This window comes from Caretta caretta, chromosome 2 (genome assembly GCF_965140235.1).
Source record: "Caretta caretta isolate rCarCar2 chromosome 2, rCarCar1.hap1, whole genome shotgun sequence".
In the NCBI taxonomy this organism is placed as follows: domain Eukaryota; kingdom Metazoa; phylum Chordata; order Testudines; family Cheloniidae; genus Caretta; species Caretta caretta.
The window spans coordinates 193,478,981-194,055,696 of NC_134207.1; the positions used below are offsets into that span (position 1 = coordinate 193,478,981).

The 576,716-nt window shown below is 42.5% G+C and overlaps 3 protein-coding genes across 12 annotated transcripts; 2 read left to right on the forward strand and 1 right to left on the reverse strand.

Annotated features, from left to right (window-relative positions):
• The first annotated feature begins 43,324 nt into the window (after positions 1-43,324).
• SNRK (SNF related kinase) lies at positions 43,325-119,848 on the forward strand. Of its 6 annotated transcripts, none has more exons than XM_048838686.2 (8): positions 43,325-43,608; positions 47,717-47,932; positions 48,567-48,709; positions 54,377-55,070; positions 95,459-95,600; positions 99,447-99,659; positions 106,866-107,000; positions 115,932-119,848. In XM_048838686.2, the coding sequence occupies exons 4-8, from the start codon at positions 54,482-54,484 to the stop codon at positions 117,148-117,150; spliced, it is 2,298 nt and encodes a 765-aa protein (XP_048694643.1). In that variant the 5' UTR covers positions 43,325-43,608; positions 47,717-47,932; positions 48,567-48,709; positions 54,377-54,481; the 3' UTR covers positions 117,151-119,848. The 6 variants fall into 6 exon arrangements, with proteins under 6 accessions (XP_048694643.1, XP_048694644.1, XP_048694645.1 ...); XM_048838687.2 differs by having other exon boundaries at positions 47,840-47,932; XM_048838688.2 differs by having other exon boundaries at positions 47,843-47,932.
• Positions 119,849-136,316: 16,468 nt separating this feature from the next.
• On the reverse strand, positions 136,317-420,922 carry ANO10 (anoctamin 10). Of its 5 annotated transcripts, none has more exons than XM_048838693.2 (13): positions 420,658-420,918; positions 394,737-394,896; positions 384,309-384,506; positions 381,233-381,367; positions 377,840-377,959; positions 374,719-375,288; positions 354,914-354,969; positions 343,350-343,424; positions 341,679-341,861; positions 328,250-328,441; positions 325,492-325,620; positions 205,978-206,094; positions 136,317-137,219 (listed from the first exon to the last, which is right to left on the reverse strand). In XM_048838693.2, the coding sequence occupies exons 1-13, from the start codon at positions 420,739-420,741 to the stop codon at positions 137,157-137,159; spliced, it is 2,082 nt and encodes a 693-aa protein (XP_048694650.2). In that variant the 5' UTR covers positions 420,742-420,918; the 3' UTR covers positions 136,317-137,156. The 5 variants fall into 5 exon arrangements, with proteins under 5 accessions (XP_048694650.2, XP_048694651.2, XP_048694652.2 ...); XM_048838694.2 differs by lacking the exon at positions 420,658-420,918 and adding an exon at positions 400,056-400,209; XM_048838695.2 differs by lacking the exon at positions 420,658-420,918 and adding an exon at positions 399,674-400,021.
• Positions 420,179-464,405, forward strand: ABHD5 (abhydrolase domain containing 5, lysophosphatidic acid acyltransferase). The gene is made up of 7 exons (XM_048838708.2): positions 420,179-420,395; positions 440,077-440,162; positions 440,420-440,792; positions 443,937-444,091; positions 446,852-446,963; positions 449,702-449,888; positions 463,217-464,405. Exons 1-7 carry the CDS (start codon positions 420,280-420,282, stop codon positions 463,304-463,306), a joined length of 1,119 nt encoding a protein of 372 aa, XP_048694665.1. The 5' UTR covers positions 420,179-420,279; the 3' UTR covers positions 463,307-464,405.
• Positions 464,406-576,716: the final 112,311 nt, after the last annotated feature.

The following is a 576,716-nucleotide window of genomic DNA, read 5'->3' on the forward strand; positions in this document are numbered from 1 at the left end:
CATGAAAAGGTGGAGTAAGAGGCTAATTAATTAAGATGAGCTATTATCAGCAGGAGAAAAAAAACTTTTGTAGTGATAATCAAGATGGCCCATTTAGACAGTTGACAAAAAGGTGTGAGGATATTTAACATGGGGAAATAGATTCAATATGTGTAATGACCTAGCCACTCCCAGTCTCTATTTAAACCCAAGTTAATGGTAGTTTGCATATTAATTCAAGCTCAGCAGTTTTTCTTTGGAGTGTGTTTTTGAAGCTTTTCTGTTGCAAAATTGCCACTTTCAAGTCTGTTACTGAGTGGCCAGAGAGGTTGAAGTGTTCTCCTACCAGTTTTTGAATGTTTTTGAATCTGATTACCCTGTAAAGTTACCTTCCATCCCGATTTTATGGAGGTGCTTCTTTTACTTTTTTTTCTTTATAATAAAGTTCTGTTTTTTAAGAATCTGGTTTACCTATTTGGTTCATATATTATTCTCAAGCCTTCCCAGGAATGGGGCGTAGGGTTTGGAGGGATATTGTGGGGGAATAGGAATTCCAAGTGATTTCCCTGATTCTTTGTCTAAATCACTTGGTGGTGGCAGCGTACCATCCAAGGACAAAGGATTTCTGCCTTGGGGAAGTTTTTAACCTAAGCTGGTAGAAATAAGCTTAGGGGGCTTTCATGCAGGTCCCCACATCTGTACCTTAGAGTTCAGAGTGGGGAGGGAACCCACAAACAAGATACAATTCTGCAGTGACCTAGAATCCTACTTTCAACGTCTCCAACTCAAAGAATATTTCCAACACACCTCTGAACAACATACTAACCCACAGAATCCTTCCTACCAACACTACAAAAAGAAGGATTCTGCCTGGACTCCTCCTGAATGTTGAAACAACAGACTGGACTTCTACATAGATTGCTTCCGTCGACATGCACAGGCTGAAGTTGTGAAAAAGTAGCATCATTTGCCCCATAACCTCAGCCGTGCTGAACACAATGCCGTCCACAGCCTCAGGAACAACTCTGATATCATAATCAAAAAGGCTGACAAAGGAGGGGCTGTCGTCATCATGAATAAGTTGGAATATGAACAAGAGGCTGCTAGGCAGCTCTCTAACTCCACATTCTACAGGCCATTATCCTGTGATCCCACTGAGGGTTACCAAAAGAAACTACACCATCTGTTCAAGAAACTCCCTGAAAAAGCACAGGAACAGATCTGTGCAGACACATGCCTAGAACCCCGACCTGGGGTATTCTAGTTGCTACCCAAGATCCATAAACCTGGAAATCCTGGACTCCCCATCATCTCAGGCATTGGCATCCTAACAGCAGGATTGTCTGGCTAAGTGGACTCTTTCCTCAGGCCCTATGCTACCAGCACTCCCAGCTATCTTCGAGACACCACTGACTTCTTGAGGAAACTACAGTCCATCAGTGATCTTCCAGAAAACACCATCCTGGTCACTAAGGATGTAGACGCCCTCTACACCAACATTCCACACAAAGATGGACTACAAGCTATCAGGAACAGTATCCCCGATAATATCACGGCAAACCTTGTGGCTGACCTTTGTGACTTTGTCCTCACCCACAACTATTTCACATTTGGGGACTATATATACCTTCAAGTCAATGGCACTGCTATGGGTAACGGCATGGCCCCACATTATGCCAACATTTTTATGGCTGACTTAGAACAATGCTTCCTTAGCTCTTGTCCCTAACTCCCCTACTCTACTTGTGCTACATTGATGACATCTTTATCATCTGGACCCACAGAAAAGAAGCCCTTGAGGAATTCCACCATGATTTCAACAATTTCCATCCCACCATCAACCTCAGCCGAGACCAATCCACACAAGCGGTCCATTTCCTGGACACTACTGTGCTAATAAGTGATGGTCACATAAACAGCACCCTATACCAGAAACCTACTGACCGCTATACTTACCTACATGCCTCCAGCTTCCATCCAGGACACACCACATGATCCATTGTCTACAGCCAAGCTCTACGATACAACTGCATTTGCTCCAATCCCTCAGACAGAGACAAACACCTACAAGATCTCTATCAAGCATTCTTACAACTACAATACCCACCTGCTGAAGTGAAAAAACAGATTGACAGAGCCAGAAGAATACCCAGAAGTTACCTGCTACAGGATAGGCCCAACAAAGAAAATAACAGAACGCCACTAGCCGTCACCTTCAGCCCCCAACTAAAACCTCTCCAGCGCATCATCAAAGATCTACAACCTATCCTGAAAAATGATCCCTCACTCTCACAGATCTTGGGAGACAGACCAGTTCTAACTTACAAACAGCCCCCCAACCTGAAGCAAATACTCTCCAGCAACCACACGCCACACAATAAAAACAGTAACCCAGGAACTTATCCTTGCAACAAAGCCCGATGCCAACTCTGTCCACATATTTATTCAAGTGTCAGCATCACAGGACCTAATCACATTAGCCACGCCATCAGGGGCTCGTTCACCTGCACATCTACCAATGTGATATATGCCATCATGTGCCAGCAATGCCCCTCTGTCATGTACATTGGCCAAACCGGACAGTCTCTATGCAGAAGAATAAATGGACATAAATCTGACATCAGGAATCATAACGTTCAAAAACTGGTAGGAGAACACTTCAACCTCTCTGGCCACTCAGTCACAGACTTAAAGGTGGCAATTTTGCAGCAGAAAAGCTTCAAAAACACACTCCAAAGAGAAACTGCTGAGCTTGAATTAATATGCAAACTAGATACCATTAACTTGGGTTTGAATAGAGACGGGAATGGCTGGGTCATTACACATATTGAATCTATTTTCCCATGTTAAGTATCCTCACACCTTCTTGTCAACTGTCTAAATGGGCCATCTTGATTATCACTACAAAAGTTGTTTTTCTCCTACTGATAATAGCTCATCTTAATTAATTAGCCTCTTACTCCACCTTTTCATGTTCTCTGTATGTGTGTGTGTACATATAATATAATATAATTATAATTAATTAATATATATCTTTTTACTATGTGTTCCATTCTATGCATTCGATGAAGTGGGCTGTAGCCCACGAAAGCTTACGTGCAAATAAATTTGTTAGCCTCTAAGGTGCCACAAGTCCTCCTGTTCTTTTTTCATTACAGTTGTCAGATAAAATTTAAAAAAACTCAGAGGCTAGAAAAAGCCTTTGTCTAGGCTAAATAAAATCTTTTCATGCAGGTGCAAGTTCTGCTAGGCTTCCAGGGTAAATTTAGTCTTGAAAGACTGAAACAGGCCCCTGCCTAAACCAGCTTAACTAAGGCTATGCCTACACAACAGATCTTACAGCGGCACGGCTGTGCCTCTGCAAATGTGCTGCTGTAAGGTCTCCCGCGTAGCTGCTCTATGCGACGGGAGAGAGCTCGCCCGTCCACATAATTAAACCGTCCCCAACGAGCGACGGTAGCAAAGTCGGCGGGAGAGCGTCCACGGGGTGGCAATATAGCACTGTCCACACCAGCGCTTCAGTCAGTTAAATTTATGTCGGTCGGGGGTGTTTTCTTTTCCCGCACCCCTGACAGACAAGAGTTGTACCAACACAAGTGTTAGTGTAGACGTAGCCTTGGATTGCCAAAGGCGGAGCAAGCCTCCTAAACTAAGGGCTTGTCTACACGCACAGCGCTGTGGTGGTGCAGTGGCACTGATGCCGCTTTGCTACTGGGGTGCGTCTGGTGAAGACGCTGTGCAGGTCCGCTCACCTCCAGATCTCCCCAAATGAGCTAATTCCCTGTCTTTTAATTCCTCCAGCAGATGGTGCATTTGCTGCAGGTGTGGCGGAGCAGGGCTGGCTGAGCCCAAAATAATCCCTTAACCCCTTGTTGCTCAGTGTGGGGTGTGTACACCCCATCACAGATGATAGAAGGCCAGGGAGTTTGGAGGGGGGCTTCCATAGATTTGAATAATTCTTCTGATAAATAGCCAGACTTCTAGATGCTTTTCTGAACTTTTAGAGGTTCCCTCATAAACTAGGTTTCAGAGGAACAGCCGTGTTAGTCTGTATTCGCAAAAAGAAAAGGAGTACTTGTGGCACCTTAGAGACTAACCAATTTATTTGAGCATGAGCTTTCGTGAGCTACAGCTCACTTCATCAGATGTTTACCGTGGAAACTGCAGCAGACTTTATATACACACAGAGAATATGAAACAATACCTCCTCCCACCCCACTGTCCTGCTGGTAATAGCTTATCTAAAATGATCAACAGGTGGGCCATTTCCAGCACAAATCTAGGTTTTCTCACCCTCCACCCCCCCACACAAATTCACTCTCCTGCTGGTGATAGCCCATCCAAAGTGACAACTCTTTACATAATCAAGTCGGGCTATTTCCTGCATAGATCAAGGTTTTCTCACATCCCCCTCACCCCCATACACACACAAACTCACTCTCCTGCTGGTAATAGCTCATCTAAACTGACCACTCTCAAGTTTAAATCCAAGTTAAACCAGAACATCTGGGGGGGGGGGGGTAGGAAAAAACAAGAGGAAACAGGCTACCTTGCATAATGACTTAGCCACTCCCAGTCTCTAAGGTGCCACAAGTACTCCTTCTCATAAACTAGCTTCTTCTCCTTCCCCCACAGCACTGAGACTTGCTTATACTTTTACATGTATCATGTGATGGGGAAGCTGTGTATTAAACCCTATTTCATATAGATGGGCAATACTGACAGTTTTTATATACAGGGGGAGGCTGACTTACCATGTGCTTAAGGAGACCCCATGCCCTTGAATTCCAGGAATGTCTATGCTGGGGGGCTTGATGCTTTTAAAAAACTCAGTATTTTGTCTCAGTTTTTGCAACCTCATGAAGTCAGTGGCCAGCTGAGGCAATGAAATTAAGACCAGCCTGGGTATGCCCATTGACTGTAATGGGGCTTTGCTGATTTACTCGAGCTGAGGATGTAGCCCATGTGTCTCAAGAGCTAACACATACAAAGCTTTTCACAAGACACCATCTTGCCCTTTCCCCTCTATAAGTGTGCTAAAATCCCTGATTGTTTAAAGAATAGGCCTTTTCATGCATTCAAGAAGCAAAGAACTCCACTTATGCCCACACACAAACAGGGGCGCAGCACCAGGCCAAAATCTGCTCAGTAAATCCAAGCAACAAACCCCAACCTCTGACATTTTGTGTGCCTTTATCTACTTAATAATAGTCTCACCACTGGAAGTGCAATTCATAGATTCCAAGACCAGAAAGGACCTATGTGATCATCTAGTCTGACCTCCTGTGTAACACAGGCCAGAGACTTTCCCCAAAATAATTCCTGAAGACTGCAAAGCACTATAATTGCCAGAGTATCATAATTAGGGCAGTGATTTTTTCGCTTATGGTGTGGGGGGTTTGGGGTTTTTTTTGTTTTGTTTTGTTTTTTTTGTAAAATTGCAAACTATTCACATTGTTTTAAAAAATGATACTTTAGGCCTTGTGCTGGCCCGCTGCACAGGGTGAATTTCACCCTACATGAATAAAAGCACTGCGTTAGGCTAACTCAGGGGTGAATTTCACTCTATATGGACAGCCATCTAAAATAAACCTTCAGCACCATATTAGTCCCATGTAAGCCCTATTTTGAGGTCTTGAGTGGTGCACAGGCCTTGTGCTGGAGCTTTGCACAGCTGCAAATTGCACCGTTTGATTCTTGAGCTCATTTGTGACACCAGACTCTGCCACTTGCCGTGACTGTAAGCCACAAGTGAACTGTAAGGCACAGATCCTCAAAGGCATTTAGGCAGCTAACTCTCACTTAAATCAATGGGAGCTGGGTGTCTAAATACCTCTGAGGATGTGAGCCTAGTGTCTAGGTACACTATCTAAGTAAATATTTATATATATGAATAACTGATTTTTGGCTCTTGCAACACCTGCTTATCCTTATCCCAGGCATCTGAAAACCACTTATATTATTAAAGAAAATAATAGAACTGGCATTTTCCCACAACCACAGGTATTTAAAATATTTAAGAAAATAAGATATCATGCATAAGCACTCTGATGGCCATCTTGCAGCCTTAGGGCAAGAGCAAAAGATTTCTTCCTGAGGGATAATTTTGTAAGAGTTTAGTATTAGAAATTAATATGTCCCCTCCCCACCCATAATGGCAGAGACTTTGCAAGTATATTGATGATTTTCAATAAACTTCATTTACTTTTGTGCAAAAATATAAGAGATTGATAACCATTTTAAAGTTCCCAGTGCAAAGTGGGAAATAATTTTCACTAGGAAGTGATTGGCTGATGAAAGTTCCAATTGTGTTGGTATCTGGTAGAATTACAGGTGTGAGGATTGGCTTGTTAAAGGGATTGGCAATAGAACACTGAGCCCTTCACTGCTAGATCACAGTGTGAATATGTCCCAGAGCAGCACTGATTGCAAGGCACCTTCTGCTGTCCTGTCTGAAACATGTTACTAGGGCTCATTCCAGTTCCTAAACGTTCAGTTCCATTGAAATCAAAGGAAGTTTATCCCACGAGACACCTATCTGCATCTTTAGGCTAAGGCCCAGACCCACAAAGGTAGTTAAGTGTCTAAACCTCAGATTTAGGCACCTATGTCCCAGTATTGGCTTCACTGCGATCCACAGAATTCCCACTAAACACTGTAGGGGCCTAAACTCACCCAGCATCCAGGTTTTCAAAGTAAGAGTTTCCTAGATATCTGAGTTTCAGCTTCTGGGTAAATGTCCCGCTGACCCACTCTAGGCATCCAGTTACCTATCTCGCACCTAAGCCTCAGAGTGATGCACAGAGCAGGGAAAGCTAGGCATTTGGCCACCTAACTCACATACAGGGGCTAATCTGGGAGGTATGCCCACAGGCTGCCTACCGAATCAGATCAAGGAGGAGGTGGTGACACCCACCCAACAGTTAGAGCACTTGCTTGGGAAACTAAGATTCAGCTCCCTGTCGCTGGGGGAAGGATTTGAACTGGGGTTTCTTACCTATCAGACAAGTGCTTTAACCACTGAGCTACAGGACGGTCTGTTGGGAGAGTCCCTCGGTCCCCCCTTTTGCAGCTATACTGTGACTAAATAATGAAAGAGTCATTGGAGCAGAGGGACTGGCCCCAGGATCTTCTACCTGGAAGGTGGGTTCCCTAGCCACTGGACTACAGTGTCTCTCACTCTTGCCCCATGACTTTTCTACTGTGAATAAATATTTAAACAGGCATTGGGCCAGAAAGAGTGAAAGAGAATGACTCTGTAGTGCTAAGGGCACCCACTTGAGAAGTGGGAGACCCTGAGTCCAGTCCCTCTGCTCAAATCATCCTTTTATTATTTATCCACACTGAAACAGCTTCCACAAAAGAAGCCCAATATGAGATTAGCCCAGTAGTTAGCAAGCTCTCCTGAGAGGTCAGAGACCCCTTATTCAAATCCTCCCACCCTCTGCCAGTGAGGGGAATTTAACCGGGGGGCTTCCACATCCCAGGCTAGTGTACTAGCCACTGAGAGAAAAGTTTTAAGATGGGTTTCCCCCACCCCTATTTTGTGTGCAGCAAGGCAGGGACCTAACTTATTCCCTCAAGAAGCAGCTTAGGCAAATAAACCACCTGAATCTAGGTGGTGGGTTCCCATTTGTGGATCATTAAGCACAGATAGGTGCTTCCCCGCAGCCCAGATTTAGGTGCCTATCTCCAAGAGAGGGGTGGGCTTAGTGCACACCCTTGTTGTCCGCACCTTCCATTGGTTAACTTAGGCGGGGAGCCTCCAAGCATAATGGCTTTTGTGGATCACATTCTTAGGTGCCTGTCTCTCCCCATTCATAGCATAGGGCACCTAGATACCTAACTCAGGCTTTGTGAATCTCAGAGTTGTTCTTCTGAACTTCTAGGTGCCTAAAACTTAGGCGCTGTTGTACTCAGTGTTACAATGCTTCAGGCTCTTTGTGGATCTCACCTGAAGTGTCCACATCACAATAACCATAATTACAATGGACGCTAACTGGCTCATTTGTTGGTCTAAGATGGAAATAACATTAAAAACTAAACTACCATTTTATCACTCACGGACATCATTTATTCATGAACATTGATTTATGCATCAAGATGTCTGCCTTCAGTTATCATTTAACAGTTTTGCTAAACATGGTGTTTCATTTAAATGATAAACTCCATACTGGACCTTTATCTATCTTACAAGGAATGGCAGGAGCCTTATTAAATAAGGACTACAAATGGACTAAACAATTCCGGATTTGATAGGCAATATTACATAGCAAAGAGTAACTAATTCCACTGCAGGAATTATTGGGTGAAAATCTACGGCCTGTATTAAGCAGGAGGTCTGACTAAATGATTATAGTGGTCCTTTCTGGCCTTAAAATATATTAATTTATTCACTTTGCAGTAAGAAACAATTCAATCTATACATATTGGATTAAGAGGAATTAACTTGCTGGTCAGGAAAGATACATTTTAGGCAAGTTTTCTTTAGATATAAAATGAAAATAATGAGTATAGATTACTAGTTCATCTGAGCTGTGAATCCCAGGTACATTACACAGTGTGGTGGCTACCATGCAAAAAAGACTTATTTTGATATGGTGCTGTGAAACTGAACCACAATATGAATTGTCAGTCCAAGAAAACCAAAAGTAGCTTTGTAAATAGAAAAACTCCTAATTGTTGTTCCTGCCTATTAGAGAATTAATAATATTAGATTTCTAGAACTTCAAAAAGGTTCTTTGACAATGCAAAAGAAATATGTAGGTGGCAATACCCAGGGAATGATCAAGGAAAACCTGGATGTAAGAAAGTTGCCCCCTATATTGTCTCCTACAGACTGGACACTGTGCGTTAACTGATCAATCTACAAGTTTTGGGAAATGACTATACAATGGAACAAAGCTTATGCGCATAGTAAATACACATGAACATTTGTTATACATCCTACCTTCTTAAAAATGCCAACGCCAATTTTTTGAACAATGGTTGGCATATTACCAAGAAAAAATTTGCCTACCATAATGTTTAGAGTGAGTAAGACACTAATCGAACATGCTGACATCAACTAAAAAGGCCAACCATCAACCCCACCCTGCTTTTTACAAGCCTTATGAATATAGTGTGTTGGTGTGAGGCAATATTTAAGAGATCCTGTCATCAGACAATAAACAAGCTCCAAGGCAGCCCCTTTGGTGAACCATGAAGTTCAGGATTCTCTCTTGGTTCAGAATTTTTTTTTTGCTGGTATGTTGCACAGAAGATAAATCACACTATGTGGCATCTGGTGGTCCAAGCAGTGCAAGAGATGACAAACAAATGACTCTTCCATGTTCCTTCTTTTCTTTTTAAATACTGAATTTTTATGTCATCCACAGTTGTGCAGTGACATTAAGTAGAACAATAGCAGTCAGGTAACAGGTCTGCCTATACAGTACCCAATCCCTGGAGATAGAAAGGTTACAGATCTGTTTTAACAATAAAGACAGATTTGCAAACAAACAAACTTGGTTAAAAGAGAGTGAAGGTTGGAATACCCAAAAGCAATATTACATCTGCTCTAAAACACTTTACACCTTTAAAAAACAAATAAAAACAAAAAACTTAGAATGTCTGGAAATGAACAACTAAAAGATCCAGTCTAGTCTCCACTGCCATACAGCCTTTCATTGCTCATGTACACTATCTACTCAGATTTAACTTTGCCCCCTTGTTTTGTTCTGTTATGGAAATATGCTGTAGGGTGTATACAGTAGATGCTGTTACTACTGACATTGCTGCTTGCAGGCAGGGATACAGATTGTAAAACCCAGATCTAAGGAAATATCTAGTCTAACTACCTGCCTACTTTTCCCTCAATTGTTCAGGTGAAATTGATGTCCCCATTCAGGGAATTCTTCCTTAAAAAAAAGTCTTTCATGTTAGCAGAGCTCTGAAAATAGTTTAAAACAATAACAAACAAAAGCCTCTTGAAATCAAAAGTCAATGCATGAAACACCGAGAAAGCAATCACACAAGAATGGTGCAAGCTTTCATTTCTTTCCAGCAAAGTTTGGCAGCTTATTAGAAAGAAATGTGGAGGGAAATGTTATTTCTATGAGGTACCATGCTGGGAGTTTCAACCTGTTTAGTTCTGTGCTCCCAATGTTCAGAAAGATGCCTGGCTGAGTGGAATAAGATATATGGAGCTAAATTCTGTTATCATGAGTGGGGCTGCATGTGTATAGGTGAGTGGAGAATTTGACCTCCTGAGTGCATTCTGATTTACAAACATTTAAGTGTCAAACTCTCTAACTATCCACCAAAACCTAGCCTAGATACATCTCCCAGTTTGATAACAAATCATTAATAACTACTCTTTGACTATAGTCTTTCAACCAGTTGTGCACCCACCTTATAATAATTTCAGTTAGATAACATTTCTCTAGCTTGCTTCTGAGAATGTCATGTGGGATTTTGTTAAAAGCCTTACTAAAATCAAGATCCTGTATATCATGTCTGCAGCTTCCTCCAAACCACTAGGCAAGTAACCCAGTCAAGGAAAGAAATTAGGATGGTTTGGCATGATTTGTTCTTGAAAAATCTATGTTGGCTATAATTTATTATCCTCTAGGTGCTTACTTCATTCCAGTATCTTTCCAGGTGTTTAAGATAGGCTGACTGGTCTTTAATTCCCCAGGTCCTCTTTGTTTCCCTTTTTAAAGTTAAGTACTCTGTTTGTTCTCTCCAGTCCTCTGGAACTTCACAGCCCTATACAATATAAGGTTTATGAAGATTAAATTGATAAGCCAAATGATATAATAGGACAAGTGTGTTTGCAAAAAAAGCCTTACAGGATGTAGTGTCATATCTGATGCTTCTGAGGCTTTCATTCTGGGTATGAACATGAATTCAGTGGGTACAATACATTTTTAGCCATTTCAGTTATAAAGCTACAGAAAGTGCCCAATTCTTGACAGTTCTATTTTCTAATGAGCAGGGAAGAGCATTGTGCATAAACAGCCAGTCATTAGCTTGGTTTTAACCAAGACAAGTGACTATGGACCAGCCATGTGCTGTCCCCTGCCATAGGCCCCACCACCTTGGCACACCTTGCCCTAAGAAGGTTCCCTGATGAAAGGGAAAAGCAGTGAGTTCAGACCTCCAGGGGTTGCCTAGAGAGGCCTCTCAAGATCAGCTGAAAACAAAACTAGAGAGAGTTGGTCCTCTGGCAGCTAGAAGGGCCAAGAGCAGGCAGAGACCAATCAGAGCCCAACAGGCAAGCTAAAAAGGTCTGTTTCCTTTTACTAGGAGCCCCAGTTCTGGGTGAAGCCAACACAGGACAGGGCAGCACAGCCTAATCCAAGTTACCTGGCCAACTTAGGATCTTAACCTTGGTAACATTGACCTTGGGTTTTTATGAAGGACTAGGGTTTATATTATGGACTTTAACACCCAAGTGGCTATTTTGAGTTGAGATTTAATTTGTCTTCTGCTAATCCTGGAAGAAGTCTGGACTGAAAGCTGATCTATCTGGAAAGTTAGGCCATGGAGTTGGCAGACCAATGTGGAATCAAGACAGGAGGCGGTACTCGAGAGGAAGAGTTCCTGTCATGCTGCGTCCTGCCACTAGGGGCTGCTGTGTTGGTGAGTACACACTATAATAGGAAGCCTTTTAAAAGTTATCTCTTTAGTTGCCATCACACTGAATATACACAGCCACTTGAAAACATGGGTGTTCTTTCTATCTCCATTGAGACTATCAGTTAACAAAACCATCAATATCACACTGAGTTAATTTGACAAGATAAGAACAAAGCTGAGTGTTAGTCCATGAGATGCTGGAGTAGAGATGTCTGTCTTGAATTACCCATTAGGTGCTTCTGTCCATTACCTGAAGAAAAGTGGGACATCTGTTTGGTAGCAAACACACTGTCAGCAAAACCCTAAGCAAGTAACAGATCTAGTTCTGTGGTACTGCTGTTTATACAGTGCAATAATTACTTTAGGGAAAGCTAAGTCACAATTACAATTGATTGAAAGATGGTAATTAATTGACATATTCCCTCCTTATGAGTAACAAAAATGTTGAGGTCTGGTACTGAAACAGACAAGGATCTCACACATGATCACAGGTAATTTTAGAACGTTGTTAATCTTGTGCATTAAGTCAAATGGAAAGTGTGTTTATTACAAATACTTCAGTTCAGGCCTGCATAAATTCTCCTGCTCTGATTCCAGCATAGCCTGCAGGAGACATAGTCAGTGAGGGCAAGCCACATCTTGCAAATCATGGGTGCACAAAACAATGCTGCTTGGCCACCTCTATCATTATCATTGCACAGTATATTGATACTGCCTTTTAATAGGTGTATACTTTGGCAATTCCAGTAACAGCTGTACAGTCAATAAAAGGAGTGTTGACTAGGTGCAAGATTCAACGCAAGATAAATGTTTATCACTGAACACATCCTTGCTGAGGTTTGCTGTTTGACTACAACTAACCTGTTTCTAAGATCTGTTCTTACTCTTGCCTTTTTCAGAGCTTTCCACATATTTTGATGTAATCTACGCATGCATTTTAGTGAAGCCCATATTTCAATAAACAAACATTTCCCATTAAGGCAAAAGCAAATCTCCCATTGATTCCAAGGAGTGCACGTTCAAGCCCAGGCTGTAGATGTAGTGCCAGGAGAACTTCAAAAGGTCCAACAGATTCAGTTCAGATAAGGAGAAAAAAAATTCAGACACTTATCTATTTAAAAAAACTAGATAACTTCATGGAGGATAGGTCAATCAATGGCTATTAGCCAGGATGGATACGGATGGTGTCCCTGACCTCTGTTTGCCAGAAGCTGGGAATGGGCAACAGGAGATGGATCACTTGATAGTTACCTGTTCTGATCTTTCCCTGGGGGGGCACCTGGCATTGGCCACTGTTGGAAGACAGGATACTCGGCTAGTTGGACCTTTGTTCTGACCCAGTATGGCAATTCTTATGTTCTTCTACTTTTGGGTCTGGAAACTAGGCTGGAAATACCATGAGAACATCCTCTTTCACTGTATTTTGGCTCTTCTATTTCCATCAGGAAACTTTTATGAATCTTAGAAATAATTCAGTTTGGTTCAAATTATGGATGAGTGTTCAGGTCAGTGTTGATTTAAGATGAACAGATTTTATCCTCCCTAACAGATGCATTTATAGGGAAGAGAGCGGTAAGCAGTGGGACTCAGATTCCACCTGAATTATAAGAGCAGCTCTGATCAGTTTTCTTGGTGATGGAGGGCAAAATCCTGTGCTCCCATGCACTTCACATAGTAATGGAATTGCCTGGTTGTAAATGAGAGCAGGATTTGACAGGAACTTTTACCTGAAGTTCCTTATAATATTAAAGTTGTTAATGGAGGTTGGGAGAAGTTTTTATAATCCATACATTACATTAATGGCTGGTCTACATGGGGAGTTAGTCTAGAATAGCTATTAATTCAATGTGTGGACTCTCTTATTCTGCAATGAGTTCCTTGTTCCAAATTAGTTTACAGATCAAGCTACTTCAGAATAAGGGCACTCTTATTCCAGACTAAGCATCCATATATGGAGTTAATCAAGAATATTTAACCTGCTTTAAATTCACGCCCTGCCTGCCAGATTCCAGATTAATTTTCATGTGTAGACAAACTGTCAAATATACCTGAGCCAAAATTAGAAAATCAGATTCTAGAGGATAGTAGTGTTACCTCAGAGTTTAGATTGCTATTGGAACAAAATAAATTACTCTATTCAGCAGTAAAAAAAAACATGAATAACACTATCACATACTGTAACAAGTTTGATCATTAGTGTAAAATCTTACGGTATTGTTATAAGGGATGGGTGATGTTAGATTTAAAGGAATGATCTCCAGGCTGAGTTACAAAAGTTTTTGTCTCCTGCTGATAATAGCTCATCTTAACTAATTAGCCTCTCACAGTTTGTATGGTAACTTCCAACTTATCTGTATGTATATATATATATCTATATATCTTACTATATGTTCCATTCTATGCATCCGATGAAGTGAGCTGTAGCCCACGAAAGCTTATGCTCCAATACATTGGTTAGTCTCAAAGGTGCCACAAGTCCTCCTGTTCTTTTTGCAAGAAGCTGCTTTTCATACACATGATAAACAACCACTAGCCAATATCATCTTTGGAGTGTTGCCAAGAAAAACACTTGCCTGTTCGAGCACAGTCGCTTGAATGGGTGCAGGCAAATGTACATCATCTGCTTAGCCATGTCGTGAAAGGCAGGTGGGGAAACGATTATTATGGGATATATATTATGTCTAATCAGATCTCAGCATATGGGACGACAGAGGTGTAATGTATATATTTTTTAAATCCAAAAGTAGTATATTATCTAATCAATAGGCGTAGGACACTTCTGAGTCCATTTATGCATTTTACCAATATCATCATGCGTAATAGCTGCATCCCTCTGATTTTCTTTGGTTTGCATCAGGTTAAAAAAATGTAATCAACATTAAAAAAAAATGAACAGGAACTTTGATCCAGGCTTTCAGCTACAATTATACAATTTGTGTTCATAAGGGCTGACGTTTTTCAAGAGTAGCCATTGATTTTGAGTGCCCAGCCTAAGACATCATTTTTCAATATGCTGAGTACATGCAGCTCCCATTAACTGGAATTGCAGATGTTCAGCGCCTGCCTGAAAGTTTGAATTTGGGCACCAAAAATTAGTGTCCATTTTTGGCCTAAATCCTTTCTTCCCAAATTATTGCTTGTGTCTAAGAAAATACTAGAAGAAGTTATTTTGCAATTATTTACTAATGATTTAGGAAACCAAGCATATGGATGACTGAATCTTCACTGTACCGAACCTAAATATCTCATTAACATATTTCCATTACCATATTCCATAATGAATGGGTAAAGGAACCAGAAAGCTTTGATGAATTGTTCAAAATGCTGCAACTTTCTTACTTCTAGCAACAAACAAAAAACCAGTCTAGCCTGGCACATATACATATCATTTATATCTGCTTTAAAACAAGGAAATTTGTCTCCTAGACTAGAGCAATGACTTAGTGACACTGCCCAGATCTTGGACTTGGTCTCAGTCTGACTCCCCAGGCCAACAGTTGCTGAAAGTGCTGCTGAAAAGTACTGGTCAGCTCTGAAAAGGGAAGGAATGCCACTCAATAGCAGCCCCTCAAACTGACTACACTTTGGGTGGAATCCACAAAGAGATCTGGGTGTTGCAATCCTGAGCGTTTGGATGCCTAACTTTTAGGTGCCTCGAAAATCACAGAAACAACACAAAGCCAAGTTAGGTGCCTCCTAGCCTCCTACACAATGAACGGAGAGAGATAGGCACCTAAGAGATCCACCAAAGCCAGCATGCAAGTCAGGGAGCCACCTAAGCTAGCCAAGGGGGGGTGCATCCTAAGCCCTGCCCCTCTCTCAGAGAGAGATGCCTAAGTCCAGGCTTCAGAGAGGTGCCTAGCTCTGCATGTGCTCCATGAACTGGGAGAAGATAGACTGGCTAAATTGCATGCAAGGTTTGAAACAAAACAGCTGCAGCCTGGAGAGAAGCACCCTTATAACCTTTAGCCTCCATGTGGGACACCCCCAGGTAAAGTCCCTCTCCTCCTGAGCAGGGATTTGAACCAGGTATGCTACCGCCAAAGAGCATGGATGCTCTGTTGTGGGACTCCTGCAATCTTCTCTACTAAAGTTGTTCCACTGTGATTAAACAATGGACTACTTAAATGTTAATTGGACCAATGAACGAGTTAGAATGACTTTGTAGCCTAGTGGATGCTATGGCCTGAGAGATCCCAGATCAAATCCCTTCTCCTGCCCACATCCTGTGTAAATACTCAATCCACTAGGCTAAAGATTATAAGGAAGGTCTCCCCATTGCCCGCTGGGTGGTTTGTGTGAACTTGCCTGGGGGGCTTGATTCAGTAGGCACCCTCTGAGCATGACTACTAGATTGGGCCCCTGCATGCGATTTAGATGGCCGAACGCCCCTCTTTCCTGGTTTGTGAATAGCTCAGGGGCTTAGGCAGGAGAGAGGCATCTGGACACCTATTATGAAGCACCAGTGCACATGCTCAGGCAGGAGATAGGTGCCTAGTGTGAGGCTGCAGCATACATACCCAGAGGAAAAAAATTTAGGCACTAAGCGAGTTGAGGCATCTGCCAGATCAGGTGGCAGCCAACCAGGAGTTTTGTGGATCGCAGTGGTGCCTAAAACATGGACTTAGGCATCTAAGTATCTTTGTTGGTCGCACCCTTAGCCTCACATTGCTTAAATAGCTCAGCTGACAGTCTCCACATGTAGTCCTGTTCAGTCTTTCTTGGATAGCAGAAGAAATGTGGGTTTTCAAGTGTGGTGGGGGAAAATGAAAGGAATGTACAGTGTTCATCAGGGAAAGACCCAACTCCCAGGGAAGCTAAACATAATTAATTAGTTTGAGACAGTTGTGCTGTATCATTGCATGAGGTCACTAGTGGCTCTGTATTTGGATACAAGACAACACAGTTTTGCTACCTCCTATTTCTGTTCTGTCTCGCCAGGGTAATTGTTGCCATTATACTCCCCCCAAGACAAGCTCTGGCAATCATGCCAACTAAACCAGATTAGTGTTCAGGGGGGTATTTGCTGTACAAGATGCCAAATTCATCCTTGATCCTAATTATATGAAATATGCTCCAATAATTTTCCACTCGGTGAATACAAATAATGCCAGAACTGCTGCCTTTTACTAAACCTCAGTTAAAGAGGCATTCACTAATCCCAAGACATATCATAGCTTCCTCCTGTGTGATTACATTCCTGTTTTAAAAAATGGTGTTTCCCCAAAAGGAGATGATTAGCTCTGTTCCTGGCACCAAAATTCTAGGGAGAGAGAGAGAGAGAAAAATTATTTCAAGCCTAATTTGTCTGGGCCAAATCCTGAAGTCCTTATTCAGGCAAAATCCCCATTTGTAGGTTGGTGTTCACATACAATTTAAACCAATAAAAATTTCAAGACATACCTCTCTATACAATACTTCTTCCTGAATCAAAAGAAGGAAAAACACCTTAACTTGGGAAATAAAATCAAAATACACAAATTAGCATTTAGTACTTAGCATTGGTGAAATATTTTCTCTAAATTAAAAATGCTACATGCTGGAGCCAATTCCAAAATTGTATTCTGGAAATTATTTGACACTAAAGTGGGAAGAGTGGTAGATACACGGCAGGGTAGGGATAGGATACAGAGGGACCAAGACAAATTAGAGGATTGGGCCAAAAGAAATCTGATGAGGTTCAACAAGGACAAGTGCAGAGTCCTGCACTTAGGACGGAAGAATCCCATGCACTGCTACAGACTAGGGACCGAGTTGCTAGGCAGTAGTTCTGCAGAAAAGGACCTAGGGGTTACAGTGGACGAGAAGTTGGATATGAGTCAACAGTATGCCCTTGTTCCCAAAAAGGCTAATGGCATTTTGGGCTGTATAAGTAGGACCATTGTCAGCAGATCGAGGGACATGATTGTTCCCCTCTATTCGGCATTGGTGAGGCCTCATCTGGAGTACTGTGTCCAGTTTTGGGCCGCACGCTACAAGAAGGATGTGGAAAAATTGGAAAATGTCCAGCGGAGGGCAACAAAAATGATTAGGGGGCTGGAGCACATGACTTATGGGGAGAGGCTGAGGGAACTGGGATTATTTAGTCTGCAGAAGAGAAGAATGAGGGGGGATTTGGTAGCTGCTTTCAGCTACCTGAAAGGGGGTTCCAAAGAGGATGGCTCTAGACTGTTCTCAGTGGTACCAGATGACAGAACAAGGAGTAATGGTCTCAAGTTGCAGTGGGGGAGATTTAGGTTGGATATTAGGAAAAACTTTTTCACTAGGAGGGTGGTGAAGCACTGGAATGGGTTACTTAGGGAGGTGGTGGAATCTTCTTCCTTAAAGGTTTTTAAGGTCAGGCTTGACAAAGCCCTGGCTGGGATGATTTAGCTGGGGATTGGTCCTGCTTTGAGCAGGGGGTTGGACTAGATGACCTCCTGAGGTCCCTTCCAACCCTGATAATCTATGATTCTACTGACTAATAAGGACAATGTTTTTAAAAACAAGTGTTCAGGAATAATGATTACAAAATATAAACTCATAGGCATTCTAGTTGCACAATAAGAAAAGGAGGACTTGTGGCACCTTAGAGACTAACAAATTTATTTGAGCATAAGCTTTTGTGAGCTACAGCTCACTTCATCGGATGCATTCAGTGGAAAATACAGTGGGGAGATTTATATACACAGAGAACATGAAACAATGGGTGTTACCATACACACTGTAAGGAGAGTGATCAGGTAAGGCGAGCTATTACCAGCAGGAGAGCAGGGCGGGGGTGGAGGAACCTTTTGTAGTGATAATCAAGGTGGGCCATTTCCAACAGTTGACAAGAACATCTGAGGAACCTGGGGGGGGAAGGGGGGGTGGGCAGGGAATAAACATGAGGAAATAGTTTTACTTTGTGTAATGACCCATCCACTTCCAGTCTTTATTCAAGCCTAAGTTAATTGTATCCAGTTTGCAAATTAATTCCAATTCAGCAGTCTCTCATTGGAGTCTGTTTTTGAAGTTTTTTTGTTGAAGAATTGCAACTTTTAGGTCTGTAATCAAGTGACCAAAGAGATTGAAGTGTTCTCCAACTGGTTTTTGAATGTTATAATTCTTGACATCTGATTTGTGTCCATTTATTCTTTTATGTAGAGACTGTCCAGTTTGACCAATGTACATGGCAGAGGGGCATTGCTGGCACATGATGGCATATATCACATTGGTAGATGTGCAGGTGAACGAGCCTCTGATAGTGTGGCAATGAAATGCTTAAAATACACCTTTATTTCCATTTGAAAACTTTTCTTTGGTACATTAAATGTTGCACCTGAAATAAACTGGTTGTATATGGGGGAATCCATTTACCAAAACAAACTGATAGCAAATTTGTTTTTACAATGTATAATCAATCTCATTATTACTTCTTGCAGGATCTGTGAAGAATAGTGCATATTTAAGATTAAATGGGAAAATTTACCTTAAAGCTATTTACCATTCATTGCCAATATAAGGCCTTTGTCAACTTGGAGGGATTTAATAGTATTTGACCCTCCTGTTGTTTAATTTTGCTATTACCCTTTTGTTTTGTTTTGTTTTGTTGAAAGTCTAATGATTGTAAGGTTAGTTTTACTGAAATAGACATCACGTTTTATAACTTCTTTCAAACCACCTAAAACAGCACAGCAGAAATAAGGGAATGTCAGGAACTGATAAGTTAAAAAACGAAACAAACAAAAAAAGCCAAACCAAAACAAAACCCTCTAAAGAATAAAAACTCTTAGGTATGAATAATACGATGTACTTAAGTAGAATTATTGTCTGAGCTAAAGCACAGTTTAAATGGCGCTAAATTTGTTACTATGGTAGATGAAAATAGTCTGATGGTATTGATAGATCTAACACTTAATTTTGTGTCCAGGTACAGCAGCAATAAAGAAAGCTAATAGGATGTAGATGTCACCAGTTTTGGTCACCATATTTTAAAAAAAGATAAAATTGGATAAAGTACTGTACAGACAACTCCAGTAACATGAATGTGATGGAAAGGTTTATATATGACAAGAGACCAACAGAACTGAGATCACAAGTCTTCAGAGAAGAAAACTAGGAGGTGAAATGACTGAAGTATTTAAATTAGCTGAAGGTTACAAAATGAAACTTGATGATCTGTTTGATACAGCTAGGCAGACCTGAATTAGGGGACATAGCTTTAGGTTAAGAAATGGGCTGCTCATTTCCTAAGTAGTGCATCACACGAACAGCATGTATGTTACACAGTTAGTCCATATTCTGAACTGTGAATGGGTTTTCAGGGGGAAGGTTTTAAGGTTGGTAGTCCCATGGTTAGGGTGGTAGCTTAGCATTTATGAGAGCTGGGTGCTCAATTTGCTACTCTGCTGCCTATGTCCTTGTAACTATTAGCAAGTTATTTGGTCTCTATGCCCCACTTCCCCATCTGTAAAATGGCAATAACAGTACTTTACTCCCTCACAATGGTGATGTGAAGATAAATGCAATAAAGATTGTGAGTTGTTCAGCTGGTAGCATTGGCTTCAGTACATAAAGCCCTAAATGGTTTGGAAACTATTTGTGTAGTGAAGCTCATTTTCGCCACAGTTGTGAGCACCAGAAGTCCCTGGTCTGGCATCCTCTCAGTTTAAATGGGAGGAGGCTCCTGGTAGGACAGTATCTGTGGAAAAACCCTTGACTTTGAAACTTGTTTCTCCCTGGATTGACCAGAGCCCAGTTTCTGAACTCTCTGAGCAAATAGCAAAGCCCATGTTTTCTGGTGGACATCCGGCAAGAAGGTAGGGTTGCCAACTTTCTAATCACACAAACCAAACACCCAAGCCTGGCCCCTTCCCTGAGGCCCCACCCACTACATTCCCCCTCCCTCGGTAGCTCACTCTCCCCTCCCCACTCACTTTCACTGGGCTGGGGTGCGGGGGGGGTGAGGGCTCTAACTGGGGTTGCAGGCTCTGGGGTAGGGCCAGAAGTGAGGGGTTCAGGGTGTAGAAGGGGGCTCCGGGCTGGGGCAGGGAGTTGGGGTGTGGGAGGGGGTATGTGTTCTGGACTGGGAGTACAGGTTCTGGGGTGGGGCCGTGGATGAGGGGTTCGGGATGCAGGAGGGGGCTCCAGACTGGGGGGTGGGGCCGAGAGATTCAGAGTGCGTGATGGGGCTGCGGGTTGAGGCAGGAGGTTGGGATGCAGGAGGGGGTACGGGCTCTGGGCTGGGGGTGCGGGCTCTGGGGTGGGGCTGGGGATGAGGGGTTTGGGGTGCAGGAGGGGGCTCAGGTTTGGGTGGCTCAGAGCTGGGGCAGGGGGTTGGGGCTCGGGGTTGGGGCACGGGCTTACTTTGGGAGGCTCTCGGTCAGCGGCGCAGCGGGACTAAGGCAGGCTCCCTACCTGTCCTGGCACCGCGCTGCATCCTGGAAGCAGCCAGCAGGTCCAGCTCCTAGGCGGGTGGGGGGGGCAGGAGTCTCCGCAAGCTGCTCTCACCCACAGGCACTGTCCCCCCCCCCCCCCCCCAGCTCCCATTGCCCATCATTCCCGGCCACTGGGAGTGCAGAGTTGGTGCTCAGGGCGGGAACAGCACGCGGAGCCCCATGGCCCCCCTGCCTAGAAGCTGAACCTGCTGGCTGCTTCGGGGGCACAGCGCAGTGCCAGGACAGGTAGGGACTAGCCTACCTTAGCCCTGCAGCACCACCAACCGGACTTTTAATGGCCCAGTCGGCAGTGCTGACCGGAGCCACCATGGTCCCTTTTTGACTGGGCATTCCAGTTGAAAACTGGACACTTGGAAACACTACAAGAAGGTGGGTTGATGGGCTGGTTAACAGAGTAGAGGGATTTGCAAAAAGAAAAGGAGTACTTGTGGCACCTTAGAGACTAACCAATTTATTTGAGCATGAGCTTTCGTGAGCCACAGCTCACTTCATCAGTAGAGGGATGTGAGTTGTGGGATTTGTGTAGCAGTTCAAGTAATAAATTAATGGTCAAAATGTTGTACTGAATATTTTTAAATTTTGTAATGTGCCAAGGTTATGATATTTATGCTATAAAATCATAATAAATACATGAGAGTTATTTTATTTGAGCAAGGAATAAATTAAATAGATTTCCACTTCATCAAGTTAAGTAGTATTTAGAACTAGTCAGAAAATGGGACAGGGGAGAGTTCTCCATGGAAAACTTCAATGAAAACAGAAATGTTTTCCCTGAAACTTTCTGTGGAAAATGTTGACATTTTGTTGAATAGCGAAAAATTTCCAGGTGAAAATTCTAAAAAGTTGTCTGGAAAGTTTTTAACAACTACTTAAAATTTTCAGTTGAAAGCAATGTTGTTGTAGCCATATTGGTTCTGGGATATTAGAGAGACAAGGTGGGTGACAAGAAGAAGAACTCTTTGTAAGCTCAAAAGTTTGTCTCTCTCACCAACAGAAACTGATCCAATGGAAAATGAACGGTTTTCATGAAAAACTTCACTTAGTCCAAATCCAAGGAACACTTGGAGGGAAATTTTTTCATGAGACCGAATAGTAGTGTGTGTTTAAGCGAAACCTAGATATCAACATGGAATTTAATAAGTGAAAGGGGTAACAGTCAGTTTGGTAGCACACCATCTTTCCTAAGGGTCAAAAGTAAATTTTCCATTGATCAGGCTTTTAACCCCTCACCAAGTTGGTGATGAGAATTTTTGGCTTGGGAGTAGTTTTACCTTCTTCTCGTACTAAAAGAAAATATTTTAACAGTTTAAGGTTTTAAAATGTATATGTGATCGAGATGGGAGAGCCTCATTACATCTTTCCAAACAGAAAGGGCCTGGGGTCTTCTTCTGGTTCAACACCCATCCTCCTTCAGAGCCTGGGACTAGACAGATGAGTCTTGTGGCATGCCCGGAGATCAACAGATTTGTAGTATTTAGACCAAAAGGCAGGCAAATTGCAAAGTTGAGAGCTTCTCACAGAAAATGCCCTGCCAATTTTGTACCAAGAAGGCTCCAGACCAGACACCTCTATGGATCATAGGTAAGACACTGCATGAAAAAAGAGGTGATCTCTCATGTAGGCAGGTCCCAACCATTTAAAACTTTACTTGTCATAACCAATACCATCTGGAAACCAATAATAGATCCTGTAACATGGTTGTCATGTGCTCATGGTGAGAGAGCTGCTGCATTTTGAACTAGCTACAGTTTCTGGTATGATTTAAGGTATAACCCAATATAGAGCATGTTATAGTAATCTAATCCCAAAGTGACAAAATGCATGTATTTCAGTAACAAGGGTCTGCATCCAAAAGAAACAGTCACAATCTCCTGGTTTCACCACCGAGACATGAGTGGTCTGAACATAGGTGCTGGAACGAGGAGTGCTGGCTTGAAGTAGCAATAACAAACACCAAATACATGGCTTCTGCCTTCAGCACCCCACTATAAAAATTGTTTCAGAGCCACTGGTCTGACCTAGTGGTCAAAGAAGGAGTCAGGCTGGGTCAGATACCGGGAGGCCAGGGTCCAAGACAGGCCAGAGGGCAAACCAAGAGTTGAGCATCAGGAAGCAGGCAGGTTCGGGTTACCAGGAGATCAGCAGCAGAAGACAAACTTGAGAGCAGAACCACAGATCAATAACCAGAGTCAGGCCGGGTCAAGATACCAGGAAATCAAGCCAGGGGAGCAGGAACAGGAAGCACAAGGTACACAGTCCAGAGCAGGATTGATCCAAGATGAAGCGGGACCTGGCAGCCACATGGGCTTCCTCAGCTGTGCCCCCCTGCCAGCCCAGCTCCGGAGGCCGGCGCCTGGGGTTGAACCTTGCAGGCACCGCAGAGTTCCCGCTCTCGCAACAGCTGCAGATGGCCTGGGGGCCTTTCACTGGCATCCAGGCATTGCCAGCTTGGCTGAAGGAGAAGGCTTTGATCAAGGGATCTGGCACTTGGGTGGCTGCCGTGACCTTCAGGTGGCAGGTGATGTAGATCAGGGGTCTCCAGACTTTTTGAATCGCACACCCCCAGGGCCAGCTCTGGGGAAGTAAAAAAAAAAAGAAGAAGAGCTGCTGCCGGTGTGCCACCGAAGCATCAGAGGTCCAGGAGCTCCTTCGGCGGTGCCCCTCCTGCCGCGCACCCCCATGGATGGTCTTGCGCACCCCACTTTGGAGACCACCGATGTAGATCACATTCTTGGAATCACCAGCAAATCTGAATGCATTAACCATGAACCAGAGGATGTCCTACCAGAGCCTGGTTCAGCTACCAGATACCAATGCTGAACTCCTGGTATCTGACCCAGCCCAACTCCTGTTTGATCACTAGGTCGGACCACCCACATCCTGGTCATGACAATTTCTATGGACAACAGGCCTGGTCCTGTGCTGAGTTTAAATAGGAGCTGTGGACCAATCAGGACCCCCAGTATCCTGCCAATCAGGTTCCAGGATTGGAGTCCTCTATCAGGTTTCAGCTTCTGCCCTAGCAACTGTTGGCAGGTTGCTGGGTGACAGGTTGGTGCTTACTAACTCCTACAAGTCCTGTAGACCCAGGTTTAAGACCTGTGGTCCCTGACATCTGGCTAGTCAAAGATGAGAAAAGGACTTCCTAGAAATTGCTGTTCTTTGTGTAATGGCAGATAGGAATTCAATAATAACTCCCAGATTGCAAACCAATAAATGGCAGGCACACATCCTCAGTATTAAGAGGAAGATATAATCTTTGCCATATCTTCTGGTTGCCTCCCCTAACCTGCTAGCATCACCTCACTCTTATCTGGCTGAGCTTCAGCCACCTAATTCTCGACCAGGCCTCATTTTCCCTCAAACATTCAGCTAGGTGTTCAATAGCACTGGCCTTGTCATGTGAGCTAGCAATGTAGAGCTGGTTGTTGCCAACAGACTGGAAACACTGCTGCAACTTACTCCTGCAAATCCTCCTAACAGCCCTGTGTACGAACTGAATAAAGGGGAGGCAAGATGGAGCTCCACATGATAGCATCCAAAACCGCCGCTGAGAATGTTCAGCAAGGAAGGAGTGGGAAAACCTGGATAGCAACCCTATTTGCTCCTGCTGCTGTCCACAGGAGACTCAACAGTGCCCCATGATCAGTGGCATTGTAGACTGCAAATAATAATAAATATTTAATACAGCTCTAACAATATTAGCATGGGCACTGGGGGTTACGAAAAGTAATTCATGTATGTCTGTAACGAGTTACAAGATCCTTAGACAAAAGGTGCTATAGAAGCAAGAAGTATAGCTATTAAATATTACTTTTTACAATTGTCTGTTTACCTCATACACTGTAGTAGCCCGAAGTCTGTCAGGGGAGGTGAACTACAGCAAAGATCAAAACAGAGCTGTCAGGAAGCAATTTTCCCCTGGAGAGAAGAGAGGAGAATTTCTTTTCTTTAAACACTCCTTTCCTGATGGCATCCATTGAAACTTCTGTTGGAATGTTTGCACTTAAAATGCTATGCCTAGTGTAATACAATCTTAGGGCTTCCCCGTGTAGCAGGCACGCTGGGTAAATCTGAAACAGTTAAAATGAAATTAAGAGTTTTATTTTTATCTGCAAATGCCATGGAATTATGACCCAATTTTAAATCTAAATCTTCTATTTAGTAGCCTAACTTTAGGCCTTCCAATTTTGAAAATATTGGCCTATATCCTTGAATCACTCGGTTATGTCTAGATGTTGCATGAGTCTCTAAACCGTAGGTGTTAAGAAATACCATATGCTGCAATACCAAGTTACAACAGGGTGAGCTAAGGACAGAGCGTCATCCTTAACTTTGAATTTCCTTCTCTTTTCCGAATGGTGTTACAACTTTTAGCATTACTTAAATGCATGTTTTGTGCTTTAATGAACTTCAGGCACAAATGTTTTATCTAATATTAAAGCTGACAGAAAAATAATGATGTTCACTGTCAGCACAAATAACATTGAAAGACAATGAATCATTGACTTGTAAACTATAATCAATTGAAGTTATTTGCCTCTATAAAGGTAGATCGTTAAAAGGCTAAATGTGATTTTAAATGGTTACAAAATAGAGAGTAGAGATACATTAAATATGGATGATAAGAATAAGGAATAAAACCAGTGAAGGAAAAGCCAGGATGTTCAACATATTCATAAATGATCTGGAAAAAGGGGTAAACAGTGAGGTAGCAAAATTTGTAGATGATACAAAACTACTCAAGATAGTTAAGTCCAAAGCAGACTGCGAAGAGATACAAAGGAATCTCACAAAACTGGGTGACTGGGCAACATAGTGGCAGATAAAATTCAATGTTGATAAATGCGAAGTAATGCACATTGGAAACATAATCCCAACTATATATATAAAATGATGGGGTCTAAATTAGCTGTTATCACTCAAGAAAGACATCTTGGAGTCATTGTGGATAGTTCTCTGAAAACATACACTCAATGTGCAGCAGCAGTCAGAAAATCTGACAACACTGGGAACCATTAAGAAAAGGATAGATAATAAGACAGAAAATATCATATTGCCTCCATATAAATCCATGGTATGCCCACATCTTGAATACTGTGGTCGCCCCATCTCAAAAAAGATATATCAGAATTGGAAAAGGGTCAGAAAAGGGCAACAAAAATTATTAGAGGTATGGAACAGTTTTCATATGAGGAGAGAATAATAAGACTGGGACCTTTCATCTTGAAAAAGAAATGACTAAGGGGGGATAGGATAGAGCCTAGAGGTCTATAAAATCATGATGGGTGTGGAGAAAGTAAATAAGGAAGTGTTATTTACTCCTTCTCATAACACAAGAACTAGCGGTTGCCAAATGAAATTAAAAGGCAGCAAGTTTTAAACCAACAAAAGGAAGTATTTCTTCACACAACGCACAGTCAACCTGTGGAACTCCTTGCCAGAGGATGTTGTGAAGGCCAAGACTATAACAGGGTTCAAAAAAGAACTAGATAAATTCATGGAGGATAGGTCCATCAATTTCTATTAGCCAGAATGGGCAGGGATGATGTCCCTAGCCTCTGTTTGCCAGAAGCTGGGAATGGGCGACAGGGGATGGATCATTTGATGATTACCTGTTCTGTTCATTCCCTCTGGGGCATCTGGCATTGGCCACTGTAGGAAGACAGGATACTGGGCTAGATGGACCTTTGGTCTGATCCAATATGGCCGTTCTTATGTTTCATTACATGAAACAGAAGTGACAGTAACACTTCTGAGTCAGCCTAAGGAAAGAAGTTTTTTACAAACAAAGCCATGTCTCTGACCAAGTATCTCTGTCCATCTCTATCCATCTAATGCAGATGCAGTATATCATATGTATTACAACAACTTCCAACACTTTTCATGTCATAGATTGCAAATGGCTGGGAAGTACATTGTACACATGTCCTGGCTCCCATCTCTTCTTCAGGTGGAATCAGTAAAGCCTCAGTCTGTCTTGACGAATGTAGAACTAAGACATCTGTGACCAGTAAGTGTAGAATTGACAACATGAAGGTGCCCATCAAGTAAATGTCTGTGTGGTGGGATCTCAGAGCCTCAACAGATATGTGAATACTATGTATTTGGACTGATCACAATTTTTCCATCACAACATAGTTTTTCTCAAAAAGTGTCTATTTTCTGCAGAATATTTTGAGTTTTAGTTAAAAAAACAAAAAACTTTTTGGCCAAAAGCCCAAATTTTTTGGTGTTTGAGGTAAAAATTTTCTGCAGAAAAAAACCTCCGTTTTTCAAACAGGTCTAATGCATATACACAGGAGGATGGATAAGGTAGGTTGAGTTCTCTGTCTCAGAGTGGATGGGAAAGGCACTGTCTCTGGGCTTTCTATGGAATGACTGTGATTGCTGTACCATATTAAGAGTGTGGGTTGTGACGGATTTGGGTCTTTGGAAAGTAAGATACAAGATGTTGGTATCTCTGGCCCATAATGGGCAGGTGGATAGGAAAAAGGCTGCTTGTACCTGGTATGTGGTGGTTGAATGGTGATCTGCAGGTCAACAGGATAAGTGTGGGAGCAGGTAGTAGGGGTCTGGAGCCCATATTGGAGATGTAGATGGATTAGCTTATGTATGATTAAGGAGGTTTCTGGCCTACAGAGGAAGGCTCTGGAATGTTACAGAAAGAAAAACAATCAGCTTTCTATGTTCAGTAATTCATTTTACTGTTTTAGAAATTTGTAAGACTAAGAAATGCAAATGTACTTTTGATGTGCTGATTACTTTGGGGTGCACAAAAACATGAAAAGTAACTGTAATGAAATATCTCCTGGGTGTCTTGGAACATCCAAAGGGGACGCAGGAGGAGTTCCCTAGGAAACAAGAGATGCACTGACAAGCATTTTTAAGCCTGGACAGCTGACAGCTAGTCAGTTGAGCTCTGAACATCATTGCTAGAAGGTATGTGATTCCACTCAAAAGTGTGGTTGGTAGGATTAAATGTGGAGAGCCTTAGATTTCTGAGAGAACCTACAAGGGAAGCAGGCTGGATAGATTAGTGTCCATAAATCCTTTCTGAAACCACTGAGAAGGATAAAAGTCTGATCACTAGTTTATCCAAAAAGGGATTTGGTGACACCTTAAATAACTCTAAAAAAAGATTATAGGGCACAATTCTGCCACTTAGGCACAGACCACATTGGAAGCAACAGAAGTCACACCATATGTCCTGGAGCCCCTTGACACCCAGGGGGAGTGTGTCAATTGCACCACACCCTGGCAAGGGGTAATATGCTCTGCTTTCTGTAGCTGGCCAGCTCAAATCCATGTCCTTTTTGGGCTTATTTAGGAGACTGTAGACAATGTAATTGTGCCTGATGCATCTATGGGGTGCAAAGGGGAAGAAAATATCTTGCTGGCCAGGAAGTGGGTAAATACAACTTGTCCTCAATAGTTTTCAAACAGTGGCCTGAGTGCCATCAGTGGTCCTTGGGGTCCCTCTTGGCGGTTCACAGTATGAAACATTTTGAGAATCAAGCAGTTGGAATTTGGGATGTTAGGAGAGGAGGTGGACTAGGAGAGACTCTCTCTTTTACAAAGGTGTCATAGAAGTGAGAAGTCGGAGAACTATTGCTCATAAACTCCCACACCTTGTTCCGAGATAGTTCCTGCTTGGAAACAGATGTGCCAGTAAATCAAATACAAGTAATAAATGCATTTAATAGCTAGATCAGTATAATTGCTTGCCTCGTCAGCTAGTAAGCAAAGAGAACGAACAAGTACCATAACAGTTTTATTACATGTTCGTGCTTGTGTTTCCTTGAGACGTATGATGTAAGCAAACTGTATGATACAGTACACTTCAAACAAGCAGTTAAAAGTAAGATCGCAACAAGCAATTTAAAACAAATGTTGGGAGAACTAGGACTTCAAGAAATCTTTTCCAGGTTAAGTTGTAATTATAGTTTACGATTTGATGAGGAGAATAAGATGATGTGAAACATCATACAGGATATTAACATTTAGAAAGACATCCTTTAAATATTTTTTCTCTTGTTTGCTTGTAAGATGTGTTTCAGGGAAGTAATATATACTACTATCTGTAAAATCATCAGGCATGACTCTGTATGGAAATTTTTTGCATGATTGATTGGTTGTGAAATATCCCCACCCTTTCTTAGTTCAAGCAACATATAAGGAATGTGCTTCTTATTTCTCAAGTAGAGTATTTTATTTATTGCAGATAAGAGTGTAAAATTCGTTTTGAAGTGCTTGAATATTAGTAAATTGGAATTAAGATGTTAAATACATTTCTGGCAATCTACTACAGTTTTACAAATATTGCATGGATTATTACAAGGGAATGCATCTTTGATGTTACATCAAGATATATTACGCTGCTAAATCATGTAAAGTAAGTCCTTAGATTTTTTTCATTTTACAGCATAGCACATTGTGCGTGTTATGTTGTACTGTAGGGGAAGTGGACAAGAAGAGGCTGAAATAGTCTGCCAAAGTCTGATTTTTACTTAAATTAATGGGTTTTTACTGATGTGAGAACAACATTGACCCTGAAGATAGATCTTCATGTGAAATTTCACCATCAAAAGCAATACAGCAAAGTTTAAAAAACAAATTCTTGTAAAACATTTCTAAAATGAATATTGTCATATTGCCTGTGGGGCAAATATGGCTAAACAGATGGTCATTAACAAATATATATTGTGACAGGGTCGGGCCAGATGGCTACAGGAGAGTAATAGAAGGCAGATATATTAGTCCCAGGTTAAGAAGGTCCCTTTTCCCTGGGTGAGGTAACAGGGAAGGTTCCAGAACAATCAGGAACCTTCTGGAGACAATTAAGACAGGCTGATTAGAACACCTGCAGCCAATCAAGAAGCTGCTAGAATCAATTTAGGCAGGCTAATCAGGGCACCTGGGTTTTAAAAAGGAGCTCACTTCAGTTTGTGGTGGTGTGTAAGGAGCTGGGAGCAAGAGGCGCTAGGAACTGAGAGTGAGAACGCATACTGTTGGAGGACTGAGGAGTACAAGCATTATCAGACACCAGGAGGAAGGTCCTATGGTGAGGATAAAGAAGGTGTTGGGAGCAGGCCATGGGGAAGTAGCCCAGGGAGTTGTTGCTGTCGCACAGATGTTCCAGGAAGCACTCTAGACAGCTGCATTCCACAGGGCCCTGGGCTGGAACCTGGAGTAGAGGGCGGGCCCGGGTTCCCCCCAAAACCTCCCAACTCCTGGTCAGACACAGGAGGAGTTGACCTGGACTGTGGGTTCATGAAAACGGCCAAACTGAGGGATGCTGTGAAGCTCCAAGGCGAGCAAATCCGCCAATAAGCGCAAGACCCACCAAGGTAGAGGAGGAACATTGTCACAATATATAAAAAATTAAGGCTAGAAATAGAGGGCCTGATTTTTCCACTCTATTATACTGGCTTAAAACTGATATAACAGAATGGAGAATGAGGCGCTCAGATTTTGCTGGCTAACACTAGTCATGGACTTTCTCTGGATCAAAGGCAGAGGAATTGTCTCATGCTACAACTTGCTCAATTTTAGCCCTCAAAGAAATTTTTCTTTTTGATTCACAGTTGTGTAGTTGTGGAGGAAAGAGCTCATAGGGCTCAGTATGACGTCAAAGTAGCGTCAACATCACTTTCAAGACTTCCGTGATGCATGCATTTAAGATATAAAACAGTCATGCCGAAAAACAAAGAAATCCACAAATTTATCTTCAAGCTTGACAACCCCTTAAAATGAATGAACAGCCCAGTTATGAATCAAAACATCCTGTTTCTTTTTTTATATTATAGCTGTAAATGGACAACAAATGCTAGATGCCTGTGATTGGACAAGAGGATGTTACTGTTTTAAAGTAGAAATTGAATTTAAAATTCTGTGTTTAATTAATTACTTTTGGCTTTGCCTTTTATTTTGAATTAAAGATGCCTTGCCTGGAGATTTAAAAGAGAAAATTTGTAGCTTTCAATATTATTTCACTTTGTAGAATGTGGATGTTAAAGAATATACAAAAGTTGCTTTAAAGAGTAAAAGATTATTTGAAACATAAAAAAATTGTTGTTTTCTTTATGGTGTTCAAATAAGCAAGTATTGTATAAGGTTAATTATTTTGCGTTGTTTGAATTTTCATTTGCTACACTATGTGTCGGATTTTGTAAATTAAAAGTCCCTGCAGTTGCATTGCTTTTTTTAAAAAGTATATTTCTTTCCTGCAGTTCTTTCCTTTTTTCTTTTTCACTTTACTGAATGCCTACTCAGCGTGTCAAGGTCAAAGTCACTGCAGCTGTTTTAAGAAAATTGAATTTTTCCTTTTCAGCCTGAATTGGGAAAACGTGTATATCTGCTGGCAACTTTGTAAATGAGACTCTTGCAGAGTAGACCAACTGCATTCTTCTAATATCCCACATATCTAAAGGCATGTCACAGAAAGAGACAGAATGAAAGAAATGAAACTAACTAAAGGGCTAAATTAAGACACAGCCCAGCTTGGGAGTGAGGTGGGGTGGAGGTGGATCCTGTTCCTCCGGGACTTCTAGGGAACACAGGCCACAGCAGGAGTTCTGCTACCCTTTTAGAGAGTGCAGCTCATGCCTCCTTAAATTATTGAAACTGAATACGTTAACTTGTTTTCAGCATTTCATTCAGTTTGGAGAATGAAACAATTTCACTTTCACTTTCTGGTTCTCATGCACTAGCACTAGCTAGTCTCATGACTAGCTCTTTTGTTTACATTTCCAAGGCTGTAGGGGAATGTTTAGCTTTTTTAAAAGAAATTGATTAAATGTAAAACAAAGCAAACCTTTCTGTTTGTATTAATTTTGTAACCTCCCTCTTTGTATATTTCAAAATCTAACTGTTAAGCCTGTTGATTACCTGATGCTGTCCCTTTATGGTAAATATCAGCTATATCATGAAACACTTTTTCCTGTGTAAGACATGATTACTGTTGCTCCATGACTATAATTACACTCAAAGACTCAGTTCCAGCATATCAAGCTTTCTTTCTAAGAAATGGCTCCTTTTAAAATCCATGATATTATATTGTTCGTTGAGACATGAATTACAGGGATTCAGCCACACATCTTCATGCTTCATCTTGTCATTTTCTACACTGCACTATCTGCTTAAAGTTTCTGACAGGTCCATAAAAAGAACTGATGCTGTTCAAGCAACAGTGCATGTTGGACAATATCCTGAGGCCACTTCATTAACTAATACATGTGTTTCCTTATACCTAAAAATAAATAACACTCATAATATTGTAAAAGATTTTTAATATTTGCCTCAATAGGCTATGTTGATCATACTTCATTTACAAAGTGGCACTGTACTGTATATAGGTCATATCTTAGCCAGTAGCACTTATGCCTCAGTAACACACATTGGGGTTAAGTGATTTGTCATATGATCAGAATTCTAATTTTCTTTCTTTCCTGCTTATAGGAAAGACACTGAAGTAAGCCTGATTTACAAAAATTAATTGCTATTGTTTGTGCTGGAGCAACCAACATACTATTGGTTACTTCCTGCAGTTTAGTTTAGTTTAGTTTAATCAAAACTATTATTGTACTAAATAAATATAAATAATCTTGGTCTTTGTTATAGTTTATTTTTAATGGCTCCTGCATTTGCTCCTCAGAACCCTGAGGATTCACCTTCATTTCCTCTATTAATGTTATATTGCCTCCTTCCTTCAAAGTCTATGCTCTGTTAATCTTTCTTCTGGCCATGGAGAACTAATTGTGGAGCACATTAGGAATCACTGAACAGCAATGTGTTGTCTCCGTCAGAAGCCTTTTCAAACTTTCCAAGAACAGGAAAAGAAAGACAGTACTCCAGAATCACACTCGTGGCAATTATATGGCAATATAACAATATTGGGGAAATTCCATTTCCAGAACTGGGCTCCACACTTTTACTTTGTCTGACTTCCAGGAGAGTTATTGGGAATCCTTCTTAAATAACTGGGGCCCAGTCCTGGATCATAAATGCAAATTACCTCTACAGAACCATCCCTAACTTTACCATGTTTAATTAGTTTATCACGACAAACACTTTAAGGCATGCCTGTGGACACTCTTCTGCTATCTTCCCTTAGAAGACCATATGCTTCATTGCCTCAGCCCAAAGGGATAATGACATCTACTTTTGGGGTGAGGGTATTGTTCATTCTTTATGCATTCCATTTGCTGAGACTACCAACCAAGATGACAATTTGTACTATCTTATGCTGGTTTTGGTAACATGAACTCCTGTCAGATAGCAACTGGACTGAGACTACAGGCTTATTTCACATATATCACTGAATGGCTGTCAGAGATTAATGACTTTTTGTGGTTATTCAGACTAGAAACTTTGAGGTGAAAGGTGGCCAGTTTCCTGAGCCATCCAATTTCCACTCCCATTGTGTTACTTCATATCTTCTGTGTCTTGCAGACTTTCAGTATACATCCAAAAAAGGGCATTGTATGATTCCTTTGGATATTTACTGCAGTTCCTCCTATGCCATTAAAGCCTGACATGCTGAGACTTAGTAGTTCTTGTGACATTTTCAAAGCTACTGTATGGTTGGGTGTTTTACTTATTATTTGCATACTTCGGTCATTGTTGCTGTGTTTTTCCAAATTAATGCTGCATTCCCTCCTCCCTGAAAAAAAAGTTTTCTTTTATTATACAGTATTTGTGAGTGGGGAAGTATTGCCTATTAGGGGAGCCCAAGAGAGGTATTTAGTTTTTCCAGGTTTCTGGGTGGGGGTTCAAGACAGTTTTGTTTTTCTAGTTTTAAGAACCCCAATACTGAACCTGGCCTTGTTGCTGCTGACAAGACCTAGCAGAAGGTTTACACTTGCATACACTGCATCAGTGGCAAAGCTGAGAATAGAAGCTAGGGGTGAAAACCTCACCCTGACTCCAACTCCTTTTTACCAAGTAAAAGAGGGAGTGGCATGAAAGTGCCTAAAAGCTCTATGTCCATTTGGGGTAGGATTCTCCTGGCACAGGAACTGTGGAGACAGCCTTTTAAGCTACCTCCCAAAGACCTGCTTGCAATCCCTGACATGGGGGCATGCTGGGTAGGGCCCCAATACACAGTCCTGCTATCCATAGGATAGCCCAGGGAGGCTACCACAATTTAGGTCCAGGGATTATCTAAATTATGCTGGGGACATCTCCAGCCCCAAGAGCAGCCTAGGATTGGGAAGATGCAAAGGTGGTTTATAGACACCATGTCCCCTTCCCTCTCAGCTGCGTGTTCTGTGCTGTTCCTCTTAGACATGCAGCACAGAATCTCCCACAGGTCTAGTCTAGTTGGCAGCTGGTATCAAGTGGAGTGCCCCAAGGGTCGGTCCTGGGGCCGGTTTTGTTCAATATCTTCATAAATGATCTGGAGGATGGTATGGATTGCGCCCTTAGCAAGTTTGCAGATGACACTAAACTGGGAGGAGAGGTAAATTCGCTGGAGGATAGGGATAGGATACAGAGGGACCTAGACAAATTGGAGGATTGGGCCAAAAGAAATCTGGTGAAGTTCAGCAAGGACAAGTGTAGAGTCCTGCACTTAGGACAGAAGAACTAGGGACCGAATGACTCGGCAGCAGTTCTGCAGAAAAGGACCTAGGGGTTACAGTGGACGAGAAGCTGGATATGAGTCAACAGTGTGCCCTTGTTGCCAAGAAGGCCAATGGCATTTTGGGATGTATAAGTAGGGGCATTGCCAGCAGATTGAGGAACGTGATCGTTCCCCTCTATTCAACACTGGTGAGGCCTCATCTGGAGTACTGTCTCCAGTTTTGGGCCCCACACTACAGGAAGGATGTGGAAAAATTGGAAAGAGTCCAGCGGAGGGCAACAAAAATTATTAGGGGACTGGAACACATGAGTTATGAGTAGAAGCTGAGGGAACTGGGGATGTTTAGTCTATGGAAGAGAAGAATGAGGGGGGATTTGATAGCTGCTTTCAACTACCTGAAAGGGGGTTCCAAAGAGGATGGCGCTAGACTGTTCTCAGTGGTACCAGATGACAGAACAAGGAGTAATGGTCTCAAGTTGCAGTGGGGGAGATTTAGGTTGGATATTAGGAAAAACTTTTTCACTAGGAGGGTGGTGAAACACTGGAATGCGTTACTTAGGGAGGTGGTGGAATCTCCTTCCTTAGAAGTTTTTAAGGTCAGGCTTGACAAAGCCCTGGCTGGGATGATTTAATTGGGGATCGGTCCTGCTTTGAGCAGGGGGTTGGACTAGATGACCTCCTGAGGTCCCTTCCAACCCTGATATTCTATGATTCTATGATTCTTCTGACTCCCACTCCACAGCTCTAACCACTGCCACATGCTGCTTCCATTACTAACAACCTGCTGAATGCCTTGACAAAATAAACTGCTAAGGGCTAACTTCATATTTGTTACAGGACCTTTACTGTGAATTTCCCCCTTTCTTTTTTCTGAAGTTCTTTGTTCAAAATTTAACTTATTGTTGGAATTGGTCTGATGCAGCTCACTAGTGGTGCGTGAAAAAGCCAGTGTTTAGAAAATTCCTAGAAACTAACCTAAAGTGATCATGTGTTGATCACTTGTAGTGTGTTGTCTTGTGACTGTACAATGGACCATACCTTCTGTATATATGCCACTTTCTATCTGACACAATAAAATATTATAATAAAACAACACTTGACCAAAAATGTATTCTCACCCAAATATTGAATATAATACTATGCATGTGTGGTTTCAGAGGAACAGCCGTGTTAGTCTGTATTCGCAAAAAGAAAAGGAGTACTTGTGGCACCTTAGAGACTAACCAATTTATTTGAGCATGAGCTTTCGTGAGCCACAGCTCACTTCATCAGATGTATACCGTGGAAACTGCAGCAGACTTTATATACACACAGAGAATATGAAACAATACCTCTTCCCACCCCACTGTCCTGCTGGTAATAGCTTATCTAAAGTGATCAACAGGTGGGCCATTTCCAGCACAAATCCAGGTTTTCTCACCCTCCACCCCCCCACACAAATTCACTCTCCTGCTGGTGCTAGCCCATCCAAAGTGACAACTCTTTACATAATCAAGTCGGGCTATTTCCTGCATAGATCCAGGTTTTCTCACATCCCCCCCACCCCCTTACACACACAAACTCACTCTCCTGCTGGTAATAGCTCATCTAAACTGACCACTCTCCAAGTTTAAATCCAAGTTAAACCAGAACATCTGGGGGGGGGGGGGGGGAGGAAAAAACAAGAGGAAACAGGCTACCTTGCATAATGACTTAGCCACTCCCAGTCTCTATTTAAGCCTAAATTAATAGTATCCAATTTGCAAATGAATTCCAATTCAGCAGTTTCTCGCTGGAGTCTGGATTTGAAGTTTTTTTGTTTTAAGATAGCGACCTTCATGTCTGTGATTGCGTGACCAGAGAGATTGAAGTGTTCTCCGACTGGTTTATGAATGTTATAATTCTTGACATCTGATTTGTGTCCATTTATTCTTTTACGTAGAGACTGTCCAGTTTGACCAATGTACATGGCAGAGGGGCATTGCTGGCACATGATGGCATATATCACATTGGTGGATGTGCAGGTGAACGAGCCTCTGATAGTGTGGCTGATGTTATTAGGCCCTGTGATGGTGTCCCCTGAATAGATATGTGGGCACAATTGGCAACGGGCTTTGTTGCAAGGATAAGTTCCTGGGTTAGTGGTTCTGTTGTGTGGTATGTGGTTGTTGGTGAGTATTTGCTTCAGGTTGCGGGGCTGTCTGTAGGCAAGGACTGGCCTGTCTCCCAAGACTTGTGAGAGTGTTGGGTCATCCTTTAGGATAGGTTGTAGATCCTTAATAATGCGTTGGAGGGGTTTTAGTTGGGGGCTGAAGGTGACCGCTAGTGGCGTTCTGTTATTTTCTTTGTTAGGCCTGTCCTGTAGTAGGTAACTTCTGGGAACTCTTCTGGCTCTATCAATCTGTTTCTTTACTTCTGCAGGTGGGTATTGTAGTTGTAAGAAAGCTTGACAGAGATCTTGTAGGTGTTTGTCTCTGTCTGAGGGGTTGGAGCAAATGCGGTTGTATCGCAGAGCTTGGCTGTAGACGATGGATCGTGTGGTGTGGTCAGGGTGAAAGCTGGAGGCATGCAGGTAGGAATAGCGGTCAGTAGGTTTCCGGTATAGGGTGGTGTTTATGTGGCCATTGTTTATTAGCACTGTAGTGTCCAGGAAGTGGATCTCTTGTGTGGACTGGACCAGACTGAGGTTGGTGGTGGGATGGAAATTGTTGAAATCATGGTGGAATTCCTCAAGGGCTTCTTTTCCATGGGTCCAGATGATGAAGATGTCATCAATATAGCGCAAGTAGAGTAGGGGCTTTAGGGGACGAGAGCTGAGGAAGCGTTGTTCTAAATCAGCCATAAAAATGTTGGCATACTGTGGGGCCATGCGGGTACCCATAGCAGTGCCGCTGATCTGAAGGTATACATTGTCCCCAAATGTGAAATAGTTATGGGTAAGGACAAAGTCACAAAGTTCAGCCACCAGGTTAGCTGTGACATTATCGGGGATAGTGTTCTTGACGGCTTTTAGTCCATCTTTGTGTGGAATGTTGGTGTAGAGGGCTTCTACATCCATAGTAGCCAGGATGGTGTTATCAGGAAGATCACCGATGGATTGAAGTTTCCTCAGGAAGTCAGTGGTGTCTCGAAGGTAGCTGGGAGTGCTGGTAGCGTAGGGCCTGAGGAGGGAGTCTACATAGCCAGACAATCCTGCTGTCAGGGTGCCAATGCCTGAGATGATGGGGCGCCCAGGATTTCCAGGTTTATGGATCTTGGGTAGTAGATAGAATATCCCAGGTCGGGGTTCCAGGGGTGTGTCTGTGCGGATTTGATCTTGTGCTTTTTCAGGAAGTTTCTTGAGCAAATGCTGTAGTTGCTTTTGGTAACTCTCAGTGGGATCATAGGGTAATGGCTTGTAGAAACTCGTGTTGGAGAGCTGCCGAGCAGCCTCTTGTTCATATTCCGACCTATTCATGATGACAACAGCACCTCCTTTGTCAGCCTTTTTGATTATGATGTCAGAGTTGTTTCTGAGGCTGTGGATGGCATTGCGTTCCGCATGGCTGAGGTTATGGGGCAAGTGATGCTGCTTTTCCACAATTTCAGCCCGTGCACGTCGGCGGAAGCACTCTATGTAGAAGTCCAGTCTGCTGTTTCGACCTTCAGGAGGAGTCCATCTAGAATCCCTCTTTCTGTAGTGTTGGCAGGGAGACCTCTGTGGATTAGTATGTTGTTCAGAGGTATTTTGGAAATATTCCTTGAGACGGAGACGTCGAAAATAGGATTCTAGGTCACCACAGAACTGTATCATGTTCGTGGGGGTGGAGGGGCAGAAGGAGAGGCCCCGAGATAGAACAGCTGCTTCTGCTGGGCTGAGAGTATAGTTGGATAGCTTAACAATATTGCTAGGTGGGGTGAGGGAACCATTGCTGTGGCCCCTTGTAGCATGTAGTAGTTTAGAAAGTTTAGTGTCCTTTTTCTTTTGTAGAGAAGCAAAGTGTGCGTTGTAAATGGCTTGTCTAGTTTTAGTAAAATCCAGCCACGAGGAAGTTTGTGTGGAAGGTTGTCCACCTGTTGATCACTTTAGATAAGCTATTACCAGCAGGACAGTGGGGTGGGAGGAGGTATTGTTTCATATTCTCTGTGTGTATATAAAGTCTGCTGCAGTTTCCACGGTATACATCTGATGAAGTGAGCTGTAGCTCACGAAAGCTCATGCTCAAATAAATTGGTTAGTCTCTAAGGTGCTACAAGTACTCCTTTTCTTTTATGCATGTGTGGGTGTCCATATATACTACCCACGATTTTTTAAGAATAGCTAATGCTTTTGGTACATTAGTGTTTGGGTTCCCAACTTGAGACATGTTAAAGGGGCCTGACTTTCAGAGAATGGATGTGAAGCACTTTCTGAATATCAGGACCCTTTAAAATGTCTCAAGTTGGAAACCCAAAATCTCTAACTAAAATCTTGGATACAAGAGAAAGTTGTAAAGCACTTTGGGATCCTTCAGGATGAAAGGCCCTATATAAATATAAGATTATTAAGGCCCTATATAAGATTATTTCTACGGCCAATGGGAACTGTGGGGGCAGCACTTGGGGAGAGGGCAGAGTGTAGAGCGGAGCCTCCTGGCTGCTGCCCCTACGCGTAGAAGCTGAAGCGGGGCCATGCCGCTGCTTCCAGGAGCCGCATGGAGCGCCCCCCTACCCTGCTCTCTGGCTGGAGCACCGGAGTGGAGCAAGCCCCAGACTCCGCTCCCCAGCAGGAGCTCAAGGGGCAGATTAAAACAGCTGGCGGTCCGGATCTGGCCCCCAGGATGTAGTTTGCCCACCCCTGCCCTAGCCTCTGTTTGCCAGAAGCTGGGAATGGGCAACAGGGGATGGATCACTTGATGATCATCTGTTCTGTTCATTCCCTCTGGAGCACCTGGCATTGTCCACTGTCAGAAGACAGAATACTGGGCTAAATGGAGCTTTGGTCTGACACAGTATGGCCGTTCTTATGTTAAAAGATTGATGAGGCATGATTTCCTTTTACAAAACCATGCTGATTCTTCCCCAACATATTGTGTTCATCTATGTGTCTGATAATTCTGTTCTTTAGTATAATTTCAACCAATCTGCCTCATACTGAAGTTAGGCTTATCGGTCTGTAATTGCCAGGATTACATCTGGACCCTTTATAAAAATCAGAGTTACCTGAGCTACCTTACTTTCTAAAAGTCTCACACATACTTTTACACACACAATCTTACCATATGAAGTAAACGTACCTTATTTGTCCATAGTAATGACCCAAAATACGGTAATAGCAATACTGCAATGTTTGGGGGCAATTACTGTAGCATACAAAAATGTTAGAAAAATACCCTCTTTCACCTACCCTTCCTTTCTCACACCACACACACATACATGTGCACACAATTTGTAATGTAGTTGTTTTATGGGTATGTGCATTTGGCCCTGCCACTCTCTCATGGCTGGCCCATAGAAAGGATAAGGGTACTATTACCCTAGAAGCTACAAAAGTTCTCCTTTAGGCCAAATTGTTTTTTGTTTTTTGCAAAAGGAGAATTCTAGTCTCTTTGTGTTGCTGAATTATTACAATTGTCATATACGTGTACCCTCTGTAAGAATGTGAGGAAGTGAAACCCAAGAGAAAACAGAACAGGGAATCAAAATATTTATTAGTTAGAAAGGCGAGAGGCACGATCTACAGCAATCTGCTACAGAACAATACTAACAACCATTAGCCTCCAGCTGGCTGTCTTTCTTAGGACCAACTATCAGAGTGAAGCATGCTGGGAAATGCCTTGATACAAGTGTGAGCTTAAAATTGAGAGCCCAGTGGTGACCAGGCAGCCAGAGGCAATGGGCCTGGTCACTCTTACAACAGATTTATGATAGTGTAACTCCATGGTATAAAACTGGTGTAACAGCAGTAGGGTGACCAGATGTTCTGATATTATCGGGACCATCCTGATATTAGAGGCTTTGTCTTATATACGCAACTATACCCCCCACCCCTGAAAAAAAGTGTCCCTCAATTTCTCACACTTGCTATATGGTCACCCTAAACAGCAGAAAATTGGGCCTATTATCTGTAGTAAATGCTGATGTAAAGGGAGAAATTCCCAATTCTGCTGAGGATAAGTGACTGGAATGTATGATACATTAAGATTACTATAACCAAAGACTGGTTTATGATGAATCTGGAGTATTTATTTTTTGTGTCCTGTAATTACGTTTATATTACAATAAAAACAGAGTCTTTTTTGTTATCCTCCACACTTACAGAATTTCAGTTTAATAACTCTTTCAGAAAGCTGTACTCTAGTTTAACCACACGTTATTGGGCTCAATTCAGGAACTTTTGGATAATTCAGTGGCCTGTACTATCCAGGTCAGATTAGCTGATCATAATGGTGCCTTCTGGCCTTAAAAAAGAAAAATCCATAAATCTACAGTATTTTATTAGCATGACATGCTGTATCAGTTTCGTCAAAACATAAAAGAGACAAGAAGCCAGAGTCTCCTTCAGAGATACATGCTTCTGCCTGGAAGTGGTCTTCACTGTAGTTGGGGTTTTATCCTCTCTCACCATTTGTCCGGATTGGCCATTTCTAACTGAGAGGCCAGGTGCTATCCAATCTGCCACTATCTCTGCTTTCTCTTAGGGTTATGAAGCTTTCCTTTGTTGCTTTTTGATGGAAAGTCTTATCATTTCTAATAGTTTAAACATGTTTTTGTCACTCTCCTGAGTATCTAGGAGCCTGACTGCTCCCACTGATATCACGGAGAATTTTGTTTCTGTTTTCAATGGAAGGCAGATCAGGCCTTTGGACGGTGCAGTAGAAAATCTCTCTTAGTTTCTATCTCTCATCTATGATATTAGATGCACCATTATTTCTCTCTCAAACACCCTTCATGCCTTCTCCTCACATCTTTTACCCACCCTCAACCTCATCTTCTCCCCCAACTTCAGCCTAATTCTCTCATCCATCAGTCACCTCATTCAGCCCCTCATTCCGGGAGTGGAATTGCACTCTGCCAAGCTCTTCTACAAACCAAGCCCAATCCATCTGAGATGCTGAAGTGAGATTTCCCTTTTCCTTTCTCTTTTCTGAGTTTATTAAGAGCCAACACAACATTGCTTCAGGTAGACAGAGCTGCATCACTTTATGCTCCAGTCATAGTTTCAAGGATTTTTTCACAATCTCCATGGCTAGGTGCTTAATATTTTGAAAGATCAGATTCCAGAACCCAAGATGGCAGTTTCCAGGAAAGAAACACTGATTCAATTACAACCCACAAGCCGGATCCATTTGGCTGCTGTCCTCCCCTCCTACCTTCCCTCACCCATCTTTGTCACATTCTCATCCCCCACCTAGTTCTTCTCATCCATGTCCCCAAACCCTTACACTCACCTTCTCACCTCACAAACCCTCTCAAGCTCTCCCCCTACCCCAAATCCATCCCTACCTCCAAACCCTCCTCCTCCAACCCACCCCAATCCCTCCTCTTCAACCCCAGCCCCACCTCCAAACCCTCCTCCTCCAACCTGCCCCAATCCCTCCCCCTCAACCCCACCCCACCTCCAAACCCTCCTCCTCCATCCCACCCCAATCCCTCCTCCTCAACCACAGCCTTACCTCCAAACCCTCCTCCTCAACCCCAGCCCAATCCCTCCCCTTCAACCCCACCCCACCCCCAAACCCTCCTCCTCCAACCCACCCGAATCCCTCCCCTTCAATCCCACCCCACCCCAAACTCTCCTCCTCCCCTTCAACCCCACCCCTAAACCCTCCTCCTCCAACCCGCCCCAATCCCTTCTCTTCATCCCCACCCCACCTCCAATCCCTCCTCCTCCAACCCACCCCAATCCCTCCCCCTCAACCCCAGCCCTACCTCCAAACCCTCCTCCTCCAACCCACCCCAATCCCTTCTCTTCATCCCCACCCCACCTCCAATCCCTCCTCCTCCAACCCACCCCAATCCCTCCTCCTCAACCCCACCCCACCTCCAAACCCTCCTCCTCCAACCCACCCCAATCCCTCCCCTTCAACCCCACCCCACCTCTAAACCCTCCTCCTCCAACCCACCCCAATCCCTCCTCCTCAACCCCACCCCACCTCCAAACCCTCCTCCTCCAACCCACCCCAATCCCTTCTCTTCATCCCCACCCCACCTCCAAACCCTCCTCCTCCAACCCGCCCCAATCCCTCCTCCTCAACCCCACCCCACCTCCAAACCCTCCTCCTCCAACCCGCCCCAATCCCTCCTCCTCAACCCCACCCCACCTCCAAACCCTCCTCCTCCAACCCGCCCCAATCCCTCCTCCTCAACCCCACCCCACCTCCAAACCCTCCTCCTCCAACCCGCCCCAATCCCTCCTCCTCAACCCCACCCCACCTCCAAACCCTCCTCCTCCAACCCGCCCCAATCCCTCCCCCTCAACCCCACCCCACCTCCAAACCCTCCTCCTCCAACCCACCCCAATCTCTCCTCCTCCTCCAACACTCCCCTGCCTTAAACCCAATCTCCAAATCCTCCCCCATCTTCAAACTCACCCCCCACGAGCCCTCCCCTCACCAATCCTTTCCCCCCTTCAATCTCCCCCCCTCCCCCGCGTCCTGTCCCTCCCCAACCCGCTACGCTCCTTCAGCCGAGGCGTGACGGCAAGACTGTGGCACCTCCCTCCGGCGCATGCGCAGCGGCGACCCTTTCTCTGTGCCGGTTGCCCCTCCCTGGCCCCGCCCCCAGGTCTCGGGAGCCGCCGGCCGTTGTTGTCAGTGCGTCGCGCTCGGAGTCGCCGCAGCGGCAGGAGCCGGGGCCAGAGCTGGCGGCGGCGCTGGGCGCGGGACACGCAGAGCCGGACGCGGGCACAGGTCGAGCTGCTCCCCGCCGCTGTTTCGCTGTCCCGCCTGGGCCCCGCTTCTCCCGGGGGCGCCTCCAGCTCCCAGCGCGGGGAGCGGCCGGTGACAGGGGCCGGCGCCGCTGCCCATGTGGGGGGTGGCGTCCGGAGGAGCCGCTGCTGCGGGGGTACGTTACTGGCGCGGCGCGGGGGAGCGGTGTCCCGGGGCTCCCGGCCCGGCGGGGATGGCGGAAAAGTAGGGGACCGTTCCCCGGGTCCGGCCTGCCCGCCGGGGCCCTGGCTCCCTGCCGGCCGGGCAATGGCGGCCTCGCCCCGGGGAGGCGGCGGGGCCCGGCGGCGGGGCAGTTCCCTGCTCCTGAAGGTCGGGGCTGCCCGGGCTGGGGGAGCCACATCTTGTGTCTCCTCCTCCTCCCGGCTTAGGCCGGCCGGGTGAGGGTTGGTGCGGGGCTGGAAGCGCCTGGGCAGGCGGGAGTGTGACACAACGACCCCGTCCCGCCGCGCGCGCGCGTGTGTGTGACACGACGACCACCCCCACGTCCCCGGGCACGCGTGTGTGTGACATGATGACTCCCGTCCCGCCGTGCGTGTGTGTGTGTGACACGACGACCACCGCCCCCGTACCCCCGCACGCGTGTGTGTGACATGACGACTCTCCCTTTCCCCCACGCGCGCGTGTGTGTGTGTGATTTGTGGTACGATCAAAATCCAAACACGGGCCAAGCAGGCTCTGAGGGAAGAAAGTGAGGTGGAGTTCACCCTCACCTCTCACACCCTGTGGAGGGCAGGGACACCTATGGTGCTTTGCCTGTTCTATGCTTTGTGTTAAAAGGGTGAAATCTTTCTAGCTAGAGAAATTCTTAAACCAGAATCCTATCCACATTTTGGGGGGGATGATACTATATTGCCCCTTACTCTTTCAGGCCAGAGGCATAGCCAACAGGTTTGTTCAGAGTGAGCTGACATTCTTTCTTTGCTTAGAGGAAGTACCTCGGACAGACAGACAGACAAACAAACTGTAGGTGTCTCTTTTCCTTTGGCAACAGTTGTATAATCATGCCATTAACACTATTTCGTTGAACTGCTGTTTCTAGGTTACTATCGAAATTAATTTGGCAAGTAGCCCTGTACTGGACAATGGCTTTTATGGACCTTAGGGGCTAGGTTCTGACACCCAGAAGCCACCCCACTAACTACATCCATGAAATGTATCTTTTAAAATCTGTTTTATTGTTTTTAGTTATTCATGAAGTCCTAGGGTAACTAAGGTAAAATCCATGCTATCTTGAATATTGTATGCAGTTCTGATTGCCCCATCTCAAAAAGATGTATTAGAATTGGAAAATGTTGCCCTTCTCTTGTACAAAAATTATTATGGGTATGGAACAGTCTCTGTATGAGGAGAGATTAAAGAGATGGACTGGTCATCTTAGAAAAGAGATGACTAAGGCCATGTCTGCAATTACAAGCACAGCTGTAAGATCACTCGTGCAGTTATGTTATGACGACAGGAGAGAGCTCTCCCGTCGACATAATAAAACTAGATCAACAAGCAGCTGTAGCTGTGTCCGCAGAAGAGTGTCTTCTGCTGACATAGCACTGTGCACATGAGCACTTACACCAGCAAAACTTACGTAGCTCAGGGGGCTGTTTTTTTCACACCACTGAGCGACAAAAGTTTTGCTGACATAAGTGCTAGTGTAGACATGGCCTAAGGGGGAGGGATATGATAGAGGTCTATAAAATCATGAATGATGTGGAGAAGTGAATAGGGAAGTGTTGTTTATCCCTTCACATAAAGGGAAAAACTCTGTAGTGACCTGGGGGATGCTGGAGACAAACTTGACTTTTCTCCAACTGGATTTTTTTACTGGTACATATGATAACTAGAGCATCTGTGGAGGGGCGCTTTCTGCACACACAAAGATTACTGAAGGGAGAAAGAAAAGGAGTACTTGTGGCACCTTAGAGACTAACCAATTTATTTGAGCATGAGCTTTCGTGAGCTACAGCTCACTTCATCGGATGCATACCGTGGAAACTGCAGCAGACTTTATATATACACAGAGAATATGAAACAATACCTCCTCCCACCCCACTGTCCTGCTGGTAATAGCTTATCTAAAGTGATCATCAGGTGGGCCATTTCCAGCACAAATCCAGGTTTTCTCACCCTCTACCCCCCCCACACAAATTCACTCTCCTGCTGGTGCTAGCCCATCCAAAGTGACAACTCTTTACATAATCAAGTCGGGCTATTTCCTGCACAAATCCAGGTTTTCTCACATCCCCCCCCACCCCCATACACACACAAACTCACTCTCCTGCGAATACAGACTAACACGGCTGTTACTCTGAAACCTGAAGGGAGAAAGGTTTAAATTGTGGTATAAAAATGTTTTCTCATTACGGGACAATTTTACATCTGTCCTCCTACTCTATGCATCCTGTTAGAACTCAGATTGCAAACAAGTGACTTCCTCAGTGGTACCAGAGCAGTTCTTGAAACAATAGAGGTGTGATCTAAGACTTATAGCCATCTACTGGTGTGGATAAATTGCATCCAAATGATGTGAGTTTATGCCTTCCCTCTCTGGTGTACATGCTACTTAGTTATTATATAGGCTGCTACATTTTTGCTTTTGAGCATTTTTATGGGGAATGCTTTTAGACCTCCAAAGGCACTTTTTCCATGTGTAGGGGGAGGAAGAAAATAAGGATCTTAGTAAAGTGGAATTTAAAGATATGTTGAGACTGACTTATAGATTATAAAAGGGTTAAGCTCATCTTGCAAGAAATGTGCCACCAAGGAATTGATTAGTACTGAAATATTGTTGAAATCAGCTGAATTTTCGTTTTACGTAATGTGCTCCAATTGTCAACTACTGGGACTGAGGAGCCAATTGATTGTAGTGAGTAGCAATGACAGTTAGTTCTTGTAGGACTTGAAACAGATCAAGCATTAAAATACTATACAGTAACATGAGTCCATATGATTCCTCAGAGCTGCCAACAAAGCCAGATAAGACCAGATTTGACATTTCAAATGTATTTAAGGTAATAAAAAGCCGGAAATCTTAAAACAAACAAACACAACCCCCACACCCTTCCTGTATTCTTTATATAACATAAAGAAGAAGGGGGGGGGAAGCACAGACCCAATTTATTCCCTTAGTATGGTGGATGACATAAATTACATTTCATTCTTAGTGATATTCCCTATATTTAAATCCTGTTAGAACTGAAGTAAACTTTTTAAGTGTGCCTAATATAAGTGACTTAATGCTTTCTTTCTTATCTGATTGTGCAGTATGTCAAAGAGTTTAAATTCTGGTAACTGAAGTGAATGCAATGTGAAGACATATTGGTACATCATTTTTAAACTGGACATGTGCATTTGTTATACTAAAACCTCTAATCCTCACCTTTCTCTCCTTCAGTCTATTCATAATGTTACAAAGAGAATCTTTCTCACACACTGCTCTGACTACCTCATCCTCTCTTCAAATCCCTCTTACTTCCTGCCTTCTGAATCAGGTTTAAACAGCTCTTCTCCAGTCTACATCTTCATTTGAATCTTGCTCCCTGTACTCTGCCAATACCTTGTGTCTGACCACTTCCTCTTTATCATTCTTGCTTTCTTGTCTCCCTTTCTATGCTGTCCCTTACGCCTAGTATATCCTTGCTGTCGTGGTGTGCAACAAGATTCCTCTCTTTCCTCTTTCATATACGTCCTCAAAACATACTTTCATGACACTTACCAGTCATACTCCCCAACTGTCCCCCACTCCAAGAAATCCCCGGAAGTACTATAATTAATTTAAAAACTTTTTTTGCTGCACTGCTGTGCATCCAATCATCAGGTGGTTTGTGTTATTTTAGAGGGTAAGTTCCTGGGAGCAGGGACTTGTCCTTCTGTATGTTCTATACAGAGCTGAACTTACTGTGTGCGGCAAATAAATAAATACTGTCAGGTAAGTTAACAACTTAAGTGGTAGTACAAATTACTTCTGAAATGTAATTGACATTGAAATTCAACCACATCTGTAGTATAAAATAGCTGCTGTTTTAAGAGCACATGACAATAGTACACAGCATTTCAAGGATGTGCAAATTTGTGCATACAGTTGAAATTTCAGAGAGAGTATAGCTAGTCAGTATGTAGACACCCACGCAGAAATCTGGCCAGGACAATGGGGTTAAGAACCCTGTTGCAAAAAGAAGGTGGCATGCAATCTTTACTAATCACTAATGGACAAGATCTCTCTTTCATCTTAGACTACATCTCTCAACTGCACAGTGAATGCTACTACCATGATGGGGCATTATATGAAGTTGTATGGAAGAGTTTCTATTCATTGATTCACCAACATGACTCCTGCATCATCCTGTTTTCTTCAGCAGGCTCACATCCCATTAGTGACCAGGCATAACCCAGCTTATCTTGAGATATAAGATCTCAGCTCAGGATTTCATGACTAAAGTTCATATATAGTAAGTAAGGAACGAAAAATTTCACTTTTTTGCCAATTCTTAAGTAACTTAAGATGTTATTAATGAAGGTGTAGTATAGAAGCTGAGTAACTGGGTGGGGAAAAACTATGTTATTGAACTTTAAGGAAAAGCAGTTTGTGGCTACAGATCTCAGTGGGAAGGTTCCAGTATTATAAAGGCATATGTGTCCAGGCTAAGTTGGTATTCTGAACATTTATGGTATTCGACATTTATTTAAACCAGTAATGCTATAGGATTTAGTTCACAAGCATACTGTGGAAATCTTACTTTAGAGGGTGAGAGTGTGGCTTACAATAGGTTTTATATGTACTTGTCTCAGTATTCAGACATGGGACAGCATTTGACACTTCTAGCTCAGTCCACATGGATTAAAAAAAATCTTGATTTGTGCTTGTTTATTGATGTTACCTTTTGTCTGAGTATGCTTACAATAATGGATTAATCTCATTTGTTTTTTTTTTTAAATGTGTCCCCATTGAAGAATCAGCTGAACATCTGTTGAAATGTTTTGAAGTCCAAGTATTCGTGTCTCTTATCTTTGTATATTCTACAAATATTTACTAGCCTTCCAGTGGAGGGAAATAATTTTTTTTTTAACTCTCTGCTTACCTAGGAGCGAGGGAAAGAAGAATGCAAAACTGGCATCAGTACTTGATATGGAAACATCATTAGACATTTGGAAAGGATGAAGAAAGTCTGAGACTTCATGAACAAAGAACAAACCCAAATGATATCTCTGAAAGGGGCACTGTTAAGGTTGGTGGAACCCAAATTTGATCAGTCTTTTCCTTCTTTTACAAAATGTTTGCAATTAACTTTCTCAAAATAAATGTGTTTTCCCCATTTAAAAAATAACCAGCGCTGCTATTCACGATCAGACCTACAATAATAAAGTATATGCATGTTGTAGAAGGGTAGACTTTCATCAGAGTAATACATCATTTCAAGCTTCCAAACAGTTGTTCTAAAATGATGGGTCGGGAGGATGAAGAGGGAAGATGTTGAGGGATTTATAATTCTGAAGTTTAGGGAAAAATACTTGGTTAATGCCAATTAATCTTCAAAACAAATCTTGGCTTGAGAAGATTATATGGTTTTATTTCTAGATTCAGGAAAGACTGACCAAAATGCTTGGTTTCTGGGCTGCTTCTTAGATTTGCTTTTTCTTTGTGGATGAATTGTAGTCAATTAATTGTTGGTTGGATTATGGGTAGCTGAGGTCTACGGTGGGTTGTTTGTGCTAGGGGAGAAGCTGTTTGCTGCTCTAGTGAATATTATGGTATGCTGCAAAAAAATGTTTGGGTATGTGAACTGTCAAAATGGATTTATTTCAGTATTATGAAGATTTGGTATAACTGAAGAAATTTTATAGCTAAGAATTTCTATGTCTGGCTGTTCACAAAATAATGGACCTTTATAATTATATCATCCTGGCTACCATCTTGCTTTCTCCCCTGCTCTGTTACTTTTGCAATTACTATCTTAAGAGGTAGTATTAGATGTTAGCAGTTTACACCATTAATGCTTTATTTTTTGGAAAGCTTTCCAGCCTTTCACTATAAAAGTCTGATAAATCTGTCAAAATTGAAGTGAGGTTGGAGAACAAATTATGATCAGAATTGTGGGTATTTTCTGGTTAACTTTCTTACCACACACAAGGGCTATAAATGAAGGATGTAAACTGCTGGAAGTTGAGATTCCCAGCTTTCCAGTGGTGGTATGACATTTCTTTCTAGCTGTGATGGTTCATAAGATATCAAACCTTAATATTTTCTAGATTGAGGGACCAGTGAAATACAGTGGTGGTGCTTGTCTAGGAAAGACCATAACAAGTCTGAGACTTGCAAAATTTTCTTTCTTTGCTGTTTAAATATAAGACTACAGCACTTCACATGCCTAGCTTTGGTACTTGGAATTCTCTTCCCAAACCCTTTGTATAAAGAGGGCTGGGTAGGAATGATATTAACTGATGTGCCCCTCCCTCTGTTGATTCTATGTGCTATTCAAAATATATTGGCGATCAGTGAGATCATGAAGAGTTGGACACTTCCCTTGTTACATCTAATCTGATTTAGTTCCCTATGGTTGACTTTTGAATCAAATTTCACCTCTTGCTTCCCTCAGGTGTAAGAAATCACTTTTGGGATGGAGTGGGCCATTTCAATGGCCAAAGGTGAAAGAGTGTTTCAATCAATTGGTTACAAATCTCTGTTTAATCTTCCATCTTTGTGCCCTGTTGATATATGTTGGGCTACACGTAGTGGTCTTCCTGAGCCTGCTATACCAGAGATACCTTTATATGCATCCCTTTTACCCCTGAAAAATACCTTCTAATGCTGTTATTTTTAGATTGAAATAAAAACTAAATACATAACAGGACTCAACAGTGTTCATCCTGCAGGATGGTTCTCCAGTTTTTCAAACAGACTTGCGATCAGGAACGTCTATTGGATGATATGTTTGACAGTCCTCTCTATTTCCAGTCAAAACTGGGTTTTGTTCAGCCAAAAATCCCTCATAATAAAACATTAGCTTTGCTTTTATACCACTTTAACCAAATACACATGAGTAATATTTTCTCTTGAGCTATCTTGAAAGCCATGTTTTGACCAAGTATATTTTTTTGTGTCCCAGTTAAGTACAGAAAATAAGACTTAATGGAAATGGATAATGCTTTCCATTAGCAGGTATCAAAGCACTTTACAAAGGAGTTAAGTCTCATTATCCCCATTTTACAGATGGGGGAAACTGAGGCATACAGTGGTGAAGTGACTTGGCCAAGGGTCATCTAGTAGGCAAGTGGTAGAGCTGAGAATTAGAACAGAGATCTCCTGAGTCCCATTCCAGTGCCCTTGAAAGCATTAATGAAAGAATAGTAGTTGAATTTTTCAAGCTTAGAATACTTGAAATTTTGGTAGTGCACGCATATGATGAAATTTGTGTATTATAATAAATAATTATGTACCTGTTGGCTACTAATGAATACTTTACTTTTCCTCTCAAACCTTGTTAAGTTTACAGTTGATGTCCTGTGTTTCAATTTTCTAAGACTTAACCTTTTTAAACTGCCATCAATTATGAACCCATGACTTTAGATTAAGTTCACAATTTTGGGGAACTCTATTGCTGGATTTGCAACTCATTCTAGCTCACCTGTTGTGTAAAAATGGGAAACAAAAATGCAGCATTAATATGGAAAGTCTTCGTTATCTTCCCCTTGCTCTGACCCTATTTTTTCCTTCCCTTTTTGTGAATATTTGTCCCATTGAAGGTGCTGTCGTTTGAAAATTTCTCAATAGCTAATGCATAGCTGACTTTTGATCAAAAGCTTTTTGTGACAGGTTGAAGTTTAAAGACAAACTGTCACCTTTTAATCAGATTTTACATAAGTGCATAGTTGCAGGTACTACGCTTGGTCTTGAGCCCTCCTGCCAACATTTTAGTGGTATTGGAAATCGTTCTCTTTTCTTTCTCTGTTGCTGTTAGTGAGATGCACAGAGAATAGGGGAAAATCTCTCTTCCTATTTGTTCGCTTTGTACATTTTCAGAACCTTGGCATATGGTCAGTTTCCCTATTTTCTCCCAGTCTTTTAGTTATAGTAATCTTAAATGCAGTAGTAATAGTTGATTTAAATCTCACTTTTGTCTCATCTCACGGTCTGTCTAGGTTTTTTACAGTGCCCCATCATTGTGGTCTGAGCACAATTAAAGTTTGTGTGTGTTTAATGTGTGTGTATATATAAGCTTCTCTTTTTCCTCCAGTGTGCAGAGAATGGACTATTTTGGGTTTTTCTTGTTGATGTTAGAGGAAAGTTAGGTCAAAATGGATTTTGTATTTTTGACCTCAAGGTTAGCTTTACCTCATGCAGTACCAAGATCTAGTTTTATGGGCCAATCACTAAGAAAGGTATTTCCCATGCACATGAAGCACATTCCAGAATTTGACATTACTAGTGGAATGTAGCTTGAGGTGGTGATCACTGAGTGAGGTGGTCAGATGATTTGAGCCAGTTGCATGGAGGCTTTGGGGGAGGATGACTAAAACCTTGGGTCTTTTGCTATTTCATAGGAAGCCAGCAAAAAGAGTGGAGCACTGGGATAATGTGCTTTGGCAGGCTGTGTTGCTGAGCAGTTGGGCTACTATGTTCTGAACCAGTTTTAGCTTTTAATTTAAGATCATCAGTTTCAGTCCTACACATGAAGGAATAAAATAACTGAGCAGGGAGTTTGAGTATAAATTTCACTGTGGGTAAGTTCAAATTAGATAGAAGGCACACAGTTCTTGTCAACTGTATTTAGAAATGACTTTTTTATGGCTGTAGGCTATTTGCGTACAGAGAAGCAGTGGTTGTGAGTTCTTTAACATGCTTCATTCTTCTTGTAAGCATAGCTTTAGTCTTTCTAGGATTTATCTTCCAATAGCTGCTCTAACACAAGAAGTAGGGGCCACCAAATGAAATTAATAGGTAGCAGGTTTAAAACAAACAAAAGGAAGTATTTCTTCACACAGTGCACAGTCAACCTGTGGAAGTCTTTGCCAGAGGATGCTGTGAAGGCCAAGACTATAGTAGGGTTCAAAAAAGAACTAGATAAAATCATGGAGGATAGGTCCATCAGTGGCTATTAGCCAGGATGGGCAGAGATGGTGTCCTTAGCCTCTGTTTGCCAGAAGCTGGGGATGGGCGACAGGGGATGGATCACTTGATGGTTACCTGTTCTGTTCATTCCCTCTGGAGCACCTGGCATTGTCCACTGTCAGAAGACAGGATACTGGGCTAGGTGGACCTTTGGTCTGATCCAGTATGGCCATTCTTATGTTCTTCATCCAGTTGCTGGTTGTGCTGTTTAGTGTCTTCATATAGATGTTGAACAGGTTAAGGGAGAGGATAAATTGTTGTGGGAATCCACATCTGAAGGCTATTGAGGTGAAGGAGCATGTGCCCATCACAACTTAGTTTGATGTGAGATGACCAGTTGAAACCATCTCCAATCCAGTGCTGCTAACCATGCCTGCATATGAAATGGGGAGTAGGATTTTTGATAGGAGTACAAATGTTTCTTTTTACTGGTCAAGAAGAGCACATTCATCAGTGCCATCATATCTCTGTTCCATGTCCAGCCCTGAAGCTTAATTGGATGGGGCCCAGAATATTGGCAGAATCTAGGTGGAGTTGGAGGTGACCTTGCTCAAGAATAGAAGGCTAGATACTAGACAGTAATTTCTTAACTAATGGTCAGATTGTGATGTGGTTCATGGAGACTGTTAGGTCTCTTTTTAGAGGAGGTATTAATGAGCTCAGTTAGGGGGCAAAGACTTTCTCAATACTTTCACTAGCTGACAAGAGCATGGATTAGGGTTGCAGCCTCCCTCATGGCTTCGTTTTCTTGCAGTGCTTCCTGTTTGTGAGCATAGACTGAATTTGGATATTGAGTGTTTCTTGTGCTTGATTCCTGTTGTTGTGAATGAATGACCTTCTCTGAGAAGTAGGCTAATTGTTCTTTGAAGTGGGAGGTATTGGGGTCTGGAATTGAGTGGAAACTTTCTGGGTTAGAAGACTCCTTGTCCCCTTTTAAGACTTGTTCTGTTTCTTTTACAGTTCCATGGTTATGTTTTTGTAGTGCTTTTTTAAATTGCCAAATACACTTGTTGAAATTTTAAGTAACTTTTTAAATACAAAAGGGACTTTCATGCATTGATAAACGATCACTAAATTTGAGTTAGAAAGTGAAATCTAGTACCTCATTCTGAGCCGTGGTAAATGGGAAATTGTTACCCAACATATTTTAACGTCACTGCAGTAGAACATTGATCCAAGAAATGAGGATGTTTCACCTCATTTTTTGGCATATTTTAACACTTATGTTGCAGCACATAACAGTTATTCTGTGATTCAAAGTTCTATTGGCATTACTTTGAATTCTGATGATTAGCTCCCCTGTTTTAACAAGAACATGGAGACTTCAGCTTTTAAGGGCTTCTATAATTGACCGTTTTTATACTGTAGTCATGTGGAAGAACTAATTTATCCAAACTACAGCTTCCTTGAAGTGTTAATCACACGTTATATTTTCCAAATCCAAGGCACATCAAGGGTATCCAGTTTTTGAGAGAAGTTTTTGGGTATCATGAGATTCCTCTAATGCCCTTTGAGTAAATTTCTCTTGAAATTCCATTACTCTTCATCCCATTGTGCCTTTGAAACTCACTTTCATCAAACACATGGACAACATGGTTTTCTGACCGGTGCTGGTCAGCAGTGCATTGCTTTAGTTAGGGTGTTGGCAAAATATTCTTTTTGAAGAACTCATCTGCTGAATAACTTCAGAAGTATTCTATAAGGCCCACATTGTAATTATTTTTGAATGGCTTACACTAAGGACGAAGTGAATATATGTAATCATGTTTCTCTTTCTATGTTTTAGATATGTTTGGCAGTGAAAATGGATTACTTATTTGGAAAAAATATCCTTGTATGAGAAGATCCCCATTCCAAACAGTTTAAACATTATTCCTTCTTCAGGAACAGTATGGCAGGCTTCAAACGAGGGTATGATGGAAAAATTGCTGGACTGTATGATTTGGATAAAACCTTGGGCAGAGGCCACTTTGCTGTGGTCAAACTTGCCCGGCATGTCTTTACAGGTGAAAAAGTAGCAGTGAAAGTAATTGACAAGACCAAACTGGACACTCTAGCCACTGGGCATCTTTTCCAAGAAGTTAGATGCATGAAACTAGTGCAGCATCCTAATATTGTTCGACTGTATGAAGTGATTGACACCCAGACCAAACTTTACCTTATCTTGGAGCTTGGTGATGGAGGAGATATGTTTGATTACATCATGAAACATGAAGAGGGACTTAATGAGGACCTGGCTAAGAAATACTTTGCTCAGATAGTTCATGCTATATCTTATTGCCATAAACTACATGTAGTTCACAGAGACTTAAAACCAGAAAATGTTGTCTTCTTTGAAAAACAAGGACTTGTGAAATTGACTGACTTTGGCTTCAGCAACAAATTTCAGCCTGGAAAGAAGCTTACTACCAGTTGCGGATCTCTAGCATATTCTGCTCCTGAAATTCTACTTGGGGATGAGTATGATGCACCAGCAGTGGGTAAGTCACTCTTCTTAAATTTGACCAGTAATGTTAACTTATATACCTCAGCATTTTACCAGTTAGACTTCTTCCCTTCCAAAATAATGCCATCCTTAGAAAAGAAGTCTTATAGTAAAGATTGGATCACTGAGTCAAGGTTACAGTAGCTTTATTTGAAGGAGACACTATTTAGTCTATTTAAGAAGAACTTTCAAACTGCTTGTTAAATCTTTTATTTTTATCTTAAACCTCATAAAAATGGAAACCCATGCAATATATGGACTGGATTAAAATAAACTATCAATAGTACGGTGTATGCAGTATGCCTTCTGGTATATAGTAATTCAAACAAAATCCAGCTCCTTTCATAGGGAACAGAAAGGTAAAATTTAAAAACAAAACAAAACCCCCCAAATCTAAACACACAAGAATCACTTACCTCACAAACAGAAGTAAACTTTGAAAATGAGCAATTCTTCTTTTGAGTGCTTTTCCGTGTGTATTCCATTCTTCGTGAGCATTTGCTTGAAATCAGAGTCTTTTGGCCAGCAGTGTCTGTTGAGTCCTCCCATGCACCCTGAAGGCCCTTGTGCTCCCATACCAAGAGCATAAAGGGCAGCATGGGACCCTACTGCCACTCAGTTCCTTCTTACCTCCTGTGGCTTTGAGACGGTGCACCCAGAGTCCACGATCACTTTCTCTCTTAATAAGGAAAATTTGGATTTAGTTTATATATTAGTACAGTAAATTTGGTTTGGTTTAGTTGCCTGTTGGCATCACCTCTTTGATAGGTTTTGCTTAGTTCTGAGAAGTCTTTAATATTTGTACATATTCCCAGCTGGGATCTTTCAGTACTAGTGCTTAAAGATGTTGCAGCCAAAGTCTTCTGGATTAAATTTTGGCCCCCTTGTGAGGCAGCCGTTTCCATTAATGATGGGCATACAAGATCTCATTGTTTTGAGGGGGTCACATTTCCCCTTAAATGCACCATGTGCAAGTCCTTTTCGAGAGGGCTTTGAAGTCTGAGAAGCGAAGCTTAAAATGTTCCACTTAACCACTCCGTGCAGCCTGCCTCAGATCCAGGTCTGTCTGACCCATTCCTGGTCATCAGTCTGTTGTGTCCAAAAGTGCCCGTGTCAGCTTGGCTTCAGTTAGCTGCAGGGCTCCAGTAAGCAAGCTGCAATTTCAGAGATTTCGGTAGGACTGTCCCTGTTAATGTTCCTGAGGGTAAGGAGCATTGCTCCGCCTCTAAAATTAGTCAGTTCTCATATCTCTAATGTAAAGAAGAGGTCAAAACAGCCTCTTGACTCCCAATCTAAGGAGTCTCCACAGCTTGAACTGAATACTGGAGGAGATTCAAGGGAACATGGTACTGGCTAACTGATACTGCACACTGCAGGATACAGTGTTCTTGAGTAGTACCAAGACAATGGTTATTTAGGTTATTTCGGCACTGTGTGTGTCTTTATTGGTTGCTACCTCTTCAGCACTGATGAAAATATCAGTACCAAGTGAATTGACTGTGGCTACCCTTATGGGCTGCATATTAGATTTGAGATTTGCAGCACCATATATCCTGGTACTGATGAGGTACACATTACTGAAGAAGCTCTACGTTATGGAGGAACCTAAGTCTCTCTTATTGTCTCTTGGGCTTAACGTTCCATCAGTACTCATGCCCGCTGCTGCAGTGGTACCAACCTTGTCTTCAGCACCACCTGCTGCTGGGTTACAACCTATTACTGCTGCCTCAGCAGCCCCACCTTTAGAGATGGAATTTTCGTATTCTTCATCTGACTCACAAAAAAATGAGGCAAGTTCTCCAACTGTTCCCCTAGGACTCCTTTTCCAAGTTCTGTGGATCAGAAAGAGTCTAGAGTCTCCTATATTTAGATCTGTAGGAATTATGAGGGTAGCTTTATGCCCTTGTACCCTTCCCTTTTGGCCCATACTCCTTTTCCCTGTACTGTTCCTGCATGGCCATACTGGAACCTTGGGGTCCATATTGGTTTATCTCTTATGCACCATCTCAGAGAGAGCAAGAGCTACTTAGAGGCAGAGAACATTGTAACCTCAGACATCCCGTGATGACTCTCTGCCTGCAGAGGAAGAACAGCCCCAAGACAAGATTAGGACATGCAGGCACCAGTGGCTATCTCCTCTTCCTTTCCAAATGTGTCAGTAATCCTTTCATCTGGATGTCTATAAAGGCTTCCAGTATTTGGTGATAAGGGTAACTGAATCACTCCATATTTCATTTGAAGAGGTGCAGGAGGCCCCTCATAAGTTTTTGAACATTTTGCACACTTCTTGCCATTAACAAAGCCGTATTGGAATCTCCTAAAAATATCTGGCAGACACCAGCAACTGTTGTCCCAAATTCAGAAAAGCAGGTCAGAGATAGTATGTACTGTTGGTAAGAACAGAATATTTTTTCACATCTGCTACCAGGGTTTTTAGTTGTTGCTGCTGTGAATTGAAAGCATAGGCTGCATCAACCTAAAGTGACTCTATCTGAAATGGAAATGAATCTAGTTCAATTTTAAGAGTTACCTGGGCAAGTCTGAGAGGTAGAATTTCAAACTATCAGGCTCTTCTTGCCCTCTGATGTTAATTACAATAAGTTTAGTCTGCAGAGACAAACTGTCACAGAAAGAAGACTTCAGGTCCCTGATTGCTATGGGGCGGTTAGATGCAAGAACATCTCTGCAGGCAGCACTGAATGCTGTGGGTACCACTAGTTGGTTCATGGCATCACCTATAGTGACAAGACACTTTTCTTGGACTCTAGAGTTCTGGGTTCTCAAGAGAAGTACAATATACAGTGGAGGATGTTCTGTTCATGGGCTCCAGTTTGTTCAGTAGAAAGACGGATGATGCCCTTCACATCTCGAAGGATTCCTGTGCCATACTTTGTTCTTTAGGAATCTGCATGCTGCAGTGAAGAGGAAAGAGTAGATCCCATTCTTACTCTAGTCAAAAAACAGCACCAAGCACTGTCCAAGGTCCTCAGAACTTCCTTGAAAGTGTCAGTGACTTCAGAAGAGAAAATCTTTTAGATTCTACTTCTGCCTCCCAGCTGGCTTCAGCAAGTAAGCAATCCTTTTGATGGGCTTGTGGAGAGATGCAAATTAATCACTTTTGATTTTCCTTCTTTGCTTCCCTTTTGGAAACTACCTCTTTTTTTGGGGGGGGGGGGGGGGGAGGTGTTATGAAACTTGGTAACAATGCAGGAGAAATGTTTCTATTATAATTCCTCATACCCAAACAGTGTGATCGAAGCCATTTATGGATTTGAGTGTGCCCAATACCTACATCTGCCAGAAAAAGTTTAGAATGGTCACCACAGCCTCTGTAATGCCAGCTCTAGATCCAGAAAATTATTTTGCGGCTCTCGCCCTCTATAGTGCCTGCTTTCATATTGCCATACATCTTGCACGTAAGAAATACTTAAGATTCTTGGTAGGTCATAACCACTTCCAGTACGGAGTTCTACCTTTTGCCTCTTCGTAGCACTTAAGTGTTTAACAGAGTGTAGTGGTAGGAGCTGCACACAATGGGATATGTCTATATTTGATCAAAAATCTGCAGCTGGCCCATGCCTGCTGACTCGGGCTTGTGGGGCTTGGGCAAAGGGGCTGTTTAATTGTGGTGTGAACATTCTGGCTTGGGCTGGAGCCTGGGCTCTAGGACCCTGTGAGGTGGCTGCAGCCTGAGACCAAACGTCTACAATGCAATTAAACAGCCCCTTAGCCTGAGCCCTGTGAGCCTGAGTCAGCTGGCACAAGCCAGCTGTTGGTGTCTAATTTCAGGGTAGACATAGGCTATTACCCCCTAGCTCCTTAAGGATATCCACAACTGTCTTATCAGAGGGAAGTCTCAGCATCATGTGCAGAACTCCATTCAGTGAATTCTTCAGCTCTTCATGTCCTTCAGCTGAAAAGTCCATTTTGACACTAATGCAACAGATTTTATAAGGATTGTTTTGACTCCAAGACAGCAAGAGCTCATTTACCCCAGGATAGGTTTTGAAACGGTGTGTGCACATCATGTAACCTCAGACAAATTCTCAAACAAGAGAAGAATTTGTCTGAGCCTGCTGGGATCACATGGCGGCCTGCACTTTTGCCTCACAGCATGCCAGGCTAACCTGTATTCTACATGCAGGCCTTACAAAATCAGTTTACATTCTGAGCAGGCCCAACTTGGACATGCCTCAGACATTCAGTAAGATTTTTCTCCTTATTGAGCTGTTGGATGGACCCTAGCAAGGAGTGCAAAGGAATTCCCTTCTCTCCACTCTTCCAGCCAAAACTGTAATGGCAGATGCCTCACATCTGGGTTTGGGAGTGCGCCTAGAACACCAATCAAGCATGAGACAGGTGGACTCATGAGGAGACTCATTCACACAACTATATTGGAACTCGGAGTTGTTTACAAAGCGTACATACACTTCTTTCCTCTGATTCAAAGACTGTACATTCAGATCATGACAGACAGCATAACTGCTATGTTTTATATAAACAGGAAGGAAGAGCTGTGGTCATCTCCTCTGTGCCAAGAGGCAGTTCAGTTATGAAACTAGTGCCGTAGGGTATGTTTACACCATGAAATTAGCTCGAATTTATAAAAGTCGTTTTTTAGAAATCGTTTTTATATAGTTGATTGTGTCCCCACACAAAATGCTGTAAGTGCATTAACTCGGCGGAGTGCTTCCACAGTACCGAAGCTAGCGTCGACTTCTGGACCGTTGCACTGTGGGTAGCTATCCCACAGTTCCCGCAGTCTCCACCGCCCATTGGAATTCTGGGTTGAGATCCCAATGCCTAATGGGGCAAAAAAATTGTCATGGGCGGTTCTGTGTACATGTCGTCAGACCCTCCATCCTTCCATGAAAGGAATGGCACACAATGGTTTCGCGCCTTTTTCCCTGAGTTATCTGTGCAGACGCCATACCACGGCAAGCATGGAGCCCGCTCAGCTAACTATCACCCTACATCTCCTGGGTGCTGGCAGACACGGTACTGCATTGCTGCACAGCAGCAGCTCATTGCCTTGTGGCAGCAGACAGTGCAATAGGCCTGATAACCATCGTCATCATGTCAGAGGTGCTCCTGGCCACCTTGGTAGGGTCGGTCAGGAGTGCCTGGGCAGACATGGGCTCAGGTACTAAAATAGGAGTAACTCGACCAGGTCATTCTCTTTAGTCCTGCTGGCAGTCCTATTGCACAGTCTTCTGCCGAGCATGCAGGAGATGAGGATGGCTAGCAGTCCTTCTGCACCATGTGCTGCTAGCCAAAGATGTAAAAGCTAGATGGAGTGGATCAAAACAAGAAATACACCAGATTTGTTTTGTATGCATTTGCTCCCCCCTCCATCGCTCCCTCCCTCTGTGAAATCAACGGCTGACAGTTGTTTTGGTGAGGTCTGTCAGGGGCACCTTGAAAAGTTTAATGGAGATTCAGTCCTGCCTGAAATACCGGGGGGAGGGATAGCTCATTGGGTTGAGCATTGGCCTGCTAAACCCAGGGTTTTGAGTTCAATCCTTGAGGGGGCTATTCTGTGTGACAGTTTTTGTTTCTCCTTGCTGTAAAGCCACCCCCTTTGTTGATTTTAATTCCCTGTAAGCCATGTTGTCAGTCGCCCCTCCCTCCATCAGAGCAACGGCAGACAATCATTCTGCGCTTTTTTTTCTGTAAGCCTCTGCTCAGATCTGCTCAGATCACTTTGGCAATTTGGAGCACAGTAAACAGCATGCGCATTGTCCAGCAGTGTATGCAGCACCAGAACCTGGCAAAGCGAAACCGGGCGCGTAGGCGACGTCAGCGCGGTGACGAGAGTGATGAGGACATGGACACAGACTTCTCACAAAGCACGGGCCCTGGCAACGTGGGCATCATGGTGCTAATGGGGCAGGTTCATGCTGTGGAACGCTGATTCTGGGCCCAGGAAACAAGCACAGACTGGTGGGACCACATAGTGTTGCAGGTCTGGGACGATTCCCAGTGGCTGCGAAACTTTTGCATGAGTAAGGGGACTTCCATGGAACTTTGTGACTTGCTTTCCCCTGCCCTGAGACGCAAAAATACTAAGATGAGCAGCCCTCACAGCTGAGAATCGAGTGGCAATAGCCCTGTGGAAGCTTGCAGTACCAGAAGGCTACCAGTCAGTTGGGAATCAATTTGGAGTGGGCAAATCTACTGTGGGGGCTGCTGTGATGCAAGTAGCCAACGCAATCAAAGATCTGCTGATATCAAGGGTAGTGACCCTGGGAAATGTGCAGGTCATAGTGGATGGCTTTGCTGCAATGGGATTCCCTAACTGTGGTGGGGCCATAGACGGAACCCATATCCCTATGTTGGCACCGGAGCTCCAAGCCGGCGAGTGCATAAACCACAAGGGGTACTTTTCAATAGTGCTGCAAGCACTGGTGGGTCATAAGGGATGTTTCACCGACATCAGCGTGGGATGGCCAGGAAAGGTACATGACGCGCTCATCTTCAGGAACTCTGGTCTGTTTCAAAAGCTGCAGGAAGGGACTTTATTCCCAGACCAGAAAATAACCGTTGGGGATGTTGAAATGCCTATAGTTATCCTTGGGGACCCAGCCTACTCCTTAATGCCATGGCTTATGAAGCCATACACAGGCAGCCTGGACAGTAGTCAGGAGCTGTTCAACTACAAGCTGAGCAAGTGCAGAATGGTGGTAGAATGTGCATTTGGACATTTAAAAGCGCGCTGGTGCAGTTTACTGACTCGGTTAGACCTCAGCAAAACCGATATTCCCCTGCTATTACTGCTTGCTGTGTGCTCCACATTCTTTGTGAGAGTAAGGGGGAGACGTTTATGGCGGGGTGGGAGGTTAAGGCAAATCGCCTGGCCGCTGGTTAGGCGCAGCCAGACACCAGGGCGGTTAGAAGAGCACAGGAGTGCACGGTGCGCATCAGAGAAGCTTTGAAAACCAGTTTCATGACTGGGCAGGCGACGGTGTGAAAGTTCTGTTTGTTTCTTCTTGATGAAACCCCCACCCTCCTTGGTTCACTCTACTTCCCTGTAAGCTAACCACCCTCTCCTCCTCCCTTTGGTCACCGCTTTCAGAGGCAATAAAGTCATTGTTGCTTCAGAATCATGCATTCTTTATTAATTCATCACACAAATAGGGGGATAACTGCCAAGGTAGCCCGGGAGAGGTGGTTGAGGAGGGAAGCACTGGCAGGGGTGGTGGAGGAGGGAAGGACAAGGCCACACAGCACTTGAAGAGTTTAAAACTTATTGAATGCCAGCCTTCTGTTGCTTGGGCAATCCTCTGGGGTGGAGTGGCTGGGTAGCCAGAGGGGGCCCTCCCCGCCACCAAGTTCTTGGGCGTCTGGGTGAGGAGGCTATGGAACTTGGGGAGGAAGGTGGTTGGTTACACAGGGGCTGTAGCTGCAATCTGTGCTCCTCCTGCCTTTCCTGCAGCTCAATCGTATGCTGGACCATATTAGTTTGAACCTCCAGCAGCCTCCGCGTTGAATCCTGCCTCCTCTCATCATGCTGCTGCCACCTTTCAGCTTCAGCCCTCTCTTCAGCCTGCCACCTCTCCTCCTGGTCACTTTGTGCTTTTCTGCCCTCTGACATTGTCTTCCTGCGCACATTCATCTGTGCTCTGTCAGTGTGGGAGGACAGCATGAGCTCAGAGAACATTTCATTGCAAGTGCGTTCTTTTTTGCCTTCTAATCTTTGCTAGCCTCTGGGAAGGAGAAGGTCCTGTGATCCTTGAAACACATGCAGCTGGTGGAGGAAAAAAAAGGGACAGTGGTATTTAAAAACACATTTTATAGAACAATGGGTACATTCTTTCACGGTAAATCTTGCTGTTAACACTACATACGTAGCACATGTGCTTTTGTTGCAAGGTCGCATTTTGCCTCCCCCCACCGTGTGGCTAACCCCCCCCCCCCCCCGCCTCCCCGTGGCTAACAGTGGGGAACATTTCTGTTCAGCCACAGGCAAACAGCCCAGCAGGAATGGCCACCTCTGAATGTCCCCTTAAGAAAAGTACCCTAGTTCAACCAGGTGACCATGAATGATATCATGGTCATTGGATTCGTACTAATGTATCATAGTTTCCGTGGTGTCCTCTGTGGCATGGCGGGGAGGGACTCGCTTCCAGCTGTAGGTCGTCCTGTTGGTGGAAATTTTTGATAATGCAATGTCTTTGGAAATGGGTTGAGTTGGGTATCATTCAGCCCCTTTTCCAGTGATCACAGTGGTACCAAAGATGACAAACCTAGAATAGTTACGTAGATATATATTGGAGAAAACGTTTACAAATTTAATTTTTTAAAAATTCTACTTAAACACAGATATACATTGCTTACATTAAAAGGACATTGATCTTGCCTAATCCTAGGGAAGTTGTCCTTGACATGTAGGACTGAAAACATTTATTCATCAGTGACATCTGTCTGGGGCACCACTGCTAAACATGTTGTGTCACTAATCCTTGTTCAAGCCGCACTCGCACATCTCCATACAAAACAGGGTGCCAGCCAAACATTTTGCAAGATAGTGAGCATCTGGTCTTTGCACATGAGTGTTTGATTTGCTGAAAGATTGATTCAGGAGTGCATAGTATTTCACATATAGCTGGTGTGATTAGTCCATCCTCCAAGACCCATCCATGTGCGATAGCAGAAGGTAGTTTTGGATGCGCTCAATCATCCTGGAGCCATTCTGTTGCTTGATAAATTTCTCTCTTATTAGCAGGTATAAACGCATCCTTGTCCTTGTTGATTTTTCTCCTTTTGTCTGCTTCTTGGAAAACATCCGCCAACTCTGCCAGTGTCGTAATGTTGGTTTTTAAACGGTAAACTTGGTATATGAATGCCTCCAGTGCATTTTTGGCCTCATCAGTGACTGTTTCAGCCATTCCAAGCAGCCTCAGAGTGAGGCAGAATCAAATGCCTTTCAGTAAGATAAATTTGGTCTTTCCAGGCAACTTTCCAGTAGTGTCACATGCTGAAAGATGTGGAAACCGGGCAGTACGGTGGCTTTTAACAGTTTGAGTGATAGGAACACATCTCTGAGGGATATACAGACATTCTGTTCCTCAGCAGCAGGCACAAAAACAGAATCTTGCAGAAGTCTTGGGTAGCATCTCAGAGAGAGCACTAGAACATCTGTCTTGTGCAAAAAGTCTGGAGTTTAGTTGCACTTTTCTCTGTGGCATTGATAGCATGAGCCTCCTTATGGGAACTATGAGGAAACTCCACTGACCATTGCGAGGCAGAAGCTTCACTATGCCATGTGAAGATGAAATTCTTTGTATGTTGGAGCATTTTTCCTGCTAGTTAACGCCTCCTTTGTGGATATATAAAACAGTAGCTTCTTCATTGTGAGATTGGAGAAGTTTGTGGAGTCAGGTTTCAGAGTAGCAGCCGTGCTAGTCTGTATCCGCAAAAAGAAAAGGAGTACTTGTGGCACCTTAGAGACTAACACGCATTTTACTTTCCATGCAATGTTCTTGCTAAGAGTGACTGCTTCATACAGTTTCTCACCTGTCTCACATGTTGGGTTTCTGGGTTACAGCAGAAAGGTAGGGTTCTTCTTGAAATGCACGCCATAGGACCTACTATAAGGTGCGTCTCACCACAGTTGGCACTTGTCCTAGCACTTTCAACTCTTTCCTGATGCTTGATGTACTTTCTCTCCAACCTTGCCAATGCAGTTTATGGGTGTACTTGTTATATTGTGTAAGGTGCCACCAAGTGTTGTGTTTAACCAGGTCCTCCATGATGGTATTCTTCAAGGATTCAGCAACTAGTTGGTACTGCTCATCTCCCCACTGATGCCTAAAAATGATCAAGACCAAAAAAACCAAGGATTTTGTAATAAATTACTTGGTAATCATAATTAATTGTTACGTAATGTATGATATGTAACTTGTGTATGCCATTTACAGATGGATTCCAGTAATTTCTACCTGGATACTGATGTCTTAATCACTCATTACAATTCTTTTTACGTCATAAAGCTGATAATCAATATCGCTGAACTGCTTCTTCTTTGTTGATGATGGCAAATCCACTTGAAGCACACATTCCATTTATAGTAATCTGTAACATTAAAAAGTTCATGGATCAATTTCTGAGCATTAATTGATAACACTGTACTGTCAATCAACAACCACAATTTAATTTTGTGAAAGCTGCATATTTGACATGCCTGTGTAAAAGTATAATTAAAAGTTGATATGTAAACATTTTCTCAAATATATATCTACAAAATTGTTCTAGGTTTGTCTTGTTTGGTACCATTGTGGGAGAATGGGCTTTCGAATGATATCCAACTTGACCCATTTCCAATGACATTGTAATATCAACATTTTCACCAACTGGAGGACCTAGGGGTGAGGGGGGCAAGTCCACCTGCCCACCACGCTGCAGAGGGTGATGCCATTGAAATTATAAATATTTACGAATCAAATGACCCCTCCCTTACCTTTATATCATTAACTTGCCCACAAAATTACACATGCTCCCAGACAAATGATCTAATGGGAAGTGGGAACCAGCGGTTTAAGGATGAGATGCTGACTTGACCTTTAAAAGTAGCAGAGCAGACACAATTAACTAAAGAAAAATAAAATAACAATGAGAAAGCACTAATGTCTAAGAATTAAACTCTGGAGATGGCTAGTTTCTCTTACCTGCTGGAGATGGCAATAATTGGAGATTGCCAGGGTGTCAAATGATAATTATAGTTATTGCCTTTGAAGTTCTAGTTTTTTTTGTTTCCTCCTACTGGAAGGGGGAGGGATCATGCTAGCTATCTGGGCTAACATATTAAGAAGAGTGAGAGAACTCTTACTTCACTTCTGATATTACTCCTGAGGGAATTCTGCGCCTAAAAATTATGCACACAATATTGCTAAATTCTGCAAATGTTTGTCAATAAATGTGGCTCCAGCATGGCAATGGGGAGCACAGGCACTGGTGGGATCCAGGTGTGGGCTGAGAGGTTTCTGTGTGGGGCAGTCTGGATATGGGCGGCTCAGTGGGAGATCTGGATACACAGAGGCTCATTGGGGGGTTCTGGGTGCAGGGGATCTAGGTGAAGGTGGTTTGGGCTCGGGGGACGGTCTGGGTGTGAGGAGATGCGGCTCGGTGCGGGAGCGTGAGTGAGGGGGTCTAGGTGCTTGGGGAGTGGAGCTTGATGGGATGGGGGTCCAGGTGCAGCTGGCTGGGGATCAGTGGGGTGGGGTCTGGGGGTGTGTGAGTGGTGGAGCTTGTCAAGGTTTGATCGGCCTGCATAACGGGGAGCCCCAGCTGCTGTCGAGGGGATGCCGCATGCCAGGCTCCGGCTCTCCACCCCCCCACCCCCCCCGTGATTCCCCTATCCCCTTTTTTCTCCATCCCCCTTGCTTCTCCCCTCCCTGCCCTATTTCACCTCTTCTTCCCCCACTGCCTCTCCCCCCCCCCACCCCCTCACCTTCCCTTCTCTTCCCTCATTTTCTCCACCCCTGTCTTACCCAGCCCCACCGCAGGCACTCACTGTTGCACAGAATAGAAAACAGGAAGGCTCCCAGCACACAGAAGGGGCACATGACTGGCACTAGGACCCAAGAGGCAGCGTTCAGCTGCAGAGTCAGTGGAGCCCAGACATAGCCTCCTTCAGCTGGGCAGCTCAGCAGCATGTAACCCCATGTGCCCCCCCCATGCCTTGCCTTGTTTGAAAGGGGGAAGTCCCCCCAAAAAACTGTGCCCATGATCGCCCCCTGCACCTGTGCAGATTCCCTTTGCTTCCCTGCCATTTTCTGCAGGGAAAAGAAGGAAATCTGCAGGGGCAGGGGGTGTTCTGCAGGTGCACAGTCACGCAGAATTCCCCCAGGAATAGATACTAAATGTGCTGAACTTGCTTGGCCTTTTTGGGAGATAAGTAACTTCTACAGCTGTATAACAGCATGGAAGAGCAGATCCACTATAGTTCACTGGGGTCAGATATAGGCTATCCATGTCCACCAGACAAGGCATGAACACTGGCTGCTCTTTTTTTTTTTTTTTTGACATGTTATTCTGAAATTGAGAACATCTGAAAAAGGAGGTTTGGTATATTTTGGGTGTTTTGAAACATATTTAATCATAGTTAAATACCTCCTGTCCTTACATGCCTTACACGTTACTTTACTTTTTTCATAGTACACTGTAGAACTCCATACATAACCAAGCATAATCAAAGTTACCTTTTTCAGGGGTGAATTTGTGATGTTTGTAAGCAACAAGTTGAAGGCTGCTTCATTGCTAGCTTTCAAAAGTATTTTGATTTTTTTTTTAATATTATCCTAGGTAAAGGGGCAATTGCTGTAGTGTGGTGGGGACATTTCTGAAGAGTAATGTTATAGGTCTTAGGACTGATTTTATTGATTATTTAGCATATCCGTATTCAGACTTCAAGGTAGTGTAGTTATTGATTTCCATCCTAGAGCTGGGAGCCAGTTATTCAAGTTACAAATCCTGTTTGCAGTTTTGGTAGTTACACCTAAGAGTTGATGACCAATTAAGTCCTTTCTTGCATAAGTCACCTCTTTAATTATCTGAATTTCTTGAAATACAGGTTTCAAGTAAGTGGTCAGAGTAGCCTGTGACAATAGAGGAAAAACTTATCTGTTGTGTAAAGTCCATTGCAGGACAGTTGATTTGAATCTAGTTTTTTTTTTTTTTTTTTCTTATACGGAATGGAGAGAACAGAAGCCAGACTGCAGATGATTGAGGAGGTAGTTATAAGAAGAGAAAACTGAGGCCCTGGTAATACAGCTTGTTCAAGTTTTGGAGATAAAGTGGAGGAAAGAAATGGCATGAGAGACATGAGGAGCACTTAGAAATGACAACATGCTTAAATTCAGAGAGAAAGGAAACAGTTGTAAAGAGACAATGGAGAAGAGTAAAGGGGAGAAGGTAAGGGATGAAGGACAAAAAGTTGGGGGTGCAAGTGTGACATCAACATGAGAAGTTTGGGGAGCTTGACAATCTGAATAGGATAAAGCCCTAAGAGAATAGAATCAAAAGATGGGTGCATGGTGCTATTTTTACATGGCCACTTTTCTGACCATATTGGTAGTTTCTAGATGCTACATTGCTTTCATGTTTCATTACCATCAGTGTTCTTTTGTAGGCCCTATTGCATTTTTACAGTGCACTGGAAGAGAAGTGGTGACCAGCATTGAAGAAACAATTTTCAATGGTGGTTCAATGTGGTTCATAATGACTGGCTTAAAGTTCACTTAACAGGAGAAAGTGACTCAGGGTTATTGGAATATATTTTGGACTAGATCAGTATCATGGAATAAGTAGGGGATTAGATTGGGTTTAAATTTCTGGGCATTGCCCTTTTAGAAACAGATATTGTAAAATCAGTATGTTTACGTTCTTGGCTCAAAACTTTATGCAGGAGGGCAGCTTAGGCTCTCTGTAAGGTAGTCCATGAGCTACCTGTATCTCCAACTTGATTGTCAGAGAAGAAAATATGTTCTAGTGTTGTTTTGCAAGAGACTTTTTTTTCTCATCTAAGAAGTACAATATGGAAGTTTTAAAATACAGGGTTTTATTTTAATTCTTATATTGGTGGTCTGATCCAACCTGCACTTAAAAATGTTAGGTGCATTGAATGACCACCTGCAGATGAAAATAGACTCTCACCTTATATCTTGTAAATGCCACTGTACCACTTAAGTCCTATACTTGTACATGGTAGAGAAGTGCCTATATAATTAGCTATGCACGCTAGTCCTAAAGGGCAGTATGATATGCAACTGATTGAGCTGACCCAGAGCAGGTACCCAACACAATAATGAGCAGGACATGCAGAAGATGTGGCCAGAAGAAAACTAAGTCCACAGAAAAACTTGAGCGGGAAACTAGTTCTCATTTTTTAGCCTCAGATTAATATGCCAGCCAGTCTGTGACCCAGGAGTTTTAAATGCAAGTCAACAAATAGTTTGGCAGAAAATAAGTAATTATATTTAAATTGTCTGGACAATAGGATTTTTCCTAACCTTGCAGAAGGATTACTAATTTTGTATTAAAAACTGTTCATGTCCCAGTTTTCATCATTTTTAAAAAAGATTTTATAGTGAATTACAATGAAGAGTGCTGTCATCAATCTTCCGTGTATGGCAAATGAGTCTAGGTTGCCTGAGAGGAAATGTAGATTTTACCCTACTGATTTCTGGATTGCATAGTCCACTATTTTGCCTCTGTCACTGGCCATTTACTTGTGCTTCAGAGGAAGGTGTAAACCCCCAAAATACAACTGGCTAATTGTGCAATGCTGTAAGTGTGTGTAAGAGAGAGAGAGAAAATGGGGAGAACTTTCTTGACCTTTGCAGGTGATAAACTTTCATGAGACCAGCATCCTGTGTATGGCGACCATAGAATTTACCACAGAATTGGTAAAGATTATTTTTATAAAAAACAAAAACTTGTAGCCTTTATAGGTGTAAAGAGAACATCCAAATGTGAACTGAATGTAAACTAATGCAGTGTTTTCTTCCTGAGTCTGCACATAGCCTGAAACAATAGCGGAGAAGCGTGAACTGCTCCCATGCAATGGCAATCAATACCTAATTATTTCACTGTTAATCAGTGTAGCAGAAAGTTCAAATGTTGGATACAGTGGTGACTAAGGGCAGTGGAGTACTAATAGTTCAGCCCCCTCCTTGGATTTCAGGTCACCTCTGCCCCTGTCCATGATGGGGTTGCAAGAGGAACTGCACTCCACTACCCCATTGCCAAAAACCTAAACTGTTTCCTTGGTGCTGAAAATCCAAACCTCATTTCTTGCCTTCCTGGATGTCAGAAGTTCAAACTGTTGCCTACTTAGCTGCCAAAATTTTCAATTCCATCCACTCCTTCAATTTATACAGTGTGACTGAGTTCTCATTTCAGAATCTACAGTAAAACTGGGGTGCAGTATAAATGAATGTAAAGTTAATAAAATAGAATAGAAAATGAAGTGGGGATAATATTTGTCTTCATACTTCATTCAGTATAAATCCTTCCTCTTTGAATTTACCTGAAGTTGCTGTCAAATTTAGCAGTAATTTATGTATACTTAGCTGCAGAATATATAAGGACTTGACTATAAGCAACGCTGGGACTAATTAGTAAATAAAAAAAAAATATATATATACTTGCTGCATTTTCCCACCGCCAAGAACAAAGTGTTTTTCTTGAGAGTAGAAAGAGGTTGTCCTTGTATGTAAAATAAGCTGTGCATTACGTAAAATGTTTATTATATATTTAATAGTGCAAAAGTAATTTTGGGCTTGCATAAGTAAACTGAATCAACTAGTCTAGTGGAGAATAATCTCCAGATCACTACTTTATAATAACTTAACAATTGAAACACTCAGTTTAAGGAATAGCTTTTCTTTTTCTTTTTTTTTTAAAGCACATACGCTGATCCCTAGTGATAGCAACATCTTTTCAAGTAAAGGTTGTTAAGGTATTGATTCTGTGAATCCAATAACATTCCCTTTGGTGTCTGAGGTTGCAAATAGCTAGAAGAATAGTAAGCACTGGTCACACCTTCTCTACGGTTACATCAGGATTTTTACTTGCTCATAACTTTCCGAAAACTTCTCTTGGGCGAAAACTTTTCATGTTTTTCATGTTTGCAAAATCTGTGCAGCTGTTGAGTCATGGAAAGGTGACCATGGAAAGTTCTTTGCTGATGTATATGAAGTTTAAGACAGTGTCTCTCACAATGCAAATGCTAAACTTTAGTTAAAAAAATTCAAGCTTTCCTTTGAGTGATTGCACGTGTCTGTTCGACTTCAGGCATGTTTGCACCCAGTGCATTGAAGCCGGAGATTTTTCCCACAGTGGTACCTGTTGCGGTGGCCCATGTGCTCACCGCAAGCTCATCCTGTTAGCTGGTGGTATAAAGGGGTTGGAACCACCCTGATACTCCCTCAGTTCCTTCTCACTGCTTGTGGTTGGTAGCTGAAGCACATATGCTTCCTTGCACAAATCTTCCTGTTTTTCTCTGAGTGAAATCCATAAAACTTTATAAATAGTTAAATTAGTTGTTTAGTGTTTGTTTGGATAATGGCACTTGTTACTTTTATTTTTGTTTGATTTTGGACTTGCACTTAGGTATGCCTCAGTACTGGGCATTAACACTAATTCCCTAGGCTTTAAACAAGCCAATGCCAGTCATGACCCTTACTCTTGTTGTCTAAAGTGTTTGGGTGAGGGCTACATGCTATTTCCGAGTATCAAGAGATGATGCCAGATTTGGGTGAGTTGTGTTGCATTCCTTGTTCAGGTAGACTCTGAAACCCTCCTTGCCAGTAACCTGAAGTGGATTGGACACATGCAATCACTTGAAGAAAAAATTGTTGTTAACCTGTTCTGTAACTATTGTTCTTCAAGATGTGTTGCACATGTCCATTCCATGACCCTCCGTCCCTCCACTCCATATTGGAGTCTAACTTATTGGTCTCTGGTAAGATAGGAGGAGCATGGAGAAGGTGCATGTGCCACCCCAGTGGACACTGCTGTGGGGAAAAAGATCTCTGGCTTCAGAGCAGTGGGCATGCACACACCTGAAGTGGAATGGATCGTCCAGCATATCTCTAAGGGCAACAGTTACTGAACAGGTCAGTAACCATTTTTAGGTAGTTTTTACTGATGGCTAAGTTTGGGTTTTTTTTAACAAAGTTAAAAATATGTCATTGCTAAGCACTGCATGTACTGTAGTAACTTGTAGTGACCATGGGAACTATGATACTCTTGTGCATTGTTGCTACAGTATATCTGAAAACAAATTTGGCTTTATAACTGTTGTTCTGTAAAGTTTTCAACATAGAAACTTGTCATATCTTTCAATTCTCTCATCTGAAACTCAGATGGCTAGCTCTCTGCACTCTCTGAAAGGATTGTCTTTCGGTTATGTCTTTATGGTTCCTAGCCTAATGGAATACTGGCCTCTAGGTGCTACTGCATTACAAATAAATAATAGAAACATTTTTGTAAACATCACCGCAAATGGCACATGATGGCATATATGTGATAGTTTTACTTTGTGTAATATATCACATATATGCCATCATGTGCCAGCAATGCCCCTCTGCCATGTACATTGGTCAAACCAGACAGTCTCTATGTAAAAGAATAAATGAACACAAATCAGATGTCAAGAATTATAACATTCAAAAACCAGTCGGAGAACACTTCAATCTCTTTGGTCACTCGATTACAGACCTAAAAGTGGCAATTCTTCAACAAAAAAACTTCAAAAATAGACTCCAAGGAGAGACTGCTGAATTGGAATTAATTTGCAGACTGGATACAATTAACTTAGGCTTGAATAAAGACTGGGAGCGGATGGGTCATTACACAAAGTAAAACTATTTACCCATGTTTATTATCCCCACATCCCCCGTTCCGACGTTCTTGTCAACTGCTGGAAATGGCCCATCTTGATTATCACTACAAAAGGTTCTCCCCTCCCCCCCCCCCCCACTGGTAATAGCTCACCTTAAGTGATCACTCTCCTTACAGTGTGTATGGTAACTCCCATTGTTTCAAGTTCTCTATGTATATAAATCTCCCCACTGTATTTTCCACTGAATGCATCCGATGAAGTGAGCTGTAGCTCACGAAAGCTTATGCTCAAATAAATGTTAGTCTCTAAGGTGCCACAAGTATTCGTGTTCTTTTTGTATTTTAACAGTACCTCTTGTGTGTCCGTTATATGCCCCATAGTCTGAATAACGGGTACTGTTGATAGTCCCTTGTAAATTAGTAGTGGATACATCTTGACATGGCAGTTATTCTTCTAGTTATAGAGACCTTTTATTAAAATTCAATTTTAAAATATGTACTCATGGAATATTTGTAAACTGTGCTGTGTTGAATACTAAACATCCAGCATTTTGGATTTTAATGTACTCAAAATGACATTAAAACGACACCTTGCTAAAATAAAAGCTATCATGGATGATATTCTTTGCTGGGAAAATTAGACAGTTAAATGTCTTTAAAATCCAGTCTGATTTTTTTTCTCTCTAAAAGCTCCTTTATTGCTATACATTTGGAGGCTTACTTTTTGAGAGGCTGACTAATCAGTGTAAGGTAAATTTCAGCGCTTGACTAAAACTGATGGGAAGGAATAGTAACAAATGATCAGATGAAAAATAAGAATATCATTTGAATATATTGCATTTTTGGAAGGTTTTAGTTATGTTTGAAAAAGTGGCTGTTATGCGCTTTTTAAACATTCTTTGCTTTTGTCTCAATTGTGAAATAATTTACATGTAGTATGTTTAAAAAAAGAAAAATCATGTCCAGTATTGGTATAGAATTTTTTTTTTTTTTTTACAGTCAAGGTTTAGCCAGTTTCAGTACATATACAAGTAATGGAATTGTTGGTCTGAGTGAAGGGGGAACCTAAATTTCACCTTAATACAGAAATCTCTCCTCTTTCATGCTGCCTTATCTGAACCTTCTTTATTGATCTAACAATGCTCTTTATACAGTCTTGAACAGCTTGAGCCATTAAGGTAACAGATAATAGTGTCTTAGATGTATATAGTATCTTTTACTCAACTTAAATCACTAAAAAATGTACATAGAGATCAGTCCATGCACCATTAAATTCAACCATCATCTCCAGGGGAAGTGAAGAATAACTTATTCAAGTGAAATGCCAGAGGAGACTTTTCAGAGCTGTGTTTAATTACCAAAGTTAAATTTAGCCAGTACACCAAGGCAGTCCGTTCCTCTTGCTTATCTTGTACTAAAAAGGAGTTCTTCCAAGAGTACAATACATCCTCTTGCTATTGTGGGGCAGTGGTTCCTTACTGAGAATACCAGATGAAGTTGTCTCTTGCAAACATACGTTATTATTATTTATGTAAGACTGCATATGTAGGTCTGATAGTAGTGCTATAGTTGCTTATAATTCGAATACCCATATGCTAAATTTTTAGAAAAGAGTACTTTTCATATTTGTCACAAAGTCAAACAAATTTTCAAGTTGCCTTATGATTGCTATGAACAAGCTTATCTGTATCTTTCAAATAAATAACATCTGCTATATATGTTTATTTCTTAAGAAAAAAAGCAAAAATGAAATGTTTGCTCAAAGCTTTTCATGTACCATGACATCTTTTATGTCATGTCAGATCAATGTACCTGGGGATCTATACTTTTCCAAGGAAAAACTGCTCCCACATATAGTTGAAAAATTAATATTAATAGAAAAATTAATTTGTGTACTGGAATAATAAGAGTAGTTGGAAAGTCATACATGGTGAAAATTTGTACTTTTTCAAATTATTTAATTATTAATAAACTCAGCATTATGTGCCTGGGCAATAGAAATCTATGAAAACAGTTTTCAGAGTAGCAGCCGTGTTAGTCTGTATCCGCAAAAAGAAAAGGAGGATTTGTATCACCTTAGAGAAAATGAGCTGTAGCTCACGGAAGCTTATGCTCAAATAAATTTGTTAGTCTCAAAGGTGCCACAAGTCCTCCTTTTCTTTTTATGAAAACAGTGTAGCTTGAACTGCAGAACTACATCATGAATAGAAACAAACAAATAACCCCACCTTAGTCTTGCAATGCAAACAGTTTGGGAATTAAATGAGGTTAAAAAAAAAAGGCAGGCAAGTCCCTTGAGTAAGTCCTTTTTGTTGATAGTCTTCTGTAAACATGCCTCTTACGGAATGTGAGCTATAGATGTCATTGGATTATGAGTCAAAAGTGCCTGAGTAAAAACATGAACTATATTTCCATTTGTCTTTAAGCTAATAGTTTGATATAGGCTCTTTGATGGCTATTTTAATGTTTGTTTTTTACCAAAGACAAGTAATGTTTGTCAGTTTGTACTGAAAGCAGGAGCTGCGTATAAACATGGAACTGATCACCTGGATTTTCAGTCATGTGCTTCAATAAGTAAAATATTTTGCTAGGTTACAGAGAAGCTAATCACCAAAAATATTAATCTGGTGAGCTTCAGTGCTTTTTTTCAAAGGAACTGTATCTGAGTTCTCTTGGCTACTAATCCAACTATTAGTGATTAATAGTAGCTTTTTAAAAAAGGAGAAAACCCTGCAACCTTTTGAAAGCGTGTGTTAGAGTGAAGAACATCCCTAACTCTTTCCATCTGCTGGAAAAAAAAATTAAACCCCTGCCTTTTTACAGGGACTAAAATAAACAGCTGAGTTAAACATGAGACTGTCTCTGAATTATATTGATGTTTTGGTGTGTGCGTGTCTGAAGCATTTTTAAACGAAGAAAATTCCAGCCATCTAAAGATTTGTGTATTTGTAAAAATAGCAGTATTAGAAGTTGTTCAAATGGTGATGTTAAACAAGACATTTGAACTAATATGGTCTTCTTCCCAAAGTTCATAAGTCAGCACATGTGAAGTCTGAGTAGTCACAGATCCTATCTCTGTGTGTGTACGTTATAGTAGAAGCAGCATTTCCAATACATACAATGGTTGTTATTACTGTTACTGTTAACAAAAGGGTTACAGTATGTTGTCCTGATGTTCAAAAAGCCTAACAGATACTTCCTGCCAGGAATACAACTTTTTTTTAAAGGAATGTGTTTTGAACAACTTTGAACACAGCATGATGCAAATGTGCTTTCATTTTACTCTGAAGAATAAACTTACTTACAAAAAGCATACACCAAGCAGTATTTGTATATTTCAGTTCTCAGAATTAATCAGCATTTGTCCACATATTAGATTTTCTGTATTTTTTTTAAAATATTCTCTTCAGTTAGAAAGTTCTCAGTTTCTACTGATTGGTATGCCAGGGTCTAATCCTGCCCCTTCAAAGAAAAAAACTCATGAAATTTTGGCTGACCAGACACCTTAAGGGCAGTTCAGTGTGTACCAAAATCTGTCCTTTCTTTTCATTTTTTTGCAACCCTCGGTGTGAAAAATATTTGCCTGTTTACCCTTCTTAGGGTATGTCTACGCTACGAAATTAGGTCTAATTTATAGAAGTCAGTTTTTTAGAAATTGCTTTTATATAGTTGATTGTGTGTGTCCCCACACAAAATGCTGTAAGTGCATTAACTCGGCGGAGTGCTTCCACAGTACCGAAGCTAGTGTCAATTTCTGGAGCATTGCACTGTGGGTAGCTATCCCACAGTTCCTGCAGTCTCCGCCCGTTAGAATTCTGGGTTGAGATCCCAATGCCTAATGGGGCAAAAAATTGTCGCAGGTGGTACATGTCTGGGTACATGTTGTCAGGCCCTCCCTCCCTCCATGAAAGCAACGGCAGACAATGGTTTTGCGCCTTTTTTCCTGAGTTACCTGTGCAGACTCCATACCACGGCAAGCATGGAGCCCACTCAGCTCACTGTCACGGTACATCTCCTGGGTGCTGGCAGACGCAATACTGCATTGCTACACAGCAGCAGACCATTGCCTTGTGGCAGCAGACGGTGCAGTAGGCCTGATAGCCATTGTCGTCATGTCCGGGGTGCTTCTGGCCACCTTGGTAAGGTTGGTCAGGAGTGCCTGGGAAGACATGGGCTCAGGGACTAAAATAGGAGTGATTCGACCAGGTCATTCTCTTTAGTCCTGCTGGCAGTCCTGTTGTACCGTCTTCTGCCAAGCAGGCAGGAGATGAGGATGGCTAGTGGTCCGACTGCACCATGTGCTGCCAGCCAAAGATGTAAAAGCTAGATGGAGTGGATCAAAACAAGAAATACACCAGATTTGTTTTGTATTCATTTGCTCCCCCCCTCCATCGCTCCCTCCCTCTGTGAAATCAACAGCTGACAATTGTTTTGGTGAGGTCTGTCAGGGGCACCTTGAAAAGTTTAATGGAGATTCAGTCCTGCCTGAAATACCGGGGGGAGGGATAGCTCATTGGGTTGAGCATTGGCCTTCTAAACCCAGGGTTTTGAGTTCAATCCTTGAGGGGGCCATTCTGTGTGACAGTTGTTTTTGTTTCTCCTTGCTGTAAAGCCACCCCCTTTGTTGATTTTAATTCCCTGTAAGCCCACCCTGTAAGCCATGTTGTCAGTTGCCCCTCCCTCCGTCAGAGCAACGGCAGACAAACAGTCCGCGCTTTTTTTTCTGTAAACATGGAGCCCTCTCAGATCACTTTGGCAATTAGGAGCACATTAAACATCACATGCATTATCCAGCAGTGTATGCAGCACCAGAACCTGGCAAAGCGAAACCGGGCGAGTAGGCGACGTCAGCGCGGTGACGAGAGTGATGAGGACATGGACACAGACTTCTCTCAAAGCACGGGCCCTGGCAACGTGGGCATCATGGTGCTAATGGGGCAGGTTCATGCTGTGGAACGCTGATTCTGGGCCCAGGAAACAAGCACAGACTGGTGGGACCGCATAGTGTTGCAGGTCTGGGACGATTCCCAGTGGCTGCGAAACTTTTGCATGAGTAAGGGCACTTTCATGGAACTTTGTGACTTGCTTTCCCCTGCCCTGAGACGCAAGAATACCAAGATGAGCAGCCCTCACAGTTGAGAAGCGAGTGGCAATAGCCCTGTGGAAGCTTGCAGTGCCAGACAGCTACCAGTCAGTCGGGAATCAATTTGGAGTGGGCAAATCTATTGTGGAGGCTGCTGTGATGCAAGTAGCCAACGCAATCAAAGATCTGCTGATATCAAGGGTAGTGACCCTGGGAAATGTGCAGGTCATAGTGGATGGCTTTGCTGCAATGGGATTCCCTAACTGTGGTGGGGCCATAGACGGAACCCATATCCCTATCTTGGCACCGGAGCACCAAGCCGGCGAGTACATAAACCGCAAGGGGTACTTTTCAATAGTGCTGCAAGCACTGGTGGATCACAAGGGACGTTTCACCACCATCAACGTGGGATGGCCGGGAAAGGTACATGACGCGCTCAACTTCAGGAACTCTGGTCTGTTTCAAAAGCTGCAGGAAGGGACTTTATTCCCAGACCAGAAAATAACCGTTGGGGATGTTGAAATGCCTATAGTTATCCTTGGGGATCCAGCCTACCCCTTAATGCCATGGCTCATGAAGCCATACACAGGCAGCCTGGACAGTAGTCAGGAGCTGTTCAACTACAGGCTGAGCAAGTGCAGAATGGTGGTAGAATGTGCATTTGGACATTTAAAAGCGCGCTGGCGCAGTTTACTGACTCGGTTAGATCTCAGCGAAACCAATATTCCCCTGTTATTACTGCTTGCTGTGCGCTCCACATTCTCTGTGACAGTAGGGGGGAGACGTTTATGGCGGGGTGGGAGGTTGAGGCAAATTGCCTGGCCGCTGGTTAAAGAATGGATGTTGTTTGAATGCCAGCAAACATACGCTGCAATGCTTTGTTCTGCAGTGATTGCCGACTACGTGCTACTGGCCTGGCGTGGTAAAGTGTCCTACCATGGTGGACGGAATAAGGCTGCCCTCCCCAGAAACCTTTTGCAAAGGCTTTGGGAATACATCCAGGAGAGCTTTATGGAGATGACCCTGGAGGATTTCCACTCCATCCTCAGACACGTTAACAGACTTTTCCAGTAGCTGTCCTGGCTGCAAATGCCAAGGCAAATTAATCATTAAACATGCTTGCTTTTAAACCATGTATACTATTTAAGAAGGTACACTCACCAGAGGGTCCATTCTCTGCCTGGTAGGTCCGGGAAACAGCCTTTGGTGAGTTCGGGGGGTACTGGCTCCAGGTCCAGGGTGAGAAACAGTTCCTGGCTGTTGGGAAAACCGGTTTCTCCGCTTGCTTGTTATGAGCTACCTATAACCTCCTCCTCATCATCATCTTCCTCGTTCCCCAAACCTGCTTCCGTGTTGCCTCCCTCTCCATTGAAGGAGTCAAAGCACACGGTTGGGGTAATGGTGGCTGAACCCCCTAAAATGGCATGCAGCTCATCATAGAAGCGGCATGTTTGGGGCTCTGACCCGGAGCGGCCGTTTGCCGCCTCCTGGTTTTCTGGTAGGCTTGCCTCAGCTCCTTAAGTTTCATGCGACACTGCTTCAGGTCCCTGTTATGGCCTTTGTCCTTCATGCCTTGGGAGATTTTGACAAATGTTTTGGCATTTCAAAAACTGGAACGGAGTTCTGATAGCACAGATTCCTCTCCCCATACAGCTATCAGATCCCGTACCTCCCGTTCAGTCCATGCTGGAGCTCTTTTGCGCTTCTGGGACTCCATTATGGTCACCTCTGCTGATGAGCTCTGCACTCACCTGCAGCTTGCCACGCTGGCCAAACAGGAAATGAAATTCAAAAGTTCGCTGGCCTTTTCCTGTCTACCTGGCCAGTGCATCTGAGTTGAGAGTGCTGTCCAGAGCGGTCACAATGGAGCACTCTGGGATAGCTCCCAGAGGCTAATACCGTCTAATTGTGTCTACAGTACCCCAAATTCGACCATGTAAGGCCGATTTCAGTGCTAATCCCCTTGTCGGGGGTGGAGTAAGGAAATCGATTTTAAGAGCCATTTAAGTAGAAAAAAAGGGCTTTGTCGTGTGGACGGGAGCAGGGTAAAATCGATTTAATGCTGCTAAATTCGACCTCAACTCCTGGTGTAGACTAGGGCTTATAAATATGGTCAGCCATGCCCCCACAGATGCTTATAAGTTTTCAACAGCTGTGCTAAGATGCGCGCGCCTGCGCGGCCGTACAGTATGTTACGAAGGGCCATACACTTAACTCCCCCAGCCCTGGAGCTGCTGTGGTGGGGAGAGGCTCCTCTCCCCCGGCCCCACCCCAGAGCCTGCACCCCCAGCCGGAGCCCTCACACCCTGTGCTCCAATCCTCTGCCCCCAGCTCTGAGCCCCCTCCCACACTCCGAACCCCTTGGCCTCACACCCAACACACGTCACCTCCATATTGGTGCACATAATGAAATTCATTCTGCACATAGATGGGAAAAATTAGAGGGAACATTGTTGCCAACCCCTGTGTCCAATTCTGGCTGATCTTTCTAGCACTAATTTCCTGGTTATTTTTATTGGCCCAGGCCTGGTATAGTAACTGATTTAGATTTATATAAGGAATAAAAACTTTCAGCTGAAACTATAAGGTCTAAATAGCTTAGAATAGCAATTCCCAAACTTTAGTGGTTCATGTACCACCTTATTAAAAAAACCTGACGTTTGAAGTACCACATTCAAATTTCTTTGTGTACATTTATTTTATGCCTTAATGCTGTTATATATTTACAGACTCATAGTAAAAGAAGCATTTGAATTTGACTTATGGAAATGTACTTGGAAGAAATTAGATGTGGGTTTGGTTGGGGGAGTCCACGTACAAGGGCTAGAGGACATGAGGTTTAAAGCTGATCAGGGATCTTTTGATAAAACACATTTTTGTTTGAAAATTCTGACTTACCTAAACTAATATTTTGCAGAAACCTACTGGCTTTGATGAAACTTTCATCGGGAAAGTTTCTTTTCAGGTGAAGGATGAAATTTTTGGTCAAAGTAGAGAGAGACATGCCAGCAAAGCCTGATGAGTAGGGCACTCACCTGGAATGTGGGCAGATCCAAATTCAAGGCTTTGATCTGCCTTATTCAGATGAGTGCCCTGACAACCAAACTACTCGCAATTATGGGGTGGGTGGATCTCTCGTTCTGTTGCTCTTTTGTTGTGAAAAACTTCAAAAGGTCTCAGTTGCATCCTGATGCACATTGGGAATTCCTGAAATTATGAGAAGTTTCATAAGACAGGAAAAGAGTTTCCTGCCCGGCTCTAACCAGGTTAGACAGAGGGTAGGGTCAGGGATTGTGTCCGGGGTGGAGGGAGGGTTAGAAAGGTGGGAGAGCCTTGTCTGGAATTGAGGAGTTTTACCTGGGTATTGAACAGTTTCCATTCCAATTCAGCTTTGTTCCCAGTTCTCTTCCTGCTCCGTCTGAACCATGGAGCTGTGTGCAGTCACCCTGCAGTCTCTGGCCTGTCTGGAAAGTCTTTCCCACATCTCCTCCTGTCTTGGTCTCACAATTCCTTTCTGTTGGTTAAGGTATTCAACATGGCTCTTTCCTGGAGCTGTGCTTTGAATCAAGCCTTCCCCAGCTCATTAGTATCCAGATTCCAGCCCTGTTCCATGGATCCTCTCTTGGTCCTTGGACTCTCGCATTTTGTCCTCTTGATTTCTGGGGCCCTACATCTTTCCTTCTTGGGGTTGGGTTGTGATTCAGGCAGCCTTTCCCAGCACACCAGTCTCTCTTCTGATTTCCATACCATGGTGTGTCTCTCATGGCTTAATGCTTCCCTGCAATGCTGCCCTCCAGGCTGTCTGCCCTGTCCCTTTTTAATCTTCCTGGAAGTCATCTAACAGCTGGATTTTATCTTAAGGAGGTATCTTCCTCAGCTAGTCTGCTGTTCCTTTGAATACCTTGTTCTTTAAAGGGGCCATATAATGGAACAGGGGTTGGCTGGCCCCAAGTCCCATTATCTGTTAAAGGGGACATACCACCTATTACAGCATACCACTTCCAATAAGGTCATATACCTCAAGTGATAAACGTACTGCAGTCTCAGAATCTTAAACACCATAGGAATGGCCAGAAAATGTGAATATATTTGTTCCCGTTTTTTACACTATTTCTAAGTGCAGTAACAAAATATGTAAAGTAATATAATGGAAGTATAATATACAACACATAGATATGCAATGTACTTGACCACAATGTTGAGGAATTACATTTTATTGCTGAAGCCTCTATTTCCCTTCCCACTTCCTTTCAAAATGTTAGGCTGTTTTATTTCTATTGCCTGCCTTCTTCATTTTTTCAGTCAATAGTCCTCCTTCAGTAGCCAGAGATCCTTGTTGGAGCGATTCATGTCAGATCTTCTCTTCCTCTAGCCTTTTCCCCTCTGCCTTGAAGGTAGAAAGTGCTTTCTGTACAGTGTTTCTTATTCCTCTCAACCTGGAAGGAAGGGATTGAAATTTAGTTAATTTGAACGATCATTGGACTAGCTATACAGTTCTACTTCCTATTGTCTCAATAGTGTGCATTCATGTCCTCACACCTTTTTTTTGTTCTTTCCACTCTCCTATCTCTTCTGTGTGTCTTAACCCCTCCTTCTACCTTTCTGGGTCTCTGCTTCCTCAAGATTGCATCTATGCTTGTGCCATCACTGCTATAACAGTGGTGAAGTGATGCAGTCAGTCCCAGCCAGTTTGCTGGGAAAGCACTACGCAGGAATAATACTGACATAAAAGCAGCCCTCCATTGCTGCAGGCCTACTGTAAGAGAAGGGGGGGGTGGATTGAAGGGGAAAATATAGTCTTTTGTCCACATTCAAAGAAAAGAACAGTGGGGAAAATAGTACTTGTGCCATTGCTGGTGTTGCAGATTGGTTGTCTACTAGTAGCAGTATGTGAAACTGACTGACGGTATTCAGCAAAAACAACGAGGAGTACTTGTGGCACCTTAGAGACTAACAAATTTATTTGGGCATAAGCTTTCATGGGCTAAGACCCACTTCATTAAATGCATGGAGTGGAAAATACAGTAGGAAGATATATATACATAGTACATGAAAAGATGGGAGTTGCCTTACCAATTCTAATGAGACCATTCAATTAAAGTGGGATATTATCAGCAGGAGTAGTTTCACTTTGCTCTTGAGTACTGCTGCTCTGTGAAGGAGCAGAAACACAGCCGTGATTCTTGTCTGTGGAAAGAGTTCTGTAATATGGGATTTCTATGATCTCTGTGCCAAATTCAACCCTTGGTATCTTACATCACTTTTGTAAACTCAAGTTCTGGTCTGCCTTTTCTCACATGAGTTTAATTAAGTAAAATGAATTTTTTGTTTTTGTTTTTAATAAAGAATAGTTATTAATAAAACTGGTACGTATTTGCTTGCTTAAAATTAATTTGAATGTGTACTGTAATAGGTGAGAACTTTATTTATAGACTCTGACCGCTACTCCAAGTGTTACTGAGTAGTATACATTGGCCTTTGTTTTACCCAACTGAAAGATTAGATCAGCTATACATCTAAGGTGTTGAAAGAGCATTGCCTGTTCCAACAAGAGTCTGGAATAAATTGCTTTAATAAACAGACTCCAGATTCACTCATTTCATGTGGTTGAATGGGAATAATGTGACTGCTTTGTCTAACGTATGCCCATTTTCGGAGACCTGCAATCACAAATGTACCAATATTGTGTGATGGTCTATAACTTTTGAAATGTGGCAGAAATTCTAGCAGATAAGCTCTTGATATAGAAGCTACAGACAGCCTTTGTAAATCATAAATTGTCACTTTCTGAGAGTCATAGTGAGGACTAAATGTTTAAGTTAACTTTAATCAGATCCTAGAGTTCTGTTCTTAAGCAATATGAAAATGGATACCCTTTATGCATTCTGTGCACTTAAATACAACAGATGTGCTCAGCTTCTCTCTGGTGCTCACTTGATCTGAGGCAGCCAGTGACGTAGCTTGGTTTCCATGGCAGTGACTTCGTGTTATGTAAGGAAGTTGAATGTACACTGCCCTGGTTGTTAAGGTTCTGAGAATCTTTCTTGGACAATCCTTTCCCGATCAACCTTTTAAAAGATCATTAAAAGTATGTGAAGTGTTTCAGGTTCTGTTAATTGGTTAGTAATTAATACCACTTCTAATTTATGTTAGTAATTACAGCAGTGAATATGTAGGTCAGTGGTCCATGGTTCTAAAGGTCAAATCTGACCCTGAAATCTGCACTGTGGTTTTCACTAGAAAATCTTGATGACTATGTGTACACCTCACAGGAATTAATATAGATATGGCTTCAGTCTACCTTTCTGAAATCAGTGTATATTTCCAGTCTTGTAGCCCCTGTGTTAGTGCTGTAAGCATCAAAAGGTGCACCCTAAATTTCACAATTTGCTCCCTGTACTCCCCCCCCACCAAACTCCTCATCTCTTGCTAATTTGCCCTCCTCAGAAATGTATGCTTTAACTTTGAAATGAAAAATTTATTCATCATATAGCCTTCTTTTGGCTCGTCACTAAGATGTTAACTATTTTTGTATATAGCAGATTTTTAAATTTTCATATTTTAAATGCAGAATTTTATTAAGTACATTACATCACAAGTTCTTAAACTGAGGGTTGGGAATCGTAGGTAAATTGCGCCCTCAGAGCGAGAGCATATAGGGAAGAGTGGACTCACCGCTACTTCAGTTCCTTCTCAACTGCCTGCAGCTCAAGATGAAGCAAAGTGTCTGCTGCTTCTTAGTAGCCATTACCAGTTCTTCTTCTTCTTTTTTTTTTTTTTAGTTTATTCTTTTATTTTTTGAGTATTTATTCCCCCTTCCCTTGTTTGCAGAAATCTCTGGGTTTTGGGGGGTGGTTCTCCCCCATCGATTTCCTGGTATGTGACTAATTCTTTGGCCTTTCAACTGGTCTTACTGTGGGGTGTGCCAAAAGCCCCAGGATTCAAAGCCTGCCAGACCTGCAATAGACTTTTTCCCCTAGAGTGCCGAGCACTCTAGCTGTCTCCGGTGTTCAGAGACTCCCACATCCTGTTGAAGCGCAAAGCTTGCACTGGGTTTAAGAGCAGATATCCCAAGGAATAGGTGGTAGGAGTAAAGCTTCTCCTTAAGGAATGCGCTCTAAAGCCTGCAGTGTCCAAGTCATGTCCCCCCAGTACTTCAGTGACCGCTTCAGAGATGAAGCGCTCTAGGAAACAAAAGCATCCTTCTCCTCGTAGAACAGCGGTTCTCAAACTGTGGGTCAGGACCCCAGAGTGGGTCCTGACCCCATTTTAATGGGGTCACCAGGGCTAGCTTAGATTTGCTGGAGTCCAGGGCTGAAGCTGAAAACCCAAAGGCTTCAGCCAGGCATGGCAGGGCTCAGGTTACAGACCCTTTGTCTGGGGCTGAAGCCCTTGGGCTACTGCTTTGTTCCCCCGCCCAGGGCGATGGGGGGCTCAGGCTTTGGCTTCGACTTCCTTCCTCCCTTTCTCCCTCCCTCCTCTTCCCCCCCCCCGGTGGTGGGCTCAGTTTTGGTCTCCCCTCCTGGGGTCGTGTAGTAATTTTCATTGTCAGAAGGGGGTCATGGTGGAATGAAGTTTGAGAACGCTTGTAGAACCTCCAGGAAAAGAGGGAGATCACTGCTAAGAACTGAACCTTATGCCCTGGAATGGGTACCTCCGAGGCTTCAACAGACATTGGCACTGGGGCTTAGGTATTGTCTAAATAGACAATTCAGGATAAGCCTGCTAATAAGCACTGGTGAGAGTCATCTTCTCTGGTGCCATCTAGGCATTGAGATCCCTCTACATGTAAAGACTCAAGGAAGCCCAAGGCACTGGTACTGTCTTCCTCTCTGGTGTCACTGTGAGAATCATATCACTTGGAGTGTAGAGACACCACCTTGACAATCACTTTGGCACCATCCTCAGTGGCATCTTATTTGCCATTTCCATTACCACAGGCCTGTGGCATTCTCAAGGTTCCTGTTACAAAAGGACCTGTTTGTGTTGGAGGAACTGGAGTCTCCCCTCTTGTGGGTTACTGAGAGTCTGGGGTATCTTTTAGACTCCATTGAGTCCTCATCAGGGTACACCTCCTGAGGTGTCAGGTAGTAAGCTGAGGAAAAGCCCCACACCAGGATTTTGGAGTCAGAGGTGTTATCCCCAGAGTCCAAAAGGAAGGATCTAGGCATTGGTGCCAGAGATGGTACTGGAGGAGCTGATAGATGGGTAAGTATTGGGAGACAGACACCTGCTGCAAGGTGAAGAGAGGAGATGCCTGATAGGCATGGCAGTAGCTGTGGAGATCTTGTGGATCTTGGGCTGGAAGATGTAGATGAAGGAGCTCTTTTAAGAATCTTGCTACCATGGCATCGGAGAAGATTGATATTCCCTGAATGGGGGAATGAAATGCCAGTATCACTGCTAGATGCACTTTCAGTGAACTAACTGCAGGCCCCAGTGACTGAAGGGGCAACATAAACTCCAAAATGTCCTGGATAGAGATCAGTGTTGGTTGGATTCTGCAGGCTAATGACCACACCAAAAATCACTTTCATTTCACTAAATAGGCCATCTTGGTGGAAGGTTTTCTATTGAAGGAGGACTTGTTGGACAGCTGCCAAACACAGCTCTTCGTCCTCATTCAGCCATGCAGCAGCCATGCTCTGAGATGCAGGGAGCTGAGCACAAGATGCAAGGTGTGGCCTTGGTTCTGAGTAAGTTGGGGTGGGGACAAAGCAGTATGGGAGTCTTAACAGACAGTCCAAGAAGGTTGGAAAACCAGCACTGTCTTGGCCATGCCAGGGCAGTGAGAATGAGCTTGGCCTGATCCGCCCTGAGCTTGAGGATAACCTGAGGGATGATCTGGATTGCAGGAAATGTGTACAGGAGAGCTGACTGTCAACTGAGGTGGAAAGTGTCGGACAGGGAGTGTGGACCGAGGGCCCCTTGAGAGCAGAACAGATTACCTTGTATCAAACAGGTCAATTATTGGGATGACCCAAGCTATGAAGATCACCCACACTTGTCTTCAGGGACCATGTGTGACTCAGGGAAAAATACCTGCTGAGATGGTCACAAGATGATTCTGAACCCCAGGCAAATGAACAGCTATTGGAGTAATGTTCTCCTCGATGCAGAACTGCCATGGCCTGATCACATGTAGGCAGAGAAACATGGAGTGTGCTTCCTCTTGCTTGTTCACAGCATTGCTGTGGTATTGCCAGTAAGTATGTGAACCACTGAGTCTCTGATACAGTCCTGAAAAGTATGACATTCATTTTTAATGGCCTGAAACTCTAGCACGTCAATATGGAGTGAGGCCTCCTGCTCCGACCACAGCCCCAGTACTTCCAGTGATCCGAGGTACCCCTCTCAACCCATTAGGGAGGTGCTGGTAAAAACCGACCTGGTTGGCAAGCTCTGGATAAAGTGAATGTCTTGGCAGACACTGCAAGGAGTCCAGAACCAGTGGAGGAAGGCAAACCAGTCTGTCTTAGAGGGTGAAGAGTAGGACAGTAAACCATCCTGAGTCACATTTGAATGGAGCAAAGGTACAACCTTGCAAAATTGGATCACCTGCGTGCAAGCAAACACGTGGCTCAGGAGTCTCAGATGTATCTGAACAATCATGGAAGGCTGAGACTGCAGACTGAGGCAAAAGTGGCAAATTGTCTGAAAACAGTTGGCAGAAATGCTTTCAACGTCTTGGAATTTAACAGTGAACTCTATTTTCTGAGTAGGAGACAAGTTTGATTTCCTTGTGTTTCGGATGAGACTCAGATGGTTGAGCAAGCACAGTGTGATGCTGACATGAGCAAGAACTTCCTCTCTGGATCTGCCTCTCCAATAATCAATCATCCAGATGTGGGAAGATGTGAATTCCCTTGTTCCTGAAATACTCCCTAACAATGACTATGCATTTGGTAAAAACCTGGGGAGCAGAAGAGAGGCTGAATGGAAACACTGTGTATTGAAAGTGGCTCTCTCTCCAAGTAATCAAAGGAATTGTCTGTGGCTCAGCAAAATCGACACATGGAAGTATGTGTCCTGAAGGTCCAGAGCAGCAAGCCAGTCATTCTGAAACAATGCAGGGAGAAAAGTCGAGAGCGACCATTCAGAACCTCATGTACCTGATATAGTTATTCAGGTGGCAAAAGTTGAGGATGGGTCTTACCCCTCCCTTTGGCTTCACTGCAGGGAAGTACTGGGTGTAGAAGCCGTAACCCCGGGGTTCTGGTGGAACCTCCTCTACTGCTCCCAAAGCCAGTAGAGTGGACCTGCTTGAGGAGCGGTATTTTGTGAGAGAAATCCCTGAAGACAGACAGGGAGGAAGGTTGGGGAGGATGTGTGGAAAGGAACTGCATGGCATAACCTGATTTGATGACACTTAGGACCCAGCATTGTGAAAGTGAGATGAGAAGGGAGGAGCGACGACTGGAACAGTGCTCTGGACTAAGGATTCAAAATGGGTACTTTGGGAGGTGCTGGAGGGAGGGCATGTGGATTGGCCAAACCCTGAGCCCACCTGCTTCCTCCTGTGAGATCTGTTCCCCTTTCTGGGGTAGTCCCGTTTGTGCGGGAAGAGGGAAAGCCTGGGAAACGTGCTGCAGATGCTGCTGCTGCTATTGCTGTTGAATGCTGTAGTTGCACCACTGGTGTGTACATCCCTCTCGCAGAACTGTAGGATAGCCCTGGAATCCTTGCAGGCGTATGGCATCTCATCAGTTTTGTCTGAGAACAGTGGTTGGCTGTCAAAGGGCAAGTCCTCAATGGCTTGCTGGACATTGGGACAGTGCCTGAATTCCACAGTAAGGAAGCTCTCCCATGGTAACTGCAGAGGCTATCACCCTGGCTGAGACGTCTGTGATGTCTAGCAGAGACTGCAAGGACATCTTAACCACCAAGCAACCCTTGGTGACACATGCCTCTCATGAGGCCTCGGCAGCTGGTCTGTGAACTTTGATGTAGCTGTCCAGTTAACAAAACCATATTTGGACTGCAAGGCTTGCTCATTAGCAATTCACATCTGTAAGGAAGAGGAGGTGTAAATCTTCCTGCCCATCAGGTCTGTTCATTTAGAAACCCTATCCTTAGGGGTTGACTTAAACCTGCCCTATCGGGCTCTGTCGTTCACTGCAACTAGGGAATCTGGGGCTGGAGGGAAGTAAATGGGTATTCTCCTGCAAGAACTGCCTTGGTACTGAGGGAAGCAGCTACGCGCTGCAAAAGGTCTTGGTACTGTTTAAAATCTCCGTTACCAAAGGGAAGGATGAACCAGGTAGCATGGAATTGTTCAGAGATGAAGGGCATCCTGTTTTAGGGCTTATAGACCGTGGTAGGATGGCTCTGGAGGCTCCGCAGAGAGGTGGTCTGCCGGTGCCTTGGCTTGTGGCAGATGAATGTTCACCACCACACACCTGGCCAGTAGTCACACCTTTGAGCGAGACAAAGAGAGGGACCTCCATGACAAGGAGTGTCCCATGGATTTCGTGGAGGCCACTGGCATGGATAAGGCATTGATGGCCAGTAGGCACCAGGCCAAGAGCCCTTGTCCTGACCACGAGACAAATGCCAATCCCATAATGGTCCTGTGGTCCCGGATGTGGTCAGGTAATGGAGAGTGGGAGGATGGTAACCCAAGTCAGATGCTGAGGAACTTTGGGATTCTGGAGATAAGGGCAGATAACAGTACAATAAGGAACTGTCACTCTTGAGGATGATAGAAACAAATATATAAAGAAATGACAAGATTGTTTGGTAAACTAATATGCTGTATGGAATGGTAGACGTGTAAGAAGATTCCAAAAATGTGTAGCAGTGCATTTTGTCCGTGGCATAGAAAAGACTAATTTGATATCCTGGCAAGCTGTGTTGTTATAAATATTTTGGGTTGTAAGTTCTAGTAAGAAAAAATCTGTTTCAACTCTTTTTGGGAAAGATGTTTAATGGTGTGTCCTCTTTCAAGCTATAGATGGTTAAAAAACAGGAAAGAAAAAACAAAACAAAAACCAAGCAGATCTAAAATCTCTAAATGTTGAGAGACCAGCACTGAGTTTTACTCTATTAACTACACTTGATCTTAGCTGAAAACAGCCGAGAAGTGCTAATTTGTCCAACATTTCTTATAATATAGAAAAAAGTGTAGACATCTTTCTAGACTGGGTGGGTGAAAAGATACAGTTTTAACCAGAGGATCTTGTTTGATGTTGGGGTCATTCATTGCTCTTTGACTAGTTGTGATAGTTTGAAATCAACTCAATTCTATGCAGGCTCTTCCATTATCTATTTTAAAGTGTCTTTGTCTATGAAATTACTCTGAAGAGTTGTTAAACATTTCCTGTTTTTCTTCAGTTTTTTACCACTTCCTTTTGCATTCTGCTAATCGTCTCCTACAAAGTGTTTGGTATGAGCAGTAAATATAACATTTGATCTGTTTAACTGTTTTCTGTAACACATGGTTTTAGCCTGATTTGAATGGAGTCTTCAAACTTTATAGACTCATATTGCCTAACTTTTATTTTTTGATGTGCTCTCACACCATTTCCCTTTGCCAAAAAACCCCACTCCTGATGAAGCCCTATATACTAAATTGGAGGCAAGAGAGGAAGAAGTTCAGTAAGGTCTATTGCTGTTGAATGGTCTAGCAAGAGTAGTGGAAGTCTCAATGGTTATTTTAACCCTAAACTAAAAGCACTCAAAGTATACTCTATGCAACAGTCCTTCTCTTTTGGAGATAAGTAAGGTAACCCAACTACTAATTGGTATCTTTTTCTTGAAAAGTATGCCACTCTCTAAGGCTCCTGGAAAAGAAAACAGATTGGGCACTGAAAAGGTCTTCTGGATTTGTTTGTTGGTCAGCTTGCTGCTACTTTTCATTCTCTCTGTGGCATGGTCACTAGCTGAGTGCTTAGGAGAGATTTAGCCCACCTTAAGAGGGAAGCATTGAAGTCCATTTTGCCGGATGTGCAGTTTCTTGCTGCATCCCTCCATGTAGCCCACAATTCATTCAGTGACTGACAATTACCCTACTAAAGAGAGATTTCTAATAATGTCCTAGCTTTCAACCTCATGGCTCTTGGGGTGGGAAGGATGCCTTTCAGGCATTTTTAATTTTTTTTGTAACAAATCAATTCTTCCAACTCCTCTTGTCCTTGCAGTTGACCAGTAAGAATTTTAGGCATTCTGCTAACGCCATAATTCTGTAAAGGTCTGCTCCCTCACGAGATGCATTGCTTTCTCTGCAAAGGCTTTAGACAAAAGGCCTTGCTTGTCAGTAAACTGAGTTCAGGACTCAGTTCTCTGTACCATTAAAGGAGGGGAGTGTGCCAAGTCTTCCAGTGGTCTCATAACTTCTCTAATTGTCTGTTTCCTTTTAGGAGTTAGGCTTAGGCTTCCTTTCAGATATATTATTTCCACTTAGATACTGTTGCTAGTTCTCAGAAAACTCTTAAAGTTCCATTCAAGCGAGTAATTTGTGTCCCTGAGACTCCCGGCTAAGTCATTTTGCCTGTAGCTTCTGATGTGAAGAGCAAGGAGCTTAAAGTTCTGTCTCTTCAACCACAGTTTCTATAGAGAAGGGGTGGGAGTGAAAACTGCGCCTTTGTTTCTACCCGCAGTGATTTCCCGGTTGTATTAGAACACAATGTGTTACAAAACTCCAGAGTAAAAAAGTACAGATTGTTATGAGGAAATAATATCACATTTGCCTGGACTATTTCAAAATACAACACTGTTAATTAAGTTTGGAATAGTTTATAGTTCTGAACTTTGACAGCACAGAATTATTGCAGCTACCATGTTCAGAGAAGGTGTTAAAGTATCTAGGCAATGCAGAAAGTCTTCAAGCCCTGTTTTTGGATCTTTGTTAAACCTGTTCTTTGTTTTGTACATATGTGAAAGTGATGGCTTCTTTAGTAACATAAAAGTATGTAATTCTAAAATATTACGTAGGCAGTTCAGTACTTCATTGAAGTTTGACTATGATCAAGAATTTGTCTTGTTTTTTTCATGTGATGGTATTAAAAACCAACCTTTTCCAACTTAATTACTAACAGCTTTTATTAGGGCTGTTGATTAATCGCAGTTAACTCATGTGATTAACTCAAACAAATTAATTGCAATTAAAAAAATTAGTCGTGATTAATCGCACTGTTAAACAGTAGAATACCAATGGAAATTTATTCAATATTTTGGATTTTTTGTACATTTTCAAATATATTCATTTCAATTACAACACAGAATACAAAGTGTACAATGCTCAATCTATATGATTTTTATTACAAATATTTGCACTGTAAAAATGAGAAACAAAAGATTTTTTTTTTCAATTCACCTCATAAAAGTACTGTAGTGCAATCTCTTTATCATGAAAGTGCAACTTACAAATGTAGGGTTTTTTGTTACATAACTGCAGTCAAAAACAAATCAATCTAAAACTTTAGAGCCTACAAGTCCACTCAGTTCTACTTCTTGATCAGCCAATTGCTAAGACAAACAAGTTTGTTACATTATGGGAGTTTAATGCTGTCCACTTCTTAATTACAATGTCACCTGAAAGTGAGAACAGGTATTCGCATGGCACTGTTGTAGCTGGGGTTACAAGATATTTATATGCCAGATGCGCTAAAGATTCATATGCCTCTTCATGCTTTGGCCATTGTTCCAGAGGACATGCTTCCATGCTGATGATGATCATTAAAAATATAATGCATTAATTAAATTTGTGACTGAACTCCTTGGGGGAGAATTGTATGTCTCCTGCTCTGTTTTACCTGCATTCTGCATACCTGCATATATTTCACATTGTATCAGCCTCTGATGATGACTCAGCACATGTTATTCATTTTAAGAACACTTTTGCTGCAAATTTGACAAAATGCAAAGAAGATACCAATGTGAAATTTCTAAAGATAGCTACAGCACTTGACCCAAGATTTAAGAATCTGAAGTGCCTTCCAAAATCTGAAAGGGATGAGGTGTGGAGCATGCTTTCAGAAATCTTAAAAGAGCAACAGTCAGATGCGGAAACTACGGAACCCGAACCACCAAAAAAGAAAATCAACCTTCTGCTGGTGGCATCTGACTGAGATGATGAAAATAAACATGCGTCAGTCTGCATTGCTTTGGATCATTATCAAGCAGAACCCATCATCAGCATGGACGCATGCCCTCTGGAATGGTGGTTGAAGCATCAAGGGACATACGAATCTTTAGCGCATCTGGCATGTAAATATCTTGCAATATTTGTGGGTAAAAACACTTCAAAGATATATTTCCTCAAAAGAAATGTGTGGTATTTTAAATCTAGTTAATGAATATTATTTTATTATTCCAAACGTAAATTTGTAATACTTGTCTGTCCTGTTATGGATAAGATGTGAAATCTTCTAATTTAAAGTTAAACATTTGCAATTTAAAGCAGACAAACTATTTTATTGTGTGTGGGAAGGGACGGGTGGGGAGAAGGAAGATGTACTATTTGCTTAGCTCTCTTAAAAGGCCAATTAGAATATAGAAATACAGAAAAATTGTAGATAGTGTGTTTAAACAAGATTTTAAGGCAAAGTAGGTTAATTAAAACATATTTCAATAGTACACTGAACTCTCAAGAAAACGATGCAGTTGTCTGTTAATGAAACACATGAACGGAACATACTCTATGCATGAAGAGAATGGGCTCTTACAGTCTATATTTGTGTATGGGGGGAAGAATATTCCATGACATCCTCTTCAAATTTCTTGCAACTCAACTTTACAGTGAAAGAAAATCACTTGTTTAGACTTACACTAGGAAAGCATTCACTACAAATTACCTCCCATCCTGTAGAACTTTTAGAGAAGTTAATGTTGTAGGAGTTGATCCTGAAAAGTACTCTGTCTGGAACCATTCTGGTACCACTCTGGCAAATTATTGAAGCACATTTTAAATGTGTGAGTAGTCCCACTGAATTTACATGTATTGCTGTAGTGAGGCCACAGTGCTCAGTGCCTGCAGCATAGAGCTCACAAGCCATCATTAGCAGAAATCAAATGATTCTCTGGGTTAATGACAGGTTTCAGAGGAACAGCCGTGTTAGTCTGTATTCGCAAAAAGAAAAGGAGTACTTGTGGCACCTTAGAGACTAACCAATTTATTTGAGCATGAGCTTTCGTGAGCCACAGCTCACTTCATCAGATGTGCAGTTTCCACGGTACACATCTGATGAAGTGAGCTGTGGCTCACGAAAGCTCATGCTCAAATAAATTGGTTAGTCTCTAAGGTGCCACAAGTACTCCTTTTCTCTGGGTTAATATTGATCATAAATTAGAATTCTAAAGAAAATTAGGTTGAATTGCTCCTATTTATTTTTCAGCTAAACTATATAAAGAATAAATAGTTTATAACTAGTAACATGAGTGATTGTTCTAAAAATGAATAAATGCATATGATTTACACATGATTAAGTGAAATGTAGTTGTCTCTTTGAGTATGTTAACTACTCGGACATCTGTATTGCAACCCTCGCTCTTCCCATGACCCTCCATGGCAGGGAGTTTCAGAGCCTGGGTCGACTGACTTGGGGTCATGCTATGGGGCAAGAAATAGTAGTATAGATGTTCTTGCTTGGGCAGGAGCCTGGGCTCTGAAATCCAGTGAGGCGGAGGGTCTTCGAGCCTAGGCTCCACCCTGACTGGGAACGTCTACACTGCTTGTTTAGCCCTGTAGCACAAGCCCACGTCAGTTGATCTGGGCTCTGAGATTCACTGCTGCTGTGTGGGGTTTTTTTGGTTTGTTTGCAGTATTGTCGTACCCTGATTTAAGCCACAGAAAATGGAGCTTTTTTTAATAAAAAATATCTTATAGCATTGCCTTCACTCCTATATATAATCCATTAGCCAGTACTATACATATCTCCTGTTATCTGCAACACTTCAGATCTTTGCTGACTATCATTTTGTCTTGTGAAGTTCTTTAGTAGTGCTTCCTTCTGAGAGTTAACTTTTTAAAATTGACTGAATAGATTGAAGTATTTGCATGTTGTAGAAAAAAGCGACATACTGCTCAGATGTACCACTATGATTACTTCTAATCTTTTGGTGTACGTCACCTTATCAGGAAATAAGAAAATTAATGCTTTGTTTTTCTACAAGATGTAATTGGAAGAAATCCATGTGTTAACTGCATTAAATGCTTGTTCCTAAATAATTTAGAAAAATTTAAACCTAACTGAAGATAATACCAATTACAAGCAGTGAACTAGATTAAAATATTTATAATAAAATGAATAGAGAAATGTAATTTGGGATTTACCAGTAAAATAAAAAATCTAATTCATCGGTATCCCCAAAATCTTAAAAATGAGGGTTGTTCCACTGCTTCATCCAGTAACATGTAAATACTGAGAATTGTTTATTCTTGTCCTCCAGAAGGGGCAGATACAGTAGCCATAAACCTTACCTTTTCAGTAATATGTACCCAGTTATAAGGTAGTCTATACATTCTCTAGTTTTGAATGAGCAAAATAGTCTGACTTTGAATAAATATTTGCCACAAAATGAGAGAGGATTCTGTTAACAAATTCAGATGTTTTATTCACAATTAATTGTAATCATGAGCAATCGTAAAGCTTTAACAATGGAAAAAGGTCAACTTTTATTGAAATTCAGTATTAAATGCAGCAAAAATGGAGGTGTCAGGAAATAGATATTTAAGATTGTAATGCACTCCCATATTTTTCTGCATGGCTTTAAATCATAAATTTTGGTCCTTCCATCCAAAATCTTAAAGCTGTCAGTAAAATGTAGAACCTATTGTATTTTGTACTTCATTACAAAGGAATTGTAAATTCCACAGTTAATGCCTATAAAGACAATCTGATGATGATACTTAAATTAGTTAGAAACCTTAATGGAAATTTAGCAAACACTTTACATTGGCAGTATTTTTTCTGTCTCTCTGGCAATAAGTTTAAAACATGTATTATAATTTACAGATATATGGAGCCTGGGTGTTATCCTGTTCATGTTGGTATGTGGACAACCACCATTCCAAGAAGCAAATGACAGTGAAACACTGACTATGATCATGGACTGCAAATACACAGTGCCATCGCATGTGTCCAAAGAATGTAAAGAGTAAGTAAAATATTAAGTAATTTGGTAGCATTCATAGATATGTATACTACCAACAAATTATCTAGAATCTGGTTCCTCAGGTGCCAGGAAGTTTTTATTGATACTATTTTTAACAGAGCTTCCAATGCTAAAATTCCCTGCTATGTTACCAGCAGTTTCCTTAACTTGTTAATTCTTCTGTTAGCACCAGTTAAATAGCTTCTTTACATCTTTAATCTCTTTGCCTCTTTCAGTCTTTATCAAAGTTGACTGAATTTGTTCCTTTGAAACGTTTTGAGCCTGAGACTCTCCACACATTTGTATTAGGCAAAGTTGTCACAGATTTTTGGGTTGCGGCGGTGATAAGTAAACCATTATTTGTCTGAATAGTTGTTCAAGGATATTGTCACTAGCTGTTATGCTCAAGTATACGGCACCAGGCTTTTGCTTATCTCCTACTAAAATTGCAATCCCAAAATCAACATACCGGGTGTCAAGGAAAAAATATCTATGTAAATAGCACATGCCACTTAGGAATCATGACTCATTTTGAGATGTTTATTCTGGAATGTTCACTGCAGCTCTTTGACAATTTTGAATCGTTCAGTACTCCCCATATGTTGAAGTCAGGTTGATGCATGTAGGCTTCAGCCCCTAAATGTAGATCCCCAAGATGTGAGATTCCCCCTTTCTAGTTAGAATTTTTATTCAGGCATAGCTAGAGTCCTCAGTAAATGACAGAATATTTTACCACTCCTACGCCTTGAATATCCTGGTGCAGTGGTGCCCAAACTTTTGCTTTAGTGTCTCCCCTTACCAGAAATGTAATGTGTCCGCGCCACTCCAGGCCAGGAGCAGAGGTGGGAGCTGGGGACAGGGGCTGGGAAGGGACCTGGGATTGGGGCAGAGCAAGGCTGGGTGGGGCCCGGGCCCTGCTGCGTCTCCCACTTTGGGGACCATTGTCCTAGTGCATGTATAAGATTTCAGGTTTCCTCTTATGCCAAACACTGGAGTTCAAGCAGAGCGTGATCTTTTGCATGGACCAGGTGAATGTTTTCCACCTTCTGGTGCTTGCTGTAATAGCCATACCTGCGTTCATATATGACGTGGAGTCTAGTGCATTTTTTAGTACTGCACTCAGTGTCATAAGTGAGCTGTAGTTATTTTTTGTGCTCTAGCTCTCAGTATTGAATTTGGATCTGCTGATTCCGCTGACTTAGCATAATCAGTAATGCAGAAAAGCTGTTCTTGTCACATCTTTTAGAAGTATCAATAGTTAACAATCCAGGAGAGGTATACGAGAAAGAATTAATCAGCTGAACACTACTAGAAGAAATTCCTTGAGACCCCATAAACCAATAACTATTTTTCCAATGAATGTATTGGGTGAAATTGTCACTGCCAAAACCAGAATTGGTAGGTCTGATCATTCTGTGCACCAGCCTCTCCCTCTCCCTTCCTCTCCCCTGTCTGTCTTCTCCCAAAAGATAGGATTTGATATGCCACATCTACTAGCCTCTTGTCAATAATCTGTATCAGGAAATACCAGGTCCTGTGTCGGTGGGTTTCAATTCTAAATGTGCAGTAAAGATTGTGATTTTTTTTTTCCCCCTCCACCACTTCTGACCATTTCTCCTGGGGAAGAGACTTTAAGAATCTCAGTAAGTAAGATATAGAGATGGTCCTGCTTTGGGTGAAAGAATCTTTGGATGTTTGTGATGCATTAGAAAGCATAGCAAAGTTGATGGATAAGCTCTGCACCCCTTTGTACGTGCAATACGAGGTAGAGTGAAAACTTTGGAAACCTACTATCTATACATAACACATCTTTTGGAGACAGAGACCATATTGGCAAAGGAGAAGAAAGCTGTCCTTTATTTTCCTGTGTCCCACCCAGCCGTCCTCTTTGAAATTTAAAAATTACAAGGGAAAAAGATAGACTAATGATATTCAGTATATGTCCCTCCTTTTTCATGGCAGTTTTTAGGAGTCAACAGTGCAGGCAATATAGGACCTCCTCTTTCCTTTGTAACTCCTTTCTCTACTCATATCATGATTCCCGTATTTAACAAAAAATAACTTGTGGAATACATTGCATTATAACGTGTAGTTAGATTGTTGTCCTGCCTAGCATGCTTGGTACGTGAGTTCAAGCATTCCTTCATAGCTGTGCCCCTTACCTTTTCTGCTACATTTTGAAGTGCTAAAGTTCCAATGGAGCATCAACACTAAACATCCTCCATCACCAGCTCCATGTCCTGTGCAAAGCAGATAAATTGGGGCAAATGCTGTCATTTGCCATGGCATAAACTGAAGTTCTGCATACATTAGGCAAGTAGAAATATGCTAGTCATACAATATCCATTCTCTATACATTCTGTGACAGTTTGTGCTTGGGTTACACTTCTGCCTGCTCGCAGTTGGAGACATATCACTTGATTTAGCATCTACCCACAAAGAAAAAGCTTGTCATTGCAGAGTCCTCAGCTCTTTCTCTCGACAGCTCCCCTTCCTCTTGCTGATACTTAAGAACTTAGGGCCTGGTTCCTACTTTAAAATAAAACACACTTTTCTTTGTTTGCAGTTTTGTTGTAGCAGTGTTGATCCCAGAATATTAGAGACATCATGGTGGGTGAGGTAGTATCTTTTATTTGACCAGACTTCTGTTTGTGAAAAGGACACGTTCATTTGAGAGCATAGTGATTCTCTTGTTTCATCCACACAGTTGTTGTTGGGGCATTTAAAGCACTCGATAAGGTGCACCACATGGTGTGATAAGCACATATAGGACCCAAGCATCTTGAAGGGTTTGTTGTGGAGGTATTGATTATTGTAGCAGTGGCGATACGTCTGCAAGTTTTGCATCTGTTGTTATGAGGGGCTTAGAATTGGTACGTCCTGGTCTGTGGGTGACATGAAATAGTCACTATGCTCTCAGGTGAACTCTCACATAAAAAAGATAAAAACACCCAATCGCTTGTGGGTAAACGCTTTCTTCACAAAACAATCTCTCCATATCTGACTTCTGAGTCCTTGTTCTCAAAGGAAACCAGCTCAACACCTTCAAAAGACAAGCCTGGGAACTGAAATTCATAACTTTGCTAGATACCAAAAATCATGGACTCAATGAAGACACTGGGTTTATGGCTCATTACAACAATCTGTAACCACTAATCCTGCTTTGTCCTATGATTGTAGAGGTATTAATTGGTCATTTCACCTTGAACGGTCTCTTGCAACATGTGTTAACTCCTTATCTCTTCCACCCTTCTATTTAGTTGTGACACTGAGTACCTTTCCCAGATCTGAAGAACACCTCTGTGTAAGCTCAGTAGCTTGTCTCTTTCACCAAGAGAAGTTGACCCAATACGAGATATTACCTTTCCCACCTTGTCTTTCTTACATTCTTTGTAATGCCTTACATTTGATGACAATAGCAAAAAATGTATTAATAATTTTAAAAAAACATTTATATTGGAGTAGCACCTAGAGGCCCACCTAGTTTGGGACATGACTTGAAAAGTACTGTGCCAACCAGTAGAAAATGAAAGTCCAGAAGAGTGTAGAGGTGAAAGAGCTCAAGTAAATCAAATGGAAATGGTGGCGTTTGCTATGTCTGCAGTTTTTATGATTCAGTTGCTTTATTCATTTCAGTTTTGCATTGTCATTTAGAGTATTTTTGTGAGTGCAGATTCAGGTTCCAGTCACACTGTACTTGCATTATTTTTACTGGAAGGTCTGAAAAGAGGCTAATATGAGCTCATAGTAACAAAAGGAAAACAGTCCTCTTCCTAGTGTTGCTGTTGTGATGGCTACTTTCTGAACATATTAGTACGTTTTGTTTATAGATTTATTTTTTGTTCCTAGTCTAATTACACGGATGTTACAGAGAGACCCAAAGCGAAGAGCGTCTTTGGAAGAGATTGAAAATCATCCATGGCTCCAAGGAGTTGACCCATCGCCTGCAACAAAGTACAATATCCCTCTGGTTTCATACAAAAACCTTTCTGAGGAAGAACACAATAGTATAATACAACGCATGGTCCTTGGCGATATAGCAGATCGAGATACAATAGTAGAGTAAGTTACCAATTTTCTACATGCAATTTGATGATTTTAACGTTATATTTAACTTGAGAATTACTAAAAAATTGAATGCAATCACAGAAAAATGACTTTCTGCTTCTTCCTAAATGCTGAGACAAAGCCCCACAGGAGATATTGAGCCTGTGATAGAGTTCTTTACTTGAAGTAGTGTAGATTTAATCTGATGAATTAATTTTAAGTGCAGTTCTACTCTGAAAAATAATTCTGCAAAGACAGGATTTTATTTTTAATGTCTCACTTACTCCTTATCAGATCCGTTCAGTTTACGAATAAAAAGTGTCAAATTCACCATGAGCACCAGTTAAATTGGATTCTTCTTCGAGTGCTTGTTCATGTCGATTCCAGGTAGGTGTGTGCACACCACGTGCACAGTCGTCAGAAGGTTTTCCCCCTATCGGTACCTGTTGGGTCAGCTGTGGAGCCTCCTGGAGTTGCATCTTCATGGCAGCGTATATAGGTCCCTGCCGACCTGCCACCTCTTCAGTTTCTTCTTACTGCCAGTGATGATTGTTAGAGCAGCTCTTCTCTTGCTATGGCAAGTGATCCCCTAGTGGACTGTCTCTAGTGTTTCTGTATAGTTAAAAACTTAGTATTAGTTAGGGTTTTTTTGGGGGGGGGGCGCACACTTAGGCAGACTCAAGGCCTTTGGTTTCAGGCAGAACTTCCATTGCTAATCAATGTCAGGGAGATACGAGCGGTCTGCCTTGCTTGCCAGACGTTCCAGGCCCATCTGCAGGCCAGATGTGTGTCGGTCAATAGCAGTACGCAACACATCATCAGCGACATTCTATATAAACAGACAGGGTGGTCCTCGCTCCTCTCCCCTGTGCTGGGAAGTCCTCCAGCTGTGGGACTTCTGCATTGCCCATTCGATACATCTAGAGGCATCATACCTTCCAGGTTCCCAGAATGAGCTGGCCGATCATTTCAGCAGGTCATTTTACAATCATGAGTGGTCCCTCTGCCCAGATGTTGTTATCAACATCTTTTAATGGTGGGGGTTTCCCCAAATAGATTTGCTTGTAAAGAAGTACAACAGGAAGTGTCACCAGTTTTGCTCCTTCCTGAATCACAGCCTGGGCTCGCTTGCAGATGCTTTTCTCTTCCCTTGGAAGTACCACCTACTATATGCTTCCTGCCCTTCCCACTTGTACATAAGGTATTGCTGAAAAATCAGAAGGGAGAGAGCATCAGTGATCTTAATAGCACCAGTGTGGCCTCGCCAATGCTGGTTTACCATGCTTCTAAACCCGTCGGCGGACACGCCAATAATTCTGCCTCTGGTCCCGGATTTGATCACCCAGGAACACGACTGCCTCCAGCATCCCAATCTATAGTCGTTCCATCTCACGGCATGGAAACTCCATGGCTGAACCCCTTGGAGCTTACATGCTTAGACCCTGTTAGAGAGGTCCTCCTTAACAGCAGGAAGCCATCCATGAGGGCCACCTATCTGGCCAAGTGGAAAAGATTCTCCATTGCGGCATTACAGAAGCACACTCCACCCTTACAGGCATCAATTTCCTTTATCCTAGACTTTTTGCTGCATCTAAAACAGCGAGGTCTGTCAGTGTCATCAATAAAAGTGCACCTGGCCGCTATTTCAGCTTTCCACCCCAGTGCAGCCAATCAGTTGGTTTTCGTGAACCCCATGGTGAGCCACTTCCTCAAGGGATTAGACAGATTGTACCCTCAAGTAAAACAGCCAGCTCCTCCATGGGATCTCAACCTTATGCTCTCTGGACGGATAGGACCTGCTTTCGAGCCCTTGGCAACATTCTCCCTACTCTACCTCTCCTGAAAAATAGTGTTCTTGGTAGCTATATCATCAGCCAGGAGGGTGTCCGAGTTTAAGGCTTTAATTCGGAGCCCCCATACACGGTCTTCTGTAAAAACAAGGTGCAGCTGTGACCGCACCCAGCCTTCCTCCCGAAGATAGTTTCACAATTCCACGCAAACCAGGACATTTTTCTTCCTGTGTTCTTTCCTACGCCCCATGTTAGCAACAGGGAACGAATGCTACACTCCCTGGGTGTCAGATGAGCATTAGCCTTCTACATTGAAAGAACAAAGCCATTTCGAAAATCAATGCAACTCTTCATTGCAATTGTGGAGTGTACGAAGGGGCTTCCAGTCTCGTTCCAAAGGACCCTTTCTTGGATCACGTCCTGTATCCGGGTGTGCTATGACTTGGCAAAGATACCTGCCCCCACGCTGACAGAACACTCCTCAAGGGCGCAGGCATCCTCAGTGGTTTTCTTGGCTCAAGTTCCTATCCAGGACATCTGCAGGGCGGCAACGATCCACGCCTTTACATCGCACTATGCCATTACACAGCAGGCCAGTGATGATGCAGCTTTTGATACAGCGGTGCTATAATCAGCGATCCCATAAACTCCGACCCCATCTCCTAGATAAAGCTTGGGAGTCACCTGCTTGGAATAGACATGAGCAAACACTCGAAGAAAAAACGGTTACCTACCTCTTGTAACTGTTGTTTGAGATGTGTTGCTCATATCCGTTTCAATACCCAGCCGCCTCCCCTCTGTCAGAGTATCTGGAAAGAAGGAACTGAAGAAGTGGCGGGTTGGCAGGGACCTATATATGCTGCCATGAAGGCGCGACTCAAGGGGGCTCACAGTGACCTGATGGGTACCGCTAGGGGAAAAACCCTCTGACTGTGCACGTGGCATGAACACACCTACTTGGAATGGACATGAACAACTGTTACAAAAGGTAGAAAACCGTTTTTTCTTTCCCTCTCACATATTGCCAGTAAAATATTTTGTAGGCCAAAGGATGTCCTCTTACGTTTCTGAGACCCCAGTGAAGACTGATGGTGTACAGGGTAACTAAAGGCCTCATTTAAAGCCTGATCCAATGCCCACTGAAGTCAATGGAAAAGACTGACTCCAAGTTAATGGAAAGACAAGACTCCTGTTAAATTCACCAAAGCCTTTGAAGATAACACGGATTGCACAAAGGTTAACTGAAGGGAAAATTTGGCTGTTAGAATGTTTTGATGATGATGATGATGTGTGAGAAAGGAAGAACACAACTTAACTGCCGGAGCACACAGTAAATTTTCAGGGCTGTTAAATAGATACAATTGTTAAAATTGCTTGCCATCAGAGAGGATTTGATAAGCATTGATGAAGCCATTGGGTCACTTTTTCGGAGTAGAACCAAAGTTTAACTGATGGAGTGTGGTGTATTTCTTCAGTCTAGCACTGACCATCTGTTCTTCTTCCATTTTTCAGCCAAATGTAGACAAGTTTTAAAATTATACTGTGTTATGAACAAGTTTCTGACAAGTGAAATTTATGCATATAACTGATAAATAGAGTAAATTTGGTAGACACGTTTTATTAGAGATTTCTAATACTGTATTACAGTTTTAAAGTATCTTTCAATTTTAAAGCTATGTGACACATGCTGCTATAAAACTTTTATAGATAATTTTAAATCCTACTTAAAAAGTCCACTTTACGATTTCAAATTTTGATCACAAAAACAAAATAAAGTATAACTTAGTTACACCACAGGAATTATATACTGGATCTCTACAGAAATGTTTCTGTCTAAATCCTAATATTTTTATCAAAATGGCAGTCTTGCCTCACAAGACTTTTTTGTTGTCGTCATTAATCTCTGGAGTTCACCCTGCAAATAATTCGTTTTGTGGATTTTTAACTCTCTGGTTGTAAAACTAATAAAATATTACTTTTTACCTTAATGTCTAATTGTAAAACAGTTTAGTTCAGTTTGTTGACATTTTGGATAATTAGCAATATTAAATGTATAATGTGCTCACCATTTCAATGTTGGATGGATAAATATATTCCATCCCTCTTTTACTCCCCACTCTCATCTCATGGCATATTTTGTTGAGGAAAAATAACAATTAGTAATTTCTCAATGTTCAAACTGAGTCAGTAGTTATGTTGGTGCTAATGGTCATGGGGAGTGCTAATATAGACAAGCGATCAGCATTTTAAACACCTTCTCATCTAGATCTGAGTAGTGTTCAATCACGTGGTGTGCTGATGGCTGCCTAGAGTCCTGTCTACGCTAACACTTCCATGGGTATTATTACTGGTCAGGGTGGATAAAAATTAATGTTTTTTTTTTTAATCAAAAAAATCTGATTTTTTATTTAAATCAGATTTTTTTGATAAAATGCTTTTGGAGGAGGAAAAAACCTATCTAAAGATAGTTTTAATTAAGATATGTTATAGCTCAAAGATATCTCATTATGGAAAAGGGATTATAAATTCTAACAATATATGACAATGTATTCATGTAATGTTTAAGAAAAATTTTGTAAATGAGTTCCAATAGTTCATGGATTAGGGACCCAATCTTATGGGGTTCCACAGGCTTCTGTACAGAGGATTTAGGTTAATCTTTCTACCTACCCAATGGGACTCAGTGCTCAGTCTAGAACAGGGGTCACAAACTCAAATGACCACGAGGGCCACATAAGGACTAGTGCAGCGGCTTGAGAGCCGCATCATTGACGCCCCTACCCCGCATCTTCCCACCCCTTCCCTGCCCCCATTCCAACACCTTCCCTGAAGTCCCCACCCCAACTCTGCCCCCTCCCTGCCCCCAGGGGGTGCAGGAGGGGTGTGGGATGTGGCAAGGGGTGGGCAGGGAGTTGGGGGGCGGGGTACAGGAGGGGTGCAGGCTCTGGCCCGGCGCCGCTTACCTAGCGCGGCAGCGGCGCACACCGGGGCCAGGGCAGGCTCACAGGGACATGGTTCTGGCCGCTTCAGGGAGCGGCGCAGGGCTCATGGCGCCACGGGGTAGGCAGAAGGACGGGGGGGCGCATCGGAGCTTGGCAGGCCACACGAAAGAACCCGGCAGGCCACGTATTTGAGACCCCTGGTCTAGAAGATACCATCAGAGTTGCTTAGTTTTGCAGTTCTCAAACAGTGGATTTGTCTCCAGAGGTAACATGCTTGTTAACACCAAAAATGTTTTTAAATAAATAAATAATATATAGAGGTGAGTAATAACAGACCTCAACTCTATTGTCCCTCTGCAAATTTGTGTACACAGAGTCAATCCCTTACCTCTCTCAAACTTACCTCAAACTTTTTGAAACTTTGCCCATCTTTGCAAACTTTGCAAAGTTTCAAAAAGTTCAATGAATAGAAGAAGATTGTTGGGGGCGGAATAGATCTGGACAAGGAGAAGAAGTCTGGAGATAAATGTGAGAAGCGAGGGACATATGCTTGTTTTGTTAAAATATGTTTGCTGTTGAAGAAAAAAATCCAGAATACTTAACGTTTGTTGTTTTACTTAAATAAAACAATTTAAATGTCTGTCTGATGATGTTCTCCTCCTAATACAGCATGGCAAGAAAATCCTCCAAATATCAGTGATTAACCTGTTGAACTGGAGATAGTTCACCTCCCAGTGACTTCATAAATATCTGCTTCAGTTACCTTTGGTAAATGAAATAACCAAACAATCATTCATTTTCAGATATAGCTGTAAAACTAACCTGAAAAGTTTTCAAAATAAATCACTGTTTAAAAATGTATAGTGTGTACCTTCTAAAAAATGAAACCTACATCTATCTCTGAGTTGTGAAGAGTATGTATTAAGGTTATAACAACGAACAAGAATGCACTTTTATGTAGAAAACCATGAATAAATAGAGTCTTCCTGACTAGCGATTTAAATCAGATCCACCCTGTTACTGGTGGAGCTTAATAAGTATTTACAATGATGGGAAATTTTAAAGAGAAAATGGCTACTATAGACACAGACTTAGAATAAAGATTTTAAAAAATCAGTCTCAGTGGTGTTGGATTACTCTAAAAGCTTTCTGTGGTTTTAAGTAACTCTTAGATCTCTTTAAAATATAAAATGATTATTCTGATTTGTGCTACATCTGTTACCTTAAAAAGCGAGGCTGTTTTTGTGCAAAGTTTATTTTGGGGTTTTCCTTCCAAGTAATTTTTGTAAACATTGCTTTGTTATACAATATTACTAAAACTATTACTCATCTAATGATTTTAAATTTAAATTTTCAATTTTTTTCAAAAGTTATTGTGTAATAAAAATAGAATTTGTTATCCAGTCAAATTGTAGGAAAGCAAGTAAAACTTTGCACCAGTAAAACTTTTTTAAAACAATGAATGTTTAATAGCCTTCCAAGGGGGCAGAAAACCTAACTGGCTTCAAGACTGAGCTTGATAAGTTTATGGAGGGGATGGGATGGTGAGATCTCCTACAATGAATGGCAAGTTGCCTATTAGTGACTGCCAATAGCAAAAATCCCCAACGGCCAGAGACAGGACACTAGATGGGGAGGGTTCCAAGTTACTACAGAGAATTATTTCCCAGGTGTCTGGCTGGTGGGTCTTACCCACATGCTCAGGGTCTAATTGATCGCCATATTGGGGTCAGGAAGGAATTTTCCCCCAGGTCAGATTGGCAGAAACCTGGGGTGGAGGTTGCCTGCCTCTTCAGTATGGGGCATAGGTCACTTACAGGTTTAAACTGGTGTAAATGGTGAATTCTCTGTAACCTGAAGTCTTTTTAAACAATTAAAAAAAAGCACATTTAGGATTTAGAAGCTTTAAATGTTTTATTTCTAAAAGTATTTTATATATATGCAGTAGCTTCGGAAAGGCCTCTTAAACTTTCAAGGGCCATGAAAAACCACATTAAACCCATTATTTTAGATCTTCTGGTAGATTATAGTGTCTAGGAAACGCCTTTAGTAACCTTAAAAGTTCAATTTTGTTGCAAGTTTGCTACGACAACACTGAGGGGAATGTGAGATTTTGCTCAAGCTGCTTCAAAACTAAATGTTTCCACTTCACCTCAGCATTTGTCTGTAAGTGGGAGAGGCCATTTTCGGAACACAAACTCATATTCAATTAATGTTATTGCTTAAATATGTGTAACAGAGGAAAACTTATTTAGCCTTTGGATGCTTTTCTAAATATATCCAAAGCTAATTATTGAATTTGCCATATTTGGTTGCCCCATTTCTAATAAGTCAAAAACCATGTTTCAAGATGTCAAAAATATTAATTTCTATTTTCAGGAACTTTCAGGAACTTTCTGTGTGAGGCACTCTAAGTTGTGTCAGCTATGTGTCCAATTCTAGAAAATCATTGGTGTGTGATGTGTTCCATTTTTCTTTGTTTCCCTTAGGGCCCTGGAAACTAACAAATACAATCATATCACTGCTACTTACTTCTTACTAGCTGAGAGGATTCTGAGAGAGAAACAGGAGAAAGAAATTCAAACCAGATCTGCAAGCCCTAGCAACATCAAAGCTCAGTTCAGGTGAGCATTTAGACACTTCAGTGCTTTAGTCAATTTAATCAGAATGTTTTGAAATTCCAAGATAACGTTAAAAACAGAAAAATATTATTTCATTGCTTGTTCCCCCAAAACGTTTGGAAGTGCAGCTGAAATATAAACAAGCTTTAGAATAGATTTTTATATCTGCCATGGGGAGGTCATGTTCAAAGTGTCATACCTGTATTATGTCTGATAGAGAAATTATTTGGTATGATTTCCTTCTGTTGGTTTAAATTCCACTTTGTAAAAACTATTCTGATGGTGTAATTCCCTAATTGCACTCCGGTGCTGATGGGGATCTATCATAAAGGAAAAGCTGAACTGAAGTTTACATAAGGATTTAGTTGTCAGGTCGTGTTCTGGGTTTCAGTAAATCTAGGTTAATTCAAATACTTCTCAGGACGAAGCCCTTAAAAAGGACATACGTTTTGAGATTTTTTTTAACAAGTTAGATTATTTATTGATTAAGGAAACATGTTGAAATGGCTGTCTTCACTCTACTTGATTTATTTCTTAGCTAAACTGATTTTTAGGAATAAAAATGTTTTCAACATAAGTAAGTTTCGTTTATCTGTCAGTGTCTCTCAAAGACTGTTCCGTGGATGGGTACTGGTCCCTGGAATTTCCCTGACACAGTTTAGGAAGGCAGCAAGCCAGTCCCTGGTATCGAAAAGGTTGAGAAACACTGATCTGTATAATCCTATTAAAAATTACTCCTGGGAAGATTCTGCTGGACTGCTCACCAGCAATCCCCTCCCCCCACCCATGCAGATTTCCTTCTTTTCCCTACAGAAAATGGCAGGGGGGCAAGGGGAAGCCGTGCAAGGGTGGAGGCATGACCGAGTGCAGTTTTTTTGGCAAGGCATGGGGGAGCACACGGGGTTATGTGCCACTGCCCCCTCCCCCGTTTCTGCAAATGCAGAGCTGCCCAGCTTGGAGGCTGTGTCTTGGGCTCCGCTGACTCTACAGCTGAACACAGCCTCCTAGGTCCCTAGTGCCAGTTGGGCTCTCCTTCGGTGTGCTGGGAGCCTTCCTATTTTCTGTGGAACAGTGAGTGCCGGCGGTGGGGCTTGGGGGGGAAATGAGGGAGGTGAGAGGGGAAGGAAGAGGGGTGGAATAGGGCAGGGGGAGGGGAATGTGGCAGTGAGGGGAGGGGGATGGAGAAGAAAAGGGGATAGGGGAATCGAAGGGGGAAGCGGGAGCCCAGCATACGGCATCTCCTCGACAGCAGCTGGGGCTCCCTTGTTAAGCAGGCCCATCGAACCCTCACCCTGACAAGCCCTACACCTGGACCCCTCGGACAAGCTCCCCACACCCAGACCCTCCACCCCACTGAGCCCTAACCAGCTGCACCTGGACCCCCACCCCATCAAGCCCCACTACTTCAGCACCTGGACCCCCCACTGAGCCCAACTACCATCACCTGGATCCCCTGCGGAGTCCCATTGCCCAAGGAACCCCCCAATGAGCCCCTGTGCATCCAGATCTCCCACTGAGCTGCCAGCACCCAGATTGCCACACACAGACACCTTCACTGCACACCAGGATCCCTCCACACTTGCATCCTGCTGGCTGAGCCTGCCCAGCCACGCCTGGTGCACCTGGCACAGAGGGACAGGGCCCTGGGATGTTTCTGGGGCAGGCCCAGCCCTTGTACTGTGTCAGGGTCAGGTGCAGCCTCACTGCTGAGTCCCTGCACCAGGGGAGGTGAGGGCTTCAGGCTGATCTCCCACCTCAATGTAGCCAGTGGCCTGTGCTCCCCACTGCCATGCTGGAGTCACATTTATTTATTGACCAATAAAATTTTAAAAATTTTGCAGAATTTTAAAAAATTGTACACTTAATTTTTTTGGCGCAGAATTCCCTCAGGAGTAAAAGATGTAATAACTGTCAGCAATGCTCCTGAAATCTGTGATTGCTCCATCTCATGTGGAAAAGATAGGAGAAATCTGCTGCTGCTTTTGTGTATGTAGTTGGTATTGGTGTGTTCACCCAGCCTTTAATTCTTTTGCATTTTTAGATTTAGGTTCAAATTTATGCTGAAGAAAGAAACGGAGAGGATTTTAGTGAGAACATGCTAAATTGAAAGTTTCTGCTATATTTAAAATATTCATGGGGGAAGAGGTACCCTCTCCCCCTAAACTCTGAGTTTTGTTTGGTGGCGTTAATGTGTTGATTGAGATGTAGGCAGCAAGCCTGCTGCTGTTAGGGGTTCCCTGAGCAAGGATCTGTTGACACTGAGAATCATCTTTGAGTTATTGCTCTGTCTTGATTATCATTTTAGGAAAGATTATGGAGGTTGTGCTGAGGTAGTTCCATCAATATTTGTATTTCTGAAATCTTTGATTCCCTCCCTTCCAGTGGCTGTGTCTTTAGGCCTGGGTATAGTACAGAGTGGTCGTCGCTAACTTCCTTTCAGTGATGGATAAAAATCAGGTGCCTGTGCTGATTCTTTTTTATCTCTTGCCTGCCTTCAGAATGGTTAACCCAGGTCTGGACTCCAGGGGGTGGAAATAAAGATACTCCTGAGAGGCTCCATCCTTGGAATCCAAGGATGGTATCGGGCAATTGCTCTTCTGTTCCAAGGGTTATCTCAAGCAGGATTCCATTTTGTCATCCTTACCATTCAACATATATAGGGAGTCATTAGGAAGAATAATGGGGAAATGTGGGTTGTGACATCTTTCCATTTTATACCCCCACTTCATTGAAGCCAGCTGGGGCAGCTGAGGGCTAATTAACTGAGACTCAACCCAGACAAGGCTGAAATTGCTGTAGACTGGGGGATACATTTGTAGAACTAGTTAACACTAGTTCAGCTCCCTTGACTGGAGGAGTTTGCCTGCTGTTTCTGATCTAGGTTTACAGCTTTGGTGGCTTTACACACTGTATGCAGCTTCTTCCAAAGGCCATTTGAAAACTTCAGTTCACTTACTGAGCTCACTTAGTGGTCTTTGCTGCAGGAAACGTATTTGTACTGCATGGTCTGCACTGGCTGACAGTTTATTTGCTGGGTGCAATTAAGTGTTCATTTTTTAGCTATAAACCCCTAAATCATTTTGATCTTGCTGTTGAAGAGATTATTTCTCTTCTATTGTAGTACCATGGCCTTTCATTCTGACACTCCCAGGATACCCTGTTCTTATTTTACATGAAATAAGATGAAAGAATCTGTGCATTTTCAAAATAAATCCAAATAGAATACTCAAATTTTTCAGTGTTTACTGTTAGAACAGTCAAAAAAACTAAGCACCATAAACTGAAAACCCTGAATATGCCTTTGAAATGACAGATGTTTTTAAAAGATTGTTTTATAGCACTGACTTTCAGACCTCCCAGCAGTCCTGGTTTTTGCAGGGCTGTCCTGCAAAACCCCTGTTCCAGTTGAAGCGGCTCTTGTCCTCTGGGGCTGGTGGGGTTTGGTTCCCTGCTCCAGGTGTTACAACCTGGCCGTGGCACATGAGGTTGCAGTATCACTCACTCAGATTTGCCCTGGCCATATTCCTTTCTCCCCCCGCTCCTCTATCAGTGGGGCCAGGCCAACCACCAGAGAGAGGAATTGAGCCCAGCCAGCCCCATGGAACAGGACAGCTGTGGGGCGAGAGCAGGATAGACTTGCAGTTCAACCCTCCTCCCCCTTCTGTGGCTGCACTCAATTCCCCATCCATTAGAGGCAGGACCCATCATGCTTTTCCGACCTGAAATGTGGGGAGGTATGCAGTGCTGGAATTCTGAGTTGAAATATTAATGTGGACCAAAAAAATATTTCATTATACCTGGTAGTGTCTGCTTAGGAGATGTCAAGAACTGAAGTAAGTAAGTTATTTTATATCAAGACTGAGGTGAGCTGGTAGAAATGAATGGAGTAGTTTGTTTAATGCCTGCCCTGCAAATATTCCTTTGCTCCATGTGACAAGCAGAGCTACGTACTTTTATGGATAGTTGGCTCTTACAGCTCCAAGTAGTTTTGAGAGCGTTATTTGTTGTGTAGATATTGTCCTTGATCCAAAAGATCTACCAAAATAAAGGCCTTGTAGGGAAAAGACGGACTGCTGCATAACTTTGATTTTGCAGTTAAGACATATTTGGAAACTTATTTTTAACTGACTCACAGGTTGGAGCTTTTCTGTCATCTCAAACCTATTGGAAATCACAGAAAATAAGAAAATTGTTGTAGAAATTATACAGTCGCTATTTCCCTGTTGTAATTAATGAGAATAAAATGTTCCCTAGTCATGATGATGATACTATCAAGATCCCATTGTTCTTTTTATCTTTATCACTGACAACACACAATGTCTCAAAACTCCTATTTCATTGACACCACAGTCCATTCTTAAATCACTGTCTCTTTTTGCAAATGTTTTAGATACTCATTTTCTAAGCTAAGTATTATGTGTCTCTAGTTTATTTCTTAAGGTCTATTTTGTGAACTAGTGATGTTTGTAGAATAGCATTTTAAAATACCAAGCATACAACATATCAGGACTCTAGCTTGTTCTTACTTGCTAACAGAATGAATGGCATGTTACTGGCTAGAGGGAGACCTTGATAACACATGCTAATATTACAAATATAGAGGGCCAGATCCCCAGCCAGCTCCAATAGTCCTCTGTTACGGGAAACTTCCCAAATATCATGAAGCGAACATAAGGGTTGGGAGGAGGTAGGCTGCAGCATGCTCCCTAGTGTGCTATTACAACCTGGCACAACTTAGAGGGGCTTTGTGACTGCCGTACCAGGGCTCACATTCAACTGTTACAATGTAATGGCCCTTTCATACTTCCACCTTGTTCTTGAAAATACCATTGATGTGTAGTGACATTTTCCTACATTTGCAGAGCCTGAAACCACACCTCTGAGAGGTCTGAACTATCCCATTCATCTTACTGGGTGCTAACTTAGTTGCCAGTCATACTTTAAATGTCCAAGTCACCAAAGCACATCAGAAAGGAGAAGAGTCTATTGTGAACATTTCCACAGGGGCACCCCCAGTGAGTGGCTTTGGAAGATATCACCACTTTTTCTGTCCTCAAATCAAGGAGGAGTCTAGTAGAGCTCATTGGAGCATCTGTGCCCTTCCTAAGGGGTAGCCAAGCTCACGAAGGCCCAGTGGGACACTCGAGCCTCCCAGAGGGGAAGCCGAGCCCAGCATAGCCCATGGATGCATCTAGACCCCACTAAGTGGAGCTGAGCGCAGAGAGCATACATACATGATCATAGTGTGAAAATCTGCCTAATCAACTGTGAGCAGTGTCTGATGTAGGTGGAGCACAGAAGAATACCACTACCTCCCCCACCTCCCAGTTTGTGTCAGAAAGCCATGTTTGTAACCCATCCTCGGGTGAACCAAGCACTGCTCTGATGTACTGAGAATCATACTGGGTCAGACCAGTGGTCCATCTAGCCTGTCTTTCACCAGTGGCTGGTGCCAAATGCTTCAGAGGGATTGAATAGAACAGTGTACTTTATTGAGTGATCCACTCCTGGTCATGCAGTCCCGGTTTCTAGCAGTCAAGAGTTTAGGGACACCCAGTGCATGTGGTTCCATCCCTGACCATCTTGGCTAATTGCCATTGATGGACCTAGCCTCCCTGAATTTATCTAATTCTCTTTTGAACCCGGTTATACTTTTGGCCTTCACAACACCCCCTGGCAATGAATTCCACAGGTTGACTGAAGAAATACTTCCTTATCTTTATTTTAAATCTTCTGCTTATTAATTTCTTTGGGTTACTCCTGGTTCTTGTGTTGTGTGAAGGGGTAAATAACACTTTCTTATTCACTTTCTCCACACCATTGGTGATTTTATAGACCTCTATTATATCTCCCCTCAGTTTTCTCTTTTCCAAGCTGAAAAATCCCCAATCTTTTTAATTTCTCCTCATGTGGAAACTGTTCCATGCCCCTAATCATTTTTGTTGCCCTTCTTTGTACTTTTTCCAGTTCTGATATATCTTTTTTGAGATGAGATGACTAGAACGTCATGTATATTAAAGGTGTGGGTATACAATAGATTTATAGAATGGCATTATGATATTTTCTGTCGTCTTATCTTTCCCTTTCCTACTGGTTCCTAATATTCTGTTAGCTTTTTGAATTGCCACTGCACACTGAAAACTAAGTATGACGACTCCAAGATCTTTCTTAAGTGGTAACGGCTAATTAAGACCCCATCATTTTGTATGTATAGTTGGGATTGTTTTTTCTAATGTGCATTACTTTGCCCTTATCAACACTGAATTTCATCTGTCATCTCATTGCCTAGTCTCCCAGTTTGGTGAAATCACTTGGTAACTCTTCGCAGTCTGCTTTGGACCTAACTATTTGAGTAATTTAGTATAGTCTGCAAACTTTGACACCTCACTGTTTACCCCTTTTTCTATATCATTTATGAGTATGCTGAATAGCACAAGTCCCAGTACAGATCCTTGGGGATGATTGGGAGTGGGGGACTGCTATTTACCTCTCTCCACTGTGAAAACTGATCCTTTATTCCTACCCTTTGTCTTCTGTCTTTTAGTCTGTTAATGATCCATGAGAGGACCTTCCCTTTTATCCCATGACTCCTTACGTTGCTTGAGAGCCTTTGGCGAGGGACCTTGTCAAACGCTTTCTGAAAGTCCAAGTTTATTATGTCCACTGGATCACCCTTGTCCATGTGCTTGCTGAACCCCTCAAAGAATTCTCATAGATTGGTGAGGCATGATTTCCTTTTACAAAAACCTTGTTGACTCTTCCCTGACATGTTGTGTTTATTTATGTTTGTTAATTCTGTTCTCAACAGTTTCAGCCAATTTGTCTGGTACTGAAGTTAGGATTAATTGCCTGAAATTGCCAGGCTCACCTCTGGCGTCTTTTTTTAAATATCAATGTCACATTAGCTATGCACCAGTCATCTGGTACAGAGGCTGATTTAAGCAGTGGGTTACATTCCACAGTTAGTAGTTCTGCAGTTTCGTATTTGAGTTCCTACAGAACTCTTTGATGAATACCATCTGGACCTGGTGACTTATTACTGTTTCATTGATCAGTTTGTTCCAAAACCTCCTTTATTGATATCACAATCTGAGACATTTCCGCAGCTTTGTCACCTAAAATGAATGGCTCAGGTGTGGGAATCTCTCTCAGATCCTTTTCAGTGAGTACCGATGCAGAGAATTCATTTAGCTTTTCCGCAATGGCCTTGTCTTCCTTCAGTGCTCCTTTACCAGCTTGATCGTTCAGTGGCCCCACTGATTGTTTGGAAGGCTTCCTGTTTCTGATGTACTTAAAAAAACCTGCTGTTAGTTTTTGTGTCGTCTTATAGTTGCACTTCAAATTCTTTTTTGGCCAGCCTAATTATACTTTTACACTTGACTTGCCAGAATTTATGCTCCTTTGTATTTTCCTCAGTAGGATTTGACTTCCAATTTTTACAAGATGCCTTTTTGTCTTAACCACCTCTTTTACTCTTGTTTAGCATAGTGGCATTTTTTGATGGTCTTAGTGTTTTTTGTTTCTTTAATTGGGGTATGCATTTAGTTTGAACCTCTTTTTAAAGTTTCTGTGCAGTTTGCAGGTATTTTACTCTTGTGACTGTTCTATGGTACTGCTCTATTAAATTAAGATTTTTACTATATTTGACACTTTGTTCTCTTTCAGATATAGTGACACTCCCCCACCAGCGTAACCTACTCTCATTCCTATATATTTTATACCCTGGTATTACCGTGTCTCATTGATTATCTTTGCTCCACCAAGTTTCTGTGATGTCAATTATATCAATATCCTAATTTAATACCACACACTGAAGTTCACCCATCTTAATATTTATCTGCCTTCATGGGACATAATTGAATGGGACTCTTTTTTGTTGTTGACTGTTTCTATTCAGTTCCTACCTGTACTTTGTCAACTTCTATCCTCTCTTCTTTACTGTGATTTGGAGTAACCCCTTTAATAAGTACTCCTCTAATGGATGTGTCTGCCTTGACCGTGTGCTCCTCTGCACCTGTTGGCTTCCCCCAACCTTTAGTTGAAAAACTCTTCTGCAACCTTTTAAAGTGTCATTTCTTTCATAGCTGCTTTGATTTGAGGTTTGTGCTGAATACACAGTCATATTACATTCAAAGTTCCACTCAATTACAGATAAAATGTCTTTGGAAAATATCATGTTTTTTTGTTGCCTGGACTCATATGACTTGTTGGTTGAATATTGAAATGACTAGGAGAAATTGATTTAGTCAGTGGCAGTACATCAACCGTGTTACAGTTTAAATTCTAAAGTAAAAAATTTCTATCAGCTGTATTCGTGTACTTTAAGTAAAGGCAATTTTGTAAAAGCAAACTTAGACCATATGTTCAGAAAAAAAGACACTGACATCTGAAAATGTCATTTTTTTCTGAATTAATGGTTTAAAATATGTGAATGAGAAGATGAAAACTAGCAATATGTCTGAGCAAATACAAAGCCATTGAATTGATGGCTTTTATATTGTTGATTGAAGACTGGAAAGAATAAAAAAGCTCCAGATTAACCTTGTCTACAATACCGTCATTCTTAGATTGTGTTTGAAAAGCTCCAGGAACAGGACCCTCCCTGCCAAGTGCATACTGATTCTAGACCTCCCACAAACATTTGATTTAGTGTTTTCTGTGACGTTTGAAGAAAGTTTTTTTCAATTTGTTTTCTGAGAGCTGTCATGGATTTTGCAGATCTCTAAATTGGCAACAACCAATTTAAATTATATTTATCATTTTTCTTAAGTTTTCTTTAAAATGACTATTTATAAATTGTACTGGCTTGCCAAGTAGGATAATTGCTGTGGCCTTTATGATCTCTGTATACTGTGACGATTTTATATTGTGTATTCTTAAGCTATCAGTCAAATCTAATTTTACTCTTTTTTCCCTTCACAATCTCTTACGTAGGCAATCATGGCCAACAAAAATCGATGTACCCCAGGACCTGGAGGATGACCTTACAGCTTCTCCTCTCTCCCATGCAACTGTTCCTCAGTCTCCAGCTCGCACTGCTGAAAATGTTCTTAATGGTCACAGAAGTAAGGCACTTGGCGATTCAGCAAAGAAAGAGGATATCCCTGAATTAGCTGGGCCAGCACTTTCAGTGGTTCCTTCAGTGAGCTTAAAACCCACCACTAGTGGCCGGAAGTGCTTGTTTAGAGTAGAAGAAGACGAAGAGGAAGATGAAGAAGATAAGAAACCCATTTCTCTTTCAACTCAAGTTGTTTTGCGCCGCAAGCCTTCAGTTACAAATCGTCTCACTTCCAGGAAGAGTGCACCAGTCCTCAATCAAATATTTGAGGAAGGGGAGTCAGATGATGAGTTTGACATGGATGAGAACTTGCCCCCGAAGCTCAGCAGGTTAAAAATGAATATTGCTTCACCGAGCACAGTGCATAAGCGCTACCACAGAAGGAAAAGCCAGGGTCGGGGGTCTAGTTGCAGTAGCTCAGAAACTAGTGATGATGACTCAGAAAGTAGGAGACGGCTAGATAAAGATAGTGGGTTTACATACTCCTGGCATAGACGGGATAGTAGCGAAGGGCCACCTGGGAACCAAGGAGACGGTGGTGGACAGAGCAAACCAAGCAATGGAAATGGAGGCGTAGACAAAACAAGCCCTAGTGATAACACCAAAAGTGGGGGAAGTCCCTCCACAGGCTCCAGTGGTAGCACTAATAACACTTCAGGTTCTACTCGTAAATGTGCTGGATCTGGAAACTCAATGCAGTTATCGTCTAGAAGTGCAGGGGACCTGGTTGAAAGCCTAAAATTGATGAGCCTTTGCTTAGGTTCGCAGATTCATGGCAGCACTAAATACATTATTGATCCTCAAAACAATCTGTCCTTTTCCAGTGTAAAAGTGCAAGAGAAATCAATGTGGAAAATGTGCATAAGTTCTACTGGGAGTGCAAATCCAGCCTCATCTTTGGGCAGCATAAAATTCTTTTCTGACCAAATGTCAGACACAGCAAATGCGTTGGAACGGATAAAGAGTAAGAACTTGAAAAATAATGTGCTACAACTACCTCTCTGTGAAAAGACTATATCTGTGAATATTCAGCGGAACCCCAAGGAGGGACTGCTGTGTACCTCCAGTCAAACTAGTTGTTGTCAGGTCATTTGACAGTGACCTGACTTAATAGCTCAATCTACTTGACAACACCATTCTTCCTGTTCAGAGCTGTGAACACCTTATTTCAATGAACCCCTTTTTTTGTCTTAATATTTTAAAGTGGGCTTTATGAGCAGTTATTTATTACATTTAAATTTTGTGTTTGCTTGATGGTATGACAATGCATGGTCTTTGTGCATGCTGCTAGCCAATACATCTTTCTTTCCCAACATAATAGACTATTTTATTGTGTAATTTTTACACATATAATTTTACTATGGAAGATCTGGATTAAATTAAAATGTATATCTGGATCCTAGTGTAAATGTAGCACTTGGAAGTTTCATATTCTGCACTTAAACTAGAGAGAGAGAGAGAGAGAGAAGCTTTTGTTTGCTTGTGAAATGTTAATTCTTGTTCTGACCTTCTGTGATATCTAAAATATGTGATATGTGGCATACTTCTGTGTGTCTGAAACAGAACCAAAGCAATAATGTTTTGATGCTGAAAACTCCTCAGGGAGCTTTCAGATGTTCCAAGGCTTGTACAAAGCAAAGATGCACTGAAAATTAGTGATCTTAAACTATGATTTTAAACCCACACCTATTTGTCTTAAGCTATATGGTTAAAGTTGTGGCTCAAAATCAAACTGAAAAGATCTTGTTTTCCTATAGGCAAGATTTTTTTAAAAAGCAACTAGATTTGTAAGGCAGCTTTTTCCCATAGAAATGTGTTAATATTACAAGCAGACAATCTTCTTTTTTAATATAACAAAGGTAAATTATAAAATCTACTTCTGAGTTTTTACATTCTAACTGAAAATAAATAGTTTGTATACATTACTTCCGTTAGTAGTAGTCTATCATGACAATTACCTTAAATATTTTAGCACTTCTTATTCTGAGTGTGACCCTTAGATCTCAAAATGCAATAAAGAATGGAAAATGTTTAAATAATTGGATGCAAATTTAAATTAATCAGTATTATTGTCCGATAAAAATTTTCCTCATCATTAGACTTTTTGGCTCTTGTCAGGAATTAATATGTTGTGTTGTCTCCTGTATTTATTCTGTTTTGTTAATTTCCCTCAGTACTCTCATTTTCTATTAAAATCAAGTCCAATATTTACAAAAACTAAAAATTGGGCACATAAGAAAATACCCTTCCACGTTCTTTAAAGCTATTAGCTTTTCCATTTTGTGTCCCCATTGCCATTAAAATAATGGCAAATTCGTGTGTTAGAATATTTCTGTACAAAAGGTTACTTTTGACCAGATGAACTAACTTTTTTGTGGAATTTTATTATCTAGAATAAAATATATTGCAGATTCCTAATTTTGGGAAGGGCAAGAATGTTTTATTTTTTCATGCTGTGCACTGGGTCTTCAAAGCAATGCTAGTAAAAATTGGTGGTATTATGTAGCAGCACCCCAGCCAGACATTGAATGGTCTGCGAGGAGTTTACACTGTTTAGCATATTGTAACATTTTTACACAATGGTCAAATACAATGCATTTCATGGACACCGTAGAGCGAGTAGAGCACCAAAGAACTGCATTACATTTGGTCATAATCTCTGTAGTTCACACTGGCTTTTCTTAATTAGTATGATACATTTTATTAGGACAATCTATATTGCACCGAGTACTTTTACTGGCTAGCCTAGCTAGGGATTATACATTCTGCTCCCTAAACAAAACAAGTGATAAACATTTTACTTTATGGAACTTTTCAGTTTTAAGCTACAGTTGCAGTTCAGTCAGTGTGATATTTATAAACTGAAAGCTACAAGAAGAGATGTGTGGGTGAAGCCATAGAACACATTTGCTTGATATTTTTGAGCAGGGATCTTATAAAGGGCCAGAAATAAGATGTGTGGTTCACAGACAGTGAGCATAACATCTATATTAAAAGTAAGAGAAAAGTTTATAAAGGGCATTGGCAATAAACTATTGCAGCTTTTTTTTCCAAGTATTGTAAATACTTTCCTGATATTATGTACAGCCTTGGAATGGCACCTTTTAACTAACCCCAGGTGTATTTTGTTTCCAATGTTTTTATATACAGATGTATATATGGTGCTCACTTTAGAACAGCAGTGTTGACCATTTATGCTGCATAGCTGTATTATAGCCTTATTAGTTGTGTATGGTTGGTTGAACTTCTGGGTGTACAAAAGTTAGTCTGAGTGTTATCCTTTTATCCATTTGTTCATAGGTGAATGATTGTGCATGTGTTGTATGTTATATTATGTTGTCATGTAAAAGGAAGGGAGAGAATAACCACTACATTAAAATAATATTGGACCAAACTATTTAGAGCGAGTAAACAGTTTCTTGTACCCCTTAACCTGTCTTTAAAAGTTGCATATAGTTATGGTAGCATATAAATTAAATATTGTGGAAAAACAATTAGTCTTGTATTTTTCTCCGTGTGTATATATAAATGTACCTTTAGAAACTTTATCTGTATTTAAGATGTGACAATCTTGACACAGAATTTTAAGTGTAGCAGTAAAAATAAAATAGAACAGAATTAAATAACTTCTCACCAAGAAAGAATGTGTGTGTTAAGAGGGTACAGAAATATCAGCTGATCTTGTCGGTTGCTTCCAGCAATGTTTGGCTTTCTTCATTGTGTAAACATTCACGGTGTGTGTCAGAAATGGAAAATCCAGTTAATAAAAATGACATCTTGATTGGTGCATAAACTTTGTTTTCCATGTCAACTTTATACAATTTGCTAAATCAGACTATTCATTCTACACTATGGGGTGAAATAAAATCTCTTCTGCTCTAGTATCACTTTTCAGAACATATGAAACGGTGGTGGTGGTGGTGTCTGGTTCAAACAGACGGGGAAGTCTTTGCAACATGAGGCTAGATTCACGGAAGTGCCTAAAGTAGTAGTTTGGCACTGCTGACATTTACAAAACCATCACTCAGCTGTCCCCTATCCCTCTAGGTGCCTAAATTTTCACTGGTTGGGTATGCGCAATGTCATCTAGCTGCTCAGCAGTGAAGCTCATACTTATGCCCTAACAGGATTGTCAATCTAAGCAGGGTCTGTCCCAGTAGATGTGCTCAGTGCATGCTTAACCTGCACAAGAGACAGCAGGCTCCAAGCAGACTGGGAATTTTTGGGTCTGGCTGGTGGCTAGGGTACTTGGGATGAGGGAAACCCAAGTTTGAAGCCCTGATTTATAGCATGAACTTGAACCTCACACTTCCCATAGCCGAAGTGCCCTAACCACCGGACTACCAATCTCTCTCTTTTTCTGGCCCAATAAATATTTATTTTTACAAAGTGGAACAGCTTCGGAAGAGACTGAGATGCAGAGTAGCTAATAGCCAGCTGGTTGGGGCACTCCTGGGATGTGGGAGACCTGGGTTCAAGTCCCTGCTTCAAATCAGACAGAGCAGGGATTTAAAAGCAGGTCTTCCATGTTGCAGGAGACTACCCTAACCACTGGGCTATAAAGGGGATAGGCTTTCCTTCTCTACTCCCTCCACCCCCTGTGCAGCTAAGCTGTTTCAGGTGCCTAATTCCAGCTGAGGGTTCATGTCAGAATTCTGAGCAAAGGAGAAGGCATCTCCCTCCAATTTGGAGTTAGGCTCTGCCCCTTGGCATTTTTTACTGGCTAGTTTAGGTGTTCACAAGCTGAGGGGAGAGCTGCCGATCTTCTGTATCTCTCCCCACACAATGCATGGTGAGTCTGGGTGCTTATCTTGGACCTGTGAATTCCAGTGGGTACCAGGGCACTTGAGTTACACATTGCACTTGTGTATCCTTAATATGGAACACCAGCGTTAAGGCTACAGAAGAGGTTAGTTGAAAGTCCCATGTTTTCACTTTAAGTGTCCACCCACACAGCTGCATTTGTTTAGTTACACTGGTGCAATTTTGGTGTCTAGACAAGAGCACAACTATTTTTTGTGCTTAAAATGTCTATGGCCGGCAACAATGGAAATGTTTCAGAGTCACAGCCGTGTTAGTCTGTATCTGCAAAAAGAACGGGAGGACTTGTGGCACCTTAGAGACTAACCAATTTATTTGAGCATGAGCTTTCGTGGACTACAGCCCACTTCATCGGATGCATAGAATGGAACATATAGTAAGAAGATATATATACAGAGAACACGAAAAGGTAGAATTAGCCATACCAACTGTAAGAGGCTAATTAATTAAGATGAGCTATTATCAACAGGAGAAAAAAACTTTTGTAGTGATAATCAAGATGGCTCATTTTGACAATTGACAAAGTATGAGGATACTTAACATGGGGAAATAGATTCCATATGTGTAATGACCCAGCCACTCCTAGTCTCTATTCACACCCAAGTTAATAGTATCTAGTTTGCATATTAATTCAAGCTCAGCAGTTTCTCATTGGAGTCTGTTTTTGAAGCTTTTCGGTTGCAAAATTGCCACCTTTAAGTCTGTTCCTGAGTGACCAGAGAGATTGCAGTGTTCTCCTACCGGTTTTTGAATGTTATGATTCCTGATGTCAGATTTGTGTCCATTTATTCTTTTGCATAGAGACTGTCTGGTTTGGCCAATGTATGTGGCAGAGGGGCATTGCTGGCACATTATAGCATCACATTAGTAGATGTGCAGATGAATGAGCCCCTGATGGTGTGGCTGATGTGGTTGAGTCCTATGATGGTAACGAATACTTCTGAATGATGAGGGAACATAAGAATGGCCCTACTGAGTCAGACGAAAGGTCCATCCAGCCCAATATCTTGTCTTCCAACAGTGGCCAGAGCCAGGTGCCCCAGAGGAAATGAACAGGTAATCATCAAGTGATCTATCCCCTGTCACTCATTCCCAGCTTCTGGCAAACAGAGAACACTTCAACCTCTCTGGCCACTCAGTAACAGACTTAAAGGTGACAATTTTGCAACAGAAAAGCTTCAAAAACACACTCCAATGAGAAACTGCTGAGCTTGAATTAATATGCAAACTAGACACCATTAACTTGGGTTTGAATAGAGACTGGGAGTGGCTGGGTCATTACACATATGGAATCTATTTCCCCATGTTAAGTATCCTCATGCCTTCTTGTCAACTGTCTAAATGGGCCATCTTGATTATCACTATAAAAGTTTTTTTTCTCCTGCTGATAATAGCTCATCTTAATTAATTAGCCTCTTACAGTTGGTATGGCTACTTCCACCTTTTCATGTTCTCTCTCTGTGTATGCGTGTGTAAAATTTTACTAATGTTCCATTCTATGCATCCGATGAAGTGGCCTGTAGCCCACAAAAGCTTATGCTCAAATAAATTTGTTAGTCTCTATGTTGCCACAAGTATGTCTAACAATTGAAAGGTAACGTTAGCTGTTTGCTCCTGGAGGGTTTCTCTTAGAATCATAGAATATAAGGGTTGGAAGGGACCCCAGAAGGTCATCTAGTCCAACCCCCTGCTCGAAGCAGGACCAAATCCCAGTTAAATCATCCCAGCCAGGGCTTTGTCAAGCCTGACCTTAAAAACCTCTAAGGAAGGAGATTCTACCACCTCCCTAGGTAACGCATTCCAGTGTTTCACCACCCTCTTAGTGAAAAAGTTTTTCCTAATATCCAATCTAAACCTCCCCCACTGCAACTTGAGACCATTACTCCTCGTTCTGTCATCTGATACCATTGAGAACAGTCTAGAGCCATCCTCTTTGGAACCCCCTTTCAGGTAGTTGAAAGCAGCTATCAAATCCCCCCTCATTCTTCTCTTCTGCAGGCTAAACAATCCCAGCTCCCTCAGCCTCTCCTCATAACTCATGTGTTCCAGACCCCTAATCATTTTTGTTGCCCTTCGCTGGACTCTCTCCAATTTATCCACATCCTTCTTGTAGTGTGGGGCCCAAAACTGGACACAGTACTCCAGATGAGGCCTCACCAATGTCGAATAGAGGGGAACGATCACGTCCCTCGATCTGCTCGCTATGCCCCTACTTATACATCCCAAAATGCCATTGGCCTTCTTGGCAACAAGGGCACACTGTTGACTCATATCCAGCTTCTCGTCCATTGTCACCCCTAGGTCCTTTTCCGCAGAACTGCTCCCTAGCCATTCGGTCCCTAGTCTGTAGCTGTGCATTGGGTTCTTCCGTCCTAAGTGCAGGACCCTGCACTTATCCTTATTGAACCTCATCAGATTTCTTTTGGCCCAATCTTCCAATTTGTCTAGGTCCTTCTGTATCCTATCCCTCCCCTCCAGCGTATCTACCACTCCTCCCAGTTTAGTATCAGCCTCTTCAGTATGAGCCTCTTCAGCCTCAATGTGTCACCTCACTCTTAAACATCTGAACTTTAAGAATGTAGCATATAAATGTTGGTCTCAGATTAAGCCATTTCATTCTTCTTCTTCCTCCAGTGAACTTGGAGAACAATTGATCACTATGCACTGTCCTCTTTGTAACAGCCTGTAATGTATTTGAAGATTGTATCAGCATCTCTTGCCAGTCTTCTTTTCTCAAGACTAAACATATCCAGGATTTTTTTTTTTTTGGAGGGGGGGGGGGAACCTTTCATTATAGCTCAAATTTTCTAAAGCTTTTATCATTTTTGTTTTTCTCCTTTGGTCACCTTTGTGTGTGTCTGCATCTTTAAGGTGTGGCATCCCAAACTGGACACAATACTCCAGCTAAGGCCTCACCACTACCAAATTACTGCCAATATCTTACCTACAACACGCCTGTTAATATATCTTAGACTATTTTGCCTAGTTGCCAACTGCACATTGTTGGCCCAACTTCAATTTGTGATCCACTATAATCCTCAGCTCCTCTTCAGCAGTACTACCATCTAGCCTGTTAGTCTCCATTTTGTATTTGTGCATTTGATTTTTCCTTCCTAAGTGTAGTTCGTTTCACTTGTCTTTACTGATTTCATCTAACTGATTTCAGACCAATTCTCCTATTTGTCAAGGTCATTTTGAATTCTAATTCTGTCCTCTCCAAAGTGCTTGCACAATCCCTCCCACCTTGGTGTCATTCACAGATTTTATACTCCATTATCCAAGTCATTAATGAAAATGTTGAGTAGTACTGGACCTAGGACAGAAACCTGCAGGACCCCACCAGATATGCCCTCCCCATTTGACAGAAAATTACTGTGTTTTTTCAACTAGTTGTGCACCCATCTTATAGGAATTTCATCCAGACTACATTTCCCTAGTTTTCTTATGAGAATGTAATCCCCAAAAAATAACTAATGGTTCCAAGATTGTTTCAGCTAGTTCCTTAAGTACCCTAGGATGAATTTAATCATGTCCTGCCAACTTGAATACTTCTAACTTGTTTAAATACTCTTTATATACTGGTTTTAAGCTTATGTTCCTTCCCCTTATTGTTAATATTATGTTAAGCATCTGATCACACTTACCCATTTGAGCCATGTCTACGCTTACAAGCTTACAGTGGCACAGCTGTACTGATAGAACTATGCTGCTGTTCTCCCCCTGAAATCATAAAATCAGCTCAATGAGCGGCAAACGGCATCTCCCCCTGACATAGCACTCTGCTTACGAGTGCTTATGCCACCAAAGCTTATGTCTGTCAGGGGTGTGGTTTTTTCCCCCCACATCCCTGAGCGACAAAAGGTTTGCTGACATAAGTGATAGTGTAGATATGGCTTTAAATGAAGCCTGAAGCAAAACAGTCATTAAACAGCTATACTGCATTGATGTCTTCCATTATTAGCTCTCCCTCCCTACTAAGTAGTGGACCTACACTTTCCTTAGTCTTTCTCTTGCTCCAGGTATTTATGGCATCTTTTCTTATGTTTATGTCCCTTGCTAAATGTAACTAATTTTGTGCCTTAGCCTTTTTGATTTTGTCCTTATGTGCTTGTCCTATTCTTTGGTATTCATCCTTAACAATCTGTTCATGTTTCCACTTTTTGTAGAATTCCTTTTTGATTTTCAAATAGTTAAAGAGTTCCTGGTGCAGCCATTTTGACGTCTTACTGTACTTCCTATCTTTCCTTCGCATTGAGATAGTTTGCACTTGTACCTTACTGCCAGCACTCCTTTTTCCCTTATATATTCTTCCCATGGGATCCTACCTACCAGTCCTCTGAGTTGCTTAAATCTCCTTTTTAAAGACCATTGTCCTTATTCTGCTGCTCTCCTTCCTTTCCTTAGAGTCATGAAATCTATCATTTCATGATCACTTTCATCCAAACTTCCTTGAACCTTCACATTTGCAACCAGTTCCTCCCTGTTAGTCAGAATCAAGACTGGCTGTCCCCCTGGTTACTTCCTCCTGCTTGCACACTTAGAATTACCTGAGAGGAAGCAGTTAGTAAGAGCAGAACAGAACTCTGAAATAATGCTAGAAAAAATTAAAATGTATCTATAAATAAATACAGATTCTAACTAAGATGGAGAAAAGAGGGACCAAATGTGATTCCAAAAAGTGGAAGGAATCAGCCAATTTTTCCACCCTTCAAGGGATTTTAAATACTGTATAGCATTTCACTGTAAAATTAGCCCATCAGTACTGTCAATCCTAATGACCAATTTCAAGATATGTAGGCAATTATCTATGTATAAATCCGTAATTTAGATTGACAGAACTGTGTCTCAATTTGTATGTCTGAAGCCTAAATCTTGGATTTACTTTTCTAATTTAAGTTTAACAAGAGGCTGAGGCCTGTAACTGTTCCTATATTCAGTCACACATCTTTTCTTTAGTAGCCTGAAGTATGAGTCTCTTCCCATTAACTGTTTTCTGTTAAAGCTTCAGTTATGAGAAAGTTTCAAATTTAGAGCACGTATTAAATATGTGCTTTATTTCATCACTGATTTAATCTTTTACCTAATGTGCACTATACTTTGATTTCCACTGTTAACCTAACAGTAAAAAGCTCCTGGCATCCTTCTAACAAGGTAAATCTTTGTAAAAGTTTAATTGATTCAATATACTACTGGCACCTCTTCACAGTGCATGTAATCCCCAAAGCTGGGTCCCAACCTGCAGTGTGTAGTGTCCCTGACGTGGGAGATTGACTCTTCAGGAACAGCTGATTGAGAACACAGTAAACAAGCACTGAACCATGAGGATGATTGAAAAACTTAAATATTCAAGATCAAATACCCTGTTGGCTTGCATGCATTGTTGTGATTTACCAACTCATTTATTTACCGGACATCTGCTTTAGGTTAAAAATGGCTGTTTCAAGTGTATTTGTGATCCTTATTAAATGACAGCAAGTCACATTTATTCCTACTGTATCATCACACTGAATTACACTAGGGAGGAATTTGGCCTAATAACTCTTCACGTGTGCAGCACAGAATGAAACTCTGACTTTGTTCACATTAGAAATCAATCTGTTTATAGCGTTTCAAGCAGGAAGGATATAAATATGTAGCTTGTTTTTTAAAAAGTGATTTCCAATTTTGAATAGAGCCTCAAGCATAAATTGACTCTCTCATAGGTGTGTCAGTGAGCTTCTGAAATGAACAGTCAGAAGTAAATCAAGGAAATGCTTGTTTTCTGCATTCAGACTCTGCTACGTTCACCTCTGTTTGTTTATTTGCATACATTTTACCAATATTTTCCTCTCTGGTTTGGGGAATCAATTCCCAACTAAGGAACAGATATATTCACTTGTTTAAAAAAGCATCTTTCCACTACCATCTAATCAATATGGTTATATTACAATGTATCAACTCAGATTTATTTTTCTTTAACGCTATGAACTATGCTTTTGTAAATTAAGTAGTGTGGGATTTAGTCATTGTATTGATAAGCTTTCGGGATAACCTAGCTCATGGCTCAAAAGCTGACACTTCTGGCATCTCAGCATGGTGCTAAGGGAACACTGTGCTGGCAGAGCAGACATCTTGCTGAAGAGATGTAACAGAGGTCCTGATCATTTGTCTTATGACACTGGTTTAACACCATTTTCATGACTAAATCCCTAGGGAGGCATCTACATTGGGCCATCTTAAGTGTTCCTCGTAGTTGCATCTAAATCAGTTTTTTCCTCAGATAACCCCCAACCGCACACACACCCCAATTTTGTCAGAGTGCTAGCACAGAGTATCTACCACATTCTCATCCGTGTGTCGGGGTGGGTGCCTAAGGTGTTTGGGCATCATTCGGGAGAAATTATATAAACGTGAGGTGATTATGTAGATTTTGTCCCACATCAGAAGTTTTGCAAACATTAACAGAAAGGGCCCATACCAAGTTGCTTTTTCATAAAAATAGAAATGCCTCTTGCCCCGAGAGCAGTTTGCTACATGTGAATATTTTTTTAAAATGAAATACACCTCCCCTGCCCCCAATCTCAGTTCTACACAGGGTAGGGATTTTTCATGGTACAATGCTATCTCTACTGCACAGCTTCTGCAGAGTACTGATGATGTTCTTTATGTCCTGGGGAGGGTGGGATTTCCCTGTGGCTCACAGAACAGCTGTATGTTTGGAGGAAGTTGGTCAAAGATGGTATTATCACATCATTATTCCAACCAAATATTTGGAACTGGACCTACTGGCATAACTTTGTGATTATTTGGCTGCTGCTACATTTTTCAATTCTTTTTTATTTAAAGAGCCAACACACACAGCACTTTAGCAAAATGATCCTGTAAACAGTACCTTAACTAAATTAAATTAAATTAAAACAAAACAAAAAACCAAGTAGTCTAGGAGGGACCAAATCCCCACAGTGTCTGTCCTCAGGCTCCTACAAGAAACTTCTCATGTGTTACCTTTAGCTCCTTAAGCTGTATTCTTTTCCATGAGCACTAGACATCATTCAGACAGAATCCCTGTAACATCTTATGGGAGGGGGGTCCCTTAGTTCAGGCCCTGTTTGTCAGGATTCCCCACTGCAGTAGGTTCCATCTTCCCTGGAAGGGTCTTCATGAAATTCCTGACGTTTAAGACTCTCAAGTAGTATCTTTAAACAAGATTTAATTTAAAGAAATACTAGATTGAAGCAAAATAAATGGTCTGAATCACACTGCTTTTACTCACTATGTTACTAGTTAAGCCAGATATATTCACAATGTGTTTAACTGAAGTTACAGCCTTACCTTTCTATATGGCGTGTTCTCCTTTTCTGCGGTTGGCTGTCCAGTGGCACATCTTCTTTGGTTTTGGATGTCTTGGTCTCCCACCGTCTCAGAGCCCAGACTATCACTATTTTTGATGTTAAAAGTAAAAGAATGCATTACATCAGATATTCCACAGTAAATAGTTTGATCAGGTGTTCCATCTGGGAGAAGAAGTGTAATAGTGCCTATTCTCTGTACAGAGGCCATTGTCCCTTGTATCATCTAACATCCTGCCATGTGGATCTACTTCCAAATTTCCTTTCTCAAAGCCCTAGCATTTCAAATGTCATTTTTAGGTGTTAGGTTGAGTCAAGCTCCATCTATCTTTTTTGTATAGTTTTCTCGCACCATTATTTCTATTCTATATCAGTTATGTTATTTGACAGATTAAAATCCATCTGTTACAATGGGAAAAGATTATTCCTGCTCATTTTTTCAGAGGGAGGTAAAAAATAACTATACCATGTGGAAAATGCAAGAACCAACTGCATGGGGCACTTTACAGAAAGCAAAGCTACATATTCATTGGATCTTCAATAACCTTACTGTCCTCTAACAAAAAGGCTGTTCTAGTGTGATTTTTACTAAATAAATCAATCAATCAAGCTTAGTTCCTATTTATATCATGGCAGAATTATGCTGGGTCTGAAATCAGATCAAATGGATCATTGCTTTTTTGTCAATTGTGACAACCAGAACCTCCATTTCTCTGTCCTCCATACCCAGGGAAATTACCAAGTGAGCTTCTAGGACACTTAGAAAAAAATAGACGTAAGTGTGATTACAACTGGGCTCTGTGGTTTACTTAGATTTTACTTTTGCAAGCACAGCACTCATCTTCATCCTTTATCTCCATGCATATTTATATTGGATTTTTTTGAATGGATTTACCACTCTAGTGCTCTAGCCTGTCATGTCTTTTGACAAAGTCTCCCTAGCAACCCTTGTCAATGATCCTATGGTAACCTTCTTCTTCTGTCTTCCCTCTTAATACCTTGGATTAAAAAATAAATATTCATCCTAATATTTTTAGCTGGCAATACAACTTTACTTTGTTATGAATTTTCATACAAACTGTCTTTCCAAACTGTTTACAGAATTACACAAGACTGTTATAAGGGAGAAATAAAAACAACAGAACAAGAGAGAGATGAAGATGTATAGGTAGAAAGATTTCTTTTTCCATCAGGTGAGGTATGGATGAAGTCAATGAGGCAAAGAAGATACAGTTCCAGAGTTCGAGATGGAGAAAAACTCCTACACCAAAGGGGATGAGACTGGATAAAAAGAGACAGCAGACTGCTAGGAGACGAGAGGAAGGGAATGGAAAGAGGTCTATGGCAAAATACTACTTGAGAGACAAGGTGCGTGAGGTACTATCTTTTATTGGACCAACTTCTGTTGGTGAAAGTGACAAGCTTTTGAACTACACAGGTCTGTGTTGGTCCAATACAACATAGTACTTCACCTACTTTGTCTCCCTCATAGCCTGAGATCAACACGGCTAAAAGAACACTGCAAACAAAATATTACTTAGCATTTTATGGGGTAACTAATCCTGCACAGCAACTAAATTTAAATTTCTTTACCATGTTTGTATGGCTCCTAGATGCCTCTCTGGGGACCCTCTGCACTCCTCTAATATAAATAATAATAATAATCCCTATGAGATAGGTCATTGTTTCTCAAGCTTTGCCAGACTTGGTCCTCCCTACTGTTTTTCTGATAAGGGAAGGGCAGGGAGGTCACAATCCCTTGACACCTACTCATGACTCCCAGGTTGAGAAACCAAGAAATAGGTATTAACCCCATTTATAGATGGGAAAACTGAAGCAGAAGTGACAGGATTTGCCAAGGTCAGCGGGAGAATCCGTGTTAGAACCTCAGGATTTATTTCCAACATGTACTTAAATCCGTACTACGCCTCCCCCGGTGGGCTAAAGTAAGCAGGAGGATTTTAAAGACCAGAATGACAGGTGAGCAATAGTCAAAAATACTCCTTGATATAAAATTCATCAATGAATATTTTTGTTATGTTCTCCAGGTGGCCAGGATCAGAACCTCCTTCCCACCCATGTATGCTAGAAAATCAGGAAGTTTGTAGCCAGCTTCAGTGGCTCATCATCCAAGCCAGTGTTCTCCTGGAAGCCCATTTCACTCACCCAGATTTCTGGTTTCTCTCTCATTCCCTAACTAGTTTACACTACTCAAACCCAGTGGAAGTAGGAGGTTCGCAAGTTCAGGGCAGGTGTTACAGGGTGCCAAGTGGGACAATTGCCCAGAACCCAACACTACAGGGGCAGCCCGTGAAGCTAAGCTACATGCTTCAGCCCTTGGTGGTAGGGCTTCAGACAAGGCTAAGTGAAAAACAGGCTCAAGTATCACAGAGAAATGTAATTACAATATTTATATTCCAGTTGATTTATTTTATAATTATATGGTAAACAGGAGAAAGTCAGCAATTTTTCAGTAATAGTGTGCTCTGACACTTGTATTTTTATGTCTGATTTTGTAAGCAAATAGTTTTTAAGTGAGGTGAAACTTGGGGTACACAAGACAATCAGACTCCTGAAAGGGATACAGTAATGTGGAAAGGTTAAGAACCACTACCATAGAGGGGCGGTGCTCATACCTCATGGCTGTGGCCCCTCCCCTGGTTATGTGAGGTGGTGCTGCCACCCACCCCCCTCAGTTCCTTCACATCGCAAGCCTGTAAGATGAGACACCAGTACAGAGGGGAATATATGTCTACATAACATCTTAAAGAACCACAGTTACAGTAAGTAACTGTTTCTTCCTCTTCGAGTAGATGCAGATGTGTATTCTACTTAGGTGATAATCCAGAGGCGGGTCTTAGAGTCTACTGAAATCACAGGACTGCCCTTTCGAGACCTGTGTCTGCTTTGCAAGATGCGGTAATAGCTTAATGGTCTGTAAATATATGTATGGATGACCACATGGCTGCCTGCAAATGTCCAGTATGGAAATGTCACTGAGGAATGCTATCAATGTTGCTTGTACCCTCATGGGGTGAGCCCGTATTCGCTGAGAAGGTGTAGCCAAAGCTATCTCATATGCAGTCTTGATTCAGGATGTTATCCATCTAGAGATGGTCTGTGCAGAGATCACTTGCCCCTTCATGCAGTCCACAAATGACACGAGCAAGCGAAGTGAAGCACAAAATGGTTTAGTCCTGGCTAGATGGAGGCACTGTTCTTCCGAGGAAGAGTGTGGTTTAGGGGAAAACACAGGTAAATACATTGCCTGAGTCAGATGAAACTGAGAGACCATTTTGGATAAAAACTTTGGGATGGTCAAGCAAACACAACATGATGTTGATGTCGGCAAGAACCTCCTTTGTGGAGCCACCCCCGAGTAACCAATCATCAAGGAAGTTGTGAATTCCTTTCCTCCTGAGATATGCCAGGACCACAGCCAGGCATTAGGTGAAGACTCGGTGGGCAGAAGAGAGGCCGAATGGGAGAAGCATATACTGAGTGATGTTCTTTTACCACAAAACAAAGTAACTTCTTGTGGCTTAGTAGAATTGCCTGGAGGTCCAGAGCAGCAAACCAGTCATTATGAGACAGCATGGGGAGGACAACCGATAAAAGTGGATCATGCAGAACCTCGTGTATTTGATGAACTCGTTGATGCCACAAAGGTTGAGGATGGATCTTATCCCGCCCTTGATTTTTGGTATCAGGAAGTACTGGGAGTAGAAGCTGTGGCTGCAGCCGTTCCTGATATCCATTACCCATGTCAGCAGAGACCTGATCTGCTCAATAAGCAGCATCTTGTGAGAGCGGTCCCTGAAAAGGGACAGGGAGGAGAGGTGGGGAGCAGGCATGGAAAGGAACTGGATTGTGTGGCCGATCTGACAATGTCTAGGACGCAGCTATCAGAGGTAATTAATTCCCAAGCATTGTAAAAATGGGGCAGCTTGTCCCCAAAAGGACAGGGGGACAAAGATGGTGGAGAAATGACTGGACCACTGCTTTGAACTAAGGAGTCAAAATGGGTGCTTAGCAGGTGCCGGGGGAGGGTACCCAAAGCCTGAGCCCAACTGCTTCCTCTTGTGGGATCTATCCCTTTTTCTAGGGTAGTCCCACTGCTTTTGGGGAGTGGGGGTGGTGGGGGAGAAGGCTGCGCAAGGAATGCTGTGGGCGATATTGCTGCTGCTGAGCCCCATAGTGGTGTCTTCCTGTGGAGGCATGTACACACCCAAGGATCTTAAAGTAGCTCTGGAAGCCTTAAAGTAGGGCAAAATGTCATCTGTCTTGTCCAAGAACAACATCCGTCCATCAAAGGACAAGTCCTCAGTGGCTTGCTGGATATCCAAACCTATCCGAGTGTTTTGCGACCAAGAACCCCTCCTCATAATTAACACTGAGGCCATCACCCTTGCCATGATATGCGCAACGCCAAGGGTGGACTGCAGGGATGTTTTGGCCTCCAAGCAGCCTTCTGCAACAAATGTCCAAAACTCCTCATGCAAGGCCTCAGACAACCGGTCCACGAATTTAGACATGGCTGACCAATTCAGAAAATCATACTTGGACAGCAAAGCTTGTTGATTCGCAATCCTTATCTGTAGGGATGATGAGATATAGCTCTTTCTGCCCAGAACATCCAACCACTTGAAGTCTCTGTCCTTGGACAGAGACTTCAACCTACCCTACCGGGCCTGTCATTCACCACCGTTACAACAGGGAATTTGGGGCTGGATGTGAATAAACTCTTCAAATCCCTCATGTGAATGAAGTACCACTTTTCCATGCGCTTAGTCACCAGTGGTACCGAGGCCGGTGTACTTAACGGGGCTCTCGCCAGCTCAAGGAACACATCATTAATTGGGAGGGCCACTCTCCCAGGGATGGCGGACTGTAGAATGTCTACCAGTTTGTGTTCTCCTGGATGTAGAGAAATGTGGCTACATGGTGTAAAATGTCCTGGTATGCCTTAAAGTCCTCTGGAATAGATGCAGAGGACAAACCAGGCAGCATGGCATTATCTGGTGATGAGGGTGAGGCTCTCGTTTGAGCCACAACTGGCTCTTGCTCTCTGGACGAAGAACCCGGAAGGGAGGACACCAGCGGCTCTGCAGGGAGGAAGACCACCTATGCCTGGGCTTGCAGCTGACCCACAGTAACCATTGTCAACCTGGTGGGTGACTCCAGCTTTGAATGAGATGAGGAGTGGGATCTCCACAAGCATGGAGCGTCCTACTGAGTCCAAGGAGGCCACAGATACTTGTAGCAGATTGGTGGCCAGTAGGGGCCAGGGCAAAGACCTCCATCCCAGCCATGAGGTGCATGCCAACCCTGGGAGCCATACTGGTCCATTGGCGGCCCTCAGAGCTCACCAGGTGATATGGAGTGGGAAGATGACAACCCTGACTCAGAAAAGCCCCAGGATCTCAGAGACATGGGCGGAGCGATGCCCTAGGGAGCCAATACGTGGCCCAATTCATCCATTGCCCCGATGAAGCTGGTACCATCAGTATCAAGCATGTCAGTGCTGCAGGCAGTGATGGTCCCGGTGTAAACAGTGGTACTGGAGCACCCAAGTGCATCAACATTGAGGGCGGTGAAAGCTGCCATGGGAGCATCTGCAGCATTGAATACAGCAGGGCCAAAGAAGGTCTTGGTGCCGAGGTCCCTCATACTGATTCCGGTACTGTCTCCTTCCCCACCACAGAGAGGGGAGCACGTGCCATCCCATGTTCCAGAACCAGTCCTAGTCCGGCCCACCCTTTTCCTGGGGGAGGAAGAGGAGTCGTCCTATGTCCTGGAGTCTTCCTGATTGGACTTATGAGACCTTTTCCTCGGTCCCGAGGACAGAGAACGGGTCCTTCGCCTCTTTAGAGAGGTGCCTGCGCCGGAACAAAAAGTGGCAGAGCTCTCTGAGCCCAAGGGCGATCTTCGGCCCAAGTAGAGCCTCATTACCAGATCAGGCCATGTGGCCTGTTCAAGCAGGTGCTGCTTGAGTTGAAAGTTCCACATCACCTGAGTCTGCTTCCTGAATGATTTGCAGATTGAACAACGCTCTTTGAGGTGGGCCTCACCAAGAGAGAGCAAGCACTCTTCAGTATCGCTCCTTCACACGACAGACAATGTTTAAACCCCAGTGAAGGCATCACTCAGGAACACTATCTAGCAGCTAACACTATCTACTGACTACTAACACACACTAACTAATTATATACAATGAACTAGGCTGAGACTAAATGCAAGGGTTGTGAGACTATAACCACATAGAGCTCCGACTCCAGCCATGGGTGGTGAAAAGGAACGGAGGGGGGGCCGGGGCCAGGGGAGTGGCCAAAACCATTAGGCGCGAGTGTCGCCCCTCTATGGATACTGCTAGGCAAAAGTCTCCAGCTCCAGCATGCTGGGCATGCACACACCTAAGTAGAATACGTGTCTGCATCTACTTGAAGAAGCAGTTAACGCTGTAATGGAATTTAAGGGTTCTTGCTACAGAATTTGGTTCCACTGTGCTATGGAGTACACCAGCCTCTGATCAAGGCACTAATTTTATTGTTGCAATAATTTCCCAAGACACTCAGTACTTCACCCAATTCCTACTTAAAAGCTATATGAAAAAAGTACATTAATGTTTCATGTCAGATCCTCATACTCATAGATTCCCTGTTCCTCTTCTCCCTTTCTCTAATAGCAATGCAGGAACTTAGTCTCCATTTGGTTAGTTTCTTGGTAACACAGGCTGGAGAGTATGTGTTTCTGATGGTATTTACTATATCTCTTTCCGCTCTGCATGCATTTAACTACCATAAAAATGCCTATGCCACACTTTAGGCACCCTTGTCATCAATGAAAAATGCAATCCCTATGCAATGAAGGTAATATAAATAAGAACACAAGAACGGCCATACTTGGTCAGACCAATGATTCATCTAACCCAGTATCCTGTTTTCCGACAATGGTCAATGCCAGATGCTTCAAAGGGAATGAAAAGAATGGAGGAATTATCAAGTGATCCATCCCATCATCCAGGCCCAGCATCTGGCAGCCAGAAGCTTTGGGACATGCAGAGAATATGATTGCACCTCTGACCATCTTGAGTAGTAGCCACTGATAGATCTATCCTCATTGAACACATGTAATTCTTTTGTGAATCCACTTTACTTTTGGCCTTCACAACTTACCCTGGGAATGAGTTCCACAGGTTGACTGTGTTGTTTCCTTTGTTGGTTTTAAACCTGCTATTAATTTCATAGGGTGACCCCAGGTTCTTGTGTTATGTGAAAGGGTTATTCACTTTCTCCACACCACTCATAATTTTATATACCTCTATCATATCCCTCAAGTCAACAACAAATTGCCAACAAACCACCACTCACAGGAACATATTCCAAAACAAAATTACGCAATATTAACATTCACAAAAGAGATCTATCCCTTAGATCTTCAACTCTCCCCCAAATGTTCGTTCAAAGAGTGTGGCTTTGCACATACCAAAAACCTTAATAGATCTGGGCTATTTTAGACCAAAGTGGGGAATGAATTCCATAGCTGAAGGGTCTTCATAGAGAACACCCTGCCAGCAGTTCTCTCTCTTATATGCCAGCTTCCACTGATCACAGCTGTGGCAGGAAAACAGAGGGAGAGAAGAGTTGTCTCAGGTCATTTAGCACTTTACAGATCCAAAAATCAAAACTTTAAACTCCATACAGAAGACTATATGTTAGCTTAACTGTGTTATTCTGTGATGAGTACCCTTTGTCACAAGTATCTCTTACTTACAAATGTAAAAGTTTGCTGTGTAATGAAGTATTCAGGTGACAGGTTCTCTTGTGGTAGAATTTTGAAATATATCCAAGTCAGTGCAATTATCTTCATCAGATCTATCCAAATAGGATTGCATGGCTAACACAAAAGTATTTCACATCCAGGGAAGTTCACTCTGACAGAGATGAAAGTTGAATATCAACAGAAAACAAATTGACTTGAGGCCACATGACCTAGAAATATAGATTTTGAGCTTATTACCATCAGAAAACAATTTAAAAATAGGAGTATTACATTTTCATGATATGCAAGAAAGAGTCAAATATCTCAGTACATGTGTGAAAGTATCAGACATACAACCATGTAGTGTTCATTTTAATAGCTCTGTTACTATCATTTCAGTTAACAAAAAAGATCCATTAATACAGGACTATTGTTCTGAAGAACCACCAAATGGTAATCAGAGTTAATGCTGAATTAAAAGAATACACAATCACCATTCATCTTCATAAACTACTAATCAACAATCCCTGTTTCATGCCAAATGCTTTCTTAACAGCTTCTGAAAATAATTTAATTGAGATTCTTTATAAAATGAACATATTGTAATCTCATTTTATAGTATACATTTCCAAATAACTAGTTTTGTGATTGGTTCTATGGAAAAAAATCAGACATCACACTATATAATAAACAAAATGTAGATTAATTTCCTAGTAAATGCTGTGAACAGTGTATAATAAGCTGTCTTTGAAAAAAGACATGCCTTTGGAAATGATTAACTATTCTACTACAAGGACAAAAATGGTTAACAAGCATAAGGAATGGTACACTAAAAATTAAGTTCTAATACACCTTCTCTTGACAAGCTGCAGATGCCGACTACATTTAGCATCAGGATACCTACTCTTAAAGATCTGTTTAATATAATTTTGATATAATGTACAGTTGGTTATGACATATTTCAACCAGACCTAGCATAAACTGGAGTGATGCTCTATATTCTGTCTCACTGGACAACTGTTGAATACTCGATAAGAAATGAAGAGGAAAAGGAAAAGGGAAACCATTTTTCATTGTGTCAAGCAATCAGTCTTGATGACCAAGTACAGATAATAGATACTATCTATTGAGTAATACATTGTAGAGTGCAAATACAGTAAATACTTTAAAAGCATGTTCACATGCTAATGCTCAGTTCATCTTCTTTTCTCCATGTGTTTCCTCCTTCAATGACTCAGCTGCAAGTTTCATTTGCTGTGAGGGAAAAAAAATGGTATCACACACTTGTTGCAGCATAGTTTAAATAAAGTGAACAAAACAATGGAATCCAAAGGTAGAACTGAAAAAAGTATCACTTTGAATCTAATCAAATAATGTTTAAAATGACAAGAAATAATTTTAAATTAATTCAAACATTCCTTTGTAAAAAAAGTGAAAACACACTGAGCTTACAGCATGCCTGAATTTTACAAGCGAGAGACAGGAACAGACAGTTTTTATTTGGTAACTGCCTGTCTTTCGAGATCTGAAGAAACACTCTGTTAGGCTGAAAGTGTATCTTGTCTTACCAAGAGAAGTTGGTCCAATAAAAGATATTACCTCACCCACCTTGTCTTTCTCACTAAAAGACATAGAGACTGACAGTTCAGATTATATGTTAATTGCTTGCATGGTGAACAATACTTATACAGGTCTATGGACATAAGCAAACACCTTCAAATGGAGTTACTGAGCCCTAGAGGTACCGCATGCAGATTAGTAAGGCTGCAAGTTGCAACACTGGAAGAGTATATAAAATTAAATCTATTCTTTTAATAACTGGCCTTGTTTTCGAAAGGACTATGTGAGGAGTTAAATACAATTCCAATATTTACCTGCCATTTATAATTTCACTGACGTTTTGAACTAGCATTTCAGATTGATTAACTTCTCTTTGCTATAAAGTCTATCAAAAATATTTCATGGAGGTATTGGTAAATCACACATCTATAAAACTATATATTTTTTAATTTTAGAGGTGTTTATTCTTGGAGAATGCATTAGCCTTTTAGGGTGTCATTTTATGGCCTTTCTTTGAAAAATTAAAATAGGTGGTGAAGCTGTCTAATAGAACCTCTTTCCAATTAAACTAATTAATTTTTTTAAAAAAGCTGTCTCTCAACTGCACCTAACTTTTTTGGAAAGTAGGTCTTAGATCTACTGTGTTCCTATATTTAATAACAAGGTTTCAACCTGCTCACATATCTATAATAAACATAGTTAAAACCTTGTTATGTACCACACCATAATATTTACTTCACCTGTAGTATTTCTGGCATTCTGTATAGTGAAAATGAGGAATGACACAGTAACTAGGCACTGCAAGTGTACCATACATTTCAACATTTGTTGCCCATTGTACAACTCATCCATGTTCTGTTTTCTGTAGCATGGTAAAGAGATTGTGTTGCTTGAAAGCTTGTAAGTTTAATTTATTAAAGTTACTATTTTCATGGAATTGCCAGGCTAGCACCTCTGCCTGCTGATAGCTCAGAACCCTGGGAACATGCACACTAAGCTGCCAGCAGGGCTGCTGCTAACAAGACCTAACTGTGCTCCTAGGTCTCCTCCTCCCATAAGCAAGCCTGGCCCTTGCATCCTGACTCCATGCTGTCTTTGATTGCCTATTTGTTCACTTCTCCCACAAACGCCTTTCTTCTTTCTCCCATGTAACCTCTACCGCATGGAACCTCCCTCCCTAAACTAACCCGTAAAACCACCCCCCCCATCCTCCTTTGAACTCCTTGTCAATATTCACTTCTACCTGACTACAGGGACTTTCAACTAATAATGGCTAGGCAGAGGGCCAATAGAGATTACAGATATGTTATTTATATTTTATATGAATATTTTAATGGCATGACCAGATACAATCTAAATGTGCACACAACTAACCTATGTAATCTGGCATTCCTATCACTGTTATCAGAAGTCCCTTAGTTCTACCTCTTCTTCTGTCTGCGTGCATTAAAGCTGATGACCGTATTGTTTGTGTTTACGTAGTCATCATATCCTGTGACGAGAGGCCAGAGAGCATGCCGATATCAGGAGTGTAGCGAGAGGGGTAGCTTTGGATGAACATAATTCATGAAGAAATCTCCCACAGTTAGGAACCCAAACATGCAGCCTTGGTATCACAGGGTCAAAAACTTATTTCTTTTCCATTTGTTTTGATAGTTATGTGATGCTTCTTCCTGGGCCATATTTTCAGGTACGTAAAATGGTGACCATGAAGACGAATTGTAACAAAGTAATTTTATATAGGATGGAAAAATTAAATTACTTGGACATATTCATATTCTTGGTCATTACATGCTCCATTTCAAAAATGTGAATGGAATTTGCCTGTAGACTAAGCATCCGCCTCCTGACCAGGTAGTCCTGCAGGTGTTAAAGAGGAAATAGCGAGCCCTACTGAATATAAATTTTACTGTACTGAAATGTCTTGAATATTGTACTGTATGTTTTTCTCGTAAAATTATTGAAGTTAATTTTTTTTTTAATTTTTTATTTCTACTGTCAGGCTTTTGAGAGACCCTACTGCTCAATGCATCACTATCGTTGGGGGGCTCCCAAAGTCCCTTGGAAGAGAATGTTAAACTTCATTTTATTCAGTTCCTTTTCTTTGCCAGGCAATCTGCTGCTAAAATAGATTAATTTACTCCCTGGTAAAAATAAAATCTGGAAAGAGGGCAGTGGTGGTGATGTGTGTTATTTCTGAAGCTACAGTTAAGGTTTTGTCTCCATTACCGGAGAGGGCTCAACATGAAGCAAGGATGCCGGGCATCAAAAATATCTGCTGAGGGAAGTTGAAGTCATTATGTGCAGCTTCTCAGTAAGAAGACTGTATGATCATTCAAGAGTCTGTGGAAGCAGAAAGAGACTGGATGAAGCTGAGCCAAAGGAACTGTTCACCTACCACCTGCAGTTAACAGGTAAAGGTCTCACAATATTAGAAAAAATAGAATTTGTGCACGTATACTAAGGCAGTGAATATTGAGAATAAATGCCATAAAGATACATTGAAACAAGTAAGAAATAACTCGCTATTCTTTGGAGAGAAAGGGGATTGAAAGATATAGTCAAAGCAAAGAGAACAAATTGCGATGAACCTAAACGTGAGGAGGGAGGAAAGGGGAGAAGCTAGTTGTATTGAGTGGCATTTTTAGAATTCAAGAGTTCACAGTCTTGAATTTAGCATGACTTAATTCTAGATGATTCTACAGACAGGGAAAGAGAAAGAGACCTGAACGTTAAAATACAGAAAGCAATCCCATGACAAAGTAACTTTTACACAATCTCTAAAAGATTACCTAGCCATGCACTTGCCTAATCGTTCAATGAGTGAGTGTTTTGCAAATGCCAATGTCCTAAAGTTTAAGCTGTTTTCCTATTTAAAATAAAAAAAGTTTGATTTTATCAAATATGTATAGAGTGGTATAAAGACAGGAGAACATATAACTAAGTGTATAACAGTACTATCACAAAAATTGGAAATGAATAAATTGCATGTGTGTATAAAAAGCACAATGAAAACATTTCTGCTCGAAGCTGTGGACTCGTCAGTTGAAAATGAAAGAGGAGAGGAGAGACCTAGGTGTGTTAGTTGATGACAAGATGACTATGAGCCACCAATGTGATATGGTTGTGAAAAAGGAAATGCAATCCTAGGATGCAGAAAGCAAGATATTTCCCGTAGAGATAGGGAAATGCTAGTCCCACAGTACAAGGCACTGATAAGACCTAATTTGGAATATTGTGTACAGTTCTGGTTATCCATGTTCAGCAAAGAGGAATTTAAACTGAAACACGTGCAGGATGATCAGGGGAATGGAGAGCCTGATTACCAGCGGAGACTAAAACAACTTGGTTTGTTTAACTTAGCAAAACAAAGGCTGAGAGGAGATATGATTGCTCTCTATAAACACATACAGGGTGTGGGAGGAGGGGTAAATACCATGGAGAAAGAACTACTATTTAAACTAAACAACTATGCTGGCACAAGAACAACTGATTGTGATGACGGGTAGGATGGAAATGATTTAATTAATCTTAAAATAGAGCTTGATAAATTTATGAGGGATTGTATGATGCAGTGGTTCCCAAACTTGTTCTGCCGCTTGTGCACGGAAAGCCCCTGGTGGGCCGGGCTGGTTTGTTTACCTGCTGTGTCTGCAGGTTCGGCCGATCGCAGCTCCCAGTGGCCGCGGTTCGCTGCTCCAGGCCAATGGGAGCTGCTAGATGTGGTGGCCAGTACGTCCCTTGGCGCATGCCGCTTCCAGCAACTCCCATTGGCCTGGAGCAGCGATTGGCCGAACCTGCGGACACGGCAGGTAAACAAACCAGCCCGGCCTGGCAGGGGCTTTCCCTGCACAAGCGGCGGAACAAGTTTGGGAACCGCTGGTATGATGGATTTTCCTACAGTGGTAGAGGGCTGGGCTGGCCCTGGGAGTTCTTTCTGGTTCATGTTTTATGTTCCTAAAATCTCATGCTTCAGGGCTTCAGCCCATCACCTGTAGGGTTCAGGAAGGGAACCCCGGAGGTGTTCTGACTTTTTTTTTTTTTTTGGTCTTCTTTCTCTGAAGCTTTAGAGATGGCCACAGCGGGATGGGACACTGGACAGGGTGGCCTGGTGCTCTGAGGTGGCACTGAGTATTCTCTTTCTCAGATGCTTGGCTGGTGTGTCTTGCTCATGTGCTTGGGATCTAACTGATCATGATCACCATATTTGGGATCCAGAAGGAATTTTCCCCCATGTCAGATTGGCAGGTATCTTGGGGTTTTTCCACCTTCCTTTTCATGACATGGGGCATAGATCACTTGCTAGTATCATCTGGATACATCTCATGAAATCAGTGCCTCCAGTGCAGGGTCCTCAGGCATTGGTACATCTCAGTCTCTCCCTCTCTGCCTGTGGCAGACAATAGTCTCCAGAAGGCTGTAATACTTTGGTCTAATTTCAGCTGATGAGTTTAGCGCTTTTGTGCTGGTGGTATTTAGTAGCCTGTGATATACAGGAGGTCAGATTAGATGATCTGGTGGTCCCTTCTGGCCTTAAACTCTATGACACTGAAATTTTAGTTCACATTCTATCCAACAAAATTGGGATGCCAGGATTTATTTAATACAGAAGAACATTCAAACTTTGCCTCTTGTCTTTGCCTGCCTGCAGTCCAAATATGCTTAGCATGGTATAAGCTAACTACAGTAAATGTATTTTTTAAATTGCTATCTGCATTTCCATCCAACCTATAAGCAAAATAAAATTAGTTTGCTGTACAAATATTTATTTGTTTTCCCCTAGCAACTGTGGAAGAAAGACCATAGCTGAATGATGGGATTCAGAATCCCTTTCTGTATCCTTGCTGATTCATTTATTTAAATAAATGCCTCATTAAAACTAACGGCAACTTAATTAAAGTGACTTCTATCTCTAATGTAAAAGCATCAGAAAGATACAGAGAACAGTAATTCTACCCAATTCATGACTCACCAAACTCAAAACTAATTCACTTACACTGGAGTGATTTTCTTAAATTCTCAGCATTATTGACTCTAGTTTCTCTGATGAAAAAAAATATCCAGAAGTCTTTATCCAGTTCTGGACCTACATCCTAAACTTAGCTGAAAACTCATTTCAAAATGGGGACTTCAGCTCTTCTGATCTAAGATACAGTACCACCTCTGCCACCACCTCTTTATATATTCCGTAGCTATCAGGGAGGCTTAACTTCAATTCCAATACTTCCTATGGATTTACAGGGAGATGGCTGAGGGCACACTGAAGTTCAATGATGTTCTGGTAAAGCTAGGATCTTCACGTCATTTTGGGTTGAGTTGTGTTTTACCAGCTCAGACTCAGAGAACTGGGGTAGGGGATCATTTGTGGCTTGAGAGGAATCTTCCTGGGCAGGGAGACCTCTCAGCTGATGTTGACTGGCTGGGGAAACAAGGCAGGGAACAAGCTCTCGCTGAAACACCGTGCGCACCAGAAACTGGCCACTGTGGCAGCTTGCCAGGGGTCCTTCATTGCACATATCTGTTCCCCTGCTGACTGACCTGAGACATGCTACTGAAGAGGAACTGAGACAGTGCAGGAACTATGCTGGGGGAAAATTAATTCAGGTATCTATTAATTATAACCCCCCCCAAACAAAACTATGGAAGCTCCTTGGGGGAGGCAGGGTGATGGATGCAAGAAAAGGAGCCTTTTGTCTAATCCAGGATTTCCTCAAAGTGTTCCCCAAACACCCTCTCCCTGCCAGGTGGAGACCAACCTGCAATAGATGCAGAAGATGGAAAAAATCCAGAGGAAAAGAGCCCTCAGAGAGCTAGTGAAGAAACCTCTGCCTCTGAGCATGGCCACAGAAGACAGGGGAGCAATATCAATAAAGTTCACTGAGAGCACAGGCAAGCAGGCAGGCAGACTGCACAGGGGGTTAATGGGGAGGAACTTCTTGCCCATTTCTGAGACTTGGAAAACATGGAAAAATCCAGCAGTTCCAAGTTTGACTGAACAGCAGATTCCTATCATTGAGAAGATGCCATCACGCTTGATGACTTAAAAATCGTGAGCTTTTAAAATGTACCTCTGCTCAAATAGTTAATAGCTGCTAATCTGATGGCTGTTAAATGGACTATCTGAAATACCTTGATGGTTCTCAGTTTCAGTTCTGTGCTCCTGATACTTGATTACAGCCCCAAAACCACAGCTCATCTTAGCTTTGTTGTTTGCAGTGTTGCAGCCATGCTGCTTCCAGGATATGAGAAAGTCAAGGTAGGTGTGGCAAAATCTTTTATTGGAGCAACTTTCAAGTTGGCCCAATAAAAAATATTAGCTCATTTACCTTGTCTCTCTCTCTTAGCTTTGTTGGCAGTCTCAACAGAGAAGCCAAAGACCAGTGTGAAGGCCCAACTCCCTTCTCAACCATAGACATAGTCCTTCAAGGAAGGGTGAGAGAGGAAGTTTGCAATACTTCAGCTTATACTGTAACTGTTGTATGGACAAAGAAAGTATTTAAGTCCGGGAGACTGCAAATTTGGCACATTTCTCAAGCATTACATTTCCATGAATATTTTAAAGGAAAACATAAAAATAGACCAAGTTTATCACTCCATGGAATCATCATTGAAGGTGTGATACTCTGCTATGTAATCTTTTCCTTCCTTCTCTACTCAGCAAAGATCCACGAACTTTGTGGCTAAATCCAAAAACTTTAAAAACTGTATTTAATTAAATTACAGACAGAAATGCTGACACAGTACAAAAAGAGTCCGCAGAGTTAATTTTTTACCTGGTGTTTTAAATAATGCTGTAATGTTTAATTTTCCTCTAGCCATTAATCCATTTTTTCTTTAGGCCAACTGAAAAGGCTTGGGGGAGGGGAAGTGCTTGGCTTGCAAGATTGTTTTAGTACTAAAAAAATCTTTTCTCCTCCAGGATCACTAATTGACTCACTAACAATCTTGTGAATTTGAATGAACCACCTTCCCCCTCAAAAAAGTGTGAAAGTGCGGAGATCAGCATACTTCCAATATCTGTTTGCAATCATCATCATATGAACATAAAAATCTTGATGCTTTTAGGCAAAGGTGCCAGTTGTATTTGATTATAGCTGACCCTGAAATAAGGGGCTTTTAAATTGTATAATTTAATACTCAAAACAATACAGTATGTTGGCAAAAGGGTGATAGTTACAGATATAAGCAAATACAAAGAAAGGCACAATCACATTATAAACCTGGATTAAAGAAAAAAAATGGAGCTGCAGGGCATTTTATTACAGTAGTGTCCAGACTTTCCCCACTAAAGGCTTCATTCGAAACTTACCCTTAATTTGCATGTTATGAATGGATTGCAGCCACCTTTATCTTTAATATCAAAGTGCAGATCCTAGAAATAACAGGTCCCAATGTGCAAACTCCCTATCTTGCTGTAAAGCAGCATATCTTGATCAAGATGGAATACAATGGGATCTGTAGTCTCATTAGATCACCATTACAGAGCTCTTTGTGCTATTCTTTGACTAACTGCATTACAAATACAGGAAATCTGTGACCTTTGTATAATGGGCTTCTATATTTGTCGATGTTCACATCACATATTTTTCACACACTTAGTATGCTCTGATAAACCATCCTCAACGTTTCTGTGTGGTTTTACAAACCACAGTTGACATTTTCTTCAGAATGTTCAGATGCATTTTGTATGTATTACCTCTGTTTTTTCCACTTACACATAATGATATTGCCCTTGTGCATTTGTTGAGCTCTATGCCATAGCTATGTTATGCTTCATAGCAACATTACATTTTCCAATTTTCTTTTTGCTCTTATGTTCATAATCTATACTGTAGTCAGATCTCCTACAGTTATTGCTACCAGGTCTTACACATTTAAACAGAGAAAAAGGGGCCTCAGACAACAGTTCAGCAGCTAAATGTGGAAAAGAAGATAAAATTACCTGAAATAGCTAGAAAGAAGAAAATCAAACTGCTGAGCTGAAACTAGACTTCATCGATGCACCAAATAAATATTTTTCAGCACAAAACCACATATACAAATAAGTAGATAGGGAAATATGTACTAAAGTAAGTACAGAGTACATGCCTCTAACCAGCCACTTCTTCGTTTGCTTTTCTTCTACTAGCCAACTAAAATTCCTTCATTTGAGTTTACTGTTTTTATTTTTATATAGGACTACGTGCTAAATTATTTCTTGATTTGTTTCATATTTACAATATGAAAATGGAAGGAGAAAGAAAATGTTCATGTGACATTCATGTGATGGTGCACAGTAACAGTAGAGGTAGATTCTAGGGCTTGTGACTTATGCAGGTAACTGAGAAATATCAGCGAAATCTACATGCCTGCCAATAGCAGGATAATGCATGCCTGCGCCTGGAATGAAACTTGATAGACTCCAGTGCCCTATATGTTTTATGAACAATAAAAAGTCTAAGAATAAATCTGAATGGAACAGTAGCTATCCCGCAATGCTGTGGGGAAAGTGTATGGTAAGCATGTACCTATCATGACTAAGCACTTTCAGAAAACAAGAATTACACCTATGCAATTTTATTGTCTCTGAAGGTAGTGTCACAGCAGATCCTCACTTATACTAACAAGCTCAGCGAACGTTTTGGGGCAACAGTAAAAGCATCCTGTAATTGGAGGATACCTTATTTTGCAGGTGGGGAAAAATAATTACATTTTCTAGGAAGAAGAAGAAGAGATCTCAAAACAAAAACACTAGTTATTATAAATGGTGGAGGAAAGATGGAGCACTCTCAGTTTGGAAGCAGATTATGTGATACCAAGAAGCTAAATGTAGAATCACAACCTAACACTGAATTCAGGCAATACCATTTTGCATAGGTATGTGGACAACTCCATGTGGCTGCTCTGTGTATCTTCTGGAGACGAATGTATCTGAGGCTGGATATGGGATCAATCATTCTTCAGAATGAATGTGCCTTATAATGATCCTGAGCTATAGATTCATTTAGAAATAGTTGTCTTAGGGTACATTTACACTGCAATCTGAGGTGTGATTACAGCTTGTGTAAGCATACTTGCACTAGCTAGATTAAAACTAGCTCAGGTATGCCTGCACAAGCTGCACTCACACCTCTGGTTGCAGTGTAGACATACCCTCAGGTACAGCATAATCTATGGATCAAGAATCCAAAGAAAATAAGAACCCGTATGTTCTAAGGGTACTTCTACACAGCACACGGCAGCAACCTCCCAGCACAAGTCGACTGACCTGCGCTGGTGGGGCTTGTGCTATTGCTCTAAAAACAGCTGTGTAGACTTCATGGATTGAGCTGCCGCTCGGGCTCTGAAGCCCAGGAAGCAGGGAGGGCTTCAGAGCTCAAGTGCCAACCCAAGCTGCAACTTTGAAGTGCTGTCTATACAGCTGCTTTCAGCATGGTAGCAAGAGCCCTGTGAGCCCAGCCTGTGTAGACATACTCTAAGACGGTTATTTATTCTGCTCCAGATAATAATTTAAGGTACTGCACAGAATTGGGTGTGGATGTGTCTTTGGTACCAGAGGAGCCATTGGTCCCAGCTGCACCAAGACGGCTGGCATGAGTAACACCAATAGTATTCGCAAAAAGAAAAGGAGGACGTGTGGCACCTTAGAGACGAACCAATTTATTTGAGCATGAGCTTTCGTGAGCTCAAATAAATTGGTTAGTCTCTAAGGTGCCACACGTCCTCCTTTTCTTTCTGCGAATACAGACTAACACGGCTGCTACTCTGAAACCAACAGTATTGGCACAAGAGCCAGTACTGAAGGCAAAAGCACTTATAACTGGGTGCAGTGTTCTGAGAGAGAGTAAGAGCGAGACAGAGATGAATGAGTCCGCTCTATTAGCTTATGCAGTAGAGGTTCATGCACTAAGCTGCAGAGGCCACAGGTTTGGTCCTGCCTGCCAACAACTGGGGTCCATCGGCGTTACACAGGCATCAACACCATGCATGCTCCCTCAGTGACAACAGCTCCAGGAAGATGTAATTCTGACCTAATGATGTGAGTTTCCAGTGCTCAAACTGCTGGATTTGGAAGCACTACAGAGCATGAGCCAAGAATTTATTGGGATCCAGGAAGTGCTTAAGGATCCCCACCCCAGCCTAAGAGGGGGATCCACAGGACCTGGAAACCAAATGATTACGGGGGACAACTAATGAAATAACAGGGACAGGAGTGCGGTCAAAGGGTCAAACCAAGGGAACCAGATGGGGACATCGAGCAGAGAACCCCGGACACCGCCCACTGCTCCTCAAAGGTGTCAAGGGAGTCAGTGGAAACCGCCCAGAGGAACTCTGCCCGGATACCTGAACGGACAGAGGATCGGAAATAGGCCCCACAGTCACAGGAGACTCCATTGGCCAACCTCCTTGTCCTGGTTTTATAGATGGCCATTTGAGCCAGGGCCAGGAGGAGGTTGACCAGGATGTCCCGTGACTTTGTGGGGCCACAGATAGGGAGTGCATAAATAAAAAGGTGAGGGGAAAAGTGCAACCAAAACCTTAACAAAATGTCTAATAGGATCCGGAATAGGGGCTGCAGCCTGGCGCACTCTAAGTAAATGTGCACCAGGCTTTCCCTTACGCCACAAAAGGGGCAGGTGTCCAGGATAGGGGTAAACTGCGCCAAGTACACACCCATGCTCATGGCCCCGTGAAGGAGCCGCCAATTTATATCCCCGGCGGGCCTTGGGACCAGAGTGGAGTGGGCTCCTCACCTTCTGGTGGGTAGATAAGATGATCTAAAGAACTGAGTGATGCGACTGGCTCTACTTACCCTGAACCTGGTCCTCTGAATTGTGACCAATCACCAGGCGGTGTGTCATACTGCACAACATCAGTGTCCTGTCTCCATTCGCTCTGATGAGCTTGATATAGCTAAATTCTTTGAGGATGCTGGTGTGCTATGGGACTTCTATTGCTAGTGTTACAGCTCAGTGCTTGGCAATGATTCAGTTTCAGCACCTCAGGGGAAACTTGACTTGAGAACACTGACTTATAGGTTTTATGGCCAGAAGGGACCATTATGATCATTTAATCTAACCTTCAGCATAACACAAGCCACAGAATTTCATGCAGTAATTACTATATCACGCCCAATAATTTCTGAATGAACTAGAACTACCATATCTTTTAGAAAGACAATCAAATCCTGATTTGAAGATTTCAATTGATAGAAAATCCACCTCTTCCCTTCGTAAAAAAGTGTGCCTTATTTCTAGTTCGAATGTATCTAGCTTCAATTTCCAGTTTAGAGTTGAGAGTTCAATCCTTGAGGGGGCCATTTAGGGATCTGGGGCAAAAATTGGGGTTTGGTCCTGCTTTGAGCAGGGGGTTGGACTAGATGACCTCCTGAGGTCCCTTCCAACCCTATGATTCTGTGATCTATGACCTTGTTATGCTTTTGCCTGGTAATTGAAAAGCCTTCTGTTATCAGGAATCTTCATTTTATTTAGGTGCTTATATAATACCATATGTCACTTCTTAGCATTCTCTTTGATAAGCTGATGGGACTGAGCTTCCTTCATTTCTTACTATAAGGCAAGTTTTCCAGAATTCAAATAATTGTTGTGCCTCTTTTTTGAACCCTTTTCAATTTTTTAACATCCTTTTAAAATGTGAACAGTTGAACTGGTCACAGTATGTATTCCATTAATGGCCTCACCAAAGCTGTATCCAGAGCAGTAATAAACACCTCCTACACCTTTTCAATATAGACTTTAAGGTCAGAAGGGACCATCATGATCATCTAGTTTGACCTTGTGCACATAATAGGCCACAAAACCTCACCCACCCACTCCTGTAATAGACCCCTAACCTCTGGCTGAGCTACTGAATTCCTCAAATCATGATTTAAAGACTGCAAGTTACATAGAATGCACCATTTACACCGGTTTAAATCTCCGTGCCCCATGCTGCAAAGAAAGGGAAAAAAAAAAACAAATAACCAGGGTCTCTGCCAATCTGATCTGGGGGAAAATTCCTTCCCGACCCTAAATATGATGATCAGTTAGATCCTGAGCTTGTCAGCAAGACCCACCAAGCAGATACCTGGGAAAAAAATTTTCGGTAGTAATCCAGAGCCCTCCCCATCTAATTTATATAGCCAAGGATTCTGCTAGCCCTCATAACCACAGCACCGCATTGGGAGCTCATATTCATTTGGTTATCCTGCATGACTCTTCCATCTTCTTCAGAGTCACTGATTTCCAGGGTACAGTCCTCTCTGTCGCGTAAATTACATTTAAGAAGACTTGCAACTTGATGACTTTTGGACTAACTTCACATCTGATTTAATCAGTATTGCCAAAACCAATAACTTTGTGAAGCTCAAGTTAGCAAAAATAATTATCAAAAAAGCAAAACAATAGAAGAGAAGTAAACACAAAACACAACTTTTCAGAGAAAAAAACACTGAGGTAAAAGATGAAAAAGCTCTGGGTAGACAAGAAAACAGATGCAGTAACATAGCTAATCAAATAGTTGCCATGAGACATGCCTTCGCTGTCAGCAATAGAAAATATCGGATCACCAGAGCTGGCAACCAAAGCCTTAGTTATGGGACGCCTGCAAGTCATATACACAAGGTATGGACCCTGAAGTGGGGAGCTGCTGCAACCCCACATTTAAAGAACTACTCTACTTTTTTTGTTTTATTCACATGTAAATCATTGCGTAATAGTGAATGTAAAAAAAAACAGTGTTAATGCAACATTACATTTGAGAAATTGAGTGTTCCAAAGTCAGGAAATGCGAAGTTCAGATGATGATACCTTTATAGCTTTGTATTTTATATCTGATGAATGAAGCCTTGTGTCACTATAGACAAAACAATCTATGTTTGTAACTGATATTTTGTAGTTTCCTTTTGATCTACTGTATAGTATCTCTGAATTAAATTACAAAGTATGAATTAATATTCAGTAGCCTATTTTTTCTATAGCTGTTAGTCTCTGCTGAGTCATCTCTATTTTGGCTAAATAGGTAATTTGTTTTCACAATATTTTTAATTCATTTCTTGCACAATATGTGTGTTCAACAACGTAGCTGGAAATCAAAGAGCAAGAAAATATACAGTGTAACAGAATAAGTTTAAATCTCTCATTAGGATTGTATGCTTTAAGCATGCTTGCAGCATGAGAATTACTGTTGGCTGAGTCTCTCTTTTAGGTCATGTGATTATGTCTCAGCCAATAGGCAGCCAGTCAACAGATTCTGGAACCAGAAATTATTGACCAGCAGGGACAGCAATGATACAAAAATATTCAAAGTGACATGAACCTGTTTCAACTAAACAGACTTGTGCATCAATCTAAAGGTGCAGTTTATATATGAACTATGATCACATGAATGATCTTCTAGTGATTTTACATTGGGGTCAACTGGTTATTATGATAAATCTGTTTTTCTCATCAGCTTTGAATAAAACTGACTACTAGTTTGGACTTCAGCAACTAAGGGACATTGCCAGATGTGTCACTGACAAATTGAAAGGAGATGGCAGGAGAGTTTGCACTGTGCCTGCCAGCAGCTCCATTTTCTCTTCCCCCTTCCTGCAGTTAGTTCTTGATAGGCCTACCGTGGGCATAAGCTTCTCGAGTTCTTGGCACTTGTCCTGAGGAAGAGACTTAACCAGGACAGAGACCTTCTTCCAGAGCTTAACTAGACCTTTGGTGATGAAGCCCTGGGTATTCCATGACTTTGAGGGCTGTAGCTGAGGAATGGTGAACCCAACATTTGACTAAATCTCAATACCAGTGCTTAGGATTCTTGGGCAAAGCAATGTGAGAGCAGCTGGTCTTCCCTCGAGCCATCTCTGCCTCAATCACCAATCGCTCACGTGGAGGGCAGGAGATGCAGCTAACAGAGTCTTCTGGGAGAATATGCATTTTATTTATAGTCTTCGAGAGTGTGCATACTGTGTGAGCTGTCTGACCATCTTTTTCAAAAGCTGATCCAAAACAGAGTTTAAGGGCTTGGTAACCCCTTTTAGAGTTTCTAAAAATTATGGATGATAATTTTCTAACACAAAAGGTATTGTATCCAACACCAAGTAATTATTTTGGACCTCATTATGATGGATAAAGATGAATTAATCACTGGACTGGAAGTTGGTGGTTTTAGGGACCAGTGATCATGGTTAAGGCTTACATTTTAGTCACGGGTATTTTTAGTAAAAGTCATGGACAGGTCACAGGCAGTAAACAAAAACTCACGGCCTGTGACCTGTCCATGACTTTTACTAAAAATACCTGTGACTAAAACTTGGGGGGCAGGGCTGCCGGGGGCGCCAGAGGTGTTGGGGGAGGGCGGTCTGGGTGATGGCGGGAGGAGGCGCACAGCCCAGGACCCCAGGTGGTGCTGGAGGGGGGAAGGGCGGCAGCGCGTGGCCCGGGACCACTGCTGGTGCTGTGGGGGGGAGGTTGGCGGAGCCGGAAGGCTCCCTATCTGGCTCCGCGCCTATCCACACAGCAGCAACATCCCCCTTGCTCAGCTGCTAGGCGGAGGCATGGCCAGGCAGCTCTGTGCACTGCCTCCGTCCAGAGCGCTGACTTCGCAGCTCCCGCACGGCCAATGGGAGCTGCTGGGGTGGTGCCTGCAGGTGGAGGCAGCCACTTCCAAGGAGCCCCCCAAGTCAGCGCTACCCAGAACCCACCTCACCCCATCCCATGCCCCAACCCCCTGCCCCTAGCCTGAGACATTCAGATAGGTGAGCACATTTGTTTTTAAAAATTATTATTTAATATTGTCAGTGCAAAGCAAATATATAACAAAAACAACATCCTAACACTCTCCTTTTACCTTTGAGAGCCTGGCATTTAAAAAAAGCCATGTTAGGATTAAAAGTGGTTTTAATTTAAAATTTATATTACCGTAGTATTTATAATATACAGCTTTATCATAATAAAGTAGAAGATACGTATTTTAATAACATTTGTTTTAAATTATCTGGTGAACAAGAAATAGCATCCTATCCATCTAAAAGTTACAATAAGCAAGGAATCATAAATTAGCTAAGGAAAAGATCTATTAAGTCATTCAGTCCTTTCCCCTTCCCCGTGCAAGCTTGTTTCCCATACTATATTTTCCCTAAAGCATAATTTCTAGAACTTTCTGCAGTCTATTTTTATTTGCCTCTAAAGGGACTATTTCCTTTGGGGGACTATTCAACAATCTCATAGCTCTCAGTCAGGAAAACTTTGGCTACTTCTAGTTCTTAGATATTTTGCAAATTTTCTGAAGAAACCTATCTTAACATTTATAAAATACAGTCAGGGCTTGGCTGCAACTGTTCACAAACCAAAAATAGCACATCAAACACCATTCCTCTATTCATTCAAGACAGTTTCTACAAGGTGAATTCCCACACTGCCAAGAGAATTCTAATTCTCAACTTGGAAAGACTACTCCGTCAATGATAAGAGGTCATTTAGTCTCTCAGCTAAATGCTGTGGTACTCAGTCCTAATCAGATACAGTCAGTTTATTCAAATTGGCTGTGGTGTCTTTATGATGTGGTCTACATATACACAAGGGGCACATCTGCGAGTTACCAACTTCCCCTTTTCATTTAAAGCATACAGTCAGATATGAATGGCATTCTTAGAGGAATACAGCATATTGACTAAAAAGCATTTATGAGAGAGAACGAACTTTGAATTGGCCTGCAGAGCAATTTTTTAAAAAAGGTAAAATATGTGAACTTTGTAGTTTAAAACTCTGTGTTTCTTTTAGATGGCAAAAATTACGGATGCTTACGTGGTTCTAAAATATAGTGTGATAAATACGTATGAAATGTATAGCATGCAATTTTTAAATATAATTTAAAATTACCAGTCTAAGGGTGAAATCCTGGCCCCATTAAAGTCAGTGGCAAAACTTCCATTGACATCAATCCAGCCAGAATTTCACCCTGTTTACAAGGCTATGGTAGGACAAAACATTTTGTGCAAGTTTTCCAATAAAATGGTGTGAGGGAAACCTCTTCTGCAATAGCCTGCTAGCTTCTTTTGTTTGGAAGCTATGCAAGTGAAAGGATTTAGTGTTTTGTTTATATTTGTAAAGCTCCTGTCTGCCTGAATCTTTCTAGAACTATAAAGTACTTTTGATAGTTACTTGAATAAGGTAAAGTGCAGCAATGGAATGCCCGAAATACAAATACTGTTACTTGATGTGTCTCTTTCAGTGCACTGCCACTATAGCCCTCACAGAGAAGTTTCAGGCTCTCTCTGTCTAGCACTAGCAACTATCCTGCAAAGTTTTAGCATCTTGTGAAATTATGTTCTAGGGAAGACAGTGTTATGGATAGTTAAAGATTTTAACAGATACTGTCCCATGTCAAACGGGTCTGCATTTTTTAAGTGACTGTGTAACATGAAGAACAGGCTGAATTAGGGTTGCCAGAAGTCCGGTTTTCAACCGGAACGCCTGGTTGAAAACAGACCCTGGCAGCTTGGGTCAGCACCACTGTCAGGGCCATCAAAAGTCCAGTCAGTGGCGCAGTGGGGCTAAGGCAGGCTCCCTGCCTACCCTGGCTCCACACGGCTCCTGGAAGCAACCAGCATGTCTGGCTCATAGGTGCAGGGGCAGCCAGGGGATCTGCATGCTGCCTCCACCCCAAGTGCCGGCTCTGCAGTTCCCATTGACATGCTGGCTGCTACAGGGAGCCGCCTGAGGTAAGCGCTGCCCGGCTGGAGCCCGCACCCCAACCCCCTCCCACATCCCAACCCCCTGCCCCAGGTCAGAACCCCCTTCCACACCCTAAGTCCATCCCAGAGCCCGTATCCCGCACCCCCTCCCACACCTCAACCCCCTGCCCTGAGCCCCTTCCCACACTCCAAACCCCTTGGCCCCAGCCTGGAGCCCCCTCCTGCACGCTATACCCCTCATTTCTGGCCCCACCCCAGAGCTTGTACCCCCAGCCAGAGCCCTCACCCCTCGAGCACCCCAACCCCCGCCCCAGCCTGGTGAAAGTCAGTGAGGGTGCAGGAGACGGAGTGACGGAGAGAGGGGGGGATGGAGTGAGTGGGGGTGGGGCCTCTGAGACGGGGCAGGGCAGGGGACGGGACAAAGGTGTTCAGTTTTCTGCAGTTAGAAAATTGGCAACCCTAGGTTGAACATTTAAGACTCACAGCAGAAAGTAACATTTTTATGGAGACATACGCAAAATGCTGGTGTGCATACTTTACTCTGATTTTTTAGGTTGGCTTCAGTGCTTTTAAAAACAGGGTGGTTTTTTAAAACAATGTGTAAATGAACAACCACAGAAGGAGAACAAATTCTATCTAGATCAAGGGCTGGACTGGAAAATAAGTAGTATTACTCTTTTCAACAGTCTCTGTTTTCTTTTCTATTTTCAAGCTTTTCTTCCTGTGTACACCACTCACCAAACCCATTACTTCAGCATTCCACAGCCACACTAACTATATCAGGTCTTCCCACCTTTCTTACATATAGTGACATGAATTTTAGATTAAACATGATCACTATCAAATTAAGACATTAATAAGCAATTAACAGATTGATATTTAATTGTAGTAACATTTCATCATTTATAGTTTTAAATGATCATTTATAATTATTAAAATTATAATAATTAAAACATATTACAGCTTCTACTTCTAAGCAAAGCCAGAACACTTGTAAAAATGCAAGATGCCATAATTAATAATTTCCTTTAAAAAAATTAACCGTCTATGCCTCCTGTCGCAGTGCGTACTGTTCACTCACCTCTATCCATTGACACACACAATGACACCATGTTTCTCAGACTCTTTTTTTGCTGTCTTTTTAATTGTTTTCCTCTCCTTTCCCTCTTCCTACCATTCTTTCTCTATTTTATATTCTGTCTTTCCCCCATTTCTCTCTCTTCTTTTTCAAGTTTTTTTTACTTCCTCTCCTGCTCCCTCCTGATTTCTTCCCCAGCCCATTTCCTGGTTGCTTTCTTGCCCTTCTAGTTGCACTCTATTCCTAATCCCTTGCTGCTTCCTCCCAACTGCTCTGCTCTGCATCCACTTGCAGTAGTAGGGAAGGGTCAAATTCAGTGGCATGAAAAGTACTGTGATCGCTCTGCTAAGCAGGACACTTATGATTCCTACCAACCTCCTCTCGAGTGCACATATCTTCCTCCTGGCCAGGCAGAGGGCAGAAACTCCACAAAGACACTGAACCAGGAAGTGACCAGGCACTTTTGGGAAGCAGCTAGGGTGACCAGACAGCAAGTGTGAAAAATCAGGACAGGAGGTGGGAGGTAATAGGCTTCTATATAAGAAAAAGCCTCAAATATTGGGACTGTCCCTATAAAATCGGGACATCTGGTCACCCTAGAAGCAGCAGCAACATGGCTAGTCAGAAGCTGCAGGGAAGAGAGATGCAGGGAGAAACCCAGAGGGAACTGCATACAGAGCAGGTTGCAGCCGAAGCCAGGGAACTGCTCTAGAGTAGGGTGTGTCTGTCAGACATGCAGACGGGACCAGGGTGCTGTGGGACTTATGGAGAGAAGCAGAGGTTGCACAGGAAGCCAGTGAAGAGGGACCCCAATGACAGCTAACCCACTAACTGATCCTGGCCTGGAAAGCTGCAAGTTCCTATTTGCTTTGAATAAAGCCTGGACTGGAGAGGGCACTCCAGGAACTAGGCCTTAAAAAAGTTCTAACCCTCAGGTAGACTGCCCTTGAGGGCCCATACAAGAACTGCTGTTGATCCCTTTGACCTGTAACTAGTTAAGCCACTGTACCCTACAGTATTTGCAACCTTCCCTTTCTTGCCAGGCCTAGTAAAACACCCTTTCACTTGAGCCAAGTGTCTGAGTGGTTACTATGACCCACCAGGCCTAGTGCTTACAAGGCCTAGTAAGCTGAAATGCTTTCAGCTTTTGAATTGTGGGTGTACACTGCTGAGCTACTATAACAATTACAGCACAAACAACCCTCTCCCTGAAGCCTAGGTGCTACTCCACTTCAAAGTGTGAAAACTGTTGCACTTTTCCTTCTCCTCTCACTGCTCTGCTTATTTGCTCAAATAAATCCCCCCCCCCCCCCAAAATCAACAACCCAACACTTTTTGCTATTCTACTGTTTGAGTACCTGAGGATACATATATAGAAGAAAGTAGCAAACTGGAGCCAAGAAAGAACTGTTAGGTTATACAGACCTACTGGCTCAATCCAACGTGTTCTAGACTGACTTTCTTCATTTACATTAGTATGGATTAGAGCTAATGGTACAGCTTAGGTTGAGGAATTAAGTATTAAGATTCATGTTCAAATGCCATAATAATTTAATGCTACTAGACCATGAAGTTTAGGTTTGAAAGATTTCTTATGGACTACAAAACACTGGCATTATGTACAGACCTAGGCTTACAGATACTTCATTGCTGCAATTTCCTTTCATCACCTTTAACTTAAATATAGTAACAAATATATATCTAACAGGTAACACTAAACATCTGAAACTGTATCTAATCAGCCTACCACTATATGACTGTTCTATGAATTACATAATGTAGGAAAACAGAGGAGACTGTATATTACAATTTGTGTTAGAAAATGTAACTCTTGATCTGTAAATTATGTTGGAAATGCTATCTAATATAGGCGGTTTCATCTGCTAAAATTAAAAAAAAATACCAGTGGTTGCTGTCAGAGGGCTTTAAATAAATGTTTCAGATATCACATGAACTTGAATCAATACAGTGGATTAATATTACCCAGTGAATCACTTAGCTAATTCATTGTGAATTTATGTGGTGTTATAAAAAGGCAGGTGAATGAATATTTCCACAGGTTCTTCAGGGCAAATCAAATAAGCAATCTGGGACAAGACAAATAATTACAAGATTTTCACAAGCTGCGGAAATCTATTTTCCGCACTTTGAGCCTGATAATACGTCAATGATCACATGTACAGTCTTCCTCTTTTGGCACTATTTAAGAATATTGGAAACAATCATAAATGAAAGAATAAAAATTCCATGTACCGTTTTAGAACCAATGGAACTCTTCAAAATGTGCCAGTTACTAATAACAGAAATTTACAGCTGTAGCCTGTACTTCCTCAGTAATCTGAGCAAAGTTTAACACTTCTCAGACATAAAGGAAGAATGTAATATTATTTTCTTTATTAATAGGAAGTGAGAGTGACCAATTAGCACTGCAAGTACAAATACTAAAAAAAATGTACAAAACCAAAGAGAGAGAGAGTCATAGGTGATGATTTAGAATATACCAACATGTAAATGCAGTCACAGTCACATACAAATGAAACAATAACTAGGACACATGTAAAGAATGTAAGAATAAATGAGGCAGAACTTCAGTTATATGTAAACTGATCAATATTATTGTTATTGTTTGCATTTTGGGGTCCACTCTCAACATTATGAATGAGAAATTCTTTACCTGATCATTTTCTGTTAGCAGCTTCCCTCCTCATTCATCACTAATGTGGTAATACATCTCATTTGTGGAATTCGGAGGAGGTCCAATGTTGCTGTTGGAGGCTCAAGGACTAAGCCCTGCCTGTCACCTCAGTCCAACAGAAGAGTTCTTCTGAAGCTGTAGAAATTCTTCAGCGACCAACAATTAACATTAAGACAACTTAACATACAAATAACCTTAAGGCAAATCATATGTCCAAGTCTCCCTTTGGACAAAAATTTCAATTTGTTTCAAATTGTAGTCCGGTGATTTACCAGACTACCAGAGAGAGTTGAATGAGGAGAGAAGCTGCTAACAGAAAGAAAATTATCTGGCAAGAAATTTCTCATTCTGCTACACAGGTTTTGTAACAGGAAGAAATAGAAATTCCCCCCCAAATAGAGCAAGAGCCTTATAATTTAAGGAATTATTTTGGGAACCAACCCAGCATCTTATTCCTCCCAAGGAATGCCTCTGCAGAGGAATGGAAACTTGCTTTGCAAATCTTCCTCACCTGAGGCTCATACACTTTTCCCCCACAATGCCACTAAGAGACATCGTAGAGAGAGCCTTGACTTGTTTGTAAATAGTTTCCCAAGGGTCAAGCATGCCAATTGGTGCAGGATTTTAACATCTTGTTAGCAGCAACTCTGAGGCCCTAAGGACCTGGCATTTTGGATAAAATAAGATGCACAGGGTACAATTGGCGCATATACTCCACATGCTTGAGATATATCTTCAGAGTTCTAGGCATGTCTATTTATGCCACAAGTGTCCAAAGGAGTGTTGAGAATTGGAACAAAACAACGTGAGAACTATTTCCAGTAACTGTGGAAAGAAGAACTTATTTGAACACAAGGGTTTCTTGATCTACATGAATAACCTGTTCCTCACGACAAAAAAAGCGTGATTCTTGTATGGACCGTGGAACTAATTGGAAAGACTGTCTTTTGGATATAATGGCAGCTAGAAAGGTCAGCCACAGACTTATCTAATCTGTCAGTCTGATTAAACTTGACACATGATGATACTCAAATGGGAAGTCAGTTGTACCTGCCTAAAGAACCCAGCTAGACCTGGCTATTCCTACTTTTCTGTACTGCTTGGTTGTACGACTCCAGTCAATCATCCTGGAGAAACCAAGTGTAGTTGAGATCACCAGAACTTTGTGGTGGTTATTATTATTTCTACTATCGTGACATCAAGAGACCAGAGCCTTATCACAGTACAACACAGTACAACTAGAAAGACAGTCCTCGCTCCAGAAATGTAATTTTACTAGATCAATAAATGAAATATCCTGGTTGAATTCTGTCAGAATATCAAAAAGTACTGAGGAGGCTAATGGAGAAACCCTGCTGAACTATACTACTCTTCCAATGCTCGGCAATGTAAACAACAAGTTGTCCTGGTCCAGATGGAAAAGGATTCCTTCCTTACAAAGTCTGGGGTTTTCTGTAGGTGTAATGGAAGTTCCTTCATTATCTATCAAGTCCAAAGGGCCTTCTGGGCCAGTAGCAGTCTAGAGAAAGTCTTTCACTCTTCCTTTTCCTCTTTTCTACCTCCCTTATGTGAACTATCTTGAAATGCAGCATATTCTTATCTGCCTAGGACATGAATACTTTTTTTTTTTTTTATTGCCACAGATAAGCTCTGACCTCTGCTTATTCCCTGGTTTTGGAAGAGATTTCAACATTCATGCATCTATCATAAGCAAAATTCTTGCTTTCTTCTAATGGGAGGTAGGAGAAAGCTTTCTGTATGGGCACCATAACAGCTCACTATAGGTTTTCTTGCACTTTCTTCTGAAGTAGCTGGTACTGGCCATTGTCACAGACACAACACTGTACTTGATGGACTACTGTTCTGAACCTATGTGGCCATGTCTATGTTTTTGTTCAGACCACTGATACAGCTATTGAAGTGAACTTAAAGGATATGTACTCTGAGCTTTGTCTTATAGGTATGCACCCTCTGCTCCAAAGCTTGCTTCCATAGTATGTATGCAAGGGTCTACAGAGGAAAAAATGTGTTGGCTGTCAGCATGTTATTTGTATTTACCTGCCCACAAAGGGACATTTAGATGTGATACGGGAATGACACCTAATTTTCCACTGTGTTCAGTGAGTGGGTTCCATGTTCTCCAAAGGATTTCTGGAGGTGCATTGTTAAAAATCCCATTCAGGGATTGACACAGTGGGTGGCACCAATAATCTTGGCTGTTGGAGGTAACCGGCTACAGATGATTAGTGCCAGAAAATGTCTGATGCTGTGAAGTTTTGGATCTTTAAAAATCTTTACTGTGGTTATAAAATTATGGCCAGAGCCAAGCCTATTCTGACCCCTGAGTAAGGAATTCTCTACAGTGATTTTAAAAGGTTCTTGATTTAAAAGGAGGTGGCAAGTGGGTTTGGGCAAAGGACAATGATTGGAATGTTATCCATGAATGGGTATTGATGCGTGACTTGCAACCTAAGCCTTGCTGTCACTACTAAAAGCCATTTCTTAGGACTCTTGGTGCAGAGGGCGAATCACAAATAAGAGCCTTTTACAGGAACTGTAAACTCTGATAGACAAAGATAAAAGAAGATTTGGATTTCAGAAGAATTTTGTTGGTTTGGGAAGAAAATATATATAAGCTTTGTTGGGAGTTTCTGCTCCAGATTTTCTCCTCTGCTTGGAGAACAGCCCCTCTTTTAATACCCTTGGTGTTGGTAGTGACCAACAGAATGTTATAGTGGCTCTGATAGGGAGGGTTGAGACCCTTCTACAAACCCAGCAACTAATTTCTATAATGTCCATATAGCTCCTCACCTGTAAAATTGGAATGCACAAGGAATATGTTTAGGAAAACTTGTTGCTACTCATGAGTGCAACGTAGCTACTTTGTAACCACTGACTTAGGTATCATTGCTCTTGCCCAAAGTCACATCAGAACTTAATGATCTAAGTACAAGTTCCTTGCCTTTAACGAGAAAGCAAGGAACTTGTACTTAGATGTTGAACCACTTGCTTGCACCTAGTAGGTTTTCCTTTGTAAGCACAAGAAAAACATTTGGTCTGAATGGCTATAGCTGAGGCTTTGAAACTACTGTGCAGTGTCCTCATTCTTATGGTCTATGCGATCTTTTGGAAGGGAGTCCCCTTCTGAAGCTGTGACTATATTTTTCACTGGTTGAGCTACTGCTGCTGCAACCTTAGGTTTCAAAATTTATGACGTTTCTTTATGTCTTATATAACATTTTAATTTAGCATTTGTTTTTTGTTTGTGGGAGGTGTGGGTTTGTTTTCTTGTTTTTGTTTATTTGGGATGGTGTGTGTGTCACTTCCCCTAGCGGTTTGTAGGAAGTAGCCCACTGTTCATCCTGGTCTGGGGTCAACCAGGAGTAGTGCTACTAGGTATACCTCAGTTGTGGGAATAGCCAACTAGTTAGCCCCAGGAGCATGGAAGGACCCTGCCTGCTCCCACAGGCTGGTTAGCACCCATATAAGAACTATCATACTGCGGCTGGATTAAACCTTGTGGAAGCTGGTGGGTTTTATAGTCACCTTTCGTTCAGAATAAATGTCAGAAGCCTTTAACCTCCTTTTTGGAATAAGATAACTCACCACCCAAAACACAGGCCACATGAATGGCCAAGCAGGAGCTAAGTCTTGTGGGCAGAGGGATTTCACTGGGGACTCGACGCAAATTCAGTGGGTTGGTTGTTGTTCTGGTGGTACTGAGTGTGAGAGAGTGCAGCTGTAGACAAATACCACAGAAGCAAACAAGAAGGCAGCCAAAAGCCAAGGATAGCCAGAGAACCACTTGTAGCCTGACTCTGAGAGAAAACCAAGAGAGTTGTTTGGGCAGAGTGCTGGTGGGAAAAAGAGACTTGGGCAAGCAAATGATTTCATGTTGTTTGAGTCCTAATGTGTTCAGGAAACAGGACTTTGAGTACATCATTTGTAAATGTCAAGGTTCCTCCCCCACTCTGAACTCTAGGGTACAGATGTGGGGACCTGCATGAAAAACCTCCTAAGCTTATCTTTACCAGCTTAGGTCAAAACTTCCCCAAGGTACAAAATATTCCACCCTTTGTCCTTGGATTGGCCGCTACCACCACCAAACTAATACTGGTTACTGGGGAAGAGCTGTTTGGACGCGTCTTTCCCCCCAAAATACTTCCCAAAACCTTGCACCCCACTTCCTGGACAAGGTTTGGTAAAAAGCCTCACCAATTTGCCTAGGTGACTACAGACCCAGACCCTTGGATCTTAAGAACAATGAACAATCCTCCCAACACTTGCACCCCCCCTTTCCTGGGAAATGTTGGATAAAAAAGCCTCACCAATTTGCATAGGTGACCACAGACCCAAACCCTTGGATCTGAGAACAATGAAAAAGCATTCAGTTTTCTTACAAGAAGACTTTTAATGAAAATAGAAGTAAATAGAAATGAAGAAATTCCCCCTGTAAAATCAGGATGGTAGATATCTTACAGGGTAATTAGATTCAAAAACATAGAGAACCCCTCTAGGCAAAACCTTAAGTTACAAAAAAGATACACAGACAGAAATAGTTATTCTATTCAGCACAGTTCTTTTCTCAGCCATTTAAAGAAATCATAATCTAACACGTACCTAGCTAGATTACTTACTAAAAGTTCTAAGACTCCATTCCTGGTCTATCCCCGGCAGAAACCAGCATATAGACAGACACACAGACCCTTTGTTTCTCTCCCTCCTCCCAGCTTTTGAAAGTATCTTGTCTCCTCATTGGTCATTTTGGTCAGGTGCCAGCGAGGTTACCTTTAGCTTCTTAACCCTTTACAGGTGAGAGGAGCTTTCCCCTGGCCAGGAGGGATTTCAAAGGGGTTTACCCTTCCCTTTATATTTATGACAGTAAATAACAAGATTTTCACCAAAGAAATACCTCATTCCATCATCAATTTATCCTCCTAATGAAAACAACCCACAAGACTCCAAATTTTAGTTAACCACTCGGGTCAAAAGGCGTAATAGTACTTGGGGAGACCTGCTACCATTCAGGGCTTTACTCAGTAAAACAGGAGTCGTTTTGAACAAGAGAGGGGATTTCTTATTTACCTCTTTGTAATCACACAATGGTGCAACTGCGTGAGGAATGGAGTCCTCAGATGCCTCTGTTCCAGCCACAGACTGCATGAAGTGCTTCTTATGTTTTACATGTGGTTACAGCCTACGGAGAGGTGAAAGGGTGGAGAGAGAGACTGCTTCTTGCCTTTCCGACTGAGCCCCTTTCCCTGTGAGGTTCCAGGGCTGAAAGCCAGACAGGTACCATTTCCATTATGCTGCAGTCTGAGGCAGGGCTTCAGAAGAATAACAGACTTCTCTGCTTACCTAGACATGCTGCAAGGTGGGGCAGGGGCAGTGAGCCTGATACAGAGCCTCTGTGAAGAAGCCCCAGCAAACACTCCCTCCAGGGGGAAAGACAAAGAAGAAAAGGTTCAAACCCTGATTTTACCGAGTTGCTCATTAATAACACTAACTGTTGCCTTAGGAAGTGGACAGTCTTTTTGGGACCTAGAGTATTTTGAGGGAATCCTTATGTACCTAGTCAAGCCTCCCATGATGGAGTAACAGCTTCAGGCAGCATTTGAGTCTCTACATGCCTATCTGACTCAAAGCCCATGCCCTGACATAGTGAGGGTTGGCTGTTTCTGGCTGCAGCTCACCCTCTCAAGTCCATACCCTAGCAGAGTGTGAGTTAGCGGCTTGTGGCTGCAGGGATTAGCTCAGCCTCTCATCCCCATACCATGGCAGCATGAGGGTTGTCAACTCATGTCTGCAAGGCATAACTCGCCCTTTGAGGTTCCGCAAAGATGCCTGTAGAACCTTTTGGATTTATCCTGATGCTTCCAGGGCTTCTCTGCTGCTGTGATGGGGGGCAGAGGGAGCCCACTCAATAAATACTGTCCCATAGACACCAGCGGGTCAGAGCCTCAATACTCTGGTAATTCCTCAACTCAGGAGTAGGAGAGCAGAGCTAGAAGTTGTTTTCATACAGTAGTGACTTCATTTCAAAGTGATAAAACAAAATGGTCAGGAGTCACTGAACTGCCAACTTGTTCTGCTGCCACTGGCAGAAAAAAAATCTGTTGGCATGAGCTGAAGGGTGGGCTTAGTCCCACAGACTCCACCACTTCATCTGACTGCCTCCCAATTCCACAGGTTGGAGGTATTACCCATTAGTGATGGATGAGGAGAGAAGCTGTGCAGTTGAAAGTAAAAGGATTAAAAAACTAAATGGAGATAAGCATAGTATTATCAAATATGAGATCAGCTTTCTTAGGCAGCTCCTGTCTACAGTACCCTTCAATAGTTATAGTTAGAGTTGGAGGGATTAGATTTGTATCAGTAAATGTCAGGAAACATCAATTTCACCATACACACACAAACCAACAAAACACTATACCCATCAATAACTGAAATTTACATATAAGTAAAGTAAGAAAAATACTGCTTGAGAACTTTAATTAGAATTTGATTTAAGGATATTTACTTTGTATATTTTGACATGGGATGTTCACAATTTGTGCTTTAATGGTTATAAACTTAAGCTTTTTGAATCTCAACATCTATTGTCATTAAATAATTATTGTGTGGCCAACTCATAATTTCCTGCAACTCTGAACATTTAAATTGATAACTTTTTAAAAATACTTAAAGCTCATAATTTTCTACAAGAGTGAGAATTTAAATTAAAAAAAAAAGAGAAATGCTTAAACATTGATATCTGTCAAAATGATAAAAAAATAAAAACTGAATTTGGTCAAGCATACTTACTGTTTCGGTCAACTGAGCCACCTCTGTGGTGGTTTTAAAATACTGTGAAGAGTTCACTAGGAATTTTATTGATACCAGTAATGACAATCTGCTTGTGATCTACAACAGTGACATGTTTATCTTGACTTACCTTATAATATTATAAAAATGATCTGGCAAAGTAGCGTCATCAGGCACCAAACTTATTTTTCTGATAATTAGCACTAAGTTGTAGGTATCAGCTTTTCTTTAGTTTGGTTTCCCAAATACAACATACATGCATCTAATCAGCTCTCTTCCTATTTAGCTCTCCTTGAATACGGTGATAACATTCCTTTCCGAGCTATAGCCCACAGTGTTATGAAATATGCAGTTTACCTCAATCCATGCTATTCTATCACAAGATATTGTACTGTATGTCACACCTGGTCAGAAAAGAACTAAAGCTTGCAGTCTAGTCTGCAAAGAAAACAATTGAATAAAGAGACAGACAATGGCTTTAGATTAAATTAAAAGCTATTTTAGAGTTGTGGGCAGATCTAGTATTTGAATTTTTTGTACCATATTTGTGTTTATGTCGTGTGATTTACGGGAGCTAATTATAGAGCTGAAACAATGAGAAGTTGATCTCACCTTTTCTTTCCCAGATAATAAGAAAATCGGCTTTCTTTTTTTTTGGTTCCACTGTTTCAGTTCTTGCCTTTTCCCCTAGCTAGGGAGGTTATGGAATCTCTGTCACTGAATGTTTTTAAGAACTAGTTAGACAAACACCTCTCAGGGATGGTCTCTCGATAATACTTAGTTCTGTCTCAATGACCTATCAAGCTCCCTTCCAGTCCTACACGTCTCTGATTTCTATGATTCACTGTGTATTTTGGACAGCAAATGAGGCAGCCAAGCATACTGAATATGAGTGGGATATGAAGAACCCCAGCATTATTAACTACTGTCGATGAAAAACAAAAAAGGAGTTCCAGAAAAAGAAAAGACTTGTATGAAAAGAATTCCTGGACTTGGCTTGCAGTTTTGAAAAAGGCTCAAGGAATTAAGCAATACATATCCAAAAAAAAGGAAGAAAATCCTGTACATGAGAAAAACTAGAGCAACTAAGATAACATGTTATCCAAAAAACCTGTTACAAAAGAAAATCCTTTCTTTCTCCAATGAATTTAATAGAAAATATAGCCATGATCAATGCACATTGCAGCATTTATTATTGGCTGAACAATCTAGCAAATCACAAAAGAGTATCAGGTTCACATTGCTGCAGAACTGGAATTAATTTGGAAACTGGATACCATCAGAGTAGGCCTGAATAGAGACTGGGAGTGTTCGGGTCATTACAAAACCTAAACTTAATTTCCCCAATACTAATTTCTCCCTACTGTTACTCACACCTTCTTGTCAACTGTCTGTAATGGGCCACTCGCTTACCACTTCAAAAGTTATTTTTCCTCCCTTGGTATCCTGCTGTTAATTGATTTATCTCGTTAGACTGACCTCACACTTGGTAAAGCAACCCTCTTCTTTCACGTATTTATACCTGCTCCTGTATTTTCACTACATGCAGCTGATGAAGTGGGTTCTAACCCACGAAAGCTTATGCCCAAATAAATTTGTTAGTCTCTAAGGTGCCACAAAGACTCCTCGTTATTTTTGCTGATACAGACTAACATGGCTACCACTCTAAAACCTATCTGGAGACTGAAAATCTTTATTTATAAATACAGAACAGAGCAGCAATATGAGCTTGCCACAGTGCACAACCATAACATGCCTACTGCCAATAGCAGTGATGGATATATACCTATCTATGGAGAATTACAGTGTGTCTAACAAGTGATTTCACGAACACTTCAGAACAATACTAATGTCACTAGACAAAAATCAATGTCAAGTATTCTGGTTAAATACCTTCTTCAGAAAGGGAATGTTAAGGGAACAACTCCCCTGACTACTTCCTAAATAGGACTAAAGCGTGGAATGCATTTTAATACTTCATAATTTGCCAAAGATAGAAAAAAAATTGCTTCAGATTAAGAGTACAATTTGCATTCCCACTTTAGGTGTGATTAAAAATGGCCATTTGCAGCCTTCCAAATTTATCCTTCCTGCTGTATTTATGGTATGCCCTATAGTACATTTAAGTACAGCAAGTAATAAGTATCCTTTTTTCAAATGTTCCCAAGGCATGTTGAAAATGAAATTGTGTGCTTAAATAAAGACTGCTGTGTCCGTTGGTCCCCCCATTTCATTTTACTTTTCTTTGGAAATGCAACAGGTTTTGTGCTAAAAGTGACAATTGTTGCTTCTCTTCCATGCAAGCATGCAAAACCTACAGTGCAGCAAAAACGCCATGCTTAACTTGCACCAGATGGGGGAGAGAAAGAACAGTCTTGAGGCTACCCTGGCAGACTCCACAAATCCCCACATGTTGTTGAAGTAGAGCTCTTCAGTGGCTTTCTGCACAGAGGAAGACATGGAATTGGTTGTGCTGTGGATCCATGTGGAGATGAACAGCAAAGTGGGAAGGTAGGTATGTGGAAAATCTTTGGTGGGGGATGAGGTGTGATGCTATATAAAAAGAAAGATGACTAGTTACCCTAATACACTCACCATTGTTCTAAAGTTGCAATAAATCTAATACAAAATATGTCATGTAAGGTATCAATGGAAAAGTTATGATTTGCTAAGGGTATGTCTACACTACGGAATAAGGTCGAATTTATAGAAGTCGGTTTTTTAGAAATTGGTTTTATATATTCGAGTGTGTGTGTCCCCACAGAAAATGCTCTAAGTGCATTAAGTGCATTAACTCGGCGGAGTGCTTCCACAGTACCGAGGCTAGAGTCGACTTCCGGAGCATTGCACTGTGGATAGCTATCCCACAGTTCCTGCAGTCTCCGCTGCCCATTGGAATTCTGGGTTGAGATCCCAATGCCTGATGGGGCTAAAACATTGTCGCGGGTGGTTCTGGGTACATATCGTCAGGCCCCCGTTCCCTCCCTCCCTCCGTGAAAGCAAGGGCAGACAATCGTTTCGCGCCTTTTTTCCTGAGTTACCTGTGCAGATGCCATACCACGGCAAGCATGGAGCCCGCTCAGGTAACCGTCACCCTATGTCTCCTGGGTGCTGGCAGACGTGGTATGGCATTGCTACACAGTAGCAGCAACCCCTTGCCTTGTGGCAGCAGACAGTACAGTACGACTGGTAGTCGTCATCGTCATGTCCGAGGTGCTCCTGGCCACGTTGGCTGGGAGCGCCTGGACAGACATGGGCGCAGGGACTAAATTTGGAGTGACTTGACCAGGTCATTCTCTTTAGTCCTGCAGTCAGTCCTATTGAACCGTCTTATGGTGAGCAGGCAGGCGATATGGATTGCTAGCAGTCGTACTGTACCATTTTCTGCCGGGCAGGCAAGAGATGAGGATGGCTAGCAGTCGTACTGTACCATCTTCTGCCGAGCAGCCATGAGATGTGGATGGCATGCAGTCCTTCTGCACCGTCTGCTGCCAGCCAAAGATGTAAAAGATAGAAGGAGTGGATCAAAACAAGAAATAGACCAGATTTGTTCTGTATTCATTTGCTTCCCCCCCTCCCCTGTCTAGGGGACTCATTCTTCTAGGTCACACTGCAGTCACTCACAGAGAAGGTGCAATGAGGTAAATCTAGCCATGTATCAATCAGAGGCCAGGCTAACCTCCTTGTTCCAATAAGGACAATAACTTAGGTGCATCATTTCTTATTGGAACCCTCCGTGAAGTCCTGCCTGAAATACTCCTTGATGTAAAGACACCCCCTTTGTTGATTTTAGCTCCCTGAAGCCAACCCTGTAAGCCGTGTCGTCAGTCGCCCCTCCCTCCGTCAGAGCAACGGCAGACAATCGTTCCGCGCCTTTTTTCTGTGCGGACGCCATACCAAGGCAAGCATGGAGGCCGCTCAGCTCACTTTGGCAATTAGGAGCACATTAAACACCACACGCATTATCCAGCAGTATATGCAGCACCAGAACCTGGCAAAGCGATACCGGGCGAGGAGGCGACGTCAGCGCGGTCACGTGAGTGATCAGGACATGGACACAGATTTCTCTGAAAGCATGGGCCCTGCCAATGCATGCATCATGGTGCTAATGGGGCAGGTTCATGCTGTGGAACGCCGATTCTGGGCTCGGGAAACAAGCACAGACTGGTGGGACCGCATAGTGTTGCAGGTCTGGGACGATTCCCAGTGGCTGCGAAACTTTCGCATGCGTAAGGGCACTTTCATGGAACTTTGTGACTTGCTTTCCCCTGCCCTGAGGCGCATGAATACCAAGATGAGAGCAGCCCTCACAGTTGAGAAGCGAGTGGCGATAGCCCTGTGGAAGCTTGAAACGCCAGACAGCTACCGGTCAGTTGGGAATCAATTTGGAGTGGGCAAATCTACTGTGGGGGCTGCTGTGATGCACGTAGCCCACACAATCAAAGATCTGCTGATATCAAGGGTAGTGACCCTGGGAAATGTGCAGGTCATAGTGGATGGCTTTGCTGCAATAGGATTCCCTAACTGTGGTGGGGCCATAGACGGAACCCATATCCCTATCTTGGCACCGGAGCACCAAGCCGCCGAGTACATAAACCGCAAGGGGTACTTTTTGATAGTGCTGCAAGCTCTGGTGGATCACAAGGGACGTTTCACCAACATCAACGTGGGATGGCCGGGAAAGGTACATGACGCTCGTATCTTCAGGAACTCTGGTCTGTTTCAAAAGCTGCAGGAAGGGACTTTATTCCCAGACCAGAAAATAACTGTTGGGGATGTTGAAATGCCTATATGTATCCTTGGGGACCCAGCCTACCCCTTAATGCCATGGCTCATGAAGCCGTACACAGGCAGCCTGGACAGTAGTCAGGAGCTGTTCAACTACAGGCTCAGCAAGTGCAGAATGGTGGTAGAATGTGCATTTGGACGTTTAAAAGCGCGCTGGCGCAGTTTACTGACTCGCTTAGACCTCAGCAAAACCAATATTCCCACTGTTATTACTGCTTGCTGTGTGCTCCACAATATCTGAGAGAGTAAGGGGGAGATGTTTATGGCGGGGTGGGAGGTTGAGGCAAATCGCCTGGCTGCTGGTTACGCGCAGCCAGACACCAGGGCGGTTAGAAGAGCACAGGAGGGCGCGGTACGCATCAGAGAAACTTTGAAAACCAGTTTCATGACTGGACAGGCTACGGTGTGAAAGTTCTGTTTGTTTCTCCTTGATGAAACCCCCTGCCCCTTGGTTCACTCTACTTCCCTATAAGCTAACCACCCGCCCCTCCTCCCTTCAATCACCGCTTGCAGAGGCAATAAAGTCATTGTTGCTTCACATTCATGCATTCGTTATTCATTCATCACACAAATAGGGGGATGACTACCAAGGCAGCCCAGGAGGGGTGGTGGAGGAGGGAAGGAAAATGCCACACAGCACTTTAAAAGTTTACAACTTTAAAATTTATTGAATGACAGCCTTCTTTTTTTTGGGCAATCCTCTGTGGTGGAGTGGCTGGTTGGCCGGAGGCCCCCCCACCGCGTTCTTGGGCGTCTGGGTGTGGAGGCTATGGAACTTGGGGAGGAGGGCGGTTGGTTACACAGGGGCTGTAGTGGCAGTCTGTGCTCCAGCTGCCTTTGCTGCAGCTCAACCATACACTGGAGCTTACTGGTTTGGTCCTCCAGCAGCCTCAGCATTGAATCCTGCCTCCTCTCATCACGCTGCCGCCACATTTGAGCTTCAGCCCTGTCTTCAGCCCGCCACTTACTCTCTTCAGCCCGCCACCTCTCCTCCCGGTCATTTTGTGCTTTCCTGCACTCTGACATTATTTGCCTCCACGCATTCGTCTGTGCTCTGTCAGTGTGGGAGGACAGCATGAGCTTGGAGAACATTTCATCGCGAGTGCGTTTTTTTTTCTTTCTAAGCTTCACTAGCCTATGGGAAGGAGAAGATCCTGTGATCATTGAAACACATGCAGCTGGTGGAGAAAAAAAAAGGGACAGCGGTATTTAAAAAGACACATTTTATAAAACAGTGGCTACACTCTTTCAGGGTAAACCTTGCTGTTAACATTACATACATAGCACATGTGCTTTCGTTACAAGGTCGCATTTTGCCTCCCCCCACCGCGTGGCTACCCCCTCAACCTTCCCCTCTCCCTGTGGCTAACAGCGGGGAACATTTCTGTTTAGCCACAGGCAAACAGCCCAGCAGGAATAGGCTCCTCTGAGTGTCCCCTGAAGAAAAGCACTCTATTTCAACCAGGTGACCATGAATTATATCTCACTCTCCTGAGGATAACACAGAGAGATAAAGAACGGATGTTGTTTGAATGCCAGCAAACATACACTGCAATGCTTTGTTCTACAATGATTCCCGAGTACGTGTTACTGGCCTGGAGTGGTAAAGTGTCCTACCATGAAGGACGCAATAAGGCTGCCCTCCCCAGAAACCTTTTGCAAAGGTTTTGGGAGTACATCTAGGAGAACCGCAAATGCCAGGGCAAAGTAATCCTTTCACATGCTTGCTTTTAAACCATGTATAGTATTTTAAAAGGTACACTCACCAGAGGTCCCTTCTCCGCCTGCCGGGTCCAGGAGGCAGCCTTGGGTGGGTTCGGGGGGTACTGGCTGGGTGTTTCCAGGGTGAGAAACAGTTCCTGGCTGTCGGGAAAACCGGTTTCTCCGCTTGCTTGCTGTGAGCTATCTACAACCTCATCATCATCATCATCATCATCTTCTTCGTCCCCAAAACCTGCTTCCGTATTGCCTCCATCTCCATTGAAGGAGTCAAACAACACAGCTGGGGTAGTGGTGGCTGAACCCCCTAAAATGGCATGCAGCTCATCATAGAAGCGGCATGTTTGGGGCTCTGACCCAGAGCGGCCATTCGCCTCTCTGGTTTTCTGTTAGGCTTGCCTCAGCTCCTTCAGTTTCACGCGGCACTGCCTCGGGTCCCTGTTATGGCCTCTGTCCTTCATGCCCTGGGAGATTTTGACAAAGGTTTTGGCATTTTGAAAACTGGAACGGAGTTCTGATAGCACGGATTCCTCTCCCCAAACAGTGATCAGATCCCGTACCTCCCGTTCAGTCCATGCTGGAGCTCTTTTGCGATTCTGGGACTCCATCATGGTCACCTCTGCTGATGAGCTCTCCATGGTCACCTGCAGCTTGCCACGCTGACCAAACAGGAAACGAGATTCAAAAGTTCGCGGTTCTTTTCCTGTCTACCTGGCCAGTGCATCTGAGTTGAGAGTGCTGTCCAGAGCGGTCACAATGGAGCACTCTGGGATAGCTCCCGGAGGCCAATGCCGTCGAATTGTGTCCACAGTACCCCAAATTCGAGCCGGCAAGGCTGATTTAAGCGCTAATCCACTTGTCAGGGGTGGAGTAAGGAAATCGATTTTAAGAGCCCTTTAAGTCGAAATAAAGGGCTTCATCGTGTGGACGGGTGCAGGTTTACATCGATTTAATGCTGCTAAATTTGACCTAAAGTCCTAGTGTAGACCAGGGCTAAGTAAAATAATCCTGCTTATATGCATGTATCATCTGAAGTTATGAATATTGGCTGTGTATTTGTATCTCAAACATGTGTTGTGTTTCTTGGTGACACCCCCCAGACAGACCCTCCAGCTATGTGCTGATGGCCCATTAAAGACTCCCAACTCTGACCATGGGCCGTTGAAGAGATTAAACACACCCAATGGGCTTTTCCTGGAGACATTTCAGAAAGCACTGAGGCTGCCCAGTGACTCATCGTGGCATGTAAGGACATGTGATGAGGATATGTTCAATTTAAACTGGTTTAAATTAGTCTTTATTAGGGGTTTGCCCCCCTGTAACTAGATAGATTGTTAGCTTTACCAATATAACAATTCTATTGTAGAACATATCACCGGTGCAACGGTTACTGCCAGCATTTTCACTAAGACTCCATCTTTTGACAGTAATTTTCTATGCACCTGGGCTGAAGGTATAAAAAGAAGACTCTGACATCACTCCTTTGTCTTCATTTCCTGCTTCACATCTCTGGACTGGATTTCTAACAAAGAAGCTTTAAACAAGGAACTGAATGACCCCCAAGCTGCTTGGGTAAAACCAGAAAGACTTTTTACAAACTAGCAGATTTAACATCACTGCTATGATCCTGACCTGCAAACTCTAAAAATCAATTGTAATGTATATGATTCCTTAACCATTTGATAATTCTCTTATTTTCTTTTTTATATTAATAAACCTTTAGTTTTTAGTTACTAAAGGATTGGCTATCAGTGTGATTTTTGGGTAAGACCTGAGTAAGATATTGACCTGGTGAAGTGGCTGGTCCTTTGGGATTGGAAGAACTTTAAAAATGATTAATCTGGTTTTCAGTAACCTCTCATCATAAAGTCCAGCTGTCTGGCTGGTAGCCATGGGCTGGAGTGCCTGGGGGAATGTTGTGTGGCTCTTTGTGAACAAGTGTAATGATACAAAAAGAAAAGGAGTACTTGTGGCACCTTAGAGATTAACCAATTTATGTGAGCATAAGCTTTCGTGAGCTATAGCTCACTTCATCAGATGCATACTGTGGAAAATACAGTAATGATACAGGAGCTCACTTTTGTTACTGGCTTGGTGAAATCTAATGATAGAATAACTACCAGTTTGGGGTGCGTCTGCCTGGTTTCTCAGCAGTCAGTCCTGAGTTGGCATTCTCATCTGTGACCCACTTTAGGCATGGTGACATGAGGTATATGGGGATTTGTGGTGGAAGAGGGAATAGGTAGGTCTGAGAGAAATATGAGATAAAAGATGTATGAGGGGGGCCTGGGGCTTCAGCTGGCATGTGCATGTCTCATGCGCCCACAAAGACTTTCCTCATGTTCTCAAACCCTGCACACACTATGCCCCACCTTACAGGCCTTATGACACCTGAATAATGTTCCCATCTCCCTATGGCCTTGCTCAACATGTTCTTCCTCACTACATCCCCACTCTCCATCCCTATTAGATTCAGCTTTTCAACTTTGGTACACAAACATTTAGAAGCTAAATGTAACCAGTAACTAAGAGGGCATAGTAGGGATGGATACACTGTGGTACAAGGCAGTGGTGAGCTAGGCTGAACAGGTAGGGAAGAGTTTGGGGAAAGCTTGGAATGGGGAAAGATAAAAATGGGACTTTACAAGAAGACGTCAGAGAAGGGTGAATCTCTCCAAGAGAAAGTAGGGTAAGAAGTGTAGGAGTGGGAGGCATGAGAAACATTGGGGCTTAGCCAAGGAGGAATATTACTTTACAGTAGTACCTTCAGGCCTTATGCAGGTCATGGCCTCATTGCCCTGGGCATACAAAGTATAATACCTATAATAGTTGATAGCTGTCAACCTCAACAACTATCAGTGATGATAAGTAAGTATTTAAAAAGGTGGAAATTTTACAAAAATGGACAAAAAACCTTTAGGATTGCTAAACTGCAAATGCTACCATAGAATGCGGTGAGGTAAAACCTTTGACCAGCATCCTGAAAGAGAAGATGGAGGATGGTCTGGAGGGTGATCACCTGACAAACAGTGAGCTGGGTGAGGTAAGGGAACCATGTTTGTTGTAGCCATGTCAGAACTACTAGAATAACCTTGACCTTGTATTTCATTATCTTGAACAGCACCTGGGATATGAAGGGAGTTGGGGGAAATGCATACAACAAAGGTGAAAGGTATCACCCAGGAAGTGGTGACCCAGTCTGCCCCATGAGCAAAACTGAGAGTACTTCTTGTTCTTCACTCTGGCGAAAAGGTTTATCTGAAGGATGCCCCATCACTGAAATATGCGGTGTAGTGTAATGGGGTCTATCTCCTATTCGTGGTCTTGTGAGATGCGCCTGCTGAGAACATCTCCTGTGATGTTTTGTATGCCCAGAGGGTAAACTGCTAAGATGTTGATCTGGTTTCGTATGCACCAATTCCAGAGCCTCACTGCTTTGGCACAGAGAGAAGGTTGACAGTTGTCAACCTTGACAGTTGATATAAAACACGCATGACAAGTTGTCCGTCATGATCTGTCAAGGCTTTGCTGTAGGAGGATCCCTTGAGCAGGCAATTGTCGAGGCATGGGAATATCAGAATTCCTTGTCTATAAGGTGAACAGCTACCACTGAGAAAACTTTTGAGAAATTCTGGTACCAAGGAGAGACTGAATGGGAGCCTCCTGTATTGAAAATGCTCTTGACCCAGAGTGAAGCATAGGAACCTTCTGTGGGAGGGGTGAATCACTATATGGAAATAAGCATTTTGTAGGTCGAAGGCCAAGAACCAATCCCCTTGGTGCAATGATGGAATTATTGCTGCAAGAGTTACCATTTTGAACTTCTACATCTTTACAAATCTGTTGAGTAATCTTAGCTCTAGAATGGGTCTCCACCAATGTTCTTTTTGGGAAGCAGGAAGAACCTGGAATAAAATCCCTTTCCTCTGTGTTGTGTAGAAACTGGTTCTATAGTACCCAAGTTCAGAAGAAGACCTATTTCCTGTTGTAGAAGGTGCTTGTGAGAGGGATTTTTGATGGGGGATGGGGTAAGAGGGTGGGAGGGAGGTAAATTAGATGGAGTATCCTGTTGAAATGATCTCCAACACCCACTTGCCCTTAGTGACATGATCCCAGTCCCAGCTGAAATAAGAAATGCAGTCACCGATGCAAGGGACACATGCCGATTGATGCAGCAGATATGAGTGGGGACGGTAACTCAGCACTTCAATCACCCTGTCAAAATTGTTGTTTTGAAGTTGTGGCTTATGAAGTGGATGCCTGAGAAGTAGATGGTCTTGTCTTCTGAAACTGTTGTCTCTTACATTGTGGTTCATAATGTCTCTGGGAGGCAGGAAACTAGGGGGAGGAGGAAATGGGGACACGAGACCCCTGCACCATCTGGGACTTACTGAACTCTCTTTTTTGTGAAGGGATGTAAATTCCCAGAGAATGCAGAGTGGCACTAGAACTAACACTAAGAATGAACACTGACTAACTAGTAAGATACGAGAAAAAAATACAGTTGAGGTAAATTCAACTAGGACGCTGCTGAGGCTCCATCTCAGGCTAGGGCAGTTGAGAAGAAACTGAGGGTGGTTTGCCTGCGTAACTCTATATGGCCAATGGTACACGGCAAAAGGCTGAATGGTGGGCTTACATGAGCCAGACGGACGCTGCTACCTAAAATATCTGATCTGAGGTACATGAGGCACATGTGCACCTAGAGGGAACACCCATAGGAACACTATTTGAAGAAGAACCCAAATTAGTGCCTATACTCTGACTTCACCAGCTCGTGGTATTTATTCTTACTGAAACCCAGAATAAAAATTATTATTGTTAGAGTGTACTGCTGGTAGAGACTGTAAAACTGTAAACTCTACTGGGGAAAACCATTATATTGACATTAACAATAAAACTAACATGAGATTTTTACAATATTTGACAAAATTAGTGTTAAGCCAAATAAACACCATCTTACAGAAAACCAAGCCTGAGAAATATTCCTATATGTTGACAACTACTAGAACTATAAAAGATTTATCGTGGGATTTTCAAAAGCATCCAGCATTTGCCTAACTCTGCTTCCTCTGAAGTCAATGCGAATTAGGCGTACATTGAACACTTATGAAATTCCCACCCATAAAATCAAACGATTCCAGACACCAGCTTACTCATGTTTTGTTTTGCAGTCAGAGTTATGAGTACAGGAATATGAAGTGCTTTTTACTTTCCAAGTTTCTTGTTCTCATTTGGGACTCCAACTGCACAACTTCCTAGAAATGAAAATGGGAACAAAGATGATCCAAACCTGAATTGGCCCCAGAGTTTTGGTCCAGAAGAAAACTAAATACCATGGAACTGATTCAGAATTGGATTTCCAAATGTTACATATGGCTATATCACATTCATATTTAAGTTAAACGGATATCAAAGAAAGATATTTCTTAATATACTGTGGATTTTAAAAATATAAATACATGCAAACAGGAAAGTTTCCTACTACCTTGCTGAAACCAGCAGAATCTTCTTTGCAATATCTACCTGCAATGACCTACCAGCATACAGGGATTTGAGAAAAGAACTCTTTGTAGATTTTCCACTTTTAATGTATGCATTTATCAGGAAATTCTGTCATTTCCATTAGACTCTTTATGCATATATGCAGTAATTTTACTTATATTCACCGATGTGGGACATTATGCTTGAAATACTTTCACTCCCTTTTTGTCCCCATAATGAAAAAGATACTGTTCTAATTTGCTTAGAGCACAGCCAGATAAGGAAAGTTTAAACTATTCTAAAGAGTGCTTCATGAAATAAGAGAGGAAAAAATTAGGTGATCGTACTATAGAAGAAAACTGTCAGTGTAAAAAGAAGGATAACCATAGCTTGCTGCTGTTATAAACTTGAAAACATTCACAGTTTCTAGAAATGTAGCTCTCAGAGGAGCCAGAAGAACAATATCTGCCATGGCAACCAACCAGAGCAGTCTTCTGGCATTTTCTGAATGAGCATTTAGGAGAAGATTAATTCCATACACAGAATGATGAAAAAGCTCTTAAGATCCATAACCGTCTCCCACAAATTACACTTATAGTACTACTGGATGTTTAGAACAGATTGCACATTATCTATATTGAAATAGAACTTTCACAGCAAATTTATGTGAAACAGATTAAACACACATGACGTGCCTCACTATTTTCACCCTCTTTATTCACTATCTAGGATATTTTGTTAAACAGACCAGAGCAGTTTTGTGGGGTTTATTTTTAAACTTTTTTATATTTAGAAGCCATTGTAAACCATTTTGCTATCTAACTTTGACATTTCTGAGATAAGAGCCATAAATAATTAGACACAGATATTATGATATAGTGTAAAAACAGATAGATATACCTCAAAAGCATTAGCACTTAACAATTATGATAAATTGTTAGCAATATACAAATATTCTCTTTTATAAAAGTAATTTGCACAGATCTAATCAGTTTCAAGTGATACTAAAGTACTTCTATCAATAATTAAATGTCCCTACTCACAACAGTCAAAACACCTTTTTCAGTAAAGACTACTTCCAGCAAGCACCATATAACTCACTTTAAAGACAGGTGTAATCTTTAAAAACTGTGTTAGATGAGTATATTAGGCATCTTACTGCTTCACCAGAATCTAAATCACCTATAGAGCCTAATCTTCCATGAAAAAGTAAATTCACTACGGGATTATTTTATTTATGTCTCCTTATACTGTGACTGATTACACTGTGCAATAAATATCCAAAGTGAAATAAACTTGTTATGAGACAAGATTTACAGGTACAGAAACATCTACAAGTTAGTAAAGCATGAAGGAGCTAGTCAGCTGCTTATATGAATGCAAAAGGGATGCATTCTGGCTCTTCTGAGACCACTAAAGCAGAGCACAGCATAGGAAGCCCGAACTCATGACTTCCAAAGCCAACTCTGATACCGACTAGCTCTGTGGCCTTGGGCAAGTCTACACCACTCTGCTTTTTTATGTCCCCATCAGTGGGGGTAATAATACTTCCCTATCTCAAAAAAGTTATGAAAAACAAAGCTCTTTATAAACACTACCCAATGAATTAAAGATGAAAACACTATATAAATGCTTACTATTGGGAATAACAGCACATTAATGTAAACACAAGTGAGGTAAGATACAATATACAAAGAGACCTAAGGAAATTATAAAAAGAGCAGGAAAAAAAAACCGAACAATAAAATTCAACCTATAAATTCATAAGCTTCTAGGAAAAAAATAAACCAAAATACAAATATTCAATGAGAGGGAGAAAGCAGTAGAATGAACTAAGGGTAATAGTGGGTAGAAAATTAGACATGAGTTTGCAAAGCAATATGGTAGTAGATTGGGCTATTGAAAGCTTAGGCCATATATGCAAAGCATACACGGACTAAGAAGGTAGTAATTCTCCACATGATTCTGGTCAAACCACATCTGAAATACTGAACAAAGTTCTGGATTCCTCATTAAAAGAAGACTAATAAATTATATGGAGCTCAGGGAAGAACAAGAAAAACATTATGGAATTTAAAGGATAGACTTAGTAAAAGATCTTGATTAAACACAACAATATGAGATCTACAGAATAAGAGCACATAAATATCTCAAGGATGTAAGCATCATGTATTCAGAAGGATTATATGGCATATGCACAATGTGATGTATACAAGGAGCAATGGGATGAAATAAACAAGGGAAAGTTTAGGCAGAATATTAGGAGTAATTTCCTGATAGTGAGGGTGTGAGAAGGTTTCTCAAGGAAAGAGACAGAATGCCCATTGCTTGAGACATTTAAGCTAAACTGGACAAAACACTAAAAATGTATTATGGGGAACAATTGCACATAGGTAATCTACTCTGTCTCTTGACCAAACAGATTTTATCTCTCTTGTACTCCTCTGATTCTGTGATTACACTCATCTGAGGAGGATTGTATATAGTACGGAAATAGGCAGTATACTAGTCCTGGGATGAGCATCAGATTTGCTTATATCTAGTTTATGATGTAGTCTGGCTTTGTGTTTTCCCAAACTAGCTGCATTCGAGAACTGCTGTATTCACTGTTGTATTCAATTAGATCAATTGTATTCAATTAGATAGTAGATTTCTAGTAGATGGCAATCATCCGCCTGGTACCTGGACCACACAAAGTGTAATCAAGGAGAAATAGCTAACCAGGCTAAACACAATCTCAATTAGCATTGATTTTCTGTGTAAAATGAGGTCGAAGATTATCTATGGAGTCTGTATTTGGCAGCTGGATCACAGCAATCTTAAACTACACTTGCTGCACTAGTATTGAGCCCTTGTCTAAGACCAGGAGCCAGGATTCTATTTCTGTAGCAAATACTTTCACATTATAGAATGCCTGTTTTATTATTTTTCTTTTAAAAATTTAAAAATTCCAGACAAAGAAGTATAGTAAAAGAATAAAGATCGCAAAGCACTCAAAATCAGTAAATGCCAAAATAACCCTAATATTGTTCTTTTGTATATGCATTATGATAGAGGGTGGGATTCTCAGAAGAGCCAAAATGAGATAGTCAATCCAAGTTAAAAAGCTTTCAATGCAAGTTAGGATGCCTAACTCACTTAGGCACTTTTGAAAATCCCATCCAAAGTGTTGGATTACTTGATGACATATTATTGTTTCTGCAGAATCCTTGCCTCATTCATTGTACAGCATAAACGACAGCAGTGAATAAAGCAGATAGGTACTGAATGAAACAGAGGTCTTGTGGATCCATGGCTCATGCTGAGACAAATTCTATTTGCAAGGGCCACAGTGGACCTAGTCTGAATTTAAGACTGGTTTAAGTGCAGATTTGGATCCTCACTGCACAAGATGGACAGTGTATTCTGAATAAGACAGAGTGTGTGTGGCAAACAAAGCAGGGGCTCAGAAGATCTGTCATTTAGTGCAAAGTTTAGAATGTGCGCAAAAAAATAGGTATGGGTTTTGCCATTGAACACTTAGGATAAATAAAAGCAGAGCTCACTCAGCAGCCTCATTCACTGTGCATCATCCAGCTTGCGCACTGACTAAAGTGGGGTCCTGAAGAAATAATAGCATGACCTCAGTCAATTAAAGACTGTATCATAATGCATAAACACAAAGGAGCAGAATTAAGGTTTGGCAATAACCTTAACTTTGTTATTTCCTCACTTTTGAATGCTTCACTTTGCAACCTTAGCATTCTTATAATATAGACTTTTTTTTAAATTGAAAATAAGTTAGTGCCATTTAAAGCTTATAAAGTCCTTCAAAATGTTAGATATTGATAGTGTGGGATTGCATACATGAGGTGTAAATTAAACTGTAGGCCAGATCCTCTTGGTGTAAATCAGCAGAGCACCATTGAATCTAATGGAGCTAAACTGATTTACTACAGCTGAAGATCTAGACTTCTGAGTTTCTGGATTCTTCGAAAAAATAATAAAGTGGAATACCTTTGTATAATTCATCACTTGGATCTCAATGAGAAAACTGCATTTAGTTTTAGTCCTCATATTGTAGAAAAATACTGAGGCTTTCAAAATTATTGAGATGCCAAGCAGAGAGGTATTTTTTGCTGATTACAAAATACCCCATCAATCTCCTTTCTGTAGAATGAAGATAATTAAATGGATTACAATTTTCAAGGTGGTATACCTTCAGGAAATGAGAAACAGTAATTCGAGAATTTGGTCACTAAGGACTGGCACAAGTACTTACATTATTTAGTAAATTCTCTCTCTACACCACCATCTCAGGATCATTATCTCCAAAATGTACTGCTATCTTTAAAAGTAAGATAGACAAATCTCCAACATGTGTTAAAAGGTTTAATCAGTGCATGTTGTCAAATTAAAATGTGCAACTATAAAGCAAGGAATTGTTTGTAAATGTGAACCTTGATTCAACTCTAAATCATTTTGCACCTAGATTACTGAAATCTTCTGTGCAGCCTTGATGCCTGCAATGTTTTCCCTCTCTAGTCCATGATAAAATGCTGCCGCTAACATCTTCTTCCTAGCTTGTCACTGTGGCTTGTCCATTATCCCACTCTTTAAGTCCCTCTATTGGCTTCTTTTCCGCTTTATCCACTTTTTCTGTTCCATGGCTCATGGACGGTCAGAGAGGCTCTGCACACTGCCCCCACCCCTAGTTCCGGCTCAGCAGCTCCCATTGGTCTTATGCTCCTAGAAGGCTGCACGGTCCTGGCGGCTGCTTCCTGGGAGCTGCGGTAAGCCCTGCCAGGACCCCACTCCCACCCCAACCCCTGCAACATCCTGGAGCCCCCCACACACACCCCAACTCCCTGACCCATCCCAGAGTCCTCTCCCACACCCCAAACCCCTTATCCCCGGCCCCACCCTAGAGCCTGCACCTCTAGCCAGAGCCCTCACCCCCTCCAGCACCCGAAGTCCCTGCCCCAGCCCAGTGAAAGTGAATGAGGGTGGGGGAGACCAAGCAACGGAGGGAGGGGGGATGAAGCAGGCAAGGGTGGGGCCTCGGAGAAGGGGCAGAGCAGAAGTGTTCAGTTTTGTGGGAATAGAAAGATGGCAACCCTAATTTCCTGCTCATTTGTTTCTCTCACAAGAATCTTTGTTCTTTCTCCCAAGTTGCCCCTCATGTGTGCCCAAAGCTCAAATCCATACAGTCAACATCTTCCAAGTCCCTCCTCAAAACTCACCTCTGCTGTAATGCATACAGAAAACCAACATATAATCACAGTTAGGCAGGTGGTGAGTGGCAGTTACTGTTACTTGTGGGCTATGAGTTGTGCATACAGCTACTCTGTACTAAAACATCTAATTATTTTTGTTACCCCATACTCCACATGACCACCTGTTATATCTTGTCTTTTAGATATAATGGAAAAGGGTCTATAATTGGAAGTGTTGGACATCCTTAACTATAGTCATCACTACTTGAATTGCCATAATCATTATCATAATAAAGTGGAAGTATAGAAGCTGGAAAAGATCTTTATATTTTTGCAGAGATGTATTTTTGGGCTGTATTTCTTAGGAGTGATTTCTCACTCATATTTGTTTGACTGAAGATTCACTGCAGAACAGCAGACTGTCTGTGCTGTAAAAGTTTTGTAGCTCCAGATATTTTTTAATGGCCATAAATGTTAAATATAGTAACACATTCTCTGAAGGCAATCTTGCCATTTAAACACTCTCCATGTTCTTAACATAATAGCTGATTGTTGCCATGCTAACAGAGGCTGCTCAACATTACCTTGTAAAGCTAAGTTAAAGGGACATGGTCAACTTGAAAATCACAATTCCAGCTGAAGGTTCTGTATTCATTACAGCTACAAATAACACTTCAGATTAATAGACCAGAAAGATATTAGAGGGAAAAATATTTGTCTCTATTTTTCCAGTTTGTTTACTGTGTGCATTTGACAATGAGTATATAATTAGTTTCACTTCTCTGTTAACGGTCAATTGCATCACTCATACACTGCTGTGCGCGGTGCTCCATGTACACTCTTTCCTCTGGTTATGGTACCAAAGGCAACATATCTGAAACTGAAAGTCAAGACGAAGAGGTAGCAGGCATATGTATGCACAGAGGAAAAAAAGGGCGTGTGATGCTTCTCAGGTGTATTCAGGGCTGTGAGGCACCTTGTTACTAACTGCCCTTAGCGTGAGGAAGCCTTGTCTGTACCTGTGGGGTGTCAGCTCCCTGACTCCCCCAACCATGGACAACACACAAGCACTCCCCTCTTAGCCTATGCAGGCTCTGCTGTCCCTCTGAGGGTAACCAATAGGCGTGTTCCAACTCCTGAGCCCTCTGAGCATCTCCCTGGAGTGTCCAGCCCCTGCTCTGCTGGACACAGAACTTACAGATCCACTGCTCCCAAAGGAACAGAACCCCCCAGCTTACTGGTTGCACTTTAGATCACAGCTCCGCTTAACACACAGCACTTAGGTATGTTTATAACGAAAGCAAGTAAACGTTTATTTAACAAAAATATAGAGATTTGAGAAGTAGCAAGTAGAAGTACTGGAAACAAATGGTTATATGTAAAGTAAAATAACACCACGCATTCTAGAGAGCAGACATAATTAATAAGATATTTTTCTGTCTAAAGTCTTTGCAGCATTTTCCAGTCAGGTTGGCTATGACCTTATTTCATAAGGCAGAACACGCTGACACAGTTCATCTCCTCAGTGAAGGATCCTGGGAATCCCTCAGTATCCCCAGTTATAACCCAAAAATCATAGAATCATAGAATATAAGGGTTGGAAGGGACCCCAGAAGGTCATCTAGTCCAACCCCCTGCTCGAAGCAGGACCAATTCCCAGTTAAATCATCCCAGCCAGGGCTTTGTCAAGCCTCACCTTAAAAACCTCTAAGGAAGGAGATTCTACCACCTCCCTAGGTAACGCATTCCAGTGTTTCACCACCCTCTTAGTGAAAAAGTTTTTCCTAATATCCAATCTAAACCTCCCCCACTGCAGCTTGAGACCATTACTCCTCGTTCTGTCATCTGCTACCATTGAGAACAGTCTAGAGCCATCCTCTTTGGAACCCCCTTTCAGGTAGTTGAAAGCAGCTATCAAATCCCCCCTCATTCTTCTCTTCTGCAGGCTAAACAATCCCAGCTCCCTCAGCCTCTCCTCATAACTCATGTGTTCCAGACCCCTAATCATTTTTGTTGCCCTTCGCTGGACTCTCTCCAATTTATCCACATCCTTCTTGAAGTGTGGGGCCCAAAACTGGACACAGTACTCCAGATGAGGCCTCACCAATGTCGAATAGAGGGGAACGATCACGTCCCTCGATCTGCTCGCTATGCCCCTACTTATACATCCCAAAATGCCATTGGCCTTCTTGGCAACAAGGGCACACTGCTGACTCATATCCAGCTTCTCGTCCACTGTCACCCCTAGGTCCTTTTCCGCAGAACTGCTGCCTAGCCATTCGGTCCCTAGTCTGTAGCTGTGCATTGGGTTCTTCCGTCCTAAGTGCAGGACCCTGCACTTATCCTTATTGAACCTCATCAGATTTCTTTTGGCCCAATCCTCCAATTTGTCTAGGTCCTTCTGTATCCTATCCCTCCCCTCCAGCGTATCTACCACTCCTCCCAGTTTAGTATCATCCGCAAATTTGCTGATGATCCTGCATCTTTATTCATAAACAAGGTGTTTCTGGTGTTTTCAGTTTTTTCCTGAAGCTTTCCTCTCCTTGTAGTTTCACACTTTTTTGATTAGCATCAGGCTCAATAAAGCAAACAGGCCTCCACTGTGATACATACAATGTACAATACACGCTTGACCTGATAGCAAGAAATAAGCATCTCCTACTTTTTGCCTGAACAGAATCTGTCCAGGGTCTGTCACCTCCACATGACCTGCTTTTAACTTCAAGGCTTTAAGAACTTAATTTCCAGTATAAATACATAACTTCTTAAATATTACTTGTGGTGACCATTAAGCTACTGGGTTCTTGGCAGATACCTTACATGCCACCCTTTGGTGAATTATTATGCATGTACCTGACCCAGGAGATCCCTGTAAAACCCCATGCATCCCCTCTGTACCTTCTGTCAATTGGCATCAATAGGTGCTAGGGAGAAGGGCTGGGTCCAATCATATGAGGTGGTGAGGTTTTTAATCCTGGGCAAAAGACTTACATAAAATCACCAGGGAAACCGAAATACCCATGTTTTTATATGTATGTGTGTTGGGGGGGGGGGTAACGCATTGATACACACACACATATTTAACAGAATGTTAAAAAATTAGAACACACTATTTTAAAAGGGTACTCTACCAGAAAACTGAATTTTTAAAGATCATTTACAAACCATTCAAATTATGAGTGTCCTTTCACACTTTTAGTTCTGCTTATTTTAAATGGAAAGTATTTAGATACAGCTAATGCTAACATCTTTTGTAAATACTTAGATCAAATTCAGACGGCACAAGTTATTCACAAACAAGCCAATTATGCCAGAGCTAATTCTGTCCCTTATTTGCTCAAAATATAAATACATTCATTTTGGTAGAGGGACAGATTTATGTTATGGGTCAGATCGTCAGCTGGTGTGAACTGGTGTAGCTACATTGTATTCAGTTTAACTATGCCAATTTATACCAGCTGAGGATCTGGCTTTTTAACTCTACCATGTCAGGAGTCTTATGGTGCTTTGTTATACTTTTGTGTTATTGAGCACCTTGATCCTGCAAGCTGATCCATGCAGAGAGACTCCCTGAAATTTTGTGGAGCCCCACTAATTTCAATGATACTTCAGATGGATGTTACAGGGGCCTCCCACCTGGATCAAACCTCAAGATTAGAATTTAAGGCCCCACCACGCTTCCAAGACTTACATGCTAATGTAAATCTGTACTCTGAAACCAGTGGGACTACTCATGTGGTAAGATTATGCATGTGCATAAGTGTTAGCATTATCAAGGCCTTACTTGTACATGCACATAAAAGCAACAATTATGAGTACTTTTTTAAAAACTGGAAAAAAATATGAAAACACAAAAAGTAGCCTACATAAAACTACATAAAGTAGCCTACATAAAATGAGCAATTAATGTTCATATTTGTAAGTTTGAGGGTTTTTTAATTTTTAAGCAGAGCAATTACACTGCTTGTGCTTTTTTACTTTTACCAGTGCTCCTGTCTTTCTCTGAGAGGAAAAAAAACCAAAAGGCCTGAAACTGTAAGTACTCCTAAAATGCTTCCTTTTAATATTATTTTCACAGTGTAATAATGCTGTTAAATAGTAATATATTACTCCATTATTTTATTATCATTGCATTATTTCCTCATTTTTTGTGACCGTCTTTCTCCTTCCTCTCCAATTGCTCCTTCACAGTGTTAGGATGATACATCACTCCTCAATTCCAGCTGTCTCTGGGATCCCCCCAGGGCTCTGACCCTAACCCCCTCCTAAGAGCCTTGCAGCCCAACCCAAACCTTACATTTGGTCAGGTCAGAAAACAACCTGACCTTCTCGGGCAGGCTCTGATCACCTCCTGCCCGTGGGGTTGGTGCGGCAGCAGCTGTATGGCCTGCTCATACCACTTCGCACTGAGAGCGTGCTGACGTATCACAGCACCTTTCACTTTGCAGCACACACAGTGCAGCAAGGCACCTGTGGATGGCAGGAGTGGAGCATGCACCCGGTGCTGAGCTGACCCCACAGGCAGGAGGTGGCTGGAGAAGTATTGTGGCCATGCAGTGTGGGGAGCAAGAAGCTCCCACCAGGCCAAGCCCCAAGGACGAGGTGGCAGTGCTGATACAGGTTATGAAGGAAATGCCAGGTTCGGGTCAGGTCAGAAAAGGATTCGATCAACACTCTTGGGTCAGGTTTGGGTCAGCTGTGCCAGGGTTGGGTCCAGGGCTGGGGTGGGCTGGGCTTTAAGATTAGGCCCAGGGAGACATCTACACCTCTTCTCTCTCTCTCTCTCTCCATCCTATCTCTGGGTAACCTCATTCAATTTAATATAAAAGGAAACCTTCCATTTTGTATATTTAACTGATTTAAGATACAATGCCAGAAAATATTCTACAAAAACTTCTCCAGGTATATTGTGCTGCTCTTCATTAATGTTTGTATTACTCCATTGGGTTACCCATATGGATCCTATGGTAGGGAACAGCATTGCTATTAGGAAGTTTAAAAAAAAAAAAAAAAAAAAGAAGGGTCTGAAAATTGAACACCTTTTATAAACTGCAAGTGCCTTCTTTAAATGATTGGATAACTCCATTTAAAAACAGGCAACAAGTTAGACTCATCCTTGATGAGTCTAACTCAAAATCAGTTTTCCCAGGGCATTATTTTTAATTGCATGGTTAGTTGTATTATTTATCTAGCTGCTTTGTAATTTGGTGATCATCTATCCAATAATAAAGGCTTTCCTAAGCCCACTGAAGAATATCATCACCTATATGACTGTATGCTGCTTCACTGCATAATTTAAAACAACTAACAAATCTAGATGGTTGCAGTTGTAGCTGTGCCGGTCCCAGGATATTACCAAGACAAGGTGGGGGAGGTAATATATTTTATTGGACCAACTTCTGCTGGTCAGAGAGACAAGCTTTCAAGTCACATAGAGCTCGTCTTCTGGTCTGGAAGAGATACTCCCAGCATCACAATAAAATTCAAGATGGAACAGATTGTTTAGCGTAAGTAGTTAGAAGATATTGTAAGGGACCATTCAAGGTACAGTGGCCCATTAACACAGCTGCAGTCATAGGACAAAAAGAGGGGGTTATTGGGTTATAGATTGTTGTAATAAGCCATAAATCCAGTGTCTCTGTTCAGTCCATGATTTTTAGTGTCTAGCAGAGTAATGAATTTATGCTCCCAGGCTTGTCTTTTGAAAGTGTTGTGAAGGTTTCCTTTGAGGATGAGGACTGATAAGTCAGATATAGAGTGATTACTTTTTGAAAAGCGTTCACCTGTAGCTGACAGGAAAATGATAAAAGACAAAAACACACTATATGTGAGTTCATTTGAGAACAAGGTGATTATTTGGTTTCACCCACATACTTGTTATTGGAGCATTTTGTGCACTGGATGAGGTATACCACATGTTGTGATAGGCATGTGTAGAATCCATGGATCTTGAAAGGTAAATAGTAGGGGTATGGATCAAGGAAGCAGTGGAGATATATCTGCAGGTTTTGCATCTGTTGTTCTGGCAGGGTCTGGTGCCGCTTTGAGTTGCTGTGTTCTGGTCTGTGGGGAGCTTACTTCTGATGATGAGCTTGGAGAAGTTTGGGGATTGTTTGAAGGCCAGAAGTGGGGGTTCAGGGAAGATTTTTTTCAGGATGGGGTCCCCATTGAGTATGGTTGCTAGTTGTTTGATGATACCCTATGTGGTTCCAGTGTGGGGTGCTAGGTTACGATTAGGGGTGTGCAGTCAGAGTGGTTCTATTTCTGTTTTGAAGCAAGTTCTCTTGAGGTATTTAGGTTGCCTGTTCCATGATGCGATCTCCTTCTCTGGTGGAGTGTCCATGTTTGGTGAAGGCAGTTTAAGTGTGTTAAGGTGTATCCCGGACTTTCTCCTCGGAGCATATTCTGTGGTATCTGAGTGCCTGGCTGTAGATAACAGATGTCTTGATGTGTTTGGGGTGGTTACTGAATCTATGAAGTTAGGTGTGGTGATCCGTGGGTTTCTTATATATGGTTGTCTGTAGGGTTCCATTGCTGAAGCTGATTGTGGTATGGAAGTTGATGCTACTGTGGGAGTGTTCCAGAGAGAGTTTAATGGACAGGTGGTGGTTGTTGAAGTAGTGGTGGAAATCTATGAGGCAGTTTAATCCATCTGTCCAGAGGATGAAAATATCATCAATGTATCTCAGGTATATCATTGGGTTCATGGTGCATTTCTCCAGAAATTCTTCTTCTGGGTGACCCAGGAAGAGGTTGGCATATTGGGGAACCATTCTAGTACCCAGGGCTGTTCCCATGGTTTGTTGCTGAATGTAAAATTGTTATGGGTGAGGATGAAATGGATGAGTTTGATGATGTGTTTAGGGCAGATATCTGAAGGTTGTCCATTGTTTTGTAAATATATGAGGCAGGCAGCTATGCCATCATTGTTAGGGATGTTGGTGTACAGGAAAGTGACATCCATGGTGGCGAGGATGGTGTTCTGAGGGAGGTTGTTTATGTTGCAGAATTTGTGGAGAAAGTCTGCTGTGTCCTGGAGGAAGCTGGCCCTCTGAGTGGTGAGTGGTTTGAGGATGGCTTATGCTAAATAATCAGTTCCACCTTGCTTTTTGCTGTGATGCTGGGAGTACCTTCCACAAAACTGAAGAAGACCACTATGTGGCTTGAAAGGTTGTTTCTCTCACCAAGAGAAGTTGATCCAATAAAAGATATTACCTCACCCACCTTGTCAAATCGAGATGGGTTCAGCTAAACTTTCAAATTAGGACATTCATTCTGTAAATGAACTGTAGTGTTACTATGTCAACAAAGTAAGAAAATACAGCAATACCACTGGAATTCCCACAAAGTATTTGACACCTATAAGAATTCAGCACAATCAACACTTGCACATAATATTTAGGCTTCGTCTACACTAGAGAGCTTACAGCGACATTTCTGTACCAATGCGACTGCCTTGCTGTAAGATCTCTCGTGAAGCCACTCTATGCGCACAGAAGAGAGCTCTCCCATTGACATAATTAAACCACCCCAAATAAAGGTGGTAACTATGTAGGCAGGAGACGCTCTGTCACCAACATAGTGCTGTGCACACTATCACTTATGCTGGCATCACTTTTGTCACTTGGGGTGTGTTTTACTGATGTAAGTGGTAGTGTAGACATGGCCTAAGTAACACGATAAAATGCATATAACTACAAAGCAAAGTCCACACCAGCCCTCTCTTTCTACAGATGTTTAGAGATCCTGATAAAACTCCAGACAACTTAGGTTACCCTTCCTTTATGAATATCTACTGACAGCTGCTAAATGATTTATTGGTAATGATTTAACATCACAATTACCACCAAATCGTCACTAGTTCAACCTGCAAACTGATTCAGTAGCACCAAAGAAACAGTAGTTAAAAAGGGCATAAAATATTACACACCAACACCCAAGTATGTTTTGTAAAGTAAAAAATAAAGATGTACTTTAAACAGCAGATATAGTTTCCAGCAGAAGAGTGGGTCTGCATTCTCCTTATATTTTAACTGCTTAATTAGTATAAGCAGGGGTTGTTTGTTTGTTTTTTAAACTGAAAAGGTGTCAGTACTGCATGAATTCAATATCAATCCAAAATTTAGCAACTTTAAGAATCAAGCCAAAGCATATCTTATGATGACACCATATGCAATAACCTCTAGCTTCACTCCTCCACCTTTCTCAGCTTTCGTTTTCAGAAGCTTTCAGCATTCAGTTTTGTTTGCATTAGGCTTTCCTCCAAAACCGCACAGTCTGTTCTCACTGTACTACAATTCTTGAGAATCAAGCCTTTTGAATGCTATACTGAAATGTGGGTATAATGAGGGTAAATTATATATAATTTAATCTATCTGGGGGACTAGGAGATTGTGTTCAAACAGAGAATATTGTGATGAGGGCACAGCACAATTCAGAACAGACTCAGTCCTTCTTTAGCTTTTTGTTTGGGTTCTAATAAAATCAACGTAAATGAACTGCCTAGTGTGACAAGGTTGGCATGAGTACTTAAATGACTTTTTAAGACTGCTTCTCTTCCTGGATAAATTCCATTGTCACTGTATTTAGAGCTGTAAAACATTATAATGGCAAGTAAACTGATGTTTTCAAAATATTCACAATACAAGGCCATTTTAAAATGCCTAACAGCTGTTTAGAGTTCAGGGTAAACTGCAATCAAACAAACACTACATTTACTAAATTAGATTTATAAAATTGGCTGCATATGACCTAACTATCTCTGCTATGGAAGTCATAAATATTTGGATTTAAGAAAACAAGCAAGAATGAAGGAACACAGAATTGAAAAGATTTGATTTAGTAAGAAGTTATTTACAAGCGTCAAATACACCAAAAAGAAGAGAGCAAAAACCAAACAAATTAAAAATAAAAAGTAACAAAATGTAATAAAAACAAAAGGTTGCAAGTACAAACCCCTAAAAAGATGGACAAATAGATAGTTAATTACTATGGTTAACTAATGGGAATTCTTCCAAAAACAATCCCTTGGGGATAAATTTACTCTCTTGTCATCAGCTTTGTTTTTATCTTCAATCAAAGAAAACTGTCCAGTACTAGTGATATACAGGGCTAAATATCAAGCTAATTCCCTGCCTCTTGTTAACCTAAAAGCTTCATATGAAAGAATTGTTACTTACCTTACAGTAACTGGGGTTCTTCCAAAGGTATTCTTCACATTGTCCCCATAAGCACAAGAATGGATTCTTTTGGACAGCAGTGTTCATTGCAGCCACACCTGCAAACTGGATGCTCTACATCCTCAGATGGGGGACACCAAAAGGTGGAACAGACCCAAGTGCCCTTCAATTCCTTTGTCAATACAGAATCCCAGAGCTACAGGACTGTAAAAGCAGGGTGAGTCATGGGATCCATGTGGACAACAAATCTCAAGAACCAGTTACTGTATTGTAAGTAACTGTTCTTTCTCCTTCAAGTAATTGTCTACATAGATGGTGACTAGCAAGCAGTTACCTCTTGGCTTGGAGGAGGGTGCTAGGTGTCCCATTTAAATAAGGATTGCAGGACAGCTCTACCAAAGTGGGCACCTCATCTGGAAGCCTCAACTAAGGAGCAGGGCTAGATGAACATGTGGACTGATCCCTATATAGCCACCCTGCAAGTTTCTGAGATAGGGATGCTTCTGCGAAGTAGTAGAGTCTGCCTGAGCCCTGGTGGGCTGCAATATGCATAGGTGGATCTAACCTAGCTAACTGATAGCAGGATCTTATACAGTTAGATACGCATTTAGACACTCTTAGAGTGGATATGGCCTGACTCTTAACTCTGTCTGCAAAGTCACAAACAATCTAAGGGAGTTCCTGAAGGGCCTTGTCCTATCAAGATAATAAGACTTAATTTGAATGGGGCTTGGAAAAGAACACTGGGAGGTGAGTAAACTGATCCAAATGAAATTCTGAAACAATCTTGGTCAGAAATTGGGGGGAGGTATCAAAGTCATCTTATCTTTATGAATCTCTGTGTAAGTTGAACTAGCCTGAGACCCTGAATTCTCCCCTACCCTCTGAGCTGAAGTTTTGGTACTATGTATTTCATGGACACAAGATATAAGAACAGGTCACTAGGGGCCCACAGGGGAAATATATGTAAGAGGCCTTTGAGGAATCTAGTAACTAGAGGGAAAGAAAATATGGAATAAGGCTCTGAGTAAGAGGGTGATGTGCAGAAATTGCTGCTAAATGTACCCTTATGGAGTTGATGGACATTCCTGATTGTTTTAGGGCTGGCCAATAGAACAAAACAGCAGAAATAGAATTTTCAAGGGAGGCAGGTGATGTTAGGATTCCCAAACAAAATACCTTTCCCCTTCACTTTGAAAGCCAGTCTAGCTGAGTGTGGTGGTTTGCGGGTTTTTTGTTTTGTTTTGTTTTGTTTTTTGTTGCTATGGACCACAATGATCTGAATGTTAGCTGAATCACTCCTTTCTGTGGCAGTCCTATGGCACTCAACAGACAGCCTATCAGATGCAACAAATGCTGAATCTGGGTGCAGATAGTCTGTGTAGTCTGATAGACTATGCTTGGCAAAGCAGGTAACGCAATCAGAGGCTGTATGACAGATTGATGAGATCAGAGAACCAGAACTGTCTGGCCCATCCTAGATTGATCATGATCATCAAGCCTCTGTCCTAGTTAATTTTTCTCAGGATTTTTGATATCAGTAGGATTGAGGGGAATGTGTACATCAATCCTGGTATCCAAGAGATGAGGAAGATGTCTGATCTGCTAGAATTCTGAGTGCCTGGCAGGTACAGAGCCAAAGCGTAATCTGATGACAAATATACCAAACCCAGTGTGCCTTGGACTGAGTGGCCATGACCATGCTCTCCCTGTCATGAGCAAAAAACAAACCAAAGGAAGTATTTCTTCACACAATGCACAGTCAACCTGTGGAACTCTTTGCCAGAGGATGTTGTGAAGTCTAAGACTCTTAACAGGTTAAAAAAAGAACTATATCAATTCATGGAGGATAGATCCATCAATGGCTATTGACCAGGATGGGCAGAGATGGTGTCCCTAACCTTGGTTTGCCAGAAGATAGGAATGAGTGACAGGAGATGGAGCACTTGATGATTACCTGTTCTGTTCATTCCCTCTGGGGCATCTGACATTGGTCACTGTAGGAAGACAGGATACTGGGCTAGATGGATCTTTGGACTGACCCAGTATGGCCATTCTTTTGAGCCAATTGGACGTATGCATTGACAGCTCAATAGTGAAAGAGATGATAGTTTCAGTGGGGATTGACTGTGAAGCGCTTTGAAAGTGAAAACAAGCAGCTTATGTTTGATGCAGTAGAAAACAAGGATCCAGAGGATCCAGTGTTAGAGATAGAAAGAGAGGGGTGACATGGTCAAAGCGACAGAATAGGAAAATGATCTTTACCTAAATGGATATGGGCAAGCCAAGATTGCATTTGTCAATTACTTCTTTGCAAACCTAACATGGGTCTTTTCACGACTTTAACAAAAGTTATTCTTGTGGGACTGTTCCCTATATGTCCATGTGATGTTTAGGTGAAGCTGGGAAAATTGAGTCACGTAGGTGCAGGAAGCCATATGACTTAGAAGTGTAAGGCACAGTCTCATTAACATCTTTCGACCAGGCTGGAGGTGATTGATAAGGTCCAGGATAGTTTGGAATCTTTCTTATTGGCAATAAGCCCTCACTGACCTTGTTTCTAACATGGCTCCTATGAGCTCTAGACTTTGAGTTAGATCAAAGGTGAATTTTTCTCTATTTTTTTTTTTGAGGCCTAGAGTAGCAAAGAGCCTTTGGATTACATAGATTGAGCTGGTCACCTGCTGGGGTGATTTCCCTCAGATGAGCCAACTGTCAAGATACAGACAGACCTGGATACCTTGCCATCTCAAGTAAGCTCCCATGACAGCCCTCAGTGCTGTGGAAAGACCAAAGTGCAGGACCCTCTATTGGTAGTGAGCATTCCCTACCCGGTATCTGAGGTATTTCCCAATGTCCTGAGTGTGTGGGCAGATGGACATAAGTATCCTACAAGTTAAGAGATACAAACCAATCTTGATGCTCTAATAAGGAGATTATGGAGGCCGCAGTCACCATCCTGATCTTAAAATGATGGACAAACTTGTTGAAATGTCAAAGGTCCAGGATAGGGCACCAACCCTCTTTCTTCTCTGGGATTAAGAAAATAATGGGAGTAGAATCCCTTGCCTCTGAACCCAAAGGGCACTTTCTCCACTGTTCCAAGTGCACAAGAGAGTCCATCTCCTATGGGGAGGAATGGGGAACAAGGGTCAAGAGCATGAATCTGTATGCAGTATCATTTACTGATGAACTCTAAACTGGTCCTTGATGATGCCAGCCGAGGCCTCCTGAAAAAAGGCAAAACAGTTGTCAAAAAATAGTGGGGAAATGGGTAGAGATCCTCTGTAGGTTCTGCCAGGTTCTTGACTACGCATCAAACCTGTTTCCAAGAAACAGATATGGAGTGCACAGTAGCTGAGGAAGTAGCAGAGGGTCATCAGTAGTGGAACCTCTTCTTCCTTGGTGGTTCTGATGCCCTGTGTGGATTATAATACTGTAATAAGACAGCCGATGGCAGCTAAATGTGAGCAGCCAAGGCCTGGAGGATCAATGGCCTAGAGGGGCAAGCTAGAAGCCGGAGGATTCCGTGACAGTTGGGAAGAGTTGGAGAGCAGGGGTTGACATCTTGACTGAAGCATGTGGGGAGGGGGGCCTCCGTGAAAGGAAGAAAAACAGTTATTTACCTATACAGTAACTGTTGTTCTTCGAGATGTGTTATGCACATACACATTTCACTGCAGGTGTATGCATGCCCAGTGTACTTCACTTGGAAACTTCTGCCAAGAGTATCAGTAGGCGACTCATGTGCCTCTGCACGCCTCATGCACTCAGGTGAGGGCAAAAAAGGGGCTTGGTCACTGCCTCCCTCTCTGTTCCTTTGCACCACTGTATATAAAGGTGGGAAGGTCATAGAATGTATATGTGCGCTACACATTCAAAGAATGACAGTTACTGTATAGGTAAGTAACCATTTTTTCCTCCTTTTATGCCTTTGCCTGATAGCGTCGCCTAGTGCTACTGGTGGCAAAAGTCTCTGACTAGAGTGCACTGAGTGCACATACACTTGCTGTGGAATATGTATGTGAAAATCACTCGAAGAAGAAAGACAGTTTCTCTGGTATAGATGTGCATGAGCCTGGGAAAAGGACCTGTGAGGGACACTTCTAGCTTGGGACTTGTTGTGAGCACTCTTGATTTAGGCTCACGCATGTTCTGAGAGAAGATGATGACTGAGTAGTTGAGGAGTAACATATCTCATCAGGCCTGAGGTCCAGACTGAGCAGACACCAGAGGAGCCTTATCTCACCAGGCTAGCGCATCTCAGCTCATTCCACCACCACTGGGATCAGAGGCCTCAGGTGAGGGTGTAAAGATTTTTGGCACCTCCTCAGGTAGGGGAAGAAACTGTGCTATTGTTTCACTGTTGTTGAATTCCCTTAATTTTCCCCTCCTTATTACAGCCCATTGGTCACCCCTTCCCTTGACTCACGTGGGTGTGATTGGGTTTTGGTGTCAGAGGCTTCTGGACCCACTTAAGCAAAGGGGGCCAGTGCCCAATCCAAAGAGAAACAGGTGCAAGGCTTACTACCTTAGGACATCTACCAGCACCTGTGTCCAGCACAGGCCGGGGGTGGGGAGTGGGAAGTATTGGAACAGCAGCATAGGGCAGAAGGTCATTGCCTGAAAGAGCTTTGAGATCTGTTTTTTTTCTCCTTGGGACTGGGGTGCACAAGCCCAGAGAGTGCAAGTTAACCCTAGAATCTTGATAAATGGAGATCCTTGTCAATCTTGGAATTGAAGAGGTCACAGCTCTCAAAAGGCAGATCCTCTATAATTGTTTGAACTCCCCTGGGAATCCCCGATGACTAGAGCCGGAAGGATCTTCACATTGCCCCAGAAGTGGCCATAGTGCAGGCAGTGGGCTTAGACACATCCAAAGCAGTCTGTAGAGAAGTTCAGGAAATCCGATGCCCTTGAGCAGGATCTACAGTAAGTAATCCTGGCACCAGGTACATGCATCATCTTTTGAATGTGGTAGATATTGATGCTGGAATTTGTCACAATTCCTTTGCAGGGTCTAACAATCTCTCATTAATGGACATGGCAATCCTACCAGGCATGAAAGGTACAGGAAGTGTAGTGGCTTGTTCTACTTCTCTTACAAACTACCTCCAGTGGTTTCAGCCATGTGTTTCATCAAATCTTGGAATGCCTTAAAGTTGTCCATGAGACAAGGCATGGAGGAATTTGCTGCCTCATCAGGGAAGAAGGATGAAATTATAGGTGGGATCAATAGTTCCTCTGTGTGGGCATGCTGATCCTTATCACTCTCCTCCTCCTGTTTCTCTAGGATCTGTGACTGCAGCAACTGACCTGATTGGGAAGGTCTATACCACCACTTAAACAAGAAGAACTAATCCTATAAGGAGCAACAGTGAATGCTGGCTTGTGGGAATAGGATAGCATACCTGAGGGTTCCCAGTAGGGCCATGATTAATAGCCATCTGAATACTGGACAAATGGACCTTGGAGGAGGATACGAAGGCGGCTTGTACATTGTGACACTCATGCCCTTTTCTGCTTAAAGAACAATCTCTTGAGTCCCTCCCTAAAGCCCCATGTGATACCTATGAAGAAGAAAGGAGGTTAGCAAGAGATGATTCCCTGTTACATAAAGATGGAAAAATGAAAAAGAGTACATCTCCTCCATTAGGGGGTCTATTATTTCTGATCTGCCAGGGAGCCCTTGGATCCTTTCTACAAGGGTAGGGGAGGGAGTTGTTACTGATGTTATTGGAGAACTTTTGGCCTGATCTTTGGAGGACTTTAATAGTGATGTCAGACAAGGCTATATAAACTCAACTGCAGCTCTCCCGATTCCAAATTAAGGGGAAAGGGATACTGAATCAGATTGTAAATAAAAAATGACTTCCTCCTTCCAGCGACTCCAACATAACACCATTTGAAATACTGAAAAAACACAGCAGTGAAATAAAAATATTGTGGTGTACTGTGAGCTTTACCCTGTGATATGCCCTTTTTAAACTCAAATTCACTTTCAGTCTAAATGAACTTTTTAAATTATTGATGTGCATTCAACTTTGTTCTTTATTACAAACCATCCCATTACTTTTAATATATTCATAAGAATGATCACTCATTCAAAACCGCTGCTGCTACTACTGCTGTAGACATAATTTAGGATCATATTTTTTCAGTAATTTTTTCTAATATTCTTTAATACTCTAACTGTAATTAGTTTTAAAATAATAGCTAGTGGATTTTAGCACTGGAGTGCACTTATGTAATATACTTATACACATTACATAACCTTCACATATTGTGCCAGTGAAATGATCTCCAGGATTTTTGACCATCAGAATGCACCTCCTTTTTCCCCCTCCCCCGCCTCCACTATAACTCAGGGATATGAGATGTAAAAAACAGCTCCATGGATTATGTGGCATCAGTACACTAATGGTGACACACTTGCTAATGGCAGAATGTTGACAAGTTTTCCATTGTCTAGATATCTGTGCACTTGCACTTCTTCTCATCTGCCAGTACACCTAGGTTTACAAATTCAGCCTCTCATCAGCCTGGAATCAGAGATGGATTCTGATAACAGACTAACCAGGTGGAAACATATGTGGTTGCTGGCTGTGTGTGCAGGAGCTCTTATCATAGCACAGCCATTTGCTAGCATTAGCAGAAATCCCTATTTTTCACAAATGTTTCTTCCCCTCATTTATTAACAATACAATAGTTAGCTAAGTGGATGATAAATATTTGCTAAGTGTGTGTGGGGAATTCCTTTGTTTGTGACTAATATTTTCAACAATTAAGGAACACATTTGGAAAATATCTTTGAGGAAATACATCTTTTTAATTCAGTTAATGCTTTTCGAGTTCTGCAGGGATATCAGCCAGGTTCATTACTTTTAGCAAAAAAAAAATAAAAATAAAATAAATGATTTGCTTTTAAAGAGTGACTGTAAAATAACTGTATAGTATATAATGCTTATTTTAAAACCATTTTCCCATTATAATAATTCCTTTGAATCTTAAAAATAGCTTTTATTTCCCTACTCATTCATAAAGAATACCTTTTCAGGAAACTGATTTCTCACACATGCCATGTCTACAGGAACTGAAATATTTCTTTATTTAACAAACACTTGAATGTCTATCTTACTTCATTGTGCCAAAGCATTTTTCATTTTTGCACTAGCATCATTATATTGATGTCAATACAGTTGAAAGAGTATAAACTGCACTCTTGTTATGAGTCTAACAAAAGTAGTATTTTTTTAAGATGTCAGTGATCAAGTATAAGAAAAGTAAAATCTGGAGGAATTTCACTATCAGATTCTAAGTGTCTTATGATTATGTCCAAACCTTGGGCTTTAACTACTAGATATTTTCTCTTTAACCATGGCAACAAAAAAGCAACACAGCATCTGAACTAAAAAACATTTTCGTTATAACATGCATGCAAACATGGTCAGAGGATATGAGATATTTTGACCTAAAAAGCTAAGAACCTTTGAGCTTCAAACTAGAGTCTCCGAAATATTTATCTTAGTGCAAAAGTTTTCCCATCAAAACTATCCAGTATGATAAATGTTTTCTGAAAAACATTAAACTTACAGTACGCCAGTAGATAGACACACTTTTAAATATACCTACCCCAGGGAAAAGTAGCTGCTAATAATCAGTTGAGCCTTTAAAAAACTGCCTGCTGTGAGTAAAAAGATACCTTTATGAAAATGAACACATATAGTAAGCTGCCAAGTGATTCTGAACAGGTTCCTTCAGTGTGGATGCAGGAAAAGAGTGGAGAATTTGTATTAATAAATGTCTAGTCCTACCCCCAGAGAGACGAAATAAACAGCACAAATTTAAAAAAAATAGGGAGTATAGTATGGAAGTAATGTAACCAGCCATATCCAAAGTGAGCTTATTTTTATCTTTTCTTAATGTTGTCCTAACATTACTGTTTTCAAGTAACCAAACTCTATAGATATTGCACAGAAGGTAAGGAATTGGATATTGGAGAGTGGGAAGAGAGATGGTCCATAAGAGGATTCCACCATTAAGAAGTGATCTGCAATGAGAGTTTGAGAAACATTTGTATAGGGAATGTGATCCTCAATTCAACTGAACAATTTGCTAATATTTCTTCTACTGACAACTGAAAACAAATCTAATGTGCTACACAAACTCTAGGTCCTGTGCATAAAGCAATACATGCACACTGAGAGTAAACATTACGCTGTTATATACACAATACATTGCCACTTTTTATTTTTTGTGTTACTTGGCAATGGAATTGCATATAACTTCAGAGCAAAGATACTGACTGAAATATATCCCATTCTTGTTGTATTGGCAGTTATAACATCACTGAAACGAAAGCACAAATCTCAGAGTGCTCCCTCTTATACAACAAAAATTATACATATTCAAATAGTGTCAGTGGGCAAAACCAGTTTCTACATTTAAAACGGTTAAAATTATGGTGACTGCTTTTGCATCATCTGGATACTAGTTCTTGGCATCACAATAGTTGGGCAGTGTACTCTGCTTCTTCAACACATGCATGGACTCAGTCATTATACAAGTGTCAGCACTAATGTAACTGTGATCTTCCTGGCCCTCCACCTTAGCTCTCCTACCATGACAGGATCAGAAAACAATGCCATGACACCAGGGATTAGCAGAGGTAGTTTACATAGCGGGATGAGAAGTTTGAACTCCGCTGGGCTAATGTTATTCCCACTTTTTATAGCATGTCTCTTTTTCCAGGAATCCTGAGGCTTCCTGCTGCTCATCCTCCTGCCGTTTCTGAAGAGTGATCTGCCGGGAGAATGGAAGCCAGGGAAGCAGCACACAAAACAGGGAAGACAGGACATTTTGGAAAAAGTCAGGACAATACTGAAATTTTGATAAAAATCCAGGCTCACTCAAATTAAATGCCTATTAATAGTTGGGTGACAACAGTCACTTGAAATCATAATTCTTGGTGCACTTTACGCCCATTTTTATGTGAAATGGAAGAGTTTACCCCCACTGTATTCAAGACAGTCAGAATATAATTGGGCAGCCCTGTGGATTCTGAACCTACGAAGTCTGCTGTAACTGCAGAGTGCTTAGGTTTAAGCATAATTTTAACCTAGCCTTACTCATTTTACTCCACATTTCCTTGTAGATATATTACCAGTGCTCTGGGATGTTTGGGGGATGCAGAGGAGATAGGCTTGACTTTTGTTGAATTCCATTCCTCGGATCTAGGTCAGAGGCTGAAAAGGGTAAGACTGAGGTTTCTTTGCAAGAATGGTTCGCTGCTGTCAATATGTGACATTAAGAACAAATTTAACTTTGGCTACAATGAGAAAAAGAAGCAATGGGTTGTTTAAAAAATAAAACTAAATTTTCCAGCAAGTCTTCCCTCCCACCCCAGTTAACATCATGTAATTAATCACAATCACATAACATTCATACATATTTGTAATTGTATGCTGATGCAACCATTCCCACATTACAAATGTAAATTTACCTCCATACCACACAGACTCTGTGTCATCTCACTTTTTCAGTTGTTATCAGAAATAGAGAATCATGAAATTGACATTACAGAAAATGCTATAAAGGCTAATGAAGTTAACCCCACAATTCATTTTGGGCTCTCGTCCCACCCCCTTTCCACCATTTCTACTTTTAGGGTGGTTCCTCCAACACTTTTACATTGACAGGTTCAGAGGGATGCTCTCAAGAAGGGTCCATCTTTAGGGCATCAACAATGCTTTGGATTAAAGTATATTGGCAGAACTATGTGAGCAAGTTTGAACACTGCTTGTTTCTGCTATGACTGGTTACAAATCTCTCACTTCCATGAGTGATAACATTTACTAAAAATATATATAAAAAGAAATTATGTTATGAAAATCTAATATAGTTTATTAATAGTCTATCCCTTCTGCTAACAAACACACACACAAACCTTATATTAAAGAATGTCCGGGGCAACAGATTACTCACTAGGGAGAAATTGTCTTTTCAAATTAAATTTAAACAGGTTTGGGCTCTTTCTTTAAAAAATCTGACAGATAAAAATGATTAATAACCATTTTATTTGAACACCATGTGTGAGTTTGTGCTTTAATTACATAATCAACATTTGCCTATATCAGGAAACTAGATTTTTGGCAAAGTACTCCAATATCAGCGTGAATCTTTTCAGCATCTAAGATAATAATTCACCATAAGGAAATGCTCACTGAGACGCAACATCCCCCCACCCTTACTAATGTATGCAAATTTTATCTACATCAACTAACATGAGAGTTGGTACCGGTAATATACTGAGCTCAGATGACAGTTTTGAGCGATTGTTAGATTGATAAATAATTTGGCTGCAAAACAACATGGCAGTTTTCTAGGTTAAGAAAATATAATAGATACCAATATCAGGTGCTCAGTTTGCACAGCAAAACAAATGAAAGAGAAACAAACCAATGAGCAATTCTGCCCTCTCCCTATCCTTTCCTCCACTGTCTTTCACATTCTTCCCACCATCAACAACCCTCTACTTACTATCTGTACATAGTATAAGCAGGCAGCGCAGTGTGTTAACTGCAGCATTGTTGTTGAATGTGCCAGTTACATACATATGTCCAGTAAACACACACCTCCTGTGCTAATGGACATACCTGACATACTCTGATATTCTGTTGATTTCAACGGAATAGAGCACAGAGTATTTCATGATTCTGTTTAGTCCCAGTGTCATAGAGGCAGGAGTGTTTCTATTATCCTTTCAATACATTTATTATTAAAGGCACTTCTGTGTTTCCCTGTTATCTAATGAGGAGTCTTCAAAAGGAGAAACAATTCAACAAGGAAGCTGTTTTCACTGATTTTTCCCCAATCCATACTTTCTTGCAGTTTTATCCTTTTTTAAGATAAAAGGTTGAGATTATGGCCACATAACAAAATAGAGCACACCACCTCACGTCCCTCTTCCTCATTGCTGGATACCTTTGGAATACTATTTTCAGGAAGGAACATGGCACACTGATTGTGTAAAATCATTGTTAAAGAGGTAATCAGCCAGCAGATGGGTCTGAATACAGAAGAGCTGGAATCCTCCTCCACACCCAGACAACAAGCAATATACTTCGGAGTGATGTACACCTAGTATCTATTGTCTCTAGAGAATAGAAGTCCTAAAGCTATTCTCAATCAGGATCTTCTGCAAACATGGAAAAGCAGACCCTTCTTTTAGCATCTCTCATGTATTAAAATAAACGGGGGACAGGGAATTGTGACAGCAGTCAGAAGACGAATTTGGTATGCACTTATCACAAGAGTGGGGAGGAGGAAGCTTCCATGTGACATATAAGTCTAACACATTTCATTTTTTTTTTGCTTTTAAAAAAATTGTTTTTTTAGAGAAATCAATTTCAAATATCAAAACTAAAATGGGTTACATTACAAAGATGATGTTTATTGCCAGAAGGTTTACTTATGATTATCTTGACTATCTGAGGCTGAAAGAACTTGAAAATATGCTTTAAAAATAAATGCCTCAGTTGTCAGTGAATTATTTTGAAGTGCAGATATTTTGCCAGCTGACATCCAGAAAACCAAAGCTGTTTTAATGTGACATTAAAGAATAAAAGCAAGTCTCCACATGAGATCATTCCATTTCAGTACACTACTTAATACATGACATGTTCAAACTATGAAAGACATAACATGGAATCAGTCAAGGAAAATCTGAAAAGATGATCGTGGTTATCCGTGCATATAATTATAGGTATCCTAAAACTAAAAAGGACTTCTCTATCCTGTAAGAAGATGGAGAATGAAAAGAATTGGAGGGTTTTAGTTCCCACTGAAATGCAGAATGCCCATCTCTCAGTAGGATTAATAAAACAAACCCTGAAGACTTGGGGCTCAGGCACATATTATGGTAATTCATGCATAGATGTGAGGGTGAAAGTTTAACTCTTAACGGCTGACAATATATTCATATTGAACCACACTCAGTAGATTTCAACCAGCATATTCTAATCAAAGGTGGTTTTATTCATTTGTGCTTAAGGTTTCAGTGGATGAACTAGTTTTGCCTGTCTACAAAATGAAAATAGAGAAAAGGAGCAACTAAAATAGAGCAGCAGTCGTGCTCTTTAAAATGTTAAGTAGAGGATATGTAAGACCACTGTCAACGCCTGGTAACTTCAGTGAACCCATTAGAGAACTACAAAACTAAATTGTAGAGCTTTAGATTCCATTTTAATTTAGATTTTATTTTTTATGCTTTTATTGTGGAAGACTGTCTTGACCTGGATAGGGACACACATCATATAAGACCATGTGTTTTTAATAGTGATGGCAATGTAATATTTCAGGAGTCAGTTTGGCTGAAATGAATATAACATTTTGCCAGATATCACAGAAGATTTTTTTTTGTTAAGGTGTATTCTCCAACTTCACTTGAAGATCACAGAGTATGGACGATTACTCACCTATAACTGATGTACTCTAAGTATATTGCCTCTGCAAATCAGTAGTGACCATTGGGACAATGTGAACACTAATGTTGTGTTGATATGAACATTTGATGCTGCTTCCCCAGTACACTCCAGTTCATTTCCATTGTATAAAATACCAACTAAGGACTTTGAAGTGGCAGGGAAGAAAGATGAGAGAGTGTGAATGTGTTAAGAACTATGGGTGAATGGGACTTCAACTCTGAAACTTTGGGGGTTTTCCCAACATTGGGTTTGGGTATATTTTTGCAAAGTTTATGCTTGTTTTGTGCTTGTTTCTGTGAAAAATTATCACATTCATGCACAATCACAGTCCAATATATGGGACAGACAACACAGGGTTAAGTGGGGGTTTTGTTTGTCTCACTTAGTTTTATTAAAATCCTACTCTTAGTCTGACAGAAGATGAGGAATGAAATCCTGGACCCAGTAAGTCAATGGTAAAACTCTCATTTGACTTTAATGGGCCATGATTTCACCCAAGATTTCTAAGACGAGCCAAAAACTAACAAACGAAAGCCCACCACCACAATTAAAATACTCACATGAAAAACCTAAAATTCATCATAATTCATATGCAACTTTCTGGTGACTGAGGACACAGCGGTCCCAAATACCTATTTTTATGGATAATTGGCCTTTGAAATACTTTTTTACGTATTGGCGATTATGAAGGTTAAGATGGAAATCCTCATGTTCATAAATAAAGCAAAGAAATCAAAAAAGGGTTATTTTCATAAATGATTTCATGCAACATTAGTTTAATTCAGTGTAGACAGACCACTATATGCATAATGCTTATTGTAATCAGCTACTGCATATACTTCACATTTTAGCTTACAATATTACAAAATTACATTATTTGCTAATCTTTACCTGGAATTCTGCTTTCTGTAACTGGATCATTCAGCTAAATATCCTCAAAGTCAAATATTTTTCAGAACCTACAGAGGTCCACCCAGTTCCTCCCCCACATAGCTATTCTTCTTTCCACTAGGTCACGGATTTTCCCTTATGATCTATTTTCTTTGTAGAGGGTAGCCATACAGGCATGTTCTACCTGAGAGATCTCTTCCCACCGCTTGAGGTTACCACATACTAGTTACTTTCAGTTATGGCTTCCACTACTGTCTCCTTGTATGCATTTGCCTCTATAGATTCTGCAGTACAAAAATCTAGCTCATTGTTTTCCTAAGGGATACATGTTACTTGCAGTGGGGGAGGTTTAGGTTGGATATTAGGAAAAACTTTTTCACTAGGAGGGTGGTGAAACACTGGAATGCGTTACCTAGGGAGGTGGTGGAATCTCCTTCCTTAGAAGTTTTTAAGGTCAGGCTTGACAAAGCCCTGGCTGGGATGATTTAGTTGGGGATTGGTCCTGCTTTGAGCAGGGGGTTGGACTAGATGATCTCCTGAGGTCCCTTTCAACCCTAATATTCTATGATTCTATGATACATACAGCTGAAATGTAAATTATACATATATATATAAAAATAATAATGCTAAAACTGTGGTAATAAAATGTAATCTAGTTTACCTTTTTCACATAATGTCCATATAATTCTTTGGTAACCTTCCCCCAAAACAAATATTGAAATGATTATTTAAAAAAATCCATGCCAAGAGTGTTTACAGTAACAATATTCCTCCATACAGTGGCCAACTACAATTTACACGTGATGCCAGTACAGTGAACACCATTTCTTATAGAGAGCTTTTCATCCATAGATTTCAAAGCTCTTTACAAAGGAAAGTAAGTATCATCATAAATAAGAGAGTGGGTTTTTTTTTAAATGAAAGATACCTGACCCAATCTGGCAAATTCAACACAAATTCATGAGACACTGTCAGGTTAAAAATGTTGATCTCTGTGTTACTAAACAATAACTGAAATTATTAGAATTTAAAGTACTTTTTAAAATTTAATTTACTTTTCAGCATTAATACTGTTTACTTTTTGCTTTCCAATCAATGTGAACAATTAAAATATACTAATCACTTTCATATTTATTGATAGGCATTGTCTTCTGTTTCTGTTAAACACTGCTTTATTTTGGTTGCAAACAATACAGAAGGATAGTTAAACTCCAAACGAAAATTATTTAATTGGAATGATCAATGACTAAATCACTGAAAGCTTTTGCATCAATAATAGGGTTTTTTAAAAACAATTTTTAAATTATTTTACATTTTAGATTGATACTATGTATGTCCCTTAAAGATGCTAATATCGAATGCCATGCAACTGAAATAGAGGATAGTACTGACAATTTCCATTTCCATAATTTACCTTTGCTTTTGGTCCCCCAAACTAGTACATTTGTTTCCCCAAGTCAGTTGCCCATACCTGCTGTTTGAGAGCTTCTAGAGATTCAAATTCCAACCTGGCCAGTTTTATCTGGATATCCCGTGGTTTATCAGGAATCACAAACGCCATGACAAACTTCAATGCCAGTAGAATATGCTGGGGGAAAAAAACAAATTCAATACTCTATTATATAGTTCATGGCAAGTAAAGAAGAATAATACAAAAGCATTCTGCAAATTTTAATTCCAGGATGCCTAAAAATTATTTATTGTTAATTATGTGAGAAATAGTGATGGCATACTATGCCACGATTACTCCTGACTTTTCCAGCTCAACAATTATTTATACTTTGCAAATAAACACATATTTCTATTAGGTTTGTTTTTATTATAATCTTATATTTTCACTACGTACTGTATAATTCTTCTTTATTTATACATTTGTGATTCCTGATAAAAATCAAACTATTCAGGTTGATACTGACCTTATTGGAATTTGAATCTAGGATAAGAACTGTAGTACATAGTGAAAGCATAAGATGTATATGTCACAATAGATTTACATGACATAATACAATGGTAAAATGTGCCAAACAAAAATAAGTAACAGAGTTCCTGTCCCAGAAAGAGTATAATCTAAAAGTCCTTGTGGGTGGACTACAAAACAATACAACACAACAGGAGTCTGGATTTTACAGCTGGAATGATACACAGAAGCGGTGAACTGGCCAACATTAATTGAGAGGATATTCTAAATATAAGGAGTGGAAGGAATAGGCCAAATTAGCCATAACTATATAGCAAAGGATTATAGAAACATTTAACCCAACAAAGACCAGAAAATTCAAAGTTAAACTTAATCCTTGTTCATCACTCTTTATATTTGACCTAAAGATGCAGCACACCCATTAACGCTTGTTCAAAACAAGTCCCAAGTTTTCAAGACAGATGCTTATTTTGGGGGGGGGGCACACAGATGTTTGCACGAGCATCTAAGCTAGAGCCCCTCAAAATTTACCCTACTGAGGACTGGACTGGCAACTTGCCATGAGTCTGATGGCAGCAACTTAGCCTTGATTCAGAAAAGCATCTCTATACAGGGAAACTTAACTTTAAACACATGCTTAAGTCCCACTGACATCAATGGTACTTATACGCATGCTTTATATGGTATTTATATACATGTATGCCCAACTTTTTTCCTGAATCAGTGCTCTAACTGTCATAAAATGGAAAAGAGCACTGACTCATTTTTCTGAGAATACAAGTCCAAGAATTAAATGTTCCATCTTGATGCAGTTGGCTGCACAACACAAAACGCTAAGCATCAAGAGTAAAGATGTGCGATGGGAAGAGCTAGAAATAAATCACCTGGTATAACGCAATGGAGGTAAAGGACAGTGGAGAAATGGAAAGAAATACAAACCCACATAATGGTCAGGTGGACTATGCAGCAATAAACATACTTTAACTATAAACAGGCGAATACTGATAGAAAAAAGAAGAGGTAATGGTAATGATTAAGACAATACCAAAAGTTAAAAATGAGCCACATACAAATTATACAAAATCAAATACAGAAAAAGAGTGAATACATTTAGGGAATGAAACTTACAGTCTAAGAAATAATAATTAATCCAAAGAGGATAAAGAAAGGCTGACATAGAATTTAATGTAAATACAACATTTATTAAAAACTGTACATACAAAGTTAGAGATTAAAGAAGGAGTCAGCACATCAGCTAAGACATGGCAAAGAAAATATTTATTTATTTCGACTTGTGCAATCCCATTATCCTTGACAGTAAACACAAGCAATTCAATCCTTAATACCACATTACAAAAAAATTCTACTTTGACATCATGTCAACACTGAAACACTCCCTAAAGGCACAAAATTTTCCCCTTTTCCCACTCAACATGGCAGAATCTATTCCTGAGAAAGCCTAAGTAAACACATAGGTCTGCTGACAGAGGAGGTACATATTGCTAAAAATATCATTTTTTTCCCCTAACAAGTTTACAAAGAAGAATGAGGGACAATGCCTTCCATGGAAAGATGAAATACTGAAGGAGGATAGGATCAGCTAGAACAAGAATTAAGAGAGACAATACTCTAGAGCGGGATAAAATCCATTCCAGTACTCAGATGTGACAAGAGATACATGGGGAACATTCAACTCATATCTAAAACCATTTTTTTTGGATACAGGAGAGTTACCAAGGAAGATGCAGACTTAAAATCTTAATAGCAGCAATAGGAAACACACTTGAAAAAAAACAGGGATCAAACATAATACAGTAAAAGCTGTGTTATCCAGCCCTGTACCAACCGGAAAGCTCTATAAACTGGCATTTCTAATCTTCATAGAAAGTCCGGTTTACAGTGCAGTTGGCACGGGGTCGGAAGGCTCCTTATCTGACTCCACATGGCTCCCCAGAAGCAGTGACATGTTCCTGCTACTCCTAGGTGGAGGAACGACCAGGAGGGGTTCAGAGTGCGGGCAGGGGTGTGGGGCACAGGCTCTGGGAGGGACTTTGGGTGTGGGAGGGGGCTCAGGGCAGGGGCTTGGGGTGTGGCAGGTGACTCTGTGCGCTGCCTCCGCCTGAAGGTGCTGCCCCCCGCAGCTTCCATTGGCCACAGTTCCTGGCCAATGCGAGCTGCAGAATCAGCGCTTGGGGTCGGGCAGGGGCAGTGCAGAGAGCTGCCTGCTGTGCCTCTGCCTAGGAGCAGCAGGGACAGTTCGCCGCTTGCAGGGAGACACCGGAGGTGAGGGCCCCCTGGATTCAGCACCCAAAACCCCTCCCGTGCCCCAACCCCCTGCTCAAGCCCCCTCCCACACCCTAACTCCCTCCCAGAGCCCGCGTCCTGCACCCCCTCCCGCATCCAAACTCCCTCCCTCTTAATTAACCGGAATTTTTCACTTACCGGCACCCCCCATTTCCCCAACATGCCGGGAAAAAAGCTTTTACTGTATGTAATCAATTAGCTAACAGCACTGGGCTAAATTTTGTTCTCAGTTATACTGGTGTAACCTGGAGAAATTGAGTGCAAAGTTACAAAGATCATACCTAAATTTGACCACCATATTTTTAAATACAAAAAAATGTATCAGCAGATGAATCCTTTAATAAATGTAAATGGGTTTATAGTCTAAAAATTTCACAAATGCATTTTTACAAGGACCTTTAGAATTCATACCTGAGGAAAAAGGTTATTCCTCAAAACTGGAAGACTAAGTACTACTAACTAATGTATTATCTATTTTATATTATATAATATAAAACATATGAACTTGATAGGACAGTATGCATAGCAGTTTCTGTTTAGATAGTGTCTTTTTTTCATTTATAGATCATGGATGATCATTGAGATCATCTAGTCTGATCTCCTGTATAACATAGGGCACAGAATTTAGTAGCATTTAGTAGTAATTTAGTAGAATTTCCTCTTAAAAACAAACAAACGAACAAACATAGTGACAGTCCAGAGAATAAGATTATTATATCAGTTTCCCAACCTGAGGAAATGAGACACCCCGGAAGGCTACTTTTTTTGAGGGTGCAGGAGATTGGGGTAGAGGAAAGTAGTGGAAGACGAAAAGCTCCACAGCCATGGATTTTCTGCCACTAACACTCCACACATGGTCTAACCAACCTGCTTCCAAAGCTACAGATAAAGCAGCAGGAGGTTCCTTCAATTTACGTGTACAGCTGCAGGTTCATGGCACTTACGCAGCCAGGCCCAAACTACCAGAGGATGTTCCACACCATGAGCAGCAAGTAGTCATAGATTCACAGACTTTAAGGACAGAAAGGATGTCTATAAACATCTAGTCAGACATCCTGCATAACACAGGCCAAAACCCCCTCACCAGTAATTTCTGTATCAAACCCATAATGTCTCTTCAAGCTATAGTATATCTTTTAAAAATAAATTCAATCTTGATTTAAAGACTTTAAGTGATGAAGACTCCATCACATCCCTATGTAAGTTGTTCCAATTGTCAATTACCCTCACTATTAAAAAATTGTACCTTATTTCTAGTCTGAATTTGTCTGGCTTCATCTTCCAGTCACTGGATAACATCTTTTCCAGCTAGATCAACAAACCGGCTCCTACCAGAAATTTCTTCTCTAGGTAAGTATTTATAGACCATAATCAAGTTAACTCTTAACCTTCTCCTGGATAAACTAAATAGATTGGGCTTCATTAGTCTTTCACTATAAGGCATTTTTCCAAAACTTGACTAATTCTTTTGGCTCTTTTCTGAACCACTTCAAGCTTGTCAACAACCTTTTTGAAGCGTGAGCATCAGAACAGGACACAATATTCCAGCAATGGGCTCACTAATGCCACATGCACAGGTAATCTCTACTTCCACTCAATATTCTCCTGCTTATACATCCAAGGACCATATTCACCCTCTTAGCTACTGCATAACACCGAGCGCTCATGATTAACTGGTTATTTACCATGAGCCCTAAATCCTATTCAGAGTCACTGCTGTCCAAGAGACAGTCCCCCATCTTATAAGTGTGACTTATATTTTTTGCTCTTAGATGTATGACTTCACATTTGGATGTGTTAAAATGCATGTTTTTCATGTGTTTTAGTTTCGGGGGGACGTGGGACAGAAAAGTGGGAGCAACCTAGGAGGCAAAAGGGTGAACAAGAAAAAAAGAGAAAGAGAAGGTTATCAGAAAAAGAACTCATGGAGCTAGGGGACATTGATGGATGCGGGCAGGGGATTTATTTGCAAGAATTACCATTTCAGTAAAAAAGTTTGGGCACCAGCAGGGCTAACCTTTGGGTGCCTGAATCCAATTGCTGTAAACTCCTAGCCATTTCCTTGTGAAAACAGCCTTGAAAACCTAAACCACCAGCAGCTAACTACACTTCCACAGCAGGAAGCTGAGACGTAACCTAAATTTCCTCTCTTAGAGTCTGCTCACTTTTTATGTAAATATGTAAATTAAGTTTGAGGGGTCGCCAAAGACTAATCTCATAGTGATTTGATGAGGGAGGATAGGAATTGATTAGTGGGCTTTATAGACTCAGACTTTAAGGTCAGAACGGACCATCATCTAGTCTGACCTCCTATACATTGCAGGTCACAGAACCTCACTCCACGCTTACTCCCTAACCTCTGTCTGAGTTACTGAAGTTCTCAAATCATAGTTTAAAGACTTCAAGTTACAGAGAAGTCACTATTTACACTAGTTTAATCCTGAAAGTGACCCATGTCCCATGCTGCAGAGGAAAGCGAAAACCCCCCAGGGTCTCTGCCAATTTGATCCAGGGGGGAAATTTCTTCTTGACCCCAAATATGGAGTTCAGTTAGACCCTGAGCATGTGGGCAAGACCCACCAGCCAGACACCTAGGAAAGAATTCTCTGTAGTAACTCAGAGCCTTCCCCATCTAGTGTCCCGTGTCCAGCCATTGAGGACTTTTGCTACTGGCAGTTGCTGGTGGGCCACATGCCATTATAGGGAGTCCCATCATACCATCCTCTCCATAAACTTACCATATTCAGCCTTGAAGCCACTTAGGGCTTTTGTCTCCACTGATCCCCTTTTTTATTTTGGTTTGGGTTTGTTTGTTTTTCTAGGGAGCGGGGGAGTGGAGAGAACAGATTGGAAGAGGGCAAAAAAAATGTTTGCAGACCTGCTCAAAAATTCTAAACCCAGCTCTGAAAACCACTAAGTAATTGTGTTATTTACTTTTAACATTTGAACAGTTAGATTTTTGTACCAGCCAAAAAAACCCTGTAAACAAAACTCTAATTTATCAAGAGCTCAGTCTCCATGCTTACTCCATTCATGACCTCTTAGAAACAGGAAGTTTTATTGTTTGTAAACTGTGTAGAATTAAGTGAGAGGTATTTATCATGTGGGTTACTGTCCTTTAAAAGTTTGTGAGCTTAGTTAAAATGTCTTGGACTTTAAGATGGTAAAGTGAAGTGCCATTCCACCCTACAGAACCTAGTGAAAATGTTTTAAAACATTAAGGACTACCAAAAACAATTTTAGGAGCCACAGCTCCACTTATAACACCTTTCCCAAAATGAATCCACATTGGTTACTGTTAAACCTACTTATTCCTCTTACTGCATTCTCCCCACTTCCTAACATGCAATTCAGAAACAACATTATTAAAAAATATGGGAAAATATCTGAGAAATCTAATCAAAATCCACCAATGTGGGTGGGTTAGAGCCAAGAGAACATTTTAAAAGAAATTGTATCTAATTTCAAAATCTAACCCTTGAATAGAGCTGCAGTTGACTCAGGAAGACCAAAGAACTGTTCTAGAAATTTTCAGAAGAGTAAAAAGAAATAGGATGCAGTATTCATTTTATAGTCCATCTTCATTTTAGTATTCCTTAAACAAAGCTAGTATAATTTTACAAAGCTGACTCAAATACATCCACTGTCAGAAAAACTGTCCCAAGAATAGGCTAATAGGTCACAGATATAACACAGCAAAACCCTTCTTAGCAATTTACAGTGATAAAATTAAAACAAATAAGGGATCTGAATCTATCACAAATAACGAAACAAAACAAAAAAAGAGAAAATGTATACTCTGATGAAAATCTGCTGCAGAAATAGGCAGAGTTGTAGTAACCTCTTTAAAGCATTTATTTACGTAGCTTCCTATAATCAAAATTGTTTACAAATAAAAAAATTACAAAACCAAACTGTTATTTTAAAATGAAACTATTAAAATAAGTTGTTTTCAAAAACATATCCCACAAAATGATTACAGGGTGAGTGTGTCTTTGTATGAAAAAAACAGGATAATAGTAACACAAGCTGTATGCTCCCTAGTGCCAACAGTGAAGTACTCTCCTACTCTGCAATCTGCCAAGCGGGTGAGGAGAGAAATGTCAATATGTCTCTCACCCTTGATAATTGCAGCACTATCAAACTCTTTGTGGTCTCGTGCCAGGTGCTCAGAGAGCTAACGGAACTGTTCTATTCTACAAAATCTAGTGGCATAAGCTACAAAGGCAGCTGTGTTTTGCAGCAGTGTATCCCCAACCTTGTTTCTTCTGAAACGGGAAATGCAAATTAGGGCTGAATTCTTGGCATTTTAAACAGCTAATTTGATTTCTACAGTGGTATGACTGCAGTAATGCTGTGTTCCCATCAGAGTCTAGCCACCATTGAACAAAGAAATATATGCAAAAGCAGCCTTTTCTGATAAACAGACAGATTACATGACAAATCCCAATCTGGAAAGAGTTTAATGAAGTTTTACATCAAACATTTGTCCCAGAATGTACCTGTTTATTAATAAATTCCATTAAAATCAGAAATCCAGTAGTCTAGACCTGCAGAACTAGTATGTGTGATAGAAGAAGGCATTCATTGGTTATTCATTAACCGGGAACCCTACACAAGATTCCCCCTCTAAGGTTAGGTGACTTCAAGGTATTTCTCCCCTGCATGTTCAATACTGCGGTATACAGAACATCTTTGGGAGTGTTAATGAATGCACCAGAATATGATCATTTTACTGTCAAAGTGCAGAATATGTGGTAAATATAAGGAAGTCATGTGATCTCCTACTGTTGCTGTGTTAAACTCAATTAAAATCAGGGCTAAGAACTGATACAGATCAGAGATAAATTAATCTCTTTCTAAGGAGTACTTGTGGCACCTTAGAGACTAACCAATTTATTTGAGCATAAGCTTTCGTGAGCTACAGCGAGCTGTAGCTCACGAAAGCTTATGCTCAAATAAATTGGTTAGTCTCTAAGGTGCCACAAGTACTCCTTTTCTTTTTGCGAATACAGACTAACACGGCTGTTACTCTGAAACCTAATCTCTTTCTGTGGCTTTAAAAATCTGATGACTGGGCTCCAAGTTCTCTTAACTATACTAGATAAGGCTGATACTTTGAAATGTTAGTAAAAAGTTTAAAATAATAAAAAAAAGAATTTGCGCTTAAAAAAGGAAATTCAGTTAAAGGTACAATACAAGCAAAGATTTAACTTACAAATGCCAGAAACTGGATTACATTTAATTGCTTGAGTAGACAGCAATAAAAGAAATTTATTAGAAAACATTTTTTGTAAGGCATAAAAAGAAAGCATGACTAAACTTTTCTTCCTGTTTTTAAACTAAACTACATTAATTAAAGAGTTTTGCTAATTGAGTAGAATTATCACAGCTGAAGGACTCTAATAATAGGGGACCGTCTTCCACTTCAGTGATAAACGCTTCTTTTAAAACCTCACATCCCCTTACATTATTAGAGAATCTTTTTACAAAATGTGAACTGAATCTGCTTTGGTAAAACTGCATGTTCCTCCTTTCAGAACTTGCAGCTTATGCAGAAGTTACTTGCCCAATGCAGTAACTGTAGTTCTTTGAGATGTGTTCCCCTATGGTGCTCCACTTCAGGTGTGCATGGGCGCCAGGCGCCTTTGATCAGAGATTTTTGGTAGAAGGGCCTGTGCATTTGTTCTATACAGCTAGTGTCCTGCACCAAAGCTATATAGGGCTGCATGAGCATACCAATCTCAGTTCCTTCTCTACTGCAAAGTCCCATAAAGGAAACTCTAAAGCAGAGGGGAAGGAGGGCGGGTAGAGAAACACCCATAGGTGGACACATCTCAATGAGCTAGTTATTGCACAGAGTAAGTTCTCCTCCTTCTTCAAGCAGTGACCCTAGGGGTGCTCCACTTCAGGTGACTACTGAGCAGTACCCTCATCAGGGGGATGGGGGGTTGGAATTGAGTCTAATACTTTAGATCAGCGGTTCTCAAACTGTGGGTTGGGACCCCAAAGTGGGTCGTGACTCCATTTTAATGGGGTTGCCAGGGCTGGCATTAGACTTTCTGGGGCTTGGGGCTGAAGCTGAAGCCCCACCCAAAGTCCTTGGGCTTCAGACCTGGGTGGGAGGGATCAGGTTACAGGCCCCCTACCTGGGGCGGAATCCCTTGGGCTTGGGTTTTGGCCCCGCCACACACCCAGGGCAGCGGGACTCGGGCGGGCTCAGGTTTCGGTCCCCTCTCCTGGGGTCAGGTAGTAATTTTTGTTGTCAGAAGGGAGTTGCGGTGCAATGAAGTTTGAGAACTCCTGCTTTAGATAATACTGCAGAGCCAAACACAGCATCCAAAGCTGTATTATGGATTACTGCAAAATGCTTTGAAAAAGTGTGTATAGAGATCCAAGCTGCAGCTCTACAGATCTCAGTGATGGAAAAATTCTTGAGAAAGCCACTGAGGTAGAGACAAACCTTGTGGAATGGGATAATATCCTAGGAGGAGTTTGAATATCATTAGATGCATAACAAGAAACGACACATCCTGATATCCACCTATAGAGTATTTGGTTGGAAATTGTGTATCTCTTACATCTGTCAGCAATTGATACTAACAGTCTGCGAGATTTTCTAAATGAATTAAGTTATGCCTAGGTAAAAGGCTAATACGATGTTGACACTGAGTGTGTGCAATGCAGCATCCTCCTTAGTCAAATGTGGCTTACGGAAGAAAACTGGGAAGTTAATGACCTGGGTAATCTGAAATTCAGTTGAAACCTTAGGTAAGAATTTGGGGTGTGGTAGTAATAAAACATTATCTTTGAAAAATATCATGAAGGGAACATGTGCCTTAAAGGTCCCTACTCTTCAACAATTAGAGTAGATGTAATGGCTACCAAAAACTGATGCGTTTAGTAGAGAAAGGGTCACCCTTGGTTCAAAGGGAGGTCTCATAAATAGGGCCCTACCAAATTCACAGTCCATTTTGGTCAATTTCAGTCTTAGGATTTTAAAAATCATCAATTTCACTGTTTCAGATGTTTACATCTGAAATTTCATGGTGTTATAACCCTGGGGATCCAGACCCAAAAGAGGGTTGAGGGGGGTTGCAAGGCTGCTATGGGGGAAGGGGGTCATGCTATTGCCATCCTTATTTCTATGCTGCTGACAAAGGCACTTCCTTCTGAGATGGGCAGCAATGAGAGCAGTGGGCAGCACAGGTGTGATGGTCTCATGGTATGGTGGATCCTAGTCACTTTTTGGGGGGGCAGGGCCAGTCTTACAGGGTGGGCAACTGCCAGGGAGACAGCCCAAGGTCCCTTTATCCCCCAAGCACTGAGTCCGGAGCCAGGGACGGGCAGGGCTGGGGGACAACGGTGCCGGAACCTTTGTTGTAGTGTGTGGGGGGCCACGGGAACTGGGGGAGGCCAGGAACCATGCCCCCCACTTTTTAACATGGCCATATTTTGTGGTGGCAGGGGGTGGCATTGTCCTCCCAAATGGCAAGTCTAGGGCAGGCACGTTGCGGTGCTGGCAGGGACTGCGCTTTGCAGCAGGGGAGCTAATAATGATAATCAGTTTCCCCACCTCGAAGCATATCCCCTGTTGGTGCTGCTCCACACTTGACCGAGGCTTGAGGTTTGGGGGGACAACGCCACCCCCTGCCACCCCAAACTATGCCCACGTTAAAAAGTGAGGGGACATGGCTCCTGGCCCTCCCGATTCTGGCACCATTTGCTAGGGGCGACCCAGCTGAGGGCTCCTACCGTGTGCTGGGCTCCAGCAGCTAGTCCCAGTCAGGCTGGGACTTCCTCTTCTCCTGCTGGGGCCTCTCCTAGTGACAGGTCAGACCCATCTCCGGCTGCAGGAAGCTCCACAGCTACTCCCTATACATTGACCCCTCCTCCCACCGCTGGGAAGCGATTGGGGCAGGAAGTGGGGCGGGAGTGCGGAGCTTCGTGCAGCCAGGGGAGGTTCCCTCTTGAAGAGAACCGAGTGCTCTTCCAGTTTATGGCAGTAATGAAGAGGTCTACCTTTGGAAGACTCCAAATCTGAAAAATGCAAGTGAGAATACAAGGGTTTAGCTCCCATTCGAAATCTTGTGAGAAACGTCTGCTGAGAGCATCTGATATGATGTTCTGATTGCCAGGAAGGTACACTGAAGATAGGTGAATATGACTGCGTATGCACCAATTCCATAGTTTTATAGCTTTGTCACACACGGAAGATGGTCTCGTTCCTCCTTACTGATTGATATAAAACATGCGGGCCACATTGTCCATCATGATCTTGATACACCTGCCTCTGTTCAATGGCATAAAATGGAGCCAAGGATTTCTGACTGCTCCGAGTTCCAGTATGTTGATGTGTAAGGTGGTCTTGTGGGATGACCACCTACCCTGAACAATATGAGTATCCAGGTGAGCTCCTCATCCCCATACAGATGCATCGGTTATTATTAGATAATAAGTCCAGATAATACTTAGTCATGCCATGAGTGCAGGGTACTGCACTAGATGACCTCTCAAGGTCCCTTCCAGTTCTATGATTCTATTACAACAGTTGGGCTAGATAAAGAAAATTATCTTTTCCTAATGTTGTCATAAATATAAAGGGAAGGGTAAACCCCTTTGAAATCCCTCCTGGCCAGGGGAAAGCTCCTCTCACCTGTAAAGGGTTAAGAAGCTAAAGGTAACCTCGCTGGCACCTGACCAAAATGACCAATGAGGAGACAAGATACTTTCAAAAGTTGGGAGGAGGGAGAGAAACAAAGGGTCTGTGTGTCTGTCTATATTCTGTCTTTGCCGGGGATAGACCAGGAATGGAGTCTTAGAACTTTTAGTAAGTAATCTAGCTAGGTACATGTTAGATTATGATTTCTTTAAATGGCTGAGAAAAGAACTGTGCTGAATAGAATAACTATTTCTGTCTGTGTATCTTTTTTGTAACTTAAGGTTTTGCCTAGAGGGGTTCTCTATGTTTTGAATCTAATTACCCTGTAAGGTATCTACCATCCTGATTTTACAGGGGGGATTTCTTTATTTCTATTTACTTCTATTTTTATTAAAAGTCTTCTTGTAAGAAAACTGAATGCTTTTTCATTGTTCTCAGATCCAAGGGTTTGGGTCTGTGGTCACTTATGCAAGTTGGTGAGGCTTTTTACCAAACCTTGTCCAGAAAGTGGGGTGCAAGGTTTTGGGAAGTATTTGGGGGGGAAAGACGTGTCCAAACAGCTCTTCCCCAGTAACCAGTATTAGTTTGGTGGTGGTAGCGGCCAATCCAAGGACAAAGGGTGGAATATTTTTTATCTTGGGGAAGTTTTGACCTAAGCTGGCAAAGATAAGCTTAGGAGGTTTTTCATGCAGGTCCCCACATCTGTACCCTAGAGTTCAGAGTGGGGGAGGAACCTTGACAAATGTAAAACAAAAATTCCCTGTGGGAAGGGTCGATCACTATTTGGAAATATGTATCTTGTCGGTCAAGTACCAAGAATCAATTCTCTTGGCCCCATGAAGGGATTATTGCTGCAAATGTTACCATTTTGAATTTCTGTACCTTCACAAATTTATTGAGGAGCCAGGAAGTACCTTGAATAGAACTACTCCTCTCTGTGTACTGGTTCAATAGTTCCCATGGTCAGAAGGGAGTTGATTTCCTATTTTAGTAGGTGCTTGTGAGAGGGATCCCTGAAGAGGGATAGGGAAGGGGCTGGAATGGAGGGAAGGGAGGTAAAATGGATCTAGTATCCTGATGCTAAGATCCCCAAGACCCACTTGTCTGTAGTGTTTGCTCCAAGCCATGTGAATTTTTGTAGCTGAGAACTCAAAAGGTGGGAGATGACTTGGACCCTCAACAAGCCTGACAATATGAGTTTTCAGATTATGATCAGGTTGTGTGTTCGATTCAGATGTGGTGGTCACTCTCTTCCTCTGGAACATTTCTCTCTTTCTTGGGATTCATTGGGGCTTTGAAATCTGGCAAATAGAACAAGGCAAGATCTCTGAGCTGTATGGGACTCACTATATCTCCTTTTATTTGCAGGTGTGTAAATTCCCTGAGACTGCAGAGCAGTCCTAGAGTCTTTTAAAGTATGTAGAGACTTGTCCATATTTTTGGTGAACAACTTGGAATTGTCAAAGGGAAGTCCTCTGCTGTATTCTGTATCTCCCTTCAAAACCACAAAAGCTGAAGCCAAGAAGCCTTATGCAAGACAACTGCCATAAAGATGGAACAAGAAGCAGCCTCAGTAATGTCCAGAGAGGTTATGGGAGGATATTCTGGCCAAAAGCTGGCCCTCCAATATGATTGCCTGAAATTGTTCCCTCTGTTTTGGTGGAAAGTGCTCAAAAAATGAAATAACTTGGAGACGCTGATAGATACACTTTGCCACAAGTGCCTGACAGTTGGAGATCCTGAATTGCAGAGTTGTAGATAAGTAGGATTTACGACTTATTAGGTTGAGACATTTTTGTTCCCTCTTGTATGGCATTGTTTTAACGTGGTGCTGCTTTCCATTCTCAATTACTACCTTGACAATGAGGGAACTGGGAAAAGGATGGGAAAACAAAGACTCAAAGTCCTTTGATGAGACATAATATTTTTATCAGCCCTCTTAGAGGTGAGTGGTACTTTTGTAGGTTTATACCAATTTGTCTTTGTGGAATCTAACAAAGCCTCATTGATGGGAAGGGCAATTTGAGCAGATGACATTGTAAAATATCTATCAACTTGTGACACAACTCCTTGACCTTCTCCAGTGTGATCTATAAGGAGTCCTGGGATGTGTAAGCACCACAAATGTTTTTCCAGATCTGCTGTTTGATTCTAGCTACGCAAATGCTCCATCTATCAGTTAATTAACATTTTGATTGTGCCAGATGATTAAATTACACACACACACAGACACACACAAAACCTTTCTGGAGATAATTGTGCCATTGTCAAAAGGCAAACACATTTGGTCATGGTGACCTTCCTTCCAACTCTAATAAAATTACTCTTCCACAGTGAAGAAATGAATATTGGTGTTACAGAAGCAGATAGAACTTCCTACTTGGCAACCATTTCTATTTCTCAAATACTGGTAAATAGATGTAGAAATCATAGGATGTACCTTTTCATTGCCAACATGCTGCAGAATCTCTTGTGCAATATTGCAACACTGCTGCGGGTACCATGCATAAGATATGGTTGTGAGACATAAGGAAAATGATATAATGCAAGGATTCAATAATCACAAGTAGGCTTACAGAAAGCAGGAATGTAGCAACAGGAGATCAAAACAATTCCAACAAATCTCTATTCTAAAATAATGGAATTTTTCTGCACATCCACATTCTTCATCTTAAAGAATTATTTTGGACTAATACCAAATGATTCAATGGTCATTTTGTTCTAAACAATCTATGAGTCACCCAGTTCACTGAAAGGACAGAGTGACATTTTCACTTCCACAACATGTATTATACCTGAGATGTTAAGCCAGGTCTACACTAGAACCTTTGCCAATATAGTAATGAAAGTTAGGGTCACATTATTATTTTTTACTACACTTCCACACCAGCTAAAGCCCTCATATAGATGCAGTTAAACGGACAAAAAAGTCCTTTTTTCCATTAATGCTGATTTTGCTTGGGGATCTGGTATAAATTTAAATACATCAGAGAAGAGAAGAGCTATTTAAACTGAAGGACAATGTTGGCACAAGAACAAATGGATATAAACTGTCCATGAATAAATTTAGGCTGGAAATTAGAGAAAGGTTTCTAACCATCAGAGGAGTGAGGTTCTGTCACAACCTTCTAGTAGGAGCAGTGGGGGCAAACAACTTGTTTAAAGATGGATCTTAATAGGTTTATGAATGTCAATGGACTGGACTCTATGATCCAAATGGTCCCTTCCAGTCCTATGTCTTTATGCATAAGCTATACCAGCAAAAGCATTTTTTTGTGTGGCCAATATAAGATGTGGTCTACATGAGGAGGATTTGCTGGTACTGACATAACTAGAGCGGCAAGCATTTTGAAGTGTTGACCAGGACTCGGTCTCCAAGGTTGTCCATCTGGTAATTTTTTCAAATACTAAATTTACTTTAAATAGCAATGACTAGTACAACTAAATCAGTACCACCCCATCACTCTTGAGTAACTGCATTGTAACAAACCAGTGTGCATGAGTGATGAGATAAAAATAGTTTTGAGAAGAACTGGTTTACGTTCCTGGTTTACATTTCCAGGAAGTTACTGTAAAAACAGAGAAGTTATTTTTTTTAAATGAAAAACAAACACTTCAACATCACCCTCATAAAAGAGAGGATCTTCTGTCTGTACGTGGGAGTGTATTTCTCCACTCACTTCCTGTTATCAAAAAGTTCTAAAAGTGACTATTAGAAAGGAAACAAAACAAGATAACACTTTTTCTGCAACTCAGTCCTAAATTTAGAAATCATTCAGAAACATTTAGTTCATATAAAGGTTTAACAGACTCCATCTGGTGATTTATATTTAAATGAAAATGCATTCCACCAAATGCATGTCAATACAGTCTAAAGCATGGATAATCTGACCAATACAGTTGTGAAAAAGATTATTGCTTTTTCTTATATCATGCATACTGTTACTGGGATTGAATCTTCAAAAAACAACCCATACTCTAATTATTTACAATACTTTGTATTTTTAATCAATTGACAAATGTTTAAATTGAAGTTATTGTACATTATAGTCAATCACCCATGAATTAGAGCAAGAATATGGATTTATTAATATTTTAAAAAATATTTATGTGAGCATCTGTGATCTATGATTTTCTCCTAGAGCTATCACTGAGAAACTACCTATATCTGGTCTGATCTTCCACCATTGAAGTCCATGGGAATTTTGCCACTGATTTCCTTTGATGCATCATAAAATCTGTAAGATCCTATTTTTCCAGGATTTATACATTTGTTTTTTAAAAAACAGAATCATAGACGTGCAGGGCTGGAAGGGCCCACAAGAGTTCATCTAGTTCATCTCCCTGCATTGAGGCAGGACCAAGTATACTTGGACCATTGTAACTGATATTTATTTAAAAACCTCCAATGACGAGGATTCCACAACCTTCTTTGGTAACTTATTCCTGTATTTAGCTATCTTTATAGTTAGAAACATAAATCTTCCTTCGTGCAGATCAAACCCATTATTTCTTTTCTTGCCTTCAGAGGGACATGGAAAACAACTGATCACCATCCCCTTTATAACAGCCATTAACATATTTGAAGGCTCTTACCAGGTCCCCCCTCAGTCTTCTTTTCTCAAGATTAACATGCCTTATTTTTAACCATTCCTCATAGGTCATGTTTTCTAAACCTTTTATCACTTTTGTTGCTCTTCTCTAGACTCTCACCAATTTGTCCACACCTTTCTGAAAGTGTGGTGCCCAAAACGGGACACAATTCTCCAGCTGAAGCCTCACCAGTGCCAAACAGAGCAGAACAATTACTTCTCCATTGCACTGGAGTTTTTCATGCTTATTTTCAGCATCAAAATAAATGTTTTCAAGATTCTGGAGGAATTCCTTTGGTGCATTTTTGAGGTATCTGAATATGCAACAAAACAAAAAGGATTGGTGGTGGAGGAGAAGATGGGTTTGGGAGGTTGGCAGCTTGCTTCTTTGTTTTGTTTTAACCAGCCCAGGTATTTTTCTCCATCCCTTTTTTCATGCTCTGATAACTGAGAAGTGGCTTTTAAAACCACTAGTAACTGACATATTTGTAAAAGTTTTAATAATAATGAAATAATAAGTATTAGAAAAATCACATACTGCAAAGAATGTATTTTGCTGCTTTTTAATACCATATCAGCCTGCAATGCTCAAGATCCACACATAGGAACAGTGTTATTTTCTTGAAATTATGTTATCCTTAACTGCCCTGGACTTGCTGGGCATCCTGCCGCTCAATCATTCCTCGCCTTAATTCCTCCTTACAAAGTTTATTTGAATATGCTATTTAACAATAATGTGATCAATTCAAACACTGTAGGGAACACAACCCAATTTTTGACATTTTTGTGCTTTCATTTTAAAAAATCAAATGCCATAGACTACCTTTGTGGAACACCATGATTTAATTTTACACACACAGAAGTCAAAACATTCAGAAAGTTGTGTTTTCAACAGCCATAGTATTCTGGTAACTGTTAAGGCATGAAAGTTAACATCTTATATGGTACAGTAATACAAAACACTATATATATGCTTAAAGAAGCCAAGTCATAGTTGTGACAACTGAATTTCCTGACTCAGAATGTTTTTATATTATACATCCAGTTACCAGGAACATCCAAAGCAGGTACAGCCAACTTTGATTCACTTTGTATAGAAACAAAGAAACAAAATAAAAAATGGCAGTTAACAAGAAGGTGAATTCCATGATTATAAATAGCAATTTATTACACAAAGGAAGTATTTGCTCTCAATCTCTTCACCCACTCAGATTGCCCTCTTTGGATCTATCAACAGAAACCTGACATTCAACAAAGTTCTGGAAACACCTGCAGAAGCAATAATTATCAAGAGAAGAACCCCAATATCAATCTGTGGTATGCAGGTTTATAATTAATTGCAAACCGGCAATGAAGTTACTCACAGGTATATACACTCAAAATCTAAAAATACTATTTTGTAATTCAACATATTCATTATATTGCTAAAAATATGCCATACTACAGTACATTTGTTAAATAACTGTTCTCTCAAGCACTCTAAAATACATGAAATACACACAAGAACTCTAGCAATATTTAAGACCATATTATTTTCTTCACTTTGCTTCAGAGCATGGCCAATTTAAAACACACAAAAACAAAGCACAGTAGGTGTATATTTTTCATCCTTGAAGCTTCTCAGTATTTGTTAATAGTAAATCTTGCAGCACAGCAATCTATAACACAGTTTCATAATGCACCCAACAGTATATTACCATTCTATAATCCTGAAATGTTTTGGCACAATCCTTATCTCAATTTATGGATGGTGTTTAATAGGGAACCAGGATCTGGGTTGCCAAAAGCCAAATTAGCTAATGCTGAATCTAAAGAAGAGTAAAGCTTTGATCATGCTCAGAAATAAATTCTAAGTGAAAAGTGGATAGAAAGATGCCCATGCAATTGAATTTGACATTGTGATTAATACCACAGCTCACAAAGTGCCTCTTAGCTGATTGCTAACATTACATATCGGAGCCTATCCTGACAGGTATTGTTTATTTTTGAAATGCCCTATGCTCCACATCAGAAAAAAAATGCTTATTGTAGCCTATTAATCTATGACATTTACACTTCCTTCTCCGTCAAACCACACGCCTTCCAAAAAGAAAAAATATATAAAAGGTAGAGGTAAACTACCGTATACTTCATTGTAGTTATCTATATAAGGAATTCAGTTTGTCCAGCTTCAGAAATGTAATGTTACTGGATGACTCAGGGGATTAGCAAATGAGTTATGAAGCTCTTTACCTCTATTTCAGTGGTTTGAAACTGATGCAAGTAGTAAACAAAAGATGTCTTCTAGTGCAGTTTTAGTGGCTTTTGTAAGAAAACAAAAACACACAAAGAGAAACCCCCAAATCACTGACAACACCTTAAAGAACCATGTTGCTGTAGGGAAGTAACCACTCTTTCTTTGATGTATGTGTCAGCATGGATCCCACGCAGATTACTGAAAAACAGTACTCCTTCGAATGATGGGATGAGGAATATCAACAGCATTAGTTGAACATTGATTGTAGTTCTGCTTTCCTGAACTTGGTATCTGTTCTGGCAGCTATATCTGAGGTATAAAATGTTTGATAAAGTCCATGGGTTAGTCCACATCACCGCCTTGCAGATCTCAGATATTTTTCTGCTTCTGAAGCAGGCAGAGGATGTCCCTGAAACTCTGACAGAGTAAGGACTTGGCTATGCTTAAAACACCACAGCTGAACAGCTCTAGTGCTTCAGCGTAGGCACTACCTACGTCGATGGGTGGGATTCTCCCATTGGCATAGGTAATCCATCTCCTCGAGAGTCGGTAGCTAAATCAATGGAAGAATTCTACTTCCACCGATCTAGGAAGCCATCCACACAGGGTCTTATCTTGGCTTAACTACACCAGTCAGGGGTGTGGATTTTTCACACCCATGAGCCAAGTAGTTATGCAGACCAAATTTTCTAGTGTAGACCAGGCCTAAGCCTTGAGGTTCAGTGGAAATGGTACACCAGCCAACCTGTAACACAGCAAGATACATTGAGTACATTATCATTCTTTATGATGTGACAGTCTAGCCTTTGGAATGGCCAGCTATAGCCAGAAACAAACAGGAAGACAGCCTAAATGGTTTGGTCCTGTCAATGTAGTAAAGCTCTGGAAACATCTAGTAGTGTGCAACTTCTCTCCCAATAAGGAATGTGGTTTTGAGAAGAAAACATGCAGGTTAATTGACTGATTCAGACAAAATTCCGAATCACCTTGGGGATGAACTTAGGGTGAATTCAGCACCACCTTACCTCTTTGATATGTGGCGTAATAAGTGTTTGGAGTTCACTCACTCTCCTGGTCAAAGTGACCAAAAGTAGGAAGACTGGCTTCACCGTGACATGAGGTATGGAGTATTCTAAAAGGGGTTCAAAGGGAGGCCGTATGAGTCTCAAGAGAATGATGTTGAGATCCCCAAGCAGGAATAAGCTCTCTAACTTGTGGCTAAGTGTGTATTAGGCCCTTCAGGAACCTTAATGCTGTCAGATGAGAGAGAACTGAGCTCAATTGTACAGACAGATGGCAAGCTGAAATTGATGTGAGGTGGACCTTAATGGAACTGAACAAAAAGGCTGGAGCACTTCAGATCCACCAAGTAGTCAAGAATCTGTAGTACTGAAGTCTGTAAACAGTATAGGCCCTGTTGGCAAGCACAGACTGAGAACCACTTTCATTGTGACAAACAAGTCCTTCTAACGGATGTCTTCCTACTATGTATTAAGATCTTCTGGGCGTGTCTAGAGCATCCCCTGTCCGTGATACTTCGCAAGCCAACATTCAAGCTGCCAGGTGAAGGGACTTTGGGTCTGGACAGAGTACCTGGCTGTGGTGCTATGAGATCAGGTGAGGGAAGTCTAGGAGCTGAATCCACAGCTGCATGGACATCTGTAATATATTAGTCAGACAGAACAGCCTCCGCCAGTATGGTGCTATGAGAATGATCAGAGTTATGTCTCTTTTGAATTTGGAACTCACCCTGGGGATCAGGGATATCAGTGAAAAGGAGAAGGATTCCATTGCAGAAGGAAGCCATCGGGCAATGCGCCCAGGCTCAAGCCTCCTCTGGAACAGAAATTCTGACACATGACATTGTCCTTGGTGGCAAACAGGTCTATCACAAGAACCCACCGATGTTGGAGTATCAAGTCTCTAATGGAATTCCACAGGGACCAATTGAGACTGGTGATGGATTGCGTGCTCAGAATGTCTGGTAGGTCGTTGCTGATTCCCACTGGTGAATAGCCAGTGGAGTTATCATGTGTCGGTGGCACAATATCCAAGGTTGATGGCCTGAAAGCAGAGGGGTGCTGAGAGGGAGCCCCCTTGTTCATTTATCTAGTGAATCACGAAGACATTATCCATCGGAATCTGCACTGTGACATTTCAAAGGACAGTGTGCTACACAGGACAGCCTGATGGCCCCAAGTTACAGGAAGTTTATATGAAGTCCCATGTGTTTTGGAGACCAGATCCCTGGCATCTCTATGTGCCCCAGTGGGCTCCCCAACCTCTTCCTTGTGTGTCCATGATTCAAGTCTCTATCAGGGAGGGGAACAAAAGTAATCCTCTTCTTATGTTTTCGGGTTCTAGCCACCACGTTAACTCTCTGAGCACATTAGGAGGTATTGAGACCTTTCTGTTCATCTGGAGTCTCTCCAGAGAGTAGACAGACCAGTGCCAGAACTATTGGAACCTCAGGTGAAGTCTGTGTATACCGACATATGGCCTAACACCCCAATGCAAGTCTGTACCATTACAGTCGGGTTTGATTTTATCTCAAGTAGCAGTGACTGCAACAACAGGAACCTGTCCTCGGGTAAGCATACTGTCTCTGACTTGGAGTCCATTATAGCTCCTACAAACTGTATCATATGTGATGGGGTGAAGACACAATTTTTTTTATAGCTCACTAGAAGGGCCAGTCTATGCTTGTCATCATCATCTGCTGGAATCTGCCTTTGATCAGTCAATCATCCAGGCAAAGGTAGATGTGGATGTTCCACCAGGACTAGGCATTTTGTGAAAACTCTTGATGCTATGGAGAGTCCAAACAGCAGTACTTTGTACTGGTAGTCACTTGGCCCCACTGTGAATCTCAGTTAATTCCTGTAGACTGAGTGGATGGCTATTCCTGCAAGTCAAGAGTCATGAATCACTCCTGAGCCTGCAGAGATGGAATAAGGAAGGCAAACATCCTGTATCTGAAGAGCCTTATGTATTTGTTCAGTCTCCTCGTGATTAGGATAGTACAAAAAAACCCTTTTTCTTTGGGATTAGGAAATATCAGGAGTAGAAGCCTCTAACCTTGCACTCCTGCAGTACCTCTTCTAAACCTCCTAGTCAAAACAATATTATCCCTTCTTTTTGTAATAGGCTCTCATGAGAAGCGTCCTTGAGGACAGACAGGGAAGGGGGGTAAGATGTGGAAATGAACAGGTTAGTCATGGGCAATTATGTCAAATACCTATTATTCTGATGTGATAGTAGACTAAGCCTGGTAGAAAGAGGTAAGGTGGCTCTCAAGGGTAGCAACTGGCTTTGGATTAACTCTGGTGTGACTTTTGACACTCCCATCAAACCTGCTGCCACTGTGACAGTGCTGGGAGAGTGACAGAGGATGGGTGTCTCTAGAGAATAGGTAATTTTTGAGTACTGAGAGTATGCAGGTATCCCTTGCCTTTGCTGGGACCGATAGTTAAATAGTTTCCAGTACACAGCTGGAATGTAAATCCCTAAAGACCTTAAAGAATCTCTCATGAAGTAGAGCACCTCACTGGTAATTTGACTAGAGTTCCATCCCCCAAAGGACTGGTCTTCGAGGGTGGCTTGCATCTCTTTGGGTATCCTGGATGCTAGTAGCTAAGAAGCCCATTTCATAGTGGCCATGTCAGGTGCATCCCTGGCTGCCTACAATGATGTTCTAGTGACCATTTGGCCTTCTTTCATGATCTTTCAACTACTCTCTGTTCTCCTGTAGGATTTTTTGACAGGAAAGCAGTGATCTTCTCCCAGGTGAGGAAGCTATATTTCACAAACAAGTCTTGGTAGTTTGCTACCCAGAGTTGAAGTGTGCCTAAATATGTAATTTCTTTGGGTCTTTGTAATTAGGAATACATTTTTGGATATCTTTTGGATTACACATATCACCAAGGAACCTACATTTGGGTGGGTGTAAAAATGCTCACAGCCCTTTGGGCTCCTCCACCCTGTGCCAACCACCTTGATGGACTTGGAGGCTCTTTCCTTTGATGATGGATGTGTCATGTCCTCCTTGTGGGACAATCACGTGTTGCTTAGAGCTGCGTTGTGCTCAATGTGGGGTTGTCTTTCGGTGTCACCTTTTTGTGACCAGAGCATAGGTGTCAGTTTTGATGTTGAAGCTGTTGCATTAGGATTACTGATGCCAAAGTTGATGGCACTATTTTTGCCTGTGTCCTCTTCATTGGCTTTTTTTTTTTTAATTTTTTGGTGCTTGATCCCAGGGTATTGTACCCATTCTAGGAAACACTGACCAACATCAACTCTTTCAGCTCCACTTTGGTAGCTATGGTTTCCTCTGGGCCTTAAGTGAGCCACAAGGATTCCTCAAGCAGCTGTAACTTGAGCCAAGTGTCTTCTATAGTTGCAGGTCTTGGAGGGAAAAAAGACCAGTACACGAAGCACCTATCTGAGATATGGCTCTCCTCTGGACTGAAAAGGTAACAGTGGTGTTCTTCAGTGAGGGGGATCTGATCATCATAGGACAGGCAGGATTTGAACCCAGACAATTTGGAGTCTACCACATTGGCACTAAGTGCCTCAACCTGTTGTACAGGGGAATGTACAAGGGATCTCATTTTACCTTGTATTTTTATATATTTATTTTTTTAACTAATTTTTCTTGGAACGTCCAAAATAAGGGAGAAGGGTGAAAATATGTTCTTCACCAACTAACTGAGAAAAGGATTAGTCTGAAGCTCTGTAGAAGTAGTGGTTTGGACACTCACTGGGTTCCATCTTCCTGACATGGGGAGTAAGAAGGGACTGAACAAGGGTCATAGCCACTCTACTCTTTATGCCCTCACATGGGAGCTCAAAAAGCCACGGGGTACAGACACAACCCCAGACACTACTATTCGAAAGAATCCAATTTTACGTAAATAAGGCACATGCACATCTACAGGAGGATCTACACTGGCACATACATATTCAAAGAAGAAAAATAGGGTTTTTTTTTTAAAAAGTTTCTGATAAATTCAAATAGTTCTTATCTTAGGAAAAAAACATGCTTCTAAAAGTCAAATATATTGAGGAGTATAGCCTTTCAAATCTTCTATCCAAATATGGACTTCCTGAACATAAATAGATTAATCTTAACTAAAGACGTATTAGATTGCACAGTGCGAGAGCCATATGATAAGTGGAGTTTTCTGTTAAAGAAAACACTGTTAACTCTGTGATACATGTTTTTCCCTCTCTTACAAGTTCCTTTGTAGCTGTTACTGAAAAGGAGAAATTCCTATAATCTCTTAGCCAACATTTTATCTACTTAATATCCTGATTTAAATAGTCTTTGATATGAAAATTGAACATTATAGAATCACAAAAATGTACAGCCAAAAGGGACCTCAAGAGGTCATCTAGTCTATCTCCCCACACTGAGGCAGGATTAAGTATTCCTACACCATCCCTGACAAGTGTTTGTCTAACCTGTTCTTTAAAACTTCCAATGACTAGGATTCTACAACCTCCCTAGCTAACCCATTCCACTGCTTAAGTATCCTTATAGTTAGAAAGTTTTTCCTTATATCTAACCTGAAACTCTGTTACTGCAACTTAAGCCGATTACTGCTTGTCCTGTTCTTGGTGTACATAGAGAACAACTGATCACCGTCTTCTTTATAAGAAACTTTAACATATTTGAAGACTTATCAGGTTCACCCTCAGCTCTCTTCTCCAGACTAAACGTGCCTAATTCTTTCATGTATTATATATCATATAATTTCTTCATATATCATGTTTTCAAATGTCTCAGTTTTGTTGTCTTCTAGATGCTCTCCAATTTGTTCATATTATTTCTTAAAGTGTGGTGCCCAAAACTGCATCCAGTACTCCAGTAGAGGTCTCACATGATTTAAACACAGTGGAACAGTAATCTCCCTTGTCTTACATATAACACTCCTGTTAATACATCCCAGAATGACATTGCTTTTTTCACAGCATCACACTGTTGACTCATTCAATTTGTGAACCATTCTAACTTCCAGATCCTTTTCTGCAGTACTGCTGCCTAGTCAGGTATTCCCCATTTTGTAGTTACACATTTGATTTTTCATTCCTAAATGTATTGCTTTGCACTATCGTTATTGAATTTCATCTTACTGATTTTAGACAAATTATCGAGATAATTTTGATTTCTAATCCTGTTCTCCAAAGTGCTTGCATCCCATCCCAGTTTGGTATCATCACATTTTATAAGCATGCCCTCCATATCATCATCCAAGAGATTAATGAAAATATTTAATAGTACTGGACCTAGGACATAACCCTTCAGGACTCCACTTGATGTATCTTCCTAATTTGACACTGAACCATTGATAACTAATCTTTGAAAATGGTCTTTCAATCAATTATGTATGTAATTTATAGTAATTTCAGCTAGGCCATTGTGATGGGATGTCTTGGCCCCAAACTGGCCGATAAGGGGTTAAAGCAACCCTTTGAAAGCTGTGCAGGAGGCAGCCAATCAGGAGAGAGCTTATAGGAGCACAGGAGGCAGCCAATCAGAAGAGGGCTTATAGGGGCAGCCAATCAGGACCGGGCTGTGCCATATAAGAAGGGCTGCTGGGCAGAGCAGCTTTAGTCACTCCCTGGAGCTCAAGGATGGGGGGCTGTCTGCTTCACAGAAAGAAAGAAACTAACTAGCATCTGGGACACAGCAGTGCTGGGAAGGATCAGGGGAGCAACGGCAAGCTCCCAGCTGACTGCTGACAGGCTGGGGCCCTGAGACAAGGGCAAAGAAGGTGCTTGAGCTACAGGGAAGCGGCCCGGGGAAGTGGCCTGGGGAAGTAGACTGTGGGGTTGGAGGGGACACAGCATATGGCTGCCATCTACAGGACCTGGAGGAATGGGTGGACTTGGGTCCCCCCCACTTGCCACTGAGGAAATAGCTGGACAGTGGACTATGGTTCCCCTAGAAGTGGGAAGAACAGAGTGTGACACAGCCAGAGGGCTGTGTCCTGAAGAGGATGCTGTGTTTGTGGGGACAACGTGCTTCCTGGAGGAGAAGTGATTGTGGTGCGACATCACCAGATGAGGTGTGTGGGTGAACTAAGCTAATTCCCAGGACAGCCAGCAGGAGGTGCCACAGCGGTGAGTCTAGCCCCGTCACAGCCATATTTCCCTACTTTGCTTATGAGACTATCAAGGGGAACTGGAACAAAAGCCTTACTAAAATCAGATATGTCTACTCCTTCCCTTTACTCACAAGGCCAGTTAGCTGATCAAAGAAGGAAATTAGATTGGTTTGGCATGATTTTTTTTCTTGAGAAATCCATGTTGGTTACTACTTATCACCTTTTTATCCTCTAGGCTGGAACAAAATGATTCATTATTTCTGGGTAATGAAGTTAGGCTGGCTGGTTTATAATTACCTGGAATCTCCTTTTTCCCCTTTTTGAAGACGGATACTATTTTTGCACTTCTCCAGTCCTCTGGGACCTCATGCATCCTCCATGAGTTCTCAAAAATAATTGCTATTGGTTCAGAAAGTGCTTTGGCTGGTTCATCAAATACTCTAGAGTAGGCTGAATTTCATCATTCCCTGATGACTTTAACACATCTAATGATCTTTAACCTATTCTTTCCCTGTTTTGGTCTGAGATTCTTACCCCTTGTTAATATTGTGTTAAGGATCTGGTCACAATTAACCTTTTTAGTGAAGAATGAATGCCCAAAAAAGGGTCATTAAACGCTTCAGCCTTCTCTGGGTCACATGTTATTTGCTTTCCTTCCACATTAAGTACTGGACCTACAACTCCCTTCTTTCACTTACTTCTGATCTATATATAAAACCTTCTCTTATCGCCTTTTAGTCATAATAAGGCTACAATTTAGTCTTGGATATTTTTAGTAAAAGTCATGGACAATACACAAATATTCACAGCCCCATGACCTACCATAAATACCCCTGACTAAATCTTGAGGGGAGGCACTGCTGCTGGGGTGCCCTGGGGGGGCCACTGCTCGGGGGGCTGCTGCTGGGGGTGCACCCCAAGGCTCTGGCTGCCTGGGGACCACTGGAGCATCGGCTGCTCTGGCCACCCTAGGAACTGCTGCTTGGTAGTCCTGGGGCAACCCGAGCAGAGTTGCTCCAGCAGCAGCAGGCATGACTGTCCCTGGGGCCACTTGAGCAATGGGCCCCAGAGCCAGCTGCTTGGGCGGCCCTGGGGTCAGCCACACTGACTGCAAAAGTCATGGAATCCGTGACTTCTATGACCTCTGTGACAGAGACAGAGCCCTAGTCATAATGCATGTGCATTAGCTTTTCTCATTTTGTCCTCACATGCTTGTGCTATTCTTTTATACATTGTTTCCCACTGATATTGCTGATTTGTGTTTCATGTGGATCTTCATGTGGGTCATTTGTACATAAGCCATTAGAAATATAAAACTGATGGTTGATAGTGGACTTAAAGGTTGGTTTTGCCACTTAACATTATTGCCTAGGTCTTATCTAATATATTTCCAAGGTATACAGACAGAGCTATTTCTAAAATGATCACTCAGACTCCCCCCCCCCCCCCCGCCCCACTCGGACAACATTTAAAAGCAAGACTTGCTTTAGTATTACACACAAATATTATAAGGAAAATGTTGTGAACATTTTTACTTTAAATCCAGAAGAATATTACCTTGCTTTTAGGGAATGATTAGTCTAGGTTAGGCAAGATGACTGTGCTATGTATACAGTCATTTAAAATCCATTTCTGGTCTTAATCCTTTTTTGCATAATAGAAACCTAACTCTCAAGCTGGAAGCAATGACTCTGAATACTATATTAGGTAGTGGAGTTGTGGAAGTCAGGTTATAGGTTTTTCATCTACTATTTCATTTTTATATTTTCATTTATATTTGTTATATATGTTCTCACTGTATAATGTAACCCCATCATCCTCCCTGTCTCAAAGCAATTGTGGATATAACACTATCTCAGTTACTGGTAAGGCAATACAATTTATTGATTATAAAACATAATTTTACAACAAGCTGCTATGAGATGCAAAAACAGCAAACTAAACCTGCACCTTCAGCACCTATCTGTAATGTTCTCAATCCGGTTGTGGGTAAAGGAACAATTTCTCCCTATATCCATTGTGTCCCTAGCATAACAACATAGTGCACACTGCAGAATCAGCTACACCGCCTGATGCACACATGGTTTCCTATTTTGAAGTGGAAAAACTGAAAGCACCTTAAGCCTTTTCAGAATCTGCAGTAATTCCAGATGAAAACCAAAGAAATATCACAAATTGCAAACCCTTGTACTTATTGCTTCTTGCTTGACATTTTTGTACAGTCACTTCTGCTACTGATCTGTTTCAATTTTATTATTTTAAAATCAGTTCAAAACTCCAACCCTATGTTTAAACGTGAATCCATCCCACAAAGATATTTCTCCTTCAGTGGAGCCCCTTGATATGTTTGGTTTTTTTAGTTGTCTAGTGAATCTTTCCATGTTACGTTTGTTACTGATCTAATCTCACACACATAATAGATTAGTCAGTATGTGCCAAAAGAGGAACATTTTACAAGATCTAAGCCAGTCTTGTTAAAAGCACTATTCTTCCATTCACTCTATTTCTGATATGAAGGCTTTTTACAACTATCATTGGTGACACTTTGAAAAAGTCAGACAGTTTTGATGGCCAGAGTCTGAAAATTAGTAAATTGTGAATTCTCCTTTGTAAACTGCAGTTACTTAAAGGGAAAGGCAAACAAGAAACATGTGGAAGACTAACACAATTAATAAAGGAAAGAGCTGCAGTGATGGGGATCGACGCCTAAGGTTAAGGGACCAGGGATGCTCCGCTGCTTTAGACGGCAGTCCCATAAATGGCCTGCCCTTAGAAGTCAGGGCCTTAGCCAGGTCCATTGCCTGGCTTGGTGTCTGCGGTACCGGCTGGCCTACTTTGGGAATAGATGGCCCTATGCGGGGACAGGATCCCCTGCTGCTCCCGGGGGTAGGAGGTGGATCCCTGGCTGGGCTAGGGGTTCCAACCGCAGCAGTACCCCCATGTCACTCCAGGGCGGGCATGTGGCCTAACACAGGTTCTTTGCCCGAAGCCCCCTTTTCCTGCGGTGCTGGTGAGCCCTTTGACTTCTGCTGCTTCTTAGGCACCGGCGAGGGGGAACCGTACCGGGCAGATTTCAGTGCCAGTGCTGTGCTGCACACAGATGCCGAAGTGCCAGGCGTGGAGTCCAATCAAGAGACCTCCGAGGCAGTACGAAGTGCAGTCTCCATGTGGAGGTCCCTCAAGCAGATATCCTGCTCTTTTGAGTTTGAGGGGGAAATTTTTTGTAGATCCTTCACATTTCCTTTCTGTGAAATTTCCCCAAACACTTCAAACAGCTATAATGGGGGTCACTAATGGGCATTGGCTAGCTGCACGATGAGCATGGCATAAAGCCTGGTGAATGGGGCATGCCCCGCTCCGAGGCGAAGTCCCAGAGGGACTCTAACTCCTAAACTACTACTCTAACACTTAATAGTCCAGGCCCTGGTCTACACTAGGAGTTGAGGTCGAATTTAGCAGCGTTAAATCGATTTAACCCTGCACCCGTCCACACGACAAAGCCCTTTTTCGACTTAAAGGGCTCTTAAAATTGATTTCCTTACTCCACCCCCGACAAGGGGATTAGTGCTTAAATCGGCCTTGCAGGGTCGAATTTGGGGTACTGTGGATGCAATTAGACGGTATTGGCCTCCGGGAGTTAACCCAGAGTGCTCTATTGTGACCGCTCTGCACAGCACTCTCAACTCAGATGCACTGGCCACATAGACAGGAAAAGGCCTGCAAACTTTTGAATTCCAACTTCCTGTTTGCATGGTCACCTGCAGCTTGCCACGCTGGCCAGAGCTCATCAGCAGAGGTGACCATGATAAAGTCCCAGAATCGCAAAAGAGCTCCAGCATGGACCAAACGGGAGGTACGGGATCTGATCGCTAAATGGGGAGAGGAATCGGTGCTATCAGAACTCCGTTCCAGTTTTCGAAATGCCAAAACCTTTGTCAAAATCTCCCAGGGCATGAAGGACAGAAGCCATAACAGGGACCCAAAGCAATGCCGCGTGAAACTTAAGGAGCTGAGGCAAGCCTATCAGAAAATCAGAGAGGCAAACGGCCGCTCCGGGTCAGAGCCCCAAACATGCCGCTTCTATGATGAGCTGCATGCCATTTTAGGGGGTTCAGCCACCACTACGCCAGCTGTGTGCTTTGACTCCTTCAATGGAGATGGAGACAACACAGAAGCAGGTTTTTGGGATGAGGAAGATGATGATGATTATGATGATGAAGTTGTAGATAGCTCACAGCAAGCAAGAGGAGAAACCGGTTTTCCCGACAGCCAGGAACTGTTTCTCACCCTGGAAACACCCAGCCAGTACCCCCCGAACCCACCCAAGGCTGCCTCCCAGATCCGCCAGGCGGAGAAGGGACCCCTGGTGAGTGTACCTTTTAAAATACTATACATGGTTTAAAAGCAAGCATGTTTAATGATTAATTTTCCCTGGCATTTGCGGCTCTCCTGGATGTACTCCCAAAGCCTTTGCAAAAGATTTCTGGGGAGAGTAGCCTTATTCCATCCACCATGATAGGACACTTTACTACACCAGGCCAGTAGCACGTACTCGGGAATCATTGTAGAACAAAGCATTGCAGTGTATGTTTGCTGGCATTCCAACAACATCCGTTCTTTATCTCTCTGTGTTATCCTCAGGAGAGTGATATCATTCATGGTCACCTGGTTGAAATAGGGTGCTTTTCTTAAGGGGACATTCAGAGGTGCCCGTTTCTGCTGGGCTGTTTGTCTATGGCTGAACAGAAATGTTCCCCGCTGTTAGCCACGGGGAGGGGTGAGAGGCTAGCCACATGATGGGGGGAGGCAAAATGCGACCTTGGAACAAAAGCACATGTGCTGTGTATGTAATGTAATGTTAACAGCAAGGTTTACCGTGAAAGAGTGTACCCATTGTTCTAGAAAATGTGTCTTTTTAAATACCACTGTCTCTTTTTTTTTCTCCACCAGCTGCATGTGTTTCAAGGATCACATGATCTTCTCCTTCCCAGAGGCTAATGAAGATTAGAAGGCGAAAAACACGCACTCGTGATGAAATGTTCTCTGAGCCCATGCTGTCCTCCCACACTGACAGAGCACAGACAAATGCGTGGAGGCAGACAATGTTTGAGGGCAGGAAAGCACAAAATGACCAGGAGGAGAGGTGGCAGGCTGAAGAGAGTAGGGGGCGGGCTGAAGAGAGGGCTGAAGCTGAAAGGTGGCAGCAGCTTGATGAGAGGAGGCAGGATTCAATGCTGAGGCTGCTGGAGGATCAAACCAATATGCTGCAGCGTATGATTGAGCTGCAGGAAAGGCAGCAGGAGCATAGACCGCCATTACAGCCCCTGTGTAACCAACTGCCCTCCTCCCCAAGTTCCATAGCCTCCTCACCCAGACGCCCAAGAACGCGGTGGGGGGGGCCTCCAGCCACCCATCCACTCCACTCCAGAGGATTGCCCAAGCAACAGAAGGCTGGCATTCAATAAGTTTTAAAGTGCTGTGTGGCCTTGTCCTTCCCTCCTCCACCACCCCTCCTGGGCTACCTTGGTAGTTATCCCCCTATTTGTGTGATGAATGAATAAAGAATGCATGAATGTGAAGCAACAATGACTTTATTGCCTCTGCAAGTGGTGGTCGAAGGGAGGAGGGGAGGGTGGTTAGCTTACAGGGAAGTACAGTCAACCAAGAGGCAGGGGGTTTCATCAAGGAGAAAGAAACAGAACTTTCACACCGTAGCCTGGCCAGTCATGAAACTGGTTTTCAAAGCTTCTCTGATGTGCACCGCGCCCTCCTATGCTCTTCTAACTGCCCTGGTGTCTGGCTGTGTGTAAACAGCGGCCAGGCAATTTGCTTCAACCTCCCACCCCGCCATAAACGTCTCCCTCTTACTCTCACAGATATTGTGGAGCGCACAGCAAGCAGTAATAACAGTGGGAATATTGGTTTCGCTGAAGTCTAACCGAGTCAGTAAACTGCGCCAGCGCGCTTTTAAATGTCCACATGCACATTCTATCACCATTCTGCACTTGCTCAGCCTGTAGTTGAACAGCTCCTGACTACTGTCCAGGCTGCCTGTGTATGGCTTCATGAGCCATGGCATTAAGGGGTAGGCTGGGTCCCCAAGAATAACTACAGGCATTTCAACGTCCCCAACAGTTATTTTCTGGTCTGGGAATAAAGTCCCTTCCTGCAGCTTTTGAAACAGACCAGAGAGTTCCTGAAGATGCGAGCATCATGTACCTTTCCCGGCCATCCCACGCTGATGTTGGTGAAACGTCCCTTGTGATCCACCAGTGCTTGCAGCACTATTGAAAAGTACCCCTTGCGGTTTATGTACTCGCTGACTTGGTGCTCCGGTTCCAAGATAGGGATATGAGTTCCCTCTATGGCCCCACCACAGTTAGGGAATCCCATTGCAGCAAAGCCATCCACTATGACCTGCACATTTCCCAGGGTCACTACCCTTGATATCAGCAGATCTTTGATTGTGTTGGCTACTTGCATCACAGCAGCCCCCACAGTAGATTTGCCCACTCCAAATTGATTCCCGACTGACCAGTAGCTGTCTGGCGTTGCAAGCTTCCACAAAGCTATTGCCACTCAATTCTCAACTGTGAGGGCTGCTCTCATCTTGGTATTCTTGCACCTCAGGGCAGGGGTAAGCAAGTCAAAGTTCCATGAAAGTGCCCTTATGCATGCGAAAGTTTCACAACCACTGGGAATCGTCCCAGACCTGCAACACTATGCGGTCCCACCAGTCTGTGCTTGTTTCCTGAGCTCAGAATCGGCGTTCCACTGCATGAATCTGCCCATTAGCACCATGATGCCCACATTGCCAGGGCCCGTGCTTTGAGAGAAGTCTGTGTCCATGTCCTCATCACTCATGTCACCACGCTGATGTCGCCTACTCGCTGGTATCGCTTTGCCAGGTTCTGGTGCTGCATATACTGCTGGATAATGCATGTGATGTTTAATGTGCTCCTAATTGCCAAAGTGATCTGAGCAGGCTCCATGCTTGCCGTGGTATGGCGTCTGCACAGAAAAAAGGCGTGGAACGATTGTCTGCCGTTGTCCTGACGGAGGGAGGGGCAACTGATGACATGGCTTACAGGGAATTAAAATCAACAAAGGGGGTGGCTTTGCGAGAAACTGAATGGCCCCCTCAAGGACAGAACTCAAAACCTCAAGGATAGAACTCAAAACTGGGTTTAGCAGGCCGTTGATTTCACAGAGGGAGGGAGGGAGGGAGGAGAAAATGAATAGAAAAAAAATCTGGTCTATTTCTTGTTTTGAGCGACTTCATCTATCTTTATACATCTTGCTGGCAGCAGACTGTGCAGTACAACCACTAGCCATGAGTGCTCGGCAGAAGACAGTGCAGTATGATGACTAGCCATCATCTTCTGCTAGCTGCAGGTTAAAAGACAGTGCACTGCCGGTAGGACTCAATTGCCACGAGATGAAACAAGGGAAATGACCTGGCTGAGTCACTCCCATGTTTGCCCAGGCACCCGGTTAAAAGAGCACCCAGGACTACGTCGATGACAGCTACCAGTCATACTGCACTGTCTGCTGCCAAAAGGCAATAAACTGCTGCTGTGTAGCAATGCAGTACCACGTCTGCCAGCACCCAGGAGACATACGGTGACGGTTAGCTGAGCGGGCTCCATGCTTGCTGTGGTATGGCGTCTGCACAGGTAACTCAAGACAAAAGGCACAAAATGATTATCTGCCCTTGCTTTCACGGAGGGAGGGAGCGAGGAACGGGGTCCTGACAATATGTACCCAGAACCACCCGCGACAATGTTTTAGCCCCATCAGGCACTGGGATTTCTACCCAGAATTCAAATGGGCAGCGGAGACTGCAGGAACTGTGGGATAGCCACCCACAGTGCAACGCTCCGGAAGTCGACAGTTGCCTCAGTACTGTGGACACACTCCGCCAACTACATGCACTTAGAGCATTTGTGTGGGGACACACACAATTGACTGTATAAAAACGCTTTCTACAAAACCGACGTCTATAAATTTGACCTAATTTCGTAGTGTACACATACCCTAACTAAGTACTTATCAACTAAATACAATCCATTGTTCGGTCTTCTTTGTAAGAACCGCTAATACTCTAGTGATGCTCAGATCAACCATCACGGGTGCTAAGAAGGAACGGAGAGGCTGTAGGGTCAGCGGCGCCTAATATACCAGGGTATGAGCACAGCACCCAAGGGGGCACCACAGCTAACCCTACAGACACCGCTAAGGCAAAAATCGCTGACGACTGTGCATGTGCACTGAACACACATCTAGAATGAAACTGACATGGGCAAGCACTCGAAGAAGAACACACCTTTTTTTCCAGAGAAGACAAGGCCAGAGCAGAGAACTGCTTGCTAGCCACATGTGTATAGTTCTAACTTGTATTAAATTTTACAGTGTTTTGTATAGCTCTTCATGGCTCATCGGAAAGAGTGTAAAAATCTTTATAGGGATGGATTGTATTGTGAAAAATCCTTCTATTCTCAATTCTCCTGGAAAAGGAACTGGGGGAGACTTTACTGAATTCTCCACAGACTGCTAGAATTTGTTTTGATCAAGAAAGACAAGGTTCTTTGACCAAAAAATTGACTGAATTGTCTAAAATTGGATGAGTGGTTCAGTATAAATTTCAGAAGTTGGCAAAATTATTCATCCTTCAATTACATTGTGTGGGGTGAGGGAAAATAAAATTTAGATTTTGTGTGTGTGTGTTAGTAAATTGACTATACTATATGCAGTTTGAGCTAATTTCTTTGTAGCAGTATCGAGGAACCTAGCAGTTGCTCCATTTTTCTCACATGCCTTCCTTGTTATGATTTTTAACTATTGAAAAGTATAATTTTCGCCTCACAATTTCTATTCATATTCGATCAGATAACAAAACCTTTGGGCTATCAATTGTAATATACCCTTGAGTCTAAATATCTGAAACTTAATTAAGTTTACAGCTCTTTTAAATGATCAATTTAAAGCCTGTAGAATATGATGGACTGAAGGGTTACATTCTCTTTAATTAATGGTACAAGGCAAATGCAGTAGACATTTTTATATGGCATGCATGTATGATTTTGAAAGATCTAATGAGCATACATGACTCTAAAGGGCAAGCCGGTGTAATAGTTGGTAGAACCATCCTGCTGTATCTAGAAAGTACATGCTAAGTGCCGCTGGAGTTCTGTTTCTTGGTAACATTAATAAACAAAAATCTCTAAGATGTCTTTAGTATATTTTTCCTCCTGTTGATTTTTTTTTTTTTTTACCACCTGACGGTTACATCTACTTACATGCAAGTGTGCTCTCTCTCTCTCAACATTATATTAGAAGCTCAACTAATGGAAAATGCCTGTTTGAAGAGATTATAAATAAGCAGTACCGTATTTAAATCCTGACAACTTCAACAACATTTCAAGTGAAAGCAGTTACTATATCACATTATTAGCACTGGAAATATTTTAAACACTTCTCAAGTAGCATAATGCAGCACATTGCAGTAGATAAAGTATTGTGAATAAGAATCAAAACTGCTCAAATTGTTATTGCTGTTGGTAAATTAAAAGAAACATATATAAGGGGATTGTTTAGTCACTCTCAGCATTGATCATGGCTTGTGTTTTGTTTTTGTTATTTAACAGCAAATTATGTCTGTAGATAAAGATGGATTTTTGTACTGAAGATTTTATTTTAGTTAATTTATGACCATAAGTAAACACAAACACCCATATCTTTATGGTCAAGTAATAAAAAAAGTGAATACTTTGCCCTGTTTAGGGAGTCTAATAACATCACACATAAGATGAGATAAAGACATCAAGAGAAGGATACAGCCTGCAAAAATGCATTCAACAACTTCCAAAGACTTCTGTGTAGTCAAAAGTTAAAACTACACATCTGCACTAGATAACTGGAGTGCTACATATGGTCAATCCTCCTGTACATACAGATGTGGGGGTTTGAAAACTTAAAAAGGACACAGATGACTCAAGTATCAGAGGAGTATCCGTATTAGTCTGTATCCACAAAAACAACGAGGAGTCCGGTGGCACCTTAGACTAACAGCTTTATTTGGGCATAAGCTTTTGTGAGTAAAAAACCCACTTCTTCAGATGCATGGAGTGAAAATTACAGATACTGGCATAAATATACTGGCACATGAAGAGAAGGAAGTTACCTTAAAGTGGAGAACCACTGCTGACAAGGCCAATTCAGTCAGAGTGGATGTGGTCTACTCCCAATAACTGATGAGGAGGTATCAATACCAAGAGAGGGAAAATAGCTTTTGTAGTAAGCCAGTCACGCCCAAGCCCTATTCAAGGCCAAACTAATGGTATTAAGTTTGCAAATGAATTGTAGCTCTGCAGTTTCTCTTTGAAGCCTGTTTCTGAAGTTGTATTTTTGTTTTCTTTTTGTTGAAGGATGGCTATTTTTAAATCTGTTATTGAATGTCCAGGGAGATTGAAGTGTTCTCCTCCTGGCTTTTGTATGTTACTATTCCTGATGTCTGATTTGTGTCCATTTATTCTTTTACGTAGAGACTGTCCGGTTTGGCCAATGTATAAGGCAGAGGGGCATTGCTGGCACATGATAGCATCACATTAGTAGATGTGCAGGTGAATGAGCCCCTCAAGGTGTGGCTGATGCGGCTGGGTCCTATGATGGTAACTAATACTTCAAATGATGAGGGAACATAAGAATGGTCTGACCCAATAGCGCCAAAGGTCCATCTAGCCCAGTATCCTGTCTTCTGACAGTGGCCAGTGCCAGGTGCCCCAGAGGGAATGAACAGAACAGGTAATCATCAAGTGATCTATCCCCTGTTACTCATTCCCAGCTTCTGGCAAACAGAGGCTAGGGATGCCATTCCTGCCCATCCTGGCTAATAGCCATTGATGGATCCATCCTCCATGAATTTATCTAGTTCTTTTTTTAACCCTGTTATGGTCTTGGCCTTTACAATGTCCTCCGGCAAGGAGTTCCACAGGTTGACTGTGCATTGCGTGAAGAAATACTTCCTTTTGTTTGTTTTTAAATCTGCTGCCTATTTTCATTTTGTGGCCCCTAGTTCTTGTGTTATGAGTAGTAGTAAACAACACTTCCTTATCTACTTTCTCTACACCAGTTATGATTTTATAGATCTCAATCACATCTCCCCTTAGCTGTCTCTTTTCCAAGCTCAAAAGTCCCAGTCTTATTAATCTCTCCTCATTCGGAAACCGTTCCATACCCCTAATCATTTTTGTTGCCAATTATATCTTTTTCGAGATGGGGTGACCACATCTGTACACAGTATTCAAGATGTGGGCATACCATGCATTTATATAGAGGCAACACGATATTTTCTGTCCTATTATCTATCCCTTTCTTAATTATTCCCAGCATTCTGTTTGTTTTTTTGACTGCTGCTACACATTGAGTGGATGTTTTCAGAGAAATATCCACAATGATTCCAAGATCTCTTTCTTGAGTGGTAACAGCTAATTTATACCCCATAATTTTATATATATAGTTGGGATTATGCTTTCCAATGTGCAATACTTTGCATTTATCAGCATTAAATTTCATCTGCGATTTTGTTGCCCAGTCACCCAGTTTTGAGAGATCCTTTTGTAGTTCGCAGTCTGCCTGGGTCTTAACTATCTTTAGTAATTTTGTATCCTCTGCAAATTTTGCCACCTCACTGTTTACCCCTTTTTCCAGATCATTTATGAATATGTTGAATAGGACTGGTCCCATAACAGACCCCTGGGGAACACCACTATTTACCTCTCTCCATTCTGGAAAATGACCTACTCTTTGTTTCCTATCTTTTAACCAGTTACCAATCCATGAGAGCACTTTCCCTCTTATCCCATGGCAGCTTACTTTGCTTAAGAGCTTTTGGTGAGGGACTTTGTCAAAGGCTTTCTGAAAATCTAAGTACACTATATCCACTGGATCCCCTTGGTCCATATGCTTGTTGACCCCCTCAAAAAATTCTAGAAACAAGCATTCTAGTGACAAGAAAGATGTATTTAAAAAGAGCACAATTTGTTGAAAACCTATCTTAGAGAACATATTTCTGAGACAGGTTGATCGCAGAGGGATTTGATTCCAGTACTTGTACTATCAGGCAGGATCACAGGCAAACCCGGACGAGGAAGAGAGAGCCAGCTATGTTGGAAACACCGAGAGTGTCAACCATATATTTGAGGGTAAACGTTGACACAAAGTACAAAATCACTTTAAAATCCTGCTACTCACTATGGCTGCACCCTCCCTTCCTAATCTATATATACACACACAGAGTTACCTCTCAGAAGAGCATGCATGCTTTCCTCAGGTGATAAGATCTCAAGCTATAATGCTGTTTACTATGACTATGATCCAGTGGATATAGTGTACTTAGATTTTCAGAAAGCCTTTGACAAAGTCCCTCAGCTTTATCTGAGTGTGATAGAAATCCTATGAGACAGGATGAGCTCAGTGACTCATCATGCTCTTCTAATGAGTAAATACTTTTTTCCATTTGTCCTAACCTCTACAATAAATATTAATCATTATAAACTCTCTTCTTAGCTGGGAATAACACAGTTTCAAAAAGATTACTTGCTATTCATTTTAAGGAACAAAAACAAAAAAGGACTAATATCAGTCTTCCTATTGTAAATCAAAACCTTTTCACAATTCCACCTCTCCTCCCCGATAGCTTCTTCTTCAAGCAATGTCTCAGATACATAAGTTATTGACCACCACCTTCTTCCTTTCAGATATGCCAGAGTTATAAAATGTCCAATCTCCTTTGGATACTAGTCAACTGGAGTTTTATGTATGAGAGCAGAAACTGGCAAATTGGCTAACAGTTGTAACTGGTTTATTATACAGGTGATATAAGGATTTTGTGTCTCTGAGTAGGTGTGTGGAGGAGGTGAGAAAATGTATATACTTTGAGTTTCTTGTGGTGTTTCCTGAGTTGGGTATTTGCTTAAATAAATGTTTTAAATGAATTTTTGATATATTTGTGCATCTATGTATATATACACTCTCACATGTGATGAGAATATTAAACTTATATATGTAGCAATTCAGTTCTTACTGTTTTTGTTAAAAGAATAAAAAAAATTAGTTGTAATCTTATAAACTAGACTTTTAGGGTTTTTTCCTTTGGATTATTTGGTCCCTGAAACCTCTCTGCCGCTCTCGTTCTTTGCAATTATAACTCCTTAAATCCATGGATCTCAGAGCGTTGAGAGGTTATTTGCCCACAGTCATGTAAGGAGACTTGCAGAGCTGATCCAAGACCCTTAATCTCATTCACTTTCAGTCTTCTTCTTTGACTACTCGACAACACTTATTTTCTTTCTCTGCTTTCAGACAAGCAAGTACTTATAGGAATAATTTAAAAAGTGACTTCTGATGTATCAAACTTGAACAAAAAGAACATTTATAATAAACAATTTTCTTGGCCTTTCCTCACCTATATTTCTTTACTTATTATTTCAGATATTTGGGTTTGAATAGACTTTCACAACCCAGCTTCTTTATATGAATGATCCTTCAGTGAATTAATCCTGCGTTTATTACCTCAGTGCATTGCCATGGAAATGTCATATCACAAATTCAGTATTACAGCTTTTGTGAAGGAGAGTAAGGGGAGAAGAGGGTTGTGAGAGTGGTTCGGCAAGGCTTTCCCTAATATCTTTAAATAATAAATAAAATTCCTTTTGTGCAAATGATATTTTTTTTTAAATTTAGTGTGTAAATCTGATATGGCTCCTTTAAAGGTGACTTCAAAGCATTTAATTCTATTGACAATAAATGGAATAGCAATACAGTTTTTATTTCCCATCCAGTTGTGTAGTGGGCTTTTTAATCTTCATAATCTCCCTCTCAGACTATGAAAATGACCTAGGGGGATCTGCAATTTTAAGTAAAACAAAGGGCATTGAAAGGACTAATCTCTCTCGTTGTTGGGAAAATCCTGAGAGACCATTACACCCTCATTTACCTGAATACATTTAATATATTATTGGCTGATTAACCTGTACAATTTAAAATAACTATAAAAAACTCCTTACAGAAAAGTGTGAGGTTCTCTCTGTGTTGCAGGGACATTTTAAAGAATGCCTATAAATGCTCTAATAATGCTTAAAAAGTGGTTCTCAGCTAGGGGTACAGTACCAGTACTTTTAAATCTTTGTAACTAATATTCAAGGCTAATGACATACTTTGGACACTTAGAAAGACACAATAGTCTGGGGAACCAGAAACTCTGGAATTTTAATCTCAACTCTGCCTGTGATTTGCTGTACATCCTTGGGCAGGTAATGTAACCTTATTTTTTCTGGCAATAAAATGGGGAAAACTAAACTTAAACTTTCTCCCACCTACTTCATGGTGATGTGAAGATTATTTTGTGCTTGCAAAAAATGTCTGGAGTGGCGGAAGAAGCTTAAGAGGGAGAAACCTCTTGATGGCAGACCTTTGGTCCTCAGCTCCTGGAGAGAGGGCTGATTGAAGGCAGGAGTTCCCCAGGCAACCACTGCCCAGTGGACCCTCCCTGAAGGAAGGAAGGGCCAGATGCTAATTCATCTTGAGAGGGAACCACTCTGCTCTGTAAGCTGTGGACTCAGTTTAGGGCCACAGCCCAACAAGCACCCTCTGAAGGAAGACAGCCATAACCCAACTTTTGGACAATTGATTCGTATTAATTCCCCTTCTTTCTGTTTATTGACTACCCTTTAAAGCTAGAAACTTTAAAGTGATCTGGCCAGAGGTCTAAGTCACAAGAACAGACAGACTACCACAGTGCTGGAGTGGCTGTTAGCAGAAGGTACAAGTACCTGACAGGCCAAAAGTTGCCAAGCCACACCTGACCACAAGGAGGTACCAGTGGTGAGTTCAATCGCTTCCCCTGGGGGGAAGCGATGTAATTGTAATTTAGGACTGCTGCTTGTAATTGGTGGTAGAAATGGAAAAGAAAGTTTGGGGTCAAGATGACTCCACCCCACAGTCCCCATAGGTCTATACACACACACACACACACACACACACTGCAGTATCTGTTGGGTTCAGGGCAGCAGCTGCCAAACAGACTTCAGGACGCCAATGTGCATGCGCTGCAGTTTGACACACACACATTAGCATGGAGAGCCTGAGGACATAGGTTGTGTGGAGGGATCCAAGTCCCCTGTCACACTGTGAGGCATCCAGCTCCACCCAGCACGAGGGGCTCCTCTCTTGCTCTGTCTACTACATTCTCTGGCCTGGTATGAAGCGCAACAAGCTTGTGTGTGCGGGGGGCACTGCCCTTCACCTGCTCTTCTTATCTGGTGTCCCTGCCCTAAATATTCCTTAGCTTATTCCATGGAAGCTGTTGTCTTCCTTCCTGTTGGTGGTTTTTTTTGTGTTTTTTTTTTAAAGGGTCAGGAAGGAATTAATTGTTCCTTTTTGAACAACTGAAACTTTTGGGGAAAGGATTAGAATTTGAATGCCATTTTTATAAACAAACTTTAGGTAAATGTAGTTAAATTTGTAATTATTATTATTACACTAGCATCTTGAAGCTGCAGCCATTTTTTGGTAGGTGCTGTATAAATGTAGTCACTGCCCTGAGGAGTTTAAAATCTAAATAGAAAAGACAAAGAAACATTGTGGGGGGGAGCAGAGGCGCAGAGAGGAATAATGATCTGTACTAGATAACACCTGGTCAATGGCAGAGGCAGAAATAGAACCCAGATCTCCAGATTCTCTGTCCAGTGCCCTGTCTATACCACATGCATATCCTGTACCATGCTCCCACTTCAAGAAATTATGTACATTTTATCCATTCCCTTTCCTCCTGTTTCAGTTCAGTACACTCAGACCAAACCACTCTTCCAAAAGATAGGTGGAGTGTAATCTGAGGTCAGATTGCAGGGTGCGGAAAGAACTGTCTGTAGTAATGGCCTGGTCTGAGAGTTCTTTTATTAAGTAGTAGATTACGGGAAAGAAATCAAAAGAATGCCATCTCACAGGAAGCGAGAAGCAACAAGTTATCTATCTTAATTTGGAATTCTTGGACACCATTACATAATAAAATTAAGTAGGGCTGTCAAGCGATTAAAAAAATTAATTGCGATTAATTGCACTGTTAAACAATAAGAGAATACCCTTTATTTAAATATTTTTGGATGGTTTCTACATTTTCAAATATATTGATTTCAATTACAACACAGAATACAAAGGCAGATACATCGCAGAGGGTTCAGAGAAGAGTCACAAGGATGATTAAAGGATTAGACGACATGTCTTACAGTGATAGACTCAAGGAGCTTAATCTATTTAGTTTAGAAAAGAGAAGGTTAAGGGATGTCTTGATTAGTTTATAAGTACCTATATGGGGAACAAATATTTAAATAACAAATATTTAGCCTAGCTGAGAAAGGTACAATGTAATCCAATGGCTGGAAATTACAGCTAGAGAAATTCAGATTGGAAAAATTAGGCAAAAATTTTTAAAATGAAAAATTAACCTTTGGAACAATTTACCAAGGTTTGTGGGGGATTGTCCGTCACTGACAATGTTTAAAATCGAGATTCGATTTTTTCAAAAAGAGATGCTCTAGAAATCATTTGGGAAGTTCTTTGGCCTGTGTTATACAGGAGATCAAGTTAGATAATCATAATAGTCCCCGTCTGGCCTTGAAATCTATGAATTACTATGTGTAGTACATGGTAAAAGATTCAGCAAACAAATTATTCATGATCATTCAGATCAGGAAAGAAACTATGCAGTGACATGGACTTTATAAAAAATTCCCATTCGTTTAACATCTAATCTTGGGAGCCCCTTTTACTTCAATCCTGCTTTCCTTTTGAGACACTTAAAGGAGTTTTAGGCGTGCACCAAAGGCAGATTTGGGCTGTCCGTTTTCATGGTTATAACTGAAGTTGATAAGATACTCCAATAATTAACTAGAAAAACTCTCTTTAAATCAGTGTGAGCAAATATGCTATCAAGACTAATAAGGTTTTGTTCTGCCTAGATAAAAGGCCAAAGCGCTCCTGACTTCCAGAGTACGCAGCAGTGCACCATGGGGGATTCAGATGTGGTTTGGGATAAGAAGATAGGCAAGTGAATGGTCTGATGGAGATGGAATGCAAACAAAATCTTAAGTAAGAATTTGGGGTGACAACACAGTGTGACTTTGTCCTTAAACACTGCGAAGCGTGGGTATACCATCAGGGACCCTAGTTCACCAACCCACCGCGCTGACATGATGGCTACCAGGAATGCCATCTTCACTGACAAACGGAGCAGTGAGCAAGTAGCCAGAGGTTCAAAGGGCGATCTTCTGAGGCATTTAAGGACCAGGTTGAGGTCTCCTATTGGAATGGGATATTGGACTGGGGGATAGAGGTTCCCCCAGCCCTCTGAGGAATCTCACTGTGGTCAAGTGGCTAAATATGGAATCCCCCTCTATTGGGGGATGAAAGGTTGTGATGGCTGCCAGGTGTACTCTTATTGAGCCCATCGATAAGCCTGAAGTTTTCAGGGTTAAGATGTAGTCTAGTATATCTGGAAGCAATGCAGTCATTGGTGAAAGTTGTCTACAGTCACACCAACTGACAAAACGCATCTATTTTTGAGAATACATGCAGTGAGTAGATTGTTTTCTGCTGTGTAGTAGCACGCTTTTTACATCCTCTGAGCAGGCTGCCTCTGCTCCCATGAGATGAAACACTGGGGTGAAAAATCCTCTCACACTCCTGGGAGAGGACATGGGGAGCGTTGCAAAGAATGATTGGAAGGCAAACAGCTAGCTGTAGGAGGTAAGGAAACAATGTTTGCCTGGGCCAGGTGGGAGCTATTAGAATGGCTGTCTTTCTTTACTTTGAGCATAACTTTGTCTATTAGGGGAGTCGGCAGGAATGCACACGGTACGGTTGACAACCACCAAAGGTGAAAATCATTCCCTAAAGACTGGAAGTTTAATCTGCCTTTCAGGTGGAAGTGAGGGCATTTCTTGTTTGCCTGCCTGTTGAATACATCTATCTGGGGGGTACCCCATTGGCAGAATATGTGAAGTAATATGTTGGAATCTATTTCCCAGTCATGGCCTTGGAAGAAGTGTCTGCAGAGTGCATCTGCAATCATGTTCTGAATACTAGGAAGACAGGCTGCTGTGCTAGTAATCTGGTTTCATATGCACCAGTTCCAAAGTCTGACAGCCTTGGTGTAAAGGGAGGGGTATTTTGCTCCACCCTGTCAATAGATATAAAACATGCTTGAAATACTGTCCATCATGATCTTTGTGTTTGCCTTTGAATAGCAGTAGGAATAGGAGACAGGCATATTTGACTGCTCTGAGCTCCAGGAGATTGCTTTGTAGCATTGTCTCTTGTGTGATGGTCTAGATGTGCTCCCCACCCTAGCAGAGAGGCATCCATCATTATGACTACCATTGGGGAAGGACGTATGAACGGAACTCCAGTGCACATGTTGTGTCGGTTCTTCCACCAATTAAGAGATTATTTCACGAAGATAGATTTGGAAAGAAGCATACGTTGACTGATGGGTGAATAAATGGTTCTGAATCATCCTTGGAGGCAACACATTCAAAGTCTGGCATGTCCGGTCACAAAGGTGGTGGCCGCCATGTGGCCCAGTAGTTGAATGCAATTCCTGACTATGGTTTGTGGACTGCATTGAATCGTGTCTGCTCCATTGGAGAGAGCCACAAACCTGTGCCAAGGAAGGTAGGCTTTTTCTGTCACTGAATTGAGATGTGCCCCTATGAAGTCTAGACTCTGTTCTGGGGTCAGTGTGGATTTTTGTATATTCAGTTGTAGGCTCAATTGAAGAAAGAAGTTGCCCAAGACATCAGCTCCAGGGAGCAGCCTTTTAGCAACCAATTGTTCAGATAAGGGAATACTAAAATATTTTTCCTGCAGAGTTGCGCTGCTACCACCGACACGATCTTCGAAAAGACACTCAGATCACATGATAGGCCAACGGAGAGCACTTGATACTGGAAAAGATCCTGGCCAACAATGAAACAGAGGAATCGTTTGTAGGATGGATGGTTAGCAATGTGGAAATACGCATCTTGAATGTCAAGGGCTGAAAACCAAATCCCCTTGCTTTAGTGAGGGAATTATTGCTTCAAGTGTCACCATTTTGAATTTCTGTGCCTTCACAAAAGTGTTCAGTTGTATCAGGTCTAGGATGACTCTCCAATCTCCACTCTTTTTTGGTACCAGGAAGTACCTTAAATAAAACCCCTTCCCTCTGTGCTGCATGGGGACAAGTTCTATAGCTCGCAAGTGTAAGAATGTTTGTTGCTTGACAAAGCACACTCTTGTGAAAAGGGTCCCTAAACAGGAATGGGTTTGGGGGTGGGGGGTCATTGGTGGAAGTTCAGTAAAAACCTGCTTATCTGTAGTGATCAACTCCCAGGTTTGCCTGAAGTGGTGAAAGCTGTCACTGAAGGGAGGAAGACTAATGAATCAGTGCCACAGGACAGGATGACCAACATGTCAAAATTGCTGCTTGGGGATGGAGGGGAGTGAGGTGGAAGGCTGAGAAGCATAAGGTTACCTTATCTGCCTTCTTTGGTATGGTTCATATGCCCTCTGGGAGGGAAGGAAATGGACAGGGTGGGATCTTTGGGCTCTGTGACTTGCTTAGTTTTCTCCTGTATGTAAGGGTGTAAATGCCAAGAGAACACAAAGTTGCTCTAGAATCCTTCAATAGTCACATGACTCTTCCATAATATTTGTGAACAACTTAGATCCATCAAAAGGAAACCTCAACTGCGGTCTGAGACCTCCTTAGGGAAACCAGAGAGCTAGAGGTAGGAGGCTCTTCTCATTTCTACCGTCCTGGTGATCAAATAGGTGGAGGTGTCAACAGCATCGAGGGAGGCTTCAGATTGCCCTGGCCAGTAGCTGGCCCTCCATCACAACTGCTTGAAACTGCTCCCTGTGATCTGCTGATAGGTGATCTACAAGGGAGGGGAGTTTGATGTAGTTCACATGGTAATATTTTGCCATCAAAACCAGATAATTTGCAATTCTGAACTGGAGGGATGCCCAGAAATAGAACATTCTCCAGAGAAGATACAGTTGCTTGTGGCCTTTATCGTGAGGCATGAATTTATCATGGTGCTGCCTGCCACATTCATTCACTGCATCCATTACTAAACAGTTAGTTAGAGGGATGGGAAAATAACTCTGAGTACTTATCAGGGACATAATATGTCTTGTCCACTCTTTTACATGTAGGAAGAAAAGAAACTGGTGTGTGCCAGCTTTGTTGGATCTAAAGAGCTTCACTGACAGGTAAGGCTACAGGTCCCGCTGAAGGTGAATGAAGGATATCTACCAGCTTATGATGAGGCTCCATAACCTCCTCAAGTGGAATTTGCAACTCTTGATCAGATCCTGGAAGTATTTAAAATTACCCACCAGGGATGGGGGAAGGAGTCATGACTGCTTCATCGGGGGACGAAGAGGTGATGTTGGCTGCAGGCAAAACCTTAGCTCTAGCCTCCTGCTCCTCAAAAAAATTCCTCCCGAGGGTCAGGTCTCCTGGGGGGAACAGGTGACATTGATTGTTCCTGTCTCTGGTGAGTAGCACTGGATGCTCTGGAGAATTGTTGGCGATAAGCAGCCCAAGGGTCCCAATATGGTCGAGGAGGAGTGTAAGGCATAGGTGGAGGCACCCAAAAGTGCTCGCACCAGCGAGGTGTTGATGGTAATCATGGGCTGTGAACAGTCGGAGCTTCAGTCGAAGCCTCCAGGAAGGGACCTCTGGAGGAGTAAGGTGAGAGCCCTGGACAAACACTTGAGAGAACAAGGCAAGGTCTTCATCAGAATCCTTTCTCTGGTTCACTCAGGAACCATGGAGCACCTAGAGAAACTGGAGGTGAAATAATTGGTACCAGGCACACCTCAGGTGATCTGGATGTCCTTGGTACCGAGAGTCCATTAGAGCCAAGGAATGGTGAATCAGGAGTCTCAGATTCTGCCAGGTCCAGAGGAAAATGGAACTCTTGTGGTGCTGCAAGGACCATTGGTACCAAGGCTGATGAGTGTGCCGAAGTAGTTGTGGCTGGGTTGTTGACAGTGTCGCAGTCCTTGTTGATGGTGCCAAGTGCTTTGTGCACTCTGAGGGAGACGCAGTTGGAGTCCAAACATGCTGCTTTGAGGCTGAGGGAGCAGAAGAGCTCTTCTTGCCGTCTCAATCAGATAATGATACCGAGGCTTCTCTCTGGGGCTGAAGCCTTGCCGCCATGCTGTCTAGCTGTGCCCTGGATACCAAAGAAACCGGAAGCCTCATCAGTACATGACTGGAGAGCCAGTGGTGCTGGGGTAGCTAGAGAACCGGTGACCTCAGCTTTTTAGACGTAGAATCTCTATCTGGTGAAGCCAGGGCACATTCCTTCGAGGGCTTGTTTGAGGAGTCCTGTATCTTCCTCTTGGGCACCCTGGAACTCTGGGGTTCTAAGGCAGCAGACTTACTTGGGGACCGGCATACTGAGAGGGAGTCTGGATTGTTCCCTTGGCCTGGACCAGAGGCCAGGTGTTAAGAACTCTCCATCACAAGGAAATGAAGCTTTATTTTTTTGTTTTACCTGTCTCTTGATTTTAACACCAGGCAAAAGTTGCACTTTTGAGTGACATGCAACTCCCCGGATACGTGAATGTCTGTCGCAGACCAGGCTGGCCTCCTGGCACAAAAACAGCATTTGAAGCCAACAGAATCAGACATCACCTTAGAGACAGAAAATGACAAACTATCTAAATAGATATAGAAAAGAGATTCCTTTTTTAAAAAAGAAAGGAAAAAAGCTAGAATAAAGGGAAGTATTGACTATTAGAGAACTAACACTACAATTAACTAACAGTAAGAGAAATTTGAGTTGAGATCTCAAAAGGACAACTGCTAGAGATGTGTCTCAGGTCAATGCAGTTGAGAAGGAACTGAGGGTGGTTCGACCATGTAGTGCTATATAACACAACAGGGCAAGAGACTGTCTAACGCCCATGCATGGGCTGAATGGACACTGCTATGAGAGATCTCCAAAGGCGCAGGGGGCACGAGCGCACCTAGAGTGGAGCATCCGTAAGGCCAATACTCAAAGAAGAACTACAGATTATCAGTATTTCTGTAGGCTCCATACATTGCTTGGTCCTTAGTTATCATGGACTGTACTTCCATTCAAAAGAGTGGCTTACTAAGTTTTCTCCATCTACCTGTCAATACAGAATTATTTCCATTATAATACTGTCCAATGCTTTATTCAAGTTTTAATGACTCATGCTATGGAGCTTTCACCACTTTCGATGGACTACATTAGTCCAAAATCTGACATATCACATTTTTGATCTGGGGACTGTCACCACCTACAAAGGCTGGAATTAGCATTTCTACTGTGTAAAATAAAATAGAATAAAATAAAAAAATTGCAGTTTGGATTTTGTAGAGTGACTGACATGAATTCAAAACTGATATTTCTTTGCCTGTTTTACAGTAGAAATGAGGGTTTTGAATCAGTGAAGACAGGCAGCTTTGTGTGGCTTTTTCCTCTACTGAAGTTTAAAATATGAAAGATTATAATTTTCTCTCATCTGATACTACATTAACACCTAATCAGAATATAATTTTAAAATGACTGAAACTGAGTACATCAAAATATATATCAAGTCTTCTTTCATAAAATACTCTTTCTGATCTCTATTGTGGTCTGAATATTTTCTATACCTGAAGATATATCACAAGCCTCTTTTAATATTGTCTCTTGTACAGGCTAAAGGTTTCCTGAACCTCTATTCATTAGTATTTATTATAAAACTGTTGAGTGCTAACATTGTGCCCAGTACTATTCAGAAACACAGAGGAGATGTGGTCATTTCTCTGAGTTGCTTAAATTCAACGGGCCTGCATCTGCAGCCCTTGCTTCTGAGTACTCTTACTGTAGTCAATAGCTTGCAGGCTCAGTTTTCTAATAATTTTTACTAGAAATAGTGCTGGAATTATCTACAAAAAGAAACTATGCCTCATATTTCATACTACATTGGCTCACTTTGGAGAGGTGGGGCTTTTGCAACAATAAGGCCTACAGACTTTTTATTTTATTATATAATATAAATTTTCTAAATTAAAGCTTACATTTTGGAGAAACTGAGGGTGTTACCACAAAAGTATTAGAATACTGTTTCTGCTCACTTTGACCCTGATTCAGGAGAGCATCTCTATGCAGGACTGTCCTTTACGCATGTGATTAATTTTAAGAAGGTGCTTAGGTTCTATTAAACCCAATTTTTGAGATTTTTTTACGAGTCTCTTAAAATTAGACATTTCTATATTTTACTCTAATTTTTTAAAAATCACTCTTGCATCTAACCATGATATCATTATCTAATGATAATGAGTGTCCATGTGCAGAAAACTAAAGCGTTAATAGTGTTTGTCTAGTCCTGAGTGTCTGAATATTTCTAGGTACTCTACAATGGTACAAACAGAAATGGAAAATTTCCAATTTAGATGCCTAACTTCAGGCACCCACGTCCATATTTACACACCTTAACTGGCTTTGGCCTGTTTTTCAGAGACACTGAGCACTTCAAATGAAGTCAATAAGAGTCAATTATTTCCATTCAGAATTTATCTAACTTATACATTTGTCTACTAGATTGAAAAGCCCATTATCAAAATTCTGTTCCCCATGTATGTACTTACAAATTATGATAGTCACCTCTTATTCTTCTCTGATAAGCAAATACACTGAGTTGCTTTTATCTATCACTATATAAGGCATATTTTGCAATACTTCAATCGTTCTCATGGCCCATCCCTGAACCCTACCCAATTTATCAACATCCTTCTTGAACCATGGACACACCTTTAGTTTCTGTTCCATCAAAATTTGTTTAATTTATCAATTTTGGGGGAATTAATTCCTTTGAGGGTGTGGGAGAAGTACCCAATTCTTCCCACTCTACATCTTCTATTTGGGTTATTTCATCTGTAAACACAAATTCAACTACCATCTTTATATGGGCAACTCAGACCTATCTCCTTCCAACTTTAGACCTGTTTCCTTCTATCCAAACGAAAATCTCAACCTGTCTCATTGCCATCTTTTTATGGATGTCTAGCTATCAGCTCAAGCTCAACATGGCTAAAACAGAGTTCATGTTTGTCCTTCACCTGTCCTGTTCCCTTATTTCTCAATCACTCTGGACAACACCCTTATCCTGGCAATCACTGAGGCCCGTAACCTGGATGTCATCTTCAACATGGACCTCACACTAGGTCCTCACATTCAGGCTATACTGAAGTCTTGCAGATTCTTCCTGCATTATACCTCTAAGATATGGCCTTTTCTACCTACCCACTCAGCTAAAATTCTCATCCAGGCTCTTCTTGTGTCATGTCTTGATTACCACAACTCCTCTCTATGCATCCCTCTACTGGCTCCCTCTCGTCCATCCTGTCTTAGAACTGGAAGGGAGGGACCTCAAGAGGTCATCTAGTCCAGTCACCTGCACATGTGGCAAACATAAGCTGTTTGTATTCACTTTCAAGGCCCTTCAAGGCTATCCCCACGTTACCCATCTCTCATTCAGTATTGAAAGGTCAGCTCCTGCCTCCAATCAGCCTGTGTCAATCTTCATTGACTACTTGTTAAAATTTCAAACCTGCATCTTTGTGCCTTCTCCCATTCCGCTCCTCACACTTAGGAGGTACTATTTCCATAGACATCCACAAAGCTACTTCCTTGTTTTCCTTCAAATCCTTCCTTAAAACTCACCTCTGCGGTGATGCCTACAAAAATCTTGACAATGCTAAGGCTGCTGGTGTGCTGAGACCACAGCCTATCATGATGTCCAGTATTCTCACCATTTCCTCGTACTCCCCTATTGGTCTGCCTGTAACCTTCTATTGTCTTTTGTCTTATACTTAAGATTGTAAACTCTCTGGGGCAAAGATTTTTTTTTTCTTGTTTGTACAAAGCCTAACACAATGGGGTCCTGGACAGGGGCACCTATATGCTATAATAACAGCAGCAATCCCTAAGGGAGCTGTGAGGATGTCCCTCTCCCCTTCAAAGGTTTCTATCACAAACTTATTCTATTAAGATTAGTCCACTCAGGTTGACTTGGTCCATTTCATCCTCGGTAAGGCTTGTGACTGAGTGTGAAATATTAGCTCTAATAAATTGTGCAGGTTTGTAACTCTGAATTACATTATATTTATGATTTCATTGATCAATCATAATTGACTAATATTTCATACTAAATACTCATTTGTTATATAATTGTGTCAGATAATGCAGTAGAATGGATAGTTTACCACGTTATAAATCAACAGAATAGTTTTTGCTGATCTCAAACTTTGGCTATGAAACTCAAGACTATTGAAATAACATCATAATAATATCCTAATAATATAATAATCCTGAGATTATTATAATTCATCCTATTTGGTCCAATTTTTTTGGACTATGTAAAAGATTTAAAATGTATTTACAAGAATAAATTATTTTTCTACTCTTATTCCATGATTAGAACATTCTGAAGTTGTACTGCTTTTCAACCCAGGAATGTTAGGATTATTAGTATTTGTTATATATTATGGATGAATAAATCTTCTGTCTTGTACTCCTTTAATAATATACAACAGTATTAAGGTAGCTCTGTATAGAATAGTTTTCTATGACATAACCTTGGACTAGATATTGAGTTATGATTTCTATCTGGAAATAGGGGTTGACTTTTTATAGTTAGCCACTGTGGCAAGGCAAGTCCTCTTCCTCACCCAGGCTCAGTGTTTCCCTCTCTTGTGGTGGGGGGCCTGGAGTAAATCAGCCCCATTCCAGACTGTTTCTTTTCCCACTTGAGATTTATTTCTATTTTCCAGGTAGGCCTCAGAATGACCAGGCAGTGAGTGGGCTCGTGTTATCAACACTTCCCAAGAGGAGGAGGGTCACACTAGAGAGCTAGAGGACAGGACACCAGGATGCTATGACCAGCTTGTAAGACAGATCAGTGTTGGTGTGGACAGAGATAAGGAGCTCTCCACATGAGAAATTCTGTACCATTTGATTTTTTTTATTTGCTTTTTGTTTCATTGTATGCACTTGGGGAACAGGGTGGATTTAAATTGAACCTAGAAGCCAACACTTCTAAGGTCATTATAAGTCCCTAAATCCCAGTAATGTCCCTTTTTCGGGTCTGTCTCAGATAGGGAAAGATAACACCTAGAAAATATCGTAATGCCTCTATATAAATCAATGGTATGCCCACATCTTGAATACTGCATGAAAATGTGGTTGCCCCATCTCAAAAAAGATATATTGGAAAAGGTATAGAGAAAGCCAACAAAAAGTATTAGGGATATGGAACAGCTTCAGTATGAGGAGAGATTAAAAAGACTGGGACTTTTAGCCTGGTAGAGATGACTAAGGGGTCAATAAAATCATAAACAGGGTAGAGAGTATGAATAAGGAAATATTAATTACTCCTTCACATAACACAAGAACTAGGGGTCACCCAATGGCATTAACAGGCAGCAGGTTTAAAACAAGCTTTAAAACAAGGCAGCAGGTTTAAAACAAGTACTTCTTCACACAATACAGTCAACCTGTGAAACTCCTTGCTAGGGGATGTTGTGAAGACCAAAACTATAACAAGGCTCAAAAAAGAACTAGATAAGTTCCTGGAGGATAGGTCCATCAATGGCTATTAGCCAGGATAGACAGGGATGCAACACAATGCTCCAAGTGACCCTAGCCTCTGTTTGCCAGAAACTGGGAGTGGACAGCAGGGGATGGATCACTTGATTGCCTGTTCTGTTCATTCCCAATGAAACACTGGACACTGGCCACCATCAGAAGACAGAATACTGGGCTAGATGGACCATTGGTGTGACTCAGTATGGCAATTCTTATGATATCCCTGTAAGTTTAAAATATATTTTGTCCAGTTTTTTATAAATACCTGATGAAACCATTACTCATTGAGTTGGTTAAATTAACAGCACGCTGTCTGAGCTTATATTCAATTCAAACATTAGTCTCCCCTAGGCTCACCACACATTTGTCACCCTAATTAGCCCAACAATAAAAACAAATAAATGGATAGCAAGATAGCTCCCTATTTGTCCTGACAGTTCCCCAAGAGCCCTGCCTCCCAAGATCTTAGATTACAAAAAAGAAATAGTTTTTAGTAAGAAGGAAAATCACCCTGTCATAAGGTCCTTGCTCCCTGTTTCTTTGTATTAATCTTCAGTTGGACCCTTGTACTAACTGCAGTTATGTTGCAAAGAGTGATCTGCAGTAGCTGGCCCAAAGGACTCTGAGTTACTTCTAAGACCTAGAAACTCCCACTGAATATGAATGAGCAGAAACAGATGTGTGTTTGGAGAGAGTCATGGGAAGCAGAAACTTCATAGCTGTATAAGAGTTGTGAACAGTTCTGTTAGTGAATTGTCCAGCAGTTCCAAAATTCTTCCTAAATTTAACAGAAAAAGCACAGCAACAGCCAAAGTGATTCAAGCTAAAGTCTAATTGCTGTCGGGCACTTCTGAAATCAATATTAAATTAGCTGCTTTGCTTTAAGATTTTTAGAATACAAAAAGTAAATTGCAGATCAGTATATCAAAATGAGATTACATGCCCGGTTTAGTTTCATATCCTCTCCCTTATTTGTATTTCTTGCCTTTTCTAGGCTCTGTATTTTCATCTTTCATTTTAACCTTTTAATGCTTCAAATATATCACACATTGCCTTCAAAGAGATGTGTCCTAGACAATGTATTAACCATGTTGCTATAAATATACATCTCCTCACTTTCATTACAGTCTCAGGTGGTTTATGGAGGTTTAATAAGTTAGGCCTGATCCTGCAATTAATAGCATGTGTGAGCAGCTGTCCACCCAAATATTAACCTTGGAGGATCAGAGCCTTAATATTTAATAAAGGTAGCATTCATTAAAAAATTGTATCCATGCCAAAAGAATCACGACAGACTTGAAGAGAAACACACACCTCTCTCTCTCTCTCTCTGTCTTTTCATTTGCACCCTGATTTGGTAATTAGTATAGAAGTTATATTTTTTATCCACTGATGAATTCAACAAACTACAGTGTATCCTGTTGCTACACACTGGATAAAATGGAGGAGGCAGGAGTTTATTCAAAGTGGATTTGAGCTTCAGGGTAAGGAGTCAGAACAAAGCAGCAGATTACTCTACTCCACTGGAGTTTTACCCTTAGCCCAAGATTATCTTTAATACATTACATCACTTTTTAACTTTTACCTTTTCAATGGGCACTTAAGACACAAAAGTATACTTCTTCCTTGCAAATCTAAATACCTGCACATTGTTAAACAGAATGAATACTCTTTTAGTGCATAACATCATGTTTTACACAACAAATTCTTTCTGAAACAAGTTTATAATGCTAAAAGAAGAGAGAAAGGAAGAGAAGCAGCTTAGAGAAGGAACATTAAGGGACATGATCCACCAAGTTCCTATGATACTCATTTTGTATACAGTGTCAGCCACCTGAACCTATTTTAGAAGTGTGCAGTTACTTAATGGGTTTTTACTTGGTTCTAATTTTTTTTCACACTGAACTGTATTAATGCTATTATGATTTTATTTAAGATGAGGGAATTTAAGATGAGGGAATTTCACACTGGCAAAATAAGGTGTTTTAACTTTATCAGCTTGCTTCCTGTGTCAGTGTCTAATGGGAAATTTCCACCAAACAAGTACGATTAGCAGCAACATAAGAGAAAAGAGTTGAATAAGCAACTAGCAAGCTCATATTTGATTACATTTAGAAAAGAATCTTTACAGTGCAATAGAATTTAAGTGAAGTGTGCTCAAAATCGTAAGTAAAAATAAAAAGGAAGGAAACAAGGAGATCAGAAAAACAAACAAACAAATGCATTTTAATCCTGTAAAAATTGTTTAAGAAACTCAAGTCCAAGTATACTATATCCACTGGATCACCCTTGTCCACATACTTGTTGACATCCTCAAAGAATTTGAATAGAATTCTATTATATATCCAGACTGATGGGGAAACTGGGGCATGGCCTTAATAGCACCAAGCTTTGGAATTTGATTATGTACATGCTGTTGCACAGATCTAATTATTCTATTACATACCATCTGCACAGTTAACCCAACAGATTCCATACTTAAGGAAAAATTATGGCAAGAATTTTACATTGCTTCTACAAAATAGTGATGTTAATAGCTAAGGCCAGCCAATCTGTTGCAAGTTTCATAAAGCTTTTGTATACATATAAACCTTGTTTAAATTATGTAAATCACATTTTTCAATTCCATATATTCTTTTTAACAACTTCTTATAATTTTCATTTTATTCCTATTAAATTAATGGAACAGCACAGGATCCCTCTAGTGGTCAAACCACCACCTTTGAATTCCAATGGAGGTTAAATGAAGTTTCTCTAGCCTAACTGGATAAAATATTTGCCTTCTATTTTAAAGCTAGAGAGTTCAAATCCGAGCAAGGCTGTATCCATATTAAAAATTCTTCATACATTTTCTCTCAGTGGCAAATGAACTACTATGTTAAAAAAATATTCAGAAACTGTCTGAATGTATTTACAATACACCACACTCTGTTGAAAAGGCAAAACATACTATAATATCCTTGGGATGCTGGCATTTTTCAGACTACCAGCCCAATGAAAGGTTAGGAGAGCATACAGTGTATGTGAACACACGCATGTACACACATGCACACACACACATACTCTCTCTCTCCCCCCCTTTTGAGGGTTGTTAGTTTTGGAGGACAAATTTTGCTTAAGTATAGTTTCTGGCCAGAAACTTATCAAGAATTTGGAGCATTCATATTACGAACATTTTGATAATTTACTTTAACTCTGTAACAACCACTGTTTTTATTTCCAGTGTTAACATTTCAATTGCCTTTGTGAAAATGAATAGGTTCTGTCTGATGGCTAATTTTAGCCCTGCAGTTTCCAACCATTAAATTGGTACTGTGGTTTCACTGAATTTCTAAGTCTTATTTTAATGCTAGTGTAGACTAAGTCTTAGCCCCTTTCTAAAGCAGTTACAAAAATTATATCTGATCAAAAAAAGTTAATAGGCACAAAAGGCAAATCTATAAAAATAAAGATGTAGCTGAACCTTATATGGCTGAACCTATAAAAATGGCATGTTAAAAGAGTTTTAGCAATTCAAAAATTGCCGCATCAGAGCTAATTAACCCAAAAAACTTTTGACCCAATCCTACAACTATTACTGGGTGTAGTGCTTAGTACTCAGGGTAAACTTACCATGACTACTCCTATAGTAAGTCCTATGCCCTATGTGCAATCATGTCTGTAGTATCAAGCCCCTAATCCCACACCCCAACTCAGAACTGACATACTAAATGAAGGGCAAGACCATATTCTCTTTCTAAGATAACTGTCTGTAGAACCCCTGTCTTTGTTTAGCTGAGTTTTATTTATATTCTTTTAAATGTGGCTTTTTATAAAATGTTACATATTTCTAGTAACCAATATCTTAATATTAAGGGACAGGTGGCTTCTTGTTTCTTGGGTAAATAATTTGCTTTTTATACCATTTCATGCTAAACAGCAAGACCAGGGACTCAATGGGTATGCAGATTAAACTATTTTCTAACCCCTCAAGGTGGTCATTCCAGGAAAGAGTTGAGGCATGGACATAGACTGAAGTGCAGGAACCTTGCACTGCTGTTGCTTGTGCTATACACAAACTACTGTTTTGAACACTATCAATTAATACATTCATAATTAATACCAATCATCACAGGTTTATCGAAAATAAATCTGAAACAAACTAGATTTTTTTAATGACATGACAAATTTAGTTGATAAAGATATTAGGGTTGATGTACTATACTTTGACTTCTGTAAGGCATTTGACTAGGTTCCGTGCACGAGTTTAATTAGGAAATTAGAATGATACAAAATTAACATGGTACATGTTAAATGGATTTAAAAATGACTAACTGATAGATCTCAAAATGTAATTGTAAATGGGGAATCATCATGAAGCAAATGTATTTATACCAGGATCCTGCAAGGATTAGTTCTTGGCCCTATACCATTTCATATTTTTGAATGAATGACCTGGAAGAAAATATAAAATTTTTTACTGACACACTTTGCAGATGACACAAAGATTGGAGGAGTGGTAAACCATAGAGAAGACAGATCACTGATGTAGAGAAATCGGGATCACTTGCTAAACTGGGCGCAAGCAAACAATAGGCTTTTCAATACCGCCAAACATAAGGTCATACATTCCTCTGTTTGTAGATGTGGGAACCTTCTCCATAACATAAAATAAGAGTTACCAGAAAAAAAGTCGATCTGTATGAGTTAGGTTCTGGTGCAAGAAAGACCTGCGGTAAGAAGGGTCTAGTAAAAGATCTTGTTCAGAGTTGCAGGTTTTGAATACAGTTAGAGACTTACATGATTATTTAAAATCTGTTTCTCTTTCTTGTGACTAGTACAGTGGGATTTTTTCCCTTGTATCTCTTGAGTCTGCATAATTCTTAAAATTCTGAATCAGATGTGCCAAATTATAAACATTAGAACACTGAAAATTATCAGCAATTTCGTTCATTAAGATGTTCCAAGAGCAACAACCCTTAGTTGATTTTTTTAAAAGTTTAAAATAAAAGTTAACCTGGACAATGTGTAACCCCCATTTCACACTATTAACCCAAACAGATATTGTCTAAAGAGTGCATTACAGTATTTGCCAATAGTGCAAAGAGCTAATTTTGAACAAAGAGGAGAATGAATAATTGCAGGAGGCAACTTCCTTAGCACAATGGATATTAAAAAAAATCCAGTAAAGTATTCCTCTTTCAGCTATGTATCACTTAATCACCAAATTTAGTTAGTAACAGCTAGAAGAAAGTAATATTTGAAAGGTTATGTTTTACCAGAAGTTTACTCATTAAGGATTAAAACAAGAAAACTATGAATGTTCAGTTTCTTCTGTCCAACTAAGGTGAAAGAGATACTAAAATTAAACTGAAATTTACCAAATTTTCACTGTCAATCTATGTAAGACAGTCAAGTGGATATAAAACAGATCCTTTTTCAAACTGCTTAATAACATGTCATCCTATAACAACTGATCTGGGGGAGATATGCACCACCTGATGCCCATAATAAAGTAAAAACTGACCAACAGGCATGTTCCTTTTTTCCATGTCAGTTTTTCCACAATAATTGAATAGCTAACATTTTTTATGTATTAATTTTTGTTTGTAATTCTATTTTAGCTGCACATGGGCTCTCTTTTATTCTAAGAGCAGAAAATGTTCAGGAATATCTACATATACCATTCAAGATAATTAAAGAATTAGCTGAATGTAGAGTTCTTATTTCCATTTTATTTCAAAAAGGGGAACTAAGGAGTATACGATGCTTTTAAGACCCATAAAATAATTTTTAAAATCCACTTTTGAAACCCAACTGTTTAGATTTCAAAAATGCATAAACCATCTTATTAGCTTACAAATACACACACTCATTGGTATGAGACTTAAAAAATAGTTTGATGGTTTGAAAATCGTGGCAATGGAATGTGCAGCATTAAAGGTGGGGGGTGAATAACTAGGAAAGATGTGGCAAGCCAAAGTACTCAGGACCTCTTTCATTAAATGATCCTTAAATAGGCTTCTCATTTCTGATGGCAGCATCTTCTATGTTGCAGAGAAGAGTTTCATTAGGAATGTAGCTGGAAGATCCACATTCAACATGCAAGTGGAGAAAGATACTTGTTTCTTCCCTGTGTTTAGGATGATTCTTTCATATAAGCAGTGGGCTTTTTAAGGTCTGACGGTATGAAGTTGTGCTTGTTATGACTGCTCTCAGCTCCAGTAAGTTTAGATGTTGCCTAGCCTTTCATGGGGTCCAGATACCCTGAGCAGTATGGCAATCCAAGTGAGCACCCCATCCTGTAAAGAAGGCATCTAGCAAGGTGGTAGCCTTCAGTATGGGAGGGCTCAAGGGAGTCCCCACCATAACTCTGTTTGGACTGGACCACCAGGTGAGGGAGGTGAGAACTACAGAGGGAACAAAGACTTTGAAGTTTATGCGATCCCTGTTCGGCTGGTAGGTTGAGTGGAGCCAAGCTTGGAGGCACCGCAAGAAGAGTCTGGCGAAAGGTGTCACATAGGTGCATGGGGCTATGTAGCATGACAGAGAGAGGCACTGATGTACTGTAGTTTGAGGTTTGTGGTTGATGAGAGAGATGAGGTTGTTCAACATGTAAAATCTGTCTGCAGGATAGAAAGCTCTCGCATCAATTGAGCGCAGCCATTCTCCTATAAATTGTCCTTGGGTTTGACAAAACGGACCTGTCTTTGTTTATGCAAACATTCAAGGTGGCAGGCAAGGAGGCGCCAAAGAAATTCTGTTGCTAATATAACTTCTTGTGAAGATTGGCCTACCAAAAGCCAGTCATCCAGGTATGGAAATATTGTATATCCCTGATATCTCATCTGGGCTGCTACCACTGCAAAAACTTTCATCAACACCCTAGGCACCGTCACAAGTCCAAAGGGGAGGACGTGAAACTGGTAGTGCTCTTGGCCAACCATGAAATTCAAGAACTTCCTGTGTGATGGCTGACTGTCTACATGAAAATATGTATTCTTCTTGTCGAGAGCCACAAAACACACTTCCTCCTGAAGGGAGGAGATTATAGATGCCAATGTAATCATCCTGAATTTCAGCTTTTGGATAAAAGATATTGAATTGCTGAAGGTCCAGGATGGGTCTCCACCCTCAATATTTTTTGGGATTAGAAAATATGGGGAGTAAAATTCTCTGCCCTGGTACTGAGGCTCTCTCTCTCTATCGCTCCCTGGTGTAACAGGAATTCCGCCTCCTGTTGAAGAATCAATTGGTGAGAGGGGTCCCTGAAGGCAGGGTTGAGAAGGTGCTTTGTGAGGAGGGAAAGACACAAACTCTATGGAACATCCCTGATGGATAATCTCCAGAACCCAACTGTCCATGATGATCTTGTTCTAACTGTGGGCAAAGAAAGTAAGATGGCCTCCAAAGATGACAAGAGGATAAGTAAATGACATTGTTGGTGGTACGCGGGTCTTGATGTGCATGTCAAAGATGGCCTTTGGCCTGCAGTTGAGATGGAGGGTATAGCAGTGGAGGGAGATGAGAAACAGGATCTCTGAATCCTTGTTGCTTACAAGGAGGTTCAGGTGGACACTGGTAGTATGGGGCATGTGAAGGGGTAGTCGTGATTGAAAGGGCTGTTTCTGGTGTTTCCTTCTGGGGGCTGGAGTATAAATCCCCAAGGATCACAGGATGGATCTTGAGTCCTTTAGAGAGTGTAGAGATTCATCTGTCTTTTGACTGAACAGGTTAGACTCATCAAAAGGGAGATCTTGGATAGTATTTTGGACCTCTTTACGGAAGCCTGATGACTAGAGGCACAATCCCGTCACATTACCAGCCCTGTGGCCAAAGATCTGGATGCTGGTCTGAGTCACCTTTGCTACCAACTTCTTCTCGAATAGAGAGGATTGAAACTGGGCTCGGTCTTCCATCAGAAGTTTGCTCTTTAAATTCCACGAGCTTTAGGTATGTGTTAAAATCATATTTTGGTAATTAGCTATAAGAAACTGGAGGCCTATGGAAGAGAAAACCTTCCTATTCAGAAGATCCAGTCTCTTTGACCCATTATCTTCCAGAGTATATTTTTGGTAGCGCAGCCAAACTCTATCCATAGCCACCTATACCACCAATGAATTAGGGCCAGGATGGGAAAACAAGAAGTTAGCACTCTTGGCTGGCATAAAATAGCATCTTTTCAGCTTTTTTTTTTGGCAAAGGGACACAAGATGCCGGTGTGTGCCCAACTGCTCTGGCTAGTTCTAATATGGCCTCATTGACTGGAAGGGTCATGCTGGTCAGTCCCGGTAGTTCTAAAAAGTCCAGGAATCAATGTTGGCAGTCCTGGGCCTCATCTAGTATGATCTGTAGATAATTAGTAACCCTGTAAAACAACTCCCGATATTGCCAGTGGTCATCCGGTGGGGAGGGTGATGAAAAAATGATGGCATCATCTGGAGCTGAGGAGGCCCCAGACAGAACCAGTTCTGGTTCTTCCTTCTTATACACCAATGGAATTGGTTAACGAGAGGGGGAGGAGCAGTATGACTCCTAAGAGAGGTCCGTTCGCCTGCCATAGGGGTCCTGAAGACCCTAATAAGGCCAGAAGGAAGGTTCCACTGGTCATGATGGTCCCCACAATCAATACCAGGTTTCCCCTGGAGAGGGTGTCATAACTGAAGGGATAATAATGTTTCGGATGTGTCAAGGTGCCTGTGCCTTTGCAGAGATACTGGTGCAGCTATATCGTCTGACTCCTCTGATTCCAGGGACGATTCTGTCAGTAACGATGGTACTGTTAGCACTGAGGTGCTCCTGCATGATGGATGGGGATGTACCTCACCTAAGACAACTGTAACGATTCCTCCTCCATGGTAAGGACATCTCAAGAGAGAAGGGCCTCAAAGGAGTGGAGACTGCAGGAAAGGGAGGAAGATATCTTCTGGCATTACAAAGGTCTCTGTACAACCCAGAGTCCCAGGAGTTCCAGCTGAGATGCCGGAAGGACCCAATTCACCTGATGCACCCAGACACCCTTTGGATAGCTGAGGCAATACCAAGAAAGAATCCGGACCTGCACTCGGAGACGGGATTGGCAAGTCTCTATCTTTCCGACCCAGTACTGCAGTCATCATCGGAACCCTCTTTCTCCAAGCCTTACCCTCCAGCCTGGGGGTCTTCAGCAGAACTGGTTCCATGGGTCTGTATGCAGCGTCTCACCAACCTGGACCAGCTCAGGGAGGAAACTTTGTTTCTTTTGGACAGTTCACTGTGGGGATCTGTCCTTATGCCAATTCGAGTGTCTCTTACCCTCTCATTAGAAGCCCTGTGTGATGAGTCCTTGGGCTTCGATATTAAGGGCTCCACTCCAAGGCTCGTGGTTGGATTGGCAATACTGACTGGCTGAGACCAATGTAGAGAGGGGTCTCCCAGGCCCTCACAATCTCTTCCATCAGGAACTTTTTCAGTCAGAGCTCTTGGGACTCTCTAGTTCTGGGAGAGAAAGATTTATAGATACTGCAGTTTGCAGAGATATATATGCCTCACCCAGACAGTACAGACACCGGTGATGCTTGTTGCTGATGGAGAAAGAACAAGGGCAGGAGACACAGTTCTTGAATCCTGGACATAGGGAGGATTTCCCCTGACTTGGGGGGGAAAGGGGGTGCGCACATGTGGAGTATGCTAGTCTACACTAAACTATATACTAACTAGAATTTCAAAGATAAGATATAAACTATTGCGACAGGGTGCTCCCTCCTGGCAGTTCTGGGTATTAGCTCCATGAGGCCAACACCCTCTACTCCAGGTTCCAGCCCAGGGACCCTACAATATGCAACTAAGGTCTGTTCAGTCCCCAGCCTTGCTCCTAACTCCCTGGGCTGCTTCCTCCCCACTTTCCCCAGGCTCTCTTCTCCACCCTGCTCTCTTCAAGGTACACCCTGCCTCTGGGCCAGCCTCCTCCCCTGGGTCCTATTCTTTCCCTGGGTTCCCTTCTTCCCTCTCTACTAAGCAGGGAGTGACCACAAACTTCCTTCCAGCCAACCACGCTGCTGCCAGCTTCCTGGATTTATCCTAGCCCATCCCACCTTGGCTAAGGTGAACTTCCTTCTAATTAAGGCTCTCGGACCAGTCTGTATCTACCTCACTTGATGCTTAATAGGTTAATTGGCCCATCTGGCCTCCATTAACCCCTTCAGGGCAAGTGCAGGGTTGACATGCTATCACAACTATTTACAATTAAATTTTACAGGTTCTGCAACAGCGAAGGACACACTTCTGACTCAGGCCATGCAGCAGTAGAAGGAACTGGAGAGGCGCTGACCTGCACTGCCTCTTATACCCTCATTTGGGAGGGTAAGGAGAGTTACTGCACATGTGCGGGTCAACGGACACTTCTTTGAAGAAATTCTGGACTCGATCTCATGATGTGCATGTGTACCTGACGTATGGAATACACACAGGGACCACCACGCAAAGAAGAAAGATCCAGTTTTTAAAATGGTACCAACTGAGCATACGTACATATGAAAGAAATACTCAAAACCTTCTGAAGGATAATAGGATCACTCATATCCTGTTCTAAAAAACCAGAGCTCAAGCCATAAAAAAAATTAAGCAAGTCCTTGTCATCCCCAGATTAGCCAGCTTCTCCTAATGCACCATTATCTATCTGTAAATTACTAGTACCGTAAAGGAGTAAGCTCAGAGTCAAAAAATGTACTTGATTCTATTGACTTTTAATTAAAATCAACTAAACTTACATAAGGCTTCACAAACAACCTTTACGTTACCTCTTCAGAAGTTTAATTTATGTTATTCATATATTTAGCAACAGAAGATAATCTTCTTTCATGCAAAGAATGTATCTTCTTAAAAGGAGGAAGCAATCATATTTTAGCTTTAAAATACCCATGCAGATCTTAATATAGCATAAATTAGGTTTCCTTACATGCTTAACCTTTGTGTTTTAATTATACTTTTAATAAGTACTCACAGCATACTTGGGTAAGAATGTTAAATTAAGTGATCTAATGCTAACTATCCAGAGTTTTACTATGCGTTTTTTTCTTAAAGAACTCCCACTTTAATTGATACATAGACGCATAAACAAAAAAAAGTCTCTGTATGATCAAAATAAAACAGAATTTATGCATGAAGCCCAGAAATAAGGACCATTCTAATACTGTGAATAAATTTTAATTTATTTTGTGATTATTCAGACTCAAAGTCTTATTATGGTTTTGGCAAAATAAACTAAACTGAAAAATCCACATAATGTATTTAGCAATTTGACAGTATTTCACAGAATCATAGAAATGTAGGTCTGGAAGGGACCTTGAGAAGTCATCAAGTCCAGTTGCTGCATAGAGGTAGTACCAAATAAACCTAGAGCATCCTTGACAGCTGTTTGTCCAATCTGTTTTTAAAATTCTCCAATGATCAGAATTCCACAACCTCCCTTGGAAACCTATTCCAGATTTTAACTACTCTTATAGTTGGAGAGATTTTCCTAGTGTCTAATCTAAATCTTCCTTTCTGCAGATTAAGCCCATTACTTCTTGTCCTACTCTCAGTGGACATGGAGAACAATTTATCACCATCCACCTTATAACAACCCTTAACACATTTGAAGACTGTAATCGCCTCCTCCATTATTCATGGAATAAGATTAGGTTTTCAAATGTAACAGGCCACCCCAGAAAGTGTGTAAAAGACAAACTAACAATATACATTAACTATCACAATTATAATATATTGAGACACCACCTTAGATAACAGAAATGAACAAAACTCGTATGACTTGCTTAATTAGGATCCACTTCATTAACCCTGGAAAGCAAGTAAGAAAGAGGATGCTAAAAGCTGTATAAATGTTAAAAGCTGAGAACTTAATGTACTGTAAAGTGGTAACAAGTTAATGCCACCCTTCAGAACTGGACAAATGATCACCTCTCTCTCTATTGTACTGCTTACAATGGACAACATAACGTGCAGTTTAGGATCTGATATGATATCCTAATCTATCATAATTGATTCTGAGCCCTTCCCAATACTTGATTTATTGCAAGAGTTTAGTGTATTTACAGTGAACTGCTGATCAGAGGCAGAAGATGGCAGTAAGAAAGCAGCCTAGGAAGTGATTCACCACAGATAGAAGGCTATTAGGATGCTCAAAATCTGTAAGACATGAAGGATGGGAGTGGGAGTAGAGGGTGAGAAAAGTATATGGAGAAAGAGCCAGGAAAACTAGCAGCTAAGAACTCTAAAGGATATGTGAAAGGTATATGGCAAGCAGCCAGGGAGAGGAAAGAAGAGGAGAGGTCCACCTCAAGCAGGAGAGAAGACCTCAACAGCTATAGAAGGACCAGAAGGAGAAAACTCAGAGTCAGAGGCATTATAATTTAATATAATGCTTTGATAGGAATGGCTAAAAGAGAAATTAATTTGGGTTTTGTTCATATGTGAGGTGGCAACTATAAGTAGCTAAGGAATGTTCAGTTTACATAGAAAATTGTGTGGAATATTTTTTTAAGCATCTGTAATGTGTCCTATTAAGCTACAATAAAATACCTTTCTTCCTCTAGCACATTATTAAGTTACCTTACTGGAAAGATCTTCCTCTGGGATTTTATTGTAGTTGTCAGAGCACAAGTCTCTGTGTAGCAGTTTCCACTTTCCCAAAGCTGCATTAGAGTCACCATCTTTTTGGCTAAGGAGTACTTAATGAGAGTCCCTTCAGAGCCTGTCAATACCGTTTACTTAAGGCACTGCTCTTTTCCCACAGATGAAGTATGTTACCTCTACAGTGCTCCCCAAAAAATTCTACTTTTTATCTTGAGTTGCCTTACCTCACATTATAGATTTCATTTTACAAGTTCTGAGAGTTTTAAGTTACAGGAAGAAAGACTTTTGAAGCATGCCAAAATGTTGTGTACATCATTTGAATGAGTTGGCATGGCTGTCATGGGACTGCTAGAGAAGAGCTAAACAGGGAACCACTTTATCCTCATACTTGTTGATTACGCAACACGTTATCCCGAGGCAGTCTCCTTGTGCGCGGCCACAGCCCCTAACATTGCAATGGAGTTAGTGAAGATTTTCGCTTGGATTGGGATCCCCAAAGAAATCCTAACTGATCAAGGCACCAATGTGTCCTTCAAATTGGTAGCTGAATTGTATCACCTTCTGTACATTCGAACTCTCAGGACCTCAGTGTACCACCCACAAACGGATGGGTTAGTCAAGCACTTTAACTGAACTCTCAAGTCAATGTTGCAAAAGTTTGTAGAAGATGATCTCAGACATTGGGACTTGTTGCCAGCCTACTGTTTGCTGTGTGGGAGGTCCCCCAAGCCTCAACCGGGTTCTCTCCTTTGAACTCCTGTATGGGAGACAGCCTCAGGGCATCCTCGATCTTTTGACAGAGGACTGGAAAGCAAAAGAGACCCAGGTCCTGTGGACTACCCACTAGGTGTTACAATTCCATGAGCATCTCCAGGCCTTGGGGGCCCTTGCTCGAGAGAACCTGTTACAAGCCCAGAGAACCTAGGAGCAACAATATAACAAAGGGAATAAGGTGCACAGCTTTGAGTTCAGAGACCAGGTTCTACTATTATTGCCTTCCACCGAATTGAAGCTCTTAGCCAAGTGGCAAGGCCCCTTGGAGGTGACTTGTCAGGTGCGACCAGTAGATTATGAGATCAAGTTGCTAGGGCGACGTAAGTATGCATGTATCACGTGAACTTGTTAAAAGCCTGGAAGGACAGAGAGGCCTTGTTCATCGCTCCTTCACCCCCAGAACCGGAACCACTATTGGGAGAACCTCTGGATCCAAAACTAGTGGTAATGGGAGAAGGCCTTTGCCCCGCACAGTGAGAATAGTTACGTCTCATATAGGACTTCCTGGACGTCTTGTCACACACCCAGGGCAGACCGATATCATAAGTCACCACATTGCAACAATCCTGGTACAGAGGGTGAGGGACAACAACTGGCCCCTCCCCAGGAATATTTGGGACGCCATCCACCAGAAATTTGAGTTAATGCTTGAGATGGGAGTGGTGGAAGAATCTCCAAGTGAATGGCGAAGTCTGATCGTATTGGTTCCGAAACCAGACGGGGCCATCCGATTTTGCATTGATTTTCAAAAGGTCAATGTCATTTCCCAGTTTGATGCATACCCAATGCCACGCATCAAAGAGCTCCTGGAACGGCTGGGGGAGCCAAATATTTGTCGATGCTGGATTTAATAAAAGGGTATTGGCAGATACCCCTGATGCCAAACTCCAGGATGACTGCCTTTCTCATACCATATGGTCTTTTCTAGTTCATAACAATGTCCTTCGGGCTTCATGGAGTAGCCGCCACCTTCCAGTGGTTGATGAACAGGATGCTACAGCCTCACAACTGATACGTGATGGGTTATATAGATGACACTGTGATTTACAGCAGCAGTTGGGAGGACCACCTTTGACACCTGGCCAGTGTTTTCAAGGCCCTTCGGGATGTGGGCCTCACAGCCAACCCCGCCAAATGCCATCTCAGGCAGGAAGAGATGACAGGTGACAAACCTTGGATATATAGTGGGAGAGGGCAAGTTACAACCACTGATCGATAAGGTGCAAGCCCTATCTAATACCCCAACGCCGACAACGAAGAACCAATTATGCCAATTCCTGCGATTGGCCGGATATTATTGGCATTTCATGCCTGGCTTCACGACAATAGTGGCCCCCTCTCTGACCTAACCAAAAGTTCCCAACACTGGCAAGTGCGGCAGTCTAGTAAGTGCGAGGAGGCTTTCCAAATACTGAAGAAATGGCTAGCGCAGGAAAAAGTCCTCATACATCCAGACTTCTCAAAAGATTTCACTCTGCAAACAGATGCCTCAGAAGTGGGGCTAGAGGCCGTCCTATCCCAGGAATTCAACAGGGAAGAATACCCCCATTTTATATCTAAGCCATAAGCTGTTCCCCAAGGAGACATACTATTCAACGATTGAGGAGGCGGCATTGGAGGTGAAGTGGGCTGTCGATGTCCTATGCTACTACTAGGCCACACTGCCCTGACTCCAAGGTAAGCCATATGGACTCTGGCCACTAAGCCGCCCAGCCCTGTACCCGAGGGCTGCCGTATTGACTCCAGCCTCTAGGCCATGCTGCTTTCAGCCTAAGGACAGTCCGATAGAGTGTAACCATGGTGGTATCACTACCCCGACCCACTGCTAAGGAGGACAGGGTGTGCATACTGAATAATGATGATGATTACACTAGCACAATAGTGTGAGTAAAGACCACCAGGTTCTATTTCTGGCTGAACCACTAACAAAACGTGTGACATAAAGCAAGTAATTTCACTTCACTGTGCCTCAGATTTCTCCAACTACAAACAGGATTGCCATTTCATAAGTATCTATTTCACATCGGAGTTATGAGACTTAATTGTAGAGCTCTTGGAGCTCGTTGGTTGCAAGATGCTGTTGAAATTCAAAGTGTTATAATATAATGCTAGAGATGAAAATATATTCAATTAAATATAGTGTAAAGTTCTCATTAACTATTAAAATTGTGGGGCAACATTTCAAACTTGCACTTTCTCTGAATATTTTTTCACATCATGATAAATTATGAAAGATAAATGATTGCCTGGTTCTTTCAATAATCAGTTTCCTTGGAATTATTCCTGTTTAGCACCAGAGTAGAACATGTTGCCATCCTGGATGCAGTAACATCTTCTTTTTCCTTTAACAGACGCTGAGAATTTATTTTGTGTAGGCTGAGACGTAGTAATCACTTTTATTTTAAAGTTGCAGCATTAAATACAGTAATACATTTGCATTATCCACTCAAAGTATTAAGTAAAAAACAGTCCATGGAATCAGAAAATTCAGAAAATAAAATCAATTCAATGATGCAGCATTAAAAATGTTCGCAAAAAGAAAAGGAGTACTTGTGGCACCTTAGAGACTAACCAATTTATTTGAGCATGAGCTTTCGTGAGCCACAGCTCACTTCATCAGATGCTCTTGGTTAGTCTCTAAGGTGCCACAAGTACTCCTTTTCTTTTTGCGAATACAGACTAACACGGCTGTTCCTCTGAAACCTGTCATTAAAAATGTTGTCATCTTATATCTTAGGCAGGGATATGACTAACATATGGACTGTAAAATTATCTCTCTCATTATAGACTCCATTCTCATAATTAGCTCTGTCCCATAAAGTAGCTCCTCAATCCTGCTTGCTAAATTTTCCAGTCCTGCTAACAGACTTTAAACACAGTACCACCACATTTTATTAACCTTGGCTAATTAACCATCAGCTCAACAGTGTCTACATCTGTCTTACAGATACATTTGTTTATGTTTTTTTTAAAAAATACTAATCTAGAAACAGTCTCTCTCAATGAGGTAACATCAATTACTGCTCTCTCTCAATTGGGTAGCCAAAGCTTTAAAATTATGATGGTTGAATAAAATGGAAAATTAGAGATAAAGGTGATACATTTCTAAAAGTTACGTTGAAAACTGTTGCTATAGTATGGACTTTATTTCTAAAGTTTTGCTCAGTACATCTGTAATTTTGTTCTTCATGTACAGAATTATTTTTACAAATGTGTTTACTGATGGCATGTTATTTTGTATAATTCTAATGCAAGACCTGCATCATGTTTTAGCATGAATATCAGACTAATTCAGTGTTTGCAAGAATTAATTCTGTAGTGGATAGGTAAGGAGAGAGTTAGTCAATTACAATTCAACATAAATGACCAAACTTCAAAAAAAAACAGAGATAAGCATCATAGCTACCATCTCTGATAAATATATTTCTATAGAGCCTGCAAAAGAATATCTGAATTAAACTAGGTTTTAAAATGAGAAATTAGTCTAAGAAAACACATACTGTAGCTTTAATAAATTGTTTCAGTGCAAATCCAAAGACAAATAAAATGGACTTTAATTCTTAGGAACTAATAGTGATATAATTATGGTATCTAGCCATATTCTATGCTTCTTCTGTTTATCGTGTTTTATGGTCATGAACATAAAATCATAGAAATGTAGGACTGGAAGGGCCTTGATAGGTCATCTAATCCTGTCCCCTAAATTGAGGCAGGACTAAGTATTATCTAGAGACCAACCCTGGCAGATGTTTGTCTAACCTGTTCTTCAAAACCTCCAACAAGGGTGATTCCACATGCCCCCTAGGTAATGTGTTCCAGTGCTTAACTACCCTTGCAGCTAGGAAGTTTTTCCTAATGGCTAACCTAAATCTCTCTGGCTGCAATTTAAGCCCATTACATCTTGTCCTGTCCTCAGTGGTGAAGGAGAACAATTTATTCTTCTCTTTATAACAACCATTTAGGTACGTGATGACTTATGTCCCCGTCAGTCTTCTCTTCTCCAGACTAAACAAACCCAAGTTTTTTTCCAATCTTTCCTCATGAGTCATTTTCTAGACCTTTAATCATTTTTGTTGCGCTCCTCTGGACTCTCTCCAGTTTGTCCACATCTTCCCCAAAGAGTGGTGCCCAGAACTGGGCACAGTACTCCATCTGAGACCTTATCAGTGCTGAGTAGAGTGGAAAAATTACTGCTTGTGTCTTGTTCACAACATTCCTGCTAACACATCTCAAAATGATGTTCACTTTTGTTGGCGACTCTATTACACTGTTGATTCATATTTAGTTTGCGATCCTCTATAACCTCAAGATTCTTCTTCTACTGTACTCCTTCCTAGTCAGACATTTCTCATTTTGTATTTGTGCAACTGATTATTGAACGTGATCCAAATGAATCTGCATAGTTCATCACATGATAATAAATATGCATTGATATAAACCTTTTGGGTTTATTCTGTTCTAACTTTTGTTTACAGCAATTTTCCAATATTACAGTCAAACATTTCTTTTTACTCATTTTCAAATTGACATTTACACTGAGATTTTGTTAAAAAGTTTCCAGGTACAGCTAGAATATACATGGTTTAGTACAGTTTGTGTTTTACTATATAGCACTCTTCCCACCAAATCACAACTCAAAAATGTACCAGCATGGTGTTAGGAAGCTCTTTACTTCTAATGTGTACAGATGTGAACTAAAATCAAGGTCTTGATCATTCGTGATGAGTGATCCCATTCCAATGCAAAAACAGAGGAACAGAATGTTAGCATTAGTAACATAGCCAAATTTCAAAATGTGTACTTATCTACATTTCCTCTCACTTCCTATGTGCAAATGTGTTAGTTGATGCTGAACTCTGGTAAAAAATATGCTCTATAGTCCGCCCCAAAAGTGATGAAATTTTAGTGGTGATTTAAATCAGTTTTATAGATATACAGCACATATTTAATTATTTTATATAAACATATACATTCAATTATCTATTTATATTGTGCACTTCCCTGTGGTATACACACAAAATCAAAAGCATCTTGGGACTGATTCTCTAATTAAAAGACACACACTGGGAAAATAATATCAAAATGTAAGATGTGCTATATTAAACTCAGTTTTCTTTTGTGTTTATTCTTCCATTCATCCCAAGTATTTCCAGCTAACATTCCAAAGCATGACAATTTTAAATACAACATGGCAATTCACCAGGAAACAAAAATATCAGCAGGGACAAGGCAATCAGTATCTTCATTTACAATGTGTGAATCCCTAAGTGAGAAAACCAATCATTAGATAAAAATAGATCAACACAGAGCCAGGATGGCTTCAAGCTTACTCATGGTCTGAATGAGCACAGATGAAAAAAGGCAGTGGCAGAAGAGGTGTATTAAAATAACAGAAGCATGCATTCAGAATTTCTAATTTGAAAGGGTTGTAAAGTGCTTCCTGGTAAGCAGCAGGGGGTAAGAATACTGGAATGAAAAAGCAAATGCACAAGGAATAATGAGTAAGTGATGTGTGTTTTAGTCATTCCAACCCAAATGCCAGGAGATCACCCACTCTGATTTAGCTTTCCTTTCTGCTACTTATAATACAGTACATAGCTGACTGGATACCGTCTATGGAAAAAACTCACGTGTATTAAACATGACTCATACTTGTTTTACATTCTGTACTAGTTTGGTTCATCTGTTTCCACTGGCTCAGGTTGACTACACAATAAACAAATCCCAATAAACAAATGGAACTCTTTCGACTTTTCTCAGTGAGCAAGCATTTTTATACAGGAATCTCAAAACGACGGGTCAGAATGAAAAAAAAACCAAGCTGTGAATCCACTTCCCCTTTGGGCTGCGCTGACTCAGTGCGGGCTGCGGACTACAGCTGGGCTTAGACATCCTCAGTTAGATTCTCCTCTACTTGTTACACATTTCCTGCTCCAGACCTGCCTAAGGCACTATTCTACTATTTGCCTCCTCTCAGGCAGGTATATGAGAAAACATTTTCAGGTGGGGCTACTATATTCAGGAGTTAATCTCCCCTTCCAGGCAGTGGTGGTAGAATCTTGGGCACGTGAGGCAGCAGAAAGACCCAGGGATGCTGAACTTTCTGTTCCCAAAGCAGCTGATTGCAGTTTCCTACAGGGATTTTATGTTTTGGATTTGATACCACTTAAGATTTACGACTCATCAGTCACCAGCTGCACAGCAGCTGTGAGGACCCAAGAATTGGAAGCAAAATGGAAGACAGACAAAAAAACCAAAAACCTGCTCATTATATGGCTGCATACCTGCCCAATCCAACTGCTGTTCAGAATCCAAACACTACAGTTTTGATGGTTAGCATTTTATATACAGTGACACAGAGGCCCATCGGTGCCAGCTGGCAAAGGGTTCACTACTCCGTGTCAGCAACTCCTAACAGACCTGACAAACTCCCTACACCTAGCATATGGGCTTTCATAATATTTATCCATAAAGAATATCATGGAAGGTACTTAATAAAAGCTTATGTCATATTGATTTGCATAATCATTGTGAGATGTATGTACAGATAATATTTAAGGAGTTGTGTATATGTACTGAAAAGATGTTTTAAAATCTGTCCCAGGAAGTGTGGACAAACAGATTTTGGGTCAAATAAAGGACAATGATTCACCAGTCTCTCTGTTGGCTATGTAAATTAAGCATTGTAAACCAACACAATTGAAGCCAAATCCGCATACGGTATAAAGGAAAGAGGGGGATGGGACTGCATCAGAGACTAAGCCACAGGGTCCTATCCTGTCTCTGGGGTGCAAAGACAATGAATTTTGGGGATATGAGTAGAAGGCAAGAAGTTTTATAGAGCACGGGCTTCTTGTATTTTGGGTCTCTTTTTTGCTGCTGTTGTTTATTTCACTTGATTATTTGGGTGAGTAGGAGGAGAAATACTCACATCCCAATACATTGTAAGTACAAGGGACTCAAAATTTATTACTGTTTCATCCACTTTAAAATGGAACTATAGGCAGTTTGAAAAATGGACAGAGGTTATCTAGTTACAACAGCTTTTCTAAAATGCTTCCGAATAATCTGCTGAAGTATCTTTAAAAAAAAAACAAAACTTCTTGCAGCCATAATCTTAATTGAGGGCCTTTATCCTGCCCCTACTCGAGTCTACAGAATTTTTCCTTTTTGTTCAATGGGAATACAATCAGACGAATCACAGATACACCTTCAATTTCAACAGCCAGTGTAGCTGATGGGAAGTAATTCCCCCCCTTCTCCAGTTTATGGCTGTGTCTACACTTGGATCTGGGGTTGTGATACCCAGCTCGAGCACACATACTCGCACTACTCATGAGACTACTGTGCTAAAATAGTAATGTAGCTGCAGTAGCAGGAGCAGCAGCGAGCAGCACTGTGTGCTAGCTGCCCCAAGGACAAACCAGCCCAGACCAGGTGGGTATGTACTCAGGGGGGGATGGTAGGTCATGCCGCCACTTGCCACTGCCTGTGTTACTGCAAGTACACTACTATTTCAGTGAACTAGCTCAATGAGAGTGAGCAGGCGTAGGCCTTCTCAAACTGGGAATCACATCCCCAGCAGCAAGTAGCCTACTTGGTGGGTGAAGTAAAGGAGATGGGCAACAGAACAAAAGTTAATATGGGGACAAGGTAAGACAGAGAGATGGAAGAAGGTTGTATGTGGGAAATCAGGAAAGTAAAACAAAAGGAAGTGGAAGAGGAAGGATGTCAACAAAGCATTAGTAGGGGAAGAGGTTAAGATAAAATAAACAAAAAGAAAAAAAATACAGGAAATCAGAGAGGGCACAGGTTAAAGAGAAGAAAAAAATACAAAGATGACAATCACTGTGCCCAAAATGCCTGTCAGAAACAAGAGGTGCTGCTTCAAGAGCTGATCCAAACATCAGAAGGTACTGGTGGCCATCTTACATCGGTATAACTACCTCGTGCAGGGGTGTGAAAAATCCACACCCCTGAGTGATGCGGTTATACAACCCAACCCCCACTGTAGACAGCCCTATGTTGATGGGAGGGCTTCTCCCGTCGACATAGCTACCACCTCGTATATTGGTGAATAAACTATGCCGACAGGAGAAGCGCTCCACTCGGCATAGCAGTGTCTTCATGGAAGCACTACAATGGCACAGCTGCACTGGTGGTGCGCTGCTGCAGTATTTTAAGTGTAGATCCGTCCCAAGTGAACGGGACAGGCCGGTCCATCTGGTGTAACTTCAGAAAACTGAAAAAAATGCCAAAGTAAAATAACTATTTCATTTGTTACATTGCTTCAAGTCTAAGAGACTTAATAGCTTGAGATACTAGTAATTTAATATTGAGCCCTTTCACCTCTAGGTTTCTAGTTCTAATGTGACTCTAATAAGTAATGACCAATAAAATCACTTGATGACCACTCATTGCTTTGTGTGAAATGAGCGGGTGGTATCATCATAATAGGGGAGTCGTCCCCAAACTTTTTCAATCATGCCCCCCTCTTACACAGTTTGTGCATCCCTAGGAGCTGGGGTAGGGTGAGTGGGGCAGGACAGGCAGGGCTGTCCCTAGGGGCGGTGCAGGGCCTGGGACATTGGCGCTGAGTTTCTAATCTGCTGGGAAGGTGCTCCCTGCCTCGGCTCTGCCCAGGCCCCGCTCCTGCTCTACCTCTTCCCCACCCAGTTCTGCCCCCTCCCCAGAACGCGCTGCGCCCTTGCTCCTCTCCCCTCCCCCAGCGCCTCCTGATGCCACGAAACATCTGATTTGCAGCAGGTGGTGAGAGGGAGGGGGAGGCGGTGATTGGCAGGACCCGCCAGCGGGCGGGAGGCACTGGGGGGAGGGGGAGGTTCTGGTAGGGGTGCTCCTCTCTGCCTGCCGCTAGACTCCCCATTCGCCTCCTCACCCCACCCACCCGCCTTCCCTCCCTGCCCATCTCCTCACGATTTTATAGAAGCATGGGGCAGTCGCCCCAATTCACTGTACCCAAGGGACGGCTCTGAAGACAGTGGATGGGGAGCCACACTCTGGGGGTGGAGGGGTGAGTGGGTCAGGACGGGGAGCGGGAGCTGTGCTCCGGGGACAGGGAGGTGAGTGAGGTAGGATGTGGGAGGGGCAGCTGTGCTCGGGACACAGCAGGGGAGCTGCCGGAACCTCTCTTACCAGAGCAGTCCCTGAGTGCTCCTCCAGGCTCCAGCAGCAGCGCTGCTCTTCCTGCCCCCGGTGGCGAAGGCCAGTTAATGCGGGTAACCAGACAGTGTCAGGGTGGCTAGGACTGGGGCAGAACTGGGGGCAGACCAAGGCTGGGTGGTGCTCCCTTTCCACCTCCCGGGGGGGTTGGCCCAGGTCCACCACACACACCCAGACGTTCCTCTGTGCCTCCTTAGGGGGGCATGCCCCACAGTTTGGGGACCACTGTAATAGGGTCTAAATGGCACCCTGATAATTTTAATAAATGTACCAATGACTTAATATGTCTGAAGACTGAGATACCCTCTCACACTCTATAGACAACCTTTCCAGAACAGCATAGGAAAGCTTGTACCTTTACTGTACAGAATCCAGTCTTCAATATCCAAGGATTTCAAACTGCATCATTTACAAGTAATTTTTTTTTAATAGTTACAAAATTCAAATAATGTTTTCCAGGGGAGGATCTGTGGCTCTCCCATGCATGTTGGACTCAAAACCCTTCAGCAAATTCATCTTCTCTTGGCATCTGTACACTATTCCCTTTCCACTTTAATATTAATTAGTTGCCTGAAAACTGCTAATTTCGAGGACTTTCCTGTGGAATCCAAATGAGGCCCAAGCAGCCCTCAACCCACTCCTACCATCTCTGGTTCACAATTTCAAAAATGTGGATCTAGTATTCCTACACTTCCCAATTTACAACTGCTTCAGGCTTTGGAAGCCCATCATATCACAGCTTATCTTTACCGCTGTGTACTATTTGGTCTTTTTCAAAAGAAAATTAAAAAATATAAAAACAATGGTGTAGGACATAGAAAACAGTTTTGATGTAGTTTTAAAATTATCTTATTTTAGAAGTAATATTAACACAATATTATTATTAAAATATCAAAGCTATGACATTAATTCAACAAAAGCCAGGAATTAAATTAAAGATGACAATCTTAAACCTTCCCTGTATTGCCTTAGATTGGGAGCAAACATGGTATGACAATCTACTCCCTTAGTTTCTCAGTTATATTCCTCTACCCCCATCCTTTCTGCACATTAGAGCTCATTTGACACTGTCAAGTTTAAGTTTGGTTTTAATAATAAAAAATATATTACAATATGGGGTTTTTGGAGGTCAATATTTTCTTTGTTGAAACAGAATGTTATACTTTTTGAATACTTCCTTGGTACGGATTTCAGTTGGACTAAACAGAGTTCAGAGGCTCTTTATCCAGCTCACCATTGTGTACCCATGTCTCTGTTCGTCCCTTCACCCATATAAATCCACCTTATGTCCATATCAGAAGACTCACATAACTAGTGGCTACTGACCTCAAAAGTTTGAATCTGTGGTTTGAGGAAGAGGGAACATATATTACAAACACACCGTTCTTTTCAGGTACTTTAGCCACATTCTCAGACAAGCTTGCCTCTTACAAACATTTAAGTGAGGGAAATACTTTATAAAATGGAGATGTTGACTACTTTTTTTAAAAAACAGAAAGCCAGTGCAACATAAAAAGGTCTAGGGGTGGGGAATAAACACACCCCAAATACTGTATATTTTTACTTCAAATAGAAATAGGAGGCAAAACACTTTCCATTTGCAATAAGGGACCTTTATACATTGATTTGTATTTAAAGAATACTACTCTCAGAATATGTTAAAAACAAGTGGCATACTTCTCTCTAAGGTAAGTCCCAAAAAAAAGCCATGTGCCAACAATAAAGCAGATTCTGAACAAGCTAGCTTTGTATCTCCTCTGTAGAGTATTCTGCAGCTGCCGCAGCAGCCAGCAGTGGAGCCAGCTAAGAGACCAGACAAGAAGTCAAAGAAGAGGTCAAGGTTTGGGAGCCAGATCTTGGCATCTGGGTTCTGCAGCTGTCAGGCGCACTCAATGAGAGGCTTCAGTGTTGTCTGCAGCACTTGCAAACATTTACAATGAAGAAAAAGGAAAAATAATCTACATCAACAACAGGAGCCAAGTTACCACTGAAAAGAGATATATGCCACCATTTGCTTTGTCACTGCATTGCAATTCAAACATATCTCATCGGTGACTAAAGCACTGTTGGCAAATTTACAATTATGTAGCAGTCTGGACCATTAACTTTACCAGGAGATCTACCACTAGAAAAAGCAGTATCAGTGAACAAAGTGGTAATAGAAAATCTAGATATTTCTTTAAACTATTTTGCAAAAAATACAAATATTGGTGTATATTTTGGGTTTTTACATACATACACACAAACAAAGGAGTTAGCACACTGTTGGCTATCACAACCAACACAACAAAATGTTCTTTTCTTGACATCGTGTCTACGCCTATAGTAGTAGATTATTAATAACACTATCACAACTAACCATACTAATAGCTCCAACTGGTCAGATGCAAAAAATAAGATTGTTATATATAATGTAATACTTTAACATGTTTAGCATCATAGAAGCTTCCCACCACTCCTGCCAAAGGCAAGAAATTAAAAGACCAGTCTAACATTCTAATGGTTCTCATAAGGGACTAAAGTTAAGATCTGAGTTCGATTCTTGATTCCTGAACCAGCAACATGCTTAATCCCTAACAGATGCAGAAGGAATAGATGTGCTGTTGCCTGTTTTGTGACAAAAGAATGGCCTTCATGGGCTTCTGATAGAGCTATATACAGGCCTCCCTACAAGGAAAATTGCCTCCATCTCAGAAGAAAAGAGGTGCACAAAACAAACAACAGAGATAGCCAGAAGGATAGTACCACTAGATCCAAGAGATCTTGCTTTAAGAATGTTGGCTGAAAGATAATTCAGCCAAATGGCATAAAAAAATTACTGCTAAGCTAATTAATGAAGCAAGATATATGAGAGCCTTATTCTGAGGTCCAGAAAATAGCCGGTGGACTCAAGTGAAGAACACTGCTGTCTTGGAGAGACTAAGCACAAGTCTTCTGGGAAAAGATAACTGTGATCTCTTCAGCAGTCCTCATTCTGGAACTATATTAAACTCAAGAAGTCACTTCTACCTTGAAGGGCCGGCATCTGTTCTGTGTGACCCTTTTTGCTATTTTTGTAATCTTATTTTCTGAGACTACCAGACCCAGATCATTCCCTTTGTCCAGAATGCTGTGTACGCTCACTACCTGCCTTTCAAAATAAAATAATATTTGCATCAATCCTTTTCTTAGAACTCCAAGCAATTCCACTGACACCAATGATAACAGTAAATGCTCTAGTGTGGAGCCACTACCATTTTTGTCAATATGTTGTATACACTTGTTTTGAGCATAGCTAGACGACACGGAAGTAAAAACACTGGTGCCTTAGCTACACTAGAACTCCCATTGTTGTTATCACTGCTGCAGATGCATCACTCATAGTGCAATGGTAGGAAATTTTAAGGAAAAACCTCAGGATATTCACAGCCCAAAGGGTATTTACAAGACCCTCAAAGGGGAAAAAATACAATGAATAAGAACAATTCCCTCACCTCTCCACTTATTTCATTTCAAATGCATATGAATACAAAGCCTAAAGCCATTATCAATTTTCATGAAACCTATCTCCATCCAATCTGTACTGACAAAGCAGGGCACTGCCAAAAAAAAAAAAGTTTAAAAACAAACACATGCAATCAAAAAGTGCCAAAAAATATTTTATATCCCGCAATTACTATTAAGACTTTGGGAACAGGAAGGAGAGGAAACCTACACCGGAATTCTAATTAACACTGTAAATAAGGCAGATTTCTTACTAAAACTCATTCATTGGAAAGTGTCCTGGCACACAAAAAAGTGCTCCATAAAGTATTTACAACTAAGCAGGATGAATGTGTACTTTTTGATAAAAAGGGAGAGATGGAAGCAAAGATAAGTGCAGTTTGTCAGAAAGTGGATGCCTGGTGTTTGCTGAAGAGATGTGTCAATCCTACTTTTTGGAGAAAGTTTCTGCATTTAAAGGATTCACATATGCTTTATAATTCAGTGTTTGAGGAGGATTTATTTCATCTTGTAAAATACAATTTATCTGAAGCCTTGTGCTCTCTAACATACGTTACATCCTAGGTCAGAATTATGCAGGAAGGTAGAGAGGAAAGTCACTTATGAAAAGGTCTGCTTGTTCATAATACCTCCTTCATTTGCAACTTGGCTTTTGTTTCCTAGCAGCATGTGTCCTTTCTGTTGTGGCACACATGGAAATTACATAGCTACAATAGTATCCCGGGGGGCTAATATTTTTTCCTGATGCTAATTTATACCTGAACATGGGATAAAAATACATATATTTTTAAAATATGCTGCATCAGACTGCCCTCATTAGAGCAATAAGATGACACATTTTAAAAATAATTTGATGAAATATTTTCTTTTGTATTTTCTCCCATATTCCCTCACTGTTTACAAGATTCTATGCCATGTTATAGATTGTTCTAGCAAACTAATTTTATTCCCAAAATTCAGAAAACTACTGATTTGAGGTTGCTAGTTTATGAAATACTTAACACGGGAATTTTTGTCTTTACTGATACTAATGTTTTTACTATCTCATTTCCATCTCTGGCATTCTTCTCAGGTCCTGTGAATCATTAGAAGGCTGTAAAAATAAAACCTGTCCAATGCACTGAGTTATACAAGTAAACTAAATATTCATGTGCCCTCTAGTGGCAGAGTAACCTTATTTTAAAGTTACTACACTCAGGCTTTCTATCCACCTCCTCTCTAGACTGAAGTTGCTTTCTAATATTATCTAAGAAGTGAAACTCAGCCATCCAGCACCACACTTTTAACTCTCCTCAAAGCTATCCATCTAAGATGACAAGCTTATACTTCAGTTGATTTAAAAGACAGTTACCTTTTTCCATAACTGGTGTTCTTCGAGATGTGTTGCTCATGTCCATTCAATCTAGGTGTGTGTGCTCGCCAGATGTACCAGTGCCAGAAGTTTTTTCCTCAGCAGTATCTGCAAGGGACCAGCTCTGGCGCCCTCTGGAGTGGCACGTACATGCCGCGGTATATAGAGCATCGTCAGTTCCCTGCACCCTCAGTTCCTTCATGCCAGAAACTCTGATAGTAAGGAAGGAGGGCGGGTTGTGGAATGGACATAAGCAACACATCTCGAAGAACATCAGTTATGGAAAAGGTAACTGTCTTTTCTTCTTTGAATGCTTGCTCATGTCCATTCAACTTAGGTGACTTTCAAGCAGCCAAGGAGGTGGAGGTGGGTAGGAATTCATGGATGTGTAGATTGCAACACCTCTCTGCCGAACCCAGCATCATCCCTGGCCTGCTGAGTGATGGCATAGTGGGCCATGAACATGTGCACCAAGGACCACGTCACGGCTCGACAGATGTCCTGGATCATGAATTGTGCTAGGAAGGCCGCCGAAGATGCCTGTGCTCCAGTTGAGTGGGCTCTGACGACTGGCAGCAGAGGGACTCCTGCCCACTCATAGTAGGTCTGAATGTGAGAGATCCAGTGAGAAATCCTCTGCATGGACACCGGGAGGCCCTTCATCCTATCATCCTATCTGTAGAGATGAAAAGCTGAGTCAATTTATGGAAAGGCTTTGTCCAATCTAGGTAGAAAGCCAGGGCTTTCATGTGGAAAGTAGACACCACCTTAGAAAGGAAGACCGGGTGGGATCAGAGCTGGACCTTGTCCTAACAGAAGACCGTGTACAGTGGTTCTGAGGTCAGGGCTCGCAGCTCGGAGACTCGCCTCACCAATGTTGTCACCACCACCAGGAAAGCTACCTTCCTCAATAAGTGAGACAGAGAGCACGAGGCCAAAGACTCAAAGGGTGGGCCCATGAGCCTGGACAGAACCAAGCTGAGATCCCACTGAGGGACTGGGAACTGAACTTGTGGAAAAAGTCTCTCAAGACCTCTGAGGAACCTGACCATCATGTCATGGGAGAACACCATCTGCCCCTGGATTGGCAGATGAAAGGCAGAAATAGCCACCAGATGCATCCTGATAGAGGCCCTGGTTCCTCAAATGAAGCAGGTAGTCTAATATTGACTGCACCGAAGAATGCAAAGGGGAGATGCCCCGTTCAGCTGTCCAATGGTAGAACCTCATCCACTTTGAAAGGTAGGTCTGTCTAGTTCATAACAACCTGGGTCCCCTGGCGGAGGAGCTAGAGGAGCCCTCAGACTCTTTCTTTGATGTCCTCTACTCCACAGCACCGGCCAGGGTGGCTCTGCCCCTTCATGATGGGGTCTCTAAGATCACCACTAATGTGCTCTGGCAAACTCCCTCCTCCCTGCCACCCATCTCCAACAGGGCTGAGCACAAGTACTTTGTGCCATCCAAAGGCCACGAGTACCTGTATACCCATCCTGCTGTTCCTGACCTGGTCTCTGAACCAAGATTATCAAATATTCCAAACTTTGTGCTATTTCTGACATTTCTGACATAATCAGAATGACTAGGATGAAATCCCCATACAACTTTGTGACCTACAGTAAGACAGGATAAATATATTTTAGACTATGTAGTAATATCCTTTCCTCTAGATATTTACACCCTGTCCTTCACGCTAGTATCCAAGCAACTTCTTACCATATCAGCAATGGCACACAGAGGATGAACATACATCAGTAGTTCCTGGTGCGCTTTAGCATCATCCACAGAAACCGGGGGAGGGGGCCCCCATTATAGCATCGTCTGGCGACAACAAGGAAGATGCCAGTGCCATAGGGTCCTCCACAACCATTGGTGGCCCAGTGGCTTGTTCCCCTGCTTCCTCTTGGACCTGTGGTGTCCTCGCACCCAAGGTTTCGTGCACCGAAGGATGGTGGGAGAGAGAGGCAGCTGGTCTCTCCAAGGCTCCGGACACCGAGCGGGTGGCCTGAGTGAACTGCCACGGGTTCCATGGGTACCACAGTGTCGACCACTGTGCCTACTTCAGGGAACCTCGCTCTGAACTAGGGCTGGATCCTGGGTGGTCGCTCCCAGATGACCAGGGTGGAGTGGAATTGTGGCTCTGTCCCGACTAGTGCTGGTTACTTCGCCTGAAATCTGATCTGAAGAGGGGTCTAAGGGACTGGTGGCGCTCAACAGATCCGCGATGGTTTGGAGCCAGCGATCTACGTCTCATGCTTGATGAGCGGTACCAGGATGAGGAGCAGGACCAGGAGTCGGGACAGGCCCAGTGTCGGGAAGCACCTGCATGCAGTGATGCCCTCCTTGGGGATTGGCAATTGTCCGAGGACTGGTAACATCAATCCCTCGACAGGTCCCCGGAGTGGTATCACAGTCTCGGAGATACCGGGTGCTGGGACCAGTACTCCTGCTGGGGGGTGCGTGTAGCCAAAGGTCTGTGCCTGGTAGCCAGTGAGCTGTTCCTCGAGCCTCTCTCCCCAGGCCCAAGGTCCGGTGACTGAATGGGGTTACACTGCGTCTGCCTTTTGCGGTCAGATGTGTGCCGACTATGGGAGGGCGAGCACTGGCGGGACGTCCCCGGTGATGGGAATGGTGAGGTGGGGACCAAAGCGGTCTGAATGTGGGTTTATCCTGTGAGCAGGGAACCACAGGAGCCGGCATGGGTGGCACTGGGAGGGACATGATCTCCTGTGCCACCTGCAGGGCCTCTGGCGTGGATGGCACCCGGTGCTGATGGAGCTCTTTGCCGCTATCTGGGTAGCTGGCAGGGAGCAGGTTGGGCTACATCGCTCCACCAGAGCTTGGGCCCGAGGTCCTGACATGGGTGAAGAGTTGCCCGGCATGGGACTTTGCTCACACCCAGTCTTATCCTTTCCCTTACAGGAGGTTGGAGACTGGCCTCGCACCGCCTTCTTGGGCTTCTTGGTCAGAGCCACGGATGGGGACCGGTGCTGGCCAGTGGATGGTCCTGGTGGGGCGCTGCATACTGAGGTCATGGTTCTCAGTGCCGAATCGGAGTATTCCTCTGGTGCCAGGGTGAGGGCTGACTCCATAAGCAGTGCTGTTAAACAAATATCGCTTTCTTAGTCCTTGGCTTGAAGGACTTGCAAATTTTGCAATTTTCACAAATGTGCCCTTCACCCAAGCAATGCAGACAACTGCTGTGTGGATCGCTAACGGGCATGGGCCTCTTGCAGTGATCACAGGGCTTAAAGCCTGGGGACCAGGGCATGCCCCCTCCTGAGGCAAAGTCCCATTCAGGACCTATGAAGCCTCTAACTATAGCTAAGGGATTTATAAACACTAACAGAAAACTATATACACTATAATACAAGGGATAACTAGTTTGTACGAATGAGCAGCAACAGCACTAGCTGACGCAGCAACAGTTCCAGCACCGTCACTGGTGGCAAGAAGGAACTGAGTGTGGGGGGAACCAGCCTATATACCCCAGCATGTGCACGCCACTCCAGGGGGCACCAGAGCCAGGCCATAATGGATACTGCTGCGGGAAAAACTTCTGGCACGGGTGAAAGTGGCAAGCACGCACACCTAAGTTGAATGGACATGGGGTCGGGAAGGAATTTGTTTCCAAGGCAGATTGGAAGAGGCTCTGGAGGTTTTTTGCCTTCCTCTGTATTATGGAGCACGGGTCACTTGCTGGAGGAGTCTCTGCTCCTTGAAGTCTTTAAACCATGATTTGAGGACTTCAATAGCTCAGACATAGGTGAGAGGTTTATCGCAGGAGTGGGTGGGTGAGATTCTGTGGCCTGCATTGTGCAGGAGGTCAGACTAGATGATCATAATGGTCTCTTCTGACCTTAATATCTATGAATCTAAGCACTCAAAGAAGAAACCACAGTTATATGGCTTAGTCATTAAATCCAGTAACCAAAATGTGGAGAAAAATTATGAAAAAACAGTATTATCAAATAAGGTATAAAACTAGTTTGACATGAAATACTGTGTCACCAAACTCTCCTCCAATGATTTTGAACAGTATTTGGAAAGCGAATGCCCAAACTTAGATATAACCATATTCAAGTACTTACCCGGACTACCTAAAAACACTTAGATATCCAAATTTTAACGTAATCTTTATGTGCTCCTTTTACTATAAGCCATTGAGTATTTCTTTCATTTTTATTTTTTAACAGTTGTGCACGAACAGAAAGCTCAAAAATTGAGACACTAATAGCACTGTTTTTTGTGTGGACAAGTAGTGTGCATACTTTACTACAGAATACTGGCAATACACCATAAACCTGACTGAAACACACCCTGCTGTTCCTGATCTGGTCTCTGAGCCAAGATGATCAAATATTCCAAACGTTATGCTATTTCTGACATAATCAGAATGACTAGGATGAAATCCCCATACCACTTTGTGACCTACAATAAGACAGGATAAATATATTTTAGACTACGTAGTAATATCCTTTCCTCTACATATTTATACCCTGCCCTTCACGCTAGTATCCAAGCAACTTCTTACTATATCAATAGTGGCACACAGAGGATGAACATACATAAAAAAGACTAACAAAAACATGTTTTAAATCAGGAGCAGCCTTTATGACAATTTGTTTTCGCAGTTCAACTGTCCTGAAACAAGACTGATTTGCACATATTTAGCAGTCCCTGGGAAACAGAACATCCCACAATGTTTGGCCATATCAGACCTTTCTTTATACTCTGACAGAGTCATTAGACAGACAAATACTTCACTAGCATGCGGGTGCCATCTTGGAATATATGCATTAATGTCACATTAAATTAGCCCAAATGTAGGGTGGATAAAAATCGATTTCTTGAAAACATCAAAAAAATCTGACTTTTTATTTTGTTACTTGAATTATAAGTTTTTCTTTTTAAAAATAAATCTGAACGTAATAAAAAATATGTTAAGGCCTAAATTTATAGTCTTTTCAAACATTTAAATAAAAAAAGAAATATGCTGAATCCATGAGCCTCTATCAAAAACTTTGAGTTAAAGAAAACACTCAAGGGAAAAACATCTAACTTTTGAGGTCAAGCTTTATAAATATGGCACAACAGATCATGTACTGTGTTAAAGGCTTGATCCAGTGGGGGAGCCAGGGGCTACACTACTTATGCAAGAGACTGGCAAAATCATCACAGGCATTAGGACTCAGCCTCTAACTCTAGGAGACACCTTCATGTACCTCATCAGGATCATCTACTGAGCCCACTTGGGTGATCTCAAACTTCTATTTTATAGGTGGTTCTTACCTGAGTTCTGATTGGCTCAGTTCTCGCATTATGAATGCTTACGATCCACCCACATGGAAACTTACTCTCCAGCTCATGGAAAAACACTGATCTGCCCAGTAACTACCAACCCCGGGCTTCTGGATGGCTCTGGGCACTTCAAGTAAATGGCCTTGCTCTGTCTCGTTGCATGTGTATGCAGAGGAACAAACAGAAATCCATTAAATTTCTCAACTGCTTCTCTCTGTCTCTTAAATAAAATATTGTAGAGCGAAAGCCACGTTGTCACATAAGCAGAAGTCTTGGATTGTTGTTGGTTCTTTTGCTTTTCTGGGAGTAGGGATGGGAGAGTTATGTAACATGGGACAAGTAGCAGAGCGTGCAAACAAAGGAGAAACACTGATGTCAAAGCAGGACACTGTGGGAAGAAGTGACAACATTCTTTAGGGTGCAGTCTCTAGTGTGGACTTCAACACCTGGGAACTGGAGAAAAAAACTGCCACTGCTGCAGCTTTCAAAAAAGACCCTATTTGGGAATATTTTCAAGAAATTCCTGTACCTCTGGGTAAAAAAGGAACATGTGCCAAATGTAAACAGTGCCACAAAGAGATGCAAGGCCTGGTTGTCAGAATAAAACAACAATGGGGGGGAAGAAGAAGAAGAAGAAGAAGAAGAAGAAGAAGAAAAAACCACTTGTCAGAAGGAAATGACTTTGAAGATGATGATGTGGACATGTCTGAACGACCATGATCAGCTGGTTAGTAAACTTATTTTTGCACCATCCTTATGGACTGGCTACTGTGTCTTACTATGCTAGTAAATGATCACAAATTTATTACAACAATATATGTTTTTGGGTGGATTACCAATGAATTTCAAAATGTGTCTCTTCAAAATATAATTGGTATGTTAGTTGTTGTGGGAGTATTTATCAATTCTATTTTTACTGTTACTGATGAACTCCTACAATTAATTTTTTATTGATCAATATGATCAAACATACTAGGTGAAGATTTCCTGGTTACACGTAAAGTTTTATAAACATTTATGAATTTTAACATTTAAATAAATTTTTGTCAAGTTGTTTGGTATGTTTCTAGAGATAAGAGTTTAAATAGATGTAGATAATCCTTGTGATTTAGTATTTCCCCTATAAAATTGGGTTTAGAATAAATTATATCATTTAAACAGTGGTAAAACAGCTGCAGTAGAAGGAATCTTTCATTTACAATCTCACTTTTTTAAAACAGTGAACTGAGTATTACTCAATGAGTGTGAGTGACTTTCTTTTACCATTTTATTTCAGAGTCCAGCTTAGCCATAAGGGGTTTTGAATGTCCCTGCACTTTCTACAACTTCAGAGTCATCTGCTGGGACCACCAGCAGTGCTGCAACTAAATATATGTCAGACAGCAAATTACCTGTACCAAAAAACCTTCTTAATCATCCAGTCAAACCACTGATGAGTTTGTAATTAGAACCAGCAAATTCCAGAAAAACTCCACAGATGAAAACACTGGATATATAAACTTCTCGAATCAAGCAAAGTATTTAAGGTTGTTTCATTTAATAAAAATAAATCTTTATGCTGTTTTGTGTATTTAATTAAATTCCAGATACCATCTTAATGCAGCTTGACAAATCATAAGCAAAAAGTTAATTATCTAGTAAATAAGCAAGATATCATTTACCATTTTCTAACAAACTAAAAATGTATAATGATCAAGAATCTGAAAATATTAAGCTATATAATTGCTTAAATAAATGCATATAGTAGCTCCTAGGTAGTAAAAAGAGAGAGCCTTTACACTAGATTTGGTATATTTAGTTGTAAATGAACATGGTTTAATGGTTACATTAACCAGTAAGAACTCATTTTTAGAAAGGAACTGAAGTACAAATGGAAAAGTTGATTTTAGAAAAATTGCTTATTTAAATCGAGATTTTTCCATTTGGTGATTTAAATCATGATTTAAATAGACTTGATTTAAATCAATCCACCCTGGCACAATGTCATAAGGGAAGAGGAAATACTGAACAGATACACAACACCCTCAACAAAAAAACTTTGGAACACCCCATAGTTTCCTATTTTGGCCTCTGCTCAGAACAGGTAGATATGGAGTATTAAACTAACACCATTACTTCAGAGAGCAGATCCCTATATTTTGTTGTTGGAGTAGGCTCAGGGTTTAATCAGCTGTGATTTGAAATGCAGAGTTCTTCCTCAGAAATGATAGCCATTATGCCACCACCCTGATTTTCTCCAAGTGCAAAAGCAAATGGTGAAATTGTTGACCTGTGTCTGATTATTCCAATATGACTTTCTATTTCACTTACTTACTCCCCCCATTTCAGTCTGAACCCATTCTGCCACAGCATCAAAATGGTCTTTATAAACTAACTTTAAAACTTGGAGTGCTACTACAATACAGTCTATGCAGAAATGAGGGAAACAGGAGTACAGACATGGAAGTGAGGAAATGAATAAAAAAAGAACAGAATGTACATTAAAAAGGAATACCGTCTACATCTATAACCTCTACCTTTCTCCATTGCTATGGGCAGCAACTCATTTCACAAATGTGGGTCACCTTTGACTCTTCTTTCTCTCTCTCTACACATCCAAGCTATAACTAATGCCTTGTCTACATTTTTTGCACTGGTATATCTACATCAGTAAAGAGGCACCACTGCAAACCTCCAGTATAGATGCATTGCACTGGTGTAAAAATGACTTGTACCAGGGCAGCTTACCTTGGTTTGAAAATCTGTAAAACCCGAAAGCCGCAGGGAATTTTTCCCTTACCTTTAAAAAGAAGCCCACATCTACCCTTCCATATCTTAATCACACCACCTTTGTGTGATCTAGTGAAATATCCATGTTCTTGTTCAATGACTTTTAAGGTCATCTTCCATAATGTGTGTCTACAGTTCAGATGCCCTCAGAGAGGGCCTGAGTAAAGCTAGAAATAGCCATGATTATTAATACAAATTGACAGTGTAAAGTAGGCTGGAATTTAAGACACACGGTTTATTGATAGCAATTTTGTTAATGTTTCCCTACTAGAAGTTTGATAAACATTGTCAAGTAGCCATAGATACTTTTATACTTTAGTTTGGAGGAAACATTTCCAGCAGCTATGGCATTAATTCCTGAGGTCTTTCACCCAGTGACCCTAAATAAGTTATTTTAATTATAAAAATGTGTTCAGTTACAGGTCTCAGAACATATATATTTAAACAAAATTTATTTACAAGTGGACAATAACAAAAGTAAACCACCACCATTATCATCCATCCCACCCTCAAGAATAGCCTCAGAAAGAGATGGGACTTGCAAAATGGCCTAAATATCAGCAAATACACTGGCTCTGTCTTTGTGAACGCAGTAATTATTCTGCAACAAAGTGACACTAAAGTGCCTTCTGAAGTAGTCACGAAACACAATCAATAGGTGATTATACTCCTTGTGTTTCTCACTGATATGATAGATATTTGCAATTTGAGCATGTGTGCCTCATTTTTCTCTGAAAACAGCTTCTTGTGGTGATAATTCTGCTTCTATCATTGCCCTCATGCAATCCTGAATTATGCAGAGCAGCATTTTATTCACATGCAATATTAGAGAGCTAGTAAAATAGTTACTGCACTCTGTTACATCCCCTTTCCTTAGTAAGGGCAGAAAGATTTCCTTTGTCCAGTTGTCTGGCCAGTTTCTAGTCATCATTGCAAATTTTCCACATGAAATCAATATCACCATCACCAATTGCTTTTAGCAATTCTGCTAGTACATTATCTACCCCTCATCCTTTACCATGTTTCGTTTTCATAACAGCACTTACCACTTTGGACCCTGAACTTCAGCAAAGCAGACTTTGACTCCCTCAGGGAACTGATGGGCAGGATCCCCTGGGAGGCTAATATGAGGGGGAAAGGAGTCCAGGAGAGCTGGCTGTATTGTAAAGAAGCCTTGTTGAGGGTGCAGGAACAAACCTCCCAATGTGCAGAAAGAATAGCAAATATGGCAGGTGACCAGCTTGGCTTAACAGAGAAATCTTTGGTGAGTTTAAACACAAAAAGGAAACTTACAAGAAGTGGAAACTTGGACAGATGACTAGGGAGGAGTATAAAAATATTGCTCGAGCATGCAGGGGAGTAATCAGGAAGGCCAAAGCACAACTGGAGTTGCAGCTAGCAAGGGATGTGAAAGGTAACAATAAAGGTTTCTACAGGTATGTTAGCAACAAGGAGGAGGTCAGGGAAAGTGTGGGACCCTTACTGAATGGGGGAGGAAACCTAGTGACAGATGATGTGGAAAAAGCTGAAGTACTCAATGCTTCTTTTTTGCCTTGGTGTTCACAGACAAGGTCAGCTACCAGACTGCTGCACTGGTCAGCACAGTGTGGGGAGGAGGTGAGCAGCCCTCAGTGGTGAAAGAACAGGTTAAGGACTATTTAGAAAATCTGGACATGCACAAGTCCATGGGGCCGGATGCAATGCATCCGAGGGTGCTCAGGGAGTTGGCTGATGTGATTGCAGAGCCATTTGACATTATCTTTGAAAACTCGTGGCAATTGGGGGGAGGTCCTGGACAATTGGAAAAAGGCAAATATAATGCCCATCTTTAAAAAAGGGAAGAAGGCAAATCTGCAGAACTACAGACCAGTCAGCCTCACCTCAGTCCCTGGAAAAATCATGGAGCAGGTCCTCAAGAATCCATTTTGAAGCACTTGGAAGAGAGGAAGGTGATCAGGAAGAGTCAACATGGATTCACCAAGGGCAAGTCATGCCTGACCAACCTGATTACCTTCTATGATGAGCTAACTGGCTCTGTGGATATGAAAGCGGTGGACATGATATACCTTGACTTTAGAAAAGCTTTTGATATGGTCTCCCACAGTACTCTTGCCAGCAAGTTAAAGTAGTATGGATTTGATGAACGGACTATAAGGTGGACAGAAAGCTGGCTAGATCGTTGGGCTCAATGGGTAGTGATCAATGGCTCGATGTCTAGTTGGCAGCTGATATCAACCATAGTGCCCCAGGGGTCGGTCCTGGGGTCGGGTTTGTTCAACATCTTCATTAATGATCTGGATGATGGGATGGATTGCACCCTCTGCAAGTTCATGGATGACACTAAGCTGGGGGGAGAGGTAGATATGCTGGAGGGTAGGGATAGGGTCCAGAATGACCTAGACAAATTGGAGGATTGGGCCAAAAGAAATCTGATGAAGTTCAACAAGAACAAGCGCAGAATCCTGCATTTAGGATGGAAGAATCCATGCACTGCTACAGGCTGGGGACAGACTGGCTAAGCAGCAGTTCTGCAGAAAAGGATCTGGGGATTACAGTGGATGTGAAGCTGGATATGAGTCAACAGTGTGCCCTTGTTGCCAAGAAGGCTAACAGCATATTGGGCTGCATTAGTAGCAGCAGTGCCAGCAGACTGAGGGAAGTGATTATTCCCCTCTATTCGGCACTGGTGAGGCCACATCTGGAGTATTGCATCTAGTTTAGGGGCCCCCACTACAGAAAGGATGTGGACAAATCCTCTAAGCTGGTTGAAATGGTTAATGTGGTGCTTCCTGACTGGCAAATTCAAACCACTTCTGTGCTCCCCTAAAAGGAAACAACAGCTTCACAAGTGTATTTAAAAGGAACATTGTTAATTTGAAAAATCACACTTCTGATTTTTGTTTTTGCCTGCTGTTATTTGTGTCCAGTAAGGTTCACAAGAATCTAGATACTTTCCAAATATAAAAGACAGCACAGTCATTGGCCTGAAGAGCTTGCATTAAAAAAACAAAAACGACACACAGAGAGGGTAGGGGAAAAATACAAATAAGTAAGATAGCATCGAGACACTTTCTCATAATACAAAGTTTTAATAAAAGTTTAAAATATATAGGATGAGATTTTCAGGATTTAAGGGAGCTAGGCTCCTAAATCCCACTGAAATTTGGTATGATTTGAGCACCTGGCTCCCTTAGGCTTTTCTGACAACTTCAACCGTAACTGTACAATATTATAGTTAGTCACAAGTAACAACTAAGATTACTATAACTGAAATATTAGAGAAAAAGTTATTTCTCCATTTTTCCCCCTATATACTTATTGTGTTTTGCAACACTTAAGCCAGATCCTCCAACAGTGCAGCGGCAAATTCTACCACACGGCTGGTGAAATCTTTTGTGAATGTCAGCATGAGGATAGAACAAGAAGCAATAGACTTAATTGCAGCAGTTTAGGTTCGACATTAGGAAAAACTTCCTGGAAAGGCAAGTAAGCACTAGAATAAATTGCTTAGGAAGGCTGTGGAATCTTCGTCATTGTAGATTTTTAAGAGCATGTTAGACAAACACCTGCCAGGGATGGTCTCGATCAGTGGTTCCCAAACTGGGGTTCGTGAAATGTTACAGGGTGTTCCTGGGAAAAAATTCCCTAATGGCAGACAGAGCTGTCCCCTATGGACCCCATGCAGCACGGGGCCAGCAGCACGGAGCCCTTGGACTTCCAAGATCTAAGCAGATCAAAGCAAGCATATCTATCACACTGAGGAGATTTAAACTTCAAGACTCCTTATAAGAAATGGAAAGGGAGGTGGATATTTTTTGCTGTGTTTAAAATTAAATAGGCAGCTAGTATTGTTTTTAAATTATTATGAAGAACAAGTTTAACTTTGTTGTAACGTGCGTTGTTTGCCTTGACTGCTCAAGACCTCAAAGCTTGTGTACGAGGAACTCTTTGAGTGGGCTTCTTAAATCCCTTCCTGCTGTTTCACATCGGATACTCCTTGATGAAACATAGGAGCTTTGTCTTAAAACAGGCTTATTCAAAGTGATACAAGCTGCGAAAGTGAGATCTTGGAAGAGTGTTGCCATTTTCATAATGTAATAAAAACACTGTAATGATAAATAATAAATAATAATAATAAATAGTGTGTGGTAAGCATGTCATAAAAACAAATTTTATATTTCCAAGATCACTGCTTTTATAATTTATACTCAGGTAAAGGAGAAAATCCCTAGAAATATTCATTTTTAGGAACACTTGACATTTTAATGAAAGGGATTCACAGGTTGTTAAAGTTTGGGAACCACTGGTCTAGACAATAATTAGTCCTGTAATGAATGCAGTGGACTGGACTAGATGACCTCTCAAGGTCCCTTCCAGTCCTTCAATTCTATGATTATCTACACAACAGAATCACCCTTGTTTAAGAGGGATCTACTGAAGGCCTAAATGGCTCCAGTGTCATCCTCTTCCTTGCTGGCTGGATAGGGTGAATGGCTGGAGGAAATAGGACATGGCCATGACACACTAAACTGCACCAATCATCTGCAGTGGCTTTGGCTTTTAAAGGCTGTTGGCAGTCGATATAAGTTAAAGCAGTCCTTAGGCTGCTCTAACTACAGCTGAAGACTGGCCCTACATAGCGTACACAAGATTATGCACATGCGGAGGTGAGTTTTATGCTACAAGTTGTGTTGTGGGCTCTTAGACACATTTAAGATCTAATCCTCAAGGCTTATCTACACACAATCTTTGTACCAATTTAACTAAACTGACTTTCTACTGATCTAGTTAAATTGACACACAAACTGTGTGTAGACAAGGCCTTAGCATAATGTTTGTATTATTAAGTTTTTTTGTTTGTCTGAGTATTTCTCACAGCACCACAAAGAGAAAATGTGACTAAACTATTTTTACTATTTAAAATGTTTATTAATTATTTATTCTCTCTTTCCAATATTTACAATTCTTCAAGATGCGCAAATGCATTAATCTATGTTATGAACTACACCTCTCTCTCTTATGCCTCTCTAGTCTATGCGGAAAAATGGGCTTCTCACCACTACCGTTTATCTACACTAATAAATTCATCTTTTAAAAAATGAAGCCTTTTTAAAGTTAGAGCAGCATAATAAAGTATCTGAATTCAGCAGGTGTTTTGTCTGCCCTGCTGTAACTAAAAATGTCAACATATTTCTCTTTTAATATTTACAGTATTTACTTGCCCCCATCAAGGCTTTAAACAAAGTTTCAGTTCACAACAATAGTTTACCATAGTTAGAAGATCCTGAAAAATCAATTTAATGAAGATGTAGATACACCCTAAGTTATAATAATGCTAACAAGTGTTGTAATAATGTTCCAAATCTAATAAAAGGTTTTAGTATTGGTTTATCTTCAATCCCCCAAACACACACACACTTTATATCTTGTGATCATTTCTGACTGAGATTAACCTTGATCAAACATATTACAGTATATGAATTCTCAGTCATTTCTAACTGTGCCTGCTTTGTATTATCCACTATATAGATTCAGCTGATTACATGCATGCATTAGGAATCTCCTGTGACTTCAAAAGGACTGTTAACTGTATTCAGACCTAAAGCAGCTGCATATCTTGTGCTTCTTGCACACTGCCACAGTTAATGAAAAATGCCTTTGAGAATTGCACATCACTCCACTAATTTCCTCTGATCAGGGAAGTGACTTTCTGGATTGACAATTCCTTCAAGTACCAAATGAAAACACAATGAAATATATCCTATTTCTTTTGACATTCACTTTACAGCATCACTTGTGATGCTATATCAGGCTTTATTGTATAAATCCCTTTTCACAGAGGTTATAAAATCAGTTCTAGAAAATTCACTCTGAACTGTACTCTCTTGGTCCAAAACCCAGTTTAACAAAATTATATTTGAAAAAAAGAAAGTGGTTTAGCAGTTTTAAAGCTCAAGAAGGTGGTCTGTCTTATTTTTTAAATTATTTCATAGGCTTCTTGGCACCTAAATAAATCAAAAGGGATTATTTTTTAAACTGAAGTTTCACAGGCCATTCATTGATAATATAGTTGGTGCTTTGGGATTTATTGGGAAAATCAAATTAAAGCAATTAAGTTCATTTGTTTCACTTTGATAAGAGGTTATGCAGTAAGTTCCAACAAATTTTTCATATTTTTAGTATATCTAGTTAGCATATATGCAATATGATCAGCATGATAAACAGCAATAACTAAAGAGATGCCAGGAGGTTATACTTCGGTAACAGTCTACTGAATTATAAAGTGGTAGATGCCACCACACAGATGAAGTTGCAACAGTTTTCTATTTTAGGCCCTCTCTTTAAAACATGCAAACAAAGAAATGTTGTACTGTAAATTCTGGAGCTGAGGTAAAAAAAAATTTAACCAAAGTTGAAAGTGTAGTAGATTAGTGGTCAAAAAGTCTTCTAATTTGTTTACCATCTTATTGTAAAAAGAGAAAGAAAGAGAGAACTCAAGTTATGTTTCCTGGACCTATCTGGTTGCCCTGGATAAAAAATTAGTCAATTTAACTATAAATTACTGTCTACGCTAGGGAGTTCTACAAAAATATTACTAATGGTGCCACAATTGCTTCTGCTAAATTGGTGTCTTGTCATGTACACTAGGGCTCCAACTGGTTCACCACTGGAACTGATTGTAAAATTCCCTGGTATATAAAAGGCTCCTGTGGCTGGACCCATAGGAATTGTATAAAGTCAAGCAAATGTGTCAACTGAGGACCACATTGATGCTCTACAAATGTTGACAATAAAAATGTTTCCCACAAATGCAGCAGAGGCCGAATGTACCCTAGTTGAATGTGCTGACAACTTCTCAGGAGGTGTGATACTTTTAGCAGCATAGCACTCCTGGGGGAATTCTGGACCAAAAAATAAAAAATTCTACACACAATATTTTAAAATTCTGCATATTTTATTTGTCAAAACAGCAATATAAGTATGTCAGTTCCCATTATTTTGGTAATTTATTTCAAAATACCTGTCAGCAAGTATGTCTGTAACAGTACAGACTACAAAAAAAAGATTCAGGAAATGTTTTTGACAAATAAATTCCCTACTAGGCATATTAATAAAGAACTCCGAGTAATAATTCTTTTAAACTACAATATAAAAACATATTTCCCGCACTCCTCATAAGCAGTGCAAAGGCTTGGGGGAGTCAGGGATAAAAGAGGAGCTGAGGGAGAGGGAAGTAATTGCTGGGAAGGAGCCTGGGTGTGAACGAGGGTTGTTGGGTGTGGGTGGGAGACATATGGAACAGAGGTTTTTTTGGCTGGGGAGGGATTGTTAGGGAGCCTCCACCATGCAGACCCTGGCTGACAACTAGCCTCTCTCATTCAGTCAGGTACATTTGCCTATACCCATGTGTCCCTCCTCCCCCCCTTCCCCAATCCCCCTGAACCCTCCTCCCCCTGTCCCCATGTGTCCCCACACCCCCTTCCCCATCCCCATGTGGTCCTGTACCCCCACTCCCATTCAGCCCCTGTCCCACTCTGTTCCCCGCACTAGCCCTTCTGAAACTCAGTCTGTGACCCCCCCCCAGCAACTCCATGTGCCCCACACCGTCCATCCCCCCATTTGCTGTGCCTCCTGACCTTGTCCCACAGGCAGGGCCTTGTGAGGAAGGCAGCAACTGGGGTTGGCCCGGGAGCCACTGCTCTCTGCTCTTTCGCCACAGCAGCCCTTGGTGAGCAAAAGGCTTAACTGTAGAACTTTTTCAGCAGAATGTATTTTCTGTGTGGGAAAAAAATTCTGCACAGCACATGAATTCTGCACATGTACAGTGGTGCTGAATTCCCCCAGGAGTAACACAATGCAGATCACAATCCATTTCAAGAGCCATTTGCCATAACAGGGTGGCCCCTCATTCGTTCTGCATAGGAAATGAAGAGCTGGGAAGAAACCCAAAAGGGCTTTGTTCTACCCAGGTAAAAGAGTCAGTGTTCAGTGCATATCTAAAGCGTGCAGTTTTTGTTCATCTTTGTGAGCATGTGGCTTTGGAAAAAGACCAGTAAGTCTTTTGAGATGAAAATCAGACACCATCTTGGAAAAAATCTTAGGGTGCAGCCTAGCCTACTCCTTGTCCTCGTAGAATATTGTATATGAAGGATCTCTTACCAGGGCATGTAGCTCCCTCACTCTCCTCACAGAGAGGCGATGGCAACCAAAACCGAGAGGCTTAACATTGAGCAAGAGGCTAAGGCTTAAAATGGAGGTTCCATAAGAGCTAACAACTAAATTCAAGTCCCAAGGTAAAGCTGGATCTCCAATAGTGGGGAACAAGTTTATTTAATCCTCTTTAGGAACCTGGTTGTCATAGGATTATTGAAAACAGTCCTTCCAGCAACATAAGGATGAAAGGCTGAAATGTTACCCATATGTACCTTAATAGATCTGACCATTAGACCGGATTCTTTGAGATGTAAAAGACAGTCCAAAAATCTTCTGAATTATAGACTGTAAAAGACACATCATGGCTAGCTGCCCAGATGGAGAAGCACTTTCATTTACTAAGTAGCTCTCATGAATTCTCATGAAGTAGCTCTCATGATATTCTGCTATTGAGAAGGACATTCTGAACTGCTGCTAAAGAGTGCACCACCACAAGATTTAACCACTGACGAACACTACCATGAACTGCAGTACCTGTGGGTTCGGGTGCAATACTTGCCTATGATACTGGGAAATCAGGTCCTTGACTAGTAGCAGAAATAAGGGTTTCCTGGTAGACAATCTCCACACATCTCAGTGCTGTGGGAGCCTTTGTCAGGATGGAGCTAGGAGGATCATTCTGCCTCATATTTGCTTCCTATGACTCTGGGAATATGGCGTATTGGTGGGTATACATACAGCGGGATTTTTTCCGCATGAAAACAGAAAAGTGTCTGAGATGGATCCCAGACTCCAGAACAGAATTGGGGTCATTTCCTGTTCTGTCAAGTTGCGAACAAATCCACTGTAGAAATTCCTCCCATTCAAAAACACTCATTGTAGAACTATCATGTTGAGCAACCATTCATGACATAGGCTGAATGATCTGCAAATCATATCCTAAATGAACTCCTGGCACGTGTGATGCCTCGCTGTCTGATCTGGCATCCCCTAACTTGTTTACAAAAAACACCACTGTGGTGAGCACCTGAATGACTTGGCCCTGAATATGTGGCAGGAACTGTTGACACACTCAGAATATTGCATGCAGCTTGAGAACATTTGTATGTAACCCGGCCTCATGAGTGGATTATAAGCCCTCATCCTGTAAATTGCCCAAATAAGCTCTCCACCACATGGTGGAAGCATTTGTCACCAAGGTCATAAAGCAAAGAGTTTGTGAGACTGGTACTCCCTCACACACAGTCATCCACCAATCCAGTATGACACACCCTGGCTGGGATGCATGCGAACTTGTCCAGATGGCGTATCTGAGGGTGGGAGACTAACTTGAGTCATGCTTGCATCCCCTGGAGAAGCAGCTTGGTATGAGGAATCACATATATACAAGCAGCCACACGCCCTAAAAGCCTGAGACAGTTCCACACTGTTTCATGGCTGATCTTTGAATGACACACAAAGGTTCCATATAGCCAGATAAGCCCAGTCTGAGGTCAAGTCCAAGACCGCCCCCAATGAACTCTATTAACTGGAGTGGTGATAAGACTGATTTTTTTTGTTTATTTTCAGAACTAGGTAATTGAACAGATAAAGAATCTGATGGATACTGCTTGCCACCTGGTGACTGAAGCAACCTTGTACCAACCAATTATGCAGGTACGGATACATGTTAGACAACCCAATGGTGGAGACACGCAGCTATCACTGTCACACTCTTGGAGAAAATGCTCGGTGCTGGTGACGATAGACCAAAGGGTAGTATGGTGAACTGGTAATGTGACCCTCACCCAAGCACTTCCAACAGCAAGAGCGAGAGTCACTTACCGGTATCGGCTTGAGACACCCAGGACAAGGCTCAAAGCCATGAAGCCTCATTTAGCATAAGCGCCCCCGGTCCCGAGCAAAGTTTGGACAAGTCTACAGACCTAGAAGATCAAATGAATTAAAATAAAAAAATAAAAAATGTCGAAATGGACAAATACCGAGTAACATTAATGCTAATTAAGAATTCTAACTATACACAATATTTTTGCGTTAATAGGGAAACAAGGGACTGTATCAAAGCACTGTAATATGCTCCAACCATAGACGGTAAGAAGGGCAGGGAAGGCTCCATCTTTTATACCCTGAGAGCACAACGGAAGCCAGCATGGATGTGTGGCCAGCCCTCCAGGCGTTGCTTGGGAAAACTGTCCAGCACTGATGCATGAGATGCACACACATCTACATGTGAGGGTTGCGCTGGTGGCCAATGGTGCTCCAGCGAAAGGAGTAGCTGATGCCTTTCACATTGCATCCTCCTGAATCAGCCTGATTTTTCACCACCAGTGACCTTGAACAAAAATCTTGAGAATAACTGTCCTGCTAGGGACAACATAAAGTTGTACTGTATCATGTGTGTTTTAAAACCTTTTTTACTTTATGAAAAATTATCTGAGTAAGAATGTTATTGAATAAACTAATATTCAATAAAACCTGACAACCAATTCAGACACATAAAATACTAAAATAACCTTAAGGACCTTTTAAGCTAGGAGGCTTTGGGGGCTCAGCCTGCATCATAGTACCTTGAACAGTTCCTTCCCCACTCTGAACTCTAGGGTACAGATGTGGGGACCTGCATGAAAACCTCCTAAACTTATTTTTACCAGTTTAGGTTAAAACTTCCCCAAGGTACAAACTATTTTACCTTTTGCCCTTGGACTTTCGCTGCCACCACCAAACATCTAACAGGGATATAACTGGGAAAGAGCCTGTTTGGAAATGTCTTTCCCCCCAAAATCCTCCCAAATCTTACACCCCCTTTCCTGGGGAAGGTTTGATAAAAATCCTCACCAATTTGCATAGGTGAACACAGACCCAAACCCTTGGATCTTAAGAACAATGAAAAAAGCATTCAGATTCTTAAAAAGAATTTTAATAGATGAAAAAGTAAAAAGAATCACCTCTGTAAAATCAGGATGGTAAATACCTTACAGGGTAATTAGATTCAAAACACAGAGAATCCCTCTAGGCAAAACCTTAAGTTACAAAAAGACACAAAAACAGTAATCTACATTCCATTCAGCACAGCTTATTTTCTCAGCCATTTAAAGGAATCAGAATCTAACGCATATCTAGCTAGATTACTTACTAAGTTCTAAGACTCCATTCCTGTTCTATTCCGATGAAGTGAGCTGTAGCTCACGAAAGCTTATGCTCAAATAAATTTGTTAGTCGCTAAGGTGCCACAAGTCCTCCTCGTCTTTTTGCGAATACAACTAACATGGCTGCTACTCTGAAAAGTGTTCTATTCAGTGGCTGCCAGACAATGAGTAATCTTATATACCAGTTCTGCCTCTATTCCATACAGTAACCTTCCACCAAAGTCACCAGGAGTTGAGTATGCAGATCAATGGCAAGATGGAGGACATGGATCAGTGTTCACGTTGCATCACCCATCAGTACTTGGCCTGAGCAAGGGAAGCTAATGATCCAACCAGCGGACCAAATCCTGGTGACATGCCACTTGAGGCACATTGCACATACACTAAGAAGAATGGCAGGATTGGGCATGAGCTGCAAATACCATATTTATACACAATTCTCACCTCTTTGTGGCAGGGTTAAGAAAAATGGGGTTAAAAGAGATCTGCCATGTGATTTTTGGAAGTCTTTTAAAATGCCCTATAGTTGTCTCCGGAGGTCTGTTTTCTTTTGATTGTCCTTTTTGAAGTTTTGTCCTCTTGGCAACCTATGCAATTCCACATGGGAGGAAACAAATGTGTCAACTATATCTCATACTGTTTCTCTAGGCTGACTTCTGTGAAGTCTTCATAATATACTCAGAGAAGACAAGGGTAAGGAAAATTACAGTCAATCATTCAAGCTGTTTATTTTGCCTTTGTGAGGGCACATCCTGGAGAAATGTTTGATTTGCCATTTCTTTTCTGAAGGAACACAAAAGGTATGAGAGGCTCGCCTGAAACTTTTTTTTCATGACAAATCCATGAATCTTACTGCTGATCAGGGTAAACAAGATCCTTGGAGCAATCCTCCTCCAGAAGAGCCTCAGTGAGCACAAGCTCTGCAGCCAGTTTCCAGGCTTCTGCTGCTTGAAAGCACCCCTCAGCTGTTCCTGCTCTCAAGTCCTCATCATCTGCTGATAGGGACTGGACTCAGCACCTCTTTTCTAAAGAGCACAAAGACAAATTACTGTCAGAGGGACCCAGTAAGTAAAAGAAGCAGAGATCACATCATTCTGCCTCAGTTAAGGATAGCAAAAGGCCCTAGGTTCCTTTAGCACCCTGGAAGACCCCAGGTCTCCATATTTGGATACTGACTAAATATCACTTTTATGCTGTCTCCAATGCAGATACTGCAGTACCATCTCCAGGGCTCTTCATATTGGCACCAACTCTTTTGGTACTGACATCACTACTGCAATCTAGTCCATTGCCAACTGCTCTACTGTTCAGGGTACCAACGTGCTCAGCACCGAGATTTGCAGTATCAGGGATTCTAATAGTATGTGCCCTCCTGCAGTCATGACTTCTCTCTTCTGTAGTGCCCATTAGCACCTTAGTACTTATAATTTACCACAGAGGTTCTCAAACTTCATTGCACTGTGATGCCCTTCTTACAAAGTTACTATATCTGCTGCCCCGGGTGAGGGTGGAGCTCGAGCTTCAGCTTCAGCTCTGGGTCCCAGCAAGTCTAATGCTGGTCCTGGGGACCCCATTAAAATGGGGTCACAACCCACAGTTTGAGAACCTCATTTCCTTACTACTGGGTAAATCTTCTGTACCAGCAAGGGACTGCCCCAAATCATGCCTTGAGACCCCTGCCAGTTCTGTTCCACCACTGGAAAAGGAGTATTCCTTCTCCTCCAGACCATAGTGGGGACTGGCAACTCTCATATTGACCAAGAGCTTACTCAGATGACCCTATGCTTTTGATAGGGATTCCAGAGCTCAAGGTCACCATACTAGACACAGGAATTATACAGAGACACACCTAGCTGGTGTCCCCTGTCCTGCTCCCCTGTTCACTTTACTTATGATTCTCATTCCTGAACATACTGAGCAGCATGGAGTCTACAACATGCCAGAAAGCCCTCCTCCTTTGTGTCTTCAAAGGCTAGATCATCTTTCTTGGTAGAGTCTGTGAGTGTCCAAGAATATCCCCAGTGTCTTGTGTTGAACGTCCACAGTTGTAAGCTTCTGATGAAGAACAGCACCACTGTATTAATCTTGTCCCAGCTGACATTTCGTCATCACCACCTGAAGAGGGTGCGGTGTCATGTACACCATCTCATCCCATTGACTAAGTCCTTCCAGGACCTCCTTCAGAGAATGGCAGGCACTTCAGAGATACCAGTCAAGGTAGCGAAGAAGAAATCACACCAACTGTTAGGTACCCTGCACTCCTCATTGACAGAGTGACTGGCTATGCCAGTGAACAAGAAACTATGAGAGACATTTCAGCTTCTGTGGCAGACACTAGCATCCATTCCAATGACTCCTAAGAAAGCAGATAGAAGGCACTAAGTACTCTGTTCAGGGTTTGAATATTTTTATACTCATCCCACATACACATTTCAATCCATGGTCACTACTGCCAAAAAGCAGACAAAACCACAAAGCTCCAACACACCTAAGGAGAAAGAGCCTAAGCACTTGGATCTCTTTGGAAGGAACGGTTACTCATCTGTCAGCCCCTAGCTCAGAACACCAAACTATTATGCACATCTTGCTAAGTACAACTACCTCAGCTGGCATGAGGTTTCAGACTTTGTCAACAAGTTACCACAGGAAAATAGAGAGGTATTAAGATCCTTAATCTCTGAGGGACAATTAGTAGCACTAACCTCTCTGCAGGCTCCAAGTGACACCTCTGACGCTGCAGCAAGATCAACTGCAACAGCAGCGAGTACGAGGCGGGTGTCATGGCTTCAATCTTCGGGGATCACCAGGGAAGTACTGACTGTGACAGAAGATCTCCCTTTCACAGTCTATGATCTGTTTAACAGCAAAACTAATGACACACTGAACTCATTAGAAGACTCTCAGGCCATACGTAGGTCCTTGGAAGTACACACCCAACGGTCCAGAAGGAAACAGATAAACCACCAGCTCTATTTGAGACAGACACCATCTTCTTCTTACTATCTACCATATCAAAGACTATCAGAACCACCTCAAGAAAGCTGGTTTGACACCTTCCCCGTGGCCCTTTTCAGGGACCTCTTTCATGAGAGACTGTTACAGCAAGAGGTAAAGTCTCTTTTTACCCTCAGAGCAATAGAAGCAGGTTTTCAGAATAGAGGGAAAGGTTTTCATTCCAGTTACTCTTTAAGTACAAATACCTCTAGAAGTTCTCTTGTCATTACAATGGTGGAAAAATCCCACCATTTGTGCCATGCCCACACATTTCTGTTTCTGGTGGCTGAAAAACAGGCAGTAGCATTCCATTTTCTCTCAAACAAAAAGAGCTCTTTTGTATTTAAGTGATTAATAGGTTTCAGTGTGTGGGTATGGCTCAATTGGCAGGGCTCGATCATATTTGTATTGCAAGTGATTATTCTTCAACTTCCATCATGCCAAATGGAGAAGCTTTAATAGAAAAGGAGAGCACAGAGGAGAGAATATTAAGAAAGAAGAGCAGATGCCACAAATTTAAACTTAAGTCTCATGAGTTGTGAGACTTTTGTTAATGTCCACTGGACTCTTTAGAAGCAGAAGCTAGATGATGAGGGAGAAAAACCTTTACACTTGAAGAACAAAGCAGAATTTCAGCTTGCCTATGCCATATAAGAGTACTACCAACTGTAAAAAGGTCTGCTTAGATCCCTGCATTCTTTAATACTGAATCCCCTTTTCATCTGGGCAACCCTGTGCCCTCAGTCATTACTATTCAAACTCAAAATAAATAAAGGACCAAAATAAATTGGCATGAATATCTCTAAAGGAACACTAGATGGCAGTGAAAAGATCTAAGATACACCCTTGAATATATTTATTATCAAAAGAAATGTAATATAATCCTAGTGAACAATCAGCATTATTATTTTGATTGTCATTTTTGCCCTTGGTGATATGGCCCCTGAAATTTGCTTCAATGGGCAACAACTTGTTCATGAAATTAAATTAACTGATGCTAATTTTGACTCACCTATACAAATCTTCCCCAAATTTGAGGAGGCCAAACTTCTTTTTCAGGTGATCATTTAAAAAAAACAATCTATCTTCCTCTTATATGAAAAAGATTGTTAAATCATCTAACTTCTATAAATTCATATTAAATCCAAGATTTAATGGATGTTCTGAGTATAGTACATGCACCCTATATACATTACACACACACACACACTTGTTTCGGCTTTATTTTAACTGAATCACCCAATGTTATAAAATAGTAATTTAAAAACAGTCCTCATTATTATTATTATGATTATTAAATCTTTATATTGCACTAGCATCTAGAAGACTCAACCATGCAATGTACAAATACATAGTGAGTGACGGTCACTCTTTCAATGTTACAACCTTGCATAAAATCTCCATATAAAGTGATTGTTTTTCTTTTACCTGTGTTCAATTTTCTCGAGTTTTAATGTTACCCACAGGCAGCTTGGTCTCTGTTCTTTCCTCCATCCTCAGCCTCACAGTTACTATTTGTCTCTATAATCAAAAATGGGGGGGGGGGATTTCTTCCCTACTCCTAGCTAGCAGTGCCTTGTAACTTTGCTATGGCCCTGATCTGCATCATTAAAGTTAATGAGAGCCTTGCCACTGCCTTCTGTGAGCACAGGATCAAGCCGTATGTACTAACTCAAGAATTAAAAATGAAAAACACAAGCTAGTAGGTCTCATACACACAAAGAACCCTAAATACCACATTTATTTTTATCCATTTTAAAGTAAAGAAAATCTATTTTTGCCTTTTCAAGTAGAAATGTCATATACATTAGCACGTTTCTTATATCCTTGACAGGAGTTTTATTTCTACTTTACTGGCATTTGAAATAAAGGGGAAAATATTCTTCTCATAAAACATTATTTTTGAGGTATTTCAGTTAGCAAGATATCCCAAAGGATTTCACAACACTCATGGTTTGCCAGTGGTATTCAACAACATTTCAGTTTGAAAATATTAGTATCAGTAAGACATATTTTCTATTGCCCATAATTGTCCACTGGGGTGGAAAACCAACAACCCTGAACACCAGTGGTCTAGCTTTCCAGCACAGGGTATGAAAATTTAAATATTTTGTTTTGTTCCATACAAAAAGCATCTGAAAACACGCACATTTTATGTTTTAAAACAGGACTTTGCAGTTTGATTTCTTATGAAAATGACATTTGCAACTGAATTACAAGTAACTCATAAATAGAAACAATATGTTAATTGAAATCACCAGTGGCTTTGATTAACCTTCCTTAACATTCAGAATTAGTAATGTTGTAGAATTATTTTACATATGTATGTCACTGAACCATATAATTGTACAATTTCCATAAACTGCATTTTTCTATTTACCTGCCTAAATTTTAAAACTTTCATTACATTTGCAAGCATAGATGTTTCTTGACTCAGATACCTGCTATACTAAGAGCCAAACCTTTAACTTCCTAAAAATTGTTTCTTCACTAAGTATGAACAGTGGAAACACATAACTGCTACTTTTAGATCATTTTCCATATTTAACTTGTCAAATCCAAATCAAACTAAGCTTAATACAAATAAGAATGAGGTACAAATTTAACCAGCAAACTGCACAGATATATAATTCTTTCCTACTTTTAAGTCAGAAAATTGACAAATTAGTCATTTTCAGATATTTAAACCCAGTCCCAAACCATTTTTATGTCATTTAAACAAATAAACAAACATACAACCTGAGTGTCACAGGGTGGCACTGAAGCTTTAGAGGAAAGAGACATCTGTAACTGGTCAGCTGACCTCCAGCTGGGCTCCAGAAGGCTCCTGGGCAGTCACAAGAGTATCAGAGAAAGCAGACATGGAGCTCTCTCTGCCTACTCCTTACTGATAGCCAGAAGCTAGGAGGCCTTGGAACTGGAAGCAGGAGAAATTCCCTAGGAGTGGCTGCCAGAATCCCCTGGTAGGGAAGGCAGTAGGAACCTCCTGGGGAAAAAGCTCAATTAACAGAGCATGGGAGAATCCTGCAATAGGCCCTAAAGCAGGAGGAGTTGAGAGAGGCAAAGGGGAAAATCCCCTGGGAGCTATAGCCTCAGATGGGCTGAAGAACTGTGTGTGTTGGGGGGGAGGGGGTTGCCTATGTTTGAAAAATGAAACTACCAGAAAAAGAAACTATGGGGTGGCAGTAGATCCTTCATAGAAGGGGGCAAGCAAGAGCCTTGCATTGTGAGAATATGTACACTGACCTCCCACCCCCCATGTCACAGAAAACAATGGGATCAGCAAGAAAAGCAAATACTAAGATACCAATGCTGGGGGAAGAAATTGTAAAAGGATGGTGCTCCCCAATTCCCTCCAGAAATGGTCACAATGATTCTCAATTATGATGGAGCAGGTAGAGCAATAATACAGAAAGAACTTGTACTGATATTGAGAGGAAGAAGCTGGTACAATTCCATAATTATACGCTACAAGCGTTGTTCTTGTATCTGAAAAGCGACAGTGGCAACTTGTTAATACACATTTACAGCTGAAAAACTTGGCTTCTACTTAGGCTATGTCTTCTCTACCACGGAAAATCAACCTAAATTACGCTACTCCAGCTATGTGAATAATGTAGCTGGAGTCGACATAGCTTAGGTTGACTTACTGCAGTGTCTGCACAGTGCTGGATCGATGGGAGACGCTCTCCCATTGACTTACCTTATTTCTCTCGTTCCCGGTGGAGTACTGGAGTTGACCAGAGAGTGCTCTCCCATCAATTTAGCAGGTCTACACTCGACACGCTAAATCGACCCCCAGTGCATCCATCACAGCAGTGTCGATCCCGCAGTAGTGTAGACATAGTCTATATATAGGGCTTTATTCACCTCTGTGTTACTCCAGTTTTGCACTGGTGTAATACCATTAACATCAATGGAATTACACAGGTGTAAAACTGAAGTAGTGTTGAATAAGGCCTACTATGGTTCTCAGTTTTTTCTGTTTCTTTCCTTTGTACATTTGATAGAAAGGAGAGGTTACTCATTTTCTGCAGTAACTGGAATTCTTCAAAATGAGAGCCCCTATTAGTGCTCCACTTCATGTATACATGTGTCCCATGTGCCTGTGACTGGAGATTTTCAGTAGCAGTGCCCGTTTAGCCTGTGCACATGCTATAGACATCCTTGTGCCTCATCCTGATGATATATAGAGTTGCACAGGCAATCCACCCTCACTTCCTTCTCTACTGCGAAGTCTTGTGAGATAAAACTGTGAAGCAGAGGGGAAGGAAGACAGATACTAGAGCGCCCATAGGGACACACGGCTTGACATACAAAGCTGGGAGGTATTGCTAATTTAGAGAAGGACAGGGATACCCTACAGGAGGATCTGGATGACCTTGTAAACTGGAGTAATAGGAATAGGATGAAATTTAATAGTGAGAAGTGTAAGGTCATGCATTTAGGGATTAATAACAAGAATTTTAGTTATAAGCTAGGGACGCATCAACTAGAAGTAACGGAGGAGGAAAAGGACCTTGGAGTATTGGTTGATCATAGGATGACTATGAGCTGCCAATGTGATATGGCTGTGAAAAAAGCTAATGTCATCTTGGGATGCATCAGGAGAGGTATTTCCAGTAGGGATAAGGAGGTTTTAGTACCATTATATAAGGCACTGGTGAGACCTCACCTGGAATACTGTGTGCAGTTCTGGTCTCCCATGTTTAAGAAGGATGAATTCAAACTGGAACAGGTACAGAGAAGGGCTACTGGGATGATCCGAGGAATGGAAAACTTGTCTTATGAAAGGAGACTCAGGGAGCTTGGCTTGTTTAGCCTAACTAAAAGAAGGTTGAGGGGAGATATGATTGCTCTCTATAAATATATCAGAGGGATAAATACCAGAGAGGGAGAGGAATTATTTAAACTCGGTACCAATGTGGACACAAGAACAAATGGATATAAACTGGCCACTAGGAAATTTAGATTAGAAATTAGACGAAGGTTTCTAACCATCAGAGGAGTGAAGTTTTGGAATAGCCTTCCGAGGGAAGTAGTGGGGGCAAAAGATCTATCTTGCTTTAAGATTAAACTCGATAAGTTTATGGAGGAGATGGTATGATGGGATAACATGGTTTTGGTAATTAAATATTCATGGTAAATAGGCCCAATGGCCTGTGATGGGTTTTTAGATGGGGTAAGATCCAAGTTACCCGGGAAAGAATTTTCTGTAGTATCTGGCTGATGAATCTTGCCCATATGCTCAGGGTTTAGCTGATCGCCATATTTGGGGTCGGGAAGGAATTTTCCTCCAGGGCAGATTGGAAGGCCCTGGAGGTTTTTCGCCTTCCTCTGTAGCATGGGGCACGGGTCACTTGCTGGAGGATTCTCTGCTCCTTGAGGTCTTCAAACTACAATTTGAGGACTTCAATAGCACAGATATAGGTGTGAGGTCTTTTTTAGGAGTGGTGGGTGAAATTCTGTGGCCTGCATTGTGCAGGAGGTCAGACTAGATGATCATAATGGTCCCTTCTGGCCTAAATATCTATGAATCTATGAATCTATGACATACTCTAGTTACTCCACAAGGTGAGTAACCTCTTTTTCTTCTTCAAAAAGTGTCCATTTTGCTGGTCCACTTCAGATGACTCCCAAGCAATAACCCAAGAAGAAGGAGGGAGCTTCAGGGTCAGATCTAACACTGAAGACTGAACTGTATTGCCAACCGCGGCACCTAACCTGGAAGCATGAACCACAGCATAGTGTTTGGAAAAGTATATTGACACCCAGGTTGTAGCTCTGCAAATTTTAAAAACCGGAACATTTTTCAATAATGCCACAGAAGTAGACTAGGACCTAGTAGAATGGGCTAGTACTCTTAAAAGGGATTGAATGTAGGCAGCCTCATAACAAGAGATAATACACCCTGAGATCCATCTTGAGAGTCTTTGAGTAGAGATGCGGACCCTTAGGATATGTCCACAAATGAAACAAAGTCTGGGAGACTTTTGTAAATGGTTTGGTTCAAAGACTGATATCCAAGATATGGAAGGCAGCTTCCTCCCTGTTCTGGTGTGGCTTTGGGAGAAAAAAAAACCAGAAGATGAATAACCTGGTTATAATACATAGCATAAAATTCAGAAGATACTTTAGGTAGAAATTTAGGGTGTGGTTGTAATGAAACTTTTCCCTTGAAAAATACTGTAAAGGGATGATCTACCATTAAAGTCACCATTTCTCTGACTCTTCAGGCAGAGATGATGGCCACCAAGAAAGCCATCTTCATAGAGAAGTGCAGTAAAGAACAGATTCAAAAAGAGGCTTTATAAAGCAGTTAAAGATTAGTCTTAAAACCCACACAGGGGCAGGCTGTCTAATCTATGAGAACAGAACCATCAACCCCTTGATGAATCTTGTTGTCATTGGTTGGCAAATACTGAGAATCCCTCCACAGATGAATGAAAAACTGTGATAGCCACCAAGTGTAAACCTTGATAGAACTCACAGAAAAACCCAACTTTTTAAAAAAAAAATTCTGGCAGGTAATTGAAAACAGTGGAAAGAGAAGAGTGAACAAGCAAAAACTGTTACCATTTACGCTAATGGTGAATTCTCTTCCATTTTTGAAGGAAAGCATTTTATGTAGATACTGTTCTGCTGTTTAACAATGCCTGTTGTACTTATGCCAAACAGGAAGTTTCTATTCTTGAGACACATCAAAGAGCCAACCCTTTAGTCAAAGAATTCCCAGGTTGGAATGAAGAGTTTGAGTGGAGTCCTGAGACAGCATATGGGGAATGGAAGGAATTCTCAACACTGGACAGAAAGCAAGGCAGAACAGATAAGGGTACCAGACCTGTCACAGCCAGCTTGGTACAACTAAAATGATTCTGACTTTGTCTTGTTTTATCTTGTTCAACACTCTCAGGGTCAATGGTGTGAGAGGGTATGCACAGAGAAAGCCTTTCATCAGAGAGGCCAGTCCTCCATCTCCGTCCTAGAGAGAATGAGGAGAGGCCAGTCCTCCATCTCGTCCTCTTCTAGCTTTAGCCCACCTGTAGGGGTCAGCTCTTTGAGTCCTCCTTCTCCATTCCAGTCTGTCTTGAAGTAGTTCCTTAGAAACTCTGCAGCTAATCAAATCCTTTTGTATGACATCCATCTCTCTAGTTTTGGGTCTTCCAACCCTTCTCTTACCCTCCACTTCCAACTTTAACATCCTGTTTCCTATATATTCTTCTGATCTTATTTTCACATCCCCAAACAATCTAAGCCTGGATCCCCCTGTCTCTTCTATAATTGGAACCACCTTCACACTTCCCCTAATTCATTTGTTCTGAACATGGTCCATCTTAAATCTTCATTCCTATTGTATTCAAGATCTGCTCCTGTCTCTTTCTCAGTGCCCAGCATTCAGAGCCATACAAAAGTAAAGACCTAATTACTATCTTGTAGATCTTACTTTTCAATTTAATAGGCATTCTCCTACAGCAGATCACTCTGCTCACTTCTCTCCATTTAGCCCATGCCTTTCCTGTTCTGCTTATATGTTCATCACTGAGCTCATTATCATCCTGCACTATCGAAACTAGGTATTTGAACTTCTGTACCTTTAGTAGTAGCTGGCCCTTCAGACTTACAATCTGCTTGTATTCCTGCAAAGCACCATCAAATCTACAGATTAGTTTTATTTCATACCATTTCTTTCATGTATACCCCTCTCTCTCTCTCTCTCTCTAAATCTTCTTCCATTTTCTCTTTGCTCTCCCCCACAAGCGCTACATGACATGCGAAAAACATACACCAGGATGCCACTTTCTGGATGTCTTCTGTGAGTGCATCAAGAATCCACGTGAACAAAAAGGGCTTTAGTGCCAAGCCTTGGTGTGCTCCAACTCCTACTAGAAACTGTTCCATTTCTCCACATGGCCTCCTAACTGTGGTAACAGCACCCCAGTACACGTCCAGGATAAGTCTGATGTAGTCTTCAAATATCAGTTTCATTCTCATACACTACCCAATGACTTCTCTCAGAAAATGGTTATATGCCTTCTCAAAATCGATAAATACTACGTGTAGGGGTTTCCTCTTTTCTCTATTTTTTTTCACAAGCAAAGATAGGCAAGTCAACAATGGATGCTAACACAAATATAAACTGACGGTCACTGACCTTTACTTCTCTCTGTAGTTTTATTCATTACTTTCTCCCATATCTTCAGTATGTTGGTCATGAGTTTAATGCTGTGGTAATTACCATAGTCTTGTATGACTCCTTTTCTCTTAAATATTGGTACTAATGTGCTTTTTCTCAAGGCATCAGTTATCTTCCCAGACCTCATGATGAAATTAAATAGTTGTGTCAATATATTAAGCCAAGCACCTCCATTCCTCTGCTGGTATGCCATAGAGGCTGAGAGTTTTCTAATTTTTCATATTACTCAATACTTCTGCAACAACTTATTCTAAGACAGGTGCTACCAGACCCACGTTTGGTTTTATTCAGACGGCATGGTTCTTCTGGATTATCTTCGTTCACAAACCTTTCAAAGTAATTTCTCCACTGTTCCTTAATCTGAAGGACCCAGTCTTCCTCTCAAAAATAACTGGTGGCAACGTGGTCCACTTCTGGAAATCCCCAGGTCAGAGATCATCAACTGTGGTGTTTTGTATGCCTGGAAGGTAAGAGCTTGAAATGAGGATGTGACTGGCTACACCAGTTCCATAGATTCATTTCTTTGGCTCAAAGAGAGAGAGATCTCACCCCACCCAACAATTGATGTATAATAAGCAAGCTACATTGTCTGTCATGACTTTGATGGATTTGACCCTGCTTAACTAAAGGAAGTAGATGTAGCCATTCCTAACTGCTCTCAGTTCCAGGAGGTTGATGTGCATAAAGCACTCTTGGACAGAACATCTGCCCTGAATGGTGTGTCCCACTACATGCACCCCCCATCCCAGGCAGGATATAGCCAATTTGTAGTAATGGTAGGGGGAGGTTGGGTGAAAGGGACTCCTGCGCAAACTCTGTAAGGGTCTTTCTACCAATTCTAGTACTCAGCAAGGGACAGACACTGCCTTGTCTAGACTGTGCTTGTTTGGGATATAAACTATTCTGAGCCATCCTTAGAAGCAGCAAAGATGTAACCTGGCATGTTATCTTACAAAAGTACAAGGCGCCAGATGTCCTAGCAGTTGAAGACAACTTTTTCCCAACATCTGGGGGCTTATTTGAACCGTGGAAATGAGGTCTGTTAGAGTCATAAATCTGTCCACAGGAAGGTAAGCTCTGGCTGTTATAGCACCCAGAGGGGCTCCTATGAAGTCTATCTGTCAGTGATTACTCCATGTCAACGTAGGTTGGTGGCTACCACTGGCATAATCTTTGAGGCATGATCCTCTGGGGCAGAGGAGAGGCTGAAGGGAAGCACTCAATGCTAGAAGTGATCCTGGCTGACTGTAAAATGAAGAAACCTCTGGTGTGTGGGTGAATTGAGACATGAAAATACGTGTCCTGAAGATAGAGGGCTGCAAACCAATCCACAGATGCCAATGATGAAATTATAGCTGCTAGAGTCACATCCTGAATTTCCATGATTTCACAAAGGTGTTTAGGAATCTGAGATCTAATATCGGTTCCCATCCCACATCCTTTTTGGGGACCAGAAAATACTTGGAATGGAATCCCTTCCCCCGGGCTAGACTGGAACTGTTTCTATGGCCCCCCATACATACAAGAGAGATGACTTTCTGTCTCAGCAAGTGTTCATGAGGTGTATCCCTGAAAACAGTGGGGAGGAGGGATGGAGGTAAAGGAATGGAGTAATCCGATGTTATGCCTCCAAAACCCATTTATCAGATGTAATCAGATCCCATGCAGGCTGAAAATGGGGGAGAGAGAGAGAGAGTCCAAAGGGAGGGAAGTGGGTGGAATGGTACAGATGAAGCTTCCTGCAGAAGGGATGCTCCAGACATTGAACCAAATTGTCAAAGTTGACATTTGGACAAAGAGGATGGATGGATGGATGGATGATAGCAGTTGCCATAGGCAGTCTGTTCTTGTGATATCTCGGCCTCTTTTAGGAGGTCAGAAGGCCTGTGGTAATTGGAGAACTGAACCAGGTGGGATCTCTACACCATTTGTGACCTGCTAATTTTTCTTTTGTTTGCAGGCATGTATATGTCAAGGGACTGAGTGCAGCCCTGGAATCTTTCAAGGTATGGAGAAATTTGTCCACGGACTAAGAGAAGAGAGTAAATTCATAGAAAAGAAGGTATTTTATGGCATTTTAGACCTCCATAGGAAAGCAAAACAGCTGTAGCCAAGAAGCTTTATGCAGTACAGATGGAGTACAGCAGTACAGATGGAAGGGGGACACAGTGTTGGCTGCATCTTGGGAGGCTTACAATAAAGTTCTTGCTAAGAGCTGACCTGCAGTTAAGATGGCCTTGAACTGCTCACAATGTTCCACAGAAAGCTGTTCAATTGTTGAATTTATCATAATTGTGTTGTTATACTTTGCAATTAGGGCTTGGTTATTGTGATCCAAAATTGCAGGGTCGCTGAAGAGTAGCTCTTATGACCAAATAGGTTCAGTCACTTTTGGTCTTTAGTGGAAGGTGTAGACTACATATGATGATGTCTGCCATGCTCATTGACAGCCTCCAAAACTAAAGAATTTGATGGAGGGTGGGAGAACAAAAAATACAGATTTTTTACCAGGACGTACTACTTCTTATCAGCCTGTTTGCAAGTAGACGGTGTAGTGAAATGAGTTTGCCATATGTTCTTGAAAGAATCCAGTCAGGCTTCATTCACTGGCAGTCACTCAAACAGAGTCTGTAGAATGTCCAAAAGTTTATGTTGAAATCCTGGACCTCCTCTATCAGAATTTGTAATGAATCAGCAATATATTTCATCAGCTCCTGAAACTGCTTGAAAACATCAGTTATAGAAGATGGGGGAGGCATTACAGTCTTATCTCATGACAATGATGAAATGTTAGTTTGTGTTGTCACCTCCTTATCTACTCTAGTCTCATGTTCCTCAACAAACTCCTACTGAGGTTGGGGCTGTTGAGGAGGAAGTGATGGAGCAGGACAGTATCTCCCTCAATGATCTCCTCAGGAGGAGATAGGGGGTCTTGAGAACTGCTGGCAACAGGCAGCCCATGGATGCCACTATGACCACTGAGGTGGACCACAAGGCACAGAAGGAAACATCCAGGATTGGTCATGTCAGTAAGGGACACAGTTGTTTCTCCCTTGGAATTTCCCTACAATATAGGCAATTAAAGGATTATTATTACCATTGTACTTATGGATCCACCTCTGGCTTTCTTTATAAACCCATGTTTTTAAAGGGCTAATATCTTGGTAATTTAAAAATCACATGGAGCTGAAATTTGGCACAAAATCTGTAAGGATTCATTTTTTTTCAACAGCAAATGAAGAAAAAACATTTTGATGATGATGTCACTATGCATCAAGCTACCTCAAACTGTTTTACCTAGAGGTTGACAGGACCCAACATCTCTTTGATTGGGGTATCCAGAAAGCGCAATAGGATGTAGTCAAGATCCTGCTGATCACCCCATATACTCATCAATCTTGGTTCTCTAGCATACTAGAACCAATACTGGAAACCACAAGTCCAAGTTCAAAGTCTACCGTCTATCGACTCAGAATTGGGTTGTGATTCTTCACCTACACCAAAGTCTCTCAGGTTTACAGTTTTGCTTCTGGATTGTTGTGGGCACTGGATCTGCTGTGTTCTGCAGAAGTTCAAAGCCTTTACTGTAAACTAAGGAGGCCTCTGATAAGGAAGATCTGCTGCATGAAATGGAAGTGACTCCATCTGGAAAACTCAGAAAGGAGTAAATCCAAGATGGTTCTCAATCCCTTTGATTATCTGCAGCACTTAAAACAGTTAAAAGGTTAATTTTTGAGCCTTATTAACTAGCTAACATTACTGCTTTTCAACCTCTGGTCAATGGATTTTCAGTTTGTTTCCCCTAGAGAAACAATGTCTAAAAGGGTAACTTCATATATTTTCCAATGTATGACCCACCTCATCACAGATCTAAAGTGGATTTTATGAAGTTTACTGGGGCTATGGTTGGACCCTTAGTATTATACCATCTCACCATTATACCATGTGAAGATGGCATTCCTTATAACTATGTCAGCCTAGAAATTAGTGAGATCTAGTTCCTGATACCTGATCCTTTATACCACATTCTATAAGGATATGGTAAGATAGTCCTGCAGTCTCATCCCAAATTCCTATCTATGGTGATCTCTAATGTTCATCTTAAGACAAACCATTAGGTGTCTCCATTTTTTCCCAAACCACATTCATAAACTTGGAAGGTCAGGCTTCATACTTATAGATGTCATACTATTCATTATTACTAATATGGCTAATCCAATCCACAAATCCCTGGAGTTTTTGTGATCCAGAGATAAGATCAAAGATGGGTCCATCTTCCACACAAAAGCTGCCTAAATGGATTCCTAACATTTGTCTGCTTCAGCCTGGCAGATGTTCACCTGTCTGTAGAGATTAGGGCACATTTCTTTCGGTCTAAGGTAGACTTCACAGCATCTTCATTAATGAATTATTCAAGGATGCTACTTGGAGTTGTATACACACCTTTATGCAACCATAATTCCTCCATTTGGCTCCTTCTTGGGGGGGGGGGGAGGGAAGTAGTACTGCAATCAGTTTTCAACTAACACTCTTCACACCTCCTAGACTAGTGATCAACAGTGGAAATCCATATGGGCAATTTTCAAAAAAAGACAAATGTTACCTAACATAGTAACTACAGTTCTTCAAGATGATTGTTCCTATGAATCCACAAACCCCACCCACTTACCAAACTTCTTCAGAGTCACTTCTCAGGTATTACCACATTAATGTAAGAAACAAGAGGGAGTTTGGGTCCAGTCCCCTTTTGTATTTGTGGGTTTCTGCACAAAAGGAGAAGATGGCTATGCACTTGGACCCAATGGGCATTTGCAGGCTAGAAATTTCCAGGCTTTCACACCCAGGGCACATTTCCCCAAAGAGTGTGGATATGTGATATGGGCACTCCACCTTGGATGTAGCTGTGACACTCGGAATACCTTTCTGAGACCTGAAGAAGAGCTCTGTGTAAGCTCAAAAGCTTGTCTCTTTCATCAACAGAAGTTGGTTAAATAAAAGATATTACCTCACCCACCTTGCCCAGAGAACTACAGTTATTATGGCAAGTAACTGTTTTAAAGATGTGTTAGGGGATGGCTGATTTTATACCGCTTGAAGGTATTTACTTTTAATCATTTGTTTGAAAAGTGCACTTGCAGCACTCATTCAGCATCTATCCACAAGTGAAAGAAAAGAAAGACTTTCAATAATTCTGCTGCTGACTGCTAGTTCAAACCATGTTGCCATGGAAGCAGATGTTGGATTGATGAAAATGGGTCAGCTGCTTTAAAATCACAGTTTCAACACTTTGGAAACGTTGGGTATTTTAATTCCTTTACTCTGATTTTGCTGATACCATGTTTGTTCCCATAGAAACAGCAGAAAGCGGCATAGTTAGTGGTTTTTAATGTAAAACACTCTTTTTCTTTTCATAAGTATATAAGGGTTTGGTACAGAATGCTTACAATGGTGTCATGCAACTCTGCCTTTAGTATTGAATACTGTCAGATGTTACTATATAAACAAATGAGTTCAATTTCAAGAATATTTGTTATTCTACTAAAATAAAAACACCTTTTGGGGAAAATAAGAAAGATGTATTTTCTGGTTGCTTGGCTCTAACCAAAAAGTACAATTTCTTTAGTTTTTAATTAAATTTGATTTTATCAAAGAAAGGTAGAACTGTTTAGCCAGATTCTCATTTACAACATATACAAAAACTTTGTTTAGTGACAGTTAAGGTTGAGTCAGGACAACTCAAAATCTGAAAAGCACAGAAATAACAAATTAAGGGAGAAGTCTCTTGCACTCCTTTCATATTGCCCGCCGCAGTGGTAATAACACTCCAAATGCCATTAGGCTTTCACTTAGCGTCTGTTGGAGATGGAAAGAGCAATATATACTCCAACTTTATCAATCACTCTAGCGCAAAACTTTAACACAATGACCTCAGATTCTTTTTTAACAACAGATAGGCACATCTGACACATTGGGGACATTTTTCTGCCTTAATGTTGCTGAGGTCCCTATTAAGATTTTCTGCTAGAGTGTGAATTTGATGGGTGCTAGTCCTTGACTGCTTTTTAGAAAGAGTTCATGGATTTAGTCAATAATAAGGATGATAAGCAATGTTCCCTCTAATTTTTTACAGGCTGTGTGTGCAAAAAATTTCTTCTGTGCAAATTTTCGACAGGTCGTGTGCACAAAAAATTTCTTCTGTGCAAACTGTTGTGCTTCTGTGCAAATTTTTGTGCGTGCGGTGTTTTGCTGTGTGCGCGGGGTTTAGGATCTGTGTGTGCGCGCACATGCACACAGCTTAGAGGGAACAGTGATGATAAGGTATATGGGAATATAAACTGACAACAAAGGTGAGATAGGAACTCATAGTCTCCTTATTCCCAGCCCAAGAAATTTTCCCCTGGGTTCAGGAGTATTTGGCAGAAGACTCAATCAGTCTCTCTCCCTTTCTCTCTCTCTTGCAGTCAATGAGCAGACATGTCACAACATAACTGCTAATTACAACCGGTTCAGTCTGGTGCATTTCTTTTCAATTATGAAGAAAGTTACATTGCCAGAGCAGTGTAAATTGTCTTATGTAAATGAAAAGTAAGCCCATGATGTTTGTCTGTTTCAATACAATTTTAAAAAAAATTAATTTACCAATATACACATCTTTGTGCCACAAATATTTTATACCAGCTGGAGAACAAGCTTTCTTTCAACTCCACTGTCTTCATATAACATTTCTCAATAACTTGTATTATAGAAAGTTTGCAAAATTATGTCCACTCTACCATTGCCTGATTGATATTGATAACTTTGGACTCAGAAGGATGTAGAGTTCAAAACATATAAAATTTAAGTTTTTTCAAAAAAAAATGGACTACAAAAAAATGTGTTTTGGGAGACTGGAAACATTAAAAAAAGTTTTTAAACATCATTTTTAACATTTTTTTCCTTTTGCTCTTTTGTGGTGGGAGCTGGAGTTGACATAACTAACAAAAATCCACATAAACAATCATGAGTTGGTTTACTATGCTTTGTTTAAAACTTAAGAAAAAGTACATTCTTAACTTCTGAAAAAGGTTTTTAATTTTGTGATTTTCTTATTGTATTTCTCAGACAATTTCTAGTAATGCAATGTAAATCTAAGGGAACCCTGGAACCAGTTTGCAGTGATACTTTCAACATTAATTTTAAAAACATACAGTTTCTGACAAGCTTTTAAATAGTACATCCTGATTTTTAAAAAATCCTAAAAAACAAAAAACAAGTATAAGGGTTTTCATTCTCCTCTGTTTGTAAGGGTCCAACCACAATCACGCAATGTCCAAAAGCACTTTCAAAATTAGATATTCCCTGTTATCAAAGTCAAAGATCCTATTTTCTCAATTTGTAACAAATTGAGAACATAAATCAATAGTCTTACAATGATAAAGAATGCTATACGTTACACAACAAAGTAAAAAATAAGCACACTTTAACCTTCTCAAATCCTAAGTGACCATGTCTAATCATGGCTAGCCAGTTCAGGGAAACAAATCATGACTAGCCAGTTCTATAGAATGATTTCAATGTTAATTAAGTATAAAAAGATTGCACTATATGGTAATAATTTTATTTACATGCATTATTCCAACATCTTTGTTTCTATTAATAATTAAGTCTAAAACAAACAAACGCTAAAATCAATTTACAAGTACAATTACTCCGTTATAAACTTTACAGCACAGAACCAAAATTTACATTTGTATATGAAAAGCAAGAAGAAATAACATTTTCTCTTAAAACAGTTGATCTGTCCTTTCCTGAATGGCTTTCTTCTCTCTGGGAATAAACTTTCCAATCTTAGGGCAAGTCTACACTACAGCGCTACAACAGCGCTCTCCCATTAGCATAATTACTCCACCTCCACGAGAAGTGGAAGTTATGTCAGCTGGAGAGCATCTCCCATCAAATAGCACCAGCGTGGATAGCGCTTTGGTCGATATAACTTGCTTTGCTCAGGAGGATGTCAGTTCTTCACACCCCTGAGAGATGTAATTTACAACAACTTAAGCAGTAGTGTAGACCAGCCCTCAGTGTCTTCCTACTCCCCTTCCCACTATTTGCTCATCCAACATCAGCCTGCACTCTTGCCTTTCACACAATCTGGCCAATTCTAGGGTGGGACACTTTTCCTCTCCAGTCTTTTGCTATATGGAACGTTCCTCTCTCTCTCTCCAGCCTCAATATCAAGTGACCATTTCTTTTCAAATCTTTCCCTTTCACTTACTCCTTTTAATTTTTCTCACCTTCTGTCATAATTTACATCTTATATACATTATATACCTGATTTACATCTTTTATAACATTTTTGGATAATTTGTCTGGATTTTCCTCAATAAAAATGGATTTACACAATCTGTAGACCCCATAAAAAGTCTTTATTGATCTGTTGGGGCCACAAACCCCAGTATGAGAGCATCTGACCCCAAGGAATAAAATACACTAAGGGCTGGTCTACACTACACAGTTACATCGACGTAAAGCAGCTTATGTTGACCTAATTATGTCAGTGACTACACGACAGCCTTCCTCCTGCCGATGTAATGCCCTACTTCACCAACATAACAACTGCACCTCCACAAGAAGCGTACGGCTTATGTCCATGTAGTTCAGGCGATGCATCCCTTACATCAGCTGCCTTGTCACTTTCATGGCAGGAGCCATGAAAGTGACAAGAAAGCTGGACAGTTAGAGCCCTGCTGCCCCCACTCCTCTGGAGAGCTGGGCGGCTTCGGACCCAGCTTCCAGCTGGGGTGAGAAGCCCGAGGCAGCCCTTTCTCCCCAACCTCCCACCAAGCAGGGCAGCCTTGTCAATTTCACAGCTCAGTGAGCAGTGAATTTGACAAGGCTGCAAGGCTTTCCGCTGCTCCACGCAGGGAACAGGGGCAGGGGGCGAGAAGCCCCAGGTGGCTTCCCTCCACTCTCGGCGGGGAATGGGGAGAGGATGGGGGAGGCAGCCTGGCGAGAGCCCAGGGGCCTGTGCGGAAGCCAGACTCCTGGCAGGGAGCTGCCAGCGGAGCTGAGAAACCGGGCTGTCAGCTCCCCACACCGCCCCTTTTAGGTCAGTGCAAGCGTTCCTGGTGAGGACACAGTCCACCGACCCAAGGAGGGTAGTGTGAACATGCACCACATCAGTAATTACTGAGGTGGCTGCAAGTTGACCTAATATAGCTCAATTAGGGTATGTCTACACTAAGTTTATTCTTGTGTTAGTACTATTAAATCCTTCTTGAAATATATAATGCAACATACACATAATATTTCAGACTATGTGGCAGAGCATAGGTGCAACATCCATAGTAGATGAAAGCGCCAAGAATAAAAATTTAATCTAAGAGTAAAACAATGAAAAACCCATTCTGATGCTAGAATTTCCATTTCCTGGTAAATGAAAGAAAAAGATATGACAAATGAGATATTAGAAATTCCAAGTGATGTAAATGCCATTTGCTACTAAAAAACATGTAGATATTTAAATCTCATACTTACCTCCGCCAATACCACAATCAAAATAAGGTCCGTTTTTGAATCTGGAAAAAGTGCATTTACTTGTGGAGACAATCCAATCAGTGCACAGTTAGTAACTACTGATATAACACTCATAGTTTCAAAAGCCAACTGAAATAAAACAAAAATGGAATATAATTAGTATCAATATGTTTACTTCCTCCAGTCCTCTTGCTCCTCTTGGGACAAGGTTTCTCCCACATGTACAAGTTCTGACACACCCAACATTTTTACCCTCCTTTTTCTTTTACATTACACTTCTACCGGATGAAAAGTTGAACAGATTCTATCAGGAACCTGTCAACATCTCCTCTTAAATGCATAAGCAGGGTCCGCAACAAGGCTTACACCATCACAAAACCCATCATTAGCACCCTCCAAACCATACCTCTACAGCAGTGGTTCTTAACCTGGGGTGCACACACGCCCTGGGAGTGCAAGATGCCCTTTCTGGGGGTGCGAGACATGCCAGATTTTTTTAGAAGGTAAATCATCGAAAACACAAATTAAGCACAGGCACGTAAATACAACTACTTTGTTTCATCAAACCTATGTATTTATTAACATTATACATTTTTTAACAATTACTGTAATACACAAACAAAAAAATATATCAAGTTTTAAAGAACTGACCTACTTCAATGATTTTTGATAAGGGGTGCGAGAACATATTTTGATTTTTGATAAGGGGTGTGAGAACATATTTTGAGAACCAAAGGGGTGCAGGCTGCAGTAAAAGGTTAAGAACCACTGCTCTACAGCTATGGTTGGCTCTTCTTTGTGTTTGCTGGGGAAAATTCAAGCACTGTTCATCACAATATGATGAACATTTCATAGGCCCTGAAAGTTGTTTTGGGACCATTTACATCTCACAAGCTAGATTTGCAGGATATGAAATCATCTCCCTGAAAATCAGAATTAACTCAAATGGCATCCCTATCTTTAGTACTTCCATCTGACCCAGAACATGAGCATGGAAACAGTGGCACATACTCCTACAGACCAGCCGCCCGACTGACTGGCGTACAGTGTGTTCCTAAGGGAAAGCCACCTCCGACGTAATCAGTGTCAAAGAGCGAAGTTTTAATCAGGGGTACTTTAGCATTTAAATCTGACTTTAAAAAGAAATTTTCTGGTGTCCTGTGCTGAGGTTTTGACTGCATCTTCAATATTAAGTATTGGAATATTAAGTATATGAAAACACCAGGGAAATTCAGAATAAGATTTTTAAACAACTAGTTCCGCCAGCCAAAACTTGTTGGAATAAAATGAGCCATGTTTTCAAACGTAAATACACAGAATTTTATGCTTTCATCTGTACATCAAGCATTTACATGTGCACGCCAGCAAGGTGACTGACTTGTTAGGTGCATGTTCACAGGCAGCTGATTTACACGGACATAAATGGATGTGCATGTTATTTTTTATTTACAGTAGCATACATGTGCTAGGAACTTTCTACACTTTCAAGAAAGATGAATCCTGCACTGAGGAGCTCATAATCTAAAAAGCATGCATAAAATAGGTGCATGCTAATATAACTGCAATATTGTGCATACCTTTGAAAATCTGACCTATAAATGAGAAATTTTCCTATGAGTAAAGGAGACTGGCAAAATGTAGTGTCTGCCATGATGAATCAGCAGAAACAACATTCACTATGACAATAAATCATTGACTCAGCTTGGCCAATACAATAATTCAAATGGTTCTTTACATAGAATACTCTCTATCTAATCTAACACCTTACTACTGCACCTCATATACAAAATTAAATACTAAAAGCCCTGAATTTACTTTCTTATATTCATAAAACTAAACACATTCCCACAATTCACTGAAAAGAATGATATAAAAAGAGTGTAAAAAAAACCTATTAAATTCAATAAGACTTCTCTAAGAGATCATCTACACTGCAGAAAGGAACTGTGATTTAAAGTAAATTAAAACATGTTAGTTAATATAAACATTTTCAAAGACCACTAAACACCTAGTACATACAGAGACAATAAGGTTTTAAAATATTAGCTGGTTGTGGCTACTTCTTTGTGGTCAGCCCAAAAGGCATACTGTAAATGTATACCATGTGCAGTTGCTGTCCAGCATCACGCTTAGTGTTATCTAGCAATATAGTGCTTCAAATATAACTCCATCCCAGTGAATATCTGTGTGCATTTCTAATGATTTTTTCTCAAAATGATTTGTGTATTTTTTCAAGATTAATCTCCTTTGTTGTTTCCTATTCGTATATCTAATTTCTGTCATTTTGTATTTCCCCCCTCACAATATTATCAACACCTCCCAATTTAAAATAATATACTAATTTAATTGTTGTGCTCTTTGTCCCCCCTTCCATATTATTAGGGAAGATGTTAAATAAAACTGGGTCTAACACAGACCACCCACTTGACACCACCCGCAACCTATTTCACACTCACTAACATCTTATTACTTGCATGGGATACTGCAGTCTTAAAAAGAAGCTGCTGTCTCTTGCAACTGCAATATGAAAGCAATATATGCAGTCCAAAAAACCCAAAGGAAGATGGGATTAAGGAAGACAACTCAGAATGGCAGATAGTTGAAAACCGTACAATCCTGCTAGAAATGGGTAATGTCCTAAGGCATTGAAGAGGAGAGGTGTCTCAAGTACACTCTAACATCAATTGATGGAGCAACAAGCAGCCTAAGTTTATGGTAACATACAAGGGCAAACAGAAAAAAGTGAAAACCAGGTTACCTGCCAAACTCCAATATTTGCTGTGGGTTGTGAAAATGGACGTTTGAAGACCCTGCACATTTTTAAGGCATCAGAATACATCTCTGTGATGTTGTTTAGCACTGCGAAGACAGCTGCTAAAGGATACACACATGAGAAAAGACTCACGTAGCCAAACTGTAAGAACAACTCCAAGTAATCATCAAAGGTGCCCTGAAAAACAGAGACAAAATAAGCACATTTTATCCTTTCTAAATATATGATGAAAAGCAGAATCAACAATATGGTAACCACATGTTTTCCTCCCAGCCCCACTCAATTGTTTAGGAAGGAGTGGCAGGGGACCCCAAAGCACTCATCCTCTAAATTACTTAACTTTGGTCTAATCTGGAGTTAATTATCCCAATCCTGTTTACGATGGGGGCAAGAGTGTTCTTTTAGTCAAAAGGACTTTCTACAATATTACCAATAAATACCTTTATTATTGGTATAAAACATTAAAAACATGAACTAATCCTACAAACAGGTTTAGATATTCAATCTTTGCAGTATCTCAGTGAGGGAGTAACTACAGACAAACCACAGTGTAGGTAAGATGTTGCCATGAGTGTTTAAAGTGTTATCATTTCAGACTGCCAGCGTGAATGATAAACAAAAGCAACTGTAGGCTGATGTACATGTAAACTTTTTCTTGTTCTTCTGAGCTACGCCATATTAAAATCAAAAGGCAAAGTTAGTAGCCTGCGGCCTGCTTGAGAGGACAAACACTGAAACAATAGCATGGCAAGGCAGCAGCAGTTCTGGCAACTGAACAGAATACCAAATGCATGCAAAAAGTGTGTCCTGAGCACATCTGCAAAATACCTATCATCTAACCTTTAAACCAACACTTTGGATAGCTAATCAACCCTTTTATTGTGACAAATTTCATAGTCAATTAATAAAATGCTTTTATAAAATATTTTTAATTCCTATTTAAGAAAAAATCATCTAACATTACAAAATAGTATAACACCTTTTAAGAAAAAGTGTCCATTGCATAAGAGAACAGTTATGTTTCCTTTCTGACCATGAAAAGCCATCAAATGGATTCCATTTTAACTATTTTTTGCTATGCAGTGTTCCCTCAAAGAGAGACGCGTTTAGCATATTTCATTTTGAGAGGGGAAAAAATAAAGATTAGAGAATATTTTAAATAATTAGTGAGGATCATGAAAAAAGAAAGCAAGCCATTTTTGGCTCTGTATCAGTAGCATGCCTCTTTTCAGTCAGTCTGCTGGAAGCTGAGCTGTCAAGCTGGCTAGTCTCTCTAGTATCTAATGTACTTTCACCAGCAAAACACAAAGAGGCAGTAGAAGCCTACAAGCTCAAAATCAGCTCATGGATATGGGAGAAGGGGCCACTTCAGCTACATTCCCCAGTCAAGATCACTGTTAAGCAGCATAGCATAACTGTGTCTGATAAGCTATTTAATTTACAGATTAGACCCCAGGGGAGCTAACCTTTAAAAACCCTGAGATATACCCACAGAAATATTTTACATAAACTCTGAATTTTACTTCCCGCTTGTTTAAGTGTCAAGTGTCACTCAACTAGAGTGACAGTAACACATTTGCCCCTGTTGTCACAATCACCCAAACAGTGCTGCAGGCAGTGAGCAAAGTTTTCCTTTCAGCTCCTCCCCTTGATTACTGCAGGCTACTCCTGGAGCTGCTCCCTCACCCCATCCACATTGTGGCTATGTCTACAAGACAGTTTATGTTGGCATAACTTGTGTCACTCAGGGCATACGTTACACCAACATAAGTGCCAGTGTGGACAGCACTATGTCAGCGGGAGAGCTTTTCTGCCAGCATAGCTTCTGCCGCTCGCTGAGGCGGTTTTATTACGCCAATGGGAGAGCTCTCTCCTGTCGGCATAGAGCATCTTCACCAGATGCGCTGCAGCGGTGCAGCTGTAGCGCTGTACATATAGACATGCTCTTTTAAGACTCTCAGTGCAGCACAGAGGGGAGGAACAGGTGGCCACCACTACTACTTCCTAGCCCTGAGCAGCTATGTTTAAGCATAAGACGATGGATTTTCAGAAGTCTTCACACTGTACACTAGTACTTAAAATAGAGATCCTCTCAGGGATAGCTCCATTCCCAACCTCCGAGTCTTATTTCCACAACTTCCTTGTGAAAATTACAATAATCAGCTATATAAGGTAGTAAAATGAGGAAAGTATTAAAGAGACAAGATGCACTTTAGTGCAATGGGTGTAGCAGTTTGAGTAGGACCATCTTCCCCTCCCCTCCCATTTTTATATCTTCTACCTAAAATAAAGCCCTACACTATTAGTATTTAAGTCTCCTCTTATCCCAACAGCACTCAACAGTTTTACTCTCTCCATGTTGCAGTTTGGATCTGCTTTGTTTGTTTGGTACCCTTCCAATTTTGGATCTGCATGATGAAATTTATGCCCCAAAATATCCAACAAAGATAAGTATGAAGCAATCTGACAGGACTAAGAGATTGGGATTGAGGACAACTCTGCTTATTTGAAGTGTAGTTGGCCGAAAGTCACTGGAAATCCTACAATGATTCTATTCTATACTCCTGGAAATATCAGCATTTAAAGACAGACAGATGTTTCTCCCTTGTGAAAGTTGTAATTCTAGAAATACTCTGTTGACCACCAATAGTTCACTGTTTGAAAACCACTGGTATAATACGGCACTTTCACTATTACAATGTAGAGCTATTGTTAGTTTTCAGATGGGAAATAAAACTGAGCCCTTAAATACACGTAATCTAGTGAACTGAGATTGGACCTGTGTGCATTTGGGCAAATTACTTAATCCCTCTGAATCTTAGTTTCTGCATATGTAAAATGTGGGTAATATTTACCTTTCTGCCAAGGGTGTTGTGAGGATTAATACTTATACAACTTTTAAGATGTAAAAACACTATTCAAATATTCTCCTCATGCTTCTAAATTCTGCAGCATTTTATGCAACAAGAGGAGCATTTGACCTGTTGTTCTAGGCAAATTCCAAATTGTGTCATGAACTACTGCCTACTAGAGATAAATTACTTAACTGTAATACTTATTCTCTGAAACTATATATTATAATACATTAACATTTTTGGCTCTGTGCTTCCAGCATCTGACCAGGCAGGAATTCCTATGGGTAAAAGTTCTAAGCCTCTGGGGAACCCTTAGGGGCAACTCACAAAGTTCTGGGGTCAATGCCCTATGCTCTCTTGTCAGTTCCTTAAAAAAACAAAACAAAACAGGAAGAGGTAATTTCCAAAAATAAAGTCAATTAAAATACAGTTTAAAAAATTATGCAAAAAATTACAGAACACTCTAAACAATGAGGAGAAGAGGGTGGGGAAATAGCCATCTACTGGGAGATTTCATATATATCTTCAGAGAAAAATAATTACTGCTAAGTAATTTTATTTTCTCCAGAGATGAACTTTCTCCCCGTGAACTCCCCAACCCAAGGAGAGTAGAAAAGTTTGAAGGTGGTTTATAAGGTTGAAAAAATGTAATGGATATAACTGCCAGCAGGACAAGAAAGCAATGCCCTGGACAGTGACAACAGCAATAAAGGGAGGATACTTTCTTGTTCTGTAACTAGAGTTCTTAGAGAGGTGTGGTCCTATCTGTATTCCACTATGGGTACAGATACATACCATACACCTGAGGTTGAAATTTTTTTCCAGCAGCATCCATTGATCCACACCTATGCCATTCACCTCTTTGTGCACTGATCCAAGGAAACAATGGGCAGTGAGGACTAACTGCCTCTCCAGTTCCTTTGCTACCAAAAATCAAGTCATGCCCTGAAGCAGAGGGGAAGCGGGGGCAGGTACTGGAATACAGATAGGGGCCACACATCTTGAAGAACTCTAGTTACAGAACAGGTAAGTAACTTTACTTTCTTCTTCAAATGCTGGTCCCTATTTGTATTCCAGTGTGGGTTATCAAGGAGCAGTATCTATTACTGAGGTGCATGCGAGGACAACAGAGGGAAAACAGCCAACATGAGCACAACAATATCCAGGGAAGCTTCAGTTGCCGAGGCCTGAACTATAGCTTAAGTGTCCGGAAAAGGTATGTATCAAGCTCCACGTGGCAGCTTTGCCAGTTTTACCAATGTGAACATCTTTCAACAAGATACTGAAGCTGCCTGGGCTCTGGAAGAGCGAACTCTCACATCTTGTGGTGAGCTAGTGTTGGCTAACTCATAACACAGGAAGTTGCATCCAGATATCCATTCAGAGAGCCTTTGGGATATTACAGCTTTACTTCTCATCTATTCTGCTAAACGAAACAATAACCTAGGTTTCTTTCTGAACAGTTTTGTCCTCTGCAGATAGAAAATCACTGCTCTGAGACTATCCAGGGAACGTAGACATTCGTCTTCATTAGAAGCATATGGTTCTGAAAGAAGGTATGTAAGTTAATTGTTTGAGGTGAAAGTCCGAAATCACCCTGGGAGTAAACTTAGTTGGCAGTCTCAATATGATCTTATCCTTGTGTAAAACTGTGTATAGTTTATCTGCCATAAGGGCTCCTAGCTCTCCCACCCATCTCACAGAGGTGGTGGCTATTAAAAAGGCTACTTTCATAGAGAGATGCTATAGCAAGCTGGATGCTAAATGGAGTTTTCATGATCGTTGATAGGACAAGATTAAGGTCCCACATTGGAGGTGGTTTGTTTACAGGTGGAATGGTCTGAAGCAAGCATTTCAGGAAGCAGAGAGTAATAGGATGTGCAAAAATTGAGTAGTTATTGATCAGGGAATGGCAGGTACTGATAGCTACAAAGTGAATGCATATTGAGTTGAGAGAGAGTCCTGAGGTCTTTAAGGATAGGAGGTAGTCCAGGATAGCAGGGATATCTGATTCCTCTGAAGAAGTGTGCTGGTTATGAGCCCACATGGAAAAATCATTTCCACTTGACTGCACAACTGCATTTTAGTAGACTCCTTTCTACTACTGTTGAGAATAGCCTGGACATTTCTGGATATCTCTCAAGCATTTACTCTCTAAGCTCAATGCTCATGCAAACACCAGGTTGGCAGTGCAGTGAGTCTGGATTGGAATGCTTGATTCTGCCTTTGTGTTGTGTCAACAGGTCTGGGAAGGTCTGGAACGTTGACAGGTAGATGAGCTAACAACTGAAGAAGGCTAGGAAACCAGAATTGCCCTGGGCCACTTAGGAGTGGCGTCATGCTGATCACACCTTGCCCTGCTGGATTCTTCTTGTTACCTCAAGTCCTGAGGAGATGGAGGAAAGACGTACATTAGTTGTCCTGACCAGTGAACCAGAAGAACATCTCCTATGGAGTTCTGACCCAAGCCCCTCCCCACCCCGAGCAATATTTCAGGCACTTTTTCTTCTTGCAGGAAGCGAAGAAGTCACAGGAGGGGAACCCCCACAGATGGAATATTGTCTGTATTACTGAGTCATGAAGTTCCCACTCATGGTCCTGAGAGAAGCACCTGCTGAGGCTGTCCAGCCAGGTGGTGTTTATTTCTGGTAGCAGCACTGCTGATGTTGAATTCACCAGTTCCATAGTTTTACAGCATTATAGTGAGGTGGATCTCATGGCTCCCCATTTGTTTATATGCAACACAGCGGTAATAATGTCCAGCATCATTAGAATGTGGCAAGACTATATGAACATGAAAAAAAAATGCTTGAAAGCCTCCCAAACTGCTCTCAATTCAAGATGGTTTATGTCCATTCTGTTTTCTTTTGCTGACCATGTGCCGTGAACAACCCAGCCAAACATGGAGGCATCTGTGATGACAGTCTTCTGTCATCAGGTTGGAGAGAACGGGACTCTCACACACATGATTCTCATTCTCCCACCAACTCAGGGAGGCCCTAACCTCTTGAGGGAGGGAGAGTCGTTGGTTCATAACCTCTCTGGCTAGTAATTAAACTGAGCAAAACTTGGCCTGTAGATAGCAAACACATAACTTCACAAATGGGGTTATGTAAGTACAAGTATATGACCCAGAAGGATGAGACAGGAGCAGATTTGCATTTGTGGGCTCAGCCTGAGTTGCACAGCAAGATGTTTGATAGCCTGGAACCTGTCCTGCAGGAGAAATGCTTTGGCTGGAATCAAGTCCAGGGTTGCTCCTATAATTCTATGGACTGGGGTTGGCACCAAAGTGGAATTTTCTAAGTGTATGCGCAGACTGCTGGAGGCTGATCAGTTGCTTGGTTGCTGAAAGCATCTCCTGGTAAGATTTCCCTGTCAGTAGCCAGTTGTTTAATCTGGGGAAGACTGATGACCCATGACAATGGAAGCGAGCTGCTATGACCAAGAGAACTTTGGTAAATTTACCCTTGGTGCTGTTGGAAGACCAAAGGGAAGCAACTTGTATTGGAAATGTTCATTCTCTATGATGAATCTCAGGAACCATCTGCGAGAGGGGTGGATGTCTATGTAAAAATAGGCATCCTTCATATTGTCAGCCATGAACCAATCCCTTCTGGACAATGAGGGGGTGATAGATACCAAAAGTAACCATTCTAAATTTCATCTTGCAAATAAAGATATTGAGTTGTCTTCGATCTAAAATGGATCTCCAGTCCCCTTTCTTCTTTGGTATGGGGAAGTAATTTGAGTGGAACACCTTCCACCAGTGTTGTAGAGGTACTGATTCTATGGCTTCTCGAATAAGGAGGGAGACTGCTTCTTGGGAGAGCATCCTGTTGTGAGAGGGATCCTTGAAGAGGGAAGAGAAAGGGGACTTTTGGAGGGGGAAGACAGAAGAACCCAGTGATGTAGCCTGAATGTATTATATCAAGTTCCCATTTGTCTGTTATGATGGCCTTCCAAGTATGGAAAAAATGGGCCATCACAACAGACAAATGGGTACTTGATATAAAAGAGCAGACTTGGGTAGTGTGAATGGCATCTGCAGTTGACACTGAAAAGGCATGTTGGAGGAGCCATTTGTTTACTGCGCTGTATATTCTGCTTCTTTGTCAGAAGCTCCTAAGCCTATTGACAGAAGAAGGACTTGGAGCACTGTATGAGGTCTGCAGGATGTGGTTCTCTCTCTTCAGGCCTTGGCTGTCAATTTCTAATGCACACAGGGTTGCCCTTGAGTCTTTTAGTGAGTGCAAAGACTTGTCTGTCTTGTCATTGAAGAGATTATTCCCTTCAAAGAGCAGATCCTCCCTTTGTGGCTTGTAAATTGCAAGGAAATCCAAAGAGTGAAGCCATGGCTCTCTGCACATAACTATTGCTGAAGCCATGACTCATGATGCTGCCAGCTGCATCTACAGAAGACTGCAGGGTTGATCTGGCTATCAGCTTTCCTGCCTCAATCAATGCCTGGAACTGCACTTTGTGTTCCTGTCTGCAAATCCTTCGAATTTAGAACAATTAATAAAGTTGTATTTTGAAAGTACAGCTTGTGTCTCAGCTATTCTAAATTGCAGGCTGGTTGATGTAAAGATCTTCCTGCCCAACAGGTATATCCCTCTATTTGAGGGAGGAGATCTGGCCTGGTGCTGTCTGCTCCTTTCCATCTGGGCCTGAACTGGGGAGTTTGGGGTCAGGTGGGTATACAAAAACTCTCGTCTCTTGATGGCACTTAATATTTTTCTCATTTCTTTTAGAGGTAGGAGCCCAGGTTGCCAGCATGTGCCAGATAAGTTTAGCTAGCTCCATAATGGCTTCATGGACTGGAAGAATGACACTACTTGATCCTTCACTTTCAGGATACCAAAAAGTTTATGAGGAGTTACTTGAACTCCCAAATCGTACCTGCAGAGTGTCAGCCACTCTCCTCAAGACATTTAGAAACGACGTGAAATCATCAGGTGGAGATGGTGAAGCCAGTGCCATGGCTTCATCTAGAGACTATGAAAACACTGTCAGTGCTAGTGGTACATTCAGATCCATCTCTACTAGTTGTTCTTCCTCCTCAGATGGTAATTGCGAGAGGACTGGTTCCTCCCTTGGTGGAAATGGCTGGCATGATTCACCCTGTGAGCGAATCATAGAATAACAGAGTTGGAAGGGACCTCTGGAGGCCATCGAGTCCAACCCCCTGCCCAGAGCAGGACCAATCCCAACTAAAACATCCCAGCCAGGGCTTTGTCAAGCCTGACCTTAAAAACTTCTAAGGAAGGGGATTCCACCACCTCCCTAAGTAACGCATTCCAGTGTTTCACCACCCTCCTAGTGAAAAAGTTTTTCCTAATATCCAACCTAAACCTCCCCCACTGCAAATTGAGACCATTACTCCTTGTCCTGTCATCTGTTATCACTGAGAATAGTCTAGATCCATCCTCTTTGGATCCACCTTTCAGGTAGTTAAAAGCAGCTATCAAATCCCCCCCCATTCTTCTCTTCCATAGACTAAACAATCCCAGTTCCCTCAGCCTCTCCTCATAAGTCATGTGTTCCAGACCCGTAATCGTTTTTGTTGCCATTCGCTGGACTCTCTCCAATTTATCCATATCCTTCTTGTAGTGTGGGGCACAAAACTTGGCACAGTACTCCAGATGAGGCCTCACCAATGTCGAATAGAGGGGAACGATCACGTCCCTCGATCTGCTGGCAATGCCCCTACTTATACATCCCAAAATGCCATTGGCCTTCTTGGCAACAAGGGCACACTGTTGACTCATATCCAGCTTCCTGTCCACTGTCACCCCTAGGTCCTTCTCTGCAGAACTGCTGCCTAGCCATTCGGTCCCTAGTCTGTAGCTGTGCATTGGGTTCTTCCGTCCTAAGTGCAGGACCCTGCACTTATCCTTATTGAACCTCATCAGATTTCTTTTGGCCCAATCCTCCAATTTGTCCAGGTCCCTCTGTATCCTATCCCTGCCCTCCAGCGTATCTACCACTCCTCCCAGTTTAGTATCATCCGCAAATTTGCTGAGAGTGCAATCCACACCATCCTCCAGATCATTTATGAAGATATTGAACAAAATCGGCCCCAGGACCGACCCCTGGGGCACTCCACTTGACACCAGCTGCCAACTAGACATGGAGCCATTGATCACTACCAGTTGAGCCCGACAATCTAGCCAACTTTCTACCCACCTTATAGTGCATTCATCCAGCCCATACTTCTTTAACTTGCTGACAAGAATACTGTGGGAGACCATGTCAAAAGCTTTGCTAAAGTCAAGAAACAATACATTCACTGCTTTCCCTTCATCCACAGAACCAGTAATCTCATCATAGAAGGTGATTAGATTAGTCAGGCATGACCTTCCCTTGGTGAATCCATGCTGACTGTTCCTGATCACTTTCCTCTCATGTAAGTGCTTTAGGATTGATTCTTTGAGGACCTGCTCCATGATTTTTCCGGGGACTGAGGTGAGGCTGACTAGCCTGTAGTTCCCAGGATCCTCCTTCTTCCCTTTTTTAAAGATTGGCACTACATTAGCCTTTTTCCAGTCATCTGGGACTTCCCCCGTTCGCCACGAGTTTTCAAAGATAATGGCCAATGGCTCTGCAATCACAGCCACCAATTCCTTTAGCACTCTCGGATGCAACTCGTCCGGCCCCATGGACTTGTGCATGTCCAGCTTTTCTAAATAGTCCCTAACCACCTCTATCTCCACAGAGGGCTGGCCATCTATTCCCCATGTTGTGATGCCCAGCACAGCAGTCTGGGAGCTGACCTTGTTCGTGAAGACAGAGGCAAAAAAAGCATTGAGTACATTAGCTTTTTCCACATCCTCTGTCACTAGGTTGCCTCCCTCATTCATTAAGGGGCCCACACTTTCCTTGGCTTTCTTCTTGTTGCCAACATACCTGAAGAAACCCTTCTTGTTACTCTTGACATCTCTCGCGAGCTGCAGCTCCAGGTGCAATCTGGCCCTCCTAATTTCATTCCTACATGCCCGAGCAATATTTTTACACTCTTCCCTGGTCATATGTCCAACCTTCCACTTCTTGTAAGCTTCTTTTTTATGTTTAAGATCCGCTAGGATTTCACCGTTAAGCCAAGCTGGTCGCCTGCCATATTTACTATTCTTTCGACACATCGGGATGGTTTGTCCCTGTAACCTCAACAGGGATTCCTTGAAATACAGCCAGCTCTCCTGGACTCCTTTCCCCTTCATGTTAGTCCCCCAGGGGATCCTACCCATCTGTTCCCTGAGGGAGTCGAAGTCTGCTTTCCTGAAGTCCAGGGTCCGTATCCTGCTGCTTACCTTTCTTCCCTGTGTCAGGATCCTGAACTCAACCAACTCATGGTCACTGCCTCCCAGATTCCCATCCACTTTTGCTTCCCCCACTAATTCTTCTAATGAAGATATTGAACAAAACCGGCCCCAGGACGGACTCTTGGGGCACTCCGCTAGATACCGGCTGCCAACTAGACATGGAGCCATTGATCACTACCCGTTGAGCCCGACAATCTAGCCAACTTTCTACCCACCTTGTAGTGCATCTATCCAGCCCATATTACTTTAACTTGCTGACAAGAATACTGCGGGAGACCGTGTCAAAAGCTTTGCTAAAGTCGAGGAATAACAAGTTCACTGCTTTCCCTTCATCCACAGAACCAGTTATCTCATCATACCATGAATCAGTTCATGGTACCATGCATACAAATCCCTGGACCCCAGTATGGCCAGAGTTCTGGCTTATACATAGGTTGCAGAGGACCCCAAGGCATGGGGTATTACTATTCTGGGTTCAGTATGTCACTGTATGTGGATGAGAAGGATTCCTGAGGTTTTGGATCCTCTATTCAGGCTAAAGTCTTGTTTCTGAGTGTGGGAGGCAGGTTCTTCACCTGCAACTGACTTTCCCAAAGACAAAAACATGGAATCCGCCTGTATCAGTCATGCCACTGGGACACTAATGATGATGGATCCCACTTGGTAGAATGGATCAGAAAATGGCTCCTGTCACTCCAACTCAGAACCAATGGAGTCAAAATTTCCCTGATGAGTACTAAGTTGAAATAATAGGAGACTCCGGATCAGGAAGTATAATAAAGCCCTCCAGTGATGTGAAACTTTCCTTAGTTTCAGAAAGATGAGGGCTTCTCTCTTTTTGCATCATCAGGAGAAGAGTACCAGGTGGTTTTAGTATGTTATTTTCCTTGCTGGAGTGTGGCAGAGCCAACAACGTATGATTGTCTTTGCACAGTGCCACTGATTGCGTGGTCTGGTGGTCCCAGTGCTTATGTTCATTCGGTTCCAGTGGTAGCATTGAGCCCTCTGGTACCATCTTCTCTTTTGGAGCCTGCAGATCTGCTGAGACATCCTTACAGCTCTTCAAAGATCCACGAGCATCTCTTGACTGAGATGGTGTTAGAGAAAAGGCTCTCCTCTCAGGGGGATGATCTCAATTCAGGGGCGTCTCCCCAACTCATAAGAGTTTTCTACTCTCATATGTAGATTTATGGGAGTACTTATCTCTACTCCTGCCTGCCTCCACATCCAATACGAATTTGGTCGTGTGTTTCTTGGCACTTCTAGCCACTGTAAAAGGAGGAGGCTGTCTAGGCTGGGTCAGACTGCAGACTCACAGCATGCTCCATAAGGTGTTTCTTGAGTCTGTCTGCCTTTGCCTGTTTGGTTCGGCTGGGACAAGAGTGGCAGTTGCACTTGGAAATGACCAGGGCTTCTCTGAGGCAATATAGACACAGCGGCTGGTCATCTGAAACTAGGAACACCCAAGAGTAGGAGAGACAGTTCTTAAAGTCAGGATTTGGGACACAATAAACCTAGTATGGAAGATGAGGGGAAGGCCCTCCGCCACAGACTATACTAACTAACGATATAACTCTAATACTATACTAAATTAACAAAAACTGTTTAAATGACCTAAAATGAAATATTTACAATACTTACTGGTTCAAAGAGAAAAAAGGTCAGAGGACACTGGAGAAGTTCTGTCTCAGATCATGCAACGGTAGAGAAGGAACTGGAGAGGCATTTAGTCTGAACTGCCCCTTATGCCCTCAGATTGGAGCACAAAGAGGCAAATGGCATTGGCACACACCAACAGACAGACCCTGCTGAAAAAGCCCTCCAGTCTCAGGCACATGGTGTGCATGCATACCCCAAAGTGGAATACACATAGGGACCAGAATTCGAGAAAGTTTTTTTCTTTAATTAAGAATCTTACCAACAAGGATATGGAAGACCCAGAAATGCTGCAAATTTTGAGAGATGCTGTGAGCCAGACCAATTGCCAAAGTACTGATAAGTCACAGTAGTAGCTCTACCAAAGGCAATTAGAAAGGAACTGACTTTAGGAAAAGGGTGCGTGAAGTGCCTTGATAGCTCCAAACATGTGAACTATGGGAGTTCCTTCATAGGCTTTTGTTAGAAGCAAAAGACTCATGAGCAGGAAATCACTGGCACAGGTATTTTTGGAGAATATCACTGCGCTGGTGGCAGGGATGAATGCATCTTTAGTAAGCATAACCAGGGACATAGAACAAGAAAAAGACTGAAATAACTAGAAAGTAAAGAAGTTTTAGATTATGAGATAGGTTACACCTTCTAGACCAGCATTCTCAAAATGTGGATAAGGAACCCAAAGTGGATTGCGACCCCATTTTAATGGGACCGCCAGGGCTGGCTTATACTTGCTAGGGCCCAGGGCCAAAGCTGAAGCCCAAAAGCCCCACCACCCGGGTCTGAAGCTGAAGCCAATGGCTTCAGCCCTGGGTGTCACGACTCAGGTTACAGGCCCCCGGCCAGGGGCTAATGCCCTGGGGCTTTGGCGTTGGTCCCCTCTGCCCGGGGTGGTGGAGCTCGGGCTTCGGCTGCCCCGCTTCCACCACCCTCCACCCCCACCTTCAAGGGCAGCAGGGTTCAGACTTCGGTCCCCCATCCTGGGATCGTGTAGTAATTTTTGTTGTCAGAAGGGGGTCGCGGTGCAATGAAGTTTGAGAACCCCTGCTCTAGACATATCCTTTGATTTTTAACAGTGGAAATTATGAAGGGGTAATGATTAGAACATTCATATCTCTAGAGGGGACACAAGTATATTGTGTACCAAAGGCACTAATAGAATTGAGTATAATGTATTCTCGTATCATTCCTTGTTTATTTAAAATTGCAACATGATTTTTACAGTATCTATTTGCACAAAACATCTTAGACTAATAAGCTATTTTACCTTCTGCTGGTAAAAAGTGAACAAATATTTCTGATGCAGCAACTTACTATCCTACTTTATGATGAGACAGAACAGACTGAAGCAGTTGTTACGTTAGCAATTTAGTTTTCTCTGGGTTCTGTGTTGTATGGGACACATCATGACTAATGCACAATACCCAAAATGTTTACACCACATCTTCACATTCCCTTCTAAAATAAAACAGTTCTTTCTCTTCACAAGCCACTACATTACAGTCATCTAAAATTAACATATGGCCCCTTTTTGTCAGCAGTAAATTTCAAAAGTTTTACCAAAGTAGCATATATTCAACTTACAAGATAGGTGCCCATTTCTTTTTCCAGGTTGACTTGCTCAAATAATGAAAGGTCAGTATCCACTTTTACGGAGTACACCCTTTTCTTCACTTTCGTATTATGTCTCTTTTGGAGCCAGTAAGGAAGTAAAGCTTCTACAAATTGATTAAGGATCTGTGAAGTTATCAGCAGAGTAGCCAAGCTCTTAAGAAAATTAAACAAAACAATATTTATTTAACAAAACTGTGATATATTTTAAATTATTTATTATTTTGTGCATTTAGATTATATTGTCAATGGTTATTTATAATCACAATAAAAGCAAATCTCAGGCCAGTCCAGTGGTCTAGCAATACCACAACACATACGAGGTAAATCTATACTATACGAGGTAAATCTAATTCCCAGTCTTTGCCAGGGGCTGGTAGGGACTAAGTACTGAGCACGCTGTACACTCAGTCCCTTGTGGGGAAAATGAATACTTTCCCAATGTGTAACAACCCCACTGACAAAACTAATAACGGAGCTAAATGGGCTCCAAAGCAAGCCAAATTGCGGCCTTTTCAGACAAAGGGTCACTATAACTAGAGTTTGGGAAAATAAAAAGAGGGAAATGGAGGAATTCTTGTACCTCCAAGGACAAGCAGCTCAGAAATCACCACATCAGGAAAAACAAAGGACAATATCAAACACAAGAAAATCTTAAGTGACACTGTAATTCATGAGACTAGCATTCCATGTCCAATCTCCCATTACCTGGGTGAGGAGGAGCTCCTCAACTGCAAAGGCTGGTATTTATAACCAACAGTTTTTAAAACTGGCCTTTGTTTCTTCACTTTCTGCTTTTAAACTGTCTGTAGACGTTTTCTAATTTGTAGGTTTAAACTGTTGCTTAATTTACTTATTTAAAAAATTACCCGCAAAGACAAAAAAAAAATGTTTGTGGTTCTTTATGATGTATAAAGAAAACCTGAAAGTTTGTTTGGATTTATTTTTGTTTTGTTTAATTTCTTTTCCAGTTGCTTTTTAAATTAAAATATCAGCAATATCAAGTCTTGTCTTTCCTGGTTTTTCTGGAGGTCTCCTTGGAGGACCAGAGAACTCATGTTCAAGGGTTATCAGCTTAAATCGAAGATTTTTAAATTTTTAAACAAAAACATCTTTTCTTCCTATTTTTCATGCATTTAAGTAAGATGGATATCAATAAAAACAGAGTGAGTTTTAAAAGGTGACTAAAAATGATTTTCCCCTCAATTCTTTCCTTATGCTTGGTTTTTATGGTAGTTGTAATCCTACTGTTCTCCAGTCGTCAACAGAGTCCCTCAGGAAAAATAATGCAGACAAGATTTGAAAAGTCTAATGCACAACAAAAAAAAAAGGGCAAGAGAAAAAAGGTTTCAGGCCTTGTTTATATATCAAAAAGATATTAACCTCCCACCCACCTTTTTCTCCTTTGTAGGTCAAATTGTTTGAAAATATTTTCTTATTTGTAGGTTTTATTCGTGCCTCTTTAATATTGTTATGACTTTGCAAATATATTAGAGGCACTGAAATACAGATAACTGGATTTGCCAGAAATTATTAACAGAGGGTGAACACATATCCTATATTAAAAAAGCAATAAAAACCCTCTGAATTCCTATTTCAACTAACCCTGTATTTCTTAGATATCTTACAGTTTCCAGAACTCACCTGTCGCAGAAGTTTCATATCAAAAAGGACAAAAGCAATGTAGAAGAGGGAGGCAAAGCAGTTTAAAAAGTTGAACTGCAAAGAAAAAATGTAAACAGTATTATTGAAAAGTAAGCTCAGGAGAGCAAATGTAGACTATGATCAAAAAATAGCACCCAACATAACAGCTAATTCAATTAAAGAATTATTGTTCAAATTCTTCATTTACAAAGTTCAGTACCTGTATTACTAACAGCTTAGATTTTCTAACCTACTTTTCAACGCCTATGGCATTTACTTTTGCATTTTCCTCAGTGAAACTAGATGGCTCAGTTTCACTTTAGGCTACCTTGAAAATCTGAGCCTGTTCTCAATGTGCTAATTCCTAGAAGCTCCAGTCAGTTATGGCGATGTACAAACACAGATTAAGAAGGTAGCTTCTGTCCCAGACACAACAAAGGAGAATAATAAAAACTCAAAAGGAGAAGTGAAGGGAAAAGAAGAAGAAACAAGAATAAGAGCATGTTGTTATAAATGCCAGCTTTTGGCTTTTTTTTTTTTTTAAAGCTTTTCAGGGAAGCATTCCTATTCAGAAAAGCTTACATGCTTTCCTGATTCATGGCATATATGCACATCTCTATTAAACTTATAAAATGTAAGTAAACAAATATAGCAGATAAACATTAGAAATCCCTACAGCCATCTACATAGCTTTAATCAGTTGGGAGTTTCACATAGGCACAACAATAATAGCAGGTCTTGAGGAGAGATCTGAAGGACAAATTTTGGTTCTAAACTAAGATGACGATGTTTCTTTAAGTTATGTCACAGTGTTGGAAATCCGTTATAAATATATATCTGCTGGATGATTCATTCAGAAGTGGTTTCAGAGTAGCTGCCGTGTTGGTCTGTATTCGCAAAAAGAAAAAAAGAGTACTTGTGGCACCTTAGAGACTAACAAATTTATTTGAGCATAAGCTTTCGTGAGCTACAGCTCACTTCATCGGACATCCAATGAAGTGAGCTGTAGCTCACAAAAGCTTATGCTCATATAAATTTGTTAGTCTCTAAGGTGCCACAAGTACCCTTTTATTGAGAAGTGGGTGTATGTACATGAGATATACAGCAGTTGCATTTTAGGTTCAATCAGTATTAAAAGATTACATGAGTTTGACAGACATTCCACATATTTAAAACGGGAAATACCACTGGTATTGGTACTGTCTCTAAAATAAGAATGAATTTTAAAGGGTGACAACTGTACGTATGAATTTGGAACCTTGCTTAAATGAAAAGATGTATGTGGCAAGGAGGATACATTTTCTGGATATATATACAACTCCCAATGGATTGCCCAGCAGATTGCCCACCTGCCAAACATGTATCCTATTTGCCATCAGTGCTGGCAGAGTTTGGGTACAAAGGGAGCGGTCTGTTTATTCCACCCCTCTTCTGGAGCCCCCTAGGTTCTCTTCCTTCTGCAATTTGTAAGTACCAATCTGCCATAACATTTATGATCTGTAAATTTTGCAAGATAGGAGAATGAACCTGCTGAGGGTTCCATATAGGTATATGATTGTACATTATTATATAAACTAGATATATGAACACACAAATATAAAATATGCAATATTTATTTTATTTCGTGCACACTACACTACACAAAATAGCTAACATTCCCATTTTCTGACAAACAGCTGTAGAAGCAAAACTATATCTGCATAAATGAGATTCCTATGAACAATGAGGCAGACAATGGTTTTGGATAATACCTTTTTGGTAAGTCTTTCATTAACCAACGAAAACTAGCCATCTCTAGCTGCATAATGTAACAACACAAGAGTGACCTCCATCAAAAATACCAGAGTTGTATTTTAGGCTACAGCAGTGATTCACCAGAAAAATAAAGAACTCCTACAAAATTAGCAAATTTTAACTGGATTTAAAAAAAAAAAAAAAACCACCCCACAACCCACTGTGACTTTCCCCTGGTGTTATCTGGACCAGTGATCTGCTATGTCACGCCAATCCTTGACTCTGGGAGTCAGCCTTACTCTGCTCTGCTGTGAGAACCACTTTTCAAAAAGTAGGATATAGTATTTAATACATTAAATTCAAAGTTAACACTGCATATATGTGAACACACAAGAAATAGAAGATATTAAAGTTCCATGGCAAGAGTTACCTTGCCCATGTTGTACATACTTTAATATTAAAGTTGCATAATTTAATAATCTAAATAGTATCCTAATAATACAACATGGCCTAATCCTAAACTCAGTGCATTCAGTAGAAAGACTTCAGTGGGCTTTGGATCAGTCTGGATATGAGCAATCTGGACAATTTAATTTTGCTTAAGGAACATTCAATTTTGTAAGATGAAACAAAAAAATCTTTAAGATACAGCATTACTGAATTGAACAATTTTTTTAATGCAACTCCACAGAATGGAAGCTACAGTTCTCAGGTATTTACACACACACACACACACAAAACCTAGCTGCAATACTATGCAATTGTATATTATAACAACTAAAAACCACTAATATTTTTCATAGGCATGCACAAAAAATGTTCAATGATTTATAACTTATTTGCCCTTTCTCAAACATAAGTAATTATTCCTCAATGAGGGCTTTAGCCCTGATCCTGCACTGTGATGCACGCAGACAGACCCCTGCGTCTGTGCATAGACCAGCTGACTTCAGCAATGCTCTAATCTATGGAGTTGTAGGGTGTGAAGTGGGGCTATATCTGCATAACTTATTATTTCTGATGGATACAACTTTACAGTATTATGAAAAATTGCTGTATATGGAGTGCCTATATGTATGTAGAGCCACCCTGCTGACAGGGCCTGTATGTATACCTCAGACACGTACAAAGGGAAATACTTAAGGTTAATGACAGTATTTAGACCTCACAAAGGTTATGCAAAAAATAGCTGAACCTTTGGAAAACACAGTAGCCGATTCATTAGTGGTTCTCAAACTGTGGGTCAGGACCTCAATGTGAGTTGCAACCCCATTTTAATGGGGTCACCAGGGCTGGTGTTACACTTGCTGTGGCTTAGGGCCGAAGCTGAAGCCTGAGCCCCACCACCCTGGGCAGCAGGGCTCAGGCTTCAGCTTTAGGGTCCCCCCGCCAGGGGTGGCATTGCTTGTGCTTCAGTTTTGGGGGCCCCCCCCCCAAGGATGGTGGGGCTGGGGCGGGCTCAGGATTCAGTCCCCCCATCCTGGGGTCATGTAGTAATTTTTGTTGGTCAGAAGGTGGTCACGGTGCAATGAAGTTTGAGAACCCCTGCTGGAGGGAAGGGGGATGAAGAAGCAGCAGAAAGTTTTCAGGAGGACAACAAAAGAGGCCAGGTGACAGAAGGAGTTTAAATAAGAAAACCTCACAAAAGCATGAGCAGACAGGAAGCCAAAGCCTAGGACAAGGGAGAATAAGGTCACAAAAACTGGGTGAGGGGCTCCAGAAGGGTGAGGTCATCCAGAATGTAGCAGCTTCATGGGGCAAGGGGGGCCAGTCTGCTTTCCTGAATTAAGATGGCACAAGGACCCTGGACAACACAAGGGACTCAGACCCCAGCCCAAAGAATGTCCTGGAGTGAGGAAGGTGAGATAGGGACCTGTGTTTGGTGTTTACTGTTTTGTATGATCCGTACTCTCCTGTGCTTTATATGAGTAAGTATAAAGGAGCATAAAAGTGTTAGTCTGTACAAAGTATAACATGTGTTGACTGCTTCACAACTGCTGCCTGCCGGAGGGACTTGCTGAAGCTTTGGAGTTAATTGGAGTATCTTGGGGGTCTGTGCTGGTCCTGGGGGCCTAGGGCAGGTAAGCAGAGCAGCCCCACTTCCCAGAGGTGTAACAGACAGAGCCAGTGCCCAGGAAATGTGCCCAGGAGGCCACACAAGGAACCAATGCTGCAACCGATAGGGGCTCTAGAAGTTTCACACACCCCAGGGGATCCAAAGCACAGAGGCTGAGATTCCTCTCATTACACTGGCAGGGAATGCCCACTATGATCTGTGAAATAGGGGTTCAGCCATGCAGAGGCAATAGAACAGAGGTGGGCAAACTACGGCCCGTGGGACCGTCCTATCTGGCCCCTGAGCTCCCAGAAGGGGAGGCTAGCCCCCAGCCCCTCCCCCACTGTTCCCCCTCCTCTGCAGCCTCAGCGCACCGCACCGCCCCGCCAGCGCTCTGGCCCACCACTCCTGCCGGGCAGGACAGTGGCGTGGCTGGCTCAGGCCAGGCGGCAGGGTTGCGAGCTCCTGCTGCTCTGAGCAGCATCATAAGGAGGTGTGTGTGTGTGGGGGGGGGGGGTTGGATAAGGGGCAGGAGGTCCCGGGGGGCAGTCAGGGGACAGGGAGCAGTTGGATGGGGCGGAGGTTTGGGGGAGGGGGCTGTCAGGGGACGGGAAACAGGGGACGTGGGATAGGCGTAGGAATCCCTGGGGGGCTGTCAGAGGGTGGGTTTATGGATAGGGGTCTGGGCAGTCAGGTGACAGGCAGCGGGGAGGTGGGGTGGATGAGGGGGCGGTCCCGGGGGCCATGTCTGCGGTCGGGGTGTGGATAGGGGTCGAAGCGGTGGTTAGGGGCGGGGGTCCCAGGAGGGGGCGGTCAGGGGACAAGGAGCGTTGGATGGGTCAGGGGTTCTGAGGGGGGCAGTCAGGGGGCGGGAAGTGGGAGGGGGCAGATAGGGGGCAGGAGCCAGGCTGTTTGGGGAGGCACAGCCTTCCCTACCTGGCCCTCCATAAATTTTCACAAAGCTGATGTGGCCCTCGGGCCAAAAAGTTTGCCCATCCCTGCAATAGTAGGATCAGGGCCTTAGGCTGCAAATTTAAAATTCAGATGTTTAAGTTATTTTGCACAAAGTTTCTGGGAAAAACAGAATGGGGTGCTATTATTCTTGTAAATATAAACAAAATATGGCTGACTGGACTTAACGTACACTCTTGAATGACAATTCACCTTTGGGCTGAGAAGAGGTATGGAACATTTCAGCCTAAAAGAATATTTTTTGAGAAATTTGTTCGTGAAAACAAAGAGATTACTGAAAGATCACGTGCAACTGTAATATAGCACTTACGACAGCAAAAACCGGAGCAACCAGAATGTTTTGTAAATAATACTTCCCCCCAAAAAGTCCATGAAGCAAGATTTAGGAAACCAATGAAAACAACAACAGCCAGGAAGTTCGAAGTGAGTGTTAATGTGCTCTTTTCAAAATGAACACTCAATGGTAAGCCACATATAAACAAACAAACAAGCAAACTGGTCTAATTTCCCAGGTTGTCCTTTATTCCCTTTTTATAGATGGGCACTATATTTGCCCTTTTCCAGTCCTCTAGAATCTCTCCTGTCTTCCAGGACTTTTCAAAGATAATTGCTAATGGCTCAGATATCTCCTCAGTCAGCTCCTTGAACATTCTAGGATGTATTTTATCAGACCCTGGTCACCTGAAGACATTCAACTTGTCTAAGTAATTTTTCACTTGTTCTGTCCCTATTTTAGTCTCTGATCCTACCTCATTTTCATTGGCATTCAGTATGTTAAACATCCAATCACTACTAACCTTTTTGGTGAAAACTAAAACAAAAGTCATTTAGCACTTCTGCCATTTCCACATGTAGTATATTCCGTTATCGTTTGTGCTACAAGATGTATACTTTAAAAAAGCAACTAAAAATATATACACATCTTATTGTGACTCACATAGAAAAACAGATCAGCACCTATAGTAAGTTGCACAGCAAGGCCTTGAAGTAGCAAACACTTAAAGGCCCTGTCTACACTGGCAAGTTTCTGCGTAGTAAAGCAGCTTTCTGTGCTGTAACTCCTGAGGTGTACACACTTAATGCGCAGAAACTGCACAGTTGAAGCGCTCCAAAAAAACCACCCCAACGAGAGGCATAGAGCTTTCTGCGCCGGGGCTACAGCACTGCAGAGCCAGTGCAGACACCATGGCGATTACACCGCTGTGACTGACCTCAGGGAGGTGTCCCAAAATGCCTGTTCTCACCTCTCTGGTCATCGGTTTCAACTTTACTGCCCTGCCCTCAGGTGACCAACCATCATCCCCACCCCGTAAATTCCTTGGAAATTTGAAAGTCCCCATCCTGTTTGCTCAGTGACTTGCAGTTGTCTCAGTGCATCTTTCCAGGTGGCCATGCCTGTTCCATTCACCAGGCAATCCCCTGCTTGGAGCAATGCCAAGCTGCTGGACCTCATCAGCATTTGGGGAGAGGAGGCTGTCCAGTCCCAGCTGCGCTCCAGATGTAGGAATTATTATACCTACTGTCAAGGTTCCTTCCCCACTCTGAACTCTAGGGTACAGATGTGGGGACCTGCATGAAAACCTCCTAAGCCTACTTTTACCAGCTTAGGTTAAAACTTCCCCAAGGTACAAATTAATTTTACCCTTTGCCCTTGGCTTTCCACTGCCACCACCAAACTTTATCTGGGTTTACTGGGAAACGTAGTTTGGACACATCTTTCCCCCCAAAATCCTCCCAACCCTTGCACCCCATTTCCTGGGGAAGGTTTGGTAAAAATCCTCACCAATTTGCATAGGTGACCACAGACCCAAACCCTTGGATCTGAGAACAATGAAAAAGCATTCAGTTTTCTTACAAGAAGACTTTTAATAGAAGTAAAGGAATCACCTCTGTAAAATCAGGATGGTAGATACCTTACAGGGTAATTAGATTCAAAACATTGAGAATCCCTCTAGGCAAAACCTTAAGTTAAATAAAAGACACACAGACAGGAATAGTCATTCTATTCAGCACAGCTCTTTTCTCAGCCATTTAAAGAAATCATAATCTAACACATACCTAGCTAGATTACTTACTAAAAGTTCTAAGACTCCATTCCTGTTCTGTCCCCGGCAAAAGCAGCATACAGACAGACACAGACCCTTTGTTTTTCTCCCTCCTCCCAGCTTTTGAAAGTATCTTGTCTCCTCATTGGTCATTTTGGTCAGGTGCCAGCGAGGTTACCTTTAGCTTCTTAATCCTTTACAGGTGAGAGGATTTTTCCTCTGGCCAGGAGGGATTTTAAAGGGGTTTACCCTTCCCTTTATATTTATGACACCTACAGACAGATTTCACGATGCATGATAGAAAGGTGCCATGACCAGGACACACTGCAGTGCAAGGTAAAAATGCAGGAGCTGTGGAATGGCTACCACAAGGCGCGGGAGGCAAACCCCCGCTCCGGTGCTGCACCCACAAGCTGCTGGTTCTACAAAGAGCTGGACACGATACTCGGTGGCGACCCCACCTCCACTGAGGAGATCACTGTGGATACTTCCATGGCTCACGTTCCAGTCGAGAGAAGACCAAGCCAGGAGGAGGAAATCTTGGACGAGGATGTGCGGGGGGGGGGGGGGGGGACCCAGAGGCAGAGGATGACTTGGAGGCCAGAGATGCATGCAGCCAAAAGCACTTGTCTACCCCAGAGGAGGCTAGCCAGTCACAGCTGTCGGAGGTTGGCTAAGTGCAAACAGGAGAGGAGGCCCCTGGTAAGTGTATCTGATTTTGGGAATCGCTGAAGCGAGTTGTTGGGGGCAGGAAGGTTGCAGAAAGCAGGCTTGTCTCCCACCGCATGCCTAGTCCAAGTGGTCAAACAGGCTGTTGATTGCTCCCTCACTTTACTGGAATCTCCTTCAGAGGTCTCCAGGAAACTCTCTTGGAGATACTGGGCAATCTGCTGCCGCAGGTTCTTCAGCAGAGCTGCTTTGTTTCTTGCCCCATTAATGGTAACTTTCTCTTGCCACTGTGCCGTCACTCGGGGGGGGGGGGGGGGGAGGCGAGCCGCATAGGGGCCACGGTGGAAGCTGCAGGCTTGGAGAAGACCCTCCCTTGATTCCCTGCTCACCCTCAGCAGCGAGGTATCTTCCATAATGATCACATCCTGTGGAAAGTGTGGGAACAGGAATGATCATCAGGCCTCCCCTACAGTGCTGGCTCTCCCCAAGACCCACATGCCCAGTGTACAGCAGGGTCCAGGAAGAGTGATTTATACTGCCCCTGCAGCTACTCACCATTTTGGGGGTCTTGTGGCTCATGTGTGCTTGCCTATGGTCAGCCAGTTAGTGAGAGGTGTGAGAGTACTGGCTGATCCTAGGCAAGCACACATGAGCCACAAGACCCCCAAAATGGTAAGTAGCTGCAAGGGCAGGGTAAATCACTGAATCAGTGTTGTCTGTGTTGCAAACAATACTGCTTCTGTAAAATATTGTGTTTAAACTTCACAGAGATGACCTTGGGAGCCCAGCCTCCCTCTTTGTTATCGGCAGCTGAATAGCTGCGCAGAATTAGAAAGCAGCCAAGAAGAACTAAGGAGGACTTTCTGCGTGATATTATGATGCACTCCGCCACCAAGAAACAGGAATTGAAGGAGTAGCAGGACAGCGAGAAGAGGGACTGAAAGGAGAACACGGCAAGCCAGAATGAAGCCACGGAGCAACTCTTAAAGGTTATGGAGCACTAAACAGACACGCTTCAGGCGATACTAGCTCTTCAAATGGAGGAGCTCCGTGCCTGCACTCCCCTGCAGCCGCTGTCACAAAACTCTTTCCCGTGCGCCCGCCAGACACCACCAACACACTTTTATCAAACTCCTGGCTCCAGTCTACACCTGCAGCATTCCACTCCTCCCACCTCACAGTCCAGCACTGCAGACTCCCACTACTCACTGCACTTAACACCATCTCTCTGCAGTTTGGCCCTACTAAAGTACAGTACCCGCTGCATCCAAATGAGAAGGTTGGATATGATCCCTGGACATACACAAATCTTTAGCTGTCCCAGGACCCCTCCTCCTCCTGGGACCTCCCCCTCGCACATTCCCTCCTTCCACCCCGCTGATGGTTTTTTTTGTTTGTTTGTTTGACTCTCTCCTCAAGATGTTGTCTTTGAATAAAAGAATTGTGTTGGTTTGAAAGCAATCTTTATTTTATCAATTGAAAGCAAAAAGAGCACTGCAAAGCAACATACAATTATGTTAAACCCCCTTATTGCATAACGTGCACCAATCACCTCCTAGCATTGCAAGCGCTGCAATCCCAAGCATAGCAACAAATATTAGAGGCTTTTGGCTTAAAATTGCTGCTTCAAGGCATGCCTAATCCTTATGGCCCTGTGCTGTGCACCTCTAATAGCCCTGATCTCTGGCTGTTCAAACTCAGCCTCCAGGCACTGAGCCTCTGCAGTGCAGCCCTGAATGAAGCTTTCACCCTTCCTTTCACAAATATTATGGAGCATACAGCACGCAGCTATAAGCATAGGAATCCTGTCATCAGCTTCCCATAGAGGTAGCGCCAGCGGGCTTTTAAACGGCCGAAAGCACACTCGACAGTCATTCACCATTTGCTCAGCCTGTTGTTGAACCGTTCCTTGCTGCTGTCAAGTTGCCCCGTGTATGGCTTCATAAGCCACGGCATTAAGGGGTAGGCAGGGTCTCCCAGGATCACAATGGGCATTTCGACTTCCCCTACGGTGATTTTCTGGTCCAGGAACAAAGCCCCTGCTTGCAGCTTCCTGAACAGGCCAGTGTTCCGAAAGATGCATGCATCATGCACGTTTCCAGACCAGCCCGCGTTAATGTCTATGAAACGCCCACAGTGAACCACAAGCACCTGGAGAACCATTGAGAAATACCCCTTGCGATTAATGTACTCGGTGGCTAAGTGGTCTGCTGCCAGAATTGGAATATGCATGCCATCTATTGCCCCTCCACAGTTAGGGAAGCAAAGCCATTTGTGCAAAGCCATCCACAATGTCACGCACATTGCCCAGAGTCACGGTCTTTCGGAGCAGGATGTCATAGAATCATAGAATCATAGACTTTAAGGTCAGAAGGGACCATTATGATCATCTAGTCTGACCTCCTGCACAATGCAGGCCACAGAATCTCACCCACCCACTCCTGTAACAAACCTCTAACCTATGTCTGAGCTATTGAAGTCCTCAAATTGTGTTTTAAAGACTTTGAGGTGCAGAGAATCCTCCAGTAAGTGACCTATGCCCAGTGCTGCAGACGAAGGTGAAAAACCCCCAGGGCCTCTGCCAATCTGCCCTGGAGGAAAATTCCTTCCCGACCCCAAATATGGCGATCAGCTAAACCCGGAGCATGTGGGCAAGACTCACCAGCCAGGCACCCAGGAAAGAATTCTCTGTAGGAACTCAGATCCCACCCCATCTAACATCCTATCACAGGCCATTGGGCATATCTACCGCTAATAGTTGAAGATTAATTAATTGCCAGAATTAGGCTATCCCATCATATCATCCCTTCCATAAATTTATCAAGCTTAGTCTTGAAGCCAGATAGCTCTTTTGCCCCCACTGCTTCCCTTGGAAAGCTGTTCCAGAACTTCACGATGTGATTAATGGCCCTGCACACTTCCATCAAAACAAGTCCAATGGTTGACTTTCCCACTCCAAACTCATTAGCGACTGATCAGTGGCACTCTGGAGTAGCCAGCTTCCACAGTGCAATCGCCACACGCTTCTCCAATGACAGGGCAGCTCTCATTCTCGTGTCCTTGCACTGCAGGGCTTGGGTGAGCTCATCACACAGTCCCATGAATGTGGCTTTCCTCATCCGAAAGTCCTGCAGACACTGCTCGTCATCCCAGATGTGCATGACGATGTGATCCCACCACTCAGTGCTTGTTTCCCGAGCCCAAAAGCAGCGTTCCACTGTGGTCAGCACTTCTGTGAATGCAACAAGCAATTTTGTGTCGCAGCTACTACGCATGGCGAGATCAATGTCGCACTCCTCTTGCCTTTGTAGTTTAAGGAGTAACTCCACTGCCACTCATGACGTGTTACTCAGAGAGAGTAGCATACTGGTCAACAGTTCGGGATCTATTCCTGCAACCCGAAGAGGCCGTGCACGTAGTACACAAACTGTTGAAAGACGGTGCCAAATGCAGACGGAAGCACAGGGATTTCTGGGATGCGAAGCAATGTATCATAGGTCATTGGGACAGGACCCAGGATGCCCCACAACTCCCTCCACCTTCCCACAAGTCTCAGCGGCAGAAGAGAAAGAGGTGCTCTGCAGGATAGCTGCTCAGAGTGCACCACTCCGAATACCACCGCAAGTGTGAACACGCTATTGTGCAGGCAGCTAACAGTGAGAACACACAACAGCAGTTTCCCTTCAGCGCTCTCTGAGCAGCGCTGTAACTTTGCCAGTGTAGATGTGTCCTTATGCTCATGAATAACTACACTCCTATGACTGCTTGTGCAAGTACATTAATGTATTTGAAAAGTGTTTACACAATCAGCCTCTACATCAAGCATTTGGTAATATTCTTGGATGAATGAATCAGTGAAAACAAGAGCTTCTTGATACATAAATCTGAACTTATCTTTTAAAGAATGAAAGCAATAGTTTCCAGATGCAGCAAGGATCATCTAAAGAAAAAAGAAAAATCCACACATCTAGAATCTTGAAAGGAAGAAATTCAGTATGGGAAAATTGAAAGCTGACCATTGTGGAAACAAGCATCTAACACATTATATATTGCCTCCTTAAATAAAATATTACACTAAACATACCTACCACTAAGACCTTCAGAATTAGATGATTCTGATGTGATGATTCCAGTCTATGATTCTCTAAAATATTAAAAACAATCAATTGAGATACAATACAAAGCAAAGAACACATATTAGACACAACTGTGTAATAAAGACAAACAAGCATTTTTCCTCTAGTTAGAGAAATATTTAAGCAAGAGCCTGTGGTGAAAAGTTTGGGCTGTGCCATACCCACCTCAGTGTTTAGCCCATCTTCAAGTATCCTGATGCATAACAAGCATATTAGTATTTTTTCCTATTACAAAAATACTTCTGAATCTCTCTCTCTTTTATGAGAACTATTTTATAATAGAAAAATAGGAGGAAAATTGCACTAAGTGTTAAGCATGATTGAGGCTCTGATCCTGCTCCCATTGAAATCAAATACAAAACTAACTGAAATGCAATGTGAAGCAGGAATGGACTCTAATGACTGGGAACTAATCTGATGCCCATAGAAGTCAATGAAAAGACCCTCGTCGACTTCCACAGGGCTTTGGATTTGACTGTTAGATCTCAAATGTCACTTCTTATGATGCATGAAGTTCTGTATATACACAGTCACTACAGAATTAGGACCTTTAAAGATTCAGGCTTCAGAATTACAATAGGCCTAAACTCTCTGGATGCTTTTTGCTTTGTTTTTTTTTAACCATTTTACAAGCCCCTTCCCTTTATGCTCATTGTCCCAGCCTAAGCAATAATTGAATAAGGTGATGTATTTGTACATACTCACTTTTCAGAGTAGAAATTCACTTTAAAATTAAAGAGTGGCTATGCATGAATCATCTGAAGGTTTTTTCTAAATCTGAAGCTATCATTTTTGTTTTTTTAATTATGCAGGCTCAATTGTGGTTTTTAGTAAGGGCAATAAAATGGATATTCTCTACAGAAAGGTCACAACTCTAAAATTTTTATTCTTTTGGGCAGGCATTTTGTGAGGGCTCAGATGGCTAAGGAAAGAGCTCCTTTGAGGAATGGGGAGATTTTATTTGGTTTGTAATATTTTTGATGCCTAGTGATTATGTATGTGGGGCAAATGTGTTGCTATTTTGGTTCTGTATTTATTTTTGTACTTTTAACTGATTGCAAGGGTCCCTGATGCCCAGAACATGCAGTCTTGCATGTGTTTAATTAAATCTGCATAAATATAGTGTAAACATTACTTAATTCTGGAGCATGAAGAGAAGGGTCAGAAAAACAAAATACAAAACATTTTACTTAATAGCGGTATTGATTACAGAACATCAGGTCTATTTATTAAAATAATCACCTAAACACAAACTTCATCCTCTACAATACCCCTCTTCTCAGGCTCTCTAAATCACCCTTAATTCAGTGTAAGCCCTCTCAAAAAATCATTCAGTTTTCTCTGTTCTCGGTGCAACCCTTCCACCAAACCATAGCAATCTACTAGAATTCTTTTCCTTCTCTAGCACTGCTGCTATAATATTTTGACTCCTTTAAAGATTTCCGTAACTTCCAATTCCTTGAAGGCTCTAGAGCAGGACACTAAACATTTCTTGGCATCTGACATTTCTAACAAATCAGCAGCATTCTGGGAGGCAGCCCACTAGAGAATCTCCTGATAGACAAGTGGAATCTTGGTCTGGACCAAATAGCCCTGTGTAAGATTCTGTTGAGCACCCACCACCTTATTTAGGCACTACTTGGGAGTCACCAAGAGTGGAATATATACATATGTATAGACAAACACTTGAAGAAAAAGTTACTTAAGAATTTTTTTTATTGATGGTGTCATTCGAGATGTAGTCCATATATATGTGTTCCACAACCCACCCTTCTTCCCCTCTGCTTCAGAGTCCTATTGTACAGCTGGATTCTGTGGTGGAAAAATAACTGAGTTGTGGTTGGCCCTGCGCCACCATTTATACTCTTGGAACAGGAGCATGAGGGCACTTGGAGTGCATGCGCAGACTCAGCAGATGCAGCTGTACAAATGACTGATCTTGAGTGCGTAGGGTGCTCATGCACCAGGAGTGGTGTGTGTGTGTGTCTGTGTCTGTGTGTGTGTGAGATATATATATATATATATCTCACACACACACACACACACGACAACATCTCAAATTTCCCAGAACTTTGGCTGCTGTACAGGTAACTTTTCTTGTTCAGTGAAATAAGCATACAGTGCATGTATAAGTATTTAAGAGATTTTTCTGAAGTAGACTTTTACCAATTGTATAGTAAAACAAAAAAGCATATATTAATTTCCTAAACTTTTTCTTCAACTGTTTGTCCATACATATGTATATATTCCACTCTTGGTGACTCCCAAGCAGTGACCTAAATAAGGTGGTGGATGCTCAACATTTCTTCTGTACTGTAAAATAGCTCTGACAAAGGAAGTCTCTGCTCTGGATGCTTCTATTAAAGCATAATGTCTAGTGAAAAAGTGTATCGCCAGGTGGCAACTTTATAGATGTCAATTATGGGCATGATTCTCAGAAAAAAACAGCTGAGGTTGCCTGCGCCCTAGTGGAATGAGCTTTAGTATTGTTTGGTGGATCTAATTTGACTAGCTCATAACAGAATCTAATATGCCCTGAAACCCACTTAGGTAATGTTTGAGTACAAATGGGGTAGTCTTTCAATCTCCCGGCAAAGGACAAGAATAACCTAAGCAATAGCAAAAAGGTTTCATTTGCTAATAGTAAAAGGCTACAGTCCTATGCACATCAAGGGTACATAGCTTAGATCATTAAAATAGGGCTTGAGGAGAAAACAATGTAGGTAAAATGTAGGACATCATTTAAATAGAAATCTGACACTACTTTTGATAGAAATTTGTGGGGGTGGCTAAAGAAATACCTTGTCAAAATGGAAAATAGTAGACAGAATGTCTCCATAAGAGCCCCATGATTCCCACCCTCCTAGCTGATGTGATTCCCACAAGAAAGGAGGTTTTCAGAGAGATAAGAAAGAAAGAACATGATGCCATGGGCTCAAATGGGGGATCCATGAGACCTGCCAAAAGAAGTGAGGGTTGGTTCCCTTAAAGACAGAAACATTTTCAACTAACCACTAAGGAATCTGGACATAGTGGGATAAGAAAAGATGTTATACCTCATAAAGGTTGGTGATAAGTGCTAATAACTGTGAAGTGCACCCTGGCAGAACTAATTGAAACTCTCAAAATTCTTTAATGCAAATAGACAAAAGTGCTAGGATTGGCATCTCAAGAGACTGAAGTTCATGGTATTCATACCAAGTCAAAAATGTTCTCCACTTAGCAGATTTTTTTCTGGTGAAGTTTTTCTGCTGCTATTTAGAATGCTCTGTTTAGCAACTGAACATAACCTCTCTATCTCTGACATCCATTCAGAAATCAACCTGTTCAGTGACTTCTTCATTCTGGGACGCAGGTCTGAGGATAGTGGAAGAAGTATCGGAGGACAGCTCAACAAGCACATCAGATCCAAATACCAGAATTGCCTCGGCCAGGTGAGAGACATCAGAACAACTCTGGCTGCATTTTTTCTGATCTCTCCGGGTATACTCAGGAGCAAAAGAATCAGTGAATAAGCATAAAACAGTGCACAAGACCAAGGAATGAGGAACATATCCAATAGGGATCCTGGATTCTGTCCCACTCTGGAACAGAAAGTGTGACATTTCTTGTTCACGTACATCACAAATAAAAGTCTACTGATGGATGACCCCATTTCCTGAAGATCAACTGAATCACTGACATCATGTTCTGATGAAAAGTGCCTACTCAGACTGTCTGCAGAGTGATATGCAGACCTGGAAGGTGAACTGCTCTGAGCATTATCAGATGTTGGTTGCACCAATTCCATAACTAAACCATGTCCCTGCACAAAGGAGATGACCAACCTTCCCTTCCCCCAGTCTGCTTATGTAAAACATGGCAGTTGTCTGGTCTTTCATTAGGTGAATGGAGTGTTCTTGTACTAGAGGTAAGACTTTGCGAACTGCTCTGAGTTACAGAACATTGTGTGCAAGTGTCTCCCCTTAGGAGTCCATTTGCCCTGTACCTGGAGGTGATCATAGCCAATAGTAAAGCATTCATCACTATCATCTTGGTTGGAAGGGGTGGAGAGAAAGTTGCTCCCCTGGATGCCTTGGTGATGGTCTTTCCACCAACTCAGGCAGGAGGGAACAACATCCTCTGAAACCATCAGAGGCATATCTAAGTTATCCTTGCTAGAATGTAGAGATTTCAGCCAGCCTTGCATGCAGCATAAGTGCCTTCTGGCATAACAAAAGTTCAGGATGCCATATGACCCAGCAGATGGGACCAGTTCATATTGTTGTTCAAGGTTTTGTCTGAAGCTGGGAGATGAGCAGTCTCAAACCTGTCCTAAAGAAACTATGTTCTAGTCATCCTGAAGTTTAGAATGACCCCTATAAATCTATCCACCGGATTGATAACAAAACAGACTTTTCTCAGTTGACCTTTAGGCCAAGCAACATGAATAACTGAAGAATAATTTGGATGGAATTCTGTACCTTCTCACCAAGTAAACAGTCAGTATCCACCTCTTGATGATCCCATCAAAAGGACTGTTTGCTAGAAGATGCTGACTGAGAGGCCACGATAGGTGCTAAGAAGAACTTTCTCTTTTGGAGTTATTAATTTCTAGGCAGTTCTGCAGGTCTTTCAAAGTTGAAAGTGCATGAAGTACTTCTCTACCTTGACTAAGTGTGGGTTCTGTGTTTTCTTTGTTTGCTGGCATGTACACTCCCAGAGACCACGTGATATGGGAATCCTTCAAGGAATGAAGGGCAACATTTTCTGCACCAGATTAATTCCATCCCTCAAACAGAAGATCCTCCACGGTAGAGTGTACTTCTTTCGAGATCCCAGAACTTTAGAGCCAAGTAGAGCACCTCATTACCACTGATGTTGCCATCATAAGGGGATATATGCAGCACCCAGCGCCACCTGCAGGGATGTTCTTGCCACCAACTGCACTTCAGTAATTAGGGACCTGAACTGCTCTCTATGCGCCTGTGGTAAATTTTTTTAATAAAGGCTGAAAACTTAATTATAATTAAGGAAATCACAAAGCAAGCATGACTTGACAGTTTGGAATTTCAAAGTACAATCTCACAGACAATAATTCTTATGACCAAACAGATTGAAACACTTCATTCCTTTTCAGCTGGGGTCATTTTAGATAGGTGCTATTTTTCTTATTTGCAGCAGCCACAAATAGAGAGCCCAGAACCAGATGAGAATAAAGATATTCCACTCTCCAAGAGGATACAAATATCTCATTTGCCACCTTCTCTGATGTTCTGGCGACAGTGGCTGGTGTCTGCCAGATATTCTTGGCAGGTTCCAATAGAACTTTATTAATTGGAAGAGCAACTCTTCGCAGCAAGCACCTGCGCAAAATATTCAGCAGCTTATGAGGGGCCTCTATACCTCCTCAAGCAGAATCTGGAGCAATTCAGCCATTCTCCTCATTGAATCCTGGAAGTTTTTATAATCATCTAGATAAGACAGTGCAGAATGGATTACAGGTTCATCTGGAGATGAGGAGATGTGCACTGATTCCTGAATTATGTTCTTCCTCAGATGGTGCCTCCATATGCTGAGTACATCTTGAGGACATGACTGAGGCTGCATTGTTCTCTGTCTCTGTCTAAGTCTACATTGAAGCTGGGAGGTGTAACTCTTAGCTCAAGTAGACATATAAGTGCGAGCTCTGCTTGACCTAATGCGCTAAAAATAGTAGTGTGGCTGTGGTGACACAGCCGGTGGCTCAAGCTAGCCGCCTGAGTACAATCTCATCCAAGATACAAGGTATGTAATCAGGTGGCTACCTCAAGTCGCCACCGCCACATTCCTACTCTTAGTAGCTTAGCTCAAGCACAGCTAGCATATGTATGTCCACCAAGCTGGGAATTACACCTCCCAGCTGTCATGCAGACATACCTCCTATGTAGCTCTCTTTTGAGAAGGTGCATGTGAGGTATGATCCCAATAAGGACCCCAGGATCTCCAACATGACCATGTAGGAACATTATAAGAAAACAGAATAGTGCCCAAAGATAAGGGAACCAAGACATATGACTACCCTCATATCTCCTATGGTGCTTACATCTGTGGGAAACCACAGTTCTCTCTGTCTGACCCACAGAACTAGGAAAAAGGGGCCCAAGAGGAGTAGGTGGTAGATCCCTCCCCAGTTTAGTGGGAGTCAGAAGAGGAATAAAATAATTTCAATTCTGGAAGAGGCACTGCAGATGCATTCAGTACCAGAGACAATATAGGGTACTGCTAGGCAGTGGGGCAATATAAAAGACTGTTACCTGTTCTGTAACTGGTGTTCTTTGAGATGTGCTGCTCATGTCCATTCCACATTAGATGCGTGCGCTCACCACATGCACCGGTGCTGGAAGTTTTTCCCTCAGCAGTATCCATACGGGAGCGGCTCTGTGTGCCCTCGGGGAGTGGCACCCACATGGCATGGTATAAGGGGTGTCGCTGGCTCCCCCCGCCCTCAGTTCCTTCTTGCCAGAAACTCCAACAATGGGGAAGGAGGGTGGATCGTGGAATGGACACGAGCAACTCATCTCAAAGAACACCAGTTACGGAACAGTAACTGTCTTTTCTTCAAGTGCTTGCTCTGGTCCACTCCACATTAGGTGGCTCCCAGCAGTTCCCGTGGAGGTGGGTAAGAGTTCACGGCTGCACAGATTGTAATACTGCTTTGCCGAACCCAGTGTTGTCTCTGGCCTGCTGAGTGATGGCATAATGAGACATGAACATGTAGACCGAGGACCACATTGCAGCTCTACAAATGTCCTGGACCTGGAAGTGCACCAGAAAGGCCGCCGAAGACACCTGCACTCTAGTCGAATGGGCCCTAACGATTGGTGGCAGCGGGACCTTTGCTAGCTTGTAACAGGTCTTAATGCGAGAAGTGATCAAGTTGGAAATCCTCTGCGAAGAAACTGGAAGGCCCTTCATCCTATCCGCCGTAGCGATGAGGAGCTGGGTCGATTTATGGAAAGGCTTGGTATGCTCCAAAGTAAAAAGCCAAGGCCCTCCGGACATCCAACACGTGCAGACACCTCTCCTCAGCAGTCTTGTGTGACTTGAGACAGAAGAGTGGCAGGAATACGTCCTGGCTCATGAGGAAGGAAGATACCACCTTCGGCAGCAAGGCTGGGTGGGGCTGCAGCTGGACCTTGTCCTTATAAAACACTGTGTAAGGCAGTTCCAAGATCAAGGCCTTAATCTCTGAGACTCGTCTCGCTGACATCACCACCACCAGGAAAGCAAACTTCCAGGACAAGAAAGAAAGGGAGCGGGAGCCCAGAGGTTCAAAAGGCAGGCTGATGAACCTGGAAAGGACCAGGTTAAGGTCCCACTGCAGGTCAGGGGCCCGTACCTGCGGGTAAAGCCTCTCAAGGCTCCTCAGAAACCTGACAGTCATGTCATGAGAAAAGACTGTCTGACTTTGGATTGGCCTGGTGGAACGCAGAGATGGCCGCAAGGTGCACTCTGATGGAAGAATGTGCCAGACCCTGGTTTCTGAGCTGCAGTAAGTAGCCCAAGATGGACTGCACTGAAGAACACGAGGGAGAAATGCTGCGCTCCGATGCCCAGCAGGAAAACCTCGTCCACTCGGCCAGGTAAGTTAGTCTCGTGGATGGCTTCCTACTTCCCAGGAGGACCTGCTGGACCTCCTCCAACCATGTACGCTTCTCCGGGTTCAACCATAGAGCATCCCCGCCGAGAGGTGTAGAGACTTGAGGTTGGGATATAGGAGCCGACCGTGATCCTGTGACAGCAGGTCCGGACAGTAGGGAAGGGGCCAGGGAAGGGCTTCTGCCATATTCATGAGCATGCCGAACCAGTGCTGGAGAAGCCACGGAGGGGTGATCACGATAACTTGTGCCTTTGTCCCTCTTGATCTTTACTAGGACCCGGCTGACCAGAGGGATCAGAGAGAATGTGTACATCAGACCCTCGACCACGACAGGAGAAAGGCATTGGAGAAGGAACCCTTGCTCAGGCTCTGCCGGGAGGAAAACTGATGGCACTTTCTGTTTTGCCTGGTGGCAAACAGATCAGCTTGGGGAGTTCCCCACCTCTGGAAGATCATGCAAGCCACCTCTGGGTGGAGCAACCACTCGTGGTGAGAGGAGAAGTCCCTGCTGAAGTGATCTGCTAGGGCAGTGGTGGGCAACCTGCGGCCTATCAGGGTAATCTGATTGCGGACCACGAGACATTTTGCTGACATTGACCGTCCACAGGCACTGCCCCCCACAGGGGCCGCGGTTCGCCGTTCCCAGCCAATGGGTACTGCGGGAAGCGATGGGCTGCAGAGACCTATTCCCTAGATTGGGAATAGATCGACGCCAGCCATTGCTGCAGGGGCTGCATGCGGAGCCTGGCATGGCGGATGACATATGTGCAAGCTGCCATATGGCCTAGCAGGTGCAGGCACCCTGGCTGTTGTCAGGGGAAACGAGGACACTTCCGCGATGAGGTCCATCAGGGCCTGAAACCTGTCTAAAGACAGGAACGCTCTCACCTGGGTCGAGTTGAGCATGACCTTGATGAATTCTATCCTTTGAACGGGAACTAACGTGGACTTTTTGTGGTTGACCAGTAGTCCCAAGGAGCAGCACATGGCTTGTAGTACAGTGATGTCACATTGGACCTGAGCCTTGGAGTTGCCTTTGACCTGCCAGTCATTGAGGTACAGGTAAATCCGGATATCCCCATGCCTGAGGTAGTCCACGACTACTGCCATGCACTTAGTAAACACCCTTGGTGCTGTAGCCAGGCCAAACGGAAGGACCGCAAACTGACAGTGGGCCGAACCAACTGTAAAATGGAGAAAGCATCTGTGTCCTGGGGAAGATCGCTACATGAAAGCATGCGTCTTCCAGGTTGAGGGCAGCATACCAGTCTCCCAGATCCAGGGAGGGGATAATGGACGCCAGGAAGACCATACAAAACTTTAGCTTTTTTAGGTATCTGTTGAGGTTTTGCAGGTCCAAGATGGGACGCAAACCACCCTTGGCCTTTGGGATCAAAAAAACTCCAGGAATAGAAACCCTTGTTCCTGTAAGGAGGCAGGACCTCCTTCATTGCCCCCAGCTGTAAGAGCTCCTGAACCTCCTGCTCGAGAAGATTCTTGTGAGAAGGGTCCCTGAATAGGGACGGGGAGGGTGGGGTGGAAATAAATCAGAGGGTGTAGCCGTGCACCACCATACTGAGGACCCAGCAGTCCAAAGTTATCGCCGACCGTGCCAGGAGGAAAGGTGGTTGGGAAAAACTGGATCCAGGAAATAGACTGGTAGGTCGCCCTTGGGCGTACCCTCAAAAGGACTTTTTAGCTCCTTGCTTGGAGCAGGTTAAGCCCAACTGGGCAGAGAGTGGGGACAGGTGGCTCGTGCACCATCTATAGCCTTTGGGCTTTTTGTGTGGCAGGTCCTGCCGGGGATGGCTCCCTTGCCCCTGAGGAAGTTGTGGTTTGAACTGCTTACATGCCGGGCCCGGAACGTAGGCCCCAGGGTTTTAGGGTGGTTCGGGAGTCCTTCAGCCCATGTAATTTGTTGTCCGTCTGCTCCGTAAACAGGGCCTGGCCATTGAAGGGGAGGTCCTAAATAGACTGCTGAGCTTCGGAGGACAACCCAGAGAGGAGCAGACAGGATGCTCGCTGCATGGAGATGGCAGATGCCATCGTGTGGGCAGCAGAGTCTGCCACATCAGATGCCATTTGAAGGGCCACCCAGGCAGCAGCCATGCCCTCATCAAAGATCGCCTAGAATTCTTTACTTGAACCTTCCAGGAGGGCATTCTTGAACTTGGCCACGGTCTGCCACATATTAAAGTCGTAGCAGCTAAGGAGAGCCTCGTGGTTGGCCACACTCAACTGTAAGCTAGACGAGGAATAAATTTTCCATCAGAACAAGTCCAGTCTCCTAGAGTCTTTATTTTTGGGGGTAGCTCCGGGTTGCCCCTGGCCTCCTCTGTACTTAACTGCCTTGACCACCAGGGAATTTGGGGCAGAATGGTAGTAAAAGTATTCATACTGCTTAGTTGGGACAAAGTACTTATGCTCTGCCCATTTAGAAATGGGGGGCAGAGAGGAGGGGGTTTGCCACGAGGCACTGGATATCTTCAATATCCCTTCATGAAGAGGAAGGGCCACCCTAGCAGGGGCTGTGGAACAGAGGACGTCAAATAGGGAATCCGCTTGCTCCTCCACCTGCAGGCCAAGGTTGGATGTGACCCTCTTCAACAGCTCCTGTTGCGCCTTAGTGTCATCCTGAGGAACCAGGTGAGGGGGCTCCATGATGGCCTCATCCAGTGACAACAAGGAGGAGGCTGCTACCGTTGGTTCCATAGCACCCCTTTGGTGGTCCAACAGGCTGTTCCTCTTGGTCCACATGGACTTGTGGGGTCTTAGCTCCTGGTGCCTCAAGCACCGGAGGGAGCTGGGTCGTCAAGGCCACCAGCCTGTCCGAGGCTCCCAACACCGAGTAGGCAGGCTAGGAGGGCTGGGTGAACCTCCAGGGGTGCCATGGGGCAGGTTTCGGTATCGACAAAGCAGGCGGCACCAAAGGTCTGGGAGGCTGCCCTGACAATGTGGAATCTTGTGCTGTACAGGAGCCATATCTGGAGCGATTGCTACCCAGTGACTCGGATGTAATGGAGCGGCGACTCAGTGCCAGGCGGTAATTGCGGTCACCTCTAGAGGAGGACCAGTCCAAGCAAGATTTGCACCTCCACGGGGACATCAGTGACCAGTGGCGCTCGAAGGATCTGCAACAGGAGACCTGCAATCCATGCCTCACACTTTGAGATCAGTAACGGGACAAGGAGTGGGACCTGGAGGTATCGTGGGCCGGGCGCCAGGTGGGATCTCCCCAAATATGGTGACACCCGTCTCAGGGATCGTCGGCAGGGCCCGCGGCTCTGGTCCTCTGATCATTCCCAGGATCTGTAACAGCGTTCTGATGACGTGAAGGGCTGATGCCGACATTCCTGCCGGGGAGTGCATGCCTCCATGGGTCTGCGCAAAGTAACTGGCGAGGTCAGCCTCAAATCCCACTGCTGGTGACCAAAGTCTGGTGACCAACACGTCTACCTCACTAACTCCGAGGCCTGATGGCTTTGGGTGAACGGTGGCGGGACGTCTCCCATGATGGGGAGCGGTACCGTTGGGGCGAAAGCAGATGGAAAGATCCCAAAGCGGGCTTACCCCAACATCTGGGCACCGCCAGGGCTGGTGTGAGTGGCATCAGGAGCGTCAGGATCTCCTGTGCAGCCTGTAGTACTCCAGGCATCAACAGCACCTGAATCTGATGAAGGCCTGCTTCTGTGTCCGGGCTTCCAGGCAAGGAATGGGATGGGCTGCATCGCTCGACATGAGCTGAGGACCGACTTCCCGATGGGGAAGATGAGTCACCTGGCACGAGTCTTAGCTTGCCTCTAGCCCTGTCCTTCCCCTTACAGGGAGTAGGAGACCGTCCCCTACCGGCCTTCTTTGACTTCTTGGCCATGGATCAGTGCCGGCTCATCAACAGTAGGTACACACCAATACCTCAGTGTTGGATGCTGAGTCAGACCTTTGCTCCGGGGCCGGAGTGAGCGCGGACTCCATCAGGAGCGCTTTGAGTCTGATCTCATGCTCTTTCTTAGTCCTAGGTTTAAAGGACTTGCAGAGTCAACACTTATCACTTATGTACCCTTCACCACAGCTCCTGAGACAGGTGCTATGCTGATCGCTCATGGGTAGGGGCCGTTTGCAGCAATTGCAGGGCTTAAAGCCTGGGGACTGGAGCATGCCCCATCACCCGGCTAAGTCTTCAACAGGACTAACAAAACTCTAACTACTGCTAAGGGCTAACTAACTCAACTACTAACTACGTACACTAACTTTACAAGAACTCTAGTTTGTCTGAACGAAGCCTAAGCAATGCTAGTAAGAGCAGCGAATGTTCCGTGCGCCGTCACTGGTGGCAAGAAGGAACTGAGGGCGGGGGAAGCCGGCGGCGCCCCTTATACCACGCCATGCAGGTGCCACTCCAGAGGGTGCCAGAGCCACACCCTTATGGATACTGCTGAGGGAAAAGCTTCCAGCACCGGTACATGTGGCAAGCACACACCCCTAATGTGGAATGGACATGAGCAAGCACTCAAAGAACAGTAGATGAGGAACCCTACTTGTTGCAACGGGTACCCAGGTTCCTCCATAATCTGGAGGTCCTTTATCATACATCTCATCGGTACAGAGGTAGATGGGGCTGTGAACCTCTGAAATTAACTATAGCCCAAAGCAGTTGCCGGAGTGGGTACAAACATGCTCTGGTCCATTGAAGTGGTCGCAACCAGTGCCAATACATGCAATACCAGAGACATTCAGTGGCTGGCAGTTTTGGTACTGAACATTGAAAAGGTACCCTCAGGGGGCAGTACCACGCTCCCTAGGAGCTCCTCTGGTATCTAGCTCAGGTCGTGGAGTCTCCTTAGATCACAAGGGGCAATTTTTACCTCTGGTTTACAGAGGCGTTTTGAGGAGATCTGCCTCTATTCTTAGAGGAAGAGCAATGCTCCTTTCCATCAACAGACTGAGCAGGGACAGCCTTACTAGTATCCCTAGAAGTCAAACACTTAACCAATTGAGTCCTGGAGCTAAGATACTGAGCTGACAGGAGCACATCTCAACAACGCAGGCAGCTGTCCAGGGAGATCAGAGGAACCAAGGCCTGAGGCAGACTGCATGGAATGGTGAAAAAAAGACATTTTAAGCTTGGCTTCCCTGACTTTTTAAGTTCTTTTCTAAAAGGATTTCCACACAGTTCATTTACTGAGGATATTCCCCCAAACAAAAGAGACACTTGACCACAGGATGCTGTTCCGGGAAGAAGGACACTGAGCAGAAATGGGGTCCATCTATCGAGGAAGGGGAAGAGCATATTTGGACACAGATGGGCTAACCTAGTGAGGAGGGCTTTAAACTAGGTTAGATGAGGACAGGAGACAAAAGCCCACAGGTAAGTCAAAAACATGGAAACCTGGGAGAGGGTCAGAATCCGGGAGGAACATGAGCCATTATGAGCCATGAGCAGGGATAAGGGAGACAAGAGAGAACAGAGGGAAAATCAAATCAGTATCTTAGATTTCCATATACAAATGTGAGAAGTATGGGGAATAAGCAGGAAGAATTAGAAATACTAGTTAATAAACACAACTATGACATAGTTGACATCACAGCGACATGGTGGGATTATACACGATTGGACTATTGGTACAGAAGGATACAACTTGCTCAGGAAGGACAAGCAGGGAAAAAAGATGTATACACTTGGACTGAAGTTGAGATGGAAATAGGAGATAGGCTTGTTGAAAGTCTCTGTGTAAGGATAAAAGGGGTAAAAAACAAGGGTGATGTCATGGTAGGGGTCTACTATAGACGGCCTAACCAGGAAGAAGAGGTGGATGAGGCTTTTTTTAAAAAACGAACAAATTCATCCAAAGCACAGGACTTGGTGCTGATAGGGGAGACAGTTACCCAGATATCAGATTCAGTTACCCAGAGATCAGTTGGGAAAACAACACAGCAGGGCACAGATTATCCAACAGGTTCTTGGAATGTATTGGAGACAATTTTTTTATTTCAGAAGAAGGAGAAAACTACTAGGAGAAAGGCTGTTCTAGATTTGATTTTGACAAATAGGGAGTAACTGGTTGAGAATTTGAAAGTGGAAAGCAGCTTTGGTGAAAGTGATCATGAAATGGTAGAGTTCATAATTCTAAGGAATGGTAGGAGTGAAAACAGCACAATAAAGATAATGGATTTCAAGAAGACAGACTTTAGCAAACTCAGGGAGTTGGTAGGTAAGATCCCATTGGAAGCAAGTTCAAGAGAAAAGAGGAAAGGAAAAACAATTCAAGAGAGTTGCCTGGTTTTTAAGGAGACATTATTAGGGGCACAAGAGCAAAACTATCCCACTGTGTAGGAAAGATAGGAAGTATGGCAAGAGACGACCCTAGCTTAACCAGGAGCTCTTCAATTATCTGAAACTCAAAAGACTCCAGAAAAAGTGGAAAATAGGTCAAATTACAAAGGATGAATATAAACAAAAAACATAAGCATGTAGGACTAAAATTACAAAGGCCAAGGCACAAAACAAGATTAAACTAGCTAGACACATAAAGGGTAACAAGAAAACATTCTATAACTACATTAGAAGCAAGAGGAAGACAAAGGACAGGTTAGGCCCATTACTCAAAGAGAGGGGAAAAACAATAACAGAAAATGTGAAAATGGCAGAAGTGCTAAATGACTTTCTTGTTTCACTTTTCACCAAAATTTTAGTAGTAATTGGACGTCTAACATAAAGAACACTAGTGAAAATGAGGTCGGATCTGAGGCTAAAATAGGGACAAAACAAGTTAAAAAAATATTTAAACAACTTAGATATCTTCAAGTCGCCAGGGCCTAATGAAATACATCCTAGAATATTCAAGAAGCTGACAGAGGAGATATCTGAGCCACTGGAGATTATCTTCAAAAAGTTATGGAACATGGGAGAAATTCCAAAGGACTGAAAAAGGGCAAATATAGTGCAAATCTATAAAAAGAGGATAAGGACAACCTGAGGAATTACAGGCCAGCCAGTTTAACTTCAGTACCTGAAAAGATAATGGAGCAAAAAATTAAGCAATCAATTTGCGAACACCTAGAAGATCATAAGGTGATAAGTAACAGCATGGATTTGTTAAGAATAAATTATGTCAAACCTACCTACCCAATAGCTTTCTTTGACAGGATAACAAGGCTTGTGGATAGACGGGGAAGCGGTAGATGTGGTATATCTTGACTTTAGTAAGACTTTTGATAGTCTTGCATGACCTTCTCATAAACAAACTAGGGAAATACAACCTAGATGGAGCGACTATAAGGTGAGTGCATAATTGGTTGGAAAACCATTCCCAGAGAGTAGTTATCAGTGGTTCACAGTCAAGATAGAAGGGTGGGGTCCCGCAGGGATTGATCTTGGGTCCAGTTCTGTTCAATATCTTCATCAATGATTTAGATAATGGCCGAGAGAGTACACTTATAAAGTCTCAGGACAATACTAAACTGGGAGGGGTCACAAGTGCTTTGGAGGATAAGATTAAAATTCATAATGATCTAGACAGACTGTAGAAATGGTTTGGTCTGAAGAAAACAGGATGAAATTCAATAAAGACAAATGCAAAGTACTCGACTTAGGAAGGAACAATCAATTGCACAGACAGAAGATTGGAAATGACTTCCTTGGAAGGAACACTGCAGAAAGATCTGGGGGTCATAGTGGATCACAAGTTACAAATGAGACAACAGTGTAACACTGTTGCAAAAAAAGGAAACATCATTCTTGGATGTATTTCCAGCAGTGTTGTAAGCAAGACAAAACAAGCAATTCTTCCACTCTATTCTGCACTGATATGGCCTCAAGTGTCCAGTTCTGGGTGTCACATTTCAGGAAAGATGTGGACAAATGGAGAAAAGTCCAGAGGAGAGCAACAAAAGGTCTAGAAAACATGACCTATGAGAGAAGACTGAAAGAATTGGCTTGTTTAGTCTGGAGAGGAGAAGACTGAGGGGGGACATGATAACAGCTTTTAAGTACATAAAAAGCTGTTACAAGGAGGAGGGAGAAAAAAATTTCTTGTTAACCTCTGAGGATAGGATAAGAATCAATGGGCTTAAATTTCAGCAAGGGAGGTTTAGGTTGAACATTAGGGAAAACTTCCTGTCAGGGTAGTTAAGTACTGGAATAAATTGCGTAGAGAGTTTATGGAATCTCTTTCACTGTAGGTTTTTAAGAGCAGGTTAGACAAACACCTATTATGGATGGTCTAGATAATACTTACTCCTGCCATGAGAGTAGGGGACTGGACTAGAAGATCTCTCAAAGTCCCTTCCAGTCCTATGATTCTATGACACCTCATGTGCCCATCAAGAACTGGAACTGTTGCCTCACAAGAGGGGTAGTATTTGAATCCAAGTGACTTTCGATGTGACTTCCTAAAGTACCAGAGAAAGTCTGGTGGGGAACATATACAAGGGAAGGAAGAACTAACAAGATTTCCCAAAAACTAACTATAATTTATCAAAAAATGGGGAGGTGCCAATGGTCAACTAACCAACCAAACAACAAACACTAATATATAATTGATTCCAAAAATCATTAACAAAGGGAGAGTCAGTGCAGACATTGGGAGGTCCATCTGAAGCCACACAGGTGGTGAGAAGGAACCAAGTGGCAACAGGTCCTGCACTGTCCTTTAAACCATTGAATCATAGAATATCAGGGTTGGAAGGGATCCTGAAGGTCATCTAGTCCAACCCCCTGCTCGAAGCAGGACCAATTCCCAGTTAAATCATCCCAGCCAGGGCTTTGTCAAGCCTGACCTTAAAAACCTCTAAGGAAGGAGATTCTACCACCTCCCTAGGTAACGCATTCCAGTGTTTCACCACCCTCTTAGTGAAAAAGTTTTTCCTAATATCCAATCTAAACCTCCCCCACTGCAACTTGAGACCATTACTCCTCGTTCTGTCATCTGCTACCATTGAGAACAGTCTAGAGCCATCCTCTTTGGAACCCCCTTTCAGGTAGTTGAAAGCAGCTATCAAATCCCCCCTCATTCTTCTCTTCTGCAGGCTAAACAATCCCAGCTCCCTCAGCCTCTCCTCATAAGTCATGTGTTCCAGACCCCTAATCATTTTTGTTGCCCTTCGCTGGACTCTCTCCAATTTATCCACATCCTTCTTGTAGTGTGGGGCCCAAAACTGGACCCAGTACTCCAGATGAGGCCTCACCAATGTCGAATAGAGGGGGACGATCACGTCCCTCGATCTGCTCGCTATTCCCCTACTTATACATCCCAAAATGCCATTGGCCTTCTTGGCAACAAGGGCACACTGCTGACTCATATCCAGCTTCTCGTCCACTGTCACCCCTAGGTCCTTTTCCGCAGAACTGCTGCCTAGCCATTCGGTCCCTAGTCTGTAGCGGTGCATTGGATTCTTCCATCCTAAGTGCAGGACCCTGCACTTATCCTTATTGAACCTCATCAGATTTCTTTTGGCCCAATCCTCCAATTTGTCTAGGTCCCTCTGTATCCTATCCCTCCCCTCCAGCGTATCTACCACTCCTCCCAGTTTAGTATCATCCGCAAATTTGCTGAGAGTGCAATCCACACCATCCTCCAGATCATTTATGAAGATATTGAACAAAACCGGCCCCAGGACCGACCCTTGGGGCACTCCACTTGATACCGGCTGCCAACTAGACATGGAGCCATTGATCACTACCCGTTGAGCCCGACAATCTAGCCAGCTTTCTACCCACCTTATAGTGCATTCATCCAGCCCATACTTCCTTAACTTGCTGACAAGAATACTGTGGGAGACCGTGTCAAAAGCTTTGCTAAAGTCAAGAAACAATACATCCACTGCTTTCCCTTCATCCACAGAACCAGTAATCTCATCATAAAAGGCGATTAGATTAGTCAGGCATGACCTTCCCTTGGTGAATCCATGCTGGCTGTTCCTGATCACTTTCCTCTCATGCAAGTGCATCAGGATTGATTCTTTGAGGACCTGCTCCATGATTTTTCCAGGGACTGAGGTGAGGCTGACTGGCCTGTAGTTCCCAGGATCCTCCTTCTTCCCTTTTTTAAAGATTGGCACTACATTAGCCTTTTTCCAGTCATCCGGGACTTCCCCCGTTCGCCATGAGTTTTCAAAGATAATGGCCAATGGCTCTGCAATCACAGCCGCCAATTCCTTCAGCACTCTCGGATGCAACTCGTCCGGCCCCATGGACTTGTGCACGTCCAGCTTTTCTAAATAGTCCCTAACCACCTCTATCTCCACAGAGGGCTGGCCATCTCTTCCCCATTTTGTGATGCCCAGCGCAGCAGTCTGGTAGCTGACCTTGTTAGTGAAGACAGAGGCAAAAAAAGCATTGAGTACATTAGCTTTTTCCACATCCTCTGTCACTAGGTTGCCTCCCTCATTCATTAAGGGGCCCACACTTTCCTTGGCTTTCTTCTTGTTGCCAACATACCTGAAGAAACCCTTCTTGTTACTCTTGACATCTCTCGCTAGCTGCAGCTCCAGGTGCGATTTGGCCCTCCTGATATCATTCCTACATGCCCGAGCAATATTTTTATACTCTTCCCTGGTCATATGTCCAACCTTACACTTCTTGTAAGCTTCTTTTTTATGTTTAAGATCTGCTAGGATTTCACCATTAAGCCAAGCTGGTCGCCTGCCATATTTACTATTCTTTCGACTCATCGGGATGTATTGCTCTCCCAGCAGATATCAGGAAAATTAAAGTCACCCATGAGAATCAGGGCATGCGATCTCGTAGCTTCCGTGAGCTGCCGGAAGAAAGCCTCATCTACCTCATCCCCCTGGTCCGGTGGTCTATAGCAGACTCCCACCACTACATCACTCTTGTTGCACACACTTCTAAACTTAATCCAGAGACACTCAGGTTTTTCTACAGTTTCGTACCGGAGCTCTGAGCAGTCATACTGCTCCCTTACATACAGTGCTACTCCCCCACCTTTTCTGCCCTGCCTGTCCTTCCTGAACAGCTTATAACCATCCATGACAGTACTCCAGTCATGTGAGTTATCCCACCAAGTCTCTGTTATTCCAATCACGTCATAGTTCCTTGACATCACCAGGACCTCCAGTTCTCCCTGCTTGTTTCCAAGGCTTTGTGCATTTGTATATAAGCACTTGAGATAACCTGTTGATCGCCCCTCATTCTCAGTATGAGGCAGGAGCATTGGTACAGGACATTGGTACAGGACCACAAGGGAACTCAGAGAATATGAGTGGATCCAATGGACACTTATGGCCAAAAGTCTTTAATCTCGAGTGTGTGGGGCAAATGCACGCTAAGACTGGAATGAAAATTTATATATATGATCAAGCACTCAAAGAAGAAGTCCTGATAACATATCTTTGTCATGGGGTGCAGCCCCCATCACCAGACTGGTGCCTCCTCCTGGTCATGCTGGAGATAAGCTCAAGGCCAACACCCACATCCACGGTCTGCACACCAACACTCGTTCTCTGCTCCTGCCTATGGCTCCTCTCTCAGCTCCCCAAACCGCAGCGTCTTCTTCTTGACTCAGCCCTTCGACTAGGTCATTGTCTGTGCTTCCTCTTTTCGGGGGGGAAGGTATCGCTGTCCAACAGTCCAGCCACTTCCCAGCAGCAAGTGATCCCAGCCCAGGAACCCTGTAGCTAGCAGCCCTCCTTAACATCTCACCGGTGCTGCTTCAATTCCCTGGGCCACTTTCCCACGGCCCCAGTACTTTCTTTGCCCTCTTCTCAGGGTCTCGAGCCTGCAAGTCCCCGCAGCCAGCCAGAAGCTCTCTCCCTAGGTCCCCTGGTCTCTGCTAGCAGCTACCCTGTCCAAGGTGCTAGCCCCCCTTGGGCTTCCTGCAACACCTCACCGCCTCTGGCCCTGCAGCTCTTTTTATATAAGCCTGCTGGGCCCTGATTGGCTGCTCCCTTTACAGCCTCCCTAGACTGCTTTTAACCCCTTCTCTGCCAGTGTGGGGTGGATGCTCCTGCGCAACTAAACCATGGATTTGTCCAGACAGTTTTCTTTATGTACACAGCAGTAAGTTTAGGAAATGCCTTCCTCATTCGGAAATGTGTTTATATACATTTATTTTAATTATTTGGGCTTCTTACTTTCTCACATAAAAGAAAAGTAGAAAGAAAAAAAACCAAGTCTTACCCCATGATGTTAGGAATTCTGCAGCATATCGGTAGACGCGGTTCATCATTTCAATCACAATAGCATAAATGATGCTGGGCACAAATAGCATTAAGTTGCTATAAGACGACTCATTCTCCTCATGAAAATCCAGAGCCCAAGTCTCCAACTCAAAGTAAATCATCATGACATACAGTGAAAAATAGAGGCAAAGGCACACAAATGGCAAAGACACCAGATAAATTCGTATCTGTCTTTTAATACTTGAGTATACCGGCTCCTCCTTGCCAGTGACAGCATTGATTCCCAAAACCCCATGAAATCCTGGCCTCGGTTCCTCAAACTGCCGCTTCATCAACAGTGTCCCCCATCTGTAAGTCATAATAGCACAGCAGCGCTTCCAAACTTCAAGGATCACGGTAGACCAAAGCAGATTGAATGAGGCAAACATCACATACTTGTCATAGTCTTCCCATGCAAACACATAGTAAGGAATCCCAATGAGAGCCATAGGAACCAAAGCAAATGTGAAGTATTCCAAGAAGCCAAAATACAGAGCAATCGTTTCACCAAAATAGCAACGGATTTCATCTGTGGAGAGAGAAAAAAAAACTAAGCCAAGGCAAGGGGGAAAACACCAAAAGAACGTATTTTTCAAAGCACACAAAGCTTTTAAAATATTCTGCGACAGAAGTACTAAAATCTTCAATAGGAACTGTACTATCTTCTAAAGACACAAAAGAGTTACCTGACTGGCACACTAAAAGAAGGAGTGAACATTAGGTACCTATGTCATACTGGTTGCATTGAAGACAAGATTTCCTTTCAGATATTACCACTAAGTAAACAACTTATCCATTTCACCAAACCATCAGAGGCCTTGTTTACACTACCCGCCTGATAAGTGGGCAGAGATCGATCCATTGGGGGTCGATTTATTGCATCTAGTATAGACGTGATAAATCGACCGCTGAGTGCTCTCCCGTTGACTCCAGTACTCCACCAGAATGGGAAGCGCAAGCAGAATCAACAGGAGAGCGTCAGCTGTCGACTTACCACAGTGAAGACACCGCAGTAAGTATGTCCACTTCAGCTATGCAACTCATGTAGCTGAAGTTGCGTATTTTATATCGACCCCACGTGGTAGTGTAGATAATGATTATGTTAAATAATTCCCAACATAGTTCTCAGTGTAATATGAAATTAAGTTTCAGATTAAGACAATGGCCCAAATTTCAGTTTCCTAAACAGAGAAAACAAGTATCATTACTTCTCTGTAATTCTTACCACACCTCCAAAACTACCAGAAGGTATATTTGAAAAAAAAAAAACATTAGTAGGAAAGCTGTAACTACAGCTTATTTTAGCAGCTACAACTATAGCATTAAATATCTAGTAGAAACAAAATACTAACATCAATTAAAGAATTACTGATTGCAAAACACTGTGTTATTGCAAAGTTAAGATTGCAGAGTTAGGCATTCAAAAGTAAAGAAATGCCAAAATTAAGGCTAACACAGAATTTTTGCAGAGCCTCTGCTTACATGTATTAAAATATTGTCTTTATGAAATGGCATTGTGACAGAGTGGTCTGTCACAGAGTGACTGCTGATCAGAGTCTAATACGACGGGGGGGAGTGGGAGGAGAGTTTGCTGGAGTTTAGTGAGGAGCAAGACTTGGAATCTACAAAGCTTGCCTCAGCTTTGAAAGAGCCTGTTAGCCTTGGACTGAGGTTACCCTAGAAGCCTGCCCAGCTGGAAAGATTTGCTCCAGCCCTGCAAAAGACTGGAAAAAGCTTAGCCTAAGCAGAGGCCTGTTGCAGCTATGAAGGACTGAGCTTAATGTGGAAAGATCATGGAGAACCACCCAGCCCAAAAGATGTTCTTTAGCCTGGGCAAAGACTTGTTCTAACTATGTGGATTTTTTTTACTTCAGCTGAGAGATTAAATGTTCTGAAGCAATCATGAGAATTTCTATCATTTAAGTTTCTTCAGTTACTGAAAGATCTTAAACGTTAAGCTTACACACAGTTAACTACTCAAAAATACAATAAAAATGCTGAATTTAAGAATGGATATCCGATCTTCCATGACCCCATGCATTTGCATGTATACATTACAATAGCATATAATTTATTACAATAGGATGTAATTTCTCAAATATCAAACATTTTTTCTACAATCTTATATCAAAGTGTAGCATCTTCTATTTTGTACTATTCTGCGTGTGCCAGAAAAACGAAGTCCATGACAAAGCTTTGCCTCATACAAGTCACACTTTATAACTATAGTATCCAACTGAAAGAGCATTCTTCTCCTTCTCAGTACAATACGTAGTTACATTTCCATGTATGTATAAATAGTATTATGCATCCATCACTTAAAAGATTGGTAAGAAATGCTAAAAAAAAAATGTATTGAAAGTACTATGTATGCCTGAAGTACAATTTTCAAACCCTCATAACTCTGCTAATTCATAACTGGGTGCTCATATACCATTGTGATGGGCATGATTTAAAAATCAGAACAGAACAGCAATCAAAAACAGATTTTAACTTTCTCTCCTCAGCTACACTGGCACTAGAGCTGTTAAAAATACACTTGTAAGAATTCCTTTTTACGATGAGGAAAATGTTTTTCCCCCAACATTCTCCTCATATTCAAAGATGGTTGAACTGTTATTGCTCAAACTGAACTATAATTAACTATGGCATTTCCTTACTTTTGAGTGTTTAACTGTGAAACTTTAACACTGCATTAAATGTATTCTTTCCTACATTTAATTTTCCAGGGTTTTTTTGTTGTTGTTGGGTTGTTGTTAAAGAGGGATACAAACCAGAAGACCTTCTGTCGCAGGGTTCAATCTCCAAAGCATTGGCAAATGGACTTTGGAAGTTCATTAACCCAAAACAAATCAGACTTTTATAACTTCTCTAAACCTGCTACCAGGCAACTGCCAATCATCCAAAAGTTTCAGGGAGATAGTTTAGATAAAGTGAGACAGCAGGATCGGAAGTCTGTACTCAGAGACAGCTCTCTTGATTAAAAAAGGGCAGCTAGCTTCTCAAAAGCTCACCACCACTGGAGCCACTTCTGGTTTCGAGACATTTTATTTTTTTCAGTGAAATAAGTGCTAACATACCTAAAGGTTGATAACTAATTTTGACCTGGCCATACCAGGTGTACCGGAGTTTCTTCAATTCTTCTGTATCATGAAGTGGGAAAATCTGAAGTAGGATACCACTGGTCAACAATCTTCTCACTGAAAGAAAATGGGGAAAGCTATGCTTACATTGCTCCTGTGAAGTCATAGTACAGATAGCATGCTTGCACTGGGTTACATTATAACTAGCAAGCCTAAAAAATGTTTGAAAAAAACAACTAACTTGATATTTAAATCCTTATAATACACATAATATGTGCATTTAAAAATTCTTATATATTAATATAACATTATAGAATATAGGAGGTGCCTAATTGGTTAACGCCCCAACAAAGACCTGGGCTTAAATGTTATCTCCAAGAGAAACTTGATATCCATCTCATCATACAAACTACTCCACAGGCTGGTAGTTTCTGTGTCTTGAACAGCAAGTGGTGTAGCAGGTCAGAACTGAAATGCAGTCATATACCCAGGTGGGGAAGCTTTAACAGCACCTGCCACTGTGCCTGGCTCTAGCTGATGAACTTATTGTTATTTTCATGAGCACCAAAAATTATTAATATTTTTTAAAAAATTAAGCCTATAAAACCAAACTAAAGAAATAGCTGTTGCTTTTTTAATATTATTCCATTTCTTGTGGGAAATTTCTTCTTAAATTGCAAAGTAGCCAAATCCGAATGCTCTCTTCATTATAGAAAAAAATCCCATATTATATCATAAATTTTTATTGAATTTTTATTATAGAAAGCAAGTACTATTTATGTTATGTGCACATCAATATAAGGTACTCAGGGGGTTGGAATTTGAGAATGAGCCTGGGAAAATGGATTAAAAAGCAAATAATTCTTCCATCGACCTAGCTACTGCCTCTCTGAGAGGTGGATTACCTACACTGATGGAAAAACTCATTCTGTCAATGGAGGAAGTGTCTAAACTATAGCACTACAGCATCACAGCTGAAACATCACCGCTGTGGTATAAACATACCCTCAGTCTCACCTCTGACATTTACAACTAATCTTCTATACACATTTGTTGAGCTATTAGAAGACACAAATCTTTCTATTCTGTAGACATTAACATTGAAATATAAAAACAAACTCTAATGATCCACAGATATTAAAGATATGGTACATTTCTTTAGAAAACAACTTATGTGCCAATGGTCTAGTTCCAGCTTTCCTAAAAATAGTACTCTCTTATTGCTCCCTTCCCCCATGAAATAGAAGAGCTCTCGAGTCAGAGGAAAAATGATCTACCAAGGATGATTTAAAGAGTTGCAAATGAAACCAAACTTCCTTTCTCAGTAATGTAATACTAGTGGCTCTGTAAAAACGATTACTTTTTCTGATACTTTCATAAGGAGACAATCCAAACACATCATTATCTAAAGTGAACCACATCAAATAAGATACTTTATCACACAATCCTTCCAAAGCAACAACATGTAACATCTATTCCTTGGAAAATTAATATAGTTCACATTGTCTGCAATTTGCTAACAGAAACAGAAAATTACAGGTTGTCATCTTCTACCCACAGAGCATGAGTATTTTTTCATAAATGGTGAGTAAATTAATTAATGTAAATAGATGCTCTGCACCTATTTCAATCTGCACCTGCTGTCTTTCCCACTAGTGTGCTTTGTGATGGTTCCTGTGGCACCCAAGACCAAAACATGCCGTAGTGGCTGGGTGTTAGCTCCCTGATACCAGCAGCCTTTCAGCCACGCAAGAATTCTCCTTTGGGCTATGGCAGCCCTATCTTTGCCTTGCAGGTTAACAATACGTGCACCCCCCATCCCTGAATCTCTTTGAATTGCTCCTCTGTGATATCCTACCCCTGACACTGGTACTCAGAGAAATCCCAGATCCTCTGCCCCCAAAGGACCAGTGTACCCCAATAAGCAGTTTTACCTTAAATCACTGCTCCTGTAAAATCACACAGCACTTGTGAGCACTTATAATAAAACAAACATAGCTCTCCATTCTTTCTTGAATAAACCTAACTAGAAAGTGTGGTGGAAACAAATGGTTATAATACAAAACAAAAACATAAAACTTGAACATGGGTCTACACTTATTACTAGTTGTTTTCTACTTAATAAAGTAGGTTTCCCCCCAGAGTTCAGTATGTGGCAGAGCTGGCTGGCTTCATAAGAACCAGGATCCAATTTTTTCTGAGAACATCCCTGCTACCCTAGACATCTCCTCAGTGAAAGGATACAGAGTGCCTTTTCTGACTCTCTGTTATATGAAACAATATTTTGTCTTTACTCATAGGCAGGGTGAGTCTCTGTTGTAATGAGAATTCTCTGTTGTAATGAGAAGTCCTCCAAGTGGCCTAGACTGGTTGCAGAGAAGCAGCCAATGAGAGAGGCTGCAGAGAGCAGCCAACCAGGGCCCAGCAGGGCCATATAAAAGGAGGTGCAGAACAGAGCAGTAGTCAGTTGCTGCCTGGAGCTGGAGGAGATAAGCCTGAGTTCCTGGTTGTCTGAAAGAGCAGCAGGACCATGGACAGCTCAGTGTGATTGGGAACCGGAGAAGGAAAGGAGCTCCTGGCTGGCTGCTGGGACTAAGTAAGGACCAAGCTGAGGGAGGACCACAAGAAGACAGTGTTTCTAGGGAGGATGCCATGGGGGTCTGGCCCCATACTAGAGCCAGGATAAGTTAAAGACTGTACATCTCAGAAGGGGGTGGTTCTGTTTCACACACAATGTGTGTGACTCAGCCAAAAGCCACCTGAGAAATCACTGACGGGGTCACCATAAACTGAAGAGACTGCAGACACACCCGACCAGAAGGGGGCGCTTGCAAGAGGTTACAAATCCATTATGCTTTGCAGACATTTGTGAAAATCTAACATTTCTGCATGCAGATCCTCAAAAGGCAAGAATTTGTCTCACTACATATAGATCTTCAACATGCTTTTAAAGTCTATTTATTGTAACACTCAAATTTTTCATGGTAATAAGAAGGTTTGCACATTAAACTAAAAAGATTGAAGAATCTAATCACTAAGTTGATTAGAAATGTGAATAATTAAAAATTTGCTTCCCAACTATCATACAGCATTTATTCATCCATTTATTTATACATTTATACATCCATTTATCTTTTCAGAAGACCACTAGTTGAAGTTTATAAAAAAAAAAAATAACCCTTCGTTTCTTTACACTACTCCAGTTCTTAAAGATGAAGAAAAATAAAAAGATACAGTGGAGTAGTTCTGGAGTCCTTTTAACTTTTGAGGGATTACTCATGGCTACAGGAAGTTGTGAACATCCCCGTTACCTTACATATTCACGATGAGCAATATGTTTCAAATATTATTCGGAGCAATCAATTAAGAATATCAAACTAAATCACTTACAAATTGATTTTCCTGGATACAGCTTTGCCTGAGGGTACCCAGGAATCATTCTTTCATCTTTGGCTCTCAAATTTTCAAGTTCGTGCTTGATGATGTACTGACACTCTGCCATTGTAAGGAAATCGTGATTGTCCTCTAAATCAGAAAGAAAATGATTCATAATGCCCTTTCCTTAGCATACCAAAAAAATCTTATGGAGATAATTGCTTAAGACGCTGGGGACAAAAATAGGTACTAAAGACCAACAAGTTCAGAAAAGAAATACTGTACACCAATATTATTCGATCACACATTTTTGAGAGAAAACTCCTGCCTCCTAAAAGCCTTCAATGATAAGCACATTTCAACTACTTTATATTTAGTCTACCTATATGACTTGAGAACATCAAAAGGAAGAATAATACCCACTTGCAATTATGTTTCTCTGAAGATATAATTCTGACAATGTCTCACTCCCAGGTTTTAGCACCATAATGAAAGACAGGCAGGATGTCTCAGCTCTTACAGAATTGTGACCTCTGAGGGCAGCAGCAGTATGTCAGTGCACAAAAAAGGCCCCCTAGCAACTATTTCACACCAACCCTGCTGGATATAAATACTATCTTCTGTTGCACAGCAGGTGAATGTAACAGAATGGTGAACCAATTCAAAATAATTAATCATGACCTAAGTAAGGAGATACCTTAAAAAAAAAAATCCCAAACTCTAAGGGGGTTTAGTGGGAATCCTGTTGCTACTATATCTTCAGATAAGCAGGACTACAAATAACTTTCCCTTCTCTGAAGATACCATCCAACTGCATTTTTAATTTATGTTAATGCAAAGTAGGTACCTTTTAATTCATGCTACACCGGGCAACTGAAGCACAGCACTTTAAAGTGCTCTACAATTCACAGCTCCATAGTCCAGACTATGTAGACAAGCCCTAAGAACCTAGAAGGATGTCCTAACAGAATACTAAGTAAAGTTGCAATGAGACAACTTAACAAGACTAATGCCAGAAGTGAGAACAGGACTTTATAAATAGAAGGCTTAGTAAGAACATATGGGCTATAAATTTCTATATACTGATGACACACGGCTTTATGTTTTCATTTGATGTGATCCAACCAAAACAGTCAATGATCTTACTCCATATCTTGGTGAGACTGGGGCATGAATAGTTGGTTGAGGCTTAATCCAGACAAGACTGAGGTGATATTTGAGGGAAGCAACTGGAGGATATGGTGAAAGAGGTCTACCTTTTTGATTGAGGGTTTGCATCCACCATTTGTTGGTCAGGGTTGCAATCTAGAGGTCTAGTTGGACTCCCAGCTGCTACTAGAAGATTAAATAGCAACAACAACCAGCTCAGTTTCTTATTAACCTCCTGGCTGTAAATAAATTATATCATTCCTTTTGGATAAGGATCTCACGACTGTTGCCCATCCTTTTGTCACCTCAAGATTAGACTACTGCAATGAACTCTATGTGGGGCTACTCCTTAAACCCATCCAGATACTGCAGCTTTGGCAGGCAACAGCAGCCTAACTAATAAATGCAGCATCTTGCCACAAGCACATGAAATCTATGTTTCACAATCTGTGCTGGCTGGCCGTGAATTTCCATCCGAAATTAAAGGTGCATTTTTTATTTTAAAGTTCCAAATTAGGCTCTCCCTCAGGTAGGTAGGTCCTTTCTCCCCATTCCATACGCCACAGTTGAGATCAGCAAAAGTGCTTAAGCTACAGCCCTGATAGTATAAATGAAAGCACACTGCTGGCAGAGCACTCCTTGTGAAAGCCCAACAGCTCTGAAATGCACTCCCTGCCTTGGTATGTAATTACTTAAATTGGATGATCTTCAGGGCATGTCACAATGATCATCTTTTTCAGAGGCATTTGAAAATAAGGGGTGGGGAGAACTGCAAGGGTGGGGAATTGCTGCACTTTGATGTAACTTAAAAAAAGACATCCTAAGACACCAAGAACATACAGACAGGCACCCTTTTTAGCACCTTTATAAATCTAAATAAATATATACATCTACAAGAAAAGCAGGAGTGGTTACCTTGCCTCTGATCAAGTGAGCCTTGGCATGGTCTTCCAATTTCAGGACAGCCAGACCACAAAAAGAAATGCACTGTAACAACTATTTGGACATGGTCATCTTGGTAATAGCATTGTCCAGCAAAATGATGTCAAAACATGCAAAAAATGTAATCAATGTTTAAGGGTTTCAGTGAGGCTAAACAGAACCCCAAGAGCCTTTTGACACAGAAAATACGGAGAAGGGCCTCATTGAAATGGACAGGTAAAAAAATGCTGATAAGACAATAGGCTAATTTAAGATGAAACTCTGGTACTTCCTTGGAAAGCAAGAGTTCTGCCAATCTCGCACTACAGAGCTAAGACCCCTAAGAAAGAATCATTGCATGTGGTATCCTTAAAGCAATGCATTATTATTCTTGGTAATGCCCACAATATTCAAACACAAAGGAAGGAATGGACCTTTCCCCAATTAACTCCCAATCTAAAAAATACAAACATGAAATCTATCATTCCCATGCTAGTGACCAATTGCTTGATGTACAAACATAATGGATCAAAATACTCCCATTTTTCCAGCTAATTGAGATGCAGTTAACCCCAAAATTTTGCTTTTCACAGTTTTTTTTTTAAATCAGAAAAGGAGGCAATATTAACTAATACTTTAGATAGTGTTAATCAGGTACATATTACTAACAAATTTAAGGTCCTTGTTAACTTTATTATAAACTGTCATATCAATAAATGAATATACAGATACATCAGATGAAAAAGTATGAACTAAAAGCACAGGCACATTACAAGATTGTGACTCATCCAGAGACAGGAAATTCAGACTTCATTGTGGAATTAATCTGTATGTTCAAAGGTCAAAAGGATTACATAGACAGTGGCTTATTCCACCTACATCTGTTAGCTTTTACTATTCCAAAAAACAGAAAGACAATAAAATATTTGACTAGTTAAACTGTGTGCTTATGCACCTATAATCTTTGACCACATCTTTTTAATGATTCAGAAATTGTCTTAAAACGCTAAAGGCACTTTACCTGCAAAATCTTTGAAGGTGTTTCTACTGCTGTATGTAAAGGTTCTCATTGAGTTATCATTACATTGTTTTACCAATCCCACAGTTTCAGCTCCCAGCAACAGCCTTAAGTGAGAGGCTCCAACAAGATATATATTTTGATTTCCATCTATTTTTCCTCCATCTTCTTTTACCAAAGGTTTAACCAACAGCTGGGCACCTTTAATGAAAGGCAACATAAAGTAAGGAACATATAAAAGGCACATAATTAAACATTATGATTGTAACACATATCACCCAATAAGACGCAATTCTGTGAAGTGCTGAGAACCCACAGTTCTCATAATAGAGACAAGGTAGGTGAGGCAGTATCTTTCATTGGACCAACTTCTGTTGGTGAGAGAGAGACAAGCTTTCCAGCTAGAAAAAGGTGGCATGGACATTTGATTTTTCCAAGCTACTTTTGACCTATAGCCCAATGCAACTATTTGCTCTGCTATACATAAATATAACTTCAAACTATTTTTATGCAATTGGATTTCTACTAAATGGATATGGTACAAGGGAAAGGGGTTGGAAACAGGGACTTTATTTTGCTTTTTTACCCAGGTAGAAAATTCCATCTTACATAGCTAGAACACTACTACATACAATTCTCAGTATAGTCAGTGGAGGCTCAAGAGCCATAGCAACTCATAAGAGGTGTTAACCACTGTGACGAAGTGGGACTGTTCTTAATGTTTCCTCTGAATAGTGTGGGGGTGCCTCAGTTTCCCCTAGGCAGTTCTTAAGTATCTAGGGGGTGGGGTAAGGGTGTATGATCATTGCAGAGCCCTAGAGGGCAGGTGACTGGCTTCATGGGGAGCAGTTCCAGAGCATCGCCCGGGGACTCCGTGACAACCACTTTTCAGGATTGGGTCCTGATTTAATTTATTTTCTGTAAACACCTCATCAAGTGGGACTAGCAAGAGAATAAACACTGCAATTGACAGCCTGGCACATGGAGGACAGTTAGTCAGTCTACTCTTATAAAACACATACTTACAACATAAGTAATCCTTATTTATGCAAATAGTTCCACTGACTTCAACAGGCTACTCATAACAGTAAGGTTTCCAGGATCAGACCTTTTGACACACTCATCATCTACCTACTTGTGACAGGCCTAGAAACTAGTTTGTGGCCACAATCCAATATCAACTCAACTCTTAATGATCAATTGATTTTCTACCTGTATCAAAACCAAAATAAAGTCCCTGTTTCCTATTTCCAACCTTTTTCCCCATACCATATACATTTAATAGAAATCCAATTGCATACAAAATGGTTTAAAGTTATATTTATGTATAGCAGAGCAAATAGTCACAGTGGGTCATGGGTCAATAGGTAACTTGGGAAGTCAAATGTACGTCACCTTTTCTAGCAATACAGAAGATAAATATTTCATACCATATCTAAAATCCTGTGAATACATATTCTTTCAACTCATAACTGTATGAAAGAGCTATTACTATGCTACTGATAAATCTGTTTTAAAGTTGAAAAGTTTATGATCCAAAAAAGATATTGAAATAATTAGAGCATCATCCAGAAGCTCTAGCTTAAATCTTGCTTTAATAATAGTTACAAAAATGATGCTAAGTGCAAATTACTTAGTCCCACATTACTTCACTAATTTTTATTTGCAAAATACATCACTTTTATCCATTGCTTAGAAAATGTTTCAGGGAAAGAAATGTTCTAATTTTAAGAAGTTTACTAAAATTTCCGTTCATTTCTAAAATCCTAATGATTCTGTTGTGTTCCCTATACGTGTTTATAATAACCAACACCAGTTTTCCTAATATGGGGAAAGGAACAGCAACAGACTTAAATGATGAACTCTGGGAATAATATTTGCATCCTCAATTTTTAAAGTGACATGCTATCTACACTATTAATTTTGACTACAAGGAATTGTTACATCAAAATATTGGTTTATTGTCAGGGCATTATCTTAGTACTTGGTTATTTGTATTAGAGAATCAAGTTGCAAACCTTACCTAACATTCTAAAACTTTCTTCCTTCATGTCTCATCCTTCTTCAGATTCTTACAGTTCCCTAACCTCTCTCTTCAATGACCCACTATGCTACCAACAACCATGTTATCTGTCTTAGCCCTACAGTGAAGTTTTGCAGTCTAAAATCAAGTGTTTGGGGGATTCTGTGGTCAGCCATGTCCCCAACCTATGTGATATGTTAATAAATCAATATGATGGCACATCATAAACACTTCAAGACCTCATGAAAGGCAGAGGGTCCACCTGACTTGTAGGGTTATCACCAAAAAAAAAAGGGAGGAAGGGATCCCTCTCCAAAGGTACATTTATTTTTGATTTAAAAAGTTCCTCGTTGGCTTGGGCTTTCTTAAAAAAAGGGAAATACAATCACTGGAGTTTTTCAAGATGCGTTATCCCTGTGTGTATTCCACTTACAGGTGCACATGGGCCCAAATCAGAGATTTTTTGCTAGCAGTGTCTGTTTGATCCAGGCATGTACCCTAACTATCCTTGTGCCCTTTACTGAAGGTATAAAGTGCAGTACAGGACTAACCACCACTCCAGTTCCTTCTCTACTGAAGATTACAGAGAGTATAGCAGGAATCCAAAGGAGAGAGTAAGGGAAGCAGGCCATGGAATACACACCGGGACAACACATCTCAATGAACTTCAGCTACTGTACAGACAAGTAACTCTCCTGTCTTCTTCTGAGTGCTTGTCCTTGTGTGATTCTCAAGCAGCCATCTAACTATGGTGGTGGGTGTTTGGAGTCCTGTTTAAGACAAAATGAACAACTACTCCACCAAAAGTGATGTTTGATGAAGATGCCTACATCAAAGCATAGTGTATTTTAAAGGCATGTATTGAACTCCATGTGGCAGCCTTACAGACAACACTTTTCAGAGAGGTCATCGCAGTCATTTGAGCCCTTGTTGAATGAGCATTAATATTGGTTACAAGAACTAATTTAGCTAATTCATAGCACAGAGTAATGCAACCCAAAATCCACTTAGCCGATTCTGTGTGGATATCTAAACTCCTTTCATTCTTTCAGCAAACAAAATGAATAATCTTGGGGACCTAGAGAATGATTTCATTCTCTGGAAGTAGGCTAGTGCCCATCTAAAGTATGTAACTTGACTTCATCAAAAATGAATGGGGGGGGGAGGGTTTGGAAAAAATACCAGTAAAATATATCATCCAATTCAGGTAGAATTTGGACATTATTTTGTGCACTAAGAGAAACTTTGCCCCAGTAAAAGACTGTGGTATTGGAGGTGGAGGAGATCAGCCACGAGAGACCCTAACTCTCCCAGTTGTTCTCACAGATGTTATTGCTACAAAAAAGGTTTCCACAGACAGATACAGAAAAAACCAGGAACCCAGATGTGGAAGGGTGGAAAAATACTGGAGAGCTACCCAAGGTGAGGGGTGTCATAAATATAAAGGGAAGGGTAAACCCCTTTGAAATCCCTCCTGGCCAGGGGAAAGCTCCTCTCACCTGTAAAGGGTTAAGAAGCTAAAGGTAACCTCGCTGGCACCTGACCAAAATGACCAATGAGGAGACAAGACACTTTCAAAAGCTGGCAGGAGGGAGAGAAACAAAGGGTCTGTGAGTCTGTCTATATGCTGTTTCTGCCGGGGATAGACCAGGAATGGAGTCTTAGAACTTTTAGTAAGTAATCTAGCTAGGTATGTGTTAGATTATGATTTCTTTAAATGGCTGAGAAAAGAATTGTGCTGAATAGAATAACTATTTCTGTCTGTGTATCTTTTTTGTAACTTAAGGTTTTGCCTAGAGGGGTTCTCTATGTTTTGAATCTAATTACCCTGTAAGGTATCTACCATCCTGATTTTACAGAGGTGATTTCTTTACTTCTATTTACTTCTATTTCTATTAAAAGTCTTCTTGTAAGAAAACTGAATGCTTTTTCATTGTTCTCAGATCCAAGGGTTTGGGTCTGTGGTCACCTATGCAAATTGGTGAGGCTTTTTATCCAACATTTCCCAGGAAAGGGGGGGGTGCAAGTGTTGGGAGGATTGTTCATTGTTCTTAAGATCCAAGGGTCTGGGTCTGTAGTCACCTAGGCAAATTGGTGAGGCTTTTTACCAAACCTTGTCCAGGAAGTGGGGTGCAAGGTTTTGGGAAGTATTTGGGGGGGGGAAAGACGTTTCCAAACAGCTCTTCCCCAGTAACCAGTATTTGTTTGGTGGTGGTAGCGGCCAATCCAAGGTCAAAGGGTGGAATATTTTGTACCTTGGGGAAGTTTTGACCTAAGCTGGTAAAGATAAGCTTAGGAGGTTTTTCATGCAGGTCCCCACATCTGTACCCTAGCGTTCAGAGTGGGGAAGGAACCTTGACAAGGGGTAAGGCACTAATAGCTGCTAGATGTACCCTCAGAGAGCTGAGTGAGAGACTTGAGGTCTTCTGCTAAAAGATATGGTCTACAATGTCAGGTATATGAGACTCTGGAGGTGCCAGTTTACATTGATCACACCAGATGGCAAATCTGTTTTACTTTGCACAGTACACTTTTCTTGTAGAATCTTTTCCACTGCTGCTCAGGATGGTTTGCACCTCTGAAGAACATGATTTTTCTAGCTCTGACATCTATCCAAAAACCAAGCAGTTAAATGGCGGGAGGACAGATCAGAATGATGCGTCATTCCCTCACTCCGAGTCACAAGATCCAGCATGAGAAGCAATCAGATTGGAGGGCAAATGGATAAGTGAAAAAGCTGTGGGGAACAGTATTGCCTCAGCCACACAGAAGTTTATAATCTTTGCCTTGTCTTGTCTGATTTTCCTTAACACCCTCAGAAGCAATGGAATTGGAGGATTAGGCATATGTGAATACGTGATTAGGAATGCGTATTCACATATGCCTAATCCTTTGGAGCTTTGACCTCCTCTGGCACAAAATATCTGACATCTCTTGTTTTTATCTATTCTAAACATGCCTCTTCTGGCTGGCCCTTCTGGTGGAAAATGAACCAAATCACCAATTTGTGGATTTCCCATTCGTGGAGAAGTGCATGTTGAGATTGCCCGCTAATGTGTTCTGGAGAACCGCTGACAGACTGCTGCAATTTAGTTTGCACCAGTTCCATAATTTTACTGCCTCTACACAACACAAGGAATGATCTCACTCCACCCTGCTTGTTTATGTAAATATCTGCAGTTGTGTTCCCTTGACATAATCTGAACAGACTCATGAATCATCAGCAAGAAATGCATTTTACATGGCTCTCAGCTCCAGGACACAGATCTGTAACCAAGATTCTTCTGGAGTCCATTTTCCCTGAGCTAAATGACCACCTAGATGAACTTTCCAACCCAGTAAGGATGCATCTATCACTATTGTTCCTACTGGAAGAGGGAGAGAGGTCTTTCCACCAGTCAAGGATGCAGAGGATATTCTGTGGAACTTACACAAGTAAGCCCAGACTTTGTAAGGTCAGGGTGTATGCCGTCTTCAACCCAACTTGCATACAATAGAGATGTAGTTTGGCATGCTGCATCACAAAAGTGCAAGAGGCCATGTGACCCAGCAGACAGAGACAAGATCTTACTGTTATTCAACAGCTCGTTTTAAGCTAACCTATCAGACTAGACATAGCCTGGAACATGTCTTGAGGTAAGTACACTTTAGCAGTCCAGGAATTCAGTTTTTCTCCAATAAAACTCTGTATACTGTATTAGTATCAAACTTTTAACAACTTAAACCTATGATCAAGCATCTGGAAGAGCTGAACCATTCTCATGGAATTTTGAGCATCTTGCTAGGACATTCTATATCTGGTCCACTGGCTAGTCAAAGGATAGACCACTATAATTTGTCATAGGCATATCGCTACCACTGCTAACAATGTCATAAATACCCTTGGTGCCACTGACAGACCAAAGGGAAGAATCCTGTATTGATAGTGATTTGGGCTGATCACTAATCATAGGAATCTCTTATGTGTAGGATGAATGTCAATGTGGAAATAAACATCCTTGAGGTCAAGAACAACAAACCTATCTCCCAGATATAGCAACGGTATAGTAAAGGCCAGGGTAACCATCCTGCATCTCAAATGGCAAATGAAGGTGTTGAGCATTCTGAAATCCAGGATCAGTTCCCATCTCCTTTTTTTCCTTGGCTATGAGGAAATATATTGGGGATAAAAACCTTTCCCTCCATATTGAGGCAGAAGAGGTTCTATTGTGCCCAGTTGAAGGAGAGAATCCATGTCCTGGAGGAGAAGCTTCTCATGAGAGAGATCCTTGAAAAGGGACAAGGAAGGTGGGTGAGGATGGATACACTGTGAAACTGAATTACATAGCCAGTAGTAATAATTGCTAATACCCATTTGTCTGATGAAACAGCATTCCAAGCTCTCTGAAAATGGGAAAGAAAATTTACGAAGGAAATCCGGGAAGAAAGGGGGAGTAAAAGCTGGAGGGATGTTCATTCTGTAGCTCTTGACAATCCCATCAAAAGGGATGCTTGCTGGTGGCCGCTAACTGTGATGAGAAAGTAGAAGCATCAGGTGGTCTTCTCTTTTGCATCCTTTGACATTTCCTAGGATGCTGTGCAAGTAGATGGTGATAAAAAGAGCGTGGAATTAACCTCTGTCTTGGGTAAGATTGAGGCTCTCTGAATATTCTTTTCATTGCAGGGCTGTAAATACTTAGAGAACATCAAGTGGCCTAGAAGTCTTTAAAAGTGTGGAGAGAGACTTCCATTCTCTCACTGAAAAGGTTAAGGCCCTCATATGGAAGGTCGTCCACTTTGGCCTGGACTTCTCTTGGAATGCCCAAGGATTGGAGACAGGACAAACAACTCATTACAGTGGAAGTTGCCACAGAGCATGAAGCTGTATTTGCAGGGTCTAATGATGCTTGTAAGGAGGATCTTGCCATTAACAATCTTTACATTGTTAGTAATTGAAATTGTTTCCTATGCTCCTGCAACAACTTGTCAATAAAATCCATGAATTTATTATAATTGAGATCATCATCATTTGCCATAAGAACTTGGTTATTAGATATATGGAACTGCAAACTTGCAGAATATTTTTTTCATCTGAATAGGCCTAAACATTTTGAATCAGTAGCATAGGGGGTTGAATAAACAGTACCACTCTAACACCTCTCATTAACTGCAGCTACCACAAGGTACAGGGTGTGAGTAGAAGTACCTGGCTCCCTTAACAGAAACATATTTCTTTTCAGTCTTTTTTGAAGTCCGAGCAACAGCTGCAGGAGTCTGTCATAGTTTTTGTCCAAAAGAGCCTCATTAATAGGAACAGCAATCCTCCCAGGCATAGTGTTGTGAAGGACATCCAATAATTTAGGAGTCTCTTGAACCTCCTCTAAAGGGTTCTGAAGTGAAGTTGCTACTTTTTTCGTTATCCCCTGAAAGTTTTTAAAGTCATCAGATCATGAAAGTGAAACCGGTGTCATTGCTTCATCAGGAGAAGAGGAGAGAGGATGTAACCGTGCCTCTGTGGGTCACAAATGAGGATACCTAATTCAGGACAAACTGCTGAGAAATAGGGCAGATACACCCCAAGACCGGTGGCTAATTCCCCATAGGATATACCAAACCAGCCAAAAAGTAAACTTCTGTTTCACCATACTGGCTAACAAGAAGTCATAAAAGCAGTTTCCTTAGGCATTCCAGTCCTTGTATTACCACCAAAAATACTAGACTTAGAGATGAGCGGTTCCTTAAAACTAATCTCACCAAATAAAAGGTTCTTTTGATCTCAAAGGACCAACCACACACCCAGGTCAATATACAACTTAGATCTTACCCCAAAAATCACGCTGTTGCCAATCCTTTAGTATCTAAAATCTAAATGTGTATTAGAAAGAAAGAAAGAAAGAAAGAAAGTTAAAAGAGGTTAAAGGAATTAAATACATACAGTAATTGCAAAGTTCTTGGTTCAGGCTAGTAGCAGTGATGGAATAAACTGCTGGCTTAAGCCAAGTCTCTGGCTGTTTCCAAATCATTGGAAGGTCCTCAGTCCATTGGTTAGAATGCTCCTATTAGTATAAGTTCATAGTACAGAGGCTTGGGCAGTAAAAAGACGCTGGAGCAGGATAGAGGCAAAATGGAGGGGTTTCCGGGGCCTTTTATATTTTCTGCCATGTGGAGAGAAACCTATTGTTTTAAACAAAAACCTCAGCACAGCTAGTAGAAAATTACAGGGGACAAGATAGTGTTTGGAGTCACATGGGCAAGTCCCATGTCCAGGCATGAAGGTTTAGACACAGTAGAAGCCATTACCTCAAACAGCACATTTGCAGGACAGCTCATTCCATGTAGATGGGAGTCTCCCATGGTCCACTGTCAAGTCAAGTGTTTCTTGATGAGCCACTTAATTTGAATAGTCTCTCCAAGATGTGCTGGCTAACTACCTTGCAGGCATTACCCCAGGAGCAAACATTTGAAATACAGGAATAGAGCCAATACTCATAACTTCAAGTACAAAACTACATACATACATATAGCATAATCATATTCAGCAAATCATAACCTTTTCATAGACATCTTACATGCCACATTTTGTTCAAGATTTGTTGCAAATATATAACAGAGATTGCAACAATGATCTGTATGGTCATACTTTAATCGGATAGCATCACAGAGGATTATGAAAACTGAACTCTCTCAACAGGGTTGATCTTGTTCTTCTGAGGGCTCTTCCTCTTGTTAGATCTGCTCAGGAGACTCATCGGACCAGGTTGATGTCTCTCTCCTTTACTGTCTGGAAGGGTACCCAGGAAGGATGCTTGTACAGGAACCCCAGTATCGCCCCTGAGGGACATTGTATGGGTGCAGAGAAGGCTCCCGGGCCATATGGGAACTCTATCTCTAGATGACAGGACAACCTAGACCCTCTATCTGAGCTTAAAGTTGGGGAATGAGCTCTAGGAGAGTATGTGGGTGAGTCACTCATGCTATGCTTAGAGTCAAGTGATGGATATGATATATCAGACTCCAGAGAAGCAGCAGCAGGGATAGGAGTAGTATGAGGCTGAGCCTGTCTTACAGTCAGTACCAGAAAGGAAAATGATGCCAAGGGAGGCATTGATTCTAGTACCAGAGGCAAATTTAAGCCTCCAGATAATAAGGGGTATTTGGGTTCATTAGAAACCCTCAAATCAGTACTGAAGGTTGGAGAGCATTATAACCATGGGGCATACTTGACACCATCAATGTAGTGCTCTGTACCAACCTGTCCTATACTGCAGAAACAGTCACTGCCAATGATGAGGAAGCAATCAGTGCACACTGGGAGGGTGCCAAGGGGAGCTCCATACCAAAAGACTCAGTGCCAGGCACAATCACAGAGCCCTTTGACATCAAGCCAGTACCCTGCTCCTTCAATGCAACATCTGTACCAGGATGTGAAGTCTTGCTTGACTTGGAGAAGAAAGGCAATTTTGACCTATTTTTTAAAGAGGATTTATGGGGAGATGCATCCCTCTTTTCCTTGGGAGGATGATTAAATTTTCCTTTAAACACTTTTTCATGGCTCTTCTTACAGGATTCTTTCAATGAAGGCTTAATTGCATGCACCCTGGAGCTAACTAATTCAGGGCTTGATGGGTCACTCTTTGGTTTTTCTGGCTGTTGTACAAGCATCAGAGGGAACAGAAGCTGAAGCAGCCCTCACAGAACGATTCAGAAGGAAAATGTTTAGTCTCCCTAGAATTCCTTATTCTCCTGAAGAACCACCTACATAATGCTCACTTTGAAGGGGCTGTACAATTCCCCTAAAAATTAGAGGTAACCAGTGTGATCTCCATTAATTGGGAAAACTCACAAGCTATACAATATTTAAAACTGGGGCACTTATGCATAATCATATGGCAGACACTAATCAAACAAACAAGGTTGTAGGCAGAATACTGAGGAAAAATAAATTCCCCCTTAGTCCCATAACTATAACCAACGGACAGCTACACAAACAAAACATAAATTACTAATTAATCTAAACTGTACCATACACAAGAATGAGACGCTAAAGTAAAGCTGCTGACACTAAAGCACTCCAGCTCAGGCCAAAAGTGAAAAGAAGGAACTGAATTAGCAGTTGGTCCCACAATACCTTTTCTACCTTGGATATGGGACACAGGGATAGTTAGAGAACATGCACAGACCAAACAGACACTGCTTACCAAAAAGCCTCTGATCTAGGCACATGCACACCTAGAGTGGAATATACAAAGGGGCAAGCACTAAAAAAAATATATATATATTCTTCCTTTGCTGCAACTCAAACTTGCTAAACTTGTTTCTCAACAAGTCACTATGAATTTAACTTTACCATAGCATCAAGACATTTATTTACAATAGACTACATCACCAATACAATTTCAAAATCTCTGAAAAGGAACCATTGTATTCACCTCCATTTTTCTTTTTGTCCACAATTCTTTGAGTGAGCCATTCTTTGGTTTCCTCTTTGGTGTTTTTTGCAAGCTCAATAACTACCAGAGGCCTGAAATGAGGCTCAAACGTGTCGAATGCAGACCAGCTTTCTTTCATCCTTTGACAATTTGCGAAATGCTAAAAGACAACAAACATGCAATGTTAAAAATACTACAGTATACAGTCTGCAGAAAAAGAAACTTTGCTACAAACTACTTGTTTGTAGTTAGCATGTGAACGGAGGCATACTGTGGGTAGCATGCTCAGTGCCTGCTGGAGGGAAGTGCTATGCAGCACTTGAATAAACTTCACTGGGCGTCACTCAACGTAACGTTGCCTGACTTTGGCTGAAGCTATATCCCATTCTATTTATCTAGGATGACTGTTGCCACCATGTATAGCACATTGATGGTGGCAGCGGTAGTGAGGAAGCAAAAAAATATAAATAAATAAATGGAAGAGAAAAATAAGGGAGGACACTGAGGCCATCTCCCTTTTCCCAACGGAGTAAAATCAGTGACAACTGTTACTAAATTAAGAGACATTATAAGAGCCTGAAAATGTTAATTTTGCACATTTATCAGAGAATTAAAAATGTTAATAAAAAGAATACTAATGTATTTATTCTGTAATACAATATATTTTGCCCTTACCCAGTTGAGAAAACAAATTTTGACAGACAGGTGATGAATAACATTGTTTGGTTTTTAATGATCTCGATAAGGGTGGGTAAACAGACTATGAGCCTGAGGTGATAAGTTTTCATGAAAATTTTGCAAGCCTTCTTTACAAACACTAATTGAAACTTCACAGCACCTCTGTTAGGTAAGTAGGTAAATAGTATTCCCATTTTACAGATGGGTAAAGTAAGGCACAGTAATTAAGGGACTTGCTTAATATCACACAGCAAGTTAGTGGCACAGACAGGAACCTAAAGCTAGGTTGCAAAGAATTAAGCATGTGCATAGCTTTACACGAGTAGTCTCACTGACTTGAACTGAAGTTTTATGTTGACATTATTCCTTAAACACTTGGATAAAATGTGCTGCAAGAATAAATATATCTATCTATATCTATCTTCTTACTATATGTTCCATTCTAGGCATCCGATGAAGTGGGCTGCAGCTCACGGAAGCTCATGCTCTAATAAATTTGTTAGTCTCTAAGGTGCCACAAATACTCCTGTTCTTTTTGTGGATATAGACTAACACAGCTGCTACTCTGAAACCTATCTTTTTTCTGTATGCTTCACAGAGCAACTTAGGAGTCACTGTCAAAAGAAAAATTGGTCATCTGCCTGTTCAGTACATGAGAACAACAGACTAGATATAACCTCATTGGAGGAAATTTTGTTTTGCTACTGACTTGAATGGGGCCAGAATTTCATCCATTGTCTTTGACTGTAAGTACTTTTTCTCTCTCTCTTATTCAAAGTCAACAAGATTATATCTATCCTATGCAGAATGTCCATTTTTCACAACAGCTTCTCTGGATTTCTCCATGAAGCATACAGGAAAGGGTATTTCCAGTATAGGTAAGGCTACAAATTACAGAGATACAGTCAACACACAGCTCAATTTAAACAATAATTTCTTCCCTATCTTTTTAAAATATTAAAACTGAAATCATGTTTAAAAAGCTAATTTATCATTTATTAGCCTGGTCAGTTTCACTTGCTAGTTCTCATACATAACACAATCCTGTTGCATTTGGTGTTCACAATGCTGAAATAAAATGTGTACATTTTAAGTTAATATATTATGAATGCTACTAGGTTCATAAAAATGTAAATCTACATTTTAGATGTAAATCTGTACGGACAGAATGATCTAGAAGAATGAGAATAGGACTGGAAATCAGGAATTTTAATCTTGGTTCTGAGACTAACGCAGTGTTGTTTTATACAAGCTACTTCAACTCTCTGCCTTAGTTTTCCTATTTTTAAAATGGGGGTAATACTTTTCTGTCCCCAAGGGATGTTGTGAAAATTAGTCAATGTTTGTAAAAAGCTTTCAATATGATTAGCACTGGATAAATGGTAAGTTCTATTAGCTGACAGTATCTTTTACTGAAGTAGAAAAGGAGTACTTGTAGCACCTTAGAGACTAACACATTTATTTGAGCATAAGCTTTCGTGAGCTACAGCTCACGCTCAAATAAATTTGTTAGTCTCTAAGGTGCCACAAGTCCTCCTTTTCTTTTTACGGATACAGACTAACATGGCTGCTACTCTCAAACCTTTTATTGAAGTATTGTTCTGCTCTGAAAGTGTCCTGCAGAAAAAATGGCAGCTTCTTATTCAAAATTATCTTCTCCTTTTACGTATTCAGCATCATATTTTCTCATTTTAGTCACAAAAAAGATTTCTTACTCCTGTTAGCACTACAGAACTGCGCAAGTGGTGAAGATTCTATTCCAGGGGTCGGCAACCTATGGCACACGTGCCAAAGACGGCACGTGAGCCAATTTTTAATGGCACCCTGCTGCCTGCCAGGTCCCAGCCGCCGGCCCCACTCAGACCGCTGTCGAACCCAGGCCGGCAGCAGGCTGAACAGGGCCGGAGGCCAGGACCCCAGCAGGCAGCAGCGTGCCATTAAAAATCCTGCCTGCCCTGGCCTGCTCTTCTCCACCCCCGCCCCCCCCGCCCCCCCGGGGGCAGGGTGAAGAAGCTTGGTCATGCCAGCTGCTGCTGCAAAGCAGCCAAGGTCCCCGCTCCCCGGCCTCTTTCCCCATCGTGTTGGGTTCCTGCCCCTCCTCCTCTCCCTCCCTGCCGCCGATCAGCTGATGGCCCTTGCGCGGGAGGGGGAGAAGCGGAGCCGCAGTGCACTCGCTGCTCCAGGGAGGAGGTGGAGAAGGGGGGTGGAATCAGGGCATATCCCCTCCAGCTCCCTGCTATGAGCCACTCTGGGCAGGGGGCTGGGAGCACCCCCACGACCCTAGCCCACACCCCCAGCCCTCTGCCCTGACCCCTGCACCCCCCTCACATACTCCCAGCCCCCCCCATGCCCTGACTCCGGCACCCCCCACATTCCCACCCCCACCCTGAGCACCAAACGAGAGCTCCTGCACACACCCCCATTCCCACCTGTGCCCTCACACCAAATGGGAGCTCCCCAGGTACGCACTCCACACCCAAACCTCCTGCCCCAACCCTGAGCCCCCTCCCTCATTCTAGCTCCTGGCCAGACCCTACACCCCAACCCCCAGCCTGCTCCTTCACCCCCAGCCCTGTGCTCAGTGCACTCCCACCCTCAGCTCAGTGCAGAGAGGAAGAGAATGGGCTAGAACCAGGGAGATGGTAGGTACCCACTCTATGTGGGCAGGGCTGGGATCCCAGACTGGCAGCGGGCTGAGCGGAGCCGGCAGCCGTGACTCTGGCTGGCAGGAGCCAACAGATGGAACCGCAGACCAACAGCGGGCTGAGTGGCAGCAGGCTGAGCGGCTCAGCCTGCTGCCGGTCTGGGGGTCTGGCTGCCGGCCCCTTGCCAGCCGGTGTCCCGGCCGCAGGTCCTGCTCAGCCTGCTGCCAGCCTAGGTGAACGGAACCCCAGGCTGGCAGAGGGCTGAGCAGGCCAGCGGTGTAAAATCAGCATTTTAATTTAATTTTAAACGACGCTTCTTAAACATTTTGAAAGCCTTGTTTACGTTACATACGACAATAGTTTAGTTATATAATACATAGACCTATAGAGACAGACTTTCTAAAAAACGTTAAAATATATTACTGGCACGTGAAACCTTACATTAAAATGAATAAATGAAGATTCGGCACACCACTTCTGAAAGGTTGCCGACCCCTGTTCTATTCCATCTTGTTGCTCCTGTTTGAGATTGCACAAGTGTCACCAACGATGTTATCTGGAGGCAAAAGGGTTCGGGGCGGAGCTGCAGTCGAATTGCCGCCGCGTGACACGGACTGGCGCCCAATTCTAAATGCAGCCCCAAGCACGTGCTTGGAAAGCTGGTGCCTGGAGCCAGCCCTGACAGGGTTACACAGATGTAACAGACTATAACCTGGCCCGTAGAATCTTTACTATTTGTGATGATACACAACATAAGAAAAAAACGATCGTATTTGATCAAGAAACTAGAGACACACAAACATAGAATTCCCTTATGCCATTTTATATCCATCCTTCCAAGAAGAATTGCACTCAGTTTACTTAGGTGTGTGTACAGCAATTGGCACCCTAGTCTCAGTACAAATAATAAACACCCTTCCTACATCTACTGCTTGATGGTCCAAGGGGTACATCTAGAAGGTAGCATGGAGTGCAGTTGACATGCCCCAGAAAGGCATGCCACATCCACTTAGATGTGTCACAAACGCCAGCACTCTACGGGTAACAGAAGGAGAAATGCAATTACTGTTTAGCTGTTACTGTTAGTAAACAGAAAGTATGTTGACCTTGTTATAAATCAACTGTTTCATGATACTTTGGAATTGAAGAAAATATAGAATATTAATTTCATTAATGTAATACATTTTATTGAATAAATTTAATACAAAGGTTTTCAGACAAAAAACTTGTTTATTCTCCAGTAAAAAAATTGTGTTCACATTATCTACTTCATGTTTTTATTCATAAAGTGCCATCAGTATGCTCAGTTTTCAAACAAGGAGACAAAACTTTTGCTCCAAGAAGAAGCAATGATCTAAATATTAATATTGTATTGTAATTCAGAAGATAGCACTGACCAGATAAAAGGCAGCTGTGAAGGGCATCAAAACATATCTTTCACACTTCAACACACCTGTGAGTGATTCAGGCACGGAGGGGAAAAGCGTTAAGACCACCCTGGCTCTGGTTATCACAAATTCCAGCTAATCCTAAAATCAGTCTAATTCACTTGCTCACGTTCAAATCCCAATTAGCAGAAACCAATTCTATGATGTGAAAAGCCACGGGACCTACTTCGAAAGGAAGACAATTTGATGGTTATTAAATGTAGGTAGCAACGGGTGATCTACTTCCTTTGCAAATCTGCAAAACGCAATCCGGGCAGTCCAGCCCCACCCCGACCACAGCTCGGAGAGGGGTGGAGGAGGAGAGGGCAAAGTTGGAGCAACTCGGCAGGGTCCTAGAGAAGAGTAAGCGTACGCGCAGTCTTGCCCGCTACCAACGCCCCAGTACTCCTGCACCCCTGACGCCTTAGGCCCTCCCCAGTGCCCGGCTTCTCTGGGGTGCCAGCCGTGAGCGGACCCCGGGCCACTCAGGGATGGGCGAGGGAGGCTCCTCCTCTCCCGGCGGCGCAGACACGGCAGGGACTAGCGGAGAGCAGGGGGCTCACACTCACCCTCTGCCGCTTTATTCCACGTCCGCAGGCGAGGGAGGGAGGGAGCAGAGCGGCTGCGGGTGATGGGAGGGGGCGTTAGACCCGCCGTAACAACAGGGAGCGTGCGCCGGTGTTAGGGGCGCGGCTGCTCGCGCCAAAAGGGCGGGCCCAAGAGGGACGCGAGGCGGGGCTTAGGGAAGGAGAAGCGCTCGGGGAAGACCGCGGGAGCCGCGCGCGCCAGGAGGCGGGGCTAGGAGAGCGCTTGCGCGCGCACTCGGAGGAGAAGACGGAGGGGGAGAGCGGACTGCGCGAGCCAAAGGGCGGGGCTAAAACGTTGCCAGAGAGTTACTCCGCCCTCCCCCTTTCTCAAGAGCGGTTGGCCGGCGGTTGGCCCCGACGGGGCTCGTGCATAGCCCCTTCAAGCGTCTGGCAGCCGTGCAGCTGCTAAAAATGGCAGCAAAGGCTTTGCATGGGGGCGTAGAGAGCCATGTATGGTACACACACCCCTAGGCTGCTGTGCGTCTGTGCGCGCCTAGGCAGTGCCTCGCTGTCCTTCACTGCTAGTTGTACCCGTACTGGGGTCGGGGGGGGGTGCAGTGTACATATGCCACACGCGGGAGCCAGCGTAGACCTGCTGCATGTTGCTCTTTAGCCTCTGGAGTGTGGGGAAAGCAAGGTCAGGATCCTCCCCACCAGGGTGCTAGGAGTCTGGCAGCAGCCTTTGGCCAGAAGTGGTTTTCCTGAGATGCACAGTTTACAGTTTTGTTCAATGGCTTTCAGTATCTGCACTCTATAAATTGTTCCAACGCCCCTGCTCCCCACACAGGCATTAGGACTCTACATAGTCATGTGTGCCCATGCCCACATGCACCCCTTCTGTCTTGCTGCTCCCTGCCATCCACCATATCCTGCTTTTCACCCTGTAACTCCTCAGAGCTCATGGCTTCCAGCAGCAGTAGCTATTCTGGCCTCCTGTACTTTCAGTATTATCCATTGTGCAATAAGAAGTTAAAGAAAACAAGCTACTTCCTAATACATACATGAGCCTCCCACTGGCCCACAAAATCTTATTTTCCCCTCCCTTACCCTACCTCTCCTTGCTTTGTTGTCTCCTGTTTGTTCTAGTCTTAATTTAGGGACTACCCCAGCAAACCTGTATTACAGGGTGTAGTACGTACTTACAACCCATTGATTTCAGTGGGATTATTCACAGTAGTAAATGCTAAATCCATTTTATTTACCTGTTGTATAATTTTCTGCAATCTAGAGAGCACATTTCTGTTTGTACAACCACCTAAAGAGAACTGTACAGAATAGTCCTAAATTTTCTAATATTTCCAGTATCAGACCTCAAAAAAATAAAAAAAGGAATTGTCACTCCTTTCTCTCCCCCAAATCCTCAGGAAATTAATTGAGATTTTATATATATATATATATATATAATCCCATTTGATTATATATATATATATACATCCGTTTGATCTTAACAGATGAGTACCAATTAATGTTACAGAAATAAAAAAAATTGCAAGGTCCTTGCACAGAGAAACCTCTTTCCAAACCCCAAATTTGGCATTCAGTTTAACTCTGTGCATATGAGAAAGAATCAGTCATTAAGTATGTAATTCTGCTGATACATCAAAATTACTAATTTTTTCCTTGAGTCCTAGTAGAAGGTGGATTCTGTCAATATATCAAGGCTCAATTGAAAGAAAATTTAATATAAAGGCTGAATTGGCAAGAGTCACTTCATACAAGCAGGAATTGTTGCCAGTAGCTAAGGATAACAACAATCATGTTTAAGACATCTCAAACATGAGAGACACAGTTAAATAGTTACAAAGAGGATTTGGTTCTCCCCTGTTGCTACAAGGTGGTAAACATTACAAGAGCCATTGACCTACAGGTCCTGCTGTGGGAGGGAAGGTTTAGCTTATCAAAACTTGTTCTGGTCCCAGTCTCTAAGTGGACACCAGTGTGCTGAGTCTTATATAAGTACTTTTTATCTGTATATTTACAAAAGAAGGTAAACACTATTACTATCTTCATTCTACTGATGAGGAAACTGAGGCACAAATAGGTGTAGTGACTTCCCCAAAGTCATACAGCAAGCCAGTAGAAGAGCAGGGGATATAATCTACATTCATTATCACAGCATAGAGACCATTAGGTCAAATCTGAATTTTATTACAACTGTAGAGGAAATTACTTTTCCAGTGATATGTAGCCCAATTTTCACATGCTAGCAGTTGTATTTTCCTTTATATTATAGGGGTTTGCAAGAAGCAGCTTCCACAGACAGACCGCAGCACAGAGACAGAGGCTGGGAAATGGAAAGTGGCTACCCATTTGTTGTGCATGAGACCCTGACAGGGGGTGTTTGGCCAGAGAAGAGGGGAAGTTGCTGAGAGAGAAGAGTGACTGACACTCCTGGTCAACCAACTGCACCCAACAATGTCTGCATGTGGCTGGGACTCCCAGTTATGTGCATCCAGCCCAAACATTGTTTGTGGGGGAAATAGGGGAGTTTACTTTCAGAAGTAGAGACAGGTGAAGTTGTTCGGTTGCTCTCTACACGGTAGAAGAGAGGTAAATCCCTTTTACCTGCTAGTGAAAGGAGCCCAGCTCATTCACAGCACCCAGTTTCACCACTCAGTCAGCTATTGCCAAAACAGCTTGGCTATAGCAGGCATTGGACAAAGAAAAGCCCGTCCCTCCACTCAAGCAATCACCAGCCACAACATAGAACCAGCAGAAAGAGAGGAGGCCAACCTGCCCAGGTGTGGACAAAGCGAAGAGGAGGGAAGCAGCTCTCAGATTACTATCCAGAAGGAACAGATAGAAGGCCAGCCTCACCTACTAGGCCTCCCTAGCACAGAAAGTCAAGGGAGGATTAGTATTTGAGCAACACAGAGACCTGCTCTCCAGTCCAGAGAGCAATCTGTCTCACAGTATGATACTGTACCAATACTGGGTGTGTCTACACTTTGGGCTGGAGGTGTAAATTCCACTTTGACTTTGAGGACATGTACTTGGATGGGTACATACTTGGAATGGCTAGCCCATCATGCAGCTGCAGCTACATTCTATTTTTAGCATGGTAGCTCCATCAGACAAGTACATCTACTCAAGCTGGAATTTACACCTTCAGCTCCAGTGTAGATATACCAGGTGAGTATTTTCACTTACTCTTAGGAAATACCCAGAGGTCATTCAAGACCTTGTCTAAGAGACTCAATTAATTTCAGTGTAAAGACAGGCGAAGGATTACAGAGAGTTGAAGGATAGTGTCAGCACCCAAATGATGGTCAGGGCTCTGACATAAAAACAACGGCAAGTTTACTTTTCTTTAATCAATCCTAAAGAGCTCTAACACAAGTGACAGTGTGTACATACTGACCAGCTGAGATCTGTGGGTAGACTTTACGATTGGACTCTCTTTTCTTTTATATTCTGTTTGTAGAATTCAGATTGTATTTAATTATTGCAAAAGATGTGATTATTTGAGGGGAGGGGTGTTTGATTATTGTTGTGGAGTTAACACTTTGGTATCTCTCTTCCCCTTGATTTCCCTGACCTTCCTTTTACCCATGGTTCCTACTTATCCCCTCTTCTTTTTATGTAACCCAAACCCTTTCTCTTAAATGTTGGGAGGGGTTTTCCTACAACTTTTTGGTTCTTGATTCCTATTAAATATATTGTTAATGTCGTAGGTATCAGAGGGGTTATATATAAGCATGTATTCACCTGACCACTAGACGGAGGCACTATGTAGTCTATAGATTGACAACTTGAGGTGTGCCATTAACCCAGTGGTCCTGTGGTGGGGCAGAGAGTTTCTTAGAAGGGAAAAGCAAGTGGCCTCTTTGGGCATGTCTACACTGCAATTAAAACCCCCTGGCTCAGGCTAAGGAGCTGTTTAATTGTGGTGTAGATGTTCAGACTCAGGCTGGAGCCGGGGCTCTAGGACTCTGCAAGGTGGGAGGGTGCCAAAGCGTGGGCAGCAGCCTGAGTCAAACATCTACACCACAATCAAACAGCCTCTTTGACTGAGCCCCACGAGCTTGAGTCAGCTGGCATGGGCCAACTATAGGTGTCTAATTGCAGTGTAGATATAACATAGCCTTCTACTCTTAAGGACAAGGGGTGTACTAGTAGAGGGCTATACCAGGAGTTGAAATATTGTAACAAACACATATACTGCAATCGAAAGATAATTATTATATAAATAACCCCCAGTGGTGAGCTGTGACTAGATCTCTTATTTTCCACCTATACAAAAAAAATATGAAAGCCTTTACCATTTAAATCCTAATAGATTCCTTATCCTCTCTATAAATTGGCCTCTAATGGGCAACATCTAATGGCCTTTAATGGGCAACAAAGCATGAAGTGCCTAATTCTGCAAAAAGGTGAGTACCTCCTAGAAGGTTCTGTGCTTTCTCTCTGAGTTCAATGAAGTTGAGGATACTCTGTACCTCTTGGGTGGGACTCTATCTCGCAGGATTGGACCCAAAAAGATAGTATATTATAGTCTGGCCATTCATACGGACTTACATCCAGAATTCCCCAAACTGTAATTGTCACTGATTGTGATAAATTTTACTGGTGAAAGGAGATAGTTTGGTAAAGGTTCCTTTATTTTATTCTTCTAGAGTAGACTTTTTAAAAACTATATCAAATCTTGAGGAAAATCTCACAGAAATGAGCACATCAAAATGGTTAAGTGTAGATAAAATAATGGGCAACTTTTAGCTAGTATTTATATAAAAGTTATAATACTTTCTGTACCAATTATCATTTATATTTTAGAGTTATCAAAGAAAAAACAGAAATGTTTATTTTCTACCACACAGCACATGAACATTTTGCTTTCCAGACTTTCTTTCTCATTATCTTATTTTTGTTACTATTGCAAAAAATGACTATAGTAGTTCTAGTTAGTGTAGAATTATTTTTCAAAATAAAGGATTTTTTTCAAGGGTCTATTATGTGCTGTGTGTGACCAAAGGAAGATAAGCTGCAAAGAATAAAAGAAAAATTGAAATTTTAACTGATAGATCTTCAATAGCCATCAATTCAGAAATACTAAAGACCACATATTTGTAGATTTAATTACATTTTCCATAAATTCTAATTTATCTTTCATACTGCTAAGTGGTCCACTTAGAACATTAGTACTATCTGTACAGCAAAATCTTTAGTCTTGTCATCAAGTTCATTGACTTTGTCTTCTACAGCTGTAGTGTTATTCTAAAATCTTATTTGAAACAGAGCATAATTTATACAAAAATGTTTCAAACTGAGTTTGAAGAGCTTTTATTCCAAACTGTAAACCCTGTATATAATGGAAACCACTTCAAGCCAGGGGGTATCAAAGCACCCTCAGCACCCCTAGTTCCAGCACCTATGGGGTCCCCCAAGGATCTGTACTGGGACCTGTGTTGTTTAACATTTTCATAAATGATCTGGAAAAGAGGACAAACAGTAAGAGGACAAAGTTTACAGATGATAAAATATTACTCAAGTCCAAATCAGACTGTGAAGAGTTACAAAGGGATCTCACTAAACTGGATGACTGAGCAACAAAAAGGCAGATGAAATTCAGTCAAAAAAGCTAACAAAGTTAGGAACCATTAGGAAAGGGATAGATAATGAGACAGGAAAATATCATAATGTGACTATATAAATGCATGTGATGCCCACACCTTGAATACTGTGTGTAGTTCTGGTCCCCCCCACATCTCAAAAAACTAGGGTGACCAGACAGCAAGTGTGAAAAATCGAGACGTGGTTGGGGGGTAATAGGAGCCGATATAAGAAAAAGACCCAAAAATCGGGACTGTCCCTATAAAATCGGGACATCTGGTCACCCTACAAAAAACATTTCTTAGAATTGGAAGAAGTACAGAGAAGGGCAACAAAGGAGTATGGAACAGCTTCCATACAAGGAGAGATTAAAAAGACTGAGCCTGTTCATTTTAGAAAAGAGATGACTAAGGAGAGGGGAAATACGTTAGAGGTCTATAAAATCATGAACAATGTGGAGAAAATGAATATGTGAAGGGGTAAATAACACTTGCCTAACACAAGAACCAGGCGTCACTCAATGAAATTAATAGGCAGCAGGTTTAAAACAAACAAAAGGAAGTATTTCTTCACACAGTGCACAGTGAACCTGTGGAACTCATTGTCAGGGATACTGTGAAGGCCAACAGTGTAAGTGGGTTCAAAAAAATCTGCCTGCAGCAGATGACTGACACCCTTTTGGAGGAAGAAATAACACAGGCAGGGATTCAGATGGACTGCTGAGCTGCATGTAGAATGGGAGTGGGGAAGCATTGGAGGAAATCCACAAATCCCCTTTGTCTAACAGTAATGTAGCTAAATTTGACCCTTTATTTCTAGTTATTAGTCAACAAATATAGCCATATGCTCAGTACTACATCATAGACAACTGAAGAGCAAGTGAGGGCTGGGGAATCAAACTCACAATTTATATTGGTTACTGAACGTCTCCAGAAAGATCAGTAGCAAACAGTTCATGGAGCACATTTTGATAGGAAAATTTTCCAGTCCAAAAATTTAGACCAGTTTTAATCACTTAAGCACCATAAGCATTTATAAGGCCATACTGTCATTTACAATAAGACTCCTTTACATCACTCTGACAATGTAAAGGAGCCTTAAAACTTTTACACCTGTTTTATACTCATGGGGGAATTCATTAAGAACAATGTGAACAATTCACTAAGCAGGCAGGCTGCTACATTCTGCTCTGCCTGAGGAAACAGAGCTTTCTCCATGCCTACCTCCTTAGAAACGCTCCAAAGCCCTGCCCCTCAAGGCAGGGTGCACTGTGATATCAAGCGAGAGGACCAGAGTCTCTCTCACTCACTTACACGCTCCGCCCCACCCCACCCCTCCGGTGATGATTTACGTCTCCCCTATCTGCTCCAGATGCCCAAACTGACGTGCCCGCCCTGCCTGGGAGGGGCATGTGACCACTCTTGCAGCTTCCTTTTGCTTCCCTGTCAGAATTCATTTTTCTGCAGGGAAGCAAAAAAATCTGCAGCAGACATGAATTCTGTGCGTGTCCAGTGGCACACAATTCCCTCAGGAGTACTGTATGATCATTCTTATGGGGTTTTTTTTATACATATATGGTTACACTGAGAACTTGAGTTTCATGTGAGTGGAATGAATTTTACCCAATATGAATGAGGCCATGAGGTGGTAAGGGCTTGATCCAAAACCAATGGAAAGCCTCCTTCTGACTTCCCTGAGCCTTGGTTTAGGTCCAGATCTTCAAAAGCTTTTAGGCTTCTGTCATAAATATAAAGGGAAATGTAAACACCTTTAAAATCCCTCCTGGCCAGAGGAAAAACCCTTTCACCTGTAAAGGGTTAAGAAGCTAGGATAACCTCGCTGGCACCTGACCAAAATGACCAATGAGGAGACAAGATACTTTCAAAAGCTGTGGGGAGGGAGAAACAAATCCTCTCTCTCTCTGTCTGGGTGATGCTTTTGCGGGGGACGGAACAGGAATGGAGTCTTAGAACTTAGTAAGTAATCTAGCTAGATATGCATTAGATTCTGATTCCTTTAAATGACTGAGAAAATAAGCTGTGCTGAATGGAATGTAGATTCCTGTTTTTGTGTCTTTTTGTAACTTAAGGTTTTGCCTAGAGGGATTCTCTATGTTTTGAACCTAATTACCCTGTAAGGTATTTACCATCCTGATTTTACAGAGGTGATTCTTTTTACTTTTTCTTCTATTAAAATTCTTCTTTTAAGAATCTGATTGCTTTTTCATTGTTCTTAAGATCCAAGGTTTTGGGTCTGTGTTCACCTATGCAAATTGGTGAGGATTTTTATCAAACCTTCCCCAGGAAAGGCGGTGTAAGGGTTGGGAGGATTTTGGGGGGAAAGACTATTCCAAAGGGACTCTTTCCCAGTAATATACCAGTTAGACGTTTGGTGGTGGCGGTGATAAAGTCCAAGGGCAAAAGGTAAAATAGTTTATACCTTGGGGAAGTTTTAACCTAAGCTGGTAAAAGTAAGCTTAGGAGGTTTGCATGCAGGTCCCCACATCTGTACCCTAGAGTTCAGAGTGGGGAAGGAACCTTGACAGCTTCTAACTAAAACCAGTGGTAGTGAGGCACCTAAATACCTTTGGAGAATTTGTGCCTATGCCTGCTCCTGCTCCCACTACCATCAGTGACAAACCTACCATCCACATCAATGGTGTAGTATCGTGCCCTTAGGCCTGGTCTACACTACAGAGTTAGGTCGAATTTAGCCGCTTCAGGTTGATTTAAAAATGACCACATCCACACAACCAACCCTGTTCCGTTGACCGAAAAGGCTCTTAAAATTGACTTCTGTACTCCTCCCTGACGAGGGGAGTAGCGCTAAAATCGACCTTGCTGGGTCAAATTTGGGGCAGTCAAGATGCAAATAGACGGTATTGGCCTCCAGGAGCTATCCCAGACTGCTCCATTGTGACCGCTCTGGACAGCACTTTCCACTCCGATGCACTAGCCAGGTACACAGGAAAAGCCCCAGGAACTTTTGAATTTCATTTCCTGTTTGGTCAGCATGGCGAGCTCAGCAGCACAGGTGACCATGCAATTCCAGAATCGCAAACGAGCTCCAGCATGGACCGAAAGGGAGACACTGGATCTGACTGCTGTATGGGGAGAAGAATCTGTGCAGGCAGAACTCCGATCCAAAAGAAGAAATGCAAATATATTTGCCACAATCTCACAGGGCATGTTGGACAGAGGCTACACCAGGGACACACAGCAGTGCCGCGTGAAAGTTAAGGAGCTCAGGCAAGCCTACCAAAAGACAAAGGAGGCAAATGGTCGCTCCGGGTCAGAGCCCCATACATGCCGCTTCATGTTCATGCTGAACAGCTGCATGCCATTCTAGGGGTGGACCCTACCACTATCCCACCTCTGTCCGTGGACACCTGCAAGGGGAGAGTCTCAAGCCACATGGAGGAGGATTTTGTGGATGAGGAAGAGGAGGAGGATGAAGAGGAGGAGAATGTGCAGCAAGCAAGCGGTGAATCCGTTCTCCCCGGCAGCCAGGACCTTTTCATCACCCTGGATCCAATACCCTCCCAAGGCTGGATCCCTGACCCTGAAGCCAGAGAAGGCACCTCTGGTGAGTGCACATTTGTAACTACAGTAGGGGGTTTAAAAGCAATAGTGTTCATGATCACCTGGTTGAAATAGGGGAATTTTTGTAAGGGAACAGTAAAAGGACCCCATTCATGCTCGGCTGTTTGTGCTTGGCTAAAAGGGATCATCCCAGAGAATAGCCGTGCGGTGCGGTGGGGGTAGGTGTGGGCTGCACATCTACCCGAATACTGCACATCTACCCGAATCCTTTTAAATGTGAAACCCAACCCATTGCTTGCTCTGGGGGGGTGCTGCAATTTGATAACATTCCCACATGTTATGAAGGCGTAAGAAGCCAACCCAATTTTACTCTCCCTTTTTATCTCCCCCTAGGTGCAAATGTTTCTATGCTCCCCCTATCATCTCCGTCCCTGAGGTTATCGCAGATTAGAAGGCGGAAAAAAAACGCACTCGCAATGACATGTTTTCCGAGAATTTCGGTTCATGCAGTCCTCCCACACTGATAGGGCACAGCTTAATGCATGGAGGCATTCAGTGGCAGAGGCCAGGAAATAATTAAGTGAGCGTGAAGAGCGGAGGCAGGACGTGATGCTGAGGCTAACAGGGGAGCAAACAGAAATGATGAAGCATCTGTTGGAGGAGCAAATGGACATGATGAAGTGTTTGTTGGAGTTGCAGGAAAGCCAACAAGAGCACAGACCCCCGCTGCATCCACTGTATAACCGCCTACCCTCCTCCCCATGTTCCATAGTCTCCTCACCCAGACGCCCAAAAATGCAGGGGGGCCCCCCTCTGGGCACCCAGCCACTCCACTCCAAACAACAAAAGGCTGTCATTCAAACAGTTTGATTTTTGTAGTGTGGCTACAACAAACAATGTGGCCTTGTTCTTCCCTCCTCGCCCACCCCACCCAGGCTACCTTGTCCGCTATCTCATTTTTTTTTAATTAGTAAAGAAAGAATGCATGGTTTGAAAACAATAGTGACTTTATTTTGAAGGGGGGAGAGTGGTTGGCTTACAGGGACTTAAAATCAACAAAGGGGGTGGATTTACATCAAGGAGAAACACACACAACTGTCACACCGAAGCCTGGCCAGTCATGAAACTAGTTTTCAAAGCTTCTCTGATGCGCAGCGCGCCTTGCTGTGCTCTTCTAATCACCCTGGTGTCTGGCTGCTCAAAATCGGATGCCAGGCTATTTGCCTCAACTTCCCACCCTGCCATAAACATCTCCCCCTTACTCTCACAGATATTATGGAGCACACAGCAAGCAGCGAGCTTTTAAACATCCAAAGGCACATTCTACCACCATTCTGCATTTGCTCAGCCTATAGTTGAACTGCTCCTTACTACTGTCCAGGGTGCCTGTGTTAGGCTCCATGAGCCATGGGAGCAAGGGGTAGGCTGGGTCCTCAAGGACAACTATTGGCATTTCAACATCCCTAACAGTTATTTTCTGGTCTGGGAAGTAAGTCCCTTCTTGCAGCTGCTCGAACAGCCCGGAGTTTCTAAATATGCAAGCGTCATACACCTTTCCCAGCCATCCCACGCTGATGTCAGTGAAACGTCCCTTGTGATCCACCAGTGCTTGCAGCACCATTGAGAAGTACCCCTTGCGGTTTATGTACTGATTGGCAAGGTGGTCCAGTGCCAAGATGGGGATATGTGTTCTGTCTATCGCTCCACCACAGTTAGGGAAACCCATTGCAGCAAAGCCATCCACTATGACCTGCACATTTCGCAGAGGCACTACCCTTGATAACAGAATGTCAATAATTGCATTGGCTACTTGGATCACAGCAGCCCCTACAGTAGACTTGCACACTCCAAATTGATTCCTGACTGACCGGTAGCAGTCAGGCGTTGCAAGCTTCCACAGGGCTATCGCCACTTACTTCTCAACTGTCAGGGCAGCTGTCATCTTGGTATTCCTGTGCTTCAGGGTGGGGGAAAGCAACTCACAGAGTTCCAGGAAAGGGGCCTTATGCATGCAAAAGTTTGGTAGCCACTGGGAATCATCCTATACCTGAAACACTATGTGGTCCCACCAGTCTGTGCTTGTTTGCCGGGCCCAGAATCGGCGTTCCACTGTATCAACCAGCCTCACTGCCACCATGATGTCCCAATTGCCACAGCCCGTTCTTTCAGGAACGTCTGTGTCCATGTCCTCTTCAAAATCCTTCTCGTGCTGGCGTCTCTTAGCCCGGTTTTGCATATACTCCAGGATAATGCGCGAGGTGTTTACAATGCTCACAACAGCAGCGGTGATGGTGAGCTGAGTGGGCTCCATGCTTGCCGTGGTATGGCGTCTGCAGGAGAGCAGAGTTGCAGCGGAAGCGGTGAATGATGATGGTGAGCAGTCGTACAGCACCCAGGAGGACCAGCACAGATCCCCCGAGCTCATCGCTTGGGAGCAGGAGAGCAGAGTTGCAGTGGAAGCGGTGTATGACAATGGTTAGCAGTCCTACTGCACCGTCTGCTGACAGCAGCACCCAGGACACAACAGTAGTGGTGACGGTGAGCTGAGCTGAGCGGGCTCCATGCTTGCCGTGGTATGACGTCTGCATGGAAAAAAGGACCGAAACAATTGTCTGACGTTGCTTTCATGGAGGTAGGGGTGACTGACGACATGTACCCAAAACCACCCGCGATAATGTTTTTGCCCCATCAGGTATTGGGAGCTTAACCCAGAATTCCAGTGTGCGGCGGAGACTGCAGGAACTGTGGGATAGCTACCCACAGTGCACCGCTCCGTAAGTCGATGCTAGCCACAGTAGTGAGGATGCACTCCGCCGACTTAATGCACTTAGTGTGGACATATGCAATCGACTGTATAAAATCGATTTCTAAAAATCGACTTCTATAAAATCGACCTAATTTCGTAGTGTAGACATATCGTGTGTGAAGAAGTGTGGATTGTGTTAAAATCATAGATTTTAAAGCCAAAAGGGACCACTAAAGCACTGAGTCTGCTTTCATGTAATCATAGGTCACCAACACCACCCAGCACCTGCATATTAAACCCGACAACTGAAATGAGACCAAAGTATTAGAATGCTAAGGAGACTGAACTATTACGTGCCACAGGACATACATGCCACCCAGTTCTATATTTGATTCATTGGATCAAGTTAGTGCACTTGAACGACTTATTCACTGTGTGGAAGAGAGGAGGAGTTAATGAGGACTAGCTGGCTGAGCCCCAACCTTGTTAAGACTGAGTAATGCTTCTGTCCGGAGTGCAGGAACTAGGCGATATCTAATCCCTCTACTGAGATAGTATGTCAACTAATTCTTACTTGTTGAATCTTCAACTGCCCACGTATGTCTAGATATTTGTTTTAGTTATAGAACTTCTTAGGGTTGCTGCCACCTCTTCAGGTGGAGCAGCTTTCCCCATTCACAGCATAATGTAGGCATCCAATCAGAAAGGAAAGATAAGACGTCAGATAAGAGCCCCATAATGTGTATTTTAAACAAATATATACACAATGTTATGCTAGAGGTTGGGCACCTCCATGAGGGTGTGTATTTGATCTATGGGTCATCACAGATCTCAATGAAACTGGTGGACATGATAGCACCTTCCATTCAGGCTAACTGAAGCAGCAGTTAAATTCCCCCTTTTTAAGTGACAGATGAAACAATAGAAGGTACAGTCTTTGTTTAAAATGATTTCTCTTAGCAATCGTACTTTGTCCAGCATGGCTGACTGCCTCTCAGTCAGGACCTTCCACAGAAGCACAGGATGCTGATTCCTTCTTGTCTTTCTAGGAGAAAGTTAATTTGGGGTTCTTTGCCCCTCTCATTTATAGTCCAGTGAACCTTTGAAATGGATTCTTCTGAAGGTTACCCCCCAAAATAAAGTTCATTCAAGTTGTGAGGAAGGAGACATGGAGTATGGTGGTGAAGGCAGTTCCATGCTGGTTTCTTCCCCAATGGTGTTTGCTAAAATGCAAATTGGTTTGTTCCTGTCCCTTCAATGCAAATGAATGGCCTCTTGACATGTGATTGCTAATGGATTCTGATGACACCTGGCTGGAGGCATGGCCTTGTCCTTTGTCTGAGAGAAACCTGTTTACCTGCTCCCCAGACTTATCTGGTAAGCACATTTTAGTTCCACATTTCTTTCATATTTTTATGTTCCCTTGGGTGTTTACTGCACATACATGACACAAGAATATTAATCATCAGTGTGTTATTAGTTTTCCAATGATACCTTTCATGACACATATCAGATACAGTTTATGACATCAATGAACTGGGTACGCTGAACTGGTCAGACCAGCTGAAAGTTACTACCAGATACCAGTGAGCCCCTTGCCCTCTTACATTCGGATGCTGTTAGGGTCACATCCACTCAACAATCCATAAAGATACAAACAAGCAGATAAACAACCAAAACTATAAGTAGGTTTGTAAGGATTAGATTTTTATCAGTAAAAGTCAATCAACATGGATTTCACTGCACCCATGCAAACTGACAAAAATATTTCCATTGAGCATCAAAATTCACAGCTAAGCAAAGTAATAAATGCTTCTTGAGAACTTTAGAGCTTGATTTAAGAATATTTACTTTGTGTATTTTGACATGTGATGTTGAAAATTTGTTAATGGTAATAAAGCTTCAACATTTTGAATCTTAACATCTACTGTCATTAAATAATTAAATAATTGCCTGATTCCCTCCCCCACTGTCTCAACTCCCCCACACCATAATTTCCTGCAACTATGGAAATTTAAAATAAAAATGCCCCAAAATAAACAAATATCAGTCAAAATTATAAAAAATAAAAACTGAATTCTGCCAAGCCTAACTAATAACGTAATCAAGCTATTTCTCCTAGATCTTGGGAGAGACTAACACATGGAAGGCACTCAGACACTATAGCAAGGGGGCTATCTAGAGAGCAATGAAATGGTTAATGTTAACAAAGGCTCCAAACCAGCAAACACTTACACACATGTTAGACTTTAAGCATGAGTCATTCCACTGAAGTTCCTCTGTGTGCATGCAGGGGGCTTATTGAAGTCAATGAGATTACACGTGTTGCAAGATCAGGACCTAAATCATCGTAACTAGGCTTTAGACTTAATTTACCATTTGAATGATGAGGAACAACTCACAGCACACAGAGCTATCATTTCAGGTTGTCTGCAGATGCAGGCAGAGTTCACTATATCCATTTATACTCTGTTCACATATCTTCAGAATTGTAAAGTCTAGATACTTAATTTTTTATTTAAATAAAAGTTTCCATAGCACAAGCAGGTATCCTCAAAAGAAAAGTACTAGTTTGCCATTGTAAGGTACCCCAATTAAAACCTAGACTGAAACTATTCTGTGACCTTGACTACTGCATTTGTTACCAAGTACATACTATACACTTGTGCTGTATAGCTGCTTTCATCCAATAATTTCAGAGTGCTTTATTATAACCTGGTCAGATATTACCTGTTACCAATACCAAGTAAAGTACTGCCCCATACCATATTAGCTGAAAATAGAAGCTAAGACTTCTGAACCCTGCTTCCCACACACTGAATACAAACCGGGTAGAATTAGTGGGGGAAGCAAAAGTGGATGGGAATCTGGGAGGCAGTGACCATGAGTTGGTTGAGTTCAGGATCCTGACACAGGGAAGAAAGGTAAGCAGCACGATACGGACCCTGGACTTCAGGAAAGCAGACTTCGACTCCCTCAGGGAACGGATGGCCAGGATCCCCTGGGGGACTAACTTAAAGGGGAAAGGAGTCCAGGAGAGCTGGCTGTATTTCAAGGAATCCCTGTTGAGGTTACAGGGACAAACCATCCCGATGAGTCGAAAGAATAGTAAATATGGCAGGCGACCAGCTTGGCTTAATGGTGAAATCTTAGCGGATCTTAAACATAAAAAAGAAGCTTACAAGAAGTGGAAGGTTGGACATATGACCAGGGAAGAGTATAAAAATATTGCTCGGGCATGTAGGAATGTTATCAGGAGGGCCAAATCGCACCTGGAGCTGCAGCTAGCCAGAGATGTCAAGAGTAACAAGAAGGGTTTCTTCAGGTATGTTGGCAACAAGAAGAAAGCCAAGGAATGTGTGGGCCCCTTACTGAATGAGGGAGGCAAACTAGTGACAGAGGATGTGGAAAAAGCTAATGAACTCAATGCTTTTTTTGCCTCTGTTTTCACTAACAAGGTCAGCTCCCACACTGCTACGCTGGGCATCACAAAATGGGGAAGAGATGGACAGCCCTCTGTGGAGATAGAGGTGGTTAGGGACTATTTAGAAAAGCTGGACGTGCACAAGTCCATGGGGCCGGACGAGTTGCATCCGAGAGTGCTGAAGGAATTGGCGGCTGTGATTGCAGAGCCATTGGCCATTATCTTTGAAAAGTCGTGGCGAACCGGGGAAGTCCCGGATGACTGGAAAAAGGCTAATGTAGTGCCAATCTTTAAAAAAGGGAAGAAGGAGGATCCTGGGAACTACAGGCCAGTCAGCCTCACTTCAGTCCCTGGAAAAATCATGGAGCAGGTCCTCAAAGAATCAATCCTGAAGCACTTGCATGAGAGGAAAGTGATCAGGAACAGCCAGCATGGATTCACCAAGGGAAGGTCATGCCTGACTAATCTAATCGCCTTCTATGATGAGATTACTGGTTCTGTGGATGAAGGGAAAGCAGTGGATGTATTGTTTCTTGACTTTAGCAAAGCTTTTGACACGGTCTCCCACAGTATTCTTGTCAGCAAGTTAAGGAAGTATGGGCTGGATGAATGCACTACAAGGTGGGTAGAAAGCTGGCTAGATTGTCGGGCTCAACGGGTAGTTATCAATGGCTCCATGTCTAGTTGGCAGCCGGTATCAAGTGGAGTGCCCCAAGAGTCGGTCCTGGGGCCGGTTTTGTTCAATATCTTCATAAATGATCTGGAGGATGGTGTGGATTGCACTCTCAGCAAATTTGCGGATGATACTAAACTGGGAGGAGTGGTAGATACGCTGGAGGGGAGAGATAGGATACAGAAGGACCTAGACAAATTGGAGGATTGGGCCAAAAGAAATCTGATGAGGTTCAATAAGGATAAGTGCAGGGTCCTGCACTTAGGACGGAAGAACCCAATGCACAGCTACAGACTAGGGACCGAATGGCTAGGCAGCAGTTCTGCGGAAAAGGACCTAGGGGTGACAGTGGACGAGAAGCTGGATATGAGTCAGCAGTGTGCCCTTGTTGCCAAGAAGGCCAATGGCATTTTGGGATGTATAAGTAGGGGCATAGCGAGCAGATCGAGGGACGTGATCGTTCCCCTCTATTCGACATTGGTGAGGCCTCATCTGGAGTACTGTGTCCAGTTTTGGGCCCCACACTTCAAGAAGGATGTGGATAAATTGGAGAGAGTCCAGCGAAGGGCAACAAAAATGATTAGGGGTCTGGAACACATGACTTATGAGGAGAGGCTGAGGGAGCTGGGATTGTTTAGCCTGCAGAAGAGAAGAATGAGGGGGGATTTGATAGCTGCTTTCAACTACCTGAAAGGGGGTTCCAAAGAGGATGGCTCTAGACTGTTCTCAATGGTATCAGATGACAGAACGAGGAGTAATGGTCTCAAGCTGCAGTGGGGGAGGTTTAGATTGGATATTAGGAAAAACTTTTTCACTAAGAGGGTGGTGAAACACTGGAATGCGTTACTTAGGGAGGTGGTAGAATCTCCTTCCTTAGAGGTTTTTAAGGTCAGGCTTGACAAAGCCCTGGCTGGGATGATTTAACTGGGAATTGGTCCTGCTTCGAGCAGGGGGTTGGACTAGATGACCTTCTGGGGTCCCTTCCAACCCTTATATTCTATGATTCTATGATTCTATGAATCATGCTGCCTGACTTCAGTTATAATGTTTATATAAGTTTAATAATAATTAGGTTTAACATTAAGACTGTTGTTCTGCTTTTATGGGTGTGTGATGCCTAATATAAGCCTCTCCCTCCCCCTAATTACTCACCTCCACATGAGGGAGGTGAAACTTAATATACATATGTTGGATTAAATGAATGCTTGTGTGGCACTTTGCAAATGCAAAGCACAATATAAATGCTAGTTAACCATTATTATGGTCAGAGTTCAATACTGCTCCAATTACACATGTAATAATTGTCAGGGTTTACTTTAAAAACCAAAACCAGCCCAAAAATCTAATTCAAAGCTGCTAGGTTGCTGTTGCCTCTCTGGCCTCTAGTAAACATGCTGGAGAATGCTTTTTCTTGTGAGGGAATCAATTCCTCAGTCTGGTGCTGCTGCCTCCCCTGGAATCACCTTTGGGCTATGTGTGTGCAAGGGGGCTCATTAGCTTTTCACAGATATTTCCTGTTCCATAAGCTTTTGCCTCTTTGTTATTTGAGTAATATAACTAATAGCCAAGTGAAAATATTATATACATATATGTATGCATATTGATGGGGTACATCCACCACAGTTTAATGGTAATTCTAGACCCCCTGTTGGTGCTGATCATATTCAAACAGTAACCCAGCTGGGTTTTTACCATCTGTGTCTGGCTAGGATGCCATAACCCTTCTTTTTAGATATAATTTTCACTGTGTTACTCATGCCTTTGCTGTCTCAAAATTAGACTGTTGCTACTGCTGCAACATGTTCTACATGTGGCTACATCTGAAAACCATTTGGAAACAAGCTGGTGCTAAAAGCAGCAGCTTTCTTACTGAGCTGAGCATATGGGTAAACACTTAAGGGTTTATGCTCTGACCTATAAATCCCTAAATGGCTTGTGACCTATCCTCCTGAGATATTCCCTCACTCTTGTGGTATACCACCACAGCTGTGATAAGCAGAGGTATTTGAGCTGGATCCCACTCATTATAATAGAGGTTGGTGCTTACAGGGTGTTTTCTGTGGGTATATCTACACTGCAGGCTGAACTCTGTGCTTTTGTGTGTGTGGCTTTTTTAGCCCCAAATCCCTATCATCCATGCACAAAATCCTTAAACAGATGCTTATATAAGTGTCGATTCTGTGTTTGCATGCATGACTGGAAGTATGGGTTAAGGTATGTCTCACTTTAAGGCATGCTCCTACCTGACCTTTTTGCAATAAAGATGCAACTTAAGTATGTGTAGTTGAGTTTTGTTTAGATTGTCCTAGCTAGACCTCCAATGCCATCCCACAATTCCTGGGGCCTTTATGTTGCAATCCTTCTACCTGCTCACTTCCTACTCATCTTCTAAGTACTAGAAACTGGTGGCTGGTTTATAGGCACCCGGTCAGCATTTAACCCTTCATTCCATGCAGCCTGCTCCATTTTCTGCACTGCACTCTTGGTCCTCCATATTGGTCAAAAGTAGCCCAGATTTGGAGACCATCTAGGCATGCTGCCTGCAAAAGACATCTGTTTGGTAGGGTTTATGGAGAGGGCTGAGAGTATGCTTCCCAGAAAGATGAAGGTGGTGGAAGGGAGCATTCCTACAGGTGGCTGGTTGGCATAATTTCAGTTTAAATTATTTTAATGCTGCTAGTTCTAATCAGTTATGTTAGGCTGCCTAGAGCCTTATAATAGACATATTTTTATTATTTAAATCTAAATAAATATGCATATTTTATATTTGCACATCTGTGGTGCATGTGAGTGTGTGTCATATTTATACACACACATTGTGTAGTGTGTATGTAGGCATAACTATTGCCACAGCATTTTGTGCAACCAATCCTTTTAAATACTTTTTCCTGAATATCATTTTAGACATTTCCCCCCTAATTTAATGAGGCACTAATCCTCATCCATTTTCTTCTAATGGTCCTAAATGGAAGCAGAAGAATAGGGATGGTGGTTCTTAACAAAACCAAACCAGAAAAATGCTATAACATCCACAGGGTTGGCAGAAGATTTAGTAGTACTCCTCAATGAGATTTCCTTTGCCTGTTTCTGTATTAGAGGTTGTTAGATTATCAAAAATTAATCTGCTAGCATAGAACCAGTTATTGCTAAAGCAGTGGTTTTCAAATAGGGGCACACATACTCCCGGGGGATATGCAGAGGTCTTCCAGGGGGTACATCAACTCATCTGCCTAATTTAAAAATAGGCTACATAAAAAGCACTATCTAAGTCAGTACAAACTAAAATTTCATATGACTTGTTTATATTGCTTTATCTACCATACACTGAAATGTAGGTATAATATTTATATTCTAATTTATAATTACATGGTAAAAATGAGAAAGGAATCAATTTTCAGTAGTAGCGTGCTATGACACTTCTGTATTTTATGTCTGATTTTGTAAGCAAGTAGCTTAAGTGAGGTACTTGGGGTATGCAAGACAAATCAGACTCCTAAAAAGGGTACAGCAGTGTAGTCTGCAAAGATTGAGAGCCACTCTACTGCTGACTGCCAGAAACTAGGAATGGATACAAGGGATGGATCACTCGAATTCTTGTGTTCATTCCCTCTGAAGCATCTGGCGCTGGTCAGAAGACAGGATACTAGATTAGAGGGACCACTGGTCTGACCCAGCATGGCCGCTCTTAAGTTCCTTTTAGGATGTGTTTAAGCATGCTGCCCCCCCCCCCCCCCCCCCGGCAACTCAGGACATTTGAGCACTCTACTTCTGACACGGATTAAGAGAATTTGTTGACAGCATCAACAGGGCGCCTGTCTTCTTTTGTCCTGAAAATATGTCATCAGACCATTTGGATGTGACATTAAAAAAAAAAACACAACCCTCCAGGAATCTCTTTCTCAAACGTGCCCTGTGCCCTGAATTCAATGACCTGGCTCAGGCCCCAGGCAGGGAAGAAAGCGTTGCTGGGGGCCCTGTTTGCGCATGACACAAAAAATGAGACTACAGAGAACCCCCCCTTAGAACGCGCCCTCCCCTCCCCCTCCAAGAATTGGCCCCTTCCGGCCCCCACAAAGAGCTCCCCAGGGAAGAACCGAGCACTGGAGGGCGCTCGCGGGGCCTTCGGCTGACAGCGCGCGCGACCTCCCGCGCAGCCGTGCGCAGCCCATTGCCCTGGCCGGCCCAGGGAGGGGCGGGTCCCCGAGACGCTCTAGCCGCACGCTCTGTGGTGGGCCGGCCCGGCTGGGGTGACGCGGCGGGCGGGTCCCGTGATGGCTGGCGGTGTCGCCCTGGCGTTGTCACTCGCTGCCGCCTCCCCGGCACCAGCTCGCGGCCGCCGAGCTCCCGCCATGGCCGAGGACGGGCACCTGGAGGCCTCGAGCGAAGGGTGAGCGCGGGCCGGCGGGCGGGGAGACGGCGCCACAGGCGGGGGCAGCAGTTGGGGGGGACCTCCTCCGGCCTATGTACACCTGCGAACCCCCAGATTCCCCCTCCCGGCCCCCCCGCACACCGCTCAGCAGCGGACCCTCACATCCCAGGCGCTGCAGGTTTTTTTCTGTCTCACTTCCTCCATGTTCTTACTGCAAAACCACTGATGTCTTAGTTGCTTCAGCTACAGCAACTCCCCCCCCCCCCCGCGATCTACTCACATCTCTCGTCTCCTCCACCCCGTACAAACTGTTGTTGCCAAACGGTAATTTTCCTCTTTTGTCTGTGTCGCTCCATCTCTCCATTGACTTCCACTTCCCTTCAGCATCAACTGAGAACACAAGTCCCCTTTAAACCGCTGTGCAAATTGGCCTGACCCACATTTCTGCTACTATTCCTTCTCTTCCCAAGCAGCCCATTCAGAATGACTTAATCGTTGTCTTCACATTTTCTACAGTGCTGCACCTTGTGTTTGAAACTATCTTCCCCTCCACTGTAGTTTGTGTGCCAAACAAACCTCCCTCTCCTTTAGAGAGAGACAAGGAGGGCGAGGTAATCTTTTGGTGGACTTAACTTCTGCTGGACAGGTTTCGACTGAATAAAAGATATTACCTCACCCACCTTGTCTCTCTGATTCCCTAGGACCAACACAGCTATAACACCCTACAACATTCTTCTTAAAATACACAGTCTATAAAGCCTCCTGTTGATGATTTACCAAGTGAGTCTTAAAATATCCCTGCTTCATATTCTCAGACTCATTCAGTGCATTGGCTCTAAACTGCATTAGTTGCCTAACTTGATCCTTTGGGGAGTTAAGTGCTTCTTGGGTAGTGCTGCGTGCTCCCAACTTCTTATCTTCACACAGCACTTTTCAGAATTTTGTTCTTAGAATATAAAGTCCTTGGGTTAGGAAAAAATGGTCTACATTTTCATAAGGGTTTACTGATTATGGGTGTCCAACATAACATCTTTTAAAAGGGGTGTGATTTTTAGAAAGTGCTCAGCATCCACCCTCTGAAAATCAAGCCCTTTTAAGGTCTTTCAGATTGCGCACCCAAAATCACTAGTCACTTTTGAAAATGAAACCTTAAGTCTCCTCTTTGCACATCAAAAAGTGCATTGGCAGTGGTGAAATGCTAGTGCTTTGAACAGTTAGCACAGAGTATTTGCATTACTGCTTCTTAATATTGGCTAGTCTTAAAGCATGGTCATCCTTTCAAGGTGAACAAGCCTGGTTACAGCTAGAGAAAATTTAAATTGTATGAATTAGTGAAATACACTAATTACTTTCAGATTTAAAATTGTTTGGTTTGGTAGAGAAATACCTGCATGCTATTAAAATTGCAGATTGGATACATATCTCAATGACAGGTGACATATTGGGTGTATATAAAGGAAAAATCTGAAATTTAATCTTTTTAAAAACAAATACATCAGATAGTAATTCACCTAGTTACGCAGCAAGTTCAACTAGTTGAAATCTGGCAACGTGAGTGTTTTGTGGGAGCATAGTGGTGATAGCATAGTAAAATCACTATAAAATATATTAATCAAAACATGCAAAATCATACAGATGTAATACACAGTCTAATCTGAAGATAAAACTAAATATATTTGGATCTTCAATGTAGAATAAAGTATCTAGAAATAGTTTGTCAGCGTTCCGTATAAAATCACTAATTACTGCTCAGTTTGCATAAATGTGGGGAAAAGTTTCAAGGATTAAAACTGTTGTCTTTAAGATAAGTGGTAACTTTCTTTAAAAATAACTTTGGGTGGGTTTTTTTGGTGAATTTAGATGGAATGGCTTGCAGCAACTAGTTAAAACTAAGAGTGCTTTGCAATAATATATAGAACTATGTTGCAGGAATCATTGCAATTCCAATATTCATAACCGTTTTTCCATTATCCTTTGAGACTTTTCTTAGTTTGGGTTTTTACTTGTGAGGCATGTTGTTGGAGATGTTAGACTTTTTACAGTCTCAGAGTGAATATAGTTTTAAAATCTGCAGTGATGAATTCAGTAGGTTTGAACTCATGAAGCACTTCCAGTAAGACACTCAGGGTACTATACTGCATAACATTCATAATCATTTACTTGTTCTTTAAAGAGACACTGTCAACTGCAGATTTGTCTGGCTGTCGCACCTTAAAATTTAAAACAAAGCGTAAGCAGGTAGGGTAATGAAATCATGCTCCAAATATCTGCACAGTTATAGTTCTTTTGCTCAGTTTTTCTTTAACTTAGAAATGAAGATTCAAAACAAATCAACTCAAAACAGTGTCACTGCCCGCAGGATCTTGTCTTAGTCCTTGTCTCTCATCATCAGCTGGGACTTCCTCCCTCCCAGCCAACTCTTGCTCCCTTAAAAGGTCTTCCTCTCAGGCCTTCTACCTGATAGTAAAGAGCTCTATGTTCCTCCATGACCCAGGGTCTCTCCTGTCTGCTCCCCTCCCTAAAAGTCTACAAGACTTATGTAGTTTCTTGTAAGTCACATGACTAGCAGAGGCTTCCAGTTTTAAAGGGAACATGGGCAAAAACAGGTGCACTGGGATGTACACTTTTACCCCAGTGCCCAGTGTTACACACAGACTAAAGGAAATTTGGCACCCCTTTTTCAGTTTGGCCTTTTGCATTGATAGGAGTTTGTGTATAGGCAGATGCCTTTCTCTGTCTATCATCGCTTTCACTCTCTGGTCTCATGCACTTGCATCACATTCATGTACTGTCCTCAAAGCTCAAGAGCAAGTTTTATTTTAGCCACTCTAGAAAGTGTATTTATGCAGTTTCCCTGCCCCTGCATAGATTTGGGAAGGGGAGCACTGTGGCTTTCATTGGGAAGGTGTCTTTTCTCCCCTCTCTTCTGGGTGGAGCCACAATGGAGACACAGTTAGGAGGCTGTCTCCTCACCCCTGGCCTGCTGCTGAGAGGAGAGGAGAGTTGATCATGATAGTGTATTTCCGATCCCTGCAGATGGAGGCCTCCCATCTAGAAACTTCCCTGGGAGGAATGTTTAACGGCAATAGGGACTAGAACAGTGATATCCAGCCTTCTCAGTCTGAGGGGTGAACAGATTATTTGCTGCAGTCAATATTGGAGATGGATTCTCTCTGTTCTGCTCTCCTTGTACCACTTAGGCCAGTGCTAGAGATTTAGGGTGACCAGACAGCAAGCGTGAAAAATCGGGATGGGGTGGGGGATAATAGGAGCTTCTATAAGAAAAAGACTCCAAAATTGGGACTGTCCCTATAAAATTGGGACATTTGGTCACCTTATAGAGATTCTCCTTTTTGGGGGGACTCCCTCGGCTGCTTTAGCCTATGCAGGGGTTGAGGCAGAGAACCTGGGATCCATAAGGAGTAGTTCATTCTTGGTTTCTGTTTTCCCCTCTCCTGAGCTGCCCTTAATGGCAATGTGGTGAAGGGGAACTGAGCCATCGTTCCTCTAGGCTCAGGCAGAGCCAGTCAAACTTCTTGTATCCTGCTCTCCTTCAGGCTTGAAGAGAAACAGTCAACAAAGCAGCTGAATTGCTCAACAGTTACCGGAGGGAAGGGACAGCAGCTGCTAAGATCATTCCGGGCTCACATCACAGCTCCTCCTTGGGCTGTAGGTGAAGAAGTGGGAGGCAGTACTTCATTCCTCCTCCTTGTAGTGATGAGTTTAATTTGAACACCCAGTTTAAAAATTGCAGGGCATGGCACACTTTGAATTTGTAATCAAATATTTTATTCTTAAGTCTCCCTCAAGTACTGCAAGGTAGACACTGCCAGGCTAGAGGTTTTCTCCTCCCTCCCTTCTCAAGCCCAAACATGGGCTTAGTGGACAGAAGGGCAGCCCCCAGACTCCCCCACAAGGTTGCAGAAGGCATAAAGAGTAGACCTCCCTTCTTTCCCCACCCTTCAGTAATTCTCTAGTGAGTGCAATGGTAAAAAGAAAATATTGACATACTTTCAAAACATTTTCAAGTAAAAAAAAAAATCCAAGTCGAGTATGTCTTTAATAATCAAACATACCCCACTCAGTGCTCCGTGCCAGCATGGTACGTGCATGCACAGGGCTATAAATTCAGGGTGAGATTACAGGGATTGCACACTTTTAAAGTCCTACCCATTACCTCAGGTGGAGGATCCTGTTCTCCGTGGCTAGTTGGCTAAGTCCCTGCTGAGTTGGGGCAGAAATCCTCCACCAGCTTGCTTGGCCAGTCAATCATCTGGGCTCTAGTCCCTTCCCTCTCAATAAAGTGTCAGGGTGGGGCGAGGAAGATGATAGTCATCTGTTAACTCTTGAATCATATTTAAAATCTTGAGTAACAGGGGTAATAGATATCTGGGAAGTAGTGTTCGGAAATCTACTACTGACGCCCATACTGTAGATAAAATGAAGACTTCTGTCCTCAGGGCTATCGGCCTAGCACAAACCTTTCACTAGTACTACATTCACAATTCATTCTGTGCTCAGTAGGGCCATTTATGCAGTGAGGAGCTGCACTAGGAGGAATTGTGCCTTAGGTCCTTTTCATGATGCAGTATATTCACTCTTGCAGACTGGTCCAACTCCCTGTTGCACTGGGAGGAACAGTATCTTGGCCACAGGTAGGCAACCTATGGCATGTGTGCCGAAGGCTGCACGCGAGCTGATTTTCAGTGGAACTCACGCTGCCTGGGTCCTGGCCACAGGTCCGGGGGGCTATGCATTTTAACTTAATTTTAAATGAAGTTTCTTAAACATTTTAAAAACCTTATTTACTTTACATACGACAATAGTTTAGTTATATATTACAGACTTCTAGAAAGAGACCTTCTAAAAACCTTAAATTAGAGTGAATAAATGAAGACTCGGCACACCACTTCTGAAAGGTTGCTGACCCCGATCTAGGTACTGTGAGCCCAAGAGGGTCACCACAATACAGGGCCTTTGGTGGGAGAACTAAAGGGTGGAAAACTGAAAACACAAATGAAGAACCTTCCCATTTAAAAAAAAAAAAAAAATCTGTAGTCTCTTCTGATTATTCACTATGGTTACATTTGCAATCTTATTTTTGGCATGTCTTAACTTTTGAGCACTTGACTTTGCAAATTTGACATGCCGTTAGCATAGCTTTTTGGGGTGTCATTGGTATTGACAGCAAGGGAGAAGAGGGGGAGGAAAGGTAGATAGCTCAGTTTTTGCCAGGTTGAGGTTGAGCAGGCAGTGAGAGCTCCAGATGAGAGATTTTGATAACAGGAGAGAAGTCAGGGGAAGAGAGGTAGATGTCTGAGTCACTGAAGCTAAGGGATGAGGTCACACTGGGCTAAAGTTAGAGGGAAAAGAGGAGGGATTTAAATACAAAGTCCTGAGTGATTGACAGTGTGGGGGCAGGAGAAGCAGGTGGTTAGTGGTAGGAAAATCTGGAGAGCAAGAGGCTACAGAAGTGAAGGAAGGGTAAAGTTCAGTCCTATATAATAAGTACTTTCTCTTATTTGCTAGTATAATATTTTTGTTAATGTTCTTGGTTAGGTTTGTTTGGATTTCAGTATCAAATACAAGTGTAAAATAATGTTTTATTAGACAAGAATGGGAAGAAAACACAAAGTCTTTATTTCTTTACTGCTGGTGCTGTGACTGCTTTGTAAATTATTTTTTTTTAAAGGGGAAGTGTCTGATCTTGAACTTTGAATGTTTCTGCTCCTCCAGAGTTGATGAAATCAGAGCAGGAAAGGACTGGTTTCATGACCTGTTAGCATTAATTATCCTCCATGTCTTTGTAGTAGTTTGACATGTCTTTTAGATGAAATGTGAGGCAATAGGGCAGTGTTTCACAAGCTTTGGGGGTAGGGAGAAAAGGGATACCAAGCTTGTCTGGGGATTTGGAGCACAGGCAGAGGAGAGTGGTGGTGGTCAGGAAAAGCTGAATGATCCCACCTATGTAGGGCCCTACCAAATTCACAGCCATGAAAAACATGTCACGGTCCGTGAAATCTGGTGTTTTGTGTACTTTTATCCTATACTGTACGGATTTCATGGGGTAGACCAGTGTTTCTCAAATTGGGGGTTCTAACCCAAAAGGGAGTTGTGGGGGGGGGTCGCAATGTTATTTGAGGAGGGTTGCAGTATTGCCACCCTTACTTCTGCACTGCCTTCATAGCTGGGTGGCTGCAGGGCAGCAGCTGTTAGCCGGGTGCCCAGCTCTGAAGGCAGTGCCCCGCCAGCACCACCACAAAAGTACGGGTGGCAATACCATACCATGCCACCCTTACTCCTGCACTGCTGCTGGCGGGGCTCTGTCTTTGGAGTGGGCTCCTGACTAGCAGCCACTGCTCTCCAGCTGCAGCACTGCTGCCAGCTGCAGAGCAGAAGTAAGGGTAGCAGTACCTCAACCCCCGTAACAATAATCTTGCAACACCCCTCCCCCTCAGCTCCCCCTACAATTACACCACCGTGAAATTTGAGATTTAAAATAGCTGAAATCATGAAATTTATGGTCACAGGATTTTAAAAATCATGAAATTTACCAAAATGGACCATGAATTTGGTAAGGCCCTACAGATATGCCTCTCACAACTGCAAATGTGCTTAGTGACCTCCTGTTCTCTTGTGGCAGCCTGTAGTACTGTACAGCCAGTTGTGCAAGCAGCGTGGGTGTACTGGGATGCAGGCTCAGGCAGCAGTCTGATCATTTAAACTTTGCCCTTGTAGTACTCATCTCAGCTGCAAGAGCACATAATGCTTGTGTCACGGAGTCCCTGGGCGATGCTCTGGAACTGCTCCCCATTAAGCCAGTCAGGACTCTGGGGTAGTCGCCTTTCTGTGAGCAGCCTGTCTTCAGGACACACAGCTCACACAGCTTCCACCTTCCTGGGTCTGACCTCGGAGCATTCAGCATCCTCTGCCCCTCCGTGCGCTTCCCCACAGCGAGTCCGCTCAGGCGGGGCTCCTAGGGAAGCCAGAGGGTCCTGCACCCCAACTTCGCAGTCAGACGTGACTCTCAGCCAGCCAGTAAAACAGAAGGTTTATTAGACGACAGGAACATGGTCTAAAACAGAGCTTGCAGGTGCAGAGAACGGGACCCCTCAGCTGGGTCCATTTTGGGGGGCAGTGAGCCAGACAACCACGTCTGCACTTCACTCCATGTCCCAGCCAGCCCCCAACTGAAAACCCCCTCCAGCCCCTCCTCGTCTGGGCTTTGTTCCTTTCCCGGGCCAGGTGGTCACCTGATTCCTTTGTTCTCCAACCCTTCAGCTCTCACCTTGCAGGGGGGGAAGGGCCCAGGCCATCAGTTGCCAGGAAACAGGGTGTTGGCCATTCTCTGTGTCCAGACTCCTGCACACACATGCCCTCTAGGGCTCTGCAATGATCATACACCCTTACCCCACCTCCCTAGATACTTAAGAACTGCCTAGGGGAAACTGAGGCACCCCCACACTATTCAGAGGAAACATTAAGAACAGTCCCACTTCGTCACAGCTTGACCCCACTGCATCAGTGAATGCCCTCTCAACACCCTGGAATGTGGGGAGGGGAAGTGGCAAAAGGAGGCATCAAAATGAAACAAAAATTAGAAAACAAAAAATACACAAGGGGCAGAAAAGGATGTGAGGAATTGCTGGGATACAGAAGAGAAGAGGGATAGGAACATGATAGTATGAGGAGTGAGCTAGTACCCATCTGCTGCATTTCAGGTAAGGGGAGCTGTACCAAATTTGAGTACCAGTGTAATGCTGAATACCAGTGTAATGTTGATCTTCTCTCCTGCCTGAATTTGCAGCTTGTTCCAACTATTCCTAATGTCATGGTGTACTAGAATATCACTATACTAATCAGAAGAGATTAATTGTGTATTACTTACCTTGTTTACAATCTCTTGTTAGTATTTGGGAAGTCAGGGGCCAATGTAACATGCTGTTTATATGTACAGGAAACTTCAAGTGGCAAAATGCAATGTTTCTAAATAATTTAACATTAATAAAGTAGGTGCTGACTGTTCTAAATACCAAGTTCAAGATACAATAAATATACAAGGAAGGCGTTTTTACCTCTGACCTAATGTAGCAATATTCTGTAATAAGCTACCAAGAGCCTCTTGTTGAAATCAGGAGGTATGATGTACAGGACACTTCCTAGAAATATTGTGCAGTAGTTTTCAAAATCATACGCAGTATTTTAAATGTTGCAAAACAGTTGGATAATTCAGTAACACTCAAGTAGTCACAGAACATTTTGGCTTGAAATTCTTCTAAAGAGCTTTATAAATAGGGTGATAATCCAGTTGGAAGAGGGAAAAATTGGCTTCAAAGTTAACCATGAAACAGCTCCATAAAACTGTTGGATCTTATGGAAAATGCCAAACTGGTATTTGCAAGGGATACCATCCACCAGGGTTCTCACTTTGTGTTTTAGGCTTTCTAGTATATTCTCCAAGGCCCCACACTCTTGAAGATTTGTAATCTCTGAGGGTAGTGATAGTGGGTAGAACATGAGCTGTATTCCATTCTATTAACATTCATGTGCCACTTCTGGAGCTTATCTCCTGTCCTTGGAATCTCCCATCCAAATTGCATCTGTGGTCACTACATCTAACTTCCAATCCACATGAAGAAACTCTTCACTCACACAGCTTGGTCTCTTCAGAAATAACTACTACTCATAAAGCATCTGGACTGATGTGATCTTAAATGTACTCCTCATCTTTAGAGAGCTGATATCCCAAAAGGTCGCTTTGATTCAAACGAAGTTGAACTGCCATGTTTATAGAAACAATGAGGGAGGAATCAGGTTATGCCTCTTGTGTTGGAAAGCTCTGCAAGCATGGGAATGGATTCTGCCGCTAGACATTTGTAATCATTTCAGTCAGTCCCCATCAGACTGAGGCCTGGTCTTACACTGGGACACCCTGCTCTATTCCAACCCAGGAGCCCTCTTCCTAACGGACCAGGTTAGAGATCTGTAGATGTGGTGTTTCTGAATAGCTGACTTGTTTCCTTCAGCCTTCTTGGAATCAGTCTTGTAGATGAAATTCGAAATGGAAAAGATTCACAGTATAGTGCAAATGGACCCTTGTGGACCCATTTACTTTCCTCACATAAAAAACTATTTTCTTGACTTGTCTAACTTTGAAGACTAGCCTGTTTAATTTGGCAACTCTTTCAACCTATTGTGAATTTGTCTGCAGTTCCTTGTCACCAGTTTTCATGCAGGGCATGTTCCTTACATATTACAAACAAACTCTTTTTTCATTTAGTTATTAAATATGTTACTTATGAAATCGGTCAACTTTCAAATCTGACAATGTAAGTCACTCATTTTAGATCCAAATGTACTATATTTCAAACCTCTTTTCATGTCACTTATTGTAAAAATGAGTCTCACAATTTAACTATATTATACATACAGGTTTCTCACTCCAAATGTAAAAGGAGATGGTTTCATCATGCATTCATCTTGGTCCTCTGTAATTATTTCCTGCATTTTCCTACATGAAAACCCTCTGCACCCCCACAAGCTTTTTTCCCTTTCACAGCAAGATTTCAGCTTTGCCTGAAATACTATCCCAAATAATATGTAAATTTACTTTGCTTTAAAATGTCTCCTGTTTTGAGGTCCAGTGTTCTGATTAGTCTATTAGCTCTGTTGGCTTATTGAAAATCTTGTGTGTAGGAGGAAGAAACAGAACCCAGACATATTAGTGAAATTAAACTCTTGTCTGTTAAAACTACATCCTGTTTTTTAGGATTGTGCTTCATTTTGAGTCTATTGTATTTTAAAGGCCTGTCCCAATTTGGTCTTTCAGTACTATGTAACCAAATAGCAAAATGGTATTAGATTTGATTCAAGGAGTTAGCAACTTAAAATCATTTAACTTGATTTTTTTTAAAAAAATTTTAAAGTACTTTCTGGTACTGTACCTGTCCATGTCTTCTTTCCAATTTCTTGTAGTTTTACAATCATGTGCTCATATTCTTTTAAAAGTATTTTTCTCCTCTGACGCTGTATGAAAGATCCATATAGTCAAAGGAAAGTGACTAAATGTTTTAATAAGACAAACAGTGAAACTTGAAGATACAAAATACTGTCAATGCACAAAGTAAATAAACTGAAAAGAGAAATACTCTCTGTAACACATTTCAATTATAGTAGTAGTAGTAATAGTAGTCAATAAAAATGTTCAGAGAAGTGTGCTTTGTTGTTTGTGTGTGTGGGTTTTTGTTTTTGTTTTTTTAAATTGATGGTGTCCTTTTTAGTAGGTGGCTAGCAAATAGGTTGGTATGGAAACGTAACATCCTGCTGTGAGCGCCCATGTAAGCTATGTTCAGTTTTCAGGTTGTCTCAAATAACTAAACTATCAAAATGGGAAATGAGATGCTAATAAGAACTCTTCTCTAAATTAGCCTGCTGTAAACCTGTGGTTGCTGTCCGCCCTCTTATTCCATACTAACTGCTTGTGTCATCCTTGACAGTTTCTCTCCGTTTGTCCTAAGGTCACAACCTTAAAAGGAACTAAAAATTTAGTAACTGAAGTAGAATTTGTACTGCAAACTCTATTACTGGTTGTGATGCATAAGGTTAAAAAAAAACCCCACAGCCTGAGTCTCAGATCCTAGGTTGAGTTTAAAGAGTTGACAGAATAAACATCTTGTAAATGGAATAAATTTTGATATGGAGTAGTTTAGACACAAACGTGGGATTACACGATGCCACGTCATTTTTCAGAGTAGAATTGCCCTTAAGAGCCTTTTTTAATTTGAAAAAGCTCCCTGGAACAGAAAAGTGGATGCTTTATTGCTGTAGTAAGTTTTCTTTGCTTTTATAGCATGAAGGCACATGAACTCAGTGATGCTGAAGAAAATGCTCAAAACTGAACATGTGTAAATTCAGTGGAACAGACTAACTTATTGGCCATTCCTCCCCAAAGTTCAAAAAAGTGGTGTATCTCATCACTTATCTTTAACTCATATATTATCCATATTTAAATATATCAGCCACTTGATGGCTATTGATGCTTCCTCTGTGAAATTGTACTTGCTTAATCTTCATTGTTTTCATGACTCTATGCAGGTTAGAAAGTAGTCATATATATTGACTAAAATCCACTCCCTTTTCAGCTAGTTGCTTTCCACTCCAGTTCAAAATGATATAATAGTGTTTTAATTTAAAGATTTTTTTAATGTAATTTTTTAACCTGACTTTTCTAGGACAGTAGTTGCCCAGCTCTCCCATTTGCTTTTCCTTTTCTCAAGTTTGTTTGTTATTATTTATGTAGCTCTTTAGGACTTGATCCAGGAAAGTGATGAGCACTCTGGCCCTGATGGAGTAAAGCATGTAAACACATGAGTAGTCTCAGTTAAGTCAAACGTTTAAATGTTTTTTCTGGATTGTAGCCATTGTGCTCAGAACCTTGCTGGATTGAGCCTTATAGTATTTTTCATATCTAAATTGCAAAGTACCCTACAATTCTGAATTCTCTTGCTAGCAAAAGAGAGGGGTTGTTTTTTTTTAAACACACTGCCTGCAGAAGGCAGCAGAGGAAGGCATCTGTAGTTCCCTTTTGATATTGGTTTGTACTTCTGTATCTGCTCCACTGTTAATGTGTCTCAGTTTTGTACCAGTGCAATCCAACTGAAATCCACAGAGGCCATCTCATTAATTCATTAGGTCTGAAAACAACCACCTCTGTTCATCTCAGTGTTTAGGCAGCAAACTACAATAGGTTCTTTACCCTTTCCATGATAATCCAGTAGTGCAGCTACTCTATAGACATCCAGCACAAATTGGAAGTCTGGTGAGAGGAAAGGTTATTGTTTAAGTTGTAAAACCAAAAAACATTTGGATTTAAACAGGAAATTCAGTGCAATAGTCAGGTTATCAATTTCATTGTATACTCTTTTCAAATACAAAGTTAGAGTTGTGTAAGTGTCAGTATTCTGACCTGACCTTAAGGCTGAGAAGAGTTGATGAGTTTTAACAGGCTTTATTGTCCGTTGGCATTTATCTGACACTCAGATATTCTGTACATTTTCCTACAAAGTAGCACTAACCAATTTAAGGTTTGGTACACTGCATGAATAATTGAGACTGACCTTCAAAAGAAACAAAACAAAATTTCTACTACTTTAGAAATGTGGCGAATAATCACAATAACTAGGTTGAGAAGGTTATTTATCATATTCCCTTATAAACCACTTTTTCTTGGTTCTTTGATAGACCTCCCCAGCTACGATTGTCCAGAGCAATAAGTATCATAATCTTATATGCAGTAAAGCACTAGATTCTCCATGTTGATTGAAGCCAACCATATATGAGATTTACAAATGACCTGGAAAGAAACTCCTGAATTAACTAACTACATGTATATGAATACCCCCCATACCACTAACCCAGTTGTGGTAATACTGGCAATTAAAAACATGTAAATTTTGCTTCTCACATTTTTGAGGTCATTCTGCAGCTAAATCCGGGTTTGCTGTAAACAGATTAGAATATTGTAATCTGGGACATCATAGAAAAGTTAATGATTCTATTGTGTTGCCTAGATCTATAGCATGGTTTGTTTTTAATTTTTCAATAAATACAAGAACAATGAAATGAGCAGAACATTTTAAAATTAGTACAATAATTGAAATCAGGACAAGGATGCAAACATAAGTATGTTGCTTTATGCTTTTAGCTTGTTTTTCTCTTCTAAATTTTTATAACATCTGTGTATATTATGCTCAAATGTTGATTTTTAGTAATATTTATAAACCTTGTTGTAACAGCTGCATTAATAAATCCATGCAATACTAATTTTCAGTTTTGTCCTCAATATAGTTATTTTCTCTGTTAAAGCTGTGCTTGACAGCCTTTCCAGACATTGTGAATAACTGTCTCATGCCATCCCAGACAAGTGGATATGATCAGTCAAACTAGAAGTAGAGTTGTGATGGTAGGTACCCTGTAAAAGGGTATGCTGGCTGCAGCTCAGTTTTTGTCCTTTGTTTCCGCAGAGGTGCTTGCTAGGCTGTTCAGATATATGGTATTGTTAGCATAATGTCATCTTAATCACACTACTTTCTAAAATGTCTGTATTCCTGGGTCTTCAGGAGAGAAGCTAAGGACAGCAGCCTGCTTCCCAGCTAGGAACCCTAACTTTTTCTCAGACATTAGTATATTTGAGTCCGTTTTGATTTGATCTATTTGAGAAGACATTCCTTCAGGCCAGAGAGTAACAAAGGAAAGTTTTATTTATATCTAGTATTTGTAGTCTCAGCTTTCAGCATAGCAGTGCTTTCAGGTTCCAGCCTCCAAGGTGGACTGCCTAAATATAGTTCCTGGGTACTCTTCCAAATAAGTCTTCTACAGTCTTTTCCTTTCTCACTGGTCCTCTCAGTCACAGAACTATGTCTTCTTCACTATAACCTCAGAAGTACTAGCCTCTCTTGATTGGTGACTGGTGGAAGCTAATTTCATGAAGGGATACATTTAGAGCCCCACTCCTGAATCCCAATAAACAAAGACACTTATTAAGGTTGCTGTATCTGTTTCTGGAACCATGTGACATGTAAGGCCTTACATATTCCCAGAAGAAGGCTAGAATGGTATGATATACTCACATACTACTCCTCCTGATGGTAGATCCTGTTAGGGATCCAAATAAAACAATGCTACCACTATTAAGCTGCTACAGAATATTTAGATTAATTAGATATGTTTAAGAGAGCAGGGCCTGATGAAGTTCATCCTAGGATACTTAAGGAACTAGCTGAAGCAATGTTGGAACCGTTAGCAATTTTCTGTGAAAACTCATGGGGAATGGATGAGGTCACAGAGGACTAGAGAAGGGCAAACATAATTCCCATCTTTAAAAAGGGGAAAAGGAGGAAACAAGGAAATTATAGATTGGTCAGCCTAACTTTGATACCTGGAAAGATACTGGAACAAATAATTAAACAATCAGTTTGTAATCACCTAGAGGACAATAGAGTTATAAAGAATAGCCCGCATGAATTTGTCAAAAACAAATCATGCCAGACCAACCTTTGGAAGGGTTTCTGGCCTAGTGGATGGGAGGAATCAGGAGATGTCTCTTGATTTTTTGTGAGACTTTTGTTACAGCCCTTAATAACAGTCTCATAAGCAAACTAGGGAAATGTAATGTAGATGAAATTACTATAAATTAGGTGGAAAACTGATTAGAAGACTATACTGAAAGAGTAAATCAGTGGTTCGGAATCCAACTGGGAGATTCTGGGGTCCCACAGGAGTCAGTCCTGAGCCCGGTACTAGTCAATATTTTTATTAATTACTTGATAAGGTAGTGGAGAGTATGCTTCTAAAATTTGTAGATGACACAAAGCTGGGAGGGGTTCCAAGCACTTTGGAGGACAGAATTAGAATTCAAAATGACCTTGATAAATTGGAGAATTTGTCTGAAATCAACAAGATGAAATTCAATAAAGTGCAAAGTACTACACCTAGGAAGGAAAAGTCAAATGCACAAACAAAAATTGGGGATAACTGGCTTGGAGGTAGTACTGCTGAAAAGGATGTGGGGGTCATAGCTGATCACAAATTGAATTTGAGTCAACAATTTGATGCAGTTATAAAAAAGCTAATATAAACAGGAGTGTTGAATGAAAGACACAGGAGGTAATTGTCCCACTTACTCAGCACTGGCGAGCCTCAGCTGGAATGCTGCGTTCAGTCCTGACACCACACTTTAGGAGAGATGTGACAAATTGGAGAGGTCCGGGGAGAGCAACAAACGTGATAAAAGGTTTAAAAAAGCCTGATGTGTGAGAAAAGGTTAAAAAACTGGCCATGTTTCGGAAAACAAGATTGGGTGGGGGACCTAGTACGTGTTGAGATATGTTAAGGGCTGTTATGAAGAAGATGAGGATCAATTGTTCTCCATCTCCACTGAAGGTAGGACAAGAAGTAACGGACTTAATCTGCAGCAAGGGAGGCTTAAGTTAAATATTAGGAAAAGCTTTCTAATTATAAGGATGGTTAAGCTCTGAAATAGGATTCCAAGGGAGGTTGTAAAAAGAAAAGGAGTACTTGTGGCATCTTAGAGACTAACAAGGGAGGTTGTGAAATCCTTTTCCAGTTTTTAAGAATAGGTTGGACAAACTCGGAGAGGTCTAGGTTTACTTGGCCCTGCCTCAGCACAGGGGACTGGACTTGACCTGACAAGGTCCCTTCCATTTCTACATTTCTATAATTCTATGTATATAAACAGTCACCCAGGCTGTTGAGTAATGACAGAAGAGGTAGGGACGGTACTTCATTGGAAAGCATCAAATCTAATTGCTGTACAAATGATCCATATTGTGGATATCTTGACCTGTATGGCCAGCTCAACCATAGTGTACTTCAGAAAGGTGTGTTGGAGCTCAGCTAGTTTATGTTTCAGATTCTCTTCCAACAAGCATCACTGAACATACAGAATGCAAAGTGGGACTGCTGTTACATAGCTAATTCTGGGACCCTTTGCATTGGGAGTACAAACACTCTCAAACATGTGACTTTGACAAGACTACATATTCCCGCTGACCTCCCCATATGCATCTACTCTTGATAGTAAAAATAAGAAAATACCCACGGAAATAGCTAAAGGAACCTTGGTAGTGCGAGATTATCCTGTCCCTTGATATTCCAAACTTGTAGCTGTTGTAAAATCCTCTTTTCCCTAACCTAAGGATGGTATCTCCTGTTTCAAGTGGTTCAAACTACGAAGCTCACCTTTATCTTACAGCATGAATATTGACAGATGCACCTAATTTGGGAGGGTTTCTCAGATAGTGATTTTTTTCCACACTGCTCCATTCTTAGGTGGTTCCACCTCCGTGGTTTATTAGATGGTATGAAGAACTTTTTGGCTTTGATGTCATGGAAGACATTAAACCAAGGATTGGATTGGCAATTAACTTTTCTTAGAGATGAGCTAGATAAGGGAGCTGTTTGAGCTTCCTCTGGGTTCAAGTTTGTACTCTCTTGAATGAGGCCTACTTGTGCTGTGGTTAATGGGGTCCCCATGCACTTTGCGGCAACCTAGTTAAGTTTCCTCTGACTCGTGCTCTGAACATAGTTTTGAAAGCTCCCATGCCTTTCAAGCCCTTAGGGACTTCTTCAGGTTATTTTAAGATGGTTGCTGGTAAACCTGCACTTGCTTGGAGATTGTGTGAACTGTAGTTTCTGTCCTACATGGAACCATATCAGTGTTGTATCAAGTCAAAGATGTCATTAAAAGGACATTGTCTACTTCAAAAAAAATACTTCATTGAAATTTTTTGCCTATTGGTGTTACAAGGGTAATCAAAAATGAGTTCGACAAAGATTAGAGAGGTTATTTTCTCTATTTTTCCTTTTTGTTTACTTAGTGTATTTGATAACATTTTGTATAGTGAGTGTCTGTTTCTCTTTGTATAGTCAATATTAGTTGATTTTTTTTGTTTGGTAACTTCACACAGCAACTGAGGAATGAAACCACTTTTTAAAAAAAGAAAAGAAAATATGATTGTAAAACTATATAAATTGACAGGAAGATTCTGTGGAAAGTGTAGGACCTGAAACTACTTTAAGCTTTGACTAGATTTCATATTGACTGTATCCTTTTAATACATGCTAACTGTTGCCATCTGCCTATCACAGTCAGGATTACATACTCCACATGTCAAAGGCCTTGTGTGCATTGCTTCTCAACCCCAGCAGTGTGTAACCTTTTTATGTAGATGATAGAGGTACCCTGGCCATTTTCCTGCCTGATCTGGATCACCTTTTACTGCTCTGTTTGTCATATCAAAGACTTATTCGCTCTTCAAAAATCTTGTCTTTTTTTTAAAAAAAGGCACGAAACTAAGAATCTGGAATGAAAAATATGAAAAACCTTTAATTCAGATAAATACAAAGATATATACTCGCTTAGTTCTGAGAACTCTAAACCTTGAATTTCCTTTTATAATTCATCCACCTGTTGTAGGGTTCAAATTTATTTAACAGAAATTAAAATAGGCAATACAAAAATAAAGCTACTTTTAGTAATTTAAATATGACAGATTTATCATAGATAGAGGAAACTAAATACTTGTCTTCAGAAGACTGAAGTTTGCTTATCCCAAAGAACAGATACAAATAACAGTGTGATGGGTGTACTAACACAGCACTGGGCACCGGGGCCTGACCAATCAGGGAACTAACACTGAAATCCATCAGATGGGACAGGAGACCACACCCTTTTGCCCCTGCTGTGCATGTTTCAGGTGGAAGGGACAGATAAAAAGAGGCAGCCCAGCTCAGTCTGTGCTGGCTGAGGAGGGGGAAGGACATGTGCTGCAGGTTCCTGTAAGAGGTGACTGCGACTCTCAAGCAGTGGGAACTGTGGACCTGGACAACACTGAGGATGATCAGCAGACCTGCACTGCTACCATTTTGACATGTTTGTTACAGCTGTCTTTTAACAGTAGAGAAATTTCTTTATTGCTAAAAATGTTTTTCCCCTTAAAGAAATTTTAAGGGTTTTTTTTAATCAAGATATGTCTTAGGAATTTATACAGTATTGGGCTGAGGGGATGGGAAGAGAAGCGAGTGGGTGTTAAACTGCTGATCTCAGGATCATGTGGTAATATTCTTCAGCTTAGAATATCACTGGAAGAGACATTTGACTTAACATGGTGGCCCAGCTGATACCAAGGTATTGTTATAATCAGTTTTTAAGACAGTAATTAATTAAAACTAAGTTGATTATATCAATTGATAATTTTCATTAAACTGTTTTAAATTTCATGGTACAAGTTGATGGTTGATAGTTGGCCAAATTGCTTTGTGTTGATGCCAAATTTACTTTTTTATAAAAATCTAAATTTTAGATAGCTAGTCTTGTCCAGCAGCTTGGAAACAAACTGTATTCAAATACTTGTGGGGCTTGATTCAGATCCCATTAAAAATCAGTGTAAAGACTTCCATTGACTTCAGTGGCCTTTGAAAGAGAACCATGGGGTCAGATGCAACTCCCGTGACTTAAAATGAGAATCTTTCCATTGATGCCTTTAAAGGGAATTGGACTGGTCCCTTATATAGCATTAAGGTGATCCTTGGGTGCAGTGTTCTGCAATCTTTAGCACTGGTAGAAGCAAATATTTAATTGCTTTAGTTTCTTTCACAAATGCCAAGAGGCTGGGCAAACAAAAAAGTGGAAACATAAAGGGGGGAAAAGGATAATTGAGGCAAAATGATGTAAAAAAAACCCCTTAAATGCAGAAGAGTTTTAACTGAGATTCTAAGAGAAAAAGGTTCTTGAAAATGTGTAACCTTTAGTTTGATTTGACATTCTAATTTAGCTGTCTTATGTTGTGTGTGTCTTCCTCAACTGTTAGTATTTTAAAAAATCAACATGAGAATGTATGGCAGACATGTTTGGACATAGGCACAAATTCCATGGGTGCTCCAGCCCTGGAGCACCCACGGGGAAAAAAATAATGGATGCTGAGCCGCAGCCCCTATATCAACTCCACCCCTACCCTCCAGAGCCTCCCGCCCACCAGTGGACCCCGCAGATCAGTGCCTCCCGCCCATCGTGATCAGCTGTTTCACAGCATGCAGAAGGCTGGGGCAGGGGGAGGAGTGAGGGTGCGATACGCTGTGGGAAGGGGGTGGGAGTGGAGTCTGGGGGGAAGGGTGTGGAGTGGGGGCAGGGCCTGGGGCAGAGTCAGGGGTTGAGCATCCTTCAGCACATTGGAAAGTTGGTGCCTGTGTGTTTGGATGCCAATGCCTAATGAGCTGACTTAGCTTAAGATGTAGAATTTGAAAAGTCCGCTTGCCATAGGAAGTTTGGAAATTTTCCCAGGAGGGTGCCATCACTTTCTGCAGACTTCGAGCTTACTTTAAAATCAGTTAAATTAATTAATTGAAACCCTGGAAGTTTCTAACTTTTATGGGTGTAAAGAGACTCTTCCAAACAAAGATTGTAGTTAAAGCAATGCAGTGCAGTCTTCCTGAATCTAGAAACTTATGCCATTGCCTATGCTGCTTTTCAGAACTTCCACAATATGAAACTTGGGATGTTGGATGCATGTTTTACTTTTGTTTAACACTTTTTTTAATGTTTTTAAGAGCCTGCTCCTGCAAGATGCTGAGTGCTTTCAGTTCACTGATTGAGCTGAGCACCTGAGAGGATAAAGTAGTATTTGTTTTTAAATGTGTTTATTGAGAAATTGAAACACAGCTCCTAAATTCTGATGGTTAAAGCAAATCACTTTTTTACACAGAAAGGTCATAATTCAGAGTGACTGTTGTAAAGGTAACTAAATATTATTGAATGGCAATGGATACAGATTGTCAGATGCTGAATCCTGATTGACTGTCTTTCTGCTATAATCACCTGCTCTGTGTGTATCTGATCTGTGCTATCTGCAGCTTCACCGAGCACACTCATCAGACTTTCCCTGTTGTGTTACTGCTTAAGCTTATGACACAAGCTAATAAGTCAGGAGAAAGTAAAGGCTGAAACTCCATCTCATGCTCATTGTGGTCCTTGTACAGAATGGTCTGGGGTACTTGTGTGCTCTACTTGAGGCAATACTTGAAGATCTCTAAAGCTGCAGCTAATGCAGAATGTAGGTAGCTTGTTTATATATATTACAATTTATTTATAAATCTGTTTATTTTGTGTTTACTGCTACTGTAGGTCAGGGTGGCTATCTAGTTGGCTTCCTGCATGGTGCCCCACGTCACTGCCACATCTTAAAGAAGCTGAAGAGAAAATACTGAAGTGTAAGTATTTTTTTTACACATATGGAATATACTCAGATCTCATGTAATTTTTCTTCAGAAACAATCATTGCTTTTTTTAATGCATTGTAATGAAGCAAACATGACTGTAGTATAGATTCTCAGTGTTCCCTTGTTTAGGACCTTTGACCCTGCTCTGAAAGATACCTGATATTCCTGCCCTGAGCTTCCACTGAACAGACTGCTAGATATGACTAACAAAATAAAAAGTATCTGAACTATGTTTTTTTTCCCTTCAGGTATCACAAGCACGTACAGTAAACAATATGTCTTCATATCCAATGGAAATAAAATATGGACGCTAACATTCTCTCAGGACCTCTCATATAAAACTCCACTTGTTCTCCTCCATGGGTTTGGAGGAGGTGTTGGACTTTGGGCTCTCAATTTTGAAGACCTTTGCGAAAATAGGACTGTTTATGCATTTGACCTCTTGGGATTTGGGCGTAGTAGTAGACCACAGTTTGACACTGATGCAGAAGGAGCAGAAAATCAGTTTATAGAAGCTGTAGAAGAATGGAGACAGGAGGTAGGGCTGGACGGAATGATTTTACTTGGCCATAATCTGGGTGGATTCCTGGCTGCGGCTTACTCACTGAAATACCCATCAAGGTATGTGAAAATAAAGGGAAAAAGGAAATCTTTGCTGTCTCTTACTAATGTTAGTACTACACATCTGTATTCATTTGACATGCAGCAGTATGTAAAACCAAGTTCTTTCTGAATTAGGTTTAGTTGTAAAAATTGGGTCAAGACTTGATTTAAAGAGACACTATCATCTAGTTTAGACCCAAAATGCAAATTGTTTTTGTTCTGTGTAGAAAAATATGAATACAGTATGAGCAGAAATTCTTTGTTTACGTTCTAACCATCAATCATTTTTGGTAAACGTCCTCTTGCAGTACTCTGAACCTGAACAGAAAAATCAGTTACTTCATGAGAATCTAAAAGCAAAAGTGCCATCCTGAAGCATGTATAGTTAGTTAAATATTGTACTATTAATAATCTGCATTAATATAACTTTTAAAGTATATATTTAGATTGTTCAGACATCACAAGCTGCAGATGTATTTGCATAATAAAAACATTAATAACATAACTCCCATAGTAGGCAGGATGAACCAACAAATTAATGACCTCTAGGTGATTTTTCTAATTTTAGGAGTCCATTGCTGTCTCCTGTTCCCCAATCCTTGTATAAATAAGGGTATCGTGTGTCTCTTTTTTTTTGTTTTTAATCAGACTGTGACATTACAGTCAAATAAGTTTTATATTTGAATACTGTGTGCCCTTTGAAAAGTAACCTACATTTCTGTTTTAGTATTTTTCCCTCTCCCCACCCTGGTAAGTTAACATTAAGGTATAAGGATGGCTCTTAAAGTATAAGGATGGCTCTCTCCAACTTATCATTAGAAATCAGAGATTCTTAGCCAGTAGGAGATAAATGTTTGCTTGGTTTAAACTAAAAATAATTACTTGTTAAATCTGTGTATTTAAATGAAAATACAGTATGTTGTTTTACACCTTCCAATGCGTGAATCTCTTATAAGGGGGAATCTTAGTAGGAATGCATCTAGGAAGACAGAGCCCACAGTCTAATGCAGTCATTCTCAACCAATGGTACACATACCCCTGGGGGTATGCAGAGGTCTTCCAGAGGGTACTTCAGCTCATCTAGATATTTGCCTAGTTTTACAGCAGGCTACATAAAAAGCACTAGCAAAGTCGGTACAAATTAAGATTTCATACAGATAATTAATTGTTTATACTGTTCTATAAACTATACACTGAAATGTAAGTACAATATTTATATTCCGTTTGATTTATTTTATAATTAAATGGTAAAAATAAGAAAGTAACAATTTTTCAGTAATAGTGTGCAGTGACACTTTTGTATTTTTATTTCTGATTTTGTAAGCAAGTAGTTTAAGTGAGATGAAACTTGAGAATACACAAGAAAAATCAGACTCCTGAAAGGGGTAAAATGGAAAGGTTGAGAGCCACTGCTCTAATGTATGTCTAGTGCTGCGGAAACCTGTACTTTCAAAAAAAAAAAAAAAAAAAAAAAAAAAACACCTGCAGCTCTGGAATAATTTCAGTAGCATTTGTTAATGTTTGGGGGTCGGGGGGAGTGTTTCTGAAGTATTCCTTAAATTAATGTTCGGAGTGGAGCTTTTTTGTGGTTATTCTCTAACATCTCTGGTCTCTCCTGAGTTTGTCAAGTGACTTATTTAAAAATAGGCAAGATATTATGTTATCAAACCACTTAAACACCACAGAGTCATAGGGTTAGAAGTGAACGCCAAAATGCAGGATTTGTTATGGCTAAACCATCCAAGACAAATGGCTATCCAGCCTCCCTTTGAAAGCTTGCAGTGAAAGAGCTTCACAGCCTCCCTAGGCAATCTGTTTCAAATCGTACAGTTAGGAAGCTTTTCCTGAAATTTAATCCAAATCTGCTATTCTGTAGTTTGAACCCATTACCTCTTCTCTGGCAAGAGAAATTTTTTATGGCAGCCTTTCAAATATTTGAAGACCACTATCAGGTCCCTCCTTAGTCTCCTCTTTTCCAAACTAAACATACCTAGTTCCTTCAGCCTTTGTTTACATGCATTCCATCACTTAGATCATCTTTGTCGCTCATGTCTGAATCCTTTCCAGTTTCTTTACTTCTTTCTATACATTGGTGACCAAAATTGGACACAGTACTCTAGCAACGGCCTAACCAGCGCTGAATAGAGTAGTACTGTCACCTTGTATGACTTGCATGCTATACCTTTGTTAATGCAACCTAAAATTGCATTTGCTTTTTTTGCAAAAGCATTGCACTGCTGACTCATGTTTAGGGTGTGATCCACCACAACTCCCAGATCCTTTTCAGTAGTGCTGCTGCCAAGCTACTTATCCCCTGTTCTGTATTTGTGCATTTGGTTTTTCTTCACCATGTGTAGCAGCTTACATTTGTCTTTGTTGAATTTCATTTTGTTGTCTTTAACCCATTTCTCCAGTTTATCAAGATCCCGCTGAATTTTAGCTCTGTCCTCCAAAGTGTTGGCAACCCCCCCCCCCCGCCGCCACTTTTGTGTCATCTGCAAATTTGATCAGTATGCTCTCTGTTCCTACTTTCAGGTTGTTAATAAAGTTTGTTAAAGAACACCAGACCCAGCACAGATCCCTTTGGAACCCCACTTGAGACCTCCAGTCTGACATTTCATTAACAGTTACTCTTTGTGATTGTTTAAACCAGTTGTGTATCTACTTAATGGTAGTTCTGCTAAGCATGCATTTCTCCAGCGTATTTACCAGAATGTCATGTGGGACTGTGTCAAAAGCCTTGCTGAAGTCCAGATATATTATGTCCACTGCATTTACCCCATCTACCAAGCCAGTTAGCGTGTCACAGAAGGAAATCAAGCTGGTTTGGCATGATTTGTTCTTGTTATTCCATGCTGGCTGCTAGTGATTACCCCTTCTGCTATACCCACTACCTGATTTACAAGGACACAAATCTCATCTTTCTAACTCACAGAATACAGTGCCTAGCAGCTGGTTTTGTGTTGAATCTTCTCTTCGATTTTACTTTCTTATGCTAATGAAGGATCAGAAATTAGATCATAGGATATGACCGTGATGGTGAATAATGTAGATTATTTAATCTGCCGATAGCTAGTTTTAATCTTTCTTGTTCCACAATAAATTGAGAGACTTCAAACCATTTTATACACACTAAACCTCACAAAACTTTTTTGCCAACAGGGTGAAGCACCTCATTTTAGTGGAGCCATGGGGTTTTCCAGAGAGGCCTGACAATGCTGAACAAGAACGACCAATTCCAATCTGGATTAAAGCACTAGGAGCTATGCTGAGTCCATTTAATCCATTAGCTGGTCTTAGGTTAGCAGGACCCTTTGGTGAGTGCTAATTAATATTTGTTAAAGTACTATTTCTATTTATTTTAAATATGAATACAAAGCAAATATTTCATTAAGAGGTTGTCTTCTTATAATTGCTAATTTCCTTCTTATAAATCGTTTTTGGCCCATCATTTATTTCATAAAGCATCTGGAGCTACATCAACCGTCTATCATGAGTTTAAAAAAAAAAAAGTGGAATTTCTAGCCTTTGTTTACATTTGAACTACCTGTATTCTTTAAAATATATATATATAAAATTTAATATGCAAACCAGAAAGAGGCTTTTGTATGTTTTAAAAGCTTGACTAAGGTAATTAGCCTTTTGGACATATTAATTTGTTACTTTGCAAACAAGATTATTCTTTGAAGTAGAAGCTTTTCTAATTTACTTAATAGGACTATTCGATTAGCAAGTAGTTGCCCAGAAATAAAGCTAACAAATGATGCCTTTAACTTAAAAATTCAGTTTAGTTATTCTTAACAGTATTCCACTCTTTTTGGGGAAAGCAGAAATTCTAATTTAAAAATAGATTGCTGTGCCAAAGAAAATTCTCTAAAATGCAACCAGTTTGTCTGTCTTAGACGTAAAAAACCCCAACAATCCTAGCTTCTGTTGTAAATCTTCATGAACATCTGTTCAATTTTTTTGCATAAGGAATGGGTTTCCTTTCTTCCTATTATATAGTGGATTAACTGTACATTCTGACTTTCTGATGAGGGGGTGAGATTCTTTCTGGTGAGGGGGTGAGAATGTTAAATCCATTTATAAGATAGAAACTCCGTTACTTGATTTAATGTGGAGTATTTATTTTTTATATTATTTAGACAACATGCACAAAAAAACTATCCAAAGGTTCAAGTTGTCTTGATAAACATTAAAAATACAAACCAGTTTGATCAACAAAAGCAAATGCAGCCATCTTCTTAAAACTGAAAAGGGAGATGACCCTCACACTCCAACCACTGATCTCAGCACACACCAATATATCGCAGCTTCCTTCTCTCACCCTACATTCCAGGAAAAAGAGATTTGGCAATGTGGACTTAAGATCAATAAACTTGGACTTATGACCAAGTAGAAAGTACATTCCAAAATTGGGCTACCCACAGAAAATGCCCTGCTGGTAGTCTCCACTTTATTGAAGTGCAGGCACTTCATTTGAAGCAGGATGGTACACAGAAATAAGCAGTCTCCCAAATACAAGGTCCAAAGCCAGTTTTGGGGTTGTAAATCTAAACAGCACTTTAAACTCTATGTAGAATACTACGTACAGCCAGTACAAATAACTGAGCATTGGTGTCATGCTCATGACTAAAACCTCCATTTAATAAGTGAGCTGCAACCTATTGTATTAGATTCAGTTTCTGAACTGATTTAAAGTGTAACCCTACATAAAGTATATTGCAGTAGTCTGATCTCAAGGTTATAACAACATGGATCACGGTGACAAGTTCTACATAAATGGTCATAACCTTTTGGCCTGAAACAGGTAGGGGAAGCAGCATTATGATCACTGCAGTTGCTGTGACTGTTTACCAGCATTTGAGGATTAACCCTTACCTCCAGATTATAAACCCAAGTCATAAATGGTGAGGTCACATCTTCAGTTAAAGATGGAGCTATAGTCTTTGACATGTCTTCAGTTTGCTAGCCCCTTTTACTAGCACCAATTCTGTCTTATCTGGGTTGACCTTCAGCCAGCAATCCCTCATTCATGCCCCAGATACTGGATAAGGCATTTAATAATGGATTATGGGTAGGATTTTCAAAAGAACTCAGCAGTGCCCTAACTCTACTATCATTCAAGCCAATGGTAAAACTGTTGTTGGATTCATTGAGAGTAGAGTTAGGCCAATGCTGAGCCGTATGATTACATACACAAAATATGTTAAAATAACGTCCTTTTAAGGTTGCAAAGTCAACCAGTTGAAAATGAAAAGAAAGCTAAGAACAATATCTTAATGAATGTGTACAAAAGGACAAAATGAGGATTGCATGGACAACTTTAATTCTGACATTTCCTAATTCTCAAGTGCTTGGTTTTGCACCCAAAATAATGTTGTTCTTATAATGTAGTTTTTGTATGTCATTTCCTAGAGAATGTTTTTTTAAGAAAAAAGTTTTAAAAAAACCCTTAAATTCAATTACTGTGGTTCCCACATCATCCATAGGGTTCAGCCAGCAAACCTCCAGCCCAGACATCTACCTCTTGAGCTATGGGACTAAATAAATTAGCTGGCAACAGGAGAAGGCTGTTCCTCCAAGAGGAGGTTATGAGCCACTGAGGCCATATGCAAGGTCCAGAAGTTGCAGGAAGGAACCTGGCCTGGCTATCTCCTCCAGCACATCCTCCCTGCAAGAAGTTGGGATGCTCCTATCCCATGTAGAGTCCTCAGGGTGGGGAATGGTTTGTTGGAGCCATGTGCTGGTTCTGGAGAATAGGCTTAGTGGAGCCTGGCCCAGCCCAGTTCCTCTATCTTGACCCCTGTGGGGGTTAGGGGGATGCGGCTGCTGCTCTGATGCAGTTTGGTGCCCATTCTTTTTGGAATGTTTGTGTCCATTTGTTTTGATATCATGCATGGTGCTAGAATTTTTCTAAGGAACGGAAATGATGGAAGGGGAGATAGTGACTTGTCCAAAGTTCTCAGCCACAACCTCAGGACCTTTTTATAATGGGAAAATGTTAGTCAACCTAAATAAAGGGGGTCACTACCAGCTCCCGATAATTATTTTTTAAACTTCTATTTTTTTTACAGGGTTAAGCCTTGTACAGCGTTTAAGACCAGACTTCAAGCGAAAATATTCCTCTATGTTTGATGATAACACTGTTACTGAATACATCTACCACTGCAATGTACAGTCACCCAGGTGAGCATAAATTTGCCAAAATATTTTTGAAATTAATCTGTTTCCTAATTCAACAGCCACCCTTCTCCTCCTCCCTCAGAGCTCCCAGTAATGCATGCGCACTGGCTTTTTATTGTAGGGTTGTTTGTTAGGCTACTAGCATTTAATGTGTTAATTTTAAAAGCAAAACATTATTGAACTTTGCTTGTTCATTTATCTATTTGCAATCCTAATTTTAGGTCTACCAAGTTTGATTTTGTTGCCTTTTCTTTTCTTTTAAACTTTGGATGAGCACTTGGGAGCTAAGTTTCAATCAAAAGGATGTTCTTATAAGAATGCCCCACTGGGTCATACCAATGGTCTATCTAGCCTAGTATCCCATCTTCCAACAGTGACCAGCATCAGATACTTCAGGGATAATGAACAGAACAGGGCAATTTTGAACCATCTCCTGTCGTATAGGCCCACCTTCTAGCAGTCAGAGGTTTAGGGACATCCAGAGATGGGGTTGCATCTGTGACCATCTTGGCTAATAGCCATTCATGGACCTGTTCTCCATGAACTTACCTAATTCTTTTTGAACCCAGAATCTTGTATTGCCAACTTCACATAGCAGGAAGTCACCAGACAGACCCCGAAAAGTCGCTAGATGTAGCTGTTTAAGCACTCAAGAGTCAAAAATGTCACAAAATAAAATTTCTAGAGAAGTGTGTGTGTGTGTGTATACACACTCACCCAGGCAAGTACATTCACAAAATCATTCACAAGCAGCTCAATAGTGTTAATAAAATCTATTCCATGTTCTTCTTACTACATTCTGACATTACTAAAGTCAATGTCATTATGTTTTAATTGAGCATGTCCTCGGAAGGAATCGCATTCCAGGGCTGCTTGGGCTGAGATCACTAATCTGCAGGCGAGGAAAAGAAGTTTATGGAGGATAATTAAATATTTTGCTAAAGCCAGGCACATTTTGGAGAGAGCAGCACATTAGCCAAGGCTTGTTTTTATCCAAAGGTGTTCTTTCTCACTGCTCTGTAATAGGTAGTGTAACCTGTGATGCAGGGGAAGATCACTAATGAAGCGAGCAGGGCGGGGGAGGCAGGTTAGCCGGCAAGGCGAGCCGCGCGGATGGAAGGTGTGGTGGGATGAGACAGAGCCATGTGCCCTAATGGGGCGGGGGGACCGTGCTTCAAGGGATGAAGGTCTTACCACAGGATCATAGGAGGAGCTAGCTTGATTTCAGTTCCCCTTTACTCCTTCACTGACTTGGCCTGGGGTTAGCAGCCCAGCTGTTTTCAAAATATCAGACCCTGGAAGCAGTGGGATTGGGATTAAATCTACCCTCTTGGCTCCCTGCAGCATCGAGTTCAGGTCAGGTGAATGCCCTCTTCCCCCTGGCTCTGGGCTCTCCCTTTCACTAACCTGTCAGCTCAAATCCAGGCTGGCAAGAAAGGGAGGCTTAGCTGAAATTAACCAATCCCAGTTGACCTGGGATGTGCTGTCTACTACGGAGCAGCGAGAAAGAACACATTTGGGTAAAAACAAGTCCTGACTAATATGCTGCTCTCTTCAAAGTGTGCCTGGCTTAGCAAAGTATTTAATTAGCCTCCACAAACTCCCTGGAATGCGATTCCTTCCAAGGACATGCTCAATTGAGACATAATGACATTGACTTGGTGTGCAACAGAATGTAGTAATTAAATTTATTAATCTTATTTGGGTTATTGCTGATTATGTACTACATATATTGTGTTACTTTTAAACCAACATTTGTACTTTGGTTAATATAAGCATTCTACGCAGATGCACAGACAGTCTTTTATTATGTATTACATAATTTTAATATTAGCTTTAATAAAAATTTTAAATCTGTAAGAAAAATAAAAAATAAATAACAGCATGGAATGGATTTTATTAACACTGAGCTGCTTGTGAATGATTTTGTGACTATACATATTGGTGACTTCTTTCTCTGAATGTCACTGTAATTGGCAGTGAAAGTCACTAGATTTGTCACCAATCACTTTGAAACTTATTTTCTCGCTAGGGAAACCAAAGAGTCACTAATCTAGTGACAAAGTAGCTAAGTTGGCAACAACACTGGTTATACTTTTGGCCTTCACAACATCCCCTAGCAATGAGTTGGACAGGTTCAGTGTGCATGAGTGAAGAAGGACTTCCTTATGTTTGTTTTAAACCTGCTGCCTATTAATTTCATTTGGAGACCCCTGGTTGTTGTTATGTAAAGGGGTAAATAACACTTCCCTATTCACTTTCTCCACACCACTCATGATTTTATAGATCTATCATATCTCTTCCCTCCTCCAGTCATTTCTCTTTAAAGTGGAACAGTCCCACTCTTTAATTTCTCCTCGTATGGAAGCTGTTCCATGTCCTAATCATTTTGTTGCCCTTGTCTTGTACCTTTTCCGATTCTATTATCTTTTTTCAAGTAAGACTACCAGAACTGCATGCAGTATTCCAAGTGTGGGTGTGCCACAGATTTATATATTTATTTATATAATTAAGGATATTTTATGATTTATTATATATCCCTTTCCTGATTGTTGCTAACATTCTGTTAAGTTTTTTCACTGCTACTTCACATTGAGCAGATGACTTTCAGAGAACTCTATGATGACTTGAGATCTTTCTTCAGTGGTAACAGCTAATTTAGACTCCATAATTTTGTATGTATAGTTGAGTTTATTGTTTCTAATGTATGTTACTTTGCACTTTTCATTTGACATTTTAAGTGGTGAAACTGCTTTCAAGAACATGACTGTTCCTTATGGATGGGCAAAAAGGCCAATGTTACAGCGGATCGCTCACATGCATCAAGATATTCCTATCACTGTGATTTATGGAGCACGTTCTTGTATAGATGGCAATTCTGGTAGTACCATCCAGTCTCTGCGACCAAATTCATACGTAAAGACAGTAGTAAGTGAATTTTTCTAGCCCTTGTTTTTTCCTTTTTATGGGTTTGTGTAAATTGTGTCCATTCTTTGCCCTATTTAGTGCCAGCCCTGGAATGGTGGTCTTACAGTTTAAAACTCTGGATAGGATATCTGATTTGATTTCTATAACAGAAAAAGGGTGGGAGAAAATAAATATTCCTCTTTGAGTGCTTACACATGTTCATTCCAATGTAGGTATGTGCATGTCCAGAGCACAGTTGCCAGAAATGTTTCCCTTACTGGTATCTGTTGGGTCAGCTCTAGCGCCCTCTGGTGTGGTGCACTCATATCGCCAGTATAAGGGGCCCTGCCCTGTTTCATTTCCTTCTTACCACCTGTGATGGTTGCTGAAACCTCTCATTGCTTAGACAATCTCCTTATAGTGGTTTTCCTAACCTTTTAGTGTAAATAATTCTCACTTTTTAGTAGTTAGTTTTTACATAGATTGGATGTCTCTGCTCTTAGATAACAAAGTTGTCCTTTGTCCCAGTGCCGAGGCGTGCCTCGGTCACTGGGGTTTAAGCCTTGTGCGTCATGCAAGAGGTCTGTGCCTTTGAGCAACCCGCACTCAAGCTGTCTCAAGTGCTATGGGGTAGCTCATAGGAAGGACAGTTGCCAAATTTGTAAAGAGTTCAAGCCCTGGACCGAGAAGGACTGCTCTTTCAAAGGTCCTCCTTATGGAGACAGCTTAAGAACAGATTCAGAGCTGCGCTCAGAGTCAGCACCGAGCACCTCTGCCTCAGTGCAGAGTGTTCCTCCATCAACACAAGTCACCCAGCACCAATCATCTTCACCGGTGCCAGGAGAAGAGCCGGTCTCTGGTGCAAAAGGACAAAGGAGACCGGGAGAGGGAGAGACCTGTACTGGGCCTCTCTTCATCCCTGGTGCCACACTGCCAGGTGCCCACAGTCCTGGTATCAGAGCGTCCTATGTCACCCACTCAGGACCACAGTACTGGGTATTTTACAGTCCCGTCGACCCCAAAGCCTTTGCAGCTGAAAGGGATCTTCTAACCCTGCCAGTACTAGGCTCCCTGGAGGGTCAAGACTCGGCTCCATCAGTGCCCCCAAGCAGCAGGGAATTGACACCAGCACCTCAACCAGAACTGTGTCAGATGTCCAAGGGGGAACCCTTGCTGAGAGCCTCAAGGGCCCTTGAGCAGCCTTCTCCGACACCCAGGGGCATGGCGCTGCCTTGGCCTCTGCAGCGCACCTCTTAGTCCTCAGACTCAGAGGCGGAAGTGTACTGCCCCGCCAAAGCAGCCAACCCTTCTGCTCCCCAGGCCATTCCGACTCCATCATGGCACTGAGTTCATAGGGGCCTCCGGGTGCATGGCCACCATACCCAGGGGGCCCCACTACCATGCAGTGGCCTTTTTGGAATCATTGGGGGTTTCACCCACCTCAAGCTACCCTGTCAAGACGCTCTTATTCGGTCATCTCGGAGGCTAGAGCATCCTGATACTGTACAAAGATACTCCGGTACCAAACACTGCACCAAACCCTAAGAAGAAGCTCTGCAAGCTCCTGCAGACAGCAGAAGCAGCAATTGAGGCTCCCCAACAAGCTTTAGCCGCCGCCGCCTACTCCTCCTCCACTCCAGGTGAGGCCGCAGTGGCACCTGGGATCTCTCCACCTCCAGATGGCCATAAGGGGTATCAGGACCTACTAAACAGGTAGTCTCAAGCCTAGGGGTCCAAACAGAGGTAGTTAAGGAGGTTACACACGGCCTCCTGGATAGTCTGTCACAAGCAGGCCCATCCAGAGTGGCTCTGCTGCTACACGATGCCATCATGGACCCTATTAAAGCCCTGTGGCAAACTCCTGCCTCCCTTCCACTGATGGCGAAATGCTCAGAGCGTAAATACTTTGTTCCAGCCAAGGGGTGTGAGTTCCTCTTCTCCACCCCCATCCCTCCCGGGATCATTGGTGGTTGTGGCACCCAATGAGCAAGACCACCAGGGACAGCAGAGCTCTGTGCCAAAGGCAAAGGACCCTAAAAAGCTAGACCTCTGAGTGTAAGGCTTACCCATCAGAGGGCCTGCAACTTTGTATAGCAAACCAGCAGGCCCTGCTGGGGCACTACAGCTTCAACATGTGGGAATCCTTGATTAAATTCAAGGATCTTCTCCCCCAGACAGGCATTTTCCTCCGTAATTGGGGAAGGGAAAACTGTAGCTCAAGGTTCCCTGCAAGCAGCCCTGGATGCCGCTGACTCCATGGCCAGATGCAGAGTGACTGTGGTGACGATGCATAGGAGCTCCTGGTTGCAATCCTCAGGCCTCCCTCAGGAGGTACATCCAGGACTTCCCATTTGGAGGATTGTCGCTCTGCTCAGAGCAGATGGATGCTAGACTGCGTGGCCTCAAGGACTCCCAGATGACCTTGAAATCCCCAGGACTCTATGTACCAGCAGGTGCAAGGACTGCAGGCCACAGCAGCCAAGCTGTTACTTCCCTCAAACAACCTGTCAGGGCCAACAGAAGAGAAGGAACAGAGGGTTTAGGTGAAGGCCCCATCCGCAGTCATCCTCGACAGACCCTGTTCAGTTGGCTCCCAGGCACCCCGGGTCATCAAAGCATTCTTTTTGATGAGACGATTGAGGTTGACATCACAATACCTTCTACACAGGATCCAGGTTACCCCCTCTACCCCCAACCATATCCAACCACCTTTCCCATTTCTTGGATGCCTGGACCCAGATAACTTCAGACAGCCTGGGATACACCATAAAACTGGGTTACACCATCCAATTCTTGTCCACCCCACCTTCTCACCGGTCCTCTCTGTCTCTCTTTAGGGACCCTTCTCCTGTTGGAACGAGAAGTCCAGTCCCTCCTTTGGGTGGGAGCTGTGGAACACGTTAGAGTCATAGACTTTAAGGTCAGAAGGGACCATTATGATAGTCTAGTCTGACCTCCTGCACAACGCAGGCCACAGAATCTCACCCACCCACTTCTGTAATAACTCCCTAACCTATGTCTGAGCTATTGAAGTCCTCAAATCATGCATTAAAGACTTCAAGGTGCAGAGAATCCTCCAGCAAGTGACCCATGCCCCACACTGGCAGAGGCCCTGGGGGTTTTTCACCTTCCTCTGCAATCTGCCCTGGAGTAAAATTCCTTCCCGACCCCAAATATGGCGATCAGCTAAACCCTGAGCATGTGTGCAAGACTCACCAGCCAGACACCCAGGAAAGAATTCTCTGTAGTAACTCGGATCCCACCCCGTCTAACATCCCATCACAGGCCATTGGGCATATTTACCACTAATAGTCAAAGATCAGTTAATTGCCAAAATTAGGCTATCCCATCATACCATCCCCTCCGTAAACTTATCAAGCTTAGTCTTGAAGCCAGATACGTCTTTTGCCCCCACTGCTCCCCTTGGAAGGCTGTTCCAGGACTTCACTCCTCTGATGGTTAGAAACCTTCATCTAATTTCAAATCTAAACTTCCCAATGGCCAGTTTATATCCATTTGTTCTCGTGTCCACATTGGTACTAAGCTTAAATAATTGGTCTCTCTCCCTGGTATTTATCCCTCTGATATATTTATAGAGAGCAATCAGATCTTTCCTCAGCCTTCTTTTGGTTAGGCTAAACAAGCCAAGCTCTTTGAGTCTCCTTTCATAAGACAGGTTTTCCATTTCCTAGTAGCCCTTCTCTGTACCTGTTCCAGTTTGAATTCATCCTCCTTAAACATGGGAGACTAGAACCGCACACAATATTCCAGATGAGGTCTCACTAGTGCCTTGTATAACAGTACTAACACCTCCTTATCTCTACTGGAAATACTTCGCCTGATGCATCCCAAGACCGCATTAGGTTTTTTCACGGCCATATCACATTGGTGGGTCATACTCATCCTGTGGTCTACCAATACTCAGAGGTCCTTCTCCTCCTCTGTTACTCCTAGATGAGTCCACAGCTTATAACACAAATTCTTATTATTAATCGCTAAATGCATGACCTTGCACTCTTCACTATTAAATTTCATCCTGTTAAGATTACTCCAGTTTACAAGGTCATCCAGATCTTCCTGTATGATATACCGGTCTCTCTCTGTATTGGCAATACCTCCCAGCTTTGTGTCATCCGCAAACTTTATTAGCACACTCCCACTTTTTGTGCCAAGGTCAATAATAAAAGATTAAATAAGATTGGTCCCAAAACCGATCCCTGAGGAACTCCACTAGTAACCTCCCTCCTGCCTTACAGTTCATCTTTCATTATAACCCTTTGTGGTCTCCCTTTTAACCAGTTCCTTATCCACCTTTCAATTTTCATATTGATCCCCATCTTTTCTAATTTAACTAATAATTTCCCATGCGGAACCATATCAAATGCCTTACTGAAATAAAGGTAAATTAGATCCACTGTGTTTCCTTTTTCTAAAAAAATCTGTTACCTTCTCAAAGAAGGCGATCAGGTTGTTTTGGCATGATCTACCTTTTGTAAAACCATTTTGTATTTTGTCCTAATTACCATTGACCTCAATGTCCTTAACTACTTTTTCCTTCAAAACTTTGTCCAAGACCTTACATACTACAGATGTCAAACTAACAGGCCTGTAGTTACCCGGATGACTTTTTCCCCTCTTTTCTTAAAAATAGGAACAACGTTAGCAATTCTCCAGTCATACGGTACAGCCCCTGAGTTTAGATTCATTAAACATTCTTGCTAATGAGCTTGCAATTTCATGTGCCAGTTCCTTTAATATTCTTGGATGAACATTATCTGGGCCCCCTGATTTAGTCCCATTAAGCTCTTCGAGTTTCGCTTCTACCTCGGATGTGGTAATATCTACCTCCATATCCTCATTCCCATTTGTCATGCTACCATTATCCCTAAGATCCTCTTTAGCCTTATTAAAGACTGAGGCAAAGTATTTGTTTAGATATTGGGCCATGCCTAGATTATCCTTAACCTCCACTCCATGCTCAGTGCTTAGCGGTCCCCCTTCTTTCTTTGTTTTCTTCTTCTTTATATGGCTATAGAACCTTTTACTATTGGTTTTAATTCCCTTTGCAAGGTCCAACTCTACATGGCTTTTGGCCTTTCTTACTTTATCCCTACATGTTCTGACCTCAATAAGGTAGCTTTCCTTGCTGATCCCTCCCATCTTCCACTCCCTGTCTGCTTTTTGCTTTTTCTTAATCACCTCTCTGAGATGCTTGCTCATCCAGCTTGGTCCACAACTCCTGCCTATGAATTTTTTTTCCCTTTCTTGGGATGCAGGCTTCCGATAGTTTCTGCAACTTTGAAGTAATTCCAGGCCTCCTCCGCCTTTAGATCCATAAGTTCCTCAGTCCAATCCACTTCCCTAACTAATTTCCTTAATTTTTTAAAGTTAGCTCTTTTGAAATAAAAACCCTAGTCACAGATCTGTTTTTGTTTATCCTTCCATTTAGTTTGAACTGAATTAGCTCATGATCGCTCGAACCAAGGTTGTCCCCTACAGCCATTTCTTCTATGAGTTCTTCACTACTCACCAAAAGCAAATCTAAAATGGCATCCCCTCTTGTTGATTCAGCAACTACTTGGTGAAGGAATCCATCAGCTTTCACATCCAGGAAAATCTGAGCCCTATTATTATTACTAGCACTTGTCCTCCAGTCTATATCTGGGAAGTTAGTTTCCCATGATCACACAATTCCAATTAGTATTTAGTTCACTGAACACATTAAAGAGGGCTCTATCCATATCCAAATTGGATCCTGGTGGTCTATAGCACACCCCAAGCACTATCCCAGGGGAGGCTCTAGTAGCGTTCTTCCCTGATGTGATTTTTGCCCAGACAGACTCTTATCCATTCCATCACTTCTTATTTCTTTACAGTCTACCTCATCATTGATATACAATGCTACTCTACCACCTTTGCCTTTATTTCTGTCTTTTCTAAACAGCACATACCCTTCAATACCTGTACTCCAGTCATGACTACTATTCCACCATGTTTCTGTTATCCCTATAATATCTGGTTTCACTTCCTGCACCAGTAACTTAGTTCCTCCATTTTGTTACCCAGGCTCCTCGAATTGGTGTACAAACATCTTAATTTTTGCTGTTTGGCCTTGCTCATATTCTTTACCCGATTAGGCAGAGACATTCTACAGCCAGTATGACCTATTAGACTGGTATCCACACTGCCCTTCCTCCTTATGTCCATTCTCCTACCCACGACTGTATCCTTTCTTCATTTTCTTCCCTCTCAGTGTTAAAATCTGGCGTAGAGATTACCTGGACATCTCCCAAATTCCTAGTTTAAAGCTCTCTTAATGAGTTGTGCCAGCCTCAATCCTAGAAGTCTATTTCCCTCCCTGCTCAGGTGAAGTCTATCCCGAGAGAATGGTCCTCTGTCCATGAATGCCTCCCAGTGGCCATACATCCCAAAGCCCTCCTTATAGCACCACTGCCTGAGCCATCTGCTGATCATCATAATCTTGTCACACCTTTGTTGCCATTCTCTAGGAACAGGCAGAATCCCACTGAAGATCACCTGAGCCTCGATTTCCTTAAGCGTCTTCCCCAGCCTGGCATAGTCTCCCTTCATATGTTCCAGTGAGAATCTAGCCGTATCATTTGTTCCCACATGAAGGACAATCAGTGGATTCTTTCCTGCTCCCGTTAGGATCCTCTTCAGCCTCAGGTCCACATCCCGTATCTTAGCACCCGACAGACAGCACATCCTTCTGTTCTCTGGATCAGCTCTGGTTACAGGCCTGTCTATTTTTCTCAGTAAGGAGTCCCCAATCATGTAGACCTGCTTTTTCCTGGTGATAGTGCGATTCTCCAGTCTATCTCCTGTTCCCTCTGGCTGCGAGTCCTCTTGATTCCTATTCTTCCTTGCAATCCTCTGCAACCCATCACCTGAGAGGAAAGGGGTTCTATTCCCACTATTTCCTAATTCTGAAAGCCATAGGGGGTGTCTCAGACCCATTTTAGACCTGCCCAGTCTCCACTGATTTCTAAAGAACCTGAAGTTCCACATGGTCTCCTTGGTCTCCATCATCTCTTCATTGGATCCCAGGAATTAGTATTTCACCCTTGATCTAAAGGATGCTTACTTCACATTTCGATCTTCTCTGTTCACAGACATTTCTTAATATTTGTAGTGAACCAAAGTCCCTTCCAGTTCATGGTGCTCCCTTTTGGCCACCCTGCAAGTTTTCACAAAATGTCTGGCAGTAGTAGTGGCCTTCCTAAGGAAAAAGAGAGTCTACGTATTTCCATACCTGGAGGACTGGCTGATCAAGGGCTGGTCCAGAACTCAAGTAGAGCCAGACATCCATCTCCTTCAATTAACTTCCTGTGTATTAGGCCTTCTGCTGAACTTTCCTGATCCCAGTCCAAAAGATCAAGTTCATAGGGGCAAAACTCGACTCAGTGCAAGCGAGGGCTCTGCTTCCAAATGACCGATTCCTCACAATTGCATTCCTGATACGATCTTTCCGAAGCCATCCAATCATGATAGCACAAAAGTGCTTGAGTCTCCTGGGCCACATGGCATCGTGTACATATGTAATGCAACATGTAAGGCTAATACTCAGACCCCTGCAAGCCTGGCTAGCCCTGGTCTACTCCCTCTCTCGCCATCACCTGGACTCAGTTCTCACGGTCCCAGCCTCATCTTGTGACTGGACAATGGTGACTGGACAGCCCGAGGGTACCCTTCTCAAGACCTCACCCATCCCTGTCCCTGGAATGTAACACATCAGCCCTCCACTGGGCAGCCCACTTAAGACCCATCAGAACCCAAAGCCTTTGGGCCCAAGAAGAGCTCTCCCTGCAGATCAATGTCAGGGAATTCAGGGCAGTATGTCTAGCATGCCAGGCATTTCTACCTAACTTGACAGGCAAATCTCTTTCAGTGCTCACGGACAATACAATGGCTATGATCTACATAAACAGAGTGATGCATGTTCTTCCCCCCTGTACCAGGAAGCATTCTGCCTGTGGGTACTCTGCATTGATCACGACATCACTCTAGAAGCATCCTATCTTCCTGGGACTCAGAACCAGCTAGCAGATCACCTCAGCTAGTCTCTCTCCTCTCACCATGAATGGTTTCTCCATCCAGACATTGTAAGGGACATCTTCTGATGGCGGGGGACTCCCCTTGTAGACCTGTTTGCCACCTGATCCAACAGGTAATGCCATCAGTTCTGTTTCCTGAGGGGCCACAGCCTGGGGTCTCTCAGAGATGCGTTCCTGTTACCATGACAAGGCACCTGTACTGTGCTGTCCCTCCTATCCAGTTGATCCACTAGTTTCTGATGAAGATCAAGTGGGACGGAGCGTGGGTTATCCTCATGGCCCTGGCAGCACTGTTTATTCATCCTACTAGGTATGTCCATGGAGACAACCCTGCAACCCCTGTCGCACACAGGCGTAATATCCCAGGATCACGGTCGACTGTTGCACCCAAACCCTCATGTTGCTGCACCTGGATGACTGGAAGCTCCACGGCTGAATCCAGAAGAGCAAGTTTGCTCAGAGCAAGTCCGCAAGGTCCTAATGACCGGTAGAAAGCCTTCCACCAGAGCTATCTACCTGTCCAAATGGAAGAGGTTCTCCAGCTAGTGTTCACAACTGCCTCTGCAGTTTTCTCTGCATCTCATTCTAGACTACCTGCTGTCGCTAAGACAGCAAGGGCTAGCCTTTTCCTCAGTAAAGTTTCATCTAGCGGCCATCTCTGCCTTCCATCCCAAGAAGGACAACTGTTCTATCTTTTCACATGACATAGTAGTCTGGTTCCTCAAAGGCCTGGAGATGGTATTCCTCCAAGTTAGATATCCCACCCCCCGTGGGACCTAAACCAAGTCCTGTCAAAACTCATGGGACCCCCATTGGAACCACTGGCAACATTCTCGCTGTTATGCCTCTTTTGGAAAGTAGCCTTCCTGGTGGCCATCGCTTCAGTCAGATAGGTTTCCTAAAAATGAGCTCTCACTTCAGAGCCCCCATACACAGTCTTTTTTTAAGGACACAACCCATCTGCGACAGCACCCATCGTTCGTTCTGAAAGTTGTATCACAGTTTCATTGGAGTCAAACAGTTTTCCTGCCAGTGTTTTACCCTAAACCACATGAGAGCAGGGAGGAACAGCACCTCCACTCATTAGATGTTGTGTGTGCTCTGGCCTTCTACAATACAAAGTACCAAACCATTCTGCAGATACATTCAGCTGTTCATAGCAATAGCAGAAAGGATGAAAGGTCTCCCCATTTCTGCACAGCAAATCTTATCGTGGATCACTTCGTGTATCAAGGCATGTTACACCCTCACGAACATTTCGCCCCCGGCTAACTTAATAGCTCACTCTACAAGTTTGCAAGCCTCTTCTGCTGCTTTTTTTAGCACATTCCAATTCAGGACATCTGCAAGGCGGCAACCTGGTCATCAGTTCATACCTTCACAATGTACTGTGTCATTACACAACAGGCTTGAGGCAATGCCAGTTTGGGCTGGGCTGTGTTACAGTCAGCCTGCCCTTGATTTCCAAACCCACCTACAGGACAACTGTTTGTGTGTCCCCTACATTGGAACGGACATGTGAAAGCACTCAAAGATGAAAAAACTGTTCCTAACCTTCCTGTAACTGTTGTTTTTCAAGATCTGTTGCACATGTCCATTCCAAAACCCACCCTCACTCCCCTCTTAAGAGGCGGTTGGCAAGAAAAAACTGAAGGAGGGCAGGGCCCCTTATTACCAGCACTTTGAGCACTGGATACCAGAGGGTGTTAGAGCCAACCCAACGGATACCACTAAGGGAAAAATTTCCAGTAACTGTGCTTGGGGCGCGCACACACCTACATTTGAATGGATATGTGCAACACAGACAGTTACAGAAAGGTCAGTAACTCTTCATCTCCATTTTTTTCATGTGGGGGAACTTGGGCTCAAGTCAAAAGGAAGTTTGGTTGTGGCATTCAGAACTGAGCCACATTTCTTCCTAATTTCCAATCCAGGTACTTAACCAGAGGGTCATTTTTCCTCTCTAAAAAAGCATGAACTCTACAGTGTTCTAATGAAATGTGTTTTGTAAAGAAAACATACCTACAGTCTAAGTTTACATACTACTTAATCAAGGAATCTTCAATGTGATAAATTGTTCCAATCATTTTGTGTAGTGCGAACGTTTTTTATAAGTGGTAACTGTTTTCTTCTGAAGTTTTGGAAGTGCCCTCATCTGAATCATTGCAGAAATATTGAATTTTGTCATTCCAGCCAATGTGGCTTTACTTATATATGTGAGGAGAGCTACTCTTTCAGATGTGTGTGCTTACATCCTAGATTAATATTTACACACACAGAGAGGCCACTTTTCTAATGAACTAAATGAAATTTACTATTATCATTGATATTCAGAATCATACTAGACAGCTGTGACTGTTGAATATGGATGTACGAGTTACTTTTATGAGTTGGTCAGATCTTAAAATATGCTGGATATCGTATTACTGTTGTGTGGTCTTCCGGATGTGACTGACCAGTAATTTGCCCAAACATGTTCTAGACATAATATATTGTAGGTCATGAAGTTGAACAAAAGATTGTAATGACTATGCACGTGTATCAGAAGTAGGTATACGAAGAAGGGAGTGTGGACAAGATGAGATTTTTCTCTCAATTTCCTGATTCTATAATTCACTCATAAATACCGCCCAATACAGTATAGGAGGATTAGGGAAAGTCAGATCCTTCTAAAGAGCACTTCTGCTCTTCCTGAAGTAGTGACGTGTTTGCGAATAAAAATATATTTATCAAAAGTGATCTGTTATGGCTTAACAAGCAGACTTCCTATAACAGAAGTTACTGTTAGGGAGTGGGGAGTAGAAGGGTAGGACATGCGTGAGTCATGCAAACAGGTATAACCAATCTGGTCTGAGGGACAGGAGGGCTAATTTAATGTCCTATTCTAATTCAGCTTAACATTTTGTCAGCCAAGATGTGGGTTATAAAAGGCAAATGCAACACGGAAAGAAAAATGGGGACACTGAAAGGCATCCTTTAGGGTGACAGAGAGGCTTCTTCCAATGTCTCCCTTTAGGTAGTAAAGTGTCTCCCCAGCAATGTTTATTCTAATATCTAACTAGATCTCGTTATTTCTAATTACATTTTATTTTGTGACTGTTTCTTAGCTTCCTAGTATTTCTCTTCTCTTAAGATAACTTTTCTCAATTCCTAGAGAGTTAGTAATCCAAAACAGTAATTGTCCCTCCGAAGTGCAAGTGAATTGTAATTTCAGGGAAGGCGGGCTCAAAAGGGGATAATGCCTCTGTATAAAATTAAGTACAAATTGTTCAGGTGCCTTTCCCATAGAGTACTGTAAAATGGCCTGCTTTACCAGTCTGGGCATGGAGAGAACTAAATTACAGAAGTATCAGGTGTAGTTGCAGTGGCCCTTAGTTATATCTTTTTAGTAAAATTCTCTATTCAGGAGGGTGCCAGCAGATGTGATTTTCAGCATCCGACTTTACTTTTTTCCCTGATTATCATAGAAGTTAATTTAGAGAGTTGAAATGACAAACAAGCTGCTGCCACAGTCTAGAAAATCCTCAGCAATTAAAGCCCGCAGTCAGTTCTTAATCATCTATTGTCGTGCTCTTTCAGTCTTTCCCAGAGCATACATTTCATATGAGATGAAAAACATTCAGACATTCTGTGTTTAGATGGGAAGGAGCCAAAGAACCATTGTCCAGATTTTTTTGGGAGAGTTGGAGCTGCATTTTGGTAGAAAGCTTAACATGTAAAGCACAATTTCAAGTTGGTTTGCACTTCCACTTAAACTTTTTTGGCATTAAAGCAAGTTATTGAATAAACAGTAGTTTTACTCTCTTTTTTCCTTTTGTTTATTCCTATGTAATAATGGTTCCTCAATAGAAAGAATAAACTGAGGGTGAAATAGGAAGAAAGTTTGCACCTCCTTTGCAGTTGCTTGTTACCTCCTCATGCTGGAAGCAAGTCTCACAGCTGAATCAATATGGATTGAGTGCAATAGGCTGTGTGAGAAAGTTCTTCCTCTGCCTTGGTGGGTCCTGTGCTTATTGGCGGATTTGTTTGCCTCAGAGATTCACTGCAGCCCTCAGTTTGGCCACTTTTGCTAGTGGCTCAAACCTGCCATCCACTCAGCTAACCTCATCACTGGCCACATGAGGGAACAGAGAACAATCCCCACAGTCTCTGTGTCCCACCTACTGGGTCGGGGACAGGCCAGATCCCTTTCCAATTTAGACCTTCCCTTCTGGTGTTTCTCACAGACCAGGTCAACTCCTCCTGTGTCCAATCAGGAGTTGGCGGGGATGGGGGAGAACCCGGGCCCACCCTCTATCCCAGGTTCCAGCCCAGGGCCTTGTGGATAGAGCTGTCTACAATGTTCCCTGTATCAGCTGAGTCCCAGCTACAACTACCTGGGCTACTTCCCCATGGCCTTCTCCCAGTACCTTCTTTATCCTCACTGCAGGATCTTCCTCCTGAAGCCTGATCACGCTTGAACTCTTCAGTCCTCCAGCAGCAAACATTCTCACTCCTTGTGCACCCCCCTACTAACTGATGGGAGGTCCTTTTTAAACCAGGTGTCCAGATTAGCCTGCCTGCCATAATTGATTCTAGAAAGTTCTTAATTGGCTCCAGGTGTCTTAATTAGCTTGCCTGTCTTAATTGGTTCTAGCAGGTTCCTGATTGCTCTAGGGCAGCCCCTGCTCTGGTCACTCAAGGAACAGAAAACTGTTTATCCAATGGCCAGTATATTTGCCTTCGACCAGACTCCTGTACCCCACTGGTCTGGGTCTGTCACAGTTGTCAGTTTTTTAATCAATGTTCTCATCTAATGCACATTCTAACACTTGTTAGATTTGTCTGGTTTTAATATTAGCACTTGTAATGTAATGTACAGGAGCTGGCGCCAAGATTTAAAATAAAGGAACCTAATGTTTTATAAGCTTCTACATCCACATTTAGATGTCTTAGTAAGTGTTAGAAATTTTCCAAAGTAATGAGCACCTACCAGCTCTCATTGATCGCAGTCCTTTTAAAAATCAGGTTTCTGATTTAGATGTAAAAGCCTGTTTGGAAATCCTGGCATGGTGTTTTTGTTCAGGGTGACCAAAGGAACTTGCAGTATGACCAGACATGGGGGAGAGTATGTCCTTCTCACTATGTAATAACAGACACATGATTATGTGTGAAGGTTTGGATATGTATTTATTTTTATTTTTCCTAATGTATGTTTTTCCCATGTCCTAGTGTTTCAGGATTTGTTGATGTTCTTGTTATTCTGACTTCTCTTTTTCTACTTCCTCCTCCCAGGCTATCCTTGGTGCTGGTCATTATGTGTATGCTGATCAACCTGAAGACTTCAATCAGAAAGTAAAAGAGATATGTGATTCTGTGGACTGACTGAATTCAGCTCTTTATAAAGTCTGATCATACATACAGTTTACTAGCAATACTTTGTAGAACATTACAAAAATTTAAAGAATGCAGAGCTAGTGGAGCAGGCTCTGTTTGCACACAGTTTCTTCCAAGAAGTCACCTGCACACTTAAACTACTTAGTGCCTTTTGAGTAGGGTATATTTTAAATGGAAACCTTGTACAGTTTACTTTAAGACTTGTCTTTAAATATTTAGAGATGTTGTTTGCCTGTCTGATATAGTGAAAATAGAAATAACTAATAGTTTTTAAACTGGGGAAAAAATTGAATTGATTGAAATTTGCAAAATTTTGAACACTTTAAATTATGTTGCATTCTAAATTTACCATAAGAATGTCTATACTAAGCCACTATATAAATAATATACTGTATAAAGATATGACTTGGTTACTTTATAAACATTCATACTTGGTAGGCCAATGCATTCATAGTAAGAATGTGTAATTAATATATTTCTTCTCTTTCAATCCCAAGACTTTATGTACAATATTTTAACATTTTATTTTGGCATGGTGACAGATTATGAAGCAGGTGTCTGGAGAGTGTCAGGGCCAAAATAATTAGCACAGCTTGTCATTGGAAATAAGGTGCATTGAAGCTTACAGTACTTTTTTGCCTATTGGATTCTATTATATACTTCACAAGACATTCTTCCATGTGTCTAATCTCCTAGGAAGCTTCAGTTTTAAGAGACAATGGTGTTGCTGACACTCATGCTTCCATTACAGATAAAATATGTTTGAATTTAATGACTTAAAATACAGAAGTTGCCTGCTAGTTGCACAACCTATTTTTATGTTGATACAATTATCGTAAGGTCTGTTGCCAGCCCAAATCTATTGGTTTTAGAATTGCCCATTTTGATTAATACCAGGAAATAACTGTTTGACTAATGAGATTAATCCTGATCTTTTGCTTTTGATATTAAGCCTGCCATTTTCTCACAAATACAAATTTTTAGAATACTGAAACTAGTCTAATTGGAAATGCAACAGAATATTGGATCTTAGTGGCATCCTTATAGGAATGGATATTACTGGAATAAATAGTATCAATGAAATAAACAGTAGCTTGTTTTGGGAATTCCTTCTTAAGTGTTTGACCAATTCAGTATTTCACAGTTGGAGCAAATCTATTCTCTGGATCTTTACAAAAGTGTAGTTTGACATTAGTTTTCAGGTGCTTAGTAAAATACATTGAACAAAGTACTTTGACACTTTAAAGCCAAATTATGTGGTGTTTTTATTTTTTAAAAAAAGCAAGTTTACGTTTCCATTTGATTGTTGGAATAACTACTGAAAGTATCTTGCTCCTTTATATAAAATATTTAATGTTATCACCTTCTAAAGGTTTAAAAAGAATTTCTGGATATCTTTGCTTTCCATATTATGATTACATGTAACAAATTTTCTCATAGATTGTATTCCAGTAGAGCACAGTCTTTCTTCTTACTTTACTTACATGGTGCTATGAAAACATCAAACAGTCCTTGTGATTGCCTTGACTGGTGGTACTTATTATACATCTAAATTATTTAATTGCAATGAATTAGTAAATTAAATTGCATCTTTAATTAGCAAATCCAGATTTATATAAAACAGAACAATATTTTCTAAAATTCGATGTTCAAAATGGAGATACAGAACATCACATACATTTTTGTACATAGGTCATAAATTGGCAGCATGACTGATTGGTTAATGAATGCCTTGTTGGTGAATAGTTTTTTTTCCATAATTCTCAGTCTAATTTGCATTGATAAACTGAACTCAGCTGAACATTTTGAATTACATACAGAAAGTGACACCAAAATGTATGGTGTCTCTTTTCTAACCAGTAAAAGGTGGAACACATTGTTAATAGGTTTCAGAGTAACAGCCGTGTTAGTCTGTATTCGTAAAAAGAAAAGGAGTACTTGTGGCACCTTAGAGACTAACCAATTTATTTGAGCATAAGCTTTCGTGAGCTACAGCTCACTTCATCGGATGCATACTGTGGAAACTGCAGAAGACATTATATACACAGAGACCATGAAACAATACCTCCTCCCATCCCACTCTCCTGCTGGTAATAGCTTATCTAAAGTGATCACTCTCCTTACAATGTGTATGATAATCAAGTTGGGCCATTTCCAGCACAAATCCAGGTTTTCTCACCCTCCACCCCCCCACACACACAAACTCACTCTCCTGCTGGTAATAGCCCATCCAAAGTGACCACTCTCTTTACAATGTGTATGATAATCAAGGTGGGCCATTTCCTGACAGCAGGATTGTCTGGCTATGTAGACTCCCTCCTCAGGCCCTACGCTACCAGCACTCTCAGCTACCTTCGAGACACCACTGACTTCCTGAGGAAACTACAATCCATCGGTGATCTTCCTGATAACACCATCCTGGCCACTATGGATGTAGAAGCCCTCTACACCAACATTCCACACAAAGATGGACTATAAGCCGTCAAGAACACTATCCCCGATAATGTCACGGCTAACCTGGTGGCTGAACTTTGTGACTTTGTCCTTACCCATAACTATTTTACATTTGGGGACAATGTATAACTTCAGATCAGTGGCACTGCTATGGGTACCCGCATGGCCCCACAGTATGCCAACATTTTTATGGCTGAATTAGAACAATGCTTCCTCAGCTCTCGTCCCCTAACGCTCCTACTCTACTTGCGCTATATTGATGACATCTTCATCATCTGGACCCATGGAAAAGAAGCCCTTGAGGAATTCCACCATGATTTCAACAATTTCCATCCCACCATCAACCTCAGCCTGGTCCAGTCCACACAAGAGATCCACTTCCTGGACACTACAGTGCTAATAAACAATGGTCACATAAACACCACCCTATACCGGAAACCTACTGACCGCTATTTCTACCTACATGCCTCCAGCTTTCACCCTGACCACACCACACAATCCATCGTCTACAGCCAAGCTCTGCGATAGAACCGCATTTGCTCCAACCCCTCAGACAGAGACAAACACCTACAAGATCTCTGTCAAGCTTTCTTACAACTACAATACCCACCTGCAGAAGTGAAGAAACATTGATAGAGCCAGAAGAGTTCCCAGAAGTCACCTACTACAGGACAGGCCTAACAAAGAAAATAACAGAACGCCACTAGCCGTCACCTTCAGCCCCCAACTAAAACCCCTCCAACGCATTATCAAGGATCTACAACCTATCCTGAAGGATGACCCAACACTCTCACAAATCTTGGGAGACAGGCCAGTCCTTGCCTACAGACAGCCCCCCAACCTGAAGCAAATACTCACCAGCAACCACATACCACACAACAGAACCACTAACCCAGGAACCTATCCTTGCAACAAAGCCCGTTGCCAACTGGGCCCACATATCTATTTAGGGGACACCATCACAGGGCCTAATAACATCAGCCACACTATCAGAGGCTCGTTCACCTGCACATCCACCAATGTGATATATGCCATCATGTGCCAGCAATGCCCCTCTGCCATGTACATTGGTCAAACTGGACAGTCTCTATGTAAAAGAATAAATGGACACAAATCAGATGTCAAGAATTATAACATTCATAAACCAGTCGGAGAATATTTCAGTCTCTCTGGTCAGGCAATTACAGACATGAAGGTCGCTATCTTACAACAAAAAAACTTCAAAGCCAGACTCCAGTGAGAAACTGCTGAATTGGAATTAATTTGCAAATTGAATACTATTAATTTAGGCTTAAATAGAGACTGGGAGTGGCTAAATCATTGTGCAAGGTAGCCTATTTCCCCTTGTTTTTTCCTACCCCACCCCCCCAGACGTTCTGGTTAAACTTGGATTTATGCTGGAAATGGCCCACCTTGATAATCATACACATTGTAAGGAGAGTGGTCAGTTTGGATGAGCTATTACCAGCAGGAGAATGAGTTTGTGGGGGGGGGGGGGGGGGCGGAGGGTGAGAGAACCTGGATTTGTGCTGGAAATGGCCCAACTTGATTATCATACACATTGTAAGGAGAGTGATCACTTTAGATAAGCTATTACCAGCAGGAGAGTGGGATGGGAGGAGGTATTGTTTCATGGTCTCTGTGTATATAATGTTGTTTCATGGTCTCTGTGTATATAATGTCTTCTGCAGTTTCCACAGTATGCATCCGATGAAGTGAGCTGTAGCTCACGAAAGCTTATGCTCAAATAAATTGGTTAGTCTCTAAGGTGCCACAAGTACTCCTTTTCTTTTTACATTGTTAATACTTTCAGATAGCATTAATGTAGGGAGCTCCAATTCGTCACATCTAAGGATGTAAGGAAGGGGAGAAAAGTTCTATGCCAAACATGAAAATTTCTCTAAATAGCTCTTGTTTTTCCAACTCACTGTGCTAGTAAAAATCACTGTTTATGTAAGTTTTGCACTATTAAAAAAAAATTGCATTAAATGCTTGTGTGTGTTTTCTGCTAAGAATATTTCTATTGGCAGTTGCTTTTCTAAAGATACTTGTGTGACTACTTTTGATTTCCAGAGGTTAATTACAGAAATTGAGCTAAGCCACCCAAAAATGTGTAAAGAGGAAATGTATAGGAGTGTTAATTTTTTACACGTCTCAAACTTCTTAGCATTACTTTGTGCTGAACTGGAGACTTGAGTATAGGATAACAGGTAACTGAAAGGTTCCAGAACTTTGGCTATGCATACAAAGAAAATGTTTTTGTTTGTGTGTGTTGTTTGTTAAATGAAAGGAAATGTTAGCTCTCCTCCTCCTCCTGAGGGTTAATACTGCAGTTTTGAATGTAATCATATTCTGATGATATGTTTCAGAGTAACAGCCGTGTTAGTCTGTATTCGCAAAAAGAAAAGGAGTACTTGTGGCACCTTAGAAACTAACCAATTTATTTGAGCATAAGCTTTCGTGAGCTACAGCTCACTTCATTGGATGCATACTGTGGAAAGTGTAGAAGATCTTTTTATACACACAAAGCATGAAAAAATATCTTCCCCCCCACCCCACTCTCCTGCTGGTAATAGCTTATCTAAAGTGACCACTCTCCTTACAATGTGTATGATAATCAAGGTGGGCCATTTCCAGCTCAAATCCAGGATTTAACAACGTCTGAGGAAGGAGTGTGGGGGGGGGGGGGGTGGAAAACAAGGGGAAATAGGTTACCTTGCATAATGACTTAGCCATTCCCACACAACCTATCCTGAAGGATGACCCAACACTCTCACAAATCTTGGGACACAGGCCAGTCCTTGCCTACAGACAGCCCCCCAACCTGAAGCAAATACTCACCAGCAACCACATACCACACAACAGAACCACTAACCCAGGAACCTATCCTTGCAACAAAGCCCGTTGCCAACTGGGCCCACATATCTATTCAGGGGACACCATCACAGGGCCTAATAACATCAGCCACACTATCAGAGGCTCGTTCACCTGCACATCCATCAATGTGATATATGCCATCATGTGCCAGCAATGCCCCTCTGCCATGTACATTGGTCAAACTGGACAGTCTCTACGTAAAAGAATAAATGGACACAAATCAGATGTCAAGAATTATAACATTCATAAACCAGTCGGAGAACACTTCAGTCTCTCTGGTCACGCGATTACAGACATGAAAGTTGCGATATTACAACAGAAAAACTTCAAATCCAGACTCCAGCGACAGACTGCTGAATTGGAATTCATTTGCAAATTGGATACAATTAACTCCCAGTCTCTATTCAAGCCTAAGTTAATTGTATCCAATTTGCAAATGAATTCCAAATCAGCAATCTGTTGCTGGAGTCTGGATTTGAAGTTGTTCTGTTGTAATATCGCAACTTTCATGTCTGTAATCGCGTGACCAGAGAGATTGAAGTGTTCTCCGACTGGTTTATGAATATTATAATTCTTGACATCTGATTTGTGTCAATTTATTCTTTTACATAGAGACTGTCCAGTTTGACCAATGTACATGGCAGAGGGGCATTGCTGGCACATGATGGCATATATCACATTGGTGGATGTGCAGGTGAACGAGCCTCTGATAGTGTGGCTGATGTTATTAGGCCCTGTGATGGTGTCCCCTGAATAGATATGTGGGCCCAGTTGGCAACAGGCTTTGTTGCAAGGGTAGGTTCCTGGGTTAGTGGTTCTGTTGTGTGGTATGTGGTTGCTGGTGAGTATTTGCTTCAGGTTGGGGGGCTGTCTATAGGCAAGGACTGGCCTGTCTCCCAAGATTTGTGAGAGTGTTGGGTCATCCTTCAGGATAGGTTGTGTGGAAATGGCTAAGTCATTATGCAAGGTAACCTATTTCCCCTTATTTTCCAAACCCCCCCCCCCCCGAGGTTCTTGTTAAACTCTGGATTTGTGGAAATGGCCCACCTTGATTATCATACACATTGTAAGGAGAGTGATCACTTTAGATAAGGTATTACCAGCAGGAGAGTGGGGTGGAGGGAGGTATTTTTTCATGCTTTGTGTGTATAAAAAGATCTTCTACACTTTCCACAGTATGCATCCGATGAAGTGAGCTGTAGCTCACAAAAGCTTATGCTCAAATAAATTGGTTAGTCTCTAAGGTGCCACAAGTACTCCTATTCTGATAATATCTTATCACACATTGAGACAGTACAACATAATCTATTAAAGTACTGTAATATGAACCTTAAAGAAAGGCTGTTTAGATTATGAATAGCTCATATTTTGGATGATTAGGAGCTAAAACACTTGTAATGAGTTACTCTCTAGTCCCCTTACAAAGTGTGAAGCTCACCTCCTTCAAAAATAGACTTTGCTTCAATATCTTGAGTAGATGTTTTGCAGTATCTTTAAGTATGCTGTGTGTGGATACTGTACTGTGCTGTGATTATGCTATTTTTATAAGTGCTTTAAAGTAGCACAGGCACCCCAGGGACAAACACAGACTTTTCTCCTGTAATAGCATCAAAATTAACACAGACTGCTTATAGATGCCAGGGTATATAGTAACAAAAGTAATCCAAAGTATTAATCTGATAAAACTAAGATTTAGATACAATCTCCAGAACACTTTCTACCTTCAAAGATTGACATGATACATTTTATTACAGTAACTTACTAATGTTTTGTTTGCATGATCTACTTCATTTTTCTTGCTTATTGAAGCACATCTACTTAATCTTGAACCCCAAGTGTGATATTTTGGAGAAGTAATTTATTTTTCTATAACACTGCATAGTGTGGACAACTTACAAAAATTACAGTAAAGCAGCAGCTTGTTTCTGATCATGAAATGGAACATAAGTATGTGACTTGGTATGTACTGAGTATAGAAATGGATCCAAATAGATTAAATTAGATTAAAACTCCTTGTTCCACTGTAGTTAGAACTATGCCAACATTTGTATTATAAACTCTGTTTTACAAGGTTAGAGTGAACCTAACCTTGTAAAAGGTACATAAACTGAAATGTCATGTGATGGTCTCCCAGACTGAAGCACTCACTGCTGTCTCCTGCCAAAAAAGTGTAACTGACTTTTCAAGTACAAGTTAAATTGAAGAGTATGAAACTTGTCTGGATTTACAGTGTGGGCAAATAAATGTACAAAAAGTCTATTTCACTTGTACCAATCAAAATTTGAACCTCCAGAAGTGAGAGGCTAGTGTTGTTGTTTAGCTTCATAGTTAGCTGTTAAATACATTTTTCCTGAGTGTACTAAAAGAGATTAGACCCTACAATGGCGTATTCACTTATCAAATTAGATTTATAGAACAGTCGTCTTTTAGTATGAGTACCTTTATTAAACATGTATGAACTACAATGTGTTGGATGGTAATCTGTGCTATCTCAGATTCACATCTTTCCCCCTGGATTCGTTCAAAAGTTGTGACCAGTCCTTCTTTTGGAGTCAGAATCACTTCTCAGTCAGTTGGAGAAAGAATAGACTAGCCATGGAGCAAGATTACAGGACCAAGAACTAAACTGATTTTCCACAGGGAAGTAGAGAGAACTATACATAAGCTTCTGACCCAAATACCAATTAATTAAAGTCTTTGTATGTACGCAGCTTCAACAGTGGCTATTGAATGAGACTGCACCATAATATATAGTCGTGACAGACATTTTTACTAACCTCTGGAGCCACATGAGCTACATTAGTGAGTTTATTTTCAGTTTTTCTTTAGTCTATACTAATATTTTTCATGTAGTCCTGCACATAAATTGCCACAAAGTTCCTATCCTGTGGACCACTTTTGATCTATGAATGGATTGATGTTCAATGGCCCATGCTATGAAGGTTTAAGAATCACTGCTGTAGGTGAAACTGGGCTCACACTACAACTTCTGTAAAGCTAAGTGGAGAGAGTTATCCACAACCCAAGATATTAGTGGGTATAGTGAGGTCAGAACAGACTAGAGTAGTGCTCTGCTACTACTTTTTGGGATAGTGGCTATAAATAAAAAGTGGGTGAGGCTTTACTACAGTTTCACAAGCAAGGAACTGGATGGATGGGTGAGAAGAGCAGAGAGAAATAAAGGGAAGGAGAATATAGAAATAAGGCATAACAGGAACTAGAGATGAGAGTGAGAGAGAAGCAAATGGGAACAGAAAAAAGCATTGTTAGCTTCAAGAACTGGTTCAGACTTGGTTGAGGCAGGGATGCACAAATAGAATCTCAAGCAGGAATAGAGGTTATTTTACCTCTATTTGGCACTGGTGCGACTGCTGCTGCAATATTGTGTCCAGTTCTGGTGCCCACAATTCAAGAAGGATGTTAATAAATTGGAGAGAAGAGCCACAGGAATGATTAAAGGATTGGAAAACATGTCTTATAGTGATAGATTCAAACAGCTCAGTCTATTTAGCTTAAAGAGAAAGTTAAGGGGTAACTTGATTACAGTCTATAAGTATCTACATGTGGAACAAATAGGCTCTATTTAATCTGGCAGTTTAGGCTTCAGTCTAAATCTAGCAGAGAAAGGTATAACATAATCCAATGGCTGGAAGGTGAAGCTAGATAAATTCAGAATGGAAATAAGGTGTAAATTTTTGACAGTGAGGGTAATTAACCATTGGAACATGGATAGGGAAAAACTACACAATATAAAAACTACCTGTTGCGATACTAGTTCTATATACAAAGCAGTGTGAAAATTTGGCATGCCCACTCTTGTCTCATGCACGTCAGGTTTCACAAACTAAAAAGACTTGTATCAGATTAGTATTTTGGGGGTAAACAACTAATTAGTTTTAAGAGAGAACTTGATGAATATATGGGATTGTATGATAGGATTGCCGGCACTGATGTGGGGGCTAGGCACAATAGCCTTGAGGGTCCCTTCTGGTTCAACATTTATGTTCCTAAAATCTCATGCTGTGGGGCTTCAGTAGGGGTCAGGAAGGAATTTACACACACCTGCCTTTTTTTTATCTCTCACTAAAGCATCAGAGATTGGCCACAACTGGAGATGGGACACTGGATGGAGTGGATCGGTATTCTGAGGAGGCACCAATAATTCTTCAAGTAGGGGCCCTATGGATGCTCCACTTCAAGTGCGCATGTGCCTCTCGAGCCTTTGATCAGAGATTTTCCATTAGTGTCCATTTGGCCTATGCTCTATGTACAACCCCCATGCCATACTCCAAGAGTACATAGGGCTGCGCGGGCAAACCTCCCTTAGGTCCTTCTCTGCTGCCTCTGACTGAGACAGTGCTCTAGCATGTCCACCTCATGCATGCCTCAGTGTGTTTTGTAATTGTTGTTTAGTTAGTTTAGTGTTAGTTGGGAGAGGTTTCAGTTTTTCCTTACTCCCTTTTTTCTCCCTCATTTTTTCTGGGGAGCTTATTTGGCCTGGCTGGGTGTGCCTGGCTTGCCAGGTTTCAAACTCTGCCTCTCTTGTCTGAAGGCTACTCCAATCAGCGATGTTCACTCTGAAGTGTATCCGTTGCTTGGGACAGTACCCTGTTTCCCAAAAGTGTAGCTTTTGTCTGGCTCTAAAATCTAGAATTTGGAAGAATCTGAAGACTAAACTGCTGCTGCTGAACGCTTGCTTCAACCTGCTTCTGAGTCAGGAGACCCCGCTGTACATCTGACTTCAGCTTAGATCTCATCTAAGAAAGGGAAAATATCAGAGGACTCAGGGAAGTTTCGGAAGAAGAGGAGCTTGATCTCCCACCACAAAGAGTCACCTCCCAAGAAGTCCCAATCTTCTGCTAGGTCTGTGATGATGTAGGCTTCGACCTCTCAGCTTGGTACCATGGAGGCAAAAGACGCTTCCTCTGGTACCAATGGAAGAGGGAGATCCCAGACCACTTAGGAGAAACACGGCCACGGCAGAGCCCCAGTACCATCCGCCTCCAGATCAGCACTTAGCAGTAGTGTCTTCCCACTCAGCTCCATCAAAATCGAAGCACCCATGTTTGGTCATGGTGCCTGTGTGCTCCAAACCAATGGTACAGCCTAAGTCAACTGCCTCATTGGTATCGACCCACTCAGTACTGCAGGAATTCCATTAGTTCAGGGACTCGTCAGTGTTAGATGAGCCAGAGGCCCCACTGCTTATTGGGTGCCAAAGGATTCTTGGTACTGACACCCTAGTCTCCTGATTACCAGTGCTTCCCGGTACCATGGGATTCTCCACCGTTTTCTGCTGGGGCTCCCCAATGTAGTACATTGAGGGAGACATTCAAACATCTCCTCCTTATCAGTGCACGGTTTCCTTTGCATCATTACAGGAACCCGTACTTTGACAAAGACCCTCAACCACATCAGGGATGGTAGGATCAGTCCTAGGTACCACCCCTCTTCTATATAGGCCCTCCTCAATAGCCACACTGGGATCCTTGTGAGGTATATAGGCACAAATTGGCAGACCACTGGCTCAGCTGCACCAGGAAACTAGGGTTACACAATCTTCTCCAACATGAGGAGGGCTTTGAGGAACAGGAGCCTACCCTTCAAACCCCTAATTCATCTTTGTCTCCATACAAGGCAGTCATGCCTCCACCACATCAATGGCCAATTACTTTCATCAATTCCAGGATCTTGTGAGGAGGGTGGTGGAGACCTGCCAGAAGTCTCTTGAGGAGGTTAAAGACTCACATCACAAGGTCCTGGACATCTTGCTGTCAGCAACACTCACCTGGGTTGCGCTACTCATTAATGAAGCTCTCCTGGATCCAGCAAACACTGTGCAGCAAATTCCTGCCATTATACTGCCAACTTGTAAACAGGCTGATAAGAATATTATGTTCCCCCAAGGGCCTCAGAATTTTTCCCCCCTCCCCCACTTCCTTGGTGGTGGATGCCATAAACAAACAGGGTAGATGGCATTACTCCAGATCTTCTCCTTATGACAAGGACCAGAAAAGGTTAGAGCTTTTGGGGCAGAAGGCCTACTCATCTGCAACCCTCCAATTTCAGATTGCAAACTATCAGGCGATCATGGCCAAGTATGACTATACGAATTAAAAGTTTGCATCCTTTATTGAACATCTTCCACAAGAGCACAGCAAACACTTCCAGGCCATCAATAAGGAGGTTCAGTTATTAGCTAGAACCTCTCTCCAAGCATCCTTGCATGCCATGGACACTGCTGCTAGATCCATCTCCACAGCAGTTGTCATGCACAGGGTGTCATGGCTCCAGTTGTTGGGATTCCCAAAAGAGGTTCAGAATACTGTTGAGGACCTCCTGTTTGATGGCTAGAAGCTCTTCTTGGGAGCTACAGTCAAGTCCCTGCCCACACTGAAATATTCCATGGCCATACTGAGGTCTCTGGGTATATATGCCCCTACAAACAAGAGGAGAGTTAGCAGGTCTCAAACTACCCAGAAATTGGACCCAGCTCACTTCTCCGGGTTTCACAGAATCACCAAACCCATTAGAAAAATACAGATTCCAGAGAAAAAGAACTTCTTTGAGTGCTGTCCCTGTGGGTGCTCCACTCTAGGTGTCGGTGCATCGCAGTGCCATTGATCAGAGATTTTCGGTAGCAGTGCCTGGTCAGGATGCACGCGCTCAGCTGGGATCTCCCATCTTGTTGGAATCTTCCTGAGCACGTGCGTCCCGCACCCTCCTCAGTTCCTTCTCGGCTGTCCTCAGCTGAAGATGGGACTCGGGGCAGTGCTACTTTTCTTCCCTGGTCTCTGTAGGAAACAGTAACAAAGAACATAGAAATAGTTAGTTACATCCCAGTTGTTTCCTTTCCTTTAGTTAATTTTAGTTATTTAGTTTCCTGTCAAGACTCCATGCTACAGCCGGATGGGCACTCACGTTGTGTGAAGTGCCTTGGGGAAACTCACGTCCCTGCAAAGTGCCTCCACTGTACGAGCCTCAAGTCAAGAGCTCGGCGCGACAGGGACCTGCAGCTTAAAATGCTTCTAATAGAAAAATTTCTGCAGCCGCTTTCGGAGCCGGGGAAAGTTAAACCTAGTCCCACACACGCCCCAGCCAGATCCGAACCAGTTGGGAGCGTGGCTTCACCCTCTCTGGAGCAGAGGCAAGAAGCACAACAGTCTCAAAGGAGAGACTTTAACAAGGGTAAAGGGGCTCCCGCAAGATCCTTACCTTCTGTGCTGACAGTGCCAAAGGCAGGCGCCTCAGTCTTTTCTAACGCCTGAGCCACGGCTCGGACAGAGGCAGGGACCCGACCTCCCGTGCTGGGAAGGTTTCCGCAGCACTGGTCCCCTCGGCACCGAAAATAGACACGGTGCCGACAGCGTTCTCTACTCTGGTGCCGAGAACAACGTCGTCACCGAGCCTGCTTCCCACCCCGGCACCAGCAGCAGACCCCCTGCAGGGCACCTCCAAGCGCTCCGCGGCACCGCTGATGCTTTCACTTGATAACGCGCTAGAGCACAGAGCAGGCTCAGCGCAGCCCAGGGAGCAGGAGCAACAGTTTCTCACTCCATGTGACCTCTCAGTGCCACCTGAGCCTAACTCCCCGCTCCTGGATACACAGGGCTCACTTTTTGAACAGCCGCTCTCCCAACCTGAACTGGCTACCTTTACTGACAGCGAACTCGATATACAGCAGCAGGCGGAATTCTCCCCACCTGCCTCTCCTCCTCCACCAGAACCTCTTCCACATCAGGTCACGGCTCACAGCCACCAGCCTCAGTTTCCCTACTTCACCTCCCCCCGTGGGTGGCACTGGGTTCTCCTACCCTATGCCTTGGCCTCAGTGGTGCCCTTGGCCACATCCTCCTACCACTCATCCTCAGACCTCTTCTACCAAACCACTGCCTTCTGTGCCTTGATCTCCAGCTCCGTCCACTTCTAGAGTTCCTGAACCCCCTCCTGAGAACGTGAGCTACGCACCATATCCTGCCTCACTGACCCCTGACTCTCCATCAGCTCCAGATGGAGCCCTCTTTCTCTCCGCCTCCACAGAACGTGGACGACTGTAAACAATTTCAAGAAGTTTTTAGGAAGGTGACACTTAGTCAAGACATCCCCTTAGAAGAGGTTCAGGAGACACCACACAGACTCCTCAGAATCCTTCAACCATCTGCGCCCTCAAAGATCGCGCTCCCCATAAACGAAGCACTACTGGAATCAGCTGACGCTCTCTGGCAAACTCCAGCTTCTTTATTACCAACTTGCAAAAAGGCCGAACATAAATACTATGTTCCTGCTAAGGACGCTGACATCCTATTTTCTCATCCACAACCGAACTCTCTTGTAATGGATGCAGTCACACAAAGGATGAAACAGCTACAATATCGGCCCACCCCGCAAGACAAGGACCTTAAACGCCTTGACTTCTTGGGTCACAAGGTTTATTCATCCTCCACTGTACAATTCAGAATGGCGAACTATTCTGCCCTCCTCGCCAGCTAGGACTTCAATAATTACAATAAACTTTTTGAATTTGCCTCCTACATTCCAGAGGATAGGAGAGCAGACTTCAAATCAATCCTGATTGAGGGCCAACTGATTTCCACAACGGCCCTACAAGAATCTCTAGACACGGCGGACGCAGCAGCCTGTGCTACTGCAACTGCTGTGGTTATGCGCAGATCTTCATGGCTCTGTGCATATGGCATCCCTAAAGATCTGCAGACCAAAGTGAAGGGCCTCCCCTTTGATAAACTTTTTTCCACAAAAACCGATGAACTCCTTCACACCATGAAAAATTCTAGAGCGACACTGCACACTCTGGGCATTCACCCATCTCTTCCCAGGAGACAACGATACCAACCCTACCAAAGACCACGCACACAACAGTATTATCGGCCTCAACCCAAACTATACGACATAACTAGTAATCGCGCTAGACCCCCTAAGCGCAGACAAAATCAAGCTCAAGCAACCACCTCCCACCCATCGGGGAATAAACAATTTTGAAACATTGGACGAGGGTCTGCATGACCACCCCTTGATTCCACCACTGACTTGCCATTTGGCCACTGCCTCCAGAGTTTCCAGCATGCCTGGCAGTGGATTATTCAGGACCACTGGGTCCTCTAAATAGTTCAGTTTGGTTACTCTATCCCATTTGTATCCTACCTTTCCCCATTCCTCATCCCTCTTCAGGGACCCCTCTCACGAACACTTACTTCACGGAGAAGTGGCGCACCTTCTACAACTAGGCGCAGTGGAACTTGTGCCGGCACAACATCGAGGGAAAGGGTTCTTCTCCCGTTACTTTCTGACCCAGAAAAAGACCGGGGGATGGAGGCCTATACTAGACCTACACCGACTGAACAAATTCGTGAGGATACAAAAATTCAAGATGGTCACACTGGGCACAATAATTCCTGCACTGGATCAAGGGGACTGTTTCACAGCCCTAGACCTACAGGATGCTTGTTTTCATATATCAATTCATCCAGCTCACAGACACTTCCTATGATTCACAATTGGTGACAACCATTTTTAATACAGAGTTCTTCCTTTCGGACTCTCCACAGCGCCAAGAGTCTTTTCCAAGACTCTAGCTGTGGTCATGGCTCACTTCCACAGACATGGGGTCACACTTTTCCCCTAACTGGACAAGTGCCCCATCAAGGGCAACTCCTATGGCGAGACACTTCAAGCTACCCATTTCGCCATCTCCCTCTTTCACAGCCTAGGTCTCCAGATAAACTTCCCAAAATCCACCCTGACACCTACACAACAGATGGAGTTCATTGGCGCTCATCTGGACTCAATCCAAAGCAGAGCCTCGTTCCCAAATCACAGATTCCTTGCTATCACAAAGCTTATACGCACGCTCTCTATTCGTCCCAGGACACGGGCAAGTATCCGTCTACAGCTCCTTGGTCACATGGCAGCCACCATCTTCATGGTCCAGCACGCCAGGCTACACATGAGATGTCTTCAGGGCTGGCTCAACTCCAACTTCAACCCCAACAGACACACCTTAGGGATGCTGCTAACTCCTCCTCCCAATATTCTAGCTTCCCTACAATGGTGGACGAGACCAGAAAACCTCTGCACGGGCATACCCTTCCAGCAACGATCCCCAACGCTCATGCTCACCACGGACACTTCCCTAATCGGCTGGGGAGCGCATCTAGGGGGACACAGGGCACAAGGTCAGTGGTCCGCATCAGAGACGCGCCTACACATAAATCTCTTAGAGCTCAGAGCAGTGAGACGAGCTTGCCTTCACTTTCTTCCCCTCATAAAGAACAAATCTATTCGGGTCTTAACAGACAACATAGCATGTATGTTCTACATCAACAGACAAGGGGGAGCCCGATCACATTCCCTATGCATGGAAGCCATCCCGCTATGGAGTTGGTGCATACAACATCACATACAAATCATGCCTTCCTACCTACCAGGCTGCCACAACACTACTGCTGATGCACTTCTCGACAGAACATGAATGGGAACTGCACCCTGCAATACTTCAGCTCTTCCCCCTCTGGGGCACCCCGTCAATAGACCTCTTTGCCACAACCCAGAATCGAAAATGTCGCCTGTTTTGCTCCAGAGCAGGACTCGGGACTGAATCCCTAGGAGACGCATTCCTCATTCCGTGGAACACCACTCTCTTGTACGCCTTCCGACCAATCCCTCTGCTACACAGGGTTCTTTGGAAGATCATAGACAACAAGGCCCGGGTCATACTTATTGCCCCGGCTTGGCTGAGACAGACACGGTATCCTTACCTGCTGCGCCTGTCCTCCCGTCATCCACGAGCTCTCCCCAGCAGGCCAGATCTCCTTTCCCAGGACAATGGACTGGTCCTTCACCTCCAGCTCCAAAAGCTCTACCTGACAGCCTGGTTCCTTCATGGTTCCAAACCCATGAACTAGCCTGTTCAAAGCAAGTCCAATACGTCCTCCTGCGTAGTAGAAAAGACTCCACTCGTAAAACTTAGCTGCAGAAGTGAAAGCGTTTCGCCCTCTGGTGCTCACGTAATCACTTAACACCCAATACGGTGACCCTCCCTAACGTCCTGGACTACCTTCTGCAATTAAAACAGGATGGACTCTTGCTCAACTCCATCAAAGTACACCCGGCACTTATTACCTTCCATGACTTGTTAGAAGGTTACTCACTCTTTACCTACCCCACCATAAAAAGATTTCTCACGGCCTGCAAAATCTCTACCCTGAAATTTACCCAACGGCAGCTACTTGGAATCTTAACCTCGTTCTTCATGGTCTCATGAAACCTCCATTTGAGCCCTTGGCTACCTCATCTCTTCTTCGTATGTCAATGAAGGTAGCTTTCCTAGTAGCAATAACATCAGCAAGGAGAGTAGGAGAAATAAGCACCCTGATGGCCTATCCTCCCTACACAATCTTCTCCAAAGACAAGTCACTCTGAGACCACATCCTAAATTTCTCCCTAAGGTCGTATCCACCTTCCACCTTAACCAACCAATATACTTACCTACTTTCTATCCCAAACCTCACAAGACCCTGCACGAGGCAACCCTGCATACTCTTGACGTCAGGCGAGCAATCGCCTTTTATTTAGACAGGACTAAGCCATTTTGTAAGTCCCCACGACTCTTTGTCTCCATTACCGAAAGATTGAAAGGTACAGCTATCTCTAAACGACGTCTGTCCAAGTGGATCTCTGAGTGCATCAGATCCTGTTACCGCACTCAAAATATTCAACTTCCCGAAGGCATTAGAATTCATTCCACTCAAGCTATGTTGACATCCATTGCTTTCTTACATAACGACCCATTCCTGACATATATAGAGTGGCTACATGGTCAGCTGAACACACGTTTGCCAAACACTATGCTATCACGCAAGATACCATGGCAGACACCATAGTAGGCCATACAGTACTCTCTACAGTACTCACTGCCGCATCTCCAAAGTCCCACCAACCATAGTGGGTATTGCTACACTTTCACCTAGAGTGGAGCACCCACAGGGACAGCACTCGAAGAAGAAGAGAAAGTTACTCACCTTGCAGTAACTGAAGTTCTTCAAGATGTGTGTCCCTGTGGGTGCTCCGCTCCCCGCCCTGCTCCCCTCTACTTTGGAGTGCTAGTATGATTTCTCCACGGTAGAGAAGGAACTGAGGAGGGTGCGGGACGCACGTGCTCAGGAAGATTCCAACAAGACGGGAAATACCACCTGAGCACGTGCATCCCGACCAGGCACGGCTACCGAAAATCTCTGATCAACGGCGCCGGAACGCACCGACACCTAGAGTGGAGCACCGACAGGGACACACAACTCGAAGAACTTCAGTTACTGCAAAGTGAGTAACTTTCTCTTCCCACCCTCCTTTAGCTAGTAGTACCCAATCAAAATTGCTGTTTTGACAGGTTGGTCGAAAGCCCAACTCCTCCCTCACCTCTAAGTTTGCAAGCTGCAAATTTTTGGAGACCACCTGTCCCATTTCCTGCAGGCCTTAAGGCATATTACAACAGACAAATGGGTCTTGGAGGTTATAACATCAGACTACACCATCCACTTCACATCCCTCTCCCCATTCCCTGGCCCTCTTGTGAGACTATACTGAGTCAAGAAGTACATTCAGTCGTTTATTTAGGAGCAATAGAACTGGTTCCATCCTCTCACAGGGGGGAAAGGATGTTACTCAAAGTATTTTCTCATGCTGAAGAAGGATGTAGGGTGGAGACTGATTTTAGATCTAAGACAGCTGAACAAATTTGGAAAGTCTCAAAAGTTCCAGATGGTGACTTTGGCAGCTGTAATCCCTTTTCTAGAGGCAGGATATAGGCATCTAGGGCCAAAAATCAATTTCCGTATAGCAATACATCCCATGCACAGGAGATACCTGTGCTTCACCATGGGCCAGGATCACTTTCAATACTGAGTACTTCCCTTTGACCTTTCTTCAGCCCCAAGGGTGTTCTGGAACGTTTTAGCAGTAGTGGCTGCTTACCTTCATCAAGAAGCAATTTTAGTCTTCCTGTATCTCAACAACTGGCTACTCAAGGGCGGATCTTACAAAGCCACATTAACTTCCACCGAGACTCCCTCTTTTTTAGGAATTGGGTCTTTAGCTAAATGTACTGAAGTCAAAGTTAGCCCCTGTACAGAGAATACAATTCATAGGGCATGTTTGGATTTGTTGGCAGCCAGGGCCTTCCTTCCCACAGGCAGATTCATAACTTTGTTGAATCTGGTCAGAACAATTTCAAGGAAGCCCCCATACTACAGTAAGGAACTGTTTGTAGCTCTTGGGTCATATGGCAGTTTGCACCTTTGTGACTGTGCATGCAAGATTACACTTCAGCTTCTTTCAGGGCTGGTTCAGGAGGGGCTATTTCTCTACCAAAGACAGCATGGACAAACAGGTTACGGTTCCCCTCCAGATGAAGAATTCCCTGGGGAAAGATCAATGCAGTGTCTGTGTTGGCATCCCTTTCATCCACCCAGCTCCAAAACTAGCTTTGACAATGGATGCATCACTGTTAGGGTGGGGAGCACACCTCAACACGCTCACAACTCAGGGCATATAGTCAGCTCAAGAAACTGATCTCTTTTGCCCTGGAATTGAGGGGTGTGTGTCTCCTAGAATGTGATCAAGTTAATTGCAACCATACTATGTGCATTCAGCCACCGTGAAGTAATGAAATAGAACATCACATAGTTAAGGGTTAATTTGGTCATAGGCTTTCAGAAGGTCATATCTAGCTGACAGTTTCTCCTAATCAGAATGGGAGGAGGGGACAAACAAGTAAACAATTGAGACTAAAAACCTTGGTGGTTGGAAAACCTTGAGTCTAGATGCCTCTGATATTAAAAGTTTATTGAAAATTTAAAAAGGGGTGATCCAGGAGGGGTCATTATGGCCTATGAGTTTTGTAGAAGTTAGTTATCAAAGATTAGCTAGTATAGTATACTTGGGAGCAGTCCTCTGAAGCCATCTTGAGACATGTTAATTACGCAGTACCATTCCAGATGTTAAGTAAATATCTGGGATGTTCTAAACCTATTGTTTATGTTTGTGTGTGCTTAAATCTAATAAACTGCAGTTTTAGATAGAGCATGCTTACTTGCATGAATCTTATCAGATGGAATTGCTGTGTTCCTATTGATTTATTCCTAACACCACCTGGAATGAAATAGTTAAGTTGCCCCTGTTTGGGGTTCTGAAAACCCCAGGTAATAGTCGCCATCAACTTGTTGGAACTCAAGGGAGTCAGGAACGCCTGCCTTCAGTTCCTCCTACTCATCAATGGCAAATCAATCAGAATTATAATGGACAATGTGGCTTGCATGTTCTATAACATAACAAGCAGGGAAGAGCAAGATACCCCTCTCTGCACACACAAGCTCTAAAGTTATGAAACTGGCGGATAGCCCGTTAGATTTAGATCTCAGCCGTTTACCTTCCTGGAGTCCAGAATGTCACAGCCAATTATGCTTACTTATCATGTTCTTCTCCCAGGACTCTGAATGGAACGTGGACTCTCAAATCCTTTATGGGATAATCCAGAAGTGGGGACTTCCACAGGATGGATCTATTTGCCCCATCCAGCAACAGGAAATGTCCCTTATTCCGCTCAAAAGGAGGACTAGGTCGCCTGAATTTGGAAGATGCTTTTTTCCTTCCTTGGACAAAGATCCTGTTCTACATATTCCTTCCAACACCACTAATTCTAAGAGTGCTGAACTAGATCGGATCGGACAAGTCCAGGGTTATCCTCATAGTACTGACCTGGCCTGAATTAGTTTCATTTCAGTGCTCTGACATCTTTTCAGTGAAAGTTCTTAAATAAATAAATAATAGTAATGAAAATGTTACTAAACCAAAGACCAATAGCAAAAACATATTTTAGCCCAAAATGTAGTTTGTCTTTCACATAAGTGATGGTAACAAACAACAGAAAGCATCAGATATAAAAGATTGAAGCACTAACATCTATGCATGTTATGTATGCTTGTGTACACTAAGAACATTCCATACATGTTTTATACTGTTACTTATAGAAGAATGCTAGCAAAGTAATAGTCCCTATCTGTATTCCATTCAATAGGCGCATGCACTCCATATGCCTGATGATCAGATGATTTTTGCAAGCAATATCTGTTGGTCCACACCTGCACCCTTCTTCTCATACTCTGAACTGAAGGCATAAGGGGCAGTGTGAGAGAACTACCTCTCCAGTTTCTTTCTACTGCCCATGGTCTGAGATGGAACCTCTTCATCTTCAGTTTTGTTGTCTAGTGTAAATAGTTATAAGTAGTTTCACCTGGTCTTAGATATGTTTGTTTGATAGGTTAGCAGGGACGTGTGCAGGAATTTAAATTTGACCACTTTTGGAGGGGCATGTACTGTGCCCCCACCGCAGCCCCAGCCCCAGGGCCAGAGGAGCTCACTCGCTCTCCCTGCTGTGGCCATGGAGCTGGAGGAATTCTGTGCCCCTGCTTGCCCCCCCCCCCCACTTGTGCACACCGCTGTAGATTAGTGTTAATTTTAGAACCAAGGGATCTGGAGGTACCCCAGACTCCCCTACCCTCTTTACAGGGTTCCTAGTATGCTTGAGCCCCCAGGATTCAAGACCTGCATGGTCTGCCCCTAGGCTTTCCCAGTCATTGACGACCATGACGCTTATCTGTATTGCCTCGGGGAAACTCACATCCCCTCCTAACATACTATCTGCAAGTCTTTTTCTTAAATGGTTCCTGATGGATCATTCAATGAGACCACATTCCAACCCCAGCCCCTCAGGCTCCACCCGCACCCCCCAGATAGGCAGTGCCCTTTCAAGCACAGTTGTCTCCAGCTCTGGGACTGTAGCAGCAGAGTTAAGGACTGTAGCAAACAGACATGAGGAAGGTAAGAGTAAACACTGTCACAAGAACAAACACGAGAAATCTTAAATCCTCATCTAAGAAGAAAACTTCTTCTCCAACTCACTCTAAGTCAGGTGAGGCTCCATGCCCCAGTACAGGTGAATCAGCAGTTGATTGGGAGCATGGTACCAGTTCCTCAGCTCTGAGATCCAAAAGTGCCTCATGACCATTGTCCACCAAAGGAGTGGGACTGCACCCTCAGCGCCAACAAGGGAGAGAAGCAAGTGCATGCCTCCTGCACCCACAAAAGTCGATATTGACTCTCATGAAGGAGTCCTCAGTACTGAGAACCACTGTCCTTCCAAAGCTGGCACTTCCAGTGCCACCAAGGGACCGAAGCCCTGTTTGTCTACCAGCAACAGGGGGTCAATACATTATCCTGGAGGATCTTATTATCTATGCCGACCCAGAATCACCAATAGTATCAAATCCGGTCCTAGCCAGAGAGATCCCCACACCATCGGTGTGACATTCACTGGTACCGTCTACCAACTGAGGCAGTGTAAGACCACTTCCTATGCCAATGGCCTGTCTATCAACACAGAGGCCTCATACTCTGATGAATCCAGGCTCAGTGAGAGAACTTCACCAGCCTTATCAAGGTGGAAATCATCCCCAACAGAAGCTCTGAGATCTTTTGGGCACCTTCCCACTCCCACAGGAGAAACTATGCAGCTCAGGACCAGTGGTACCCTTCTCTATGGGGACTACCCCATCTCCCCTCTGATCCTCTCAATGACCTTACTGGGGTCTCTGGGATCCATACATGAGACATCCTGAATCCAGACAGACAGAAATGGGAATCAAGTCATTTATCCCCATGTGGGGAGGAAGCTGAACCCACAGAGGAACACTCTGAGGAAGAGAAACAGCCTGACCAGGCAGCACCACTAGTCTAGACCAGCTTATCAACAGCCTTACCAGATGAGGTAGTCATGCCAACATCACTGTCACCACCTAAGGACTATAGACAATTCTAGGGTCTTCCAAGAAGAATTGCAGATACACTCCAGATCCCCCTAGAAGAAGTGTAGGATACCCCTGGCCCTGATAAATTACTGGATATGCTCCAGAACGTGTGTCCTAGTAAAGTGATGTTGCCAATCCATGAGGTATCTTAAAACCAGCCAAGATGGTCTGGCACACTCCAGCCACCGCGCTCCCATTGCGAAAAGAACGAAGAAAAAATATTTTGTACTGTCTAAAAAGGTGCAATACTTATTCTCACACCCTACTCCCAACTCAGTAGCAGTGCAGGGCAATCACCAAAAAGAACAAGCAACACCAACCCATATCTACACCCATGGATAAGGAGGCCAAATGTCTACAGCTCTTTGTAAGAGAGAACTTCCCACTCAATGGCAACATCTGGAGGATTGAAGCCCATGAGACGTGGCTTCAATCCTCCAGATAGCCCAAGGAAGTCCAATCAGCTGTGGAATATTTGCCTTTTGAGGAAAATAATGTATTCAGTTAGAAAATAGATGAATAATTATATACCCTCAAAGACTCAAGAGCAACACTCCACTTTCAAGTGTCTGTGCCCTAGCACCATAGAGAAAATACTCTACGTTTCAGTCTTACAGGCAATGGTCAGCTCCTCAATGCTCTTACCATCAGGGGTCTTATGAGCCTCCTAGAAAACACCAAAGAATGCAGCACAGGAAGCAGAATGCCCCCCGCCCCCAGCCTCCTGTCAAGAAATCCTTTTGATGGAACCTTTGAGAGCTACAAACTAGTCCTCCTTCCAAATCTACCTGGACTGGATTCCCCGACCCCTTGGGTAGCTGCTTAGCTCACTTTCCCTCATCATGGCACCATAAAATGGACAGATGGATTATGGAAATCACCACCAGTTGTGCAAGCGTTCTGTTTCTCCTCCTACTCCAAAACCCCTTTCCCCATCCCTTTTCAGGGATCCCTCTCACAAGAGGATGCCCAGTCAGGAAGTAGACTCCCCACTCCACCTCAGCACAGGGGAAAAGGTCTTTACTCAAGATATTTCCTCATTCCAAAGAAGAAAGAAGGCTGGAGCCCATGCTAGATCTCTGACAGATGAACATCCTCCTCTGCCATCTGAGGTTCAGAAAGATCACCCTGCCTTCTATAATTCCCTTGATAACAAAGGTTTACAAGTCTAGATTTAAAGAATGCTAATTTCCATATAGATCTCCACCCTGCACATAGGAGGTTCTTCCAGTTAACTTTAGGCCTGGACCAGTAGTTTTCAACCTTTTTTCATTTGCGGACCCCTAAAAAAATTTCAAATGAGGTACAAACCTCTTTGGAAATTCAACCTGTGGTCAGCAGACCCCTGCCATAAAAGTCTTAGACTGAAAACTGACTGAACAGAATTCAACTATAAATGCTACATGTGCTCAGCACGGCATTTGATGCAGCGTGAGAAAGGGCGCTAAACTGTGGGCTTCTATAATAACGACAACACTTCTAGGTTTTGACCTGTAGGTGGGGGTATTCCCATACTTTTGATTGATCAGAAAAATGGAATGCCTTTTCTGGGATCCGAAACTTTATTTTTCATAGTCACCTTTCATGGACCCCTTACACATAGTGTGTGGTTCCCTAGGGTTCATGGACCATAGGTCGAAAACCACTGTCCTAGACCATTACAAATACAGAGTGCTCCCATTTGGCCTCTTGACAGCACTGAGAGGGTGTCAGAAATATAAAGGGAAGGGTAAACACCTTTAAATCCCTCCTGGCCAGAGGAAAAACCCTTTCATCTGTAAAGGGTTAAGAAGCTAAGACAACCTCGCTGGCACCTGACCAAAATGACCAATGAGGAGACAAGATACTTTCAAAGCTGGAGGGGGGTGGGATGACAAAGGCTTCTCTCTGTCTGTATTGCTTTTGCCGGGACCAGAGCAGGAATGCAGGTCAGAACTCCTGTAAAGGGTTAATAAGCAATCTAGTTAGATATGCGTTAGATTCTGTTTTATTTAAATGGCTGATAAAATAAGTTGTGCTGAATGGAATTTATATTCCTGTTTTTGTGTCTTTTTGTAACTTAAGGTTTTGCCTAGAGGGATTCTCTATGTTTTGAATCTGATTACCCTGTACTGTATTTACCATCCTGATTTTACAGAGGTGATTCTTTTACTTTTTCTTTAATTAAAATTCTTCTTTTAAGAACCGGATTGCTTTTTTATTGTTCTTAAGATCCAAGGGTTTGGGTCTGTGTTCACCTATGCAAATTGGTGAGGATTTTTATCAAGCCTTCCCCAGGAAAGGGGGTGGAGGGCTTGGGGGGATTTTGGGGGGAAAGACGTTTCCAAGTGGGCTCTTTCCCTGTTATATTTGTTAGACGCTTGGTGGTGGCAGCAATAAAAGGGACAAAAGGTAAAAGAGTTTGTACCTTGGGGAAGTTTTAACCTAAGCTGGTAAAAATAAGCTTAGGGGTTTTTTCATGCAAGTCCCCACATCTGTACCCTAGAGTTCAGAGTGGGGAAGGAGCCTTGACAGAGGGTTTGCAAAGGTTTTATCAGTAGTTGCAATCTAAGTGCCCTGTCAGCTGTGTGGCCACGCAGGAGCCTATTTAGTGCCATGCAGGTGCTCAGGGAACCCGCCTGGAGGAGAGGCGCCCCTCCCCCAGCCCCCACCTAGTCCAGCACCCAACCTGCCGCGGCCAGGGCACCCCTCTCCTGGCCCCAACTCAGCCTGCTGTCTGGACCAGCCGGGGTGGTCTGGTTGGAGTGACCTGGCCCCAGGTGTGACCCGGCTCAACCCCAGAGCAACCCAGACCCAGGTATGGCCTGGGCAGTGTGGCCTGGGTCGGCTCCAGGTGTGGCTGGGGCGGCATGGCCCAGCCCGACTCCAGAGCGACCTGGACCCAGGCGCAGCCAGGGTGGTCCAGCCCGGACCCAGGTGTGGCCAGGGCGACCCTCCCCCAGCCCAGAGGGGGACAGGGATGGGGTGCCTATCTTGTAGCTCCAGGCCCAGAGCTCCTGTGATGGGCAGAGGCACCTCTGCCCCCAAGCCCAGGTGCTGCTGTGGGGAGAGAGCACGAGGAGTCCTCTCTCCCCGCTGTAATCCCAGAGCACCCTCCTGCACCCTAAACCCCTCATCCCTGGCCCCACCCCAGAGCCTGCACCCTCACTCCCTGCAGCCAACCCTCTGCCCCAGCCCTGAGCCCTTCATCCCTAGCCCCACCCCAGAGCCCGCAACCCCAGCCAGAGCCCTCCCCCCTGCACCTACTCCCCTGCCCCAGCCCTGATCCCAGAGGCCGCACCCCCAGCCAGAGCCCTCACACCCCTGCAACCAACCCTCTGCCCTAGCCCTGAGCCCCCTCCCCCACTCCGATCCCCTCGGCGCCAACCCCACCATATGCATTTTTGTTATGTGCACTATATGAAGGTGATGTGTCACACATCACCTCCGTATTGATGCACATAAAATTCATTCCGCACATGGGTGGGAAAAATTAGAGGGAACACTGGTTGCAATACACCTTCACTGTCAGGGTACAAGTGTTCCCCTATCTTGATGACTGGCAGCTCATTAAAAAATCAAAAAGTGCAACCCTATCCTTATTCCAACTACTACAATCATTAGGACTCTAAGTGAGCTCAGAAAAAGTCCAGTTTAGCTCACACACAGATTATAGACTTTATTGGCATGACCTTGGATTCAATCATGGCGAAAACATACTTAGTTTGGAACAGATTCCAAGGTATGAATGGTCTAATCACTCAGCTTTGACTGAGCCCTCAGATGGCAGTGTGATCCTGTCTCATCCATCTAGGCCTCGTACTTATGTGATGCCCTTTGCAAGACTTCATATGAAATGTCTACATGCTTGGTTGTGGACAGTCTATGTGCCAAGCAAGCAAAGTCTTTACAAGCTGGTCTCACTCCCCCAGAGTTCTGACTTCACTAATCTGGTGGGGAAATGTGAAAACAGTGTGTATAAGGGTTCCCTTCATCACTTCGCCCATCCATGAAAAGATTGATTACAGACACCTCTCTGCTAGGTTGGGGACCCCGTCTGGTCAAACATGTAGAACAGGGTACCTTGACCTAGCAGGAATCCAAGTTACCTACTTGAACTGTGTGCAGTCCATGAAGCCTGCAAATGGTTCCTGCCGTTTATCCAGACCCTGCATGTTCAAGTCATGTTGGACAACGTGACAGCAGTTTAGTATATCAACAAACAGGGAGGGGCAAGATCCATCCTTCTTTGCACAGAGGCTGCCAATTTCTGGAATCGGTGCATCCTCCACCATCACCCTGTTTACTTTCCAGTGGTACACAACACGTTAGCAGACAGCCTCAGAAAACACTTCTCCAGACACCATGTCTGGGAACTACATGATTCTATGGTACATTTCAACAATAAGTATTCCTGTTCTGGGACCTCTTTGCATTTCAAGAGAACAAGAAATACTTGATCTGCTACTACCAAGTAAAGGGGGGCCACAACTCCAGAGGGGATGCATTAGTAGGAATGCTATTGTAGCATTCTTACCTGTCGATCTCTTACTACAAGTCCTGAGGAATACTGAACAAGTCAAAGTGTCAGTGATCCTCATGCTCCCATATACCAAAGACAGTTCTGGTTCACCAGTATTCTCCAGATGGCCTCATGTCTGTGCATCCACCTTCAGCTCTTACCAGATGTATTGAATCAGGACAGAAACACAATCCTCCATCCCAACCCTACATATTTCTGTCTAGTAGCTTGGTATTTGGATGGACAATGAACCTAGAAATAATTATGTTCTCTTTATAGTTTCAGCATTGTTGGCTACTCCCCAAAGGCTTATGAGGTCCCTACAATTCTGGACCAACTCCTCTCTCTGAAAATATCACAGTTGTCTCTTAGCTCCTTGCAAGTGCATTTGGCAGCTATTACCACCTTTCATCCTCCAGGGAACAACCATTCAGTCTTCACCCATCCAACTATAACGGGGTGGGCAAACTTTTTGGCCTGAGGGGCATATCGGGGTTTCAAAACTGTATGGAGGGCCAATGTAGTGTATTAAATTGCTCCCCATAGGGAGCTACTTACAGTGTACTACTTACAGCTGCCAGTCCTGGTGCTCTGAGCGGCATGGTAAAGGGGTGGGGAGCAAGGGAGTTGGATAAGTGGTAGGGAGTCCCGGGGGGCAGTCAGGGGACAGGGAGCAGGGGGCAGTTGGATAGGCGTGGGAGTCCCGGGGAGCCTGTCACAGGATGGCAGTGGGGATAGGGGTCGGGGCAGTCAGAGGACAGGGGAGGTTGGATAGAGGGTGGGGTCCAGGGGGGGCGGTTAGGAGTGGGGTGTCCTGGGAGGGGGAAGTTGGGACAAGGAGCAGGGGGGGTTGGATGGGTCTGAGGGGGCAGTCAGAGAGAGGGAAGTGGGAGGGGGCAGAGGCCAGGCTGTTTGGAGAGGCACAGGCTTTGCTACACGGGTGTAGTGTATTAAATTGCTCCCCGTAGGAATGTGTCACTTATGGTGTACTACTTACGGCTGCCAGCCTGGTGCTCCGTAAGTACCACATTCCTACGGGGAGCAATTTAATACACTACACCTAGTAGCTCTCGCAGCTCTGCCGCCAAGAGCGCTGACGGCACGGTGAGCAGAGGCTGTGTGGGACTGGCTGGGGGTGAGCCTCCCTGGCCAGGAGCTCAAAGGCCGGGCAGGATGTGGCCCACGGGCCGTAGATTTCCCACCTCTGAACTATAATAAGTTTCTGAAGGAACTTGTCAGAACCTTACCTCCGGTGCTGAAACCTACCCCACTATGGGACCTCAGTTTAGTCCAACGATTCCCAAACTTTTTCATGCTGCAACGTACTTTGGGCTCACCACTGTTAACGCAACCTCTCTCCCCCCAGTACTTAATATTCAGATTGGCTTCGCACAAATTAACTCCATTTTAACAGTCTACTTTGAAAACTATGGGTGGATAGCCGAGCCTGGATTAACCAATGTGTACTCAGTGCACTTGCATAGGAGCCAGTCCACTGGATAAAAAAAAAAAAGGCAACTGGTGGCCCGGGACCACATCCAGCCAACCAGATCATTTTATTTGGCTCGCCACCCTATCTGCAGTCCATTATGCACCCTCCTTCCCATCTGCTTTAGATCTCTACCCTATGGTTATTCATGGCAGAGCAGGACCTGGAGATGTGGTCAGTCTTTGTGCCCCAGTTTGGAACATGAAAAGCAAAATGGGTCATACATGGACCAATGGGCATGGCTAATGAAAATTCTTCCAGTCTCAGGCACATAGAGCTCATGCTCACCTTGAGTGGAATACACATAGTGATCACACATCTCAAAGAACTCTAGTTACTGTACAATGGAGTAACCAGACTTTTAGCTTTTATTGAAAGTGGAGAGAGGGTGAGAACTGTGAGGTAAGGGCTATGTTACCATAACCGCAATGCCTGGTAGATAGATTCCCCAAACAAACTTCTAAAATCAGTGTTGCAATAAAGGGTTATATTTCTGCACCCCTCTCCTTCAATGTATGTAACTCATGTGTGAACAACTGGAGTTGCCCATGGAGAACGGTGAAGATCTAACTTTCTTTGTAGAGGCATGATATGTAGATGCTTTTCTAAAATCAACGTGCTTTCAACTTTAAAATATTCCTTTGCTTTGTTGATTTCATTTAGCATGTACATCAGTTGCTGCTATTGGAAAACTAAAACTGATATTAAGCAGGTCACAATGTACAGGCGCACACATCCTGATATGACAAACCTACTCTGAACAGAATACCACTCACTTTTGCCTTAAAATCTCTTATTTGAATTTTAGTATTGTCACGGAGCTGTTCAAGCTCCCCCTCCTAGACGCTCCCCCGGCTGCTGTGTTTGGACCCAAACCCCGGATCCTGTGTGCTTCTAGGGGTATGTCTACACTACGAAATTAGGTCAATATTATAGAAGTCGATTTTTAGAAATCGATTTTATACAGTCGATTGCGTATGTCCACACTAAGCGCATTAAGTCGGCGGAGTGCGTCCTCACTACCGTGGCTAGCATCGACTTCCGGAGCGGTGCACTGTGGGTAGCTATCCCACAGTTCCCGCAGGCTCCGCCGCCCATTGGAATTCTGGGTTAAGCTCCCAATGCCTGATGGGGCAAAAACATTGTCGTGGGTGGTTTTGGGTACATGTTGTCAATAGCCCCTCCCTCCGTGAAAGCAACAGCAAACAATTGTTTTGCACCTTTTTTCTGTGCAAACACCGTACTACAGCAAGCGTGCAGCCTGCTCAGCTCAGCTCAGCTCACTGACACCACTGCTGTTGTGTCCTGGGTGCTGCTGGCAGCAGACGGTGCAGTAGGACTGCTAACCGTCGTCATACACCACTTCCGCTGCAACTCTGCTCTGCTGCTCTTGTCTCAATAGTGAATTTCTCCATGTTGTCTGTCATGGGCTCCCAGGTACATGTGTTCTTCCTCGGCAAATGTGCACGGTGCTAACCGTCATCCTCCACCGCTTCCGCTGCAACTCTGCTCTCCTGCTCTCATGAATCCACCTCGCAGGTCCTCTTGTCATTCTCTATAAATATCTATTCTCATGGCATCCGTTGTCAGCCACTCTTTCTGCTGCAACTCTGCTCTCCTGCTGTCCTGCAGACGCCATACCACAGCAAGCGTGGAGCCTGCTCAGATCACCACGGCAGTTATGAGCATTGTAAACACCTCACGCATTATCCTGCAGTATGTGCAGAACCAGAACCTGCACAAGTAGGTGAGGAGGCAATAGCAACATGGTGACGAGAGTCATGAGGACATGGACACAGACTTCTCTCAAAGCACGGGACCCTGCAAGTTGGACATCCTGGTGGCAATGGGGCAGGCTCATGCCATGGAACGCCAATTCTGGGCCTGGGAAACAAGCACAGACTGGTGGGACCGCATAGTGTTGCAGGTCTGGGGTGATTCCTAGTGGCTGTGAAACTTTTGCATCCATAAGGGCACTTTCATGGAACTTTGTGACTTGCTTTCCCCTGCCCTGAAGCGCAAGAATACCAAGATGAGAGCAGCCCTCACAGTTCACAAGCGAGTGGCAATAGCCCTCTGGAAGCGTGCAACGCCAGACAGCTACCAGTCAGTCAGGAATCAATTTGGAGTGGGCAAATCTATTGTGGGGGCTGCTGTGATCCAAGCAGCCAATGCAATCACTGAGCTGCTGCTATCAAGGGTAGTGACTCTGGGAAATGTGCAGGTCATAGTGGATGGCTTTGCTGCAATGGGATTCCCCTTGGATGGGGTGATAGACAGAACACATATCCCTATCTTGGGACCGGACCACCTTGGCAGCCAGTACATAAACCGCAAGGGGTACTTTTCCATGGTGCTGCAAGCACTGGTGGATCACAAGGGATGTTTCACCAACATCAACGTGGGATGGCTGAGAAAAGTACATGATGCTCACATCTTCAGGAACTCTGGTCTGTTTGAACAGCTGCAGGAAGGAACTTACTTCCCAGACCAGAAAATAACTGTTGGGGATGTTGAAATGCCTATAGTTATCCTGGGGGACCCAGCCTACCCCTTAATACCATGGCTCATGAAGCCATACATAGGCACCCTGGACAGTAGTCAGGAGCTGTTCAACTACAGGCTGCCACCTCTCATCTTGCTCCCACCACCTCTCATCTTGCTCGTCCCTCCTGTCCTCGCATTCATTTTCTGCTTTCCTGGACTCTGCCATTGTTTGCCTCCATGCATTCTGCTGAGCTCTTTCAGTGCGGGAGGACTGCATGAGCTCAGAGAACATTTTATTGCGAGTGTGTTTTTTTCACCTTCTTATCTGCGCTAGCCTCTGGGATGGAGATGATAGGGGGAGTGTTGAAATATTTGCAGCTACGGGAGGAAAAAAAGGAGAGTAGTATTTAAAAAGACACATTTTAGAGAACAATGGGTAGACTCTTTCACAGTGAACTAAGCTGTTAACATTACATAGCACATGTGCTTTCGGTACAAGGTCGCATTTTGCCTCTTATATTGAAGGCCTGCCGATCACACATGCAGGGCCGGGCAACAGAATTCGGCTTGCAGGCAGCCATGGTAAGCCACAGTCTTTAGGCTTCTTCAACCTTCATAACATGAGGGAATGGTTTCAAACAGCAGCGCCCTCTTTTCCCATACCAAGCAAAGCCCTTTGGGTTGGCCATTTAAAAAGAGGGGCTGTGGTTTTTGGGTTAATGTGCAGCACAAACCCAACTAACCCCTCCCCCCCCCCCCGCCGCCAGTTCTCTGGGATCATCACTCTCCTGAGGATAACAGAAAGATAAAGAACGGATGTTGCTTGAATGCCAGCAAACACCGGGACCATACGCTGCCATGCTTTGTTATGCAATGATGCCAGACTACGTGCTACTGGCCTGGCATGGTAAAGTGTCCTACCTTGGAGGACAGAATAAGGCTACCATCCCCAGAAACCTTTTGCAAAGGCTTTGGGAGTACATCCATGAGAGCTTCATGGAGATGTCCCTGGAGGATTTCCGCTCCATCCCCAGACATATTAACAGACTTTTCCAGTAGCTGTACTGGCCACGAATGCATCCCAAATCTTCAGGGCAAATTAATCATTAAACACGCTTGCTTTTAAACCATGCATTATATTTACAAAGGTACACTCACTAGAGGTGCCTTCTCCGGCTTCATGGTCTGGGAGCCTGCCTTGGGAGGGTTGGGAGGGTATTGGCTCCAGGGTGATAAACAGTTCCTGGCTGTCGGGGAGAACGGTTTCTCCGCTTGCCTGCTGTGCGCTATCCTCCTCCTCATCATCCCCAAAAGCCTCATCCCTCTTGCATGAGACTCCCTCCTTGCAGGTGTCCATGGACAGGGGTGAGGTAGTGGTAGGGGCCTCTCCAGAACTGCATGCAGCTCATCATAAAAGCGGCACGTCTGGGGCTCTGACCCGGAGCGGCTGTTTGCCTCTTTGGTAGGCTTGCCTGAGCTCCTTAATTTTCACGCAGCACTGCTGAGCGTCCCTGTTGTAGCCTCTGTCCATCATGCCCTTGGAGATTTTTGCAAATATTTTGGCATTTCGTCTTTTGGAACGGAGTTCTGATAGCATGGATTCATCTCCCCATACAGTGATCAGATCTAGTACCTCCTGTTCGGTCCATGCTGGAGCTCTTTTGTGATTCTGGGACTGCATGGTCACCTGTGCTGATGAGCTCGCCACGCTGGCCAAACAGGAAATGAAATTCAAAAGTTCCTGGGGCTTTTCCTGTGTACCTGGCTAGTGCATCTGAGTTGAAAGTGCTGTCCAGAGCAGTCATAATGGAGCACTCTGGGATAGCTCCCAAAGGACAATACCATCAAATTGTGTCCACACTACCCCAAATTTGACCCGGCGATGTTGATTTCAGCGCTATTCCTCTCGTCGGGGAGGAGTACAGAAATTGATTTTAAGAGCCTTTTAAGTCGACAAAAATGGTTTCGTCATGTGGACAGGAGCAGGGTTAAATCGATCAAATGCTGCTAAATTCGACCTAAACTCATAGTGTAGACCAGGGCTAAACCTATTGAGCCAAGCAGCAAGCAACCCCTACAGAAGTGCTCATAAGAAAACAAGAATGGCTGTGCTGGGTCAGATCAATGGTCCATGTTGCCCAGTATCCTGTCTTCTGACAGCAGCCAGTGCCAGATTCTTCAGAGGGAATGAACAGAACAGGCAATTTTCGAGTGATCCATCCCCTGACATCCAGTCTTAGCTTCTGGCAGTGACAGGTTTAGGCACATGGAGAGCATGGGGTTGCATCCAAGACCATTTTGGCTAAATGCCATTGATGACCCTATCCTTCAAGAACTTATCTAAGGGTATGTCTACACTATGGAATTAGGTCGAATTTATAGAAGTCATTTTTTAGAAATCGGTTTTATATATTCGAGTGTGTGTGTCCCCACAGAAAATGCTCTAAGTGCATTAACTCAGCGGAGTGCTTCCACAGTACTGAGGCAAGCGTCGACTTCCGGAGTGTTGCACTGTGGGTAGCTATCCCACAGTTCCTGCAGTCTCCGCTGCCCATTGGAATTCTGGGTTGAGATCCCAATGCCTGATGGGGCTAAAACATTGCCGCGGGTGGTTCTGGGTACATATCATCAGGCCCCCGTTCCCTCCCTTCCTCCAAGAAAGCAAGGGCAGACAATCGTTTCGCGCCTTTTTTCCTGAGTTACCTGTGCAGACACCATACCACGGCAAGCATGGAGCCTGCTCAGGTAACCATCACCCTATGTCTCCTGGGTGCTGGCAGACGTGGTACTGCATTGCTACACAACAGCATCCACTCCTTGCCTTGTGGCAGCAGATGGTACAGTATGACTGGTAGCCGTCATCGTCATGTCCAAGGTGCTCCTGGCCATATCGGCCAGGAGCGCCTGGGCAGACATGGGCGCAGGGACTAAATTTGGAGTGACTTGACCAGGTCATTCTCTTTAGTCCTGCAGTCAGTCCTATTGAACCGTCTTATGGTGAGCAGGCAGGTGATATGGATTGCTAGCAGTCCTATTGCATCATCTTCTGCCGGGCAGCCATGAGATGTGGATGGCTTGCAGTCCTTCTGCACCATCTGCTGCCAGCCAAAGATGTAAAAAATAGATGGAGTGGATCAAAACAAGAAATAGACCAGATTTGTTTTGTACTCATTTGCTTCCCCCCCGCCCCCCCCGTCTAGGGGACTCATTCCTCTAGGTCACACTGCAGTCCCTCACAGAGAAGGTGCAGTGAGGTAAATCTAGCCATGTATCAATCAGAGGTCAGACTAACCTCCTTGTTCCAATAAGAACAATAACTTAGGTGCATCATTTCTTATTGGAACCCTCCGTGAAGTCCTGCCTGAAATACTCCTTGATGTAAAGCCACCCCCTTTGTTGATTTTAGCTCCCTGAAGCCAACCCTGTAAGCCATGTCGTCAGTCGCCCCTCCCTCCGTCAGAGCAACGGCAGACAATCGTTCCGCGCCTTTTTTCTGTGCGGACGCCATACCAAGGCAAGCATGGAGGCCGCTCAGCTCACTTTGGCAATTAGGAGCACATTAAACACCACACGCATTATCCAGCAGTATATGCAGCACCAGAACCTGGCAGAGCGATACCGGGCGAGGAGGCAATGTCAGCGCGGTCACGTGAGTGATCAGGACATGGACACAGATTTCTCTGAAAGCATGGGCCCTGCCAATGCATGCATCATGGTGCTAATGGGGCAGGTTCATGCTGTGGAACGCCGATTCTGGGCTCGGGAAACAAGCACAGACTGGTGGGACCGCATAGTGTTGCAGGTCTGGGATGATTCCCAGTGGCTGCGAAACTTTCGCATGCGTAAGGGCACTTTCATGGAACTTTGTGACTTGATTTCCCCTGCCATGAAGCGCATGAATACCAAGATGAGAGCAGCCCTCACAGTTGAGAAGCGAGTGGCGATAGCCCTGTGGAAGCTTGCAACACCAGACAGCTACCGGTCAGTTGGGAATCAATTTGGAGTGGGCAAATCTACTGTTGGGGCTGCTGTGATGCAAGTAGCCCACGCAATCAAAGATCTGCTGATATCAAGGGTAGTGACCCTGGGAAATGTGCAGGTCATAGTGGATGGTTTTGCTGCAATGGGATTGCCTAACTGTGGTGGGGTCATAGACGGAACCCATATCCCTATCTTGGCACCGGAGCACCAAGCCGGCGAGTACATAAACCGCAAGGGGTACTTTTCCATAGTGCTGCAAGCTCTGGTGGATCACAAACCGGGTAGAATTAGTGGGGGAAGCAAAAGTGGATGGGAATCTGGGGGGCAGTGACCATGAGTTGGTTGAGTTCAGGATCCTGACACAGGGAAGAAAGGTAAGCAGCACGATACGGACCCTGGACTTCAGGAAAGCAGACTTCGACTCCCTCAGGGAACGGATGGCCAGGATCCCCTGGGGGACTAACTTGAAGGGGAAAGGAGTCCAGGAGAGCTGGCTGTATTTCAAGGAATCCCTGTTGAGGTTACAGGGACAAACCATCCCGATGAGTCGAAAGAATAGTAAATATGGCAGGCGACCAGCTTGGCTTAATGGTGAAATCTTAGCGGATCTTAAACATAAAAAAGAAGCTTACAAGAAGTGGAAGGTTGGACATATGACCAGGGAAGAGTATAAAAATATTGCTAGGGCATGTAGGAATGTTATCAGGAGGGCCAAATCGCACCTGGAGCTGCAGCTAGCCAGAGATGTCAAGAGTAACAAGAAGGGTTTCTTCAGGTATGTTGGCAACAAGAAGAAAGCCAAGGAATGTGTGGGCCCCTTACTGAATGAGGGAGGCAAACGAGTGACAGAGGATGTGGAAAAAGCTAATGTACTCAATGCTTTTTTTGCCTCTGTTTTCACTAACAAGGTCAGCTCCCAGACTGCTACGCTGGGCATCACAAAATGGGGAAGAGATGGCCAGCCCTCTGTGGAGATAGAGGTGGTTAGGGACTTTTTAGAAAAGCTGGACATGCACAAGTCCATGGGGCCGGACGAGTTGCATCCGAGAGTGCTGAAGGAACTGGCGGCTGTGATTGCAGAGCCATTGGCCATTATCTTTGAAAAGTCGTGGCGAACCGGGGAAGTCCCGGATGACTGGAAAAAGGCTAATGTAGTGCCAATCTTTAAAAAAGGGAAGAAGGAGGATCCTGGGAACTACAGGCCAGTCAGCCTCACTTCAGTCCCTGGAAAAATCATGGAGCAGGTCCTCAAAGAATCAATCCTGAAGCACTTACATGAGAGGAAAGTGATCAGGAACAGCCAGCATGGATTCACCAAGGGAAGGTCATGCCTGACTAATCTAATCGCCTTCTATGATGAGATTACTGGTTCTGTGGATGAAGGGAAAGCAGTGGATGTATTGTTTCTTGACTTTAGCAAAGCTTTTGACACGGTCTCCCACAGTATTCTTGTCAGCAAGTTAAGGAAGTATGGGCTGGATGAATGCACTACAAGGTGGGTAGAAAGCTGGCTAGATTGTCGGGCTCAACGGGTAGTGATCAATGGCTCCATGTCTAGTTGGCAGCCGGTATCAAGTGGTGTGCCCCAAGGGTCGGTCCTGGGGCCGGTTTTGTTCAATATCTTCATAAATGATCTGGAGGATGGTGTGGATTGCACTCTCAGCAAATTTGCGGATGATACTAAACTGGGAGGAGTGGTAGATACGCTGGAGGGGAGGGATAGGATACAGAAGGACCTAGACAAATTGGAGGATTGGGCCAAAAGAAATCTGATGAGGTTCAATAAGGATAAGTGCAGGGTCCTGCACTTAGGACGGAAGAACCCAATGCACAGCTACAGACTAGGGACCGAATGTCTAGGCAGCAGTTCTGCGGAAAAGGACCTAGGGGTGACAGTGGACGAGAAGCTGGATATGAGTCAGCAGTGTGCCCTTGTTGCCAAGAAGGCCAATGGCATTTTGGGATGTATAAGTAGGGGCATAGCGAGCAGATCGAGGGACGTGATCGTTCCCCTCTATTCGACATTGGTGAGGCCTCATCTGGAGAACTGTGTCCAGTTTTGGGCCCCACACTTCAAGAAGGATGTGGATAAATTGGAGAGAGTCCAGCGAAGGGCAACAAAAATGATTAGGGGTCTGGAACATATGAGTTATGAGGAGAGGCTGAGGGAGCTGGGATTGTTTAGCCTGCAGAAGAGAAGAATGAGGGGGGATTTGATAGCTGTTTTCAACTACCTGAAAGGGGGTTCCAAAGAGGATGGCTCTAGACTGTTCTCAATGGTATCAGATGACAGAACGAGGAGTAATGGTCTCAAGTTACAGTGGGGGAGGTTTAGATTGGATATTAGGAAAAACTTTTTCACTAAGAGGGTAGTGAAACACTGGAATGCGTTACCTAGGGAGGTGGTAGAATCTCCTTCCTTAGAGGTTTTTAAGGTCAGGCTTGACAAAGCCCTGGCTGGGATGATTTAACTGGGAATTGGTCCTGCTTTGAGCAGGGGGTTGGACTAGATGACCTTCTGGGGTCCCTTCCAACCCTTATATTCTATGATTCTATGATTCTATGACAAGGGACGTTTCACCAACATCAACGTGGGATGGCCGGGAAAGGTACATGACGCTCACATCTTCAGGAACTCTGGTCTGTTTCAAAAGCTGCAGGAAGGAACTTTATTCCCAGACCAGAAAATAACTGTTGGGGACATTGAAATGCCTATAGTTATCCTTGGGGACCCAGCCTACCCCTTAATGCCATGGCTCATGAAGCCATAAACAGGCAGCCTGGACAGTAGTCAGGAGCTGTTCAATTACAGGCTGAGCAAGTGCAGAATGGTGGTAGAATGTGCATTTGGATGTTTAAAGGCGCGCTGGCGCAGTTTACTGACTCGCTTAGACATCAGCAAAACCAATATTCCCACTGTTATTACTGCTTGCTATGTGCTCCACAATATTTGTGAGAGTAAGGGGGAGACGTTTATGGCAAGGTGGGAGGTTGAGGCAAATCGCCTGGCTGCTGGTTACACGCAGCCAGACACCAAGGCGGTTAGAAGAGCACAGGAGGGCGCGGTACGCATCAGAGAAGCTTTGAAAACCAGTTTCATGACTGTCCAGGCTATGGTGTGAAAGTTCTCTTTGTTTCTCCTTGATGAAACCCCCCCACCCCCTGGTTCACTCTACTTCCCTGAAAGCTAACCACCCTCCCCTCCTCCCTTTAATCATTGCTTGCAGGGGCAATAAAGTCATTGTTGCTTCACATTCATGCATTCTTTATTCATTCATCACACAAATAGGGGGACGACTACCAAGGTAGCCCAGGAGGGGTGGTGGAGGAGGGAAGGAAAATGCCACACAGCACTTTAAAAGTTTACAACTTTAAAATATATTGAATGCCAGCCTTCTTTTTTTGGGGCAATCCTCTGTGGCGGAGTGGCTGGTTGGCCGGTGGCCCCCCCACCGCATTCTTGGGCTTCTGGGTGTGGAGGCTATGGAACTTGGGGAGGAGGGCGGTTGGTTACAGAGGGGCTGCAGTGGCAGTCTGTGCTCCAGCTGCCTTTGCTGCAGCTCAACATACACTGGAGCATACTGGTTTGATCCTCCAGCAGCCTCAGCATTGAATCCTGCCTCCTCTCATCACGCTGCCGCCACCTTTCAGCTTCAGCCCTGTCTTCAGCCCGCCACTTACTCTCTTCAGCCCGCCACCTCTCCTCCCGGTCATTTTGTGCTTTCCTGCACTCTGACATTGTCTGCATCCATGCAGTCGTCTGTGCTATGTCAGTGTGGGAGGACAGCATGAGCTCAGAGAACATTTCATCATGAGTGCGTTTTTTTTTTCTTTCTAATCTTCACTAGCCTCTGGGAAGGAGAAGATCCTGTGATCATTGAAACACATGCAGCTGGTGGAGAAAAAAAAAGGGACAGCAGTATTTAAAAAGACACATTTTATAAAACAGTGGCTACAGTCTTTCAGGGTAAACCTTGCTGTTAAAATTACATACATAGCACATGTGCTTTTGTTACAAGGTCGCATTTTGCCTCCCCCCACTGCGTGGCTACCCCCTCAACCCGTCCCCCTCCCCGTGGCTAACAGCGGGGAACATTTCTGTTCAGCTGCAGGCAAACAGCTCAGCAGGAATGGGCTCCTCTGAATGTCCCCTGAAGAAAAGCACCCTATTTCAACCAGGAGACCATGAATGATATCTCACTCTCCTGAGGATAACACAGAGAGATAAAGAACGGATGTTGTTTGAACGCCAGCAAACATACACTGTAATGCTTTGTTGTACAATGATTCCCGAGTACGTGTTACTGGCCTGGAGTGGTAAAGTGTCCTACCATGAAGGACGCAATAAGGCTGCCCTCCCCAGAAACCTTTTGCAAAGGCTTTGGGAGTACATCCAGGAGAGCCGCGAATGCCAGGGCAAATTAATCCTTTCACATGCTTGCTTTTAAACCATGCATGGTATTTTAAAAGGTACACTCACCGGAGGTCCCTTCTCCGCCTGCCGGGTCCAGGAGGCAGCCTTTGGTGGGTTCGGGGGGTACTGGCTCCAGGTCCAGGGTGAGAAACAGCTCCTGGCTGTCGGGAAAACCGGTTTCTCCGCTTGCTTGCTGTGAGCTATCTACAACCTCCTAATCATAGAATCATAGAATCATAGAATATTAGGGTTGGAAGGGACCCCGGAAGGTCATCTAGTCCAACCCCCTGCTCAAAGCAGGACCAATTCCCAGTTAAATCATCCCAGCCAGGGCTTTGTCAAGCCAGACCTTAAAAACCTCTAAGGAAGGAGATTCTACCACCTCCCTAGGTAACGCATTCCAGTGTTTCACCACCCTCTTAGTGAAAAAGTTTTTCCTAATATCCAATTTAAACCTCCCCCACTGCAACTTGAGACCATTACTCCTCGTTCTGTCATCTGCTACCATTGAGAACAGTCTAGAGCCATCCTCTTTGGAACCCCCTTTCAGGTAGTTGAAAGCAGCTATCAAATCCCCCTTCATTCTTCTCTTCTGCAGGCTAAACAATCCCAGCTCCCTCAGCCTCTCCTCATAACTCATGTGTTCCAGTCCCCTAATCATTTTTGTTGCCCTTCGCTGGACTCTCTCCAATTTATCCACATCCTTCTTGAAGTGTGGGGCCCAAAACTGGACACAGTTCTCCAGATGAGGCCTCACCAATGTCGAATAGAGGGGAACGATCACGTCCCTCGATCTGCTCGCTATGCCCCTACTTATACATCCCAAAATGCCATTGGCCTTCTTGGCAACAAGGGCACACTGCTGACTCATATCCAGCTTCTCGTCCACTGTCACCCCTAGGTCCTTTTCCGCAGAACTGCTGCCTAGACATTCGGTCCCTAGTCTGTAGCTGTGCATTGGGTTCTTCCGTCCTAAGTGCAGGACCCTGCACTTATCCTTATTGAACCTCATCATCATCATCTTCTTCGTTCCCAAAACCTGCTTCCCTGTTGCCTCCATCTCCATTGAAGGAGTCAAACAACACGGCTGGGGTAGTGGTGGCTGAACCCCCTAAAATGGCATGCAGCTCATCATAGAAGCGGCATGTTTGGGGCTCCGTTCGCCCCTCTGGTTTTCTGGTAGGCTTGCCTCAGCTCCTTCAGTTTCAGGCGGCACTGCTTCGGATCCCTGTTATGGCCTCTGTCCTTCATGCCCTGGGAGATTTTGACAAAGGTTTTGGCATTTCGAAAACTGGAACGGAGTTCTGATAGCACGGATTCCTCTCCCCATACAGCGATCAGATCCCGTACCTCCCGTTCAGTCCATGCTGGAGCTCTTTTGCGATTCTGGGACTTCATCATGGTCACCTCTGCTGATGAGCTCTGCATGGTCACCTGCAGCTTGCCACACTGGCCAAACAGGAAATGAGATTCAAAAGTTCGCAGTTCTTTTCCTGTCTACCTGGCCAGTGCATTTGAGTTGAGAGTGCTGTCCAGAGTGGTCACAATGGAGCACCCTGGGATAGCTCCCGAAGGCCAATACCGTCAAATTGTGTCCACAGTACCCCAAATTCGACCCGGCAAGGCCGATTTAAGCGCTAATCCACTTGTCAGGGGTGGAGTACAGAAATCGATTTTAAGAGCCCTTTAAGTCGAAATAAAGGGCTTCATCGTGTGGATGGTGCAGGTTTACATCGATTTAACGCTGCTAAATTCGATCTAAAGTCCTAGTGTAGACCAGGGCTAATTCTTTTTTGAACTCTCACTTTTGGCCTTCACAACTTCCCCAGGCAATGTGTTCCACAGGTTGACTCGATTGTGTGAAGAAGTACTTCCTCCACTCATAAGCAATTTTTGGGATTCCCTCTGATACCTCTTTCCACTCAGTTTCTGAAGTACTCAGTTTGACTCTAGATATTGTCACTCGGTTATCTTTATTTGGCATACAGCAAAGCTACACTGAGTTGATAAGGCTCAAGTGTAACAAGTGGGTATAGGGCATACCACACATCCAAAGTTACACAGAAAACCTCTTCCTTTATATATATTTACACATGATATTGCATTTACTATACACTGCATCACATGTTTGGGATTGGTTTGGTTACTTTATAGGAACCAATCCCTGTACTGCATGCTCTGTTCATGCATAATCTGATCTCTACCTTTCATTTAAGCTTGTGTACTAATTCCAGGATGTTCCTGCTGATCTTAGCTAGCCATCCTAACTCCAGCATACAGCTTATTATGACAACTTAATCTTCCATTCTCTTTCCTAATCATGCCCACTAAGAAATGAGGCAAGTTACTTATGTCAGACCAGGCCTATAGCAATCAAAATGGCTGATTCAATTCACACTGAGGGTTAAACATAAAGTTCATAAAATCAATCAAAATTAATAAATTGTAAGTAGACATTCTCCAATTGGTCACAAGAATATGTTTTATTATTCAATTATAACAGCAAATCAACCATTTAACTCCTTTTTAAAAAACAACAGTATTTTACAGTAATTAGACAAAAGCTACACTTCAAATACTCACACTGCAGTATTTGGGGTGATTATTTATTTATTAGAATAAGTGTAATAATATCTTTTCAAAGGATCTTATTGTGGAATTGGTTTAAATGCCACAGAGCTTTACAAGAAGACTTTTTTTAAGCAATATCCTGGTACAGTAATGAAAATGCATCCAGCTGAATGATTCTTAACTTCCATCAAGCCAAATCTTTAATAAGCAGGCTAAATAGTTAAAAAGCTTCCCACTATTACACAAACCAGCTCAAATATTGGGACTGTGCATTCCCGTCCAGTAATTCTACAATATGTGTACCTTAAATGGTAAACCATGCAGGGCGCTGGAACAATTTATATAGAGCGGGAGCTGAGAGCCATTGAACCAAGCTGTAAACCCTGTGTATGATGGAAACCACTTCAAGCCAGGGGGTGTGGCAGCACCCCTAGTTCCCGTAGTTCCAGCACCTATGAAACCATATCAAAACCCCAAGTGGTGAGTTAGACCTGTAGGCTTTCAATTTCTTCTCAGTTCAGTTCCTTTCTCTGTCCACCAGAGGGAGAACCTCTAAAACATTGCTACTGTTTCTGATTGCAGCTTCTGTATGGTACTTGTATAAAACCTCTGCACTGCAATTCCTTTTTCCATGCACAATATATTGATAGGTAAAATAACAGGGCTGGGCAACAAAGAAAGCAAGGAGGAAGACGAAGCTGGGGTTTCATGTACTCGAACTGACTTTTTTAAATATAGGGAAGTGGGGATGGGAAATGAGATCACGGTCTTATACTATAAAGTTTACAAATACATTATATTGTACCTTTGTTTTATTTATTTTAATTTCTTCTTTTAGCAGAGGAATGGAGCTCAAGCAGAAAGTCTAGACATGGGAAAAGAGGGGCTGGAGTAGAAAAATGATCCCGCCTATATTGTGTCAGACCAAAGCCAGACTGATAGAAAATGGAGATATAGGTAAAAATAACTACTACATAATTAATCACTAAGGACCACTTTTTTAAAGAGTCACCAGTCTGGTTTCTAATTTTGTTCCCATAATTTGATTGTGGGCACAGACAAGACTATTTAGACATTAGCTACTTGATATGCAAGCAACAGCAAGTAGTTAGCACTTAAATACCTATCACTTGTGCCTGCAGTTGATTTGTGATAGAATCCCCAGTGCATTAGGTGCTGGCTTAGAAAAAGTATCATATTTGATCTTTTGGTTAATGATGCATTTTTGACTCCTTGCCCCAGAGTGGGGGAGGAACCTGACTCTGTCTTACTGAACCTGTCTTCAGGGATGGCGTTAGACTCACTGGGTTCCAGGGCAGAAACTAAGGAGTAGGCCCCCACTCTGCCTCCCTTAGCTATTCAAGCATTAGATTTTTCCAGTGTTTTTGAAGCTGAAGCCCGAGCCCTGCCATGTGAGGCTGAAGCCAAACCCCAAGCCCCACCAGGCCGTCTGTGGCCCCAAGCAATTGCTTGCTACTCCCTCATACCAACCCTGCCTGTCTTTTGGAACAGGTGTTACTGAACCTGATTTACATACATACACAGTAGCTTCGTATAGGGGCGCTAAAAGTCTCACACCCCTCCAGGGAAGGCCTCTCCCAGTGCAAGCATAGGGGTTGTATTGGGTACAGAAGGTCTGTCAGCAGTGGGGGAACCTGTATGCAGCACTGCACAGATTCCAGGCCACACTGCGGCCGTGGACAATCCCTCCAGAGCTATCTAAATTACACTGCATACTGTGAAACATCCAAAGATCAAGTAGGTGCAAAGCTAGCTAAAAACTGCCTTAGTCCCTTCTTCCTTGGGGCTGAGAGTTCTGAATCTCAACCAAAATCAGACAAGTAGGGAGGGACAGCATTGTGAAGTGCCTTGAAGGTGAGGGCGAGAAGATTGAACTTGATATGGTCAAGGAGGGAGAGCCAGTTGAGGGATTCCCATGGTGAGGGCAACTGATGGCATACATTAGGGCTTCCAACATTGTTAACACTGATGGAATTGAACCAGAGTTAGCAATTCTTTAAACGTTTCCCCACACATAGATAGGGCCACAGGAACAGGCAGAAGAGAAAGTGTGTAGTTTAACCTTCATTCAGACTCTTACACATGCTTCTCATTCTGTGCTACACTCCACAAAGAAGAGGTAAATGTCATGGGCAATCACTAGATCAGCACAGCTTTGTATATTATTCAGTGAGCGCAAAGCATATACAAAAGGGAGTGCTATGATCTTACATTGATAACTAAAGTTTTCACAGTGGTTGAACTTTTTGGACCACCTTCTCTCTGTGTTCTCCAGAGATTGTGATTTCTAAACTCTACCTACCACTGCTGGCTGGGGCTGTTGTAGTAGAGGGGAAGACATTTTAGCTTGAGCCCTGTTCCATACAGGTCCCTGAATGTTTCTCCACTCCGCAACACAGGCGTGCACTATAAGTTTATGCTTTAAAGAATTCTAAACATTTATTGCCTAAATATAAAATGATTCCAAGTACTAGGAATATGTGGTTACAGGAAAGAAATGACACTTTGTGGATTTTCTCTGTGTTAGACACTATGTACAGTAAAGGAGCAGGAAAGCTTAGACCACGTGACTCACTGGATTTTGGGGGGGGCGGGGTAGGCTTGTCAGGGGTTTGAAGTGGCGAGATTAAGGGGCCAGGGATAGGTGAACCCAGGCCCTCCCTGCTCCACTGGGTGCCAATCCAGGATCCTGTGACTAATAATTCAAATACGTGGCCTAGGGGCGAGCACTCTTACACCTGTTCCCTGGGCCACTTCCTACCTCAGCTTCAGTGCCTCCATCAGTGCCTCAGGTCTGTTTCAGGATTCTCTCAGAGTTCTCTCTGATCACACCCTCGAGAGGGCCTTCGTTCCCAGCCTCTGTGGGGTGAAGAGCCTGTGGCAGCAGGGCCTGATGTGGACCACAGGGAGTGACAGCAGCTTCTCTGCAAGAGTTTGCAGCACACAACTACTCCCCTGTTCTGTCCACATAGACTAAGCTGAGCCATTCCCTTTTTATCCCAGCCGCCAATATGAGCATGCCCAGCTGGTGTGGCTGGGACGGACGTCCTGGGCCCAGAGCTGTTCTTTAACCCTTAGTTCACCAGTGGGGCTAGTATGCCCCATCACAATGCTATTGAATCCATTTGTTCAGTCATGTTAAACTGTGTTTGAGACATTTTCATTGGAGCCCTGTTTCATACAGACCCCTGAGTCGCTCTCTGCTTTGCATTACAGCTGTTTGTACTGTCTCAAGTAATAAAGAATTCTGTGCCTTCAAAGAACAGAATCTTTATAGTTTGCACTCTGCATGTTACCTTAATTTTCCCTAGTGGACACACAGCTACAGAGAAGGAATGACAGGCAGCGCAAGTAGGAGGAAAGAGCTAAAAGGAAAAGCACTACAGCAAGCCCCCTAAACCCATACGTGAGCCCCTAAATAAATAGCCTGCTATTCGGAGTGGCTGAGCACACGCAGTTCCTGTCAAAGTCAATGGGACTTGCATGTGCTCAACATCTGTCAACATCAGGCTGCTTATTTAGGGGGTCTAGCTTTAGACTCCCAAGTGTGAACATTTTGGCCATTGTACAATATCAGGTGTTCTGCAGTTTCACAGTGGGGAGAAGGGGGAACCATTTAAAAGAAAAGTCATTTCGTATTGTAGAAACAGGAATCAGGACTACTCCAGCCATACAGTAAGACTGAGCACAATAGCACTAAAAGCAATCTAAGTGCATAGACCCATCTAAGTGTTTAATAATATAGCACTTTCTTTCTACAAGCCAATGCACTAACATTAACTAAGCACTGCCTCACAGTTGTGAGGTAGGTAAACAAGCAACTATCATTGACCTCACTTCAGAAATGAAGATGATGAAGCCCAAAGAGGCTGACTTGCCCTCTTCTACTGAGTGGAGTCAGTGACAAAATTAGAACGCGGGAGCTCCTAGCCTCAGGCTACCTTCCACATCTCAAATGAGGCAATGCTGCATCATTTGGGTCAGTTTCACAACTGGAAAGTTCATTCTCCCTAAAGAATTAAATATTACATTATTTTAATGAGGGATGGGTGAATCCTTTTGATTTTAGAACAATTTCCAGAACCTTAAGTTCTGAAAAATTACTGTTAAGCTTAGAAAAATGGGTATAGCTTGTAGAAAGGAAAGCAATATGTGTTAAACTCTTTTACATAGAATAGTTGAAACTAGGCCCGAATTTTGTCTTGCACATAGGTATATTAGCAACTTTTACGCAGTTAGTTTTTCTTTGTTAGGCTGTGTGTGCACATTTGTGTGTGTGTGGGCGCATGTGTTTTGCAGTGGATCTGCGTCTACTGTAGTAATCCATGATGGTGCATAATAAGCTTTGCATCTATGTGGTGGGATATCATAAGTCTTATTTTTGCCTTTGCTGAAATAACTTATAAAACCACATAAGAATTTGTGTAGGTAGTAATTCATTTAAACAAAACTTTGCTAAAATTTACAGTTGTCTTATACACCTTAAGCTGATAGGCACTAATTTCTAATAAATATAATAGGTTATGAAGAAAAACATTGCTTTGAGTAAATGAAATAGAGAGAAATAGAATAAAGGTTAAACACATAATACGAGCAGGGATTCTCTAACGGTTTTTAAACACAGATGCAAAAAGGATTATGTAGAAAGAGGAAATTTTATTCCTGGTCCAGAATTAAAGAACAAATAAGGCTAATTGATAAATTTACATAGGTTCTATAAAATAAAAAAAAAGACCACTAAAACAAGCTCCTTTTGATTGGTATTTTATCTTTAATTTGCATTTTAGTAGGCTGTGATGTATAATTCCATAAAAGGCTATAGAGCTAAAGAAAACCTTCCCACTGGCTCAGGAAAATGTGGTATATTCTAATAGTCTATGATGTATAGTTCTATAAAAGATCACAGGATTAAATAATCTCTTCTGACTGGTTCAGCAAATGAGGCAAAGTTTTTCCCAAATTCCCAGGACTAGGGTTTCTTTAAACCATGACACTTGGTAGGTTTAGCTGCTTTTCCTCTTCTCTCTGCCTTTTATTTCCTTAATTATACTTTAAAAAAAAACAACGTTCTTAGACAACCTGCCCATATGTAAGTTACTCTAGGTATATTTTATCTATCACTGATGCTTTGCAGACTTTGGGCATTAAATTAATTTAAATTATTTAGAATTATACTAATTGCATAAAAGAATATTTTCCCATGAAAGAGAAGGAAAAATTCATTAAATATATCTGCATTAACTCTTCCTCTGTATTCCTCTGTTACAAAGCCTATTTGCATGCATTTAATTTATTTAGAATTGAACTAACTGCACAAAAGAACATTTTTCTTGAAAAATGAGGAAAATGCATCATAGATAACACATACACATCTCATTTGTTCCAGTGTCACTAAGACTTTGTACAATTGTTTAGTTAGAATTGTACTCGTGGTTTTCTACAATTATTTAGTTCAGTTTATTAGATTTAAGATGGTAGCGTATAAAGCATATTTTCATCTGAAAAATAAGGAAAAGGCATACTATCTCTATTTATTTGTTTGTTTGTTTTTACTGATCCCAGTAGGGATAAATTAAATAGATTTTTTTTTCAAAAAAATTCCAAAATGGCCAAATGGTGCCATAAACATACACATAGCCAAAAGTGAAACCTCAAGCCCTGGAAAGGATAGAAGAGTCTTCCTAAGTCATACAGTTGGCTCATTAGACAAAACAGGAACAGGACAAAAGGAGGAGGTCACACAATCTAATATGGTGTTCTAATTGGTGCAATACTGTGGCAGGGGTATGGAAACCTGTCAAAAGTACATGATAAGGAAAAGCACTGAGTTATTAATACTTACCCATGGGGATGCTCTGAAGGTGCTTGAATGGTGTAAAGTATAGACTGAATTTTAGAAAAAATGCCAATTTTTAATAACCCATTGACATATAAAATGATATTTTAAAAGATCACATTACTTTGCACCTGGCAGTCCTAGCTGCCTTTTATTCCATGGAAAAGTTACAGTATATACTGAGCATTGCTGGTACCTTTACCCCTCAAGAGAAAGGCAACACTGCGGTGAAATTAAAGGTCATATTTTACAGTATTTGGAATGAACCCACACAGGTATTTGTCCAGAGATAGGCAGAAATGCACATTTTTATTAATCCTTAGAATGCTGATATTTTCCAGACTGACAGTCAAGCAAAAAGAATAGGACACACTCACTTCACAGAGTTTAAAATAAAAATTATACAGAAAATTCATTGAATAATTTTGAGTAACATATATGAGGAACTAAAAGGCATTTGAGAGATTCGGGAGGATTTAAGTCTCATCTATTTAGTTTTATTATCTCTGTTGACTGAAATGACACAGTTTCCTCTTTCTTCATTCCCTTAATATATTCATTTTTTGGGTGATATTTTCCTACCTATTTGGAACTCGCTCAGTGTTTTACCAGGTGTTCTCTATGTGGAGCTCATTCCCTCCCTTGTTTTAGTCTTAAATCACCTGGAAAGATAGATAAATAATGATCTAGATAAGGATCAAGAAAGAGATCTTGGAGTCATTGTGGATGGTTCGCTGAAGACATCCACTCAGTGTGCAGCAGCAGTCAGGAGGGTGGATGGAATGTTGGGAATCATTGGGAAGGGGGTGGATAATAGGGTAGAGAATATCATATTGCCTTTATGTGAATCCATGGTACACCCACATCTTGGATAATGCGTGCAGATGTGGTCACCCCATCTCGGGGAAGATGTATTGGAGGAGTTGGAGGAGGTTCAGAGGGGGGCAACAGAGGTGATTGGGGGTATGGGGCAGCTGCCATGTGAGGGAAGATTGAAGGGACTGGGACTTTTCAGCTTGGAGAGGAGACGGCTGGGGGGGATGTGATGGAGGTCTATAGGATCGTGACTGATGTGGAGGAAGAGGGTGGGAAGGTGGTGTTTGCTCCTTCTCATGGCACAGGAGCTAGGGGTCACCGAGTGAGGTTAGTGGGCAGCAGGTTTGGAACAAGGAAGAGGAGGTATTTTTTTGCATGGCACGCAGTCAACGTGTGGAGCTGCTTGCTGGAGGATGTTGTGAAGGCCAGGACTATGGCAGGTTTGCGGGAGGACTGGATAAGTCCCGTGGAGGATGGGCCAATCAGTGGCTGTTGACCAGGATGGACATGGATGGTGTCCCTGGCCTCTGGGGGTGGGAGGCTGCGAGTGGGTGACACGGGATGGGTCACTTGATGGTTGCCTGTTCTGTTTGTTCCCTCTGGGGGCACCTGGCATTGGCCACTGTTGGAGGACAGGATGCTGGGCTGGATGGATCTTTGGTCTGACCCAGTATGGCTGTTCTTATGATATTTCAATTGTGAACTCTTTTCATTAGATCATTTGACTGCATTACCTTAAAAGGTTGCTAGTGTCACCCTCCTGGGATTCAAGGGAAAGTCTTGTACCTTTGCAAGCTTAGTCTACAGGAAAATTAAAGAATCCCACATTTATTTAAGCCTTGAAGTTGTGACATAGCATCATGTTGTAGTAACAGCATGTCCTTGTGTCATGACTCTGCATCAGTAAATAATTATCATTAAGGCTACGATTTTGTCATGGCGGTCTTTGGAAGTCACAGATTCTGTGACTTCCAAAGACCTCTGTGACTTCGGCAGCTGGGAGCTACAGGGTCCTGCCACCTCCTGCAGTGGCCGGGAGCTGCGGAGTGCCCCTGGAGCCTGAGGCAGTGCTGGGGTCTCCAAGCTCCGAGCCACCTTTGGCAGCAGGGGTATTCTGCAGCTGCTGGCTGTTGCAGGCAGCGGGGGACCCCCGCAGCCCCTGTGCCCCAGAGGTGGCAGAGGGATCTCCACGCCCTGGCTCTTGCAGGTGGCAGGGGACCCCTGCAGCTCCAAGCCATGGATGGAGAGGAACCCTGGAGCTCCAAGCCCCCAGGAGTGGTGGGGGGCCCCACAGCTGCCCAGCAGCTTCCCATTTTGTCATGGATATTTTTAATATTTTCCATGATTTTTTCTTTATTGCCCATGACCTGTGCGTGACTTTTACTAAAAATATCAGTGACAAAATCTTGGCCTTAATGATGATGCATGACAAGGAGGAAGCAGCCTGATCATATGACAAGGCATCACTGCAATGCTGAATACAGTTATTCATTCCACAGAACAATATGAAAAAGCGGCATTTCAATGGGAGTTAGGTGCCTAAATACCTTTGAGGATCTGGGCCTGTATTCACATGTAGTGAGAAGATGGTTCCTGTCCCAAATAGCTTGCAATCTTAAATATGAGACAGGAGACAACAGGTGCATACAGCAAACAGCTGAGGGGAACACAAGGTAACAGTGAAGCAGTTATGATTAGTGTAGTACGCAGTGGTCACTAGTAAAATTATTCAGTCAGTCTGTTTTAAGAAATGTGGGGACTTCATTAAACTAGTCCAGTGGAATCTGGAATCAAGACTGCTAATGACCATGTACACATACTGGACAAAATTCTCCCTTTTCAGATCTGCCTTGGGGATCTGTATTATATATTGTGTGTTGAATCAGCATGTGTAACCCTCACTGACATCAACAGAACTTCCACATGTGAAATGAGTGCAGAATATATGGAAGACATGCACAAAGATCTCTGTAAAATTGAGATAATACTACTTTTCCCTCATCTTTTGTCTGTCCTGTCTATTTAGATTGTAATCAACTTGGGGCAGGGGGGCTGTCTCTTACTCTGCATTTGTACAGTGCCTAGCATAATAGGGCCGTGATCTTGGTTGGACGGCTGTACACTATTATAACACTATTAATAAAAAGATGCAGTATTACTTGGTCTGTATTATGTTTTCCAAAAACAAGGGAATATGAAGTTCCTGCTCCAAAGAGTGTACAATCTAAAAAGACAAAGACAGGCATAGATGGGGGAAAGGGATTCAACATACAAACACAGTGACCCCAATTTTCCTATGGAAAATTCCAATATTTCAGCATCTGTTTTTAATCCTCCAAATCGGAAGAAAAGTCCTAATGATGTTAACCCCCTGGACTGACACCCGAGAGAACACGGAGCTCACTATTGACACCTGTTGGTGAACAGAGAGAGAAGAGTAGTGCAGAGCTGCTTGAGAACTCAGGATGGGCAGGGGCTTTATCGGGGAGAGAGCGCTTTGTTAGCATCTGTTGGAATCAGGACAACTCCAGCCACATAGTAAGATTGAGCACAATAGCAATAACAGGGTCAGGCCTCATTTGCATTTTTGTTAGGTGACAGTTTGGGGCATTTTCGTTAAAATCCAGTTAAGTTTTGAGTTTGCGGGCAATAAAATATTGACCCTGCTGGGAAATAAAGGGACAAGAGGTCGACCCCAAATGTGCCCAGCATGACGGGTTACCCTGCCTGTGATTGCAGTCAGGTGCAGTTGGGTAAAAAAGCCTGGACAATTAAAAACAGTGAGAGAGGCTCATATCTTTAGTTTGGAATGTTTCTCTGGTGGTAGAAAGGATTGTGTTGAAGGTCCTAGATACCATGACTCCACTCTTCTGAAGACTTAGCGCAGGATGACTTCGAGATAGTCCATGGGTAGAAGGCAATGAGCTGAGCTAAGGCAGCTTGGAGCTGGTGGATGGAACTGATCTAAGGAGGCTTTGAGGTGGCAGTAGATGGAGCTGCACTGAGGCAGGTGATAGCATTTAGGCAGCAGCCTACCTAAGGGAGTCTGGTGTGGACCTCCCTACCCAGCAATTAAAGCTGAAATCACTTCCGCTGGGGCAGGTGATAGAGTCCTTGGCATAACTTCCTTTAGGAGTTGGAGAATGACCTGGCAGAATCCTTGAACTCTACCAGCCCTAGACAACAAACGGTAAGTAGGAAGCTGGGGAGGAGGGAAGTGGCTAGAATGCATTAGGAGGTCTCAGGCTGTTAAGATAATGTGGGTGGGTGGGTAGACATCGTTAGTGTATTAATTGGTGGCTTTCCCAAGTTCATTCTGTTACCCCCCCTCCTCTTTCCTTAAAAGTTCTTTGTTTTAAACCCTCTGGACTCAGTGCCTGCAGGTGGGGAAACATTGCCCCTCAAGGGAGTATATATAGTTTCCCAGATTTCTGGGTGGGGCCTCAAGTCAATGTTGTTTAGGAATCCCGCAAGTAGTTCTTGGCTGCTCTTCATTAACCAGGTGTCAGTCCCAAGCTCCCTGCTCTCTAGGGCTTCAAGGCTCAGGATTTACATCATTATGACTTTTATTCCCACTTTAGGGCTTAAAACAAACACTGCAATATTGGAATTTCCTGCAGTTCTGACATTTTATTTTTCAAACAACTTTCCGACTGGGTCACTGTGTTTGTATGCTGAATCCCTTTCCTTGCTGCTCACAATACCTGGTAGCAGAGTTACCATAGCAAATATTTTTGCAGAACAAAAAGTTCTGAACATTTTTTAATTTGGAAGTGATGAAACAAAATATTTTGATTTTTGATTTAAATGAAATCTTTTGTCTTGAATTTTGCCATTTAAAAAATTGACATCTTCCTGTGGAAAAATTGCTGATGAAATATTTCAGCTGAAAACTTTCAACCAGTTATATTAGTTGGTTTTTAGGTAGAACACACTAGCTCTTCATCCTCCACAGTTTCAACCCCTTGTGTCCCCTGGTTCTTTGGTCACTATCAATGGGAGATGTAGATGCTTAGCACCTTTGAACATCAGTCCAGGATACTATGGAATATGCCTGCCCATTTCTACACTCAGGATTCCTATTTCCTTTCAGGCTGCCTCATGTTCAAATGGTTAGAAACTGAAATCCCTTCAGATTAAGTTATAAAAAATGTATCTAAGAAACCATTTGTTACGACTGCTCTAGCTTGGTTGCTGTGTATTTCATTACTGCTGGGAAGTGAAACCAGAAACCTAGCAAACGCACAAAATTAATAATAAAAAAAAGTTAACTTTTAACAAAAAACAAACTAACAACCACCCCTGAAAGCTCAGTTTAGGTTCAGTCTGAATTTGCGGAGAAGAGCCAGAGTGATTTTATCTATTTACTGTGCCTTAGTCCTGAGTGTCAAAAGCCTCCCATGGGTTTTTCACACAGCTTCATTCATGGGGGGCAATTGCAGCAGTGACTTATTCAGAAGACTAAGAGTTAAATGTGTGTTGTGCTGCAGCCTCACAAATTTAGCTGTTCGCTGCCAAGTGGCACGTATCACACTGACTAGACATCAGGTTATAGGCATCTCATGACTGTCAAGGGAAACTTCTCCCATTTCTGCCAGTGGCAATGTTAAATGTTAAGCCATTTACTTCCTCTAGTCACATGAATTACAACACATTTCAAAGGGTGTGAATAGCAATCTCCTTCTTAGAATGTTTTTATGTATCCTCTTTGCCTTTGTGTGTGAAAAGTTGTAAACTACAAATGGCATGGAGGGTTAGTTGTTATCTTTCTGTTTGGCAGGAGCTGAGAAAACTGTGTCCCTTGGAGAGGGTGCCTTAAGATTTTAGTTTTGTCCCTGAGACTAAAACCACAGAACACATGAAACTGATTACATGACAGACAGGATGTTGTCTTTTGAAACAAAACCTCTGATCCACTCCCAGCCACTTTGCAAATGATCAAATATTTTGCCTTCAATATTTCTGCCTGCAGATTCTGTCAGCATTTCAAATCTATGTAAAAATGCTATGCCACTAATAGGTGGAAGTGAGTGAATAACCTGTAGCAAATGATTTATGTTGATTTTTTTCATTCAGCAGAATATAAATGAGCCTCTGGACTTCCTCAGATTTAGTCATTATTAAGAAACTATTCAATTATATTTTTGTTTGCCTTTTTTAACTCTATGCATTATTTCCAACCAATATCCTCCGATTCATTTATGTCAGTATCATTGGTCAAAATATGCTGATCTCTTGTGTATGGTCAGATAAGTAACGTGGTATCATTCCTGTACCCTGATTAGCATGCATGTGCTTTTGGTAGCAATACCTGCATATGCACTTCTTTAATTTAGTTTAGGATCTATGATCTGGGCCAGAAGGGTTAAGTAATTTGTCTATCCCTACACAAGTCTGTGTTCTAATCCTTGCTGTACCACTGAAGTATTCGGCTCCTATTCTTTGACTCTGCTGCCTGTTTTGTAGGTGCTTTTGAGTGGTGCTGTATATTTATAGTTGGTGAAGTATTTGGGGATTTTAGGACAAGACACTCTAAATATATTATTTTAATGTAGTACTCCAGTCCCATGGAAGGAACATTTTTAAATAAATTTGTTTCCAAATTTATGTACTGTACAGACCCTATTGCTCTATAGTGCAAAGATATTGTACACTTTCAGTCTATTTATTATCAGCACAGCAGATGGGTCAGTTGTTAGCTTCTTGGATTAGTGACTCAGTACTTTGAAATTCCTCTGTCACCCAAAAAGGAATTCGTTGTATTGTTTGTGGCCATATTCTTTATAGCCTGCCAATTAATAGTGTTTTTGCTTCCTAAATATCTATCCCTTAAGTAATTGGTAACATCATTCTTGACAAGTGAGCCATAGCCAGAAAGGCTGTATGGCTATTAAATCCAGATTGACATATTGCTTAGGTGATTTCAAATGGTCTCATTCTTTTGCACCATTCGATGACCTACTAGAACAAGTCACTATTCCAGTTATCCTCCAGTCATCACCCAGGCACTCTGATACCACAGTAATATGCACTTTATAGAGCACTGAGATAACACTTAATCACCACCAATCAAAACCTCTCCCAGCTTGACACATTGCTGTAGTCCTCTTAAAGTTTATCGTAAAAGGAAAGCTGACCATGTTTCAGGCTGCACCTCGTAGACCAGTAGTTCTCAACCAGAATCCGGGGCCCACTGCGGGGCTGCGAGCAGGTTTCGGGGGTCCGCCATACAGGGCCAGCATTAGACTTGCTGGGGCCCAGGGCAGAAAGCCGAAGGCCCACTGCCTGGGGCTGAAGCCCAAGGTTCTAAGCCTTGCCACCTGGGGCTGAATCTGAAGCCTGAGCAAATTAGCTTCGCAGGGCCCCCTGTGGCATGGGGCCCTGGCGGTTGCCATGTTTGCTTACCCCCCAATGCCAGCCCTGGCTTTTATATGCAGAAAAACAGTTGTTGTGGCACAGGAGGGCCGTGGAGTTTTTATAGCATGTTGTGGAGGCCTCAGAAAGAGAAAGGTTGAGAACCCCTGTCCTAAGCCATGGACTTAGGGGAAGTTTACCTGAGCTATCAAGGCTAACCTCCCTATGCACAAAGAGAATAATTTACTCATCCCTGGTGACGCTACAAGCAAGAGAACTTCCCTCTCTCATTACTTACTGTTCTTCAGCAATTACATGGTGGTACATAGACCACTATCCCGAGATTAATAACACTATTGCATTAGATACAATGTTAGAATGAGCTCTCTTCTGCTTGTCTTTGGCTGGTGTCCAGGTGGAAGCTAAAGATCCCCTGGCTCTTTTCATAAAGAAAGGAGTAGAAGCCTGGTATCTTGGCCAACACTCCTTCTCTCAATAAAATAATTGTCACTGTCCAAGATCAAGCATGAACAATTCTGGAGTACGTAATATAGTCCACCCTCCTTGCACCAGTATCTAATGTGCTGCTTTTCAAATAGCTTTGGGGTCCTTGCACCACTTCAGCGTATATATCATCTTCCAGTCTAGATATTTTATTTTAACATGTTCCAGTCCAGGTCTTAGCACATTGGCTAGTGCTAGGGGCAATGCCCACTGAATATCCAGCAGACAGACTGTGTATAAAGCATAGGTCAAATTGATTAGCATTAGCATAGTATAGCCAGAGATGAATTTGGCCCCATGGGTCTGGAGTAATATTAGGTGACCCTCATAAGCTATCTGGCCATATGCCAAGTCTTTCCCATACACTTCAGTCCTGCTGGAGAATAATCACCTTCTACTGGAGGCTCTCCACAGCAAATAGTGGGTTTCTGATGTGGATTGCTGTGATGTTCTGTATTAGTGCTGAATGCTGAGTGGTTTATTCCATATGCTTCACTTCCCCTTTTGGGACTGGGTCATGAAGTGAGTAGCGCTGCTTTACTACAGATGGGTCTGCTTTCACTGGCAGTTTTTCCTTGGGGAAGTGGTTGGTTCTGAAAACTGGCAACTCCTTTTGCCACTTTCTTTGAGCCTTCATAGACATGCCATGTAGACTAGCAGCTATGTATTCTCTGCTGTTCAGCAGGTCTGCATAGCACAAAGGCTGTTTGTCTCAACAGGATATTAAAAAGAAGAGATTATTTTTAAAAAGTTTGATGCTGAGCTGTAGCCTTGCTAATAGCAGGGACATTTATCTTGTTTCTTATTTAAATTCAACTTACAAGAAGCATCAGCTTTGCTAGGTTACATATTCCCCCCACCACCACCACCACGGTAGCTTGATAAAAACAAACTAATCTGTTTTAACCTACTGTAGCAGGGCATGGTCTGCTCCTGCCTTCTTGCACAACAGAAATATGCTCAGTCAGCACTGACTAGGTGCCCACACTGTACTGTTTGTTTATGTTCCCTCCACCAACACCTTTACAGTCCCATGCAGCAATGCTATTTAGTGCCCCTTCTATCTTCTCAGTCATTTTCCCAGGAGGTGAGGAGATCTCTGACTCTGGACTCAGCTAGTCCTAGCCCTCCCCCCGCCATTTCCTTCCTCTGTCTTTTTTTTAAATCAGTCTTCAGCTGATGGGCTAATTAATCTGTTAGCTCACCCAACTTGCTATCCTGCTTAGCTAAAATACATTTCATCCCCCCAGCCAATTAGTTTGAGTGATCAGAGTGCTGGCTCACTCCCAGCACTCTGTCACCCCTCTCTTCCCTTATTTTTTTTTATGTGAAAAAATTGTCCAGGGAAATAATTAATCTGTCTCTGGAGGTGCATAGTCAGAAACAATAAATCTAAAATATCCAGAACAACATAGGTGAGTTTTCATTCATGTACTTTGAAGTGGAGCAAAGTGGAATGTAGTATTGTATTCCTGTAGACCGTAGGATTTGCCACATCCTAGGCAACCCAGGATCCAGCGACATGAGTAGTCTGATGTGGGCAATGGCTAACTGCTGAAAGAGGTAATGAACAATCAAAAACAAAATCTATATATTTTTGGACTTTGACCAATACATTCTTCCTGTACCCTCCTTGCCTTCTGAGAGAGCAGCATCAGCCCTAAAAAATGGAATTTTTTTGTCATCCATTTGGACTAACTTGCTATCTTAAGTATAGGTGTCTGTAATAGTCACAAAGTCTTCCAAAACTCTTAAAATTCCATTCTATTATTTTACTTGGTGATTTCTCAGGAAACCTATGCTGGGTTAAGATTCCAAGAAGAAAAGTCCTCTTATTTTCTCTAACCTTCTACTGTGTATTCTGGAGGAAAAAAAGAATGTGAACCATTTTCAATAAATAACGATTAATATGACAATAAGCACTGCTTGCAATTTGAGTGGTGAAAAAGGAAGTGGAAACTACCTGTATCTGTCCAGTTGGGCATTGACCCCAGTGCAGATGAGTTCCTAGTAGGTGAAGAGCTGGCATCGTTGGTATATGCTCTTCCTCCCCACACCAGCACTCTTAGAACAGCAGGTAAAAAGGTGGGGAGGCAGAATTGCTGATGTGTACTGTGCTTCAACTATTCACAGTTGATGACACATTCCATTAGGGAGTTTTACTAGCTGGAAGAGCTGAAAGCAGCCCGCAGACTGCTCTAAACTTGGCTGGTATGATATAAACTCATCAGGAATCAGGGAGTCATACGTGGCTCCCTGGGGAAACTGGACTCAGCGGAAAATCTGGACACTTTTCTTTGAGGTTTCAACTTCACTGGCATCAATAGTTACCAGGTTGAATTTGGCATGTGGATTTTTAAAATGTATAATCTTGGTTTCTCAACATGTACAGTGAAAGATTAACATAATCTGATGCACATCTTTGTGGTCCCAGAGATCTGGTGCACATGCTTTTGATATTTTTCTGTATTATTGCCTGTTGTAATAGTTTATATTTCTTTCCCATCCCTTTCCTAAAACAAAAAAAATATTGGTTCAGATTGCTATTTTATATGTACAAGAAATATTTTACAATCTTATTTTAAATATATTTCCCAGTAATCTACTGCCTTAAAACCGTAGGAGTTATTTTAAAATAACATGTTTTTTAAAAAAAATTGCAGTTTATTGATTTTGGGTCGTACAATGTTAGACAAGAAGCAAGCAACTTTTTTGGACTGTATTACTGTAATTATTTCTCCTGTTCTAGTCATCACCTATAATAGCGTATCCATCGGCTTTTTGTGGTTGTCAGGGTAGCCAGCACTCCCTAGCTTGGCCAACAAGGGAAACCCCCTTTCGCTAAGCTTCTCCATCTCCTCCTACCTGCCAATGATTGAGCTCTGCACTCTCATTATGTACTTGGCCTCCTTCTTTAGCTCTAACTCCTAGTCAACAGCAAGTGATTCTTTTGTTTGGATTGTTGACAGTGTATTGAAAAGTAACAAATAACTGTATTTCAATTCCTGCTATTACAGTAAATAATGAACATCGGTGGAATCCGTAAGGGGTAGAGGATACTTAGAAATGTTACCACTGTTAATGTTTAGTTTCACCATGGTAGAATGTCAAACACTTTGAAGACCAAAAAAAAAAAATCAGTCATGTCAGTGGTGTTTGGCTTTCCGATGTGCAATTTGTTTCTCTTGCTAGACTCACTTGTTAGCACTGCCTCCTGCTCCCTGCCTGCCTCAGTCAATCTTCGGTCTAGATTTTTGTTTCCATTTCAGAGTTTTTGCAATGAAAATTATGGGGAATCTTTAATATGCAGACAAGCAGCTGCAGACAGCCAGTGGAGGAAGAGGCTAGTCCAGCCATGTTCAGAGATGGCTGCAAAGCACAGTTGTGCCCAGCTGCATCAAAGAATCCAAATGACATTCTGTGAATACAGCAGGTTTTGTGATGCTGGTTACTGGAAGTGTCCAGCTTTACTGCTCTGTTCATTAACACTAGATGCATCAGAGTGTGGAAATGCAGTTTGGAAAGAAGATTTATTTGAAACACATTGAAGTACTGCAGTGGTTTATTAAAATATAGATTGTTCCTTCATTTTAAAGCCTCCCTGGTATAAAGGCCGTTTTTCTCCAGCTCCATGACTGCCACATGCACTAGCCTCCTTAAAATCATACTGATGGAAAGAGAGAGAAGAGAAGCATAATGATTTATTAATAATAGTAAACCATCTACTACAGAGTTTCTTTTGTCTGTCTCATTTAGGTAATTTGTTCCATTTCTTAATGGTGTGTATTCCTTATTAGACTCTTGCAGGGGAGTAGCTATGAGTCTCTGTAATTATAATTTACAGGATAATCTACCAAGTAGGGCCGGAAGAATGTGCCTAGGGAAATTTCCAACCAGATCAAACTCTGTGGAATCAGGTGAAGCTTTTGAAAAGCTCATGATGAGCCATCGTCCAAGATGACACAGTGAAATGACGTGAGCACTGGCCACCTGCCCTGTAATAAGCACATTGAATGCATCTTCCTCCTTGTAGTGGGGAAATCAGCAGCATCAGTGCAGGACTGGAATATGTCAGTGTCAGGAAGAAGCATGGTTAGCAATGTCAGTGAGGCCCAGGAGTACAGTCAGAGAGGACGTGAGGAAAGAAATGAGAGAAAGAGGTAGAAGAAGTGAGACAACTCTATTTTGGAGGAGAGGGAGAGCTGGTATGGAATGGAGAAATGGGCCCAGGTACTTTTGAGCCTGGTGAGCAGAAAGAGAGAAAAGGTTCCAGATGCAATCAAGAGGGGCCTAATCTCACTGTGAGTGAAGTCAATGATAAGACTACCATTGACTTCAGTGATGCGGGAGCAGACCCAAGAACACAGCCCATTGTTTTCTATGAACTCACATGTGGAATCAGTGCCCTGATCACAGCCCTCCACTGTAGAATGTCACATTTGTTCTGGTGCATTTCTAAGGATGGAGACTAAAAAAATACTCTCCCCTTTCCCCATGATTCTAGTTTTACAGTGATTTAGCGGGCCATGTGAGATGACATGCAGACAGCCATCATTGAAAAATGCTGTTTACAAGTCCTGGTGGCAGTGAGAAAGCAGCGTGCAGAGCAGGCTAAATCCTCAGGTGTGCCTGAGCTGAGTTCTGTGCAGCTATGGGGGAGTGGGGAATGGAGAAGAGTTAGTGTATACCATCTTTTTTCCTCCACCATCCCTATTATCCTTGGGCCAGCAGTTGACCAATGTGTCCCCTGGAATAAACTAGAGCTCCCCCTATGATGTTTGCTCTAATTTACATTAGCAATAATAGCTCCCTATGAACACTGTGTACCCTGCCCCACCAACCCGTTTCACTAAGATCTGTGACCTCACCCCATGCTCAACTTATTGAGTTGTTAGCGCCTCACCCTGCCCTGGAGAGTCCCACCAACACCAGCCCAGCAGAGGATGCTGGGTGTGGCAGGAGAATACAACAGACACAGCCAACTCATCACGCTCTGCTTGCTGAGCTAAGTACTTGGAGCCCCCCATGTACCACCCCTGCCTCTTCACAGGAAGAAGTGGGGGAACCCTGATGTCACTTAGGGGGAACCTTTGCTGCTGCTCCTGTTGGGGACAAGAGGGCCTCTTGTTGTTATCCCTTTCTGGAAGGAGAGGAGTCGCCCATGACACTGTCACTCCCAGTGGGGAGTATACCCACAAGGTGTGTGTGGGGAGAATGGGTGCAGAGCTATGGGAGGGGATTCCATGCCATGGTGTGGCTGGGGTCCTGGATTGCCTTAATCAGGCCTTAAATTAATGAAACTTCACAACACCCCTGTGAGTTAGATAAATTATATTATCCATTTTACTGATGTAGAAACTGAGGCCCAGAGCCAGACAAGTATTTTGGCTCTGGTCCACTCAGATCACACCTTTGTTGATCTGGGCTAGAACATTTAAGGGCTGAAGTCAAAAGGGTGGCCTCTGCTTTGTGGGTGGACATCACACCTTAGCTTTTTGCAGCAGCACTTAAATTGCAAGTGTAAATCAGATAGACCTGCTGGTATTTGGATTTTCATTTTGAAGGTGCAAAAGTGCAGGTTCAAATTGTACCTGAAAAAGGGAGATTCGGCCTCAACTTTTTTTTTCAAATTTTCCTCTAAGCTTCTTGAACAAGGTCACACAGCAAGTCAATGTCAGAGCCAGGAATGGAATCCAGGAGACCTGATCCCCAGACAACCCCACTAGACTGCACTCTAACCTACTGCTAGAAAATATTAAAATTTTGAAAAGTGCCAGAACTTGGGAGTTTTCAAGGTTCTGCCATATCTGCTATGTAACATATAAATCACAAAGCTTTTCTTCCCATTTCTAAATGGTTAAAAATAGCTTAGTAATTAGCTTTCTAGAAATCATGTGCAAATGATTTTATCTGGTGACATCAAACTGATGTAGCTCTCTGTGACTTCATGCTGTCAATATGGAGCTCTGGTCCAGTCAGCCTGAGTCACACAGCAGTTAACGTAAATGCCATTAATTTTATTTCCTCCTTATTGTCTCCAATCACTCCCACCCAAATAAATTAGCAGAATTATTTATTAGGCAGAGAAAGGGCGAGACACTGAAAGAGAAAAAAGGAGAAAGGAACAGAGGTAGAGAGTTAATATCACTCCTATATACCAGCAGTGAGGCTGCTTGCCAATTCTACAAAAAGCTGCAAGTCATTCTGTCAGGATGCAAGTCTCTGGGATGTTCTAATGAAAGTGCTGCAGTATAAACTCAAGCTAAATGGAATGATGAAGGGGGGTGGGGGGAAGAAAGCAAGCAAGTTATTAAAGCATTTTTCTTTTTTTTTTTTTAAAGCAAGAGCTTCTTGGCAGGATTTCAAAACAGAGTTATCTTCAGGTTTTCTTTTGTCCTTCCTTCTTTTTTTTGGCCCTCATCCTTCATAGATTGGTTGTACTACCCAAATGTCCATAGCAACAGCCTCACTGGTAACGGAACAATAACGCTGCTGCCACAAGCCTCTTCAGACAAGAGGAGACCTTTGCTGGTGCTGGCTGCCCATCCAGTAGCACCTGCCGCTGTTAATGGCTGTGCGTCGCATCGTTGTGTTCCTCTCAGCTAGTTGCTCCCTTTCTGGGTAGCAGACAGTCTAAAAAAATACCTTTTCCCACCTTCAAGAGCGCTGGGTGACTGAGCTGGTGCTCTGAGTCCAGGGATCTGTCTGTCCCAGTGACAGGCTGCTTCTCAAGGTTTAGTTTGTTGATCCTCTGGATTCCAGTGTTTTTTCCACTTACATTATGTATTTGCCCTTTTAACAAATGAATTGCAATAAAACATAAAGCTGATCTTACCTTAACACCAATACATGCAGTAGAACTTCTTAGGGGGTTGTAGAGTGCAGGACCAGCCCTATACCATGCAGGTGCAGGATTCCCAATTACACTCAGGCCACTTTGCACCACTCTTGCTGAATAAAGAGAGCTTACATTGGGAGTAAATATCACTTATTCCCTCTTGAAGGCCCCTTTATGCTATCAGAGTGGAGTAAAGTGGTCTTTGTGGCCCAGATTCTCATTTACGCTGACTTGTGTGTAGAAGCACAAGTAAAAAAGGCAATGAGTGATACAGGAAGCAGAGGGGAAGCTGATTCTGCATCAATGAGAGTGTTACTGTGTGCCTAAGAGCAGGAGTGAGACCAAAGGCACATCACTAATTGCCTTATTAGTATTATATGGATCACACTAAAACCCATAAAGAAAAGCAGTACTTGTAGCACCTTAGAGACTAACCAATTTATTTGAGCATAAGCTTTCGTGAGCTACAGCTCACTTCATTGGATGCTGTAGCTCAGAAAAGCTCATGCTCAAATAAATTGGTTAGTCTCTAAGGTGCCATAAGTCCTCCTTTTCTTTTTGCGAATACAGACTAACATGGCTGCTACTCTGAAAACTAAAACCCATGTTTCCTGGCACACCTACTCTTCACCCACACCCCAGCCTGTTTTTACCGTGCACACTGAGGTCTGAGAGTAAAGGAGGAGCTGCAGAGGACTGCGTAAGGTATAACTTCACTGGCATCCCCTGGTAGCCTCGGCTCGTGCTCATAACAGCCTTCTGCACTATATTATGCACTACTCACGGGCAGGCTGCAAGCCTTAATCCATACTCCTGGTGGAGGAGCCATTGTAGAATGTTGTGATTGGTGAGTATGCAAAAAAAACCCAAACCACCCAGCAAATAAACCTTCTTCCCAGCCCCGCAACAGACCCACATTACCCAGGGATATTTTGTCAAACAAATTCACAGCAGAATCTCACTGATCCGCACTGGACAAGCCTAGTGTGAACTGGTGAGGTTTGTGGGCTAGCAAGTACTGCGGATGAGGATGCAATGTTACCAGCAGCACAAATTATACATATACATATCCTAGCACCCTTTTAGGATATTGCTGAATGCCAGGGAGAGGCCAGGGGGGAGAATGATGACACCCATACAGGCCGCTGCCTGGGTCACAGCAGGGCAATCTCACGGTTCTGAAAACTCCACAATTGTATTTGTAGTTCAGCTATATGCAACTTGGCGAGGTTCTCCTGCCATTAGTATAACCCGCATTTAAATGTTAAGTACCACCCAGATGTATTTCTTTTTATATCCACATCTACTGAGAGAGACAACTGCAGAGAAAAAATATCTACCAAAAAATACCCAGGAAAGCAAAATAAAATAACAAACAGAATAACAAACAGCCTGCCCAATAATCATAGACTTTGTGTCATTTCAATGATATGTCAAGGCAATGGAGCCTATAGCTCATCTGTTTCTTTTACAGTTTTTATTAAGTAAATTTAGTGTTCATGAAGTTGTCAGCCTATTTAAATCCTGAGATTGATGGTCAGAGCTCTCCAAAGCACACATCCCCACAGGTGTAGGAAGGCACCAAAATCCCCACATCAACTAAATACTGGGAGGAGGGGGGAAGTAATGATCAAAGAGTGGTGGGGGTGCAGGTCACTGGTCAAAACAAAGAAACTAGAAGTGGACACTAAACACACAATCCTCGACTATGTCCACAGCTCCAAGAAGGCGTTCAAGCCATCAGCGGACAACACCCAGAGGAACTTTGCCCAGATGCGTGAACAGACCAGGGAATGGGAAAAGGCCCCATCAACCCCAGAGAACATCCGCTTTCCCCGCTTCATACAGCTTCCTCCTCCTGGACTGATGGATGAGCACCTTGGGCAGTACCAGGAGGAGGTTGATGAGGAGGTCTTGGGACTTTGTGGATCACCAGCCCAGGAGACCCAAGTTCTTCAAGTATTGACAGGTATGATATGGACAGTAGCAGGGTGGGCTTCCTCACCATTGCAGCTTAACTCTGCTCTGGACAGACCACCTATTTTGGAATAAGAGAGTGATTCAGCTTCCATGTCTACTCAGTCCTTGACCTTACCACTAAAACTTTCAACAAAGATGGCAATTATGTCAGTGTTATGTTTTCTATACACATAGAACAACTGTATACTCCTACTTTCAGCCCAATGATTAGAGCTGACTGGAAACCAGTTTTTCCCTCCAGTGAAAAATTTCAAATTTTTGAAAGAAATTTTCAATCCCCATCTAGACAAAAGTTTTTAAAAAATTGAAATTTTTCACAAGAGCGAAAGACTGAAAAAATTCTGTTTTAGGAGAATAGAAAGGGGTTTTTTTTTGGCTTATTCCCTGGACTGCCTGTCTCATCAGAGAACCACGAGCCTGAGGCGTTCTGGCAGCCTGCCATTGAGGCAGGCAACCTGTGAAGCCTTGAAGGTCTGATAGCCCTGGTTCCTTGGCAGCACAGCTGGTGAACTGTAGCAGAGCCAGGTGGGTGTGCTTCCTGCTGGGCTTCCATCTAAAGTTTCATCGAAACTGACTTCCTTCTGACAGAATGTGGGGTTCAACAAATTGGCATTTTTCTATCAGAAAATTTCCAACAAGCTCTATTAAAGATTTATTGTAGAGGAAAAAACAAGAATGAACAAAAGTAAAATCCCAATGAGGGTACGGTGCCTCTCCTCTGGAAAAATCTGCATTTTAACTGGAAACAAAATGGTGGCTGCCTCCAGTAGACAGCAGACTCCTAGAAATTTAAAGATGCTTTATGTAGAAAACAAAATCATAACAAGATACATAGCTACATACACCTCCTTGGTGACTTGTGACATGTACACTGATATAGTAGGAATTGAAATGAGGCTGCCAGCTCATTTCCCATAAGCATCCTTCTGTGTTTTCCTAGCCTAAATTTTGAGAGAAGCTGACTTTTTCTTCCTGTGAATTGTTTCACCAAATTAAAATGTCTAGACTCTCTTCCTGGTGGAAAGAAGTTGGGGCTATTATATATAGCTGCTTATCAGCTCATGGTGCTATGGGCAGTGGAAGGAAAAGAGAGAGGTTTGGATAATTTTCTATTTCAGGGAAAATCTCTCTCATAACTGGATTCCACTTTGATTTTGTTGCTTGGCAGCCTAAAAACTGTCCAATTAAAGGCAAGAAAAACTGCCAATATAATTTCCTGTCTTTTTTTTTTTATATAGTTAGAGCATTTTACATTGCGTAGTGAGACTCTGGGCTTTTAAGGAAGTTTCAGTCAATTAAAATTAGCTGTCCTTTCCCATTTAATACCAGGGTTCAAATATTCTTCTTCGCCAACAGGCTGAAGGAGAAAATGGTGCATAAAACAGATAATTGATGGGGATGCAGTTTTTTTTCCATCCTCTGCCTTCTATTCCTCTGTCATCCCAGGCTCAGCTGAGCATTGTCCTGTGAATCAGTAAAAGCATGCAGGAGTATGGAGAATCTCAAGACTGTCACTGTTTTACTGCCATTATTATTCACCCCACATATTCTCAGTCTTTGGTGACTCAGGAGAGCATGAGGAAAGTGGTGGATTGCAGATGTGGAGGAGGGGCTGTTACTTCAGCTGGAAATAGAACTTTTCCCATCAGCTGGGAAAGGCTTTCGCAGGTTTTGGTAACCTATGCTACTCAATTCCAAATGGTTCAAAGCTATACTTCTGCTCTTGTACTGGACATGGTCAGAGACTGGACTCTGGACTAGATGGGCCATTGGTCTGATCTAGTCTGGACATTTATGTCCCAGTCTGGTCAGTGGGAATACAAAGTATGGTTAAATATGAACAAACAAAAATTTCCATGCCTTCAAAGAGGAAGTATTAAAATTAACAATGCTCAATATCTTTGCTCTGCAGAGGGAATCAAGCCTTTCCTTGTCTTTTTTACCCTTTTAATGCCATGCTCGGATTATGCAAATGTATATAATGGAATAACCTTTAGAGAGAGAACTGTGCTGCTCATAGCTGTTGGTTTAGATCAGTGGTCCCCAAACTGTAGGGCGCAACCCCCTAGGGGGTCAGGGAGGAATGTCTGCAGGGAGATGCAGTGGGACCCGGGCCAGACCCCACAGAATGGGGGAGGGAAGGGAGTGCCACCCAGCCCCACCCTGTCCCCAGCCCTGCCTCTGGCCCTGCCCCCAGCCCCAGCCCCTGAACGCAGCTGCAGCCCCAGCTATGCTCCTGGCCCCCACTCCCAGCAGTGGCTTGGCCACTGGCCCCTGCTCTCAGCCTCCAGCCCTGGCCCCTGCTCTCAGCACCCGCTCCCAGCTGTGGCTTGGCCCCTGCTCACAGGCCCTGCTCTCAGTCCCTTCCCCAGGCACGGCTCTGCTCCTGGCTGCAGCCCCCAGCCCAGCTGCAACTCTGCTTCTGGCCCGGGGGTGCATGGACACATTCCATTACTGGTAAGGGGGGGGCACGTGAGGAAAAGTTTGGGTACCACTGGTTTAGATGATGAGAACCCATGTATCGCTGCATTTCTGGCAGGGAAATATATTTCCCTAATCAAAGGTATATTATTGAAAATTACTTTAACTCTTTATCACTGTGTTAAACCAGTGTATGATGCACTGATTATAACAACATATTCCACAGAAGCAGTGCTGCAGTGGCAAAGGGTTAAATTTCTATCTCATATACATTGGATGATATGTATCTACCACTCCTGCACAGATCTAGGGTGAAGATGAAATAACTCATTACTCATGCACTGCAAACAAAGTGCTATGAATCAAATTAATGGTTAGGAAAAAAAAAGAGGAGGATTATTGGCTTCTCATTGTTTATTGTCTTTCTTATCTTACAAGAACACCAAGAAACAAACAACCATGGCTGGACTGTTTAGAGAACCTTATCATGCCAACATGCTTTACAATAACATTCACATTCAATGGTAATCCATTCCACACCATTAATAATTAGTGAAAATCTGTTGAAAGCCATAGAAAATAAATGTGACTTAATTTTTATGTTTAAAAAAAGGAAAAGTTAGGGACATTTATTCGGTGGATAGACAATGAGTTTCACAAAGCTCAACGAGTGACCACCCAAAGTGACATATTTTAGAGGTGAAAATGCAGCTCTATCAGTTGACCATATCTGGTGATCAGGAGAGTAAGGAGTGCTAGGTTATGCAAGGTTATATGGTGCCTGTTTGCAAAGTGCTTTATAAATCGGCATAAGGACATTCTAATGAATAGGAAAGTTGACTGGGTAAATGCAAACCAGGGATAATGAGCCAAGTTTGGGGTTCACAGGAGCAAAATTCCCTTTGTCACAATCTCTGCCTGCCCCTTTCTGTTGCAGGTCTGTATGTGCGTCTGTCATAAAAACCAGGCACCACAACGTCATTTTATTTTCAATCTTTTTGCTTCTAGAAATTCTCTCACACACCCCTTAAAGCTTTCCCAGTTTCAGAACTTCATCTGTTTTAAAATAGTATGCTCAAGGTCGGGGGAAATAGGGATGGCATCAGGATGGAGCCATGGGTCAGGATTAGCAAAAGAACATAAGGGAATGGGGCACCCACTTCTATTGACATTTATTGGGAATTGGGTGCCTAACTCCCAGAGACTCATTTGAAAATCCCACCCATGGTATGTAGCTAGTACAGTCTGAGAAGTCCTAGTTATAGCTGAGAGATGATCTGGTATGTGTCACACTATTCCACAAACATAGCTTCTACAGCATTCAGTGCTGCACAGCACTCTGTGTAGCTGATTCATCGGGGAAGTGAAGGATCAAGCTAAGACCTCCAGCAGGCTTTGTGAATTTAAACCTGATGGTAATATAAACAAATCCTGAAAAGAAAGGTCACATTAATGGAGCTCCATCCTGCTAGCCTGTACATGCTACACAGACAAGGTTGGAAACACTGCAGTAAGGAGAGATCACTCACCCTTGCAATACCTGCCTGGAGTTGTGGGGGTGGAAGTTATGCAGAGAAAGCCTTGCTGGATTACCGGCTACATCTATTCTACTGTATGCTTTATTGCAACAACATCTATGGAACAAGAAGAAAAGCTCCCGTGACTCCCCACTTTAACCCTCTGCCCCCAGAAAGTGGTTATACTCACTAATAGCAAACCCGGCTCAGTTTTTGAATAGGATTAATCTTGCCCATTCATGAAATGCCCTGTCATTACCCACCATAACGATGTCCTGGGCAGCAAGGGTTAGTTCTCTTCCCTGTAGTTTGACTGCTGTAGGAGGCTGTGAGACACGTGGCCTCTTTACTGTCATTTGTATTCTGCCCCAGGCAGGCTGCGAGTTATACAGGGTGCTTTTCTGTAGTGAGGTGAACTTGAAACCTACAAACAAAGATCCCTACCTCATTAAACTGACTCTGCTTTGGCTCCATAGTTACCAGGGGCTTTTATTTCCACTTAAAATTCCATCTTCATTTTGCTTCATCACGTTTCCAAAACAATTGAACCGTGGCTTCTCCTAACCACCTTCCTCCTTCCAGACCTCCGATTATCCCGTTATATGGGACAGAAAGTCTGCATTCTGTACCTAGATGTGTCTCTGCTGCACACAGAGCTGGCCCTATTTCATTAGAAGTGTAGAGAAAAATTAAAGGTATTGGGGGGGTAAGAGTAGGGTTGCCAACTTTGTAATATATAAAAACTGGACACTCCAGCAGGAGTGCCAGAACCTCTCCTGCCCCGCCTCTTCCCCCTGAGACCCTGCCCCACCCCTTTCCCCAGGCCCCACCCCTGCCCTGCCCCTTCCTCCTGAGGCCCCACCCCATTTGCTCCTCTTCCCCCTGCCCTGAGTGGGTTGGGAGGGACTCAACGTCAGAGCCAGAGCTGGGAGCTGCCCAATGCAGGTAGGCGGCAACCCCAGCTGAGAAGGGGCTTGCGTGGGTGATGACTTGGTGCCTTCCCGCTTCCCATGCCTGCAGTACCCAGACTTCAGGTGTGCAGGCAATAGGCCTGACCGGACACCGCCAGGTCCCCATTTCGATCAGACTTTTTGGTCAAAAACTGGACACCTGACATCCTAGGTAAGAGGGAGGAGGAGGAAATCATGCTGGTATCATAAAGGCCTGATCCAAAGAGCACTGAAGTCAGTGGAAAAACTTCCATCAGCTTCAGTGAGCTTTGGATAAGAACCTCAGTCCTTTTCTCTTGCTCTGTTCTACTGTATGTTCCATATCGGGGGGGGGGGGCGGGGAAATAGCCAGCTCAGGGTTCCCCATCAGCCCATGATCATGCTTCCAGCTGTCCCTCATAATTGGCCTGATCCAAACTTATTGAATCAAAGGAAAGACACCCAGTGGGATTTGAATCAGACCCTATGTGGGAAATTCTTCAATAGTCTCAAATTTATCTACATTCCATACACCTTTTCTGGCATCCCACTTATTTTTATTGTAAATCAAGTGCCTCGTGAATGTGGAATCGTGACACTGTGGCTAAAGACAATGATATTTAAAGTAAAGAACTAAATCCATATAATTTTATGTTGCTTGCACAATTATTTTTCTTGTGTCCTTCATTTTGGACATTGGTCACATTTTTGTGTCCCATATCTTGGCCTCAAGTGATTGAAAGGTATGTTCACAGTAGAACACTATTGAAATATGACTCTCAGGTCTGTTGAACAACTTTATAATTCCACTTTCATAGCATCTGCCTCCCTGGATCACACAAGCTCTTTGAGATCCAAAAGGGATTGATGTCCATGTTTCTAGATCATTTTTCATGGCTAATGAGAGGCCCAGAAAATAGTTCTACAGAGCACAGGTCAAAAAGTAAGAATTTTTTTTCCCATTCTTATACATGATGATTACCATATAATGAGCCATCTAATGTTACTCATAAGTAATATTCTTTGCTGAAAGCTGTGAGAATTCAGTCTATTATGTGCATGAGTTTTAAAAATAGAAACCCTTTTAGCTCTGTGCCCCATCCCCACCTTCCACCCCACACTCTTTGCTTCATCTTCCTGCCATCCCAAGTGGCCATTAAACAAATTTAGAATGCACTGTGGAGAACAATCTCCCTTGCTTGTCTGTCCCACTGTCCTGAATGTCCCTCATTTTGGTCCTAAAGTCACCTTGGTTCTACACCTATGTGATGTCCCCTTCATTTTTATTTATTTACCTGATGGAAGTGTAGCAGGTGTTCAAGCACTTACGTATGTAATGTATTCTTCTCTAAATAACAGCACTTACTCTTTGAGTACAGAATGAATTTTCTGAGAATTTCACAAACGAATTGGTTAACGACTATGAAGTAAAATGCATTTAAAAATGGGTCCTTTAATAAATTTAGCAACTATTGTCAGACATTTCTTTCTCCCAAACTATTTTAATAAAGGAATAACGCAGATGCTTCAAGCTTCCCTTATGGTTTAAACTCACTGAAATCTTGTGATTAGGCTACATTTGAAGTCTTTTTATTTTTATTTTTTTAGGATTATAGGTCATTTTCCCCCACTTAGTCATCATGACTGAAAGTGTCTTCTTCCACAGGGGCTGACAAATAAGGTTGTACTACAGAGAAATTCCACATGAAACTGCCCTGTTTCAAAACAAATGCCATCTCCCATTATCGTCAGTAGGGCTGAGGAAAGAATTTGTCCTCAGCTAGGTGACCATTTTGAGAAGGGCACCAATCTCCAACTCTTTCTGGAAAAAATAAAAAGGGGGGTGGTGGCCATTTTGAGACAAAGCACAGTAACTGAGGGCAGTTGTAGCCTCAATACCATTGAGAACAATGGGAGATGGCAGCCATTTTGAAAAAGTATAATTATTTGTGAGTTTCTCTGAAGGAGATTTTTATGCACCAGCTTCTGCTGACAGACAGACTTTCAACTGTGGAAAACAATGGCAAAAAATGACCATTAATCATAAAAATGTCTTTTCAAGAGCTACCCATTGTACTTGTTCAACTCAACAGAGAGGATATGAGGAGGGGAATAAGAATGCGTATGTGGAGGGACGGCAAACCTGACGGGTGTGCGCAGAGGACTGTGGGGTGCAAGAAGGAGGGGGAAACTGGTATATGTGTGTGCACACGGGCACAGTGGAATGAATGTGTGATGCAGGAACGAGGGGGATTAAGGAGGCAGGAATGGAGGGAGGCACAAGAGGCAGAGGGAATTTGCAGGATTAGAGGCGGGGGAAGCTGGGGTGTATACTTCATAGCATAGCTCTGGCTGATTCGTGCTGCTCCAAAGTGGCATACAGCAGCCAGAATGTACAGATGAATATGGCCATAAAAGTTAATATTTAATAAGTGATTATGTTCAGTTTATAATTCCTGTCTTTAAATCATTAGAAACATCATATGATAGCAGTCTCTTTGAGTTTCTTGTTTATTGTTGTTGTTTGTTTTTTAATGGGAGGGAAAAAAAACAAAATACTTTTCAAATAAAAAAATTAAGATGGAGAGCAGATGCCAGTAATTACTCAGATGTTGCAATTATCTCAAAACCAAGCATTTTAAATTCAGCAAATCCAGAGTTAAGGTTAAACTTTAAAATTGTATGGAAATCCACAGTTAGCACTTCCAAGCAGCCTTATCTCTTCCCTGTAGTGACACCATGGTAAGTCGGTAAAGGAAAATAATCTAATTTATCTTTTAAAAACCAGACTAATCTAATCTGGGACCACAAGATTAATCACAATGCCTTAATCATATAATTGTGGCAGGTGTCACTACAGGGCTGAGTTAAGGTTGTTTGGGTGCTCTAACTGTAGATTTTCATTCTTAGATTTTTTTATGTTTAACCTTCATTCTGCATTTCCTTGGTTTATAATGGTTGGTTTTAGGATAATAACACCCCTATGGTGTATTTTACCCTAAATTACTAATATATACTCTCAACCTTACCTCCATCTTCCTATATTTTTTGTTTTGGAATTAAAAATAATGAATAATAAAACTGACATTACAGAAAGAGTTGTTTACCATACCAGGAGGAATGCCACAGCTTTTTCAGTTTCTTGAATTCATAATTTTTTTTGTCCCACATTTGAGCCATGGCAGGCTGAGAGATTCCTCCTGCTCCTTCCCCCCCCTCCCCATCTGCCCCTCCAGTTCCTTGTAACCAGAACCTATTGCCCTGAATTTGGATATATTAATGATATGCTTACAAGCTGCAGTCTATCTTTTGTGTCCCTCATTTGTTCATATTGTGCATGTGCAAATTAACCAACTTCATGATCTATTTCTTAATTCCTCTTTGAATCTGCAATATGCCTCTTAGCACAGGTATAAAGCCAAGCGGTGAGGAAAATGGGATTGACAAACTGAAGGCTTTCCAGATTAAATATGAAATATTGTTTGACGAGCAGCTGATCTTGTTCTTTGGATTCTCAGTAGCGAAAGGGAAGCATTTACTTCAGTACATTAGCACTCCACCATTTTTAATCAGATGTTCCTTGGTTCATTCTTTCAGCAAATTAGAACAATTACTGTGCAATATTTACCAGTCTAAATCAACATTGCTCTGCTTGCATCAGACAGTGACTACAGAAATCCTTGCCCCTACTCTTCCCCCAAACACAGAGACACACCCTGCTATGTTTATTCTGAGCTCACATTCACAATGGTAACAGTGATGAGTGACAAAGTGTCAGGCTGTAGACAGTTTAACTTCATTTTACTTAAGAAAATAAAAAGCATGGTGTTTTTTGTGGCTACCTTTCTCTCTTTCATGTAGCGCAGATTAGGGATAACAGGTGTAGAGAAAGAAATATCTTCCAAGAGGGTGATGCATCAGGTTGCAGACAAGGGTAATCATGATGATCCTATTGTACCCGCTCTTTGAATGTTGGAGCTGACCTCCCAATAAAGTAGAAGTGCTGACCAAAGTTGCTTCTCCTCCTCCTTATTTGCTCTCTGGAATAATGCACATGTGCTCTGTCCATAAATATATTATTTTGTGTTCCTGCCAGCCCAGACTAATAGGGCTAATGCTTCCTGAGGAGCAGCCCAAAGCTGCATTAGCCGCAGATGTTTGATTGATTTAAAACAAAGAGCCTGACCGCCAAACTGCTCTATATGGTTTCTCTTCCTGTCACTTTGCCTGCAGGGTTATCTCTGAAATGCAATTAAGGTGCTTAAAAGTACATTTTCAGGAAGATGCAGAATTGATGAGGGTAGCTATGCCGATGGGTGCCTCCAAATTGTTAGCGCTACTGTGAAGGAAGTCGTGCCCTACCCTTAATAGTGGCATACAAGGCCTTTCCACTTAATCCAAGGTCTTAAATAGGACGGCAGGCCAAAAAATGCCCTCATCATAAAGTCTTTGGTATAGATGTACATTGCCAGTTAGACTTTTGTCTCCTGATCTTTTGCTCATTTATTATTGAAAATCAAGTGTTTTTCTAATTAGATGTTTACTTGGAAAGTTAAGTGCTGCAGAGATTTCACTCAGCATCCCCCTCTCCCCTATTTAGACATTAAGGATGAAAGTCGTCCCTGGTGTAACTCTGCTGACATTCCTGGAGTTGCAGCAGGGATCAGGCTGGCCCCATATTTTATTTTCTGTGAATGAGGCTATCCTTCCCCTCCTTGTCTGAGTGCTGAGAAGGCAGTCATCCAGATTCTGACTTCAACACAACCCACCCACCCATCCCCACACACAACCACACACACACACACGAAGGATAACATAGTGAGCAGGACTGGAGACGACAGCTTTTGGAGCCTGCCAGTATCATTCCTTAATGGTCTAGTAGGCTTGTTGTTGAGCAAAGCTAGACAGTCCTCCATCCATCCTTACACCAGGGTCATAGTGCATTATTTCTGCCAGCACAGGGCGCCACAGCAGAGCCAGAGTCAGACTCAGGCTTCCTGCCTGGAGTGTATACACCACCATTAAGCCAGCCTGTGACCTGGGCTAAATTATTTTTCAAGTTATTTCCCAATCCTGCACACACTGAAGTCAGTGGTAAAAATTCTATTGATATAAATGGTGTAGGATCCTTCTTTTAGTGTCTAGTCCTGAGTCCATTGCAGTTCAATGGACTGACTCTCATTGACTTCAGTGGGTATTGGATCAAGCCCTGAATCCCCAAGCTGTTTTGCTTGTGCATTATGGCTAAGATAAATGCATTCTCTGAGGAAGAAGACATTTTATATCATAGACTTTAGTTATCATGTAATGTGATTGCCTGACACTGTTACTCAGTGTGATAGGGTCTCCAGGGTGCAACCTAGAACTGGGGTACCGATGAGCCCTTTGTCCCACCAACCTGGGCTCCTTCGCACACTGTGATGCCGTGACAAGCTGCAAACCTTTGGCAGGTCCTGTACTTACACAAACATCCACAGGCAGGGACACACCCAACTGAGTTACATAAATGCTTCTCCCAGCCACTCATGAACTAACAATAGAGAGGCTCCAGCCAATTCCTCCCAGCTCCTCAACCTTACACCCCAGGGCTGTACCATCTTGCCCTGGTCAGAAGCCTGACCAGTGTTAAGTTTATTACTCAGTCTGCCCCTCCCTTAATGTGGAGAGGACATGCACCAGCTTTTGTACCTGACCTGAGGTTTCCCAAGCACTTCAAGCAAAACACACTGTTTTAGGTAAAATATAAAACAGATTTATTAACTACAAAAAGATTTTAAGTGATTATACATGGTAAGTATAAAAGATTAGAGAAAGTTCCCAAAGAAAATTCTTGTCAGCAAGTTAAAGAAGTATGGGCTGGATGAATGCACTATAAGGTGGGTAGAAAGTTGGCTAGATTGTCTGGCTCAACGGGTAGTGATCAATGGCTCCATGTTTAGTTGGCAGCCGGTGTCAAGTGGAGTGCCCCAGGGGTCGGTCCTGGGGCCGGTTTTGTTCAATATCTTCATAAATGATCTGGAGGATGGTGTGGATTGCACTCTCAGCTAATTTGCGGATGATACTAAACTGGGAGGAGTGGTAGATACACTGGAGGGCAGGGATAGGATACAGATGGAACTAGACAAATTGGAGGATTGGGCCAAAAGAAATCTGATGAGGTTCAATAAGGATAAGTGCAGGGTCCTGCACTTAGGACGGAACAACCCAATGCACAGCTACAGACTAGGGACCGAATGGCTAGGCAGCAGTTCTGCAGAAAAGGACCTAGGGGTGACAGTGGACGAGAAGCTGGATATGAGTCAGCAGTGTGCCCTTGCTGCCAAGAAGGCCAATGGCATTTTGGGATGTATAAGTAGGGGCATAGCGAGCAGATCGAGGGACGTGATCGTCCCCCTCTATTCGACATTGGTGAGGCCTCATCTGGAGTACTGTGTCCAGTTTTGGGCCCCACACTACAAGAAGGATGTGGATAAATTGGAAAGAGCAACAAAAATGGCAACAAAAATGATTAGGGGTCTGGAACACATGACTTATGAGCAGAGGCTGAGGGAACTGGGATTGTTTAGTCTGCAGAAGAGAAGAATGAGGGGGGATTTGATAGCTGCTTTCAACTACCTGAGAGGTGGTTCCAGAGAGGATGGTTCTAGACTATTCTCAGTGGTAGAAGAGGACAGGACAAGGAGTAATGGTCTCAAGTTGCAGTGGGGGAGGTTTAGGTTGGATATTAGGAAAAAACTTTTTCACTAGGAGGGTGGTGAAACACTGGAATGCGTTGCCTAGGGAGGTGGTGGAATCTCCTTCCTTAGAAGTTTTTAAGGTCAGGCTAGACAAAGCCGTGGCTGAGATGATTTAATTGGGGATTGGTCCTGCTTTTGAGCAGGGGGTTGGACTAGATGACCTCCTGAGGTCCCTTCCAACCCTGATATTCTATAATTCTATGATTCTATGAAAATAAAATAAAAATGCACAATCTAAATCTTAAATCGTATTACACTAGGAAGTATTTAGATCAGCAATTTTCTCACCCCAACAGACGTTACAGTTCTTAACACACAGGCTTCCCCTTAAGCCTGGACCAGTCTTCTCAGGTGACCTTCCTCGTCTTGGTTTTCCAGTTGGTTCCAACGTAGGTGGGAGGAGAAAGGCAAAGACATGTCGCAATTGTTCCTTATTTTATACCCGCAATCCATGTGCCAGGGAGACAGTTGCCTAGACATGAACCAGTGAGCTTTGCTGAGTCACAATGATCAAGTAAAGCCTCATTGTGTGGACTTGGGCAACTGTCATTGAATTATAAATCCCGTGATTACAACTGCCCTGCTGATTGATAGTTGTGGCGCACCCTTTTCGGTGGGGGGCCTTTGCATGTCAAAAGCAAATTTACAGTATATTTCAGTAACAACCATACAACAATCTCATAACTTTATACACACTAATGATAAGCATATTTGGACAGAACAATGTGCTTCAGCAGATTATGGCCTTTTTATGCTATTTTACATGGCTTGCTTTGTATGAAATATCACAATCATATACAAATGATGAATATGGAGTTACAGGGTGCTATTCTGCAGCACAGTGTGGCACTCAGCAACATGTTTGTTTACAGTCACACTATTGTGGACTAATACTATTCTTAATAATATGCATTTTTAGTTGCACAGTTTCTCAGCGTTTACTGGCAGGATTCTTATGTGCAAGACATTAAATATGGTTGCTATTTTCAAACATACTTAAGTAAGACAGGAACCCATCTGCCATTGTATTTCAATGGGAACTGTGTGCCTAACTCCATTAGACCTCTTTGAAAATCCCAGCCTGTGTGTAAGCATGCTCTTTCTATATCAGTTTGATTTCTGTCCTCACTTGAATATTAGTATATAGAAAAGATAGAGATGGTAAAGACCTACTAAATCATTGAGTTAACCACACAAGGGCAGGATACAGTCTTCTAATAGAGCACATATCAAATATTAAACTGATAGTACAGTTGATCCTTGTCAACCAGTCCATGAGGTTGCAAGAAGTCTCTGGGGAACCAAATTCTGCCCTCAATCACTCCTTTGCAACATCCTAGACTTCAGCGGTACAGCAGGGTGAAGCCGAGGGCAGAATTTAGCTCTGTAAGGATTAAAGTAAATTTCTTTTTAAAGTATGCTGCAAAGCTGTTGACATGTAAAAATATACTTCTCAACGTCAATCACCAGCCCCCGCATCCCAGATTCTCTTTAATTGAATAAAAGATAATTTACCTGTTACAGGCAAACAATGGCCTTTTACATTGCATTATATTTGCATTATTCAGGAATTGACTGCTTTCATTTCTGAAAATGGGTATTTATTTCAAAATAGTTCGGTATAGCTATTTAACTGAAATCTAAGGCCACCATTTTAAACTTGGGAACCTAAGGGTAGGCATAGAAATACTAAGGCACCTAAACAAGAGTGAGAGAATTTTCACAGGTGATGAACACCTGTTGATTTCACTGGGGACCTGCAGGTGTTCACTAGCTCAAACTCTGGACACGTGTTGGAACACTCCCTTTCTTCCTCACCCCCCGCGCACGCACGCGTGCACACATACACACACAACCAAATATGGAAAACAACTAATTCAGATGAACAGGAAATTCCAAGCCATGATGTGGAAATAATTTGGTACAATTGTGTTTTAGAGTGCATAAATAACCACATTGCAACAAGTCTGCAAATTCATGGCAACTGTATGTTGTAAGTATAGGACAGCTACTGTATAATCACAGTATAATTATCTGGTGCTTTTTGTCTTCTAAACTAGACCCCTGTTAACCTTCCCCCTATCTCTTTCTCAACTAAAACTGTAAGTTACATGGTAATTCATCATAGAAACACTTGGTAGCTTCAAGTATAATTACTAAGTAATCTTTCAAGCACATGTAATTACAATGTCAGATTAACCTATTCATGAGCCTTGAAACCAGACTGTTTAATGTGCCTTCAATCTAAATGCACTGTCTGTGTGCACGCACATGCATTGTGTGCACCATGTTTGTGTGTGTGTGTGTGTACCGTCTGTGTTTTGTATGTGCACACTCATGTGCATGTGTAGGGAAAACATCCGAAATACATCTTCCTCAACGGCCTGCTTCACTGCATAATTAGGCATTTGTAGAAATTGTACAATGGCTGTTTTGTAATCTCCTAAAAAGCATATATTTCTGTATTACTCATATGCAAGATCAACATTATCCAGACATCCATAACCCTTCAAAGTGCCATTCTTCTTAGAAAAGTGTGCAAACCACATCATGTTTGTTTCCTCTCGATGGCTTCCAGAGCAAACGTGCTCAATCTACACACAAAAAGATGTTTTTTCTTATTGCCAGTCATGCAAACTCAACCTGAAATCTGACGTTCAAACTCCTCTCCCTTCCCGGCTTGTCCAATAATCACCAATAATAAAGATGCTGCAGGGCAAATTCTCTCTGTTGCACTAATGCACTCCCATTGTCTTCAAATGGGCTGCAGTGATATGATTGAGGGCAGAATTTGGCTTTCCAAGTGAAACTTGATTAAGAACTCAGTTAAAGAATGGTGAACTGGAGTAGAACCCAGCTTGCTCTGCTCACCGTGTTCGCTCAACAGTGCTAACAGGAATACAAAATAGTAAACATTTATTTTGGAGCACTTAGTCTACACTAGCAGTCATGAGCCACCAGTGTGTCTGACTATGAGCCTGAACCATAGCACACATCTTGCAATAGATTGAAAAGTGGAGTTCAGTCAGAAAATCCCACTTTTGCATAAGTGCCAGGCAACCCCAATGAGTCTGTTCAACTTCCCCTAGAATATAAATGATACACAATCTTACCCTCGCTATTTGGAATCTGTTAACCCATGGCAGCCAGGGCAGATGCATGGGCTATAGCTCCACCCACCCAGGGCTCTGGCTACTGTCATAATATCTGGGCCTACAAATTCACAAATTTCTAATTGTGAGTTGAACTGTAAGAAGTATGTGGAAGTTCATAAAATGTCACAATGACCTATAATAACAAGTGTTGATGGAAAAAGGTATGAAAGGGAGACAGGCTGCATTTTGTTCAATTTGTTCAGGGCCGGTTTTGTTCAATATCTTCATAAATGATCTGGAGGATGGTGTGGATTGCACTCTCAGCAAATTTGCGGATGATACTAAACTGGGAGGAGTGGTAGATATGCTGGAGGGGAGGGATAGGATACAGAAGGACCTAGACAAATTGGAGGATTGGGCCAAAAGAAATCTGATGAGGTTCAATAAGGATAAGTGCAGGGTCCTGCACTTAGGACGGAAGAACCCAATGCACAGCTACAGACTAGGGACCGAATGGCTAGGCAGCAGTTCTGCAGAAAAGGACCTAGGGGTGACAGTGGACGAGAAGCTGGATATGAGTCAGCAGTGTGCCCTTGCTGCCAAGAAGGCCAATGGCATTTTGGGATGTATAAGTAGGGGCATAGCGAGCAGATCGAGGGACGTGATCGTTCCCCTCTATTCGACATTGGTGAGGCCTCATCTGGAGTACTGTGTCCAGTTTTGGGCCCCACACTTCAAGAAGGATGTGGATAAATTGGAGAGAGTCCAGCGAAGGGCAACAAAAATGATTAGGGGTCTGGAACACATGACTTATGAGGAGAGGCTGAGGGAGCTGGGATTGTTTAGCCTGCAGAAGAGAAGAATGAGGGGGGATTTGATAGCTGCTTTCAACTACCTGAAAGGGGGTTCCAAAGAGGATGGCTCTAGACTGTTCTCAATGGTAGCAGATGACAGAACGAGGAGTAATGGTCTCAAGTTGCAGTGGGGGAGGTTTAGATTGGATATTAGGAAAAACTTTTTCACTAAGAGGGTGGTGAAACACTGGAATGCGTTACCTAGGGAGGTGGTAGAATCTCCTTCCTTAGGGTCAGGCTTGACAAAGCCCTGGCTGGGATGATTTAACTGGGAATTGGTCCTGCTTCGAGCAGGGGGTTGGACTAGATGACCTTCTGGGGTCCCTTCCAACCCTGATATTCTATGATTCTATGATTCTATGATTTGTCTAAACAAAAAGGCCTACCGATATAACTCAGGGACTGTGTTGAAACCATACTTGGTAAAAACAGAAGATGTGGAACAGGAAATTAATTAACCAAAATTTGGTTTGTACTGGATATTAGGCCTAACTGGTGGACAAATAATTAGGCTATTCCACCCATTACTCCCTTTTTGAGTCCTCAAAGAAAGAGACTGTAGGGTAGAAATGAAAGAACAGAGGGAGGCTACTGAAGCAAACTTCACCATCATGACTGCCAATCCCGCTGTCTCCTGGACCCCGGACCTTCTTTGTCCTAATTCTAAGGGATGACCTGACAGGACCAGGCCAGAGAGAGGAATCCATTTGACATCACCACCACTACAAGCTCCAGCTGAGTCCTAAGCACCAGCTGAGATGGAACAGGATTGTACTTTAGGAACAATAGCTCCAGCTCATTTCAACTATCTTCTCTTTTACCCAAAAGACAGTTATTACCATCTTCGATACCATTTAAGAGAGTATCAAATAAGGAGGGTTTTCCTTCTAAAACTTTCTCCAGCTAAAGGAAAAGGGACCAAAAAATGTTGTTAAAATGAAAGCCTTACTTAATACTTTACATTTCAAATGTTTTAACTGTTTTTCTTTCTTTTCTTTATTTTTAATAAAAGGGTTACAAGATTTTTAATGGTGTGTTTGCCATGGTACTAAGCAGACAGAGGTCTCTGTATACCAAACCCCAGACCCTGTTTAACACTGTTTAATGTTGAGCAGTGATTGCGTTATGTTAATATCTTTGACCCATTTATTCCATCTAAATTAATACAGCAGTACGTACTTGAGCAGTCGCCATGGCTTCTCTGCTATTGTTACTTGAGCTAGCTTTGATCTAGTTAGATCAATCAGGTATGTCTACACGAGCAGCAATCACATCGCCTGATTGCAGTGCAGACTTACTCTGTGCCATGTAGGTAGTAGATTGCACACCTGCATAGTAGCTATTTTTTTTTTAAAAAAAGGTTATGATAATTTGCCTGTTTAGGAGGCTGGATTCCTCAGGTGATTGATAATAAGCTACTGAGTCTTTCATCTCCTGGTCACCCCTTTGGTTCAAATATGATTCTAGTTGGTGCACGTGATCAAAAGCCATTCTTTTCTGATGGTTGTTTAGTACCCTATGGCAAACCAATTGGTTCTCTCACTTCAGGTCCTAATAGACAGATGTCCACAAAATAAATTACACCATAACCTTTGATATCCTTGTTGGCAACAGAAAAGCCAAGGACTGAATAGACAAGAATACTATGCTATCATCTCACCCCAGGAAGTGATGCCTCCAGGTTAGGACTGAGACAAATTGGCATGGCATTGTGGGAAGATTTGTGCTGTGCTTAAAATTACATATAGAGGATTTCAGTGCCCAGAGCCATCATTCTAGCACATTTCCAAAGCCCAAAGGCATCTATTTCTTAATCTTTATGTTAATAACATAAAGGTAACTGAATTAAGCCATTTTTTGACACACAATGTTTGACCTGACCTACAGTCTAAATCAGGGGTGGCCAACCTGGGTCTCCAGAGCCACATGCAGCTCTTCAGAAGTTAATATTCGGCTCCTTGTATAGGCACTGACTGTGGGGTTGGAGCTACAAGTGCCAACTTTCCAATGTGCTGAGGGTGCTCACTGCTCAACCCTTGGCTCTGCCACAGGCCTTGCTCCCACTCCACCCCTTCCCACCTTCCAAGCCTGCCATGCTCTCACTCCTCCCACCCACCCCCAGCCTCCTGCATGCCAGGAAAAGGTTGATCAGGGCTGGGGGCGGGTGTGCAGATTAGCGGGGCTGCCGGTGGGTGGGAGGCACTGGGAGCTGATGGTGGGGCTGCTGACTTATTACTGTGGCTCTTTGGCAATGTACATTGGTAAATTCTGGCTCCTTCTCAGGCTCAGGTTGGCCTCCTCTGGTCTAAATGCTGTGTTTTATCCTGATGCAAATTATAATGGACATATTATTAACCCTCAAATTGGGCTTTGTAATAACCCTTGTAATGTCTTTTAAATACCACTGTGACCAGGTGCCTGGATAGGCCATGCTGAGAATGCCAACTCAGGGCAGAATTAGGGCAGATAATCCCCAAGATTGATGATTTCTTCTATAATTAGATTCACCAAGCCAGTAACAAAAGAGCTTCTGTAATGCCACACTGGTTAACCAGAAGTCAAATATAGTCCCCTTTAAGGAATCCAGCCATTGGTTCCCATCTAGACAGCCAAGTCCAATATAGTGAGGGATTATTGAAAACCTTATTCACCATACTTAAAGTTCTGCCAGTCGCAAAGGACTGGACTCATTGCTCACCAGGTCAATTAAAATTTCAGATATCATCCAAATACAGGCTTACAGCCAATCCTTATTAACTACATCTAAGATTTATTAATAAAAGAGAGTTATGTAAGATTAAGAGATCAATATACATACAAATTTGTGTAAGGTCCTGAGGTCAGTTTCACAGCAGAGATGGTGAGGCTGCTGATTTGTAAAAGTCTTTCTGGAATCAACTTAAAAGGTTGTAGTCCAGTAGGCAGTTCAGGTGCAGAGTGTGTTCAAATTCTTCCATGAGAATTCCTGGGTAAATCTAGAGTAAACCTGGAGACCTCCGCCTTGTGGCTTAGCCCTTCCCAGTCAACGTTTAAACAGACCTGAGATTAAAAAGGATCAGGCCCAGGACTTTTTACTTATAGGCTTTTAGCAAACTCATAAGCCTCTCGACAGCAATTGTCACAGCAGGCCCTTCCTCAGATGAAGAATAGGCAATGTGTATTGTTGCTTTGAAGCTAATCTTCTGTTTCCTATGCATACACGGATAACTAGCTGCATTCATTCACATAAGGAAATCAGCCATTCAAACATCAAGCCATTTCATTATAGCATAGATAAATAAACTGAAGACAATGTAAATAATATTATTAGTTCCTACAGTATCTTACATCTTTGATCTTAAGGTTAGCTGAACCATTCACATGCATAATATAATGCCATTAAGACATGAAAGGAAATGAGCATCTACAAACTAATCTGGTTACACTGTTAAACTTCTAATAAGAAATAGGTAAACACAGACAAATACACGTAGCATCCACTCTTGATTCTCAAACCACGCAGGGAAACATTTTAAAGATTCAAGTCTATTTAACATGGCTTTGATAACTATCTACAAGGAATGACCTTGTTTACCATTTCAATACCCTGTTGATATGTCCGTAAGGGTTGCTTCCAGGTCACCCAGCTTGCTGATTGTTTGACCTTTGCTGACTGAGCGTTACAACAGCCAGCAACAGTCCTGGTCACCTCTAGAGTAACCAGCCTGTCTTTCCTTTCGTTACTACTGTCTCTGGCCATTTCAGGCCCCTTTGTGTAGCTGTATGGCTGCATATACCTCAGGGACAGCGCTTCTTGTTCACGTGCTTTCCGTGCAGCATTACTGAACTCCTTTCGAGGAAGACTTCACCTGATAACATCTGGTGTAATGGTGCTGTTGTGCCACGGCATTTATAACTCCAGCCTACAGAATTTTAGAGCAGGAATATTTCAGTCTACAGGAGAGTTCAAAATGCCGTATTTGTCTATCGCACTTTTACAAAAGGTTGTGAAGCCTGAGGGTGAATTAACGTTTGTGTAGCACCCCTCTGTCCTCAGAAAGACCTTTAAAAAGGTCTTGGCAATTGTGTTTTGATGCAGTTGTGCTGTCAGGCAGCTGTGAGCTGTAGGACCAGCAAAGTAGAAGAGGGTCTCGATGTAGATGTAGACTGACCTGACCTCCTGTGTATCTTCCTCTAGATCCGGGGGACCCAGAGCTGAGACAACTCCATTGTCCATTCCGTCCAAAGGGAAACGCTGCCGAAGGAGCTTAATGACATTTTCCTCCCCGCCCTCCCCACTGCCCAAACCATTCCCTAGCGCTATTCCCATGGGAAAAGATGATTGGGCCCCAAGACTAGGCTATTTTGAAGAGCAAGGAGTGTTGACATCCATGGATAAAAGGAAATAGCTATGGCTGTGAGTCAATGCATACCTTGGACCCCTCTCATATACCTCTTTATGCTTCAGCAAATACAGCTGGCTCTCGGAGCTATACTATCTCCCCCTCTGAAAGGTTTCTGGGTCAGCTGTAATAAAATGCATTAATTCTTTAGGGGAGTCAGTAATCTGACACATCAGTGCGAGCTGAGTGAATGGGAAGAATACGCAAATTTATAACAATATATAAAAAGAATCCTAGAGTTTTGCTCTCTGTAAAAAAGCAGCATGGAATCTGTCACTCTAGGTCACAACAGCCAAATTAAACAAATGGAGTCTGACAGGAAGAAAAGAACCAAAGGACTTCTATCCAATTACTTCCAGAGAAATATTAAATTATGGGGGCACTAGCCTTTGTGTTAGCAAATAAACACTGAAACGGAACTAAAGTCCTTCATATTCTGAAAGTTGGATTTGTGTGCATGAAAAAAAAGCATGACATGGACACACACTTCTGAAAAGAAAGGGAAAATAAGATGATTGCTTAGAAGATAGCTGCAGACAGCAAGAACAGATTCATACGCTGTGATTGATAACAAAAATTCTACAACTGATGAGGTGAGGAAGTGTTGGATGTTAAGGTATAAAGAGAGACATGAAGAGGAAAAGAATTTGGGCTTGTGCTGTTTTTTATTTATTTCTTTTAATGTATAAAGAAGACTTGAAAGTTTTTAATGTTTTTTCCCCTGTTTTTAACACTAGAAATTTAGGTTTTGCTTGCTCTGGAAGATGCTGTGATAACTGGAGAACTTAATTTCACGAAGAGGGAGAAAGTTGAACAGTTAACAGAAAGAAGGCATTTGTAACTGGAGTGTTTAAAACTCCTAATTTTTAGTTTAGGTTTTTTAAATTTGTTTAACACTTCAATGGCTAATTAATATCACAGAGAAAGGAAGTCTTTGTTAAAGATTCAATACATTCACTTAAAGTGAGAGTGCTCACAATATACAAGTTAGTCTTGCAGCAAAACCAGAGAATACCAGAAGTGAGATTCCTGAAATTTAGGATTTAAAAAAAAAATCAGAAGAGGAACTCCTTTCAGGCCTTCATTCTACATAAAGAGAGAGAAAGAGAAAAGTCAGTTTTAAAAAATCATTTGCATGCCATCTTTAAGATGCTAAAAAACCTACTTTTCACTCTTACAGAATTAGATAGCTATTTGTAGTTCATTGGCTTTGCTTAAAGGGACTTTGGCTTTGCTTAAAGGGACTTTGGCTTGCTTTTACTGTAACAATCATGCTGTACAAATCCTCTTAAACATCTATTAAACACGTAACAAGAAAAACAAAAGAAAATTAAAATATTTGGGATTGAAAAGCTATTTGGATATCCGTTTTGGAAAGGTTCTCCTTTACTCATAGACTCATAGACTTTAAGACCAGATGGGACCATCATGATCATCTAGTCTGACCTCCTGCACATTGCAGACCACAGAACCTCACCCACCCATTCCTGTACTAGACCCATAACCTCTGGCTGAGGTCCTCAAATCATGATTTGAAGACTTCAAGTTACAGAGAATCCACCATTTACTCTAGTTGAAACCTGCAAATGATTTGTGCCCCATGCTGAAGAGGAAGGCAAAGAACTCCAAGGGTCTCTGCAAATCTAACGCAAGGAAAAATTCCTTCCCAAATATGACGATCAGTTAGACCCTGAGCATTTTGACAAGACCCACCAGTCAGACACCTGGGAAAGAATTCTCTGTAGTAACTCAGAGCCCCGTCTAGTGTTCCATCGCCAGCTGTTGGAGATATTTGCTACTAGCAGTCGCAGATCGACTTCATGCCATGGTAGGCAATCTATCATACCATCCTCTCCATAAACTTATCAAGCTCAGTCTTGAAGCCAGTTAGGTTTTTTTTTGCCCCCCACTGCTCCCCTTGGAAGGTTGTTCCAGAAGTTCACTCTTCTAATGGTTAGAAACCTTCATCAAATATCAAGCCTAAACTTGATGATGGCCTGTTTATATCCATTTGTTCTTGTGTCAACACTGGTGCTTAATATAAATAACTCCTCCCCATCCCTGGTAGTTATCCCTCTGATGTATTTATAAAGAGCAATCATATCTCCTCTCAGCCTCCTTTTGGTTAGGCTAAACAACCCAAGCTCTTTCAGTCTCCTTGCATAAGGCAGGTTTTCCATTCCTCTGATCACCCTAGGCGCTCTTCTGTGCACCTGTTCCAGTTTGAATTAATCTTCCTTAGATGTGGAAGACCAGAATTGCACAAAGTATTCCAGATGAGGTCTCCCAAGTGCCTTATATAATGGTACTGACACTTCCTTGTCTCTACCGGAAATACCACACCTGATACATATTAGGATTGCATTAGCCTTTTTCACAGCCACATCACATTGGCAGCTCTTTTAGTCATCCTATGATCAACCCAGGTCTTTCTTCTCCTCTGTCACTGCCAACTGATAAGATCACAACTTATAGAAAAAAATCTTGTTGTTAGTCCCTATGTGCATAACATTGCACATTGCATTATTAAATTTCATCCAATTTCTATTACTCCAGCTTTCAAGGTGTTCCAGATCTTCTTGTATGATATTCCAGTCCTCCTGTGTATTGGCAATACCTCCAAACTTTGCATCATCTGCAAAGTTTTATTAGCACACTCCTACTTTTTGTGCCAAAGTCATTAATGAAAATGTTAAATAAGACTGGTTTCAAGACTGATCCCTGAGGAACTTCACTAATAACCTCCCTCCAGCCTGACAGTTCACTTTTCAGTATTACCCATTGTAGTCTCCCCTTTAACCGGTTCCTTATCCATCTTTCAGTTCTCATATTAATCCTCATCTTCTCCAGTTTAACTAATAATTCCCCATGTGGAACTGTATCAAATGTTTTACTGAAATCCAGGTCGATTAGATCTACTCCATTTCCTTTGTCAAAAAAATCAGTTATCCTCTCAAAGAAAAAGGTCTGGTTGGTTTGGCATGATCTACCTTCTGTAAAACCATGCTGTATTTTATCCCAATTACCATTTACCTCTATGTCTTTAACTACTTTCTCTTTCAAAATTTGTTCCAAGACCTTGCATACAATTGAGGTCAAACTAACAGGCCTCTAGTTTCCCAGATCACTTTTTCCTCCCCTTCTTAAAAAAGGTACTATATTAGCAATTCTCCTGTCATTGAGTATTACTCCTGAATGCATGGAGTCATTAAAAATCCTTGCTACTGGGCTTGCAATTTCATGTGTCAGTTCCTTTAATATTCTTGGATGGAGATTATCTGGGCCCCCCAGTTTGGTCCCGTTAAACTGCTTGAGTTTGACGTCCACTTTGGATGTGGTAATTTCTACTTCCATATCCTCTTTTCCATTAGCCACCCTGCCACTAGCCCTAAGCTCCTCATTACCCTTATTAAAAACTGAAGCTTGCTTTCTTTTATTTTCAGTAAATCCTTCAAAGGGGAAATTTTTGGTTAAAAAGCCTCTTGCTTGTACCAAAAGCCTTTTAGGAGGGAAATGTGTCAGTGCACTATTAGATTTTGGCTCAACTGTTAATATTGTCAAGACAGTTGCTGTTTAGGAACAGTAACAAACTGTTCCCAATGTAACCAACATGCACAAAAAAGAAGGAAAAGGGGAAACTTTTGCTTCCTTCACACTACTTTCATTCATGTGCTGCAGGCATTGACTGGGCAGTCATGAACAGTGTGGACTTTTGCTCACTTCTGTGGTCTGAAACATCATCCATGCTCTGGTTTTCTTTCACAGTTTCTCCTGTATGCTGAGGCAAGGCTGCTTAGAAGAGAGTGATGAATTTGTCTATGGAAATAATTCAGCTTCTTGAAACCAAGCTTGGAATCAGATGGAGGCCAAACAGATGGACAAGAAGGACCTTATGGTGATAAAGTGACCCATGAGGAAGAGAGAAGTAGGAGTAGCAATCCTTAAATCCTAGAAGATGCTTAGCATTCAACCAATCTGATGGCAAAGAGCTGGCTTTCTCACCTATTGGTTTATGTGCTGGATGTATCAGAGAATTGTCAGAGATGATCCCTTAGATGAGATCCCCCATTCTGATGGCCTCCAGAACCTTCCAGATACACCTGTGGTTTTCTCTCTAAAAAATCTAGAAGGGGATTGGTACCTATGCTGTCTGATCACTTTGTCCAACCGTCATCATTTCTGATGCTCCAAAAACAGGAATTTCTTTCCTGTTTAAGGCATTGTTAGTCCTTTGTCGATAACTGTGACAGTCAACTCATGACTAACTGCACTTATGACTTCTTGATCTAACTGCACCTTCCTGGTGTCTTTGATGACACACTAACTCAGGTCTCAAGTCATTACCTCCCTCAGGGTGGAGGGAGAGGAAATCTCGTGGGCTGCAGTTCCCTGTTGTACGCATGATCACCTCCGCATGCCTAACACAGATCAGTATTAGCAGTTCTTTTCCCTCGGGGAGCAATTAACAAGTGGTTAATATGGTGACCAAACAACCATCTTTAAGCAAAGTATTATTTTATTTAGAACCAAATCGTCTCCAAGAAAACCGATCTAAAAACAATACATAGCCTAAATGCTTCCCTGTTTTTCCCCGCAGCTTATCACTTCCTGGAAGCTAAGGAGGCCCCATCTGCTTCAGGCTACACAGGACCTGTGTCTCTGTCTTCCATGTCAGTCTCTCTCTCCAGAAACACTCACAACTCCCCAGTCCACTCTCTACAGAGTCCTTTTAACTGCTTAGCGTCCCTATAGCTCTAGGCTCCTAGCCTTGCAGAACAGCTGCGTAACTTTGGGCTAGAGCCTGGACATAGGCTATGGTGCCAATTCCAAAGCAAAGTGTTGTTGGGAGGTTGCTTATATAGAGCCACTATATTCCTTTTCTGCTTGTTTTGCCAACAGGCCCTATTAATCTAGACCAATGCATCCATATGGGATAGTCTAATAACCCAAACTGGCTATACAGTAACTTTACCTCACTGACCAGGGCACATCCAATATTCATAAAATTATTGCATAGTGCTGTTCTTAGAATATTACCTAGCAGCTTCACATTCACTTCAGTGACCTTATAAGAGTCTGTGGAGATCACTGCATCACCAAATGTCAGCCTAATATAGCAACCTGCATGGGACTTGGAGGGAGGAGCACAGGTTCAGGAGGGAGGGTTTTGGAGGAGGCACCAGGAAGTCCATCTGTATGCACGACTGGAATTCTAGTTGCAGTTGCAGCTTTTTAGTCAATCGTTCTCTTAATAAACAGCCAGTTTAGTTTTACAAGCATGGAGTCCTCTCATGTTGTTACGCAACACGCAGTACTTTAACTACCTAACAGATTTAGCACATGATTCCTTTGACTCTTTTGTGTTGGTTTTTACCAACAATTTAAAATGAAGCATTTACAAGTCCAGACAACTTTAAGCACCTTCTACCCACCTTGGTTCAGCAAGGTCTTTCCAAATCTAGCAACACTTATTTAACTTCAAAATTTTCAGCACAACAGGGCCTTAATCTAATCTTAGACACAGGGGAAAATTCTTTGCCACATATTCTGGAAAGTCCACTGTTGCCTATGCATGCATAAGCTTTAAAGACAGGCGGCACTGAGCACCTTTGTATTACAGATTGGTACAATCAGATCTTTAGGAGGAGAGTGAGGGAGAGAGACAGATTCTATTACCAGTTACTCTGATGTAAGTCCTCAGTAATTCAAGTAAATTTTTATGCACAATACCTTCCCTGCTCCCACTTTGCTCCTGGGGATAGTAATTTACTGCTGGACAATATCAACAGAAAATTATTTTTCTCCGCTCCGTGTGCCGACTCGACTGTGCTCGCCAGTGAATAATAGGGTGGAACAAAAGCTCCACCCGTTGCCTGCCTCTCTCCACCCACTTGTTCCAGAAAGACTAAGCAAATCCATAGTCCCCCCTCCTCCTGCATGCTGAGACCTAAAGTTGTAGGTAACGCCTCCTACCCATTTATGCAGGTGCTTAGTGCAAGCCATAATATAACCCCTCTATCTTTTAATTATGAAATGTCAGAATTCTCCTGTTTGTTAGTTAGCAGGATAGAAACCACTTTACACTGGTCTCCTCCCATGCTAATTTATGGTGTTGCAAATGATGCCTCTTTTTTTTCTGACAGTGTGGCTGGGAGCTGGATTGGGTGGCTCTGATTGCTGTACAAGGGGCTTAGAAAAACCAACTGCCGTTTAAAGGATCTTGTTTTAAAATACAATTCCCAGTTTTCACTTGGCAATAAATGCTGTTCCCTGGGCGGAGTTTCACCTCCTGCCCTGAACAAAATGGGTCCAGTAAGTGAGCTTATTCAAACCACCCCAAATATCCCTTGTCTGTTTGTGTGTTCCTAAACAAACAAAAGTCTCTGACAAGTGGTATCACTGAGCCATCTGGAATCTTTTGCTGGGAGTGGTTTTAGAGGTAGGATCCATACACTAACAGTGAATCTGGGAAATAGCCTCACACTTAGCACGAATTATTTGATGATCAAGCTAGATCAAGGAATAAAGCTCAAGGGGAAAAAAAGAGGGTCGAGTTGAAGGAAAAAAGGGTAGTAAAATTTCAATGAGCAACAAAAGACAGTTGGCGCAACCTCACCATTCAGTGGTTATATGAAAATGTGTGATATTTATGACTGTTCTTAACTTAAAAAAAAAAGTTCAGTAATCTCAAATGGTAATTCAACTAACTGGCCCCACAAGGCATTAGCCCTTGGAAGCTAAAGTATCCTAGATAAAGGCCATGGTCTTTACTCATATTGAGCTTTATGCTCAAGGAGTCCCACTGAAATCAAAAGAGTAACATACCACTCAACATGAGTGTATCGGAATAGGCCCTCTGAATATGTTCTTAGGAAGACAAATGAAAACCCAATACAATCATGTAAGATTATGAAAGCAACTAGATAAATTTAAATCATCTTAGTTTGTGCTCAATAAAGCCCCTATTCAGGGTTTGACTACCTCCAGTGCGGCGCTAGTCACCCTTAACGCCTAATCTCTTCAGGGGGTCCCCTAAGGCCTGCTCCCTCCCTGAGTGGCTTCATGGAGCAGAAGCAGGCCCCGAGTTGGCAATCTGTTCTAATTAACTGTTAGACTATGCCTGACAATTGCATTCCTGTGTTAATTTGTTGAATCAGCCGAGTGACCTCAGGATCCTAAAGCAAGTATCTCAAACCACAAATGATGCGACTTCAGTGCAGTGGGATTCAGGACTTTTGTGCAACACCAGTGCTGTCAGCACAACTAGGACCTTCTCTCTGTGTCATGTTAGAGTAGCTTTGGGAAAGCAGCAAAATTACAGATTTTCCCAGTGGCACTTGAACCCTAGCGATCCGTTTCATTTTGTGTTAATAAACATATATTATTAGGCTAGCTGATTGAGCTGATTGCTATTTTCATTTGCTGCATGTGTGTGGAGATATTTTTAGAACAATAAATCCATTCTTTTGTGCCCAAATCACTCACACTTTAAATGATTCAAGACCATAATGCATCTGTACTCACTACTGAAAACAAAGGGTGAGTTTCATTTGCACCTAGGGAGATGTGATTTCCCCTGAGGCTCCTATTCCACAGCAGCACTTCAGGAAGAAAATCCTGCAGAAAAACAGCATGCTCTCTGCTTTCTTCTGACAGTGCAGGCCTGAGATTTATGCTGTCTGTAATTGTAATCAGAGTTAATTTAATTCTGATGTGTAGGTTGCTGAGCAACTAAAGACAATTTATCCAGAGGAGAGAGAGACTGTAATCATCCAGCCTGGAGTGAAGTTGGGAGGGTAAATACACAACCACTGTAGTGTTCACTAAAGTGAACTCTACACTGTGAGAAAAATAGGGTAGTTGTGTTGGTGAAATCAACTGAAATATATTTGAATCCTGCTAAAAGAGTTCTTTTCTATAGTGTTTCAGAGAGGACACTAGCCTGAAAAGCTGATGACTTTGAAGAACAACTGAATTTCCAGAAGAGCAAGTTGGCACAATGGCTAAAAGGGCAAATTCACCAATGGCAAAAGTAAGTAAAAAATGGCTCAACTCCAGGGAAGTAGTGAAACTGCCTGTTATTGTTCCCCATCCCCTAAGCTCTGTCTACTTGTCTGTTTGCAGACTAAAACTCTCAGAGCAAAGACCATCCTTCATGCATGTTTGGGATGGATCTAGCACATAGTAGGCACTATCATAAACGAAGTATTAATACATCAATAGGATTGTGCCTGCTTACACCAGCAGATAATTGGCCCTGAGTTGTAATAGATTCAGAGGTACTGATCTGAGGGTATTTTGAGAAGGGAGTCTCTGGATTGTGTTAAAAGATGCCTTTGGACGAACATAGGAAACATTTGAAGCTATTGTCCTTGTAGTAGCTTATGAAACTCAAGCACATTTATTTAGAGAAGGCTTCTGTTCAGCTCCTACTGTGCCATCATCAGGCTCATTTGTCAGTGATTAGCACATTTCATGATGTGATCTCAGTTGGCATTTGATACTTTGAGATGGGAGTCAGACTGCTGAAGGCAAGAGTGGTTTGTTGATTAAGTGCTTCAGTGGGGAAGCCCATCCTAGTTAAGCTTTACTGTCATCAGCATTGCAACAGTCACGGAGACTTTTTCCTTCATGTTTTTCAGAAAACAAAGCAAATCCATGAAATTTTGAATTCTCTGAGTAAGATGTGGGGAAGAAGTGTGGGGAGGCAGGCTCAAAAACCAGACATAAGCAGTCTGTTAAGAAAAGGATTTCAGTGTGAAGAGATGCAGTACAAGCATAGGTTTCAGAGTAGCAGCCTTGTTAGTCTGTATCCACAAAAAGAAAAGGAGGACTTGTGGCCACTCCTTTTCTTTAGTGTAAGCATAGTGAACCCAAAAGTATTGTCTGAGGTTTCCAAATGTGCTGTGGGGTGCCCCATTTTAGACACCTCTAAGGGGCTTAGTTTTTTAGAGGTTAGGTGCCTTTAAGGTTTGCCTCCGGTTGAATATCTGAAACCATCGGTCACTTTTGTAAACCTTGGCCACGAAACTTTATACATTTTTGGGGAGGGGGCAGGTCTGCAGTGACATCCCTGCAATACCGTTGCCGTCAGTGGTTGTGCACAGGTGGAAGTGATTGAAACTTAACAGTTGTATTGATAATGCACAAAAGGGACTTGAATCAAGCTCCTGCTCTTGTAGCCAGGTTAGCTCTGCAGGGCTAAACAGGAGTAAAATGCCAAAAACTTATTTGTCACTTTAAGTAAGCAAATAGGATTCTGAACACACTAAAACAGCAGATCTGCTGAGGAAAATGGTGCTATATGTATATGGTTGCTTTTCACATACCTTAATATGGCTGAGATAGCAAACTCAAAATTGGATTTGGTAACAGAAAAGCTACAACGAACTGAGAAGTAATGCCATTGAGCACCAGCCCTAGCGAACTCAGCCCTGGTCTACACTAGGACTTTAGGTTGAATTTAGCAGCGTTAAATCGATTTAAACCTGCACCCGTCCACACAATGAAGCCCTTTATTTCGACTTAAAGGGCTCTTAAAATCGATTTCCTTACTCCACCCCTGACAAGTGGATTAGCGCTTAAATCGAAGTTGCTGGCTCGAATTTGGGGTACTGTGGACACAATTCGATGGTATTGGCCTCCGGGAGCTATCCCAGAGTGCTCCATTCTGACCGCTCTGGACAGCGCTCTCAACTCAGATGCACTGGCCAGGTAGACAGGAAAAGAACCGCGAACTTTTGAATCTCATTTCCTGTTTGGCCAGCGTGGCAAGCTGCAGGTGACCATGCAGAGCTCATCAGCACAGGTGACCATGATGGAGTCCCAGAATCGCAAAAGAGCTCCAGCATGGACTGAACGGGAGGTACGGGATCTGATCGCTGTTTGGGGAGAGGAATCCGTGCTATCAGAACTCCGTTCCAGTTTTCGAAATGCCAAAACCTTTCTGAAAATCTCCCAGGGCATGAAGGACAGAGGCCATAACAGGGACCCGAAGCAGTGCCGCGTGAAACTGAAGGAGCTGAGGCAAGCCTACCAGAAAACCAGAGAGGCGAACAGCCGCTCTGGGTCAGAGCCCCAAACATGCCGCTTCTATGATGAGCTGCATGCCATTTTAGGGGGTTCAGCCACCACTACCCCAGCCGTGTTGTTTGACTCCTTCAATGGAGATGGAGGCAATACAGAAGTAGGTTTTGGGGACGAAGAAGATGATGATGAGGAGGTTGTAGATAGCTCACAGCAAGCAAGCGGAGAAACCGGTTTTCCCGACAGCCAGGAACTGTTTCTCACCCTAGACCTGGAGCCAGTACCCCCCGAACCCACCCAAGGCTGCCTCCTGGACTCAGCAGGCGGAGAAGGGACCTCTGGTGAGTGTACCTTTTAAAATGCTATACATGGTTTAAAAGCAAGCATGTGAAAGGATTACTTTGCCCTGGCATTTGTGGTTCTGCCTTTGCAAAAGGTTTCTGGGGAGGGCAGCCTTATTTCGTCCTTCATGGTAGGACACTTTACCACTCCAGGCCAGCAACACGTACTGGGGAATCACTGTAGAACAAAGCATTGCAGTGTATGTTTGCTGGCATTCAACCAAAATCCATTCACGCGGTGGGAGGAGGCAAAATGCGACCTTGTAACGAAAGCACATGTGCTATGTATGTAATGTTAACAGCAAGGTTTACCCTGAAAGAGTGTAGCGACTGTTTTATAAAATGTGTCTTTTTAAATACCGCTGTCCCTTTTTTTTTCTCCACCAGCTGCATGTGTTTCAATGATCACAGGATCTTCTCCTTCCCAGAGGCTAGTGAAGCTTAGAAAGAAAAAAAAACGCACTCGTGATGAAATGTTCTCCGAGCTCATGCTGTCCTCCCACACTGACAGAGCAGAGACGAATGCGTGGAGGCAAATAATGTCAGAGTGCAGGAAAGCACAAAATGACCGGGAGGAGAGGTGGAGGGCTGAAGAGAGTAAGTGGCGGGCTGAAGAGAGTAAGTGGCGGGCTGAAGACAGGGCTGAAGCTCAAAGGTGGCGGCAGCGTGATGAGAGGAGGCAGGATTCAATGCTGAGGCTGCTGCAGGACCAAACCAGTATGCTCCAGTGTATGGTTGAGCTGCAGCAAAGGCAGCTGGAGCACAGACTGCCACTGCAGCCCCTCTGTAACCAACCGCCCTCCTCCCCAAGTTCCATAGCCTCCACACCCAGACGCCCAAGAACGCGGTGGGGGGGCCTCCGGCCAACCAGCCACTCCACCACAGAGGATTGCCCAAAAAAAAGAAGGCTGTCATTCAATAAATTTTAAAGTTGTAAACTTTTAAAGTGCTGTGCTTAAAGTGCTGTGTGGCATTTTCCTTCCCTCCTCCACCACCCCTCCTGGGATACCTTGGTAGTCATCCCCCTATTTGTGTGATGAATGAATAACGAATGCATGACTGTGAAGCAGCAATGACTTTATTGGCTCTGCAAGCAATGATTAAAGGGAGGAGGGGAGGGTGGTTAGCTTACAGGGAAGTAGAGTGAACCAAGGGGTGGGGGGGTTCATCAAGGAGAAACAAACAGAACTTTCACACCGTAGCCTGGCCAGTCATGAAACTGGTTTTCAAAGCTTCTCTGATGCGTACCGCGCCCTCCTGTGCTCTTCTAACCGCCCTGGTGTCTGGCTGCGCGTAACCAGCAGCCAGGCGATTTGCCTCAACCTCCCACCCCGCCATAAACGTCTCCCCCTTACTCTCACAGATATTGTGGAGCACACAGCAAGCAGTAATAACAGTGGGAATATTGGTTTCGCTGAGGTCTAAGCGAGTCAGTAAACTGCGCCAGCGCGCCTTTAAACGTCCAAATGCACATTCTACCACCATTCTGCACTTGCTCAGCCTGTAGTTGAACAGCTCCTGACCACTGTCCAGGCTGCCTGTGTACGGCTTCATGAGCCATGGCATTAAGGGGTAGGCTGGGTCCCCAAGGATACATATAGGCATTTCAACATCCCCAACAGTTATTTTCTGGTCTGGGAATAAAGTCCCTTCCTGCAGCTTTTGAAACAGACCAGAGTTCCTGAAGATGCGAGCATCATGCACCTTTCCCGGCCATCCCACGTTGATGTTGGTGAAACGTCCCTTGTGATCCACCAGAGCTTGCAGCACTATCGAAAAGTACTCGGCGGCTTGGTGCTCCGGTGCCAAGATAGGGATATGGGTTCCATCTATAGCCCCACCACAGTTAGGGAATCCCATTGCAGCAAAGCCATCCACTATGACCTGCACATTTCCCAGGGTCACTACCCTTGATATCAGCAGATCTTTGATTGCGTGGGCTACTTGCATCACAGCAGCCCCCACAGTAGATTTGCCCACTCCAAATTGATTCCCAACTGACCGGTAGCTGTCTGGCGTTGCAAGCTTCCACAGGGCTATCGCCACTCGCTTCTCAACTGTGAGGGCTGCTCTCATCTTGGTATTCATGCGCTTCAGGGCAGGGGAAAGCAAGTCACAAAGTTCCATGAAAGTGCCCTTACGCATGCGAAAGTTTCGTAGCCACTGGGAATCGTCCCAGACCTGCAACACTATGCGGTCCCACCAGTCTGTGCTTGTTTCCCGAGCCCAGAATCGGCGTTCCACAGCATGAACCTGCCCCATTAGCACCATGATGCATGCATTGTCAGGGCCCATGCTTTCAGAGAAATCTGTGTCCATGTCCTGATCACTCACGTGACCGCGCTGACGTCGCCTCCTCGCCCGGTATCGCGTTGCCATGTTCTGGTGCTGCATATACTGCTGAATAATGCGTGTGGTGGTTAATGTGCTCCTAATTGCCAAAGTGAGCTGAGCGGGCTCCATGCTTGCCGTGGTATGGCGTCCGCACAGAAAAAAGGCGCGGAACGATTGTCTGCCGTTGCTCTGACGGAGGGAGGGGCGACTGACGACACGGCTTACAGGGTTGGCTTCAGGGAGCTAAAATCAACAAAGGGGGTGCCTGTACATCAAGGAGTATTTCAGGCAGGACTGCACGGAGGGTTCCAATAAGAAATGGTGCACCTATCGTTGTTATTGGAACAAGGAGGTTAGCCTGGCCTCTGATTGATACATGGCTAGATTTACCTCGCTGCACCTTCTCTGTGAGTGACTGCAGTGTGACCTAGAGGAATGAGTCCCCTAGACAGGGGAGGAGGCAAATGAGTACAAAACAAATCTGGTCTATTTCTTGTTTTGACCCACTCCATCTATCTTTTACATCTTTGGCTGGCAGCAGACGGTGCAGAAGGACTGCATGCCATCCACATCTCATGGCTGCTCGGCAGAAGATGGTACAGTACGACTGCTAGCCATCCCCATCTCTTGCCTGCCTGGCAGAAGATGGTGCAATACGACTGCTAGCAATCCTCATCTCTTGCCTGCCTGGCAGAAGATGGTACAGTACGACTGCTAGCAGTCCGTATCGCCTGCCCGCTCACCATAAGACGGTTCAATAGGACTGACTGCAGGACTAAAGAGAATGACCTGGTCAAGTCACTCCAAATTTAGTCCCTGTGCCCATGTCTGCCCAGGCGCTCCCAGCCGACGCGGCCAGGAGCACCTCGGACACGATGAGGACGACTACCAATCGTATTGCACCGTCTGCTGCCAGAAGGCAAGGGGTTGCTGCTACTGTGCAGCAAAGCCGTACCGCGTCTGCCAGCACCCAGGAGACATAGGGTGACGGTTACCTGAGCGGGCTCCATGCTTGCTGTGGTATGGCGTCTGCACAGGTAACTCAGGAAAAAAGGCGTGAAATGATTGTCTGCCCTTGCTTTCACGGAGGGAGGGAGGGAACGGGGGCCTGACAACACGTACCCAGAACCACCCGCGACAATGTTTTAGCCCCATCAGAGTGCTCCATTGTGACTGCTCTGGACAGCACTCTCAGATGCCCGATTGTTTGCCATTGCTCTGACGCTGGGAGGGGCGCTTACAGGATTGGCTTCAGGGAGCTAAAATCAACAAAGGGGGTGGCTTTACATCAAGGAGTATTTCAGGCAGGACTTCACGGAGGGTTCCAATAAGAAATGGTGCACCTAAGTTATTGTCCTTATTGGAGCAAGAAGGTTAGCCTGGCCTCTGATTGATACATGGCTAGATTTACCTCGCTGCACCTTCTCTGTGAGTGACTGCAGTGTGATCTAGAAGAATGAGTCCCCTAGACAGGGGAGGGGGGGAAGCAAATGAGTACAAAACAAATCTGGTCTATTTCTTGTTTTGACCCACTCCATCTATCTTTTACATCTTTGGCTGGCAGCAGACGGTGCAGAAGGACTGCATGCCATCCACATCTCATGGCTGCTCGGCAGAAGATGGTACAGTACGACTGCTAGCAGTCCGTATCGCCTGCCCGCTCACCATAAGACGGTTCAATAGGACTGACTGCAGGACTAAAGAGAATGACCTGGTCAAGTCACTCCAAATTTAGTCCCTGTGCCCATGTCTGCCCAGGCGCTCCTGATCGACCTCACAGGGGCGACCAGGAGCACCTCAGACATGACGATGATGGCTACCAGTCGTACTGTACCGTCTGCTGCCACAAGGCAAGGGGTTGCTGCTACTGTGTAGCAATGCCGTACCGCGTCTGCCAGCACCCAGGAGACATAGGGTGACGGTTACCTGAGCGGGCTCCATGCTTGCCATGGTATGGCGTCTGCACAGGTAACTCAGGAAAAAAGGCGCGAAATGATTGTCTGCCCTTGCTTTCACGGGGGGAGGGAGGGAACGGGGGGCTGACGATATGTACCCAGAACCACCCGCGACAATGTTTTAGCCCCATCAGGCATTGGGATCTCAACCCAGAATTCCAATGGGCAGCGGAGACTGCGGGAACTGTGGGATAGCTACCCACAGTGCAACGCTCCGGAAGTCGACGCTTGCCTCGGTACTGTGGAAGCGCTCCGCCGAGTTAATGCACTTAATGCACTTAGAGCATTTTCTGTGGGGACACACACACTCGAATTTATAAAACCGATTTCTAAAAAACCGACTTCTATAAATTCGACCTTATTCCGTAGTGTAGACATACCCATAGTTACAAAATTTGAGTAGGCACAGACCAGCTTTAAATGGGTTACAAGGGACAAGCATTTGGAAATGGAGAAAATATTGGAGTTTTATCTAGTTCTTTTCTTGCACACAAAAGTTGTGTATATTTTCCCTTTGCTGTTTCCCTTGTGACGAAGTAATGTATGTATTGTAATTTCCCCCAACTGGGAACATAGGCTCGTTTGTTCCAGTGTAAGGGTAGCAATCACTGCCTCACTCTGTAGAATCCATCTGAGAAAAAAAATCATGGGGACGCAAACCCTCCTGGTATTTGCCTGATCTGGCTGCAGTACGATGGAATAGAAGCCCAGTATCTGTGTATCCAGTGTGAATCATAAGACAAGCAAGTGGCAATATACATTGGACCATTTCATCTATGTGGCACTTCACTTTCACTTGCCATCAGGCAAATAGATTACGGCATGGTTGTTTATCAAACACCATTGCTCTTTTATTTTGCTTCGACTACTCACTATTAAGGACAAAAATAGCATTTGTCTTGCCATAATGAGCACCAACAATGTGCTGGGGGCTAGCTGCCGGATTGCCATTCCTACATCTGAAGCACAAAGAATGTATAGTGCATACTATGGGAAAATGGTAAGTATTTACCATGAAAAATTGAGAAAGGAAGTACAAAATGTTGGTTTTTCAGAAATAGAAATTTCAAATGAAATAAAACTTTTTACAGAAGCTTTAGCTTTGGGAAAAAGGCCATTTTTTCCTTAAAAACAAAACAAACAATTCTGTTTTGACCGGCTCTATATTTTATACTTTTTTATTTTATACTTTTTTCCTCTTATTTTGCTGACAATAGCCTTTGAGGTCCTGACTCCTTAAAATGATCATTTCTAACCTGAAATTGTCATCATTTGTATCTTTTTTTTCTCTTCTCCCCATTGTTTTGTAAGGTTTCTTTAGACACACACATTTTTAGGAGAGCTGCTCGCCATTTGTCCACAAAGAAGAGTAACAAAAATGACTCTGCTGCTCTGACACTATGGGAACGTAATGTGCTGGTCAGATTAAGGTGGGACACTGAATGGCTCTGTGGTGTTGATAACGGGACATCGTCTTTTGCATCTAACTCACTGGTTCAAATCCAGCCCAAATGTAATAACTGAAAGACACCACGTCCCTTCCCAATGGGAAATTGTTTGCATTACAGCCTGCAATCTCTTGATGAGCATGATGAGCCAAATTTATCCTTGGTGTAACTCCATTAAGTTCAGTGGTGTTACACTAAGGCTGAATCTGGTCAGCAGTCTGAACGATCTATCATTCTTAGCACTAATGGCCCTAATTCTGGATTGCCACAGAGCTGTGAAGTTCAGGGAACAATCGTGGGAACGTGTTCTAAAGCCCCAGGCCAGCTATATATATATGGCTCAGGTTCCTGGCACGGCTAGAGAGAGAAACTGTTTTTCTGTAGGGCCTTAAATGGGCTGTTGATTGTAGATCACACAGAGTCTGCAGATAAGAAGCAAAACCTGTGCTTTTTGTGAGGGAAGTATTATTCATGAGGATACTGGGCTGACAAACATGCTTCCCTTTTATAGAGGATTATAATATGTGATGATAGAGCTTGGAGGAATTCAATATTAAAAGAAATAATCATATGAAAAAAAATATAAATGTTTTAACTTCTGTGTATTATTACTGACCCTTTGTTCAGAGAAGGATCTTTTCAAGCTAAGCCAGCTAAGCATAGCAATTTACTTATTTTTTTGTCAGCCACCCGTTGATTAATATTCAGATTGTTACAGTTTGGGAGAGTAACCCCTTTTCTTGGGTTTTAAAGAGCTCTGTAGGACTGGTATACCACGATCAGTGTGAGATTTTCCAAAGTGTGCCCTGGAGTTAAGGGCACAAGATCCACGGGAATCTTACCATGGCTGAACATGTGGCATGAGGGTTTAATCCCACTTAGTTCAACCATGTTCAAAGGGGTCATCCTGCACTATACTGACTGCTACACTGTGTTAGGGCTTTGGATCATTGAACACAGTTGTGCCAGGAGTGAGCTTCTTCAGCTGAGCCTGGGGCCTAGCCAGCCCAGCCTCCAGGCAGATAAATAAGCTCAGCTGGGTTGTGGTAGCACCACCTGATTTGTTTAAGGGAGCCAGCAGGCCTGCGTTTAAGCTCAGCAGCAGCAGGTTGCTGACTCCTCAATGTGTATATCTGCAGTTGCAATTGCTCCTGCCCTGGTGGGTCAGTCTGTGTTCCATCCTGGTCCCACAGCCTGCTGGGGATATTAATTGGCGATGCCTTCACGTGAACACAGGTGGGTGCTTGGTGCAGTTCACCCCTCCCCCTGACACTTGCCCCTTTTGCAGCGAGAGGGAAACCCTGGCGTGCATTTATATTGAGTGCACCAGGTTGCAACAACTCCTCCAGCTCCTCCTCTCCTTAGGTCCTGGCTGCACTTTTCCCCACACCTCCTGATCTACACTCACCCCGTCCGAGGCCCCATGAAGTCACAAGGCCTCCTTGTCAACCTCCTCCTGACGCTGGTCAAGGTGGCCATCCACATACCAGGAGGAGGGTGTTGGACAGAGAGGTGCTCTGTGATTCTGGGGCCGATGTCCGCTCCTCCTTGAAATCATGTCTCCAGGCAGAGTTCTTCTGGGCCGCGTCCATGGGCTCCCTGGATGCCTTCGAGGAACAGTTGGTGCTGTCTGGGGTTCTATGCTCAGTGTCCCCCTCTGGCTCCATGCTTTTGACCCTGTAACCCTCACTTCTATCCCTGTTTTATCATTTGTTGTCCCCCAACTTTACTTGAGTCTTGGGCTCAGCGGCTCCTCCTCTTAGACAGGGGGAGAGGCCTTTAGATGCGGGCAGGTGCAATCATTCCTGTGTCTGCCTTGCTCCTGTTCTGCTCCAGCTCTTCTTCCTTGCTTGCTCCTGACTCTGGTTTCTGACTCCTGCTTCACCCACTAGGTCTGACTCCTGCTCTAGCCATTAGATGTGACTGCCCATGCCCTGGTCATGACAGATTCTACACAAGAGTGCATGGCCAGGGTAAAATGCCATACAGGTAAGTTTTGAGCCGTTATTTGACTCTAGTCTCTAAGCATGTAGAGTTTTCCAGTCCCTGCAGGGAGATTCAGAGATAATAATTGAGAGATAATAATCATGAAATGCCATGCCACATTTTTACAGTCACTCTTCAGAGTGGAACTGCCTTGTGAGAAAGGAGCTGTTCTAGGGGACTCTAGCAGCTTTCCGATTGGGAGGGTCCCTAAATTTCCCAGCAGTTAATAGACACAAAAAAAAGCAAAAGAGAAGCCATGAATACTTCCCGCTTCCCCACCCCCGTCACTGTTTGTGAAAGATGAGTGCTGGCAAGTGCAGTTGCACGTCAGCATTTTAGCACATTGCTTGTCACTAATGCAGCTACTCATCCGTGGAATCGATATATTCAGTGTAAAGAATGAGTTTAAAATGTGGTGCTACTGCTGAGTTTATTACTGTAAATTTAATACAATGGTAGCACAAAAATATATGTATGTTTGGGCCTCATCCTGTGATGTGCTGAGTGCCCTCAGCTCCTATTAAAGTCAATCGGATTTGAGAGACTCAGCACTTTGTATTACAGGGCTCTTGGTTTCCATGTCTGAATATCATTAACACTTCTTGACCCATAAGTTATAGGCCAAACCTCAGGCCCTAATGCAAATCAAGGGGGAAATTACCTTTGCAATGACAAATGGTATGACCTTCAACATTGAATAGGCTAGGAAAAATTCACATTCAACCATTCATACAGTCAGAATACTCCCTTATAACTTTCACAGTAGCAAAATCTATAGCTAAGATTTGTAGCTCAAATTTCATTATTGCTTCCTGTTTTATTAGGTTAATTACCTACTTAAAATTCTCCTTTAGGGTTGAAACTTTCCATGCTTGTAGCATTTTACTGCCAAGCAGACTGGTGTCAGGATGAGCCTTTTATTATGAATAGGGACTATGCACAGAATAAGGTAACCAATTTTCTGCTGCTCTATGTAGCTACAACCTGTAATTGCCCTGTCCTGGGCTTCTCTGTTTCTGCCCCCAGCAGGAAGTGTCTCATCGGAAACCAAAGACTCGTTCTAGAGTTTACAGGAAGTGTGCCATCTCTCCCCTTCCTGGAGTACTTTACACTATGCTTGGTCTCAGCCACAAGGTCAATTTGTGTGGTAAAGAAAGTTTGAATGAAATGTGTTCTGTCGTTTGAGTTAGATGACCAGGAGAAAACAAAACTTTTTTTCAAATTAAAATAGTCATAAGACCTAATGCCCCTCCTCCTCCCCCCAAGCAAACAAAAATGCACACAGCTGAAAAACTGTTGAACCTTTAAAATCAGGTTTTTAAAGGGGTCTCTATCTTTCTGTGACACTTCCCAGGGGCAGCCAGGGTTGTAAGGCACCTTGGGACCACCTGCCCTTTGCATGAAGAAGCCTTGTCTGTGCCTGCCATGGGTCAGCTTCCCAACCTCATCAGCCATTGGCAATATAAGCACTCCCCTCTAGCCTCTCGGGCCACTGTCACTCTGCAGGTTAGCAACAGGTATACTCCAGCCCTAGAGCCCTCTGAGAGTCTCCCTGGAGCATGCAGTCCCTGGTCCACTGGAAACTTGCAGTATTCACCAATTCGCTGCTCCCAAAGAAACAGTACACCCCAGCTTACCGGTTCCTCATCAGATCACCACTCCACTTAACTCATAGTACTTAGATTTGTTTATAGTGAAATCAAACACAAGTTTATTTAACAAAACATAGATGTTCAAGTAGCAGCAAGTAGAAAGTTTGGAAACAGTTGGTTACACACAAAATATAATCATAACACTCATTCTAGAACCGGGACTTAATTAACAGGATAGATGCCTAGGTGAGTATTGCTCACCCAAAATCCTTGCAGCTCTTTAACAGCCAGGCTGGCTGTGATCCTCTTTTCATGAAACACACATGCTGGCGACCTGCCTTAACTCCAAGACCTTATAAGCATAATTTTCAATGTAGATACATAACTCCTTAAACATTAGCTACACATAATATGATTATGATGATCAGTGGCCTACTGGCTCAGTAGGGACCTCACATGCCACCCTTCTGTGAACTATTATGTAGATATCTGACCCAGATGATCCCTGTAAAACCCTATGCACCAGCTGGCACCAAAGGGTCCCTGGGTCACACTTTCCTCCTTTTTGGGGTGGGTGGGTGAAGAGTGCAATTTGTGTCTGCTGTAATTGTGCCTACATTTTATGAGGCCACACTTAATTGCCAGCAGAAATCTTCATTGCACAAGCCGATGGGGTACTTTGCTGTCTACATGGTAGGCTTTGCTTTCGGAATCAATTGGCTGTGCTTATATTTGTTTGTACTATTTACCTATACTATTTACCTATTTGTGCCCACGGAAAGAGGCTGGTTTTTGAAAAACTGGGTCCTAAAACTGCACACTTCTAATGTGGCTACATAGTCCTCAGCAAGGAATGGCCTCTTGGAGAGTTTGGAAGAAGATTTTAAAATAAGGAACTTTGAAATAATTAAAAACAGTGCTTTGTTATGCTAAGTGAAAATGTTTTGTTTGGCTTTTAGTTACATTTTTGCTGGTGTCACTTATTTCATAGTCCTTCAGTTGTAGTTCTGTTGTGTGACTATAGACCAATCCAGTTTAGGATCTGTAGAATTGTACAAAACACAATTGTGCAACCTTACAGTGGTACAACACTATATGGCCCCATTTTCCTTTTAATGTCGCTCATTAAAAAATCACACATGATGGTGAATCAACTACAAAAACATACAGTAATAAAATAATTTTGGTAACTGGTTAAGTTATTAAAGGTGTAAGTTGATGTATTCTCTGTGCAATGGGGCTGAGTTAACATTGCCATTGGAAGTTGAACTTTTGCATTTCCTGTGGAGAGGGAGGTGTTCATTCTGATTTGCAAATGTAACATATATTACTGCAAGTTTTGCATCTAATTTATTTTGATGATTATCACTCTTTAAAGGGACACTGTCAAGGCTAGCAAGCCAGAAATGTGACTAACCCATTGAATTTCTGCTCACATATATGATGTTATATTCCATTCTTCCCCAGCCGTGCCTGTCTGTTCAGTGCACCTAGTTCTGATTTCACACCAGTTTTACACTGTTGTAATTTCATTGACTTCAGTGAAGTTACTCTCAATTCACACTAGTACAGATAAGAGTACTTATCTTCTTCTTTACAGCCAGGCTAGCTGTGATCCTCTTTTCATGAAACACACATGAAGAAGAATAATCATGTACTCCTTATATATATAAACATTTTCTTTCATAGGCATTTTTAGATCAACTAAAACAGACATATTATTTTTCCTTCTAATAATCCTCTAGGAAATAGTCTATCAATTCCATGCATCAGCATTTCTCGAGATCTGGATTCAGAGCAATCCCCCAGAGGATACAAAAGCACAAAAAGCTCGGAGATCTCAGGCAGCCTATTCCCAGCTCTGATTCTTAAACTCATGTATATGAATTGAATTGCTGCTGAAAGTTCACAGGTAAGCAAATAGTCTCTGTAGTTTGTCTGTGAACCACAGCAAAAGATCAGAGCCACAAAGGAAGAAGAAGGAGGAAAAGACGAGATGTAGGTTGTTAAGCAAAGGTGGGGAGCAAAAGGGATGAAATTGATAAAGTGCAAAGCTAGATTATTCACTCCAAGGCTCCATTTAGTTCCTCGGCCCTGGTAGTTTCAGTGGAGTGAAATTCTTTCTGGAATCAATACTGCTATCATTTCATAAAATTACAGTGGTTCGAACAGAAAACTGGTCATAAATCAACTTCATGTACAGACAGCCAGAGGAAACAGCTTTGCTTTGAGGATTTTGGTGCTTCAAAACCAGCTAAGGCAGATCAGTCAGTCCTGGAATCCATGATTACTATTCCATACAGAAATACATACTGGTACCACATATTCAGAAAATATGTACATCAGACATACTAATTTGAAAGAGAGAGAAGGTGTCCATCTTTATCAGGTAAGTGAACAATTATGAAGACTGTGACTCTTCAGCATTTGAGCATGTTTAATTTCAGTGAAATCCAACCATTTTGGAAGTTATTGAGAGATGTTCCCTTTCTCCAATTCCACTTCCCTACCCACCCATCCAAATGAGGCCACAAAGATGTCCTAGTTATTTCTTTCTTCAAGCTCTATCATAGTTCTCATAGGCCCTCGGGGATTTCCGCAGTTCACCACTTTAACTTAGGGCCTGATTCAGTTCTTACTGAAGACAGTTGATGGGAGTCTTTCAACTGATTTCAATGGCAGCTGGATCAAACCTTTAGCTTGGAGGGAAAGGGACAGATGAGAGGAGGTTGCACTGGTTCACTGTACTCTGGGAGCTCCTCTTTTAGGATCCTGCTGATAAAAATATGGCTACTATATATGTCATGAATGTATCAGAACCCAGCCCACTTGTCTTTTTTCCCAAACATCTCTGAAAGTAACCATTTTCTTGTAGTCTAGATCCTCTGTCTTCCAATGAAGTAGTAACAGGAAACCGGAAATGACCTCTTCACATATCTTAAGGATTTTGGGTATATAATATAGGGACAGGTTCTCTTATGTGGCCAAGCTCCACAAGGTGCAAAAGAAAGGAAGTTTACAGCTCTCTGGCTGTGAGGGTTGGTCTATTCCTGCACCAATTCTGACGTAAGTTATTGATGTATGGGTCCTCAAAGCACCATACATGTGTGGAGCATTGGTTTAGTGGAGCATAGCTCTATTCCTACTCCTCCCTGTCCTTTCCTCCTTGGGATGCTACGTAAGCTTGGAGGAACTCTCAGTGACTAGTTACTGCCAGAACCCACTCCATATTTATGAATGATCTGCCTCCAACAATCTCAAGGCCATTTAATTATGCAGATGACATCTGCCTAGCTTCAACAGAAAGAGACTTCAAAAAGACTGAGACAACCTGAACCAAGATATGGTAGCCATCCATGGCTATTTCAAGAAGTGGAGACTTCAGCCCAATGTGTCAAAAACAGTGTCGTCATGCTCACATCTCAGCCACACTAACACTTCACAAGAACTCAACATCTTGAAGGGAGAATGACTGGCACATGTCCCAGAGCCATAGGAGTAACTCTAGCTCATACACTTACCTATAAGGACCCCTCACCAAGATAACTCAGAAGATGAAGAGCAGAAATGGCCTCTTAAATTCGCTTGTACTCTCAACGCCAAACTATGCAGTGTTTGCGCATTAGCTCCCCAAGTTAACTCTCTGATACACAGTTGGAGAACACTGTGCTCCTATGTGGTTAAACCCCACACAAAGCCAACTGATGTGCAATTGAGTCAAACAATAAGAATAATAACTGGGACTATGAGACCACAAAACACTAAGTGGCTACCAGTCCTTTCTAATATCCCACCACTTAACATCAGGCATTATATTGCCACAAAGAATCATCTTGACAAATCCAAGAGACACCTGCCACTTTTCAAAGTTATATGGGAGGTGCCTCGCCATGGACTCATCAGTAAGAGGCCATGCTGGACTATGTTACCAAACATCTCCATGGCAGAAGCTATCACATTGTGGCGAGCAGAATGGAAATGAGCTTCTCTCGCTGTAAAAAACTCCTTTCTCATCACTCAGCCTTGATGACAACTTGCCTGGCTTCGCACTACAACGCCATCGCTGGTGCAAGCTCACCCGTGTCAGCTGTGAGGTGGTGAGGTGTGCAGCAAATGAATCCATCTGGGGACTTAGCATAGTCCTGTGTGTAGCTGCTGCGTTGGAATGCTAAACCTCTACAAATGTACCAGAAGTGAGATGCTTCCTGGGGATGGTAAATTTCCTTGGTCGATACCTAAAAGACCTTTCTTCAGTGACAAAACCACTGAATGAACTGTTACAGTCCAACACATTGTGGCTACAGGGGCCAAATCAACAGGTCAAAGAAATGAGCTCAACAGGTCTAGTTCTCAAGCTACTATGGTGCAAACAAACACACACTGGTCAGTGCAAATGGAAGCAGCTAGGTGATATATTTGTAAGCAGTCAGGATGAGCTCTACCCTGACATCTGGTGGTGAGTTGTGGTGGGTTGTGGAAAAGAACTTCAGGGTCCGATCTCATTTGCATAGGCGCACCCACCCCGCCTAGATGGTCACTTTGGCTGCTGTGGAATCCCCAGTTTCTCTGTTATTGGGGCAGGAAGAATAAAGTGTTATTATCTTGATAATGTGAATCAAGGACAGTGGAACTGTACTTGGCTTTTTGGTATGATGGAGGGACTCAGCATCAACTAAGTAGCACTTGCTAGGGAAGGGACATGGGTTCCAAAACTCAGTGAAGAGAGAGAGGCTGGGGATAGGCATTCGTATGTTGTGGTAGGGTTCCCTTCTGAGGGCCCTATATGCTAACTGCAGCTCCTCCTCTCTCTGCTATGTAATAGCAGAGCTAGTTTTGATTCTACTAGGAGTCTGGTTACAGATTACAGAGCTGAATTCACTTTGGGCTAATGGTGTACCAGCACTGGGGTTCCCCTACTATGAGCTGAAATCACTGAGTACTGTGGTAGGGGGCCTGAAGATATATTGGTGATCGGCTCTCAGGACAGCTACTGGGGAGGAGCAGCGGCAGAGTTGCTTGCAGGACAGCTACCGGGGAGGAGCAGCTGGTGGAGCGGTTTCCAGGACAACTACTGGAGAGGAGCGCCTGGCAGTGAAGACTGCAGAAGAAACTCACGGAGAGGTGGGGCAATTGGCCATTGGAGCAAGTAAGGTGCCTCTTTACCCCCTCCCCCCCCCATTTCCACACAGGCTGGGGGGAGTTAAAACTCTGCAGAGGAACTTTTGAACTCTGGACTCACAAAGGACAGAGACAGAAACTTTTGGGTTGCTGGACTTTGGGGTTGTTGAACTTTTGAGACTTTCGGTGATTTTTGGGTTGCTGGACTCAAGAACCAAAGGGAAAGGACATGGCCTAATTTGCTTGGGGTGGGTTTTTGCTCATGGTTTGTATTATGAATCCTGTTGGTGGTGGTTCCCCAACATAAGGCCACATTGTTTCTCTCTGTTATTAAAAGGCTTTTGCTACACTCAGACTCTGTTCTTGCGAGAGGGGAAGTATTGCCTCTTAGAGGCGCCCGGGGGGTGGTATATATTTGTCCCAGGTCACTGGGTAGGGGCTCGAGCCGGTTTTGCATTGTGTTATTGGAACAGAACCCCTAGATACTGAACCCGGCCCTTGTTGCTGCCAGCTCTGACGGGCAGATGGGTTACATATTATTGCAACAACATGGATCCGAGAGGAAGCCAGTTGTGTTTTGCTCTCGCACGCTCACAGAAGCAGAAAAACAATAAGCATAGATTGAAAAGGAATGCCTGGCATGCATATAGGTAAGTGAGAACTTTTAAAGAGTTCTGTGTGGTTGGATTCTTTTACACTGATAACAGACCATAAACCGCTTGTAACCTTCATCAATCGAAAATACCTAGATCAAGCACTGCTGAGATGCCAAGGTTTTTTGATAATGTTAATGTGATTTATTCCAATTGCTAAATATGTTCCTGGGAAAAATCTGTTAGTAGCAAACACTCTGTCACGGAGTCCAGCATCACACTCAACTTCTGCTGAGCTCAAAGATGACAGAAAGGCATACCAGTGGTTGCTGTGGAAGCATACAGACCAGCGTCAGACTAAACTAGCTACAACAAGCATCCTCGACAAACACACAACTTTAAAAATTTCTAAGTTACGTTAGGGTCATGATCATGGGCTGGCTGATCCTTTGAGACAAGCTGGGCTTAGCCTTGCCCATGACTTGCCTCACTGCTGAGCTGGCAATATAAGGATTAATTGGTGACCACAGCTGGATGTAATGGAGCTCTGTTAGAAAACAGCACTAGCTGTGGTGGTGAACCAAAGTGAGCACTACTTAAATAGAGCTGGGAACTCAGCAGGGAGGGGAGAGATGCAGGAGAGAAGAGCCTAGGGAGAGATCTCTCTCCCTGGGAAGGACCTGGAGGAAGGTGCAGTAGTTTGGGTCTGGCTGTGGCCAGGAAGCAGAGCTACAGGAACAGAATTAACTCCTGTGGTGGGGCCCTAGCTACGGTCTGCATGGACCAGGGAACATGGGAGCCACGTGAAATGCCCCTTTGGGGAGGCTAGCCCCCTGGCCCCACCCCTTCCACCCAAGGCCCCACCCCTTCTGGCCACCATTGCTCGCCAGAACCCCGAGCCTCCCACCCCCACGGCCAGAGGAACCCCAGCCCTACCTCTGGGCTCTGCTGGCCAGCCCAACCCCTGGGCCTCTGGCTGGCCCAAGCTGTCCGCTGCCCCAAGCTGCCCCAGGCCAACAGCCAGCCCAAGCCATCCCTGGTCACCGGCAGAGCCCCAGATCTGGTCCGCCAGCCAGAGCTGAGCCTCTGCTGGCTTCAGGGAAGGTGGGGGGCCTTGGGGCAGAGCATGGGCGGGGCTACAGCATGGGTTAGGGGAGGCTTAGCCTCCCCTGGCCTTTGATAACTGCTGCCCATGCCAGGGAATGAGATAGAAGCCCATAAGTTACTAGGACTCCAAGCGGGGAAAAAGTCTGGGAGGACAATACCCTAAGAAGGGGAGGAATTGAAGTCAAGCCCCAGGAGGACTAAGGGACCTTCTGTTTAGCACTGAACACCAGAAGGGGACTGAACTATTGTGTGACTTGGCCTGAGGGCTGACCCATAGAGCACAGAAGACCCAGTCAGAGAATCTGGGGAAGAGACTGCCTGGGATTGGTCATCATGGCTGAGAAAGTGGTGACCAGAGAAGTGTGAGAGGCAAAGTCCCCTGCCATGTCATGCCTGGGCAGGAGGAGGTGCCCTGGAGGTAAGGATGCATGCTCCCAGATTGGCAGGCCCAATTATCTAAAGGGCACTAAGGAAGGGACAAGAGACTACTTTGTGATACATGGACAATTAAGAGAGTCAAATGGACTCATTATTACAGACAACTGCATCATAATTCCAAATGCAATGAGAGGAGAAATCCTAAACCTCATCCATGAAGGACATCAAAGAGTAAATAAATACCCTAAACAGACCAACTAGTCATTGCATCAACAAAGACATAAAGAATAAAATATCTGCGTGTTAACATTGCTAAACTAACAGACCAACACAATAAAAAGAACCGTTAACAACAACACTTTTACCAGAAGAGACTAGCTGCGGATTTATGAGAATTCAGAGGATATCATTACCTGGTCATAGTGGACTGTTTTTTCAGGTATACAGAAATAACGTAATTGAACAGCATAACACATTGCAGTGTTATCAAGAAACCGAAGAGCATTTTTTCTCACTTTGGTATTCCAGAACAACTAGTGATGGACAATGGGCCACAATTCACTCAGCAGAATTTAAGTAATTCCAAACAAAATATGATTTTGATCATATTACTAGCAGCCCACATTACCCACAAGCGAATGAAGAGGCTGAGAGAGCAGTACAGACAGCCAAGAAAATCTTACAGCAGGAAGGTCCATTCCTTGCTCTTCTGAGCTACAGATCAACACTGATAGCCACTAATGGGCATAGTCCAGCACAACTCCTGATGGGAAGACAACTCAGAACTACTGTTCCAACTTTGGAAAAGAATCTGTCTCCAATCAGATAAAAAGGCAAAAAGAACTTATGGACACTTGTATAACAGATGTCACTCAGTTAGAGAATTGCTGGATCTAGAACTTGGTGACCGTGTTTGTGTCAAACCGATGGAGAAAAAGGATGGAGAACTCCAGCTGTCATAAATAAAAAGAATTCATCGCCCAGATTATATGTGATTGAGACTAAAAGTGGAGAGTTCAACAGAAACCATTGACATCTTCAGTTTGTTCTTCAGAAAGAACAATCAATAGAGCAAACTCTACAGATGGTGGATGCAGAACAAGAAGAAGATGACTGAAAGATTCCAAACAGACCACAGCCAGTCGTTGCAACTAATGGACATCCAGATGACCAAGTGGTTACACATTTGGGTTGTGTAATTAGAAAGCCAGAACTATTCAGAGAGACTTAACAGACTGATACATACTGAACTTTAAAGATAGTATAATAGTATAAATTTTGTAAACGGTAAGAATGTGAATCTCAAACGGTGAGAAGTGATGGAATGCCAAAACTATATTATAATGTTCTAGGTGGCACCATGTGTAACATACTTTACCTGAGCTGGTATTAGCCAGAGCTGGCAGTGCATGAAAATATCTTAAAAAGAAAACACATCTCTTGTATCTTTCTCCATGATGGAAGTGCTGTAGCCAGATCAAATGTGTACAGAAGCCTGATCTGCTAGTAGCTGCCCTGCAACCTACCATGTACAGGGAGGACACAACAAGTGCGGTGCAATTGAGGATGCTACGCCCCTACTGAATGGCGCTCGTCTTGTGCTGGTCTGTCAGGACTTTCCAGACTGTACACTGCTGATCCCAAAACTATTGAATAACTAAACATGTATGATATCTACCTAAGCCTGTCTCATACTTATGACTTTTTTTTTTACTTATACATTTCTGTTTTTCTCCCTACTTCATATTTTGTGTTTTGAACCTCTTTTCATCTTTATTGTACATCCACTACCGGTAAGGAGAACAACTATTCTCTTCATCCTACTCTGCACTACCAAATTGCTGAGGTGGCAGTTTTCTATTTGATTATTATATTTAAGACACTTTTGTAGTGGCTTGCTTGCTTCCAAAGTTATTTGTAAAGTACCCATTTATGCAGAGTCTAAACACCATATGGCTATAACCAATTGTAATTATTTCCAATAGTTTTTATATTATAGGGAAGTTTTCTTTGAGCTTTGATAGATTTTTTTTTCTGGATATTACTTAGTTAAATTTGAATTCATTAACAAAAGCAATAATAATTGATTGATAAATACCGTAGTTAAATCCATTAAACAGTAAAACATTGCAAACACTAGCACAATTAAGTATATGCAGGAGTATTCACGCTGGATTTCCATTCCTGGCATTTTGAAAATGTCTTTCATTATTCACACTGAATTTTTCAAACAGCTACAAATGTTCATGTATCACTTGCAAACAGAAAAAAAAGGATTTGTCTCATTTATGAAGCTTAATGTATCCAGTCAGGGAACAGAAACAATAACATGTGACCAATCGTGTGGCATGAATACTAATAGCAGCCAGTTTGTTAACAAACCTTAGGCTCTAAACAATTGAGGATAACAAGCAAATCTGTAGAAATTATGACCTGACTGTGGCTAATTTGTGAACAAAAAAGGAGCTAAGTGTGTTGGAGAAGTTATTCACAATGAACAAGTCAATTAGCTCTATCGCTAGGTATTTAATAACTAGGGGACTGGCCTAAGCATTATGGAGTAGCCCTTTGTAGTCTGAGGGGAAGTT

Coding starts and splice junctions, on each gene's coding strand:
- SNRK (XM_048838686.2), top strand. CDS start 54,482: ATGGCAGGCTTCAAACGAGGGTATGATGGAAAAATTGCTGGACTGTAT. Junction 55,071..95,458: donor GTATGATGCACCAGCAGTGG/GTAAGTCACTCT, acceptor TATAATTTACAG/ATATATGGAGCCTGGGTGTT. Junction 99,660..106,865: donor GATCGAGATACAATAGTAGA/GTAAGTTACCAA, acceptor TGTTTCCCTTAG/GGCCCTGGAAACTAACAAAT.
- ABHD5 (XM_048838708.2), top strand. CDS start 420,280: ATGGCTGGCGGTGTCGCCCTGGCGTTGTCACTCGCTGCCGCCTCCCCG. Junction 446,964..449,701: donor TGCAATGTACAGTCACCCAG/GTGAGCATAAAT, acceptor TGACATTTTAAG/TGGTGAAACTGCTTTCAAGA. Junction 449,889..463,216: donor ATTCATACGTAAAGACAGTA/GTAAGTGAATTT, acceptor TCCTCCTCCCAG/GCTATCCTTGGTGCTGGTCA.
- ANO10 (XM_048838693.2), bottom strand. CDS start 420,741: ATGGAGAGATGGAGCGACACAGACAAAAGAGGAAAATTACCGTTTGGC. Junction 394,897..420,657: donor GGGTGGAGGAGACGAGAGAT/GTGAGTAGATCG, acceptor GTTGTCTTTTAG/CATTTCGCAAATTGTCAAAG. Junction 325,621..328,249: donor CAAATATTGGAGTTTGGCAG/GTAACCTGGTTT, acceptor GTTTTATTTCAG/TTGGCTTTTGAAACTATGAG.